We start from the raw sequence: 561,384 nt of genomic DNA on the forward strand, positions 1-561,384 counted from the left end.
CACATGTCAGCAGATCCTTCCCCGGCCAGACACAAGTCTGGATCCCCTTCCAGTCACCTCCAGTTCAACCCTGCATCTTTCCAGTTGATTAAAAAGGAGGAGAAGGCAGCCAACTTTCCCCGACAAACCCCAGCGCGTTCCTAGCCTAAAATTCCTGCGCCCTCTAGTGAAGTCGAGCCGAGCGGCTCAGCTGCTCCAGGAGCGAATCCAGGCAAAGCCAAGGAGAATCAGGGCAAAAAAAGTTGTTCGAGAGCTGCCAAGAGGCAAAATCATCTCTAAGCTCGGCTTTGTTAACCCTGAGATGGCACAGCCCGGCTGTGGTGGCACCCGGCCATGAAGGCTCACAGCAGTGCCAGGACTTTTGGGGATGCTGGGAAGAGCCCCCAGTTTTTCCACATTGGGATATGTCCCAAAAGAGCCAAATCTGGGGATTTGCTCCATCCAAGGGCGTTTACTGACACCACACACCCACACCGAAGGAGACCCCACCACGCAGCGAGCCTGGCTGGAACCTTCCCACTCCACCTCGCATGGAAAAAGGATATTTAAGGATTTATGGTTTTCCAAAGGCAGAAAATGTCTTCCCAGTGCCTCAGCTCCAGCTCCATGTGACAGCAAAGTGCCCCCAGTCCCAGCTGGAGAATGCCCCAGCCCCATCCTTAAACCTTGACCAAGAGGAGAGGGAATTTGAGGGAATTCTCTGAGCTCCAACAGCGATCCCATTAATGGCTGGGGTGGGAGGGATGATGTTTTCCATGTTCCCCTTCCCACTCCAAGCACCAGCACCCATCTCTGCCTTTTGCCAGCCATGATTTGCAGAGCCCATCCTCCCAAAAGAAGGAACGGAGCTTTCCGTTCCTCCCCTCCGGGAGGAAAACTTAAATTTTGGGATCAGCCTCCTGCACCCCATCCAGCCCAGAGCCGCTGGCCCAACCAAAGTAAGGCAGGAGGAGCCTGAAAATGTTTTCAGGAACTAATCTGGCACCTGCCAGAGGTTTGGCTGACAGGATAGGTCGGGAAGCATCCAAAGCAACATCTCAACCTGGATTCGCCCTAATTCTTCCCACATTTCCAAAGAGCAGGCTGTGTTTGTCCCAGCCCTGTCCTCCCACCACAGTACCCTGGATGTCTGCCCCTCTCCGGAGCCCTTCCCCATGCTCCAGCAGCCTTGTAAACCAGGGTGGTTTTGGAGCAGGTTCACGGACAAGAGGCCGTCCTGGTACTGGGAGTGTGAACAGAAGGAAAACGCAGCAAAAAGGCTGGGAAGGCACCACAAAAGGAGAGAAAATTCCACAAAATCCTGCTCCTGCCTGGGCACTCTGAGGTCTGGTTATAAAAGGTCCGGCCTTTGCGCACAGCAAAGAACCGATTCCTTTTCTCCACTTTTTTTCTCTGGGAAATGGAGCACGTGGAAGGCTCCGTCCTGGAGGAATCCAGGCCCTCGTGGATGCTCCAGCCTCCAAAGGGAGTCTGAGAACAGTAGCTGGATCCTCCAGGCTGAAAGGAATGATGTGCCTTTGCCAAATGATTCTCAAAAAAATCTGCTGGAAAAAAATATAAGGATCGTTTTGGATCCCTGGGCCATGTCGTGGTGCACCTTTGAGCATTGTCCCTACCCCTGGATTTTCCATGTTTAAAAAAAAACGGATTGTGAGAAACTCCAGTGTTTCCAGTCAAGTTCAGAATAAAATTAAGCCCAAGATCTGCATTTCCCCACAACTCAAAAATCCCCATGTCCAAGAATCTTCCCTACAAATCCTCCACATGGCATGGGAGGCTCTCGATCCCAAACCCTTTAAGGCTTTAATTTCAATCCCAAACCCCTTAAAGCTTTACTTTTAATCCCAAATCCTTTAAGGCTGAGAGGTTAAAGGGGGTGTGGGGAAAAGCCAGAACCAAGCAGGATCTGCCTCAGCGCTCCCTCTGCAAAACTGCCTCGGTCTCCAGAAAATTCCATCCCCAGCAAAATCCCATCCAGCAGTTTTGGATTCTCAGCCCAATTTCTGGGGACACCAGAAGGCACTGGGGTTCATCAGCTCTGGAGTGCTGCTCCAAGTGTCCTCTCCCTATTTCCTCACGGAGAACGAGGAGAATAAAATTCACCTTGCTCTCCTCAAGGAGTGAGGAAGATCCCACCTCCATGGATGTCATGGCAAAGAAATGGGAGCTGTGTCCGGAGAAAAGGGATCAGAAAGGTGGGATCAGCTGGCCAAGATCCAGCTGGGATGCCTGTGGATGGGGTCTTTGGCTGGAGCCGTGGGGAAAGAGAATCCTGCAAACCCGCCGGGCATGGTCAGAGCTCTCATTCCTCAGAGAATCATGGAATGGTTTGGGTTGGAAGAGACCTTGAAGACCATCTAATTCCAACCCCTGGGATGGGCTATCCCAGCTGGTGATGGAGCACACAGCAAATCCCACAATGGTGGTGTGGACACAGGAGCTTCCCTGGAGACAAAGAGGAGGAGAGCAGCTTTCCCAGGCAGCCAATGGCAGCTGGAAATATGAGAAAATTCCCATTTTTTACTGACCAGATGCATTTTCCTGGAGCACGGAGAGAGGACAAAAGGGAAGGATCCCTATGGGTTCAAGTAACAGAGACAGGTCTCTCCTAGAGACAAAGCCAGATTTAAAAAGAAACCAGTCCTCAGTCCTACCAAGAATTCCAGAAACTGGGAACAGAGCAGAGCAAGAGGTGGCCACACTCAGGAGGCGATGGGTGGGAAATTCCCAATCCATGGTGCAGCCACTTCATCCCGAAGGAATAAAAACACCTTCCGGAGCATGCACGGTCCTGTGGCAGGAATAGGGGAAAAGGCTTGGAAAAGGGATTCCTCCAAGGAAATCCTGAGGATTGCAAGACCCCTGCAAGATGAGCAAACACCTGAGGAGCTCCTCCAGGGAAGAGGTGACAAGGGCTGGGATGACCCCACAGGGTGATCCCAGCTTAAGGCCACCTCTCAAGGAGAAGGAAGCTGAAGAACCGGCAGCTGAGAGGGATTTCATGGAAGGAATTCCCGCTGGGAAGTGATGGAGAGCTCCATTGTCACCAGAGGGATAAGTGGGATGCTACAAACCCCAGCTGAGGAGGTTCCTTGGGCTGCTCAGAGGGATGGAGGAGGGTGGGTGGATGGATGGATGGATGGATGGATGGATGGATGGATGGATGGATGGATGGAAAAAACAAAGGAATCATGGTGCAGGATGGATCCTGGCTCCCTGACATCCCTGGGATTCACTCCCCATCCCTTTGGAAGTAGAGCCTGGCTTGCAGATCCACCCAGCCCAGAGCGCTGCTGCCCAAGGAAGGGCTTCACCTTCTCCGTGCCTCCCAGGACACCCAAAAACTCCCACCCTGGATGGCATGGGAAGGAGGAAAATCCAACTTTAGGGATGTTTGGCTCCCAGGGAATCCCACAGCCACAATCTCGCTCCGCCAGCAGAGCGGGCTCGGAGCTCGTGGGAATTTTGGGGTGGAAGGCGCTGTGAAATTCCACCAAATTTGTATTTTAGCCAGGAGCTCCTCCACTTGGCTTTTTTTTTTTTTTTAATCCCTTGGAATTACTCTGGATTTACAGCCCTGGAGATGACAGCACTGCTTGGTCTAAAGTTAAGGAGCCAACCCAGCCCAGGAATTCTCTCCCCAGAGCGGGAACAGGAGCCCTCCTCCATCCATGGAAGCTTTTCCCTGCTCCAGAGGCTTTTGCCCATGGATTAAGGCTGCCAGGGCATGGAGAAGGGGCTGGATGTGATGGCAGCTGGAATCCAGCCTGTTTTGGGAGCGGGCTTGGATGGATTGGGATGGTTTCTTTTCCACTCTGGGATTTATGAGGCACACGGAGTAGGTTGGACGGACATGAAAAAAAAAATCCTAAAAACCCTAAAAAAACCCCCTCTTAACAACCTGGGCTTTTTGTAGGAAAGGTCCATTCCTGCCACCTCCCATCCCTCCTTCCTCCTCCAGCCCTCTCCCCCATCCCAATCCCAATCCTTCCCTCCCCCCAGCCGAGCCCACAGCAGCTGGTTTATATTTGGCTGTAAATTTATGGCCCCTTTTGTGTTCTTAATCCCCCCGCAAACGATATGAAAGCCTCGGACCTTTCCACTCGGTGCTAATGAGCTCAACACTTGCGTGCCTCGGAGGCAGAGCATTAATTGCGGTGTGTTAATGAGCGATGGAGCTTTGGACACTGAGACAAACCAGGGCCGTTCCTCCTGCCTGGAATCTCTGGATGTCTCCCCAGCAATCCCATGGATTGCTTTTATTTTATTCCTTCTTTGCCTTTTTTTTTTTTTTTGAGCCGGCTGTGCCTATTTTGGGATGGCTCAGCAGGAACACAGGTCTGGAGCTCTCCTGCCAAGCTGGATGATGCCAAGGAAAGTCTGAGTCCCACCTTTCCCATGTGGATCCTGAGCCGGGAATCTCCTTCCTGGCCCCAGGCTCTGCTCAGACTTGACCTAAACCCTAAAGGCCATGTCCTGGTCATTTCCAATTCCCATTTCCTTCTCCACCAGGATCCCTTGCAGGCACAGGAATGCTGAATTCCAGCTTCCCCTGGAATTAGATCCCATAAAAGCAGAGCCTGCAGTATCCCTGAGATCAGATTTGCTTTGCCCTCATTACAGCTCCTTTCACCCCGGAACCAACACTCCCAAAATCTGGGGTTTCATGGATTGAAATGGGAATTGAAGAGGTTGACACGGACAAGATGGGATCAGGTGGGACAAGGATGGAGGGAAGAGCCAGGCTGGGACAGGGAATGGCAGAGGTGGCACCGCTGGGTGGCCAAGAAAAGAGCAGGATGGGGTGACCACCGGAGCACAGAGCAGGAGCCAGGAATGATCCCATCACCCCTTCCAAGGGAGTTCCAGCAGGAGAGCAGGAGCTCCAATCCCAAGGGATGACGTTCGTCCCTCATGGGGTGGGCAGAGACCAGGATCTGCCACCAAAACCCCGGAGCAAAGACCCTGCTCAGCCAGAGGTGGGAGCAACGGGGTCACTCCTGTGAGGAACCTGCAGGCGATTCCAGACGAAAATTCCACTGTGGAGCTCTGACTCCAGCAAGGGTGGCCCAGCTCCTCCAACATCAGGAGCAGCAGCTGGAGCAGCCTAGCCGGGATAGCTGTCCCAGGAGGGCAGGAGAGGAGTTTGGAGCTGCTTTTGTTTATTCCTTGTAAACTGCTCTGATCTCCCAGCTCCACCTGAGGTCGAGGCCGGAGCCATTGAAGACAACGGCAGTGAAGCCGTTCCCTGCCGCAGGAATTCCCTGTTCCCAGCCTTCCATCCTGCCCCACATCCCTGCCCCAGGCTGACTCCATTCCCTCATTCCCTCTCTAATGACTGGAGAGCTCATTTCCCAAAACAAGGAGGTTTTCCTCAATTTATAGGAATTTTCAATGCCTGTGACATCTGCAGTGAAGCCATTCCCTGCCGCAGGAATTCCCCACTCCCAGCCTTCCATCCTGCCCCACATCCCTGCTCCAGGCTGACTCCAAACCCTCTCTAAAGACTGGAGAGTTCATTTCCCAAAACAAGGAGGTTTCCTTGGATTTGTAGGAATTTTGGCAGCCTCCTGGAGGGGAATTTGATAAATTTGGGATGGGAAAGCAGAGAGCTTCCATAGGGTTAGCATTGGGGTTTGCTCCTCCTGAGCACCTCCTGCATCCCTGAACCCTTTACCAACAGGATCAACCCTTCTGGATATTCTTTATGGAACAGGTCAGTGAATCCATAAAGATCCCCAAAAACAGCTGGGACAGGGGAAACAGGAAAGAGAGAAGAGCTCCAGCATCTAAATCATCCCACCTATCCCTGATCCCATCCAAGCGTCCTCCAGCGGATCCAGCGGCAGGAGCCGCAATTTGCTGATCCTGGAGTTCCACCGAGGAGCTAAAATTCCTTGGAAAGCTCCACCGAGCAGCTGATTCCTGGCAAGATCCCAGAACCCTCCTGCAAGAACATGTTGGGTTTGGAGCTCATCTTCACATCCCGGTGACAATCTGGAGACCACGGATTGTCTGCCAGGGAATGCTGGAAGAGGAGCTGCCGGTGCTGCTGGAAATAAATGCAGCTCCACGGAGGTTTGGGGAAGATAAGAGGGATTTATGGCCACGGACAAGAGCTGGAGGTGATCCCAAATGGTTGGAAGGGCAGCAGAGGTGGGTTCCACGCTCCGCTTTTCCCCATTTTGGCCAAAATCCTGTGCCAGGTGAGGAATTCCACCTCAATTTCTGGCACGGTCAGGGAATTAAAAAGGAACAAGTGAAGGCTCGAACTCAGAGATGAGGCAAAACCCGGAATTTAAGAGGGGGACTGAACACCAGAAAACCCCACAGTGCTTTAAACTGGATCAACATCCCCCAAAAAGATTTCCCGGGAAATCCTCTCCACCTGGAGCTTCCAAACCTTTCCATCAATCTCTCAAGAGCAGCGTCCTCACTGTGGAAACTGGGGAGTTCTGGGGAAAATTCTGCCTTTGCCAAGTTCTTTGCTTGGACCCCTGGTGGGTCAAGAGGACAACTGAGGCTAGGTTTGAGATTTAAGCTCGTCCTAGGTCCAAATCCTTTCTCCTGAGAGCGCTCAGAGTTTCGGGGCGGGGAGAGTTGAAAGTCGAAGGCACTGAAGAACAAAAGCTCGGGGTTAACGAGCTCCGAAGAGGCCGCACCTGATGGGAAAAGCTTTAATCTGATCATCGGAATCTTGATAAGAGCAGAATGATCGATTTTCGCCCCATTAGAGGCAGGCTCGGCTTATCTCTGTGTGCGGCTCGGGGATGGGTTTTTTAGGGAGGATTCAGGGCTGCCAGGATCGGGAGCAGCCCAGGGTGGGTGAGGCAGGGAAAGCAGCAATTAGCAGGAGATGGGGTGAAGAAATCAGGATAAACTCCTGAATTCCAGGAATGAGCCCTCTGTGCCCAATCTCGAGCGGATGAAAGAGAAAGCTTCAAAAAGAATGAACTCCCGGAGCATCCCAGAGCCGCTGATCCCGGGAAAAGAGTTGGTGGGAGCTCAAAGAGCACCAAGGAGTGGGAGAAGGGGCCGGGGTCATCCTGGGACAGGGTTTTGTTGGAATATCTGTGCTCAGGAGGCCTTTAGCCACCCCTGATGCAGGAATTAGGATTCAGGAGTTAATTGGGATTTAGGAATGAATTAGGATCCTTGCCAGCTTGGAATCGCAAGTGGTGCCAAAAATGATGGAATTATAGAATGGCTTGAGTTGGAAGGGATCTTAAAGACCATCAATTCCCACCCCATTCCATGGGCAGGGACAGCTCCCACTATCCCAGCTGGATCCAAGCCCCAGTGTCCGGCCTGGCCTTGGGCACTGCCAGGGATCCAGGGGCAGCCCCAGCTGCTCTGGCAATTCCAGCCCAGCCCCTCCCCACCCTCACAATTCCTTCCTAACATCCAGCATCTAATCAGGATGGAAAAAGGCTTTTGAGGAGCACAGCGGAGATCTTTAGGGCTCGGAATATTCCAAAAGCATTGGGCTTCAGAGTTTAGGGTGGGCCACGTGGTTTTTCCCGGTCGGAAACCGCCAGGAGTAAGAACACCTGGAAGAGGCACGGAGGAGAGAGGCTCTGCCGGATTTGTGCCGCTGGCATTGCTCCTGCTGGGGCTGGCACTGCCCAGCCCAGCCGTGGTGCCAACTCCAAACCCACTAGGATCCCACAGAGGTCAGGCTTCCCTTTTCCATGACCCCATTCCCATAACCCTCACTCCCCTGTGCCTGCTCGAGGTGGGAATTCCGTGTTTTTTTCCAGGCCATCGCAAGCAAAGGCCACGTTTTCAGGAGCAAAAAATAATCCGGATGTTCAGGAGGGTGAAAGGAGCAGGGAATGGGCACAGAGGCACCTCCGGATCTCTGCCTCATCCCACTAAACCTTCCCTGGATAAGGAATAAACGGGAGCCAAAGCTGCCGCCGAGGAAAAGGCATCATTCCCGTATCCCTGCACTCCTCCTGCCACCGATTCTGCTCCTGGATGGAGGCAGCCCCATCACCCTTCCTCTTGGACACCAAGGTTGGAAAAATCTCTCCATCCTTCAGGAAAAACCCCGAAATCGGAGGGGCTGAGTTAGGCCTGGCTTAAGGCAGGGACAGACACAGCTTTTTTTTTGCGGTGTCACTCCTAAAAATTGTGACTAATGGGTGTCATGTGCTGTTTGTTTTCCCATCGTCTCCCCCAGGAGAAAAGAGGGAAGGACTGGGTTTGGAAGGGATTTTGCAGGCTCCAAAATAGGAAACGCGGCTGGAGCAGGGAGCAGAGCGGACCTGGCCTGGGGGCAGGGATGGGGACAGCCTCGTGTCCCCAGCGGTGCCACCAGCGCTGTCCCCACGCCGCAGAGCTGGGAGGACACCCCCCTTTCATCCCAAATCACTCCCAGCCCAGATCCAGCTGGGAATGAGTCGGACCCGTGGAGGATGGGGCGTGACAGCCGTGCCACCACTGCCACCAGCCCTGCAGCAGGGGGGACACAGGGACAGCCCCCACCTCTGCGGGGGCTCAGCACCCCAAACCAGGGTGACACTAAAGGGTCCCAGCACCCCCAAACCAGGGTGACACTAAAGGGTCCCAGAACCCCAAACCAGGGTGACACAAAACGGTCCCAGCACCCCAAACCAGGGTGACACAAAAGGGTCCCAGCACCCCCAAACCAGGCTGCCCTGGGGGCTCTGAGGGGGGGAGGGTCTCACCTCAGGGTGACACAAAAAGGTCTCAGCATCCCCCCAACCACCTCTTCACCCCGGGACCCCCACCTGCATCCCACATTCCCTGAAATCCAAGGAAGTTCTCAGCACCACGAGAGCACCCCCTCCAAGAAAAACCCCTTGGGGTCTCCCTGCAATTCGGGGGGCGTGGGGGGGGAGGGTCACAATACCCCCCACCTCTGCCACATCGCCCTTTTAAGAGCCCTCCCCGAGTGTCCCCATCGCGGGGGGCGAGGGGCCACACGCGGGTGCCCCAACCCCCATCCCATCCCATCCCATCCCGATCCACCCCATCACCCCTTGAAGCTCCTCATGGGATCAACGCGGCCGCGGAGCCCACGCGGGACTCCCTCCTCCCCCCCCCCCCCCCCAAGCGCGGGCGATCGGCGGGGACGGAGGGGGAGAGAGAATAAAGGGAAATAAAGGGAATAAAGGGAAAGAAAGGGGGGAAAAACGGGACGAAGAGGAGGAAAAGGGGCGGGTTTCGCGCGGGGGCACACCGACCTTCCTCTTGTGGCGGTGGATGTCGCCGATGGAGTTGGCCACGGTGTTGGGGCCCAGCAGCATCCGCGTGCTCCGCGGCCACTCGGTGCTCACCAGGTGGTGCTCCCCCATCAAGATCTTGCGCACGTTCTCCGCGCCCGTCACCCGCACCAGCGGCCGCCCCAGCAAGTGCGTCTTGAACACGTTCCCGTACTTCTCCCGCCGCGAGGATTGGAAGCAGGAGCCCTGCGGGCGGTGGGACGGGGTTGGGATCGGGACTGGGGTCGGGGTTACCCCCACGGGGAGCCCCGCGGCGGTGCCGCGTGGGAATCGGGGTTTTGAGGGGCAGAATTTGGGGGTCACCCCCGTGCCCGGCCCGTCCGCTCCTCCCGCAGCCCGGCGGGGGTCGGTGCCCTCCGCCCCCCCTTCCTCCTCCTCCTCCTCCTCCCTTTACCTCCCCTGTCACTTCTTAACGTATTTCTCTTTTTCCCTCATTTTTCCCTCTTTATTTTCCCCTCCTTCACACCCTCCCCCCCCTTTTTCCCCCCTCGCTTTTTGTCTCTCTTTTTTTTTTCCCCTCCCTCCTCGCTCAGGCTGATTTTACTCGAAAGGCAGCGCTTTGCCTAAGTAAATCTCCAGATTTCAGGGACTTTAATAACTTTCCCACATGCTCCAGGGGCTTTTGTCGGCGAAGAGGCGGCCGGAGCCGCACCAACAGCGGGGGGGTCCCCCCAAAAAACCCCCCTGGCGAGCGGGGAGAGGCGCTGCGAGCGCCGCGGCCGCGCCGCTGGGCTGGGAGCGCGGGTGTTTATTTTGAAACAAAAGCGCGGTTGTGAGGTTCAGATGTTCAGGTGACCCTGTTTCTTGATCTGCGTAAATATAATTAAAGTCCTTTTTGTGGCATTAATAAAGAGTTATTTGTACACCATTTCCAGGGCAGCACAAAGAGCACCTTTATGCGGCACAAGTTGCGAGCCGAGTCCAATTTATACAAAATTTTGTATTTTTAGCCCTGGACTCTGTTTGGACGGAGCCTGTGGAAAAGCGAGAACCCTTTTCTGGTCCCCCTGTAAAAATCTGATAAATTTCTTTAAAAAATAAAGCCCTATTGAGAGCGTGCCGTTAACCCCTTCGGCGCCGGCGGCGGGCGGCGGAGCGGGGCCGCCGTGGCGGGGCTTCCCCGGCGGTGGCGGCAGGGGGGGACACCGGGGGACGCCGCCGCTGTCCCCGCCGGGACCGGGCTGTCCTGCCCCGCCGCCGGCTGCGGCAATGGAGGGCGGGAGCATCCTCGTCTGATTATTATAATTTTTTCTTTTTTTTTCTTTTTTTTTTTTTTTTCCTGGGAGGAGAGAGGGGGAAACCCTGGCGCTGCTTCGCCTCGGGGGTTCCCTCCCGGGATGCTGCGAGCCCCGGGGTGCCCCGAGCCCGACACGCGGCTCCCTCCGAAGCCGGGCACCCCCCGGGCGCCTCCTGCCTCTCCTCGTCTGGGATTTTTCCCCTTTTCCCCCGGTTTTTTGGCAGCCGCCCCTCGCCCCGCGGTGCGGGGGGATCCCGCTCCGCCCGCCGCTGTTGGGCGTTTAGCGAGGTTAATCCCGGGTTAATCTCCCGATTACCTCGGCGGGCTTCCCCCGCCGCGGGAGCCGAGCCGGGAGCAGCCGCGGGAGCGAGGATGGGACGGGACGGAGCCCGCGGCACGGGGGGAACACGAGCGGCGGAGCCCCCGCGCCGCGCCGGCCGCATCCACCCCGGGCCGCCTCCCGCCCGCGGCTCCGGCGTCACGAATTTCATTTTTTGGCAAGAATTGAGGCTGAGGAGGGGAGGAAGAGAAGGGGGCTGGCAGCCCAGGGGCGATGCCGAGCCCTGGCAGCCCCCGCCGGGGGAGCCGCGCCGAGCCCGGCCGGGAGCGCAGCGCGGGGCGAGTCCAGCCCGGCCGCGCTCCCTCGGTTCCCCCGCAGCCACCGCCGCTCCCCCGGCTCCTGCTCTCCCTCCCCAGCTCGCCGAGAAGCCGCATGATGCAATCGGAAGGAAAAGAAGACGGGGAGGGGGGGAAAAAAAAGCAAGAAAAAGCTTTAAAAAGCCTTTAAAGATGATAATAATAATTTTAAAAAAAAAAAAAAAAAAGGGGAAACCGGTCGCAACCCACCTTCCAGCGAAGAGCGGGGAATCCTCCTTACCTGCAGGAGCCAGTGGAAGGTCTCTCCGATTAAAGGGAATCCCATGGAGCCTTTGGGGATTGGTAGCTTGCAGGTTTTGTCGCGGGTGGCAGCCCAGCGGAGCTGCCACAGCTGTTGGGACACGGCCAGCAGCAAAGTCAGTGACACCAAGCACGCGGCGAGGGTAGCCAGTGCCGAGACGAGATCAAAACTTGCAAAAAGCATATTTGGAAGAAGGAGGAGGAGGAGGGTGGGGAGAGAAACAGCCCCTTGACAGGCACCACACTCGCACCCACACACACGCACGGAGAGAGGGCGAGTGCGGAGCGCCCGCTCGGCGCTGCCTGGGGGGTCCTGGGGCGAGGGGGGCCCCGGCTCGCCCCCCTCTCGGTTGGCAGGTTGGGAAAACAGCGAGGGGAAAGAGGGGGAAAGGAGGAAAATTAAAAAAAAAAAAAAAATTAAGAAGATGAAGGGGGGGTTAAAAAAAAAAAAAAAAAAAAAAGCTGTGGTGGTTCTGCCCCTCGCTGCGAAGTTTGGGCTTGTTTGGAATAAACTTGACAGAGTGACACGGAAAAAAAGCACCACGAGCGCACGAAAAGAGAGGGGAAAGGGGGGGAGAAAAAATTAATAAAGGAGGGAAAGCAGCGCCCCGAAAGAAAAGGGTGAAGGGGAGGGGGGGGAGTGAGGAGGGAAAAAGGCGAGGGTAAAAATTAGCAAAAAAAAAAAAAAAAAAGAAAAGAAGAAAAAAGAAAAAAAAAATAAAAACCTTGGAGTGGCGGAAAAAAAAAGACCCCAAAAAGTCCAACTGCAGATGCTCTGGCTCTCGCTCGCTTGCAAGGCAAAGCCACACACACCAGAAGGGAGAAAAAGAAAAAAGAAGAAGAAGAAAAAAAGAAAAAAGGAAAAAAAAAGGGAGGGGGGGGGGAAAGAAAGAAAGAAAAAAAAAAAAGGAGCGAGATTAAAAAAAAAAGTTCAAAAAAATCTTAAAATAATTCAGCCGCGAGCTGGAGAGATGGAAGAATTAAATAGCTGTATATATGTATCTACACACACGCAGCGAGCCGGTTCGGTTTATAGCTCTATCTCTACATATATATAAATATCTCCCTATAAATACAGATCTCTCGCGACGCCGCTTATTTGGGAGCCCCAGACTTTTCACCAGACTTCTGTAGAGAAAAAAAAAAAAAAAAAAAAAAAAAAAAGAGGGAGGCAGGGCTGCTGGGCAAAGCCCCTCTGCACTGTTCGCTTTGAGGCAAAAGAAAGTCAAATGTGTGTTTATATAGAGGCGGGGAAGCCGGGGCTGGGCCGGCCGCCAGCGCCGCTGCTCCCCCCGCGCCCCCACCCGCACTTCAGAGGCTCGGGGGGGCCGGGCCGGCCCGGGGGACGCGGCGCTGGAGCGTGCGAGCCCTGGCGAGGAGCCCGCGGCTCGGTCACGCCGCTCTGCTCGGCCTCATCCTCCTCCTCCTCTTTCTCCTCCTCTTCTCCTCCTCCTCCTCCTCCTCCTCCTCCTCCCGCCGCCGCCGCCGCTGCTCCTTCCCCGCCGCCGGCCTGCGGAGAGACGAGCGCGGCTCAGCCCCGCCGCCCCCCGCCCAGCGCCCCCCGCCCGGGTTAACCCTTGGCGAGGCGCTCCCGGCATCGGCCCCCTTCGCCCCCTTCGCCACCCCATGGGTCCCCTTCGCCCCCTTCGCCACCCCATGGGTCCGCTTCGCCACCCCATGGGTCCCCTTCGCCACCCCATGGGTCCGCTTCGCCACCCCATGGGTCCCCTCCGCCACCCCATGGGTCCCCTTCGCCCCCTTCGCCACCCCATGGGTCCCCTCCGCCACCCCATGGGTCCCCTCCGCCACCCCATCGGGTCCCTCCGCCGCCCCATCGGGTCCGCTCCTCAGCCCCCCCCATGCCCTCAGTGATCCCCCCGGCGAGGGTCGCCCCGGTATTTAATCCTCGGTTGTCCCCCGGTATTTAATCCTCGGCTGTCGCCCCCCAACATTAAATCCGTGATCGTTTTCCCCTCGCCAACCCCCCCCCATTATTTAATCCCCTTGGAATTGTGTCCTCCCCCCCCCCCCCCCCATATTTAACCCTCCATCATTTTGCCCTGGAAAAAATCCCCCCCCCCCCCAATTTAACCCTTGATCATTTCCCCCTCGCCACAACCCCCCCAATATTTAATCCTTGATTATTTCCCCTATAACAGGGTCCCCCCAGTATTTAACCCTTGACCACTCCCCCCCTGCCACGACCCCCCCAATATTTAATCCCTGGCCCCCCCCCGAATCTATCCCTCAACCACTTCCCCCCAATATTTAATCCCTGCTTAATTTCCCCCCATAACGATCCCCCCCGATATTTAACCCTTCACGACTCTCCCTCCCACCACCCCCCCGATATTCCTCCCCCAATCACCCCTCCCTTGCAAGCATTCCCTCTCCCAGTGAGACCCCCCCAATATTTAACCCTTAATTCTTCTCCCCCATTAATCCCCCCCTTTTCAATGACCCTCCCCCCAATTTACCCCCTAATTATTTTCCCCTGGCAGGGATTTACCTCTCTGCCCCCACCCAGGCACAGATTTACCCCCACGCCTGACATTAATTCACCCCGAGCACTGATTTTTTTCCCCCCCTTCCCAATAATTTCTGCCTCTCTATTGATATTTCCCTTCCCTAATTCCCTCCTTGGAACGATTTCCCCCCTCCCTTGATGATCCTGACCCCCTCCCTTTCCCCTGCCATTATTTCCCTGCTGATTTCCCTCACTGCAGGGATTTTCCCCCACAAGGATTTGGCCCCTTGCAACGGCCGCCCCCCGCCCCAAATTAATTCCCCCCTTGCATTAATCCTAAACCCCTCCCCTAATTACCAGAGATAATTAACCCCGCAATGATTTCCTCGGTGCCCCCACGACGTTTGGGGGATCTGCTCTGGGGTGGGGGGGATTTTCCTGCTCCCCCTCCCCGCTGCTTCCCAGGCCAGGCTGGGTGTCCCCGCTTTTTCCAGGGGTGTTCCCATTGTCCAGGAGGCTCCAGCCCCCCCGGATTCCCTCTCTTCCCCCTCCCCAGGATGGCAGCAGGTACCGGGGCCGCCCGCTCGCAGCCGCTTTGGCCGAGCATTTGCTTCAGATTACAGGAAAAACAAAAGTTCTTTGAGTTCCCCCCTTCTCCTTCGCCCCCTCCTCGCCCCCCCCCGGCCCCCGGCTGGGCCGAGTCTGTTCCCGGTGGGATCGCAGAGCGCCGGGAAGAGGGAGCCGAGCACCCCTGAGGAGTAGGGGGTGTCCCCTCATCCCTGTTTTTGGGGTGACCCCGGGGGGAGCCAGACTGGAGCCCCTTCCCTGGATCCCCTCATTCCCGCATCCTTGGATACCCAGCCCGCTCCCCTTTTTTCCCGGTGTATCCCTGTCCAGAACCCCCCCCGCCCCGGCATCCCATGGGAATTCCCACCACCTCCTCGGCGCATCCCGGTGCGGGAACCCCTCCCATCCCCCCGCCCGTCCCCCTTGGGCCGGGATCCCCCTCTGGAGCGGGGTTCCCTTCCCGGGGCTGGCGCATCCCGGGGCTGGAGCCCCCCCGAGCCCGGCCCGGCCCCGCGCCCCCCCCCCCCCCCGCCACCGCCGCGCTCACTCCCGGCCCTACGGCCCCACCCGGTGGCGGCCGCGGGCACTGCAGGAGGCGGCAGGTGGCGCTGGCCCCGTCCCCTCCCCGTCCCCTCCCCGTCCCCTCCCCGTCCCCTCCCAATCCCGCCCCAATCCCACCCCAATCCCACCCTTCCTCCCCCCCCCCGGGTGTCCCTGGGCTCGGTCCCGTTCGCGTCTCCCAAGCATCTTCCCGAAACACCTTCCCAAAAGCACCGTCCCAAAGCTTCTTCCTGAATCTCCGGCCCAAAGCGCCTCATCCCATCCCAAAAGAACCTTCCGGGAACACCTTCCCAAAATACCTTCCCTAAATACCTTTCCAGAGTCTCTTCCCAAAGAGTCTTCCCAAAATATTTGCCCAAAGTGGCTCCCAAAGGGCCTCACGCTGTCCCAACTCCCCTTCCCTAAAGCACTTCCCAAATCACCTTCCTGACGCCCCTTCCCAAATCACCTTCCTGATGCCCCTTCCAAAAGCATCTTCCCAAAATTCTTGCCCAAAGTGACTCCCAAAAGGATCTTCCCAAAACACCACCCCAAAGCCTCTTCCCAAAACCTGTTCCCAAAGCATCTTCCCCAAAGCATTTCCCCCCAAGGACCTTCCTAAAACACCTGCTCCAAGCACCCCACACCTTCCCAAAATTGCCTTCCCCAAAAACCTTCCCAAAGCTTCCCAAAGACCCTTCCCGAAGCATCTTCCCAAAAATCCTGCTCAAAGCACCTCACACCTTCCAGAAGCTCCTTCCCAAACCTCCTTCCCTAAATATCTTCCCAACCCCCCCCCCCCCCCCCCGACCACAGCGCCGGCCATGGAAAACACTCCCTGGAATTCCCAATGAGGAGGCCTTCCCTCCTCCTTCCTTTTCCATGGAAAACCCCATCCCCGGGATGCTCTTGGCAGCCCCAAAGCAGCAGAATTCCTGTCCTGAAATCTCCCACTTCTTTCCAAATGTGTGGAAAAGCCTCTCTGAAGGGCAGGGAAAGGGGCACGAGTGAGCCACCAGCACAGAATTCCATAGGAATTTTATGGAAATGGTTCCTGCTTCTTTTCCCGGTGCTGGAAATTCCAGGAGAAGGGGGAAGAGCCTAAAAAACATCTGTGGGGTTTTAAGGGTTTCTCTTGGAGCAGATTCCCACCCTCTGGAGGTAAATCCAGGCTTTTCCAAGGTCAGAGGTGGTGGAGCTCAGACCAGGTGAGCGGGATGCAGCCTCGTCATTCCCAGCTTTCCATGGAGTCTGGGGAGTTTTGTCACCGTCCACAAACAAAGCCAAGGGGCCGGGAAATCACAGCTGGGGTGGGGAAGGCACCGGGAGAGCGACAATTCCCGAGGGGAGAGGGGCGATGGCACCACAGGAATTCCCATCGGGAATGGGAATGCCGGGATTTCATCCCCACCCCCAGGATGCTGCAGTGGCTTTGGGGCTCAACCAGCTCCCAAATCCCGGGGTTCAATCCCGCTTTTCCCACGGGATTGGACCCCAGGGTCCAATTTTGCAACACAAACGGGATCCTGAATTTCTACCTTGGGAAAAACGGGGAATTTCGGTGCCAGGAGGGAACAACATTCCCATAGGAAAAGCTCCCTCCGGGCTCTCCCTCTGCCTGGGCCCTACAGCCCTTTGCTTCCCAAATTCCCTGGGATTTCCCGTGCCCAGAGCGGGCAACGCTCTCCCTGCAGCTCCTAAAAATTCCAGCGCTGTTCGATTCCAGCTGGAGAGAGCAGCAGAGAGTCCCGGAGGTTCCACTGGGCGCAGCATTCCCGGGATATCCTCATTCCCAGGGAACATGGGGGGGCTCTGCCTTCCCGGCTCACCCCAGGAGAGGTGCTGCAGTTGCTCCCTGCACGCAGGAACTCCCTGCGGGAATTTTCCTTCCCTGTTTTCCGCTCCCTGGCGGAGGCAGCTGCACCCCCTCGGCCGCACGGACGGATTGGATTCCCTGAGAAAATTCCAGAGGCGCTCCCAGGTAATATTTAATTTTAATTCCTTTTTTTGTTGTTTCTTTTCCCAAAGGAATAATCCCTTCTAAAATCAACGTTTATTTTTCTCCCTGTCCGAGGCTTCCTCACATCCCTTCCCTTTTTTGTTTTACACTCTGATCCCCCTTTCCTTATCCAGGCAAAACATTCCCGAATCCGGAAGAGCTTGGAACGAACAGGTGGAATTTTCAGCGTTCGTGTCTCACTCGATGACTTTTTTTTTTTTTTTTTTGGCCTCATCCCATTTTTAATTTAAAATATTTCATTAAAAAACTCCCAATTCATCCAAATATCCTTCATTTTCCAGCCGGCATTCCCTGCTAGTGATCCATTAGGAATGTCGATCCCGTTTTTTTCAGTCTGACTGTGGGGTTTATTCCCATTAATTAATATTCCTGATAACACTTTTATGACTGATTTAATAACTGGGATTTAATAATTGGGATGCACCACAAGCTCCCTTCCCGCCCTCATCCGCCTGCTCAGGTGAAGCTCAGGATGGCAGAATCCATGGAATTCTACATCCCAGAGGAATCCCAGCTCCAGCCCCTTTGGAATTGAACCACTGCCCCTTCCAGGCCGATAACGAGGAGGGGAGAAAACCCAACCCCAATCCTGCTGCGAAAATCAGGGAATTCCAGATTGGAAGTGACCTTAAATATCCCATCCCAAGCCCGTGCCGTGGGCAGGGACAACTTCCACCATCCCAGGGATTTCAACCCAAAAATATTTCACTTTCACAACTAATCCCGCAATTTCATTGAATTGTTGCTCCCAAATCTCCAACTGGAATTTTTTGCATCCAAACCCTCCTCTGGAATTTTTGCATCCAAACTTTCAACCTGAATTTTTTTTGCAGCCAAACTTCCAGCTGGAATTTTTTTTGCATCCAAGCCCCCAACTGGAATTTTTTGCAGCCAAATTCCAATTCCTTTTCCTTACCCCTCAAACTTCCTGATCAAGTTTTGCTCCTTCCTCAATTTTGCTCTTTCCACCCCCCCACCTCCCCCAAATTCTGCCGGGGCCTCGGGAGCCACTTCTCCCACTGGGAGCGGAATTCCACCACTTCCCCCAGCTGGGAATAGGCCCTCATTCCCAGTTTGGGGCTTTGCTTCCCAAAATATTTTTCAAACCAGGCGCCTTTCCAGCCCTGCACTGAAATTTGGGAATTGTCATCACTGCTTTTTCCACCCTCTGGATGAACAAACAACCACCACCCCCTTGGGCAGCAGAAATCCCGCGGGAAGGGGCGCGGATATTCCGGGATTTTGGGAGCGATTGGCTGCTGCAGCTCCCGCTTCTCCAAACCCCATCCGGAAAAATCCCTGGGAAGAAAATCCGGATTCTTTTCGCCACTCACCCAACCTCCAAGTCCAAGTTGGCCCCGGCGGCCGCTCCCCACTCCCGGGAAAACTCGGAGCGTTTTATAGCGTGGGAGCCGGGGTGGTCCCCGCCCACAGGGGGGAAAGTGCCACTGGAAAATGAGGATTCCTAAGGATTTAGGGATGTGGCAATGTCAAGCTTCCCCCCTGCCCCCCGGAGCCTCCGGCCCGGTTCTGCCTCGGCTCCATCACCCCGCTCCCAAAATCCCGCTTTTTCAATTCCAAATGCTCCAAGAGATTCTTCAGCAGGGGCTCCCCCACTTTCACCCCCTGCAGGAGCAGATCCTGGGGCTTTTCCCTCCTTTTCCTCTTTTTTTCCTTCTTTTTTTCCTCTTCTTTTCCCTCTTTTTTTCCTTCCTCTTTTCCTTCTTTATCTTCTTTTTTTTTATTATTTTTTTCCCTTTCTTTCTCCCCTCATTTTGTCCCTTCTTTTCCTTATTTTTCTTTATCCCTTTTTTCCCTATTTCCCCTTTTCTTTCTTCTTTTTTCCCCTCATTTTCTCCCTTTATTTCCTCCTCTTCTCCTTTATTTTCTTTTTTCCTTATTTCCCGTTCTTTTTCTCCCTTCTTTTTATTCTTCTTTTTATCCTTCTTTTTTCTTATTTTCCCCTTCATCTCTCCCTTCTTTTCCTTCTCCTTTTTATCCTTTATCTTCTTTTCCCTTCATTATTTTATCACTTCCCCCTTCTTTTCTCTTCTTTCCTCCCTCATTTTTCTTCTTTTTCTCCCCCCTTTTCTCTCATTTTTCCCCCTCTATTTTCCCCCTTTCCCCTTCTTATTTTCCCCTTTTTCCCTTTTTATTTTCCCTATTTTTTTCCCTTTCTTCCCCCCTCTTTTTTTCCCTTTTTTTTTTTGTTTTTTTTTCTGAAAAGCCTCCGAAACCCGAATGTTTCTGCCCACAGTTTATCAAATTACATTTGGGGACAAAGAGCTAAAGTGCATTTTCTTGAGGGCTTTGACAATTGGGGGAGCCAGCAAGGAAATGAAAAGAATGACAGAAAACCAAAGGCTTTTGTCGGATGCAGATCGGGAAAAGCCGCCCTTGGGGGGGCCCTTTCTTTCTGTTTTCCTTGGATTTGCTTCCCACTTTCTTTTCCCAGGTGTTAAACTCGGGGCTGTGGGAAAAGCAAGGAAAATCCCTTTGGATTGGGGCGGGGGGGAGGGATGCGAAATGTTTAATTTGAGGTTTTTTCCGGGTTTTTTTGGTTTGTTTTGTTTTTAACAAAATGCCAGTGTTTCAAAGGAAAATGAAGCCCCTTTGGAAATGTGAAGCTCCGAGATAATGACCGGATCGCTCCACGACTGGATGGGAACAGGTGATGTTTTTTTCCTTCCTTTCTTGTTCCCATCTGTCCTTTGTTCCATAGGAGACCGAGGAGAGACAGAAACGAGATCGGTTTGATATTCCCCCTTTCTGTGCATCCGCCTCTTCCCGAGGAACAGGGACGCGGCTTGGGCCCGCTCCAGGCGCCGGGAGAGGGGGGATGCCGGCGGAGCCACGGATAAAACCCCAAGAAAATCCCAAGAAACCCCCAAACCTCAACTTTTGATCTCTTAAAAAGCCAAAAGTGGCTGGGTTGGGGCTGCTCCGACCCTGAGCTCCGGATGGGCCCTCGGGAAGATGCTCCAGGGACACCCTCAGGGTTATCCCAACCCAATTTATCCCCATTCCCAAACCCTTTCCCTGCATTTTGTGGCCACTCTCAGCCCCTCTCCTCCCCAAAATCCATCAATTCCTCCTCCAAACCCAACCCCAAGGCAATAACCCAGTGGCCAAAAGCCCCTGGGAGCATCCCAAATCCCAAATTCCCGGCTGAAATCCCCATGGGAGCTGCCCAGAGAAAGTTTTGAGCTTCTGTTCCCTTTTCTTTCCCCAGTCAGGAGAATTTTGCAGGATTTGCTCCTCGCTTCTGGGTCAGATGAGCGGGGATGGAACTGGGAATATTTTCTGTGCCTGATCCCAGCCATGCAGAGTTTCTCCTTAAGGTCTCTTCGTTTGGAATTCTCCTCAGGAAGAAGAGATCCTTTTCTGGAGTATCCTCTTTTTTAAAAATTTTAAAATCTATTTCTTTCAGATCATTTCTTTTATCTCCCTTCCTCCGCCAGCCATTCCCAAAAAAATCGCTTTTAAATCCCAACCTGCCAGCACGGCCTGGGATTTATCCCGGTTTTCCAAACAAGCTTCTTTATTTCTAATAAAAATTCTGCTACCCTCCCAAATTTCAGACCTTTTTCCAACCCATCCGGCTTTTCCCTGGCCTGGATCTCCCGATAATTCCCCCAAAAAAGGGTGGGATGTGAGGTGTTTGTGCATCCTTGCAAGACTCCAGCCTCTGATCTTCTCCAGGCCATGGAGAAAATTCCAAAAGCACAACAAGAACCATCTTCCCCCACTCTGGAAGGAAAAGAAGCCCCAGGGAGGTTTCTTCCTTCATTCCCAACACAAAATTCCAGGGAATGCGGGACTGCGAGGGAAGGAGGGAGGGAGGGATCCAGGGATATTTTAAAAAATGGGAATTTGGAGTTGTTGTTAAAACAGTATTTACATCCCAAATATTTGAGCATAAAACCTGGATAAGGAGGCAGCTCCAAGGACCCACAGAGTGGGAATATCCCAATATTTCCTCTCTCCCAGGATTTCCTCTCTGCGAAGGGGGCTGGGATTTATCCCGTTATCCCGAAGTTTCATCCTTCTCCCTGTACTGAAGATTCCCACCTGCTCCCTTTCCACCTCTCTGCTCCTTCCCCTCTTCCCAACCCATCTCAAAACCCTTGGGAAAAGAGGTTTTAGAACCCACTGGGGAAACAGGGAAAAGGGGGGAGAAAAGGAAAGAAAGGAACCAAACCAAGCCCCAAACACCAACTGCATCCAGAGGAAACTCCACGTGGGATTTGCTGCCGAAGCGAAGGGCTTGGTGCCCTTGAGACCAGCCCGGGGCTCCTCCTTCCTCAAGGAATCCCGAAATTCCCCTTTTTGGGATCTTTTTAAAATTCCTTTCTTTCAGCTCAGCCAAAATTTCCACACACCCCCCCCAGCCTCCAGCACCTCCATCCCACAGCCCAGGGAGCCTTAAAAACAGGGAAAAACCTCTGGGATGAGGCCCTGGACCAAGGATGTCACCCTGAGGTGGCCCAGAAAAGCGGGATTGGGAAGGGATGGAAGCCCGTTCCATGTGGGATATGCAGCATTTGTATCAAAGCAAGAAGGGATTTTCTTCTCCATTCCCAGAAAAAGAGAGGGAAGTTTGTGGGGGAGGGAAGGTTTGGGGAAGAGGAAGAAAATACTTTTCAGAACCGTTTTTTCCTGGTTTTGGGAAGTTTGGGGAAGTTTTCCGCTTCCCTTGAGGATGTGGAATGAAGCGGAAAGCACCACAGCTCTGTTCCTTCCCAAAATCCCCTTTCCATCAGAACAACTCTGCATCTTCCAAACTGCTCACGGGGACCTTGTGGTCCCAAGGAAACGCAGCAGCCACGTGGAAATGCATGGAATAAGTCAGGATGTCACCCCTGGGTGATGCTGGCTCCAAGTGTTCCTCCACATCCCGAAATACACGGGGAAGGTTCCTCCAGCTCATCCTTAGGGATCTCTGAGTTCCAGGGAGGTTTTCCCGTTCCTCTCCCAGAGTTTAGTTCTCCTTTAAGGACAAATTACTGAACCTTTCCTTCTTTTTGGGAAAACTGCCTTAAAATCAAAATCAATCCATGCTCCCAGTTAAAAATCAGGGAAATAAATCCATATTTAGTTTGAGCTATTTTCAGGATGTCTGCAAGGCAAAACTCATTTTCCTACACGGAATGGCCCGGACTGGTAATGGGAAGAGAAATCAGCAGGTTTTTTTAGGAGGTAAAACCCCATTTTCCTGCATGGAATATCCAGGATTGAGGACGGGAACGGAAATTAGGATTCTAAGGAATAAAGGGGGTGCTGGTGTGGGATAACCAGGAGGTGTTGCCCCCCCTTTGAGCATCCTCAACCCAAATAAATCCCCAACCAAGCCTCAGCAACCCGGATGAGGAGATCCCAAGATGAATCCTTTGCCCAGCGATTTCCAGGGCTCTGGGATCCGGGATCTGGGCAGGAAGTTGTTAATATTTGGGAACGAGGAGGTACCTGCTCCTCCTCGCACAGAACCCCTCCGTCAAAGCTCATTTGCATTCATTAAGAGCCCGAGGTGATTAGCACAGCCCTCCCCCCTTGCCCGCCCGTGAAAGGTCCCTCTCTCCCGTCGGAGCTCCGGGGATCGAGGCCGATCGGGTGACAGAGCAAAGAATTCGCTCTGAAAGAAGATTCATCCCCAGGGTCCGGCGCGGAGGCCTCGGCAGAGGCGGCTCCATGCGGATTTGGGAGGCTCTGCTCCGCCGGGATGCGTCCACGTTATCCCAGCAGCTCCTGCCCCTGCCCGTGGAGCGGGAGATGGGGACGATTCCCAGGATGATCAGGAATGTTATCCTTCGTGTTCTGTCCTTCCTGCCTTGGCGTGGGAGATGGGGCGTTGATGTTGGCATGAGTTGAATGTCCACTTCCTGGGGCCATTCCTGTCCCCCTCAGGCCATTCCCATCTCCCTGAGGCAATTCCCGTCTCCCTGAGGCCATTCCCATCTCATTGAGGCCATTCCCATCTCCCTGAGGCCATTCCCGTCCCCCTCAGGCCATTCCCATCTCCCTGAGGCCATTCCGGTCTCCCTGAGGCCATTCCCATCTCCCTGAGGCGATTCCCGTCTCCCTGAGGCGATTCCCGTCTCCCTGAGGCCATGCAGGTCTCCCTGAGGGTCTCCAAGAAGGTCAAGACTGTCTCCCAGACAGGTTTCCCAATCCTGTCCCTCCAAGGATCACCCCAGGAATTTCTCCTTGGATTTTGGTCTAAACTCTGCACCCAAAGTCATCCTGAACGTGAGATCAGTGTCCCAAAACCTCCTCCACTTGGATCCCAGTTGGACACAGCCTCCTGAGCAGGAGGATGAAGAAAATCCCAATGAGGGACCACAGGCAGGCCCTCAGGGGCACCTGCTGGGCATCCCATGGGCTCCCTACCATTCCAGAGGGCATCCATTAGATGCCAAGAGATCTGCTCTGATGGATGCTGGAATTTTCGGAGCTGCTGGTGGCTTTTGGAGGCATCTGGAGCCCAAACCCGAAGTCTCCGGTCATTCCATGAGTGTTTGACTGCCAGCACTTGGCTCCCAGGAGCATCCAACACTGGGGTGTCCTCTGGAAGGGAGAGGAGAGCTCCTGGAAACCTGGCTGGGAGAGTGTCCCAAAGAACATACTGGAACTCCTGGAGACCACCAAGGGAGACAGGGAATGCCCACGGGAGCAGACGCTCTTTGGATGCTCAACTCAAGCCAACACAGACCCTCCATCTCCCCTGGCTTTAAATCCCACACCTGGGTTTAAAGATGGATCCTGATCCCAAATTTCCAGATCCCAACGTGGGTGTGGGACGAAGGATGGACCCTTGGACACTCAGCCCCCCGGATCAGGATGGGAATTGCCACCGGTGCTCCCCGCTCAGCACCAGGATAATCACAAAGCACAACTGCCCAGGGATGGGGGATTTGAAACCAGATCCTAATCCCGCATTTCCTGGTCCCAACATGGGTGGGGGACTGAGGTTGGACCCGCGGACACTCATCCTCTGGGATCAGGGGTGGGAATTGCCACCGGTGCTCCTTGCTCGGATTCAGTGCTGGGATACTCACAAAGCCTGGAGAGGATGGGCTGGCACTTCCAGGGATGGATCCCAATGCTCCGAGCTGCCGTAAAATCCCCGGCATGTCCCTGTCCCGCTCCATTGTCCACCTCTGGCACGAGACGGTTCTCATTAAGGCCTGCAATTGATCTCCTGGCTTTGAAGGAAACAAGAAAGGAGGAACAAATCCAACGGGATCCTCCTTCCTCCGGCCCAGGGGAACAAATCTGGCTTTAATTTCTTTTCCTTTTGTCGTTCCAGTCGGGATTTCACTTTAACGACGCTGCCTTCCCCATCCCTCTCCTTCTGCTCCTCGAGAAACCGGGACGTCCCCTCTGCTTTCCATGTTCCCTCCCTTTGTTCTCCATGGTTGATTTATGAAAGACTTTTCCCTCCCCAAATCCCTCATTTTGGGAGTCAAGGACCCCCAAAATCGGTGGTTCCCACCCTGGAGTTCAGAAGAGCCGTGCTGGGGCTCGTTCAGATGTTCCTGACTGGCTCTAAATATTCCAGCTCCGCTGGGAAGGTGCCGGAGGGCCACACCTTTGGAGCCATCCTTTGGGAAGGAGCTGTGGGTTGATGCTCCCGGATGGTTTTGATTTCCAGTTCTTCCTGGAGAAAAGCCACTCCAGCTCTGGAATAATTCACCCTCAAGCAGGTAGGAAGAGGGATCCAGTGGGATTGATTTCTCCGGGGGATTCAATCCTGCGTGGAAGCCCTGTGGAAAACCTGGGAGAGATGATAAAAGTCACCTTCCTTCCCTGACCTCACTGGCACAAATCCCGGCGGCGCCTGCGGAGAAGCTGCTCCGAGGCAGCGTGATGATGGCACCTGGAAAAAAAAAGCAAGGATTTCGGGATTAAGGTGGGGAAAGGCATGGAGCATAATGGTCTTTTAATCAGCAAAGAGACCCAACTCCAGGTCTTTTAAGCAGAAAAAGGTTTTTTTTTATTTTTTCACTTGGCACAGGCATCAAAAAGTTATTAAAAGGGCCTGGTTAAATATCTCATTAATGAAGATGAACGAGGCCCCAGATTTGTTTTTAAACACTTCAAAGCCGTTTTTTTTTCTGACCTCCCAAAGTGTGAGTGTGGAGGGGATCGCAGTGCCTTCAAATGTTCCTTATTTCTGGAATTTTACAGCAGCTTTAACAGATTTCAGTGCCAGAGCTGCTGCTACTCACCCTAGGAGGGAGAGCTCAGGCTGGGAGATGAGGAAAATCCATCTGGTGATGCAGGAACCCCCCAGGGATCTGAGGGGCTGCTCTGCACATCCCAACGCTCCATCCCATGGGAGATGGTTACGGTGGGATTGAACCGGCTCCCTCCTGCTGGGAGCACATTGGAGAGCCAGGGAAGGAACAGCTCCAGGGGGTGAGGGATCTCAGCCCCCAGAAATCCCAGCTGGTGCTGCCCCACATGGAAAACTGGGAAGGAGGCAGGTTATCCCACCATCCCATGATCCAGGCATTCCAGTCTGGGACAAGATTTGCCATGGAATCATGGAATGGTTTGGGTGGGAAGGGACCTGAAAGTTGATCCAGTTCCACCCCTTCCATGGGCAGGGACACCTCCCACTATCCCAGCTGGATCCAAGCCCCAGTGTCCAGCCTGGCCTTGGGCCCTGCCAGGGATCCAGGGACAGCCCCAGCTGCTCTGGCAATTCCAGCCCAGCCCCTCCCCACCCTCCCAGCCAGCAATTCCTTCCCAACATCCCACCCCAAGCTCCCCTTTCCCACTGGGAAGCCATTCCCTGCCTCCTGGCCCTCCAGCCCTTGGCCCCAGTCCCTCTGCAGCTCTCCTGGAGCCCCTTTAGGCCCTGCAAGGGGCTCCCAGCTCTCCCTGGCTCCTTCCCTTCTCCAGGGGAACATTCCCAGCTCTCCCAGCCTGCCTCCAGAGCAGAGGGGCTCCAGAATGCTGGAATACTTTGGGTGGGAAGGGACTTTAAATCCCATTCAGTCCCACCCCTTCCATGGGCAGGGACACTTCCCACTATCCCAGGTGGATCCAAGCCCCAATGTCCAGCCTGCCCTTGGACATTCCCAGGGATCCAGGGGCAGCCCCAGCTGCTCTGGCAATTCCAACCCAGCCCCTCCCCACCCTCCCAGCCAGCAATTCCTTCCCAAATCCAGTCTAAATCTCCCCTATGCCAGTTTAAAGCCATCACCCCTTGTCCTGGGACCAGGTCAAAGGGGGTGAGCTCCGAACTGTTATTAATGAGGCCAAACCTTCAGGCTGCCCCACAAATCCCCAACCCAAAAGAATCCCGAGCCCCAAATACAAAATATCCCGGAATCTTGAGCCCAAATAAAAAACATCCCAGAATCCTGAGCCCCAAAATAAAAAACACCCCAGCTCCTGCCAAGGCCGGGAATGGGAGGAGCCTGGTTTCAGATGGGTTTTTGATACACAGCCCCAGAGAAGCTCCTGGGTGCCTTATTTGAAGAAGGATGGCATTAAAATCACCCTCCCCATTACCCGACACTAATGGGGCTCAGTGCATTATTCCTATCAAAGTGCAATTTGCATTTACAAAGGGATCCCGGGAAGTGATGGATGGGGAAGGAATGGAGAAAGCCTTGTAAAGCCGAGCGTGCTCATGGTGGAGGAACTTCCCGGCACCAGGCGGTTTTCCCTACACCTTCCCCTCCACCCCACAGCCCGTGACGTCGGCTGAAATGAACATTCCGGCCCTCGCCTTTCACCCCGCAGCCCACCAATAAAAGCTGGAAGAGCTGGAGGAGTGGGAATACTCATTTATCTTCATTAGGACTCTGGCCAGCTCCTCTGATCACCACGTCGGCGTCGCTGGGGAGAGAAAAGCTACTGTTCCTTTTTCCCTGGATTCCCGGCCCACACAGCCGAGCAAAGGGCTGGGATCCCACTCAGCACCTGCCCTGGGCAAAGGGAGAAATGGGATTTCGGGGGGATTCCCCTTCTCTCTGCTCCTTCACGGAAGCAGAGCTCTGGGAGAGCAGTGGGGAGAGACAAGGAGAAAGCAAATTAATGCCAGGAGTTCCCATCAGGGAGGGAGATTAAAGAGGAGGAGCCCTGCTAGACAGGCCGAAGGGGGAATGGGAGACTCGGGAATGATCCCGTGCACGGCCTGGAGTTGGACTCGATGATCCCTGGGGTCCCTTCCCACTCATTCCATGACTCCGTGATCTGTGGCTCAAGGATCTTAAAGGGATAAAAAACGCTCTGGCCCCAAAGCTCAACCCCCGTCCCAAATCCCCACATTTCCAACTTGCATCGCCTGCTTAGAGGTCCCATTTTTGGCAAGGGGGACAATTTTGGGAAAAGCACTGCCCTCTCTCTGCCCTTCCCAAGGTTTCCTCCCACGGACGCGTGGAAAGTCCCCTCAAATCCCCTCCCAAGCCCCCTGCAAACCTTGCTGGGATGCTGAGGGACAGATCCAGGTGCTGCTGTCCTCAGGGATGTCACACATCCTCCCTGGACACTGGTGGAATGACCCCATTCCTGGGGTCATGGAATGACCAGAGACCTCAGGGGTGGGTTCCAAATTCCTTCTGAAATCCGTCGGCAGCTCCCTGAAAATGCTTCCAGTGTCTGCCATCATCATCTGAATGATGTCACCTGGAATGGGACAACATCTTTGGGGAATCCCAGTGGAAAAGTGGCATCGGGATGCTGCTGCTGCCAGGGGGTGGGGTTCATCCCACCTGTGGGCATCCATAAACGAGGCGTCTGCTCCAGGATGGCTCTTTGGGGTTCCCTGGGACTCTCGGAGACGGAGGCCTCTCCTCCCAAGATCGAGGGGCAGGATCTGTCCTCCCATGGAAGCGACCATGCCTTGGGATGGGAGGAATCTCCTGGAAGTGCCTCATGGCCTGGCACAGCTCAATTCCATGGCAGTGAAAAAAGATAAGGAGGGATGAACTTGGCTGATCGACTCCGGGCTGGGAAAAGGGAGACTGGAAAAATCCCTGGCTGAGCCAGGACATTCACTGGGAAGACACCAAGATTCCCAAACGTTTCCCCTGGCTGGACACCGACATTTCACCTGTCCAGGCTTCCTCAGTCCCCTCACCCTGGCTTGGCCACCTGAAATCCCACAGATGAATCCCAGGTGGGAGAGTCACCTCTGATCTCCCAGCTCTGGGAAGATTGCAGGGACCTAAAGCTGGGTGAGACAAATCCCTCATCCCCAAGTAGAGGAGGAAGCAGGATTTGGAGTCCTCAGAGCACCAACTTCCCAAGAATGAGGGAATTTGGCGTTCTTTCTTCTTATTGTAGTTTTGGGATCATTTTTCTCTGATGTCTTTCCCCCCGATTTCATTTGGGGATCCTCAGCCTCACTCCAGGCTCCGACCCCAGCTGAGGTGGCAAAAGTGTGGAGCCAGGGGTGACCCCTCAGCCCTGTCCCCAGCACCAAATCCCCCCTGGAGAGGAGCAAACGAATCCAGCAGGGAATTCTGGCACTAAAAATGACGGATTGGGAGCAGTGCTGCTCTCCCAGCGTTTTACAGGCTGCTCCCACAGGAGTTATTGCCTGGATTTTCCTGGTTTATGGGATTAACAACCACATTAGCTCTGCCCTTCCCAACTCTCCCTGTGCCTGGTAAGGAGCTTTTTTTGTCTAATTACCCAAGCAACATCGTTAAGTCTCACTCAGCCATCCTTGGCCAGATTTGGGCTCTGCTCTGGACTCACAAAAGGTCCCCAGGCCTGAAAAACGTCGAAATCACAGCAGAAATTTGCAAAAAGTCCTTTTTGTACCTAAAACCCACCTCAGGATCTGAGAAATGGGAAAGAACAAACAAAACACCTCCTTTTCCTCCCACCTGTCCTGCCAAATACACAAGGACACCACAGATTTTCATGGCCTGGAATTGGGTCTGGGAGGGTCAGGCTGGAGAGCAGGGAAGGTTCTTCTCCCAGAGAGTGCTGGGCACTGCCCAGGCTCCCCAGGGAATGGGCACAGCCCCAAGGCTGCCAGAGCTCCAGGAGCGTTTGGGCAGCGCTGCCAGGGATGCCCAGGGTGGGGTTGGATCCATGATCCTGCGGGTCCCTTTCCAACTCAGGATATTCTGCAATTCCAGGATTCATGGAAACGAGGAGTTCTGTGCCTGTGCGGGACACAGGGAAGGAGGGATGGATGATGGACAGGGATACAAGGATGGGCAGAGCTTCCACCCCTCAGTGATGCAATCGCAGAACAATTCAGGTGGAAACATCTCCCAGATCATCGACCCCAACCACTGACCCAGCAGGGCCCTGGGCTTCACTCCCTCCCTGCCTCCCACCTGGCTCAGCTCTCTCCACGCATTTGTTCCTTCCCTTTCCCTGTGTGCCCATGGAGGAGCCTGTTTGAACAAGGGATTTGCTTTGCTGACCACACAGAGAGCTGGGAGCAGCTCCTGACCACGAGTGACCTTCAGCCCCAGGCCACGGAGGCCACCCCACAGCTGGGGGTCAGGCTCTGCTCCCAGGGAACCTGGGATAGGACAAGGGGATCTTGTCTTAACTGTGCTGGGGAGGCTCAGGTTGGACAAGAGCGGGAATTTCCTCATGGGAAGGGTGCTCAGGCCTCGGAAGTGCCCCGGGAGCTTTGGAGTCGCCATCCCTGGAGGTGTCCAAGGAACAACTGGATGCTGGTCTGGGCCACAAGGTGGGAACCAGGCAGAGGACTGACTCCACGATCCTGGAGGGCTTTTCCAATCTCAGTGATCCCAGGATTGTCCATAACTGTGAGAACTCAGCACCTCGGGGAGAATTCCGTCCTCCTGGAACAACAGCTGCAGGCCAGCTGGGCTCCCAGGTCACTGAGGCGTCCGAACTGCACCTCTGCCTTTAGGTGGGAATATCTGGGAGCTGAATCCTGGCCGGAGTCCAGCTGGAACCCCTCGCTGGGGACAGAAGGACCCTGATCCGTGTCACTGAGATAAGACTGGAAGGGCCCCACAGCCGAGCTCAGGCAGGGAGCCTCGGGGTTCATGAGAGGCTCAGAAAACGGCTCAGTTCCTGATTCTGGGAAGGAAAAATTCCTGTTGGGAGAAACCTTAGGGTAGAGGTGGGAATGAGAGCTGCTTCAAGAACTGTTCCCAGCCACGGGGTTTTCGGGAAGAGCTGGGTTTGATCCAACAAGACAGAAAAGCCCAAAGGGGGCATTTAAACCCACTTGTTCCCGGATTGTTTTGACAATCCAGTAGGAATCCTGACTTCCCACCGGGAAGCAGCTCCCATCACCTCCTGATCCCAGAGCTGGGGAATCTGAGCTGCCTCCTGCCCGTGCTGAGCAGGATCAGGATGCCTTTGGATGGACTTTGGAGGCGCTTCCAGCCCATTCCCGACCTGTGCAGGGGTCCCTGGGCAGGCCCTGCTCCAGCTCAGTCCCCTCCTGTTGGTTCTCCAACCTTGGAGATGCTGCAGCCCCAACACTCCCACCCCACCCCCACCATCCTCCTCAATTCCAGCCTCTCTGGATCCAGTTCCATCCCCTCCCTGCTTGCAGAATTCCGTGATGGATTTGGAGGCCGTTGGAAAACGTTTTCCTCAACTAAACAACTGCAAACCTTGGGATCTTCCTTCCCTGGCCACCATTCCCTCTGGTCTCTCAGCAGCCCAATTCCAGACCAGCTCCAGCCCCTCCGTGCCCTTCCAGCACTGCAGCCCAAAATTTGGGATCACTGGCACCAACTAAACATGGATGGTTGGACAATTCCCAGCTCATACCTTCCCTCTTCCATCATTTTTTGGTGTTTCCCTGAGCATCCCTCGTCCATCACCCCGAAGCAAACACCCTCAGCTTTCCTCGGGAGCAATTTCCCCAAGAGGGTGGGGAGAGAGAGGCTGGAAAAGAATATTTAGGAGGGAGCCAAGAACCTGGGTGTGTCTCAGGAAGGCCAGGATGTGCCTTAGTCATCGGCTTATCCATCTGGGAATGAGGGCAGGGTCACTGCGGGGTCATGGATGTCCCACCTCACATTCACCTGCTCTTGAGTTTTGGGAAGGGGGAACCGTCCCAGGGTGTTCCCAGATGACCGGAAAAGCAAATAAAATCACAACGAACCCAAAAGCGAGGGAGGAATCCGTCCCCTCCTGCAGCGGGGAACTTCCTGGTTGGAATTCCAGCATGCAAATCTCCCCCACCCATCCCACTCCCGGGCAGACGGGGAGGATCAAAAGTGCCAGGGAAGCGGGAGGGTGGTGGGAGGGAGGAGAGGACGGGATCCTGGTGGAGCTTTCTCCAGGCCAGCTGACACAGGCACTGTGGGATCCCAGCTTGGGAAGGAATCTGTTTTCATGGAATGGTTTGTGCTGGAAAGGACCTCACAGAGCATCCACTTCCAACCCCATGGGACACCTTCCCCTGGACCAGGCTGTTCCAAGCCCCCATTCCCAGGTGGAAATGAGGTGGAAAAACCAGGGATTCTCTCTGTCTGTGCTCCAGGAATTGAGCCTTCCCTGGTGACAATCCCAGCTGCTCCAGGCACAGCCTTAATCAGCAAAAAGGAGCCTTCTGGAAACTGAAAAAAATGAAATTAGAAATAAAATAATGCAGATTAACGTGAATTTTTGCAATTGGAATTAATGACTCTCCCTTAGGAATTCAGGGCTGCACGTTTGGAAATGATCCAAGCTGGGAAGACCCGAGTTTGGGAAAGCTGGGCCTGGTTGGCCATGGCACATCTTCACCAGTATCATGGAAGTGTCTGGGATCGTAGAAGAGTCTGGGATCATCCTCCGTCCATGAGGACACCTGGCAAGGCCAAGCCTTCACCCACTGGATGACCTCCACAAAAGCAGGGAGCCAAATCCATCCTGCCCCTTGGGAACGCTCCAGGCACAGTCCGGGGCCGTGCCCGAGAATCACCTGGGCAATGATTTAATAATTTAATTAAACCGTGAGGATAATTGGAGTCTGAAGCCTGGAACTGCTTAATTTGCTGGGATAGACACAGCCCCAGGGCTTTCGCTCCAGCCCATCCCCAGGAAAGCATCCCAAGGCTGGGAATTATCCGAGCAGGTGTGAGACGGGGTCAGGCCTGAGGGTTTGGTCTCCAGCTGAGGCCGGGGGTGGGGAAATCTCGCCCCTGGTAACCCCACAAGGCCAGTCCTGACATATTCCCTGCTCCGTGTCCAACCCTGGGATGGGTTTCCAACGAAACCAGCGGAGGATGAGTCACGGAATTCGGGTTTGGGTTGGAAAGGATCTGAAAGATCTTCTCATCCCAAGCCTCCTTCCAGCACCTGGGAGCCAGACCCCAGCCAGATCCTATCGACCCCTGCCTGTCCCCACAGGCCCCAGGCTGGTCTGGCCTCCTGCAGACAGAGCTCCCAAACCGCTCCTGAATCCAGGGAACACCGGAGCCGGGTGGGAGAGCTGCGACTCCGCCACTCCTGGGGTCTGGATGGGCGGGATCGTGCCCAGGATTGTTTGTTCCTGGGGATTTTCTGCCTGTGTTGGTGGCCACAGTGGAGCTCTGATGCCAGAGTGTCCAGGAGATGACCTTGAAATCCACGTGTGCCCAGCATTCCCTTAGGGATGAGCTGCATCTGCATCCCTTGTGTCTGGAGCTGCCTTTTCCCAAGCAATCAACCACGGAATTTTTGGGGATGGAAGGGATCTTAAATCCCATCCTGCCCCCTGCCACGGGCAGGGACACCTCCCACTATCCCAGGGTGCTCCAAGCCCCATCCGGCCTGGCCTTGGGCACTGCCAGGGATGCTGGAGATGGATGAGGTGAGTCCAGGCCCTTGGAAACAAAAGGGGCTTGGAGCAACCTGGGATGGTGGAAGCTGTCCCTGTCAGGGGCTTTGGGATGAGATGGGCTTCAAGGTTCTTTCCAAACCAAACCATTCCATGCCTCCATGAAGACATTAAAGGTGGATTTTTCACCGCTGGCTGGCTGCAAGCCACCCTTCCCCCTGGGAATTCCTGTGCTTCCCACAGCTGGGAATGCTGCTGAGATCCCTCCATCCACCACCCACCCCGAGATGAACCTTCTCCCTCAGCCGAGCCATGGAGAATCCAACGGGATCCGAACTCCAGGTGCCGGGACACATGGACCACTGCACCAGCCCCCAGCCCGGCATGGGGTTTGGCCCATCGAGCACCAACATTCCCAACCAATCCCACCAAGGATTGAATTCCTCACTGGAGTTTTGCATGCCTCAAGCCATTGCCTGTCCATAGAAAGGAGGATTCCCTGGAGCAGGATCTCTCTGAGCAGGAATGGGATGGGGTTGGGCATCATGGGCACCCAGGGAATGCTCAGCTCAGGTTCTTGGATCATGCTCTGCCCCAAAATCCCACTTTTCCGGCCTGTCCCTACATCCTGCCCTCACAGCAGATGGATTTAAGGGGACTTATCCCAGACTTATCCCAGTCTGTTCCCAGAAAGAGGCACTGGAGAGGTTTCAGAGCCCAGGCTGCGATGCCAGGGCCAGAAGCAAGGAAATTTCCACCTAGGAAATTCCAGCTGGGAATTTCCAACTCCAACAGCCACAGTTCCAATCCAGGGGCACCGAGTCAGCCACTGCTCAGGCTCTTCCCACAACTTTCTGCTGCCTCCCATTCCAGTGGAGCCAAGGGCAGGAAAAGACTGGGATAAAGTTCTCTCACATCTCAATCCCGGGGAACCTCAGCCAGGATTTTCCTCTCTCCAGCCCATGGGGGTGTCTGATTCCCACCAAAAGCCAATCTGGGTGACAGATCTGAGGTTCCCATGATCACTCCCTGTGAAGTGAACCCCACTGCCTCAGAAAGCCCCAAAGCTGTGCCCCAGCAAGGAAAAATCCCAGCTTCACGCGGGCTTGGGAATGCTGAGGGAGGAGCAGCCATTCCTTGGCAGAGGCTCCATCCCTCCGAGTGGGCAATATTAAGGATATTCACCCAAAAGTCAATTTTCCTCTTTTCTGTGGGTTCCTCCTGGTCTGAATCACGATCCTGTGGAGAAGGGGAAGAGCCAGAGGCAGGGAAAGAGGGAAGACCTGTCCCAACAGGACAGCCTGGAGGCTGCTGCCCGTCCTTCATCGGACAGATGGGAACAGGAACGCGCCTGGAGATCCAGTCACACCCCGGGCCCTGCCCTGGAAAACCCATGGCTTGGGCTTGGAAGAGCCTGGTGGGGCCGAGGGAAAGGTCAGAGCCAAGGATTTGAGGAGGATTTGAGGAGGAGAGGAGCCAAAAGCTGCCCTCAGCCAGGGATTTTGGCACAGGGAAACATTCCCAGAGGAGCAAATGGTGGTGGTGGGATGGGGATGAAGCACCCCGAGCTCTGCACAGCCCTGAGGCCAAAGAGAGGGAAAAGAGAAGTCCCGGCTCTCCCCAGGACCTCCCAGCAGCTGCCTGGCCCCTCGGGATGGCTTCTCCAGGGGTGTGGATGGAGGACAAACAGGGCCACGCTCCTCCCGTGGCAGCAACAAGTGCCCGGGGCCGCCAGGGGAGGAGAGACGAGGTGCCACCACTTCGCCGAGACCCGCGAGGGAGCGGAGGAGCGGCTCGGAGCCCCTCGGAGCTGGAGCCGACATCTGCAGCCGGTGGCTAATGAATACAAACGAGCGCCCCGTGCCCCGCCGGGGGGTCTTTAACACTTCACACGTCCCGGTGACAGTGAGCGATCATCCCCGCAGGCAGCTCCGCGTCCCGGGGCAGCGCCTCCGTCCCGGGAGATGAATGAGCGCCCGGCAGACGCGGCACCGCCGTCATTTGTCATTCCTGAACCTTTCGGGGAGCAAATCCCATTTGGCCGCCACCAGCGCGGGCTCGGAACCTGCGCTGGGCCCCGCTGGGTCAGGGAGGGGCGGCCGTGATGGATGCCTTCTCCCGGCTAATCGCATCCAGGGCCGGGCAGATATGGATGGGCTCCCGCCTTTGATCCATGGCGCTCTGGAGCGCTCATCCAATTAGTGGCCCACGGAATGCAATTAGCGCGGCTGGAGGCACGTGGGGCGCGGGATGGAGGGGCTCTCCGGCGGGAATGCGGCCCATTCCCACCTGGGATGCACCGGGAAACGTTGGGGAGGGAAGGAGGAGAAGTCCTGTTTATCCCGAGCAGTCCCATCCTGGTTTTGCCCCCACCACCCTCACCTTCGGTGCCACCCGGCTGGACCATCCTCACCCTCTCCCGGCATTCCCGAGAGCCAGTTTCCCATCCCGGATCCGGCTGCTCCACCTCCCGTGCCCGCATTTCTCAGCCTGCACCTCATGCATCCTCCTGGATCCCCTCCAGCCTCCCCGCCTTATCTCCCTCCTTATCACAAGCCGCGCTATCTCCGATCTGCTCCTCTCCCTTCTCACATTTATCTGCTCCCACAGCCTCCTTCACCTGCGCTCTGCGGGCAAGTGGTGACAGCTGGCTCTTATCAGCTTCCTGCTGCCACCTTTCCCTCAGACTCCTCACTCCTGGGAACTTCGGTGCTCCTGCTCCAGCATCCACCTGCCCCCTCCTTCCCGGCTCTCGGGGCTGGCAGGTTCATTGCAGGAGTTTTTGGAGCCATGGCAGAAGAAAACATGGAATCACAGAATGAAAGCCCATCCCATCCCACCCCATCCATGGGCAGGGACACCTCCCACTGTCCCCGGATGCTCCCAGCCCCAGTGTCCAACTGGGCCTTGGGCACTGCCAGGGATCCAGGGGCAGCCCCAGCTGCTCTGGCAATTCCAGCCCAGCCAGGAATTCCTTCCCAAGATCCCACCTGATCCATGGGACACAATGGGAAAGTGACCCCACGGGCATCTCCCGGTCCCAAACCTTCTCCTGCCCTATTCCTGGGGCTCCCGGGAGGAGGCAAATCCCATGGAGTCAGACTCACCCGACAGCTCCGCTTCCCTGCAGCCTCAGCCGATCCCATCAGGAAGGAGGTGAGGAGGTGAACCGAGGTGAGGGCAAGAAGGGACAGAGACAGCAGGAAACGAACGCTCGGGAGCAGCTGCTGGAAAATGTTTGTCTCACCTGGCTCGGAGAAAATCAGGAAGAAAGAGAAACCTCCCTGCTTGGGGTGGCTTGTGGGGTGCTTGGGGTGTCCTTGGCAGGGCCAGGAGCTGGACTGGGTGATCCCTGTCCAACCAGGATATTCCCTCATTCTGTGATTTGATGGAAACTGGGCTGGCAACGCATCCCGGGGCAGGAATGACGGCTCAGTGCTGGGCTGGGGGTGTCCCGAGGACACGAGGGGGGACAGCGCTGGTGGCCGAGCCAGACGAGGGACCTTGGGGAGCCACAGGGCCCTGGGGAGGTTTGGCCCCGCTCTGGGCTCTGATTTAGGGCCTGGCCACACCCAGGGTGACATCGGTGCCACTGCAGCATCCCAAATCCCTGCCCCAAAAGCCACCCGTGCTGCACTCCCTGATCCCTGATCCGGGAAGGTCTGAGATCCACTGGTCCAGGATGATCTCAGGTCCATTGATCCAGGATGACCTGAGATCCACTGGTCCAGGATGATCTCAGATCCATTGATCCAGGATGATCCAAGATCCACTGGTCCAGGATGATCCCAGATCCACTGATCCAGGATGACCCGAGATGCACTGGTCCAGGATGACCTGAGATCCACTGGTCCAGGATGATCCCAGATCCACTGATCCAGGATGATCCCAGATCCACTGGTCCAGGATGACCCGAGATCCACTGGTCCAGGATGATCCCAGATCCACTGATCCAGGATGACCCGAGATCCCTTCCCACCATCTCCCACCGGGCTCCCATGGCACGGGCCACATGCCACCCCCACTGCAGGACATCTCCATCTCCCACCTGGAGCACACCCGGAGCATCCAGGTTGTTCCTGGCACGGCCCAGCTCCCAAAATCCACCCGGAGAAGGGGATGGGGTAACACACAGCTCCTTAACGCAGGCACTGGGGGGGTTTCCTGGAATTTTAGGTCCTCCCTGCAGCTGCTGTGGAGGAGATGGAATTTTCCCTTTGCTCCATGGTGGCCATTACCAGGAAACACCAGGAATATCCTGGTTAAATCCAGGGGGTCCCCACCCTCCTCCTTCCCTCTCTTGTGGGGAAAGGCCCCTGGAGAGGTGGAGTCACCAAGAGCTCCAGGGAATGTTTTCCTTCCCACTGCTCCAAATCAACACCTGGGAATCCCTGCCCCAGCATCTGCCAGAAACCAGAAGGGATAAACAGCTTAAAAATGGGATTTAGAGAAACTTGTGGAGTACAATCCAGGATTCTTTGCTATCCCAGCCCATGGGTATTCCCTAAATCCTTCATCCTCCACAAAACCCACATCATCTGCCTGAGCCCTTCCATGGAACCTCCCCATCGCCCTTCCCAGGGGGGGCAGGACCCCCAAATTCCCCCCATCCCGGTGTTCCCAGCATCTCCAGGATCCTGGAATGGTTTGGGTGGGAAGGGACCTTAAATCCCATCCCATTCCATGGGCAGGGACACCTCCCACCATCCCAGGCTGCTCCAAGCCCCAGTGTCCAGCCTGGCCTTGGGCACTGCCAGGGATCCAGGGGCAGCCCCAGCTGCTCTGGCAATTCCAGCCCAGCCCCTCCCCACCCTCCCTGAGAGGAATTTTTTGATAGAAACCAATTAAAATCCCCTCAAATTTGGTCAAAACTTGGCTTCCGCTCAGGGCAATGAGGGAGGGTGGGATCCAACGCCCATCCAGGGATTTTCTTCCCCTTGGATCCCCCCCAAATCCGGCTGTGTCCAGCAGCCAGGTGTCCAAAGGAGATGTTGGATTTTATCACTGACGGGATTTAGGGGTCGGGTTTTTCCACGGGGATGCACAGAGCCGCGGGAGGCATTAATGAAACAGTTAAATGCTGTATTTGTTTAATTGGAATTACACCAGGATAAATGTCCAACATGCTAATTTCTAACAGAATAGAACCTGTAAACCATGCAGTCCTTTCTCCGACCATTCCAGCTCTTTTTCCTCTCGGAATCAGTAGCTCTGCTAGTGAGTTTTAAGGAAAAAAAAACCAACAAAATTCCCTTTAAAGTTAAACCTAATTGCTAAATTTCCCCCTTATTGTGCAACGACTTGTGCAAAAAAAAGCTGTTTCCACCACCTCAGTTCCCAAAATCAGGTCCTTCCGCCCCAAAATAAATGGGAAAAGGCAACCCCGGCAGCCGGTGGACAGGGAGGCACGGGATGGGACGTGGGATGGGATATGGGATGGGGGGGGGGGGGGGGTTTTCCTGGCAGAACAAAATCCGAGGGATGAACCAAGGCAGGGAGCAGCTGGGCACTGTCAGGGTTCCAGAATGAGCTGCCCATGGAATTTTTGGGGAGCTGCAGGTGGGGATGGATCCCAGCTCCGGGAAAAGCTTCCCAAACCCAGCCCTGGGGGCAAGAGAGGGGCTGGAGACTGAAGCAGCAGCTTTGGGGTGAAGCAAAGCCCCCCCTGAGCTCCCCCCCCTCCATCCCGGTGCTTTTGGGGTGAATCCCGGCCAATCCCGGTGTGCTGGGGTTGCTTCCCTCCGATCCACAGCATTCCCAGTGCATCCTGCATCACTGGGGATGGGATTTATGGGAGTTGTGCTCCCTGGGAGCTGCCAGCAGTAGGATAAACAAGGAATCGTGCTGGGGGGGATACAAAGGGTCTCCAGACCCCATGGAATTGTAGGAAAAATGGGACAGAGATCCCAAAAGCCCCAGGGATGAGACACAAATCCAACCGGAGCGTGGGACGGTGTTTGGATGCTCCAAACCCTTCCATGGTCCACAAAAGCACCAAACCCAACCCAGAACTAACGGGAAAAACCCGATGGAGGCAGGGAACACCCAAGGGGGAGGAATCTCCACCTGGGATTTGGATTCCGGTTGGAATTTGATCCCAAAACTTCAGCACGAGGGATGTGAGAGCAGCGATGGCCCTGGCTCCACCCCAGCACCTTCCAAGGAATTTGGGGCCACCATGACCCTTCCCACAGCTCCTGCCCAAAATTCCACCTTCCCCAATCTGGGAGAAAACAACCCCAAACCAGCATCATCCCAACACCTGCCATCCCCATCCGAGCGGGAGTTGGGGTTGGATCCGGAACAAAGTGCAAAATTCACTGGGAGCATCCGGCTCCAGCCTCAGGAATACCCAAAAATCCCAGGAAAACCCCTCCTTCCCTACAGAAAGGGCTCCTACAGAACACCCTACGGATGGGTTGGGCTGCGCATTCCCACTCTGGACACCTCATACAGGGTTATTCCCAACTCCTGGAATGCCTGAAGATGATGAAGAAGGAAAGAAGCTTCCCGGGAAGCCAAATTTGCCTTTTTTTTTTTTTTTGGTGTTAATATGATTTTTCTTCCCACTGGAAGCTGGAAAATATTTGCTGGACCCTGGAAAAATTACGGGATAATCCAATTTCCTTAAAAAAAAAAAACAACCAAACCCCAGCCCCACTAAGGAATGTTCAGTGGATGTGGAGCGAGGTGTTAGAGCAGCGTTATTTATTTTGGGGAGTTGGAAATCTCGGATTCAGGTCCTGCCCCTGTTTCCCACATCCCCCCCCCCTTTTAAATTCCCAGCAGCGACCTTTCCCTCCTAAGCACTTCCATCCGTGTCGGAGGACACCCATCATTAGGAAGAGACTGGGAGGGGGTTTGGGATGCCTTCCAGGGGCTTTTTGGGCAATCTGTTTAAAAGATTCGTTTTATTTGGAAGGGATGGAGCCGCATCTCTCCGAACAAAAAGTTAATTGGGACCAGAGTCCCAAAATCCCATTTTTCATCCCGGGCTCTGACTTGCGGTTCCGGCTCTTGACCTCCCGAGATCAGGAACTCCCGGAAGCTCTCCCTTGGCTGGATTTGACTTTCCCAGCAGCAAATCCCGAGCGCCAGGAGCCGGTTTGGAGGATCCCAATCCTGGCCTCTCCAAGAAGAGCCTGAAGGAGCGAGGAAACCCATCCCAGGTCGCTGCTCTTGGGATTACAGCTCAGGGAGACGGGAAGGGGAGCCCAGCGTGGATTTGGGAAGGGTGGGAGCTGCCTGGAGCATCTGAAATGAGGCCTTGCCTCGGCTCTGGGGGGGATTTTATTGGGAATACCTCATGGAGTGAAAAGTGGAATTTCAGGATGGCGGCACAAAATCCCTTCCCTGTGTCCCGGGGTTTCTGCTCCTTCTCCCTTCATCCCACTCCTGGAATTCCTGTCCCTTCTCCCTCTGGGTCATGTCCAGAGGTGTCTCCAAAGCCGATCCCTTTCTGGCCACACTGACTCCAACTTTCCTTCACCTGCTGCTGTTCCCTTCATTCCTCTTCCACATCCCTCAAAGAGGAGTTCACAAGGGATTCACCTCCCATCCCCCTCCAAAACCAAAGGAATTTTACATTTTCCCTCTTATTAATGAAAAGAATCCCTTGGTCCCTGCAGCTGGAGATGGCCGGCACAGGCCAAGGGCTCCAGGGGGTCATTCCCAACCGCGTTCCCGTTTAATTTTGGGATGGAGCCACATGAACCTTCTCCAAATGGAAACCAAAGAACAAGGAGGGAAGGGCAAACCTCATTCCCTCGGTGCATCCAGAGGGTCGGGAATGGGCACAGGAGCGGCACTTCCAGGGCTGCGACAACCACCGGGCAGATCTGAATTCCCCTCAAGGGTTTGGGAATGCGGCTGGATAATGCCAGGAATTACAGCCAGACGGGGTTAATGAGATGAGGAGGGTGAAAATCCCCCTCTGGAACCTGAATCCTGGGATTAAATCCCGGTGGTGGCGTTTCCCTCCTCCCCAAAACTGCCTGGTTTGAGCAGAGGATCTCTGGGCATCTTTGGGACAGCGGGAATTTTGTCCACAGGCACTTTGGAGCAGCGCTGCTCCCTGGGAAATCTCCCACTGCCTCCAGGAGATTCCCACCAGCTCAGCTCCAACCAGGGTGACCGAGAGAAGTTTTCCCCACGGAACCATCAGGAGGAAGGGAAAATGGGACACCAGCATGGAAAAGAGAGGAAAAAACTCCTCCTGGACACCAGGAGACCCCAGTGTGCCCTCCCCCCATCCCTGTGGAGCGTCCGTCCCCTCCCGCTCCTCCATCCATGGATGTGTCCAGCAGCATCCCAGCCCCGGAGCGGTGCCACAGGACACATTCCCAGCTTATCCTTTCAGCTCTCCCTTCCCAAATCTGATCAAGGAGGCAGCTCCAAACCCTTCTCCATGATCCCACACCCCCTGGCAGGTCCCGGAGTGGAGCTCAGGGGTGATTATGGACACACGGGAAAGGGTCACGACTCCAGGGATTTGCAGCCTAACACGGAAATCAGCCCACGGAGCGGGAAAAGAGGAGAAAAAACCCTGGGAAATCCCTTTTTCCTACCTAAATCCAAACCACAGGACACACTCAGGGTGACCCCCTTCCCCCTGCCCAGGAGAAGAACCCAAACCCACGGCTCTTCCCAGATTTTTGTGTTTTCCAAGGGAATAAATTAACAGAAGGAAGGCGGGACGATCCCTTCAATTTGGCTTCGACAAAAAAAAAAAAACAATCCCAGTCTGGGTGTGAACTTCTCTCCCAGGCTCCAAGAATTCCCATCACTCTCTAAACCCCTGAAAATAGGAGTTGATCCAGGAGACTCCTGCCACCACCTCTTTTCCCGGGACCGTTCCACCGGGAGCGTTTTGCCGTCGGGGGGAGGCTCCGCCGAGACTTTCCGGGTGAATAAAAAAATACAAATCTGCTCTCGGAGCGAGATTCCCGAGGTCCAGGCTGCGGGAAGGAAGGGGATCCCGAGTCCCTCAGGAGTGGTGGCTGTTGATGAGGCCGCGCAGCTGCTTGGCCACGGTGTCGATCAACTTCTGCTTGTCCCGCTCGTTTTTCCGGAATTGGGCGAAAACGTTGTTTTTCCTGCTGGTGTCCCGCATCCTGCACGGAGCACAGAGAGGTTATGGAGCAGGGATTGGGGATGTCCAGCGCTCAGAGAGGAGGATATGGAATTTCAAGGATCTACACCAATTTTTGGGGCATTTTTCAGGCTTTGAACCCCTCCGATCCCAATCGACGCCACTTTGGGGTCTCTCCCTAATTCCCAAATGCAGGAAATCCTAAATCCTCCCCCTTCCAAGCAGGGATTTCTCCGTCTCCATGTCACCTTCTGCAGCGGTGATGGAATTTGAGGAGGAAATTTAAAAATCAGCCCGGAATCCACAGAATTACGGGGTCTTATTGAAAACGGTGCCTCGCGTGCACGAGACGCAGCTGGGAAGGTCTGGAGTTGTGAATTTTAAACATTACAAAATATTCCAGGGAATCTGGGCATGTTTGGGTTGGAAGGGACCTTAAATCCCATCCATTTCCAGCCCCGTGCCGTGGGCAGGGACACCGTCTGCCATCCCGCTTTTCCCAACGAATACAACACATAAATCATATCGATAGAAGTCATTTCTATTAAATGTAACACGGGATAATTTCCATCCCGGGAAGGAACCCAGCTGTTTGGAAGGAGCACGGCGTCTCCAGGAGGTCTCCATAAATCCAGAGCCCAGCAGAGCAGGAGGTAGGAGGGGACCCCACATGCAAAGCTGGCAGAGGGGGGGTTTCATGCACTCCTGCATTCCCAGATCCGTATTTTGGGGGGAAGAGGGCTTGGGACATGCTCCAAGGGTGCTGGGAAGGGAAAAAATCCCACCAGGATCAACCTTCCCGCAGCTCCTGAAGGCACAACCTCCCAAAATCCAACCTGCAGGGGCTCAGCTCTCCCAAATGATCCCAGTTTGTAAATGACTTTCCCGGTAAATCAGATCTGGCAGAGGCTGAGGGCTTTGGATGCATCCCATAATCCCAGGTTTTGGCTTTGGGGACCTAAATGAAGCTTTGAAGTGACAGGGACATGGCACTGGTAATCCCTGGGAAGTTGGCACTGGATCATCCCGAGGCTCTGGAGTCAACTGAGCACAACCCAAACCTCTCCAAACTTATTGGACACAATCAAAAATTCCAAGCTTTTCCAGGCTCCAGCCCTCCTAGAAAGAGCCACGGGGAATCTGAAATGTTCCCAAAAAAACACCCAGCTCAGAACTGGAATCCGGGATAACAACTTCATCCCAAAGGGGAATTGACTGGAGTTACCAGTGCCCAGAGACTCGGAATCTCCCAACAGGAACAGGAGAGCTTGGAGCACTTCCAGTCACCAAAACTGGGATTTTTTTTGGTTTTCCCTATTTTTCAGCTGGAGCAGGTTGGCAGCTGCTCCTCCAGGAGAACCGGGGAGCGACTGTGCCAATGCGAAGCGGAATTTGGAGTTGTCCAGGTCTTGCTATCATGGATTTTGGGATAAACAGCTCCAAACAGCTCCAGGAGATCTCCAAGCCCTTCCCCAGGAGAGCTGGGAGCTCTCCCAGTTTCCAGAGGGACATCAGAGGTGCTGGAAGTCACCCTGTACCTTTGGAAAGCTCTTCCCGTCCCTCTCCAGCCTTTCCACACACCGGGAATTTAGAGCACAACATCCCCTGCCCTAAGAGCTAAGACCTGCTCAGGTCCATGGAATGTTTTGGGAGCAAGGCACATTCCATGCAAGAAAACCTTGGGATGCGTTTGGATGACTGGAGAGGAGCTAGATGGATAAACCTCCGGATCAGAATGGCAAGGGATTGCAGCTGGAGCCCTGATCCCACAAAAAACCCTGTGGGTTTTTTGTGGGATCAGGGCTCCAGCTGCAATCCCTGGTGAAGTCTGGAAGCATCTGGGAGCTGCTGGCATCTCCAGACACATCATGAAGGTGCAAGAACACAGCTGTTAATTATTCTTCATTAATTAAGTTGCCTACAGGACTCAAAATCCTGCAGGATTCGGGTTGGGCTGTGCAGCTCCCCAGTTTCATTCCTCTGAGCAGAGCCTTGGGATAACTGGGAGCACCATTAACAAACCCACATGGGGAAAGTCTGGGAAGGACGGGAGCTGCTGGGATCTCCAGACACCACGTGAAGGTGCAAGCGCCGAGTTATTAAATATTATTAATTAATCAAGTTGCCTACAGGACTCAAAATCCTGCAGGATTCGGGTTGGTCTGTGCAGATCCACAGGTTTTTTTTTTTTCCCTGAGCAGAGCCTCGGGATAACTGGGAGCACCATTAACAAACCCACAGAGGTAAGGTCTGGTAAAGTCTGGGAGCATCTGGAATCTCCAGACACCACGTGAAGGTGGAAGCTATTAAATACCGTCAACGAATTCAGCTTCAGGACAGAAAATCCTGCAGGATTCGGGTTGGGCTGTGCAGCTCCCCGGTTTCACTTCTCCGAGCGGAGCCTCGGGATAAGCGAGGGCTTGGAAGCCGGTCCCAGGATTAGGAGTGAAAGGAAGGGAAAGGAGAGCTCGGCACTGTCCCCACCCCTGTCAACAAACACCACCTCGGAGAGAGCCGAGCTTTGTTTCAATTAATCCGGGAGGGGAAAAAAGCAGCGGGGTAAAAGCTCCTCTTTTAGCTCTAATTAGTGCATTTGGGAGGATCGGGTTCCGCAGGGCCCCGCTCCACAGGCACTTTGCCTTTCCAGCGTTTCGGGCTCCATTGAAAGCAGACAATCGAGGCCCTGCGAGGTGAGGGTGAAAGCCCGAGCGAGCACATACTTACACCCGGGATATCCTGGGAGAGAGGGGTGATAAGGGAGAGAGATAAGGAGGAGAACAGGTTACAGACCGAAGCGGCCCCGGCGGAATTCCCGGCGGGATGGGAGCGCTGGAGGCAGCGGATGTGCTGCCTGGAGTGAGGAGCCTCGGGAGAGCTCGTGGGGGGTGGACAGAGACCCCTCAGAGGGGCTGGGATGAGTGTGTGGATGGAGCCACGGGGATGCGGGACGTGCCAGAGCCAGCCCAGGGATTGCCTCTGGAAATCCGTGGAGATTGTCCTGCAGATTCCTTCTCACACGGACTTGGAGGGCCAGGAGGCAGGGAATGGCTTCCCAGTGGGAAAGGGGAGCTTAGGGTGGGATGTTGGGAAGGAATTGCTGGCTGGGAGGGTGGGGAGGGGCTGGGCTGGAATTGCCAGAGCAGCTGGGGCTGCCCCTGGAACCCTGGCAGTGCCCAAGGTCAGGCTGGACACTGGGGCTTGGATCCACCTGGGATAGTGGGAGGTGTCCCTGCCCATGGAATGGGGTGGGAATGGGATGATCCCTAAGGTTCCTTCCAACCTAAACCATTCCAGGATTTTATGACTTTATGAAATGAGCCAGGCTGGGGTTTGGTGATGTTTTAGCACCACCACCGAGTGTGGAGCTGCTCTCCCGCTGTCCCACCGCCTTCCCAGCCTCCTCAATCCCCTGCCTCTTCCAGCTGCTGCAAGGCCAAGATCCCAGATTTGTGACGAGTTTTGATTTTCTTTCTTTATAATTTTCCTGATAGCTCTGAATAAACCTCTCAATTTTTTATCTTGGATGTGTTGGGTCATGAATTCACTGTGGATCACGGAGCTATTCCAGTTGGAAAAACCCTCCAAGGTCACCGAATCCAACCATCCCCCAGCCTTTCCACATCCACCCCTGAGCCATGGCCGTGAATAACCCAGGGATAACACAACCCATAAAATCCCAGCAGGAAAATAATGCCACGAGGTGTAAAGCTGCTTTACACCGAGTTTGGTCCCCGTGTCCCTCACTGGTGCCCTCTGGACATCCTGAGGTGCTGTGAGATCCATTCTGTTCCTCTGCTGGAGAGGAGCCGGAGGTTCCCTGGACCACAGATGACACCAGGTGACCACCTGGCCCTCTCTGCACCACAGAGGCAACCCCAAAGCTCCCAAACACCCCAAGGTCGCTCACAGAACCAGAGATTCAGAGAATAATTCAGGCTGGAAGGGACCTTTAATGCCCACCCAGTGCCACCCCCTGCCAGGGACACCTCCCACTATCCCAGGTGGCTCCAAGCCCCGTCCAACCTGGCCTTGGACACTTCCCGGGATGTAGCTGGGTTTGGTTGGATTAACCATGGAATCAGACCATGAGGAGCAGTCTGAGTTGGGTTTGGGGTCTCCCTCTTTCTCCTTGAGGAGCAGGTGACGAGTTTAGAGCTGGGGCCACACTTCCAGAGGAACATTCAATGGCCCTGGATCCCTGGAAGCATCCCAGGCCAGGCTGGACACTGGGGCTGGGAGCAGCCTGGGACAGTGGGAGGTGTCCCTGCCCATGGAGCTGGATGCGCTTTAAGGTCCCTTCCCACCCCAACCATTCCATGAGGATTCCCTCCTGCCCGCTCCTCCGTGCAGGACTCAGCACTGCAGGAGCCGCTCAGAAAACGATAAATCCCCAAGTTCTGGCTCGTTCTCTGTCCCACCAGCTGGAAAACGACCCGGGAGGTCTGCTGGGAGCCAAGGGGCAGGAGCAGAGTGGATCCTTCCCAAGGCAGCTTGGAGCTCTACCAGGGGAGATCATCTGGGAGACCCACCACGGGCAGGCCGGGCGGCACGGCAAAGCCGCGGCGCTCCCGCCTCGCTGCTGGCCCGCAGGACTGGCACAACCCCGGGAGCCATCCCGGAGCCCCGCAGAGCGTCCGGGCGCTGTTCCCGGCACGGCTCCAGGATCTGGGCTGGAGCTGTGCAGAGCATATGAACTACGGCCCTCAAAGGAGGGATTCAGCCCCAGCGGGGAGCTCGCCCTCGCTGAGGGCACCCAGAGACGCCTCCGGAGCCCACGGCGTTTGGGACTTGGGAATGCCGGGGCGTCCGGCGGGAGGGAGGTGGGAGAAACAGGAAGAGAAATGAATAGAAACAGAAACAGAAATAGAAATATAGAAATCAAAATAAATAGAAACAAAAAGATAGAAGTAGAAATAAATAGAAATAGAAATATAGGAATAAATAGAAATAAATAAAAATAGAAATAAAGAAATATAGGAATAAATAGAAATAAATAGAAATAGAAACAAAGAAATATAGAAATAAATAGAAATAAAAATACAGTGATAGAAATAAATAAAAATATAAATAAATAGAAATAGAAATATAGAAATAAAAATATAGAAATAGAATTAAATAGAAATAGAAATATAGAAATAAAAATATAGAAATAGAATTAAATAGAAATAGAAATATAGAAATAAATAGAAATAAATAGAAATAGAAATATAGAAATAAATAGAAATAAATAGAAATAGAAATAAATACAGAAATAAATAGAAATAAAAACACAGCAATAGAAATAAATAAAAATAGAAATAAATAGAACTAGAAATACAGAAATAAATAGAAATAGAAATCTAGAAATAAATAGAAAAAAATATAGAAATAGAAATAGAAATAAATAGAAACAAAAATATAGAAGTAAATATAAACAAAAATATAGAAGTAGAAATAAATAGAAATAGAAATAGAAATAAAGAAATATAAAAATAAATAGAAATAAATAGAAATAAAAATACAGCAATAGAAATGAATAAAAATAGAAATAAATAGAAATTGAAATATAGAAATAAATAGAAAAAATATAGAAATAAAAATAAATAGAAAAAATATAAAAATAGAAATAAATAGAAATAAAAATATAGAAATAAATGGAAACAAAAATATAGAAGTAGAAATAAATAAAAATAGAAATAAATAGGAATATAGAAATAAATAGAAATAGAAATGCAGCAATAGAAATAAAAGCAGAAATAAATAGAAGTAAAAATACAGAAATACATAAATAAATAAAATTAAAACTCAGAAATGAAACCAGAAATATAGAAATAAAAATAAACAGAAATATAGAAATAGAACGGAATAAAAGAGAATAGAAGGGAACCTACAACAACGTGGTCCAACTGCCCGACCCCTTCACAACCAGAAGTTGTTCGTGGCATTGCCCAAAAATTCGGGATGGCCACTCCTGCCTGCAGCCCAGCACACTGGAGGATTTTGGAGCTGGAGATTCACGTCCGCAGTGAAATTTTCTGGTAGGACAAGGCAAAGGCTGCTCAAGAGCCAATAAAAAGACGGAGCCGCAGCCAAGCCATTGAATTTGGGTAATCTGGGACTCGGGTCCATGGGATAAAATGGGATTTTTCTATCTGAGCTCCCTCTGGCCACCCAGCGCTGGAGCCGTTGCTCACAAGGATGGAATGAGCTCCTAAAGCAAGATGGGAGCGAAAATGATGCCGGGATTCGGGAGCTGCACTCACTTTTCCAGCAGGATGAGGGCTGTGGTGGGGTTCACACGAAGGTACTTGCACGTGGGCTGTCCATAGTCGGCCAAATACGTCGACCAATCCCACTGGATGAACAGATCCAAGAGCTGGAAAGGAAAAACAAACGGGATTGGAAAAAGCTGGAAAAGGGAGCAGGTGTTTCCCTAGAAGCCGACAGAGGCCCTGGGCAGGTGGTGGTATCAATAAAGAATGGTTTGCAGGCTTTATTGATTTGTTTAATATTATTCTGTTAACACTTAATCATTAACCTGATAATACTGCACTATTAATTTAGGAATATTTAGCGTTAATTAACGCAGGGCTGTATTAATTCGGCCATTGAGCATTCCTGCTCTGTGATCCCTGTTTTTGGGGATTTGAGGTCTGAGGCACCGCGAGGACGTGGGTGGCAAAGAAGCGCAGCGCCCTGACACCCTCAGCTACGGCAGGAGGAAACTTTTGGGGTCAAAGTCACCACGAACTTCTTCTGTCCCCAAACAACCGCCAGCGCCGCTCTGACCATCCCCCACGGAGTTCTCATCACCCTTGGTCCATCCCAGCACCCTCCGAGGGCTTTGGAAGCGCCTCCAGCGCCCAGAGCTCCCCGAGGAGCTGCGGGACCTGCGCAGGAGCTCCGGGGTTATTCTGGGTGAGCGCAGCTCCGGGAGCCTGGGAGTCCCAGGTGCTTTCCAGACATCGGTAAGAGAAACCACCAGGCCTTGGCAGCAGGGGAAGGGAAGGGATTAACTCAGCCATCCGTGACAGTCCCTGCTCCAGACCGCCAAAATTCCCACCTGCAGCCCTTCATCTCCACAGATGACCCCACTCCTCCCAGCCAGGTGAGGGATGGGCCAACGACAGCCCAGGCTGCCTAAATGCCCTCTTCCCACACCGCTCCCACCCTTATTTTCCTTAAAAACCAGGTGCACCCATGCCTTCCCCACATGTGGATCTCCTCACCTCAACGAGGACTTGGCTTCTCCACCCCACCCACAGGGGCACAGCCCGGGATTCCCGGGATGCTGCCTTCACCTCAGCACCGTCCACAGCAGGTTAATTAAGAGCTCCTGCCTTTCCCCCCTCCCAAAGATCCCGTCTTGGAGCGCTGCTGTGACCACTCTATTTGGGGACAGGCTGCCAAGCGCGTGGACGTCTTCATCGCCCGCTCGGCGCGTCCCGGCGCCCACCACCGGAGCCGGGAGAGGCCGGGCCCATCCCACGGCCAAGCGGGGCCCATAGAGGCCTCATTGTCCCCGCGTCTCCATGGTTTTCCTGGAGGCCCCGGCGCTGTTTAACAACGCATCCTGCCCCGCCAAGAAGGGGATTTAGCTCCTCCGAGACCTCCAGATACAAAACAAAAATGTGCAACAAGATTCTTTTTGACTATGTAGGTCAGGGCAAGGAAAACAAGCTGTCGGGAACAATCCCCCGGGCTGGCGGGGGGGACGGATTAGCTGGGACCTAAGAGGGCTTTTCCAGCCCGGGTCCCGCTCGGCTTTGTCCGGCGGGGCCTTTGTGTTAAACTACAAACCCGAGCTGAACATCATTGGCGGGAGGTTTTTCCAAGGGGCACCTTCGAGAGAGACAACCTTAAATATGATTTCACAGGCGCTTTTCAGGCCGAGCGCTGGGGCCAAAACGCTTCCGCGGGGTTTGGCGGCTGCTGGGAGGAGTTGCATGGTTGTAGAGGCTCAAAGGGAACCCCCACAACGCACCAAAGGCCTCTTGCTGGTGGCCCCTGGAGGCTGAACGTGCCTCGGGCAAATCCCAAACAAAGCCCAATGAGTTCTTGCCATGGAAAGTGCGCGGCCGGAGCGTCCAGGTAGCTGTTGGTGGAGAGGGGGGAGAAGGAGCCAGGAGGAAAGGGATGAAGAAAGAAAGGATATAAAAAGGTGAGGATTAGGAAAGAGTTTGGAGAAGATGAGATTAAAACGTTGGGAATTGTTCTGGCAGAGGCTCAGGAGCAGTGCAGGAGCTCAGAGGGACACGAAGCTGCTCCAGGGCTGGAGCCCCTCTGCTCTGGAGGCAGCCTGGGAGAGCTGGGAATGTTCCCCTGGAGAAGGGAAGGAGCCAGGGAGAGCTGGGAGCCCCTTGCAGGGCCTAAAGGGGCTCCAGGAGAGCTGCAGAGGGACTGGGGCCAAGGCATGGAGGGCCAGGAGGCAGGGAATGGCTTCCCACTGCCAGAGAAACTCCAGTGACCTGGAACCATCGGCAGCGGCTCTACACAAGCCCAGGTGTTGCCCAGGTGGCCAAGAAGGCCAAGGGCACCTGGGCTGTGCCAGCACTGGGGTGGCAGCAGGACCAGGGCACACCTCAAATCCTGGGGCAGTTTTGGGCCTCTTCCAGTAAGAGAGACCCTGAGGGGCTGGAGCTGTCCAGGGAAGGGAATGGACCTGGGAAGGGGCTGGAGAATTCCTGAGGGAGCTGGAAAGGGGCTCAGGCTGGAGCAAAGGAGGCTCAGGGGGGACCTTGTGGCTCTGCACAAGTCCCTGACAGGAGGGGGCAGCCGGGGGGGTCGGGCTCTGCTCCCAGGGAACAGGGACAGGAGGAGAGGGAACGGCCTCACGCTGGGCCAGGGGAGGCTCAGGGTGGATATTGGGAATATTCCTTCCTGGAAAGGGCTGTCCAGCCTGATAGAGTGGCCATCCCTGGAGGGATTTCGGAGCCCTGTGGATGTGGCACTGGGGACACGGGGCAGTGGTGGCCCCAGCAGAGCTGAATGAAGGCTGGACTCCATCTCTGAGCGCTTTCCCAGCCTCACTGATTCCATGACTCCCAACGCTCCCACCTCAGCCCGGACCTTCCCGGAGTTCTCCCAGAGCCAGGCTCCCCCCGGGTGCCTCCCGACAGTGACAGATGGGCTGTGTATTTTCCAACTGTTTGCCCACATCCATCTTTTTTGGCTCGGCAGGTCCGAGGACGGCCGGGGCCGGCACCTTTGGCCCCGGCTGCCGGCGCTCCCAGCCCGGCCGTGGGTCGCGCTCCGGAGGGGAGAGGTCCTGCAGGAGGAAGCCCGAAGGCTCAGGGAGAGCTGCCTCCAGACGATTTATCTGTCACATAAATGTGGTTTTATTGGTTTTACTGCTTCAACTTTTCACCTCTGCTTCTAAATCTGAACGGGCCGAGGGGGAAAGGAAAGAAAGGGAAAGGAAAAAGCCGGCGGCGCGGGGCTGCCGCGGGTCTGCCGGGGGAGTTTCCAAATCAAATATGCAAATACCATTAATTCTTTAAACTGGAGTCTCCCTTTCAAGGCCATAAATCAAACTCGACAGCACATCCACTGTGGGGTGGGGGGGAAAGGAAAAGGAGAGGAGGGAAAGGGAAAGGAGAGGAGGGAAAGGGAAAAAAGAGGAGGGAAAAATAAAGAGGAGCTTTCACCACGATGATGTGGGAGTGGGGTAAGATCAGGAAGCTGCAGACAGGCTCAGGGCTGGGGACCTGCAGCTTCCTGGAGTTCCAGGAACACCTTGAGCAGGAGCAGGGAGAGGTGCAGGTGGAGCTTTATAAAAATGGGGCAGTGGAGGATAATTAAAATAAAATGCTGAAAGAAAGGTGCTAAAGAGAAATTAAAATCCTATATATACACATATAGGCGCTTGTATTCAAAGTGAAATGCAGAATTCAAGAGAAGGAAAGGCTGGAATGAAAGAATTAAACCGGGAGCCGGTTCCCAGCCCTGCCCCAGGCTCCCCTAGGAAGAACTTTCCCCCCATTTCATGGAATCGTTTAAACTGGAAAAGACCTTTCACATCATCAAGTCCAACCACCAGCTCTACCTCAAAACCACTTCCTTTCCACCCCCCTTTGCAATGTCACCACCTCAAACTCTTCAAAAACGTCCTTTTTATCCAAGCAGACAAATTTTTATGCCCCTCGCCTCAAGCACAGGGAGAGGATGGCTGGAAGGTCCCTGCAGGAGGACACCAGGCCACCGTTTGACTCCGCGTCCCCCTCCGGATGCGAAGGAGAGCGGGGACAGTTTGTTCTGCCTGACGACAGAATCTGGATCAAATCCTCCCAGCCAAGCCAGGAGAACTGGAATGTGAATCCAAACTGATTCCAAACACAGCCTGCGAGCCCTGCCAGAGCTCCTGGAACCAGATCAAAGCCACCACGGCCTTTGCACGCTCGCGCCCGTGTCACAGCCATGGAATCGTGGGATGGTTTGGGTGGGAAGGGGCCTTAAAGCCCACCCAGATCCAACCCCCACGGGCAGGGACACCTCCCACTATCCCAGGCTGCTCCAAGCCCCAGTGTCCAGCCTGGCCTTGGACACTGCCAGGGATCCAGGGGCTGTGAGTGCCCCGTGTGACCCAGCATCCCCCAACAGGGAACTGCACCAAAAGCTCCCGACCTGCAGGAAATTCCCATGGGAATGCACCAGTTTTGCCAGGAAAAGGGAAGGGATTCGGTTGCATAAGAGACGACCCCTCATCGTGGTTTTCCAGCCCTTTAGGGGTGGCTACCAGGAGGAGGAGGAGGAGGTGGAGGAAGATCTCTCTTCTCAAGGAGCAAAGGCTCCAAGGTGGCACAGGAAAGGTTCGATCTCCACACAAGAAAGAAATTCCTTGGAGTGAGACCCATCTTCCACTGGGAGAACTTCCCTGTGGATATGGTGGAGACCCCATTGCCGGAGGCTTTTGGGATGCACGACAGGGTTCCTTCCAGGCGTTCCTTCCCCACACCAGGCTGGACCAGATGAGCCCTCAAGGTCCCTTCTAACCAGGGTGGTTCTGTGATTCCATCCCAGAAAAATCCACCCCTTCCCTCTGACCCACCATCAAATTTCCTCCCAGGGACAGGGCGGAGCACCAAGATGGGTTTGGTGTGCCTGGATGAATTTGGATTCCACCAAGATGGATTGGAGAGGACTTTCCTCTGCCGGTACCATCCCAGCAGACGAGATGGCGCTAGGATTGGTGGGGAACATTCCATAGAGAACTAAACCTTTCCTTCAACAAAAGCCTAAATTAGGGAATTCTTGTGTCCCTGAGGATGCTCAGCACCATTTCAGTCCTCGTTTCTCCAAGCACACCCAGCTGGGCCGAGGTCTCCTCGCGGTGGGATTCTGGGGACACTCAGATCCCCACGGGAGGGACGCCGATGCCACGTGGTTATGGCCAAGTGCTTGTGATGAGTTTTATGTCCCCGGGACATGAAAAAGCGGGAATTCAGTCAGTTTGGTGCTTTCCCAGCTGGAAGCAGCACTCATGCCCTAAACCCTGCTGAGGCCATGTCCACGTCCCTGAGTGCCCGCTCTGGTTTTCCGGGGAAAAAGGAGGGAATGGTTTCAGAACCAAGGTGAAAACAGCTCTCAAAGCTCCATTATCCCTCCTTATCCTCACAACCGCCGTCTGATGTTCCTCCTCGCAGTGTTCCTGCTACCTGGAATGAACAACCTTTGACCCAACACCTTCCACAAACCGGCCCTGCTTTGATTTGTACCAGATCACACCTCCAACTCCGAAACCTTGGAAGAAACTTCCTTCAAGCAGCTCCTTGCCCTGTCTGAACACTGCAGCTCCTCAGCAGAGGTGACAACGAGAGGCTGCACTTGTGTCCCACCACTGTCCACCTGGAGGACAGGACAAGATGCTCCAGTGGGACACAAAACAGTGGTCGGGCCCGGTCCTGCTGGGGACTTCTGTAAAAGACACAAAACTATGGAAAACCGGTGGCAATTCCCAGTTTGTCCACGTCCAGAACCCATCCCACTGCTGGTGGAGCAGCCCCTTCCACCCGCCAGCAGGGAATTGTTATGGATGACAAAAACCCAAGGAGCTTCCAGCAGCAGCAGCCACGGACAAGCGCAGCCCAAATAATTTATTTTGGGCAGGTTTCAATTGCGCCTCGTGGGAAAGGAATACTGAAAGAGAAAGAAACATTCCGACCCCTGGGAAGACGTGGGGTTCGGACAATAGCGTTCCCAAAGAGAAAAGGCACCAGGAATTGGAACATGATGTTTGTTGTTGAATTGTGAAAGGCACGGAGGGGGAAATCGTGGCCTAAGTGAAAACAGGAGCGGAGATGTCACTGGTTTCACCAGAAAAGAGGATTTGCTCCGGGAATTGGGGGTCCTTGGGGTGAGGGGTTGGAGAGCACCCGCAGGGAACTGGTGATGGACAAGGAACGGGATCCACACACGGAGCACAGAAATCTTAATTTAGGTACTCCCCAGACCTGGATTTCTGGGAATTATCACAGATCCAAGAGTCCTGCTTGGACCTCTCCGTGAGACACAACCACCCCAAGTGACACCTCCAGGTCTCCTGGGATGTCCCACCCAGGGGTGTCCTCCTGGAGACAGGAAAAACAATTCCAAGCTCCTCACCTCACATTTAACTGGGTTGATCTTGCAAGTTAAAAGCAGCGATTTAATTTGGTTTTTTCTCTTTTTATCTGCAAAAGTCAAACAGTTCCTGGGGGAAAAAAAAGAATCCAGGAGAGGAATCTGGAAGGATTTATGGCAGTGAGGATCGTTTGTAATGGAGAGAGGTTTGAGACCAACAAAACCCAAATCTGTCCAGCCTGGATTATTTTCAGCTTCACATTATTGCCTGTTTATAGGTTCTTGTATTCCTGATAGCCCAGATTTCCAGGGAAAGGGCTCCACAAAGCTTTTTGCACAGAGAGATCTCCCGGCTTTCCAGCTGCAAACATTCATTGTTTATTAGGAGGAAAACCTCTGGCTTTCCACCTCTGGCTTTCCACCTCTGGCTTTCCACCTGCTTTGAAGCCACGCTGGAATTACATGGGGTTGACTTTTCTCGTCTTCCCGGAGGAATTTCTTCCAAGGGCCTCGTTAAAACCTCAGAAAATTTGTGTTTCTGGGCACCAGGAGCGGCCGAGGGAGCCTGGAGCAAAGGAGGCACAGCCCCCTGACAGGAGGGGGCAGCCAGGGGGAATTCGGGATCTTATCCCAAGGAACAGGGACGGGAGGAGACGGAACGGCCTCCAGTTGTGCAAGGTTGGATACTGGGAAAATTCCTTCCTGCAAAGGGCTGGCCAGAGGGGACGCTGATGATCAGCACCACCACGTGTGGGGTGACAGCTCTGGAAAGTCCCCCCAAGCCGCACTCCCGGCCTGGCTTTAGTCACCCGCTGGATCTTTGCCCGCAGGGAAAGCTCCGCTAAATTCTAGGGAAATCCCGAGTTTCTCTCACCACGGCACTTGGAAAATAAAAAAAATACACGGCCTGAAAATGATTTGGTGCAAAACCCCTGGGATTCCAACGTTTCGGGATGGCATCAGCCGTTCCCAGCGATAACACCCCGACAGGGGGATTTTATGAATCGCCACGGGAACAAAAGGAAGCGGAGCTGCTGGATTTAGTGGCCAATTTGCGCTCCTAAAAATAATCCCTTGGACTCATCCCATTCTCCAGGCAGGTTCACAAGTTTGCAGGGAAGGCTGGGCCCGGAGACGGGCGGATTTCCACCCTCCGGACCCTCCGACGACGCACGGGGACAATACTGGGCGGGAGCCAGGAGGAATGAAAGAGCCTCGGAAGAGCGTTCCGCAGGGAATTCCGCTATTGAATAACACTTGGCTTTTCCATTGAACCGCCACAAAGAGGGATTCATTCCCAAGGCAAAGATGTCTCCTGTAGCAGCATCCCCCGGATCGGGTTCTGGTGGAGCTGCACCCAGCGAGGACGGAGCTGGATAAATCCTCTGGCATCAGCATCCAACGCCAGAGGGGAGAAATTCGGGATGTGATGCTTGGAAAGCGCTCAGCGTGTAGGGAATTGTCCTTGGAGGCGTTTTTGAAGGTGTTTTGGGGAGGAGAAGGTGGATTTTGGAAAAGCTCCGTGGTTGGGAGATGATGGCTCCATGCTCAGGGTACCCCATCATACAGAATTCCTTTTCCGGTGCTGCATTCCAGGTGTCCACGGCCTCCTGGGTTTCCCTGCCTGACTCACACATCCAAACCAGTGGTTCCAAAGAAAACATTAGGAAATAACGTGGAAAATCCCAATATTTCAGGAGCAGACAATCCTTTAGTCAGGGAAGAGCAACCACGAGCACAAAGCACAAAACCCCCGAACACAGGAAAGGGCTTCAGAGGGGAGAAATCAGGAACTGTCCAAATAAACCTAAGGGAAACCACCTCCAGCATCATCCCAGCTGGGAAAAAATCATCCCCAAAAAGGGAAAAGAACCAATCACTCCAATGCCACTTTTCCAGGAGGAAGCATTCCCAAGTCACGGACGGAGCAGCTTTGGGGCCGGGAGGGGTCAGTGCCGCCCGTCAGCAGCAGAGCCAGGCACTGCAGGGAGCAGGTGACACCGAACACGCTCCGGGACAGACGGAGCCCAGAGGGTGCCACCAGCACCGGGCTGGGACACCCAGACCCCGCAGTCAGGGGCATTTCCCCTCTGAGGAGTCCCACCAGCAGCGGGGAGCAGGGACAGCTGAGCCAAGAAATCCTGAGGGCTCCTCCTTTGCACGGTGACAAAACCCCGTGAGATTTGTGAGACGTGAACCGACCCTCTCTGGACATCCCAAAAACCACCGGCATCACCTCCCCGAGCCCCACGGGGCCGAGCACTCCACGCTTCGCTTTCCTGCTGCTGCTCAGCTGATGCCAAACCCTCTGCAAAGTTGCATTTTTCTTGTGTTTACACGTTAAAAAGAGGCTAAAAAAAAAAAAAGGATAAAAAAAGGAGGTGACCTCTTGCTCACCCCGGGCGGGCTGTGAGGAGCCGCCGCTGCCTTCACCTCCGGCTGAACTTCCAGATTATCTCAGCCAAGATTCACCTTGCACTGAACTTGTACCCGGAGCACGGCACAGTCACGGAGCCCTGATTAAACATTGCAGCACCACGGGGCCATAAATTTATACATTTAATGAGGATTAGCGGCGCTTCCTCCCACCCTCCTCGGGCTGGGGAGTGATGGGAGCACTGGGAAGCGATGGCAACGCTGGGAAGCGCTCCCCAGCGCGGGTTAGACGTGGAAAAGCTGGGAATACGAGGGAGATGAAGCAGCTCCTGTGCTGTTCCCTGCCACGAGCTGTGTACGGAACCCGGGGCAAATCCCACAGGAGCAACCACGGAACGACCCGTGGAGGGCTTGCGCCACTTTCCGCCCAAAAACACCAGGAAAAGGCAAAAATGCTGTGGGACACGGCGCTCCGCAAGCCCGTGGGTGCCTTCGCCCAGCAGGAAACCGTCCGCAGGCCGTGGCCTCCTAAACTCTGGCTGCCCTCTTCCCACCGAGCGCCGCATCCCAGTGCCGTCCTCCCGTCTCTTTTCCAGGACGGACGCGTGACGGGAGGCAGTGGCGGCCTCCTCCTCCTCCTCCTCCTCCTCCTTCTCCTCCTCCTCCTGCTCCTCCTGTCCCAGCTGCCACGGAGGGAACGGGAGAGCTCCGCGCTCGCCGACGCCGGCCGGGGTCACTCGGCCGCGCCAGGGGAGAACGTCTGGGCGGCGAAATGGATCCGCTCAAGTTCAAGTGCTTGGAATGCCTCCCTCTTTTTTTTTTTTTTTTTCTGAAGAAACTAAACTAATACATCCCTGCTTTTCCTGATAACTTCCTCCTTTCCCTCGGAGGTTTTGTTTAGCAGATCCATTGTTCTCGGCCAGCCTTGCCCTGGGGTCCAATTTGAGAGCGTTCTCATTTTTCCCCCTATGTAAGCGATGCTTATTTCTTTAAGCTCCACTGTAAACACAAAGCGCACGGCAGAGCCCTGGCCCGGCTTTGCAGGAGGCAGCCTCGGCTCTGGAACTGCTCCTCCGTGGGGTTTTTTTATTGGAAACAAAAGGATTGGGTCTCCTTGCTCCAAGGAGTCAAACACCTGCGGGATGCCGGAACCCGCGGGTGGTCCGGCGGCTCCGTGACCCTTTTCTGCTTCCAGAAATGTGGCTTTGCTAATTAAATACTTCTTGATTGTTCATTAGGGGCAAGGGCTGAGGCAGCAGGACCCTCTGGAGGTGGCCTGAAGGGCCTTGGAGTGCTCGGGGTGAAGGAGAAGCCACCAGAGTGTCCCCTGGGAGGGGTGGCACAGGGGAACAAATAGAAACTAAAATATAAAATAAATCCTTGGAAGAGGGGAGAGCGCCTTGGATGGTTCCAGGGACATGCCAGGAGATGGGATTTGGAAAGGGTGGGTGATGAGGCCACCACTGCCCCATGTCCCCAGTGCCACATCCACAAGGCTCCGAAATCCCTCCAGGGATGGGGACTCCACCACTGCCAGGCCTGGACAGCCCTTTCCAGGAAGGAATTTCCCCAATATCCACCCTGAGCCTCCCCTGGCCCAGCCTGAGGCCGTTCCCTCTCCTCCTGTCCCTGTTCCCTGCCAGCAGAGCCCGACCCCCCTGGCTGCCCCCTCCTGTCAGGGACTTGTGCAGAGCCACAAGGTCCCCCCGGAGCCTCCTTTGCTCCAGCCTGAGCCCCTTTCCAGCTCCCTCAGGAATTCTCCAGCCCCTTCCCAGCTCCTGGAAGAGGTTTCCTAAAGAAGTGCCCCATCCCTGGGAGTGTCCCAGACCAGGCTGGATGGGGCTTGGAGCACACTGGGATAGGGAAGGTGAGGAAGGGGGTGGAACCAGGTCCTTTAAGGTCCCTTCCCACCCGACCCATTCCACGATTCCACGGTAAAAGAGGAGGATTTCACGTTCCCACTCACGCCAGGTCTGCCTGGGAGCATGGCCAGCCCCTCTCCCCCTCCACAATCCTCCTCCTCCGGAGAAAATCCCGAGTTTATTTGAACCTGTTCCCTTTTTGGTGGATCCAAACCGTTTCAGGAATTTGGAATTTGCAAGGAACGAAAGCGTGGAGTTATAAACTCCAGTGGAGAACATGCCGCACTTTTGGCAACCTAGAAAAAACTCCTGGATCACCCAAGCCTGGCTCCTAATTCATTAAAAGCCCCAAATCCTACAGGACACATATTCCTGGGATTAAAATGATGCTGAGCAGCAGCTGAGGCAGGATTTGATGCCGGGGCTGCACCCGCCAGACGGCCCCGGGCACGGGGAGCCCCGGCAGGATTTATGGGTGTTTGTTGCAGATAAAAGCAGCCCAAGAACCTCTGGAAAACAAAAGCCAAGGCTTTTTCCTTGGAGTGTCACAGTAACCCCTGGACGGCCCCGCGCTCATTGTCACAGCCCTGGAAAGGTACAAACAAAGGGAACTTTGGGTGCCAAGAGCTGGAGCAGGAGGGAGAGGAGTGGCCCAGCGGCCGCCAAATTCCCTTTGCGGCGACTCCCGGGGCAGCAATCCCGGGAAGGAACGGTTCAGGATGAGCACCAGGAGTTCTCGCCCCATTCCAAAGCGATTCCCGGGGGGAAAAGGTGATGAGGGAGGAGGGTGGAGTCCCCCGGGATTGGGGAATTCGACACCAGGGCGGTGATGGGGGAAGTATAAAAAGTCCCTTTTGGGGTTAAAAATGCCCTTTAAGAACATTTTTGAGGCTGGAAATCTGAGGGTTTGGGATGGGAGTGGTTCCCAAAGGATGCGATGGATCCCAAAAAAGTTCTGCTTTAAGGATAAGGTCCACAGGTGTTCCCTAAATCTGATGCTTCTCCTGCTCCAAAGATCAGCAGCATCTCCAAGAAAGGTGTTTTCCAGAATTCTGGGCAATGAAGACAATTTCGAAATGGAAGAAAACTGCTCTGGGGAGGTTGGAGTAAATATGGATGGGAGGAAAAGGGAGAAAAAATTAAAATCAAGGAAAGAAAGAAAGAAAGAAAGAAAGAAAGAAAGAAAGAAAGAAAGAAAGAAAGAAAGAAAGAAAGAAAGAAAGAAAGAAAGAAAGAAAGAAAGAAAGAAAGAAAGAAAGAAAGAAAGAAAGAAAGAAAGAAAGAAAGAAAGAAAGAAAGAAAGAAAGAAAGAAAGAAAGAAAGAAAGAAAGAAAGAAAGAAAGAAAGAAAGAAAGAAAGAAAGAAAGAAAGAAAGAAAGAAGAAAGGAAAAGGGAAGGAAAAATGAAGAAGAAAGACAAGAAGGAAAAGGAGGAAGGAAAAAAAGAAGGGAAAATGAAAACAAAAAATGAAAAACCAGAAAAAGAAAAAAGCAACAAGGAAATGAAAGAAAAATGAAGCAAAAGAAAGACAACAAAGGAAAAGGGAAGGAGGGAAAAAGAAAAGGGAAAACAGGGAAAATAAATTAAAGATTAGGAAAAGAAAAAAAAGGAAAATGAGAAGACAGGAAATAAAAATAATAGCAATGAAAAAATCGAAAGAGATTTAATGTAGATGGAATTCCAGAGGAGGAGGATTTGCCAAAGCAGACCCAAACTCATCCATGGAACCCTCATCTGCCACCTGGATTTGGGAACGAGAGTCAGGGATCTGTCACTGGGATTTGGGAACCAGAATCAGGGATCTGTCACCTGGATTTAGGTGCTGGAGTCAAGGACCTGTCACTGGGATTTGGACACCAAGTCAGGGATCTGTCACTGGGATATGGGCACCAGAGTCTGGGATCTGGCACCGGGATTCCCTGGAATCAGGGATCTGGCACTGGGATTTGGATACCAGAATCAGGGATCTGGCAGTGGGATTCCCTGCAATCAGGGATCTGGCAGTGGGATTCCCTGGAATCGGGGATCTGCCACCAGGACTTGGGCACTGAGCTCCCGGTTCCAGGTCTGGTGGAGCCACCGACTCCCACCTCTCTCGGGATGGCCACCGATGGATAAAATGCTCCAAACCCAGCAAAGCGCCTCCAGAATTTGTCCAGCTCGTGTGACCTCAGTGAACTCAGCCTAAACTAAGCCCAGCTCAGCTTTAAGCCCAGCCTAAGAAGCCTCGCTAAGCCAAACCCCCTTTTCAGGGCATTTTCCACCCAAACCGAGGCCTGTGTGTTTCCATCATGGTTATGTTGCCTCATTCCCCCCTTCCCAGCACGTTTTCCTGGCAGGAAGGAGCAGCAGCTGGGCCAAGCCGTCTGCTGGCCCTTCCCTGAGCTCCAACGGCGGCGTTGGAGACAAATAAATTTGTCTTTATTTACCCCAAATGTGTTTATTTTCTCCTTCCCTTCTAATTTGGTTAATGTTTGATAGGAACATAAAGCAGAAGCCCCGATCGATGCCAGAGGCTTCCAACCCAAGGGTTCCTTGGAAACTTCCTTGGGGTTGTTGGAACGTTTCGGAGGGGTTATGAACTCCTTAAACAAACAGCTGAGGTCATTGTTAGTCACAAAAAAAAAAAAAAAAAAAGAAAAAAAAAAAGAAAGGGAATTATTTCAGGAAATAAAAAAAAAAAAAAAAGCAGGATTAAAGCTGCAGCCAGAAGCTGCTCCCAGAGAAAGGAGCGGGGACGGCGAAATCCGGGGCAAAACCGGCACGGAACCACGAGCCTGGCACTGCTTTTCCAGCTGCCGTTCCAAGCCCCTCTCTCCACGTTTTTAAGATGTCAAATCCTCATCAAATCCTTCTCCCGGGACTCAAGGTCAGAGATCCCAACCCCGGTTCCAAGGGTCATTGTCCAGGGAAGAGGAACTTTGGGTGGCGATTTTGGTGGCCTTCCAAGCTCCTGCTGTGATGCCACAGGTCATGGGAATGGGAATGGGAATGGGAATGGGAATGGAAATGGGAATGGGAATGGGAATGGGAGGGAAGGGAAGGGAAGGGAAGGGAAGGGAAGGGAAGGGAAGGGAAGGGAAGGGAAGGGAAGGGAAGGGAAGGGAAGGGAAGGGAAGGGAAGGGAAGGGAAGGGAAGGGAAGGGAAGGGAAGGGAAGGGAAGGGAAGGGAAGGGAAGGGAAGGGAAGGGAAGGGAAGGGAAGGGAAGGGAAGGGAAGGGAAGGGAAGGGAAGGGAAGGGAAGGGAAGGGAAGGGAAGGATCCATCAAAGCCAGCGGATACCAGAGTGATTCTATCCAAATTCATGGATACAACACCTGGACATCCATAAATTCAGGCACGGGGAAGGAATGGGATCTGAGCACGTTGGAAAAGCAAATTATCCCACAAATTCCAGGCAGAAGGAAGAGCCTGCCTGGCTGCCTCTGCCCCAGCCCTGATCCACGTGGGACAGAATTCCATCCATGCCAGAGGCAATGGCTCCACTGGTTCCATTTCCAGTGCCAGGGGTACCAGGATTCCCACTGGGCAGGATTGCTCCCACCCCGGGGTGAGCCTGGGAGCTCCGGAGATCCCAGAGCTCCGCTGTGATCCCGGGAAGGATGGGATCTGCTTCCCACCTCCAGCAGATCCAGCTGGGGCATCCCAAATATCCAACCCAGGAGAAGACGGATGCACGGAAAACTCCATGGAATGGAGACATTCCTGTTTTATGCTGCTGCTCATCCCTCCTTGTTGCTAACGAGGCTCTCCCCCGGCCTCATTTCTCATTCCTGCTTTCTCCCACTTTTCTTCTGCCTTTGTGCCTCCCCTCTCTGTGTCTGATCCTCTTTTTTCCTTAAAAAAATCCCTGTTTTCTGCATGGCCCCAAAACCCCCTGAGCCTGCCCAGACAGAAACATGAATAAAATACAGAGGGAATTCAAAAAGAGAGGGAAAATTAAAAATAAATAAAAGCCAAGCAAGCTCCTGGCAGGTGCCGAGCTCTCCTTGTGCTCCAAGAGGAATTTTTCATGACATCCCATCACTTATTTAGGCTGTGGCTCCGTGACCTCCCGCATTTCCCTGCTTTCCAACAAGGGATTGGCAGCTCCTCTGCCCATCCAAATCCCAACCCAGCCCTGGGATGGACAAAAAAGCCTCCAGGAAAGCCAGGAAATAAAAAATATTTAAGGAATTGATTGGACGACTGATCAATGGGAATCATATGGGGAATCTATGCCCCAGTTCAGGAGAAACAGGAAGGAAAAAGGAAAATCCTCGTGGATGGGGAGGATGCAGAAGGAAGGTCAGTGAAGTGGGAATCCAAGGGGTTTTATTCCTCTGCTTGGTCTGATGGCAAAAGCAGGAGGGAAACGATGGGATGGGCAAGAGGGAAAAGCAAAGCTGCTTTGGAATCACAGGAACACGGAATTGTTTGGGTTGGAAGAGATCCTTAAGAGCATCGAGTCCAGCCATGCCCAGCACTGCCCAGGCCAGCGCTGCCCCGTGTCCCCAGTGCCACATCCACAGGGATGAGGATCCCACCACTTCCATGGGCAGTTCCAGTGCCTGACCCCCCTTTCCGGGGAGAAATCTTCCCTCATTCCAACCTAAACCTCCCCTGGCACAACCTGAGGCTGTTTCTCCTTGTTCTGTCCTTGTTCCCTGGGAGCAGAGCCTGATTCCCACCTGGATTCGCCTCCGTGGCATCCCAGAGAACCTCTGAGAGCCAGGGATAGAGCTGCCCTGGGTGAGCCAAGCCCTGAAATGCTCTGGGAAATAAAGAGGAGCAAATAAAGCCCAGATCTGATTTCAGAGATGCTGAAAATCAGCAGCTTCATTAAGAACTAAATTAATTAGAGCCCATGGGAATTAAGGGTTAAGTAATTTCCAGAGTCATCCTGGGGCTCCTAAAAGCCGCCAAGTGCTGAGATAAGGAAGTGTTCACTGAACATGGAATTAAACAATTGTGGTTTTATCTCAATTTATATCTTGTGATCGATCCCTGATCCAGGGATGGGCCACCCTTATCCCCTCTGAACCTCATCCCATCTCTGGAACTCCCTTCCCACTGGATTCTAGGGAGCAACGAAGCGTGAGCCCCTCTCCAGGCATAACGCTGGACTTCCCCTCTTCTCCAATTTCCATGGAACTGGGAGTAATTTAAGAACCCTCCACCCTTGGTGGGATTGCAGTGAACTCCAGGAGTGCTGGGAGGAGCCGAGACAGAAAAGCAGGGGCAAAACTCCCAGGCCACGTGAGTCTGGCTCTCCATTTCCTTTGGAAAGGATTAGGCTGGATATAGGATTAAACTGGATGGATTATATTGTGTTAGATGTAAAAATTATACAGAACTTTATATGGTTGTGGGTAATATTAGATAATGCTGTTTGTGGGGTTTATGATGTTATAAATTTATTATACATTATACGTTATATTACATGGAATCAGGGAATCAGGGAATCGGTTGGAAAGACACTAAAGCTCATCCCATTCCACCCCATCCATGGGCAGGGACACCTCCCACTATCCCAGGTGGATCCAAGCCCCAGTATCCAGCCTGGCCTTGGGCACTGCCAGGGATCCAGGGGCAGCCCCAGCTGCTCTGGCAATTCCAGCCCAGCCCCTCCCCACCCTCCCAGCCAGCAATTCCTTCCCAACATCCCAGCCCAAGCTCCCCTTTCCCACTGGGAAGCCATTCCCTGCCTCCTGGCCCTCCAGCCCTTGGCCCCAGTCCCTCTGCAGCTCTCCTGGAGCCCCTTTAGGCCCTGCAAGGGGCTCCCAGCTCTCCCTGGCTCCTTCCCTTCTCCAGGGGAACATTCCCAGCTCTCCCAGCCTGCCTCCAGAGCAGAGGGGCTCCAGCCCTGCAGCAGCTCCGGGGCCTCCTCTGGGCTCTCTCCAGCAGCTCCACGTCCTTCTGCTGTTGGCCCCAGGGCTGGGGCAGCTCTGCAGGTGGGCTCTCACCTGAGGGGGCCCAGGGACAGAATTCCCACCTTTCCTGCTGCCCACGCTGGGATCAGCCCAGGGCTGGGGGAGTCTGGGCTGGGCCATTCCAGCCTCATCCACAACATCCCAAATCCTCCTCCCAGGGCTGCTCTCCATCCTTTCCTTCCCACATGGATCCCTGCAGGTTTATGGAAACAGAGTCCAGCTCATTCAGGGAACTGAGAAGGCGCTGCTCCCCCTGGACTTGTTGCCACAGCTGCAGCGTCAGCCACTGAGACAGATTTATTGCAACAATTAGCAGTAATTAAGATCTAGGATCAGAAACGGCACAAATCCCATTTTTCACATATTCTTTTAGGAACAGCTTCCTTGAAATCAGCAGGAAAAAGAGGCAAAATCCCTAATTCGTCTCAAAGAAGTCCCTGAACTCTGGGAACCTGAGCAAGGCCGGCGCTGTGGGCAAGGACGAGGACCTGAGCCACCCTTTGAGGTTCAGGAAGTCGAAGGGAAGGAATCTCCCCTGCTCCCTGCCAGGCTCCCGGTGGAGCCGGGAAGAGGGGCCGGCTCCCGTCTCTCGTTTCTTCCCCCCCAAGGCCTCAGTTGGGAGTTTACAATTGAATTTTCTGCCGTCGGACCGCGGAGCCCTTTGTGTACAGAACGTCTGATGGAAACGGCCTTTTTCAAATTAACCTGGAATTCGGGCAGAAAACCTCCATGTGTTTCTGGTTCATTAGGGAAGGACATTTGGAAAGGGAAGAGCGCTCGGGGAGGGCGATGGGGTTTGGCTGGCAGGGCCACGGGACGGTCGGGAAACAGGGATCTCCTGCCACAAACGGCTGCTCAGCATCACAATTCCTCCGGGAACAACTTTGTCCTTCCCGGAGTTCAGAACCTCCGCCCGTGACCCAGGGCTGCTCCTGCATCCATCCCTCCCTCATCCCCCTCGCTCCCGGCTGCCCATCCCGAGTCCTCGTGGTCCCAAAGTTGGGTTTGATGGTCTTGGAGGGCTTTTCCAACCTAATGATTCCATGGTTTCGGAATGGAATGTGGATCTGGCAGATAAGCCGCCCTCCTGCCTTCCCAGCTCCTTCCTTTTTGGGTTAATTCCTCAGGAAAATGGGGCTCTCCTGGGTATTTTTAATTTGGTTTGATACCTAAAAGGGTCAGTCTTTTCCCTAAAATCCAAACAGGCAAGGAGAGACCTCAGAGGTGGGGAAGGGGGAAGGGGGAAAGGGGAAAGGGGAAAGGGGAAAGGAAGGGAAGGGGAAAAGGGAAAGGGGAAAGGGGAAAGGGGAAAGGGGAAAAGGGGAAGGGGGAAGGGGGAAGGGGGAAGGGGGAAGGGGGAAGGGGGAAGGGGGAAGGGGGAAGGGGGAAGGGGGAAGGGGGAAGGGGGAAGGGGGAAGGGGGAAGGGAAGGGAAGGGAAGGGAAGGGAAGGGAAGGGAAGGGAAGGGAAGGGAAGGGAAGGGAAGGGAAGGGAAGGGAAGGGAAGGGAAGGGCTGATGAGACCAGGCTCCCTACAGATGTCACCCCCAGGACAGCGACGTTTCCCACTTCAGATATTTTAAAATACCAGAAAAACACTGAAAAAATATTGAAAAAAAGGTGAAAATATATTGGGGAAAAAAGCTTAAAATACTATAATATATTGAAAAGCATTGAAAGAACATTGAAAAAAATTGGAGAACATTTTGAAAAGGATGCTCAGCAAATCCGCTGTGCATCTTCAACAGCCCAACCCTTCTCCAATCCAGCTCCCTCTGCCTCTTGGAAACCGCTTCCCTCCCTACTGTTTTTTGGGATCCACACTTATTATTCTTCCTCTCCTCTCCTTTGTTATCACTCTGCTCTCTCCCTCCAGGCTTTTCCTCAGCCCTGTTGCTTAATTTTTCTAATCCCTGCCCCTCGGAGGGAGGAAGCCGTCCTGTTTTCCTTATTAATCAGAAATCTCTGGCGCTGACCACAAGAAAAGGCTCCAGGAGCACGGAACGTTTCGGTTCAGTGCATTCCATCACAACAGAGCTACCAGCACGCAGAGCCCACGGAGTCCAGCAATATTCCCTGGAATTACCTTCCAAGAGCACGGCCCAGCAAAGGGGCTTGGGGTTTTTAGGAGCCACCGAAATTCCTTAAAACTGCCGGGTTGGCATGGGGCTGGGGCTGAAGTTTGGAAGCTGGGGGGGGATATGGTGTTCCCAGCTGGATTTTGGATACCTGCCACCGGAATGGGGTGGGGAAGGAAGTCCATGAGCAGTGGCACCAGCCCACCGTGTCTGCTGGAAAGCTCCTACCAGAACGGGATTATCCCATTCTCCTGAGACCCCACCTGGAATTCCGTGTCCAGGTCTGGTGTCCCCAACACAGGAAGGATGTGGAGCTGCTGGAGAGAGCCCAGAGGAGGGCCAGGAGGAGTGGAGCATCTTCCCTCTGGAGGCAGCTGGGAGAGCTGGGAATGTTCCCCTGGAGAAGGGAAGGAGCCAGGGAGAGCTGGGAGCCCCTTGCAGGGCCTAAAGGGGCTCCAGGAGAGCTGCAGAGGGACTGGGGCCAAGGCATGGAGGGCCAGGAGGCAGGGAATGGCTTCCCAGTGGGAAAGGGGAGCTTGGGCTGGGATGTTGGGAAGGAATTGCTGGCTGGGAGGGTGGGGAGGGGCTGGGCTGGAATTGCCAGAGCAGCTGGGGCTGTTCCTGGATCCCTGGCAGTGCCCAAGGCCAGGCTGGACACTGGGGCTTGGATCCAGCTGGGATGGTGGGAAGTATTAATTACGAGGCTTCTATGATCCCAGAGGGGTTTTCCCATCCTAAGCCCCCCAAGTACAACCATCGTCCCTCCATCCCCTCATCCAGGAGCGCAGCTACATTCCATCTTTTTTTCCCCAGTTGATTCTGTACCTTCCCAACACTGGAAAAGAACAAACTGGTGTAACTGGGCTCTCCATTGTTAAGGAATAAAATAATGGCAAGGGGAAATTCCTGATGGAAGAGGGATGGGGATGGAAATGGAGATGATGGGGATGGAGATGGGAAGAAGGGAAATATTTCCCTACCGACCCTGCATTGGGATTGAGACAGCACAGCCCCAAACCAGCCAAAATCAGGGTTTATATTTACCTATATCTGTTTATTTACATCTAAATACCCATCAGCCTCCATATCTGTCCCTACCAAAATCCCTCCCAAATTTAAGCGCTTGATAAAGCGGGGGAGGTGAAAAATCAGCATCCGTGTGAAGATGGAGCACTGAGGCACAAAGATGTTCCTGGATAACTGATCCACCCATTCCCAAGGTGTGGGGCCTGAATCCATCCAGAATCTTCCTAAAATTAAAAAATGATCCCGTTCAACCTTATCACCTCCTCGGGAGCACCGTTCCCATGGCCTGCAGAGAGACCCCAAAAAATTAAAGCTGTTTTCCCCACAGAATGCTCAGAGATGACCACGATTTTTCAAAGTTCGGATCCAAATCCTGCAAAATTTTGGGTTCTTGACAAGGACAGGAACAACAAACCCCATCCCAGGGGTGCTTTGCTGCAGCTCCATTCAACAATTCCCTCCTCACCTTCTCCCTCAGCTGCTTTCCTCCTGCTCAGCTTTCCCAGCCATTCCCCAACTCTCCATTCCTCAGCCTTCCCAGCCATTCCCAAATTCTCCATTCCTCAGCCTTCCCAGCCATTCCCACCTCATCCCAATGCTGTTTATGAAAACCCATCTTGATTTAAGGACCCTTTGGCCCAGCAGCTTTTGCTGGGATTTCAGAGCCGGTGTTTTCCTCCCTACGGACGTCTCCGATTTTCCTCCAAGTTTATTCCTTGATCCCCTAACGCTGACAGGATGTTCCCGAGATATCTCCAGACCCAGAGCCATTAACCCAGCGCCGAACTTGCGTCCCAAAATCAGCATCATCTCGTGCCTGGCTGGCTGCAGGATTTCTGCACTCATTCATGGTGTTGTTTTACCCAGTAATTAATAATTAATAATTAATTGAGCCTGCTCCTCCTCAGGATGAGTCCCCAAGGTCGATAAGGTTCCAAGAGCTTCCCTGATGGAAGTGCCACCATCTGACACCAGGACGTCGCTCAACCCACGGGCTGAGCCTGGGCTGCTGTCACCACGTAACAGCTCCATGGAATTATTCTACTTCAACCAGGAGGCCAAGGAGAAATTAAAAAATTAAGATAGAACCAGGTCAAGGAAAAATTAAAAAACTAAACCAGAACCAGCTCCAGGCTGGTGGAGCTTCTATCGACACCAGGGAGCTGCAAACCTCAGGATTCAGCTTCATCGTGGAGCAGAGACGCAGCCGGGAGGTCTCTCAGCCTTCCCCGCGCATCACTGGGTGCTCCCGTATCCCCCCTCCACTCTCCCCGCTCCAAAGCCTCTGGAATACAAATGACTTTCGCAGCAGAGATGGAAACTCGATCATTAAACTGAGATAACTGAGCCGAGCCCCCGCCGGGGCCGCGGCTGGCGGAGCCCAAAGCCAAGATCAATGTTGTGAGGAGGCAGCGCTGTCATTTAATCGATATCCGTGTGCAGCCCATTATCCCGGCGCTCCCGCACGGAGCCCTGCCCGGCACAGCCCTGGCTGCTCCCGGGAATCCTCCAGCCCATCCCCTCTGCTCAGCCCCTCGAGCCGGGTGACGCTTGAGGTGAGCACTGAAGGGTGGAAGTGTTTCATTTAGGGCACTTCCCGGGACAATCGGAGCGATGGGAGATCTCCCAGATAAGTTTCACTCCCCACCATCCTTCTGGGAGAGCTTTTTCCCCCCCTTTTTTTGCCATCCGCCAGGACAAAGGGGCCTTTATGGTGTTTTTTAGCCAGTCTGTTTATTTAGTGCATATTGCAGCCGGGCTGCTGTTGGAATATCATCCATTTCCCTCCCCGGAGAGATATTCCAAGGAGCAGCGAGGAACCGACTTTAAACAAAAAGGCCATCTAAATATACAAACCAAGGAGAACAATGGCAGCATTAATTATATCCCAGGCAGGAGGGGATCCAGCGGGAATTCAGAGGCAGGGAAGCTCTTTCTGCCCGATTTATTCCCTTCTCCGGCCGCTCGGAGAGCGGAGCCGTGGCTGGCGGCGGAGAGGGAACAGGAGGATGGAGGGATGGGGGAGAGAGAAGGACCCGACCAGCTGGGACCCAGACAGGCCAAAAGCAGCAGGAGAAGCGAAGCCACGGGATTTGGGACTTGGAAAAGAGGATCAGGAGCTGGGTCTTGCATGGCTGGGACAAGGAATCAACAGCAAAGGCAGGGACGTGTCCCACAGCTCCAGGGAAAAGGGGATTGGTTTTAGAACTTCCAGAAGAACCTGAAATCCTCCCTAGGGGGAATAATATGGAATCATGGAATGGTTCGGGTTGGAAGGGACCTTAAAGCCCATCCAGTGCCACCCCTGCCAGGGGCAGGGACACCTCCCACTGTCCCAGGTGGATCCAAGCCCCAGTGTCCAGCCTGGCCTTGGGCACTGCCAGGGATCCAGGGGCAGCCCCAGCTGCTCTGGATAACCAATAGTGCTCCTTTCCAACCATAAGGATTCTGGGATTATCTCCCCAGGGAACACGTTCCGGTTGGTCAAAACCTGTGGGAATGTTTGTGTGGGAATGAAGGATTTGGGGGATATAATGGAAAACCCGGAAGTCTGAGTTCAGGATATTAAATCCGACATTCAAATGGAAAAAAGGGACTTAGTGGGAAAAATCAGGAGAGTCTGCTGAGAAAGAGCAGAAATAAGGAAAAAAGGGAATAATGGAGTAATGGAACGGTTTGGGTTGGAAGGGACCTTAAAGATGACCCAGGGCCACCCCATCAGTGGGCAGGGACACCTTCCACTGTCCCAGGTGGATCCAAGCCCCAGTGTCCAGCCTGGCCTTGGGCACTGCCAGGGATCCAGGCGCAGCCCCAGCTGCTCTGGGCACCCATCCCACTGTTTGATCACCCTCACAGCCTCTCCAAGGAGGAACAGGGAATTCCTGTGGGAATGAAAACCAATTAACGCCGACATCCGGCTGTGGTAGAGCTCTGGAGACGTGCAGGGGATGCCACCACTCCTGGCATTTTTGAAGACCAGGGTGGCCAAGGGTTGTCACCAATGGCTTGTGATGGCACAAATGGACGAACATCTTCCGTCAGAGGGACTTCCCTGCACCCCTCGTATCCCTGTTGTGGATGGGTTGGTTACTCAGCCATTCCCAGAGCTTTAAATTCCAAGAAGTGCCTCTCTCCCAGCACGTGGAAGAGGAGTTCATCCAGCACAAAGCAAGCTCAAGGTACCGAACCCATAAAACCTTACAAAGCCCCCCAAAAACCTTATAAAGCCCCCCAAAATAGACCAGGCTCCATTTTTTCTTTTTTTAAAAGAAATCTTGCTAAAACAACTGAAAAATCCTCTTTCCACGGGAAACACCCTACTTGATGCAGGACAAAACGGGACTGTTGAAGGAAATCCCAAGGATTTGGCCCTAACAGCAAGCAGAGACAGAAACATAAAATTATGGAATTATTAAGGTTGGAAAGGATTTTTAAGACCACTGAGTTGCCCAGCACTGCCAATCCCACCATGAAACCACATTCCCAAGTGCCACATCCACAGGGATTTTAAATCCCTCCAGGAATGGGGACTCCACCCCTGCCCTGGGCTGGAGAACCTTTCCCATGGAGAAATTTCCCCTAAAATCAAAACCTACCATGGCAGCAATAAATTTGCACCTCGTATAAAGTCCCGGAGACTTTGGGTCCCATCTCCTGCTGAGGAAGCCCCACAAGGTGGACCTGAGTCTCAATCCAGGAGTTTTTATGGCCAGGTGGCCTCAGGGAACCCGCATGGAGCATCCCAGGAGATCACCGGGATCTCAGCACTCACCTGCTCCACCAACAATCCCACCCACAGCTCTCCAAATGACAGAGAAAATCCTGATTTCAAAATCGATTCCCAGGAAAACTCCACCCTAAACCTCTCCAACGGCACAGGTGAAGATTGGAAATAGGTGTTTTCCGTGGATTTTTAAGGATAAACCCCAAAATCCCGTGTTCCTTGGCAGTTTATCATCAGAGTCCTCAACTGGAGTTGATGGGACTTGGAGCAAATCACTTCAGGCCTCCTTTAGTTTTCTGGAATATCTAACAATATATAAAAAGTGGGAATTTTGCAGCAGAAAACTTTAGGAACTTTCTTTTCTATAAATAAATCTTTTAACTCTCCTCAAGTCTGTAAATGGATTTTTTTTTAAGGATTATCAAACTTTGCTTTAGGGCACAAATTACTCTTCCAGAGATAGTTTTTCCCTGGAAATTTCCTTGGTTTTTCCCCGGAAGTTTTCTTGCACCTCAGAGCAGTATCAGGCTGCCAGGACTGCCCCAATGTTGGGACAACCCAATATGGCCATGGAGCAAATTCCAGCTCAGTTTTCCAGCTCCTTCCCCCTCACGGATACAAATCGATGACGGTTGATGCTGCCCTTTGGTTTCATGGAATCCTGGAACGGTTTGGGTGGAAAGGGACCTTAAATCCCATCCAGTTCCATGGGCAGGGACACCTTCCCCTATCCCAGGTGGCTCCAAGCCCCAATGTCCAACCTGGCCTTGGGCACTGCCCGGGATTTGGGGTCAGATGGCAAAAGCACATCCAGCACTGGTGACTCCCTTCAGGTGACACCTGTGAGGTGACAGCCCCAAGGTGACATCCCCGAGGTGACACCCCCGAGGTGACATCCCCAAGGTGACTCCTCTGAGGTGACACCCCCAAGGTGACCCCCAAGGTGACCCCCCCGAGGTGACCCCCCCGAGGTGACCCCCGAGGTGACCCCGAGGTGACCCCCGAGGTGACACCCCGAGGTGACCCCCAAGGTGACCCCCAAGGTGACCCCGAGATGACCCGGAGGTGACACCCTGAGGTGACCCCAAGGTGACCCCGAGGTGACACCCCCAAGGTGACCCCCAAGGTGACCCCCCCAAGGTGACGCCCCGAGGTGACACCCCGAGGTGACCCCCCCAGGTGACCCCCGAGGTGACATCCCCAAGGTGACACCCCCGAGGTGACCCCGAGGTGACCCCCGAGGTGACACCCCTGAGGTGACCCCGAGGTGACCCCCGAGGTGACCCCGAGGTGACACCCTGAGGTGACCCCCCAAGGTGACCCCCCAAGGTGACCCCCCCGAGGTGACCCCCGAGGTGACCCCCGAGGTGACATCCCCAAGGTGACCCCCCGGAGGTGACCCCCAAGGTGACCCCCAGCCTCTCTGGCACGGGGTGTCCCGCTCAGGCCGGGTTCGGCTGCAGCTCCCGGAGCATTCCCAGCCAAGCGGCGCCAGCAGCACCCAGGACTTTGTCGAAGGGACAAGGGCAGTGGAATGAGGGCTGGAGGTCGTTTTTGGGAACACCGTTGGGAACTGCAAACACGAAACCCTCCCCTTGGAGGGTCTCACCTCTGTATTCCTGATTTTATTCTCATTTTTACTCCCCTAAATATCCCTTTTTCCCTTTTTTTTTTGAGCAAGAAGAACTTGGCCGTGCTGCTCTGCTCTTCCTGAGCCATCACCAGATTTATCCCAGCCCCATTCCCACTTTTCTGCCTCTTTTCACCTCCACATGACCTCACCTGCTTCATTTTTTGGGATTTTTTCCCCCTCCCTTTTGTCTGGGAGGCCAAAATTTCTGTCAGCAAATCTTCAGGGCCAGGCAGAGTTCAGGGTCATGACTCCCATTTCTTAGCAGGGTGCCCAGAACTAAACCCCGACCCCAACCACGAACCTACAGCAGCTTTAAAACCCCAAAGAGCTAAACCTCAGCCTAGCAAAACCTGGTTTATCAGCAGCTGCAAGGCCGAGTTGTGCGATCCACAGAGCCTGGAGCACCTCACCCATCGGGATTTATAGGGAAAAATTCAGGGATTTATAGGGGAAAAATACAGGGATTTATAGGGGAAAATACAGGGATTTATTGGGAAAAATTCTGGGATTTATTGGGAAAAATTCTGGGATTTAGAGGGAAAAATTCAGGGATTTATAGGGAAAAATTCAGGGATTTAGAGGAAAAAATTTAGGGATTTAGAGGGAAAAATCCAGGGATTTATAGGGAAAATTCAGAGATGGGGTTTGTGCACTGCCCCAGGTACCCTTAGCAAAAAGATGCCAAACATCTCCTGCTTGGTTCAGAGGATCATGGAATGGTTTGGGACGGGAGGGAACTTCAGGATCCTCCCATTTTTCCCTTCTTTCCTGTTTTCCCCTTCTTTTCCCCTGCTCTTTCTGAGTTTTTGGGTTTTTTTTCTATTCTTTTTTCATTTTTCCTTTTCTCCTTTATATCTTGATTTTCCTTCCCCCCCTCGCTTTTCTGTCCCTTTTTTCTTTCCTTCATTTTTCCTTTTCCCTCCTTTCTCTCTTCCCCCATTTTCCCTTTTTCCTATTTCCCCCCTTTTTGTCTTCTTGTTTTCTCCTTTTTTCTTCCCCCTTTTTTCATTTTTTTCCTTCCCCCTCCTTTTTCACTGCCCCCCTTTTCTTTTCCCCTCCCCTTTTCCTTTTCCCCCATTTTTTATCCCTTTTCGCCTTTATTTTCCCTTTTCATTCCCCCCTTTTTCATTTCCTCCCTATTTTCCTTTTCTTTCCCCTCCCCTTTTCCCTTTTTTCCCCATTTTCTCTTTTCTCTTCCCGTTTTTCCTTTTTTCCCCCCTTTTCTTCCTTTTCCTCCTTTTTTTTTCCCAGGGAGGAGAGCAGTAACAGCACAGGGCAATCCCTACACCTGAGGCCATTATCATGGAGCAGAAATAATTCCCAAAAAAGTCTCCTGGGTGCTCCCAACCCTTCCCTGCGGCTTAATGACCTTTGCAGCTCATTAATATTAATTAATACTAAAGCTGCTCTCCTGCCTCACATCCCCCTTTTCCACTGGATTTTTAGGCTTCATTCCCCCCTTTCCAAACCCGTGGTGGGAGCACGAGGCTCTGGGACACCCATCGAGAATCCTGCAGGGTTTCTCATCCCCCCAAAATTGGTTATTTTGGGAGAAAAGAAATGGAATTCCACTCAGGAAGAGGGAGAGTTGTTAATATTGCAATGTGAGAGAGAGGTGAGAGCACGGGAAGCCAGACTCCTCCAGAGCCCGAGCAGCTGCAGCGCTCCAGAGGGATAAATCATCCCAAACCAGGATCGAAACAACACATCTCCGTATTTTCAAACCAAAACCCATCACCTGCACTCAATTACGCCACCAATTCCACCACGGAATTCCACTGGCAGAGCAGGAATGGCGCAAGGAACCAACGAACCCTGTCACGGCCACGCCGCGCCCCGGCTTCGGCACGTCCATCCTCATCCCCATCATCCTCATCCTCACCTCCTCGGCACGTTTCATCAGATTTGGGAATTCTCGAGGCACCAGGAAACGCTGGGGGAGTGGCAAAAGCCCTTTCTTGGAGGGACCAGCAGGAGGTGCAATGTTGGCTGGGAGCCGCGAATCCCCGCGGGGGAGGAACGCTCCGAGCGCCGCCAGCCCAGGGCCGTGACTGTGCCGTCCCCGGGCATTCCCGAAACGAAACACGTCATAAGGTTGGGTTTTCCAGCAGCATTCCCGGCAGTTCACGTCCCCTCTCCCCAAGCCAAGGGGTCCCAGCCTCCCTTTGATCTGCTGAGCTCTCCAAATCCGGCAGCGAGAGGAGCAGAGTCAATAATTGATGGAGGTTTGCTGGCAAGAGGCTCTGCTGTCTGAGTTACCTTTCCCAGACCTCTCAGAAGTCATCCAGAAACTCAATTCCATTGTTTTTGCCCAAAAAAATCTCCAGGATAAGCCTTCAAGTGAACCAAACTCCACGAGCCAGGGTTTGCTTGCTCGTGGTGATGGGAAATCGGAGAAAGAAAAGGACTGTGGGGAGCCTTGATGGGGCCTGAGCAACCGAAACAATTTGAGGAATGAAAAATTCCCATGGAGCCAGGCTGGGAGAGCTGGGAATGTCCAGCCCGGAGAGAAGAAGGCTCCAGGGAGAACTTCCAGCACCTTGCAGTGCCTCCAGGAGAGCTGCAGAGGGACTGGGGCCAAGGGCTGGAGGGCCAGGAGGCAGGGAATGGCTTCCCAGTGGGAAAGGGGAGCTTGGGGTGGGATGCTGGGAAGGAATTGCTGGCTGGGAGGGTGGGGAGGGGCTGGGCTGGAATTGCCAGAGCAGCTGTGGCTGCCCCTGGATCCCTGGCAGTGTCCAAGGCCAGGCTGGACACTGGGGCTTGGATCCACCTGGGACAGTGGGAGGTGTCCCTGCCCATGGCAGGGGTGGCCCTGGATGGGATTTAAGTTCCCCCCAACCCAACCCATTCCATGATTCCATGAAAAAAGCCAGCAATTTCAGGGTTTGCAAGGTGTCCTTGCTGGTTTCCAGGTGGAAACTGAGCTGCTCTGGCTCAAGATGTGTCACGGAAGGGCACAACTGCACCGAGACGCCGTCACCTCAGGGCGGTTTCTGAAGCGGCGGAGCAGAAAGTCGCACTGTTATCCACTTACCCACCCACAGAAATCACCAGAAATCCCCCAGTCACCTCCTGGCTTGGGTTTCCACCTCCACCAACAGCAGGAAAGTCCAAAAACCCAACAGATTTTATCCTACAGTCTCTTTCCACTCTTTCCTTGATCCCAAAACGCTGTGCAAACACCACTGGGCCGACTCCCCACGAGGCCCTGGGGATTGCTGGTGTTACTGGGAGCTCTTTGATGAACACCCCAGCCACAAAATGCTCCCCACGACCCCTCCAGGTCCACCCCCCTCCTCCCTGGCCATGTCCCACCCCGTCCTTGTGGTGCCAAGGCTGGCTCAACCCTAATTGACATCATGTGTGCACGGGGCTGGCTGTGCCGGAGACTCCCACGGCACCAAAAAGCCGTGGAAAAATCCAATCATCGACCCCAAAAATCGCATTTTCCCTCCCCGCTCCGGCGCGGGGCCTGCGCAGGAGCAGAACCCGGCGTCCAGCCGTTGTTAGGCCCAGTTTAAATATAGATCCAGCTCTGAACACATGAATAATTGCGGTGCTTAAAACGTCTGGCTAATCTTTAGCAGAGCTGCAATCAATCACCGGTGTCAGACTGGGACGCATTTCTCAGTTTCATACACAAAACCTTCCTTCAAATGCAAACTATATCCACTTTCAGGGCCTGGCCCGCCTTCCCCATCTGATATTAATGGAAGAGCTCCCGGCATGAGGAGGCTCCGGGCGGAATTGATTTGGATTTTCCAAAAAAAAAAAAAAAGAAATAATAAATAAAAAAAAAGAATAGGTTCAGTCAGGAATGACAGTCCTAGGAAAAAAACCCTGAGCTGCTGGAGGGGGATTGGGATGGGTTTGGAGCTTTGGGAAAGAAAACGCAGGGAACACGTTTGGCTGATCCCGCTCTTTGCTCGCCGACGGGGCAGCGAGGAAAAGCCGAGACTCTGGCTCAGCCTAAATCCCTGGAGCACTTTGTGTCCTCCAGCCTTACGGTCTCTCCCCTGGGAGTGTCTCAAAATGGTGGAATAGAAAGTAAAAGTTACTCTCTTGTTGATGAATTGGACTTTTTTCTTAATTAACAGCTGATATTCACTAATTTGAGGGTCAATGGCACACTCTGGTCCTGGTCCCGGCTATCCCAAAGCATTGTCCATCTCTTAGTGGACAACAATCCATGGCCAGCTTTCCCAGGAGAGTATTCCTCAGGTTTTCCCAATTTTTCCAGAGAGCAGCTGTGGATTTTCCTGCAGCACGGGGCTCACACATCCCTCCCTAGATGGAAGGAAGCCCGAATCAAGTAATCCTTTAATCCTTTAAGTTAATTAATTAATCTGAGCTCTGTCTGACCACGGCTCCACAGAATCATTTAGGACAGAAAAGACCCTCAGGATCACCAAGGCCGACCATCAAACCAGGAATTACTCATGGATTGAGCACAGGGATTCTCCTTAGACCTCTTCCAGAAGATCCCACTCTGCTCATCCAGGAGACGGAAGAACTCAACCAGGAGAACCAACTCCAGTCTCCTTCTCATCACCAAGAGCTGGAGAATACCTGGCAGAGCCTCCCGAGCTTTTAGAGAGCGCAGCTCCCCAGTTAATCCTGTTTTACAGCCGGGATGATTTTCCCACCTCACTACGGCCAAGACAGAAGGGTCCTGTCACCGTTTCCCGTATTAAATCAGAAAACCCCGGAGCTGGCAGCAGTGGGAGCAGGAATTGTGCTGGTTCCTGGCACCAGACCACGGTGGAGCCCAGACTTCTGCAAATCTCTGCCTGACAAAGTTCACGGAGCGTTCTGAAGCTGTCAAAACCCTCCAAGTGTGTTTGAGGTATGAAGGAACCCGATCTGATCAGATCCTGAAGAACTCAGAGGGGACAGGGGTGAGCACGACCCTCGTTAGGCACCTCCTGCCACTTCGTTCTCTCCAGAATTGATGGTTTTTTAAGGGTTTTTTTAATGTTTTTTAAATTTTTTTTTTCATTTATTGGTGTTTTTGTGGGCAGACTCCGAAAGGCAGAGCAGAGCGCTGACATCTCCCAACAAGACCATGGGCTGCCCCAAAATTAAAACGTGCGAACACCGAACGTGGTGATGGTATCTGGGGGCCCTTCAGGGGTGGAAAGTTGATAAAATCTGGTGAGTAATACCTGGATTTTTAATCAGCTGCCATCTGAGCATGAGGGGAGCTGTGAGGTTGAGGTTTGCTCCTCCAAACACGATGCTTGACTCATCAACGCCGTTTGCTTTTCTTTCCTGGTTCGGCAATCTGGCTCTTATCACCTGGGCATGGATGTGCCCCCTCAGTGAGGTCAGGAATTCCTGTCTCCCGATGTTCTCCGCCACTCCCAGCCCCCTGTGCCCATTCCCTGCCTCGCTGTAACCCCTGCCTGAGCTGTAACCCAAAGTCAGGTTGATCCGGGTCATCTCAGGAGATAAAATGAACTAAAAGAAATCACCCAAGCTTTGGTTTGGTTGTTGGGCAGCTGCCTGTGGGGTTTTGGAGCAGGTGGGAGAATTCTGGGGGGTTCCTCCCCACCTGGAGAGTTATTTTACAGAATTCCTCTCCATCCTCCATCCCTGGAAACTTCCAGTGCCAGCTTGGACAAGGCTCTGAGCACACTGACCTAACTGCTGCTGTCCTGGCTCACTGCAGGCCCAGACAGCCTTTAACCCAACCCATTCCATGATTCCACCACCATCCTTGTCCTTATCCCCACCAGCAAACCACGGGAATAACCTGCCACAAACCCAAGGAAAACCCTTAGACGCTCCAGGAGCTGCCACCACCAAGGTGTCCCTGACCCCATGTCTGATATTCGAGATGCAAATCCGTAATCCAAGATGAGACCATCTGGGCCAGTGGTCCCGGGCTCCGCACAGCCCGAGCCGCAGCCGTTCCGCGGAGGATTCGTGCTCCAAAAAACGTTGGCTCCTGGTTTTGGCTTCCCCTCTCCTGCAGGCAGGTGCGAGCCCAGCCCAGCCTCCCCTGGGAGACACCCCACTGTGCGGGAAGCACTGGAGGCTGCTCCCTTTCCTCGCGGATCAGATAAGTCCTTGTGGGAATTTTGGCAGCGGAGCGCCGAAGATGAGCTTGGCTCGGCTCCAAACAGTTGGAAGCACCTCCGAGGCAGGATTTGTCTGATAAGGGATCTCTGGCTTCCTCCTTCCCCCTGCCCCAGCATGTCCATGGCTTTGCTGATCCTCTTACACTCCTGCCCCACAAGGTCAGCACCAACTCGTGCTGGTGGAGCTGCCCGTGACCCCAGATCTGCGCTGGGCTGAGAAACCCCGCGGGTCTGGATGGAGGCTGGAAAAGACGTTTAAGCTCACGGAATGGTTTGGGTTGGAAAGGATCTTAAATCCCATCCAGTCCCACCCCTGCCATGGGCAGGGACACCTCCCGCTGTTTCAGGGTGCTCCAACCCGGCCTTGGACACTGCCAGGGATCCAGGGGCAGCCACAGCTGCTCTGGGAGAACCTGTGCCAAGGCCTCATCACCCTCACTTATTAGGAATATCTCTCTATCCTATCAGGAATTTCTTCCTGATGTATAAGCAGGAAATTATCCCTGGGAAACAGTTATGGATTTATACCATCAAAAGGTATAAAGGATCGGGGTAAAGCTCATTTGGTCCGCTCAAGGTTTTAGGAGGACTTTGTTCCACATCACTGAGGCTTCTCACCATCCCTGGAGGTGAGCTGAGCTTTAAGGAGGCTGAAATGACATTCCCAAGGCAACGGCAGCAGAGCAAATCCAAAGCCATGGGAAGAGCCCTGTTCTTCTGTGTTTGTACAGAGCTGGAGGACCAAAACCCCCAGAAACTGTCAACCTGAGTGATGAATTCAGAGGTTTGATAACCAAATCCCACCTGCAATGGATGATCCATAGGGACTCATCCTGCAGATTATCCTGGATATTCTTGCTTGAAATGTAGGGCAAAGAGTGGATTTATTCCTTTTGAAGCTTTTACCACCTGAACTTTCTGATTCAGGGCTGGTAGGAGATTTGGGATGCCTCTGGAAGACAAACTCTGGAGGAATCCAGCCGAAAGATCCCTAAAAGCTGCTAACGTGTGGCAGAAGCATTTTCCTTCTCGTGCAAGGAAGGGACACTGGGATATTAATCACGGATTCCTGCAGCATCAGTTACTGGGGTTGCAATGGTCAGGATCAAAATGAAGCAAAACCTGCCAGTCAAAACACTGAAAAACCTAAAATTCCTCCTGTCTCTCGCCCTTCACGATGATCCGGAGCTGCTCCAAGCTGACACCAGCGATTCCTCCAGGCTGTAATTCAGCAGCTCGCTCTGCAGCAAGGCCTCCTTGCTTTGGAAAACCAGAGTTTATTAGGAAGGCTCCCAGCCATCCCTTCTTTGCCAGCATCCAAACCGGGAGCAGATTCTGCGGGAAAACATCGGAGCTTTTCTCTCTGCTGGGGGAAGCCAGGTTGGGACACAGGAAAAGTCACAGCGTGTGAGCTTCGGATCGGTGGGCCCCGGGAGATTTCTGCACGCGCCACCGTGGAACGACGCTGGTGATGGAATGACTGTCCCTGGAGAGGCTCTGCTGGGCACAGGATGCACAGCTGGAGGAACACAGTCTGGAGTTCGTAAAGAGGTGGACAGTGGGACCTAAGAGGGTCCAACTCCCATTTACCACCCAGTGTGGGGCAGGTGGCCCTGCCCATGGAACGAGATGATTTTGAGGTCCCTTCCAACCCAAACCAGGCCATGATGCCACCATTCCATGATTCCATGAACACGAGGCACCCAAAACTCCAACAGCCGAGGCTGCCTGTGCTGGTGCTGCCTTGCTGGAAAAGCCAGCGTGCTTGAGGTTGGACTTGGAGAACTCTTTGCACGCAGTAAACACCAGGAAATTAGGGCAGGGTGGGAGCAAACAGATTGTAAATCCCGGCTCTGGTTTGCTCCCTGCTCATCACCCCTCACAAACGACCCCTTTCAGTGCCACTAAAATCATTTGCCCAATTGTCAGCAGCAGCAGGCGACTCGTGGTGCAGAATTCCTGAAAAACCAGCAACAAAAACACGTCGACAGCAAGAGGCCTTTGGAAATTTGCATTTTTGGGGAAGTTTCCACCCCGTAAACACCACGGGAGTTCGATCGGGGCCCGGAATTCTTCTGCTTTCTGTTCTGACTTAGTTCTTGTGCCTGTGCCAGTCGACACAAGCGAGGGAGCGCGGGACGAGGGTCAGGGACGTGGAGGTGCAATCCTGGAGCCACTTTGCTGCCCCAGGCATGGAGAGAATCCCTCCAGGAACTGAGCCTCTTGCTCAATGCACCCACAGCGTGCCCTGACACCTTCCTGGAGAGGTGCTAAAACCTCTTTTGTTTTTCACTGTCACACAGAGGTTATGAGAGATTAAAGCCAGGAGCATTTAAACCCGAGAGGAGCATTTAAACCCGAGCTGAGATGAGCATTCCAACCCCTGCCACCTCGGGACGTGCTCGGGTCACTCCTGAGGGATGAACCCGTGGCAGGCCCGGGGCTGGCTCGGGGCTGGGCATCCCGCGGGCGCCAGGCAGGAGCTGTCACAAAGCCGCCCAGATGTCAGCTCTGCCACGGCCACCCTTCCAAGGGAGGATCCGTGGCGTGGCCGGCGGCCAGGTGGGGGAACAAAAGGCGCCTGCTGGGTTTTTCCTGCCGCTATTCAACGCCGGCTTAGCGGTCGCGGCGCGTTTGCCTCCTCGGCTCTCCGCTGACGGATGCTCCGCGCCGGGCCCGCCACACGCGGCGGGGCCTCACCTTCCTGGGCCGCCTGTTCTCACCTCCGTGCTGCTGCGAGGCAGCCCAGGCCAAAATATAATGTTCCTTAAATGTGCCGGGCGAGAGCACGTTAACAGGCGGATCTTTCGAAACTTCCCCATTCTTCTGGTAATTTATTGATGAAAGGATTCCTCGCGGGTTAGGCAATATCCCTGCGGATGAAAGCCTGGCTTAGGTTCTCTCCTTTCTCCCCCCTCGGTAACGTACACCTCCTCTCGGAGGGCCCCTGATGAAAAATTCCCTGCTGGCCGGGCTGTGCTGCCAGCGGTGCTGCTGATGGATCGTGTTCCTCTCTACCTGCTCAGATTAATCAGGTTACAGCTCCAGCCTGCCAACAAAGCCTGGCCTCACACCTCAGCCCAGGCCCGAAATCCAACATCCGAGTCGGGCAAAGGCTGCCCCAGCTTGAAACCCAGCCTAGGAGTCGGGAGAGGCCTTGGCCATCACTTCAGGTGAAAAGAATCCTTCATTTGCTCCACATCCCGCTTGTAAATCCCATTTAAACTCCCAAACTGTGAGGCACGGAGCAGAGTGCCAGCCTGGGTGGTGGGAATTGAGATGGAGGAGCTCTGCTGCCCTGGAACACCATCGATGTGGGAGCTCCCTGGCTGTAAAACCAGCACAGAGCTTCTCCTCCCACTCTGGCAGGGCTGCCGGGAAGTTTAATTTGTGTTTTTAATGATCTGAGACACTCCTGAGTGAAAGCTGGGAGAGAAACACTCCTAAACACGTCCCCAATTCAGCGCCTGACCAGGCTGAGTTTATCACTGGGAGTAACTCTCATCTCACCAGAGGACAAGGCCCATAGATCTCCTCGGTGTTTAAACCCAGCTTAGTGGTCCTTAGGATTTTACTGCAGGGGAGTAAATCCTGGCTGTGAGCTTGTCTGGCAGAGCCCTTCCACCACCCGCTCACCCCGTGACCGACCAGGCAGCCCCAGTTGGGACCGAGTGTCACAAACCAACCTTGAAGGATGGTTTAAAACACTGGGAACAGGTTGGGTTTGAGCACAGAAATGGATCTGGGGTGTTTTAAAACAAGAAACCGAGGTCACCGTTCTGCCACGGACACACAGACACAGGCTGGGGTATGGATCTTGTGGCTGGAATTGTGGGGGGCCACTTATTTGTTAATTCAATTCGAACCAGGGATGCCCCAGCCCTGGGGCCAACAGCAGAAGGACGTGGAGCTGCTGGAGAGAGCCCAGAGGAGGCCCCGGAGCTGCTGCAGGGCTGGAGCCCCTCTGCTCTGGAGGCAGCCTGGGAGAGCTGGGAATGTTCCCCTGGAGAAGGGAAGGAGCCAGGGAGAGCTGGGAGCCCCTTGCAGGGCCTAAAGGGGCTCCAGGAGAGCTGCAGAGGGACTGGGGCCAAGGGCTGGAGGGCCAGGAGGCAGGGAATGGCTTCCCAGTGGGAAAGGGGAGCTTGGGCTGGGATGTTGGGAAGGAATTGCTGGCTGGGAGGGTGGGGAGGGGCTGGGCTGGAATTGCCAGAGCAGCTGGGGCTGCCCCTGGATCCCTGGCAGTGCCCAAGGCCAGCCTGGACATTGGGGCTTGGATCCAGCTGGGATGGTGGGAGGTGTTCCTGCCCATGGATGGGCTTTAAGGGCTCTTCCACCCCAAAGTTTTTAGGATTCTGTTCAATGCCGGTGCTGGGCTGGACCACGGGAAGGACACGACCGACCTTCGGCAAATTCCAGCCTTTGCTTCATCCCCTCGTTTTGCTCCAACCAGAACCGATTGCTCAACTTCTCCTTCTTGGCTTAACCTTCACCAGACAACCAAATTCTGGTGAAATGAGGTAAGGTTTCACCTGTGGGAACCACGGGCAACTTCTGCAGCCAAATTCCTCAGCGGAGCAGCTCCAGCGCCGTAATTGCGTTGTCACTCATCATCAATGTCATGCAGATTGCTCAGCAATTAACACCAACTCCCGAGAACTGCAGCCCTGAGACAAAAGGAGGGCGCCTGGAAAGGCAGCGATTTTTAACTCATTGCTTCTCCAACAAAATTCAGAGGCCGAGAGGCTCAGGCTCCAATACCGAAATCTGTTGTTGGAGTAATAATAATAATAACAACAATAATAAAAAATATAGAACCAGTAAGCAAGAACCACTCCATGCTTTGGATTTTCTCTGAAAGAAAACCAGGAACTTCTCAAGGAATTTTCTTGAGCAGTTCTGGCAGGTTTGGAGCAGGGTTGAAACTCGCAGTTCTCTGCTCACAGGTGAAAAATCCCATTTCTTCCCATTTTTACAGTTACCACGAAATTCAAATGTACTGGTTGGCAAGACTGGCCTCGTTGTGGTCTTTTCCTGTCAATTTATGTGGCTGTGGAGTTTTTGGGGCTTATTTTTTTTAATCTGAACCAGAAACCAACGGATGAACTCGAACGAAGCCTCAAGTCCCACATGAAGTAGGACACGCCCTCCGACAGCTGCGCAAAAATCAAGGACAAAAGTTGCCCAATATCATCCAAACCTTGAGCTTCCCAACTCCCAAAATTATCTGTGGAAATTCCCTTCCCTCCCTCTTCCAAGTACCGCTGGAAGAGCTCTTGGAAACGAGGTTGAAGGAGGTTTCTCCATCCTTTCTTCTGCTCCTTGGCTGTGCCGCGTGGCCTGCGGTGGCCGTGGCTCTCCTGACTCTTCACCCCAAGGCCAGCGTGTTGTTTGCTGTAAATCACAGCTGGCTTGACTCTTTCCTGAAATGCCCAGAAGTGATGGATTAACACCGGCCAGGGTTCCCTGCAGGAGCAGAGATTCTCCGAAAAGCTCCAGCAATGAAAGGAATGCGCACGGAGCGACGGGAGAAGAAGGAACGACTTCAAAAAAAGGGCCCTAACATCTGGCTTAGCTTAGCCTAAAGCTACAACCAAACCACAGTCGCCTCGGCTCCACTGGCACCGCGCTCGGGAAAAATCCCACAACTCCGGGATGACAGTCGGGAGTCGGAGCGGCAGCGAGGAAATAGCACTTGATGAGGTGTCAAGGAAAACCATCCTTGCTGAAACAGAATTGATGGTACCGGGCTGGGGTCCCCTGGGAGCATCATTCCACGGTGTAACTGGATGATTCCAGAGAAGGTGAACGTGTCTGACCCCCGCAGAGACGTGGTCGAGCTCCGAGGTGTTGGCGGAGAACTTCTGAGAGTCCCAGAAGTCCAAGGCCAAGAGGTTTCTCCACAAATTCACATTCTCTGCTTCTGCACTCCTTCCTTAACCCTTTTTTTCCAGTAATTCCATGGGAAAGACATGCACAAAGCAGCTCCAACCGCTGACATTATCATGGAATCGTGGAATGGGTTGGGATGGAAGGGACCTTAAAAATCCCCCATTCCACCCCCATTCCATGGGCAGGGACACCTCCCACTATCCCAGGCTGCTCCAAGCCCCAGTGTCCAGCCTGGCCTTGGGCACTGCCAGGGATCCAGGGGCAGCCCCAGCTGCTCTGGCAATTCCAGCCCAGCCCCTCCCCACCCTCCCAGCCAGCAATTCCCCCAGTCTAAACCTCCACCCTTTCAGCTTAAAGCCATTCCTGTTTGTCCTTGGAAAAGTTCTTCTCCAGCCTTCTCGTAATGTCCCTTCACACCCTGGAAGGTGCTGAAGATCTCCCTGAAGCCTCTTCTCCTTCAGGCTACGCATCCATGCCTTGGAAAACTCTTCCCTGACTCAGGGCATGGAAGCCAGAGGAAACCAAGTGCACTGAGGTCCCCAAAAGCAGGAAAATGACCCAAAACCACTTTAATTCCGTCACTTTTAAGGCAAAACTCGCAGCTCTAAAGATCAGCTAGATGAGCTGGGGTTTAACTTAGCCTCAGTCTGATTTACGACATCATAAAAGCAAATTTAGGCTTCAGGAGCAGTTTTGACAGGAGGAAAGTGCTCCTGAGGTCGTTTCTCTCAAGATGCTGTTCACACCTCGACAGGTGACAGGAAAACATCGTTTAATGTTGACAAATTTGATGATGTCACGATAAAAATGGCCAAAGTGACCCAAACACGTTGATAAAGGCTCCAGCCCAAGGCAGGATGAATGCAGCATTACAGAGAAATTTGGGAAGCACAGGAAAGCTCCTCATTGCCCCAAACAAGGGTGAGGAACGGCGGAGACGAGCCGGAGGATGCAGGGTGGGAAACGTTATCTTCCAAACACACCTGGTGGTTCTCCCGTGTTTTCAGCATGTCATTCCCACGAGTGTTCGTTCCTCTGGAAGGCAGCCCAGTGGTGCTGCCCCTTCCTTGGAAAAACACCACGCTCCCAGGATTGCTGGGATTCTTCCCGAGCTAAAAGGGTGGCAGGAGCAGGAGTGGGAATGTGACACCTTGTGGGAAGTGAGCCGTGCACGGGATTGTGCTGGGAGGGCTCTGGGAGCCTCACCGAGCTCCCAGATCTGGCTGGTCCCTGATGCTGCTGGTGGCATCTCCAGCTCCTCAGTCCTGCTCCAAACTCAGCTCCCAGGGGCCACAGAACCATGGAATGGGTTGGGTGGGAAGGGATCTTGAAGATGATTCAGTTCTTTCAGTCCCACCCCATCCATGGGCAGGGACACCTCCCACTATCCCAGGCTGCTCCAAGCCCCAGTGTCCAGCCTGGCCTTGGGCACTGCCAGGGATCCAGGGGCAGCCCCAGCTGCTCTGGCAATTCCAGCCCAGCCCCTCCCCACCCTCCCAGCCAGCAATTCCTTCCCAACATCCCAGCCCAAGCTCCCCTTTCCCACTGGGAAGCCATTCCCTGCCTCCTGGCCCTCCAGCCCTTGGCCCCAGTCCCTCTGCAGCTCTCCTGGAGCCCCTTTAGGTCCTGCAAGGGGCTCCCAGCTCTCCCTGGCTCCTTCCCTTCTCCAGGGGAACATTCCCAGCTCTCCCAGCCTGATCCAGAGCAGAGGAGCTCCAGAATGCTGGAATATCAGACTGGAAGCTCTTGCACCACATTCCTGCCCTTTGCCAGGGCTCCACCTGCAGCACGGCTGGAATTTGGGACACTTCCAGGGATCCAGGGGCAGCCACAGCTGCTCTGGGCACCCTGTGCCAGGGCCTCCCCACCCTCACAGCCAGGAACTCCTTCCCAAGGGTCATTTGGGGCTCTGACTTCCACGGGAGCCTTTCCACAGGCAGCAGCTGCTCCCATGGGATGGACTCACGTCCATGAAACCCGAATGCCATCACACACAAAGTGACTTCCAGCCCTTCTGATGGAAGACAGATTTAAGCTCCCGTGCCAGAGCCAGGCTGCTGCATCTAATCCTTCCCCACCCCCCAAAAAGCTGATTTCATCAAGAGATCCGATTGCAACCCTATCATTTACCCAAAAAAATGGGGGGAAAAAAAATCCCTTCAGCATAATCTACTTAAAAACCCAAATCTCATTTGTAGGTTATTAGAGCTGCTCCCGTCTGTGACATCCGGGCACGGAGCTCCCGGGAATTTTGAGGAGTCAGAGCTGGTTTTAGTGGAGTGTTTGGCCGAGTTTCTGAAGGGCTCCTCAGCTGCCGTGGCAGCCACAAACAGCTTCCCGAAAAGACAGTGGAAAATCTGGGAATAAAAACCCAAATAAAAGCGACGGCTCTAACGAGCTCCGTGCCGGTTTCGGGGCCGATCACTCAGCTCGTTGTCAGCTCCAGCTCCAGCCTCCATCCATCCGTGTGTTTTCCATTTATCCCAGGCTGACAGGAGCAATAATCCCGGCTCTGCTGCTCTGTGCAAACCACCCACCACACTTCAGGGGTTGTTGGCCCTCAACAACCAAAACGACCCTTTTCCATCCTAAATTTTCAAGGATGTTTTAGAAGAGGAGTTTCCAGTCCCACAGGAGTTCACAAGGAGAAGTTTCACTCATTAAAAGGAAAAAAAAAAACCACCTTTTTTTTCCCCCCAATTACTGCTTGGCTTTCCCTCAATATCCACAAATATCCACGGTTTTCACAGAGGAGGGGGGGAAACTGAGGCACGGGGACTGAGGCCAAGCACGGAGCTGCAGCCCCGGAGCATCATTCCCGCCAGCCCCATCCCAGTCCCGGGAACCTGGATCCCATTAGTGGCTTTGGCAGAGTCCTTGGGCCGGGCTGTGCTCCTGTGAGCAGCTCCGGGGACGGGAACACGGGACTTTCCTGCTCCATGGTTCACATTCCAGCCCGGCGGGGCTGCCAGGGCCGGGGTCGGAGATTTGGGAACATCTGAGGGACGGCAGCAAAGGGGTATCGGGAGAGGAGCAGCCTCTGCTTTCCAGAATTAATTACCTGGAACACTGGTAATTAACTTTGCAGGATTGTGGACCTGCAAACCAGGTGGAAGCTCCTCCTGAAACACTTCCCTGGATCAAGAAGGAGAAGCTTGGCCAACCAGCAGGGTTCCTTCCCCGAATCTTTTCAAACCAAAGCCGACACAAGCCTTCAAAATACCCTGAGGAGCACATGAATCCCATTCTTTGGGCAGCCTGGGAGAGGGGAAGGTGACCCTGCCCCTGGCACGGGGTTGGAACAAGATGAGCTTGAAGGTCCCTTCCAACCCAACCCAACCCAACCCAAGCCATTCCACGGTTCTGTGACACCCGGGCAGGCGGAACCTTTTCACTCCGAAAATAAAATAAAGTGAAACGGAAGGAAACTGAATGGAATGAAATAAAATAAAAGAGTAATTTAAAAATAATTCTATTTTCAGGACCACTTCGGTGCCGAACCAAAAGCTGAAGTTTCTGAGGTCAAGTTTTGGGACCTTCCAACCTAAAGGCAACTCCCGAGACAAAAAGCCTCAGAAACTTCTCAAAGTGACCAGCGAGAATACAGGAGAAAAACAAGCATTTCCCAGTGGGAAAAAGGTGGGAAAGGAGTCCAAAGAGGTTGGGCAGTGTCTGGAAAAGGTCCTGAGCAACCTGGTCTGTCTTTGTCTCGAGTCCTGCTCGGGACAGAAGGTCCAAGGGTCCTTCGTGGCCAATACTGTTCGTGATCATCTTCTGGAATATCTCTTTTTCCCAAAGAAATCGGAGTTATTTCCGACATCCCACCCTAAGAATCTCACTGAATCTTGGATCTGTTTCCTTCCTGCTTCTCAGGGAACACCAGGAATTACAAATGGGATGGAATGAGATGGGGATGAGTAAGGAAAGGAGAGATTTGGGGGAAGAATGTGATAAAAAGCCAAACAAGGGAAAATCTGAATAGAGAGAGATGAGTCTGCTTGCTCAAAGGTTTTGGAATCTGCCTGGAATGGGGAAAATATCCCGGCATTCCCAACTAGAGTAGAAGTTAAATGCAGCTAAACATAAACCACCAAGAATTTAATCAATAAATAGGACCAGATCCTGCCCAAAAGTTCAAGAAAAGCTGTCACTGGCTCCATCTGGAAAATTCCCACCTGGATTTTCTCTTCCAGGTGCCCGTTTTAAGCCAGGATCAAAGCCTGGTGGTGGTGGTGCTCACTGCCACCACATCCAGCCTTCCCCAGGATGCCGGAGCTGGGAAAACCTCCCCAGCCATATTCCTGAGGGAATTCCTGAAGGAATCAGCATTCCATCTGTTCCACAGAAAGCAGCCCAAAGGGAACCCCGCTCCTGCTCGGGGCTGCCCTTCTGGGGTCCCTCCTGCCCCTTCCCAGGCTGGAGGAGGTCTCAGGTTCTGATTAAAGGAGGATTAAAAGGTTTATTTAAGGGAAAACCACCCCAAATGATTTAAACTCTGCAAACAGATCCCACAGGGAATCCAAAGGAGCTTCCCAGCCCCGGCCCTGGATCCGAAGGGGTTCCACTCGTGCCAACACCTCGCTCCCATCCTTCAGGCCGACCTTTAACGAGGCATCAGCAATCCCAAAGCTCCAATTCCAGGCTCGATTCCTGCCCTAACTCCCTGCACTGCTCCAGTCAGACCTCAAATGTGAATCCCATCACCCTGAGCTCCAGGTGGTGTGGGAGGGAACTCCCACATTCCATGGGGCAGGAGAAATCCCAGGAGAAATCCCTTTGCTCTTCACCTGAAGTGTCAAGCAACAAAACTCCTGCAGGAATTTCCTTCCCTTCCTTGTCCGTGTCTCACTTGGGGCTGGGATCTGCAACTTCCGAGCGAGCAATAATTGACATTATTCCCCAAAATCCTACAACGGCTGGATTTGCTCCACAGCTTCAAAACGCACGGGAAGAGATTCCCTGACTGAACTCTCCTGTTCCCAAACCCCAGCTTGGATGGGGATTTGGGATGCCCAGTGAAAAATAAAGTGAATCAAACTCGTGTCAGTCATTAATTAGAGTCGAAAAGGTGAGGATTCCCTTGGAGGAAAGCGCTGGGGGCTGGAATGCAGCAAATCCCACAGGAGTGGCAGGAGAAGCGAGAGAATTCAACCAAACCATTCCCAGCTCACATTTTCACCTCTCTTTTCTTTCCCATTTCTCTTCTCCAGGCAAGGAGGCAACTCAGCCTAGGATGATACAGAGCTGGTGCTTGAGCTTCCCAGAAAAAAATCCATTTATCACGGAATCATGGAATGGTTTGGGCTGGAGGGACCTTCAAGGTCATCCTGATCCCATGGGCAGGGACACCTCCCACTATCCCAGGCTGCTCCAAGCCCCAGTGTCCAGCCTGGCCTTGGGCACTGCCAGGGATCCAGGGGCAGCCCCAGCTGCTCTGGCAATTCCAGCCCAGCCCCTCCCCACCCTCCCAGCCAGCAATTCCTTCCCAACATCCCAGCCCAAGCTCCCCTTTCCCACTGGGAAGCCATTCCCTGCCTCCTGGCCCTCCAGCCCTTGGCCCCAGTCCCTCTGCAGCTCTCCTGGAGCCCCTTTAGGCCCTGCAAGGGGCTCCCAGCTCTCCCTGGCTCCTTCCCTTCTCCAGGGGAACATTCCCAGCTCTCCCAGTGGGAAGTGGGACCGAGCTGCTGACGGGGAGCAGCAGCAAACGAGGGACTCAATTACAGCACTGCACGGACTCTGCTTCCTCCCGCTCTCCAGTCTCCCCTTCTCCCATTATATCCTGATTTTCTGGGCTATTTTTTACTCCTGGCCCTGCCTAATGAGCTGCTGACTGGGCTGGCCACCTCCAAGCCGTGACAGATGGCTCCACACGCCGCTGTTAATGTGCTGGAAAACACCCCTGGATGGATCCAGCTCTGCCCGACCCCAGCACGGAGCTCTGGGGAGCCTTCCCGGAGTGGGTTTCATTTCACTGCCTTGTGCCTTTCCCCACTATTTATATCCTAAGTGTGATCAGATGAGCGAAGGAATATAAAAAATATTCTTTCCACAGCCCATGACATCACCTTTTCCTCTTGGAAAAGTCCGTAACTCCATATATATTTCTGCACGCAGCCCCACACAGGCTGTGCTCTCTCCTTACAGCAGCAGAACATTCCCGTCCATGAAAATTAAAGGATAATCTATAGGAAAAATGTGCTACTGGAGAGAAATTTGTGCTGGAGGCTTCTCTGCTTTCTATTAAGGGCCCTTTGGAAGGAGTTTCAAGTGGCTGAAAGGCAGAGGGATAATTAAGTGCCCTAAATTATGGCTTTAAACAGACAGAGGGCAGGGTTAGATGGGATACTGGGAAGGAATTCCTCCCTGGGAGGGTGCTGAGGTCCTGGCAGAGAGGTTGTGAACTCCTCACCCCTGGCAGTGTCCAAGGCCAGCTTGGACATGGGGGCTTGGAGCAGCCTGGGATGGGATGGGATGGGATGGGATGGGATGGGATGGGATGGGATGGGATGGGATGGGATAGGATGGGATTTAAGGTCCCTCCAACCCAAACCAGTCTGGGATTCTGAGTTTCACAGGGATCAAACAGAAGCAGGATTTCCCCCAAACTGGGGACGGAGCTGTGCGCACTCATCCCATGAACCTGCTGGAACAGAGGGACGTGGTTTGACAGCAGCTTTGGACCCCAGTCACTCCAAACAAGAATTCCTACCTCCATCAGGGCAGGAGGGAAAGGAGTGTGAACTCGGGGTGACCTCCAAGAAATCCCTGAACCTAAAAATATGACAGACAAACTGTTTCCACTGAGAGCTGCTATATAAAACCACCCCGGCTGAAAACTCCTCTCGAGCTAACCTCAAACACGAGGCGAATTCCAGCCTGCTATTTTCCTCTGGCATCCCGGAATGTTCGTCTCAAGGACAGAACTGGCTGTTCAAACGAGCCCCTGCTCCTGCAGAAGTGATTGTTTTCAAACACTTTGGAAAAGCAATCCCGCACAGGGGCTGCATTCCAGGCAGGATTCCCTCCCCCCTCCAGATTTTAAGCATTAAGAGGAGCAGAGCAAGAACAGACTTTGTCCACTTTGCTTCCAAGTCACTGAAAATTGAAGGAAGAAAAGACTTTTTTCAGTTTCTTGGCGGCACAGAGGATCACAGAATCATTTAGGTTGGAAAAGATACTCAAGATCATGGAATGGTTTGGGTTGGAGATGATTTTAAAGAGGATCCAGTGCCAGCCCCTGCCATGGGCTGGGACACCTTCCACTGTCCCAGGCTGCTCCAAGCCCCAGTGTCCAACCTGGCCTTGGACGCTTCCAGGGAGTTCACAACCTCTCTGCCAGGACCTCAGCACCCCCACAGCCAGGAGTACATATCCCAATATCCCACCTAAACCTCTCCTCTTTTCCTTTAAACCTCTTCCCTTGTGTTCTGCCTGTGTGGAAAGTCCCTCTCCCTCTTTCCTTTCAATCCCCCGAGGGCACCGAAAGGCTGCAGGGAGCTCTCTCTGGAGCCTTCTCCTCTCCAGGCTGGAAACCCCAACTGGGACCAGTCTGGCCGTGGATTTTTGTGCCCTTGGATCCCCCAGAGGCTGATAACAGCTCGTGATGAGAACAAACCGAGCCATTTGCAGCAAGATTTCAGTTCCCTGCGTGGTTCGGAGCCGTGACTCAGCTGCGGGGACTATTTCTGGTCACGGGCACACCCGGCAGGGCTCCGAGCTCAGGTTCGCTTAATCTGTGCAACAAAAGATGCCAATCTCCCGTGGCTGTCAGTGCTGATTCCCACCTCGTTTCCCCATCAGCAGCCTCATGTCAGCAGCCAAATTAAGGTATTACAGCCTGGAACATTTAACGAGATTAGATCGGGGGAGTGTTTGCTCTTCCACCGGGGCAGATGCGAGGCTGCGAACAGGAGGATGGGGAGATGCCAAACAGCCTCGGTCACACCTACAGCTCCTGCCCTGTCTGTCTGTCTGTCTGTCTGACACCACGCAAGACAAAAGCCAGACTTTGTTTTATGATGTTCAGCACATCAGGCTCCAGCCCGTGCTGAAAACACTCACGGGCTTTAAATAAAACTCACAGATCTGCAGCAACCGGAATTCCCAACACCAGGAACTCCCAGCCCCACCCAGCCCAGCACACACCACTTTATGGGATCACAGAAGGGTTTGAGTTGGAAAAGACCACGCGCAGGGACCCTTCCACTCGACCAGGCTGCTCCAAGCTCACCCCACCTGGCCTGGATTTGTGGGAAGATCCAGAATAAAAACCCCAACCGAAAATCACAGGAATTGAAGCGCTGCTCGCAAGAGCTCTCACCCCAAAACACACAAACCTCCCGATTAAGCACCACAAACAAAAGCTCTGTCTGGTCAAACCAAGCCCAAATTTTGACCAATTAATCGGAAAAGACAAGAGAGGAGCCAGGGAGCTGAATTATCCAATTTAAGGAACTCAGGGTTTGCTCAAGCAAGAGGAAGGCTCGGGGTGACTCACAGGATCCAACCACTGCCATCCCCACGGATTATCCGGAAAACACGAGCTGGCTCAAGGAAGTTGGGCCGCTTAACACCAACTATTCCAGTATTTATTTATTTTTTTATGGGCCAGTTAGCACCAACTCTTCCAGTATTTATTTGGTTTTTTGTAAGTCAGAGCTGGTGCACAGCTCTCAGCGTTGGGACTGAATTCTTACAGCAGCATGTTCAAACTTTAGCCAAAATAAAAATAACCTCAAGGTCTCCTCAAAACCTTCCTCCCTCAGATATCCCATGAGTGGGAATCAGGGAACAAACATCAGGATCTCCCACCAAATCCGTGCCATCTGCTGCTGCTCCCAGGGACTCCAAACTTCAGCATTTTTGGGACTCGTTTGGTTTCAAAGCAATGAGAAATTCACCTCAGTGCTCTGCAAAGAGTTGGGGTCACAACTGCTCTGGAAAAGGGAAAAACCAGGAGTTTCTTCTCTCTGGGATGGGATTAATGAGGGAATTGTTGAATTATGCAATCATGGAATGGTTTGGGTTGGAAGGGATCTTACAATCATCCCACTCCACCCCTGCCATAGGCAGGGACACCTCCCACTGTCCCAGGTGGATCCAAGCCCCAGTGTCCAGCCTGGCCTTGGGCACTGCCAGGGATCCAGGGGCAGCCCCAGCTGCTCTGGCAATTCCAGCCCAGCCCCTCCCCACCCTCCCAGCCAGCAATTCCTTCCCAACATCCCACCCCATCCCTGCCCTCAGCCGCTCCTGGGGCTCCAGCCCCTTCCCACTGATGGACTGATCCTCTCTCTCTCTGCGTTGCCTGGACAGTCTTGGACTCCTGGAAGTCCTCCTGGTCCCGAAGGAACCCCTCTGTGCAGTCCCACACCTGCTCTGAGCTCTGGGTCGGTGTGTGCCGGGCTGGCTCCACGTCCACCCCGATCCCCCAACAAACCCCACAGCAGCAAACGCCACCTCCCTGCTCTGGTGGCCTGACCACCTCCATCCTCATCGAGCAACGGCTGGAACCCTGATCCCAGAGGTCTTTTCCAACCTCAATGATCCCGTGATTCTGCAATTAAAGCCCATTAGGATAATTGCTCCCTTCCTCCCTGTGCATCCAGCACATGGAGCCCTCTTGGCACTCCCTGATCCCACCTTGGAGGTCACACGGAGTTGTTCAGGATAGGTAGAAAATCAGGGAATAATGAGGGTGCTTGTGCCAATATTTAGTCCAAACTGCACTTGGGACTTCTGATCTTGTTAAATCCGTGATGCTTTGGTGAATTTGTTCCATTTCCAGGATGAAGTGTTTGGTTTATCAAAGGGCAGGATACAAAGTCAATCCAAAGGACAGAAAATCAGTCCAGGATATTCCTGGCTGGTTCATTTTGGGTGTGAAGAACCACAGAATCATGGAATCACTGAGGTTGGAAAAGTCCTCTCAGATCACTGACACCCAGCACTGCCAGGGCCAGCACTGCCCATGTCCCCAGTGCCACACCCACACGGCTTTGAAATCCCTCCAGGGATGGGGACTCCAGTCTGGACAGCCCTTTCCATTAAGAAATTCTCCCCAATATCCAACCTGAATCTCCCCTGGCCCAGCCTGAGGCTGTTTCCTCCTGTCCTGTCCCACAGGGAGCAGATCCCGGCCCCCACCCGGCTGTTCCCCCTCCACCCCTCAGGAACGGCCTTTTGGAGACCATATTCCCAAATCCTGCCTCCCTGAAACGGCAGGAGTGCATTTAAAGCTGGGAAGTGAAGCTGGTTGAGCGCAGCTGGAACATGCCCAGCCCAGGACTGGAACAAACCCCACCTCAGCCCCCATCCTTCCCCTGGAAGCAGAGCTGGGACCTCGCAGCTCCGCTCGGTCCCCAGGACAGCTGCCGACACACATCCGATTACCCAGCCGTCAGTCACGCCGAGCAGCTCGGCTCCTCCGGTGAAGGGGCTGGCACCATTTCAGGCACCTAAAATCCTCCACCAGCTGCTGCTCCAGTGGGACACAAATCCCTTGAAAGCCTGTGTCCCATCTACTTATCCTTTGTGGACAGCTGGGACACCTCCGGGCTTCTCCGACAGCAACATTGACACACCTGGACAACCACAGGATCATCTGGGCTGGAAAAGCCCTCCAAGATCGAGTCCAACTCTTCCCCAGCACTGCCCAGGCCACCACTGCCCATGTCCCCAAGTGCCACATCCACAGGGCTCTGAAATCCCTCCAGGCATGGGGACGCCACCCCAGCGCCCTGGGAAGTTCTGTTTCAGCGCTGACAACCCTTCCTCCGATAGGAATTGTATAGGAAATATGCTCTTAAAACACTGAGACAGCGATTTCGAGCCAGAGCACAAAACTTCCCACTCTCACCAGATCAACCTCGAAACTCTCCCAGCAGACCCAGCCTAAAAATAACCCATTTATACATTTAACAGCAGCTAAACCAAACCCACGCGCCCTGGGATCGGCAGAACCTCCAGGAATGGAAATGACCATTTTTATCCTGGGATGGCGGGGAGCTAATTAATTGAAAAACCAACCTCTGATTCCGTCAATCCAACAGGGAAGCTGGAATCGATCCCGGTGCGATGTTCCTGGCTATACAGTGCCACCTTGCTGTCAACCCATCAATAAAATGACAGCTGGGAAGGGCCGGTGCTGCTGGGTGGGACGTGCAGCACGTTCACCTCAAGTGACCCCCGAGTTCTGGGCTGCAATACCACATTAAAATCATCTTAATCCCAATTCTTAACGTATTCCGAGAGATCTGCTCCCTGATGGATTCTTCCACAGCTCCACATCGTCATTCCTGCGGTTCCTCTCCACCCCTTGAGGCACGAAGAGGTCGAGCTCCCTCTCCTCTGCCTTGCCCCCATCAGTCCCCTGCCTTTCCTCACCGGCCTTATCTCACTGATTACCCTCCTAATCCACGTGTCCAGCGCTCCACGAGCGCCGCTCAATATTTGTGCTCCTTAAATCCGACGGGAAAAGAAATCAATGGGAGACTCCGAGAACAGATTGCTCTGGGACTGTGTGTCTGGGAGGGAATTAATGCCTCATTCCTGAGGGATACGCGTGCCCAAGGCCTTGCAATCAAAGTCACCTTGATGGGGAAGAGCCGAAGTGGTCCTGTCCCTCATCCCATGGTGCTATCCCGGGAAGATGACTCCCAAGGTTTTTCAGGAGCTAAAGTTGCCCTGCTCTGAAATGATCCAGCTGCCCTTGGGAGGTCCCAAGGAGAAGAATTACAGGGATGCACTGGGATAAAGTTTCCCAACGGCTTCAAAGGCAAGGGAGCTCTGCACAACTTCCCTGACCACCCACCACGATCCGGCTGCGGGATCCCATTCCAGGGAAACCCGGCAACGCTTCCCTGCCACGGCGGCAACAGGAGCTCCCGGGGGGAAACCCCACATGGCACCAGGGGAAGGTTGGATGTCATGAAAGGCAGCTCCATAAAAGCTCCTTTATGGACAGCTCCTCCTCAGCCCCCAGGAGCGGCAGCTCCCGGATCACCGGGGTGGGTTCGGTTTCCCAGCTGGGGCTGTGGAGGTGAAGGGCACCCACCTCTGGCCCTCTCTGTTCCCATCAATCCCAGCCCCATCCGCAGGATAAAGGGGAATGTGGGCCCTGCAGCTCCGGTGGTGTCCGTTTTCCCGGTCGGATGAGTGGCTGCAATTACAGGGAAGGAATCTCGGGAAGGAGATCCTGGCTCCTACAGCACAGCCCCGCTCCTGCTCCAGGGAGGATGGACCAGGGGCAGCCAGAGGGTGCTCAGGAGGAGCCAGAGGCTCCAGGTGAGTCTTGTAGGAATAAAACCTGATGGAAACACGTTCCTGGCCCAGGGTAAGGTCCCCTTGGGATGAGGTTCCCCATGGAGTCCCCGGGAGTGGTGCCTTGTTTAACCATAAAATTCCACCAGACCAGGCTGGAGTCACTCCCCATCCCTGGAAGTGTCCAAGGCCAGGCTGGAGCACCCTGGGATAGTGGCAGGTGCCCCTGCCCATGGCAGGGGGTTGGAATGAGAGGATCTTTGGGGTCCCTTCCAGCCCAAGCCATTCCATGATTCCATGATTCATGTGGGAAAGGCACCTCCCACCTCCCCACGTCCCGCTGCCAGCGTCCATCCCCGCTCCATGCCCTGCCCGCGCGGCATCCCGAGGAATCCAGCACCCAACCACGAGGCACCGAACTCCACTCCTCGCTCTCCAGCTCCTCATTTCCTCCCTTTATTCCCTTTGTCTGAAAGGCTCCCAGTGGAAGAGGATTTGATTGTTTGTTTGCTTTTATTGTTCCACGGGGCCAAGTGTCGACACGCTCCACAATCCCCAGTGCCCAGAAGCCCCGGCAGCGCTCCCCGCCTCCCACAAGTGCTAACAGGACACGTTTGCACTCCGTGTTTTTTTTTTGTTTGGAGCCTCTGGGGAGCACCCAGGCACTTTGAAGTCCTCCCCATGCCACTGCATCCCCTCCTGGATGGAGAGTGATGGCCTCGGCGCCTGAGCAGCCGAAGGGCAGAGGGATCCGTGTGATTTTAATGGGACTGAACCACAAAAGGCTGGGTTTAAAGCAACACTAAGACCAGTTTAAACCCACCAGGGCAGGAAAAACCAGAGTTAAGGCTCTAAATCTGCTCCGAGCTCCTGCTTCTGTGTTTCCTGCCCTCTTCCCATCCCTTTTCCGCAGAGCACAGCGAGAGGCAGCTTGGATTTCCAGCCCAAACTTTGGAGGATCCTTCCTTTGTGAGTCAGGCAGTTAACACTGATTTAAAAATAAATAAACCACTCCATGTGCCCTTCTCCAACACTGTTGGGCTTTGGGCATCGGAAAAAAAAAAAAAACAAATGTGCCCTGAGCCTGACAAGGAAGAAACAGAGTGGTTTGGCCAAGCCTCTGGAATGTCCTTCCTGGAGCTCCGGGCTGGCCACAGCCCGAGGGATCCCTGCCGGCTGCCCGGGCAGGGTCTGCCCAGCAGCCCACGGCTGAGCACGTGGATCCACAGGAAGGGAGGAAAAATGGATGTACAGATCATCTCTGCTGGGAGTCCAACGTGGAGCAGCGCTCCCCATGGCAATTCTGGGAAGGGTGAGCATGGACACTAACAAGCTAGGAAGGAGCTGAGGAATTTCCCAGCTGCTACAGCATCTTGTGGAGTTTTTCCTTTCTCATGCTTTAGCTGAGAAACAGTGAAGAGGGTTTTGTAAATGAATTCTCCATCTCTGCACCTGGGGTTTGTTTTCCCGTCTTGTTTTGGTACATTGGATGTACATTGGATTGGTTTTTGACTCCCACATGTCCTCCCCGGATGGGGGAGAAAGTCCTTGCCAGGAGTAAGAGATGAGCGGGACTTTTGGATCTTCTCGGTCTTCAGGCTGTTTATTGTATCTTATCAGTAATTTACACGCCGGCAGCACAGCGTGAAGCAGAGCAGATACCAAAAGGCAACTGCAGGAAAACTCAAGGCCTTTTAAAGGTAAATTACCCAATAGTTGCTAAGTACGTACATTATTTTGACTTTTCTACCAGTGCCTAATGAACTATCCATTCACATAGCCCTGTACGGTGGCATTTCCTCACCGATCATTCTGTGCCACCAACACGGCAGAAAAAGGAGTAGGTGAAAGAAAGGAGACCTGAAAAACCACAGGGATCCTCCATCTTGCCTTCATCCACTTACCATACTAATAAACCCAAAAACTCTCACTTTTTCACCCCGTAACGAACTATGTATTATACCACCACCTAACTGTAGATTCTAATTCATCCCAGAGCCTTGGCAGCTTTCTCCATGGATTAAGGTTAGAAACAGTGTTTTTCTGGGGGGATGGGTCTTTCAGAACAGGGAGAAAAACACTCCCTGCACTTGGGGTTCCAACAAGTGGAGAAAATATTTTGAACGGGCGTTGTGGAACCTGCACCGATCGTTCTAGAGGGTGGATGGCCAAGCGACCAACGGGGTCATGGCACCCTTGTGAACGAGGCCATCTAAGCTGACTTATGGAATTAAATACAGCCTTTTTGGCCATCTAAGCTGATTTATGGAATTAAATACAGCCTTTTCGGCCATCTAAGCTGATTTATGGAATTAAATACAGCCTTTTTGGCCACTTATCCTGAAGCTGGACTCGTGCTGGTTCTCGGCGCTCTCAGTACAACAGGTGAGCAGTGCCAGAGGTGTCAACGCCTGGGAGAGCAGGGCCATGGGTTGGAGCTCAGCCTGAACTTCAGGTCCCAAAAGATCTCCTAAACCATCTCTTGCTGCTTCTTAAATGTCTCCCAACTGCCCTGGGACAGATTTTGACCCAGATCCAGCTGGTTTTCCAGGGAAAATGCCTCGGTCTGATGTCACTACCGGGGGGGTCACACGTGAACACCAAGGCACAAGGATCAGGTGATACTGGGAGCAGGAAACAAAGCCAAAAAAGGGCCCCTCATTGAACATCTGCAGCTTTTGGGTTGATAATTTTGGTTTCCCTCCATCTTATCTTTCTGTTTTTCCACCTCTTCCAAGTTTTTAGGGAGCCATGGGGTGGGAGAGGGACGGATGGAGACGCCTCAGTACTTGGACTAAGGGGGAATGGTCCCTTCTCCCAAGCAAAAAGCAACAGGAAAAGGAAACAGCCTCAAGTTGTGCCAAGGGAGGTTCAGGTTGGGTATTAGGGAAGATTTCTTTCTGGAAAGGATTGTCCAGCCCTTTAACTCAATAAATCTGTAACTTCCGATATTTTCAAAGGTAAATGAATTCCAGTTATGGATTTAGCAGGCGAGTCCAGGCATTTCTGAAAGGAGAAATCCAGTGTACAGGACTTCTTTTGTGTGAACGAAACGATTGTCTCTCCCCTGCCGATGGAGAGGACACTCGGCCACCCCTGAGGCCCACCAGGAATGAACTGCAGCTTTGCTTTGGCTTCCCCAGGCATTCAGGAAAACCAGGAGAATTTGGGTTTCTGGAAGCAGAGAGGTGGGACAGAGGATGAAGGCGATAATATTAATATTAATAATAACAACAACTTCTGGGAAGCTGATGTAGTTATGGGTACCTGGAGAAGCCTCCATCACATTCAGGGGTGTTAGGAAACAAAATATCCTTTAATTATCAGTAATTAGCTCAGCTGGAAGTCAGACACCTGCCCTTGCTGCCCTCCATTATCTCTTCAGACTCTTCAGGGCTTCGTGTCCGCACAAGAAGCAGCAAAATGGGCACTTTTCGATGGCCTGTGGGCACCACCTTAACGAAGGTGATTAATAACGCTGGATAAATGATCCAGGAGATACCAATCAGTGGAAGGAACTTGGAGAGGAGCCACAAAAGCAATTAAGAGCCTGGAGACAGGATCTTTACAGCAAAATCCTGGATTTAAGGGTGATGATCCAACCAGCTCCAACCTCTCACTGCTGGGAAAGGAGGAATTAGGGCTGACACTGGAACCTGTGTCTTCACACCTCTGCTTCCTGAGTGCTCAAGGGGTTTGCCAGGAAAGATGCAGGGAATTCTGGAATTCAGTGTTTCCCTTGCTGCATTTGGGAGCTGTGGGGTCGAGAGCTGGAAAAGGGGTTTGGATGACTGGGCTGGACAGGACACCGTGGCAGAGGCCACAGAGAAAATGGTTCAATAATTAAAGTGTTGTTAAGCAAGGAGAGGATCCACAGGAGTGAAGGGATGCAGGAAAACAGGGAGAACGGGAGAGGTTTCTGGTTGGAGCTGATGGTGTTTCCCAGCCTGGGTGATTCTGTGCTGACTATAAAACAAGAGAGATGCAAAATGCAAATGCTGTCCCTTGCAAAGGGCCCTAAACACAGAAGGTGAGCAGAAACACGAAAGTACAACCTGGCTTCTCCAAATCATGGAGGCGTGGAATGGGTTGGGTTGTGGACCATGGAGATCATCCCGTTCCAACCCTCTTGGATGGACAGGGACACCTTCCACCATCCCAGGCTGCTCCAAGCCCTGTCCAGCCTGGCCTGGGACATTTCCAGGGATCCAGGGGCAGCCACAGGTGCTCTGGACAAACCCCAGTGGCTCAGATCCCTCTTTGGCTGGAGCAGAGAGAGGGAATTCCAAGAACCAGCCGAGCTCCGAGGCCGGGCAGGGCAGTGGGGGAGGGGGATGGAGCCAACGGAACAATTTGGAGATGAAAAACAGCGACTGAAATGAGCTGAAAACCCCTCGTGAGTCACCTTTTCATCTCTGCCCTCCTGCACCCAGTGACTAACGCGGCAACAGAGCTGCAGGAGCTGCTCTCCCAGCAGAAACCCTGGAGACACAAGCAGGGACATGCGAGAGGAGACACCTCGGCGGGAGTTGGGTTAATTGATCATCCCTGAGCTCAGCTGCTGTTGTATCTTCCAGCCAAACAAGCTGCAAAGAATCAGCCAAACCAGTTTGCTGAGCAGAGGCTCAGGATGGCTCTGGGTTCACCCAAAGTCTTGGTTTTGCTCTGCTCCCCAAACATCTCCTGAGTTTTTATGGCTGGGAAACCACATTTAACCATAAAACACAAAAACAAGTTAAAAAAACAACCTGGAGCTCCCTGCCTGGTGGGAATGAACCCTCAGGCCCTCTGGGATGCTGCCTTGGAGTGACTGGAGGGACTGGCTCGACCTTCCCACCACCAAAATGCCTCAGGTGACAGAGCTGAGAGGTGGCCAGAGCCACCAGTGTCACATCAAGGGGACGGACCTTCACCCCAATTTCCAAGGGCATTCCCTCAGCCACCAGCTGGGGGATGGAAGCCCTGGAGCACACAGAAGCAGCAGGAAACAGGGACGCATCTCATGGAATGTCCTGAGTGGAAAGAGATCCACAAGGATTGAGTCCAACTCCTCCCCTGCCCAGGACATCCCCACAAGCCCACCCTGCACATCCCTGGGAGCATTGCCCCAGTGCTCCTGGAGCTCCGTCAGCCTTGGGAACGTGCCCATTCCCTGGGGAGCTGTCCCAGTGCCTGACCCAAGGACACAATTCCAGGCCTCCCAGTGCCTTTAGAGCAGCCAACAACCAAGTCGGAGGGGGTTTCAAACACCTGATTTATCAGCTGGTGTTCAATAAGAAGCGGGGGGTGCTCCCCATTCCAGCACAGCCGGAGCTCCCGGAGTCACCTCACACTCGCTGCTCCCTCCAAGGGAGCAGGTGGCTCCCTTAAAGCCAGGCACAGAGCCCAGGAATCCAGGCTTCTGGAATGTGAGGCTCAGGGATGAGCTCACGCTGCAGCTCTGCTTCTCTATCTTGGTTCTTGTTTGGAGACAAAAAGGTGCAGGACTGAAAACAAAGGGAACATCTGGTGACTGCACAGCGCAGGGAGAGAGGAAACCTGTGCGAGGTCATGGATGCCCCTGGATCCCTGGAAGTGTCCACAGCCAGGCTGGATGGGGCTTGGAGCAGCCTGGGGTAGTGAAAGGTGTCCCTGCCCATGGTAGGGGTGGGGCTGGATGGGCTTTAAGGTCCCTCCCACCAAAACCATTCCATGGTTTTGGGATTCTATCGCGGAGCGGGGATGGAAGGGAATTGTGTTCCCAAGGGGATCATTCTTTTATTAAGTGTCTCTATCAGGGGTAATAAGAGAAAAGTGAATGTATCAGAGGGAGACTTCCCACTCCCAGCTGGCTGGGGTCCAGCAGGATCCCACAATAACCACAGCTGGATTCCAACACGGGAAAAATACACACAAAGCATTTCCTACGGGACAAGCAGTGGCACAGAGGCATGGAATGGCTGGCTTCGGAAGGAACCTTAAAATCATCCCACTCCACCCCTGCCATGGCAGGGACACCTCCCACCATCCCAGCTGGATCCAAGCCCCAGTGTCCAGCCTGGCCTTGGACATTCCCAAGGATCCAGGGGCAGCCCCAGCTGCCCTGGCAATTCCAGCCCAGCCCCTCCCCACCCTCCCAGCCAGCAATTCCTTCCCAAATCCCACCTAACCCTGACCTTGCCTGTCTTAACCTCACTGATGGAGTTTGAGGAGCTGATGCTCAAATTCAAACCCACCAAGTTTGCATGAAGCAAAGCAGAAAACTGCTGGGGGAGACGAGCAGAACCTCCCTGTCCTCATCCCTTGGGCATCCAGGTGCCTCAGTCCGGGGGGTTCCCACCTGCCTCTGTCCAAACACCCCTCAGAGCTGAAGCTGGCGCTTGCGGAGGAAATTCCGCACTCGGGATTTACAACTCCCTGGACAGACAGAGCGGCTGAGAGGAGGGAGCTCTAATCACCGAGTACGTTCCCTCCCCAGAGCCCAGAGTGAAATTCCTCGAGTGCTGGAGACAGATTTTCCTTGGAAGGCAGCCACGAGCGCTGATCTGGCTTCTAGGAGAGATCGGCGTGGCCGGGGATTGCAGGGACCTCGCAGGCCAGCACAAACCCCTCCTCTTCCAGCACCTTCCTCACAAGAAACCCATGAAAACCAAACCCTGAAACGCTTCCAGCTGCCCAGGAGCTGCAGGGAGAACAGGGAATGATTCCATGTGCAGGCTTGGGAATGACCTGAGAGCACCTGGAGATCTGCAGTGGCATTTGGACACTCGGGGGTATTTGGGGAAGAGTTGATTATCTCAAATTTCAGCAAGGTTATTTAGGGGGCTAAATTTATTTCAGATTTCTAAAATACAGCACTGAGTAGGCAACAGCAAAGTTTAAACTGGAAGGGGGGAAAACAAATATTCCTTCCTTGTAAAACCTTAAATATTTGAGCCTCACTCCTACAGAAGGACTTGAGATGGAACTTGGTTTCCTTCGTGGCTTCATTAAGGGTATTTATGGATTTAGAATTGTCCCAGAATAGGAAATCAAGCCCCATTTTACATTTACTGTCTGCTCAAAATAGTGATTTTGATTGTCTGTGCTTGACTCTTCCTCTTTTCCAGAGAGGGATGGAATTGGTCCTGATTTCCTTGGGCACAAGGGGAAAATCAGGATTTGGATGTACTAAACTTGAGTCTGCTGCTCTGAACAAGGACAAACTGATGCCTTTAAACAATGACATCTTTTTAAGGCTTATTTCCCACTACTGGGATCTGTACCAAGGCACAAACCAAGTCACCACATTTTCCTATCACTTCATATTTCATCAATTTTGCTCATTCCCTTAATCATCCCCCATTACTTTGAGAATGCTCTCGGATTTACAACTGTCTTGTAACAGCTCCTACTGAAATATGTTGGGAAGAGAGGGAAATCTCTTCAATTTCCCTACTTTGGTGAATTTTTGCCCAGTCATTTTTCCTCCCTCCATTCCCAAGCCAGGTCATCCCATTTAAATCAATGGTGTGGTGCCATTCATGGAATCATGGAATGGTTTGGGTTGGATGGAACATTAAAACTCATCCAGTGCCACCCCTGCCATGGGCAGGGACACCTCCCACTGTCCCAGGTGGATCCAAGCCCCAGTGTCCAGCCTGGCCTTGGGCACTGCCAGGGATCCAGGGGCAGCCCCAGCTGCTCTGGCAATTCCAGCCCAGCCCCTCCCCACCCTCCCTGAGAGGAATTTCTTCCTCCAATCTCCCCTGCTTCGGTTTAATTTCATGGCTTAAAAGAGAAAGAATACAATGTCCAAAAAGAATCATTTCAAGACAAGACGAAGACTCCTTGCTGTACCTTCATCCATGACCTTCCTACCTATCCCTGCTCCCAGCTGGAGCTGCAGTCCAACAAGAAGTGCTGGGAGTGTTGGAGGTCTGGTGGCCACAGAGCAGCCACCAGAGCCTTGCCTGGATGGAGTTTGGTGACACATTCCAAGGTGGCACCGGCTCAGGTCACTGACAGGGCCAGGGAGCGGGAACTGCCTCATCTTTGCACGCTATTGATAAACCCAGTAAGTCAGGGAGAGGTTGATTCTTCTCTGCTTGGAGCAAGGAGATGTTGTCCATTATCTGTACAACACCTCCCTTTTCCCCTCATCAATAACCATCCATTATCCAGGAGATCCAGGACTTCCCATCCTCACCTGAAACCTGTATCTCCTCTTTCTCCTTGCACGTTCACAGAGTCCTGGAATGGTTTGGGGTGGAAGGGACCTTAAAGCCAATCCAGTCCCACCCCTGCCATGGGCAGGGACACCTCCCACTGTCCCGGGCTGCTCCAATCCTTGGCCTTGAGATTCAGAGGTGCTGCTATTTTTAAATGCAAGAACAAAACTTGGGAGCACCTCCCAAAACAAAGAGGAAACCTCCGTGCCCAAAGACTCCCATCGGGCAGAGGAGGAGGACTGGAGAGGCTCCTGCTCCGCGTCCTCCTCACCCGAGCTGGGTCCCTTTGGCTGCACTTAGGAACTGCACCAATGTTTCACTGGCTTGACCCCACCGAGCCGTTTTCAGGCATTTCATTCTTCCAAGAGCCCCAGCTTCCCCTTCCAAAATCCCTGCATTCATGGCCTGGTGCTTGGAAAAGGCCCAAAGCTTCCACATTTCCTTACACCCAGGAGGCCGCGGGTGCGTTGAGCGCCGCAGTCAATAAAGTGCCAAGGAGCTAATGAAGATAAAAGTGTCAACACAGCCTGGTGATAACACACACCTCTCCCATGGAGCTGTTGGGACCATTCTGCAAACAAATTTGGCAGTTCCTGGCAGGCCCGGGCCCGAAAAGCGGCGTCCTGATGTTATTAAAGTTAACAGAAGTGTCATGGGATGACAGATGGCTCCCTGCACATCAATTGGATTCTGAGGAGGTCTCAAACCCTGGCGGGCTGAAAGCAGCTCCAGCACGAATCAGAGGCAGGGTAAGATCATCGATACAAGGGATTATGCAGATTTAAGAAATACCCTCGGCACCCGAAAGTTTTCAGAATGCAAACGACGTCAACCCCGCGAACAAGAGGCACTGCATCATGATGGCAGCAGGGACAAAGCCAGGGGGGTTTAACAGACAAAAAAAGATTGTTTTAATAGGAGAGAAGCATCAGTCATTGAGTCTTACTTCATTCAGACTTTCTCTCCAACCCATCCATCTTCAGTGCCAAGAGATGACAGGACCACCTCACTTTTCCCCCCGGCCTAGTGTATCAATAATGCCCATTTCTCCCCAAACAAATGACTCCCCAGAATGGCCCTTTTCCCAAAATTGGCTGCCAAGCCCCACAAAGGCCTCAGTACCTGCTATGGTCAACTTGGCTCCAACGGGGCCCCCTCCAGAGGTGGCCACCGATGGGTGGAGCCTTCCCCAACCATCTTCCCCAAGAGCCACTTTGTCATTCCTGGCCAGGGAGCATCTGTGGAAGAGGGGACTGGGGCGGGGGGGTGGCTGAGCCGCAGAGGGACACAGAGAGGGACACAGAGAGGGACACAAATGGGCACGGGCACAGGGGAATGCAAATTCCTCCGCCCTCGCAAACGCCTCCGTGGGCATTCTCTGGGAACAAAGGTCCCCGAGGCGGGCGGGCTCTGCATCACTGCTCTCTCTGTTCCCAGCACCTGCTCGGCGTCGGCCGCGGAGTCGCCGCGGTCCCTCCGCGCCGTGGCCGCAGAAGCCAAGGGCAGCACAATGGCCCCGTTGGCCAGGGTCAGGCCTGGCTTTCTTCCTCGCCCCCTTCCACCAGCCCTTTTCACCTCCACCATCTCCAGGAGCGCTCAGCAAGGAGGTGGCTTCGAGGGACGAGAGGAGGAGGGGGGAAATATAGGTCTCTGGCGTAAATCACTGACGCCGTTTCCCCTCCTCTCCCTTCCCTTAAGACCTGATGGTCTTCAGTCACACATCTTAAAAGCAAAACAAAAAACAAAAACACAAAGACTTACTTGTCTCAAGTCGATGAAGGCCAACTGCAGCGTGTCCCCTTGGAACCCAGGCACTGGGCCGGATCTGGCAAACTCTGTGGGAAAGAAAAGAGGATAAAAAGCGCCTTTAACTAACCATGGACAGGGAGATTGGCAGACGGATGACAGGGAAGACAAGAGAGGCTGGGGGAGAGGAGGACCGCGCTTCTAAGGAGTCATGTCTCCCTCCCTTCAGCGTCTTTGTTCGCCCTTCAAAATTCGTGTCATCAAAACACCATTAATTCCACCGTCCTGACAGCAAGGAAACTGTACTAATTCGACCTGAAATTTATTCCCATGAGCCGCACTGGGCTTCAGAGTATTTGTTTTGTGAACGGACAAACAACTCGCCCAGAAGAAAGGGGGGGATGGGGGTGGAAAAGTTTTTCCTCTCAACACAATAAAATCTTCAGCTGTGAAACTCTTTTCAGTTCCGAAAGCTATTTATATTTTAGGGCGCTGAAGGAATTTTCTAATTTCACGCCTGTCACCAGGCTCCATGAGCATTCATCAAAAAAATATGCCCGGCCGCATCATTAATTATCAGGCAGCAGATTATTTGCATGATCTGGTGATGGCGCCTCTTGGTCAGCCCAAACGCGGAGAACCGCGGCCGTTGGGTGGCATTTTTATTTCTGGTGGATGAAGACATCTGACAACTGAATAACGTTGGCTTCTAAAGCAAAGAGAATATTTCCAAGGCCACATTTATCTCCTTCCAGGCTAATCTGGCCAAAATTTCATACTTTGGTCGTTCATTTTTCTCCTAATCCATTCTTTAAACCAAATCTAAAACCGCTGAGGGGGCTTGAATGGATCCATGTTAGGGGACCTTGGTTCCTCCATGGCATTCAGCAGCTTTTCCTTGGGAACGCTCATGAAGCCGACGCCTGCATGCATCTGAGGGCGTCTTTTGAGGTTGGTTCTGCCCAACTTCACTTCATTTTCACCCTCTGCAGTTACAGCTTCATCTCCGCTCTCCTCACAGCCTCTCGGCACTGAGGGGAGCTGGTTTGTGAGGCCACAACTCAATGCCACCAAAAGCTCGAGGGGGAGCATCTGCCTGGGGTTGAGTTGTGTGGCTCCTGCAGGCAGCAGAGGTGCTGGAGGAATGAAATGTTTTCTTGGGATGAAGCCAGGTGTGATGGCAAAAAGGCAGAAAGGAGGGAAAATATACGCCAAATACAGATTTTTCAGTTACACGGCCCATTATCGCCCAACTATCCCGGTTTTTACCCTACAAGAACTCTCCAACGGCTCCTAAAGCTCCACAAAGATGAGGATTAGGGATGGCTTGGCAATATGGAAGGAGGATTTTGCCTTTTGTCTCCATGACTAATCAGAGGTACCAGTGGACAAAGCGATTTCATGTCAGACGGTCTTCGCCTTGAATCCTTGCCCTTCCAAAAGCTTTCCTATTTCCAAGCCAGTGCCACGAAATCAGGAACATAAATCATCACATTCCCATTTCCAAAGCTTTCCAAGAGCAGCCCAATCACAGAGCAGCCCCTTGGCTCTAACAAGAAGAGATTAATGAACGAAACACCAGGATTCAGTCCTGTCCCTCAACTGCCTCATTTCGGGCAAGTAAAGCAGGGTTATTAATCAGCTCCCTTGCTCCACCTTCCATTAAAACCTTGGGATGGAGAACATCCTTCAAGCCAGACACAGGCACCTCCAGGGGCACAGGGGACACTTCTCAGACTCTGCTTTTTAATAGTCGCAGATGCCAGAAGACGTTTGAGATTGAAACCATCGCTCATCTTTGCAGTGATCACTCAAGTGACAACTGCTGCAGGACAAGAGCAAACATGGCTGGAAAAGCACTGCTCTTATCTGAAGTTACGACTCGAAAGGAGTAATAAAAAACTACAAAGAGAAATTATGGACGTGATTGTTCACATTTAGGTTTTGGATAGGAAAAGCACAAACTGAAGCCAGCAGGAACCATCCATGGTCGTGCCTTTGGAGTTTTGCAGAGGGTGGGACTGGACAGGGATGAACAGGAGGAAGTTCTTCCCTCTTCCCTGCGAGGGTGGGCAGGCCCTGGCACAGGGTGCCCAGAGCAGCTGGGGCTGCCCCTGGATCCCTGGCAGTGCCCAAGGCCAGGCTGGACATTGGGGCTTGGATCCACCTGGGACAGTGGGAAGTGTCCCTGCCCATGGCAGGGGTGGCACTGGATGGGCTTTAAGGTCCCTTCCAACCCAAACCATTCCAGGATTCCTTGAGATCGGAGCTGCTCAGCTTCCAGCCAATTCCACTGACCAATCCTGCAATATTCCATGTGCTAAGAGCCCAAAGCAACTTCAAATGTGTCTCTCAAAAACTGTTTTAATTAACCCTAACTGCAAAGGCATTTTAATGTAGCTTTGCTATAAAATTTGACTGCAGCTTGCCCGAGCCAGCAGGGAAGGAGGATCAACCCAAACTCTCTGACTCTGATCTGCAAGGGATAAATCATCTTTACACATTCCCTCTACGCCCCACTGTCCCATCTGGAACAATTATCCCAAAAGCCACATCAATCCTAAAACACCCCGCTTTGGAAAAGCACAATACCTGAGAAGCTGCAATGTTTCAAAGTGAGAAACGGTGTTTGAGCACCTTCTCAAGAGGGGAAAGTCCCCTGAGTGGCTCAGGGTCGGAGATGTCCCTGATTGAGGAACCCAACTGTGACATCCTACCCTCCAAGGATGGGGTCACCTCATGCTCCTGATTACATTTGGAGAAATCCTGGAAAAGAAACCCTGGAAGGACTGCAAGGAAAGAGAGTTTCTATTTTGGATGAAGGGCCTCGCAGCTGTTCAGAATCTATTTAGGAGCACACACGGAGTTGGGAAATTTAAGATCTTCCCCAAAGCATGAACTTCAAATCCTCATGAGAAAATGCCTGTGATTGTGAATGTTCTCACAAGGCTGGTGAATTTATCACCGCTGTCAGCTGCTTGTGAGCAACCCAAGACAGATTCCATTCCAAGGCAGATTTCATCCCAAGACAGACTTCATCCCAAAACAGATTTTATTCCAAGGCAGACTTCATCCCAAAAGAGATTTCATCCCAAGACAGACTTCATCCCAAGACATGGCTGCCCGTTAGCAGCTCACCTTTAGCTGCCTCTGCCCGATGTCTCTTCCCACAGTTCCCTGCCCATGGAGGGGGTTGGAACTGGATGGTCTTCAAGGTCTTTTCCATCCCAATCTGTGATTCCTAAGGAACCTACTGGAGTGACACTGCCCTTCAACACTGCTCATTAGGATGGTGGCACATTGAGCCAACACTGATTTAAGCCGCATTTTTCATCAAAATACTGAATTAACAATGATCTGGAGCCTGCTAGAGAAAGGTGTCCCTGTCCACGGCTGGAACGAGATGGTCTTTAAGGTCCCTTCCATCCCAAGCCAATCTGTGATTCCTAAAGAACCTACTGGGTGAAGCTGGGACAGTTATGGAGAGACACTTCAAAACTTCGGATGGTCACACACTGAGCCAACATTTAATTGAACAGTAATTCTCATCAAAAGATTAATCAGTACTGAATTAACAAAGCTCTGGAACCTTCTAGGGCAAGGTGTCCCTGCCCATGGCTCGAATGAGATGGTCTTTAAGGTCCTTTCCAACCCAAATTCTACCGTTCTGGGATTCTACGATTGACATCCAAGAAGTGAAATGACGTCGGAGCTGAAATTCTTTGTATCCCAGAAGAAATGGGAGTGGGAATACGGCCCAGACGCTCGGAGAAAGCTGCGGCAGCCCCGGGCTGGAGGAATGAATGCAATGCTTCCCCTGGGCTGCTGGAGAAGGAGCTGCACCTTCTGTAATCGCAGGTCACACTTTACATACCAATGCCACCAGCTCATTCTGAAGGAGGAATGAACAAAGTCTCAGAGAAAAAAAAGGAGAAACAAAGACGAGAACGGAGCTTGAGAGGAGAGACACAGCCAGTTCTTCTTGGGTTTAATCTCTTCAAGCAGATTTCAGGATAATTTTCTCGGAACAACCGAGCGCAGTGTTGGCCTCAGTACTGTCGGATTCGTTTATTGTACTGTCTTCACTACCAAGGCAAGTGGCAAACATAGCAAGCAACCTACAGAGCAGCCCCTTGAGCAGAAAATCACGGGAGAATAGAGCAGATCAGTATGCGGCTGTTTGTACAAAGCATTTAGCCAGGCTAAAGGTTTGAGGGGTTTGTGTTCAGGCCAAAAAAGTAATGTCTTTGCAAGGTCTACAGGCTTGGGCCACCCAGGGCAGGTCACAGGGGGACTCCAACCTCTCTTCCAAAACATTTCACCGATGAAAGAATCAAGGAACAGGAACCGTTAAGCCCTTTACAATGGACAAAGAATAAAGAGTTCAAAGGCGCGGCAGAAAAGAGACATCCACTGTAAATTAATTACAGCCCACGGGGGGATCTGCCCGTGCCCCAGGCGCGGCTGCGCGCGCGGGGACGGGGCCTTGCATGGATTGAGCGGGAAAAATGGGCCCAGCCGGTGACTTCATCCCTCAAAAACATCATTTGAGGGCAAGATTTCCTCTGAATTACACGGGATTCGTGATGGCACCTCCGGGATGGAGACTGAAGCAGCTCCCAGGGAAGGGAACGTGGACAATCTGCTCGTGGCCATGGATAAGATCTGGGGAATTGACCATCTGAGGATTCCTCAAGGAAGAATGGAGGTCTCAAAGTCATCTTCCTCGGATAAAGCCTTGGAAGGCTATCCTAGGAAAGCCAAGTGATGGGATCTCCCTGGATGGGCTATCCTAGGAAAGCCAAGTGATGGGATCTCCCTGGATAGGCTATCCTAGGAAAGCCAAGTGATGGGATCTCCCTGGATGGGCTATCCTAGGAAAGCCAAGTGATGGGATCTCCCTGGATAAAGCCTTGGAAGGCTATCCTAGGAAAGCCAAGTGATGGATCTCCTGTTCTGTATCCACAGGAACAAAGTGACACCTCGAAGACACCGAGGCTGAAGAACAAATCCATGCGTGGACTCTGGAGAAGCTCCCAGGGGGGAAAAGTGAGAAATGATGGGTAGGATTTGAGGCGAGAGGAACAGAGAGAAGATCCCAATTCCCATATTGAGCTTCTACTTCACCCAGTTTCCATACCGAGCTTCTCCTTCTCCCACACCGTTCCCACACAACCCCGCTCTGAAGCTGTTCCCCATTACAGCCCGAACTCTCAAAGCTCATTCCCATCTGGGTAGCTCCAGAGAGCTGTGGGAAGAGGGAGGAGTTACCCAAAATACACTGAACTGGGTCAGATTAAAGAAAAACTTCTCTCCCGCCCCATCAATCGTTTCTCTGATGGAACAAAGATGAGCCTGGAGTGCTGTCCCTGCAGAGAAACGAGTGGTCCCAGTCATGGGACACTGGCAGGGCTGGGGAGCACCCACAGCCCCAGGGAGGGACTCCTCAGGGGTTGACCACGAGATGTTTTTTAAGGCTGTGGGAGACGCGTGCCAAGAAATTCTGCACAAAATCGGTAGGATGGGCTTAAGAGACGACTCACGGATCTCCACAGGTTCCCAAACCCAAACCCAAGGTCTGCAGTGGATGTGTCTTGGCAGATGTGAAGTTCTCAGCTTTGTTAAATACCAGCACCAGGAAATGTGGACTGTGCCCATCCCACCATCAGCTGAAGAGGTTGGCGTTTCCAGCCCTGGAAAGGTTCAAGGCCAGGTTGAGGGTCCAACTTGGCCTTCCAGGGATCCAGGGGCAACCACAACTTCTCTGGGCAGCCAGTGCCCAGGCCTCACCACCCTCACAGCCAGGAATTCCTTCCCAATATCCCCTCCATCCCTGCCCTCTGGCAGTGGGAAGCCATTCCCTGTGTCCTGTCCCTGTTCCCTGGGAGCAGAGCCCGACCCCCCCGGCTGCCCCCTCCTGTCAGGGACTTGTGCAGAGCCACAAGGTCCCCCCTGAGCCTCCTTTGCTCCAGCCTGAGCCCCTTTCCAGCTCCCTCAGGAATTCTCCAGCCCCTTCCCAGCCCCGTTTCCTTCCCTGGACAGCTCCAGCCCCTCAGGGTCTCTCTTTTTGGGAGGTGCCCAAACCTGATCCCAGGAGCTGAGGCACATCAAAAGATCAGCACTGTGGGCTGGACATTCCTCTCCTCATTTGTTCTGCTTAAACCTTCCCACGTGTCCACTGCAACATTCCCATTTCTGCCCCAAATCCAGGCTTTTCCTGGGGCGCTGCAGCAGGACACTGTGGGATATCCTAACTCTGGCACCACCAACTCCAGTCCCTGAGGGATCACAGGTTGGATGAACACCTGGGAGTCCTTTGGAACATGCCAAGGGAAGGATGACTCCAGCACAATGGACAAACCCCGGCATTTCCCCCAAATCCCAGGATTTCCATGGGAGAAATTCCTGGGAGCCAGATAAAGCAGCCAAAAAGGAGGTGGGGAACAGCTGTGCCGGGATCCATGTGGGCACATTTTGGGACAATCTGTTGGGATGGAGAATTCCTCAACTCAGCAGAGACATCTGGGTGTGTGCCTGGCTGATCCCCAGGAGCAGGGCTGACTAAAAATAGGGAATTTAATGGAATTTGAAATATAATTTTTAGGGTGCTTTTGATGTCCCATAAAGCAGCAGTTAAAAGACTTTGGAGATGATGGAATTGCTCATTTTATGATCCAAGGACTGTAAAAACAACCCCTCAGCCACTGCTGGAACCCGTTATGGAGATGGGAAACGCTTCCTAGGAGCGGGAACAGCCCCATTTCTTTGGGATTTTTCAGCTGTCACCTCCAAATCCGGGTTGTTACATTTGATTCCCACTATGTCTGAGGTAGAGGGGAGATGGAAAAATTACATATTTATTAAATCATATATTTATATATGTATTTATCAGTTCAAAAAGAGCAGAGCAGGGCATGTAGGAATTAAAAAATCCCATTGCATTGTTAAATCTTGGATTATGGATGTGTTCTGGAAGACAAGAAACCCTCTGAATAAAGGAAATGCCTTTTCTGGAAAAAGCATCACTTACTCTATTTACAGGATCCCAAAAATCTTTCTCTTTGGGATCTCTTTTTTTCCCCCTCTCCAGGTTTTTTTGTCTTTTTTTCAAGTTGTGCCAGAGCCAGAAGTGGCTCCTAAACTGAGACTTAATGAGACGTGTCCCACTGAGTCCTTCTGGGCAGTCCATTTAAGCTGCGCCTTAGTCCAGGTTTAAAAGGAGGTGAGAGAACCTCTCCTGACTGCAGGGAAGGAGCCACGAAAACCAAACCACCCCAACGAGGGGTGCAACCAGCACCTGCCCAACACCACATTCCCAGCCCACCCTCAGCCCTTCCCTGGAGCCACTCGTGCCACCCTTGCGCTCGGATCCCTGCAAAGCTGCTCCCAAAGCCCTCCCAACACCTTGGGAAGCTGCTCCCTGCTGGGAAAACCTGGGGACAACCACCCCGACCACCCAGCGCCGTGCACCTCCTCGAGGGTTTGTCCAGCTGGAGACTCCGTGGCCTCACCAGGTGCAAAAAGCCATGGAAAACCTTTGGATTTTTCCCAGGTTTCTTTCATCAGAAGCAACCTGAAAGGATTTTTATAACTCTGCTCTTTTTGCCTCTCTGACACCAAAACTGCTGCTGATGTGCAGGGATTTTCATGAGGAAAACATGGAAGATCTGGCTCTCGGTGTCTGTTTGATTCCCTGCTTCTCCCCAGGCCTACAACAGCTCCCTTTTGGAAGATCAGAAAATGAATAAACTGCATTTTCTGTGCTTTGAACATGCAAAACAAGCATGTTTTAGGGAGGGGAAGATTTAAAAAGCAGGTGAGGGGTCCCATCACAACCTCCTTCTGCTCCCGAGCACCACAGACTCCCAGACTGGTTTGGGATGGAAAAAACCTTAAAGATCATCCTGATCCAACCCTGTCCACGGGCAGGAACACCTCCCACTGTCCCAGGCTGCTCCAAGCCCCAGTGTCCAGCCTGGCCTTGGGCACTGCCAGGGATCCAGGGGCAGCCCCAGCTGCTCTGGCAATTCCAGCCCAGCCCCTCCCCACCCTCCCAGCCAGCAATTCCTTCCCAACATCCCACCCCAAGCTCCCCTTTCCCACTGGGAAGCCATTCCCTGCCTCCTGGCCCTCCATGCCTTGGCCCCAGTCCCTCTGCAGCTCTCCTGGAGCCCCTTTAGGCCCTGCAAGGGGCTCCCAGCTCTCCCTGGCTCCTTCCCTTCTCCAGGGGAACATTCCCAGCTCTCCCAGGCTGCCTCCAGAGCAGAGGGGCTCCAGCCCTGCAGCAGCTCCGGGGCCTCCTCTGGGCTCTCTCCAGCAGCTCCACGTCCTTCTGCTGTTGGCCCCAGGGCTGGGGCAGCTCTGCAGGTGGGCTCTCACCTGAGAATCCCCCTCAGCCACCTGGACCTGCCCCTCCCTGGGGCCAAATCTCAGCCTGGAGCCACAGTCCAGCAGCCACTCCCTTTTTGTGCTGAAGGAAGAGCAAACTGGTTATAAATCAGGAATTATTTCATTAACCCAAAACTGAGGAGAACTATTTTAGCAGTGACTTGTTTTAAGCCTAAACCACCACATTTTTCACCTCTCCTGTTGTCAGTTGTGTTTATAAACACATTTCCTTCTAATGTGTATTAGATCTGCTTTTAACATGGAGAAAATGATCTTCACCACCTTCAAACTACGCCCAATATACAATTAAATAATTTCATTACCTCACGTCTCCTTTATTTCTTCAGGATTCACAAACCAAACCCTAATAAACTCCAGCAGCAAAACTCAGCAGCCCCATTCCCTCATCGTGGCACTCACTGGAGTGCTCCAAACACCCATAAAATCTTATTTCAGTGTGATAAGTACAGGATGAAACTGGATTGGGGAAGGTTGGGAATTTATGGGGAGGAAGAGGATGGAGGCAGAAGCATGAGGATGTTGAGTTCACACCTCTGCTTTCGGGTAAAAGATTAAAAAATCACCAAAAAGCCAAGAATGAACCCCAGCTTTGCAAATTGGAACTTATTTTCTGCATTCACCAATTCCCTCTTGGAACTGGCTTATCCTAAAATTCAAACCTTGACGGATTCCTGCTCCAAAAAAGCCAAATTCAAGCAATTCCCAGGAGGAGCTGAGCCACCAGACAGACCCGTGGGGATGAGGGGACACATTTTTGCTGCTGCAAAGGAAAAGATTTTGTCTGTTCTAGGGCTGACAGTGACGGATGGGGAGGATCCAGCTCCAGGATCCATCTCCATTCCCTGCTCCGATGGCACCTCGGGACAGGGCTGGGGATCAGGTCCCTGACCCCACTGCCCACGTTGGCATCACCTGCTCTGGGATGTCTGAGTGCTCCTGGCTTGGGCTCCCCGAACAACTGGAATCTGAGGAACCATCCTTTTCAACCTGCTGTGAAATCCCATCTGTTTTCCTTGGTGGCAGCAGCAGCTTTCAGGGAAGAGCCGCTGCTCCGTCACCCCCGTCATGGACGGGGCAGAAAACTGCGGGGTTGGGAGCATCTGCAGCCAAAAACCAGGGAATTATTGCGGATGACAAACACTTCCCGTTATCCCCAGCTCCGCCGCCCGTCCCTGGGCAGACACCCATGGGAACACAGCTGCTCCCGAGGCGCTGACGGGACACAACCGAGCCGCAGGAATTCAGGGATTGAGGCAGCGCTGGGAGAAAAGGCAGGAGCTGCTTTGTGAGTTATGGTGCAGCTGCAGGATCTGCATGGGAATCACTGAACTGGGATCCTCATCCCAGGCTGGTCAGATGAGGGCTGGAAAATGGCAACTGGATGTTAAAAAATGGAAAAACCCTCATTGGAAACAGCAAAATTCCTACCGGGGAATAAATTTAATCTCAGTGTTGATGGGGCAGCTGAAGTAAAAGCTGACCAGGAAAATGCTGGCTAAAGGCTGGAAGAACTTGTCTTGGTGGGAGGTGCTGGGGGCTGATGAAACCAACACAGCTGATGTCACTGAGTCACTGCTCTGCATCCCTGGAAGTGTCCAAGGCCAGCTTGGAGCAACCTGGGATAGTGGGAGGTGTCCCTGCCATGGCACTGGATGGCCTTGAAGGTCCCTTCCCAGCCAAAGCATTCCAGGATTCTGTGATAAACCAAATACATCCCAACCTCCACCTCAGCCAAGAAAGCCACAAGGGTGGGTATCTGGGGAAATAAAAATCCTCAAAATACTTTATCAAAGATCACCTGGGGTCTTTAGGAACTCTGTTGAGCTCTGGGTTTTCAACCACCATGGTCACGAATCCATCCAAGAATGAATCCCAACAAATCCATCCCCCCATAAGGAAAGAGGATCCTGTGCAGGACTGCGCTCACTCTGCCTCACTTAAATTACAAAAACGGGATCAAAAAGAGCATTTTGTCTGCTTTGGGCTCTGGCTTTTAACCCTTTTACTGAGCAGGACAGGCAGCAACTTGAGGGCAACGTGCGAATTCCAGACCCAGCTCAGGTGGGCACTTGGAGACCCAGAAGGAGCAGGTTTGGGAGCAGAGCCCGGGTGTTGGCACCAGGATGCTCCACACCCCCCTGAGCAGACAGGACCACTTTGTCCCAAAACACCTCTTTTCCACCACACTGACTTTGCCAAAAGGGTTGATTTGAGGAAAAACTCCCTGCAGAGAGGACAAAGGGCTGAGGTCAGGAGAGGACCAGAACTGCTGAAGAACATCAGCTTCTTTAGATGCTCCAAGCCCCATCCAACCCTGCCTTGGACACATCCAAGGGATGGGGCAGCCACAGCTTCTCAGAAAGAGTCATAAATAAACTGATTTTTGATTCATGCACTCCAATCCCCCATGTTTTTAAAATCCTCCATCCCAAAAAGCAGGGATGGTCTGGAGAACATCAAGGCAGCATTGAAGAGGAAAAGGAAGAGTAGAACTTGGATCTCCTGGAATCCTCTGTCCTGAAGATGCTCTGGGTGAGCTCTGTGGGCACCCACCACCCCCAGACCGTGGCATCACCACAGCCTGACCTGGCTCCCTGAACACAAAGGGGCACAGCAGGGCTGTAGGATTTCCCCCCAAACTGGGGATGCTGCTTTGGGGTTACTCCTCTGGAGGCTGAGGGAAAGGACTCCGTGTACACCGCGGTCACTTTGGTGGGAAGCTCCACTTGATTCCTAAGTGATCCTATTCCTTTTGATTCCTAAGTGATCCTATTCCTTTTGATTCCTAAATTATCCTATTCCATTTGATTCCTAATTGATCCTATTCCTTTTGATTCCTAAATTATCCTATTCCTTTTGATTCCTAATCGATCCTATTCCATTTGATTCCTAATTGATCCTATTCCATTTGATTCCTAAATTATCCTATTCCTTTTGATTCCTAATTGATCCTATTCCATTTGATTCCTAATTGATCCTATTCCTTTTTAATTCCCAATCTATCCTATTCCTTTTGATTCCCAATCTATCCTATCCCTTTTGATTCCTAATCGATCCTATTTCTTTTTAATTCCTGATCTATCTTATTCCTTTTGCCAGTTTTAATATAAATATAAATACATTTATAAATATAATTTTAATAGAAATACCTTAATATCACCCACAATCTCGTGTAATGCACCAATAGTTCTTTTTGGTTTACACCCTGTAGTAATTTTGATTAAAACCTTTTCTTTGTTTTCTCCTGTCTGGTCCACAAATAACTCATTTTATAAACAGACCTGATCTGTCATCCTTAAAATTCATGGGCCAAAGTCATTTTGGGTGTGGGCTACCTCAATTTACATCACTACCAAAACTCGGAGCCTGAGGCAGAGCAGAAATTCCCCCTCGACCCGTGACCAAGCCAAGGGCAGGGGTGGTTTGGGCTCTTACGTTCGCACTCCTCCACGTCCAGGTTGAACTGGTGCAGGGCCCCCAGCGTGAGCTGCCTCACCTCGGCCTCCAGCAGCAGCTGCAGCAGCGACGTCGAGAGGTGTTTGCAGGCCGACATGCAGGCGGTCTGGGCCACCTTCCCCTGCAGGGACAAACGGACACTCGTCAGGGCCACCAGCAGAAAAAGCCACCAGAGACCTTCTCCACACCAGCCCAACCTCCTTGGTAAAGCCATCACAGACCTTCTCCACACCAGCCCAACCTCCTCAGTTACAGCCACCAGAGACCTTCTCCAGACCAGCCCAACCTCCTCAGTTACAGCCACCAGAGACCTTCTCCACACCAGCCCAGCCTCCTTGGTAAAGCCACCACAGACCTTCTCCACACCAGCCCAACCTTCTCAGTTACAGCCACCAGAGACCTTCTCCAGACCAGCCCAGCCTCCTTGGTAAAGCCACCACAGACCTTCTCCACACCAGCCCAACCTCCTTGGTAAAGCCACCACAGACCTTCTCCACACCAGCCCAACCTCCTTGGTAAAGCCACCACAGACCTTCTCCACACCAGCCCAACCTTCTCAGTTAAAGCCACCAGAGACCTTCTCCACACCAGCCCAACCTCCTTGGTAAAGCCACCACAGACCTTCTCCACACCAGCCCAACCTTCTCAGTTAAAGCCACCACAGACCTTCTCCACACCAGCCCAACCTCCTTAGTAAAGCCACCAGAGACCTTCTCCACACCAGCCCAACCTCCTTGGTAAAGCCACCACAGACCTTCTCCAGACCAGCCCAGCCTCCTCAGTTACAGCCACCAGAGACCTTCTCCAGACCAGCCCAACCTCCTCAGTTACAGCCACCAGAGACCTTCTGCAGCCCAGCCCAGCCTCCACGTGTTCCATCTGTGATGGGATCTTCCCACAGAGCTCTACGTCACCACCACCTTTTTCCAAGGGACTCCCCTCTGGAAGTGCCCATGGCTGGGTGCAGCCTGGGAGAAGCTCAAATTCTCCCAAAGCTGGGGAGCTTTGGGGTGCTCAGAGCTCAAAGTGCTCTCGTCACGTCCTAACGCGGGCAAGACATCATCCCATCGATTATCAGAGAACCACGGAACGTTCGCGTTGGAAGGGACCCTACAGCCCATCTCATCCCACGGGCAGGGACACCTCCCACTACCCCAGGGTGCTCCAAGCCCTGTCCAGCCTGGCCCAGACACTTCCAGGGACACCCTCTATGGCAGGTGGGACTGCACCATGAATTAAACCCATAGAAACAGGGAAATCCTTTGGCACAAGAGCGGGATTTTGCACAAACGCTCAGGCTGACAGCACAGGGAACGATCCCAATGCCTGCGTGTGCAACCCCACGAGGGTGGTTTGGATCATGGTGCTGCCCTGAAAACAGCTCCAGCAGGAGATTATGTTCTCAAACGCTCACAAAAGACTCCTAACATGCTTTTCTGACACCCAGGCGTGGCTTAGGAGCTCCCACCGACTTTTACGAGCGCTTTACAAGCTGTGTTTAAACTGGGATTAAACGCGGAGTTTACGCCGCGTTTCCAGCTCTGCACCGCCGGTTTTGTTACGGCGACACGGCAACGTTTGATGCCTGTGCTGGGAAGGGTTTTTTCCCAGCTCTGCAAAGTTGGTTTGGGTCTCCAGGCCACATTTATCCTCAGCAGGAGGGGAAAAATGCATTTTTTATTTAAAAAAGGAGCTGAGCCGTGCGTTGCAGGGCAGGGTGCTCCGTCTCCCGCTCGCTGCCGCTCCCAGGCTCCGCAGCGTCCATCACTCACCTCCCAACAAACACCTGCACCAAAATGAAGATGAAGCATGGCAACCATAAAGTTTAGCAGAGCTCTGGGGTTTTTTCTTTGCTTTTCATCATTTGTTTGTGCTTTTCTGACACGTTGGGTTATTTAAAACCCTGCTCGTGCCAATTCCTCATCCCCGAAAGCTGCGGGAAGTGCGGCGCTGCCCGGCTGTGATTTTTCTTCATTACTTGCCACAGACACTGAGTTTTTGCTGTGGCCAAGGAGTTTTGACAGAAGCCTGGAATATCCTGAGTTTGGAGGGACCCACAGGATCATGGATCCAACCCCAGGCCCTGCACAGACACCCCAACAACCCCAGCCTGGGCACCCCTGGCAGCGCTGCCCAAACGCTCCTGGAGCTCTGGCAGCCTCGGGGCCGTGCCCATTCCCTGGGGAGCCTGGGCAGTGCCCAGCACCCTCTGGGGGAAGAACCTTCCTTGATATCCAAACTGACCCTGCCCTGGCCCAGCTCCAGCCCTTCCCTGGGTGCTGTCCCTGTCCCAGAGATCAGAGCTGCCCCACAAGGGGTAAATCCCAGTGGGTCTCCCCTGAGCCTCCTCTGCTCCAGCTGGACATTCCAAGTGCCCTCAACCTCTCCATGTGTCATGAGATATCCCAGATGGAAGCAGAGGATGGGAAATCAAAGCTCTGCAGCCAAGCCCTGGGGCCAAGACCCTGCTGAGGACAGGGAACAGGGCTTCTGACCCTTCCTGGAAGAGCAGGAGAAAATCCCAAGAGGAGCTCATGCTCCACATCAGCGGGAATTTGCAGAGGGCTGTAACCCCTGGAGAAGCCTTGGAGGTTCTCACCCCCAGGTGAATCATGGAATGGTTTGGGTTGGATCTTAAATCCCATCCAGTTCCACCCCATCCATGGGCAGGGACACCTCCCACTGTCCCAGGTGGATCCAAGCCCCAGTGTCCAGCCTGGCCTTGGGCACTGCCAGGGATCCAGGGGCAGCCCCAGCTGCTCTGGCAATTCCAGCCCAGCCCCTCCCCACCCTCCCAGCCAGCAATTCCTTCCCAACATCCCACCCCAAGCTCCCCTTTCCCACTGGGAAGCCATTCCCTGCCTCCTGGCCCTCCATGCCTTGGCCCCAGTCCCTCTGCAGCTCTCCTGGAGCCCCTTTAGGCCCTGCAAGGGGCTCCCAGATCTCCCTGGCTCCTTCCCTTCTCCAGGGGAACACCCCTCAAGACGAACTCCATGAGTTTCCCACGTGCTCACCTCTCCAGCCTGCCCAGGTCCCAGTGGACGCCCTCCTTTCCCACACCACACAAAGGAAAATCCCCAGGAAGGTTTTCTGTCCCCACTGACCAAAACTGAAGAGGAACGGCCCTGTGACACCCCAAGCACAGGTCAGGTGAACACACGGAGGTACCTGAAGGGTGACCCACACCTGCCCTGGGCACCAATTCCTGCTCAGGCCAAGAGGGAATGAGAAATGACACTGAGGGGGTGCAAAAGAGCAAACACTTGGGATGAAAGGTCACATCATTAAGTCCCAAATGGGGAAAATGGGATGGGAAAAGCAATTTAATCATCAGGGCTCGGCAGCACCACGGCTCTGCGAGGCTTCCCCCAGTGGAGGTGGCACTTCAGGATGTTCTTTATGGGAATGTTCTGCCAGGACTTGTTGCAGAGATGGCAAAGGGAATCCAAACAAGCCCAGGAACAGCTTCTGGCTCAGCCTGCCCTCCTCCTGCCTTTTCCACACAGGATTAAGCCAGGCCTAAAACTGTTTCAGGTGCAAATGTCCATGGTCCACACTCTGAACCTGAATCTTCTCAGGCCAGCTGAGAACACTTTTATTTCTGTTATTCTTGAGCTTCAAACACCTGAAACTCCCTTCTTTAAAAAATACTCAGTTTTTCCTCTTAAAGAACACACGGATGCCTCACACTTTAGATCCAGTATTATCTTCAGTATTATGTGAAGAAAAGCAAAAGAATATGGAATTATTTCTTCTGCCTTTTGAGCCTGAATCCCTTTTCCCCTTGTATTTATTATCAGAGAACTCGGAGATGCCACAGGGCTTTCAATCACGGTGTTAAATGCCTGCTCAGAGAACAGAAGGCACCACCAGGGATGAGCAGCAGCTCCTGCCCTGGGCACCGAGATTTAAAACCCTCCCAGAATTTATGGGTTCCACTCCTTATAAATAAGACCGAACTTAATCCTTTCCTGCCTCACCCCTGCGCCCCACGAGTTACAGCAGCTCCTTATAAAGTCAGCCATGGCTTGTGAACATCAATTTCAGGCTATTTCCCCAGGAATACAGTGGGAAATCTGCTGGATAAGCAGCTGCTGCTGACAGGAGACAAACGAGCGTGTGGCCGCTGATACATCAGCGCTAATAAGCCGCTGCCGCAGCTGAAGGCCGGGTGTATTCCCGCTTGGAGCGGCCGGGGCTGGCAGGAACCGAGCACATCCTCCTGCCACAGATGCCCATCTCGGCTCTTCGGAGCTCCTTTGCGACGCAGTTTCACCCCACGGTGTTGGGGCTTCTCCGTGGGTCGTGCTCGGGTTTTCCTGCAGCGCTGGAAGAGCCGGACCCGCCGGCCCTGCAGCGGGACCCGCGGAGCCGAGCCCGGCACGGACGCGTTCGCCACAGCCCCGACGCTCCCGAAACGCTCACCCGCCCCACCCTCGGCGGCGGTGCCGGGACTTGTGCCTTGGCACGGAGCGGGGAGCTCCGAGATGTCATCCCGGCCGCCGCCGCTCCTGGAGAAGCCCGCGGGCTGCTCAGAGGAGCCGCTGCGCTCAGCCAGGACGGCTCCGAGCCTGCGCTAATTCCCCGATGATTTTCGGGAGCGTAGCAGAACCAGGGGCACTCCCAAAGGCTGTCCCCGTGCCAGCGCCCCGAGCAATCGCTGGTGACGTCCTGATCCCGCTCCCCGGCGTGGCTCCAGCCCTGCTCCGTCGCTGTCTGGGTTTCAGGAACAACCTGCCCGGACACCCCGGGCCCTCCAGATCAGGAACAATTTGTTCAAAGGGCAGGGTGAGATCTGGACAGGGAGCAAAGAGCAGGAATGCAACCATGGCCTGAGCTCTCTGCAGGGAAAGGGGGAAACAAACACCTCAAAGGCACCAACTGCTCATTTACCAACTGGGCAGAAAACTGAGGCGCTCCAAACCACGCGAAGCAGTCCCAGAACAGCTCTGTAGGGTCACTCATTATTTAAGAGCTGTGCAAATCCCATTAAAACCTGGATTTGCACTGGGGAGAACAGGGATCACAGGTGAAAGTTGGCAGATCTCCACGGCCAAGATGCCCAAACACCTTCTTGGTCCAGCCTCAGTCAAACAAAGCCATCCCGAGGGTGTCATCCAAGCAAAATCCATGGATTTATTGCTTTGCAGCTCAATCCGTTTGTAACCAGATTCCTGGCAATGAATCCCTCTGTCCACGGCTGCTGAGGGAACCTCGGGGTTCCTGTGACACCTCCCAAGGTGACGCTGCCCTGCCCGTGCCACGCAGGGTCCCTCTGGACACACAGGAAGGATCCAGAAAGTTCCCTGTGGCCATTCCAAGCACTGAAAGGGAGGAGCCAAACTCCAAAGCTCTCCCAGAGATGCAGCCAAGGGGCTCCTACCAGAGCACGTCACCACGGGATCCCTGAGGCTGGAAAAGCCTTCCAGGATCGCTGAGTCCCAGCCGTGCCCGATGCCCGGAGTGCCACCTCCAGGGCTGGGGACTCCAAACCTCCCTGGGCACTTCCAAAGCCCAACATCCATGTGCTACCCTCCACCAAGGCCATCCTACTTGAGGAGATCAGCCATGAAATCCTCTCTTTCCATCCCTATCCCGTCCCTGGGCAGAGAGGGAGGGCTCTGGCTTCCCAGGAGCAGCCCCTCGGGGGAAGGGCCGCACGGAGGCTCCGGAGCCGGCCCCGCTGCCGGGAGCGTTTGTTTAGAAATGGCCAATCTGTTACCAATTAGGGAGAGGAAATGCCGAGAGGCTGCCTTGTTAATTAAGGAACTGGCTATCAAAGGACTCATTAAGAGCTACTGAAATGGAATGGTTGTTCAAATAAATACCCATTAATCTTCACGTGCAATCAGGAACACGCTGCCAGTCCCCACCACCCCGCAGGAGCACCTCTGGCTGTCACGGAATCGTGGAATGGGTTGGGATGGGCCTGAAGGATCACCCAGGTCCACCCCTGACACCTCCCACTACCCCAGGCTGCTCCGAGCCCTGTCCCACCCGGCCTTGCACACTGCCAGGGACCCAGCCACAGCTGCCCTTCACCTGGTGGTGCCTCCTGCACTTCCCCTGGCCCAAACCAGGGGGGATGTGGCCCTGAAACGCAAACCCAGGTCCTGCTGCAGCACGGAGAAGCCTCCCACCGACCCTCCGAGGAGCCGGCGCAGCCAGAGGGGAACAGAGCCCCACGGGCTCCCAGGGCGCTCAGCACTTCCGATTTATTTTTGTTTTTCTTTGTGCTACCAACAGAATTCCTTCTCCATCCGCAACCAGCATCAGGACTGATTTAAGGATATTTAGATGTGCAAATCCAGGGACTGCAGACAGCAGAAAAGTGGGCCAAAACCTGGGAATTCTTCGGTACTAAATGTACAATTTTCTATAAACACCACGAGTTGTCCCAATAATTTCAACACCGAATTTCCTGACTTTCCCAATCCATAAGGCAGCACTGGGATGTTTTGCAGAGGATGGAAACGTGATGGGGAAATAATGAGCAATTGTTTGGTAGCACAGACCCGAGGATAATCCCAGCGGATCCTCTCTGTGTGGCCACGGATGGAGACTTCAGACCCCGCAGACCTCCCAGGGCTCAGCTCCTGCTCCAGAAGCCTCTGGATCCCCTGGCTGCCCCAAATCCCCCTAAACTGGGGGCAAATTCAGTAAATCAGCTCTGGAAATTTTTCCTGCCTTGCCCATGCCATCCTGATTTGCCTTTTTTTAAAAAAAACCCAGTTCTGCACTCACTGAAGATGGCAAAAAAACCCCAAACCATCACCCAAAACCAAGAACACTTCCCAAAACAAATGAACGATGAGTACTTGTACATTTAAAAAATATTTTTAAGAGGTTTACTTAAAAAATAAACCTTTCCTTAATTGCCCAGAAATCCATTTTCAACTGGACAAAGTGGGGCTTTTTGGAGGTTTTTTGTTGGATTTTTTTTCTGGTTTGTTTTGGGTGTTTTCAGCTTTGTTTTAGTTAAAAAAAAAAAAACCACAAAACCAAACAAAACCCCTACCAAAAAAAAGACAACCCAAAAGCTGTGGATCTGCACTCAAGATCCTGCAAATAAAAGGGTCTCTGGGACAAAGGGGTCCAAAGGAACAAGGGAGAGCCCCAAGCAAGGAGACCCCAAGCCCAACTGATGTATCTGGCTGGTTGTCAATGTCACCCCGAGCTTGGTGTCCTCCAAAGGTGTCCCCTGCAGGCTGGAGCTCAGCTGGCACCAAGCACCGCCTTGGCCACACCGCATCCACGTCCGCATCCCAAATGAACCCAGCAGGTATCAAGAAAACTCTCAGTTAATGAATTCTATTTACTCGGCTTTGCAGCAGACTCACGAAGAAGAAGAAATCCCTTTTTTGTCCCTAATGTTATTTTTTATGGCAGGAGGGCAGGAGCAGAGCAGCTCCTGGTTCCGGCTGCGGTCTGGGCTCTGTCCCTCCGCGGTGACGGGTGACCATTAACGGGCCCCGGGTCGCCGGTTCGATCCCTGGCTCTGAGGGGCTCTCCCAGGAGCTGGACACTGGAGCCACTGCGTGGATTTACGGGGCTGGAAAAAGGGGCTGGAGCCAAGTCAGGAGGTGATGTTCCCATGGGTTTGGGATCTGCTGAGGAAAAGAAAAAGGAGGGAAACCTTCCAGCCAAGGTTGGCTGGTGGGTCAGGGCTCCTGGGCACACGGGAATGGCTGCTGGAGGAAAGGACATTCCTCAGCCTTGGATCCATGGAATGCTCCCCAGCCTTAGACCAACAGGATGCTCCTCAGCCTTGGGAGCCATAGGATGGATATTCCTCAGCCTTGGAGCCATGGGATGGATGTTCCTCAGCCTTGGAGCCATAGGATGAATGTTCCTCAGCCTTGGAGCCATGGGATGGATGTTCCTCAGCCTTGGGAGCCATGGGATAGATGTTCCTCAGCCTTGGATCCATGGGATGGATGTTCCTCAGCCTTGGGAGCCATGGGATAGATGTTCCTCAGCCTCAGAGCCATGGGATGGATGTTCCTCAGCCTTGGAGCCATGGGATGCTCCTCAACCTTGGACCAATGGATGTTCCTCAGCCTTGGAGCCATGGGATGGATGTTCCTCAGCCTTGGAGCCATGGGATGGGTGCTCCTCAGCCTTGGAGCCATGGGATGGATGTTCCTCAGCCTTGGGAGCCATGGGATAGATGTTCCTCAGCCTTGGATCCATGGGATGGATGTTCCTCAGCCTTGGGAGCCATGGGATAGATGTTCCTCAGCCTCAGAGCCATGGGATGGATGTTCCTCAGCCTTGGAGCCATGGGATGCTCCTCAACCTTGGACCAATGGATGTTCCTCAGCCTTGGAGCCATGGGATGGGTGCTCCTCAGCCTTGGAGCCATGGGTACTCCTCAGCCTTGGACCCACGGGGTGCTCCTCAGCCTTGGACCCATGGGGTGCTCCTCAGCCTTGGACCCAGGGGGTGCTCCTCAACGTTGGACCCACGGGGTGCTCCTCAGCCTTGGACCCATGGGGTGCTCCTCAGCCTTGGACCCAGGGGGTGCTCCTCAGCCTTGGACCCAGGGGGTGCTCCTCAGCCTTGGACCCATGGGTACTCCTCAACCTTGGACCCATGGGGTGCTCCTCAGCCTTGGACCCACGGGGTGCTCCTCAACCTTGGACCCATGGGTACTCCTCAGCCTTGGACCCACGGGGTGCTCCTCAGCCTTGGACCCATGGGGTGCTCCTCAGCCTTGGACCCACGGGGTGCTCCTCAGCCTTGGATCCATGGGGTGCTCCTCAGCCTTGGATCCATGGAAAGCTCTGAGCCTTGGAGCTCCTGATGCCCAGACTCAGGAAAAGAGAGGCAGCGGCTGCACACACGCTTCTTTGGGAAGGCGTCTTGGATTCCGCGCACACTGGGACGTGTGGAATGGCCGACGTCACCGGCACCGTGACAACAGCGTCCCTTCCGACAGCCCCGGCACCCATCCTGCCATTCCCAGCTGATGGGACACGCACCCATGCCCCCATTTCCCAGGAATGGGAAGGGCCTCTTCTGCCCGGGATGTGCCGTTCCAGACGGGATCCCACGAACCGGAGTTGCTGCTTTGGGAGGAGGACGGGTGCTTTGGGAGGGATGAACCTTGGGCTGGGAGCAAGGCAGGCTGTGGTCACCCATGGAAGAACCCTCGGTGCCATCAGCAAATCGCCAGATTTCAACAAAGTTTCACCACTGGAGCTTTTCCTGAGTAAAACTGGGATTTTAGTCTTGACTTTGACCATCCCTATCTCAGTTCAGGAGACAACTTCCCAGCAGGAAACACCTCACATTCACCATGGAAAACCTACGGGGAGCAGCACCAATTAACCCAGTTCTAAGTGGAATTTGCCTCCTGCAAAGACCAACTCAACTGGGACACTCCAAAGAGCCGAAGGTGGAGCTGCTCCCACCAACCTGGAAGGCCCCATCCCCTGCCTGACCCAGGATCTCTCCCAAACTCCTGCGGAAGCTGAGCCTGTTTTAGTGGCTACATTCCAGAGGTGTGGAAAAAACTCCACAAAGGGCTGTCCTTTGCCAGAGGCAAACATTGCCCACCTGGATGATATTTTGGGAAAATGGGATCCAACAACAGGACCAACACACGGCAGAGCTGAGCTCCCAACAGAAGCTCAGGGACAACCGGACAAATTTAAAAAAAAAAAATAAAATAAAAGGAAAAGGGGGAAGAAAAGCAAATCCAACAATTATCCTCACCACACCAAAAATAAACCAGCCACTGCAGCCCAACACAAACCCCTGACTTTCCAATAAAAGAGGGAAAACTCTCGGCTGTGTCCGAGATGCCCAAGGTCAACAGCTGGAAGTATTTTGGCTGGAGCTGGGGGAAGCTCAAGGCAGAGGGAAATCGCACTGGGGGTGATGGTCACAACCAGCTCCCGCAGACAGCTCTGAAAGGGGCTTTTATTAAAAATATTTAATGCAGTTTTATCCAGTCTGGGGTATTTTGGGGGGGGTTCTTTAATAATTTGTGGAGTAAGCTGCTCCATGGAAAGGCTTTTCCTCCGAAGGAATCAAGAGGTCTTGGCACCATGAGAAGGCTGAGAAGCAGAAGCAAAAACACCCAACAGCAAAAGCACAACTCGAGGAGTTTGGAGCCACAGAAAATCGTGGGATTCAGGATATCAGAGGCTCTGGGATAAGAGCAGGCACAGAACACAGGGTTTGTCCCTCTGTCAGAGTCAGTAAGTCACTTCTGCTGCATTATTTCTGTTAAATAGGGAACTAAATAACCAGGAGGAAGGGCAGGGGGTGGGCAAGGGAAGCACCTCGGGATGCAGCTGCTGCAGCCGAGCACGGAGCAGCTTCTCTGAAGCCTTGAAGAGCCCCAAAGCGGGCAGAGATCTCCTCTGGAAGCTCCACGGTTTGGAGCAAAGCTGGGCAGCTGCTGGGGGGAATTGGGATATGCACATATCCAAAAATCCAAGGACACAGAAGATTTTGTGATCGCCGTCTTTTTCCTTGTTCAACATCCGAAGGCAGGGCAGGGTGGTTTTAATTAAGTGGTTTTTGGGAGTCAAGAGCATGGAAATCGTTGGGTGCAGAGCCTGGCTCACCCAGAACGAGCTGGAGCATCCGGCTGCTCTCTGGGCTCCTGGGATGCTGCAGGATCTCTCCAAGGAGCTCCACACCAGCCACGGGCGGGAAAGGTTCCTGCCAGTCCCGGCTGGGGGTGGGGCAGCACCACAGCTTGAGAAGCTCTAGGAATTACAGGCTTTATCCTTATTTGCCACTGGGTTTAACTGCAGCCACTCAAGAACCACCTGATCCCAACTCTCACGCCAGGCTGGAAGTTGAGACTGGCATCAAAATCACGGAATCCTCGAATGGTTTGGGTTGGAAAAGACCTTAAAGCTCATCCCATTCCATCCCCAGCCATGGCAGGGACACCTCCCACTGTCCCAGGCTACTCCAAGCCCCATCCAACCTGCCCTTGGGCACTGCCAGGGATCCAGGAGCAGCCACAGCTGCTCTGGGAATTCCACTCCAGGGCCTCCCCATCGGCACAGGGAAGAATTCCTTCCCAATATTCCGTGTAAATCTCCCCTCTTTCAGCTTGAAGCCAAAACGTACACAAGGAGCTTGAAGTAGCCTTCATTTTTTTGGTGCTATTCGTGTCTCCCAAGGCTCTCTCCTGGTCCCCGTGTCCAGGATCCGAGACTTTCCCAGTTCCTTGATGCAAAGCAGAGCCGTGGCCCGGCCGCGATCGGAGCGCGCGGCTCCAAACTGGAACGAGCGAGACCAAAAAAAAAAAAAAAAAAAAAAAAAAAAGAGGACATATTTCATCCTCCTCTTTTGTGGCTTTTATTTTCTTTTGTATTCGCTTTGGGAATAACATTCTTTCCATTGGGAAGAGCCTGATTTTCCATTAAATACAAAGCAGCTGCCATTTTGGAAACAAAAAGCTGATTAAATACAGATTCTTTTTTTATTTTTTCCCTCACTTATGAAGAGCAAGAACCACGTTTGTTTCTGCTGATTTATCGGGGCAAAGCTGCCAATTACGGCAGCAGGAAAACTTAAAGGCAAGGACTTGAATCGCTCCATCTTCCCGAAATCATGTTGTAATTATAATTCGATGCTGGAGAAAAGGGGAGAGATGCAGAAGTTTGGAGCGCTTGCCCTCCCTCTGGGACAGTGACCCCGGGGGTTCCTCACCCTCTGCACACACAGGGATGCTCCAGATTCCCCATTGACGCAGATCCCTGCCCGTTGGGATGCTGGGGGAAGGCTCAGCACGTTGGGGTGACGCGCGGTGCCTGGAGGAGACACAACCACTGCCCCACTGTGGGCCCAGATGTTGAACAGACTGGAAAAAAGGATGAGCTCCAAGGAAAAATCCCAACCCACCCACTCCATTGCTATTCCATGAGCCAGCAAAGCTCAGTCCAAGAGAATTTTCCAAGCAGACCCGAGTGACCAACAGAAGCAGTGTCCGAACCTTCAGCTCATTTTGTCTTTTCCCGAACACTGAATCATATCTTAAATTTCCATGTCAAAATCGAGGTGCTCGAGCTAAAAACCAGGGAGAAGATGGACGAAACAGGCAGACAGGGAAAGCTGTAGGAATTAGTGACCGGTCTGTAATTAACCCATCAGGTTCTCCTGATTTACTGCCCTTCATGAAACCCAACAAAAAACTCCAGAGGATCATGAGAATTCCACAAGGATCTGCACTTTGAAACGCTCTTCCCGCTCCTCCTATCCCATCTACCCAAGGCTGCAAGATCCAGGGAAAACATTTGTGGACAGGCACCCTGTGATGGTCACAAAATCATCTTCACCCACACTGATGGCATCAACCAGGTGGCTCCCAGCTCCAAACAACGATCCCGAGCACCCGACTTTTCCGTGCACCCTCGAGTCTCCCCTGCACAGGGACCCCAAAAGATGCTGCATTTGGAGGTTTGGGCTGCTCCCATGGATGGGTTAAGGAAGGTGTGGAGAGCTTTGGAAGCTGTTCATGGATGTCCCTTTGCACATTCCCAACTTAAGAGCCTTGGAAGAGCAGCGGAGGAAACAAGAGGAAATTGCAAATCCCATGATTTCCACTCAATTTCCTAAAGGGTAAAAACACCCCAACCCAAACTTTACTCCTGGCAGGATTTTTGGAAGGTCCAGGCTGAGGCTCTGGAAGGAGAAGGCACGTTTGGATTCCGTGTGCCAGGGCTGGAATTCCGGCTGCCCAATTCCCTGTGCCACACGTTCTTTATGGACGGAGGTGCAGGCAACAGAAAGCATCCGACAGCTTCACCAATCCCAAAATTCCACACCAACCACGCTGAGGTGACTCCACAGAGGGAATGACACCTATGGAAGCATGCCCTGGTTTAAAGGATTTATGGGATTGGGCATTTTGGCTTCCATTAATTTTCCAGCTGCTGAAAGCAGACAAGGAAACCATGGAATTCCAGATAAGCCGGCTTAGCCAGACTCGAGTTTACAGAGCTGCCGGGTTAATCAGGGGTCAGCCTGCCCCATCCACAAAATCCATGGGATTTGGACACTCTGCTCCTTGTTTAAAGCACCACCAGCTCCTGTTTTGACCCCTCCATCCTAGCAAATATTTGGGATTTTGGAGACACTTGGGAAAGCCAGGAAAGGGCTGCTCCAGCCACCAGCCCATCTTCTCCCCCTCGAGTCATCCGTGTTTAAGGGAATTTGGCCCAACTTTCAGGCCAAGCCATCCCCTAAAAGACTTGGACCACCTCTGGAGTGGAAAGCCCCTGAGCCCCTGACATGGAGGATCCTGGATGCTGCTCATGCTCTGTCCATACCTGCATCCCACTTTTTCCACCTTTTAAACTTCCAGGAATAGCCACAACACCTTCCCACCGGACAAATGAAACTCTGCTAAAATTCCTCCTTTGTCCTGCTATTTTGTGCAATCCCATTTTTATTGTTCCCCCTCTTTCAGATGGACACGGACTCTTTCTGTGATTTATTCCCACCAATTAATCCCGACTACGTGGCGAACAGAAAATTAGGAAGGATGAAAGGAAAACCGGGATCTGTTGCCCTTAAGAACAAACCCAACTAAGAGCAGGCTGGCAAAGCCCCTCCATATAAAGGGATTACTCCATCCCTGACCCTTTCCAGGGGACCTCCAGGTATTATTTTCCATTGATTTACCTTAATGAAAGTAATGCCCCCCTCTCCATAGGAAGCTGACTCCAGAGCTGTCTAGGCACTGGATCCAATTAAAGGAATAAATACATCTGGCTTCTAAACGGCTCCAAGTCTGGAAAAGCCAGAGGGAAAAGGGCTTTTTGCATCTCTCCCTCTTGGGCTACGCCCTGAGGACACCACGGAGGATGGTTGACATCCAACACCGCTCCTGGAAACCCCTGGCTGCAGGGAATGCCTGGAGCATCCCGGCTGCTCCGCGGCTCCGACGCAGCTTTGATGGGAGCCGGCCTGGGATTGCTTTAACGAGGCTCCATCTCTCCAGGAGCTGGCGTTGATTTGAGGCCTCAGTGTTGACTTAGAAACCCCCCAGGTGCCTGGAGCCTGCAAATACTCCCGGCTTAGCTAGGCTCAGTTTCCAGGGAAAGGGGCGCAAGCATCCCACCGGAGCAGGGAATATCAGTCGGCATTCCCATGAAAAGCAGGGAATAAAGGCTGGAAAGCAGAAGCAGGGTCCAGGCTCTGAATGTGACAACCCCACAGAATGCCCAGGCAGGCTTGGCTCCCAGGGGCCTGGGTTTGCAGACGTGGGAATAGAGGAAACAAGGCGGCTGCAGAGCACTTTGTTTGCCGTCTATCCCTGGAAGTGCCGCGGGTTTTCCTCCCGCACATGGAACAAGCAGAGGTGACAACAATCACAGGGGGTCGCTGAACCAGAAGGAAGGTCTGAAAGGTCTCCTTGGCTTTTTTTTTTTTGGTGCTAATTGGCCAAATCCAAACAGGGAGGTGGCACAAGTCAAGAATCCATATTATTTTCTGGAGAAAACCATGGAATCACGGAATGGTTCGGGTTAGAAGGGGCCTTCAAAATGATCCAGTTCCAGCCCCTGCCATGGGCAGGGACACCTCCCACTATCCCAGGTGGCTCCAAGCCCCGTCCAGCCTGGCCTGGGACACTTCCACTCCAGTCTGAGGGAAGGCTTAGTGTCCGATCCCTCAAACCAGGAGGAACTTCCCGCTGGAATCCCCATGGGGATTTCTCTGAACAAGGAGCAAGGGGGGATTTTACGAACATCTCTTCTTTTTGGAGCAGAGTGTGAGGATCCCATCAAGCTTTCCCTAATACCAGGCATTTCCCCTAATCCCCTGCAAATTTAGGTATTCCAGGGCGATGAAAGGAGCCATTTCAATGCTCTAAAATCGACAATTTAGTCACCCCTTGGGAAGGAAATCCTTCCCATCGGCTTCTGATTTATCCCAGAATCATTTATCCTATTGATTTGAACTTGTCATCCATCTTTTCCTTTCCTCCTGGCTCACACAAAGGACCTTTTCTGGTTCAACTGCCCCCCAAGCCTGGAGGTGGGAGCAGAGCAGAGCCAAGGCGCAGGACACGGCGTCCGGTACTCACCGACATGGTAGAGTGGACATCTACCTCCCCCTACAGAGGACAACACAGGAGGTCAAGGTCAAAGGCAGAACAGAGCAAAGCAACAGGACAAAGGCAGAAAGGACTCCAAAGGTCATCAGAGGTGCCCACAACCCCCCGACGCTCCAACACGGCTCCGACAAATCAGCAAAGGATTGGAAAAGCAAAATAGGGGCTCCTGGAAGCTGCTTGGAGGAGGAGGAGGAGGAGGAGATTAAAGTACCACAAGAGCAGTTTTGGTGTCATTAAAGTGTCACAGAATCTGGGAATGGGTTGGGTTGGAAGGGACCTTAAAGAGCATCTTGATCCAAGTCCCATCCGTGGGCAGGGACACCTCCCACCACCCCAGGCTGCTCCAAGCCCCAGTGTCCAACCTGGCCTTGGGCACTGCCAGGGATCCAGGGGCAGCCCCAGCTGCTCTGGCAATTCCAGCCCAGCATTCCTTCCCAAGATCCCATCCATCCCTGCCCTCTGGCAGTGGGAAGCCATTCCCTGTGTCCTGGCCCTCCAGGCCTTGTCCCCAGTCCCTCTCCAGCTCCCCTGTCTGCTCTCCAAGTCACCATCCCTGTTCCTCAGCAATCCCACCTGCAAGAGGTGATGGATGTCAAACCCTGGGGATGACAGCTGGGATCAGCTCCAGCAGGACTTGCTCAGCTCTTCCAAGGGCCAGGGCAGTTACTTAAGCACAGTCTGGACTTGTGCAAACCCAGAGGTGACTCTGGTGCTCCTGAGATGTTTTCCTGATGGTTATTTTCCACTTGGGTCCCTCCCAGTGCGGCCGAGGCTGTGGTTGGTGCAAAGTTCACGGCATTTCGCTTCCATGCACAGGGCCTTGGCTTATAAATATTCCAGAGGGATTTGACTTTTCAAATAAAAACACAGGCAATCGTTCTCTTTGGAAAGAAAATAAACACTTGCAAAGCTCTTTCTACCAGAGCAAGAGCTGCCGGGGCCGTTCGTTTGCGAGGGGGAAGAGGTGCCAAGAGAAGGCAAAAACCATCGCGGCTCCAGCTGAAATCTGTGCCTGCCATCTGGCAAAAATAAGCAGAAAAGGGGAAAAAAAAAAAAAATAGGGAAAAAAAAATCCCCTCTGCAGAGGGTTCACACTGAAGTGCTCAACGGCAGAGGTTGGATTTGTTGGATCGCTGAAAGATTGCTTCCCCTTCCCGGGTCAGCTTCACCTCTTGACCTGCCCTGATTCCCTTCCAAAGGAGGTTATCGAGATACAAGACTAACAGAGGATTAAAGGAAACTGAAAATAAAAACAAAACACCCCCCCTTCCCCCAGCCCCGTTCCCCTCCCCCAAGAAAACATCCTTGCTTTGTTAACCTGACAGTTCAGGGGAGGTGTTGACACAACCCTCCATCTCTGAGGAGCTTAATGTCAACAAATCAGTGTGTTTGGAGTAGCCCTGTCAATGCCATTTACATTAACTTGTCCAACAAGAAATAAAAACAACAATCAGCCATCAAAGACAAAAGGCTTTTTCAGTCATTCTTTGCAAAGTCTTAGGCTGGAAATGTTCATTTTTGGAGGCCGTGGCCTTTTGCTTGCTGAAAACCAGAAACCACCTTTTTTTTTTTTCTTTTTTTTCAGGCCTAAAATACTTTTTGTACTAAATTTTTTTTTCCCCCCTTAAAAAAAAGAGGTTTTTCTTTTAAAGGAGACCCGAGGATCCCATATTAATGAGCCCCACAGCAGCGGCAGGAACCGACTCTCCCTGGTTAACGCAGGAAGAGGGCGGCCTCGGGAGCCAAATGTTAATTATGCTTTGATTCCCATCAGCGTTTTATTTGCTTGGAGACATTTTTGGGCACTTAGTGGAGCATTTTGGAATTGTGGCTCTAAACCACCATGACCATTTCATGCAGCACTGGCATGCACCAAAACCCCGGGAAGTCCTCCGTGAACTTCTCCTGCCCCCCGGCACACGCTGTCCCCACGGCACTGGTGAGGGCTCAGCGTCCCCCAGAAAACTGCAACGTGCAAATAAATTCCAGCAATTCCAAAAATCAAGTGGTTTTCATCATCTCCCACATGCCTAATCCAAAGGAAAAATTCGGAATTGCAATTCCTGCTTGAGCTCTAGAGAAAGGGTTTTGGGCTGGGTTATTTTTGCTGGGTGCCCAGAGAAATGGTGGAGGCCTCACCCCTGGAAAAATCCAAGGCTCTGGACAACTTGATCCAGCTGAAGATGTCCCCCAGAAAAGTGCAATATGCAAATAAATTCCAGAAATTCCCAGAATCAAGTGGTTTTCATAATTTCCCACAAAGCCTGCTCCAAAGGAAAAATTAGGGACTGAAATTCCTGCTCGAGGCCTAGAAAAAGTGGAGACTTTGGGCCACTCCACCAGCCAGGATTTTGGGCTGGGTTATTTTTGCTGGGTGCCCACAGAGGTGGTGGAGGCCTCACCCCTGGAAAAATCCAAGGCCCAGGCTCTGGACAACTGGATTCAGCTGAAGATGTCCAGAGTAGGTGACCTTTAAGGGGCCCTTCCAACCCAAACTATTCAATACAATCGTTCTGGAATTCCCAAGAAATACAGGAAAAGTTCAGCCTAAAGAGGGAAACACAGACCCTAATCCCAAAGCCTGGCTCAGATTCCTTTCAGCTCCTCTTCACCCCCTCTCCAGTGTTGAGTCTCAAGGATCTTCCAAGGCCACTTGACCTGCCCCAGGGCCAGCTGGAGCCGTGACCCCAGCGAGGTTTTCCTGCAGCTCTGTCGGGACAATGGGATTACTCGGCCCCGTCACGGTGCATTTCTGCAGCCTCAGGACTTTGGGCTCTGTTCTTTTCCATGACAGGGCTTTTTGGAGGTGTAATTTTAGCCCAGCAACTCCGACAAGCCCGGGCTGAGGTTCCCTGATGGGCAGTGGAGGCATCATTCCAGCTGGGACAAAGGGCAGGGGAGCAGCTCCTGCCACCGCCTCCTCTCCTGACAGGGACACGCTTCCAACCAAACTGCACCTTCCAGCACCGGGGGAACACTTTTCACTTGTCCAAAATCCCATAAATCCAACAGGAATCAGCTCTGGAAGACAGAGGCATTTCCAAACCAGACAGGAGACCGGGAATGGGTGGTGTTGCACACAGAAATGGAGATGCTCCAAGGCTGCCTCATCCCAGGATGGGGCAGAGTTCTGGAGCTCCTGGCAGTGTGGAAATCCTGGAGTTTATAGGACCAGGCTGAAAACTCATCTCACGCAAGGCAGCAGCTCCTCTCAGACCCCAAAACTATCGTGCTTTACTTCCAATCACACCTCTGATGGACTGGGATGGGTTTGGATCAGCAGCATAGGAACAGCTCCACCTTGTCCCCAGAACCCTGAATATCCTCCTGGAGTTGGAATTCACCCTTTCTGGAGATGTCCCCTCACCCCTCTTGCTCTTTCCTTCCCCACCTGATGCTCATCCCACATTTTTGGGGCTTTAACAAACACCTCCATCATTTTCTGCATCGCTTTGGACAACACCTTCACCTCCTGCACTTCAGCAGCAAAGCCCAGGAATTTCAATGTGTTCCCCAATCAGCCACTGGAAAACTCTCCTGAACCCTACAAGGATGAAAAACCTGGACACCAAAGGATCTGGAGGCCTTTGGGATGCAGCCTGGTCCTTCCTGGCTTGCTCTCACCCACCATCGCCCACAATTTGGGTGAACCAGCAGCAACGTAAGGAAAAAAACCTCAATAAATATTAAAAAAATCCCAAACCTGCAGCTCCCACAGACCTGCAGCTGCCCGAACCAGGCTGCAGCACGTTCCCAAGGTGCCTCCTCTGTCTCACCAGGCTTTGGGGAGGCTCTGGAGATCAGGGGCTGCCCAGCAAATCCGAGCTTCTCCTCAGCTGCGGCTTTTCTTACCCAGTTCTGGCAGACAAAAGGCTGCCTCCATCTGTCCTGGTGCTTTTTAGACCAATTCACGTCCTCCCAGCCTCCAAACCAACCCTGGCTGGCTCCAAAAGGAAACATTAATATTTAAGGAAGATAAATCACTCCTGGCCCACCTCATAAATCACTGTGGGCATCCCTCCCCAGCTCATCTCTGCTGCTTCATGCTCCGGTGCAGAGACCAATCTCCCTGTCAAATTCCATTACTGCCTCCTGAGTATTCCCAGCACGATGGGTGGAAGCCTCCAGGTGCTACCCCAGCCCTGTGCAGCCACAGCTCCTTTTTCAAGGAGAAATCCAGCCGTTTCCAGCACCTCCTGGCTCCAGAAGGCACCTGCCACACTGCCTGGGGACATTTGGGACAAACCTGGCCAGGGAGACGGATCAAAGTCCCTCCCGCCTCTCTGCTCAGGAGGCAGCACTTCATTTATCAGTTTATTGATCAGTTTGTCCCACTGAGAACAGAGCTGAGAAAGGAACTTCTCCACAACACAGGTGCAGAGGAGCAGGGAAGCCACTTCCAGATCCCTTTTGAATCCGTGTGAGCTCCCTCCTGCTCCCAGATCTTCCTGCTGGGATAGGGATGCCCAAAGAAACGAGCCAGGCCCGAGGCTGCACAATTTGGGGGTGCAGCACCTCCCAAAACAGCCCTGGAGGGCTGGGACCTCCTTCCAGAGGAGCATCCCAGGGCACAGACAGAGTGAAGGAAGCTGCCACATCACATCTTCCCTTCCTGTTTATTCCCAAACTCCCCAGCGTGGGGAGAGCCCCGGGCACCCAGCACCAGCAAACACATCCCAGCTTCATAAAGAAAGAAAGAAAGATCTGAAATCACTTTTAGAGCAGCCACAGAGTTGGGGGGATTTGCTGTTTCCAAATACCTGCTGATCCCAGCTCCTGCTGAGCGTGTATCCACACAGCTCAGAACAAATCCCATTTAGAGGAGGGAAAAAAGCTGTCGGAGCAACAGCGAAGCTCCCGGGTGATTGGATTTTTCCTACCAAGGAGACACCGCTCAGCCGGCTGCAAAAAGCACCATCAAGCACATTTCTGATGGCAACAGCAGCGTAAACACAGGGGGACTTTGGAGAGCAGAGAGAAGAAAGAAACATATGGTGCCTTGCAACGGAGCAACATTGGGATGGGAGGCATCAGGGACTTGACAGGCACTTGGAAATGCAGCTGTAGTTCCAGTAATGCACCCATTTTTTGGGAAAAAAAAGTCCTGGATGGCCATTAGCTGGAAGTTAAAATATCTCAAATATAGGTGGGGAGTGAATTATGATCCTGCTGGAACATGGTGGGCTGGGACAGAGCCTCAATCCCATAAAATTCAGACTTGCAAATCATTGGGAGGCTCCCCCTGAAGCCCAGCTTGTGGTGACACGTGAAACACCTGCCTTAATAAACAGAATTTGTTCCCTCATCCTTGGCAGCGCCAGGCCCCGTTTCCAGCACAGCCCATCAAGTCTGGGTTCCCCCAACACCCTGGAGCAGAAGGGAGGGAAGGGGCGGCCTGGCTCACCGGGAGGTGGGTGAAGACGGCGAAGGTGCTGCGCAGGAAGCCGATGAGATCCACCAGGTAGTCACTGGCCCTAGTGCCCGGCTCCAGAGCCATCCAGTCGTAGTCTGCCAGCTGCAGGAACTGATCGATCTTCTGGTTGAGGTTGGTGTAGATCTCCTCCTCGGCGGCATGCCGGGCGTCCTGGGAACGAGACCCAAGGTGGGATGGGGGCTCCACACCAACCAGACCCCACATGGGATGGGGGCTCCACACCACCCAGACCCCACACGGGTGGGATGGGGGCTCCACACCACCCAGACCCCACGTGGGATGGGATGGGAGCTCCACACCAACCAGACCCCACATGGGATGGGATGGGGGCTCCACACCACCCAGACCCCACACGGGATGGGATGGGATGGGGGCTCCACACCACCCAGACCCAACGTGGGATGGGGGCTCCACACCACCCAGACCCCACACGGGATGGGATGGGGGCTCCACACCACCCAGACCCCACACGGGTGGGATGAGGGCTCCACACCACCCAGACCCCACACGGGATGGGATGGGGGCTCCACACCACCCAGACCCCACATGGGATGGGATGGGGGCTCCACACCACCCAGACCCCACACGGGATGAGGGCTCCACACCACCCAGACCCCACACGGGATGGGATGGGATGGGATGGGGGCTCCACACCACCCAGACCCCACATGGGATGGGGGCTCCACACCACCCAGACCCCACACGGGATGGGATGGGGGCTCCACACCACCCAGACCCCACACGGGATGGGATGGGGGCTCCACACCACCCAGACCCCACATGGGTGGGATGAGGGCTCCACACCACCCAGACCTCACACGGGTGGGATGAGGGCTCCACACCACCCAGACCCCACATGGGTGGGATGAGGGCTCCACACCACCCAGACCCCACACGGGTGGGATGAGGGCTCCACACCACCCAGACCCCACATGGGTGGGATGAGGGCTCCACACCACCCAGACCCCACATGGGTGGGATGAGGGCTCCACACCACCCAGACCCCACACGGGTGGGATGAGGGCTCCACACCACCCAGACCCCACGTGGGATGGGATGGGGGCTCCACACCACCCAGACCCCACACGGGATGGGATGGGGGCTCCACACCACCCAGACCCCACACGGGATGGGGGCTCCACACCACCCTCCAACAGGGTGGGAGCTTCACTCAACCTTTAGACCAGGAGGTGACACAACCCCAAAGCTCGAGGAGGCAGCCACGAGGCTGCTGCAGCCTCAGGCTGGTGGGACAGGGGCCCCCAGGTTGTGGTGGGCAAGATCAGGGAGGATTCTGCCTCTGACGTGACCTGGGGACCACGAGGAGCAATCCAGAGGAGAGGGAGCAGAGATTGGCTCTGTTGGTGGGAGCCTGGTGTTCACAACACCAAGGTTGTGGTTCAGTCCTGGGTGGGAGCTGATGATCCTTGTGGGTCCCTCCAGCTCAGAATATTCCATGATTCTGAGATGGGAAAGGAACATCCCAGATGGAAACCCCACCAAACCCAGTGCAAGGCTGGGGTCCAGGAGCTTCCCTGCCAAAACAAGGGCAGGAAACTCAGCTTTAGGCGAGGATGGACTTCCCTGGGGACATGAGAGTGAGTTATCCCACGGCAAAACCTCACCAAGCCAATTCCTGCTGCTCCCACCTGTGGATCTCCACGGGACACAACTCAGACACCCCACACTCGACCCAACCAGATTCCATATAAAGCATCTGGGGGAACACTCCTGGGGTGGGATTTAAAGGCTGGGAATTCTGGGGGTTTCTGTCAGCCCTGGTTTTTAGGGGATAATGCTAAAAGGAGTGGAAAGAGAGAGAAATATAAATTCTGGAAATCTTTCTCCTGGGTGGAAGAGGAGCCTGGTGTGCACGGCCAGTTGTGTTAACACTGCACTCCAACAGCAAAGTGAGAATTCATTTAAATAACAAATAAATTATCAGGCTTTTGTTTAAAATCTCCTTAATCCTTTAGCTAATTAGGGCTGTAAATTAAGGAGAAAGCCTCCCACGATCTCGACGGCAGCAACGCTCCGAAGGACAAACCCAAAGCGATGGCGCAACCTTCCCAAAATAGGCCAGAATTATCCTTGGGCTCAGCCCAGCTGCCTCCGAGGGCTCCTGCAGCAGATCCCTCCCAGCACCCAGCCAGGCCCCTCCCGGGGGCGGAACCCCGCTCACCTTGAAGGTGGTGGTCCCGTAGAGCTTGGTCGTGTGGACGGTTTCGGGAAGGACGTTGGTGATGTTGGTGATGAACTCCTCCAGGAACTTGCAGGACTTCTCCAGATGGGTGGTGTTGATGATGATCTGCACGAGCTGGGAAGGGCAAAGAAGGGTTTCAGCGCCGGTGCTGCCGAAGCCAGGGCCGTGCCAGGTGAAGGGATGCCAGTTCCGTGGAATCCTGGCACGAAAAGCTGACACTGCAAACACCCCGAGCTTTGCTGCGGGCTCCAGTCTCTCCTCCTTTAACAACACCTAAATCCAAGATAATTTGGGGGGGAAGCGTTTCCCATGACAGCCACTGATACCACGGAAGGTGATTTTTTTTTTTGGAAGGACTTTCCTACATTGAGCCGTCACTCAGGGCTCCCGTCAGCGCCGCTCAAACACAACAGGGGCTCCCCAAAAAACTGCCAGCACCAGTCAGGAGGCTCCTGGCTGCCACTGAACCCGAAACAACTCAAACTTGAGTGACACCGAGCAGCATCACACGGGCCCTGAACAAAGGAACCACGAGGTTTGGCGCTGGGAGGTGTGGGGTGAGCAGATCCCTGCCAGCCCCCCGGGGCAGCAGAACGCCCTGGGTTGATGTCATTGAACTGCTGGAGCGTGGTGGGGCTGTCTGGAGCCACCTGCCGTGCGGGGAGGATTTGGGAACACTCCCAAATCTGAAGGGGATTGGATTAATCAGCGATCGCGAAGGTGCGGGGGCAGAAATCCTGAAGTGACACCACAAAGATCCCAGCACCCAACTGCTGCTGGTGGCATCACAAGGGGGAGGGGGACACTTTGGGAGGTTCAGCCTGGGCACTGGGAAGGAAAAGAGACATCAGGAAGGTGGTGCGGAACTGGAATGGGGTGTCCAGAGAAGCTGTGGGATGTGTGGGAGAAATGAGAAGTTGGGCGGTGAAAGCCATGGTTGACACGATCCAAGGCGGTAATTATTAATTAAACAATTAATAACTCTTTGTTTAATAGCAGCACCCAGAGGTCCCACCTATCCTGTGCACCAGGTGTAGCTTTAAAGGGATTAAAATCATCAGAAACTAGATTTTGTACAGAAAAAAAGTATGGACCACGGAAAGGAAACCCCAAATTAGGGTTTGTGCTGCAGCAATGTGCTGAAACCACTCCAACACCACCTGAAAACGAGGACTGCTCCCCCATTCCCTCACATTTCCCACTTGGATCTTCTCTGGTGCTCCCTGAAGTCCTCTGAGTTTAATTCAGATTTATAATGTTGTCCAAAATGAAGAAGGCAAAATCCACAACCAACAGCAAAAAAACCCCTTTTTTCCCCCCAATCTGAAGTTCCCCACTTTGTACAACAACGCTGAGCAGGCCCCTTGTTTTCCAAGCAAATATTTCACGGAATGCTCCAAACCAGCACCTCTAAAGGAGTCCCAAGGACCCTCCTGCCACCCTGCCCTGGAATCACACAGTCCAGGAATGCTGTGGGTGGGAAGGGATCTTAAAACTCATTTATTCCACCATGGGCAGGGACACCTCCCACTGTCCCAGGTGGATCCAAGCCCCAGTGTCCAGCCTGGCCTTGGGCACTGCCAGGGATCCAGGGGCAGCCCCAGCTGCTCTGGCAATTCCAGCCCAGCCCCTCCCCACCCTCCCAGCCAGCAATTCCTTCCCAACATCCCACCCCAAGCTCCCCTTTCCCACTGGGAAGCCATTCCCTGCCTCCTGGCCCTCCATTCCCAAGGGAAGCCAGGTCCCACCTCTGTGAGTCCAACATTTTTCCTCTTGATGACATTCTGTAAACAGTTGCTCAGGGTCCGGGTCAGCAGCAGATTTGTGGATTTTCTGATCATGTCATCGACCTCTGTGGAGCTGCAAAGTAAAATTTAAGGAGAAATTTGCAAGGTGCTCCATGGAAAGAAAATCACCGGGAATTCTCCTCATCCTCCTACCCAGCTCTCCTCTGCCTCAGCCCTGAGCATCTGTGCAGCCATCACAGGAGCTGACATTTGGTATACAGCAAAATACACCAATTCAGGCCTTTTTATCCATGTTTCAGAAGGAAAAGTGGATTAACACTTGCAAGTCCCACAGTCCTGAGCCTCCCACGCACGAGGGGCTGGTGCAGCCCAAGGAGAAACCTCCCACAGCATCAGCACAACCCAACACACAGCACTGGGGATTTGTGTGTTCAGTACAAGGGAAAAGATCTCCAGTGGGTGAAAATCCCAAATCAAATTCCCCAAAATTCCCCTCTCAGGCCTTTCTGGGCTTTTTAAACAAAATTGTAGAATCACGGAATGGTTTGGGTTGGAAAGGATCTTAAAAGGAAGCTGAAAAAATTGCAGAAGTGAATGAGGTCACAGGGAATGGGGTTAGAGGAAGCATTTCCAGCCCCAAATGATCCCTGGATTTCCACACACAGGGACTCCTCAGCACAGCACAGCTCCCATCTCCCAGAATGGCTTGGGATGGAAGAGACCTTAAATCCCACCCAGTTCCAGGGACACCTCCCACTATCCCAGGTGGATCCAAGCCCCAGTGTCCAGCCTGGCCTTGGGCACTGCCAGGGATCCAGGGGCAGCCCCAGCTGCTCTGGCAATTCCAGCCCAGCCCCTCCCCACCCTCCCAGCCAGCAATTCCTTCCCAACATCCCAGCCCAAGCTCCCCTTTCCCACTGGGAAGCCATTCCCTGCCTCCTGGCCCTCCATGCCTTGGCCCCAGTCCCTCTGCAGCTCTCCTGGAGCCCCTTTAGGCCCTGCAAGGGGCTCCCAGCTCTCCCTGGCTCCTTCCCTTCTCCAGGGGAACATTCCCAGCTCTCCCAGCCTGCCTCCAGCATTGGAACATCAAACTGGAAACTCCTGCACCCCATTCCTGCCCCTTCCCAGGGGTCTGGAATGGCAGCACCGCTGGAATTTGGGGGTTCGGCCCCGCCAAGGCACTCATGGTGCCACCTCTCCTTTCTCCAGGAGGTTTTGCCAACCCACCCTGCCAGAGGCTCCTTGGATCTGTGCTTGGCTCTGGATTAGCCCTGACAGCACCAGGAATTGTCTCCTGCAGTGAGAGGTGGGAGAGGGAATTCCCAGCAGGAAGGCTGGGAAGTGTCAGTAACTTCAAGCTCCCGGTAAATCGAGCCCCTGACCTTTGGCTCCTTCTCCTGCTCCACCTGACACAGGGGCCACGTCACAAACCAGGGATTGACGTGGGAAACGAAAGCCAACCTGGAAGTTATCCCAGGAGAAAGGTGGGGGGTGTTGGGATGCTGCAAGTGGGGGGCAGGAATGGGTTAGATGGGATTTGGGAAGGAATTGCTGGCTGGGAGGGTGGGGAGGGGCTGGGCTGGAATTGCCAGAGCAGCTGGGGCTGCCCCTGGATCCCTGGCAGTGCCCAAGGCCAGGCTGGACACTGGGGCTTGGATCCACCTGGGACAGTGGGAGGTGTCCCTGCACTTTGTATCCCAAGTTCCTCCAGGACTGGGGCTTTGTTTGCAGAAAACCCCAACCCAAACCCAACCCAAGTCCTGGTGGATTAGAGCTGATCCATCCCATCCCTCACCCATGGTTTCCCAGAGATCTTCCCTACTTTCCACTGGGAAATTCCACAGGAACAAGCAAGGGGATGCTTTGAAAGACAACCTGATGAACTCAACTTGTAAAAAGACAAAAGTGCTGAGGAGATAAAGGAGGTTTTCCCGCTCTAACCCAATTAATAGAGCCAACAACAAAAATTCCAGGCCCTACAAACACACCCGGAGCTCCGAACTTTCCTCAAGTGAAATAACTCCCACATAAAGGAGAACCCTCCCATCCAACAAATACAAGGAGCTGCTTTAACAAAATAATTAGGGGGGGGAAAAAAATAAAATAATAAAATAGGAGCTGCACTTTCTGCCACGGGCTGTGCTGTGCAGGAAAAGGCTTGAAGGGAACTGTCTGGGATAATGACAGCTCCTGTCCCAGATCCCGTGGCAGCTGCGGTGACCTCCAGGCCCCTGTGACTGACGGGCTGACCCCCGGCACTCCGGGGTGCTCCGTAAATGACAAGGCCAGGAAAAAAAAGAAAGGGAAGAGAAAAGGGAACTTGCTGCCGGCTTTGTAGCCAAGCTTCCTAATAAAACCTAATTCAAGCTGTCAGGGTGAAATGAAGAAAGTGTCAACAGGGGTTTGCAGAGAAATATTCCAAATGTTTGGCTGCAAGAGCCGGAGCGGGGCTCCCCTCCCCCCACCGCTCCGAAAGGGCTGGAAAATCCAATGTGGAAAGGAATTTTAATAACGGGTCCAGGGGGAGCCCCGGGAGGGACCCAGGGGGACACTTCTCCTCCCTGGCCTGCCAAAGGCAATCATGCTGGCAATGGGGAAGGGCACAGAGCTGCGCAGGGAGGGCTGGGGGCAGCAGCATCCATGCGAAACCAGAGCGAGGTGCCGGCTCTGGAGAGGGGTCACAGTGACCCCGGGGTTACGAGCCCAGGGAGCCACCAGAGAGGAGAAGCTGCCACCAGGGCCAGGCTGGGATGGGATGTGGGGGGAGAAACTCCTGAGCTCCCAAAAAACCAACAAGGGCTGTGGCAGGACCCACAGGGAAAGAGCCTCAAACCGGCACCCCTGGCACCAAGGAGAGAGGGAAAATCCTGGAGAGCCTGGGGCACGAACCAGAACAGTGCTGAGGTCCCACAACTGTCCCAGCTCCACAGCAGCAACGGGGCAAGCATGGAATGGGCTGGGTGGGAATCTTAAAGAGCATCTCCATCCCATGGGCAGGGACACCTCCCACCATCCCAGGCTGCTCCAAGCCCCAGTGTCCAGCCTGGCCTTGGGCACTGCCAGGGATCCAGGGGCAGCCCCAGCTGCTCTGGCAATTCCAGCCCAGCCCCTCCCCACCCTCCCAGCCAGCAATTCCTTCCCAACATCCCACCCCAAGCTCCCCTTTCCCACTGGGAAGCCATTCCCTGCCTCCTGGCCCTCCAGCCCTTGGCCCCAGTCCCTCTGCAGCTCTCCTGGAGCCCCTTTAGGCCCTGCAAGGGGCTCCCAGCTCTCCCTGGCTCCTTCCCTTCTCCAGGGGAACATTCCCAGCTCTCCCAGCCTGCCTCCAGCAGCTCCAGTGTCAGGTCACAGCCAGGACATGAAGCTCCCAAGGAGGTGGAACTCGCCCACCCCAGTCCAGCCTCTTGCTTGCCCAGGTGCCTTGGGGTGACACAATGAAGCCGCTTTATTCCCTCCCCCTCCGCTCAGTGCCCAGGGCCGGCTGTGCCTTTAGGATGGACCCGGGGATCCGAGGGGCAGTTGAAGGGTTCAGCCCAAGGGGAGCACCGTGCTGCTGTCTGGGTTTCCTTTGTGTCCCAGCTAGCTGGGAAAAGGTTCTGTTGGGTTTCTTTCCTTGTTCTTTCTTCCCTTCCCTTGCCTCACTGACTCCCTTCCCTCCTCGCTGGTCCGGGCAGCCTGTGGGGTGGCCCCGGCTGGTCCGAGCCTGGGTGTCTGTTCCCTCTCTAGGAATTTGCTGTATTTTGAGGGGTTTTTTAATCCTGTTCTGCCCTGTTTTGTTGGTGTGTTAATAAACAGTTTGGTTTCTTTTTCCCACTTTCACTCCTTGTGACCCATTTTTCTCACTGACGGAGGAAAAGGGGAGGAACGCTCATTCTGGAGTGTTTCCTCCTGAAGTTTTGTCTCAAAAACCAAGACACCAGGGAAGGCAAGGAGGATGAACCCTTCCAGCCAAAATCTTGTCCTTCATTTTTAAACCTCTCCTGAGCTGCAAACGCTGCTGATGCAAACCCAAAGCCCCAACTGGCAGCTCCTGGCAGACCCCGTTGGTTTCCAGCCTCACACACGTACACACGGGTGAAACAAGCATCAAAGCACCTCGGGATGGAGCAGGGAGGGTAAACACACGGAATATTTTACAGGCTTTAAAAAAAAAAACCCAACACATTATTTGTGTATAAACTCCCCGAAGAAGCAAGAAAAACAAAAGCACGAAACCGGCAGCCGAAACTCCTTTGTGACCGAAAATCCAACCCTCAGAGTCCTCCTGACAACAAGTTCATGGAGCCACAGAATTCCCATTCCTTGGGGGACAGCGAGGGGGAATCTGAGATGCTCCAGCAGGCCCTGGTGACCAGTGGCCATCACAACCTTTCTGCAGACACCTGGCTTCATTTATTTATTAAATAATGATGCAGAAACGCCTTGGAGGAAACAGCCCCTCACTTCTCACACAACTGGGACTGGCCTGGGAGTGTGGGATTCCCTGGAGGTGTCCAAGGCCAGGCTGGAGGAGGCTTGGAGCATCCCAGGATCGTGGGAGGTGTGATGGGTTGGAACGAGATGATCCCGAAAGTTCCTTCCAGCCCAAAGCACCCTGGGATCTTCCCCTACAGGAGAAGACTTGGCCAGCCAAGATCCCACTGCTCCAAGGCCACTTCCAGCCTGGACTGGGTCCATCCAAAGGGTGAGGAAGAGAACCCAGATTTTAAATCAGTGCAAACAACATCTCCCACCTGAGGTGCAGGTCCTCAGAGAACTTCAGGCAGGCGTAGATGAACTCCTTGATCTGGCTGTAAACCTTGGGCACGAACTCCGAGAAGGGGAACTTCTTCGGGAAGGGTTGCTGCAAAACACAGGAGAGAATTCCAGAGGGAGGGAAGGTATTTCCCTCTTCCCAGCGGTGTGTTCCAGGCAGGCAGAGGAATTCTGGGATTTATGCTGGGTTATACACACGCTTCAGCCAAGGGAAAGAGCAGACAATCACTAATGGCACCTGGAGCCATGTGTGGGATTTGGGGCTGGAAGGAGATTTGCAGCACACCAGGACCCTCATTCCCTCCTTCCCTCTCCCAACTCCCTTCCCCTCCCTCACTGGGAACACCTGGAATTCCTCCCCCACCATGCACGAGGCGTTTTCCTGCTCAGCCCCCCCAGGTGCTGCCCAATGGCCTCGAAAGCCAGGAGGAAACAGAATTTCCAACACCAAATTGCTGCAGCTTCCACCCCCAGCACACACCAGGCTGGGAGGTGCAGGGAGCAGCAGCGAGGAGCTGAACCCCAGGACTGAATTTCGGGGCAGGACACAGAAATCTGAACCCTTGACTGGGATCACCAGGGGTGGATTTGGTGGCTGCCAGGTGTGGAGCATGAGGCCAGGCAGGATTTAGGATTTAGGGGACATCTGGACACACTTTGGTTTTCCAAGCACACACTCGTGCAAAGGCCAAGATCCACCACTTTTTGGAGCTCTTTTTCCTCTAAATACGAGACTAAAACCAATAAAGGTCAATCCCAGGGTCCATAAAATGGGAATAAAATGCCAAGGGAAGTGGATACTTCTACCTGTGTGCTGCCAGGGCTGCTCAGCTGTGACAGAGCCCCCCGAAGGAACACAAGTCACACGTCCCTCACCCACACCAGGAGAAATGCATCCCATGGAATGTTCTTTCCCACTGTTTTCCTTTCTCTTTTACTCTTTATTTGGGTTGGGGGGAGTTGATTTGGGGTTTTTCAGAGCCTTTCATGTGCAGTTCTCAATGCCCACAAAGGGTGTGAGGTTCTCCTGCCCCAGCAGCCAGGCCAGGCCAGGCCACTTTCCCCTTTCCAAGCTTTACCTTTTCAAGTTCAGCATCCTGGAATGGGAACTGTCCAACGATTTTCTTATAAACTTCTTCATTTGACACCGGGATGGGGCTGTAGTTATCTGAGTCCAGGATATTCCTGGGAAAAGAAACGTTATGGAGACAGCTCTGAGGGGAAAGTTTTGCTGCTGGGTCAGGAGATTCCCAGAGGTTGGTGCCAGTCTAAGGTGTGATCCCAAATTCCTGCAGCAGCAGGTAGGGATATCCTAAATCAGCCATAGTTTGGGGATGGAGCGAGGGCACAGAATCCTGGAATGGTTTGGGATGGAAGGGGCTTTAGGATCATCCCATTCCCACCCCATCCATGGGCAGGGACACCTCCCACCATCCCAGGCTGCTCCAAGCCCCAGTGTCCAGCCTGGCCTTGGACATTCCCAGGGATCCAGGGGCAGCCCCAGCTGCTCTGGCAATTCCAGCCCAGCCCCTCCCCACCCTCCCAGCCAGCAATTCCTTCCCAACATCCCACCCCAAGCTCCCCTTTCCCACTGGGAAGCCATTCCCTGCCTCCTGCCCCTCCAGCCCTTGGCCCCAGTCCCTCTGCAGCTCTCCTGGAGCCCCTTTAGGCCCTGCAAGGGGCTCCCAGCTCTCCCTGGCTCCTTCCCTTCTCCAGGGGAACATTCCCAGCTCTCCCAGCCTGATCCAGAGCAGAGGGGCTCCAGCCCTGCAGCAGCTCCGGGGCCTCCTCTGGGCTCTCTCCAGCAGCTCCATGGCAAGGGTGGCACTGCTTCAAGCTCCCTTCCCAACCCATTCCACAATTCTCTAATTAATCCCTCCAAAAATTCCACTTAGGGGCCAAAACTCCTCAGTGAGGGGCGTCCCAGGGGTTTCTTTCCGAGCCTCTCACCTGAACACTCCTGCCCATTTCTTCAGCAGGGTCTCGCTGTACTGGTCCTGGATCTCCAGCAGCATGTCGAACAGCTGGTTCACTGGGAAGCCGTAGCCCTGCAGGAGCGGGAGGGAACGCAGCAACCTCAGGGAATGAAGCCACCAACGGGCAGCTGGGGCTTATGGTCCGTGTTTAACAGAGGGCAAATCCTCCTCCAGCACCACCCCTGGAGTGGGTGGAGGGGTTTAGGGTGATTTAATGAGGGAGAAGGACCCAGAGCTATCAAAGGCCCAAGGGCCGGGTGAGGTGGCCAAGGCTCGGTCCTTGCACAGACCAAGCCGGGCTGTCCATCAGGTGATCCACGCCCAGAAATGCCAGGAAAGGAGCTGGGCCAGCACAGGCAGCCCCCCTGAGGCACTGAAGCACCGATGGACAGCCTGGGAGCAGCAGGAGCGGCGCTGGGTGAGGACAGCCCCGAGCCCCACGTACCTGCAGCGTGTCGGCGAAGAGCACAATGAGGTTCTTCAGGTCCAACACCAGGCTGGGGTCAGAGCAGTAGGACTGGAGGGGAGGGCAGAGACAAAAACATGGCTTTAACTGCGTGGCACAGCACAAACCCCTGCCCTGAGCCCTGCTGCCTTATCAGGGCACTGATAAGAACTGCCCAGGCCTGGGGAGCAGCTCAGGGAGCAGCAGCTTCATGCCCCAGGCCGTGAGCGCCGCACGGGGCAGGGAGGGCCGGCTGATAAGGGTGTCTCTGCTGCCAGTGCTGCTCTCCAGGCTGGAGAAGGCTTTGGGCTGCTCCAGAGATACCTGAAGTGTGTCTAAGATTGCACAGGAGCTGCTGGGCAGCGAGAGGAGACGGAGCCCGTCAGCGCCGTCACGGCGGGACGGGGACAGCGCCTCTCATTTAATATTTACCGTGTTGTGTCTGATGGTAATGAAGCATCTCAGCCCGGCACCCACGGCCCAGGCTGAGGGAAAACACGCTGGATTCCAGCTCCAGCACAAGGATTTATCCTGCTCCAAACCCTCAAAGACACAACTCCGTGTCCCCAGAGCCACCCCAGTCCCCCCTCAGGCTTCCCACGCTTGCCAGGAGCAGCCAAAACCTTCCCGGTGCTGAAAAATGTAAAGTTTGAGACAGAGCCTGCCCAAATATAGAATCAGTGATCCCAAGCTGGAAAGAGAGCGGGATTGAAAGAGCACAGATTTAAAGCTCACTGGAAACTCCAGGAGGAACGACTCCATTAATCAGCAGGAAGGACTGGGAGACACACGTTTTCCATCTCCCTGTCCAAAAAGGAGAGTCAGGAAGAAAGATAATGCCCTGAAGCACCAGCAGTGATTAAAGATGTCCCTGTCTGCGGCGAGGAAGAAAATCCAGGGATAAATTTGTCTGCCTTGGAAGAATTGCAATAGCCTCAGCAAGGTGAGACCCTCCCTCAAATCCCAGTTTGGGATGCAGGGCACTGGTTTATCTGGGAGCGCTCAGAGCCAGCGGCGACGGCCACAACATTGGGAAATCACGGAATGTTTCGTGATCACCGACAAAGCCTCCCCTGGCAGCCACTCCGTGCATTAATTTTGGCACCACTTGAAACAACCCGCGTGGCAACAAAGCTGGGAGCACCAAAAACCCCACGGCTGGGCCTGGCTCAGCCTCCTGCTTCCACCTCGGAGAAAATCCCACTTGAACCGAAAACAAACACAGGTTTGCAGCCCAGCGGGGGGTTGGTGTTTATCCCCTCTGCTAGCACAGGAGCTCAAGGGGAAGGAGGCAACTTTCCAGTCACCTGGATGGGGATGGAGAATGCTGGGGAGCTTCTGGGCTCCCTCAGCCCAGGGAGCTCCAGGGAAGAGCCACGGAATGGTGTGGGGTGGAAAGGACCTTAAAACCCATCTGGTTCCACCCCCTTCCCCTGGAGCAGGATGCTCCAAGCCTGGTGTTCGTGTCCATCTCTTCCCATATTTTCACCCCCTTCCCAGGGTGCTCCTTGCTCTCTCCTGGGGTTCTCCCTCCCTGGATTTGGTTTTTCAGCCCATTTTTCAGCCCGTTCACAGCCATGAAATTTAAGGGATCAAGATGATCTTTAAGGTCCTTCCCAACCCAAACCACGCCGGGACTCTCTGATCCTGAACTTGAACAAACAAGGTCATGCTTCGGGGTGCCACAAAGATGCTTTTCCCCCCCCAGTTTTTTGGGATTAATCAACCCCCTCTGCTGGTGCTCCTCAAAAACAACCAATGAAATAATGATGAAAACATAAACCCACTGTTTTATTCTTCAAAACACTGAGTTTGGTGGGGAAATGCAGTCAACCAGAGGGAAAAAAAAAGCCAGAGAAAGAGAATTATCTGTGTGTCTTTGTGTCGCTCTTTTCAACGGTCATTGGAAAAGAGGGAAAACAAAGAATCCTGGAAAAAAAAAAATAAAAAGGCAGCTTTGCAGCATGTCAAGGATAGTCAAGCAACAGCTGAGCTCTCCCAGGCTTTTACTCACAGAGTGAGTCCTCAGGGCCGCGATGGTTTTGGACAGGGCCATCTCCCACAGCTCATCAATATAGGCCCGATTGACCAGACCCTGGGTCGTGTGCAGGATGTGATCCTCCACCACAAAAAACCTGAAACGGGCAGAAAATGGCATCAAAACTTCCAACTGGAGAGATCAAAAGGCATCCCCGAGCCCCTGAGGCGACGCGCGCGCATCCGCGGGCCTCGGGCCTGCTCAGGTTTGAGGGGTCTGTCAAATCCAGGCAGCACCAAACACTTCATTCCCCCATTTTTAACAGCACTGGGTTCGAGGAGTGAATTAAAACACTCCCAGTGCCACCCTGTGTGTACATAAAGGCAGAATTCCCCCTCTCCGAGTTCTCCACCTCGTTATTCCCACAAGAACCACGGATTAAACTCTGCTCCAGCCAGCAGCAATCCCATTACAAGTGGGTAAAAAGCTCTAACTGCAGGGAAAACGCTCTGACTGCAGGGAAAAATGCTTTATCTGCAGGGAAAAATGCTCTGACCGCGGGGAAAAATGTTTTAAGGACAGGGAGAAATGCTGTAACTGCAGGGAAAAATGCTGGAACTCCAGGGAAAATCCTCTCTCCCACCCAGCTCCACCAAGTGCTCCCAGCCATTTCCAGACAATCAATTCACTCCAATCTCCAGTTATCAAATCTGCTGCTCCAAAAGAAACTGTTCTTCAGGGAATGAGGGTGAGATTGGACATTTTAACAGCAACACACGAATTCCCAGGTGTGTTTTCCAAGGAAATCCAGCCCAGGAGCAGGGAGCTGCACGAGGGGAGCAGCACACATGGAATTTGTGGTGGTCATAATTAGGTACTGAAATTATCCTCATTATTAGCTGAAGAAACAACAAATCCTATCCTATTTTTATGGATTAGAAGCCTTTGGAATTCTCCTCTCGGAGATCAGTTTTGGAAGATTCTTGTCCAATTTGAGCGTGACAAAAACCAGCTCTGGGGAACAGAGAATCACCTCCTTCACCAGGAAAATAATTAGAGAATAATTACTCAATATTCCAGAATTATTAAGGCAAGAGGGGGCATTCATGTCATTAGTGGGGCAAGTAGATGCACATAATCCACGGGGATCATTTATCCCCAAATTCCCAGAAACTCCCTGGCTGCCACAAGAGCTGGCAGGTCCCTCCCCGCTGCCCCCAGTGACACAGCAAAGCGGATAAAATCCACTTTACAACACTTAAAAAGCACAAACCACCTTTTTTTGGTCCTGTTTTGGCTTCAAGGACCACCAAAAATATCAACATTCCCTCCTCTCCCGTTTTTTTCGCGCTCCTCGGCAACCCAGGGCACGCATTTTTAGCAGGGCCGTGTATAAAAGGAACACCTACCCTACAATTTGATTGAAATACTTCCTGTAGCCGTCTAAAGTTTCGTGCTGCAACAAAGAGAGAGGGAGCAGAGGTTAAAACCCAGGTGGCCGAGGGCAAAGGGAGGCTTTAGGGATGAGCCACGGGCAGCAGGAGCCCAGGGACAACATTCCAGCTTGGGAAGGGCAGGACACACTGACCATGTTGGAGGGAGGCTGCAGCACCAGCCGGGCTTGTTTTCTCCTCTGCTTCCTGTAGTAGCTCTCAAAGGTCTCCCGGGCACCCTGGAAAACAGGGAAGGGTGGTTCCAGTCAGTAGGACGGGCATGAAGAGGTCACTTGCAATATAAATCATGGAATTGCTGAGGTTGGAAAAGCCCTCTGAGACCATGGAGTCCAACCATCCCCAGCCCTGCCCAGGCCAGCACTGCCCCGTGTCCCCAGTGCCACATCCACAGGGCTTTAAACCCCTCCAGGGATGGGGACTCCACCCCTGCCAGGCCTGGACAGCCCTTTCCAGGAAGGAATTTCCCCAATATCCACCCTGAGCCTGCCCTGGCCCAGCCTGAGGCCATTCCCTCTCCTCCTGTCCCTGTTCCCTGCCAGCAGAGCCCGACCCCCCCGGCTGCCCCCTCCTGTCAGGGACTTGTGCAGAGCCACAAGGTCCCCCCTGAGCCTCCTTTGCTCCAGCCTGAGCCCCTTCCCAGCTCCCTCAGGAATTCTCCAGCCCTTCCCAGCTCCCTCAGGAATTCTCCAGCCCCTTCCCAGCTCCCTCAGGAATTCTCCAGCCCCTTCCCAGCTCCGTTCCCTTCCCTGGACAGCTCCAGCCCCTCAGGGTCTCTCCAGAGCTGCCCCCAGCACTGGAGGTGCCCCAGCAGAGCCAGCCCAGGGGACGGGCACTGCCCTGGCCCTGCTGCCACCCCAGAGCTGGCACACTTAATATCCAACCCTGTGTTCCTCCAGCACATCTGTGGAACTTTCCTCCAAAATTCCATTCAAGTATCAGAGGATAAAGAGATTTTCTGAAAACACCGAGTCCGACCCCAACTGCTGAGGTCCAGGAACGTTCCATGCCCAGTTCCCAGTGTCGCTGGGCAGGTGTGGGATACAGAGGGATGTGTCCAGCTGCTTTCTGGACCATAATTTGGTCAAATATCGGATTTAATTATCCTGGGGCAGTGAAACAACCAATGATGGCGTCAGCAAAGAGCAAGGGGGGCCAAAGGACACCAAACACACAAATGGAAGGAATCCAAGGCCAGGCTGGACACTGGGGCTTGGAACAGCCTGGGATAGCTGAAGGTGTCCCTGCCCATGGCAGGGGTGGCACTGGATGGGCTTTAAGGTCCCTCCAACCAACCCACCGTGGGGTTCTGTGAGCTGCAGGACTGTCTGTGTGGGTGCAGCCCTCCAGGGACCGCTCTGCAGAGCTGGGAGGAACAAACTCCAGAGCGCCCTGCTCCAGCTCGGCTGGGGCTCGGAGCGCCCACAGGATTTCCACCCAACAGCTGAACCCCACGCTCCTTCCCATGGGCATCACCCCCGGGCTGGGCTCTGAACAGCCCCTCTGGGGTGGTTTTTGTACCCAACCAGGCTGCACCTCAGCATCCCAAGCCCTGAGATCCCCAAAATCCAAGGATCTGCAGTGCTCCAGCATCTGCCCCCCGCCCCAGCCCCCGGGCCATCAAAGCCTGGATGTTTTATCCCTGCCCGTTCCTCCCTCCTCCACACCCGCCCTGTTTCTGTCTGAAATTGGATCACAAACATTTGCAGGGAAGGGACAACGTCTTGCTTTGAACTGTTGGGAGCCAAGGGAGAGAGGGGGGAAAAAAAAAACCAAAAAAACAACAAAACACCAAAACTCCATCTCATTTAGAATTCACAAAACAAACAACATGCAGCAACAAATATCACCTGAGCGAGGCACCAGCTGTCAACCTGCTCCCCTCCAGAAAATGAACTCATTAAAAGCAAAACCTGATGGTAATTTAATGATTCTCCAGCTGTTGTGGCATTACACAACCAGGCTGCCTCGGGATGCCCTCAGCTACCGAGGGCTTGTGAGGAGCCATAGCCTGACTTGCTCCTTGCTCTCTCCAAGTGCAGCTCCAGGCCCCAGCAGGAATCAGCATCCTGGGGATGCGCCCAGAGCTCTCCCACCTAAATCTGCCCTTCCCACAGGGCCTAAAATCCGTCCCCAAAACGTTCTCAGGAGCTAAAATCAATCCAAAAAACCTCCTCAGTGGCTAAAATCCATCCAAAAAAACTCCTCAGGGGCTAAAATCCATCCCTGAAACCTCCTGAGGGGCTAAAATCCATCCAAAAAACCTTCCCAGGGGCTAAAATCCATCCAAAAAGCTTCTCAGGGGCTAAAATCCATCCCCAAACGTTCTCAGGGGCTAAAATCCATCCCCAAACCTTCTCAGGGGCTAAAATCCATCCCCAAAACGTTCTCAGGAGCTAAAATCCATCCAAAAAACCTTCTCAGGAGCTAAAATCCATCCCCAAAATCTTCTCAGCGCCAAAATCCATCCCAAAACATTCCCAGGGGCTAAAATCCATCCCAAAAACCTTCTCAGGGCTTAAATCCATCCCCAAACCTTTTCAGGGCCCAAAATCCATCCCCAAAACCTCCTCAGGGGCTAAAATCCATCCCCAAAACCTCCCTGCTGCCTGCACGTGCACTGTGAAGGAATGTGGAGATTTAGAGTGTGTATTTTGTCCTCGAGTTGTGCTTTTCATCCCAGCTGAGATCAGCGGGGCTCAGGAGGAGCAGCTCCCGATCCGTGCCAGGCACATCCAGCCCCCCTGGCAAATCCGGATCATAAATCCCAGCTTTTCCCCGTAATCAGGTTCAGGATCATCCTGAACCTACGAGGAACTTGACATTTTATGAGAAATTTTAGAAGCAGAATCTGTGAACCAGCGTTTTTCTCTCTCAGCTCTTCCCAGCGCTCCCCAAAGCTGTTTCCCTCAGGGAAGGGAAGGACCCCGAGGCAGAAATCAGGGATCTACAGGTGACACCCAGACCGAGGAGGATTATTGCAGCTTTCATCAAGCCAAGAGATAAAAGTAGGTGACAGTGATACATGGAGTGATGAAATGATAAATTCCGAGCAGGGAGCTGTGATCTCCCTCTGAGCCCCTCTCCAAGGGCTGAAGTTGGTGATCCTCAGGATCCTGGTGTTGTCCATCTCCTCTCCACCACGGGAAAACCAAGGGAAAAGGGATTGTCCTGCTCCCACCCCACCACTGAGGGGACCAAACTAAAGGGATTTATTCAATTCTGCTGGGCCTCAGCTCTCCAAACCCTCACAAGAAGCACAACCTCCCCCGATCATCTCCATCCTCATCAACCCATCCCCAGTGCCATCACTGGCACCTTGGAGTGAAGCCACTCATTAAGCTGGAGGGAATTAATTAAATAATTGAATTTCTGGGGCCAATTTAAAACTGAAGGGGTTTTTCTAACCATTTCTTTAATAAATGAACGTGTGGCACCATCAAAGGCAGGAGTACAGCGAGGTGGAGCCGCCACCACCACCAGCGCCATGGTTGGACACTCACACCAGAGAGCTCGTCTGGTTTTACACAGCCTCACCTGGAAATTAACGAGTCACTAATTAATTCATCACTGAACTTGCAGGAGCTGTGATTTCCCCAAGGCTTTGTGGTGGCCTCGAGGACTTATTGGAATCTCCAAGAGCAGCTCATCAGAAGGGCTCAAACCAATCTTAAGAGCAGATTTTGAAGGTTTCTGCTGAGACCGCACCAAGTCCAGGCAGAGCTGGGATCACTCCCTCATCCTCCTGCTCACCCCACCCCACCCAAACTTCCTTCAGGAAAGAAAGGACAAGAAGCCTTCCCACACCTGGTTGTGCTTCCAGCACTTCCAGTGTCCCACCATGGCCGTGTCCTCCCCAGTTCCACAGAATTCCAGACTGGTTTGGGTGGGAAAGGACCTGAAAGATCATCTCATTCCATCCCTGCCATGGGCAGGGACACCTCCCACTATCCCAGGTGGATCCAAGCCCCAGTGTCCAGCCTGGCCTTGGGCACTGCCAGGGATCCAGGGGCAGCCCCAGCTGCTCTGGCAATTCCAGCCCAGCCCCTCCCCACCCTCCCAGGCAGCAATTCCTTCCCAACATCCCAGCCCAAGCTCCCCTTTCCCACTGGGAAGCCATTCCCTGCCTCCTGGCCCTCCAGCCCTTGGCCCCAGTCCCTCTGCAGCTCTCCTGGAGCCCCTTTAGGCCCTGCAAGGGGCTCCCAGCTCTCCCTGGCTCCTTCCCTTCTCCAGGGGAACATTCCCAGCTCTCCCAGCCTGCCTCCAGAGCAGAGGGGCTCCAGCCCTGCAGCAGCTCCGGGGCCTCCTCTGGATTTGCTCCAGCAGCTCCCCACCATTCCTGTGGTGAGTTTTTCCCACCAGCTCCTCAGGAGCGCCACAGGATGGGGGAGCTCCCCAGGTCCTGGGGCTCAGGGAAGAGGGAAGCCCGGGAACCACAATTCCCAACTCCATCACTCAGCTCCTTCACCACGAGGACAAACCCCAAGCCAGGTTTCCATCCCTGTTTTACCAACGGCTTTGAGGAAGGTGAAGCGCCTGGACCAACTTCAGCACAATCTCTGGAAGTTAAAATTACTCTGGAATGACTTCCAGAGGAAAACTGTGTTTTCCACAGGCAGGAGAAGCTGAAGGGATCTGAGCTGGGCTGGAGATGCCACAGGAAGGCCTCACCATAGCCTGACTCCCACCCTTGGCTGGATTCTCCTCAGCCTCGGAAGGTTTTGGATGCCACCTCCTCGTTCCAACCCAACAAACGGCTCGAACTGCAGCAGAAGGGAAGGAACAGCAAAGACCTTTGAAACCGTTCCCAAAAAAAAAAGAAAATCAGAGAATCCTATTCACATTTTAGCAGTTTCCTGAAAATTTATGGCCCAGGGACCTGCCAGCGTGACCAAAACCATCCCCTCCCACAGCACTGCTCCCCGGGTTTTCCTTCCCGAGCCGTTTTTGGCTGCCCCAGGAATCAGGGACTCTCTCACAAGAGGTGACTCCGACTCCAAACTTGTCCTTCCCAAAGCCCCTCTCTTGACCCTGCTCCCATTTTTCATCCTCCCAGTTCCATCCCTTTCTCTTAAGTGCAATCCTCCCTCATCTCCCCAGATATTCTCATTGCTCCCACATGACATCCTCCTCAAAATGGAAAATATTTCTTCCTCTTCGTGGCAGTTGGAGCTCAGACCACCCAGTTTCCCACATTTGATCCATTTAGGACTATTCAGCTGCTCAGGTCTCCAGATAATCCATTACTCCTCTGAATCCCATGTCTGAATCCTGTTTTCCTCTGGATAAAAAAACCCAAAAAAGCAAAAAACCAAACGAACACATCAACCACACCAAAAAGCTTCCAGAGCCAACCTCAAGACCCTGAGTCTTCCAGGCTACTCAGCTGAAACTCCAGGTAGGATTTGTGTTTTAGGGCTGCTCTTCTCTCACAGTCCAAGTGAGAGAACGAGAGGAAGCGACCTCTTGGGAAGGTTTAGGTTGGATATCAGGGAAAATTCCTCCTGGAAAGGGTGGTCAAGCATTGGAACTGCCCAGGGAGGTTTGGAGTCCCCATTCCTGGAGGGACTGAACAGCCCTGTGGATGTGGCACTTGGGGACACGGTCAGTGGTGGCCTTGGAACAGCTGGACCCGATCCTAGAGGGCTTTTCCAACCTCAGTGATTCCATGGAATCCAGCACTGGTGCTGGCCAGAGAAGCAGCTCCTTTTCCATTCATCCCCTCGGTTTCAATTCCAGTTTCACCCAGCTCTCAACCCCTCTGAGGGAGCAGAGGAATCCAAAGCTGAGCTCCCAAAGTACCCATTCCTTGTAATCACCGGTCCAGGAAAAACCCTCAATAACACCTCATATTTGTAAAATTACCGGGCAGAACTTCCCTGCTCAAATTAGCCCCGGAGTTCACAGAGTTGGCAGGGAGAGGGGGATAATTACGAGCGGGGATGAACACCACAGAAGGGAAAACAGAGGATAATCACAAGAAAGCAAAAACAGCAGCTGAACAAACCCAAAAATGTTTCGGGATTCGGGAGCAGCGCAGAGCTGAGAGCCAACCGAGCTGGGACTACAGCGGGAAAAATGTGCTCCCGGTTTTATTCTCCGGGAATCATTAAAATGCCCAGGGAAACGGGACTTGCAGAGTTTGGATGACAATGCTTTGGAGCACAGCTTCTCCTCACCTTGTGCACTTCATGTATTTCCCACCTGGATAACGCAGGATAGCCATAACCCAGCATTCCCGTGCAGGTATTAGTGCCTGAGCCATCCCAAACCCTTCCCCATCTGGAACACCATTAATCATTCCCTAAAAATCAGTGAATCTCCTGAGCTCTTCCATTAAAATTCCATCCCAGCGACAGCAAGGAAGGGGGTGTGCTATGAGATCTGCTGGGAAGATTCCTCCTTGGAAAACCCAGGTCGTGCCAGTTTACCATGGATCTATTCACACCAGGGAAATAAATCCACAGAATCCATGGAAACAGCCCAAATTCACCAGAACAGCCCAATTTTACATCCACTGGAGAAGGTTTCTGTACCCCCTGACTCACAGAGCAGCAAAGTCCCGTCATGCAGCTCTGGTTTAAATAATCAGGGACAAATCCAGCTCTAATTCCATGTTTGGAGAATCCTAAACCCAGCACCCACCTGGATTTATTCACGTAACAGCATTAAAATCATGGAATTACAGAGTGGTTTGGGTTGGGAGGGACCTTAAATCCCACCCAGTGCCAGCCCTGCCATGGCAGGGACACCTCCCACTGTCCCAGGCTGCTCCCAGCCCGTGTCCAGCCTGGCCTGGGACAACCAGTAAAGCTTTCCATGAGGCCCACGACCAGCGGGATTGAGGAACAGGAATTCTGGGACCTGCTCCCTCCACGTTTTCACCAAAGACCTGCAGGAGCACTGGACAAGGCCTCTCCACTTTGGGGAATTTTCGCCCAAACTGGGTGAAAACTCAACAGAGTCAAGGCAGGGCCAACAGCTGGAGAGGTCTGGGCAGGCTGGAGGAGCAGCCCAACGTGGAGGAATCCAAAAGGACAAATTCCAAACGTCCCTCATGGAACAGGAGAAACCCTGAACGCCTCGCAATGACACCAACTGGGACCACTGCTTTGGGAGCTCCTCTGTGCATAAAGATGGGAATTCTGGGCAGACGGGAAGGTTTCCCACAAGGAGAAGAATCAATATCCCTGAGATTGGCTCAGGTGGTCAGAGCAGGGTTTGATCCCTGCATATTCCCTTCAGAGCTGGACTCCATGACCCCTGTGGGTTCCTTCCAGCTCGGAATATCCCGTGATTCCATGAAACAGCACAAAGAATTCCCAAAGGTGGACCCGAATCTCCATCCTTGCAACCTTTCCAGGCCAGAGTGGACTAAGCCCTGAGAAACTCGGTCTGCCCTCCCAGCCCCAAGCAGGAGGTGAGATTGGAGCCCTCCTGAGGTCCCTTCCCACCCAGGTGGCCCCATCCCAGAGAACACCCTCTACAGCCAGAGCTCCCAGAGCCTCTGCGTATCCCCCACACCACTCATCTCCCAGCCTGGGCGCCAGGTGCCCTGATCACCAACCCTCTCCCACGTTCTCAGAGAAGGAAAGGCCAGATTTGAGGTCAGAATCCGATTTCTGGGGGGTTTTAGTCACAGTTTAGGCGATTCCAGTCTCGTTCCAACAAAAATCAGGATTTCCTTCCCTGACGTCGTGAGCAGAGCCCTGGGCTGTGCCACCCTCACCTGCCTGAGACAGCCCCAGCTCACGGCTTCATTTGAATTTGCCTGTGAGTGCCAAACAACTCTTAGCATCGTATCCACCCCAAATCCACTCCATTCCACTGGATCCCACCTCTACTCCCCTCTCACAATCCTGGAATTTCATGGAAATACCCCCAACTCGACCCTGGTTGCTCAACAGCTCAGAGCAGCAGCTTGGATAGGACAGATCTCACCAAAAGCAGCACAGAAGCTTTAAAACCTTAAAAATCACTGGTTTTTTTTTTACCCCAAAATCAGCTGAAACAGGCAGGATTTTTAGGGAGAGATGATTGTCCAGCACTTCAACAAACACCAGGAGCTTCCCACCAGTGAGGAAGAAGCTGCCAAGAAAAGCAGCTCAGAAAATAATCCCGACATGCCCCGGAGATCTATGCAGATAAGAGAGCCCCGGTAGCCACTAATGAGGCACAAAGAGTCCGACTCGTGAGCAGATGCTCCTCTTGGAAAACGTAAATATTCCCAAGAAATCTCACGGAGCGCATGGATGCTCGCAGGTGCTCGGCGGGGAAAGCTTTGCCGAGCTGGGATCAAACAGGAGGCTCCTGTTTGTTGACTGTAAACACCCCCTCGATACCGAAAACAAGGAGATGAAGCGGAGCAGGAGTTGCGTGGGGGGAAGAGAGAGTGGCTGGAAGAGGCCTCTCCTCCCAGCGGGCAGGGTTTGGGCTCGCTCCACCCAGCCCTGACCCCGACCTGTGGCCCGGATAAAGGAACAGCCATCCATTCCTTCTGCAGGGATTGAATCCCGAACTTCACAGGGAATTTCACCTTTCAGGTGCTTCAGGGCTTGTATCCAGCACCAGGGCATGGTTCCCCTCCTGATTTAACGGGCTCGGAGTCAAGCACTTAAAAATAAATTAACTGAGACCTGGTGAAGAGGAAGGAGGCCAAGAAGCACAGGCAAAGGTGATCCCAAAGGAAAGGAATCTGCAGAGGTCAGGAGAGGTGGTGGAGTCCCCATCCCAGGAAGTGCCCAAGGCCAGGCTGGACACTGGGGCTTGGAGCAGCCTGGGATAGTGGGAGGTGTCCCTGCCCATGGATGGGGTGGGAATGGGATGGGATCTAAGGTCCCTTTTAAGCCGAATCATTCCATGATTCCATGAAATGACCCCTAACCAAGAACCAGGCAGGGCCTCAGAAACCCCACCTGGAAAGGCCCATGGAAGATCCAGCTCTCCCTTCCTCTTTCCCCTCCTTGGCTTGGCAAATTAATTTAAAGCAAACTTTGAAAGCAACAAAAATTTACAAAGCAAAAGCAAGGGGAAAAAAAAAAGGGTTGAAATCTGGGTCCAACAAATTCAACGCCCTCCCCAGCTCCACTGAGTCCGAGCTCCCGGCCAGGCCCGCTCGGGACAAGAGGGAACACACGGACAACAAGGAACACATGGACAAGGAACACATGGCAACCAAAACATCAGGGAACTGTTTTAAACCCAGTTCTCTCCAGGGGGAATTGTTTCAAACCCGATTCTCTCTGGGGGAATTGTTTCAAACCCGATTCTCTCCGGGGGAATTGTTTCAAACCCGATTCTCTCCGGGGGAATTGTTTCAAACCCGATTCTCTCCGGGGGAAGGTGCTGGAGGCTTTGCCTCGGCTCTGGGGCAGAAGCCACTGCTCGTCCCAGCCTCCTGGCACAGCCTCTCCCGCTCCCCGCCGGCCATGGAAGAGTTAACCATGAGGAAAAATAGGTGAGATTCCCCCTTTTCCCCCTTCCTCCGAGGCAGACACCCAACCCCTCCTCTCTGCTCCTTCCTCCCAGCAAACCAGGCCATTACCCCGGCCCAGAGCCGCAGCCCCATTGTTCCCAGCCCTGGATATGGAAAGCAATATCCATTTTCCATTTAGACCAGGGCAAAGCCTTTAATTTCAGCCTCCTGCCTGCAGCTGGAGTTCCCTTTTAACTGCTGGGCCACAGGAGTGAAGACAGTTTTATATGGAGGGAAACGCTGCAAAGGCCACTTTAATATGGTCACATGTGGGACGGGGGGAGCCGTTCCGAGGGCCCGGTAATGAGGGGCAGCGGGATATTGCACTTCCCATCTGGCTGCTCTGCACAGCAGGGAAAAGGCTCTCCTGGCTTTTTAAGGACAGGCCCCACTGCAGTAAAACAAAACACACCAAACAAAAAAAAAGTAAATAAAAGAAAAATAACAAATAAAGCATGAGGAGGAGATGCCCTCTAATGTTCGAGCCCGGCAGCACATCCATGGAACGGGGGGGGAAAATTGGGAGAGCGGGGCAGGGATGAGGGAAAGAACGGAGGTTTGGGATCGCCCCACAGCTGGGACAGGTCCCCCACACGCTGAGGGGTGCCAGGGCTCAGCTCCTCGGCCATGGCCACCCGTGCTGGTGTTGGTGTGGCACCAGAGCGTGGCCCTGGAGTGACCCGGGAAGGTCCTTCCCGTCCCGTCCCGTCCCGGCTGCTGCCCCCACAGCTCCCGGAAAATCTGCCGGGAACAGATCAGGGAGCAGCGCTGGAAGAGGGAGAACAGCCTGATGAAGGAGCCTGGCTTTGGGAATCCAGCGTTAATCCATGGAATACCTTCCTAAAGGGCTCTTGGAGCAGCCGGGTCCTGCCGGAGCCTTCCCAGCTCTGTCTAATTAAGCGTTAATTGACCTCTGCTTTGCACAACCTCTGACCCAGGGTTGGGATAGCAAAAGAGGAGTTTCCATCCCAACAGAGCATCCCAGGGATGCAAAGGGCTCGGATGGATCCCAGGGATGAGAAGGCTGGAGATGAGCTCACCTGGCTCCATCTGGAGCAGAAGCCAAGGTTGGACGAGGTGGGAATTCTGTCCCTGGGCCCCCTCAGGTGAGAGCCCACCTGCAGAGCTGCCCCAGCCCTGGGGCCAACAGCAGAAGGACGTGGAGCTGCTGGAGAGAGCCCAGAGGAGGCCCTGCTCAGGCCACCACTGCTCCACGTCCCCAGGTGCCACATCCACAGGGATTTTAAATCCCTCCACCCCTGCCCTGGGCAGTTCAAATGCTCGACCACCCTTACCATGAAGGAATTCTTCCCAATATCCACCCTGAGCCTCCCCTGGCACAGCCTGAGGCTGTTTCTCCTCATCCTGTCCCTGTTCCCTGGAAGCACAGACTGACACCATTCCCTGTTTTCTGACCAGGTCTGTCTCCATCCAGGCCAAGCTCCTGCATCCCAGCTGCAAGGGAAGTGTCTCTATGGAGGCATAAACCTCCAAATCCAGGGAATTTCAGGGATTTTCAGGCTGAGGGAAGCTCTAAGGTGACAGACAAGTGGCCACAGCAAATCTTTGGAGCAATCCAAGATGCGAATTCCACTTCAATCCCGTTTCACAGGTTTCAGTGTGAACCAGAGATGTTTTCTTTTCCCTGGATTATCAGGAGGGAATTCCACGTCCTTGGTGCTGCTCAGTTCATTTACCGAGGGCAGGGCAGGGTTTCAGGCTGGATCGTTTCTTTTGTTCTTCTGCTCAGCCAGAAAAGCTTTTCCTCAAACCAGACCAAGCCAGGAGTGCTGCCCCAATCCAAGATGGATTTCCCATCCCATCATCCCACCTACAGAGGGCTTTGCCTGGATGAACAGCGAACGCGTGGCCAACCTTCAGAACATCGAGTTTGGATCTATCACCCCAGTTCTCCAGATTCCAACAAGATTTGTTCATCCAGCAGGAAGAGAACGGCTCCAATCCTCCCCAAGGTTTCCCTGGGGGCTTTTTGGGATGTTCCAACTTTCCCTTTGGAGCAGCTGGAGGGAAGAAGGGCAGGGAAGCGCCGGGCACGGGGCTGGGCCGGGCGAGAGGGACATTGAACGTCTCTGGGGTGACAGCTCCGGCTCTCCCAGCCACTGCTGCTCCAGAGGGCTGGAAAAGCACAGGAACAAAGCTTCTCCCGAGATTCAGAGCCCTCGGTTCATCCATGAGCCAGCACAGGGTCCCCGGCAGGGCGGTGACACCGAGTCCCAGTCAAACATCGGCCGTTCCTCCCGATTTTCCACGGCTTTGGTTTGGTTTCCAGCTGACAAAATCCACCAAGCAGCACTGGATGTTCCCAGAGTTTATGGCAATGAGCAGGACCAGGCACAGATCCGGCCCTTCCCGAGTGGAGGAGTTCCTGCCTCTGCTCCAAGGACAGACCCAGACACCTCCTCCTGCTGCAAAGAGGCTTCTGCAGCCTCACTCCTGCTGCAAACTCCCCAGCAACCTGAGCATCCCGAGATCCGCCTGTCCCACACTGATCAGCCCTCCCTAATCCCAGATCTCCCCGTGGGAATGAGCTGGGTCATAAATCAGCTTGAGGAAAGGGCAAGGAGCTCCTGCACTGCCAGGGAAAGGTGGAATCCTTCAGATGCTGCAATGAAAGAAAAGCTCAGCCCCCGACTTATCCCACTTGGAGTTGCCCAGGATTAGGCCCCTGCATTCCATAGGGCAAAAGAGATTCCCAAGGAAACGGGTGCTGATTCCAGAATGATGATCCTAAAAAGGGTTACAGCAGCTTGCAGGGCCTAAAGGGGTTCCAGGAGAGCTGCAGAGGGACTGGGGCCAAGGGCTGGAGGGCCAGGAGGCAGGGAATGGCTTCCCAGTGGGAAAGGGGAGCTTGGGGTGGGATGTTGGGAAGGAATTGCTGGCTGGGAGGGTGGGGAGGGGCTGGGCTGGAATTGCCAGAGCAGCTGGGGCTGCCCCTGGATCCCTGGCAGTGCCCAAGGCCAGGCTGGACACTGGGGCTTGGATCCAGCTGGGATAGTGGGAGGTGTCCCTGCCTGGGATGGCATGGCATGGGATAGCATGGGATTGGATTTAAAGTCCTTCCCACCCAAACCACTCCATGACTCCAGCATCCCTCAGAGACACCTCCACCGCACAGGACCCAAGGCGTTCACAGGGAACATCCTCCCAGGCATTCCTGGGAGCCCGGATTTCAATCCCTGGAGCAGAAACCTCCCTTGTTTTGCACCGAGCCTTCCCTCAGTGCAATCCCTCCTGGGGAGCCCAACCCTTGGATCTGGAGCTCCAGCCCCTCCTGCCAGCTCCGGGTGGAGGCCGGGCCCGGCCGAGCCCCGCGCCCGGCACCGCTCCGGAGGATCCCGGCACTCAACAATGGGGGATCTGTCAGAGCCCGGCCCGAGCACCGGCCATCATCTGTTTCCCATAACTCCAGCTGACCTAAACTCCACGGGCTGAACAAGTAGCCTGTGTTTTTCATCTGGAAAACTCCGTGGAGCCGTTCCCACTCTGGCCTCTCCCTCCCCTGCCGGAGCCAGACTTGGGAGAAGTTACAAAGTGGTGATGTCGACAGAGATTTCCTCGTTATCCCCAGCAGCAGCACTGAACGTTTTCAGGTTGGGGTTTTGGCTGTCTCCTCCCATCCCAGGTGCCCCCACACCGGGATGTGCCTTTCTCCCCCAACTCTCCCAGAGGAAAATCCCAGCCCGACACTTCCCGGTGTAAAAACGAGCGGAGCTGGATGCCAACCCCGTGCCTGTTTCATGATATATTTAAAACCCATTAAAACTTCATCAGGGATGAGCTGCCAGGGAAACAAACACATTCAGGACAAGCCCCACAGGGTCTCCCATGCGGAAAAGCCCTGGAGGACGCCGCTGGTGGGGAAAGCTCCGTGTGCGGGCCCCGGGAAGGAAGGAAGGGAGCGCTGGGAATCGGTCACGAGCCTGGCAAGGAAGGATCCAACCCCCAGAGTTATCAGCTCTTGTCAGGGCTCCCATCCTTTAGCAGGGGAAAAAAATAACCTCCGATTAGGGAAAATGCAGGATGAGTCCTTGAGGAGGACGAGGAGCAGGTCCAGAGGGAGGAGGAAGGAAAATGTAGGGAAGAGAACACAACCTGCACCAAACCCCACCTGTTTTCCACAGTGCTGTGGGGTTCAAGCTCCCAGAGAGCCGAGAAGATCCCGAAATGGGGAAGTTTCCATGAGATGATTTGAGGTCAAAGCCCTTTGTTTTCCCCCTCCCTGGATCCCATGGGATGGAGGGGACAAGCTCCTGTCCCACACACCCTGTCCCAGCCAGGAGCCTCAGCTCGCTCCCACAGCTCTGCTGTGAAATGTTTGGGTTGGAAAAATGACATTTCCATATTTATTATTGTGTTCTCCCATGGCAGAACAGGGGGGAACGCTCAGGGAGCAGGGAGAAATAAAAACAGGATAAACTCGTAAATAAACCTCCTGTTCCAGCACATCCAGCAGGAGCTGCACCCTCCGTACTGGGAGAGAACTCGTGTCCCAGCAGCCCTTTTCCAACTTGGATTGTGCCCCTTTTTGAGGCAATAATCCATAAAAACTGATCCAAACAGAAAATTCCAGATAAAGGGATGCTGTGGAGTCCACAGGGCACACTCTGAGGAGCGGAAAGCACATCTGGGGTGTTGGGAGGGGAACAGCCACGGAATGCGAGGACTCTGGAAGGGACGGGGCACCCAGAGGGACCTGGACAGGCCGGAGAGGTGGGACAGTGGGAACCTCAGGGAGCTCAGAATACAAAGTGCAAGGTCTGGGACCTGGGTCAGGGCAATCCCAGCACAAATCCAGGCTGGATGGGGAAAGAAGGGATCGGGAGCAGGCCTGAGAGGAGGATTTGGGATGTTGTGGATGAGGCTGGAATGGCCCAGCCCAGACCCCCCCAGCCCCGGGCTGATTCCGGCCAAACCGGAACACGTGGGCAGCAGGAAAGGTGGGAATTCTGTCCCTGGGCCCCCTCAGGTGAGAGCCCACCTGCAGAGCTGCCCCAGCCCTGGGGCCAACAGCAGAAGGACGTGGAGCTGCTGGAGAGAGCCCAGAGGAGGCCCCGGAGCTGCTGCAGGGCTGGAGCCCCTCTGCTCTGGAGGCAGCCTGGGAGAGCTGGGAATGTTCCCCTGGAGAAGGAAAGGAGCCAGGGAGAGCTGGGAGCCCCTTGCAGGGCCTAAAGGGGCTCCAGGAGAGCTGCAGAGGGACTGGGGCCAAGGGCTGGAGGGCCAGGAGGCAGGGAATGGCTTCCCAGTGGGAAAGGGGAGCTTGGGCTGGGATGTTGGGAAGGAATTGCTGGCTGGGCTGGAATTGCCAGAGAAGCTGTGGATGCCCCTGAGCCAGTTCCAACCAATTCCAACCAATTCCAACCAGTTCCAGCCAGTTCCAGCTGGATGCAGACAGTCCCGTGGTTGCCAGGGTGTCCCAGGGCCCTTTGTGACACGGGGGTTGTGACCCATTGTGACCCTGGAGCCCTGGGGACACTGCCAGGGACACCCCTTGCTCGGGAGGCAGCAGCTCCCAGGATCCCTTGGAGGATCCCCCGATCCCTCTGAGGCTCAGGAGTGTGGAGATGGCGGAGAAGGCAAATCCCAAATCCCAGCCCGGCAAGGGGCAGCCGAGCCCCCGGAGAAGGGGCCAGGTGAGGGAGGGGATGCGAGGGGACAACAAGGAGCTGCCTGGGGGACAGGGATGAGATCGACTGTGCCAAGGATTCCTTCCCACGGCTCCTCCTGCCTGCAGGCAGGACATGGGGAATAAGGGGTGGGGCACAGGGAATGGCAGGTGGGACACAGGGAATAACGAGTGGGACACAGGGAATGGAAGGTGGGACACAGGGAACCACAGGTGGGACACAGGGAACCACAAATGGGACATGGGGATGACAGATGAGACACAGGCAGGTACAGGTGGGACACAGGGAATGGCAGGTGGGACACAGGGAGCCACCGACAGGACACAGGGAATAACGGATGGGACAGAGACAGGTACAGGTGGGACACGGAGCCACAAATGGGACACAGGGATGACACAGGCAGGTACAGGTGGGACGCAGGGAACAAACCAGAGGTGGGACACGGGCAGCTGAAGGTGGGACACAGGGCAGCCAGGGCCAGGCCCCAGCCCCCCATGGGATGAGGCTGCCGGGGCCACCCAGCCCAGCGAGCCCGTGGGACACTGGGAGCCACCACGGAGCCATTGGGAGAGCCCTTGAGATGGCACCCAACGCCTTCCCCGGGCCAGCAGCTGTGACAGCAGCCAGGGCCACCCTCACTCACCCTCTGTCCCCTGCAGGTGGCCATGTCCCGTGCCAGGCCGGCCCAGGAGGGGCCAGGGCCCGCCCTGCCCGCGCGTGACCCCGGCACCGGCCACCGGCCGCCAGCCCCTGCGCCAGCAGCACCCTCGGCTTCTCCTGGCCACAGCAGCGCCCCGGCCGCCGGCCACCGCCTGCAGGTCCCCAATGCCCAGGACACCCGCGGGGAGCCAGGCACTGCCACGGCCACGCAGGCCCGGGCAGGGGACCCTGGGGACAGCACGGAGCCGCCCCCGCGCACCGTCAGGGTGGCCCCGCCGACCGAGGCCAGGCTGAGGCAGCTGGGGAGGATCTCCAGTTACGAGAGGATTCTGGAGTGGCTGGACGGCGCCTTCCCAAGCACAGCCGAGGCCGTGGTGGAGCTGGAGGAAGAGCTGGATGGATAGCGGGAGTCCCAGGAATAATTACAGAATAATTAGGGCGGAAAAGACCTCTGAGATCATCGAGTCCAACCGGTGACCAAACCCCACTGTGTCCACTCAACCACAGCCCTGTCCAGCCACTCCTTGGACACCTCCACAGCTCTGAGGGACCTTCTCAACATGGACAGGCACCAAAGGGGGAAGCTGAGAAGGCAGAGCCAGACCCTGCTCAGGACGAATTGAAATACAGAATTCCCATGGAAATTCACAGGAAAACCCCTTGTCCCTGGGAGGAGGATCCACCACCGGGACAGGCTGCCCAGAGAAGCTGTGGAGCTCCATCCCAACGGGACGTGGACCTGAGAAGCCCCTGCAGCTCCGTGGGGAGCTGGACACGGTGATCTCCAGAGGTTCCCTCCAACCTTTGTCCATGGTGCTGTGAGGATGGGGACAGCAGCACCTTCCCCATGGAGCAACAGCTTCGGGATGTGCTCCAGGGATCACAGAACCATGGAATGGCCTGGGTTGGAAGGAACCTTGAAGCCCAACCAGTCCCACCCCCTGCCACGTGCAAGGACACCTTCCATTACCCAAAGTTTCTCCAAGCCCCCGTCCAACCTGGCTCTGAGCACTTCCAGGGTCTAGGAACAAGGAGAGGAGGAACCTTCCTACCCAACACCTGTGGAAAACACGTCCTGGAGCATCCCAATAAAGAGTTTTTACACAGATCCACCCTTGTCCTCTGGTTAACACCTGAAACCATGACAAGATGCAACAGGAGCAGCTTTTCAGCCTCTGTTTTTCCCAACAAGTTTGTATCCTGAAGGATTCCGTGGGGTTTCAATCCCACACCACAGCCACAGCCGGGGCAAGACAGAGTCAGGGATTTGAAGGGAAGAAACCTTCAAACTCCTGCTCCCCAAACAGCCCCTGTGGGCTGCTCAGAGGCTGTGAGGAGATGATTAAGCCCCCACAAAAAGGTGAAACCTGAAGATCAGAAGTCCCCCAGACCTCCAGCTCCCACCTTCAAACCATAAAAGAGACGCTTTTCTCCACAGCCAACCCCCTCATTCCAAAGGATCCACGGAAAACCCTCTCCGAGGGCAACGCTGCCCTTCCAGCACACCCCCCAGCTTTTGGGTGCAGCGATTTCAGAGCTTTCCCATCCCCTTCCATAAACCACAACCCCGAAACCCCTTTTTTCCTTGCGGGAGCTGCTGCTGTTCCCGCTGCTCCGGGAGCGTTTGTTCATCGTACAGCACCGGCCTGGCTCCCACGTTTTCCTGAACAAAGGACTGAAACAGGGGGAATATGCGTCAGAAGCCCGTCCTGGACGTTGCTCACCCTTTTCCTGCACAAATATTTGTAAACACGTGGAGGATTCATGTCCAGCCGGCTCGGGACCCTTCATAAAACCAGGGATTTATTGCAAACAGGATGGGAATCATTTCCCAGCTCCCAGCACTTATAGGGCTTTAGGATGAGAGACATAAAGAGCAGGAAAACAGCGCCTGCAGCTGGGCTCCGAGCCCTGCTGGACAGGGATGAAACAGGGTGCAGGGGGGGGTGTGAATTCACAGCTCCAGAGCCCCCCACAAACACCCTCCCAAAAAATAAAATAAAGTTTTGGAGTTCCTGGGCTGCACGGGAGAATTGCCCAGGGTTGATTTATGGACAGAAGTTCAGGGATAGGCTGAGCTCAGCTGAGCTGAGCCCAAGGGCCTTCCAGAAGGGCTCAGGCTGGAGCAGAGGAGGCTCAGGGGGGACCTTGTGGCTCTGCACAAGTCCCTGACAGGAGGGGGCAGCCGGGGGGGGTCAGGCTCTGCTGGCAGGGAACAGGGACAGGAGGAGAGGGAACGGCCTCAGGCTGGGCCAGGGGAGGCTCAGGGTGGATATTGGGAAAACTCCTCATGGAAAGGGTTTTCCAGCCCCAGCAGGGGTGGAGTCCCCATCCCTGGAGGGATTTCAGAGCCCTGTGGATGTGGCACTGGGGACATGGGGCAGCGGTGGCCCCGGCAGGGCTGGACTGGGTGACCTCAGAGGGCTTTTCCACCCTCAGTGATTCCATGATTTTATGATCCAAAAGCCTCTCCTTGCAATCTCAGAGTTCCTCTCTTACCCATCCTCTGCTTACACGCAGAGGGACAGAATTCTCCCAACCTTCCTGCCATCCTTATCCTACTCCTTGCCTTTTTCCATGATTCCCACAGTTGCAGCCAATGCCAGCAAGGACCAGCAAGGTCAAATTTTAGGGATAATCAGGAAAAAGCAGAACTGCTCACCAGGGTTGGATTTGGGTCTTTGAATGTCCCCAAGGAGTGGGACAGAGAGATTTTTATTCATTTTTAGGAGCCAAAATAAGGCCTAAATGGGGAATATCAGCGTCAGCCCAGTGGGACTGGGACAGCTGGGGAAGGAGGGGAAGGAGAAGGCTGAGGAAGGTCATCCAAACCAGGATTCCAAGATTCCAGGATCCCCTTGGAAACACACACGATTTCCCTCTGTTAAACCGAGTTTTACCTTAGAACACGAACGTTCTCCAGGGAAATTCCTTCCAGATCGCTTCACTTCCGCTCCTATCACTTGTTGTTTTTGAGATATCTCCCTTCTGGACACCACCACAAAGCCCTCTGGGGCAGCTGAGGCGTTTTCCAAACATTCCTGGGACCCTCCTGAGCCCCAAAGCCCGGAAACAGCAAATCTTGGGAAGAGCCTTCCCACGCCTGCACAATGCAAGGAGCGGGGCTGGAATTCGGGGCGGCTCAGCTGGACCCGTGTCCTGCACCACACCAGGTGAACATTCCCAACAAAACCCCGATGGCTTCGGGGATCCCTGCAGCCAGCAGCTCCAGAGCAGTTCAAATGCCTTAAAAAAAGGTGTTGGAGACGAGTGGGGAAAGGTGAATGTTGCAGTGAAGGCTGAAAAAACGAGCTGAGGAACTCCAGGACTTTCAGCCTCATTTCAGCCCCTGAGCTGAGTCCTCCTGGGACAGAATTCCAGGAGCGTGGAGGAGAAGGGGAGCGGGGAAAAGCAGGACGGACTGAAGCAGGAATGATGCCGATGATCTGATGGCACAGCAGGATTTGTGGATCCTGGGAAAGCAGAGGGTGTCCCTGACCTCAGCCAGGATTTAAAGTGCTTTTCCACAATACTCCCAGACCTAAACGCGGATGTCCCTGTGTGGGTGAGGGACCGCTGGATAAATAAATAATTAATTAGTGGGGTGGTCAATTCCAGAGGGTCGGGATCAAGGAGTTGCACCCCAAAGGGAGCTGCTGACAAGTGGGGAGCACAGCGGGGCCGGTCCTGGGACATGTGCGGCTCCACTCCTGTGGCAGTGACCCAGAGGAGCCACAGAGCAACTCCAGGAGTTCCTCAGTGACTCCAAACTGGGGGAAAAGTCACTGAATCATGGAATCCTTAAGGCTGGAAAAGTCCTCTGAGATCACCAACCATCCCCAGCCCTGCCCAGGCCAGCACTGCCCCGTGTCCCCAGTGCCACATCCACAGGGCTCTGAAACCCCTCCAGGGATGGGGACTCCACCCCTACCCTGGGCACTTCCGAGGCCTGAGCACCCTTTCCATGCAGAAATTCCTGCTGCTGTCCACCCTGAGCCTCCCCTGGCCCAGCCTGAGGCCGTTCCCTCTCCTCCTGTCCCTGTTCCCTGCCAGCAGAGCCCGACCTCCCCGGCTGCCCCCTCCTGTCAGGGACTTGTGCAGAGCCACAAGGTCCCCCCTGAGCCTCCTTTGCTCCAGCCTGAGCCCCTTCCCAGCTCCTTCAGGAATTCTCCAGCCCCTTCCCAGCTCCGTTCCCTTCCCTGGACAGCTCCAGCCCCTCAGGGTCTCTCCAGAGCTGCCCCCAGCACTGGAGGTGCCCCAGCAGAGCCAGCCCAGGGGACAAGGGCAGGGCAGGACAAGTTCCCTGAGAGGTTCTGGAGTCTTGGAGGTTTTCAACACAAGATGGGATAAAGCCCTGAACAGCCTGGGCTGATCTCAGAGGAATGGTTTGGGTGGGAAGGGGTCTGAGAGCCCATCCAGTGCCATCCCATGGGCAGAGACACCTCCCACTGTCCCAGCTGGATCCAAGCCCCAGTGCCCAGCCTGGCCTTGGGCACTGCCAGGGATCCAGGGGCAGCCCCAGCTGCTCTGGCAATTCCAGCCCAGCCCCTCCCCACCCTCCCAGCCAGCAATTCCTTCCCCATATCCCATCTGTCCCTCACTCCAGCAGGTCAGACCAGAACCCCGCTGAGTTCCCTCCGCAGGGAATGATCCCATGAACCACTCAACAGATCCCATGAATTCCCCCACTCAGGGCAAACCGAGTTGGCCACAAAGACTGGGATGGGATTGAGGGAACGAGGATGAAGCCAGCCCTAGATCCAAACTCCCAGGATGTTTCCCATGGCTGTGCCCAGCCCTGGGAAAGCTCAGCTGCTCTCCCTCCCCTCAGCTGACGAGGAGTCTGCATCCGGGCTATTGTAGGAAAACCTCTCTGGGTCAGGTTGGTTTGTTATTTTTTTCCCTCCCCTTTCCATGTCTGTTTTGCAAGTGGAATATTTCCAGCCCCACCGGCCGCCTGTGATCATATCAGGCCAGCCCCGAACGAACACTGATTTCTCTGCTGCCGCTTTGATCGCAGCCAAGTGCTTTTCTCTCCCGGGTAAGGAGGTCACGGGGTTAAAAGAGCAAAGTGACAATTCCCAAAGTTCAATCCGCTGCCACCAGGGCCAGACGCGCTCGCCAGGCTCCATTAGCACGTAGGACAGGGTGGTTATCACAGGTCACTGACACCGGCCCCGCTCTAATGGCTTTTCCTGTGGCCTTATCAATGCCGTGCACAAAGTGGCTCCCCCCAGCCTTCCCCTATGATCTCAGAGCTCTGTTTACAGCTATCTCCCTGCACCAGGCACCAGGGGGGCAGCCAAGTCAGCAGCCGCTGAGAAATGCCAGGACACGGCCACGGGACAGGCTGCAAAGTGCCTGAGATGGACAAGGAGTTACTCGGGAAGGGAATTTTTTCCACTGTGCGGCCCCCTCCTTCTCCACCCCCCTCCCAAAAAAAATAAAAATAATTTTTAAAAAAGACGTTTTCGAGTTCCCAAGGAAAACTTGACAAGCCCCAGCTCTGAAATAGAAGGGAACCACAGACTTTCCGTGGTGGGGTTTGAGTTGCAGCGTGGAATAAAAGGAACAAGTGGTGCCACAAAGAGAAAAGAAAAGATTTGGTTTCGTCTGCAAGGCAGGGCTGGGTGGCTCTCGTTATTGGAGCTGTGGTTCCTCAAGAGCCTCCCTCGTGCCCTGAAAGAAGAGCTTCGGTTCTTGCCCCGTTTGCAAAGCACGAATGTTTCTGGTGGGGATGCTGAGCCCCTCAGGGGGGGGGAGCGAGCGGCAGCTGAGCCCCCCCTGCCCCATCCCCATCCCAAAAAGGCAGGAAAAGGAGGATTCGGGCAGGCAGCACCAGCAGCAGCACGTTGGGAGAGGAACTAAAACCCGAGGAATGATTTCAGTGATTTCAGGGCTGGGAGGAGAACCAGGATCCATGGGATCCCCCAGTTCCAAGGGAATCTGCTCCACGTGGCCATCCAAGGCTCACCTTGAGCCCAGGGACCCCCGGGCAGCTCCCGCAGCAAAACCTTGCAATTCCAGCGATAATTCCAAAAGAAAAGCGTGTTTCTCCTCCTGAGGCTGTGCTGGCTCCACACTAAGAGATACAGAACTTGTCCTTATCTAAAATTCCCAAGGAGAGCTGCTCCGAGTGGATACAGACTATCCACGCTGACAAGATATTCCCACGTGAATTGTTTTCCGTAAAATAGGGGGGGTTATTGTTAACTGTACTTTTTTTTTTTTTTTAACCTTTTTAATGCATTTTGTGCATCAAAGCAGCTCAAGGGTTGGGGGAGAAGCAGCACAGATAAAAATGTCAGTGGTGAGATAGGACAAATTTATAGTAAATCCCTGTCAGCTCCCATTTATCTAAATTATCCAGCTCTGGATTCTCCAGAAATCCTTCACCAGCTCCAGTTTTAAGCCTGTTTTTACCTCAGAATCTACTCCCTTTTTCTTTCTGGGTTGTTGCCTTTTTTTTTTTTTTTTGGACACTTGTTCTTTCCCCTAAAATGACCCCTTTGTAGCTGGGATCAAAGAGCTGGGAGTGTCAATCCCAGTGTCTTCAGGAACATGTGAAGAACCTCAAAGTAATTGGGAAGCAATTAGCACAAAGCTAAAAAATCCCACCCCGCCGAGGCAGAGCCTAAATGAGCACTAACAGGCACCAGCCCGGGCTCAGGGAGGCGTTTAAGGGACTTAAATCACCTTCAGCTGTCTCGGAGACAACTTTTTGGGAGCACCTTCAGTGCAGCCCACTCTGCCTTGAGTTTTTTTGGCTTTTTTTTTTTTTTTTCATTCCTTTCTGCTTTGGGTTCACTCTTTGCTTTCTGCCTCGCTGCAGCTTACGGGAAACAAGAAACACAAAACTGCTTTTCATTCTCTGTTATGTAAAGCCGAGCCATTCCACGTCTTGGCCTGGAAACCCAAGGCACCCACCAGCTGCTCAGATGCTCCTGCAGATAAACCAGCTGGCCCGGGCCTCACCTTCCCTAATTTATTCTGGATATCGATCAAAGCAGCCCCAGCATTACACAGACTTTGGTCAGAGGCAACATAAAAGATAAACCCATCAATGGTGAAATCGCTGCACTGCAGCGTTCTGGGTTTGTTCTTTAGATCATAATATTGGCATTTTCCACAGCTCCTCTCCCCCGGGATGGGATGGAGCTGATCCCACCGGCCCAGAGCCCCAGCAGGCTACAGGTGAATGCCCTGAGATAGCACTGGGCTGCTGAGCTCAGCCTAGGCTGGGCTTAGGGCTCAGGCTCAGCTCAAACCAGGCCAGGCCTCAGCCAGCTGACCCTGAAATCCCCAGGGCCCGGATTTGCTGCCGGTTCCCCCTCTTAAACCTTTCACTGCTTTGGGACGGAGGCACCCTGAAGAAGTTGGGATGTTTTGTTTGACATCTGCAGAGATCCAAACCCTCCCCACGCCCGTCTCTCCCTCAGGACAGCATCAGGCAGCCCCTTCCTCACCAGGAAAGGAACGGGGATGAATGATCCCCTCAAACATCCCAGGAGATCCTCAAACGGCACATCCTTGCTGAACAGAACCTGAGCTGGGCTTGGGGCTCAGGCTCAGCTCAAACCAGGCCAGGCCTGAGCCAGCTGACCCTGAAATTCCCATTTTTGGATTTGCTGCCTGCTCAGACCTTTCACAGATTCCCAGACTGGTTTGGGACAGAGGGACCTTAAAGATGATCCTGTTCCACCCCAACCTTCCCCTGCCCCAGGCTGCTCCAAGCCCCGTCCAACCCAGCCTCGGACACCTCCACCCGAATCCAACGCTCCTGGCACCCAAAGCCCACCATACCCATGTTTCCAGCTCCTCCCTTTTCCATTTTCCTAGGAAAAGGACAGCCCACTTCTGTCTGATATTGTGAGGATCCCCACTGAGGTGGTTCAGTGGCTCCAACCTGAAGCCAAACCTGGAATTTACCAAACCTCATTCCCTGCAATTCCAAGGGGATTTGCTGCAGGCAGAACCCACGGACAAGGTAAGGACTTGTTAATTCAGGGACATAAACCCAAATCATGGAATGACCTGAGGCAAGCAGGAGTTGCACACACGGATAACCCCAATGAAACAACACAACCCCCACTCCTGGGATGTTCTGTCCCGTATCTGCAGAGATCCAAACCCTCCCCACGCCCGTCTCTCCCTCAGGACAGCATCAGGCAGCCCCTTCCTCACCAGGAAAGGAATGGGGATGAATGATCCCCTCAAACATCCCAGGAGAGGCTGAAACCTGATGAGCACAACCTGGGCTGGGCTTAGGGCTCAGGCTCAGCTCAAACTGGACCAGGCCTTGACCAACTGACCCTGAAATCTCCAAGGCCTGGATTTACTCCCCCTCCTTAAATCGTTCACAGATTCCCAGACTGGTTTGGGACGGAGGCACCCTGAAGAAGTTGGGATGTTTTGTTTGACATCTGCAGAGATCCAAACCCTCCCCATGCCCGTCTCTCCCTCAGGACAGCATCAGGCAGCCCCTTCCTCACCAGGAAAGGAAAGGGGATGAATGATCCCCTCAAACATCCCAGGAGGGGCTGAAACGGCACAAGGCTGATGGGCTTAGGGCTCAGGCTCAGCTCAAACCGGGCCAGGCCTGAGCCAGCTGACCCTGAAATGCCCGTTTTTGGATTTGCTGCCTGCTCAGACCTTTCACAGATTCCCAGACTGGTTTGGGATGGAGGCACCCTGAAAAGTCGGGGTGTTTTTCCCGTATCTGCAGAGATCCAAACCCTCCCCACGCCCGTCTCTCCCTCAGGACAGCGTCAGGCGGCCCTTTCCTCACCAGGAAAGGAAGGGGATGAATAATCCTCTCAAACATCCCAGGAGAGGCTGTCCTGCCCCGGAGCCGCCACCATGCCAAGGTCCAGCTCTCAATTAACCCCCGCCTGACCTTCCTTCACTTTCTTTCCCCCTGCTCTGCCCTTCCTGCCAAAGTTCAGCGTTTCCTGGAAAAGTCTCCGTGCCTGTTGGATGTTGTCCTTCGCCTTGGTTGCCGAGGGAAGGATTTGCAGGATTTACAGGTGCCTGGCCCCCTCTGGAAGCCCATGACCGCGGGCTGACCCGCCGGTACAATATGTGAACTCCTGCCCTGCTGATAAGGCTGCCAGATAGGAGCAGGAGTTTGCAAATAATCCTTTGGGAATTTATAAGCAGCGCAGCCATAAAACCGAGGTGACTGGAAGGTCGATTTCACTAAAAATAATAAATATCTCAATGTTTATTCAACGTGGGCCTTTTTAACTGCAGGCCAAGCTCTGAGATAACGCTATTGTAAATGACAAATATGAGGAGTTTTGGGGAACTATTACATTATGATCCTTCCGTCTGACACGGCCGGGGCCGTTCCCTCGATGCTTTGCAGGATCTCTGACATTGTTCAAGGCAAGCTGGGCCTAGAAAGCCAGGCCAGGATTTAGTCCCAGGTCAAGAAAAGGGCAATTTGCTGCTCAGGAGGTTTTTTTCTCCCACTCCTGGCTCCCTAAAACACCTTCCTTAAGCTCTGCTCGGGATTTCGGCTCATTACGAGTTCTCAATCCCGTTTTTAGGGCTTTGGGAAGGAACAGGAGGAATGGGAGCACTGACCGGGCCCAGCTCAGGATGGGGACAGAGGACGCTGAGCTGCTAGCACAGAACCCCTGCACTGGTTCAGCCTCTCCATGGAATCCCTGAGGTCGGAAAAATCCCCTGGGATTGAATCCAAGCATCTCCAGCTCTGCCAGGGCCACCGCTGCCCCGTGTCCCCAAGTGCCACATCCCACATGGCTTTGAAATCCCTGCAGGGATGGGGACATTCCTCCCCTGCTGGAAAACCCTTTCCATGGAGGAATTTTCCCTAATATCCAACCTAAACCTCCTCTGGCCATCCCATCCCATCCCATCCCATCCCATCCCATCCCATCCCATCCCATCCCATCCCATCCCATCCCATCCCATCCCATCCCTCATCCCCGGCTGCACCCTCCCATCAGGGCGTTGTAGGGACACCACCACCCGCTCCCCTGCACCATTCCCACCTCCAGAAGGAGACAATCCCATCCCAACCCATCCCACAGATCTGGCCATGGATCTGCTGCTTCCCCTGACACATTTTAGAGGATCAATCCCTACTTCAGATTAAAAAGTGAAGCAACAAGACAACAAAAAAAATCCAATGCACAAACAAACATCTTTTTGTTATGACCAGCAATGCCACGTCTTGGCCTTGAAATCCAAGGAATCCAACCATTTGGAATGTCCAGAACTGCTCCATCCACCAGCAGAAGCTGCTGACCCTCCTCAGAACACCTTTATGGGCAATCACACCATCAAATCCATACCAAATCCATACCAAATCCATACCAAATCCATATCAAATCCACATCCTCGTGTCAAACCGAGGCATGGGCACCCCTCCAATAGGATTCCCAATCCCGTTCCCACGATCCATATTCCTCCCTGAAGTTTCCCCAAATAAAGTGGCACTTTCAGGCACCCCCTCCAGCCTTTCAGCCCCTCATAATTCCCAATTAACAAACTCCTGCTCTGGCTCCCAGCTCCGCCTCGGAGCGGGAGGGTTTCCTCCAAGACAAACACAGCCACACATTTTGGGGAGGGGAATTTCTCCTTCCAAGAAAATCTCACAGCAACGTGGCCAAATGACCTAATTATGAACAGATGAGGGGCACAAAAAGATGTTTTATAGGAACGGGGTTTCTGACAGTTCTTTTCCTTCAGCAAACTCGTGTGGACTGCTGGAGACGCCGGGAATTGGAAAACAATTCCCTCTCAGGGCTGGGAAGGGAGGAAAGCTGGGAACAGAGAGCTCCTTTCATCTCCTGCCTGGGCTTTGGGTTGCCCAACCGCAGGGCAGAGCCCCACGACGGCTCCCGGGCTCCAAAGGCCCTGGAAAAGGGATGCAGGTTCCTTGGAATGGCACAGGCAAGGCCTGGAAGCTGCTGGAAGCATCCCTGAAATCCAGAGCTGGAGCATGAGCTCCAAAGGTCCCTAAAAAGGGATGAGACTCCACAGGATCCGTGGATCAGGAGAGTCAAGGCTCGGATGCTGCTGGAAACATCCCCAAAATGAAAAGTTGGAGGATGAACTCCAAAGGTTCCTTATCAGCCTCCCTTGTAAACTAATAATGAAAATAATTCATTAATTCAAAACAATTCATTAATAATTAAAACTCAGTGCCTGATGCACTCCGAATTGCCAGGAGCTCTCTGGGGCAGCTCCAAGGAACCATTTTCAGTCAAAAAATGAACTCCTGGCACAATCTGAGGGAATTTTTCCCTCAGGAACCTCGGAGGGATCCAGGCAAGGGGTGGATTTGGGGATGGCAGCAAAGCTGCTCCTGTCAGACAGCGTTTGGAGGGCAGTGAAAGTCTCCACAGTGCAGCAAATAATTCCTTCCCGAGCAATTCCTCCCTGAAACTCTTCAATTTCCACAGAATAACGGAATTATTGCATCCAAAGAGGATTTCTTGGAGGAAAGAGCACCAAAATCCAACCAATTCTACCCAAACCTCCCCAGTTTCCACTGAATAACAAAGTTCCTGAGTCCAAAGAAACATTCGTGGGGGAAATGGCATCAGAATCCAATTCCTGCCCCAAACTCTCCCATTTCCATGGAATAACGAAATTACTGCATCCAAAGAGGAATTACTGGAGGAAACAGCACCAAAATCCAACCAATTCTACCCAAACCTCCTCCCTTTCCACAGAATAATGGAAATCCTGCTTCCAAAGAGGATTTCTTGGAGGAAAATCCAGCAACTAAGAAATACAAATATATGAAAAGTTCGGGATTTGGGACAGCTGGAGAAAATTCCCTTTGCATTTCTGGGCCCTGCATGACGAAACCCCACGGATTTCACCCAAATCCATCCAACCCTGGCTTTTTTTCTCCCTCAGGGATGCACATTCCAGGTGAGCATGGATAAATGATGGAGGAGCAGAGCCACAGAATTCCCCAAAGCAGGAAAATCCCGGAAAATCCCAGAAAAGCCTGGATTTACTCACCAGGACTGAGTAGATGTGGAGGCATCGATAGACTGGGGAGAAATCCACCAAATCCTGGGCTCCAGGCACCTAAAACAGGGAGAAAATCCATGAAAAACGTGGCAAACTCACCAAAATTCCATGGATAAGTAAGGAAAACAGCAAAAAATTTAATTATAGGGAAGCAGGGCTCTAAAATATCACATGGAGACAAGTGAAATCCTAAAAAAAAATCACATTTAATTAAGTTTGTCACTCCAAAAAATCACATTTAGGGGTGTGTAACTCACAAAAATTCCATGGATAAACAAGGATAACTGTGAAAAATTTAAATATGGGTAAGTGGAACTCTAAAATATCCCACAGAGACAGCGAAATCCTAAAAAAAATCCAACATAAATAAGCATAAGTCTAAAAAATCCCATTTAGGTGAATGAAACTATAAAAAAAATCCAATATAAATCAAAGTCACTCTAAAAAAAATCACATCCGGGTGAGTGTAATTCATAAAAATTCCATGGATAAAGAAATAAACGTGCAAAAATTTAAATACGGGTAAATGGGACTGTAAAATATCACTTGGAGATAAGTGAAATCCTAAAAACGTCACCTTTAAATAAATTTGTCAGTCCAAAAAATCACATTCAGGGGAGGATAACTCTAAAGAAATCAAATTTAAATAAGTGTCACTGCAAAAAAATCCCATCCAGGTGAGTGCAAGTCATAAAAATTTCATTTATAAATAAATAGAACCGCAAAAAAATTAAATATGGGTAAGGGGGATTCTAAAATATCACGTGGAGATAAGTGAAATCCTAAAAAAAATCCAATATAAGTTAATGCCACCCTAAAAAAATCCCATTTAGGTGAATGATACTCTAAAAAAATCATATAAGTGATACGTGTGCTTATCACAAATTATGTCAAAATATAATTTATCAAAATATCTTATCAAGAATTCCATAAATCCATTCAGAATCCCACTTTTAGGTGAGTGTAGCTCTAAAAAAATTCTGATATTAAACCAGTGTCACTCCAAAAAATCCCATCGAGGTGAGTGTAACTCTAAAAAAACAACATTGAAGTAAATTCCACTTGAAAAAAAATCACATTTAAGTGAATGTAAGCCTAAAAAATCCAAATACAAATAAGTTTATCACTCCAAAATGTCATTTCTAGGGGAGCTCCAACAGCGGCAGGTTCAGTGGAGCAAAGCCAAGATTCCAGGTATGGAAAAACCAATTTAATTCCTGGGATCTGCCTAAATATTTCGATTTTTCAGGGTTTCGGGAGTAGGAAAATGTCCTTTCCTGTTGGTCTTGCTCCATTTAAATCCCACTGAACACTCAGGCTCCTTCCAGCCATAGAATCCGAAGGATCCTGGCACAATCCCTGCTGCTCCTTACGCAACAAAAAGGGGGGAAAAAGGCAAAAAACAGGGGAAAAAACCCAACTTCTTCTATGGATTGCACGGTCGGTTTGGTTGAAAGCTCCATTTGTGTTTCATTTGCTCCCCTCAGGAAGAGGCGCCGGCACCTTTCAACGGGGCCGAGGGAAAGGGAATTTGGGCAGGGTGGGATGGAGGGAAGGAGAGATCAGAGGGGGAATTTGCATTCGAGAGGTTTTTGTGTCCTTTGGAGATGTTCCCTTTCAACTGCTTGGCCCGGGCTGAAAGCTCCGGCACCCAAAATCCAGGGAAAAGGGAGTGTTCTGTTGACATGGGGTGGGAAAAGGGGGCAGGGATGAAAGGCCCGATGGACAGGCCTCGGAATGTTTTCATGCTCCCGGGTTTTAATGAGGCTGCGAGGGAGGTGGGGTGAAGAAAGGGGAGCTCAGGGAGGATTTGCCAACCCCAAAGTGCCCCGGGCAGGGTCCTCCTCAGCTGGAGACTCCTCGGCAGCGGGGGGAGCAGGCCTGGAAAACTGGGATTTGGGGATAAACTCCTCTCTAATGGAGAGTTCAAGGGTCTCCTCCGTGCAAGGAAAACCGGTCCTGGGTGCTGCAGAGGGTCCTGGCTGGAGCTGAAATGAGGGATCCCAGGATCCCAGACTGCTTTGGGATGGCAGGATCCTTAAAGCCCATCCTCAGGCGATCCAGGTGCTGCAGGATAGGATTCCCCACATCCACACCTTCAGCTCCTGCCTCTGGAGCTGTTCTTGGAGCTGCCTGGGATAGTGGAAGTGTCCCTGCACATGGCAGGGGTGGAACACGGGATTTTGGGGGATAAACTCCTCTCTGGCCTGGAACTGGAGCTGTTAAAAGATCTCCTCAGTGCAAGGAAAATCAGATCTCAGCACTGCAGAGGTTCCTGGTTGGAGCTGAAATGAGGGATCCCAGAATCCCAGACTGGTTTGGGATGGGAGTGACCCTAAAGCCCACCCCATTCCAGCCCTGCCACGGACAGGGACACTTCCACTATCCCAGGCAGCTCCAAGAACAGCTCCAGAGGCAGGAGCTGAAGGTGTGGATGTGGGGAATCCCATCCTGCAGCACCTGGATCACCTCGAGATCCCCAAAAACTCATCAGTCCAACCCAGGGGTACAGGAAGGGGAAGCAGGAGGTTCAGTGGGATCAAGGCAGCAAAGGGAATGAATCACAGGGCTGGATTTTAGCCAGCTCATCCCTCTCCCTGGGATTCCCTTCCTCCCTGGCACTGCTCTTCCCAGCGGCTCTTCCAGCCAGGCAGGAGCGGATCACCAGAAAAGAGGAAGGATCCCAAGTGAGGAATGGGGCTGGGATCACCTCTGACCCTTTCCATGTCCACCTTGGGCTGTTCCACACATCCCACCTGAAGGCTGGGAGAGCTGGGAATGTTCCCCTGGAGAAGGGAAGGAGCCAGGGAGAGCTGGGAGCCCCTTGCAGGGCCTAAAGGGGCTCCAGGAGAGCTGCAGAGGGACTGGGGCCAAGGGCTGGAGGGCCAGGAGGCAGGGAATGGCTTCCCAGTGGGAAAGGGGAGCTTGGGCTGGGATGTTGGGAAGGAATTGCTGGCTGGGAGGGTGGGGAGGGGCTGGGCTGGAATTGCCAGAGCAGCTGGGGCTGCCCCTGGATCCCTGGCAGTGCCCAAGGCCAGGCTGGGATGAACTTGGATCCACCTGGGACAGTGGGAGGTGTCCCTGCCCATGGCAGGGGCTGCACTGGATGGGATTGAAGGTCCCTTCCCACCCAAATCATTCCAGGATTCCCTGCTCCCAGCTGACCCCAGGACAAGGGCTCTGAACACCCCTCATCCCTCTCACCAACTTTTCCCTTTCCCAAGACTCTGACACCTGCACACACGAGGCAGCACTTCCACTGAGTTAATCCCAGTATTTTCCTGCCTTCCCGCTCATTTCTTTCCCATTCCCAGCCTCCCAGGCCTCCTGAATTCCCTGAACAGCTCCCGAATCCCCAGCCCAGCTCCTCAGGACTCCTCAGGCGCAGCTTTCGCCTCCCTTTATTCCCCCAGCGTTAGGAGCCATCGGCCTCCCGTTGGTAAAACCTTAAACAGTTAAACCCTTCCGGCTCAGAAATCCTTGGAGACACCCTTGGATATCCCTGGAGCAGCCATGGGAGCGTGGGCAGCTCCTGCCCAGCCCTGCCCAGTGACCACCACCCACGAGGGGCCGGCCCCCAGCCCACGCCGGGGTTTTTTAGGGAGGAGGGATCTGTCATCCCTCCACACCCCCATCAAAGCAGGGAACGTTTTCCAGGGAATTTCAATCCACGATCAAACGGTTTTGCTCCGCTTGGATTCGGGACTCCAACTTGAACGGGCTCCACGGAGAAATTGTTCTGATAAAGATTGAAAAAATCAGGCTTTTGCCAAAAAGAGTTTGACTCCCCCCAGAGAAATTTGTTCAAAGCAACAATTTCAGGCTCTGATTTTCTGGAGGAACTTCCAAGCCCACACACAGGCTCGGGAAAAATCGGCTGGGCCACTCTGCACAGCTCCCATGTCCAGCAAGAGCTGCAGAATTCCTGACCCAGGAACAGCAGGACCAGGCAGGGAAGGCCGAGTCCTTCCCACAGCAAAGTTGGTTGCAAATAAAGACAAAGCCCCAAAGCTGTGCTGGGGTTTTATGCAGGGGATAAAAGGAATATAAAAATTATATCCATAAATGTATAAACTGCAAAAATATTATTTTATAATAAACTAAATATGATTTTATAATGTGGTAAATATTACTTTATAATGGATTTCAAGAAAAAAAAAACAGATCAGCTCTTCTGCACACATGGCTTTGTAGAAGAGACGTAAATCCTGTTATTCCAAATCTTCCCAGAATTTCCAATATAGGGCTTGGAATACATGGAATTGCATCCAGCAGAAAGACATGGAGTTGCTGGAGAGAGCCCAGAGGAGACCTCAGAGCTGCTCCAGCCCCTCTGCTCTGGATCAGGCTGGGAGAGCTGGGAATGTTCCCCTGGAGAAGGAAAGGAGCCAGGGAGAGCTGGGAGCCCCTTGCAGGGCCTAAAGGGGCTCCAGGAGAGCTGCAGAGGGACTGGGGCCAAGGGCTGGAGGGCCAGGAGGCAGGGAATGGCTTCCCAGTGGGAAAGGGGAGCTTGGGCTGGGATGTTGGGAAGGAATTGCTGGCTGGGAGGGTGGGGAGGGGCTGGGCTGGAATTGCCAGAGCAGCTGGGGCTGCCCCTGGATCCCTGGCAGTGTCCAAGGCCAGGCTGGACACTGGGGCTTGGAGCAGCCTGGGACAGTGGGAGGTGTCCCTGCCCGTGGAATGGGGGTGGAATGGGTGATTTTTAAGGTCCCTTCCATCCCAACCCATTCCATGATTCCATGAAATTCCCTCTCTGGCTGGATTAACACACTGCACAATGAACCTGTCCAACATTCCCAAGTTCAGGTATTTCTCTGATATTTCAATATTCAGACGCACCCAAAAATCCAGGCTCAGCACTGAAGAAGTGCCTGCATTCCCTGAGCCAGAGCAGCGCTGCCAGTGCTCCCCACAATCCATAAATCCCTGGGTTTGGGGACGTGCCGATGCCACGGCAGCTCGGGCTGCCCCAGGCCGGGACTGATGGCTCCCCTGCCACCCCCCTTCAGCCCAACCTCGGCTTTTTATGCCCTTTGATTTGCAGAACAAAGGATTTATTCATCTTGTCCCAAAACTTCCCAGTTCATGCAACATCAGCCTCCCCAATCTTGTTCCCAAATCCTGCAGCAGGCACGTTCCAGAGCTGGGAGCGGGGCAGGGCTCTGGAAACACCGAAACCCCTCCTGCAAGTGGGGTTAAACAATTCCTGCAGCACGTTTAACCCCTGGAAGCCGAGTTTTCCATGGAAATGTGCAGCCCTGGCTGACATCAGCACGAGGCTGGCTCAGAGTTTCGGGATGCTTTGCTCTGGGTTTGGATAATTTGGGATACGAGGGTTTGGATCTCGGATCCTCGGTGGGGTTTGGTGTGAAAACAGAACACGAGCACAGGTTCTGCCCCTCAGTGAGGGTGAAACCGTCCAGACAGGAACACCAGGAATTCCAGAGAACACAAATCCAGGGATTTGGGAACCATCCCAGAGTCCCACTGTTTGCAATCCATGGATGAGCTGGGGCAGAGGGACACGGGACGGGACACAGAACCCACGGAGGCTCCGCCCCAGGGGAGGGCACGGACCAGGGGGGGACTGCAGGTGACACAGATGTCCCAGGAATTGTCCCTAAAACTCCACTGGAGCTCTGCACCAGTGCAGCTCTGGATCCGCAGGAAAAGGATCTGGAGCTGCTGGATCAAACCCAGGAGACATCACAGAGCTGCTCCCAGGGCTGGAGGCAGCCTGGGAGAGCTGGGAATGTTCCCCTGGAGAAGGGAAGGAGCCAGGGAGAGCTGCGAGTCCCTTGCAGGGCCTAAAGGGGCTCCAGGAGAGCTGCAGAGGGACTGGGGCCAAGGCATGGAGGGCCAGGAGGCAGGGAATGGCTTCCCAGTGGGAAAGGGGAGCTTGGGGTGGAATGTTGGGAAGGAATTGCTGGCTGGGAGGGTGGGGAGGGGCTGGCCCAGCCTGAGGCCGTTCCCTCTCCTCCTGTCCCTGTTCCCTGCCAGCAGAGCCCGACCCCCCCGGCTGCCCCCTCCTGTCAGGGACTTGTGCAGAGCCACAAGGTCCCCCCTGAGCCTCCTTTGCTCCAGCCTGAGCCCCTTCCCAGCTCCCTCAGGAATTCTCCAGCCCCTTCCCAGCTCCGTTCCCTTCCCTGGACAGCTCCAGCCCCTCAGGGTCTCTCTTGTCACGAGGAGCCCAAAACTGCAATGGCTCCATTTCAACCCAAGAGATTTTTTTGATCTAATAAATAAATAATTTTCACTCAAAAAAAAAAAAAAAAAAAAAAAGGCCCAGCAGGATTCTCTCTGTGCCCAGGGACAGCACCCAGGGAAGGGCTGGAGCTGGGCCAGGGCAGGGTCAGTTTGGATATCAGGGAAGGTTCTTCCCCCAGAGGGTGCTGGCACTGCCCAGGCTCCCCAGGGAATGGTCCCGGCCCCGAGGCTGCCAGAGCTCCAGGAGCGTTTGGGCAGCGCTGCCAGGGATGCCCAGGGTGGGGTTGGATCCATGATCCTGTGGGTCCCTTTCCATTGAGGATATCCCAGGATTCTACGAGGATGGAACACAGGGAACTCAAAGCTCATCAGGAACAAACCGCTCCCGTTTCCCTGAGGCGCTGCTGGGAGAAGGGGCCATGGGGGCTCCTCCCTGGGGGCTCCTCCATGGTCCTGGCCAGGTGGACCTGGCGGTCCTGTGGCCAGTGCCCCACCCCCACTGCTCTTCATCACCACGGACAGCGGCCACTGCCCACCCTGGGACAGGGACAGGGATGGGGACAGCCCCAGCTGCAGGGTCACCCCTCCTGTGAGGTCACCAGCGTGCCACCACACCCAGAGATGGGATTCACCCGCCTGAGATGGGCCAGAACCATGGAATCATGGGATGGTTTGGGTTGGGAAGGGATCTTAAGGATCATCCCATCCCATTCCATGGGCAGGGACACCTCCCACTGTCCCAGGCTGCTCCAAGCCCCAGTGTCCAGCCTGGCCTTGGACATTCCCAGGGATCCAGGGGCAGCCCCAGCTGCTCTGGCAATTCCAGCCCAGCCCCTCCCCACCCTCCCAGCCAGCAATTCCTTCCCAACATCCCACCTCAAGCTCCCCTTTCCCACTGGGAAGCCATTCCCTGCCTCCTGGCCCTCCAGCCCTTGGCCCCAGTCCCTCTGCAGCTCTCCTGGAGCCCCTTTAGGCCCTGCAAGGGGCTCCCAGCTCTCCCTGGCTCCTTCCCTTCTCCAGGGGAACATTCCCAGCTCTCCCAGCCTGATCCAGAGCAGAGGGGCTCCAGCCCTGGAGCAGCTCTGGAACCCCACTCCATGGTGATGCAGGAATGAAGAGCCCACCCAGAGGGTTCCAGAGCAGCCAGGGGCTCTGGGCTGACCCTACAATTCCATCCCTGTGGAGGAAGTTGTGACCTGACAGAGCTTTGGGTGCACAGCAGCCATGGAAAGGAGGGAATGGATTTGCAGGGAAAAAGGTGGAACAGCAGCACAGAACCACCCTAAAAACCCCGTGTTTACATTTCAAACCTGTCCTGGATCCCTCCCTGGCTGCTCAGGGGCTGTCACAGTCAGGGTGACAAACACCCCCCAGCCCAGGGACCGGCTGAAAATATCATTTTCCTGACATGAGAGGCTTCAACAGAAGAGAAAAAGCATCCAGGGGGGCAGACACAACTTCCCAAAAGGTCCAGGACATGGCTGCATCCCAAGGAATGATGGGCACATCCAAAAGCCCCTGTGTCCTGCACTGCAGCTCTGCCTCTCCAAGCTGCCTTTCCTGAGGCACAGGGCTCTATTCCACGGTAAACATCCCAAATCCTAGTTATCCCAGCCCTGGCAGGAAGGAAAAACCAACACCATCCCCAGGCTGTGGTTTGTGGTTCCCAAAACCAACGTCCAGGTCCCAGGAAGCAGCAGCAGACAGGGAAGGAAAGGAGGGAGCACATGAAGGAATTCAAATTCCAAACTCCCGTCCTGACACCGTCCTTGGTCTGAAGACAAACCCGGACAAAGGAAAAGACCAAGGATCTCGTGGGCTATGGAGCAACTTTTCCATGAGGGATGGGTGTTCTCCACCAGCACCGAGGCGCTGGGACAGACTGGCACGGGCAGTTCTCAATCCTTGGCCTCTCTGCTGAGCCTGGCAATGGGAATAGGGACAAAAACCCAAAATAACCGGATTTTGAGGCACATCCCACATTTTCCAGCCTCTCCTGCACCTTCAGGACTCCCAGCAGGGCCCCAGGAGTGAGGAGCAAACCCCTTGAGGCACCAGATTCACCCCACACTGCCCAGCATTGCCGGTTTGGTGTTGCACAGTTACCTCTTCCTCCTCATCCTCATCCTCCACATCCAGGATCCCCGAGTCCTGCTCTGACATGGGGCTGGTGTTCTTCACCTCCAGCTCGGAGCTGGCGCTGAATTCCTTCTTGGATTTCTTCCCCCCGCTAATCCTGGGCTGCTGGGACACGATGTTGTCCAGGTTCCTCTGCTGCTGTGCCTAGGAAAAAGCAGATTTCACCTGGGATTTAATTTGGTTTTCAGGCACGAGGCGCAGCCACTCGCGGAAGGGGACGAAGGAGGCCGGACGCGCCCCGCGGAATTCCGACACGTCGCCTTTCCCCCACCCCAGATATCCCAAGATCCATTTGCAGAGCAGGCCAGGGATTATGCAACGATCCAAACACGCTCCTGACTCTTTCCGAATCGCGATGGCCCGGCCCCCGCGCTGCCACATTGATCCATTTACGGCCCAGCTGCAGCAGCGCTCGCCGTGGGCCATGTGCTGACTGTCACAGCCTGCACTCAGGGACCTCCTGAACCGCTGGATTTGTTCCTCTTTTCCAGCCGTGGCAGCACAAAACATTCCACATCTGGACCCCAGAGGTCCCTGAAAGCATTTTTGTGGCAGCCCAGGAGGGTTTAATTGCGCGTTGTTGATGTGCGGAACGAGCTGTAAAAGGTACTCAAGGAACAGGCGCTGGGAGCACCGGGATGGAGGGCTGGGAACACGTGGAGCTGTTCCAGGGATTCTGGGGTTGTCTGGCAGTGGAGGTCGCTGCCTGTGCCCTGCTGTGAAAATTCCCTGGTTTTCCTTTGCTCTGGAGCACAGCAATGGACAGGAAAACGGTTTAGCCCTAATTGTTCAGGAGTCCATCAAACCGAAGGACGAGGAATGGGAACAGCACGGACATGCAGGGGGTCTCCAGGGCCAAATCCCAGCCAAAAGCAGGGAAAAAAGGCCAATCCCATGGATGCGGCGGTGCTGGACACATGGGTTGGTGAGCTGGTGCAACTGGAGAATAAACACTCGGAAAACCTGGAATTTATAGGGATTTAGCCACAGATTTAGAGGATTCCTCCCATATTTTGCTGTGGCTTTTTTATCTATCAGAAGAAAGGTGTGTGGGAATCATGGAGCCACGGAAGGGACCTTATGGATCCACTCCATGGGCAGGGACACCTTCTGCAAGCCCAGGTAGCTGCTGGACAGTCTGGAATTCCGGGATTCCACGAGGTGGCAAAAGGGGACCATCCCCTTCCCCATGGGAATGCAACAGCCTGGATTTAGAAGGAAGCAGGAAAACCATAAATCCTGCTGTAGATCCAGCTGCCAATGACACCGAGGGAGAATGAAAACATTCGTAATCACAATTACAAATCACTAATTATTAATTACTAATTACTAATTAGCGCTACCTGAGCTGCAGAGAGCACAAAGCTTCATCCATGTGTAAACCTCCTGGATTATTTCCTTTTCAATGCTTGGAAATTTTAATATCCCCCAAAAAAAAAAACAATTCAGGAGCAGCTTTTAATTTTTGCCAGCCTCCAAGTCCCTTTGGAATCCCTCCTTGGGATGCAAAACCCTTCTGGGGACCGAGCACCGGAGTAATTCCCACATCTGAAGAATATGAAAATCCAAGCGCGGCGTGGACGCCCCGTTCCTTGGAAAATCCACCCCCAAGTGCTCCTCACCCCGAGCACACACGGTCAGCTCCGGGTTCATTAAGGAGCACGGTAATCGGTAACAGAATTCCACGTGCAAAGCTGCCCCTGGAGGTGGCGACTGCTCGGATTGGGATGCGCTATCCCATAGCACAACCTTGACCTCTAGTGGCTGGAAAGCAGGAGCAGCCCTGGAGCTCATTTAGTCCGAGTGCTCCTCCCAGCCGAGCCAGGGGACTCCCAGCCCATCCCTTTAAAGAGATCTCTTTAGGGATCAATCCCAACAATGGGAATTTTTGCAACAGGGCCCCAAAGGGAAAGGTCTGGGTGGACACTGCCCAGGACAAAGTTTTGCTCCCAACGTCAGGACCCGAAGCCATTGGGGGAAAAAGGGGCGTTTTTGGCAGCGGGAACGTCGGACTTCAGAGGCACCACTCTATAGAAAGGCCTTGCGACATCCCATAAAGGGAATTAGGACTTCAAAAAGGGGAGGGAGCGCTTGGTCCTTCAGAAGAGGACACAACAAAGGGTCGGGGCTCCGTCCCACCCTCGGACCCGCCCAGCGCTGCCATGAGTTTCCCAACCGAGGCGTAATGAAGTTCTAACCCTGAATCCACTGGAAATTCCCCCAAAAGCAAGCCCAGTGCGCTCATTAAACCCTCCAGTTCATGTAATCCTTCTTCTTCTGGAGAGGAGAGAATCAAAGAGTGGGAAAACATGAAGTTTTGGATCAAGCACTGAGCTGGAAACGGATCATTAACCAGGGCGGAGCGGGCCCGGAGCGGCCATGGGAGAGGGAAATCTGGGATAACGAGCTGGAGGATGCTGCTGCCAGCCCCAGACTCCTCTGCCCAGCCCTCAGCGTGAAACACTCGGGATTTCAGGCTGGACATGGAATTGGTGTCACCAAGGATCCATGGAAGTGCTCTCTGAGGATCCCCAGCCTTGGTCCCACTTTCTTTTCCAAGAGGGATTAATCTTCCTTCAGGCCCAACTCTGCTGTGGGAGCACAGCAGGACGTGACCAGGGGTCAATATTGATAAGATCCCAACCAAATATTGATAAGACCTAAAAAATTCCAGTTATTTAGAAATCAAGGAAAGCTGGCTCTCCGGCATCGCTCCAGGACAAGCAGTCCCCCATGGAATTCACCCCCCATGCTTTGATTTTGCACTTTCAATGCAAATAAACTGATTTCTCAAGTTTGACCTGGATTAAAGCCCAAGGACTTTCTGGGAAAATCACAGAATCCCGGAATGGGTTGGGTTGGAAGGGACCTTAAAGCTCATCCCATCCCACCCACAGGGACACCTTCCACTGTCCCAGGCTGCTCCAAGCCCCAATGTCCAGCCTGGCCTTGGACACTGCCAGGGATCCAGGGGCAGCCACAGCTGCTCTGGGCACCCTGTGCCAGGGCCTGCCCACCCTCTGGATGAAAAAAAAAAGGGAAAAATTTCATGTCCCAACTCCCAGATATCCTAAAAAGCAGCCAGAGGATGTTCTGATGCACAGAAAGTTTCCAGCCCCCCAGGAGCAATTTGGACCTTGAGGAATCTTCACCCTTCAGGATTTTTTGTGGGGGCAGTTCTCAATTAGACAAGATTTTCCAGGGATTTCTACGTTAAAGAAAACCCAATGGCCCCACAGTAGATCCATGGATGTTTGTTCCTTTCCCTTTCTGGGAACACCGGAGCCAAATCCCGGCCTACAACGGGCACATTCCGACCGCAGCGGGAGCGCCCCGAGCCCGGAATGAAGGAGCGATCCGGGAACCAGGCCCTGCGCACGCCAGAAGGAACGGGAATGGCTTTTCCATCTCCAGGAGGGCATTCCCAGCCCCCCGCTCCCGGCAGGAAACGATCTGGACTGAGGTGACCTAGAAGTGAGAAATATCGAATTTTCTTCAACTTTGTGGAGCCGCCGAGGTTTCGGTTTCAGCTCGAGGGAAAGGCAGAGCTGGGGGGAGGCCCAGAGGAAGCAGCTCGGGAGAAATTCGGGATTATCCTAAGGAACTCCCCACTCCCAGCCCCAGGTCACTCCCAGCACTTCCCTGGGCCGGGGGTGCAGCGGAACAACCCTTCCATGGATTTGCTGTGGCACAGGAAGGATCAAACCCGACCTGCAGAGCAGCACTGGGGGATTTGGGGGTTCTGTTCCCCACAGAGGGGCGGGAGGAGCCCGGGGAAGAGGCCCCACATCAAAGGCCGGGTGACACCCGGGGCGCCCTCAGAAAACCAACAGAGCCGGGGCTGGGGAGGCCCAAAGCCCTCGGGGGATGGCAAATCCAATCCAAAATCCCCTCAGCTTTTGGTGTGGATTCCATGAAAGCGAGGCCAGTTCGGGGTTATCCTGTGAAATTGCCTCTGGTACCCAGGACCATCAATCCCGGCTTGCTCTGCCCCACGGGAACACCAAGGGAGGCAGGACAGCCGAGGCCCGTTCACAGCTGATGTTGCGCTCAGGAGGAAAACACCAAGCGTTGGGTTCGTGGAGCTGAAGCTCCCCCCAAGCACTGCCACTGCCCTCATCCACAGCAGCCTGCGAGACCAGGAGCACCCCCACCACTCCATCAGAGCAGAATTCCCGGTGCCTGACAGGAATTCCCGCTCCAGACTGGCTGGGAGGACAAGCAAAGGCACCTTTCCGCCTCCAGGGCCAGGCCCAGGGCAGTGACCCGTGTTTGGGGACCGAGGTTGTCATCAGGCAGCCCTGGAGACTTTTAGGAGACCTGGGACAGTGGGAGGTGTCCCTGCCCATGGCAGGGGTGGCACCGGATGAGCTTTAAGGTCCCTTCCAACCCAAACTATCCTGGGATTCAAAGTCCTCAACAGGAAGGACTTTCCTCAGCATTCCAGGATCCATCCTGAAAAAATTCCCACAAATTTGGGAACGGCAACTCCACCTTCCCCACCCGTCACAACCCAACTGACCCAACCCATCCAAGCCCGAGTTGAATTTTCTGCAGCTGAATTTTCCATAGTTGAGATTTTCAAAGCAACTCAACCCCTCGAGACTGAGTGACCCCGGCCCCAAACCTGCACCCCAATGCCATGGAGTCATTCCCAACACCACGGAATCATTCCCAGAGCCATAGAGTCATTCCCAATGCCATGGGATCATTCCCAATGCCATGGGATCATTCCCAGAGCCATGGAGTCATTCTGAATGCCACGGAATCATTCCCAATGCCACGGAATCATTCCCAATGCCATGGGATCATTCCCAGAGCCACGGAGTCATTCCCAGAGCCACGGAGTCATTCCCAATGCCAGAGTCATTCCCAAGGCCATGGGATCATTCCCAGAGCAGGCCAGGGACTCCGCCAGGCTCAGCCTCAGAGCCCCCCTAAGGACAGTTGTCTCCCCACCTCCGGGAGCAACGAGCTCCTTTAAAACCCCAGTATTTTTATTTTTGTAACTTCACCTTGTTTTCTGCACCCGTTTGCAGACGCTCCCGTCTCACCTCCCCTCACCTCCACCCACCAATATTTACTCGTGAGCAGAACCTAATTAGGTTTATCCTGATGAGACACGAGATAAGGCCCGGGGAGAAGGGGCTGATGATTTAAAGGGAGCGAAGTCGGCTGTGGTTGGCTTTGGTGGTTTTGATTAGTTCCTGCTGTGACGGTTTTACAGACCTCTCTAATGGGCTGAGACACCGAATTTTCAAATATCATTTCCCGATTCCCCCAGGAATGGGATACATATTCCTTAAACAATCTTAGGGAAGAAAAGAGGCGGGGGGGAAAAAAAAAAATAAAATAAAAAAAAGCAGCAAAGCAGACTGGCTACGGGGGGAGGAGAAAAAGAATGTTAATAAAAAATGACAGTAGGGCTGGATCCCTGCCAAAGAGCCATTCCAGAGTTATAAAATCCCCCTCGGATCAGATAAAAGCAGGGATTATTATTGCAAGGTGTAAACTCAACACACGGCCACGGCTCCTGCTTTGAGTTTGCCCGCGGAGCCGGCGCTGTGGGGACGAGGAGGGGCTCGGCCTCTCCCGTTCCCGGTGCTAACTCGTTATCAGAGCAGACAATTTGTTGGAGGTTTGGCTGACAAAGTTCTCCCTCGGCTCAGGAAACGAGGCCCAACAATGGGAGGGGTTTTTTTGAACTCCATTCCAGGTCATTAAGTAAGAGCGGTTTGGAAGTGCAGCGCTGAACGGGTTTGTTCTCCCCAGCGCCCTGCACAGACTCGGCCTCGAGCCCCCACTCCTCATCCCCTAAAATGTCTCTTCCACCTCGGCCCATCCAGTGCTAAAATCCACCTCATGAGCTGAAATCCCTAAATATCAATTTTCTTCAAATCCAAGTTTTTGGCATCGAGTGATGAGGAAAATGCAATTCCCCCTTTGCTCTGCTCTCACCCCATGATTTATCCTCATGCCCTGCTCCTGCTCCTTCTCCCAACCCACGGGATGAGCTCAGCCACATTTACATCCTTGCAGTTCATTCAGGAACTGAGTTAATTCAGCTTTTTATACCAAACCATTAAACCTCAGCTGGTTTTGGGGCTGGGCCGCTCAGCCCAGCACTTGGAGAAGGGAACAATCCCGACTCTCCCTTCCAAGGATCCATAAGGAGAAGTTTATCACACAAGGATTGATAAAAAGCCTTGGGCAACCACAGCCCTCGGGTCAGCTGCACAAAAAAAGCCACTTTTTAAGAAGCCCTTTATGGACAAAGTGTTGATTTACACTTCTGCGGGATCCAGATCTGTGGGCAGCTTCAAAGGGAGCTCAGTTGTGCGATTACAAAGTTTATTTATCACATTTACACGCGGCGGAGGAGCCGAGAATGAGCTCAGGGGACCGAAAGCAGCAGCAGCAGGAGGAGGAGGAGGAGGAGGAGGAGGAGGAGGAGGGATGTTCCACAGGGAATTTCAAACACATGAAAGGCCTTGGCCTGACAACCCTGCAGCTCGGGGCTCTGCTCCATCAGCCCAAGCTCTCGGCGAGATAAATGGTTTACAGCCAAGCAACTGCAAGGAGATTCTTTGATTCGCTTCTCCCAAGGATTTAAAATTCCTTTTCCAGCTGGGAGCACCCCTGGGTGAAATCCCCCACCCTGGGAGCTGCCCTGACGCCGGGCTGGTTTAACTCCGCCTGTTCGCACAGCGCCGGAGAGGCTCCCCTGGCCCGGTGAGACACGATGGTGACTCAAAGCTCCCGTGGCAACTCCCACACGCTGCTTTCACCTCTCCTCACTCGGAACTGGGACCCAGCCGAAGCCCTGAGTGAGAGAGGGAGCAGCAGAGGAATCCCAACCAAAGCTGGGCACAGGCGAGAGGGTCCCAGGCTCACCCAGCCCGGCCCGGGATGACTCGGGCACCCAAGCGTGCAGGGCCCGGCTTCGGGAGCTCTCCCGGGGAATTGGGATTGTTTTCCAAGCCAGGCCTTGTTCCAACACGCTCCCTGACAAGCAAGGCATGACACGGGCAACAGGGATTGGGTTGGTTCTGTTTTTTTCCAGTGAAACTGTTAAAAAGGAGAAATCCTTTGTTTCCTCAGGAAAAAAAGAGAGAGGAGAGGAGAGGAGAGGAGAGGAGAGGAGAGGAGAGGAGAGGAGAGGAGAGGAGAGGAGAGGAGAGGAGAGGAGAGGAGAGGAGAGGAGAGGAGAGGAGAGGAGAGGAGAGGAGAGGAGAGGAGAGGAGAGGAGAGGAGAGGAGAGGAGAGGAGAGGAGAGGAGAGGAGAGGAGAGGAGAGGAGAGGAGAGGAGAGGAGAGGAGAGGAGAGGAGAGGAGAGGAGAGGAGAGGAGAGGAGAGGAGAGGAGAGGAGAGGAGAGGAGAGGAGAGGAGAGGAGAGGAGAGGAGAGGATTAAAGGCACAGATTCAGGCTTTGACTTAAGGACACTCTATCAGAGAATCAGAATTACAAAACTGGGCAGTTCATGGAATCACAGAGAGGTTTGGGTCGGAAAAGCTCATCCCATTCCAGCCCTTCCACGGGCAGGGACACCCTCCACTACCCCAGGTTGGTCTGAGCCTCTCCCTGCCCTCCCCTGGGCTCCCCCAGCGCAGCTCTGGGGCCTGGAGCGAGCCCGGAGCACCAGGAAAGCTCCTCCTCAACCCCAAGGCCCTCGGTGAGATTCCAGCCCCCAGGATCTCTCCCAGCACAGGAATATTCCCAGCTCCAGCAGCAGGGGTGGCACCCCAGCCCTCGCCTCTCCTCAAACCCCCCTGGGGACTCTCCAGGAGTTGTCCCCACCTCTGTCCTCGCCCAGGGAAGGTGGGACCCTCCCCGCTCTGCATGTTCAGGGTAAAAGCAGCCATGGATTGGATCTCACGGAAGGGGGAAGGTGTGAGGGACTGGGCGGCTTTCTGGGGTTTGATGCAGGGGGAATTCTGGAAAAACAACCGGGGTGTGCTCAGGATTGCAGCTTCAGCTCGGAACTGGCCCTGCTCTGACACCACACAGGGCCCTCACTCCAGCCACGAGCTTTGAACAGCCAGACTCCAACATTTCCCAAAGGTTTTGCTCCCATTTTCCCTTCCCAGCAGCCCCTGGCAGCTGCTGGTTTCCTAAGGAACAGCCTGCCTGTTATCCCTGTTTTCCAGGAGCTGCAGCAGGAGCTGCTCCCTCAGCCAGGAGAGCAGACAGGGATTATTGCTCAGGGATGCTCCACTGCTTTTCCTCAGCCACGCTGAGCCTCACAGAGCTACCCAGGGAGTTACCCCTGGCCTGGCCTTGGACTGAATCCTTGGATCCCGCTGTCCGTGGGAGCTCCGAGTGCGCTGTTCCACAGCCCTCCCTGGGCTCCTCAGGCACTTGGAGATAAGGCTCCTTTCAGGATCCTGCTTTTGTTTCCATTTACCAGCCTGGGCTGGGATTTTGAAGGATTCCGAGGGACTGGCCACGGCCAGAGCACCTCCCTGAGATGGTCCCGATTCTCCCGGAGCACACAGGGACTCAGCAAATCCCAGGATGAAGCCCAGTGTGGTTAATCCTGGACAAAACAGGATTCTGGCTTTTCCACAGGACAGCCTGCAAGTGTTTGTAAGGAGATCTGGGAAGAGCTGCAGAGATCCTTTGGATCTAACTCACATCCCAAACCTCCAGCCAGAATATCCTCAACCGTTCCCGCAGTGATCTGGGATAACAGGATCCTAAGGGGACACGTTCCATGGCTGGAGATCTGGGAACACCTTCAGTAACTGAGGGAGAGGGGTGGGATCGGGAATGTTCATCACACCTGGGAAGAACCTGCTGGACTAATTCCTGAATTCCCTTTTATCCAGTTTGCCATGGCAGAGGAATGTTTTTCCATGGATCACCCACGGGTGCTCCCCTGAAGTGCCCTGTGCTTCAGAGCCATGGACCAAAGTTAAATCCTCATGGAATGGTTTGGGTAGGAAGGGAACTGAAAGATCATCCAGGGCCACCCCATCCATGGGCAGGGACACCTCCCACTATCCCAGCTGGATCCAAGCCCCAGTGTTCAGCCTGGCCTTGGGCACTGCCAGGGATCCAGGGGCAGCCCCAGCTGCTCTGGCAATTCCAGCCCAGCCCCTCCCCACCCTCCCAGCCAGCAATTCCTTCCCAACATCCCAGCCCAAGCTCCCCTTTCCCACTGGGAAGCCATTCCCTGCCTCCTGGCCCTCCAGCCCTTGGCCCCAGTCCCTCTGCAGCTCTCCTGGAGCCCCTTTAGGCCCTGCAAGGGGCTCCCAGCTCTCCCTGGCTCCTTCCCTTCTCCAGGGGAACATTCCCAGCTCTCCCAGGCTGCCTCCAGAGCAGAGGGGCTCCAGCCCTGCAGCAGCTCCGGGGCCTCCTCTGGGCTCTCTCCAGCAGCTCCACGTCCTTCTGCTGTTGGCCCCAGGGCTGGGGCAGCTCTGCAGGTGGGCTCTCACCTGAGGGGGCCCAGGGACAGAATTCCCACCTTTCCTGCTGCCCACGCTGGGATCAGCCCAGGGCTGGGGGTTCTGGGCTGGGCCATTCCAGCCTCATCCACAACATCCCAAGCCCCTCTCCAAGGGCTGCTCTCCATCCTTTCTCCTCCCAGCCTGGATTTGTGCTGGGATTTCCCTGACCCAGGTGCAGCTCCAGCCCTTGCCCTGCTGGAGGTTCTGTGCCAGCTCTTTGGGAGTGACCACCCAGCCCATCCCTCAGTCCCTGAGTGTCCATCTGTCCAGTCTGGACACAGGGATGTTGTGTGGGACAGAGCCAGATGCTCTGCACAGACCCCAATGGATCATGTCAGTCCTTTTTCCCCTCTTCCATCAATACTTCAAGAGGAATCTGGGCAAGGATCACAGTTAAAAGCTGGACTCTAAAATCCAAAGAACTCCCAAGCATCCCGTTCGTCCCGGGGAACAGAGGCAGCAGCAGCACCTCCACCTTCAGGAGATTTTTAAAAACATGATTTCAGAAAAAAAAAAAAAAAAGGATAAATCCTCCTTGGAACAAAGCCCTTTTCATTCTGTTTGGGAATAACCCCCCTGGTTTTTTTGATGAGAAACCCACAAAGCGGCTGCCAAAGGGGCTGAGCCACAGAGAGCAGCTCGGCTGGGGAAGAACAAAATGGCTTTTTCAGGAATAATCATCTTCCCCGGGATCCCTGAGCTTCAGGGAGCAGCAGAAGAAAGCAGAACATGATTTGGTTAGTGCTGGTTTTAATTAATCACAGAATTAGCCAGGCCCTGCCTCCTCCAGCACGGTGACTTTAAGGAATATTTAATCCCAACACAAAAAGTTCCAGCTTTACAGAGGAGCTTCAATTTCATTTTGCTGCCTCTGCTTCACAAAGATTCCTCTGATAATGTGAAATATTCTGTTGATAAACACATTTTTCTCCCCCTCTAAGCACTGGGGTGTGAGGCTTGGGGGTTTAGAGAAGAGATTACAGCAGAGAAAAATGAAATTATACATTCAGCACTCAGCAGTGCTCTCCAAAACCAACTCTCCCAACTGAAACCGCCTTTTGTGGTCTTTTTTAACATAAAAACGAACTCAGTCAACACATTACATAATTCTCCCCTCCCACAGTATGTTCCCAGGATTTTCCTCCCTGCATCCATCACCAATATTTCACTTGCACCACAATTTTTAGTACTGAGCCTAAAAAGATTTTAAGTCCACAGCGATAAATCAAAACCCGATCTCATCTCGCTGCTGTAAATTCACTTCACGGTCACCCTCGAAGGCACCACGAGTTATTGCAGAATTCGAATTATGCTTTAAGAAAAGTCATCTCCGTGCTCTGAGTGCTCCAACCTTCCCAATTCACCGCCAGGAAGACCAAGCACGTCCCAAACCCGTTATTCCCTGGGCGTGATCTGCCCTCTAAAGGCTTCTGGGGAAACTACAAAGAACATTTTCAGCCCTCAAAAAAGCCCTGGCAGAGTTTGATTTTCCTTTTCTTTCCCTCCCCAGCCTCTCCCCCCATCCAACCCCTCAGGCTCAGCTTAACCAGGCTCTGCCTGAGCTCAGCCCGGTCAGGACCATCCTCGACTCAGGGAAACCTCCACAGGAGAGAGCCTGGATCTCCCTCTATGGAGCACCAGCCATAGGTCAGATTTAATCCAGGCCTAATTCCATGGACTTTACAGTTCAATATTCCCTGGCCAGGACAAGGCCTGGCTGTGGCAGCAGGACCCCCCCAGATTCCCAACAATTCCTGCCTGGAATCCCTGGCAGTGTCCAAGGCCAGGCTGGAGGGACAGCGGGAGGTGTCCCTGCCCGTGGCAGGGCTGGGATGGGATTTAAGGTTCCTGCCCATCCAACCCATTCCAGGAGCATCCCGACCAGCAACAACTCGGGATTGAGGCAGATCCCAGAATCCCACAACCATTACGGTTGGAAAAGTCCTCACAGACCATCAAGTGACCCAAGCCTGCCCTGAATTCCCCAGAATCCTTCATCCCAAGGCCCCAGGGGTGCTCCCAGCAGGAGCAGCCCGTCCCTGTTCTATGGACACCACAAAGAAATCGTGGCCCAAAAATCACCTCAGAAATAGTAAAAGAATAAAATCCAAACGATCCCAACCTCACTGCCAAGGATTTGCAGGATTGAAATTCCCAGGAGATTCAGCAGAGCCACCCCCCCCAGCCCTTCCCTGGCCACCAGTCCGGATCCTTCCCACCCCTCCCAGCCCTCCTTCCCAAGGTTTCCAACTCCCAGACTTCCAAATTACCAATCCTGGTTTTAAGAGCCCAAAATAAACAGCAGCTCGTACCGGGAAAAAAAATAAAATAATTTTTTTTTTTTAAAAAAAGGGCAATTAAAAAGTCAGAATTCCTCCAAGTCCTCGTTAGCAGAAGTTTTATATCCCTCCGACATGTGGCATTCCAGGAGAAAACCTGGCAGAGGGAAAAATGCCCTGGTCCACCTTTCCCGACCACAGCAGCGTTTCAGCCTTGGCAAAGGTGGCTCCCATTAGGGGCTTTTTTTTTTTTTTTCCATTGGAAATTTACTGGTTAATTTTATGGGAACAAATAAAGGGAGCTGCGTATTATAAATCTATTAAGGATAAAAAACATAACTCTGCAAATAAAAAGCCCGGAAAAATCTCACACCTCCCCTCCAGCCCTTTCCAATTTTCATTTATGGGCCTTTTAAAAGGAAAAAGTGGAGCTGGGAGGTCCTCCCTGAGTCCCCACGATTGCCACACGTGTGGCATCGCTGCTCAGCCCTCGGGAAGGAGCAGGTCTATGGAGCCATCCCCTTTTCCAGGTGACCAACTCCACCTGCTGCTGAAACAGGAAAAAATCCCTTTTTTAAAGTGAATTTTGCTCTCCCCGCAGGACGGGGTTGGTGAGGGAAGCTGAAGGACGAAATTCCAAAGGGTTTCAACCGGTTTGCCTCCATGTGGAGTTAATGGGGCTGCACCTGCTTTTCACAAGGTGTGAACGTGACCCCCCAAGCGCTCAGGGAGGCTCCAGCAGTGCCTTGTCCAAGGGAATGGTGGGGAGATAAATCCAGCTGGGAAAAGGTTTGGGAACAGAACATGAAACCCTCGGAGGCGGGCGAGCAAAAGGCCACGAGGTTCAGCCAGGCCAAGGGCTGGAGCTGCACCTGGGTCAGGGAAATCCCAGCACAAATCCAGGCTGGGAGGAGAAAGGATGGAGAGCAGCCCTGGGAGAGGGGTTTGGGATGTTGTGGATGAAGCTGGAATGGCCCTGGGCTGATCCCAGCGTGGGCAGCAGGAAAGGTGGGAATTCTGTCCCTGGGCCCCCTCAGGTGAGCCCCCACCTGCAGAGCTGCCCCAGCCCTGGGGCCAACAGCAGAAGGACGTGGAGCTGCTGGAGAGAGCCCAGAGGAGGCCCCGGAGCTGCTGCAGGGCTGGAGCCCCTCTGCTCTGGAGGCAGCCTGGGAGAGCTGGGAATGTTCCCCTGGAGAAGGGAAGGAGCCAGGGAGAGCTGGGAGCCCCTTGCAGGGCCTAAAGGGGCTCCAGGAGAGCTGCAGAGGGACTGGGGCCAAGGGCTGGAGGGCCAGGAGGCAGGGAATGGCTTCCCAGTGGGAAAGGGGAGCTTGGGCTGGGATGTTGGGAAGGAATTGCTGGCTGGGAGGGTGGGGAGGGGCTGGGCTGGAATTGCCAGAGCAGCTGGGGCTGCCCCTGGATCCCTGGGAATGTCCAAGGCCAGGCTGGACACTGGGGCTTGGATCCACCTGGGATAGTGGGAGGTGTCCCTGCCCATGGATGGGGTGGCCCTGGGTGATGTTTAAGATCCCCTTTAACCCAATCCATCCCGGGATCCTGGGATACCTTTGGATCACAAGGAACACACTGATTATGGGAAAGTTCAGTCAAAGCCAACACAACCAACGCCGATGGTTTTCCATCAGCATCAGTGGAATTGTCTCCAGGGAAATCCCAGCTGCCTTTGCTGACCCCCACTCACTGCAGGGACCGGGATGTGTCCGCAGGAGAGGCTCTGGAGCAGCTCCACCCACGGCTCATGGCTGCCCTGGGCGCTGTGGATGTCCCAGGTTCCTCCTGGGAATTGCTCCTCCCCGCAGGACCCACCTGGCCTGCAGCAGGGACAGAGGAACTCTGTGGGATGGGTCAGGAGGGCAAGAGATGGCACCAGATCCAGGAAACGGGGAAAAAAGGGAAAAAAGGGAAAACTCAAGTTCCACCTGGCAATATCTGAGCTCCACCCACAGCTCCCAAGGCAGGAACAACTTCCAAGCCTTTGGTCAGAGCTGGGATCAGAGCTGGGATCAAAGGGAATCCAAGAACCTGGGATCAACTGAATTCCTGTGTCCAGCCTTCTAAATTTCATCCCTTATTGGGAGAGGGAAGAGTTCCCTTAACTCCTGGGGATTTTACAGGGATATTTGTTCCCTGGTCGCCTCAGAACCACAGAATTTGGATTATTTTAGGCAATCAGGTGACGCTTGAGGAAGAAAATGACGGGAGACAACTTCAGGCAGCCCCAAAAACACCTTCCTGCCTTGTCCCCACCCACGTGCAGCACTGCTGGAATTGCTCAGAGCTCCCAGGAATGGATGCAAGGAAGAATCCCACCTAAAAATGTCTTTTTTTTTCCCCCAGCACAGTGACTGGGAGAGCCCCTGACAGAACAACCCCAGAGATTTCCTTCTGCAAACCATCAGAAAACTCCTCAAGGACCTGGAACCTCCTCATCCTCCACATAAATTCCAAGCTGCCTTTTTCTTCCCTTTCCAAGTGAAGTGGAAAAGAGAGATCCTCCCATGTCCCAAACTCTTAATAATTTTCTTCAAACGCTTTGGAGATGCTTCAAGAAAAAGCACTGAAGAAATATTAACCAGGATTTCATCCGAAAGCCTTGGAGCTCATTTCAGGGCCAGCTCCACATTCCAGCCCCATTCCCTGTTCCCAGATCCCTCCTGGTTTAAGGTGATGAGCGTCTGGGTGCTTCAAAAGGTTGGAAACCTCAAGAGCTTTGCCCTGAAGTTTGTAAATCCCTTTTTCCCCGCTTTGTGAGTGGAACCCCAGGTTTTCCACAATCCCAGAGGGATATGAAGGAAAATTTGGCTGTGGACGATGCCCCAGTCCCAACCCTGGAGCCTGAGAACTCCTGGAGCTGCCCAGCCTGACACTGATGAAAAATAAGGAGCTCCCAGCACAGCTGCCATGCGAGGAAACACCAAAAATGTGCTCCTAATTTCTTGCTCAGCTCCCAAGATTTGTGAGGACTTTGTGGAGCTACTGCAACGAGTTAGGAATGATGAAGTGCAAGGCTCTGGCTCCGGCCAAGCGGCGGAGGATGCAGACACTGCCTCGTTAGTGCCCCACTAATTGAGGTCCTGCTCAGCCCGGAACGCCGAGGGAGCAGCAGGGAAACGTCTGGGGCCTTTCCTTGTGCCGGCCATCCTTTAAAAACCCCTTTATAAACCCCCATCGTGCCCCAGGAAGTGGCCCTGGAACGTTCAGGGGGATTCTCGGCCGGATCTTTCTTCCCAAAGTTGAAACAGAAACTTTGGGGAGTGATTTGGATACGTGGATTTAAGGGAAAAACTGTGGGATGTGGGAAATGTGGATTTTCCAAGCTCACCTTGGAAACCAGGCTCTGGTTCTTGTCGAGCTTCCAGGGAAGCAGGAGCAAGGATGGGCAAAGAGAAGGTCCAGTTAAATGTTGGGAGAGGGGGAAAAGAGGAGCTTTTGGAATTCTGTGAAAGACTTCAAGGACTTTATCAAGGCCAGGCTGGACACTGGGGCCTGGAGCAACCTGGGATAGTGGGAGGTGCCCCTGACCATGGATGGAGTGGGATGGGATGGGACGGGACGGGACGGGACGGGACGGGACGGGACGGGATGGGATGGGATGGGATGGGATTTAAGGTCCCTTCCATCCCAAAGCATTCCAGGATTCTGGAGCCCCTCTGCTCTGGAGGCAGCCTGGGAGAGCTGGGAATGTTCCCCTGGAGAAGGGAAGGAGCCAGGGAGAGCTGGGAGCCCCTTGCAGGGCCTAAAGGGGCTCCAGGAGAGCTGCAGAGGGACTGGGGCCAAGGGCTGGAGGGCCAGGAGGCAGGGAATGGCTTCCCAGTGGGAAAGGGGAGCTTGGGCTGGGATGTTGGGAAGGAATTGCTGGCTGGGAGGGTGGAGAGAAGAAACAAGTCCCTTCTCCTCTAAATGGATCCCATATTTTTCCAAAGACTAAAAGAATTCCCCTCAGCACTCCACAGCCCAGGGTCTTCCCTCTCTCTCCCATATCTTTAGCCCTGACAATAAATTCCTTCAACCATTCCATATCTACCATTCCCATGAATCCCTTCCCTGACTTTAGGAACCCCCAGTCTGTTCCCAAGAGTTTCATGTCAGGGGAAGAGGAGCTTCCTCAAAACCTTAACAAAAAAACCTTCACCCAAAAGACACAAAAGAGAACTCTTCTTCCCAGTGGTTCTTCCTGGTGTTTGAGGCAACGGCTTCTTGGAAACAGGATTTCACCCAGGGGATTTCGTGGATAGCTGCCCTTTCTAAGGAGAGGTTTGCAGCTCACCCTCACTGCAGGAGGGTCCCCAAACGTTATTTTTGTGAGCCAAGAGGAGCAACACCAGAGGGGGACAGGAGCAACATCCTACACAGACCCCACCAAAGAACTCCTGCAACTCCCTGTCCTGGAAACAACCACAGGACAATTCGTGTGCAGCTGGAAAAGTCAGACAATCAGAAAGAAGAAAACTCCTGAGAAACAGAAGCAGCAGAAGAAAAAGGAGAAGATTCCAAAACAGATAAAGGGGATTCCAAAGGAGAAGAAAAGATTCCAAAGAAGAGGAAGAACATTCCAAAGAAGGTTTCAAGGAAGAAGCAGAAGATTCCAAGGAAGAAGAAGAAGATTCCCAAGAAGATGAAGATGATTCCCAAGAGGAAGAGGGGCCTGTGGAAGGACACTGTCCCCTCACCACTCCCAAGGGACACGGAAGGCTGTTCCTAAGCCTTCTTCCAAGCATCCCTTGGGACACCAGGCAGGATTTCTGCCCCTTGGCAGCTCCTGCCCTGCCCAGCCTGGAGCCACGAGCTGGAGTAAACCCAGGTTTAAAAACCACCCTGGGATGAGGCACCACAGCGAGTGGAAGGGAAGTCAGCTGCTCTCCTCACTGGGGGAGGAAATTCCAATTCCAGAGTGGGAAACGAGAAACAGAAGGAAAACTGAGGGTCCTCGTGCTTGGGAGGGGCTGCTGCGGGAAGGGATCAATGAATTCTCCTGAGGGCATCAACAACAGCCTGGCTTAAAGAGCAACTCCTGAGCTTAGGCCTGGCCTGAGGGAACGGAGAGACCTGGAGAGGGGGAAAAGTGGGAATGTGGAGTGGTGCAAAAGTGAATCCACACATCAGCCACCAGCAGGGCCTGGAAGGGTGTGGGGACAGCCAGGAATGGGAGCTGGAGCTCAGGAAGACAAAGAGGCCACCAGGGGAAGCACTGGAAGGAGAGGAAAGATCAGGGCCTCCATTGGGAAGGATGGAAAGGCCACGCTAAGGATGTCACAGAATCCCTGGAGGGAATTTCGGACTGAGAGGTGAATAAAAATTGGGAAAGACCTAAATGCTGAGTAAAAGAAATATCTTAACAAGTGGGTGAATTCCAGAGGAAGGAGAGGTGGGATTCATCCACATCCCACACACAGCAGCTCCAGGAAGAAGGGCCAAACACCATCGTTATCCCAGGAATTCAGGACCTCTAATTAAACATGGCCAGAAGGTCCAGGCAGATGCTGGAATATCACGCTCTGGAGAAGACGGCTTGGAGAGTATTTGGAGAAATTCCTCATTTCATAGAATCCCAGGCTGGGCTGGGCTGGGCAGGACCTACAAAGGTCCTTTAGTCCAATCCCTGCCACGGGCAGGGACATCTTCCACTAAATCACGCCCTGTCCAACCTGGCCTGGAATATTCCCAGGGATGGGGCATCCCCCACCTCTCTGGGCAGCCACGCCAGGGTTTTGCCACCCTCATTGGGAGAAATTTACTCTTTATGTCTCATTTCAATCGAGCCCTCAGCCCCTGTCCCACCACAACAGGCCCTGCCATAAGATCTGCCCCTGTTTACGAGGACACTGCAGTCCCTGCCTCCCTTCTCCGGACGGGGAGGTTTCAGAAGCGGAGTTTTCCTGCCTGGGGGCGAGCAGGGACGGAGTCTGATGGGACACTGGGACCCCACGGGGCAGCTGAACGCAAGGCACAACAGACGCTGGTAAACAACCCCTGTGGTCTGTATTGAGAACAGATCTGGGAGCAGGAGAAGGGGCCCAGCAGGGGGGATTTGATCTGATCCATGACCAAAACCATTCCCATGCCCCAAGCCAGCCCTTCATGGGCTGACCAATGAAGCAATCCCCCACTATTTACTCCTGCCATAAAGGGAGCCTGGTTTCCCACAATCCTGGAGCCACTGGATGTGGGATCAATAAACCTCCTCAACAGCCACATAAAACTCCTTTCATCCCTTCCTCCCTCCAGAAAAGGTGGCAACTGCCACTCCAAGTGGCCAATCCTACGGACCAAAGGGGCCCCGTGCCCACGCCTTGGGATCAACTCCCAGCCCCACCACGACGTCCCGGAGAACAAGTGACCGCCGCTCCTCACCCCAAAAGCTGTGGCTCATGGCCTCGGCTTTGTGGGTCCTCTGGAAAGAGTTACCAAAGATAAAACAATCTTTCCATCTTCTGATTTAAAAGGGACTTCTGGGCAATGTCTGTCTTAAAAGTCAATATAAATTTGCATTTCTCCCTGGAGGCTCCTCGTTCCAAAGGGTTCCCATTGGGCTTTAACAATGCCACTGCCCTTTTTCGGGGAACAATGACAAATCCTCATCCTCTTGATGGATGCTCCTTCCCTACTGAAGTCAACAGTAAAAATGCGAAAGGACTCAAAGCATCCACGATGTTCCTACCAAATTCCTCAGGCTCCCCAGCCAGGCACGATTAAGGACTCAGCACAAGGAGTGAGGATGTGCTGAAAGAGATCCCAATCTCACCGGAAAAGTCATCCCAGGTTCCTCCCAGTTCAGCAAAGCGGGGCTTTGCTCTTCTGGGGGGCTTTCAGCAGAGATTCCATCCCGGCTTTGGCAAGATCTGCCCACTGCAAAGGGGGACCTCCAGAGGGAAACAATGAAAGGAAAGGGAACAGAGTTCAGGCACTTTGGAGCCTAACAAGTCACTGAACTGTTGCTCAGGCAAACTTCAGAAAGCCATTCATCTTCTGAGGGAGCCACCAGCAACGGCACTGCCGCGGCTCTGGAGCTGCTGCCATCCTTGTGGGAGGTCCTGTCAGACTCCCAGGATTTACGGAGCCGCGGGAAGATAACGCCGAGCGCTGGGATCACCACGAGGAACGATTGTCTTTTCAACAGAGAGGCAACATTCCTCCCACCCACTGCCAGCCCTGGGCAGCTCAGCCTGTCTAAAGCCACGGCTACAGGTGGCACCTCGACTCCCAACACCCTCGGGTCCAGGAGAGGGGGAGACTCCAGGAACACCGGAGAAATTCCGACAGACCTGCAGGGAATTCAGAGGGATGAGAGGTTCTGCAGAGGGTCTAGTACCAATCCCAAAAACCTCCTGGCACAGAGGGGGTCTGGGTCTCTGCAGAACCAAAATGGACTCATGAGTCATAGTTAGTACTTGTTGATAATTACAGACACCTCAGGAGAGGATTAAAGCCGTAATTTTTAAGCCTGAACACAAGTTTCTGCTCTCCTTTGAAACAGGTCACGTCCAGCTGCGGGCTCAGCACAGGACTCCCCCCTTTGCCATCCCTGTCCCTCGGGACAAATGAAACCTTGTCAGCATCCAGCAGGAACTTCCCACCCTTAACTGCACATCCATGGAAAACAGACCTTTCCAATGGCTTTCACACCAGTCCCACACCAGAACTGCCCCTGGAGCAGCTGAGGAGCCGAATCCTTCCGTGGATTTATCCCACCAACGGCTGGGATCGGTCACTGGTGTAGGAACCCAGAGTGCTGAGAGGATTTCTCTGCCTGTTTTTAAGGGTTCTTACCCCCCTGAACAACACCGTTTTTACCTCCAACCTTGGAAAAAGTTACCAATGGTCAGACAGGAACTAGAAAATACAGTGGTGGGAATTAGGTGATAGACTAATTAGGTGATGGACTACGATGTAAGATTGTCACAGGGTGAAATATTTAGAGGTTTTGGGCTTCTCTTTGTAGTAAATAGGTAAGAGTAAAAAATATCAAAATGGAGGATTGTTGTTGTTCTCTCAACCTTCTTCTCCTTCTTCTACTACTCCATGTTCTGCAGTAAAAGTAGTTTGGAATGATTGGATAGAAAATTCCGCAGTTCCTGCCCGTGTTACTGAATAATTGGTAGGAAAGTGAAAATAATAAACGTTTTTAGTAACTATTGGTTAAAATATCTTTAAAGGGCTGTGTAAATCTTGATAGAAAGGCCTCACTCCTGTTTTCTGTGCTCTATGCTGTACCTGGGTCACGCTGGTGGCTCTGTTCCTCTGATAAGACTTCATAAACAACTCTCTGGAAGCATTGAAACTCCAGGAAAAGTCTGGGTTTATCTTTGAAACTCCTTGCAAGGACTTTTAGAAAACTCTCTCCCATCAGGAGGGATTTGCTTTGTGGCTCAGTTCAGTGTCACCTGGAAGCAGGACAAGCTGTGAGTGCATGGAAACGACTCCAGCGGCTTCCCTCGCTGCCCCCGCCCTGCCTTCGGACGCGCCGGAGCGACTCCCATGGCAAGGATGTCACTGGGACTCCAGTGCCGGGCACCAGCTCCGGGAACTCCTCGGCTTGGGCACGCTCCGCTCGGCCAGGGCAACCCCCAGGAGCGCAGGAAGGGCTGGGCTGGCTGAGGGCACGATCCGAACCGCCTGGGACTCGTGGGGGACGAAGCTCTGCCCCCACAGCAGCGGCTGCTCCTGGCCAAGGGCTCTGGGAAGCTCCAGGCAGGAAAAGTTCCCAACTCCACAGGCTCAGGTTCTGGGATCAAGGAAATCCTCCCAGTCAACATCTATGGGGAATCATGGAATGGTTTGGTGGGAAGGGACCAGAAAGATCAGCCAGTGCCCACCCCATCCATGGGCAGGGACACCTCCCACTGTCCCAGCTGGATCCAAGCCCCAGTGTCCAGCCTGGCCTTGGGCACTGCCAGGGATCCAGGGGCAGCCCCAGCTGCTCTGGCAATTCCAGCCCAGCCCCTCCCCACCCTCCCAGCCAGGAATCCCTTCCCTGGATCCCACCTAAACCTGTTTCTTTTCACTTTGAAGCCAAAACCCGGACACTTCACCTCCCATCCCACCTGCCCGGGGTTAGATCGATCAAACTCATTCCCCGGCTCATCCCAAGCTGAGCAGACACAGCAATGATCCACGGAAAACATGAAAGCAGAACAAAAATGGATAAATGGATAAACTCCCCATTGTCTCCTCTCAGGGACAGGCTCCCCATCACCACAGGTTTGTCCCAGCACCTGGCTCTTTCCAGACAGGAGGATTTTCACCGGACACTTGGCTGCACTGCAGGAATATCCTGAAATATTCCTCAACCTCCAGCTCGCAATAAAAAATTTTAACCCTAAATATTTAACCAAGGCACCTTTACTTGCTTTGTATAAACCAAAAACTACAGCTTTTGACGCAGAACTCGGGGGTTTTGTTCTTAGTTGTGGGTTGGGTTTTTAAGGACAGCAAATAAAGATTGCACCAGGTAGGAATAAAACAACGAAATTCCAAATAAACTCCAAAAACGACAAAAAAAAAGAGTGATGGGGGTGGAAAAAAGGGATTTCTGCGGCTCCCACTTTGAAGAGTTTCTCACATCCCTCTCTATAGGATCAGAGCACTCAATTTATATAAAACAAATGTACAAACACGCTGGGAGAGGCTTTGGGAAGCGTTGGGAGCAGAAAGGAGGAGTTCCCACGATAAGGAGAACGGGAGAAGCCATCGGACACGGCGACAGAGGGATTCTGACACTCAGTGCGCAGTAGGTTTTAATTATATTGCAATAAGGAGCTATATATGTGCATTTTTCATGATTTATAGATGGCTTCTTTAAATTCTAAGCCAAGCCGGGTTGTTTTTGGGATGTTTTTTTTTTTTAAGAAAAAAAACCCAGTTTTTTAAAAAATAATTAAAAATAGAAACGGCGCTGCAGCAAACATTTGGAAAATTTTTCGGAGTCGATTGTTTATTGGGACTCCAACTGATTTTAATGAAAAATATGGTTATAATTTGAAAAAAAGCAGCACTTTTATGTTTTGCATAAGGAAAGGCCCTACAATGCAACCTCCGGGGCACTTCTGGAATCAAAAAAACCTAAATCTCAAATGGTCGCCGGGGCTCGCCGGCCAAAACCCCTCCTGGAAACCCCAAAGATGTGGGTTCCAAAGTATTCCAAGTATCCACAACAAGTGAAACTGGATGTAGGGAAGTATGTTCTCAACATTTCCTTCTGTTTCTGGTGAAACTGGAACCAGATGACCCCGAGCAGCACATTGTGTGAAGGGGTCACTAAGCAGCTGCAGATGCAGCCCCACTGCTGCGCAGCGACATCGGCGCTGATCGGTTCCATCCCGCTCCGGGGAAAGGTCATCCCGGGGGTAACGTGGCATCACCCCGCCCCTCGGAGCATCCCAGCACAGCCCCAAGGCCAGGAGTTCTCAGGAGAACTCAGCCAGGAGTTCTCTGGAGAGCACAGTCCCAGGCAGAGATGGTGGCCCGGTGCTGGGCACCTCACTGGGGCTGTGATGGATATTGAGGTCCTTCTCCCAGTGGGACAAAGATCCAGGTCTTTCTCCCGTGGGGGGTTCTCCCATACGGCCCTTCCCTGCTCGTTCCACCACAAAGCCATCCCAGTTGGGTTTCCTGGCTCTGTGAGGTCACAGGAAAGGTCCCGGGTGACCCTGGCAGGACCTGGCCCAGCCTGAAGTGATGCTGCCTTCACCTTCCACAGGAACGTGGCCTTTCCTCCCCTTCTCCAGTTCACCCACAGGAAATCAAACCATGAAGTAAATTTCTTCACTGGAAGGATGCTCAGGCCTTGGAAGTGTCCAGGGAGGTTTGGAGTCCCCATCCCTGGAGGTGCCCAAGGGAGGCCTGGAGGTGGCACTCAGTGCCAAGGTGGGCATCGGGCACAGCTTGGATTGGATGGTCTGGGAGGGCTTTTCCAACCTCAATGATCCCAGGACTCTGTGATTGTCTTAGATGGGATATTAAGGGGAAATCCTTCCCTGGGAGGGTGGGGAGACCCTGGCACAGATTCCCAGAGCAGCTGGGGCTGCCCCTGGATCCCTGGCAGTGCCCAAGGCCAGGCTGGACACTGGGGCTTGGATCCAGCAGGGACAGTGGGAGGTGTCCCTGCCACGGATGGGGTGGAATGGGATGATCTTTCAGGTCCCTTCCCACCAGACCATCCCATAATTATATGATCAAACAAACCACACTGAGTTCAGCAGGAGCTGGGGTTGTCCAGACATCAAAGGGTTGGAGACGACACCCCTTCGTCCCAGAACCACCATCCCCTAAATGCCACAAACCCCTAAATCAGCACCCCCTGGGCCAGCACCCACTTGGAAAATCTCCATTTTCCAACCAGAGGGGACTTTTTCTCCCACTTTTTGGACAACTCAAAGAGCCGTGACTTGATGGCAATAGTGCAGGGCACACAAAATAGGTAAAAATTAGGAATAAACCAGCAGCACCAATAGTCCACACACACACAACGTACACACAGCTCCAAGAGGACCGGTTCCATCAAGCTGAAAATAATTAAGAGGCAAATCAGTGGGGAGAAAGAACGTAATCAGAAAAATATGAAGCCTAATTGAAAATTGTTTAAGAACATTTTAACGAGATGCTCCAGAAGCCGCAATCCCACAACTGAGCGGGGCGGCCACGCTGGTTGAAAGGCAAACCTGGCGCAGATGGGAGTTAAAGAGGCCATAAAAAAAGAGGGGAAAAGAAAAAGGGGACACGACAAAGGGAATAAAGGGAAAAGCTGGGGCAGCCAAAGGGAAATCTGGTGTTGGGATGTGCAGGGGCTGATACGGGAAGCAAGAGATGCACGGAGAAATCATTGGCTGGTTAAGTCTATCCCTGATTTCTTTTTTTGGGAACATTCAAACAATCCAATGGATTCATTCTCTAAAAGGGGAATTTTTGGTAGTGTCCAAGGCCAGGTTGGATGGAGAAACCTGGGATAGTGGGAGGTGTCCCTGCCCATGGCAGGCAGTGGAGTGGGATGGGATTTAAGGTCCCTTCCAACCCAACCCAGTCTGGGATTCCATGACTTTTTTTCCCCCCCTGAAGAACTTGAAAAAAATCTCAATTTTGTGAACAGCTGAGGGAGGTCATGGAATCACAGCCATGGAAATCACATCCCCTTGGATTGCAACCCAGTGGCGGGTGGGCCAGCGAAGCACATCTTGGGTCAGCAGATTGTACAGGTCAGGTGTACAACCACGGAAACCGTGGTGGGACTCCTCCTGAAAGACTGGACTCGGTTCTGACATCCAGATTCCAGAAGCTGGGTGAAAATCCTCTCTTGTTTCATAGCCCAGCAGATGCCCAGACTGGAAAACTGGGAGTATTTTCCATTGGGAAGTCGATTTCTAACCACAGCAAAGGTTAGTGAGCTGTAAGTCCTCAGCCAGGGAACGCAGATTTGCAGTTCAGTGCCACAAAATCAACCCCAGGAGGCCAAAGAAAGCCAAAGGTGGACTGGGAATTAGGTCCAGGTTATTCTCCAGGAGAGGGAATAAGTGACCAGTGCAAAGTACCTGAACATCTGGAGAGAGCAGGAGACTGAAGAATATCCTGGCAATTATTTTCCAGTGATTGTATCTGCAATCCTTTAGGGAATGAAGGGAACAAACATTAATAAAAGAAAAAGCAGCAGCAGCAAAGCAGAGAAGACAGAGAGCAGACAGGCAAGGAAAATTCCTCAAGAGTGGAAGCAAAGAAGGCAGAAAGCTGACAAAAACATGGGATTAAGGAATTTGTACAACTGAAGGCAGCAAGAAAAGGGAAATTAAACCCAGAACTGCTACACCTGGCAGGACTGGGCTGGCCATGAGGGACAAGGCCAAGTGCAAGGTCCTGCACCGGGGTCAGGGCAACAAATCCAGGCTGGGAGGAGAAAGGATGGAGAGCAGCCCTGGGAGAGGGGCTTGGGATGTTGTGGATGAGGCTGGAATGGCCCAGCCCAGAACCCCCCCAGCCCTGGGCTGATCCCAGCGTGGGCAGCAGGAAAGGTGGGAATTCTGTCCCTGGGCCCCCTCAGGTGAGAGCCCACCTGCAGAGCTGCCCCAGCCCTGGGGCCAACAGCAGAAGGACGTGGAGCTGCTGGAGAGAGCCCAGAGGAGGCCCCGGAGCTGCTGCAGGGCTGGAGCCCCTCTGCTCTGGAGGCAGCCTGGGAGAGCTGGGAATGTTCCCCTGGAGAAGGGAAGGAGCCAGGGAGAGCTGGGAGCCCCTTGCAGGGCCTAAAGGGGCTCCAGGAGAGCTGCAGAGGGACTGGGGCCAAGGGCTGGAGGGCCAGGAGGCAGGGAATGGCTTCCCAGTGGGAAAGGGGAGCTTGGGCTGGGATGTTGGGAAGGAATTGCTGGCTGGGAGGGTGGGGAGGGGCTGGGCTGGAATTGCCAGAGCAGCTGGGGCTGCCCCTGGATCCCTGGGAATGCCCAAGGCCAGGCTGGACACTGGGGCTTGGATCCACCTGGGATAGTGGGAGGTGTGGATGGGGATGGAATGGGATGGGATTTAAAGTCCGTCCCAACCCAAACCATTCCATGATTCCATGAAATGCCAGAGTTTCAAGGCCTAGAGATGAGAAAATCATCATTGTTACACCTTGAGTTGTTTCTGTACCTGGAGTAAGCCCAGAGCACAGAACTGACCCAGCTGGGCCCTGGCTGGGCTTGGTCTGAACTCTCCGATTTTGTGAACATCGAAATCTCCTCATTTAAAGTGAACTTTTCCTGTAAAAAACCTTGTGCTTTTCAAGCTGCCCAAACGCCTCAGCCTGGAGTGAGAACAGACAGAGAACCCTTAATCCTGGAAATGGTTTGGTGAGGAAAAAATGTAAATACAGAGAGAAACAAAGAGGGAAAATTCCGAGCGGGGCACCAAGGCCACGTCTCGTCCTTCATGGCACCGGCTGATACCAGCCGTGGGATCGTTCCCAAAATAAACCCATGCCCGAGACAACCAAAAAACACTTTCTGACTCAGCCAAGCCCTGGTGTCCAAGGCCACCCTCTCCCCCAAGGTCAGGCTCCTCCGTGAGTCAGAGCCTGATTCCTTTTCCCGTAACGCAGCAAGCTCAGCACTCCAAGAATTTCCAAGTTTCATCAAAATCCATAAACACGTTTTATTCCATCCAGGAGAACATTGAACTTGGCGGCACCGAGCGCCGCAGCGGTGGCCGCGAGTCAAGAAAAATCCTCTTTGGAAGAGTCAAAACATCTCCCAGGAGTGAAATGAAGGAGGTCTGGAAAATGGGCATCTCCCCTCAACACAGCCACCCTTTGTCATAAACAAAATATCCATAAAAAGCCGGTAATTATTCCCTATTTACATTAATGGCCTGTTAAAAACGCCTCGTTCCAGCGGGAGCGTGGAGCTCCTGGACAGCTTGGCACAGGGAGGCACCCCTGGATTAACAGCTCACCCAGGGCCACCCAGGCAGCGTTATCAGAGCCCAAATCACAGCTCCGAGTCCTTGGCTGCCCCAGCTGGAGCTCAGCTTCCCTTCCCTTTCAACTCCTCTTGGCTTTGGAAATCTGGTCTTCGCCACAAGAAGAAAAACAAGGAATTTGAAGCTCCTGTTCCTACAGGGATGAGGTTTTAGGATCACGGCGCTCAGGTAGCCCTGAACCCCAAACAAGGCAGATGAGGAGTTGTCCACTGATTAATGCCCACCCCGAGGTCGGGGGTTGTGGTTGGAACGTTGAGCTTTCAGAAGAAATGACTCACTGGGATTGTGAAGGTTTTCCAGGGATGATGCAATGGCCACCACAAATCCTGATGGATCATCCCTGGAGGTCTTTACTCCACTCCCAAGCCCCGACCTAGCTTTGACCTTCATCTCCTCAACTCCTGGCTGCTCATTTTGATCAGTGCTCTCTACCAACCAAATCAAAAGCCCCTTCTTTGATACATGAATTAAACCCCTCAAGCCTCGCAAATCCTGTTTCCAACACTGCTATAGATTCCAACTGCCCCATCTTTGTGCAACAAAGCCAACTCCAGCGAGATGAGGACAACCCCTGCATAAACCCCAGTGCTCAAAGGGGAATGTTCTGTGGCCTGGAGTGAAGCTCTGCAGGTGGAATTAAACCAAAAGCTGCCATGAGGATGTTCCAGAGGGATTGCTCAGGACATGGCTCACTCGGAATCTTTTGCCTGAACTCTTCCATCCCACAACCTGAAAGGTGCAGCAGCTCGGGAAGAAAGGTCAAAAGATGAAGTAAAAACCTTATTTAGCAGATGCCACTCCCAACAAGGACCAGAGAGGAAAGCAGCTCCCTCTGTTCCCATATGGATCGTGGCCATAAGAAAATCCATTCCTTTAGGACACTCTAAATCCATTGGAACTGATTTCACATCAAAGATTTATTAACTCCATCCTATCCAGACACTCTCTGTACCCTCAGGTGTCTCCAAAGGATCCTGGCACGGCTGGGGCTGCCCCTGGATCCCTGGCAGTGCCCAAGGCCAGGCTGGACACTGGGGCTTGGATCCAGCTGGGACAGTGGGAGGTGTCCCTGCCCGTGGATGGGGTGGGACGGGATGATTGTAATGTCCCTTCCCACCCAAACCTCTCTGTGATTTCCTGGACTGTGCAAGGCACAGGAAGTCTGCAGCTGACACTCTGCCACACATGGATATTCCACGTTCCTGGAGCTGCAAAACCCATCAAACAGCATTTTTGGGATCAGGTACTTTGCAGCTGCCTCAGGGGAGCACCAACCCCTCACTGCCCCACATTCATTATTGATCCTGGTTTCCTACAGGAAAACCCCAACATCCAGGAGGTCCCAAGGGCCCCTGATCCCCGTCCATCCCAGGCAGCTCCGCGCTCCAGCGCTCCGGCACAGGGAGCGCCCGGATCTCCGCACGGGAAACGCCGACCCCGCACGTCCCCGCCGTCAGGAACGGTCAGGAATGAGCTCTCCTTCCCAGACTGCAGCACCGGCAGCCAAAAAGGGACAGCAGCCCTGCTGAAGGCCACGGAATCATTCCCTGGTAATTCTCCTCGCTCCCTGCTCCCGGGGCCGCTCCGGCAGCAGCGGCTTCAGCCTCGCAGCCGATCCATAAAACCTTCAGGGACAGCACCGAAATCCTCCAGAAAGCACAGGCCTGTGAGGAGCAACTTCACCTCTGCAAGGGCTTCCTGCACCTTCCCAATAATCCCACTCAAGTCCAAACCTTTCCCTGGAGATGAGCACGGGTTGGGATGAGGGATGAGAACACAGCAGGTCCCTCGCTGTGACCCCAGCAAAGGGTCCCACTCAGGGGACACCTGAGCCACCACGGGTGCCCAGGAATTGGGAGCCAATTCCCTAAAGATGAATGGATTTCCATTTTACCATGATTTCTAGGATCCCAGGGTGGCAAACCAAGATGGAATTTCTCTGATGACATCATCACCAACTTTGATATCAGACACAGAATAAATCCCTGAACCTGACGTGAGCAACCTTCACTTTGTACAGTTTCGAGGTTTTGCGTTTCCCCGGCTGTTTCCGACCCCCATTTGTGTCCCAGCCTCACCTCATCCCAAATCCTGCCAGTTCCCAGCAAATATCCAGGTGGCAAGTGAGGAAAACACAAATAAAACTGACCAGCATCAACAGCTTCAAGTGATCAGAGCCTTCAGTGCCACAATGCCAGTTGTGCACCAGTTGCAAAAGCCAGGGCAGCCTCTTAGGAAATGGATTTGGTCAAAAGAAAACAGGAATTTGAGCAAAAGTCAAAGGCAGAGCTAAAAAACCCCAAAATGAGGAAAACCAAGCAATGTCCCTTAAAAGTTCCTCCTCTAATGAGAGGAAACTGCAGATCTACCACCACAGGATTTCAAGATATTTGTTTCTGCCTTCAAATATTTGGAATATCACAGCTTGACCACTCTCTCCACCTTTTTTTTGGTGGGATTTGGCTTGGTTTAAAACAGCAATTTCCAATTTGATCTCTCTGGTCCCCCCCGGCACCATTTGCTGTTACCGGGAGCTTCCCGCTGGGCCAGTTCCAGCTTTGCCAACACCAAACTCACAGCCAGGGATGGAAGGAGCCAGCTCCAAACTGCTCCAGGGAGTGTGACACCCAGCACAGGCGGGATCATGGGATCATTCCGGTTGGAAGGGATCCTTCAGATCATCAACCCAAACCAGTAACCCAGAGAAGCTGCGGCTGCTCCATCCCTGGAAGTGTCCAAGGCCAGGCTGGAGCAGCCTGGGATGGTGGGAGGTGTCCCTGCCCATGGCAGGGGTGGGATTTAAGTTCCCTCCAAACCATTCCATGATTTTACAACCCGCAGGAATAGCACTACAACCTCTGAAGCTGAACATCCTGGAAGGCTGACGTGGAGGAAGGAGCGTTTTGGAATTCCATGAATTCCCCAAATCCAGTGGCCCAGGGAACAGAACCTGTCCCTCCGCCCCACAGCTCCAGTCCCATTCCCACGAAAAGAAGTTTGGATCTCAGCTGTTTGGACCTTCCTGGCCACGCCATGAACCAGATCCAAGTCTTTCACCCCTCCTCCATCCACCAGACGGTGCATCCAGCTCCTGCTGACCACCACAGGTGGTTCATTCCTGCCCTCACATCCACGCCCTCCACACTCCTCCAGCTGCTGATGGAGCTGAACCTCCTCCAGCCTCCCCATCAACAACAGCCCAGGGGGATTCGCTCCACCAGCAGGTCCTGCCTTCACGGAGATGATGCTGCAGAGCCAAACTCCTCATCAGGTCCATGGGCAACTCCTCAGGAGATCCATGGGCAGCTCCTCAGGAGATCCATGGGCAACTCCTCAGGAGATCCATGGGCAACTCCTCATCAGGTCCATGGGCAACTCCTCATGAGATCCATGGGCAACTCCTCATGAGATCCATGGGCAGCTCCTCATCAGGTCCATGGGCAACTCCTCATCAGGTCCATGGGCAACTCCCCATCAGGCCCATGGGCAACTCCTCATTCCATGTGAGCAACTCCTCATGAGAACCATGGGCAAACTCCTCACTAATCTATGAGCAGCTCCTCATTGGGTCCACGGGTAACTTTTCATGAAGTCCATGAGCAACTCCTCATTAGGTCCATGTGAAAAACCCCTCATCAAGAGCAGAAAGATCCCCAGACTTAATCCATGAACTGCAGAGCACACACAGGACGAGGGGTGTTAGGACAGGGCCTCATGGACCATTTCCAACTGGTCACTTCTGATTTTGGTGGCACAAAGCCTCAGACCCCGGGACTGAACCAGTGCAGGTCACTGTGGTCAACAACCTCACCCCTGGGCTCGGGCACAGCAGGTGACCAGAAGGTCACCTCAAAGGCTGGCCTTGATGATGTGGCACTTGGTGCCATGGTCTGGGTGACAAGGTGGTGTTGGGTCACCACCTGTTAGGTGGGTGTTAGGCTGAACTCGATGATCTCAGAGCTCTTTTCCAGCTGAGTCCGTGATTCTGTGCGATCCTGGAGGCCTTTTCCAGCCCTCGTGATCCCATGAAAAGCAGTGCTGGAGGGCAGCAAGGAGGTGACCCACACCAGGTTTTACCAAATCCCTTAGTCCACACTAAGTTCTGGAAAACTTCCTGCCTGGTTTAGTTTTCCATCTGCTGCCAAATGGAGCCCAGAGATTTCTATTTGCATCCTGGTATTTGGCAAGGGCAAGGAATATTTCCTAGCTAGGGAATATAAAAAGAAAATAAGCCTTCCATTCACACTGAAACATCTCCTGGACATCCCTGCGGGCCTAATTCCCAGAACGCCGAAATCCAAACCTCCAAATGGGAAAAATACACTGATTACCTGCCAGGAACCTCAGGAGAGGCAAGCCAAGCCCTAATAACAGCCTGTGTTCCCATCTGGCCTCCACACAGCAACTGCGAAAATGTCCCTGTTCGGAGCTGGACCGGCTCATCAGGGTAATTGCCTTGGAATTAATTAAATGTTCCTCTCTGCAGCTGCACAGAACGTTCACATGGATCATTCCCTGATTGCACTGATGATTCCCTGGAATGGATGCGACCATCAGGCCCAATTCCATAAGAGTTGGATTCCATGATCCTCGTGGGTCCCTTCCAACACTCCGTGTGTGAAGAATTTGCATCTAAATATTCGCCTTTTAGGCTAAACCGCTGAAAATGGGTATGAGAATTGTGAAGGTCAATTCGCAGCATGAGTCTTTAACCCTCCAAAATAATTAAAACATTGGAAGGGGAAGAACAGCTTCCCACTGCCAGAGGGCAGGGATGGATGGGATCTTGGGAAGGAATTGCACCCTGGGAGGGTGGGCAGGCCCTGGCACAGGGTGCCCAGAGCAGCTGGGGCTGCCCCTGGATCCCTGGCAGTGTCCAAGGCCAGGCTGGACATTGGGGCTTGGAGCAGCCTGGGACAGTGGGAGGTGGCACTGGATGGGATGGGAGCTGTGCTTGGCTGAGGAGCTTCTGTGTGAGGAAATTTAGGGATCTTCAGGAGGTGGAAATGTGTCCTTCTGAAGCCACTCCCTGTGACCTCGTTCTCCTCTGGAATTCTTTCAGTCTTCACGGTTCCTTCACGACTCAGTTGCGACTCTGAGCAGGGCAGTAAAAAGTGGAACGTTTCTAAAACTGAAACATTTTGCTGGCCCTAATTAAAGCAACTCCTGATGATTATGTAAAACCCTATCCCAGGCCTTCAAACGAGTTCCACAGCCCCGGCTCCGCTCAAGCTCCGTGCCTAATCACCCCTGGAAGGAGCAGGAGCTGCGGGTGTTGAAAGGGAACAGCTCGAGCTTGGCCAGGGCACCCGGCGACCGCAAGTGCTGAAACTCGCAGGGAACACGAGCAGAGCTTTGATCCCAACACAGCCCAAACTTCCCCAGCTCGGGAGCCGACCGAGGGCGCTGAGCAGACAGCGGGGAAAGGAGGTTTTGGAGAGACTTCAGAGCCTGTGACGGCGGTGTCGCAGCTGTCATCTCACAGAACCCCGGCTCCACGGAATTCCCAGCACAAAAATGGGATCCAGGGCAGCACAATGCCTTCCCTCTCATCCCGAGCACCTCTTTGGGTGCTTCAGTTTCTTCCAAACTGGGTCACTCGTGGAAGGCAGCAGGAGAACAGGCTGAGATGCAGCCAAAGGAGTGGGGAAAGGATTTGGGGCCGATGGGAGATCTTGGCATGCTCCTCATTTTGTCTCAGAAGGACAACGTGGAAATGGAGCTGCACAACTCACAGGATAACAAATGTCACTTGAGGTGTCCTGCAGTTCTTTTAAGCCAGGCTTGGGACATGGTCCAAACCTGTTAGAAACTGCTGAGAGCTGAAAAACCAAGTGGGAGCTGCAGCAGTGCTGGATTTGGTTCGTGGATAAAAGTGGGAATGTAAATGGGATGATCCCAATTCCTCAGGCTCTTTAGTTCAAGTAGGGTGGCTTTTTGAGAAGTCATGACACTCTCCACCCCGTCAGGAATCTGCAGGAAGTTCAGTGATGTCAGGGAGCTCCAGGACACTCAGGTCGGTCCCTTGATCAGCTCTTGACTCTCTATCTAATATTAATTCATCAAGGTTTAACTGGACTGAGCAGGATCAGCAGCAGAACATCAGGAAAATGAGGAGTGGCTGAAGAAGCACCAAGTTGTTCCTGAGGCTGGGCCAGGACATGGGGAGGATGGGAAGAACCTGGAACTGGACTGTGCCAGTGGGAGAGAAAGGCAGTGCTGAAGGTGGAGGTGAAGCAGGAAAAGAAGGAGAAGGAGAAGGAGAAGGAGAAGGAGAAGGAGAAGGAGAAGGAGAAGGAGAAGGAGAAGGAGAAGGAGAAGGAGAAGGAGAAGGAGAAGGAGAAGGAGAAGGAGAAGGAGAAGGAGAAGGAGAAGGAGAAGGAGAAGGAGAAGGAGAAGGAGAAGGAGAAGGAGAAGGAGAAGGAGAAGGAGAAGGAGAAAGAAGGAGAAGGAGAAGGAGAAGGAGAAGGAGAAGGAGAAGGAGAAGGAGAAGGAGAAGGAGAAGGAGAAGGAGAAGGAGAAGGAGAAGGAGAAGGAGAAGGAGAAGGAGAAGGAGAAGGAGAAGGAGAAGGAGAAGGAGAAGGAGAAGGAGAAGGAGAAGGAGAAGGAGAAGGAGAAGCATTGGCCGAGCAGCTTTGGGATGTGGCTGCAGCAACCAGAGAATCCCACAATGGGCTGGGTGGAAGGGACCTTAAACCCATCCAGTGCCACCCCAGCCATGGGCAGGGACACCTCCCACTGCCCCAGGGGTCTCCGAGCCCCATCCCACCCGGCTTTGAACCATTGTAAACTTTCAGTTCAGTCCTGAATGGATCAATTCTTGATCCCCGTTCCTGGAAGATGCACAAGAGATCAAACAGGAGCTGCTGAGGACGGGAAAATCAAGCTGCTCTCCATATGCACGAGGAAAGGGCCCTCTATAAATAGAAAAGTGGGAAGTGAAGTCTCCTTTAGGAACATCATTTATACAAAGTCGGGTTTGTTCCCGACTTCAGAAGCGAGAAACAGGAGGAGGAGTAGGAGCTGATTGCAATCTGATGGAGAGGCTGCACGCGGCTCTCTTATCTCTGCGCTCCCACAGAGGCTTCACGTGAGAGCAGCTCCAGCTCCAGAGCCCTGCAGGAAACACGAGCTGAGCTCGCTCCCCAACGTCTCCCAGGGCTCAGGGACCTCCTCTGGCCCGGCTCCGTTAGAAATCATCCTCTGAGTGCAAAATCAGGGTGGAATTTCAGGAGATTCCAGCCCTCTGCCCCACTTTGTGCTTCCCGCTGTGTGCTGCTGCATCCCAAAAACCTCTCCAACATCCCACCGCCTCCAAGCTTCTCTGAAGTGACTCCCTAGGACTGGAGGCTTGGAGATAAAGGCTCTGCAAAGCTCTCCTGGGCTCTTCAGGAAGGAAGTCTGGTGGGAGCTTGAACAGCCCCCAGGAAACGGGCACATTCCCGAGGCTGCCAGAGCTCCAGGAGCATTTGGACGAAGCTCTCAGGGACAGGGTGGGATTCTGGGGTGTCCTGGGCAGGGCCAGGAGCTGGACTGGGGATCCTTGTCATGGATTCTCCTCGTGGCAAGGGTTGGAGTGAGATGATCTCTAAGGTCCCTTTCACCCCAAACCATCCCATAATTCCATGGAATTATGGAATTCCTTGTGGACTTCCTTGTGGGTCCAAATCAGAACATTCTGCCCAAGCTTCCCGCTGCTCCACATGGAAAATATTTTAGGGAGAGAGCTCGTGGGTCATGGGAATTCTTTAGTGGAGGAGCTCACCTGCTGCACCTGCGTGAGCAAAGCAGAGCTGAGATTCCACAGAATCCCGAGGCTGGAAAAGACCCCTAAAATCAGCAACTCCAAGGATATCCCAGAGATCCTTCATGTCCCGAGATGGGGACTCATCCACTGCTCCCTGGATAAGGAGCAGGAGACGTTTCCATCACCCCAAATGCCACATTCCCGAGTGATGGGAAAGGCAGCAACGATCGCTGGTGGGAGCGACGTCCCAGCGAGCTCAGACAAACGCCTGGGACGAACACACAGCTGGGGGAGAGGGAAAAACAGGGAAGAAACAAACCCCACAACCCTTAGGGCTAAAAAAGGCAGCCAGGCAGCCTGGAAATTCCCAGAGAGCCAAAAATCTGCAGAACACCTCGGCACTCTTTCCCTGCGCCACCAGGCACGGCGGGGGACAGCGGGAAGGTGGGAAGGGCAGCAAATCCCTGGCATTTGGGGTTGGAGGGATGAAGTCCCCATCTTGGCTCTGCCTTTCCACAGAACAAAGATGGAAAGATGAGGAATTGCTTTTCCAAGGCAGCTGCAGCCCCCGGCAGCGCCTGGAAGAGGCTCCGTGCTGCTCTGTGTGTGTGGCACCATAAACACACAGGGATGCTCCTTGAAGTGGGATCCCGCAGGGAGCTTTGCTCCCAAGGCACACCCGATGAGGAGGCTCCCCGCGGCTCCAGCTGCTCCGGGATGGATCCCGTGAGCCGCCCTCGGAGCAGCCTGGATTTGATCTCTTTTGCCTGTGGAATATTTCCCTTCAGCAGCCCAGGTCAGAGGCAGAGGCCACGCCAAGCCCTGACGCTGCTCCAGAAACTCTGTGTGCACCAGATGGGGCCGTTGCCGGGATGATGGAAGGCCCTGGATGAGCCCCTCGGACTCAGGGACTCAGGAATGGTGGCCCCGGATGCCGTTATGGCTCCTGTCAGCAATCCCGAATTGCTGCTCCCCAATCCAGGAGCTGAACTTCCCCTGCAGACACAGAGGCTCGGGCTGTCAAGGCAGCAAATCCCAACGGGAATTCCAGGCAGCAGGAGCCTCTCCTGCTGCCAGCATCCCGAGGATCTGGATGCCCCCCACGCTGCCAGCACAATAAAATCCATCAATCCCACCCACGGGACCCTCCCCTTCCCAAATATCTGTCTCCTCTTTCCCTTCCCCTCCGAGCTCCTCGGCACTTCTGTAACGTTTCAATTTGGGAAGCTCCAGGCTCCCAAATCCAGTGGCTGCGGCCGCTTCCCATCCTCTGACAGCCCCGGCTGGGTTCCTGTAAACACCTCCCAGTGCAGCCATTCCAGGGGGGTTTTCAAGTGAGAAACACCCACGAGGGAAATCAGAATCCTTTAATCCCGGCCAAGAGCAGAGCGGGAGCTTCCCAAGGCACCCCCAGTTCCCGCTGCCCGCCTGGGAAGGGAGCAGGGATGAGGATGGGAGGTGGGAGAGAGGCTGTTCAATCTCTTCTTGATTTCCAATAATTATTTAAAGCTGCAAGAGCCCTTGTTTTGAAAATCCCACTGCGTGCACTCCGTTTCTCCCGCTCGCACTGACACGAGGAATTAGAGAATTCCAGCTCCATCAAAAGGGCTTTCGGGCGGATTTTGCTGCTCTGGACTTTCTCAGGCTGCAGACAATGCCATAAAAGCTCTCCCTAAAACAATATTCCTCCGTATTTTAACAACACAGTGGAAATATTTCTTCTGTTCTGACGGTTTGCTACAAGGAAATTTCCAGCCAGTGCCGAATTTCAGCCGTTTTCCAGCAAGGCTCGGGAATTTGGGATGCTGGAATCAGCAATGAGCTCGGCAGCAAGCTCAGCTTTAAGCACGTGCTTAATTTCCCCCGAAGGTGACTCAGGCACGCTGAAGGCCTTTCCTGAGCAGGCTTGCTCTGCTCTATCAGGGCATGAAAAAGGACATAAAAATCTAAAATGCATTTTAACAGTGACTTAGGGCTTCTCTCCGAACCCAAAATGAAAAATTAATATGGATGCACTGGTGTTTTCCTTGGTCACTGCTGTGTTTTTGCAGCCCTCGGCGTGTTATTCCGGGCCATTTTATGGAGAGGAGTTATTTGCTCAGCTGAGTGATTCCCACTTTATCCCATCCGATTCAGACATTCATTGGATTGCTGGACGATGGCAGCTCCTTGTCAGCCATCAGAGGGGATTTACAGAGATTTCTTCTGTAAAAGTCAATTCTGCAAAGGTTGAATTCATCTGAAGTTCAGTTTCGATTTTTTTTTTTTTAGTTTGTGGACTTGCCATCCCTGGCAGTGCCAAAGCCGGGTTGGACGGGCTTGGAGCAACCAGGAATCACCACCTTAGGAAGTTCTAAATAAAATTCTTGGGGCACTGAGCAAATCAGCCTCATCAGAGAGAAACTGCACCACAGGGTGAGTCCCACACCCTGCTGGACAAGTGGGAATTCTCCCAAAAGCCACCCTGAAATCCTCATTTAAGCTCAACTCCTCCTTCAAACCTCTGAGATTAAACAGAATTGATTCACTGGGAGACCAAGGACGGAACGTGAGCATTGTAGGAGTGATGCTGCTACTCCGTCCCTACACTCCAGATCCACCTGGGAGCAAGGAGAAGGCTCTGACAAGGTTTCCTTTCCCTAAAAAATCTCAGAAAATGTTCTGAGTCAAAGCTGGGCCTTACCAACATCACAAATCCCTGAAGTTATTCCTGCCCAGCAATTCCCATTTCTAATTCCATCCTCACACTCCACTCCTTCCCTTCACCTGCCATTTGTAAACTTCCAGAGAGGAAAAAGCAGCTCGGATATCAACAGGTCAAGCACCTGTTCCTTCTCTGACTTCTGCCCTTCCCAAGACTTCTGTAACATTCCCTGTGAGTGTTTGTTCCCAAAAAAATCTCATCATTCCCAAATTTTAAACCCAAAAATCTCCTGGCAGCACCAACAGAGGAGGAACCAAAGGTAGGAATGTTTTTGAGGAGCAGCAGATTTCCAAAAGGACACTCCCAGACTCCACCACAATCCCTGGGCAGGTTGCTCAGGTTGTCCTGGAGAACCAACTCAGATCCCAGAACCCCTGAGGCTGGAAAAGCCCTCCAGGATGACCAAGTCCCAGCTGTGCCCGATGCCCCCCTTGTCCCCAGCCCAGAGCCCTGAGTGCCACCTCCAGCCCTTCCTTGGACACCTCCTGGGATGGGCACTCCAAACCTCCCTGGGCACTTCCAAGGCCTGAGCACACTTTCCATGAGGAAATTCCTGCTGCTGTCCAACCTGAGCCTCCCCTGGCCCAGCCTGAGGCTGTTCCCTTTTGGCAAGTTCATCTGATGGACCCAAGCAAGGTCCATACCTCATTCCCAAACACCTTCCTCATTCCCAAGGCTGTTGCTCCAAATTAATTTGGTTTTCCCACAGGGGCACAACACAAGGAGAACAAAGAAAGAGATTGGATTGGATATCAGGGAAAATTTCTCCATGGGAAGGAGAAAACCCAGTGCAGGGGTGGAGTCGCCATCCCTGGAGGGGTTCAGAGCCCTGTGGATGTGGCACTGGGGACATGGGGCAGTGCTGGCCCTGGCACTGCTGGGGATGGTTGGACTCCTTGATCTCAGAGGGCTTTTCCAGCCTCAGCGACTCCACGGCTCCAGCAGCAATTCCCAAAGCACGCTGGCAATCCCAGGGGCTGCACATCCATGGCCTGCCCATCCCTCCCGTCCCCCACAGCTCCGCCCAGGACACTCCCAGGGGCTGCCACTTCCCTGGAGCAGCTGAGGGATCCCACAGGAGGCTCCAGAGGTCAGGGACAACAACAGCAACGCTGGAGAACCTCTGGCATCACTCAGGGCCTGATTTTCCATGTGCTTCCTGACAGCTCCTCCCCGATCCCAGTGAGAAGTGACTCTTCCCTGGCTCTGTCATTCCAAAAAAAGCCCTGGTGCTTCCCATGGATGGACACATGTGGAACAGGGCCCGGGGCTTTTGCTCATTTGGCTCCTGGTCGGGATTACCAAGGGCAGCAGCAGAAACCCGGAGGAAAATGTCAACAATCCCGGCCTTCCTCCAGTGGGGAGAGGCCTTGGAAAGGCTTTTCTTCCCCTGCCATGTGTCTGGTTTTACACTGTTGGTTTTGGCTCTTCCAAGGAAGGAAATTAAATGAGCAGCTTCTTTTTTTATCCTTCTGGAATCCTCCAGAGGAGAGAGGCTGAGCTGAGGCTGCAGGAGGACACCGGGGCCTTTGCTCCGGCCACAGAGTTTTTGTCAGGGCTGGTGTAGAATTCCCAATCCCTCCAGGATAATTCCCTGCAGCTGTCATCACCCACACACCAGGTTCCCAAAAAAAGCTCCAGCTGCAGACCCCCCTCGGGAAAGAGCGCGAGGCCGGGGGTGCTGCAGGTTGGGAAGCGAAGGGCAGGAGGATGTCCCCAAATCCCACCCTCCAAAATGCTCTCTGTGGTCTCACCTCCTTCCCAGAACCATTAAAGCTGGAAAAGACCTCCAAGATCATCAATCCAACCTTTATCCCAGGATTTCAGAGTGCTCCACTCACACAGTTCCGGTCTCAAGCCCCTGGTCCAAACCCTAAGGAGGTTCTGCCCCAGTTCTGCAGCTCCTGAGCTGCTCCTCCACAGCCGAGCCCAGGCAATGCCAGGAAACGCTCCAGGTATTCCTGCAGCACGGAATTCCTGCTACTGGGATGGCTGCAGCAAATATTCCCAGCTGCCTGGGCCTGCTCCAAGAAAAGGCTGAGCTAAAATCTCCACGCCAAGAAATTCAATTCTCACTCCGGGACTGCAATAAGAACTTTCAAAGGTCTGAGATACACGGAGGAAGCGGCGCAAAGACAGGGAAAAAAGGGAACAGGACGGTTAAAATTGCCGGGAAAGCGGGAGATAAGGTTGCTTTCCAAGCTGGAGGTAAAGAGGTCTGAGCTACCAGAAGCCATCAGAAGCAGCAGGGAGCCAGACAAGGTGCAGGAACAACCTTCCTTGGACAGCTTTTCCGAGAGCAATCCAACGGCAGCGGTGATGGTTTTTTCATTTAGAACCCATTTACCTTTGTGGGAGCCAAGACAGATACAGACCCTGGGATTTGGGAACAGCTCCCAGCTCCCTAAAAACCCCCGGCAGCTTTCCCACTCTCTGATTTCACTTCGCTCTGCCGCGGTTTCTTCTGTTCTGGCCTCTTTCCTCGACCTTGCCCTTCCTAAATCCCAACTCCTCATTCCCTCGTCTGCCACCTCTCCTTGTCAGGCCTTGGCAATCCCTGCTGGGATTTCTTCCTTCCAGAAGGACGGGGCTGTTTCACCTCTAAATCCACAACCGTTACGTAAGTGCCCCTGGCAGGAGCTCCGTGCTCCGTGCACGGGGTCGCTCGCAGCAATTTGGGATTTTAATAGACATCAAAACAGGAAAACATTCCCAGTTATGCAATCACAGCTGTGATTGAAACCAGAAGCAGCCACCGGCTCCCAAAAAAAGAATTGGGAGCAGCCAAGTGGTGTCCACACAGCATTGCTGCTCCCTCCCTCTCCATCCCAGAATTCCCCCCATTTGTCCGGAACCAAATCCAGTTCCCTGGGAGAGGGGCTCTCCTGCTGCTCGGGCTCAGCTCCCTCAGGGAAGAGGGAGACAATCCAGCTGTACTCTGGGATTGGAAGATGAAGCTTCAGGGGCTTTTTCATTAACCAAGGTGCTCTTCCCACACCCCCACCTCTGCTCCTCCCAAATCCACTGCAATATTCCAACACTTTTCCAGGCTCTAGGAATAATTTCTTAGGCTTTTCCTTAGGTTTAAACCTTTCCACTTCAGGGCAGGAACAGCCCAGGAGCCACTGGAGAACTCATCCCTATTCTCCCATCACCTGAGCTCTCATTTCCCAAACAACAGGGAATTCTCTCTCTGTAATTCCCCTGCTCCCTCTCTCTCCATCCCAGAATTCCCACCATTTGTCTGGAACCAAATCCAATTCCCTGGGAGAGGGGCTCTCCTGCTCCTCTGGCTCAGCAGCTGCTTCCTCATGGCAGCACTTCCAAAGCTGCTCTTCCAACAGAGACCTTCCCACATCCCCAGCTCTGCTCCTCCCAAATCCCCTGCAATATTCCAACACTTTTCCAGGCTCTAGGAATAATATCTTCAGTTCACAACCTTTCAACTTCAGGGCAGGAACAGCCCAGGAGCCAGTGGTGAGCTCATCCCTAACTTCACCCCACCTGAGGAAACCCAAAAAGGTCTCGTTTCCTAAACACCAGGGAATTCTCTCTCTGTAATTCCCGCTTTTCCAGGCTCTCACTACTGTCAGGACACTGTCCAGCTTCCCTGGAACAACGGGATGGAGCAGCTGAACCCTGCACCCATCAGGAATTCCAGGGATTAAAGGACCTCTCTGTGCTTCAGAGGCAGCTGCGGGAGGCGAATGTTCCCAACCACCACGAATCAGGGCAACAAACACCAACCGGTGAAGGAACGGGATGAGAACTCCAGGATCTGCTCTGTGGCTTCTTCCCACGAGGACTGAGACAGGAACAGACCGAGGGAGAAGGGGAAGGTCACCACAGTGGGGTGAGGAGGTTTGGAAAAGCCACGGGAAGGGGATGAGCAGAGGGCAGGACAACAGCAGGCAGGAGGTTTCAGTGTCCCACAGCTCAGGATTTAAAACGTGGATCAGCACGAGATTCCCAACCTTCTGGAGCCGGGGCCAGCAGGGTTTGGAGCAGGGATCAGCTGCCCAGAGCAAGCAGGGTTTTCAGGGAGCAGCAGGATGAGGAGAGGACACCGTGGGAGGATCCCAAGTGTCACCTGAAGGTGACACCAAGCAGCCACCAGGCCCATCACAATCCCTTGGGACACAGAACCGTGGAATCATGGAATGGTTTGGGTGGGAAGGGACCCTAAAGATCATCTCATTCCATCCCCCAGCCATGGGCAGGGACACCTCCCACCGTCCTGGGCTGCTCCAACCTGGCCTGGGACACGTCCAGGGATCCAGGGGCAGCTGCAGCCCCAGTATGGGTATCCCAGCTGGATATTTCCATCAAGGAAAACTGAGCCTAGGAACTTCAAGAGATCCCAGAAAGGTGTGGACAGCAGGAGAATCCCACTGCACGGACAATTCAGCAGTCAGGAGAACAGCAGCACTCCTCCAGTGCTCACAGGAGTATCCCAAGCCAAACTTTTGTACGGATTTTCCAGCTTCTGGTGAAGCCACAGCCAGGAATGCCTGGTGTCCTCACTCCCTAAATAAAACCTGCACTCAATACTCCTGTGCAAACAGCAGCTCGGGTTATTCCCACACTCCCATTATCCAACAACATAACACACAATTCCAGGGAAAAGCATCTTCCATCCACTTGTGCACTGGAGAATTTCAAAGCAAACACAAGGAGCTCTGTTCAGAGCTGGTTTTGCCCCCGAACCTGCCCCAAACTCTTTTGGGACCCATCCTGCAGGTTGTCTCCCCCTCAGTGACCACACAGGGACAGTGTGAACACCACCACAACACGGAGCCCGCCCCAGATTATCCCCTGAAAACAACCCACAGGAATTTCACAGGGAACCAACAACAAATGAGGAGACAATCCAATTATCCTTTGGGATTGGAAGACGAAGGTTCGGGGGGGTTTTCATTAACGAAACCAGGGTGCAGAAGCTGCTCAGGTCATTGTGTTGTGTAAGCAATGGTTGGGAGCTGATTTCTCCAAATCATCAAATGGGTTCCGTCTGCTCCATCCCAGGCCTCGTAAACAAACTCATTATGTTGGATCTTGAGAGGAGTAAACAAATAGTTGGCATCTCACACCAGAGCTCTTGCACAACCTCACCCAAACTCCTGCCCCTGCCCGGCTCTACGGGCGCTCCGAGCCCCCGCGGCACCGGGGACACCGCAGGGACACCCCGGGGACACCCCAGGGACACCCCAGGGACAGTGTGGGCTCGGCAGGCCCGGTGCTGCTGGATGTGGCACCAGCGGGAGCTTCCACATCCCCTGGGATGGTGGTGCCGCCAGGGCACAGCGCAGGGTGGCACCGGGCCCTGTGCCCGGCCTGGCCCAGACACGTGCCACCCTGTGCCCCTGCTGGCACTGCCACCAGCACAGCCACGTGCCACCCTCTGGCCCTGCTGTGCCCAGCCTGACCCAGCCACGTGCCACCCTCTGGCCCTGCTGGCACCAGCACGGCCACTGCACCCCAGGAGGAGCCTCCTGATCCTGCAGAGTGCAGGGCCAGGAAGCCCAGAGGGGACAGGGGACACCAGCCTGCTCCAGGCAGTCCCAGAGCTGGGAAATCCGAGCAGGGCAGGAGGTGCCAGCGCTGCCCCTCCATGCCCGTGACACCCTCTTGGCCCAGGCCACGCTTCCCGCTGGGATCGAGGCAGGCCAGAGGTGGGAACACCACAGTGAGAGGCTTTGGATGGAATATCCCAATGTTTGGGTGATCTAAGGGATGCCAGGGTGCTGCTGAGCAGCAGAGCATTCCCTGGACAGGGCCGTGGCACACACAGGCCCCAACCCCAACCCCAACCCCAAACCCTTCCCTCCTCTGCTCACGTGGGGTTTTCCCCATTTCAGGGTATTTTATACCAAATCTCAAGGCCTAAACAAACACAGCCTAAAGCAAAGCCACAGCAGCTGGAGATCCTGGTGGGACTGGAGTGGGAAACTTCCTTCCCCAGAGAGTTTTGGTGTCCTGCAAACCCTGGTCAGCAGCAGACCCAAACCCAGCTCTGAACACAGCCCTGAGCAGAGCGAGGAGGAGCTGCCAGCAGAGGTGACACCAATCCACACCCCGACCTCAGCGATGGTGACGTGTCCCCTTCACCCAGCACACTCCAGGGCCACCAGCCCAGGGCCACCAGCCCAGGGCACCTCCTGGGCCAGAAGCACCAGAGGAGCGAGGAGCCATAAAACCATGGAACATCCTGAGCTGGAAGGACCCACAGGGATCAGCTCCTGGCCCTGCACTGACACCTCAGCAACCGAGGGTATAAAGAAAATAAATTCCAAGGGCAGTTATTGCATATCCTGACCTTCCTGCCAAGTCCAAGCACTTGGACAACCTCCTTTGCCACAGACTCCGGATTCTGGTCAGAACTGGCCCAGGGCTCTGGGATCCTGCTGCTCCCCATGGGATCTCTGCCACGTTCCCATGCGGCAGGAATGGCAGGATCCGGCAGGATCCAGCCCTGCCCTGGATCCCAAACAACCCACGGCACCCGAAGGACGAGCGCAGGGCTGGTGCTGAACCAAGGATTCGCCTCCAGGCTGGTGCCTCTCAGGGAGAGCATCCGGAGGAGGCCGCGACTCCTTCAGTCACCGGACAAAACCAACTCCGCCTCCATAAATCCCCTCATTGCCCATAAACTGCTACAGGAGCCCCTTCCTCAGCTTTCACTGCATGGAAAGCCCTCCAAACACATTATCCCAGCTCATTCCCTGGGGATTCCCTCACAGCTAAGCCAGGTTTTCTCCATTTCACCACCTCCCGAGCAGGAACGGGGTTGATGTCACCCACCCTGGAGCAGGATCGGGTTCACTGTGGCTGAGCAGGGACAGGGACACGGCAGGCACTGGGACGTGCTCTGGAGGTGGCACCATTCCCTGATTCCCTACAGTGCTCAGGATTCCCTGCACTTAACCCCCGGAGGAGGCCGCGAGCAGAGCCCAGCAGCCGCATCAGCACCGAATTTGCACTCTTATGGCAAAAGCCTCTGGCACGAATGGAGGAAAGGAATCCATGAGGAGTTCATTTTCTCCTCTTGGGCCCAGGTTTCATTCCCGGCCTCCCAGTGCTGCTGCTGCAGGTCCAGCACCTCCAGGGGTGACCAAGGAGGGGACGGGACAGAAAACTGCCCCAAAAAATCCCCGCTGGCACCAAAACCCAGCAGAGACGGAGAGAGGTGGCAGAGCCTGGTGATTCCCACAGCTCTGTCTCATCCTCCCAAGCCCCGGCTGAGCTCCACGGGCTCTGCTCCTGGGTGAATCCCTGCTCCAAGCCTCAGCGATCCCAAGCCTTACCCGTGAGAAAGGGAGCGGGAGGACTCTGCTCCCTCCCGCGTCCCCCGGCGCGCCCCGCCAGCCCCGCGAGGTCCTTTATCTCGTTACTCTAATGCAAACAGACTTCTGTGAGCTCTTTCACATCCAAAATTTCACCATCGCAGCGACCGCAGGCCTGGCAGCCTCTCCCCCGCCTGGAAAGGGAACAAACTTCCCAATCATTTCTAAATAACCATTTCAAGAGCACAGCTTTTCTTCTTTCATCCCACAAAAGGCAGAAATTCTGCTCGGGACCGCAAGCTGTCAACTTCCCAGCAAACCCCAAATCCCACTTAACTCTCTATTGTAAACAGTGTAGTATTGCGCTCCCACATCAATAAATAACATTCCTGAAGGAATTATTTCTGTGTTTGATTCACATTTGTTCTGCATATGCCACTGAGCCCAAGGTATTCACAACGTTCAACTCCTAAAAGCCTCGCCTTTCAAAAGGGCCGCGCACGAGGCGCTGGAGCTAACCCTTCCCAGGGGATTCTGTGAGCCAGGATGAAATCCCAAATCGAGGATGTCATTTGTGACCCCCCCCACACCCCCAAACTCCTTCATTTCAGGATAAAAAAATTAAACGACTCCAAAGTGCCTCTCAATGGGGTTGCTGAGCTTCAGGGCCCAGATGGGGCTATCAGGGGGAGCCTGGGTGGCCACTGGATGTCGGCCCTTCCTGGGCTGCTCCAGAGGGACCAGAATCCCTGGGAGAGGGGCTTGGGATGTTGTGGATGAGGCTGAAATGGCCCAACCCAGATCCCCCAGCCCTGGGCTGATCCCAGCGTGGGCAGCAGGAAAGGTGGGAATTCTGTCCCTGGGCCCCCTCAGGTGAGAGCCCACCTGCAGAGCTGCCCCAGCCCTGGGGCCAACAGCAGAAGGACGTGGAGCTGCTGGAGAGAGCCCAGAGGAGGCCCCGGAGCTGCTGCAGGGCTGGAGCCCCTCTGCTCTGGAGGCAGCCTGGGAGAGCTGGGAATGTTGCCCTGGAGAAGGGAAGGAGCCAGGGAGAGCTGGGAGCCCCTTGCAGGGCCTAAAGGGGCTCCAGGAGAGCTGCAGAGGGACTGGGGCCAAGGCATGGAGGGCCAGGAGGCAGGGAATGGCTTCCCAGTGGGAAAGGGGAGCTTGGGCTGGGATGTTGGGAAGGAATTGCTGGCTGGGAGGGTGGGGAGGGGCTGGGCTGGAATAGCCAGAGCAGCTGGGGCTGTTCCTGGATCCCTGGCAGTGCCCAAGGCCAGGCTGGACACTGGGGCTTGGATCCACCTGGGACAGTGGGAGGTGTCCCTGCCCATGGATGGGGTGGCCCTGGATGGGCTCTGAGGTTCCTTCCATCCCAAGCCATTCCAGGATTCCATGACCACAGATGGGCAAAGAGCAAAGCACCTCCTGAGGGCTCTGAAAGACTCCGGAATAAAAGGCTACAACAAAGCACCAGGAGAGGGATGAAGGTGGGAAATGGGAGTAATTTGGGGTGCAGACACCCAGAAATGATCCCAAATCCCTTTCCATGGATTGGCAGGAGGCTCCTCTGCATTCCCACAGGTGTTTCCTCACCAAACCCACAGGGAGGATGCTCCACATCCACCACAACTCTGCGTGAGCAGAAGCCCCAATCCCACAGAAATTCTATCCCTGCCCCTTCCTCACTTGGAATTCCCAAGTGTGAGCAGCGAGGAGCCCCGGCAGGGATTCACCCTCTGGAAAGGAGGAATCCCTTCAGTCCACGCCGCAGATCCGCTATCCCTGGCGCCCGCCCGGCACCGGGATGGGATTTGGGATTTGGGATTTGACCATTTCAACTCTCCACAGTGGGCGTCTGTCTCGCTGCACTAACAAAGAATTCCTCGGGAAGATTTCGGAAACAGAAGGATTATTTAGCCACCCACACACAGGCAAAATTAACCAGTCATGGAAATTCAAGATAATAAATGCCATAATTTTGCCTTTAACTTGGCAATTTTTTTTTTTTTTTTCCCCTAAAAGTGAATGTTTCTAATTTATGGAGAGAGAGAAAGAGGGGGGGGAAAAAAAGAATAAAAAAACCCTTTCATTACTTTGTTTTTCCATGGATCAGAACTCCCCAAATATAAGGAATTAGCACACTAATGTAAACAGCCGTCTGCTCGTGGCGCTGGAACAGATTTACCCAGGCACTACAAAAGGCTGTCCCTCACTGATTACCAACCCCAACTGGAGACTTTTTGTATAAAAACAGCCCTATAAAGCTTTTTTTCATCTAAATGAGAAAGTGGTCGGGCTCTGCTCCTCCCAAGAAGCGCTGGAAAGGATGAGCTACAGCTCCGGAGATCACAGGGAGAGCCACGGGACGGGAAAGGCGAGGGGAACCTGGAAGGGATGGGAAACCTCCCACTGCAGCCGTGGAGCACCAGGCTCTAACGCAGTTAATGGGGATGGGGAGCAAATGAACGAGGAATTCGGTGACCACGGGAGCTGCTGAGGGGGTTTCCGAAGGATTGGAGGCTCGTGGTTTACGGATTTGGGTGTCGGGCAGGACGAGCCCCAGGTGCAGGCCCAGTGAGCCCACAGGTTCTCCAGCAACTAAGAACAACTTTATTCCATTTATTTCCTTCAGCTGCAGCCCTTCCAGAGGCTCCCCTGGGCTTCCCAGGAATCAGAAAATTGGGAAAACTCTCTAAGATCACCAAGTCCAAGTTCTGTCCCAACACCCCCATCCCCACTAAGCCCTATCCCAAAGTGCCACATCCCCTCGTTCCTGAACACTTCCAGAACTGGTGCCTCCAGCGCTGCCCTGAGCAGCTCTTCCAGTGCCCAACCACTGTCCCAGCAAAGCAATTCCTCCTCACATCCAACCCATCCCCAGGAACCCCTTGGAATTCGGCTTCCCAGGAACCCAAATGTGGCCGAATGCCGTGCGACAGCCACACAGGCGGCACAACAGCCCCGTGACTGCAACATCCACGTCCTGCACTCACAGGACTCCCCCAGGACACACTCCTGGCTTTCCTGCTTCCCTTGCTCATTCCCTGGAAGTGCTGAGCAGCCAGCAGGACCTGCCCTCCCCTTCTCCCCAGCTGGCTGAGACGTTGTGTGACTGCAGCACCAACACCAGTCCCTTTCCTTCTCCTTCTCCTTCTCCTTCTCCTTCTCCTTCTCCTTTTCCTTTCCTTTCCTTTCCTTTCCTTTCCTTTCCTTTCCTTTCCTTTCCTTTCCTTTCCTTTCCTTTCCTTTCCTTTCCTTTCCTTTCCTTTCCTTTCCTTTCCTTTCCTTTCCTTTCCTTTCCTTTCCTTTCCTTTCCTTTCCTTTCCTTTCCTTTCCTTTCCTTTCCTTTCCTTTCCTTTCCTTTCCTTTCCTTTCCTTTCCTCCCCTTCCCCTCCTTTTCCCTTCCCTTCCCCTTCCCCTTCCCCTTCCCCTTCCCCTTCCCCTTCCCCTTCCCCTTCCCTTTCCCTTCCTTTTCCCTTCCTTCCCTTATTCCTTTCCTTCCCTTCCCACCATGGCTGCTCCCTCATTTTGCAACATCCAAAGTGACGAGAGCCAAGGGAAGAGCAAAACTCCTGGATGATGAGACTGGAAAAACAACGGGAAGAGGAGCTGGAGTCTCCCAGATATCAGCAGGGAAGGAGGAACCACCTCAGGAACGGCCATGGGATGGTGCAAAACCCAGAGAAGTTCACCAGACAAATCCTGGCTCCGACACAAAGCCCAAGTTCGCCTCCAGCCCAAGGCCTCCAGGCTTCCCAATCCCAGCCCCCTTAGCTCTGCCTGTAACTTAAAAGGAGGAATGATTTAAAAACTGGGCTTTTTAAAGAAAAAAAAAAGCTTGATTCAGCCTGAGGAGTCGGTGAAGGGAAGCCTTCAGTCCCGGATCTCCAGTGGGACGGGACATCAGGGATTGATTGCTCCGGTTTGAGCGTTCCTTGGGCCCCTGCTCGGATAATCTCCATGGCTCCCAGGCCCCACTGAAGTGGTTTCCAAGAGCTAAAGCCTTGGATCAGCCTGTCAAACCCTAGGACAACTCCGGGAAAGCCAGAGCCAAAATGCTGGAATTGGGAGCCTGCCCTTCAAACCCCAGAGCGAGCACACACCAAATTAATAACGCACAGTGGCAACCCCAAGCTGCTTTTCCCAGCCCCTTCCCAAAGTCCTGGCAGCCCAACTTCCCCAGAGCCCCTTCCCTGCAGTTAAATCCCAGGAGAAATGAAAATTCCAGGTGAAACTGTGGTTTTCTCACTCTGAGTGCACCTAGGATCAGAGTTATTGTGATGACCACCGAGCCCCTGACTGATGGGATTTACGTAGGGAAGGGATGCACGGAGCCAAGCAGGGATCCAAAACCACTTCTTAGGGAAGGTCCTCAAATGTGAACCACACAAAACCTCAGTCTAAGAGCCCAAAAATTGGCACCTGAGTGCCAAAAGCAAACCCAGAACTCCTCACCTGTCCCATCCCTGCTGCCCACCCCCTGCCCAGCCTCTGGATGTTCCAAGGCTGAGCTTGGACACACAGCTGACAAATTTACACCAAATTACCCCAAACCTGACACTCCAAAGGGGAATTATCCCAAATTCCTCTCCCAAAGCTGCTGTTACATTTCCCACACCTCAGCCTCAGTCCCAGGCTTACCCCTACACCACATTTTTGTTCTTTTACACCACAAAGTGGCCACCAGTTAAAAATTACTGGTTTGGTTTTTTTTAGTAGAATGGCCATTTCTTGAAACTTGACAAAAGTCATGGAACGGTTTGGGTGGGAAGGGACACTAAGGATCATCCTGTTCATCCCCTGCCATCCCAGGCAGGGACACCTCCCACCATCCCAGCTGGATCCAAGCCCCAGTGTCCAGCCTGGCCTTGGGCACTGCCAGGGATCCAGGGGCAGCCACAGCTGCTCTGGCAATTCCAGCCCAGCCCCTCCCCACCCTCCCAGCCAGCAATTCCTTCCTAAAACCTCTTCTAATCCTATTTTCCCTCCGTTTAAAGCCATTGTCCCTTGCCCTGTCCCTCCATGCCCTTGTATATATATATATATATATATACACATATATATATTTTTTTTTTATTATTATTTTTTTTTTTAATCCGTGCCACACAAAGAAACCCATTATGGAGAACGAGCTGGGATCCACACAGGAATCCTTGGATGCACTCCTATGGAATAACTGCCTGACAGCCTCTTCAGCTGTGCCCTCAGCCCCAGAGCAGTGAGGGATCATTCGGATTTAGGAGCCGCCCGCGCGGGTCTGCAGCGACATCACCGGGGCTGAATTCTGCCTGACAAGAACCGTCAGCAAAACCTCCTTGCAATCCTCACGTGGCCTCTGCAATGTTCTGGCACGGGGATGAGCTGCACGTCAGGCCAGGACACCCTTCTGATCTCCTGGGTGTCACCTCCGGGGCCATGGCAGGAGGGAGAGCCCAGAGGGAGGGAGAGAAGCTCTCATCAAGAAAGGCACTTCTGTGTCTGTTCTCTCATCATTTCTCTACCTGTGGAACCCAAAACAACTGGAACCCAAAACAACTGGAACCCAAAACAACTGGAACCCAAAAGAACAATCCAGGTTGGATGGGGCTTGGAGCACCCTGGTCTACGGAAGGTGTCCCTGCCCATGGCATGGGGTGGCACTGGATGGGATTTAAGGTCCCTTCCCACCCAACCCATTCCATGGTTCTCTGATTAACTGAAGAAATTGCTGCCCACTAAGGAATTTGACCAAAGTTGCTCTTTTTTTACGCATGGAATCTTCCGCTCCTGATGATGCAGGAAGGGCTGGAGGGAAACCAGTGCCCACCAGCAGAATCCCCTTGTGAAGGGAAATCCCCTACAAAGCCCGGCCTACTGAAGACCTGCTCACCCTATAAACGTATTTATCAACCTTGACACACTAAAGATACGCTCAGCCTATAAAGAATCCTCCCTCAGCTTTCCTAAAGCAAAGCTGGGACAGCAAACCCAGGGAGTCTGTACCCAAGGGATGCCCTAAACCCACAATTTATCACCTGCCACTTCCTCCAGCTCCTCCTCTGCCCCCACAAAGAACCATCAGGTGAGATAGGACAGGAAAAACTCAATTATCCACATTAAAAATCAATTCAGTTATTTAGAGACAATGAGCAGCTGCCTCCACTTTGCCCCAAATCCGTGTCCTTGAATGTCCATGTCCATCCACTGTGTCACCTGCAGAAACAGCCTGTGGTCACCACACTGCACTTCCACAGCACCCAGCAACGGGAAGAACACGGAAAAAAACTCTTAGGAGGGAAAAATCTGCAGTGTCTCCTACATAAATCTGTGATCAGTGCCTCGGCATTCCATGGGGTTGGAAAAAATCCAAGGGGATCCCAGCACCTGCCAGGCTGATCTGGTATCAGTATCCCTGACCACGGAGCACGCTGGGGTGTCCCTCAAGGACGGGACTCACTTGGGAGCCTCTCCCAGGGGAATGGGGAAGGAGAAAGGACAAAGGGACACCAGCTGTGTTCCCAAAAACCATTCCAGGAGGATAATTAAATAAATAATAGAGGGGTGGTGTTGGAAGAGGTGGGTAAGGCACTTCTGAGCTCTGGCGAGATGGTCAGCAACCCTCCCTCAACCACCATTCCCTTGGGAATTCAACAGAAACGTCCAGGAATGGGAATTCCACCCCAAACTTCAGCCATGGGCACAACCTGGGGGGATCCAGGGATGAGGTGATCGAGATGTCCCTGCTCCATTCCCACCCCACCACGTGTTCCCTGCTTGCCCGTGGGGATGGTGGGGCAGAGCAGGAGCTCCAGGGCCCTGCTGGGAGCTCTGTAAGGCGAGGGGGCACCAGGGGCCGTTTCGGAGGTTTCCCTGCTCTTGGAGCTCGGCCTTTCTCACCCCCATCCCCTCCGGAGCGAAACTCATCCAACAGCACCTTCTGGAAGCTCTCCAGCTTCCAGCAGAACTGCTCCTGAGCCTTCCAGACACATTCCCCCCCACCTTGAGAGGCAGAACCCCGGCCCTGGCTGCCAACATTTCCCTCAGAATCCCGAAAAGCAGCACAAAGCATCTCCGCTCACCCAGCGCTCCGTATCCCAGCCCGGGCAATTCGGGAAATGTGGAAGGCATTAAAGGCCTCACTTTCCCTCAGCAGAGAGGAACAGGGACCTACAAACAACGCCTTGGAGGCATTTCAGCAGCTTCATCTACACGGGGGCCTTTTTTCATGAGGATTTTTTAAGTCAATCAGGAATCGGCGGGGCCGGGAAGCCGTAAATTGGGCTTAAAAGGGAGAAAAGCAAATAAATGCTTGGAGAGGGTGGGAAAAAGGCGAGGAAAAAATGGGAATCACTGAAGGCTTCCAAAGCCTTGTTTGTTTGTGATAAAGCTCAGCTGTACACAAGCTGTCCCAGCTGGGCTCGGCCTGGTGACATTTCCCTGCAGTGGCACCACGGGGAGCGGCGAGCAAGGGGGTCTGTCAACATTTTATCAGCAGCAACTGCTCCCAGGGCTTTATGAGGCACAAAAGCTCCTTTTCCTCAGCCTCGTGGCCGCTCAGGATGAGCAGGCTCTGACTCAGAGGAAATTATTGGGATTTAAAAACCACATCACACAGAGCGGGGTTTGGTACCGAGGTGGGAACAAGGAGAGGACACGGCACCCAAAATCTGGAGTTCTGAGGGGAAAAGGTCTCCAAAAAAGCTCTTTGGGATATGTGGAACCAACTGGGGAGTCCCAGCATGGATATTATGGATATTAAGGCTCCATAAGCCAAGAAGTGATAAAATGAGGGAAATAATTCAATCAGCCAACAGCAAACTCATCCTGTCCTTATTTCTATATAAAACAAAAGCACAGCATAAAATTAAACCTTAAAGACTCCAAGGTGGACAGAGCTTTGCAGACAAAATCCCTGGAGAGCGACAGGAGAGGAGGAAGATGGGATTCATGGAATACAGACAGACACTGCCTGCAGTGGTGTCCAGCCCTTGGCCACAATCCCACAGGAACTGCAGGACTGAGCCCCAGAGCCTCGGGACACCTGGGAGCACTCCCGGATTTCAGAGGTTTCTATAAAACAGGGAAGAGCCAGAGGCAGGGCTGGGCCACGTGCACCCTCCATAAATCCCATCATCCCTCCCTGGGGGAGGGAATATTATTGCCCCTGTTCATGGAAGAGCTGATCCAAGTCTCCCTGGACGGGATAAATCCGCATTCCAGGACAATGATCTCATGGAAGGCTCTCCCCATCTGAGGCCCTGCACACAGAGCTCAGGGCATGGACAGGAGAGACTTCCAGCACCCAAAGGTGATCCCAAAGCTTCCCAGCACGAGTCCTTCCCTCCTCCCTGGGAGGGTGGGGAGGGGCTGGGCTGGAATTGCCAGAGCAGCTGGGGCTGCCCCTGGATCCCTGGCAGTGCCCAAGGCCAGGCTGGACATTGGGGCTTGGATCCAGCTGGGATGGTGGGAGCTGTCCCTGCCCAGGGCAGGGGTGGCACTCCCTTCCACACAAAGCATTCCATGGCTCTATGAAATCACCACATCCCAAGGACCCCATGGAACCGTGCACCCAGCTGGGATCCCGTGGGACAAGGATGGCACTGCCCAGCTATGGCAGGGGGACACCAGTGACGAGGTCAGGGTGGAGCACCCCAGAGGAGAAGGCTCCTGGAAGAACCTTCAATCCCCACAGGAAGTCACCAGGAAAATGCAGGAACAAAACACAACTGGTTCTTAGGGAAGATAAGGAAAAAACCCCAGAGACTCTCCAGCCTCATCCATGGAGGGTTCCACAATAAAACCCCGAGAAAAGCCTGACCTAAAAGTCTGACCTTGAGCAGGACGTTGAACTGAGAGAGCTCCCCTGGCTGTGCCCTACAAACCAAATGTTCTCGTGTTCTCTGAGAGTCCCACAGCTGCACTTCCAGCGCAACAAACGGGGCTGAGCAGCATTGGGGATGTTGGGTTTTATGGAATCCAGAAGGTATTGGGTGGGAAGGGATCTTCAATCCCATCCCACCCCATCCATGGGCAGGGACACCTCCCACCATCCCAGCTGGATCCAAGCCCCAGTGTCCAGCCTGGCCTTGGGCACTGCCAGGGATCCAGGGGCAGCCCCAGCTGCTCTGGCAATTCCAGCCCAGCCCCTCCCCACCCTCCCAGCCAGCAATTCCTTCCCAACATCCCACCCCAAGCTCCCCTTTCCCACTGGGAAGCCATTTCCTGCCTCCTGGCCCCTCCAGCCCTTGGCCCCAGTCCCTCTGCAGCTCTCCTGGAGCCCCTTTAGGCCCTGCAAGGGGCTCCCAGCTCTCCCTGGCTCCTTCCCTTCTCCAGGGGAACATTCCCAGCTCTCCCGATCCAGAGCAGAGGGGCTCCAGCCCTGCAGCAGCTCCGGGGCCTCCTCTGGACTGCAAACAGACCAGAGGGAGGGTTAAGGCTGCTCCAGCCTTCCAGGTTTGTGTCCAGTTTCTGAAGCTCAGGGAACAGCTTCTTTCCCTGCCCAATTTTTCCAGCCAGTTCTCCCCTAGGAACATCCCACGTGTGCATCTGCGGCCCCCACACGAGCTCCCTTCCCAAACGAGATCTGCAGTAGCTGCAAACACAAACTCTCCAAGCTGCAGCTGCACCAACAGCCCCGCGCCGTAAAGACACTTCAATAACCCCTGAAACGGGACATTTGAAAAGCCCCCATTTACGGGGCCAATGCCCCTCTTTAAAGCAGCCCAGCACGCACAGGTGGCTGATAAAAGCCGACTTTAACAGCCACACTTGCGAAAGAAATTTTTAAGAGTTAGCAAAGCTCACAGCCCTTTAATTGCTTGTCAGATGCTGGGCTCCGAGAACTAAACCAGATTCCCCGCAGGCTGTGCCAAGTGCTTCCAGATATTCCGTGTCTGGAGCGGATCCCGCTGCTACCAAGGGGTTAAAATGCAGCCTCTGAGGCCAGGGAAGCTTGAAGGCAATGCCACCAAGCCTGAAGGAAAGCAGAGAGCGTTTCTGCCAGCTTTGTTCCAAATGAAAGGTTATTAAAACCAGCCCCAGTCGCTGTTAACAGGAACAGCCCGACGAGGAGGCGTTTACAAAGCATCTGAACTTGTAAATAAGTGGAATTAATACCCAGCAAATTCCTTTGATCCACAGGACACGAATTCCCTTTCCCTGCAAATCTGCTCATTAATAGTTCCACGCTCCACTTGTGTCACTTGCCAGTGAGTCCAGAGGAAAACACTCCAAGTCACAAAGAGCATCTCCGGCTTTTCCTCTGCCAAGGGATTTCTGGGAAGGCCCTGGAGAGGCTGATGGGGAGCAGTGGCAGCAGGAGGAGGACACTGAGGGAATTCTTCACTCGGAGGCAGGCAAGGCCCTGGAATGGAATTCCCAGAGCAGCTCTGGCTGTCCCTGGATCCCTGGGAATGTCCAAGGCCAGGCTGGAGCACCCTGGGATAGTGGGAGGTGTCATTGAACACGGAATGAGATGGTCCTGAAGGCCCCTTCCAACCCAAAGCATTCCAGGATTCCGGGATTCCTCTCAGCAAGGTGCTCGCAGATGTAAACGTTCAGTACCAAACACGGCCCCGTGTCCCAGACACCCAACATCTCACACACAGAGCAAAGGCAGCGGCCTCTCAGCTGCCCTGGAGCACCTGGAGATCGGGATCTGCCCTCGGGACCACGAGGCACTGCAGGGTCGGGGCTTTCACGCAGGAACGCGCCCCAGGAGCAGCCCTGAGCCGCCCACGGGGCCGTGGGTGCCTCTGCAAACCCCAACATGCTCCAGAGCATTCCTGTGGCACCTCTGGAATCACGGAGAGCCCGGGACGGGCAGGGAGGGGACACCACGGGACTGCCCGGCCTGCAGGATGAGGAGAGCCCTCAGCCCGGCTGATCCCATCTAGGCCGGGCCTAAAGTCCGTAAGGATTGTGTTGTTGTGTTCCTGCTCTGCGCTGTGAGGGGGAAGGGGAGGGACGGGGGCACAGCAACGAGGAATTCAGTCAGCCCCGGGTGCGCAGAGGGGCGGCCTGGCCACCTTCTGCCCTGGAGCCAGCCACAAACACCGGGAGAGAAACCACCCAGGAGAGGAACACGGTCGGGGCAGGTTTCTGCAGCCAGAACCCAACGAACCAAAGCACAGAGGTGCAAACTCCATCCAGCTTTTTTCCATGCTGTCACCTCCCCATCACCCATTCCTCGTGAGGAGGACAAGGCAGAGATGGATTTTCCAAGTTCTAATGAAACGTGGACAGAAAGGAACAAGAGAGACTGCAGAGAGGAACAGCAGGAAAAAGGGGGAGGAAAAAACTCATCTGGATTGTGTTGGAAAGAGGGGAAAAAAGGGACTGGAAAGAGGAAGAATCCAGGAGATGTGAATCTTCATGGATACACTGGCCAAGGGAGAAGGGGGCGTTGGTCCAGTGGGTAAATCAACAGGAGGGACAAACTATCAGAGCAAGAAATATCATGGAATCATGGAATGGGTTGGGTTGGAAAGGATCTTCAGGATCATCCAGTGCCATCCCATCCATGGGCAGGGACAGCTCCCACCATCCCAGCTGGATCCAAGCCCCAGTGTCCAACCTGGCCTTGGGCACTGCCAGGGATCCAGGGGCAGCCCCAGCTGCTCTGGCAATTCCAGCCCAGCCCCTCCCCACCCTCCCAGCCAGCAATTCCTTCCCAACATCCCACCTAAGGTTCCAGGTCCTGTGCCACATCCATGGGGGTTCCCACAGCCCGGCTCCAACATCCCCAAAGCAGCGCGGGCTGGAAACTGCTCTTCTCCAGAACTGTCCTTCCTCTACTTAACCCAGGACTTTCCACAGCCTTTGGAGAGGTTCTCCTGAAGGAAAATGCCACAATTGAGGCATCCAGAGCTCAGTTCCCAGCAGCATCCCGAGGACAAGGCACTGGGAATGTGACAATCCCAGGAAACCCCAAACACTCAGCGCTGCTCTGCCTGGGAAGAGTTTCCATCCCTGCTGGGAAGCTCTGACACCCGGTGCCAAGGGGGAACGGTTTCCCAACGGCTTCACCACTGCTCTGGGAAGCTGAAAACATGGGAAAACAAAACCCTGGAGCAGAAGACGCTCCAAGAGGAAAGCTCTGTTTGTTTTTAGTGGGCAGACAAAGGGGAAAGCCGGCATGGGGTGGGTGGGAATCAGCGGGAAAGCAGCTGGAGATGGAGTTTTACCTGCACAGGGAAGCACAGCTCCCTTGGCTCCTGGATCCAGGGAGAAGTTGGAAGCACCAACACCTCCAGGCACCTCATGCTCCTCCTTCCTTACACACAGGAGCAGTTTCTGCCCCAAACCTTCCCCGGCCTCAGCCACGCCAGCACCACACACGGCACCCCGAGCCAGCCTCATTCCTCAGCTTTCCCTCTTCCTTTTCCCAGCATCCTGCTTTAGTTTTTTCCCTACAAATGCCTCTTAAACTCTTCCCAAATCTGCCTGAGGCACAGCAAGGCTCCCTGCCCTCTGCTCCTGCTGCAGCACAGACTTGGAATGCCAGGGAAAATTCCTCCAGCCCAGCAGGATCATTGCCAACAGGTTGCTCCCAGAAATCCATGTCCTTTTTGAGTGGTTTTTCCCCTAATTCCTGAGTTTCTTCCTTGAGATGGCCAGAGGTACCCAGGACACATCTGTGGAAGGTGTTTGGAACAGGAATGGGAACACATCTGCACTTCCTTCCCAGTCCTGCAAAGGAGGAGGTGGAGTGCCCATCCCTGGGGGATTTAAATCCCTGTGGATGTGGCACTTGGGGACATGGGGCAGTGGTGGCCTCGGAAGTGCTGTCCCCAGTCCCTCTGCAGCTCTCCTGGAGCCCCTTTAGGCCCTGCAAGGGGCTCCCAGCTCTCCCTGGCTCCTTCCCTTCTCCAGGGGAACATTCCCAGCTCTCCCAGGCTGCCTCCAGAGCAGAGGGGCTCCAGCCCTGCAGCAGCTCCGGGGCCTCCTCTGGGCTCTCTCCAGCAGCACTTTAGACAAGGAGGGACAGGAGGCAGGGAATGGCTTCCCAGTGGGAAAGGGGAGCTTGGGGTGGGATGTTGGGAAGGAATTGCTGGCTGGGAGGGTGGGGAGGGGCTGGGCTGGAATTGCCAGAGCAGCTGGGGCTGCCCCTGGATCCCTGGCAGTGCCCAAGACCAGGTTGGATAGACTTGGATCCAGCTGGGATAGTGGGAGGTGTCCCTGCCCATGGCAGGAGGGGAAGGGGATGGGCTTTGAATTCCCTTCCCACCCATCCCATTCCATGATTCCACAGAGCAGAGCTGCTGTTGCATCTCCAGTTTTCATCCCCTGCAGTACCAGGAGAATTCAACCTCTGTTTTCCACTCTAAAGTAACACAGCAACAACAAAACCAAAGGAATTACGAGCAACAGCGCAACAATCAGGAATCCCATTTTTTCTCTGAGTTCTATTGGATCTGGGATCCAACCTCTGGAGCCCAGAGCAGCCACCGGTGACACTTCCACCTTCACCCTTCGATGACCCAGCACAGAGGACAAACCCATCCATCCCCAGCGTAAAACAGCCCTTCGATTCCAGGTTTCAGCATTCCCTCTCTCATCCCAAAGAAATCCTGATTTCTCCCAGAAATCCGGCCTGGGAACACCGGAACAGAGCCTTCATCAGCCTCCCTGATGAACCAAGAATTGATGAACCAAAAGTGCTGAGCCCCACTCAGACGGCAGCAGGTGGAGACCCCAAATGGACACCAGTGGGGTGTCCCTTCCCTGTCCCCACAGGAACCTGTCCCGCTCCAAGGAGCCGGGAAAGGGAAGCAAAGCCGGGCTGGCCTGGAGGAACTGAAGGACGTTTTTCCCCGGAATGAAAGCTGTTCTGAATTTGCCATAGATGGGAATTAGAAGAAGATGTGCAGAGGCTGAAATGACCTGAGCCTGTCAGCAGAACTCGGGGGTTTTGCAGAAAATCTCGGAGAGGAGGGAAGTTTGGGCTGCCGCGGGATCCCCTGGGTGGCTGCTGCAGCACCCGGTGGCAATTTGTCCCGCAGGGTCACGGGAAGGGCAGGCAGCTCGGCCCCGTTCCCTGAGAACTGAACCACCATTCCTGCAGAAGTCAGCTGGGACAAGCCCAGCCCCCGGCGTTAACCCACCTCCACCTCGACAGCAGCCCCAGAGTGAATTCCCCCGGGATCGGAGCCGCTCCCTTCCACGGGCATCGCTCACAGCCCAGCAGCACCGAGCGCTGGACGAAGCTCCCTGGGAATTCCACGGCAGCGGCCTTCCCAAAAGGGGATTTTGGTCCCTGCTGCACAAGGTTTCACGTCCGTCATCTGCAGGAAGGATCAAGTTTTGCTCACCTGGACAGAAACCCCAAATGTGAGCCCAGGGGCTGTGTGGGGTGGGGGTGGCACACGGAGTTTGTGTCCCCAGGTGTGACCTTGGCACAGCACCAGGGTTTTGCCACAGCTGCCAAGGGTTTGGCAGCTCCAGGTGAGGACCTGGAGACTCTGAGCTGGCTCTGAGCATGCCGGGACAGGGAAGGAGTCCTTGGCATGGGAATGGGATGGGATTTATGTCCCCTTCCCTCTCAAACCATCCCATGGCTCCATGGCTGTGGGACACCAGGAATGCTCCCAAAACCTCCTCAGCTTCTCCTCCACATCTCCAGAGTGCCAGGGCAGGAGCAGCACCCAGCTGGAGAGCACGGAGAGAGGAAACCACTCCGTGCTACCAAAACCACCCATGGAATTTTTAAGAGGAGAAATCTGGGAAAAGCCAGCCCATTTAAAGGTTAATTAGCAGCTACCTTGCGACGAGCCGAGGAATTCATCATCCCGGGCAGCAGCATCCCAATGGGAGCCATTCCCAGGGATTTCTGAGGTGACTCCATCCCCTCTCCTGACAGGGCCGTGCTGCCCAGAGCCCTGTGCTCCTCCACACCAAACCAGGCACAAAACTGAGCTTCTTTGGGCTCTGCCCAAGCTGCCTCAGCTCCAGAGCTGGCACCTCCTCGGCATCGTGGTGCTCCTGGCACAGCCGTCCTGGGAGCCACTTCCCAGCCCCACCATGAAAACCAGGAGAAGCCAGAGTGGGAAAAATCACAGTGCCCAACCCAAAACTCACAGTCCAGGCTGGGTGAAAGGAGTTGAACGGCCCCTCTTTCCCAGCTGAAATCCCATAAACACAACAGCAACTCCTGACGGCTCAACAGAAGGAGCAAGGAGAGCTCCTGCCTCAACCTGGCACGTTCCCTTTGCCCAATTAAATATTATTATTATTAATTATTATTAATTATATCACAGTGGTTGGAAGATGTCCATGGCCAGGCTGGATTTGGTTTGGAGCACCCTGGGATGTGGAAGGAGCCGAGAGGTTGGAACTGGATGAAGGCCCCTTCTCAACCCAATCCACCCCATGATTGGAAGAGAAAGGATTTCCAACACCTCTGGATTTCAGGACTGTTAAAAGGTCTAAAAGGCAACCACACAAAAAGCTGGGCCAGAATTTGACTGCCCTGTGGTTAAACTTTGGATTTTCTGGTGCAGCCGTGCCCAGAGAACGCGGATCCGCTGCCGGGACCCCCCAGGCCCCGCGGCCGTTACTCACCCAGATGCTGAAATAAAAAAGGCCATGATTTAGCAGTTTCATTTCTGAGGTCATAAAAGGAACTGAGAGGGATCCCCATTTATTAATAAAGTTCCTATGGAGTATAAATTTTCAATGCAGACTTAAAGGCACAGAATTCCTCTTAAATAAACAGCGAAACCTCCCCAGAACGCCAGGAAATGGGGAATAAAAAGCTCTTTTATGACAATAAGCACATTTGCACTCCAGGTCTGTGATGTGGGAGGGAGCAGGGGGAAAGCACAAGGAAGGGCAGGGGAACAGAACCTGCTGAGATCTGCACAAAGCCCTCAGCACCTCCCCAGATGTGTCCCGGCCCTACAACGTTCCCGGTGGCTCCGGCTGCTTTTCCCATCAAGGGCTGCCCCATCCATCCCAGCCCTGCCCGGCTCCCACGGCGCCGAGGGATCACATTTAACCTCAAGCTCCTGGCCTGACATTTCACTCATGAGCCACTTCAAAAACCCTTCCCAGTTCTCAGATCATTCCCATCTCCTCCTACTCTTTTTTCCCGTAGTTCTCATCCCATCCCAAGACATTGCTGGTGCCGCTCGGGGTCCCCAGGTGCCAGGCAGGGGATGGACGACGATGACAGACCCCACAAAAAGCCACCTCCTGGCTCCGGGATTTCTCACACCTCATCTCCAGAGCCTCAGCGAGCAAAGAAAACCCTGGAGGTTCCCAACTTCAAAGGCTGGACTTGATGATCTTGGAGGCCTTTCCGGGCCTGGATGGATCCGGGACTCGGTGACGGGAGCGGTGGCTCCGGCTCGGGGCAGACACTCGGGGAGGCTTTGTCTCAGAAAGCTTCCAGATCAAACACAAGTGGCAAGCGATGAATCCCTGCCCAGAGAGGGCTGCTCAACACTCTTAAAATAACAGATTCTGGGGCCAAGGCTTAATGAAAAAATAGCAGGGTCTTCCAGAGCCGTCTGAGGTTTCCATCCGGCGCTAAACAAAAACTCCTTTTACCGTTTCCCTCGAGTGGGTTCTCCAAGAGGTTCAACAAAGGATGCTGAGGGCAGTGCCCAGCAGAATTCCCGCTGTCCATCCAGCTCCTCCTCGGCGGGGAGGAAGGGGATGGCTGTGAACATTCCTAAATCCTGAGACTATCTAAACCAATCCTTAAATAAGATGAGAATATTTAAACCAGAGCCCTCTCAGCGACACCTCTCCTATCCATCGTTTCTCCAGTAGGACACAGCATCCCACGGTTTGTGGGAGCCTCTTCCCAAAATCCTGCGAGCCCAGCCCGTGGCTGCCCATCTCCCTGCCCATCCCTCCAGCCCCAAGGATGCATTTCCTCTCCTAAGACTTTAATATCCCAAGCAGACGAGCAGCAGGAGTGAAGATTAAGAAGGTCTCGTTCCTAAATTTGACTGGAGAATCAAATTCCCGCTCCCCAAACCTGCCCAGGAGCAGAACCCCCCATCCCATTATCCCCAGCCTGCTGTGGAAATCCTCCCAGCCGCCGGAGCGACCTCTCCAAAGGCTCTCCTGCTGCATCCAAGCCGGGAAAATTCCCTTCTTTTAATAACCAGCCTGATTTTGGCTTGTTAAGGCAAACCCCCGGAACGGGAAGAAGCGAGAAGTTCAGCTCCGAGGGTGCCTCTGGAAGTCCCAGGGCAGGATAAATCCTGGCCCCTGTGGAGCAGGAGCTTCCAGAGGCTCCGGCTGAGCCCAGCCTTGGCACGGGCACAGCCAGCCCACGTGGCAGGGACACAAATCCCAGCCAGAGCTCCGTGACCTCTGGGGAGCAGGGAATGCTGCTGGAGCGGCAACTGGGAAAGGCACCGGGATCCAGCTGACCCCAAACAACGCCAGAACAATTCCAGCTGCGCTGCCCAGGGTTACCCAGAGCCCAGAAATGCCAGGGATGAGGATAATCGGGAACACGAGCCAAAGTGCGCTTTTGGAACGTTTTTCTGGGCCCTCAAAAGGCCACGGGGCAGTGTCTGGAGAGCGGGAAGTGTCCCTGTGTCCCCCGGAATGTCGGGAAGCGCTGGCTCCTGTGGCTCTGGAAGCGGGCAGGGAAATGTGGTTGTGCTTAAACAGAACCCAGGGAGGGCCAGGATTTCCCAATGGAATCACCGTGTGCCACGTCCCACCGATCCCCAGCACTCCCAGGAAACCGCCCCGAGCCCCTCGCGCTCCATAGCCCGGGTACAGCCACCTCCGAGGGGATGCTCCAGGGTGTGCAGCAGCTGCTGCAGCTGGCTCAGGGCTCCAAGGGTGGGATCCCTGCCCAGCGTGGGAGATGTTCCCACTGGGGGCCAGGAATCAGGCTCGCCTGGAGCGTTGGGACAGGATTGGAGCAGCAGCTCCTGGCCAAGGGCTTTGTCCTGGGCAACCTCCAGATCCCGAGGGCTTTGCTGCCCTTCCCATCCCTCATTCCCTCCTCATCCCCCACTCCCTCCCCCTGGATTCTGCACCCTCCCTCAGGTGCTGCTGAGCCTCAGGAGCCTGGAGCTGCCCCACGTCGCCCCGCTGTGCTCCACAGGAATCCCGGGAATCCCAGAGCCCCAGCTCTCCATCACACCCGTGTAATCCCACCAGTGCCAGCATCCCTGTGGAGAAATCCCAGAAGAGCTCACCAGGATGGAGCAGATGGAGCGGCCCAGAGCCAGCACTGCTGGGCAGGACAGGAGCTGCTGCTGTGAAATCCCATCCTGGCACCCAACCTCGAAAGTCCAGTTTGCCAAGGAAGAAGGCTCCAGGAGCTGGAGTTCACCCTGTTTTTTCCATGGATTTGTGGCAGAGCAGCAGGAAGGGCAGCTTGGGCACGAGGGAGATTTTTATAAAACGCCAATTTTCATTTAATCGTGAAGAAAATGCCATGGTGGCACAATTCATTACCGAACCAACAGATTAAAGGTGAGTTTGAAATTGAAAAATAACCAACAGATGCTCAGGACTCCACACGGAGCCACTCCCAGGACTCCTGGGAAAGATCCAGGTCAAACCCAGTTCCACTTGGAAGAGTCACCAGGAGCACCGAGCAAACACCCAAGGGAACTTCCATCCCTCCATCAACCCAGGGAACTCAGGGTCCGAATTCAATCGAAATCCAGACATCCCTAAAATCCTTGGGATGATCCTTCAGTGGCTCTCCCTGATCTCTGAGCTGCAGGGATGGGGTGGGAGGCGAGGGAAGAGATCCAAACCTGGATCTGCATCCCGGATTTCACACACAGCTCTCGTTCCATGGAGTCCCTCCATGCCCTGAGGAGCCCCATCCTCCCCAGGATGGCCAGCACGAAATTCCCACCAAAATCCAAGCAGCACCTCCGTGTTCACATCCGCTTCTGTTGCCCAGAGCAGCTGGGGCTGCCCCTGGATCCCTGGCAGTGCCCAAGGCCAGGCTGGACACTGGGGCTTGGAGCAGCCTGGGACAGTGGGAGCTGTCCCTGCCCGTGGATGGGGTGGGATGGGATCATCTTTAAAGTCCTTCCCAATCCATTCCCATCTCCAGGCTGCCAAGGAGGGAAAATGCCCTGACCCAACCTCACCTGGTGGCACGAGGATGAAACATCCCCTTCCACCAGCACAGCTGGAATTCCAGCTGTTCCGACTCCCACTGGATCAACCTGTTCCAGTTCCTCCTGGATCAGCCGGTCCCACCTCCTACTGGATCAGCCTGTCCAAAAATTCCTCCTGGATCAACCTGTCCAAACTCCCACTGGATCAACCTGTCCCATTTCATCCTGGATTAGCCTGTCCAAACTCCCACTGGATCAACCTGTCCCATTTCATCCTGGATTAGCCTGTCCAAACTCCCACTGGATTGACCTGCCCCATTTCATCCCGGATCAGCCTGTCCCAATTCCTACTGGATCAACCTGTCCAAACTCCCACTGGATCAACCTGTCCCATTTCCTCCTGGATCAACCTATTACAACTCCCATTGGATCAACCTATCCAAAAATTCATCCTGGATCAACCTGTCCCAACTCCCACTGGGATCAACCTGTCCCAACTCCCACTGGGATCAACTTGTCCCAATCCATCCTGGATCAACCTTTCCCAATCCAGATCTCCACCTACCCAAGCCCAGCTCTGCCACTGCAGAATCCCGGTGATTCCCATAAATAAACTCCTGCTTTTCCTGCCCCTCTGGAAAGGCAGCGCTGACTCTTCTGGCTGTCCCCACCACCGCACCCACGGCTGCCTCTTGCCTGGGCTGCTTTCGGCCCCTCGCTCGCAGCAGCACCATCCCCATCCTCCGCATGCCCGGCTCATTCCGGCCGCGGAGCGAGGTAACAAGGCCGGCCCGGATATCAGCACGTGTTAACGGGATGTAATTCAGGCCCGGCCAGCCCCGAGCTCAGAGCCCTGTAAAAAACCCCACCAAAACCCAAACACACACGCAGGTTCACGGGGCCAAAGTCCACGTGGAGTTCAAGCGTGTGCAGCTCCTTTCATCCGCTCCAGGCCGGGTAATTAAGAACAAGATTTGGAACGCGGCGAATTCCCCGGGAATTTAGGTAATAAAGCTCAGATTGGGATAAAACCCAGGAGGGAAGGAGTCCAGGAGAGCTCCTGGGCGGGACAGGGAGCGCTGAGGTTCCCCTGTGAGACCCCGGGAATGCCTCACTGAGTCCATCCCAGGAGGGGCTGGGAACTCCCCCGTTCCCGGGAGCGTGGCCACGGCTCCGAGCGCTGCTGGCCAGATCCTGCTGATTATCACAAAATGAAATGTTCAGCCCTTGTCAGCGGCAGCCTCAGATTTGTAATGTTACAAAAACCCCATTTCCTCTCCCATTGTAGCGAGGCCTCCTCCGTTCCCGCTGGTGAAATCAAACAATTTTAAAGGAATTTATATGATCCTAATTTAAACCGAATGCACGGAGCTGCCAATCGCGGCTCCCCGGCTCTCCAGGCCTCCTGCCAGCTCCGCTCCTTCCCAGAGCTCCGATCCACGTCCCGGCCAGCAGGTCCAGGGAAAGCACCCAGCGATCCCAGCCACCGTACTGGTGGTACTGGGAGGGACCCCTGCTCCGAGGGGACACCGAGCGACCCCACACCGCGGCAGCTCCGAAGCTCCAGCTGCTCCTCCTTCCCCCCACGGAGCTGCAGGATGGACACAGCACCTTGCTCCAGTCCCAGGATTGCTCCTGGGATTTCCCAAGGGCAAGTGGCACGTGGAGCTCCCTCCTAATCCAGACACTGAGTCCAACCTGGAGATAACTCTGCTCCCACAAAGGGTGAAGGAAAACCCTCCTGAAGCCTGCACATCGCTCCCATAGAACAGCAGGAAGTTGGGATTTGGAGAAGCTGGAAGACACAAAATTCCCTGTATTATCCACAGGCAAATTGAAGACAAGGGGCTCCAGGAGAGCTGCAGAGGGACTGGGGCCAAGGCATGGAGGGTCAGGAGGCAGGGAATGGCTTCCCAGTGGGAAAGGGGAGCTTGGGGTGGGATGTTGGGAAGGAATTGCTGGCTGGGAGGGTGGGGAGGGGCTGGGCTGGAATTGCCAGAGCAGCTGGGGCTGCCCCTGGATCCCTGGCAGTGCCCAAGGCCAGGCTGGACACTGGGGCTTGGAGCAGCCTGGGATGGTGGGAGGTGTCCCTGCCCATGGATGAGGTGGGATGAGATGAACTTTAAGGTCCCTTCCATTCCATTCCAAACCATTCCATGATTCCAGGAAAATCATGCACGAGTTGCTCCCCAGCTCTGTTTCCCACAGGATGAAGAACCAACTTCCCCCTGTTATTTCCAGGGAATTTTAGTGACCCCTCATTCCAGGCTGGTCCCACTCGCTGCCCCCATTCCTGAATTCAGGCAGGGCAGGAGCAGCCAATCCTCAGCTCCCCCCCAGAGCTTGTCCTCGGGAGGAGGAGGAGGAAGGGCTGGAATTGATGGGAAAACACCAGGAGAAGCCACAGGATTCCTTCCCTTGGAGCAAGAGATGGAGAAGGAACGGAGCCCCGGGAGCAGGAGGGACGGGAAGAACAGGAAGAGCAGCGCTGTGGATTGGGAAGGGACAGAAACACAAACCTAGAGAAGTTTCTCCAACCAGAAAAGCAAAAAAGGTGCCTGAAAGGATGGAAATTTCTCCAAATTGGTCACCTAAAATCCATGGAAATGTGGCTGGATGTGCACATCCCTCCTCACCCATCACATCCACCAGCACAGAGCCAGGAGACTGGAATCCTCTCCCAGAATTCCTGGAACTGGAAATTACCAGACAACATCAGCACCCTGTGATGTCCCTGAAATCAATAAATATCCTTCAGAGGATAAAAAAATGACTTCATTAAATAAAGTGCTCACTGCATTAATTGGGCACCGAAGAGAAATGGAATTCCTGTTCCTTCCCAGCCCCAGGGACCAAGGAAGGATCTTCCCAAAGCTCTGCCTGCCCCGAGGAACACAAGGAATGGAATTCTGCCCCAGAAATCGCTGCCTCAGGTAAATCCAGCACCTGGAGCCCTCCCAGCCATCACCACTGGGCACATCTGGCTCCACATCTGGATTGGGAGGGGTTTCTGCACCTTCAGGAAGCTCAGTCTGAATTAACAAGTTTGCTGAGCTCTCAGGTGCCGGCTGGCCCCTCCCCACAGCTCCATCCCATAAGGAAAGGCTGGCTTGGCTATCCCAAAAAAGCCCAGGAAGGAGCTGGGAAGATAAAAAAGGCACTGAAACACGGGGAATCAAATTAACTCATAAAATCTCCCACTTCAATGCTGCCACAGAAAGGCTGGGGGCTGTAAGACACAAACCCGAACTCTGCCCACAAACACAGCAGCAGAACCCCAGCAGCTCCTGGAAAATTCCAGCCAAGTCCTTCCCATAAATCAGCGCTTCCCAGGCATCCGCCACCACCGGGGAAGGGCTTCACTGCCCGTGGCAGGTGACACCTCACGGCTCCTGCACTCCAGCAAAGCCCTTCCCAGGAGCAATGGCAGGGCTTTGGGATGAGAGGAACCGAGAGCCAAACACCCAGCAGGAGCGGGAAAGGCAAATCCTGGTTTAAGGCACAGCCGGGGATGTTCAGTTCATCAGCTCATCCTTTACAGAATCAGCCACGGGAAAAGGCGAGGGGGCCACGAGCCAGGTTTAGCTGGGATTTAAAACCACTTTAGGATGCAAATGAATCAAATTCAGTGCACAAACTCCTACTTTTTTATCCCAAAACTGGGAAATCAGCCTGGTGTCTCCAGGTCTCCCAGTAGCACCAACTCCCTGTGCAGGGAAGTGGAGGATACGAGTGGAAAATGGATTTATGCACCTCGGGACTGCCAAGAAACCACGGAAAACCCCAGCTGGGAGAAGCCAATGACACAATGGATCATCGCTTCCGAACAGCCTAAAAATCAGCATAAAACTCTGGGAGTAACCATGGAGAACCAACCACTCCTCACCCAGCAACAGAATTCCAAACTCAATCCACTGCCCCGGGCTGGAAAAGCAGAACTTCCACGCGACCGATCCTCCAAGCTCTTCCCGAAAAGCGGCTGCTCCCATCCCCCCATCCCACCTGCTTCATGGCCGTCTCGCCGATCTTGTCCGAGTGCTTGCGGATGCTCTCCAGGAAGTCCTTGAGGTCGGACATGGAGAGCTCCTTGATCTCCTCGCGCAGCCGCGGGATGTTGTCCACCATGACCTTGCAGAAGCGGTAGTGGCTCACCTGGGGCAGGAACGTGTGCTCCAGGTGCTCCAGGGTCTTCAGTGCTGGGTAGTGCCTGGGAGAGCAGGAAAAGGTCAGGAGCAGCCCCGTTCCCATCCCATTCCCTCCGGAACGTGGAGGGGTTGGAAGTTATCCGACACAGCTCCAGGGGACCACGGAACCACGGGGACCTGCACGCCCACCCCCTTCCTGGGCTTCCACCAGCCCAGCGAGACGAAATCCTGGAGCTGGGAACATCCCATAAATCCTGCAGGCTGATCAACCAGTGCCTGACTCATCAGTTAATTAATTAATTAATTAATTAACACCCAAGATCTGCTGCCGACACAGACCCTGTAAAGAGCCTGGAGGTGCAAGTTCAGCTCCCTTTCCCTGGGGATTCCAGGATCTGATCCCACTTTCCCCCTCCTAAACACCACATCAAAACCACTTCCCACCCAAAGGGTTTTTTATTGAGAGGGGAAAAGCCTGGATCCAAACCCCAGATCAGGGATCCAACAGATCCATCAGCCCCTGCCTCCCCATCAGCTGTTGGATCCATGCCCTTCTCCGTGTTGGAATAATTCATTTCTCCATCCCAAAATGAATATTTTATACATTTCAAAATGCAGGAATCCCATGGATAACAAATTCCTTTTTATTGTTGGTCATGCCCCATTCAGTTTGATCCTCCTTTTCTGCATAAAAGTGAATTTCAGATGGGAAATTTAGCTGAGAAATTCATTTGTCTCGAATGCCCTCCCGTCTTTTCCCTCTGGAAAGTGGGAATCCATAGGATTTGCCATTTCCTGGGACGTGGAGCCACCCTGGATGGCAATATAAGATTCAAGACCATCCTCCTGTCCTGACCACAGACCTGGTCAGAAGTGAAAAATAATCAAAAGGGAACCACCCAGGAAGCGTTAATAGGGTTTAACAACAGAATAAAACAACTCTGTGTAATAAATGTTATACATTCTATAATAAAGTAAACAGATTTATGGTCAATAAATCTCATGTCAGCCACTTTGAGGGGGAATCAAGGGAATTTCAGCTCACACAGCCATGGATAAATCCTGGGCAAAATTCCACCTGGAATTTGGGGGGAGAAACAGTCTTTGGTCATAAAAAACCACAGGAACACCACTGCAAACCCTGCCATTCATATTCCATTCAGGATAATTCCCCCCTGAAGTGCCGGGAATTCTTTCAGCCCCATTCCCAACACCGATGGATTTATCCCTGCCTGGGGGCTTCACACTGGGCAAGGTGTGAGCAACATTCAAATCCAAGCCTCTGCAGAGAAACCTGGGAACGAGCAGGGAGCCAGGGATCCACCAAGAGGGATGAACACCCAGTGGGGATTCACCTTTCTGGGAATTCTCGGGTCCCATTCCCTACACAAACCCCCGGAGCAGCTCCCAGAGGGGAGCTGAGCTCTCTCCCAGCTCTGTGTCCCCAGGAGCTGAGGGGGAAAAGCAGGATTTTGATAAAACCGGGCTCAGAGGGGCCTTTTGGGGTTGTTTCCCTGCTCCTGCCGGGCATTGCTCAGCTCCAAGCAGGATGAACGTTCCCAGTGGATGCACGAGCGTTCTCATGGAGCATCCAGGCCTGCAAGGAAGCTGGAGAGGGAATTTCTGTTGGGAATTGTAGTGCCAGGATTCAGGGAATGGCTTCCCAGTGGGAAAGGGGAGCTTGGGCTGGGATGTTGGGAAGGAATTGCTGGCTGGGAGGGTGGGGAGGGGCTGGGCTGGAATTGCCAGAGCAGCTGGGGCTGCCCCTGGATCCCTGGCAGTGCCCAAGGCCAGGCTGGACACTGGGGCTTGGAGCAGCCTGGGATAGTGGGAGGTGTGGAATTAGGTGATCTTTGGGGTCTCTTCCAACCCAAACCATTCCATGATTTTATGATTCCATTTCTCACTGCTTGGAGACCCCAAGACAGAGCCAGGACAAGGTCAATTAAAGGGTCTGATCCCTCCAGAGCCCTGCAGGACCAGGAGGAATCCCTGGAGTCAGAAATTTTGGGGTTCCCCAGTATTTTCCACACATCTCAGCCATGGGAAAAAGGCTCTTTCTGTCCCTTCCTTAATTTCAGGCCAATGGCAGAGAAATCTTCCCTCTCCATCCCAATCATTCCTCTGGGATCAGCCCACACTCCTTCCCCACCTCCATTCCACAGCCATGGATTCTCCATTTGGAAAATCCCGAGCTGGTTCATGAACATCCTCCAGTTCCTCCTGGCTCTGGAGTTTATTCCCCCAAACCCAAACCCAGTCAATCCCAAACCCAAGCCCTGGCTGCCACCCTGGAATGATCCAAGTGAGACCTGGAGCAGATGAAAAACATGGAATATCTTGGGCCGTGTGTGGTGAATGGAGCCATCAAATCCAGACAAAGAAAACCAGGAAAAAACTGGCCAAGGCTCCCGATATTCCTGAAACGTGGCTTCCAGCTTGGATTCGTTTCTGAATGAACCAATCTCAACAAAGGAGGGAAGAAAGCGATGCCATTCTGAGCAGCAAACCCTGGGAATGCCATCCAGAGGGAGGGGGCGGAGCAGCGTGCGGATTCCCTGCAGGAATTCCCAGGGATCAGCTCCACTCCCACCGCACATCTCTCAGCAGATCAGCCCCTCGCTGCTCCCAAAACCAGCCCCAGAACACTCGGAGAACCCACCCCTGCCCTGGAGTGCCCCGGGAAGAGCCAGGAGCTCTGGGAACAGCTCAAGGAGCTCCCCAAAGCCCTCCCAGCCGCCTCCGAGGGGTCACCTCCGATGCTCACCCCACGCCCGGCAGGGCAGGAACAAATCCCATCCCTTATCCCGAACATCCGGCTGCTCCCACGCTGCGTGGCAGGCATGGAGCAGGCACGGGGCCGCTTTTCCAGCCTGGCACCCAGCTGGAGCCGCGCCTTCCCCCTTCCAGCAGCTGCTCCGTGCCCAGCTGGCCACCCCTGGGGCTCCAAAATCGCTCCGTGCCACTCAAACAAACCAGGATTCCTGCCAACATCCCAGATTTTCATCCCTCGGCATCCCAGCAGATGCGGGGTGGGGAAACTCCTGGATTTACAGCCCAGCACTCCCGAATTACTGAGGAATGATCTCTACAGCCAAAGAAGTTTCCAGGTTTCTCCCCAACTACCACCATCCTGCTGTTCCCAGCTGCTTGGATTCCGCCCACATTCCCTGGAATCTCTCCGATCCTATCGGGATTAGGATTACAGCATTCACGGAATAAAATGTAGCTGATAACACGCACTGATTGCACCCCCAGCAATGCTGAGCTTCCATGAGAAAACAAGGAATTCATTCCCAAAACCTGAGCCCGCTGCCATCCCAACTCTCGGCTGTCCTGCAGGAGGCTGAGCAGGACCGTGAGGAAAACCAGCCAAAACCCAGGGAACTTAACCTGGAAAGGCTGGTTTTGAACTGCTGGGAAGCTCCTGAAATTATCCAGCACCAAACAATTCCTTGGATTCTTCCCATAAAACCCCAGTTCAGAGCAGATTTACCTCTTGGATTTCATCTGCTCCCGCAGCTTGCTGTACATCTCCAGCACTGGGAAAAGAAGGAAAACACGGCTCTGAGACAGCAGCACACAGCAGAGAGTCGGGAATTCAAACAAACAGCTCCGGGAAGGAAGCAAAAAGTTGGGAATTCAAAGAAAGAGCTCCAAAAAGGAGGAACGAGGGGAGATTCCTCACCGGGAAGACACAGCGTGAGTTTATCGACGGTGGCCGAGATGTTCCTCTGCTGCAGCCGGCACTGCTTCAGCTCCTCCATGGCAAGGATCAGCTTGGGAAAACGGGAAAAGCTCCGTTAGGATCAGCACACGCCCGTGGTGTCCATCCCAAACCCTGCTCTGGTAAGCGGCTTCCAGCAAGTGGCAGGAACACCCCTGAATTCCCTGAATTTCAGCAGAGGGAGCAGCAAAACCAAAGGCATCGAAGCAGCCTTGGAGCGCGTCCCGTGGATTCCAAAACATTATCTCCCCTTCCTATTGGAGGCACCTCTTCCAAGATTTCTGGTTCCCAAAGGCAGGATGTGGCTGCTCGCTCCCGGGGGATTCGCTGCATCCCAGAGCTAGCAGGGATTTCTCAGGGCTCAGATTCCACCAGAAAATTCTGGGATGTGGACAAGGGGAAGCCATGGATACCAGGCCAGGTTGGACTGGGAATTCTCACCATTCCAAGCTAACAGGAATTTTCCAGCGCTCAGGCTCCACCAGGAAAACCTGGGATGTGGAAAAGGGGAAAACATGGATACAAGGCCAGGCTGGACAGGGAATTCTCCTCATCCCAAAGTTAACGGGGATTTCTCAGGGCTCAGGCTCCAAGAGAAAAACCTGAGATGTGGAAAAGGGGAAAAGGGGACACGAGGCCTGGCTGGATGGGGAATTCTCATCCCAAGCCAACAGGGATTCCTCAATGCTCCAAGAGAGAAACCTGGGGATGTGGGAGAGGGGAAAACAAGGACACGAGGCCAGGTTGGATGGGGCTTGGAGCAGCCTGGGAGAGCAGAAGGTGTCCCTGCCCATGGCAGGGGTGGGATAAATGGCTTTTATGTCCCTCCCATCCCAATCCCGGCTGTAATTCCAGGACTGGATGCATCACTTACTTCTTTCCCTTCGTTCTGCAGCTTCCGGTTGGTGTCCGTCACTTGGTTCTGCAGGAATGTTGGGAAGAACACAAAGCACACCCCATAAATCAGGACAATGTTTTTCCCACCGAAACAAAGTGTCCATAAACACCACCCCTCCCCACGGCTCCCATTCCATGGAAAAGCTGTTTATTGCTGAGTTAACGGCCGCTGCCACCGGGGGACGAATCCAGGGATTTTCCTCCTTGCCACTGGAGAAAAGGGAAAGGCAGCGGGAGTTCAGAGGCGTGGAAGCCTCAAAATGCTGGAGTTTTCATGGATCCAGACTGGACTGTGATCCAAAAGCTGTTCCACTTGATTGGGGGAGGAATTAATTCCCTTCTCCATCACCAAATAAATTCCATTTAGGTTTTAACTCCTTTGTATCCCAGCAGGAAAGGATTCCTTACCAGGAGCTTTCCCTAGAAATAATTATTTATATTTATAAGAATCCCTATAAACTTCCTTTGGATCTTCATCTCCCTCTGGATCCCTGCTCCTGGCTGGTTAAGAAGGAATTTTTATACACCTGGGATAAAAACCTCTGTGTTTTTTCCAGATTATCCCGTCAAGCTGGGGCTCAGAGCTGGAAAATTTCCCACTTGGCAAACCTGAGGATTCCCTAGAGTGGGAAGAGCCCAGCCCTTCCCAGCCCCAGCAGGACCCACAGGAGAACAAAGGGGATTTCGGGGCTCATCGGGATGGAAAATCAGGAGCTCTCCCATGATTTAGCCAACAAGTGGGAAGAGGCCTTCGGGAATTCCCCTGGGGTCAGGCAGGGAAGGGCTGTAAACCCTGGGACAGCTGGAAAAACCAACACAAACTTCCCAGCCAACATTCCCAGCTCCAGATCTCCAGCAAAGCAGCAATTCCAAGGGAATTCCAGCAGGACTGCTCAGGGTTCAGGTGCCCCTCATCACTCCAAGGTTTCCATGCCATAAAACCCCTTTTTTTCCCCTGGAATATTCCTTGTGCCGCTCCCAAAGCTGGAAATGTTCATTTCCAGGCTCGTCCCTGTAAGAGGCTTCGGGTCTGATCCCGGCTCTCCACGCACTGGGAGCTGCTGCTGGATTTCTGCCCCATTTCAGGAACTAATTCCTGCCTGTCTCCCGGAGTTCTGCTCGTTCTGGAAGCAGAAGCTTTCCCAGAGCTTGGAAAACACCACAAGGTGGGAACCAGAGCCCTCCCAGGGCTTCCAGGAGTGTGAGATCTCAGAAATTCACCTGAGAGCTTCACATCCTTTGGAATAACCATGGAAATGAGGAATTTTTAACAAATTTCACCCCAGGGAAGGAACGGCCCCGGGGGGCTCTCCCGTTCCCCAACAGGATGCAGATGGAGGAGGAGGAGCAGGAGCAGCTCCAAGGGGGATTGGGAAGGGAAAACCATCCTGGAGCAGGAATCCAGTGGGGAGTAGCTGAGGGAGCTGGGAAGGGGCTGGAGAATTCCTGAGGGAGTTGGGAAAGGGGCTCAGCCTGGAGAAAAGGAGGATCCAGAGGGATCTTTTCCCTCTCTCTGGAATTCCCTGACAGGAGGAGGCAGCCAGGGGGGATTTGGGATCTGTTCCCAGGGAACAGGGACAGGAGGAGAGGGAACAGCCTCAGGCTGGGCCAGGGGAGGCTCAGGGTGGATATTGGGGAAATTCCTCTTGGAAAGGGCTGTCCAGGCCTGGCAGGGACTGCCCAAAGAGGCAGCGGAATTCCCATCCCTGGAAGGATTCAAATCCGTGTGGATGCAGCCCTCGGGGATGGGGTTTAGTGGGAACACAGTGGAGGCTGGACTCAATGATCTCGAACACCTTCTCCAACCTGAACAACTCCATGATCCCACAACCTCCCTCCTTTTTGAGCTCACCAGGTCAGACAGAAGGGGAACCTTGGATTCATCCACATAAAATGGATTCAGGATCCATTTTTTTTCCCCCATTGGAAAAGATCCCGGGCAACCACAATTTTCCAGCTTCCACCAGGAAGGTTTGTGGTGCTCCCAGCAGCAGAACCCTCAAACCCCACAAGCTGCCTTCAATTCCCACAGCGGCCACGCTGCTTTTGGAGCTTCCCAGGATTCAAGGAGAGGAGTTATCCATGATTTCCCCTCACACCGCTTCCCTCCAGCATCTGCATCCCATCCCTCCCCCTCCTGCAGTAGCTGCAGCTCTCCTGGCTCCCTGCCCTCCCCAAAACCTGCTCATTTCCTTTACGATGTATGGAGCTTTTACGAGCGGGAGCCCAGCATCTCTTCCAAAGATTATTTGATTTGCTCGGATCCTGAAAATCCCACCAGGAGAAAGGAATCCGTGTCGGGTAATTTAAAACCGCTCCTAAAATAATGCCGAGGCTGGAGGAGTTCTCTGTTGAAATTACACAGCAATCCCAGCTCCAGGAAAAAGCAGGGAGAGCGGATCCCTGCACGCTCCGGGTTTTCAGGGGGCAGGGGTTGTGTTTGGGTTTGTTCCGAAAGTCTGCAGGCCTGGATTAAAACAGGAATGATTATTTACACAGACCCCGAGCAGCCAAGCTGGGCTTAGCAGAGCGGGGATTTGCTAATCCAGGCCAGACACCCAGAGGGGGACAGACAGGTGGCACGGATGGGAGGGATGAGGCACCGGGAGTGCTCCAGGGATCTGTGGGACAGCCAAGCTGTTCCTTCACCCACACACCCAGAACGTGCAGCTGGGGGCTCCGAGAGTCCTGTGGGATCATTCCAGAGGGGGAAAATGCTGGGAGAGAGGAGCAAAGGAATCCTGGGAATGGTCTCTGCTCTGGATCCATCCCTGTCCCTCGCAGTGACTTCCACTCCCGAGGGAAGGGACAGCCACCGGAGCGATCCTTCCTGGTGGAAACTCAGGAACTGCCAGGAACTGCTCCCAGCTCTCTTCCTGACATAGGAGGGAAAATTCCTTCCTGGAAAGGGTTGTCCAGGCCTGGCACAGCTGCCCAGGGCAGGGGAGGAGTCCCCATCCCTGATTTAAAGCTGTGGATGTGGCTCTTGGGGACAGGGGCAGTGCTGGGGATGGTTGGACTCCACGGGCTCAGAGGGGTTTTCCAACCTGACTGATTCTGGGGTTCTGTGAAATTAAGGAGGAAGAATCTCTGGTTTATGCCTGACAGTTCAAAAAGCTCTAGAATTAAAAAGGACTTTGCAGCCACATGACCTGAGATTGCTGGAGAGGGAAGGACAGCCCTACATGGGATAACACTGGATGAGGTGGTATGAAAACCCATCAGGAATGACACAGCTGAGTCGGAGAATCTGGGAATGGGTTGGGTGGGAAGCAACCTTAAATCCCATCCCATTCCCACCCCTGCCATGGCAGGGACAGCTCCCACCATCCCAGGTGGATCCAAGCCCCAGTGTCCAGCCTGGCCTTGGGCACTGCCAGGGATCCAGGGGCAGCCCCAGCTGCTCTGGCAATTCCAGCCCAGCCCCTTCCCACCCTCCCAGCCAGCAATTCCTTCCCAAGATCCCATCATTCTGTCCATGTAATGGCAGGGGAGCTCCTCTGCTGGTCACAGAATCACAAAATCATCATGGCTGGGAAAGACCATGGAGTCCAACCATCCCCAGCCCTGCCCAGGCCAGCACTGCCCCGTGTCCCCAGTGCCACATCCACAGGACTCCGAAATCCCTCCAGGGATGGGGACTCCACCCCTGCCCTGGGCACTTCCGAGGCCTGAGCACCCTTTCCATGCAGAAATTCCTGCTGCTGTCCACCCTGAGCCTGCCCTGGCCCAGCCTGAGGCCGTTCCCTCTCCTCCTGTCCCTGTTCCCTGGGAGCAGAGCCCGACCCCCCCGGCTGCCCCCTCCTGTCAGGGACTTGTGCAGAGCCACAAGGTCCCCCCTGAGCCTCCTTTGCTCCAGCCTGAGCCCCTTCCCAGCTCCCTCAGGAATTCTCCAGCCCCTTCCCAGCCCCGTTCCCCTCCCTGGACAGCTCCAGCCCCTCAGGGTCTCTCCAGAGCTGCCCCCAGCACTGGAGGTGCCCCAGCAGTGCCAGCCCAGGGGACGGGCACTGCCCTGGCCCTGCTGCCACCCCAGAGCTGGCACAGCCCAAGGGCCACCGGCCTCCATCGGCCTCGTGCCCACCTGGGCACCCCGGGCTCGTGTCCAGCCAACTCCTGCTCAAGGAGGTCAAGTTCCCAACCGAGAGCTTGGCCTGTTTAGGGAAAAACAGGACAGAAGATGCAGTGGTGAGGTTCTGATGGGGTTTGAGCTCATTTGGGGCCACCCAGATGCACACTGAGAGCCCCAGGGCCGTGTGACACACGAGTGAGAGAAGGTGACACATCCACGTCGAGCTGAGCGCTCCTGAAACAACAACGGGGACGTTCCTGCAAAAACCAAATCCTACAAAACAGCCCCGAGCCAGGAGCACACGAGAGAAGGCTCCGAGCAGGGAGGGCCCTGCTTTCATTACTGCCTCCTCACGGGTTCAAAGCCCAGCTCTACTGAGAAAAGCCCGAGATCAAATAGAGGATGAATGGCTGGAACCAAACCCACTCTCACCACTGGATCCACAGATGATTCCCGAGGGAAAGCCTCACAAAGAGGGCTCCAGGACTTTCTGGGGATGTTTTTGCCATGTGCTGTTTTATGGATCACATAGGCCTGGAAATCAAGAGAGATCCTGAGGGGACAGGGATGGACTTCACAGTGAGCCACCAACAAAGGGGCTGCTGGCAGAATGGGAACCAGCTCCGAGCAAACAAACAATGTGGAATTCTTGGCTGGAAACAATGGCTTGGGGAAAAAAAAAAAAAAAAAAGGAAAAAAAAAAAAGAGGGGAAAAAAAAAAAGAAAAAGGACTTATTTCATGGTAATTCCAATGGACTCGTCCTGCAACAAACTGCTGGGTGAATTCTCCTCAGGACATCCCTCAGGAAGCTGTTCCTGAGAGCAAAGCCCTTCTTGGGATGGAGAGTTGGATGTGTGAAGTTAGAATCCTGCTGGGAAACGCCCCAGGTAGCTTGAAATCAGTAAATAAATGTGTTAAAAGCAGCAGGCAGCACCCTGACCTCGAGCTCTTCCTTCTTTTCCAGAAAATTTGCTTTTTCTGAGTTTTTCCCTCATGTTTTAGAACTTCAGCTTTTCCAGAGCCCACTGAAGGATCTCCCACGCTCCTGGAACACCAGGAAGGTCCTTCCCAACAGGACAGGCCCCACTCCACGGGAAAATCTCCCAGTGCTGGTTCCTGGAGACAACCCAGAACTTTGTGGGAGCCCCAGGACTCAGCCCCACTCACCAAGTGACTCTTCTGGGAGGGATTCTGGATTTCCAACCCAGGTCCCACCTCGCTCCTGCAGCCGCCTCTCCCTGCCCTCTTTGGAGTTGGGGAGGAAAACCAGGAAGGTTTTGACACTGATGTGCCCCCCAAATCATGGAATATTGGTATTTTAAGGCACAGGAACCAAGCTTAAACCCCAAGGCCACCTGACCCCGAACACCTCCAACCTCCTGGTCCCTTTTCCTCCCCTGAAGCCGCCCCTATTCCGCACTCTCATCCTACAAATGGCTTTTTCCACACATTACTACACACACTCTGCCAAGAACTGGGTAAATCCCACTCTCCCTCATCTTCCTGCACAGTTTTAAAGGCCACAAGACCTATTTTAGCTCAAGAAACTGGGATAAGGTCCATGAGGAAAAGCACTTTTCCTAATTAAACAGGCTTGGCTCTAAGTTCTCTGATGCTTTTAATGCACCACACCGCTCCAGCTTGCCCTAATAATTATTACATTTTCAACGACCAACCCATTGCTCCAGGAAGAATTAGGATAAATATTTCTATTTTTAATTGTTTTAATTAGAAATGCTCTGGGCAAAAGAAGAAAAGACTCAAGCAGTTCCCCAGAATCCCAGAGAGGCTGAGGTTGGGCCACCTCACCCCCTGCTCCGGAGGGGTCACCTAAAAAGAGCTGCCCAGGGCAGGGTCAGGCCAGGAAATCCCCTCACCTTGAGCTTCTGGGCTTCCCCCCGGACCTTGAGCAGCTCGGTGATGGAATCCACGAAGCCCTGGTAGTGGAAGTTGCACATCTTCTCGATCTCCCGGTCGTGGTTGCGGATCCGCGCCTCCAACTTGTCCATGAAGCGCCCGTGCTCCTCGCCATCGTACACGGACCTGCGGGGAGCGGCGCCGCTCAGCGCTCCCGGCCGGCGCCCGCCGGGACGCACCGGGAGCAGCCCAAACCCCGCCCCAGAAAAGCCCTCCTGGCACGAAGGGACGGGTCACAAACCAGGCACCAAAGCTGCACTTAAAAACCTTTCTATTCCAAGTTTCTTCTCCTTTTCCCCCCATTTTGGTGTTCCCTCAGAGACCAGAACAGGCCAAGCTGGGCCCGAAATGTTTCTTTCCACCCTTCTTTTCCTTTTCCCACCAGTTTGGTGTTCCCTGAGAGACAAACCAGGCCTGAAATGTTTCTATTCCAACTTTTCTTTTCCTTTTCCCCCCATTTTGGTGTTCCCTCAGAGACCAGAACAGGCCAAGCTGGGCCCGAAATGTTTCTTTCCACCCTTCTTTTCCTTTTCCCACCAGTTTGGTGTTCCCTGAGAGACAAACCAGGCCTGAAATGTTTCTATTCCAACTTTTCTTTTCCTTTTCCCACCAGTTTGGTGTTCCCTCAGAGACCAGAACAGGCCAAGCTGGGCCCGAAATGTTTCTTTCCACCCTTCTTTTCCTTTTCCCACCAGTTTGGTGTTCCCTCAGAGACAAACCAGGCCTGAAATGTTTCTATTCCAACTTTTCTTTTCCTTTTCCCACCAGTTTGGTGTTCCCTCAGAGACCAGAACAGGCCAGGAGCACCTGAAACAAAGGTTTGTCTTTGAGCTGAGCCACCTCTGATCCCCCTGTCCAGAAATCCCACATGGAGAAGCCTCTGGGTGCTCTTTGGGCTCCGAGGGTAAAAGGGACAATGGGAAACAGCATCTCCACAGCTGCCAAAATCCCCTTCCCTCCACACCCTAAATTCTGCCAGCACAGTTTTAACCCCTGTTGATAAAAGACCAACAGAGCTGCTGGGGACACCTCAGTCCAAGTTATCCACATCCAGTGACCGGGAGCAGTAAATCATGGAATGCCAGGATGGTTTGGATTGAAAAGGAATTCAAAGCCCATCCCATTCCATGGGCAGGGACACCTCCCACTATCCCAGGTGGATCCAAGCCCCAGTGTCCAGCCTGGCCTTGGGCACTGCCAGGGATCCAGGGGCAGCCCCAGCTGCTCTGGCAATTCCAGCCCAGCCCCTCCCCACCCTCCCAGCCAGCAATTCCTTCCCAACATCCCATCCATCCCTGCCCTCCCTCAGCTTCAAACCAAATAGAAGGATGGAAGTTAAAACCAAATTTCTCTCCTTCAAATGTCTCCCCAGGAGGCAGAGGGACCAGGCCACACGCTGGGATTTCTGGGGTTGTTTTCCTGGTTTTTTACAGCAAATATGGATATTTGCAATGCATCGTGGCAATCCCACCCCTGGCCCTGCCTTTGGGGAATTTTGGCTCCTAAACCTGAATTCCCTCCCAGTCCAAGAGTCAAGTCTGGAGTGAGGTTTGTGGAGCTGAGCTTGTGTCAGATACTAAGGCCAAATTAGGGATACAGCGGATTCCAGGCAGCCTTTAGAGAGAAAAGACAGGAATGACAGAGCTGACCAAGCTGGAAGAACAAAATACTAAAAATTGTGAATCACAGCAGCGAGAAGCAGCACTCCAGAAAGAATCAGAACTCCAGGAATCCAGCTGGGCACAGGAAATCCTTTTTCCTGAGTGATCCATGCTCACCGCTCCCTTTGGAGAATCCCATCCCTGCAACCCACAGAGGCCTCAAAGAAATAGGGAAAATTACCAAGACAGAGTAAAAGCTGGAGAAAATCTATTTAATTTTTATTCTTTCAGACCTGCCCAGGCCGTTTCAGCTCTGCAGGTTCAGGAAATGCTCTCAGTGGCAAAACAAAAATGCCAGAATTTTAAAACCTCTTTAAAGTCGGTGCAAAAGAACCCAGACACCCGGAGCAGGCGATGGCGAGGACACTGCCTCCTCCTGGTTGGTCTAAAGGTGGAAAAAAAGAGATAAAACCCCTTCAGATTCCAGGAGAGGCACCACTGGAGCGATGCTCGTGGGTTTTCCTTAAAGTTTCGGGGAGTTCAGGCGGGTGGGATCTGAAATTTGGAGCCCGAGTGCCACCTAGTGCTGCACGGCCTCTTAGCAGGGCCTCCCCAAATGATTCCGAAGGATTCTCAGCCCAAAGATGGGAATTCCGATTAAAACAAAAGGTGGATGAGCTGTGCTTGCATTCAGGGATAAATTAAAACAAAAAGCCCGCAGCAGTACCGGCGTGTTGGTGTGCACAGGGAAATTCGGGATTTACATCTGACGGGGGGAGGAGGGGGGAAAATCCTCAAAAGTACTTAAAATGTCCAGGAAAAATTCCCTGTGGAGGTGGCAAAGCTCGGATGTAAAGGCCTGATGAGTAAAACCCGTTTTTTTATCAGAAATTCTATTATTTTATTCTTTTTTATCCAAACTTTAGTGTGGAAAAAACAAATTAGTGTCAGGCAGGAAGAAAACACCGGCCCTAAACAGGCCCTGGACCTTCCATCCTAAGCTCTCCACTCATCCTGGATCCCTTTTCCAGGGAAGTCCAGCCCCGCACATTCCATCCTGAGCTCTGCTGCTCATCCTGGATCCCTTTTCCAGGGAAATCCAGGCCTGGCCCTTCCCTCCTGAGCTCTGCTGCTCATCCTGGATCCCTTTTCCAGGGAAATCCAGCCCTGGCCCTTCCCTCCTGAGCTCTCCACTCATCCTGGATCCCTTTTCCCAAGGGAAAACCAGCCCTGGCCATTCCCTCCTGAGCTCTGCTGCTCCTCCAGGATCCCGCTCCCAGGCAGAACCAGCCTCCTCCACCTCCATCTCCCTCCGGAACACGAGGGAGCAGGGCACAGCCAGGCCAGCCCCAGATCCAAGCGCTCCAAAGCTGCAGGATGGACCCTGCAGCACTTTGGGATGGTTCTGGCTCTGGAACATCGTCCCACGGGAACGCCGTGGTGACTCCCAACTCCAAACAAACCACGTTAAACGCTCGGTTTGACGGTGTCAAGAACAAACTCTGAAACCCCAAATTCCACCATCACCACCTTCCACACTGCTTCCCCCCTGGCTCTGGTACGGATCCAATTTCCTCAGCCGACACCAGTCTGGGAAAACCCTCCTGGTGATCCCAAATCCTGGCCAGGGGAGCAGCGTCACCCCGCTGGCACTGCCAGGGCTCTGCAGATCCACTGGCTGAGCCCCTTGGCTCCGTATTTCTCCCAGATTTCCCACACCTGGGACATTCCCTCTTCCTGCCTTGCTCTGGATTCCCAGCTCCCTCACTCCCATCCCCACGCTGCTCTAGGGACATCTCTGCTGCTCCGAACACCCAGCACAGCCTGGAACTCCACGGAATTCCCCTGGAGCAGCCAGGAATTCCGGAGGCACCGAGGGTGACACACAGAAACTGCTCCAAAAGGAGAATGAGCTGCCACTCGTGCTTCTAGGTGTCGATAACCCCGACAGCACAACGCGAAGATACAGCGAGGAGCAAGAAAACAAGGATTAAGCTCGGTTTGGGCTGATCCCTCTGTTGGTTTTAAGGCTGGGACTGAGCTACACAAAACCATCCTGGAGGCTGCTTTTTTTTTTTCTTTTTCTTTTTTCTCTTTCTTTGCCATAAAAAAATAAAAATTAAAAATTGCTGGTCAGAAAAGCTCCTCCACAAAAAGGCTTTTGATTAAAAAAGTCTGAGGCAGAGGGGCTGTCCTGCAGGCACTTATCTGGGAATTGTGGAGCAGGCTGGAATTCTCCCCCCACAGCCTCTGCTCTCCGACAGAGCGCTCTGGTTTAGGGTTTTTAAGTGCACTCACTAAACATTGAGGAGGACTTCAAAATCCCTCGGATTGGATTGTTTAGTTTCACAATTTCAGCATCTGTTAAAAATCCACTTTGGTTTTGGTTTTGGGTTTTTTTTTTCCTTTTTCTGAAAGGTCAAACTGGAAAAATCTTTCCAGGAAAGCCACAAATGGATCAGGAGCTCCCATGTGCAAAGTTCATCCCCCAAAATAGGGGCAAACCATAAGCCGGAGCAGAGGGAGCAGCCAAACCATTAAAAATGGGATGTCCCAGATGAAGATCTGGCTGTGCCAGGGGTCATAAAGTCATGGAATATCCTGAGATCCACAGGGATCATCCAGTCCAGCTCCTGGCCCTGCCCAGACCCCCCAACAGCCCCACCCTGGGCACCCCTGGCAGCGCTGCCCAAACGCTCCTGGAGCTCTGGCAGCCTCGGGGCCGTGCCCATTCCCTGGGGAGCCTGGGCAGTGCCAGCACCCTCTGGGGGAAGAACCTTTCCCTGACATCCAACAAAACCTCCCCAGCACAGCTCCAGCCCTTCCCTGGATCCTGTCCCTGTCCCAGAGATCGGAGCTGCCCCTTGGGAGGAGCAAATCCCGATGAGTCTCCCTCAGGCTCCCCTGCCCCAGCTGAGCATTCCCAGTGCCCTCAGGCGCTCCCATGGGGATCCTCTGCCCTTTTCCAGGTGGCAGCAGGCACGGGGGGCTCAGAGAGGAGCACAAGGTGGGTGCTGAACATCCCACACCCCCACTTGCCCCGGCACCCCAGAGCCTCCCTCGACTCTGCCTGAGCTCAGCCCCCACGAGGCCCTGGACACCCCTGGACACCCCCTGGACACCCCCTGTGTCCTCAGCCACTTCTCCACTCACAGCAGCCTAAATTGGGGGAAAAACTGAGATTTGGGGGGTACAGCCAAGAGAAAACTCAGAGAGACACCGAGCCCACATAGAAATCTCCTTCAGACACGGCCAGAGGCAGGAGGGGACAATCCCAGAGCGGTTTGGGTTGGGAAGGGACATTAAAGCCCATCCAGGAGCACCCAGGGACACCTCCCACTATCCCAGGTGGCTCCAAGCCCTGTCCAGCCTGGCCTGGGACACTTGCAGGGATGGGGAAGTGCTGCTTGGAGCAGCCTGGGACAGTGGGAGGTGTCCCTGCCACGGCAGGGATGGCTCAGGGTGGGATTTAAGCTCCGTGCACCCCAAAGCATTCCCTGATGCCATCAGGCAGGGCTGAGCCAGCTCGGCTCCTGACCAGAGCTGCCTCCAGGACAAAGCTCAGAAGGAACCTAAATAAATGCAGAGGAGGGAAATCTCCAGGGATGGAAGGAAAGAGCTCTGGGACAATGCAGGGAGGACGAGCTGGGGACAGCGGAACACGAGCGGGTTTTGTTTTCAATTAACAGAGGAACAAATTCCTGAGTCTGCTGTGGACTTAGATTTTCTTTTTTTCCCTCTTTAAAACTTCTGTAGTGGTTTGAGTCCCTCCGAAACATTTTCTTCTCATTAAGCTACATAAAAGCATTAGCAGTTTGTTTAATCTTCGTCTAACTTTCGTAATAAACAAATTAACCACCGAGCACGGCAGAAAAATAACGAGGGCTTCAAGAGTGGTGCAACAGCTCCACGGAAAAAAGGGCAGAGAAAGTTTCAGGATTAATGCCTGGTTAGGATGGAACTGGCAGGAGTTTGAGCCTCGTGATTCCAAAGTTTATCCACTTCTGACACAGCCCCAGCACTCCAAAGGCTCCCTGCTGAGGGGCTGGGTTACACCTCGAGTCACCTGGGGGGAGGGAAAGCAAGAAGAGAATCCGCTTTTTGTTTTCGTTCTGCCAATTAAACAGAATTCACTTAAGCCCTGAACTGAAGCCCAAAATTTCGGCCCAAAATTTAAGCTCAGAATTTAAATCTGAAATTTAAACTCAGAATTGAATTAAAGCCCAGAACTGAAGCCCAAAATTTAAATCCAGAATTTCAAGCCCAAAATCTAATCCCAAAATCAAGCTCAAAATTAAGCCCAGAATTTAGGCCCACTCTGCTTTGCTCTGTCACCCACACAGGTCCCTGTTTACACCAAAACTACAGAAAACCCCATTTTTTGTCCTTTTTGGAAGAGTTTAAAATCTTCAGCCACAAGCCCTCGTCATTACAACAGCACGGCCACGCGGGTTTGTCCTACTCACACCTCTTCCACTCACATTTCCCTCCCCATCCAATTTCCTGTTCGCAACAGAAACCATTCCAACCGCTGTAAAATTCCACAAAATACCAGGGATAGCCCATTATTGCCAAGTAGAAAACAAAGCACTTGCTGCAGAGCACCACTAAGCTCAGTTTTGTCAGGATAACCCTGGTTTTCCAGCTGGGAACACCTTGGTTCCAGCCAGGAATGGCCCCAGGTGGGCGTTCCCACAGCTCCAGGGGGAAGCCAGAACAGAGAATTCCCACAAACCACATCCAAATGCTCCTCAAAAACCACCCCAAACCCCCGTGGGACTCGTCTGGCCTCAGCCAGGAGGAGCTTTTCAACAGGGCTTCCTCGCGGATTTGTGCCGGGCCTGGCTTTCCTCAGTGGCTTCAGGAGGAAATTGGGGAATCCGGCGCCAGCTGCTCCTGGGGAAGATGGCAGTGCCACCACAGCTGAGGGAGTCACAGGGCTCGGGAAGCCAAGGGCAGCGGGAAACTGGAAGGGATTCCAGAAGCCAAGGGGGACGAAGGCCAGCACAGGTCCAAGGAAAGGGCAGGAGCAGGACCAGGAGTCCCAAGGGATCAGGGGAGGAAGGAGAGGCCCCGAACTCCCCCCCAGCCACAGCTCCTGATTTACTGATCTGTGAAAAACCAGAGGAATTGGGTTTGGATTTGAGGGGAAAAGGCTGGGGGAGGACATGGGGAGCACAAAGCCATGCAAGAAGTCCTCTGCTACAAAAACATGGAACGATTAAGGTTGGAAAAGCCCTCTCAGATCCTGCAGCTCATCCCATAACCCAGCACCACTGTGGTCACAACAAACCCTGCCCCGACTGCTGCGATCCAGGACCTTTTGCCACTTCCAGGGAAGGCAATTCCCATTCCAATCCCTGAGCCCCCTCCAGGGGAACATTCCCAGCTCTCCCAGGCTGCCTCCAGAGCAGAGGGGCTCCAGCCCTGGAGCAGCTCCACATCCTCCCTGTGCTGTTGGCCCCGGAGCTGAAGGAAGCCTCATCCCGATGAACTTCCCAGCCTCCCTCTCCCAGCCCTCCGAGCAGATTATTTTACCGCAGAACGATTTTAATGCCTCTTCTTGCTGTTTTATTGCCCAATAAAAGCTCCCTCCCTACGAACAAAGCTCGTTTTGTTGTCTTTTGCATTGTTTAAACAAGTCGATTTTGATTTTTTTTCAGAGCGTTCTTGGCTCCGAGTCCTGCCCCCTCCTCTGTGCTGGGAAGAAATGTTGTCACAACATCCAACGGCGGCACGACCAATCCTCGGGACGTGCCCGACGTTGGACACTCTGCCCCGGGAAGCCACACAGAGCCCATCCCTGTGGACAGCGCTGATTGATCGCTTCCAGCAGCGGGACAGCACCGCCAGCCAGCAGCATCCCTGCATTGGCTCATCCCTGGATTTTAAGAGGAAGGCAGCAGCCTCCCTGCCTGGCACCGCATCCCTGTCCCGGCAGCTCCCAGCTCCTGCCCTCGGGAAGCGCCTGGGTCGCTATCAGGGTCAACTCGAGGTCTCCCTCGGGGCAGGAGCTGACAGGGATGGCCCAGTCCAGCTCCTGGCTGCCAACCCATTGTCTTGGGAAGCTCCTGCTTCCAGCAGCAGATGGATCCGTGCTCTGCACGCAGCTGTGCCGGGGGAATTCCTCCCTGCCAGCCCCTGCTGCAGCCCCAGGAACGCCTGCCCGGCCCTCACGGCCTCTTCCAGCATCATGGAATGGCTGGGACTGGAGGGGACCCTAAAGACCACCCCATTCCCCATGGGGCACCTCCCAGAGCCCCACCCAGCCTGGGCACAGCACCCAGAGGGAGTGAGGCTCCTGGTAAACCTCGGGATACCCTCGATCCATTTAACCCCACAGGACCGGAGCAATCCCAGCAGCGGCTCCTGAAGGAAAGGCCCCAGCAGGGACCCCAGGCAGGGACGGGAATGTGCTGAGCCCGTTCCTCTCCTCAGCACAGCCTCAGCCACAGGAGACCCAGCCTCATTTCCAGCCCTGCTGTGCTCCAGCACTCCCATGCCAGTCTCAGATTAGAGGACACGGAGGCTCCAGGTGCTGCAATCCAGATCCTGGAACTCTCTGGGATACCTGCCTGGCATCCCAACCTGGCACGGGACCTGGAGGGGATCAGTGCTGTGGGGAGAGGCAGCTGGAGGCCACACAGGACATCCCAGCATCACCAGGGACATCGGGTTCTGTGGCTGAGTCGCTCCACGAGCGGGGGGTTTAGGAATGAGAATTCCTTGGAGAAGACTCAGGTCATGATCCCAAAAGCAGAGAAGCTCTGCAGGAGATATCCTCAAAAACCCGTGTGACTCTGGGGCTTCCCAAAAGAGAAAACTGGGAATGGCAGAGATCTCCCCTGTTTTACTCTCCCCTTGTAGCTCTCCATCATCTCATTTCTCCAGGCTGACGCTCCCCCCATCCCAGGACCTGTACCATCAAAATTAGGGATACACAGGACCAGGGGATGCTGAATTTCCAATTAAACTTCCCAAAAGCTTCATCAGAGGAGTGTTTTAAGAGCCACATGCTCGGAGAGGAAAGCTGGATCCAAAGGCAATGGATTTGGGATCTATGAGGACCAGAGGAGGCCAGGACTCACATTCCCATGGAATATTTGTGTCTGTTGAAGAGAAGAACAACAGGAATGGGTTCGAAGTGCCCAGGAGAAACAGGTTAAACATTGGGAGAAGTTTCCTGACTGGGAGAGGGGCTGAAATCCAGGAGGGATCACCAGGGCATGTTCCAGGATCTCTTTCAATGGATCATCCCTAAGGGCAAGACAGAAGGACGTGAGGAGGAGCAGCCGTGGTGCGTTTGCTGCTACAGAGACCAAGCAGCTCCTCAGGCAGGGACACGATTCAGGGGTGGCTTCTGGAGGTCCCCAAAATCCCATTTTCCACAGTTTCATCTCCAGAAGAGCTGGAGCTCCTTGGAAACCACCCTGATCCTCACCAGCACTCCCAGGAGCTGAAGGAACTGATGGCTCTGACCCTGGGTATCACATCCTGCCAGGTTTTCCAAGGATTTCTAAGGACCCAACTGAGCTTTCAGTGATGGCAACAGACAAATCCCCATTTCCCTCATTCGCACAAGGTCAGGGCTTTAAAATCGTGGAATGGCTTGGGTGGGAAGGGACCTTAAAGCTCACCCCATTCCATGGGCAGGGACACCTCCCACTGTCCCAGGCTGCTCCCAGCCCGTGTCCAGCCTGGCCTTGGGCACTGCCAGGGATCCAGGGGCAGCCCCATCTTCTCTGGGCACCCTGTGCTGGATAAATATTCCAAAATCTCCTTAAGAGCTCGCTGATGACAGCAAAGCACTTTCAGACCATAAATGAGTGGAAAAACAGAGCCCCCATAAAGCCACAGCCACCTCCGGAACGGGATCCAACTCTTCCCTGCCAGCCAAGATGCCGAAGGAAATGAAGGATAATTCCCCTAATTAACGATATAATGGAACAACCTGGTTAGAAAGTCCCTATTAAAGAAGGAATTTCAGATGCTCAAAGCTATCAAGAAGAGCTTGAACAAATCCGTGTCCAGCTTCCAGAAGAGCCAGGAATGGAGGGAACAACCCCAGTGCAGGGAAGGCAGAGCAGCTCCAGGACACGAGGCTGGGATGGGGAGAGGTGGCCACGAGCTGAGCTTCCAACTGCCTTTTGTCCCCTTTTCGGGAGGACAATGGAAACAATTCCCCAGAACAAAGGCGATGCGTCAGCCGCCCTCCGCGGCTCTTCCAAGCGGGAAGGACACTTGATTTGAGCCATGTGTAGGAAGGGAATGCTCCGAGAACCAGGCGAGAGAAATTCCAGCCTGTCCAAGCCGGAGAGCATTAAGGCAGGGATGAATCACCCTCACAAACGCCCGTAAACAACGCTGCTCAAATCAGGAACGGAACTCACCACAGGCCCTGGTCACACGTTGCTCCGAGCTTTGGAATGTTTGGCCCATATGGACAATTGTTGGGAAAAGTGTCGAAATCAGGGGGCAGACACGAAGCCACAGGAATGGGAGGATGTGGATGGGAAGCACCACAAATGCTGGGCTGTGCCTGTCTGTGCTGCACGTCCCAGCACGAGCGGGGACAGGGAGGGACGGAGCGGGGTCAGCTGGGGGGTCTGGAATGAGGGATGGAATGGGATCAGCTGGGGGGTCTGGAACGAGGAATGGGGCACATGGGGAGGGATGGAATGGGATCACCTGGGGGGGTGGGAATGAGGGATGGAATGGGATCAGCTGGGGGGGTCTGGAATGAGGGATGGAATGGGATCAGCTGGGGGGTCTGGAATGAGGGATGGAATGGGATCAGCTGTGGGGCCTGGAATGAGGGATGGAATGGGATCAGCTGGGGGGGTCTGGAATGAGGGATGGAATGGGATCAGCTGGGGGGTCTGGAATGAGGGATGGAATGGGATCAGCTGGGGGGGTCTAGAATGAGGGATGGAATGGGATCAGCTGTGGGGCCTGGAATGAGGGATAGAATGGGATCAGCTGGGGGGTCTGGAATGAGGGATGGAATGGGATCAGCTGTGGGGCCTGGAATGAGGGATGGAATGGGATCAGCTGGGGGGATCTGGAATGAGGGATGGAATGGGATCAGCTGGGGGGTCTGGAATGAGGGATGGAATGGGATCAGCTGGGGGGTCTGGAATGAGGGATGGAATGGGATCAGCTGGGGGGGTCTAGAATGAGGGATGGAATGGGATCAGCTGTGGGGCCTGGAATGAGGGATAGAATGGGATCAGCTGGGGGGTCTGGAATGAGGGATGGAATGGGATCAGCTGTGGGGCCTGGAATGAGGGATGGAATGGGATCAGCTGGGGGGGTCTGGAATGAGGGATGGAATGGGATCAGCTGTGGGGCCTGGAATGAGGGATGGAATGGGATCAGCTGGGGGGTCTGGAATGAGGGATGGAATGGGATCAGCTGGGGGGTGGGAATGAGGGATGGAATGGGATCAGCTGGGGGGTCTGGAACGAGGAATGGGGCACATGGGGAGGGATGGAATGGGATCACCTGGGGGGGTGGGAATGAGGGATGGAATGGGATCAGCTGGGGGGTCTGGAATGAGGGACAGAGCTCAGGGGGATCAGCTGCTCTGCTCTGCTCTGGGGGATTCTCAGCCTGAGAACTCCTAAAACTCTGAGTTTCACCGGGGGCACCACAGGGTGTGAAACCACAGCGATGCCACCTTCCTTGGGAACTCGGATGGGAGGGAAATTCCAAACCCAGAGCACCCAGAGCACCGGGCAGGCGAATCCCAGCCTGGACAAAGCACCTTGGATGTGTCCAGACGTGGAGAGATCTCCCTGCTTTGCTAATTCACAGGAACACTGAGGAAATTTAATTACTGGAAGTGATTATCGTGGAATTAGGGTTGGAAAAGGTCTCCAAGATCATCAAATGCAACCTCATGTCCACCACACCACATCCCAAAGTGCCTCGCCTGCTCCTTTCCTGAACACTTCCAGGAATGGCGACTCCAAAACTTCCCCGAGTTCAATGCTCAGCCGCTCTTTGAGGGAGAGAATTTTTCCTAATATCCAACTTGAATAAGTTCCTTTAAAAAAAAAGGTCCCGAGAAGCTGTTTAATTCAGGGAAAAAAAGTGGGATAAAATCACTGCAACCCTAAACCAGGAAGGAGAAATCTTCATTTTTGTTTCTGTGCTCCCAGAGCCTGGGGTGGAAACCACCAGCAGTGGAAGAGTCGATCTGCCACGCTGGACCCTGCTCAGTGCAGCAGCCACCAACCAGACAGACGCCGTGCTCACGGGTGGAAATGAGGGGAAAATTCTGTGAAAATGTCGTGAAAATGTCACGAAAATTAAGTGGAAGTGTCACAAAAATTCCATGAAAACGTCACAGAAATGTCACCAGAATGCCGTGAAAATTCAGTGGAAATGTCACCAAAATTCCATGAAAATGTCACAGAAATGTCACCAAAATTCCATGAAAATGCCACGGAAATTCTGTGAAAATGCTGCAGAAATTCCATTGAAATGTCGTGGAAAATTCTGCAAAAATTCCAGGAAAACGTCACAAAAATATCACAAAAACCCTGTGAAAATGGTGCAAAAATTCCATGAAAACGCCGAGAATTACACGAAAACATCACAGAAACGCAACGAAAATTCCCTGAAAATGTCGCGAAAACGTAGCGAATATTCCGCGGAAACGCTGCAGAAATTCCATGAAAACTCCTTGAAAACGTCACAGAAATCCCACAAAATGTCACAGAAACGTGGCAGAAATTCCTGGAAAACCTCGTGGAGACGCCCCGAAAATTCAGCGGCAATGTCGCGAAAATTCCATGAAAATTCAGCCGCTGCGGAGCGCGCCCCAGCTCCTCCGGGAGAGCCCGGGAAGCCTCGCCAGCCCCACGGAGCCCGTGGGATGCCAGCACCCCGGAGATTCCCCCACCTCCATCCAACACCTCCTGCTCCGCCCCCTCCTCCGCACCAGGGGAGGCTCAGGTCGGATAACGGGAAGAAGTTTTACCTGGAAAAGGCTGTGAAAAGCATTGGAACGGGGAAGTGGTGGAGCCCCCGTGCCTGGAAACACCCAGAAACCACCGGGATGAGGACATGGGGACGAGGTTTGGGGTGGTGCTGCTGCTGGTGGAGGGTTGGACTCGATGATCTTTCCCGGCCTTAACAATTCCACCATCACAAAGGAGAGCGATCCAAACCCTCGGGAAGGCACCCAGAGGCCCCACACCCAGTCCTCCCGCAGGGAACACCTTGGGACCACAGGCTGAAGGAGCTTATCTCCATGCCACCGCCTGGAACGAGGATAACAAACGAGGCACCCCCCGAGTGGCAACCCTGGCACGGAACCGGAGCCAGCGCGGGCGTCACCCGCGGCCCGAGCAGGGGACAGCCCCAAACCCGTCCCACCTCGGGGACCGGCCCCGGGCTCCCCGCAGCTCCCTCCCAGGCAGTGGTGGCCCTGGCTCCATCTCAGAGGGCTTTTCCAATCGTTTCCCAATCCCAGGAGCCCTCAGCCTGCGGCCGTCCCCACTTCCAGCAGCGCCACGAGGAAAGCAGCCTCAGAACGGGGGGAACCAGCGCCGAGCTGTGCCGGGGCCCTGGGCTTGGACTCCCGGCTCTGCCAAAGCCTGAGCTGCCCGGGGCCCCACACCCACCACCTAAAAAACATCCCCTGGACACCTCCTGCACTCCCAAAATCGGAACCCAGCACCAGAACCCCAGGATCTGCGCAGCTGCTGCGGCTCAGAGCAGGAAGAAACCAGGGAAGGGCAACGCAAAGCCTCCCTGAAAGGGGGAATTGGGTCAAAAACGGGTCAAAAACGGGTCAAAAACTGCTTTGCTGCAAGTCCGGGAAGTTAAATTGGAAAACTGGGATCACAAAATATTTATTAGGAGCAGCAAACCCAAATTGACCTCGTGGTGCAGGTGTGGGCAACAAAGAAAAAGGGCAATAACTGGGCTGTTCCCAGCAGTGCGTTTATGTTCTATTTTACATTTCACTCATAATTACATTAATTATTGATACTTACATTAATTCTATGCATATTATTAATGTCTCAATTTATCATTAAAGGTAATTCCAAGGGGTGGAAGGAGAAGGAGGGGCAGAACCTGGGATGGTTTTGCAGGATTTGGGAATGTCCTTCCCCCTCTGCCAGAGGAACACTGGGATCAACCCGCGGCCTCTGCTCGCTGCTCCCGAGCACCTGACCCGCCCTGCGAAGCTTAATCAAGGACTAAACTAATTGTGATTCACGTAAATTAATTGTGATTCACATAAATTAATTGCGATTCACATAAATTAATTGTAACCCATGTAAATTAATTGCAATCCATGTAAATTAATTGTAAACCAAGTCAGTAAAATCCCTTGAACCAATCAGTGCACGGGATTCATCAGGCCAGGAATGAAAAGGAAAAACGCGACTGATGGGATCATCCATGGTCTTTCTCCCGATATTCCCGTGTCCTGCCCTTCCCACACCAGGCACATCCCAAGGAATCTCGCCGCATCCTTGAGCAAAGTCCTTTCGTTCCCCAATTCCCTTCGCTTATCCCGGGAATGGCCCCAGCCAAGGCACGATCCCGGATTTTGCCACTGGATGGCACCAGAGGAAATCCCAAATTGTCCAGTCCTGACTGAGAGCTCCGGGAAAGCAAAACCCAAACCCTGAAGGAAAGAGCTCTCGGCCAAGGTTTGTGGAAGGAAGGTGTGGATTTGTTGGAATCAGCCCAGAGGAGGCCCCGGAGCTGCTGCAGGGCTGGAGCCCCTCTGCTCTGGAGGCAGCCTGGGAGAGCTGGGAATGTTCCCCTGGAGAAGGGAAGGAGCCAGGGAGAGCTGGGAGCCCCTTGCAGGGCCTAAAGGGGCTCCAGGAGAGCTGCAGAGGGACTGGGGCCAAGGGCTGGAGGGCCAGGAGGCAGGGAATGGCTTCCCAGTGGGAAAGGGGAGCTTGGGCTGGGATGTTGGGAAGGAATTGCTGGCTGGGAGGGTGGGGAGGGGCTGGGCTGGAATTGCCAGAGCAGCTGGGGCTGCCCCTGGATCCCTGGCAGTGCCCAAGGCCCGGCTGGACACTGGGGCTTGGATCCACCTGGGATGGGATTTAAGGCCCCTTCCCACCCAAACCATTCCATGGGATCCCATGACGAGCACACAAGGAATTAACTGTCTCCATGCTGGATGTTCCCACATCCCAACTGTGCAGCAGAGAGCACAGCCCGGCTCCTTCCAGGCTCCAGCCCCAGCATTCCATGGCCTTTTCCCGTGGGGTCACAGGGACCCAAGGCAGCCCCTCCACCCCGAGGACAAAGGAACCCAATTGCCCCCCTCCGCTGGGGACAGCGCCGGCTCCAAACCCCGGAACCCCACCCTGGACACACCCTGGACCCCAGGAACTGGCTGGGAGGGGCAGCGCGACGGAGCAGCAGGACCTGGGTCACCCTCAAGACTCCATGCCAGGGAAATCCAATCCAAACCCAATCCAAACCCAATCCCAGTCCAACCCCGAGCCCATCCAGCCCTGCTCAGCCCCTCCCCAGCCCAAGGGGGACACAGCCCATCCCCAATCCCACTAAAATGCCCAGGGTTAATCAGGAGCCAACACTTGCCAAGGTCCTGGATTATCCTGAGCCTCCTCAGCCACGAGGGAACACCACAATGGCACAGAAAGCCCCGGGAACCTCCCTGCCCGGGACACGCATCCATGTGGATGGAGAAGGAATTCCTTCCCTCCGCTGGCATCTGCTGCAATCCGCCCTGGAAAACCCCCCTGGCACTGCCAGCCTGGATCATCCATCCCTCAGCCGCTGCTCCACAGGGAACTGAAGGAATTCCTGCCTTTCCTTGGCATCCCTAATCCCACTTCCATCCCTCAGCAGGACACGTCCATAAGGAGAATCCCCGGGAGCCGTATCCACGTTTATTTCTGCTTCCCACCAACCACCTCTTAATTCAGAGGCATTAACGGCCTGCACTGGCCACAAAACAGGGAAAACATTAAATTAAATTAAATTAAATTAATTAAAACCCAGTCTGAGCGTCTTTGAACACAGCCTGTAGCAGCAAATGCTGGGATAGGATCCAGCTGTGCCAAGTATCCAAGGAAAAAGGATTTCCTTGTTGGTTTGAAGGTCCCACGAATGCCAACAGCATCCAAGAGGATTTTAACTCAGATTTATCTCTGCTGTTATTGGCCCTGATAGCCTCGCCACCGGAAATCCTAATGGAAAACCCTGCTGGAAGTTCCAAGGAAAAGCACGCAGGGAGCTTGTCCTCGGTGTGGGATGGCCACAGCATCCATCCCCTGAGATCCCAAATCCGCTGCAAACAGCGGCAAACCCCAAAAGGACAAATGGACTTTCCCACAGGGAGCCCGGGCTGGGGAGGGCGCTCCATGGATGGATGGAGCACTGCTCATCCAGGGACTGGGATGAGGAATGCAGGTGGCTGTGACTGCTCAGGAAGGATTTAGGGACAAAGGATTAAAAATACATCGCTTTAGGGATAATTTCGGGCAGTTTTAGGGCCTGGGATGGGCTCGGTGGTTGGAGGGATCCATCCCAGGCAGAGCTGCTCCAGAGTGGGAATTGATCCCTGAGGGTCCCTTCCAACCCAGAATATCCCAGATCTGGAAATAAATAGGAAATATCCCACAGCATGCACAGGCAGGGAATGCTGGGTTTAAACACTGAGGTGGTTCCCTGAATTAAATCATTCATGGAACACTGGATGGGATTCATGGAATCCTGGAATGGTTGGGTGGGAAGGGAACTTCAATCCCATCCAGGGCCATCCCATCCATGGGCAGGAACACCTCCCACTATCCCAGGTGGATCCAAGCCCCAGTGTCCAGCCTGGCCTTGGGCACTGCCAGGGATCCAGGGGCAGCCCCAGCTGCTCTGGCAATTCCAGCCCAGCCCCTCCCCACCCTCCCAGCCAGCAATTCCTTCCCAACATCCCACCCCAAGCTCCCCTTTCCCACTGGGAAGCCATTCCCTGCCTCCTGGCCCTCCATGCCTTGGCCCCAGTCCCTCTGCAGCTCTCCTGGAGCCCCTTTAGGCCCTGCAAGGGGCTCCCAGCTCTCCCTGGCTCCTTCCCTTCTCCAGGGGAACATTCCCAGCTCTCCCAGCCTGCCTCCAGAGCAGAGGGGCTCCAGCCCTGCAGCAGCTCCAGGGCCTCCTCTGGGCTCTCTCCAGCAGCTCCACGTCCTTCTGCTGTTGGCCCCAGGGCTGGGGCAGCTCTGCAGGTGGGCTCTCACCTGAGGGGGCCCAGGGACACAATTCCCACCTTTCCTGCTGCCCACGCTGGGATCAGCCCAGGGCCATTCCAGCCTCATCCACAACATCCCAAATCCTCCTCCCAGAGCTGCTCCTGTGACCCCCTTTGGATGAAGGGACAATTCCCTCTCCAGGCACTGCTTTGGCCTCTCCCAATCCCAGCAGCTCCCCACCTCCAGCTCCCTTTCCCCAGTACTCCCCAAACACAGACCTGGAATCCACCACAACCAAATCCCAACCAATCCATGGATGCAGCAGCACCGTTTGCTCTGCACTGCCCTGAGCTCCCACAGCCAAGATCCCAATCCCCCCTGGCTATTCCCAAAGTCCAGCAGCTCATTTTGGAGCCCATTTCATGGAACAACAACACCAAGGCCGTTCAGCACAGGAATATCTGCATTCCCAAAGATGGCAAGCAGCTCTCCGGGATTCCTGGAGAGCTGTCGCTCCCAGCTCCTGTTCCCAAGGACAGGAAGCCAGGGATGCTGTGTCCAGCTGATAGAGCACAAGGAATTTTAAAAAGGCAACATCTCCGGGCTCCGGCCTGCAGCCAATTCCCTGCAAAGCCCTCGGGATCCCCACAGGGAAAATTAAGGAGAAGGGGGAAAAAAACAAAACCAAAAAAAACCAAAACAACAACACGTGGAAAACAAAGGAATTCTTCATGGAATTTGTGTCCTCCAGCCCCGACCCCTCCAGCAGCTCCGAGCTCCTAAATCCACTCCTTATCACCAGACCCAGGCGTTTCCAGGCCAGGAGGGGCTGGCGTGGCCATGGATCTCCCTGGAACACAGAGAGCACTTCCCAGAGCAGGGAGAATCGTCCTGGATTCATCCCGGAATTCCTGCTCCAGCCCTAAAGGTGCACACAGACCGGGATTTGCCAGTGGGATTGAAAGCAGTTCGGGGCTCTGGGTTCAGCCAGGGAAAGGGGGACTGAGGGGTGCCGGAGCAGAACTGGGATCTGCTCTCCACTCTCATGGATCCTTCTGGATCAGGGTGAATTCCCTGGGGACAACCCAGCATCCAAGGGAAAGGAATTCTGCCACGACCACCTCATCAGGAAACAAGCCCTCTGATCCCAGGGCTCTCCCCCAAAAACAGCTTCCAAAGCCACGTCACCTCCAAACAAAGGTGGCCACAGGCAGGAGCCACAGGGGAGGGAATTCCACAAACCTATGGAATACATTCCTCCAAGCCCCACCCCATGTGGGGAATAAAGATCCAAATCCCCTCTCCCATCCCTTTGCACCTCTGGCCTGTCGAACACGGAGCCCTTCAGAGCAGTTCCGATGCCTTCCTCGAGAGGAAAAAATAAACTCCTGACTTTTCCTGTTTGGGAAGTGGGCAAAGAAAGGGAAAAACACCGGAGCACGCTGGGCCTGGCTGGAAAAAAACCTAAGAAAGCCCCGGCCCTCAGCACAGGATGTGTAAAAATAGGGCTGCTGATAGGATCGGGACAACCCAGGGCTCCTGAGTCCCACCTTCCCGGCTCGGGAAGGGACACGTCCCTCTCACCCAGCCCCGGGTGGGAATGCGGCGGGAATGCCTTGGAGCAGGGAGAGAGGGATTTAAGGAACGTCTCAAAGCTTTGGGAGGGTGCAGGGGGTGATTAAATCAGTTTGAGGCAGGCCAGGAGAAATTAATTCCAGTGGTACAAGGATCACCTCTGGAGAGCTGGGGAAGAGAGGGATCCAAGGGCACATTCCAAAACATTCCAGGGCCTGAAGGGGCTCCAGGAGAGCTGCAGAGGGACTGGGGCCAAGGGCTGGAGGGCCAGGAGGCAGGGAATGGCTTCCCAGTGGGAAAGGGGAGCTTGGGCTGGGATGTTGGGAAGGAATTGCTGGCTGGGAGGGTGGGGAGGGGCTGGGCTGGAATTGCCAGAGCAGCTGGGGCTGCCTCTGGATCCCTGGCAGTGCCCAAGGCCAGGCTGGACACTGGGGCTTGGATCCACCTGGGACAGTGGGAGGTGTCCCTGCCCATGGATGGGGTGGGATTCCAGGTCCCTTCCCACCCGAACATTCCATGACCCACATCAGGCACTCAGCAGCAAACCTGGGCAGCTGCGGGTTTTATCCATCCCTGGATCATCCCTTGGCTTTTCCCAGCCCTCCTTCCCCATCCCAGCTGCGGGGAAAAAGAACCCCCAAAGCCAAGGAAACCCCAAACTGTGCCCACAATCCCTCCCCGCAGATCCCTGGAGCAGCTCCACCCCGGGATCCTCCACCCATCCCTCGGGATTGGCTCTTTTCCCCAAATCCAGGCAGCGGAGAATTCCCAGCTCAGGAATTCCAGGAGCTGCTGGGAAAATGCAGCCCTGCTCACGAGACCCCAAAAATGCAGAGCAGGAGACCCCAAAATGCAGAGCAGGAGCTCCCTAAGGAGCACGGGAAGGGTGGCAAAGGGAAAAGAGGCCGGGAAAGGAGGATGGGAGGGAGTGGGGAAGAGCCAGGCTGCCCAAATTCCACTGGGAAAAGGGAAACTCCGGAGCCAGGAGCAGGGGCGGCCGTGGGGCACCTCAGACAGAGGGCAAAATAGCGACCGGGTTAATCAATATTTGATGTGTATGAGATATCGATACGGAAATGGATATTGGTAATTAAACTTGTGTTTTATGTGCATGACATGTTTATATTGGTGTCTGTATTTACGTGTAGGACGTATTTAAATGGATATTGATAATTATATTCGTATTTTATGTGTATGACATATCTATATTGATACCTACATTGATATCTACATTTTATGTGCATGACGTTTATATTGATATCTATATTGATATCTATATTTTATGTGCATGACGTTTATATTGATATCTATATTGATATCTGTATTGATATCTACATTGATATCTATATTTTATGTGCATGACGTTTATATTGATATCTATATTGATATCTGTATTGATATCTACATTGATATCTATATTTTATGTGCATGACATGTTTACATTGATATCTATAGTTATATCTATATTGATATCTACATTGATATCTATATTTTATGGGCATGACAAGTTTATATTGATATCTATATTGATACCTACATTGATATCTATATTTTATGTGCATGACGTTTATATTGATATCTATATTGATATCTATATTAATATCTATACTGATATCTATATTTTATGGGCATGACAAGTTTATATTGATATCTATATTGATATCTATACTGATATCTATATTTTATGTACATGACATGTTTACATTGATATCTATAGTTATATCTATACTGATATCTATATTTTATGTACATGACATGTTTACATTGATATCTATAGTTATATCTATACTGATATCTATATTTTATGTACATGACATGTTTACATTGATATCTATAGTTATATCTATACTGATATCTATATTTTATGGGCATGACATGTTTACATTGATATCTATAGTTATATCTATACTGATATCTATATTTTATGGGCATGACAAGTTTATATTGATATCTATATTGATATCAATATTTTATGTGCATGACGTTTATATTGATATCTATATTGATATCTATATTAATATCTATATTGATATCAATATTTTATGGGTATGACGTTTATATTGATATATATATTGATATCTATATTAATATCTATATTGATATCTATATTTTATGGGCATGACAAGTCTATATTGATATCTTTATTGATATCTATACTGATTTCTATATTTTATGTGCATGACATGCTTTTATTTATATCTATATCTATATTTATGTGTATGACATATTTAAATGGATATTGATACAGATATTTATATTTCTATTTCATGTGCAGTACATATCTATATATTTACATTCTTTACATTTTACATGGTTTATATATTTTTATATTTTACGTGGGGTTTTTTGCATTTTTGTGTGCACTGTATATTTCTAGTTTTATACTTTTGTGCATATTATATATTTATAGCTGTATAATTTACTTGTATGATATATTCACATTATATTTTACCTGTGTATCAATATTTTCTGTATTTTTATGTGCATTATATCTATTTTATGTATTTTTTATATTTTTTATGTGTATTATATATATTTCTATTTTTGAAATTTTATTTGTATTATGTCTATTAATGGGTTTCTATTTTATGTGTATTACAATTTAAGGTTACATGTTTGAATATATTTATATTTTTATATACCTTATGCACACTAGATATTGATAATTTTTATAACTTTATGTGCGTTGTATCTCTCAACGTTTTTATATTTTACTTGTATTAGATCCATCTCCATTTTTATATTTTTATGTGCATTATATATTTATAGTTTGATATTTTCCATGTGTTATACATTTTTATGTGTATATATTTATATTTCAATGCATTATATATGAATATTTTTATCTTTTACATGCATTATATATTATTTTATAATTTACATGTATTTGATATTTTGTTTATATATTTATATTTTACATATATCAGTATTTTTTATATTTTATGTGTATTACATATTTTATGTGTATATATTTATATTACACATACAATATATGAATACTTTTATATTTCCCATCTATCACATATTTATACTTTAATATTTTTGTGCATGTAATTTATATCTTACATGTGTTATATATCAATATTTTTATATTTTATGTGTATTATATTTTTATATTAAAAAATAAAAATTTGTATTTTCTTTTATGTTTTCTGTTATGTATTTATGTGCATTATATATTTAAATTTAAATTATATATAAAATTTATATTTTTCTATTTTTATGTGTACTATCCATTTATGTGCATTATATATTTAAATTATATTTTTCTATTTTTATGTGTACTATCCATTTATGTGCATTATATATTTAAATTTAAATTATATATAAAATTTATATTTTTATATTTTTTGTGTATTATACATTTTATGTCTATACATATTTCTACTCCACATGTATTACCTACATTAATATTTTTATTTTACATTTCTTATCTCTTTCTATGCGTATATCTTCATATTTGCCATGGAATAGATACTAATATTTTTATATTTTCCATTTCTTCTGTATTTATAGTTCTATAATCTTATGGGTATTGTATATATTTATATTTTTTTATATTTTTATGTGTATTATTGGCTGATATCTATTTAAGTATATATTTTCTATAAACTTTTCTATGTAACAGATGGAAAATGCACCAAACTCAGGGCGGGTGCATTAAACAAATACCAGACAGGAGCTAACACTGGGGATTACCCCCATAAATCATCAGCTAATTAAGAAATTAAAACTAAAACAGGAAGGAGAAGAGGAGGAAAAGTTCCCATCTGAAGGATTTGCAGCAAAGATTAAAAAAATCAGTGGCACAAATTAAAAACCAGGGGCATCAATTCAAATATCAATTGAATAAATCTAAAGATCAGCTGTATAAATTAAAATATCCATCATAAATTAAAATATCCATTATAAATTAAAATATCCGTGGTATAAATTCAAATATCAGTTGCGTAAGTTAAAAAAATCAGATGTATAAATTTAAAAATCAGCTGTATAAATTAAAATATCAGTGGCATAAACTAAAAAAAATCAGCAGTACAAATTCAAAAATCAGATGTAGAAATTCAAAATCAGCGGTCTAAATTTTAAAAATCAGCACCTAAATCAAAAGATGGGTTGAATAAATTAAAAACTCGGCGGTGTAAATTAAAAAGCAGCGGCATAAATTAAAACCTCAAAATCTGCTGCCAGGTGGGAGCAGAGGGAGCCCCGAGCCAGGACTGAGCCGTGGTGCCCAAACCCCCTCCGGAAAAGGAAACAACCCCCAGGAACAGGGAAATGCCTGGAATTCCTCGGGATTTCACCGGTGCAGAAGGGCTTCCGAAAATAAAAACTCATCCGAAAGATGCGGGACCCGTCAGGGCCCGGCAGGGATGGAGCGAGAGATTCCACAGCGGCCCCGGAATCCTGGAGCATCCTGACGGGAAGGGACCCGCGGGACCGCGGATCCTGCGCCTGCCCCACCCCGACGGCCCCCCCGGGCATCCCTGGCAGCGCTCCCGGAGCTCCGGCAGCCTCGGGAACGGCCTCATTCCCTGGATTCCCGGAGCAGGACCTGGGGGCTCCAGCACGGAGCTGGCTCTGAACGTGGGATGGTTGGAGTGCCATGGAACGGGAGAGTCATTCCAGGGAATCGCACCCAGGGAGCGCCAGGGGATGCTGGAGAAATCCCCCCGGAGAGAGGCGGAGAGGCTGTGGGAGAGAAGGGGAATCCATGGAATGGTTTGGGTGGGGAGGGACCTTAAATCCCATCCAGTTCCAGGGACACCTCCCACCATCCCAGGTGGATCCAAGCCCCAGTGTCCAGCCTGGCCTTGGGCACTGCCAGGGATCCAGGGGCAGCCCCAGCTGCTCTGGCAATTCCAGCCCAGCCCCTCCCCACCCTCCCAGCCAGCAATTCCTTCCCAACATCCCACCCCAAGCTCCCCTTTCCCACTGGGAAGCCATTCCCTGCCTCCTGGCCCCTCCAGCCCTTGGCCCCAGTCCCTCTGCAGCTCTCCTGGAGCCCCTTTAGGCCCTGCAAGGGGCTCCCAGCTCTCCCTGGCTCCTTCCCTTCTCCAGGGGAACATTCCCAGCTCTCCCAGGCTGCCTCCAGAGCAGAGGGGCTCCAGCCCTGCAGCAGCTCCGGGGCCTCCTCTGGGCTCTCTCCAGCAGCTCCACGTCCTTCTGCTGTTGGCCCCAGGGCTGGGGCAGCTCTGCAGGTGGGCTCTCACCTGAGGGGGCCCAGGGACAGAATTCCCACCTTTCCTGCTGGGATCAGCCCAGGGCTGGGGGGTTCTGGAGCTTTTCATCCACAAACATTCCCAGTCCTGCTCCCAATCCATCCTCCCCCAGCCTGTCCTTTACCCCCAGCTGCTCCCACCAGCTCCAAACACAAAAGCACTGGGATTTCCACACGGAATTCCCGCTGCCAACACCTTCCCAGTGCTCTGCTCCCAGCAGGTCTCTCTCTTCGGGATCATTTCTCTCCCTGACTGTCTTTTTGCCACTCCGAGTTATTTTTCACAGCAGCGTCACCCGGGCCGAGCCCGGCTCAATCTCCACTTGCATTTCCTGCTTTTATTTCCAGCTTCCATTTATTTTCCTGCCCCGGGCACTGCCTGCAGCCTCTGCTCCGCAGTTTAACCCCACGGAGGATCCAACCAGGGCTTGCTGTGATTCCCTCTTCAAGCCTGAGGGCTCGGAGGACACTCAGGGAGCAAATCGGGCTCTTGAGCACCGACACCCCTCAAACTTTGCATTTTTAACTCCGTCATTATTTACTATGACTCAAAGTTTCCAAGAAAAATTAAAGCCCAGCCTAACAAGAGCCCAGTCTGGAGCAGAATTTAACCAAGAATCTTGCATTTTATAGTTCTGGACCAGAGCCAGATCAGAGCATCAGCATGAAAAATGATTTAAAAAAAATCATTCTGATTTTGCTCTCAAGCTGCAGGACCTAAAGCTTGTCCTGGATAAGACACAGAGATCCATTCAAGGGGGAAAACCTAAAAAACTGAGCCTGAATCCAAACCGAGCTGCATCCACATCGCAGCTGTGGGAATGATTTGGAATTAGGTGTTAAAAAGCCATAACCTCACCCATACCTCCAAAAGACAGATGATTTTAAGGAAAATAAGAAAACAATTTCATTTCAAGGTTACTTTGCACAGATTTGGGAGACTCAAACAGGAATAAAATTAGATTTTGCTTCCCGGGAGAAAATAATCTATCGTTAACTTCACCCTGCCAGAAATTTAGGTTAAGAAATAAAATCCAGAAATGGAGATTAAGTGTAAAAAAAATATCAACATTTCATGGCAACGAGGCCCAAAGAACTGCTGGGTTTTTCCTCTCCCACTATTTTTAGCAGGTTTGACCTCCCTTGTGCTGCACAATAATATTTGAGGCATTTTCCAAAAACACAAACAGCCCTGACGTGTTTTACTGAATCCATGGATGTGTCATCCCTCGAGTTCCCTTCCAGCACCTATTTTGGAATTCTCTCCCAAGGAAAGGCGGGCGGGTTTGGGTTTGCCTGGCACGGCTCGATCCGTGGCACGGCACCAACTGGAAATGGGCATTTTGAGCTGCTGATTCCCAGGCAGGAGACAACCAGGAGCAACGTGGGATAGCGGGAATTCGGGATTGGGGGATAAATCCAAACCCCAACCTCGGTTTAAAGAGAATTTCACTACAGGGAAAAGGAGGAAGAGGAGAGGGACTGGGGCCAAGGCCTGGAGGGCCAGGAGGCAGGGAATGGCTTCCCAGTGGGAAAGGGGAGCTTGGGGTGGGATGTTGGGAAGGAATTGCTGGCTGGGAGGGTGGGGAGGGGCTGGGCTGGAATTGCCAGAGCAGCTGGGGCTGCCCCTGGATCCCTGGCAGTGCCCAAGGCCAGGCTGGACATTGGGGCTTGGATCCAGCTGGGATGGTGGAAGTGGATGAGCTTTAAGGTCCCTCCAGCCCAATCCGAAGGATGATGAGCAGGGAAATCTGGGAGATTAAAGGGTCAGTCTGGGATTTTCTGTCCTTGCTGAGGGAGCTGAGCTTGGACTTTCTATTTCTCCCAAATGCGACTCCTCCCTTCTGCAGGAAAATTCCCCCAGGTTGGTTCCTAAGCCAAGACCACAGGAAAATTCCCTCTGGATTGAAAATCCAAAGGTTTCCTCCATTCCGACACCACCACTTGACCCTTCCTTGGTTCATCCATCCCATATCCCACAGCAGCTCCCCACTCCTGACCTGTTCCAGGCCTAGCCCAGCCCTCCTTACACCCAGTCCTAACCCCATGTCCTGCAGCACATTCCCACTGGGCCATTCCCACACCTGCACAGCAACAGCTGGGAAAGACTCCTTCAACAGGCACCACCTTTATCCACAGCTTGCATTCCCTTGGGATCCGGCCACGTCTGCAGCCGTGTCCCTGCCCCAAAGGCCTGCCTGGAGCTGCCTCCACACTTCCAGCAACTCCTCCTACTCCGCAGCTCCACACTTGTCAGCAGGAGAGGGGAAAAAAGCTCCTAACCCTCATCCTCTCCCTTTCCATCCCTTTGGAATGTCCACGAGGGAGGAAAAGAGCAGAAACCAACGCTTGGCTTCTCAGAGAACCTTTTATGGGAAAACCTGGGACGTCTCTTCCCATCGCTGACAGATTTTAAGGAGGAGGTTTTGTTTGCTCTTTTTGTGGCGAGGGCAGAGCTGAGCCCTGGTCCCATCCCACACCCCTCTCCCTCGGCACCCTTGGCCCCAGCTGGGTGGGCAGGCAGAAGAAAACCATAAAACAAAGATCAGTAACAGGTCACTAAAAATTCCCCAGGATTCCTGGGCCAGCGTGGGGGATTCCCTGCCCCGGCAGAGGTTGGAGCTTGACGCTCTTTAAGGTCCCTTCCAGCCCAACCCATCTGGGAGGTCCGGAACAAAAGCCCCCTCTGCAGACTGGGACCTTTCCTTCTCTGCGCGCACTTTAAAATCCCAAAAGCACCCAAAAAGCAGGAATGGGACCAGGCTCATCCTCAGCTCCCTGAGTGCCTCTGGCTGAGGATTCCCTGCCCTGCTGCTCCCTCGTGTCCCAGGGCCTGGAAGCACCGTGCAGGGTGTTTGTCCTGCCAGCCCCCACAGCAGAACCCGTTATCCCTATGCTCATTTTCCCAATCCAAATGGGTTTGGAAGCAGAGAGAGGAAGTTCCAGCAGGCAGCACACTGTGCATCCTCACTCCTGCGGCAGCCTGGGCATTCCCAAGAAATCAGGGAATTGTTTAGAGCTGGAAAATACTCACAAGGATCAACAAATACAACTCCTGACCCCACACAGGGCGACTCCAACAATCCCACCCTGTCCCCGTGAGCTTTGGCCAAATAAATCTTTGCAATGACCCAAAGCTGCACCTGAAGATTTATTAAAGGAGGTTCTTTCTGAAAGCACAGACACAGGAAATCCTGCAGAGCCTGAGCTCCTGGATCTAGATTTTTCAAGGAATTATGGCCCTGGGGATGGAAGCACCTTGACCAGGACAGTGTCCAGCAAAAGGGTCAGTCTGGAGCAGCTGCAGGCCTGGCCAGGGGTGACAAGGGACCTGCTCTGGTGGCAGCACAGCCCGAGGAGAGCCCTTCTGGTGGCTCCTTGAACCTACAGCGAGTCTGGACAGCTGCTCCCTGGGAATCACAGAATCCCTGAGGTTGGAAAAGACCTTTGAGATCATCGAGTCCAACCACAAATGCAGCAGCACCAGGGCCAGCACTGCCCCACGTCCCCAAGTGCCACATCCACACAGATTTAAATCCCTCCAGGGATGGGGACTCCACCACTGCCAGGCCTGGACAGCCCTTTCCAGGAAGGAATTTCCCCAATATCCACCCTGAGCCTGCCCTGGCCCAGCCTGAGGCCGTTCCCTCTCCTCCTGTCCCTGTTCCCTGCCAGCAGAGCCCGACCCCCCTGGCTGCCCCCTCCTGTCAGGGACTTGTGCAGAGCCACAGGGTCCCCTTGAGCCTCCTTTGCTCCAGCCTGAGCCCCTTTCCAGCTCCCTCAGGAATTCTCCAGCCCCTTCCCAGCCCCGTTCCCCTCCCTGGACAGCTCCAGCCCCTCAGGGTCTCTCCAGAGCTGCCCCCAGCACTGGAGGTGCCCCAGCAGTGCCAGCCCAGGGGACGGGCACTGCCCTGGCCCTGCTGCCACCCCGTGCCAGGGGTGTCACACACCTGCATGAGCAGAGGGAGCCGAGATTCCAGAGGGACACAGGGACATCCTGGCCCCCCAAATACCACCCTGGATCTGGGATAGGCACAGGACACCATCCCCTACTGATGGGACCCTTGGCCAGGCCAGTGTCACCGCTGGTCCCCAGCTCAGCACCTGACAGCCCAAGGGAAGCAGAGCCAAGCACCCTCTGGACTCCCAGGGAAGCGATTCCCAGAATCCACCTCCTCCAGGGGGTCACCTCCCCATCCCACTGCTGCCAGACCGTGCCTGCCCCAATCCCAAACCCTTCCCACCCTGTAGGACGCAAGGGAGCCATGCCAGGATTCAGGGTTTGGGATTGCCAAAGATTTCCTTCCCAGAGGATAACCCGAAGTGCTGCTCCTCCATCCCTCTGAGGTGCTAACGATGGGATAAAACACCCAAACCTCGCTGGGAGCAGGGATAAAACTGTCACCATCCGGCATCCCAGGCAGTAACAGCAGTGGGGGGTTCCACCCCTTCCCTAGCCAAAAAGGGAACTAGAAAGGAGCAGCCACAAGCGTTAAATGCTGGTGGGTGGCACGAAGCTGCTCCAAAGCCGTTTCTGTGCTCCCAGGTGCGACTCTGAAAAGGGAATTTCAACATTCGCCCCCCCTCACCGGGGTTAAACAGCAGCGGAGGAGAATTTCAAGGAATAAAGAGACAAAAAAAAATTTCCCACTCTGGAAAATTCAAGAGGCTGGAGTGCAGCTCAGCACACGTGCAGAGTGAGCCACGCCAACAGCAGGGCCGTGTGAGCAGCTAATCAGTTAATATCGGAATAATGAGGAGCTGCTTCAAACATCAGGAGCAGGAAAGCTGCCAGAGAGAGGGGGTGGGAACCAAGGAAAACTCTTCTACGTGACTGGGCAAAGCAGAAGTAGGAATTATTCTATTTTTGACGGAATAGTTAATAAATATGTAAAAAGTACAACAGAGCAATGGAGACAAGAGATCCTCCGGGTGGCATTCCCACATTTCCTTCACCAGGACTCTCGGAAGGAGCCAGCCCTGTTAACCAGGGCGATCTGGACACCCAAGTGCACTTGAATGTTGCAAACTCCGAATGAAAATGCAATCATAAATCTCTGCTCCCGAAATCCAGCGCTTCCCAGCGGCTTTGCGCAAGGGAGGGACACGGAGCTGACATTGTGCAGGGGACACAGAACCATTCCCTTGGACCGGCTCCAAAGCCAAAAAGCTGCAAAGGGAGCAGCACTGAGGGAGGATCAGGTGACAAAGGGATAAGAGAAGTGTCAGAGGGACACTGGCAGGGGACAAAGCCTTTATAAACCCTTAAAAACCCCCCAGAACTGCAGGGCTCCAAGGGAAGCAGCGCTGGGGAGGGGGGACAGCAGGGCCACAAGTCAAGGTCACAGCTCAGCTCAGAGAGGGCAAGGAAAAGAGAAAGCAAAGCAGGAAAGATCCCTGTACCCCTTCCCACATCTCCAGGCAAATCTGCATCCCCATCCCTCTGATCCTTCCAGAATCATCCCTGAAAGGTGAGAGCTGCGTGAGGAGCGACAGCAAGAACAGCAGCGGGATAATGAGCCATCAAAGCAGCTCTGCCAGGGAAAAGAGGGAATTCATTAAAAACCTGCAGCTAGGGAGGCAAAAAAAAAGATGAGCGAGTTAAAATTCCTCCTAACGCTCTGTGCCAGCTTAAACCCAGTCCTAATCCTCTGTGCCAGCCTAAACCCGGTCCTAACCCTCTGTGCCAGCCTAGACCCGGTCCTAATGCTCTGTGCCAGCCTAGACCTGGTCCCAGCAATCAAAGCCACCAAATTTCCACCCTAGAGGAATTAAAGACACAGCCACAGAACTCAGCACTCCAGAGGCTTCAACGGGAAAGGATTCCAGTGGTGAGGGAAGAGTGGGGGAGGAAAGATCCATGGGAAGCTCCCGGCCGGAGAATCTCTGGCACAAACTGCGCCCAAAGTCCAGCCTGGAAACGCCTGGAAGGACGTGGCTGTGTTTGCTGTGTCTCCCTGGAAAAGCAGCACTCCTCCGTGCTGAGACAGGATAACTCAGGAAAGCTTTGGATGCAGGAGCATTCCCGGGATTTTCTCCATTAGGGAGCACTTCCTTCGTCTCTCCATGCTGCAGTTTCAGCCCAGACTGCAGCCCCGAGCTTTTCCTCATCCTCCCCAGCCCATGATGGATTGTGGGCCTGCCCTGCCTTCCCCAGATGAAGCAATCCCGGCCCTTTCAGTCTTTTCCCAAAGGTTCTGTTTGCTCTCCTTTGGGACAACGATTCCGACCCTCAGCTGCAGCCCCGGCCCGAGCTGCCAGATTGTGGCATTTACGGGGGAAAAGGACAAAAATTCCTCAAACCACACAGCCAGAAAGGCAGAGAGGAAAAAGTCTGTGGGGGTGGAAACCCCACGGGACTCTGCCTGCACCGGGATCAGCAGCCACGCTCCCGCTTTTCCACAACCCCCTCCGAGGACGAGCTCAGCTGCCAGCTCAGGATGAGATACTGCAAAGTCATCCCAGCGGCAGCTCCGGGGACATCCAAACGCAGCAGCAGAGCAGCCTTTCCCCGAAATTCCAGGGAAATCTCCCCTTTCAGCTTATCACCCCTCAGCACTGCCCTCACAGTCGTAATCGCCCGTGCTCCCGAGAGCCTGCACCCCATGGAACAGGAACGGGGATTCGCCAAGCTGTGCCCTGCTGCCAGGGATTCATGGAATTCCAGAAGGGAAGGGACTGGGGTGAGAAAGAAAATCCAGGGTATAAATAATGGAGCAGTGCAAGCTGTTGCCTTTGGATCACAGCAGGGCTGGGAGAAAAGGGGTTCTGGAATTACAGGGATTCACATCTCGGAGCTGTCTGCAGAACCTCAGCACTGCCGAGGAGAAAGTGTCCCTAAAACCTGGGATAACTGAGGGCATTCCTTGAGGGAGAGGTAACAACGCTCCACACATTAAGTGAGAGCAGCCCAGATCATAAATGCTGGCTATTCCCCAGGAGAAATTCCTGGTATTTTTTCAGGAATTGCAGCAGAGCTGGGAGAAAAGGGTTTATGGGAATTGCAGGGATTCACCAGCTCTGTCTGCAGAACCTCAGCACTGCTGAGGGGAAAGTATCCCTAAAACCTGGGATAACTGAGGATAACCCTTCAGGCAGCGATGCCAGCGCTCCACACACTAAACCAGACCAGCTCGGATCATAAATGCTGACTATTTCCCAAGAGAAATTCCTGATTCTTCTTCCTCCCCACCAAAAAATTCGGGAGCTGCCCAGCATCAGCCAAAGCAGAGGGAATGAGAACACAATTCCAGCAGCACTGCAAGGAGCTCTGCTTCAAAAGCCACTCAATTACAGACCCACGAGGAGAGGCCCAGGCTGGTTTTCAGGAGAGAAAAATCAGGACTGGGATTTCTTTTTTTTCCTGCAGATTCCCTGTGTGGGTGGCAGGAAAATGGGCTGAAAGATCCTTCAAAAGCTCCTGGGAGGTTTTTATGAGCAGACAACTTAGAGCTGTTGCAGGCAGCTTCCCGAGCAAACTCTGTGGCCAGCACTCTTGTCTAGACAGCCTCTGCTGCTGCTTCTTTGCTGGGAGTTGATATTCCATGAATTACTGCCCAGCAAAAAGGGATGGGGCTGATGGGAGATGGGATTCATGGAGCTGAGACAATGTCAGAACCACTCAGTGGCATTGTAGCTCTCAGTGTTCAGCCTCAGGGGGTTTTACAGATCCTGGGGATGGCTTTTGGGTGAATTCTGGGCGATTTCAATTCCTGCTGAGCCTGGGACCCTCAAGAGACATTTCTCAGTCCTGGCATGAGGAAGGGGAAAACCCCAAAGCCGGTCCAGGCTGTCCTTCCTCTCTCCTACCCTGACAGACAAAGCCCAGCAATCCCAGGGAAGGTTGTCCCAGGAGGCACCAGAAGCTCCCTCTCCGCTCCGGAATCTCCCAGGGGAGCCGTTCATCCAGAGGCTGCCGCTCCTCCTCGTCCCACATCTGCACCACAGACATCGTCCTCGTGTCACCCCCACAGCAAACATCGGGCCAGCCTGGCCCCCTCCTCGGCAGCCTCCAGCTCCAGGGGATGCTCCTGCTCCCTGGGCTCCGGGAACGGCAGGGAAGGGACACGGCCGGGTTCGGGGTGTGACAGCACCGCTGGAAGGCAGAGCAGCGCCTGCCCCAAGCGCCAGCGCCAGCCTGGACACCGGGAAGCCACAACCAAGGCCGAGATGAGGTGGAGGGAGCAGATCCGGCTGGGACAGGGACTCCCGGGAGGTGGGAACAGGGACACAAGCCCTGAGCGAGCCCCAGCAGGGTCCACGAGCACGGACCAGGAATGGAAGGAAGGGAAGGTCCCCTTCATCCCAAGGCTGATCCAGGCTCTCCTTCCCCTCTCCTACCTGAGGCTGATGGACCAAGCCTGGCAATCCCAGGGAAGCTGTCCCAGGAGGGACCAGGAATTCCCTCACTGCTCCCCCACTCCGGAATACACCGGACACAAACCCAGCTCTGTGCCTGCCCGGACAAACTCCCCGAGCTTTTCTAAATCCAGAAAACTCAGCCCTGGCTCCGTCCCTACCAAACCCCTCTCTCCCATCCCCACACAACTCCTGGAAATCCGGGATACCCCACAGGCAAACCTTCTTTAGCCGGGCTATTTCTCCACCCAGATCCATTTTCCATCGGAGTCTATCGCAGAGCTCGTACCAAAGGCACAGCTCCCAGCTCAGGAGATGCTGGGGGCTCAGGAACAATCCCAGCACTTGCTGGGCTCCATCCCCAGGTTTCTAAGGGAAAAGCCTCAGTTTTCCAAGCTCAGCTCCAGAATCCCAGATGCCCCAGGGCTGTCAGAATTCCAACTCAGCTCCTTTGGAAGCTGTAGGAGAAAATAACCCAGAGAACATTCCCTGGCCAGGGCATCAGCCCCAGCTCAGGATTCGAGAAGTTCCTGGCTGGGAGGGTAGGGAGAGGCTGGGCTGGAATTCCCAGGGAAGCTGTCCCTGGATCCCTGGCAGTGCCCAAGGCCAGGCTGGAGCAGCCTGGGACAGCGGAAGGTGGGTGGAACAGGATCAGGGAAGGCCCTTCCCACCCAAACCATTCCATGACTCCCTGACCTGTCAAACATTCCATTCACAAGCCCCATAATCCTAAAAAACGAAGGCAGGAGGACCTCGAGCTCCTCTATCTCAGCTGACCCGGGCACAGGCAGGGAACGGCCACGGAACGACGCTGGAACAGGGAACGGGCATGGAAAAGCCAATGCCGGCCCCTGGCACGGAGGAGGAATGGGAATAACTGCAAAAGGAATTCGGGAACACGGCTGGGCTACAGGGCTGCTGTAAGGCCAGGCAGGAGCTGCTCGGCACAGACCACCCCAGCTGGCTCCCAGCTCTCACCCCTGCACTTACATTTACATTTCAGAGAGCTTCAGGAGAAATAATAAAGAATTTAAATGTGCAATTTACTGTTTCTTTATATTAACTATTATATGTGGTATTATTATAATTTAAAATTATTTTTATATTAAAAATATTTTTATATAAATATTTATTATCTGTTTTATATTTATATATTATTATATATATTTATATCTATTTTTATATTGCATATTGTTCATATTATATATTACTATATATTAAACAGTATACTATATATAGTTATATATATTAACAATTATATATTTATATATAAAAATTTATATTTATTATCTATATTTATATTTAGTTCTAGACTCTTATATATTGATATTTATTTTTATATACTATACTATTATATATTATATAAAAATATCTATTAAATAGTATACTATATATTATATCTTGAAAATTATATCTTTTTACATAGATGTTTATATTTATATCTATTTATATATTTATATATTTATATTTATTTTATATATTATCTATTATTTTATCTATTATTTTATATATTATATATTATTTTATGTTATATATTATTTTATATGTTATATATTATTTTATATGTTATATATTATTTTATATGTTATATATTATTTTATATGTTATATATTCTATAACATTATTATAGAATATATTATTAACATTCTTTATATCAATTTTAATTACTATTAAAATACTATTATCAATTTAATTACTATTAAATAATAATTTAAACAACTAAACAATTCTAGTGAACAGAGTTCCAGATCTGGATGGTTTTACACAAAAGCCCAGCCTGGCTGATTAATCCCCGATTTTCCAGCAGGACTCCGGGAAGCACCAGCCCCGAGAGGGCTGATAAAGCCTGGAGCAGCAAGGAACAGCCCGGACAGCAAACACACACCTCCGAGCGAACAAAAAGCAGCGGGAGCTGCTCGGCAGAGGACACAAAAGCCCCGGAATCAGGCAGGGAATACCGAGGAGCACCTGGGAATGCCGAGCCTCGCCAGCACCCGGCACTGCCAGAGGCAGGAAAGGCGCAGGGACACCACCCACGCCAGGGATAAGCGAGCTCCAGGGAAACCACCCCGAAAGGGACAATTCCTGCCAGAGCGGAGGGAAGGCAGCTCCAGCCTCTCAGGGAAAAGCTGAATTTTGCAGCACGACGAGATTTTCTCGTCATTTTTGGTTTTTTCCATTAATTTTGTGGGGTGATGAGATTTTATCTGAGTTTAAAGTAGAGACACAAAAATGTTGTGAGCACACCTGTGCGGCCTCCCAGGGCGGCTTGAACTCATCAGGCGCTGATTAAAAACCTCCTGAATTTATCAAACGCTGCTTAAAAATCCTTCATCAACGCCCAAAAGCTGCCGATGCGGCCCGAGAGCAGCCCAGGGAGGGACAGCCCAAGCTGTTTAACCAGAGAGGAGATTAAGAAGTGACTTAATCCGGGCTGAGCCCGGGGCAGGAGGTGACAGCGGGTGCTAAAGGACACTGCAGAGGAGCAGCGGCAGGGAAGGACGGCAGAACGCGCCCAGGCTGCAGCCAAGAGCTGCTTTTAAAAGATCTGAAATTCAGATATCACAGGGACAGCCCTCGGAGGCCAGGCTGAGCACAGGGCAAAGGGGGGAGGTTACAAACCCCGTTTTATGGGGTGCCATGAGAAAACCCCACTGGTACCCATCCCCACTCAGCGACCAGGGCCAGGATATCACCGACTGCCCCCAAAAATAAATACAAACCCAGCCCAAGGGGACAGAAAGAGCAACAAACTTCAATTAAACGCAATAAAAATGAGGGCCCTTGGGTGTCAGAGTTCAGCCAAGAGCTGGTTTTTTAAGCCAGGAAGTTTCTCTTCCCCTACAAGGTTTTCCGACCCTGCAGAATTAAGGGATTCTTCAAAACCCAGACCAAGAGGGGACCCAAAATTACTCTGTAAAATCAGGTGTGAGGAGAGAGAGGGAAAAAGAGGAATGAGACCAGCAGAAGGGAGCGGAATTAGAAGCAACGGGCGGAATTAGGAGAGGCTGAAAAGCAGCAAAGACATCCCAGCTTTGATTCCAGGAGCATCACAGAGCTCCCCACAGATCCCCGAGCTCGGTGTCCTCCAAACACCCCATACCTGGGGGGGAACAGAGCCCTGGCCCAGCTCCTCACAGCCCCGGGACTGGGGCAGCGCTTCCCTGGGTCCCAATTCCCATTTGGGAAGCAATTCCTGTCTCCCAGAGCTGCACAATGGAGCCCCCAGAGCCAGAGGGAGAGCGGGGCTGGAAGGGACTTCAAGGAGGAGCCTCCTCCTTGCCCGGCCCTAGGGCAGCAATTGCTGCCCTCGGCCTTTCCCACCCCAAAGCTCTCCCTGCTGGGCGGGACACGAACCCACCCAGACAGATCCAGGGCTGGGCCCTGCACTTCCCATCTGAATCCCTCCGGCCCCCCGGGAACATCTCCGAGGAGCCAGGAACTGATGAAACCCCAATTCTGCAAACCAAGGAGGAGCAGAAACTCACAAAATCCCAATTCTGCAAACCAAGGAGACCAGGAACTGATAAAACCCCAATTCTGCAAACCCAAGGGGGGCAGGAACTGATAAAACCCCAATTCTGCAAACCAGTGAGGGGCAGGAACTCACAAAACCCCAATTCTGCAAACCAAGGAGGAGCAGGAACTGATAAAACCCCAATTCTGCAAACCCAAGCAGCAGCACCCTGGGCACTCCAGCCAGGCTCGGAGCCGTGCTCTGGGAATGCTGGTCCTGGAGGAGAAGCCAGCCTGGCTCCTGGACACACAATTATTCCATGATGCCCACAAGAAATGAGTCACCTTTTTTTTTTTAAAGAAGTTTCCACCATCCTCTTCTCCTGACTCTCGTGTTTACCCTGAGCTGCTGCAGATTAACCCCAAATCCCTGCTGCTCGTTCATGTTCCTGCTGAAATATCCCCACACCCAACAGCAAATGAGTAAAACCCAAACCTCTCCCAGCCCAGACACTCCGAGTGTTTCTCCTGTGGGAATGCAAAGCCCCACATCAAGCCCAACTCCTCACCTAACTTTAATACCAAGAAACAAGATCAGCCGCACTTTGTCCTCTGAAATGGGAAAAAAACCCACCCACACTCTTCATCCCGGCAGTTCCCACCCATCCAAACCAGTTTTTGAGGATTAATAAATCTAATTCCCAGCACCTCCCGCTGTTCAGGTTACCTTGAAAAGTTTCCCGGGAGAACTCCGGGAAGAAAACCGCGAGAAGTCCAAATAAACGAAGGAATGGGGGACTCAGAAGCGAATCCAGAGCTCTGCTGCTCCACAGACTCAAGGCTCTGCCACTCGAGCTCCGTGCCAGCGCTGCAGCACCGCTGCGAGTCCCGCAGCCCCGAGCCCCTGCTTTGTAAAGAGGCCCCAGGAGCGGCTCCAAACCATGACTTGGGGAAACCGAAGGCACAGCAATGAAGGGGTGCGAGGGGGGCTCCAGCCCTGAGTGCACCCAACCATCCCCACCTGGCACCGATTCCCTCCCTCGCAGCACCTGGGGCTGACGAGGAGCAGCTGAAACCCCAAATTCCCCTCACGACAGGCACCAAACTCGGCCCCGAATTTAACTCCGAGATAACGCAGCTGTTCCCATTTTAACCCGAGTATTTTTGTAACGCTCCTGTCTCCCCCCTTCTCTCAGCGATCAGAATGTGGTTACAAGCAGTTATAAATATCCTCTCTCCATTCATACCGCCCCTAATCCAGGGGATAACACACACACACCTGCGCTCAGACAACATTTTGGGTGGATTTGGAGAACTTCTGCATCACTTTAAAGGCGGGGAAGGAGGGATGAGTTATCTCAGCATCTCAGGGCAGCGATGCTGACTTGGTCCAGCAAGCCGGAACAGGGCTTAGGTGCGGATAATTGAGCTAAAATAATCGCATTTTTTGAGGAATCGGGTGATTCCTCATCGGACACACCTTTTAGATTAACACCACAAAGCCACTGGAGCAAAAGCCGCCCTGCCGCACAAATAAATCCCAAAAGAACGGCAGACGCAGGGGGATGGATGGAGCAGGGAAGGGGCAGCGCTGCCGGGCCGGGGCGGGCTCGGCACCCCGCGGACGGAGCGGGGCTGTCCCGGGGCGGGGGGCGCGGAGCGGGGGAAGGGGCTGGGCGGGAGAACAAAGGAGCCGCGGGCAGCCCGAGGGGTGCCGGCTGCGGACGGGACCGCGGCGCGGTCAAAGTGACAGAAACCGACAAAGGGCACGAGCGGCTTTCCCCGGGAAACTCCGGCACAGCCCTGGGAAACCCTCCCCATGCCCGGAGCTCCGAGGAGCCGCAGCCGAGAGGGACAAGGATGCCCCGCTCCCCCCCGCGCCCGCCGCAACGCCCGCGGCTCCGGGCAGGGCGCGCACCTGAGCGTGGGGCCGATGCAGGCCGTGTCCGTGCTCTCGATCTCGCGCAGGATCCGCTCGTGCTCCGCCGCCGTCTCCAGGCTCTCCAGCTCCGCCATCTTCGGCCGCTCCATGGGGCCGCTCCACCTGCGCGGCCCCGCCCGGCCCGGCCCGGCCCGGCCCCCCCCGCCGGGAGCGGCACCGCCGGGGCTGCTCGGCCCCGCTCCGCTCCGCGCGCGGCACCACGGGACATGTAGTGCGGGAGGGGGCCCCGCCGCGCGGCACCACGGGAGATGTAGTGCGGGGAGGGGGGAGGTGGGCGCACGGAGAGCCACGGGAAATGTAGTCCGAGTAGGGCCGGGCGCGTGCGGCACCATGGGAGATGTAGTCCGGGAGGGGGCCGGGCCTACGCGGCCGCTCCGCCCAGCGAGGGGGGGGACGGACCAGGGGCGGCCGCGGGGCGAGGGGAGCCGGCGGGAGACTGGGTGGGGACGGTGTCGTACCCCTGGAGGGGACACAGACCCCGTCCTCCCCGTGAGAGGACAGAGCCCCGTGGCTCGGACACCTCCGTGGAGGACGCAGCCCCACGGCACAGTCCCCGTGTTGTACCCCGGGAGGGGACACAGCCCCGCGGCAGTGACACCGCTGTGACATCGCAGCAGGAAAGAACCCGTGTCCCTGCCCCGAGCAGAGGCAGACCCTGCTCCTCCTTTCCCATCCTGTCCCTCAGCCCCACAGACGATGTCACCACCACCCTGAAAAAGTGCCGTTGGCTGCGGTCCCAAGCGCACGGGAAATCTCGCTGCGGAAAGCCGGTGTCTACAAAGGAGACAGAGGAGGCAGAGGAGGCAGAGGAGTCCTGAAGCTTCATTCAAACACAGGCAGAATCCACTGGGGCACACGCCCGCGGGGTTTTCTCTCTCCAGGTTTTGGAGGGCGCAGCTTCCTTTATCCCAAACTCCCAGCCACTTGTTGCCCTCTTCCTTCCCCCATTGCTGAGGTACCAGGAAGGTGCAGCCTTCCCGAACCGCCTGCCACACATCCCACTTGACCCCGGCATTTCACCCCAAAGGTCAGAAACTCCGGCTCGTGCCGGCACACTTGTCTGTGTCAGGAGTCAGGCTGTCCGGGCGCTGTGACAAACCCGCCGCTTGAAGTTCATGGAGACATCAAGCCCCATCTCGAAGCCGTTCTCACCCACGCCTGTCACCCCCGGAACCGTGTGTGAAGCCATCAGCACACCTCTTCCCTACCACGAGGGAGCTCCTGCAGACACCGACCCGCCTCTGAGCTGATCCTGCCCCACCCCGCCCGCTGCCGAGCGCGGCGCGTCCCCCTGGGCTGTGGGATCCAAGGACACCGCGGATCTCCCTCCGAGCACACCGGCGTCCTGCAGGAACATCCCTGGAGGTCAAGGTCTCCTCGCTGCCGCTCCCGATGTGACTCCCTTTGGAAGCAGATGGTTGTTACCGTTACCATTTCGTGTTGGGAAAACAGTGCTGGAGTGTCCCGTCCCCAGCCACACCTTATCAGGTGCTGTCCTTGCACGGGAATGATACAGCGGGATGGGATGGAGAGCAGGGATCCCAGACTGTGGATACCGCCGCGGGTTTCTGCCTTTGCTTCCGTTGTTTCACCCTCTGAGATATAAATAAAAAATTCCAATTGTGTGAGCACAGCTCGGGCCTCCCCCGCTGCTGCTTGTGAAGGTGGAACGCTGCTGGCTCAAATAACACGGAATTATGGAATGGTTGGGGTTGGAAGGGACCTCAAAGATCATCTCGTTCCTGTATTGTCATCTAATGAAATGAGAAGGGGATAAAAGAGCTCCCCAAAATGAAGCACCATTACTGGAGCAACACAGGAGGAGCAAGGAAAGCCTGGTGAAAACTCGGAGTCATTAAGGCTGGAAAAGACCTTTAAGATCATTGAGCCCAAAGGCTCCCCCAGCACTGCCCCATGTCCCCAGTGCCACATCCACACAGATTTAAATCCCTCCAGGGATGGGGACTCCACCACTGCCAGGCCTGGACAGCCCTTTCCAGGAAGGAATATTCCCAGTATCCACCCTGAGCCTCCCCTGGCCCAGCCTGAGGCCGTTCCCTCTCCTCCTGTCCCTGTTCCCTGCCAGCAGAGCCCGACCCCCCCGGCTGCCCCCTCCTGTCAGGGACTTGTGCAGAGCCACAAGGTCCCCCCTGAGCCTCCTTTGCTCCAGCCTGAGCCCCTTTCCAGCTCCCTCAGGAATTCTCCAGCATCTTCCCAACTTCCTCAGCCACTCCTCACCAGACTCGCTCCAACTCCCTCGGTTAACGTGAAGTTCACCAACTCTTCCCATCGCTTCCCTAACACGGTGTCACTTCGGATGTGACAGCAGGCAGGAAATCTGTCCTCCAACAGTGTCACGGCAGGGATCTGTAGAAGCTCTCCGAGGACCAAGAACTGAAGAGACGCATCAGCAGCGGGAGGAAAGGGGATGAAAATGGCAGGGTGGATGGATCCTGATCTGGGGCTGGATCGGGAGCTGTTCCCAGCACTGCAGAGCCTCCACCAGCTCCTCTGGAGACGCCGGGCATCCCTGGGGAAGGAAGGCTGGAGCTTCCAGCGATCCCTCCCGGCAGCACAGGGACAATCCCTCCAGGAATTCGCCCTGCGAGGAGCAGCCCAGCGGTAACTGAACCGCGCTGGAGCTCAGCCCGCTGCCGGGAGCTGCCTGCGGCCATGGAAATGCATCCCGGGCTGTCCGTGCGGGACACACCCGGCGCCGCGGTGACATCTGGGGGTGCCACTGCTGCCAGCAGATAAGAGGATTATTGTTGTCATTGAAATTAGCGGGGTTTGTGCTGTTGGGAATGAGCCAATATTCCTGCAGGCAGCGGTTCTTCCTGGGATTTAAACGCGTTTGAACAGCAGGGCCAGGAGGGAGCGGCTGGTAACGATCCCTGGTGGGTTTAATGACAGGGTGTGACTGGCACCAGGGCCAGGGACAGTTCTGAGGGCTGGCTCGGTGCTGTCACAAATGAGGATCTCAAGAACTGGATCTGCTGTGAGGAGGCTGCTCAGCCCAGGGGATTGTGGTACAAGGGATTGTGAGCACAGAGTGGGAATTTAAAATCCCAGAGATGGGAATTCAAAATCCCAGAGACAGGAATTTAAAGTCACAGAATGGGTTGGGTTGGGAGGGACCTCAAAGCCCCTCCAGTGCCAGCCCTGCCATGGGCAGGGACAGCTCCCACTGTCCCAGGCTGCTCCAAGCCCCAGTGTCCAGCCTGGCCTTGGGCACTGCCAGGGATCCAGGGGCAGCCACAGCTGATCTGGGAACCTGTGCCAGGGCCTGCCCACCCTCCCAGCCAGGAATTCCTTCCCAATATCCCATCTAAATCTCTCCTCTTCTGGTTTAAAACCATTTCCCTTGTCCTATGACCATCCGCTCATACAATAAGTCACTCTCCCTCTTTCTTACAACCCCTTTAAGCACTGGAAGCTGCAATATGGTTTTCCCGGATCCTTCTCCTCTCCAGGATGAACATCCCCAGCTCTCCCAGCCTGTGTCTGTATCAGAGGTGCTCGAACCCTCAAAGCATCTCTGGGTTCCTCCTCCCGCCTGCTTTCCGCAGCTCCACGTCCTCCCCAGGGCTGGGGCAGCTCTGCAGGTGGGGTCTCACCTGGGCGGGGCAGAGGGGCAAAATCCCCTCCCTCAACCTCCGGTGCTGCTGAGGATGAGCCCAGGGTGGGGTTAGCAAGGAACAGAAATCAAATGGCCCCCAAAACCAAACCACCAAGGGAACACCATCCATCTGCTCCTCCCCAGCGCTGTGTGGCCACAGGGTCACCCCGAGCCTCAGGTCCAGCTGATTCCCCCCCAGCGCCCTCAGCTCTGCTCAGGTCAGGGATGAAACGTTCCATCCCATAAGAAAAGCCCCACTCTTTGTCCCCAAACGCGTGGCACTTGGTCACCTTCACACGAATATTCGCTGCTGGCGTCTGCCCGGGATTTGTCCTTGTTATTTGCTGCCACACAAACTTTGCCCCATTTGAGAGCCTGTCCACAAGAAGTTCCTTGATTTATTGATTTATTTATTCCCCCAGTCCCTGTTGTAAACATGCTGAATGGGTATTGTTGGGATTTATTCATCAACTCATCGGGTGAGGCCGACACAAATGCAGCAAAGATGGCTCTGCCCAGCTCACAGTCCTTGAAAAATGAGACTGGCTTTGCCTGACAGATTCTGTTTGCCTTGAACCCATCTGGCTGCCATTAACCCTTTTATGTTCCCTTAATTTCCTCCTAATGAAGCTCCATGTAATTGGGTTTTATGGAGCTGACAACAGCCTGATAACGCTTTAAAACCTCTCCCTTTTCATTGCTGACCTTGCAGCGTTTTCCAGGCCTCCACAACTTCCCTAGTGGACCAAAACTTCCTAAAAAAATCAATGGGGTGGGTCAGGGAGCTGGAGGAGCCTCGTGTGCAAGTTCCCTGCTGGTTCAACAATCTGCCTCTGTCCATGACTTCCCAAACCCGGGAGCAGCTGTCCCGAATCCCTGGAGCAATACCCTTATCAGAATTTATCTCCTTTAAATTTAACTTCACAACCTCAAGCTTCTCGTGTTTATTTTGGGGGTTTCATTTTGTGCGGTTGCTTTGCTGAACTCCTGCAACATCTCCTGGCTTCTCTCCTTCCTTTTCCACTTCCCCCTCTCCCTGCTGGATCTTCCAGGTGGCTCCATGCTCTCCTCCCCTCCATCCAGCAGTGACAGGAGGGCACGATGCCAAGCCAAGCTTAAATCTGGTCTCTCCAGAGCCATTCAGGAAAACATTTCCCAGTGGAATGACGGGTTTAGCCACAAACCCGGGAATTAAAAGTGGAAAGAGAGGATCAAACGAGGCCAGATGCTGTTCACCTGGAAAACCCCTCCTGCAGACACGCTCCGGGAACCTCAAACAACTTCTCTGGGCAGGTGCCTCCTTTTGGGATGAGGACTGGAGTCCTGGAGCTGCTTCCACGCTCCTCTCCTCCACCCCCACCCTCTCCTCCTGCTCTCCCTCCTGCCCTCACCAAACCTCCAGCTCTCAGCAGGCTGGGCACCCTCGGGCTTTGCTTCCCCTCCCCGGACAAGGAAAACCCCGGGATTCCCGGCGCAGTGACAACGCCCGGTGCTGACTCAGCCCCGAAGGCATCGCTCCTGTTTGCTCTGGGGGTGCGGCAGCCCGGGTTCCCTCTCCAGGGCTGTCCTTTAGCACCCTGCGCGCCGATCCCAGGGAATAAACACATCTCTGCTCCCGGGTTCCCTCTCCAGGGCTGCCCTTTTGCGCGCCGATCCCAGGGAATAAACACATCCCTGCTCCCGGATTCCCTCTCCAGGGCTGCCCTTTAGCACCCTGCGCGCCGATCCCAGGGAATAAACACATCCCTGCTCCTGGAGTTCCCTCTCCAGGGCTGCCCTTTAGCACCCTGCGCGCCGATCCCAGGGAATAAACACATCCCTGCTCCCGCAGAGCCGCCTGCCTCTCATTTACTCCCTCCCTCAGCCGCATTCCACATCTTTCCAAGCGGTGCCAGCTGCAAGCACCCCCTGTGCCCATGCAATGCGATCCTGCCCTGTCCAGCGGGATGCTCGTGGCTCGGCTTCCCTTTCCTGGGAGAAGGGAAAGGGCTGGGCTGGAGAGGAGCCACAGGGACAGGGCTGCTCCTGCTGCCGGGCACAGCTCCCTCCGCGCCGCCCGCCACCATCCCGCACACTCGGATGCCACCGCAGCAGCCAGCCCGGAATGCCAGGGGCTCCGCAGGGTGATTCACAGGGATTGCACCCCGGGCAGGTGCCCTCGCCTGGCCCTGGCTCCCTGGCGTTGGTTGCCCCCACGTGGATCCGTCCACATCGCCGCAAAATATTCCAGTCTTCCGCCAGGTATTCCTGCAGGATAAATCCACATTTTCCAGCCACAGCGCTCGGTGCTTGAAGTCCTGCTCTGTGTTACATTTAAGGACTGAAATCGAGTTTTAAGCCTAATACTATTGTGTGTTCCCCAAATCCCTGTTTGGGACACACCTGGATGCTCCTAAACACAACTTTTGTTTTCTCATGTGTTTTATTCCGCCTTTTCATCTGAATACTGGAAAATACCTCAGACAGACTGAAGATGGATTTCAGCCGTGGAGTTCTGGCTTCAGCCTTTGAGGAGGATTTTTCAAATCTGAGTTTCTGCTTTAATTAAATACAGCTCAGGGATCTCTGGTGGCAATTTTGGGGTGAAGATCTTTTGGCAAGCTGTGTGTTTCTAAAGTGCTCCCAAATCCCACATGGAATGGCTTAGCTTCACTGAGGCAGGATTTGAAGACCAAAGAGGTGAATCCCCACCCCAGGGCTGCTCCAAATGGGAATTCTGTGCTTGGGGCTGCAGGATGGCAAAGGAGGGGCCACAATTTATGAGCAGGAGGGAGATCCCACCTCTCATCCCAAAATGAGGGGAGATTTCCTCCCTGCACACTCCACTTCTCATCACAGACAGCTGCAGGAGCGAGGATCCTGCTGTGCCACTCAGCCCATCCCATTATCCTTCCTGCCGTAAATCCAGCTGGATACAGCCGGAGCCAGGATCACCCGAGCCACGGTGTCCCTGGGAGGTGACACAACGAGCTGTCAACACGATGGGGTCCCACAGCTGGGGTGGCCTTCGGGCCACTCAACCAACAGCAGAGCTCAGGAGTGAGGCCACACCCGCCCTGCCCGCAGCCCCCGGGAGCCACGGTGACAACAGCCAGGGTGGCAAGTGCCAGCCCTGCCCTGCTGCGGAGCCACGGTGACAACAGCCAGGGTGGCAAGTGCCAGCCCTGCCCTGCTGCCACGGGACAGAGATCCCCAGGGCTCCTCCTGAAAGCTGTTGGTGCCAGTCCTGTGCCCAAGGAGTTCAGAGCTTCCTCCCCGAGGAGCCCTGGCAGTGTCCCAGCAGGGCATTCCCAGCTCCACGGCATTCCCACTGCCCTGGGATGGGCTTTCCCCTCTGGAAACCCTCCTGGCTTTCCCTGGAAGGGGCTGCCCACAGATCCCTCTGGATTTCTGATGTCACTGACACAGGGCAGGGGTGGAGTCCCCATGCCTGGAGGGGTTTAAAGCCCTGCGGATGTGGCACTGGGGACACGGGGCAGTGCTGGCCTGGGCAGTGCTGGGGATGGTTGGACTCCCAGAGTGCTTTTCCAAGGCTGAGCAGTCTGTGATTCCCTGACACCAATTGCTGCTTCTCCCAACTACAGCCCGAGCCTGACCACTGATGGGAGAGTTTTGTGGATTTCCTGCTATTCCCTGTTCCGGATCCAGCTCCATCTGCCCCCGGTTCCATGAAGGACGAGAGTGGCCTGCCCTGTGTTGTCCCAGCACTAGAGAATTCCATGGGATCCGTCCACATCACCACTGGGGTTTGGAGTGCACTGAGTCCCCCCTGTGCCAGGGTGGGAGGGATGTGGAGCAACTTCTGGAGTTTTAGAGATTGACCTTCCCTGTGAGGGTGGGGAGGGGCTGGGCTGGAATTGCCAGAGCAGCTGGGGCTGCCCCTGGATCCCTGGCAGTGCCCAAGGCCAGGCTGGACAGGGTTTGGATCCATCTGGGATAGTGGAAGGTGTCCCTGCCCATGGCAGGAGGTGAAACGGGATGGGATTTCAGACCCCTTCCCACCCAAACCATTCTGGAATTCCATAACTTCCCTGCAGTTCTGCCCTTCAGTTCCACCTCTGGGCTCGTTTTGTCACCAGTTCCTTCCCCCTGATATTTTATGGGATTTTTACCCGACTTTAGCACAAGCAACTTTTATCAGCTAAAAATGAAATCCTTCCTGAGCCCTCACTCCTGCTTAGAACCACAGAATGGTTTGGGCTGGAAAGGACCTTAAAGCCCATCCCATTCCAAACCCCCGCCATGGGCAGGGACACCTTCCACCAGTTGTTCCAAGTCCCCTTGAGTGCTTCCAGGGATCAGGAATCTCCTGATGGAAGAACTGGGCTGCTGGAAGGAAAGCCCAGCAAACGCTGCCCATTCCCAGTTGGCCCAGCTCCGTGTGGGGTGCCAGGCTGGGAAGCAGGGCAGGAATCGTGATGGATGCAGGAGACTGGAGCTGCCAAAGTGGGAAGGGGGGAACTGGCAGTGACTGAAGCAAGTTCTGCCATCAAGAAGCTACTTGTGAAAAAAATACACATTTGCTGTCTTATTTTTTTGCTGATGATCTTAATTTCGCCGAATGTGTAAGATTTGCTTTAGCAAAACAAATACCACTCTTGGGTTTTTGCCACGCCATGAATTTTTAATGCTTTATTAGAGCGCTGGAGGGTTCCAGCCCAGTCTGTGGCTGCTTAATTGAGTGAAATCCCACTCCATTACCTGCCTGGAACCATCTGGCCTCGGGACTGAACAGCTGGGAATGCAAGCCCTGCTGCCAGCTCATTCCGTACAAACCAGGTGTTCTTTGGAAAAACCCTCCCTGAAAGTTGTCTGCACCTTCATGCACAGAGATATTTATTTTTGAAAAGGATTTTAGGGCTTTTTGTGATATGACAGGGCGTTCACTTCCCAGTAAAGTAGCAGTGCTGGGTGCCAAAAACTGGGATTGCAGAGGGAAAAGGAGAGGGAAGGCTTTGTTGGAGCGTGGTCCTGCAGGAGTGGCAAGGGACAAGGGGACAAGGCTGAGCAGGTACAATAAAAGGGAATTTACATCCACGCGGGGGGAAAAAAAAAAAATATATATATATAAAAGGATTAAAAATTGATTTAAAAGTATTTGTAAAATATATTGAAAAGTGCATTGAAAAGGGGGAAAGGCCAAGGACGGCCACGCTGTGGGCAGGCGGGGCCCGGCGCTCCAGGGACGCAGCCACATTACCAGACTGTTCCCGTTCCTGTTCCTGTTGCTGGTTCCGATCCCGATCCCGTTGCTGTTCCTGCTCCCGGGCCCGTTCCCGGTCCCATTGCCGGGCCCGTTCCCGTTCCCGCTCCGCCGCTCCCTCACGGAAGCCGCACCCCCTCACAGCGGCCGCAAGGGGGCGTACCGCTCTGGCCGCGCCCCACAGCGCGCGCAGAGGGCCGAGCCGGCGGCGACCAATCAGAGCCGGCGGAGCTGCCCGCGCGCTCGGAGCGGCCATTCACGGAGCGGCGGGGGCATGAATGGGGCGGGTCACGTGGGCAGGCGCTTTCCCACGCCCCCTCCGCCGGGTACCGGGATGGAGCCGGGATCGGGAGCGGGACCGGGATCGGGGCCCTGGGCCGCCACCGCCTGCGTGGTGACCGGCGCTTCCCGCGGCTTCGGCCGCAGCCTGGCGCGGCTCCTGGCGCCGCAGCTCGGGCCCGGCTCGGTGCTGCTGCTGCTGGCGCGGTCCGCGGAGGCGCTGGCCGAGCTGGCGGCCGAGCTGCGCGCCGGGAGCGCCACCGGGAGCGCCAGCGGGAGCGCCACCGGGAGCGCCACCGGGAGCGCCACCGGGAGCGCCAGCGGGAGCGCCACCGGGAGCGCCACCGGGAGCGCCAGCGGGAGCGCCGGGCTGCGGGTGCAGTGCGTGGCCGCCGACCTGGGCTGCGAGGAGGGGCTGCGGACGGCGGGCGCTGCCCTGCGGGAGCTGCTGCAGGACGCGTCCTTCGGCCGCCTGCTCCTCGTCAACAACGCCGGTAACGACACGGCTGTCCCCGGCTGTCCCCGGCTGTCCCCGGCTGTCCCCCCGCCTCCCCGAGCCGCTGCCCTCCGCCCCCGGGGGCAGCGGGGCCAGCCCAGCCCTGTTCCGGCTGAGCCGGGGCTTGCTCCTTGTTTGGGGTGCCGGCAGAAAACCCAAAAGAATAAAGGAGCTGCGGGGACTTGGCCCTGTGCGGGTGTTGGCTCATTAAAGGAGTTAATTGGGGGGGCGGGTCTCTGGCTGGGCTTTGCTGCTCTCAGTTTTACTGTGCCATAGGAACAGTTGGTTCCCGTCCTGCACCTCCTTGTCCCTCTACTCCCCAAATCCGAACCTGGGACAAACTTCCAGCCCCACCTTGTGGGTGCTTCCTTGCGCCTTTAATGCCTTCGGTGTCCTTTTTACCCGTTGTCGCTATAAATCCCCCGTGGGTTCCCGTAGGAAATGGGTGCTCCGGGATTTGGGCCTTTGACTGGCCCAGGGCCCGCGGGAGGGCCCGTGGTGGCCCTTGGGCACGCTGTACTCCAGGGTGGGAGCTGTTTGTGTTGGCAGAGGGGTGGCAGGGCAGGTCCCTGTCCCCTGTCACTGCTGGGTCAGTGTGACCCAGAATGGGCTGGGCTGGGCTGCTGTGGGACCCTGGCAGGGGCTGGGCCACCAAAGCTCTGGAAGTGTTGGATGTGGAATGTGGGAGCAAAGGGATCTGTTGTGTGGTCGATCCCATCTGTAGCAACTCATTTTTCCATCTTTCTGGAAATATCCCAGGCTAGGCTGGACAGGCCATGGAGCACCCTGGGACAGTGGAAGGTGTCCCTGCCATGCCAGGGTGGGGACTGGATGTTCCTTAAGATCCCTTCCAACCCAAAGCATTCCATGTTTGTGCTTCCCAGGCTCCCTGGGAGACGTCTCCAAATCCTTCCTGGACCTCACTGACCTGGAGGAGATCAACACCTACTTCTCCTTCAACATCAGCTCGGCGCTGTGCCTGACCTCCACAGCCCTGAGGGCCTTTGGGGCGCGGCCTGGCTGCAGCAGGACCGTGGTGAACATCTCGTCGCTGTGTGCCCGGGAGCCGTTCCGGAGCTGGGCTCTGTACTGCGCCGGGAAGGCTGCCCGGGATATGCTGTTCCAGGTGCTGGCGCTGGAGGAGCCCGGGCTCCGTGTGCTCAACTACGCCCCGGGTGAGGAGAGCAGCTCACGGATGGTTATCCACCTCATCCTGCCTCTGGGAGTGAAGATTCCTGCGGGCCAGCCCTGCTCCTGTCCCTCCAGCCCTGAGCAGCACAAGTGGGACCACAGTTCCCTGTGCTGGACTCAAACACCATCTCTCATCCAGCTTTTCCATCAGGATCACAGAATTCCAGACACCTCCCACTGTCCCAGCTGGATCCAAGCCCCAGTGTCCAGCCTGGCCTTGGGCACTGCCAGGGATCCAGGGGCAGCCCCAGCTGCTCTGGCAATTCCAGCCCAGCCCCTCCCCACCCTCCCAGCCAGCAATTCCTTCCCAACATCCCAGCCCAAGCTCCCCTTTCCCACTGGGAAGCCATTCCCTGCCTCCTGGCCCTCCAGCCCTTGGCCCCAGTCCCTCTGCAGCTCTCCTGGAGCCCCTTTAGGCCCTGCAAGGGGCTCCCAGCTCTCCCTGGCTCCTTCCCTTCTCCAGGGGAACATTCCCAGCTCTCCCAGCCTGATCCAGAGGGAAAATGAACTCTGGATTTTCCTTTCTCCTTAAGTGATTTTTTTTTTGGTGATTTTTTTGAGGTGATTTTTTTCTTTTCTCCAGGGCCTCTGGACACAGACATGCAGCTCCTGGCCCGGACCAAGACTGGAGACCCCGGGATGCGCCAGCACTTCCAGAGGCTGCAGGAGAATGGGCAGCTCATCGAGAGCTCCGTGTCGGCCCAGAAGCTGCTCCAGCTCCTGCAGGAGGACTCCTTTCCCTCCGGGGCACACGTGGATTTCTACGACATCTGAGCTCCTGCCAGCTTCACCTTTGCCTTCCTGCTTTGCTTCCTGCTGAGCCTTTTCCCGGTGCCCCCAGCAGGCCCTTGTGCAAATCCTGGGGTCTGGGAAGCTTTTAAGAGACCCCAGTGTGCCTTATGAACACCCCTGGTGCCCTGAGGGGGTTGGGGAGCAGCTCCTGCTGCTGAGCCCTGGCTGGCAGGAGCAGGAATTCCTCAGCTCCCGGGGATGGGGGAGCAGAGGTGGCTTTCCCAAGGGAATAGCCCTGGAAGGTTAAAACGCTCCTGCACAGGAGTTTGTGGGAGCCAAGGGGTGCCCAGGCACATGAGGCCAGGGCAGAGAGGTCCCTGCCAGCCCCAGGAGGTCCCAGAGAAGCCAACAGCAGGATGGGAGCTGAGTGTCCCCATGTCTGTCCCCTTTGCTCTGCAGGAAAAAGTCCCCAAGGAGCCATTCCTGGGGCTGGGGATGGTGATGTCCCCCCCGAGCCCCAGCCCTGTCCCCTGCTGACCAGGGCCCCCAAATCCCCCTGCGGTGCTGGGGCTGTCTCTGGAGATCTGGGGGTTAGGATGCAGCAAAGCCTGTCCCAGTGGTTTTTCCAAGAAGGCCGGTATCACCAGGAGAGGGAGCTGGCCTGGGAGGAATTGGGAGTTTTGGGAGCCTGGCTGAGGTCACGAGCTCACAGAAACCTGGTCAGAGCAGGGAGACACAGCCCTGAGTTCCTGCCGTGCTCCTGTTGCGGGTTTTGGGTCCAAGCCTTGCTCTGGGGTTTCATCCCCTTCCTTTTAATTATTTGTGGGGTTTTTTTGTCATTTTCCCATCAGATTCCAGCAGCCACAGACACACAGAGAGTTCCCTTCTGGAAAGCTGATGCAGGACAGTTGGTTTGGAGCCCAGTGGCACCCCCCATGTGCCCTGGAAATGGCCAGTGCCCCTCTGTGCCCCCTCCCTGCAGCCTCCACCCCAACCCTGCAGCTCAGATTTTTGTCCCCCTGGCTCTCCAGTCATTAAAAGTTTCAAAATCATTAAAATCGTTAGGAATGTCTGCTCTGGGGTTTCTGCTGTGTCTTTAAGGGTGGGTAAATCCTTGGCAGAGTGGGAGGAGGATCTGGGGTTGAGCACTGGCTTCACCCAGCACGGCACCACCATTCCCCCCTGGAGTCCTGTGCTGCCCTGTCTGAGCCCTTTCATTAATTCTGGGTTCATTTAATCCTGTCCAGCTCATAAATCCCTCCTCCCCAGCCAGTCCTGGGCCTGGTTTCAGCTTTCCTCCCTGCCTGGGGAACTTTTATTAGCTAAAAGTGCCTCTGCTGCTCCCAGCCCCGGCAATGGGAATGTTGTTCTGGGATTTGATTCCTGCTGGGGTTTCTGTGGTTTGGGAACCCTCCCTGGAATCTCTGCTGCTAAAAAATCCCCCCTCTCCTCACCTGCAGCTGTGTGGGTTTGTCCCAACCCCTCCTGGGCAGGAATATTCTTTTGAGATCTGCTCTCTGCAAAAAATAACCCCAGAGCTTCCCAAGCTCACTCCAGCAGCCTCGGGAATGGCCTCATTCCCTGGATTCCCGGAGCAGGACCTGGGGGCTCCAGCATGGAGCTGGCTCTGAACGTGGGATGGCTGGAGTGGCATGGAATGGGAGAGCATTCCAGGGAATCGCACCCAGGGAGCGCCAGGGGATGCTGGAGAAACCCCCCCAGAGAGAGGCGGAGAGGCTGTGGGAGAGAAGGGGAATCCTGGAATGGTTTGGGTGGGGAGGGACCTTAAATCCCATCCAGTTCCAGGGACACCTCCCACCATCCCAGGTGGATCCAAGCCCCAGTGTCCAGCCTGGCCTTGGGCACTTCCAGGGATCCAGGGGCAGCCCCAGCTGCTCTGGCAATTCCAGCCCAGCCCCTCCCCACCCTCCCAGCCAGCAATTCCTTCCCAACATCCCACCCCAAGCTCCCCTTTCCCACTGGGAAGCCATTCCCTGCCTCCTGGCCCTCCATGCCTTGGCCCCAGTCCCTCTGCAGCTCTCCTGGAGCCCCTTTAGGCCCTGCAAGGGGCTCCCAGCTCTCCCTGGCTCCTTCCCTTCTCCAGGGGAACATTCCCACCTCTCCCAGGCTGCCTCCAGAGCAGAGGGGCTCCAGCCCTGCAGCAGCTCCGGGGCCTCCTCTCACCTTGCTCTGACAGGACCCTGTCCCTTGTGCTGACCCTGGATCATTTTTCAGCCCCTTTTCTCTCTCCCCACAAACAGCAGGAGCAAAAATCCATCTTGGAGCTCCAAGCTCTTAAAACTCCACATCTGCTCCAAGGGGAACCTGCACGCACAGGCACATCCCAAGTGCAAATGCCATGGATGTGAGGATGGGCTGGGGCTCCCACTCCTGCATTTCCCTGTGAGAGCCGCCTCGTGCTCACAGTTCCATGGAGGGGGTTGTTCTCCACCGTGGTCATCCCACACTTTGTGCTCCCAGCTCTCCTGGATGGTTCATTTTTAGGGGTTTCATCCCCAAAGTGTGCCCATTTCCCTGTGCAGCTCTTTGGTGTTGAGATCGCTCTGCGATCCCCAGGGATGGGCTGGGTTTGGGATTCCCACTGCTGGAGCAGAGCTCTGCCCAGGGAGAGCTGACAGTGATGCTTTGGGGACGTTGCCCTGGGTGTCCCCATGCACCAGGTACCAACATCCACCAGGTACCAACATCCACCAGGTACCAGCATCCCCTGGGTGCCAGCATCCTCCAGGTGCCAGCATCCCCTGGGTACCAGCATCCTCCAGGTGCCAGCATCCCCTGGATATCACCATCCCCAGGATATCACCATCCCCAGGGTACTGACAGCCACCAGGTACCAGCATCCCCTGGGTGCCAGCATCCTCCAGGTGCCAGCATCCGCTGGGTACCAGCATCCCCTGGATATCACCATCCCCAGGGTACTGACAGCCACCAGGTACCAGCATCCCTGGGTACCAACATTCCCAGCTGCCAGCATCCCCCGGATATCTCCCTCCCCTGGGTACCAGCATCAGTCTGGGCACCATCATCACTCCAGATGCCATCACCCTCTGGGTACCAACATGCACCAGGTGCCAGCATCCTCTGGATATCACCAACCCCTGGATACCATCATCCCCTGGGTACCAGCATCCCCCGGGTACCAGCATCCCCTGGATGCCATCATCACTTCAGGTACCAGCATCCCCCAGGTACCAACGTCCCCCGGATATCAACATCCACTGGGTACCAGCATCCTCTGGGTACCAACATGCACCAGGTGCCAGCATCCTCTGGATATCAGCATCCCCATGGTACCAGCATCCCCCAGGTACCCACATCTCCATGGGTACCAACATCCCCCAGGCAGCAGCATCTCTGGGTACCACCATCCCCCAGGTGCCAGCACACATGGATGTGGCCATGCCCTGGGCACCACCATTCCCTGCGCTCCAGGGAACAACCCGTGCCTCCGGGGGTGCTGCGCGGTGCGAAGGCAAAATGCCATGAAAGCTTTTGTTCCCCTTTCCCGGCATTTGGTGTCACCAGCTGAGGGCGTTCCGAGACCGGGTAACAGAGCCCGGCTGGCGCGGGGAGCCCGGGAATGCCCCTGGAAAAGCAGCGGGATGCTGGGAGCGGATGGAGCGGGATTCGAGCCTCTTCCTGCCTCTGCACCCATCCCTTGGCCACTCATTTCTTAACTGAGGCCCCGCGTCCCGGCGTCAAAAGGGTGTTAAAAAGAAAGGAGTTTGGAGCTCTCCTAATCCCAGAGGCAGGAGCTCACCGCTCACCTGGCCGGGGGTATCCAATGGATTCGTGTGTCCCCATGGGAGCCACGGGATCTGGGCAGCGCTGTCTCCTGGGCTGGGGGTGAACCCCGAAGGGAATCACCCCAAAATCAGCCACCCTCCCCTCTATCCCAGACAGAGCCAGGGATTCTGTTCTCCCTGTTGGGAATCAAGTGCAGCTTTCAAGGCCAAAAATCCTCCACCCATGGGGGGTCCCTCCAGGCAGGTCTGATTTCACCCCAAATTCCACAGCTTCCCACCCTGCCTCCCGCAGCAGAAACCCGGGTAGGGCATTTTATCCCTTTTCCCGCTTTTTTCCCCCTTTCCCTTCCCCCTAAAGAGGGAGATAAAGCTGGAGCAGGAGCTGTGCAGGTGCCTCCCCGTGTGAAATCTCAAAAAAAAAAGCTACAAAAAGCCCCATGCCGGCCTCATGAGCGGTTTGGGGCAGGAGGGGAGGGGTCTGTGCGATGCTTTGAGGTGACACCGCCTGCGTGAGCGGCCCTGGGGACCCTCCCCAGCCCCCTCCCCGTGCTGGGCACACACTGTGCCCTTTGTGCCCGAGGTGGGATGGGCTGAGCTGGGTCATGCAGGAGCCAAAGCCACTGCTGGGTTTTGTTTCCCTGGGTGTGAGCAGGGCCCGGGGCCAGCAGCGGGGCTGAGCCCCTAAATCCCCCCCAAAGCCGCCCAAATGAAACCCAGCTCACCCCCTGACCTCCCAAATCTGGGCCGCTGCCCCGGGCTGGCCCTGGCCCAGCAGGGAGCTCCTCTGCCCCTCCTGAAAGGTTTCCCAGCACGGGGAGAACGCGACCTTTATTGTCCCGGTGCCCAGAAGTGCTGAGCTCGGCTGTTCCGGCCGGGACACCGAGTGCCCGAGCTCCGGGCTGGCAAACAGGAGCTGCCTTTGCCCAGGGCCAAAGGTAACGGAGCTGCTCCCCCTCAAAGTGCTCCCAGCGAGGGGGGAAAGAGCTGCGGGTGCCCAGGCTGCCCTCACAGGGACCCCCACCCTGCGCAGCCCCGGAGACGCCCACGGAGACACATCCACCATCCCAAAAGCTCCCACTGTGACACGGCAGGAGTTTTGTGGGATATCCTGGAGCTGTGCTGGGGTGTGCCGGGAGTTCAGCGAGCCCGAGAGGGCTGGGACAACAAAGTCCTTTCTGCTGAGCTGGCAGGGTCCTCACAGAGTCTCCTCCTGCGGACTGAGCTCTCTGCACATCCTCCTCCTGCCCCTCTGGCCGTCCTTGCTCCCAGCCCAGCGACCCATTTTTAGCTGTGTCCCCTCCTCGCTGTCCCCTGGCTTTGGTGGCCTGAGGAGCAGCTCCACCACAGGGAATTCTGTCCCTGAGCCGCCTCAGGTGAGAGCCCACCTGCAGAGCTGCCCCAGCCCTGGGGCCAACAGCAGAAGGACGTGGAGCTGCTGGAGAGAGCCCAGAGGAGGCCCCGGAGCTGCTCCAGGGCTGGAGCCCCTCTGCTCTGGAGGCAGCCTGGGAGAGCTGGGAATGTTCCCCTGGAGAAGGGAAGGAGCCAGGGAGAGCTGGGAGCCCCTTGCAGGGCCTAAAGGGGCTCCAGGAGAGCTGCAGAGGGACTGGGGCCAAGGGCTGGAGGGCCAGGAGGCAGGGAATGGCTTCCCAGTGGGAAAGGGGAGCTTGGGCTGGGATGTTGGGAAGGAATTGCTGGCTGGGAGGGTGGGGAGGGGCTGGGCTGGAATTGCCAGAGCAGCTGGGGCTGCCCCTGGATCCCTGGCAGTGCCCAAGGCCAGGCTGGACACTGGGGCTTGGAGCAGCCTGGGATGGTGGGAGGTGTCCCTGCCCATGGAACAAGATGATCCGTGAGGTCCCTTCATCCCAAACCCTTTGGTGACCCAGGTCCCTGGAGCAGCCAGCAATGAGTAACGAGGGCCCTGGGCCAGTGAGGAGCTCACAGATTAACCCAGCCCAGAGCAGGGAGCAGAGGGGTTGTGGTGGAGTGTCCTGTCCCAGAGAGCTCCAAACCCTTAATGAGTAATTAGTTAATTTGCTGTGGAGGGTAATGGGGAGACACTGCAGAAATGATCTGTGATTAATTAAACCACCCTGGGCTGGTGCAGGCAGAGCGGCTGCACCGCTGGGCTGGGGCTGAGCTGGGCCTAGGGCTGGATCCAAGCTGGGCCTAGGGCTGGATCCAAGCTGAGACTAGGGCTGGATCCAAGCTGGGCCTAAGGCTGGATTCAAGCTGGGCCTAAGCCTGGATCCAGACTTGGACTAGGACCTGATCCTGACTTCAGCATCGCTCCTGGAGCTGGTCTTGACCAAAATCCACCAGGTTTGATCTGGACTCTGCAGACCAACAGCCGCCTCCACCCCAGTGGGAAAAACTGCCAGAAATGGGTTTTCCCTTGTTTTTTCTCTACACCACCCCAAATCCAGGCTCTGTCTCACTCAGCTGGGTGCCTTTCAAGTCTGCTTCCCTGAATCCTGGAATCCCAGACTGGTTTGGGTTGGAATGGACCTTAAAGCCCATCTAGTCCCAGGGCAGGGACACCTCCCACTATCCCAGGCTGCTCCAGGCCTTATCCAGCCTGGCCTTGGACACTGCCGGGGACGGGGAATCCAAAACCTCTGTGGGCAACCTGTGCCAGATGTCACCCCCTCACAGGAGGAATTTCTTCCTAAGACTGACCCAATTTTGCCCCATTTCAATTTGTTCCCATCACTCCTTGTCAGGGCAGTTCCCCATGAGCTCTCCTGTCAGGCTGAAGCCAGGCTGCAGCTGAGCTCCTCCCGTGCCTCCCCCGGGATTTGGGGACATTGTGTTGTCCTCCTCCCTGTCCCCTTCCTTCAGCAAAGCCATCGGTTCAGCCGGGCACATCCATCCTCCTCCTCTGCCCATCCTGTGCCACACCTGCACCCCCTCATCCTCCGCCTGCCCTCTCATCCCTCCTGTGCTGGCGGCTCAGGCAGTCCCGAGCACGGGGTAATCCCAGAGCATCGCTGTCCTTCCCGCCGGGAAAACAGAGGGCTCTGAAGGATCCTCAGCCCTGAGTTTGGACCAGAAAGGGCAACCAAGCTCCCACCCCTCTCATCCCTCCTGTGCTGATGGCTCAGCCCTTCCCGACCACGGGATAATGCCAGAGGATCCCTGTCCTTCCAGGGATTTTAGGGTTAGGATAACAACGAGCTCTGAAAAATCCTCAGCTCTGAGTTTGGATCAGAAAGGGCGACCAGGCTCCCACCCCTCTCATCCCTCCTGTGCTGGCTGCTCAGCCCTTTCCCAAGCACTGGATAATCCCAAAGAACCCCTGTCATTCCCATCCCGTTGGCATCCCGGCAGGCTCTGAAAGATCCTCAGCACCAAGTTCACACCAGCGAGGGCCACCAAGCCGTGCCCACCCCTCGCATCCCTCCTGTGCTGATGGCTCAGTCCTTGGCCAACCAGGGATAATCCCAGCAATTCCCCGTCCTTCCCGCTGGCATCCCGGCAGGCTCTGAAAGACCCTCGCACCGAGTTCACTCAGAAAGGCCGAGCAACCCGCGCTGCGCCCGCTCCGTGCGGGATCCCGCGGCAATCCCAGCCCGGCTCCTTGCTCGGGGACTCTCCCTCGCCCCACCGGCTCCTTGGCCAGGCCGTGGCCGCCGATTTTGCCGGAGCCGCGGGCGAGCGGCGCGGCGGGGCCGGGAGCCGCATTCACATTCCTGCCGCGAGCGCACTTGTCAGCCGAGCTGTCAGTGCCGCCGTAATGGGGCCACGGCGGTCACTCGTGTTGGGAGTAAACACAGCCGAATCTGAGAAAACAAGAGCAGAGCCCCGCGCTCCCGGCACGGCTGCAAAGCCCCGCCGCTCCCGGGGGAGGGGGTGTCCAGGCTCCCCCCGCCTCCCCAGCGCCCCCCTCTCCCACCCCGAAAACCCCCGGGAGGGATGCGGGCAGTGCCGGGGGTAGCCGGCACCCCGGGGGGACGGGGGGCGGCTGCTGGGGTGTGACTCCGGAGAGCTGGGATTAAAAAGGGCTTGTTCGGGACGCGTGGGGGGCGGGTGGGGACATCTCCGGCCTGGAGCCACTCGGGGACACGAGGCGGTGGAGCCGCAGGTCGGTGACTTGCAGCACAAACCCAGCCCCAGCTGTGGCTGGAGCGCTTGGTCCTGATTTTTTTTGACTTAAAAACCGGGATTTTGCACATCCCGGAGCTGCCCTGAGCCCGGGGGACCTGTTTGGAGTGAAGGTCCGGCCTCCTTGTCACCCTCCAGCATCCCCCAGGGTCCCCTCCAGCCCTGGGCTCCTCTTGCCACCTCCAGCGGTGTCACCAGCCGGAGGGGACACCCGGGCCGGGTGGGACGGACCCAGCTCGGCAGCAGCCCCGCTGCCCGGCACGGGGAGGGTGCGGGGGCTGCACAGGGACCGAGGGGTTCGTGGGGCCGCAGCCCCGAGGAGGAGGAGGAACAGCAGCCCTGGGAATCATCGGCGCCGCTCCTTCGTTTGGGAATATTCCCCCAACTTCCAACCCCTCCCAACAAAGGGGCCGCGCTGAAAAGCCGCGGGTTTGGGACAAAGGAGGGAACGGGGCGGCCGAGGGCAGAGCGGGCACAGCCCCGGCCGTGCCCCATCGCCTGCTCCCTCCCTCACCCCCCCAAATCCAGGGAATGCTGCTTTCCCCGCTCCCGGTCCCCGGCGCGGTTCATTCACACCCGCAAACCCTAAAAAAGCTGCAAACGCCACCGAATATTTCCTGCGGGCGGGGAGGGGAGCGGGCAGTTTTTATCCCCCTCCAAACCCGACGCGAAATGTTGGGGTCACTCCTCCTTTGAAATCCCCCGCGGCCTTTCTTTCCATTAAACCAGCTCCCAGCTCAGAAGTTTCTTCCCCACCCTCCCCCCGCCTTTTTTTTTTTTTTTTTTTTTTAATTTAATAATAAAGCATCTCAGATCTCGGAGCTGCAACTCATCTCACACCTAAGCGAGATTGCGTTTTGCACAAGCCTTTCAGCTGTTTTCTCAATCTCTCCTCTGTCTCATTCTCAATTCAGGCAGTTGCTATAGGTATGTTTTAATCCCCAGCATGGTAGATTTTAATTAGTCTTTGTACAGATGGCCAATTAACATTCATTACTTTTGCCTTGAGCGATTAATTATGAGTTTGGATAGAAGGGGAGATGGAGACAGGAAAGATGGGCAGGTGAATAAAAAAAGGGATTTTAATCAGAGTTTGGGAGATTTTTTTTTTCCTTCTGATTTATATATATACACACACACATGGAAAGAGGAGGGAAAAGAGGCGACACGGTGCGAGTTACATTTCCAGAGGATCATTCCCGACCTGGAACCGCGGGAATGGGTTCTCCAGCCAGGGATGCTGCAGGGTTTGGGGCTGCGATCCAGCCGAACCCCACTGCGGGGATGGGGGAAGCGAGGCAGGGAGTGCTGGAGTGACCCCAGTGCCCAGCCTGGGAATCCGCATCCCAAAGGATTTGTGTGCCTGGGCATGCCGGCTTTGGGGCTGTAGCGGTGCCAGGGCGCTGGGGTCAGCCAGGGGAGCGGTGACACGGAGCCGCCTCCTCCGCTGTGTCCGTGTGCAGGACGGGGCCCGCAGCTGTCCCCTCCCCAGCCCCGGTGACACGGCGCTAATTCTTCCTAATTGATTTTTCACGCCGGTGGGAGGGAGACGGTGACATCCAACAACAGAGCCCTGATGTCGCGGCTTTCTCCGGCGTGAAAGGGGCCGGCATCTCCCCCCGGAGCCCGAATGCTTGTGCCGGGGCTGGGTAGCCATGGAGAGCCGCTGCCCGAGCCTTTCCCGGCCGCCGAGCCGCTGGCGCCGCTCCGTGCCTGCCGTGCCAGCCGCTCTCGCAGCTATTTCGGGACGCGGGCTGGCGAAGGAAAATAGCAAAGCCCCTCGGGGCCGCATCGTGCCCCCCCTCCCCGGCACGGGGGCTGCGCCCACATTCCCGGCTGTCCCGGCACGCGGGAGCCGCAGCGGGCTCGGGGCGCGGTTTGGGGTGTGCAGCGAGCGGGGGGGGGCTGGAAGGGGCTGATCCAGCTCGCTCTTGGGGTGGCAGGAAAATGGGAGTCGTGTAAGGATGCTGGGGGGAGGGATCCACCGCACAGGACTCGGGGGGCTCCTTCCCGGCGCCGCTGGAGGCTTTCCCGGGAGCTGGGGTCGCTTTTAGCACGTTTGGGGTCTGGCCCCGGCCCGCTCGGGGTTGGCGCTTCTCGCAGGAGCTTTCCCGGGATGGGGCACTCGGGAGGAGCAGGAAGGGGCCGGATCCCTCCCGGCGCGGCAGGGATGCGGCTGCTGTGTCCCGGGCACGTGGCGGAGGTGTCACCTGCACCCTGCCATGGTCTGTGGCTGGTTGTGTCCCCTGCGCCCCAGCGAGGTCCCCCGGGTGGATGTGCCACCTGCATCCCAGCGGCATTCCCAGAGTGTTCCACCTGCATCCCAGAGTGGTCCCTGCGTGGATTTGTCACCTAGATCCCAGCACAGCCCCCGGGTGGCCGTGTCACTGGGATCCTGGAGTGTTCCCTGGGTGCTTCCCCACCCTGGGCAGTGCCCATGAGGAACCACCCCATCAGTGCCTGACCCACCTCATCCCACAGAACTCTGGGAAGGGCTGGATGCCCGGGAGCCCCAAATCCACGCCGGGCACCCACCCCAGGAGCTCTCCTGCTGCAAATGCCTCCTCCACGAGCCGGATCCCAGCTCTGCAACCCTCAGGGATCAGCGTGGCCTCGGCCAGGCCATCCCCTCCCCACCAGCTCTGTTCTCCAGGTGAAACACAGGTGGGACAAACAGGAGCCAGCAGGGAGGGCAACCAACCCCCTCCGACACCCCGGGGCTCCCTCCCGGGCGGGGCAGAGGTCGGGGGGGAGCACGGGAGGCTCGGCACGGCCCCGTCCCCACCTGCAGAGCTGTGGCAGGGTATGGCCCTCTGGAAGTGTGTGCCATGGAAATGTGCACATTTCCTAAAAGCAATATGGAACAGCTAAATATACTGCTCACAAATCTGTTTACACTAATAATGGCTGGGAGCCTGCCATCCATATGACTGCACGGAACCATTGATTCAACAGAAATTCGCTGAAAATCCCTTGCAGGAGGAAGAAACTCACAGCACTTATATTTCATTTTCTCCCCCCTTGTTTTTTCTTTTTTCCTGCTTATCGGGAAAGGGGGAACGGGGAGATGCCGGCACCTCTGGCACGGCCACGGCCGCGTTGGCAGCGCTCTGCCCATCCCTCGGCCCCGCTCCCTCTGCACAGCCGCAGGGCCGGGACACTCCGCAAACCAGGATTCCCCAGCGTGGCTCCAAGCACTGGAGCTGCCTCCAGGGCTCAATGAACACGATATTTACCCACTTCCCACCCAATGGACGGGTCCGAGGCAGGATTTTGGCGCTGCGCTCATTCCCGGTTCTTAAAAAAGGGGGACTGGAAAAAAAGAGGGGAAAAAAAAAAAACCCTCCGGAATTGGCAGCTCGCGGCGTATTAATGGAAATGCTGCAGACTTGGCTCCCGCTCACCTCCCCAACATAATGTTAAATGGCAGCAAGGCAGTATAGCAGTCATTTACATATGGTGCTTATAGACGCCAAACTTATTAACACAATAAAACTGCTGCGCCACGAGCTTTCCTGCCTATTTTTCTCCTGGAGGATGTCAGTGTTGGAAGCACCTATCCGCCTCGTATGGAAACACCCGGGGCTGCCTTTCATATGGCACCGGCAAAATAAATAAATGGCTCAGCCAGGGGCCCCCTCCGACCACTCCCCGAGGGAGGAGGGAAGGAGATCTGGGGGTCTGGGGGTTTGCGGGCGGGGGAGATCACCAGGATCCGTCAGAATCCACCAGGATCCATCAGAATCCACTGGAATCCACCACGATCCACCAGGATCCACCCAAATCCATCGGAATCCACCAGGATCCATCAGAATCCACTGGAATCCACCACGATCCACCAGGATCCATCAGAATCCATCGGAATCCACCAGGATCCATCAGAATCCACCAGGATCTACCTGAATCCACCAGAACCCATCAGAATCCACTGGAATCCACCAGAACCCATCAGAACCCACCAGAATCCATCAGAACCCATCAGAATCCACCAGGATCCATCAGAATCCACTGGAATCCACCAGAACCCATCAGAACCCATCAGAACCCACCAGGATCCACCAGAACCCACCAGAACCCATCAGAATCCACCCGAATCCACCAGAACCCACCAGAACCCACCAGGACCCAGCAGCACCCAGCAGCACCCTCTGGAAAAGCACATTCCCTCTGTGGTCGGGATGGGGCAGCTCCACCCCAGGACTGGCTTTAACCCCCCTCCCCCGGCTCTGAGGTGCCCCCAGGGTGTCCCCAAAGCTGGAAGGGACGCCCTGGGTGATTCCTGTACCGATTTTCCTGGGTGCCACAGGAAAAGCCGCCCCAGGCGTTTCCATAGAAGGCGTCCAGGTGCTTCCAACAGGGAAGTTCTCCACATGGGAAGGGAGGCAGGAGAGCAGGAGAATTCCCAGCAGTGGTTTGGCCATGCTGGGAAGTTTGGTGTCCATCAGGGACATTTGTTGGTGGCTGGTGCAGTGACCTGGTGCCATTTAATGGAATTCCAGGGAGGCGAGGGCAGCCAGGTCTGCTCATCCCCCCTGATGTGACCCTGCGAGGTCCCCACGGGGTTTTGGGGACACTCTCCCAGGATCCAGGTGGCCACAGCTCCTCTGTCCATGGTTTCCTGGCCCTGGCATCGGTGCAGTCCCACAGGGAATGTTCCTTTCCTGGCTGCTGGAGCGGGGCCAGCAGGAGCTGGGGGGTGATATGGGGTCACAGGGGGAGCTCCTGAAGCCTCGCCGGGGCTGGAGGTGCAATTTCCTGCGGGGAAATTCCCAGGAAGACATTTCTGCTGGAATGACAGCCCCACCGTGCGTGGGAGAGCGTTTCTGAGCTGACACCCGAGAGCCCTGGCGGGAGGTCCCTGCTGGGACATGAACTGCCACACCGATCTGCACCCCAAAAGCGCTGGGGAGCTCTGGCTGACCCCAAATCCCGAGCTCTTCCTAGTGCTGTCAGTGGGATAAACCCACAAAATTAACCCCAGGAATCAGTGCTGGAGCAGGGAGCTCCTCACCACAATGCCCTGAGGAGATTTACAGGATCAGGGATGGGGGAGGTGTCTGCTCCCAGCCAGGCCACGGCAGTGCCACGCAGCCACCACTGCTGCCACCCCAGGGACCAGCACAACAACCCAGGCTCGGTTTGGGGTTGGGGACTGGATTGAATCCCTTGCTCTGGAGATTCCAGGGATTCCAGGAGCCCAGGGAGGGCGGTGTCCCCTGTCTGCCACCCGTGGCGGTGATGCCACCCCTGGAGCCGTGTGTGCTGCCGCTCCCCGTGGCACCAGTGCTGCTGCCACGAGTCCTGTCACAAGCCAGAGACGCTGATAGTGCCCCAAATCCAGGTGTTCCAGAGCCTTCCATGGCCCTGCTGGGGGAGAACCAGGGCATCACAGCCAGGCAGGGGACACAGGGGCCCCAAGGCCCGGCACAAGGTCAGGGGAAGGTCCCAAAATGCCCAAACTCTACACAGCACTTTGCATTAGTGGGGTTTGGATGGCTTTCCCAAAATCCCTGTCCTGTGTCCCTGCACTGGGCAGGAGTGACCGGAGCAATCCCTGTCCTGTGTCCCTGCACTGGGCAGGAGTGACCAGAGCAGTCCCTGTCCTGTGTCCCTGCACTGGGCAGGAGTGACCGGAGCAGTTCCTGTCCTGTGTCCCCTTGCTGGGCAGGAGTGACTGGAGCAGTCCCTATCCAGGGGCAGCCTGGGCCACCAAGAGCTGAGGGTGGCCCAGCTCCTGGAAAGGCTTTCCCGGGGCCATGGACACCTGGAGGTGTTCCCAGGCTGGAGATGATCCTGTCAGGAGCTGGATGTTCAATGTCTGCAAGGACCTGGCTGCCAAATCCCGTTTGCTTTGCAGGCTCACAATTCCTGTTCCTGACGTGGCTGCAGCCACTGGAGCCAGAGCCGTGTCCCCACCAAGGACCCTCAGGATGTCCCAGCCCTGAGCGAGCCCAGAGCCCGGCCAGGTCACAGCAGATCCCACGGTGCCTGGGCAGGGTTTGGAGAGGGGAGGGTGGACGCAGCCCCCATGGAAAAGCCGCTGAGAGCCCTGTGGAGGTGGGAGAGAACCCAGCAGCCTCTTTCCCTGCTGGAACGGCTTCCCCCAGCCCAGAACTGGGGCACCTGGGTGGCATCCCATTCCCAGACTCGGGGTGGGATCCTCCATCAGTCAGCCTGATCCCATAAACCACAGCCAGCCAGCTGTCCATCCATCCATCCATCCATCCATCCATCCATCCATCCATCCATCCATCCATCCATCCTTCCATTGATCCATCCATCAGGCACAGGGTGGGATTGTTGGGGTGTCCTGTGCAGGGCCGGCAGTTGGACTCGATCCTTGTGGGTCCCTTCCAATAAGGATATTCTGATCCTGTGATTCTGTGAACCATCCATCCCTCCATCCCTCCATCCCTCCCTCCATCAATCCATCCCTCCATCCATCCCTCCCTCCATCAATCCATCCCTCCATCCATCCCTCCCTCCCTTCCTCCCTCCATCCATGGACCAGTTGACACAACCACCTTAAAAAGAGACACTGAGGGAGGTGACAGGAATAACCTGCTGGAAGCCACTGGCTTCAGGGACAGTTTATTCCGATTCAGAATATTCCTGAACTAAATAAAAATTTAAAAATAAAATAAAATAAAAGCCAGGAAAACAGGGAAGGGACCTCCTCAACCTCCCAGCCCTAAATACGCCCGCGTTTTCCCCCTCTCCCCTTCAGGGCTGCCCTTGGTGGCCGGCGAGAAGGAATCCGGCCGGGGCAGGAGCTGTGCCCACGGGAAGAGCAGGTGGGAGAGCAGAGCAGGAAATGATCCAGCGCTTTGAAGTCTGGTCAACTTTTAACGCGGCGGCCGAGCCGTGCCCGCGGCCACGCTCCGGGGCCGATTTTCCACACGGTGCCCTTTGATGCCGGGGCCGCGGCGTTACCGATTAACGAGGGGACAGCACCTGCCGGGCCCGGCCCGGGGCCTCCTCCCTGCTCCGGGGACAGGCACGGGCGGGGAGCTGAGTCTGGGGGTGCGGATGGACGTGGGCACAGGGGTGGCCCCGCTGTCCCTCTGCCACTCCAAACACCCCATAAATGACCCTCTGCCCCAAACCCACGGGCAGCGTTGGGTGCCTGTCCTGCCCCTCTTTCCCTCTCCTTCCCTCCTCTTCCGTTTGCTCCTTGCAGGATCCCCCGGTTGGATTTTACAGACCCCCCCCGGCACCCCCGATCCCGGTGCAGCCGCTCCTGCCCGGCCCCTGCGGTTCCTCGGCCGCGCTCGCACGGCCGCGGCTCTTTCGTTAGAAAGGAAAATGCCTTTCTGCCCTTCCCGGAGCTGCTCCCGGCCGGAACCCAGCGGGAAGGCAGCATCCCGGCTCCCCTCTCCTGGGAATTCCGCGGATAAAGTTTTCTGTCAATGAACCAGGGGCACTTCGAGCCGGAGCAAGACCCCCGCTCGGCCGGTCCGTGTTTATTCCCGAAAGGATAAAAATCCTGCTTGAGTTATCCTGGAGCTGAGAGCAGGCCTGGGACCAGAGGGGAAAAGGAAATTTAAAGATAAATTTGGGGTTCTCCACCGGTTTCAGCGCAGCAGCTCCCTGGTTCCCTCCGTAGCATCCGAGCAGCCTCGCCTGGACACGGAGCCGGGACCGAAAACCACCGGGGCGAATTGGGGAAAAAAATAAATCAGATGAAAGATCTATAAATTCCCGAGAGGGCGATCTACCCCCAAAGCTGCTCCCTCCCAAAAATTGTTCCAGTGGAGCCAGGGCGCCGAGGGGAGATGCCGCCGGCGGGGATCCCACGGGAAGCAGCCGGAGCCCGGCCGCCTTTCCCGTTTCCCCCCCGCAGAAGATGCTCAAACCGAGGGAGATCCGCACGAAACGAAATCCCGGCCCCGCGCCGCGCTCCGGGGCCGCGGATCCCGCAGCGCCCGCTCCGCACCCGCGGCTGCCGCAGGGCTGGGGCGGAGGGGCCGCGTCTCCCCCCTCCGGCCCCGGGGGCAGAGAAAAGGTCGAGGAAAAAAAAAAGAGAAAAAAATAAATTCAATTCAATTCAATTGGATTAAATTGATTTAAATGAAATTCCACAAACGGTCCGGAGCCGGGCACAGTTTTCCGCGACTGAGCCGAGCTGTCCCCGCGTCCCCTTCTCCTTCCCCTTCCCGATCCCATCCCTTTCCCTGCCCCTTCCTCATCTCTATCCCTTCCCCTTCCCCTTCTTCCCCATCCCTTCCCCTTCCCATCCCCATCCCTCCGCGGGTGTTCCCCGCTCCGCTCCCGCTGCCCTCTCCGCCAGCTCTCTCACCCAACTCCGCTTCTTTATTTCCATTTCTCATAGTAAAAAAACCCGGAAATATATATATTTTAAATCTATTTATAATAGATTTTAAATGTCGATTATTTTTTCCCCCTCTCTCCCTCTCTCTCGCAGAAATGAAAATAAAAATAAAAAACGCTTTGCCGACGCTCTCGCTCCATTTTTAGGCTTTCACTTCTCTGGGATTTCGTGTAATTTTTCCTTTCCTCTCCTCATCCTTCTTCCCGCAGCCTCTTGCGGGAGCGCGTCCGCGCAGAGCCCGCGGGCGCGCAGCAGCAGCGCTCTCCTCTCCGCGGGGGGAAGGAACCCGCGCGGAGTATTTCGATCCAGCCAAGTGGAAAATAGACTTTCAACCCCCTTTGTGCGGGAGGGGAGGGCTGGCCCCCGCCTCCGCGGGCCAACAAAACTCCGAGCAGAGCCAAACTGCGGAGTGAACTCGGGACCGGCCCGCGCAGGGGCTGCGCGCCCGCGCATCCCCCCGCGCCGGGGCAAAACGGCCAAAATCGCCACTTACTTGGCGCTTTATATTTAATTTTTTTTAACTCCCAGCGCAGGATTGGAGCCGTGGGAAGAGGTTTTGGCCGGGGGAAGGTCCTGCCTTTGGAAGGGGTTACGCGGAAGGGAGCGGAGCTTGCGCGGGGCGCTGGAGCGGCGGGGGCGGCCTCACCTCTCCCCCCCCGCGGGCCGGAGTTCCGCTCCGCCGCTGCGGGCAGGGCCGGTTTATTTATTTAAATCGCCAAGAAAAAGAAAAAAAAAAAAAAAAAGGAAAAAAGGAAACCAAAGGAAGAAGAAAAAAAAAAAAGAAAGAGGAATTTTAAAAGATCTTTTTAATTTTTTTTTTTTTTTTTTAGACGGAGGGAACCCCCCCGCAGCCGGAGCCCCTCCGCCACAACTTCGCGGCGCGCCTGCGGCAGCGGCTCCAGTCCAGTTTTTCGGGCGCTCTCTGCGTCCTTTTGCCTCCTCTGCCTCCCCTTCCTCCCCTGCCTGCCCCATCTCCCCCTGTCCTCCTCTGCCTCCCCCGGCCTCCTCGTGCCTCCCCCGTCTCTCCTTGTTTCCCCTTGTCCTCCCCTGCCCGTCTCTACCTCCCGTGCCTTCCCCTGCCTCCCCCGGCCTCCTTGTGCCTCCTCTGACTCTTCCTGGCTGCCCTTGTCCTCCCCCGGCCTCCTCTTGCTTCCTCTTGCTTCCCCTGCCTGTCCTTACCCTCCTCAGCCTCCTCTGCGTTCCCCTGCCCGTCCCTCCCATCCCATCCCATCCCATCCCATCCCATCCCATCCCATCCCATCCCATCCCATCCCATCCCATCCCATCCCATCCCATCCCGTCCCTACCTTCCCCTGCCCTGCCCTCCCCATCCCGTCCCTACCTTTCCCTGCCCTCCCATCCCATCCCTGCCTTTCCCTGCTCTCCCATCCCGTCCCGTCCCATCCCGTCCGTGCCTCCCCCTGCCCTCCCACCCCGGCCCTGCCTCCGCCGCCCTCCCCGCTCGGCCGCGGGGCTCAGGTGAGGCCGCCCCTTCCCGGCCCCGCAGGTACCGCCCGTATTTGTAGCGGCCGCCCGGGGCTCGGGGCTGCGTGGGCGCCCGCGGGTGGGCGGCGGGGCGGGGGCGGGCGGGAGGGAGGGGTGCGGGGTGCGGGTCCGCGTGTGTGCCGTGCCCAGGGGGAGGTTTCTTGCACACGCACACACACACACACCGCACACACGCGCGCACCCGCAGGACCGGCCCCGCTCCGGCCCCCCCCGCTCCCGGCTCACACCATGTTCCAGCCGTCTGCGAAGCGCTGCTTCACCATCGAGTCCCTGGTGGGCAAGGACACCCCCCTGGGCCCCGAGGACCCCCCGCGCCCCGCCGCCCTCGCCTACCCCGGCCCCGCCGCCGCCGCCGACGCCGCCGCCTTCGCCCCCGGCTTCCAGGGAGCCGCCGGCCGGGCCCTGTACGGCAGCGCCGAGCTCGTCTTCCCCGAGGCCGTGGGGCACCCGGCGCTGCCCGTCGGGCCCCCCCAGCTGGGGGGCTCGGCCCTGCCGCACCCGCACCCCTTCTTCGGGCCGCAGCACCGCGACCCGCTCAACTTTTACCCCTGGGTGCTGCGGAACCGCTTCTTCGGCCACCGCTTCCAAGGTGAGCGGGGGCTGCGGGGGGCGCGGGCCGAGGGCTGGCGGCGGCCCCGGGGGCTGCGGAGCCGCGGGGCTCCTTCCCCGGGGGTCGGGGGGCCCGGGGGCAGGACCTGTTGCTGCCGTGCCCGCACGCACGGCCGGGGCCCCCGGGCGCTCCACAGCGGGGCCGGTGTCTCTGCACACCCGGGGCCGGTGTCTCTGCACACCCGATGCCGGTGTCTCTGAACACCCGGTGCTGCTGCACACCCGGGGCCGGTGCCGCTGCACACCCGCGGCCGGAGCGCTCCCGCAGCCCCAGGGCCGCGGCCGTGCCCGGGCAGAGCCGGGGACCCGGGGCAGCCCCGCAGAGTCCCGGCCGAGCACCGCGGGGCTCCCGGGGACGGGACCGGCGCCGCCGCCTCCGTGCGCAGCCGAGCCGGGAATTTGGTTTTCTCCTTCCCGGGAGCGAAGGGAAGGATTTCGGTGCGGTGGATCTCGGCTGCGCAGCGAGACGTTGTTTGGTTCCGTAGATTTTCCTCTCTATTCCGTTTCTTCTCTTTATTTCTCTCTTCTCTTTCTTTCCTTTTCTTTCTTTTCTTCACTTTCTTCTTTTGCTTCTTTCGTTCTTTTCTTTCCTTCCTTCTTTCTTTCCTTCTTTCTCTGAATCTTCTGGTTTTGTCTCTGTTTCTTTTATCTTTATTTTCTTTCTCTCCGTTTCTTACTATCCTCTTCCTTTCCCTTTCTTTATCTGCTCCCTTTTCTTTCCTTTTTCCCCCATGTTTGTTTTGGTTTTTTTCCCTCGGTTTTTATTTTCTCATTTTTCTGTCTCCGTTTCCCCTCCATCGCCGTCCCCTCTGTCCCGCCGCGGTGCCGGGGGGTCCCGCAGCCCGGATTAGTTTTATCTGCTCACCACCAACCCCTCGCTTGTCTCCGGGGCTCCGCCGGGGATTGCGGCCGCTGCCGGCGGCGCTCGGGGGCACCGGCCCGGCCCCCTCGGGCCCCGGGAGCGGCTCCGGCCGGGGCCGCGCGGGGCTCCCGGTCCCCCACAGCCCCCGGGCCCGGCCCGCCGCTCTCCCGCGCCGTCCCTCTGTCCTGCCTTCTCTCCCCGCCTTTAATTCTCTTTTTCTTTCCTCGCTTTCGTTTCTTTCTACCTTGTTCGCTCGCTTGCGGTGCAGCTTCTCTCCTTCGTTATTCTTTGCTTCTTTTCCTTGTTTTCTCGCTTTCCCACTTCTCGTCTCTTTCTTTCCTTCCCCTTTCACTTTCTTTTCCTTCTTGTTTTTCTTTCTCTTTCTTTCCCCCTTTTTATTATTGCTTTCCCACTTCTCTTCTCTTTCTTTCCTTGTCCCCTTCCCTCTTTCTTCCTCCCCACCACTTTTTTCTTTCTTAGTTCTCCTTTTCTTTTTTTTTTTCCTGTCACTTTCTCAGTCTTTCTCCTATTTTATAATCTCTTTTCCTCTCTCAGTTTTTTCTCTGCCTCCCACCTTCTCTTCCCCTTTCTTTCCTCTTCCCGCTGCTCTCCCCGTCCATCCCTTCTCCCTCTCTTTCTTTCTCTCTCCCTCCCCTCCCTTTGGCGCTGTGTCCAACCCCACCGTGGGACTGCGAGGAGCCAAGAGGGAGAATGCGGGACAAACGCTGCAATTTTAGGGTGGGGAAGGCGCCCAGAACCCCTCAATTCCCCTTTTGTGCCCTCCCCGTGCCACAGGGCGAGGAGGCCACCACAACATCGCCCTGCATCGGGGGGGCTGCGGGTGCTGGTGCTGAACTCCGCTCTGTGCCCGCAGGGAGCGAGGTGTCCCAGGAGAGCCTCCTGCTGCACGGCCCCTTCGCCCGCAAGCCCAAGCGCATCCGCACGGCCTTTTCCCCGTCGCAGCTGCTGCGCCTGGAGAGGGCCTTCGAGAAGAACCACTACGTGGTGGGCGCCGAGCGCAAGCAGCTGGCCAGCAGCCTCAGCCTCTCCGAGACACAGGTACGGCCACCCGCCTGTCCCACACCTGTCCCGCTGTGTCCCGAGATCCCAGTCCCGGGAGCAGCTCGGCACCGGCCGCTCGGAGCAGCACCGGCCCCGCACGGTGCTCCTGCTGCGAAATCCCAGCTGGGATTGCCCAGGAGCCCCAGCACGGGCAGACCCCGCGGGTGTTTCTGGGCTCCTCGGGGTGGGTTTGGGGTTTTTTGCGTGGCAGCATTCGGGTGTTACGGTCGCTGTGGCAGGTTTGCGGCCGGGAATGCAGCTTTGGCATCATCCCGCGCTCCGGAGCGGTTTTCCGGTGTTGTTTCTTGCCTGCTTGGGGTGTTTTCCCTGGGAGCAGTTTATGGGTTTAAAAATCCGGTTAGGAAAGGAGCAGCAGCCCGAAGCCTTCCCTGGAAAGCCGGAAAACCGTGGCTCAGCCGAGCAGCTCCGGGTCTGTGCACCAACACCTGGAATTCAGGATGGGTGTGGAGACGGTGCTGCCGAGGGGCGCAGGTTTTGGATGAGGCTTTCGGAATCAGAACAGACATTTCCCAGGAATTTAGATATCAGGAGACCCAGGAGAAGCACAAGGATGAAAGGAAAAGTGAACAGAGCTGGGGGAAAATGAGGGAATTGGGCTGAGCACCTCTGTGTGCCCGAGGCCGGTGTCCCGGTAGTGGCTGTTCCCAAATGCTCCAGGGAAGGAGCGCTATTTCCCGGGATATTCAGTAACTGAGCGGGGGAGAGAAAGTTTTCCCCAAATTCTGGTGAGGTACTTGGGCCTATGTGCTGAATTCATTGAATTTTTGTGCTTTAATTTAATTGGGAAATAAAGCTGGAGCCGTGGGTGTTCCAGGGCCCGCCTGGCTCATCCTCGCCCAGGCTCTGCCAAACAAAACCCCCAAACGCATCCCTGGGAGCGGGAAGTCCCTGGGAGGAAAATGTCACCGGCACAGGGACGGCGGGAAGGAGCAGGTGTGGATGTTGGGAAGCAGGGACCGAGCCCCCTAAATCCAGAGGGTGTGGGAATCCCGAGGGCAATGCTGTCCCGACCCCCAGCCCGCGGCTCGTGGGGCCCAGCGCTGACGCCCGGCTCAGGTCCCTTCCACTGCTCCCGTCACCTCTCTGGGCTGGAACGGAGAAAAAAGGGGAAAAAAGGACAAAACCCAAAGGTCAAAGAACAACCAGGAACTTGTCTGAGTGGAAAGGGCAGCTGTGGGATGCCCGAGGGGAAGCTCAGCCATTCCCTGGCCTTTTCCAGCATCACCCGGAGCCCAAACGCGATAATGGGATTTACTGGGGAAACGCAGCGGCATCCGAACCGAAATCCCAGGGAGACTCAGGAGTGGAAAGAGGCCATGCAGATATTTATAATCTTCATTTTTTTATGTGCTGCAGCCTATTTGGTGTTTCCATGATTTTGGGAAGCTGCTGCTGCTGGCAGGGAGCGAGCGTGGGGACAACGGGAGGCGGCTGCAGGGCTGGGAAAGGCTCCTGTCCTTCCCACGGCCTCGGGATCCATCTGGGAACGGGCATCCGGCAGCAGAGGTTTCATGCAGCAGGGAAAGCCTTTTCCCTTCTGTTTTGTGGCTTTGGAAAAATAATTAAAAAAAAAAAATCTGTTTTAATTACCTCGAGGGAAATAATCCCAATGTGCGGAGGGACAGGATTTGGGATGTACACCCAGGTATTGGGATCGGAGGAGTGGGACAGCCAGGGGCTGGCGGCTGTGCCAAAAGCAGGATATTATTACTATTACTATTATTATTAATTATATATTCGGTGACAAATCCTGCATGGAATCAAATTTCCATGGAAAACCAACCCCCTTGTCCACGACACCCATCCCAGTGTGACACCGGTGTGTTTTCACCTGGGGCCCCACACCCAAACCCACAGTTGGGGGGGTTTTACGATTTTTTTTCATGGATTTAACAATTCCCAGACAGGATTCAGGTTATGGCTGTGCCTGGCCCTATTTCCCAGCTGTTTTTCCCTCCGGAAAAGGGAGTTTTGTCCTTTGGGCTGTGCCAGCTCCAGGTCCCCCAGCCGGGGAGCAGCACCTGGAGCAGCCCAGGGAAGGTGAGAAGGGTTCAGGTCCTGCCCAGCATCGGGAAATGCCTTGGGATATGGGGTGGGGACGGTGCAGGGGTTTAACCCCTTCCCAGCCGTTCTCCTCCCAAGGAGTGGTGTTAATTTGGGATAAGATCGGAGCAACAGGCCCAGGGAACGGCAAAATCAAAGGGACTGGGGGAAGAAAACTCAACTCAGGGTCCTGAGGCAAATCCAGGGTTCCGTAAGTGGGGTCAGGGTGCAGCAGGTGCAGGGAGGGCTCCGGAGGGAAGGTGGGATGGTCTGAGCGAGAGGAGCCGTCTGTGGGGTTTGGGTGTGATGGGGGACACGGGGGGCACGGGGGGGTGAGCCGGGCGGCATCGAGCCGGGCATGTGGTGGGGGTTCCAGGCACTGGTGGCACTGGGATCAGCGGGGATTCCAGGCACTGTGGATGCTCCAGGATTGGTGTGCCGGGCTGGGATCTGGCAATGGGATGAGCTGGGGGCACCGTGCTGTGTCCTGTTGGGATGGGCATCGCCTCGCTGTGCCCAGCGCTGGTGGCACCAGGTCACTTCACCTCCCAAGGCAGCACCCTGGGCTGGAAAGGCACTTCCCTGGGTTCCTCTGGTGCGATGGAGCCCAGAATTCCCAGCAGAGCCACTCTACCCCTGGCAAACCCTGTTCGGGGTCTCAAATCTGCATTCCCAAAGCAAAGGCCTCTCCCTGGCTCCTGCCCGAGGGAAGTTTGGGGTGATTGTGGAATCACTGCATATCCCAGGGTCACCTCCTGGCTTTGGAGGATTATGGAGTCACTGGATATCCCGGTGTCCCCTCCTGGAGCTGTCCCTGCAGGAATGGAGCAGCCCTGGCCGGGGGCTCGAGGCCGGCCGGGAATGGCAGCCGCTCCATAATTAATAATTAATAATTAACAGAGCGAATGCCTGGGAACCACGGGAGGAGAAAGATGCCCAGATAGGGCTGGAGAGCGGCCGCAGGGCTCAGCCCAGGGCCGGCAGCTGTCCCTCCCCCGGAAACTGTCCCCAGAAGCAAACTCCCCAAAGTTTTGGGGTGCTTTCAGGAGGAAAGTCCCAGCGGGGACAGCAGGAACAGGCGGAGGTGCGGCGCTGGCACTGGGGGTGGTGGCACTTTGGGTGACAGCCCGGCACATGGGCTGTCACCCGGGGATGGCAGGGCTGTCCCTCTCTGTCCCCTCCAGACGCATCCCAGCGCTCTCAGCCTTTGGGGCATTGCCCAGGGAAGCTCCACACGGAGCCACCGGATTTTAATTGTGCCCAGCGTGGTGATGGCAATGTCACCTTCGGGCCAGGGCTGATTCTCCGCGTGCCATCGGCATTCCCGGAGCAGAGCTGGATGTCCTGGTGGCCGTGGTGGCCCTCGGGGCACTGCACAGGTGGGGATGTGCAGGGAAACCCAGGGATGGGAGCTGGGGCAGGATGGGTGGGGCAGGACCGGGATGCGGGAGCCATCCCGGGACCGTCCCCATCCTGCAGCAGGAGCACGGGGCGGGAGGTGACCCTGGGGCCATTCCCGCCGGGAATGGCGGGGCTGGGAGCTTGGCATGTCACTGCAGCTGGATGCACAAGCCTCGGCATGGGAACGGTTAATTTGGGAAGCGATAAAACCCCGGGCTCGGAGGTTTAAACCAGTTACTCCTGGAGTCGGGATGAAGCGGCGCAGGGGGCAGCTGGGAGGGGATCCCAGTGCCCACTGCGAGCTTCTCACACTTTCCCCACTGTGGCTGCGGCCCGCTGGAGTGAGGGATGCGGCATCGGAGGGCCAGGGAGCTCCTCCAGGCTGGAAACACCCCCATTCCCGCAGCTGGGACAGCTGGGAATCCCGGGGAGCCTCATCCCGCAGGACCGGCCGTGGCCCTGAACGGAGCCGGGCAGAGCCGCCGCTCCCCCTCCCTGCTCCCACACAGCCTCGCCCCGGAGGGTAAATTGCTTCCTGCCTTGCTTCCCCTTCCACACCTCGGGGTAAGGCAACTTCCCCGCTCCCAGAGGGCCGCGAGCTTTAATCAAAGTTTGCCAAGTGCTCCGCGCTGCTTGAACGGAAGGCGCCAGCTCGGTATTGTTCCGGGAATGCCCCAAAGGTAGGAGAGCGAATGGGCTGTGTCCCGGGCGGGGCAGGACACATCCCGGTGGCACAAAGAGCTGTTCCCAGAGCCAGGGCGGCCGGAGAGTCAAGGGCTGCTCCTGTGTTGCTGCGGCTCCAGGGAATGCCGGCCCGCGGGATGGGAATGCCGGCCCGGGATGGGAATGCCGGCCCCCGGGATGGGAATGCCGGCCCGGGATGGGAATGCCGGCCCCCGGGATGGGAATGCCGGCCCGTGCCGCGCCGGGAAGGCTCCGGAGCAGGGAGCAGGCGGTGCCTGTGGCTGGTGCTGAAGGAGAATGGGAAAAGGGCCGGTGATCCCGGCAGGGAGCGGTGCCAGCGGCTGCAGGATCCGGAACAGCTGCAGCGGGAGAAGGCTCAGCCTGGGCTGGGCTGGCAGCGGCGGCCGAGCAGCGGCACCTAGTGCTGCGGGCCTGGGAGCCCCGCGGCGTCCACAGCCCGCCTGGGGCATCCTGGATCCTGCCTGGGGCATCCACAGCCCGCCTGGGGCATCCTGGATCCTGCCTGGGGCATCCACAGCCCGCCTGGGGCATCCTGGATCCTGCCTGGGGCATCCACAGCCCGCCTGGGGCATCCTGGATCCTGCCTGTGGCATTCTGGATCCTGCCTGGGGCATCTTCATCCCACCTGCAGCACCCACATCCCGCAGCGCTGCCTGCAGCATCCCACCCCCCTGCCATCCCTCACCCACATCCCTGCCCGCAGCACCCAGCGCTGCTGCCCGGGGCATCCACACCGCTCCCTGCAGCATCCCAGCTGCAGCATCCCTCACCACCCCAGCTGAGGCATCCTGCATCCCATCCTGCATCCCATCCTGCATCCCATCTGCACCATCCCACATTCTGCACTGCCGCCTGCAGCATCCCGCATCCTGCATCCCATCCTGGACCCCTGCCTGCAGCATCCGACCTGCAGCATCCCTCCCCACTGCCTGCAGCATCCCTCAATACCTGATGGAGCACCCTACAACCCTGCCTGCAGCATTCCCACATCCCCCACCCCATCCACGCTGCTTCCTGCAGCATCCCTCATCCCTCACCGCTGCCACCAGCATCCCTCATCCCTGGCTGCAGCATCCTGCATCCCTGCCTCCGGCATCCCTCATCCCTCACTGCACCACAACTGCCCCATGTCCGTGCTGCCCTGTCCACCCCGGCCCATGCTCCCAGGGCTGGGATTGAGGACTGTGGGGTTGGATCAGGATTCCTGGGGCCTTGGCAGGTGAGGAGGGCGGGATCCCCAAGGACGGAGACTCCGCTGCCTCTCCGGGCTCCTGGGACGGTGTTTGGCACCAGCGCAGTGGAAAAGGTCTGAAACCTCGGTGTGGTCAATTAATGATCGATAATTGCAGTCACAGTCCTGGCTGGAGGTGTGGGGATGGCTCCGAGTGTCATCCCAGTGGTCACTGGGGCCACGGCCGCTGTGCCCGTGGCATCCTGGCACCAGTGACAGCCGGACCAGGGCCGGCTTTGGCTGCTGCCACAGCTCTCTGCCCAGCCAGGCACAGCCCAGCTCAGGCTGACGGGCTCTGGGTGCTGCAGCGAGGGTCCCCTGTGCCGCTGTCCCGTGTCTGAGGTGTCACCGAAGTGTCCTTCACCCCCCGGGGTTTCTCCAGGGCTGGGATGTGCAGCCGAGCAGGGCTGGGAGGTGGCAGCAACCACATTTGTCCCCGGTGTCCCACCTTGCCTTGGGAAACCGAGGCAAGGCAGGGTGGCTGTGGGAGTTCCTGGAGGGACAGGGAGGGACAGTTTTCCAAGGAAAACCGAGCTTCCTGCGGGCTGCAGCGGCGTCCCCGTGCGGGGCCAGCTGTGCCAGGACCCCACGAGCGCCCGTCTCTCCGTGTCCCAGGTGAAAGTGTGGTTCCAGAACAGGCGGACGAAATACAAACGGCAGAAGCTGGAGGAGGAGGGCCCCGACTCGGACCAGAAGAAGAAGGGCTCGCACCACATCAACCGATGGCGCCTCGCCACCAAGCAGTCGAGCGGAGAAGACATCGACGTCACCTCCAACGACTAAGGCAGGGACAGGCTCCTGGTGCGGCCACCATGGAGAGGACCCCGGGGCAGGAAGGGGGGACACAGGCGGCGGCACCGACCGGACTGTAGGGACGTCGCCCAAGCCGCCGCCGCCGCCCGCGGCCTTTCCTCGGGGCGCCGGCCCGGGCGGGGACCGACCCCCGTCCCCCCGGGGCGTCCCTCGGAGGGGCTTTTCGGGGAGCTCCCGCCGAGCCGAGGAGGGAGAGGAGGCTGCCAGGGCGGCCCCGGGACCGCGCATCCCCCTCGGCGCTGGAGTCCGTGAGATCCAACCAACACGTCCTACCGGAAATGTTCCACCCCCTTCTTCATTTGCCTTTTTATTATCATTTTCCACCTTTTCCTCCCCCTCCCCTTCCCCCCTCCCTCATTTTCTCCGTTGGTTCATTGTTTGGGTTTTTTATGACAACTCATTTTAATTTATTCTTTCTTTCCGTGCCCGTGTGCGTGCGTTCCCTGCCGTAGGTAGCAGCTGTAGTGAGTGTTACTGCGTGGAAATAAAAGGCAAAACGTGCTGGAAACTCATCTGGATACCTGGGAGGGGAGGGAACGAGGGGACCGCGCCCTCCTCATGGTGGGGACAGCGGCGTCCTTGTGGGACGGGGACTGGGAGTCACTGGGAGGCACTGGGAGTGATGGAACAAGCGGAGTTTGGTGGTCCCATGGCGGTGGGTGAGGACAGGGGTGTCCCTGGGGGTGTCCCTGGGGGTCCCACAGCTGTGACAGGTACGGGGGGTGTCCCTGGGGGTCCCACAGCTGTGACAGGTACAGGGGGTGTCCCTGGGGGTGTCCCTGGGGGTGTCCCTGGGGGTGTCCCCGGGGGTCCCACAGCTGTGACAGGTACGGGGGGTGTCCCTGGGGGTGTCCCCGGGGGTCCCACAGCTGTGACAGGTACGGGGGGTGTCCCTGGGGGTGTCCCTGGGGGTGTCCCCGGGGGTCCCACAGCTGTGACAGGTACGTGGCAGCTCCAGGGCCGGCAGCTCCACACCTGCACAGGGATTGAATGTCGGGAGAGCTTCCAAACAGCTCCGCTTCCCCATGGATCCCTCGGGAATAGCCCCTGCAGGGAGACCACCCCCGGCATGGGGCACCCAAGGCGGGCTCCCCTGGGACCCCCAGGAATGAGGGACTTGGAGGTGGGGGAAGCTCAGGGGAGAAAGGTCAGGAGTCCTTCTCAGGTTCTCCTGGAATCTGGGGAAAAACACGTATCATAATTTTATATATACATATATATAAAAAATAACTCTCTCTATATATTACATTATATATAAATATATATTAATTATATTAAAATATATATCTATATAAAATAATTGTATAAAAATATATATCGATATAAAATAATTATATATAAAATATACCATATATATACACATATATATACACGAACAAAACATATACATATAAACGCATATATAATGTGTACATTGTATTTGATATTTTATATATATTATAATTTATATTTTGTATCTTTTATCTATATTTTATTGGTATGCACATCAAATATGCACATATTTGTGCATGTAATATGTATATATAAAATACAGATCGTGTTTTATAATGTGAATATTATATATAATAATATCTAATTACATATTTTAAAATATATCAATTGGCTTATATATTTTATTATATGTACTAGATGATAATTATATATATTATGCCTATAATTATACATATTTTTATCTTATAGCCTCATACAGATTTTGTAATTATTTATGTATAATTATATACAGACACACAAAATTCATCATTCCTGCTGCTGGGAAAGCCCCCTCCCCACCTGCCCTGACATTCCAGGGAAAACCCCCATCCCCAGCAGCTTCTCCCCTGAAAATCCAGCCCATAATAACCTTGTCCTTAGACAAGGCCTTTAAATCCCAAAATTCCACACGGAGCTGGGAGCACACCAAGTGTTTGACCTCTTTTATTCCGACAGATCCGAGTGTTACACCGAGAGTCGCGGCCGGTGCCTACGGAAAGGGTTAAAAAAGCCGGAGCCGTGGGGGTGCCCGGGGGTGCCCACGCCCGCTGGAAGACACCGGTGCTGGCAGCTGCCCCCTCGCCAATCCCCAGGGATTTGCTCTTAGGGTGTGCTCAGATCCAAGGGTGAGATGCCAGGGGTGGAATAAGCCATAAAACCGGGAAAAACCCAAAGTGGTGCTTCCTAAAGGGGCCCGGGGACACCCCTGGAGCTGGGGACAGCCGCCACCACCACCAGGACCACTCCAGGCCTCCACATCCAACCTGGGAATGTCCTCGGAGCATCCCGGGGGAGCTGATCTGTACCCAAACCTTTGCCCAGGGGTGCCAGGGTCTCACACACCCCGGGAGCCCCTGCACTGCTCCCAGGGGAATCCCAGGCTCCGGATCTCCATCCCAGCCCTCCAAGAGGAGGGGACACCAGATCCCTTGCCCAGGTGGCATTGGCAGGGATCTCCCAGTGTCTCTGTCCCAGGGTGGCAGGGCCCAGCACTGGACAGGTGACCCCACACCCTGGCGATGCCCATGGTGACCTCCTGCCCACCCTGCCGGGACCCCGGGAGGGGGAGCAGGGAAATGAGCAACAAGGAAGAATGGACGGAGCTGAGCCGTGCCCAGGCTGGAAGGTTTGGGACATGGGTGACACCACCCTGGGCTTGTCCCCTGGTTGTCCCCCGGCTGGCTCAGGGAGCAGCCAACAGACCCATCCTCCAGGAGAGACTCAAAACTTCTCGCCGGCACCTTTTGCTGCAACCTGGTCCTCATTATTTCTTAATTAACATAGCCAAGAAATCAATTAACCGCGACATTTCTAATTAAATACTCCAGGAGATGATCATCTCGTTATTATTCTCTGCCGAGGTGAACAGCTCGATGTGAGCGGCGGGTTCCGCGCTCCCCGTTCCCCGCGCCTCCCCAATTACAGGAAATCAGGAATGCAAATGCTTGGGGTTGTTCCCGCAAACCCAAGGCTCCGTTTTGTGCATTAGGAGAGCCGAGGAGATTAATTAGCGATGAAGTGAATGTGCACAGTGTTATCATTAGCTGTGGTGTGGAGTCGTTCCTGGCACCGCTCGCTGTCCTAATAACCAGCGCTAACGTGCCGCTGCTTTCCCGGCTCCGTGGATTCCGGCCCCAATGCCGTTGGAAGCGGTGAGCGGGGTATTCCCGTGCTCTCCATCGGCCCCACCACGAGGGCAGGGACGGGAGGATCCAGTGCTGGGGTTGCTGCATGAGGGAGCCCAACCTTGAGCTGCCTGAGTGTGAAATGGTCCTTGAAGATCCCTAAGGGTCAGGTTTGGGTCTGCTGCGGTTTTCTGTTGCTTTGGGATAAAATTCAACCCCAACCCTCGCTGGGATGTTGGAACCACATTGGTTGAGTTCAGCTGGGGACATCGTGATCTTGGTGTCCCCGTGCTGGGATCCCCAAGGACTCTGGGTTGCCCAAGCCTTTGGGACCACAGGGCACCATGAGGTGCTCCTCATACAAACCCCTCATCCTGCTCGCCACCAAGACGGGGACAGAGAGGGGAAGGGCAGCAGGGAGGGATCTGATTGTCCGGGGGGGATGCATGTGGGTTTGGGAAAGTGGGGAAAAGTCCTGGGGTCTCCATGCTGGTGGCATTGCTGACGGCAGGGCCACCTCCCCACCCCAGGCCTGCAGGACTGCGCAGGGGGCTTGGAGCACCCTGGTCTGGTGGGAGAGACCCCCCTGGCAGGGGTTTGGAATGGGATGAGATTCAAGGCCCCTTCCAACCCAAACCATTCCACAGTTCCGTGCTTCCAGAGGAGGCTGGGGAAGGGAAGTGAGCACAGGACACGGTGGCTCTGCCCAGCTCCCAGCAGGAGCACCTGCCTGGTGCTTTGGGCGGGGGCCACGACATTTTGGGTGGCATTGGGGCAAAATTTGGGAGCAACCACTGCTGCCCAGCTGCCAGAGGGTCCCAGAGGTAACCCCTGGGGAATGCCTGACTCAGGCCTGGGATGGTTTCATTCCTCAGCACAAACCCTGCCGACTTGACTGAGTCCCATTTTCCTGCCACACAAAGCCAAACAAGTCTGACGGGATTTGTGCGGGCAGACGACAAATCCAGACTCATTTAGGCCCTGTGATTGTCACTTGCTTGACGGAGCAGCTGCCTTTGAGCCGAGCCACGCTCACAGCACAGCTCCTCTGCCATCCCCCAAGCTGGTCCTCAGCCGCTCCCGCAGGATCGGGCCCTCTGCGTTCCCCGGAGCTGCCTGGTTTAATAAACCCCGAGGCTCTTCCCCAAACTGATCCAGCCCCTGCTGATGATCGCTGGGTGAACGGGGTGAGCAGCCCCTGCTAATTAACAGCCCGCACAGGCCGAGCTCTGCAGGTGACGGGTGCAGGGAAAGCATCCACGCCCGCTCCCATCACGGGGAAAACCGGGAGCCGGCTTTTCCCAAGGCAGAACTTGATCAATCCCTGCTTTTCCTTGGGTGTCTCCTACAGAAGCACGGGCAGCAAGGCCCAGCCTCCTTCCATCCACTGGGAATTCCTCGCTCCAGCTGCGGAGCCAGCAGGTGACCACAGCTCGCCGACACCAAACCTTCGATCTGCGATCACCGGCAAACCCAAACCACCGCTCCCTGCTCGCTCCACCTCTCCGGAATCTCACGGCGAAGCGCAGCCTCCATCCCTTCCTCCTTCCCCCTCCTCCAAACAAAAGCCTGGGATGAGGAAGCTTTGCAGCAGAACGGCTCCGACAGCGCCCAAACCCGCCAGGAAGGGGGAACGATGCACCCAGACAGGCACCCGAGCCAGGAGCCTTCTCCCTGTCAACACAAGAGGCTGTTTCTGTCTCAGCCCCGCGCTCCCATCCGGCAGGAGGAAGGCAGCGAGTTGTGCCTCCTGCAGCAGATCCCCTCTGGCTCTGCAGAGCCCTAACAGGAATTTCAGCCTCAGAGGAACTTTTCCCTGCTCCACACACCCCCAAGGATGTGGTGCCAGGGGGTACCTGCAGCCCCAGCATCCCACAGCGATCCCAGCCCCATGGAAAGGGCCCGTTCCAGGCTCACAGCTCATCCCAGCTGCTCTCCCAGGCCTGGCCATTCCCACCGCAGGCTGCTCCTGGGGACTGCCAGCATCCCTGCTCCCCTTCCCTGGCCTCCCCTCTCACTGCTGCAGGGAGTTATCCGCTCCCAGGGTGCTGCCAGTAGGACAGATGGCCATCAAAAGGTCCCCAGGACAGCTGGCCTCTCCCTGTGGCCTCCCCAAATCCCAGCCAGGGTGGCCTCATCCTCTGGGACGTACATTCATCTCATCTAGTGCATTAAAGGAACTCCACTGGGCCAAACCCACTTGTCCTGGCCCTGGTGTAAACTCAGAATAGCCCCAGGGGTGAGCTGGGACCCCCTCTGGGTTTCCAGCAGTGTTTGGGACCGGGAGCTGTCCCAGCAGCAGCAGCAGCTGTGAAGAGCCCGGAGCTGGCCCCTCCTTTCCTGATTGCCGATGTGTGAATCCACAACACTGATCCCTTTTGTGCAATTATTCCTGATTTACACCTGTGCAGGGCAGAACCAGTGGCCCTGAGCTGCCCCACGGCGTGGCTCCAGTTCCTGCAGGTCTGGCCCCACACGAGGGGGCTCAGGCCTCCCCATAAATCCACCAAGTACATTCCGTGTCAGTGGTGATTTGGTTTCCCCTTTCCTCCCTCCCCCCCCCCCCCCCCAACAAACTGGCGTTTGAAGGGTAAGAGCTGTGCCACGCCCAGCCCCGCCACGGCTCCATCCCTGCGCTGCTCCCGCGGGGACATCCTGCCTTTGGAACGCTCTGCTGGTGGCCACGGCCCCAGTGAACCTGGGGGAGTCACCCAGGGTTGAAATTCGGCTGTGAGATACCAGAAAGCCAAACTGTGGCCCCAAACCCAGGGAGGGCAGGACTTGGTGCAGTGTGGGGGTAACTCACCCCTCCCCTTTAACCACCCCAAAGCAGAGCTGCTGAAGGGACAGACAGACAGACAGACAGACAGATGTCCCCAGAGGGCAGTGTCCCCTCTGAAGGGGCAGTGTCACAGCCATCAGCTCAGCACAGCTGCCAGGACCTGGCTTTGGGTCCTCGTCTGCACTGGCACAAGGCCTTGGGCAGAGCTGGCTTTGCTGGGTGGAAGGGCTGGGAAAAACAGAGGAGAGAAGAGGAAGAGGAAGAGGAAGAGGAAGAGGAAGAGGAAGAGGAAGAGGAAGAGGAAGAGGAGAAAAAAGAAGGAGAAGGAGAAGGAGAAGGAGAAGGAGAAGGAGAAGGAGAAGGAGAAGGAGAAGGAGAAGGAGAAGGAGAAGGAGAAGGAGAAGGAGAAGGAGAAGGAGAAGGAGAAGGAGAAGGAGAAGGAGAAGAGAAGAGAAGAGAAGAGAAGAGAAGAGAAGAGAAGAGAAGAGAAGAGAAGAGAAGAGAAGAGGAGAGGAGAGGAGAGGAGAGAAGAGAAGAGAAGAGAAGAGAAGAGAAGAGAAGAGAAGAGAAGAGAAGAGAAGAGAAGAGAAGAGAAGAGAAGAGAAGAGAAGAGAAGAGAAGAGAAGAGAAGAGAAGAGAAGAGAAGAGAAGAGAAGAGAAGAGAAGAGAAGAGAAGAGAAGAGAAGAGAAGAGAAGAGAAGAGAAGAGAAGAGAAGAAGGAATTCCAGTTGGAAGGGGCTGCAAAGATCCTTGTCCAGCTGCCTGCCCAGCTGGGGATTGATCCAAACTTAAACCACGTCCTGTCCTTAGACCAGCTCAGCAAAGTGTGGCTTAGCCAACCACCTCAGATCAGCAACTGCCAGAGGGTCTGTGCTGGCTGAGACAAACCCTGCTCAGGGCTGTGCAAAGGCACAGAGCAGCTCCAGCAGCACTTCTGCTCCAAGGCTCCACGTGGGACACCTTGGCTTTCCCGGACCTTGAAACCCAGGCAAAAGCCCTTGTGGAATTGGGGGTGGCGGGGTCCAGGGACAGCCAGTCTCGCAGTGAAGGGCTGGATGCCACCAGGAGCGTCTGCAGGAGGAGGAAGAGGAGGGATGGATGGATGGATGGATGGATGGATGGATGGATGGAGGGATGGAGGGATGGATGGAGGGATGGAGGGATGGAGGGGGCACAGCTGAGCCCTTCGCTGGGCACACGGATGCAGGAATTCCTCTTCAGCGCACGGCAGCTGGGGTGGGATCAGCGTGAAATCAATACTGGGCACTTCCCAATCACCTGATCAATCCCATCCACGCACCCTCGGTCTCTACAGAGCCGGTGGTGTGCAGCATCAGCGTGGAGACTGGATTCCCATGGAACACAAGATGTGCTGGGTGACGCCTGCGCTGCGCAGTCAGCTCTGAGCACGTGAGCTCGCCCCTGAACGCCCTCCATGCAGTGCCAGTGATTCTGAGTTTGTTAGCTAGTTCTAAAGTGTTTGGACGTGGTTTTATTCGTTGTAGTTGCTGCTCCTGTTGCTAGGTTAAAACTTTTAATATTAATCTTTGTGAGTGGTGTGAGGTGTCAGTTCTCCGCAGGTGTTAATTCACTCCCGGGCTGCCGGGAGCAGTTCCTACCACCGAGCTCCATGATTTCATCGCGTCGTTGTTGTTCGCTTTCTCCCAGTTGGGATCTGGAGTTTCCCCTCTTCCCTCCCCAGATCTTCTGGGCTGGGCTGATCCTCTTCCACTTACAACCCTTTATTGTAGACCACGGTCTTACTGGTGGTGGCCATGGCGATCTCTGGCTCCAGCTGAGACGTCTCGATCTGTGGAGGCAAAGAGGAGCGGGATCAGAACGGAGCCACTGCGGCAGCAGCTCCACGGATCGATCAATTAATGTGGGGAAGGAGGAGATGTGAATAATTCCACGTCAATCACGCCTTTTCCTGGTGTTTTATGTGCTTTGCTGTGCTCCAGCCTCCAGCCCCCCCGATTTGGATGGGTTTGTAGCGCACGAAACGCTGCACGTTCGCTGCCTGGCAGTGCTCAATGAATTATAGAGTGTCTGAGGCTCCAACGCATCCCACCCATCCCAGCTTTCCATCCCTGCCTTTCCCTGCAGCCGGGGTGCTCGCAGGGATCCGGTGCCCAAAGCCGGACCCGGCAAAGCCAAGGCTGAGCGGTGTCACGAGGGAACGGCCTCGTCCGGCTCCATCCTCACAGCCAAACCCTTCCGACCCCTTCTCCATCTCCATGAAATCTCCCATCCTTTTCCTAATTTTTTCCCCTCCACCAGCTTCTCCCGGAGCTTCCCCTTGCTCTGAAATCACTTGGAATCTCTGCCTTCCCAGGAGGGATCTGTGGCACTCCCGGTCCCCACAGCGAGCAAAGACCCCGCTCGCAGCCGGGACAGGGCACCTCGGGAAGCCTGGAATTTTTGAAACCCTATACATTGAACCCACGCTGGTGCTGACACAATGCGAGGAACCCACGTTAAAAATCGAAATGCTTTTGAAAATGTTTAACCTAGTTAGACAAATTAGCAAAAATTTGTGCAAAACAATTTAGGTATTTAAAATATTCAATGTTTTTAAAAACTGGAAAAACTGTTCTTAGCTTTCAGCTGCAAAAACCCAACAAAATATAACATCAAAGCAATCTTAACATGAGGTGCAACATAACCCTTCAGCAAAGCTGTTAAACAGCTACTGAAGCATCATGGGAAATAGCACTTCATTTATTCAAATGCACATATGTCAGGTTTTTGCACCATATGTCATTCCAAGCTATTTACAGTAATAATTAAATCTTAATCAACGTTTAACCTCTGTAAAATGTTTGAAGGGATCTAATCACCCTTCAGACTGCACTAATGAAGGAGAAATATATAAACATAAAAAGAAAATGATGCATAGATAGCACACCAGAAAGAACAGTAATTGCAAAATTGTATTTCTTTTAAATATAATCAGCAAATTATGTAAAGTAAAGCCAACGAGTATTTTAAGTGAAGACATCTTGGGTGTCAGAGGTGTGATCAGCTAATTTTGTACTGCTATCCATAACAGATGTAGCATATTTTCTTTTAGTGCCATTATTAGCAACTTCACCATTCCTTTCAGTGCTGCAGCACAAAGTGAAGCATTGTGCCGGGAGAGCACCGGGAAAGGTGCAGGAGATCCGGATCCGACGGATCCCTTCGGAGCGAGGATTAACTCCGCTCTGCCTGGCTCTGACGCAGCTTTTCTTCCCATTGTGTGGGGGTTTTTCTGCCAGGGACAGACAGAAAAGCTCCGAGATTTTGGGGCTGGGTGGGTTCAAGCACCGGTAGGGAAATACCCAGGTGGGAAGCGGAGTGGCCAGCCCGGGAGGGGTTCAAGGAATGGCTGGATGTGGTGCCAAGGTGGGGATCAGTCACAGGCTGGACTCAGTGATCTCAGAGGGCTTTTCCAACTTCAATGATCCTGGGATTCTGTGCTTTGAAATGAATTCCACCTGGAAATGGGTGGTTCAGCGCTGACCATCCATCGCAGGGCTTGGGAAATGGGGCAGCCCAAACCCAACCCGCTCCTGGGAAGGCTCCACAGAAACCTAACGGAGAGGCCCCACAGTCCCGCCCTCTCCAATGCAGCTGGAGAGCTGGGAGCTCCAGGGAAAGTCAGGCCTGCCCTGGTGGACCCCGAACCAGTGCTCTGAGAGCCGCGGGGAACGCTGAGGACGGGGATGTGCCGAGCCTGGAAGCGAGAGGCGGCGGGGCTGCACGGTGGGATGTGCACGCGGCTGGGAGAGGGAAGGAGCAGTGTTGTGTTCACGCTCTCTTGGGACACAATTCAAGAAGCAGCAAGCACGATCCAAGCTGAACAGCAGGAAGAGTATCCTGGTGGGAAGAGTAAAATATCGCAGCCGACTGCTCGGGGAAGGTGTGGGGCGTCTGTGGTGGGAAGTTTTCAGCACAAATTACAGGGAACCCATCAAGAATAGTTTAGGCAGAACTGAGATTGCCTTGGTGGAAGGAAGGGATGAGATAATTGTCTGTAGATCCTTCCAGCTTCCATCCCCTGGAGCAGGGGGAAAACGGCTCCTTTCCCCACAGCGGGGATGAGTTCTTCATCCACGGCAAGGCTGTACAGAAGGGCCTGAGGTGGGTTTGGGAGGGGTGGGGTGGAGGGGAATAGTTCTGAGACAGATTGTGGTGGCTGAGCAGAAGGACTTGGGAATTCGTGCCTAAGGTGGAAGTGTTCAAAAACCACGTGGATGTGGCACCTGGGGACATGGTCAGTGGTGGCCTTGGCAGTGCTGGAGAATGGTTGGACTCGATGGACTCTGAGGGCTTTTCCTTAAGGCCTTTGGAGCTGTGTGATCCCAAACCCAAGCGCCTTCCCGAAGCCTGGGAAGATGTTGGAGAATGTTGGCTGAACTGGGGCCACCTCTGCAGGTCTCCTTCTGGCTGACTTTAATCAAGGAGGGATTGAAACCCTGCTCTAGAGCCTCTGGAGCTCCAAGGGGTGCATCTGCACCAAGGAGACACATACAGGAAACTGGGAAAGCTGCTCAGAAATCCATCGGGAGGAACCTGCTCCTCCCACTGGAAAACCAGATGGAGAAGAACAGGGAGAAGGTGGGGGGTTACAGGTGTTGAGACAACATTAAATCACAACCCTACTGTGCACCTGGTCAGCTTTTGACTCCTTTGTTAGTTTTTTTTTTGTTGGAAAGGGTAATTTCACCCATTTTCGTGTAGGTTGCTGTTCCAGAATCCTGGACCTGCTCAGCCAACCTTCCCCTGGCCATGGAACTGTGAGACACATGCGGACACCACAGTTCCTTGTCAAGATTTTGGTGTCTCAGCTTCCAAGATGGCCCCAGTGACGGTCAGGGCCATGCTGGGAAGCCCTCTGTGAAGGAGCACCTGCCTTGGAGGGTGCTCTGAGGAGCAGGTTCCTCCCTGGTGGGATTACACTGATGGGACCTGTCCCACTGTCCCACACAGGGGACTCTGTCCCTTCAAACCGAGTGCCCAGCGTGGGACTGGGGTCAAATCATGTCTGTCCCCTTCTTCCCAGTTCTATCTGTGCCAGGGCAAAGGATGGATCCCCTCCCTGGCTTTGGGATGATGGCACTGGAGTGTCAGCAGGAAAAGGCCTTCAGCAATGAATCCAGAAGTCCAGGAGGGACAGAGCTCACAGCAGCACTGAGAGACCCAGGGTGGGAAGCACCATTCCCAGACAGTGCTATGAGGGGTTGTCTGGGGCAAACCCCAGGATTTGGGGCTGCTGGCTGCACTGACAGCTTGGTATCCAACATGGGAGAGGCTCTAATGAGATGGGAAAACTCCTTCAGCGCCCTGTGAGGCCACTGGAAGCTTTGCCATCGATCCAGGGAGATCCTCACTGGGGACACAGCCAGGGTGCACCTCCCAGCTCATCCAGAAACGTGGCCCAGATGAACCATAGCCCATCCCAGCACCCGGGAGCAGGTGAAGCCTGAGGATGCTCCTTTGCCTCCAGCAGACAGCCAAGAGCACGAGGGAAAAAGGGGGAAAACCCCAAGAAACTCTGTGCCCTGACCTTATGAAGCACCTGTTTATGGACCAGCAGCCCTCAGGTAGCTCAGGCAGGATAGCAGCAATGATGGCACCGGTGCCCCTGACCTGCTGAAATCCATCCCTGCCAGGGAACAAAGCCGGGAATTGCCGCCCGGGTACCCACGGCTCCCCAGCTCTCTTCCCCCCATCCCTGCCTTGCAGTGGAAGCCTCTCTCCTCTCATCAGCTCAGACAAGGCTAATTGGGGTGATAAAGAACTGGCTCCGAGTGCTGGCGTGGGCTGGAGGAACAAATGGTGCGGTGGTCACAGCTGGTGCTGCGGAGCCGGCGCGGGAGCGGGCGCGGGGGAGCTCCCGGCGCCCCAAATCCCGGCAGTCGGTCCCTGTTGGATGCGAGCGGGGGGTTGTGTGTGTTTTGCATGGCTGCTGACACGGGTGTAACGTGCAGGCGCGGCCGGTGAGGCAGCAGCAGGCAGAAAGCAGATGCTTTTTGTTTGGGGTTGATACTCATTTCTATCCCAGCTCGGGAAAAGGTGTAGAAAGGAATGTGCTCCGGAGAGTGCAGGGAGAGAGATAGGTCTAGGCTCGCTGCCAGGGATCCTGGAACGATATGGAAGGCAGCTAGGGGAGACAGGAGCAGATGGATTTGGCATACAGCTCATCACTCAGCCAAAAAAAAAGGAGGGGGGAAGAAGAAGGGAGAAAGCAGCCAATTTTGGGAGGGGGAGGGTCATGGGGACTGACGGATGCTGCTCCGGGCTGGGGGAAGGGAGGACCAGGATGGCCACTGTGTCTTCTGCTGCTGCCAGGGGGGAGAGGTGCTGCTGGCTCCTTTGAAGCCTGGGAAGGGTCTCCTGGCCCTTCCAGCAGCTCTCAGCCATCTCCTGCTGGGCCTTTGGTCATGGGGGCAAAGCCAAGGGCAGGGCCAGGCTCTGCAGGCCCTCGGGAAGCTCAGCCAGGTGTAGGAAGGGCTGTGGCACCATGGAACCATGGAATTCTTGAGGCTGGAAAGGAGCTCTGAGATCACAGAGTCCAACCATCCCCAGCACTGCCCAGGCCACCGCCGCCCCGTGTCCCCAGTGCCACATCCACACAGATTTAAATCCCTCCAGGGATGGGGACTCCACCCCTGCCCTGGGCACTTCCAAGGCCTGACCACCCTTTCCATGCAGAAATTCCTGCTGATGCCCACCCTGGCCCAGCCTGAGGCCGTTCCCTCTCCTCCTGTCCCTGTTCCCTGCGAGCAGAGCCCGACCCCCCCGGCTGCCCCCTCCTGTCAGCGACTTGTGCAGAGCCACAAGGTCCCCCCTGAGCCTCCTTTGCTCCAGCCTGAGCCCCTTTCCAGCTCCCTCAGGAACTCTCCAGCCCCTTCCCAGCTCTGTTCCCTTCCCTGGACACTCTCCAGCCCCTTTCTTGTCATGAGGGCCTCACCCATTTGCATTCCCAATCAACTGGGACATTCCCAGTTATCCAGGAGTGCTGATCAATGATGGAAATGTCGCAGTGAGTCCTTCCACCAGCTCTCCCAGCCCCTTTGGATGGATCCATCCTGCCCCATGAATCTGTTCGTGTCTCAGCGGCATTTCGGGTCACTGACCAGTTCCCCTTGGATTATGGGGCTTGGAGCACCTATCCTAGTGGAAGGTGTCCATGGAAGGTGTCCCTGTCCATGGAAAGTGTCCATGGAAGGTGTTCCTGCCCATGGAAGGTGTCCCTGTCCATGGAAAGTGTCCATGGAATGTGTTCCTGCCCATGGAAAGTGTCCATGGGAGGTGTCCCTGCCCATGGAAGGTGCCCATGCAAGGTGTCCCAGCCCATGCAAGGTGTCCCTGCCCATGGCAGGGGGTGGAATTAGATGGTTTTTTAGGTCCCATCCCACCCAAACCATTAAAGTGCCCCCCAAAGGATCGACCCCTGAGGAGTGAGACGAGGACAGCAGTGTTTGCCGAGGAGCTTCTCTCTGAATTGTTACAGACCTGCAGCCAGGTGAAGGTGACCTGCCAGGTGAGAGAATTTGGGAAATGCCCCCAAACCCTTTTGGTTATAGCACAGAAAATATTTTTCAAAGGATCTCCAGCCTCTGGTTCCAGGGTCCCAGCAGCTGTGGAGCTCCAGGGCCTCTCAGTGTCCTGCTCCAGCCACCCCCATGGCTGGCATTTTCCTAAATTCAGAATTCCAGCCCTGCATTTAATCCTTTTCTGCCCCAAGAAGCTCCTTCCTGCCAGAGATTTTCTTCCCATGCAAGTGTCTGACTTGCATGGAAGTCAGCTTTGTTATCAGCTCAGCTTTGTTAAAACTGACAGACAAAACTCAGGTTCTCCTCAGCAATATTGGTGCTAAAGCTCTTTTCTGACAACTTCCCAGTTTTTCTACTCAGCTGAAATCCCTCTGTGCCCCAAAACTGGACACACTGGTTGGGAGGTGTTCTCATGACTGAAGCACAAATGAATGATTTATAAATGATTGATTTTCAGTTTTCTGCTCAAATCACAGAGTTGGGGGAAACAATTTTGAGAGAAACCTGAGTTTTGTGAACTTTTCTTTCAAATTAATAACAAAACTTGAATTTAAGAGTTGACCAGTACAGTTCTCTTCACTTTAGGTTTCTCTCAAGTCCTTTTGAGCTCTGTCTTTGAAAGAAACATTCAGTTTTCATTATAAAAAATGTATTTAGTAAAAATGTTTTTTCACAAAACCATGGAAAGTCTCCTGACAGCTCGAGAGTAGAATCATGGAATCATGGAATGGTTTGGGTAGGAAGGGACCTTAAAAATCATTTAATTTCTCTCCTGCCCTACAGCAGCTGGAGGTGGCTGCTGGTGGCCAAAGCTTCCATGGCAAAGCAAAACCAGAAAAATCTCCTGGAATGGATAAATCTCAGGAGCCAGAACAGCCAAATATTCCACAACAGCCAAATATTCTGACTTTCCTCCATTTTTATGGTCCCAAAGAAGGGAGAAAAGATGGAAATGCTTTGCCTGTGACAGGACCTGTGGTCGGCACTTTTCCACCAGAGCTGGATCCCAGGGCTGCTGCCTCACCCTGGGCTGGACACAGAGAAGGGGGAATTAAAAAGCACCAGAGCTTGAAATTCATCTCCATTTTCCTGGAGGAATGGAGGAAAAGTTGGAATATTTGGCTGTTGTGGAATATTTGGCTGTTCTGGCTCCTGAGATTTATCCATTCCAGAGGATTATTCTGGTTTTTCTTTGCCATGGAAGCTTTGGCCACCAGCAGCCACCTCCAGCTTCCTGTAGGACAGGTGAGAAATGAGAGGATTTTTAAGGTCCCTTCCAACCCAAGCCATTCCATGATTCCAGGGTTCTACTCATGAGCTGACAGGGGACTTGTTTGTGCCACGGATGCTTGGACTACCAGCACCCACCTCCCTTCTGTCTTCCCAGGACATCTTCTTCAGCCAATAAAAGTGGAGGAAAGTTGGAATATTTGGCTGTTTAGGACTATTTGGCCGTTCTGGAATATTTGGCTGTTCTGGTGTATTTGGCTGTTCTGGCTTTTGAGGGTTTTCCATTTCAGGATGTTTGCCAGGGATATTCCTGCCCTCAGCTTAAATGGGAACAACTGATTGTCCTGAAGCAGAGCAGATTTCAGGGTTTAGGGGCAGCTGTGGGACTGCAACTTCCTCGCATCACTGGGCTGGGCAGGGGCGGGTTCATGGTTGGACTTGATGAATTTAAAGGCCTTTTCCAGCCTAGATGTTCCCGTGGATCTGTGGTTTGGTGGACTTGATGACCTGAAAGTTCTTTCCCAACCTAATTTCACGATTCTGTAATCAACGGCGGGAGTTTTTAATCTCACTTTTGGGAAACTACCACAGCACAACTTCTCTGAGGAAAAATACGAAGCCAAGACCTCAACATTTAATCAGGCAGGAAGGGGGGAAACGTGGCACTTGTGGCTGGAGCAGGGAGCTCCCCTTGCCCAGCATGTCTGCAGTGCTCTGGAATGAGCAATGATAACAGAGATGATAACAGAGCCAGCAGGTGGGATAACAGCCCCACAGCTGGGCTGGGAGCTGACCCCCATCCCCTGCGTGTCCCAGCCTGTCCTGGAGCCCAGCAGCCCAACAGCTCCTGAGCTCTGGCCCCGTGGTCATCCCCAAACCATCCCCCAGGAGCACTCCTGCTCTCACCTCCCCGTGTCCCACAGGGACCTTTCTGGAGCCTCGAGGTGACATCAGTGACATCTGACAGACAGAAGGAATTCTTCTTGATCTTGCTGTTTGAAATCTTGTGGTCTCGAAGCCTCTGTTTGAGGTTTTTGGTGGGTTTGGTTAATGCTGAGCCCACAGGGCTCTCAGACCCTCAGCACTCCCAGCTTTATAAAAATTGGAAGGTCAACCCCAGCACGGCACCAGCTCCAACTCATCGCGAAGTCGCGAGTTTGAAGCTGTGAGTTTCTGGGAAAGCAGAGAGGTGCCCATAGCACCAGAAAACTCAAGTACTAAACCAAACCCACCAAAAAACCCCAAATAAAAGCTCTGAGACTGTAAGATTTCAAACAGCAAGATCAAAAAAAGTTCCTTCTGTCTGTGTTCCAGAGAGAGGAGACACCAAAGGCCTTTGCAGGAGCTGAGCCTTTTCCCCTCTGCTCTGGAGAAGGTTTGCTCAGTGTGGGAGGGTGGGGTGGGTGTCCCTGGGGTAAATCCCAATTCACCACAATGAATTCATTTCCACACCAGCTCCAGAAAGGTTTTAGGCTGGTACAGGGCAGGGGCAGCTGTGTGGTGACCTCAGGGCACGTGGCCTCACCCGGTCAGGACCTTCCTCAGGACAGGGCCAAAGAAACTTCTCCCTGGCTTCCTGGAAGAACCCTCACATTACGGGACGCAGACTTTCTTGGGAACATCTGAGCCAATGGATTCACTTCACTGAATTTCACTTCACTGGATTCACTGAGCCCACTTCAAATATGGCCTTGAGAACTCCCAAAATTGCAGAGTTTGGTTACGACCCCTCATCCTTGCTGGAATCAAAAGCACCTACAAAGACACTCAGAGCTTCTCCTCTCTCGGGAGAAAAAAAAAAAACCTACTGTGGAATGTGGACATTATGAAAAGGTTTCCCTTTGGATGAAAATGAGCTCCTAGGTCCATTCTAGCAGGAATTCCTCCAGCAGCTCTGTCAAGGAAGAAATAATTTAAGAATATCTTGCTGTTTGCTGAAGACATCAACCCCTGAATTCTCCTGGTATTGAGGAGGAACACCACGATGGGAGATCGGGATTTGGGGATGCCCTCGGTGCTTTAAGGAAGCTGAGCAAGTTCCTCAAGACTCCAACCTCCTGCACATTTCCTTCTCTTGCAGACCACTGGCCTCACTAGGAACAGGCTGCTGGAGCCAAATGATTTAAAAAGCAATTACAGATAATTATATCTGTGAGATGTGATTAATAAGGCATTCTCAGCCCCAAGCAGGCAAGTCTGGACAACTGATTGCCTTCCTTTGTATCCTGCACCTCTTGGAGCAGTCAGAGTTGTTTCAGATGAGCCAAAATAACTCCAAATACACCAAAAAGGACAAATCGAACCCTGTGTGACAAGAGAGGGCTAAGGCAGGAAACAGGAAGGGAAGATCTGGGAGTGAACCAGATAAAGAGGCCTCTGACTAGGAACGGTTGGGCTTGATGGTATTAAAGGACTTTTCTGATATTAATGATTCCTGTGCGGGGCCAGGAGCTGGACTCGGTGATCCTTGTGGATCATTCATCATCCCAGCTCAGGACGTTCCATGATTCCCAGAAAGTGGACTGAGTGCTCAGGGTGGGCTGGCAGAAGAGGGGAAAGGACTTGACTTTCGGGCCCAGAGTGAAGCAGCAAAGCCAAGGAGCCACCGGGGCACTCCGGAATGGCCAGGGCAGGGCAGGAATCCTTGGGGGAAGTGCTGGGGACGAGCCCCTCTGTTTACAGTAGGTGCTGCTGAAAGGTGTCTCGAAGAAAGACAGCAATTAACAGGCCTGCAAAAAAAATGGCTTCTTTCCACAAAGAGCCTTTTAAGTCTGTTTTTCGAGCCACTCTAAGGGTTAATGTTTAGCTGTTTATCCGGACTTGTCGGATGTCAGCTCTTTCTTTTGACTCCTAATGGCTTATAGCCATCAGGAGGTGAAGACTCCTCAAAAGAGCTGGTGTCAGGAATGTTTTTTTATGCCCACCAGCACCCACACACCTGCAGCAGCCTGTGCTTGCAGGGGGATAGTTTACATACTTGAACCTGTCTCCCAGGGCCAGGGATATAAACATGAAACCAGATCCCGTCTGACACGGCTGCCGGAGCCCCTGGGCGCTCCAGAGGGGTCCCCGCTCCCACAGCCACGCTGACCACACAGCGCAGCTCAGGCCCAGCCCCGCCCGGCCCAGCCGCTCCACGCCGGGCCCGCAAGGCCAGGGCCTGGAAAATGATCGGCACCTTTGAGTGCCGAGGCTGCTGGAGGGGAAACAAAGGAGCCCTGCCAGGAGCGGCCACCGAAAAACCAGCTGGGTCACAAATCAAAGCCTGCGGGACAGGGAGCCAAGGGAGAACAAAGGCACAGCCCCCAGAGCCACCAGGGCTCTGCTCACTCGTGACCTTCCCCAGCCCTGAGGTGTCACCGAGCCCAAAAAGCACCAAACAGGCGGAGCAGGTGGAAATGTAACCGGCCTGAGGTGTCCCAGGGGCTCCTAAGCAGGGATAATGGAGTCCCTGAAGGCCAGAGCCTTCCTCTCCTTCCTCTTCCTGTTCCTGCTCCTCTCCCCCTTCCCCGTGGAAATGCCCCTGGATCCCTGGCAGTGTCCATGGCTGGGTTGGACATTGGGGCTTGGAGCAGCCTGGGACAGTGGGAGGTGTCCCTGCCCAGGGCAGGCGTGGAACAAGATGAGTTTTAAGATCTTTCCAACCCAAACCATTCCATATTCCCATGATTTTATGACAGACATTTGCTCCCAGAAGAAATGACTGAGATCTCCCAGCCCCCAGAGCACCAGGGAAATGCTTTGATTTTGAGATTTTCAGGAAGAAGTGGGAGGGAAAAAAAAGACATGAAAATGGGAGATGCCATGATCCAGAAATGTTCTTTGCTTTGCCAAACTGCTTCCTTCTCTCCTGGTCAAGAGGACCTTCACTTGTGCTGGGACATGAACCCAAAGGGCACCACAGGGAAGAGCTTTCCCATGAGTTTGGGAAATGGGGGTGGCCCTGGGACAAGGCAGGTGCTGCTTCTGTGGGATCACCACCAAGGATTTGCATCTGGAAGTCCACCAGGTGGAGCAGGCAGAAGGGAATTACAGGGACACAACATCTGCTGCATCCCAGAAGGAGAGCCTACGAGAGCATCACATGGTGGGAATGAGGAGTTACAATGCAAAAAGGAGAATGTGGGGGTTTTCCTGACTGGAATGTCCCAGCCATGTAGAGTCTGGAATGTTTGCCTTGTGTGGTCCCTGCAGAAGCACCAGACTCTGACCTGAAGCCCTCCCTGAAGCAGGAGGCAGCTGGAGGCTGCTGGATCAGCAGCTCAGGACAAAGTGCTGCTGGAAGGGGAGGAGAGGACTAAGCCTGGCATCCTTGCCCATGTCCTTTGGGAATACTTTCACCTGGGAATGCTCTGAACTGCCTCGAGGAGGTTTGGAGCACATGAACCTGCCTCTGTCCTCGCCTTGAACGCACCTGAGCTCTCCAAAAAGCTCTGCTGTCATTCTGACCTGGAGTTTCTCCCATGGAGTGTGGTCTGACCTTGCAAGGTCTAAAGCAAATCCAGCTCCAGGTCTCTTTCCACTGGTGGAGGTGATGCCAGAGAGAGAAACTGCAGGTGGGAGCAGGAACTGGGGCAAGAGCCCATCACGGAATCATGAAATGGAATCACGGGATGGTTTGGGGTGGAAGGGACCTTGGAGACCATCTAGTTCCAACCTCTGCCATGGGCTGGGACACCTTCTACTGGAGAGATGGCTCCTGACAGAAGAACCTGTGCAGGAGACCTGTGATGGGTTGGGAATGGTCCATGGACATCTACAGAGCACAGGAACAGCACCAACAGCTCCCGTGATAACGAACAAGAGCTCCTCACCATCCTCTGCAGAGACCCTTCCAGCCCCTGGAACATCTCCCTCCAAGCCTGAGCACAACCACAGACCCAACCAAACCAGTTCAGGCCACCGAAATCCTCCCAGTAATGCTCCCTCTGTGCTGGCAGACTCCTGGAAGCAGCTTTCCTGCTTTCCTGTGTGGTGCAATTGGAAGGAAGCTAAAAGTTGTTGAGGGAATGAAGGGTGGGGCCAAGGGAGAATGGTGTGTGGAGTCTGTATCCTTGGGAAACACATCCCAGGGCTGCGATCCCTGTCCCAGCAGCTGGAGCAGGTGAAGGTAAACCTGGGAAGGGGGGAAGGAGCCAGGAACTCATCAGCTTCTGGTAGGAGCTGCCCAGGGGTGGTGAGAGCAGGAGAGGAAGGGAGAAATGGTGAAATAATCCTGTCTCAAACCAAGGGAGATGGGAACCTTCCCGAGGAAGTGGCTGTTCAGCCCAGTGTGGGGTCCAGGCTCCCTGCTCTTCCCTTGAGAAGCAGCCTCAGGGGTCACCTTGGGATGCACGGGTGAGGACTCCTGCTGTGCTCCATGGCTGAGGGGCCATCTCTGCACAGAGCCATGGAATTGCTCACGTTGGAAAAGTGCAGTGAGATCACAGACTCCACCCATCCCCAGCACTGCCCAGGCCACCCCTGCCCCATGTCCCCAAGTGCCACATCCACAGGGCCTTGAAATCCCTCCAGGGATGGGGACTCCCCCTGGGCAGCTGTGCCAGTGCCTGACCACCCTTCTGCGGAAGAATTTTTTCCTGAATCCAACCTAACCCTCCCTGGGCACAACTTGAGGCTGTTCCTCTGGTCCTGATGAGGAAATGAGACAGCAGAACGGAGCACTTGGTCTCATGGCGATCCTACTGGGGTTGGAGGTACAGTTTAGGACTTCCTTAGGCCTTTATTTCTTATCAAAGATGGGCTGGCAACTCACACTGAGTTCTGTGCCAGCTCTGCGTGCAGCCATGGCAGCACCGCCCTGCTGTGCCCAAACGCCACCTCCTCTCCCACCACTTCACCTTTCCAGGGGCACCACGATGCTCTGGAAGGGTCACTCACTGTCCAGCCTCCGCAGGAGCGAGTCCATCCTTACTAAGGAACACCAGACACCTCACTGAGCACCACCATCCTTCATCTGAAGGCCAGAAAGCGCCTCAACACATTCCCAGATACCTCAGATTTTCCCTCAAGTCCTACTTGAGCCATGTCAGTGTTCAGCCACTCGCTGTCATGTAAATCCTGGGGGTCCTGCTCAAATAAATCATTTACAGGCGTTAAAGAAGCCCCCTGGGACCACCTCTTCATTTGAGGTCCACATGGAGAACAAAGATACTCCTTGCCTTCGTCAACAAGGGAAAGGCAAAAAGATAAACCAGAAGATAAAGAAGAAGATAAGAGAGAAGATAAGAGAGAAGATAAGCTGGGTCAGCACTCAGGAGAGGAACCTCAGATGAACCTCTTGGTGCTCCCGAAGCCACTGGTGGAGCAGGAGGAAACAACCTCCGAGGCACAGCTTGAATCCTCTGCAGTCTTTGGGAGACACTTCCCACTGAGCTTCCAACCTCCTGCCAGCCCTTCAGGACCTCGTGCCACTTCTTTGCTGAGAGGAGCTCCTTCCAAGCCCAGCCTCCATCCCAAGGGTTCCCAGACTCCCAGGAAACCGTTCCTCAGCCCCAGAAGCAAAGCAGAACTTCTCACTTCTCAAACATTTTTCCCCATGGCAGCTGGCAAATCCCTTCCCTGGCTTCTCATCCAACTTGGACAAAATTACTGCAGAGAATCCCTCCTGCTCCCCTCCCCCCTGTGCAAAGCAATCCCAAGGGAGGGATGGTTCCATGGGGACCCCCTGCTGGATTGCATCTGATTTCCCTCCTAAGTATGGAATGGGGAAGCGTCTCGAGGGCTATGGCTGTGACCTCCATACAGCTCTTTTGTCAAGTGCCATTTCATTAAAAAATCAGCCTTTTAACTGTGGACACATTTCAACCTCACCAAATCTGCTAATTATTGACAGTTGGTGAAGAGGAGATTTCACTTGTTCCTCCTGTTAAACTGCATCTAATTAGTAATTACTGGTTCACTGTCATCTTTACTGCAATAATCCCACTGCACATTGGCTCATTAACCTTTTGCTTTTCTAAAGCAGCCTGCCAACAAGATGAAGGCTAAAACAGATTGGAAAACAATAGCTCAGCCTTGGATTTTAGGCTGTTTATTCCCCTTGTCCTGGAGATCCAAGAGGAAGATTATATTTAAGGAAAGGCTTTCGGCTGAAATCAGCCTCATTCCGGAAGATGCCTTGGTTTGCCCTGAGCAGCACCCAAAAAAAGCCCTTTAAACTTCCCCCAGGTGAGGGCAGGAGTGCTCAGGTGGCTGAAGGCTTCTCTGCCATTCTCCAGCTCCATTTCTCCATTTCCCACCTGGCTCTCTCCTTCTCTATCCCCACTATCCCGCTGGGCACGGGATGAACGAGCTCCTCGTGGACGCTGCGGAAGGAGCGATCTGGAGGAGCAGGGCCCACGGGGCGGAAAAGCAGCGGAGCAGCCCCGTGGTTCTTTCTTCTGCTGCTACACTGAATTTCATTTGCACAAGTCCCATTTTCGGTTTGGAGCTGTCACAGCTGTTTCCATTGGCAGTGCATAGCTGAGTAGGAGTTGTCAGTGGGGATGCTGCAGGATTGGGAGAGGGAAGAGATTCCCCGGGGGGCATGGGAGGCAGTTGGAGGTTGTGGGCTAAATGCATTAACTACATGTTTCTCCTAAACTTAACAGCAGTGAATTACTCAGTGCATACTGATGGGCTTAGGAACCAGAGTTAACACTGCAGCCGGGATGACAAGAACGTTTCTCAGCAGCTCCAGCGTGAGTATTCCCAAGGATCCATGGTTTCATGGCTGATACGAGGGGTTTATTTTTGTAACGTTATCTTTCAAGCCATAATATCTAGAAACAAGCTGCGACTCTGGAGCACCGTTGCAGAAATCCAAGTGGAATTTCATCCCTACAATACCCAGGGCTTTGCTAGGCTGGGTATGGACTCAAGAGAGGCTCAGGGTGCATAAACCTCCCCAGCACGTGGAGGTTGTTCACCTCCAGAGTTCCCTTTCCCGACATTGGTGCCTCTGTTTGCAGCCAGGGCTGAGCTCTGATTTCACCGGAGTTGTTGTAACAGGAATAACTCCAGAGCAGCTACAGCTGATGGGACGAGGTGGCTGCATTTATCCAGAAGTTTATTAAACCTACTGCAAGGCTTCAGTTCTGCTGGAAAACCAACTGAGAGTTTGAGCCCCTTTAGGAGAGAGGATCAAAGGTGGCCACGCAAGCTCCTGGCCCAAAACAACCACTCAATGACACCTCAGCCTCTGTGTCTGCTCCCTGATTTACAGAAGGCCGTGGGTGTGTGATTAAGGGCAGAATTTGGCTCATTCACAATTGCTGCAGGGGTTGCTGCTCAGACCACAGCCATGTTTTTGGAGCGGAACACGTCTCTTACACCTTGTTGTTGATCTGCTCCCTGTAGTGCTCGGCACAACAGCGTGGTCCTGTTCTGGTGTGTCCATGACTGAGGCCATGGGAAAAGCAAAGGGAAAACCTGCACAGAGATGATGTTTAAACACCTCTAAATTCCTTATCTGCTCCGGCAGAACATCAGGAATCATTCAGGTTGGAAAACACCTCCAAGGCCATTGAGCCCAACCCATGGTCTGGTGAGGAGTGCCCAGGAACTCACAGGTTTTGGGAGACACTCCCTGCAAGGACACTTGGATTTCCCATCCCAAGCTGTGAAGAAATGGATCCAGAGAGAGTGTTCCAGGTAAACCCCTCGCTTTGCTCACTTGAGCGTCCCCACAGAAACCTCCAAAGAGATTTCGGAGAATGGGGACATTGTCCTTTATAAACACTCACACCAGTTCATAGAATGGGAAACAGCTTGTGTCCACCTGGAGAAGGGAAGGAGCCAGGGAGAGCTGGGAGCCCCTTGCAGGGCCTAAAGGGGCTCCAGGAGAGCTGCAGAGGGACTGGGGCCAAGGCCTGGAGGGCCAGGAGGCAGGGAATGGCTTCCCAGTGGGAAAGGGGAGCTTGGGGTGGGATGTTGGGAAGGAATTGCTGGCTGGGAGGGTGGGGAGGGGCTGGGCTGGAATTGCCAGAGCAGCTGGGGCTGCCCCTGGATCCCTGGCAGTGCCCAAGGCCAGGCTGGACACTGAGTCTTGGATCCAGCTGGGATGGTGGGAGGTGTCCCTGCCCATGGATGGGGTGGGATGGGATGGGATTTAAGGTCCCTCCCAACCCAAACCAGGCTGGGATTCCAAGACTGACCAGCCCCAGCTGCCTGTGGAGCACCTGATGCCGTGGTGTGAGCAGATGTGGCTCCAGCTGTGCAGGGCGGGTCTCAGTGCCGTGGGGCAGGGCTGGGATCCCAGCAGGCAGAGCTCCAGCAGGCTCCAGGAGGGTTTCTTTCCCCTGACACGGAGCGTGGGCAGCGCTCGTCATCCTGTCTGATCCCTAATCAGCGCTGATTCATGTTTACACTGCTGAGAACATCTCAGCTGCCTTCAGAAGGTCACTCCCAACAACGCCGCCGTTCCAGGCTCGCCTGGTGCCTGCAATCCTGATATCCTTTGAGGCAAACCAGTCCTGAATTCTCCCTGTGGGTCAGAATTCATTCAGCTGCTAAAATCAATGTGGTTTTCCCTGCTGGAATATCAGATACTGCACAGGAGAAATTATCTGTCACCCAGGAAGCCACAATTCCAGTGGGAGGTGTCCCTGGTCATGGCATGGAGCAGGAGGGTGTTTAAGGTCCTCCCAGCCCAAACCATTCCAGAATTCCAGGATTTTGGGGGAACAGTGGCCTTGTCACCTTTGGGATAAATGAGGTTGGTGGTACCTGCTGTGGTCTTGCTTCCCTGATTATCCTGAAAGGAAACCTCTCAGGAGAGGCCACAGCCACCTCCTGGTGTGCAGCTGCCTTTCCTGGAAATAGGGAGGGAATTGGAAATTTCCAGGAAAATTGCACCAGGGAAGGTTTGGATTGGATATCAGGAAGGAATTCTTCATGGAAAGGGTGGTCAGGCAGAAGAACAGGGGTGGAGTCCCTGTCCCTGGAGGGATTCCAAAGCCGTGTGGATGTGGCACCTGGGGACATGGGGCTGTGCTGGCCCCAGCAGGGCTGGGGGAACAGTTGGACTGGATGGGCTCTGAGGGCTTTTCCAGCCTTAAAATCTCTCTGACTCTGGAAAAGGAGCAGATGGGATGCTCCGTGCCCGAGTCTCCTTCGCACAGGAAGGTTGGACATGCTCCAGGCTCTACCTCGAGCAGGTGCAAGACCTGGCAATGCTCCTCAGCCTTTCCCAAGCAGGACCTTGGAGCAGAACCTGGGATCAGAGCACAGAGCCGGTGGCCAGGGAGCCGAGGCTGAGCTCCTGCCAGAAGGACCGCCAGGCTCTGGGGATGCACGGGGCCCGGGAGAGGCAGGGGAATCACATTGCTCCTGCAACTGGGGCTTGTGCAGCTTCTGACTGCAATGCTGTGTCTGCTCCTGATGGAAGGGCTCCAAAAACGATGTTGACTAATTAGAAAAAGTTTAAGGAAGAGCCATATGAATCATTAAAGCTTCAGCAAACACGTCTTTTAGCAAGAGACTCCAAGATTGAGATAAATTCAGGTTCTTAGAGAGAAGGGACGGTTTTCTCTCAGCCTGGAGACAGCAAGAAGGACAACAAAGAATTCCCAACATGTTTGTCAGTCAGCACACGAGTGTACAGCAAGATTCCCTGGCTGGAAGTCATGGATGAACCCATCCAGACTGAAAAAGTACGAATTAACCTGCAGACAGGGATACAAACTCCTGGTAGCCCTTCCCTGACACGGAAAGAACCACAGCAGGGTCCTTGTTTGACAGAGGTTTTATCCCTTAGGAACAGAGACCTTCTCTGGAAATGCACAGATTCACAAGCAGGAAAAGCTCCAATCACCCAAATGAATGACTTACAGATAAATCCACCCGAGCAATGTGTTCAGCCGAAGTGGTCCCAGTGATTGCATTGGTCATCCCCCGTTTCCTTGGCTGGTTTTCCTTTGCTCACCCCCAGGCTGGGTCTTCCCAGGAGATGAAAAAGGAAAAGCCCTCAAAGAAGCTCTGGGGAAGAACATCCACCTCAAATGGATGGCCCAGGCTCCTGGCTTCATGCACAGAGCTTGGATTCAATATTTTCACTCCAAAGAAACTCCACTGTGAGGGAGAGGGGCCTTCACCTGCCCGGTGAAGCTGCACCGTTCACGTGAAGAGTACTGAAACCAGCTCCATGCAGGAATGGAGGAGGAGCCACAGGAGCAGGACTGATATCCAGGAGGGCAATACTGATACAGGAGGGTTTGTACCCCCTGTGAGACCCCGGCAGAGCGGACACGCACTGACCTCGGACATCTGCGGGAAGAGGCTGATGGCCAGGGGCAGGGCCAGGCCAAAGGCAGCGAGGCACACGAGGCTTTGGACCGGGAGAATCATCCGGGGACGGGACCTCAGGAGCGAAGTTCTGCAAGGGAGAGGCTTGGTTAGAGAATTCCATGGACAGGGGAGTGCAGGACATCATCAGATGGACACTGGTGCTCACCTGGGCCCGCTGCACCCCTCTCCTCACTGGTTTCGGGCCCTTCAGAGAATCATGGAATGGGTTGGGGTGGAAAGAACCTTAAAGATGATCTGATCCCACTCGCTGCCATTGCAGGGACTCCTCCCACCAGCCCAGGGTGCTCCAAGCCCTGTCCAGCCTGGCCTTGGACACTGCCAGGGGTGGACACCTCTTTCTTAGCAGGTCACCACCAACTGCAGCCACACACAGCCCCCAGTTCCAGCCATCCCACCCTGGGGCAAGGCAGACGAGGTGACCCGGCCACAGGTGTCACCTGCAGCAAGGTGGAGCTGATGCCCAGGGGGCAGAAGGAAATCAGGGCCTTCAGAGACACAGGGAGCTCTGGGAGCTTTGGAAAAGACACTGGAAAAGGCACAGCTTCATCAGTGGGGTCATAAAGCCGTAAACTTGACAATCCCTTAATTTGTTAAAAATCCAACATCCGCTGTGGGTGACGAGGATATTTTAGCATTTGCTGTTCCCAGGGGACTTTATGGGTTCAAAACTTGTTAACAGCAAACACCTGAAGATACCTGCAAGGTCAGGGTCTCATAATGACCCAAAAGGATGGAATTTACACCGGAAAACTGGGACAACGTTTGGCTGGTAGAAGCTGGTATATTAAATATATTCCAGGAGACAGGTCCTCAGGCAGCTTACCAGTGTTAAAGGGGAAAATATAATTCCTGAGGGATTTATTCTGGAGCCGTTTACAAAAAGGATCCCTATCCTTCAAGTGAAAAAATTGGGAATATAAACCAACACGTTGACAGTGAGTTTTGTTGGGGTGTTCAGTGTGTATGAGCAATGTGGAGAGGGAGCGGATTTGCTGCTGGGTTATTTAGGATCCAGGGAAGGGCTGGAGCTGGGCCAGGGCAGGGTCAGTTTGGATATCAGGGAAGGTTCTTCCCCCAGAGGATGCTGGGCACTGCCCAGGCTCCCCAGGGAATGGGCACGGCCCCGAGGCTGCCAGAGCTCCAGGAGCGTTTGGGCAGCGCTGCCAGGGGTGCCCAGGGTGGGGCTGTTGGGGGTCTGTGCAGGGCCTGGGGTGGGACTGGGTGATCCCAGTGGGTCCAGCTCAGGATATTCCACGATTCCATGATCTCCTGGTGAACACCTTCCCTCTGGGGTGATCACAGGAGCGCTCCTTCGGTGAGGGGAGGTACCAGAGATGACACCAAGCCCTGAACATCCCTGTGGTGACATCATTGGGATGAAACCATTCCCAATCCATAGTGCACCATTCCCAGGTGCCAGCCAGCCCTTCCAGCCCAGGGCCTGTCCCTGCCCTGCCTCGGCACGGCCAGCCCGGGTTTGCAGCCAGGTCAGACCCCAGGTCACCCCAGCCCCTTGCTCCACGTCCAGTGCCAGCTCCAAACACACCTGGGGGAGCCAATGAGGGGGAATTCATCCCCTGCTCCTGCCTGGGCACACTCAGCCTCCTCGCCTTGCTGAGAACTGCCTTCATCTCAGCAGCTTGGGGGAAGTGGGGAGGGCAAACGCTCCAGAGTTTAACTCCTCCAACAGCGCAGCTCCTCGCTAATAAGCTCTCGAGACGGAGTTGATCCTATCAATTTGTGCTGTGAAAGTCAAGCTTCTGTTCTCCAATATTGAGCTGCTTTGTGCTGCACTGAGCACGACTGAATCTCAGATTCTCTCAGAGAAGCCTGCAAGGCTTTGTCCAAGCAGGAGAGCAGGGTACCAGTCCAAGCAGGAATGGTTTCCTGTCCAAGCAGGAATGGTTCCCTGTCCAAGCAGGAGAGGTTACCTGGTCCACACCCTTTAACACCTGTCCCATTCCAGGACTGCCCTGGATAAGCTGGGATTATCCCTGGGATGCACAGGGGCAGCTCCTGGAGCTGGTTGTTCTCCTGCTGGAGCTGCTGTGATCCGTGAGAGCCCTCGCTGGGGCGATGCCAGGAGCAGCATCCTCCAGGCCTCCCCGGGGTTCAGTTTAGAGCCAAGGCATCACTGCTGACACCACCCCTGATATCTTAATTTGGAGCTGCACCCTCTGTAATTACTGCCCTGCTGGGGACCTGATAATCACCCAAGGAAAACCTCAACCAATTTAAAATGATCCCGGGTCCATCCCCCAGGTGTGACTTGCAGGGGTGCCTCCAACTCAGGCCAGTTCAAATTACAAGGGCCGACCTCCTAATTAGGAAGAGTTATGGCTTGATCTAAAAAGGAGAGCAGACTAATTAACACATGTAGTGTAATGTCTTAATTGGGATTCAGATTGGAGAATTTGTGCGGTTCAGAATAAATGACTCATAATTAGTCAAGAGGTCCAGTTTTCTTCTGTCCCTGGGATCCCTGCTCCCGACACAGAGCTTGGAAGGATGGGAAGTTAAATATTGCATTTTGTGAGCTGTCAGCTGCAAAGCAAATCCCTCTTTTCACCCATTAACCCCCCGTCGGAAGGGAATGATGAGGAGCTTCCAAAGGGTTTCACTGCGGAGGATCAGCACAGATTGAAAATAAATAGAATTAATATCCACGTGGTGAAGAGGGATTTCGTTCACAACACTGCCCTGTGTGCTCTGCCAAAGGCGTGGGTCAGGGAACGGGCAGGGCTGGACCTTCAGAGCCCCCCGAGAGCCCAGCTCGGGCAGCTTCTGGAGCCTAACAAATCCCAGGATGAGTAAGGTTGGGAGGGAGGTCACCCAGCCCAGCCTCCCTGCTCAGGCAGGAGCACAGAACTCAGGGTTGTGTCCAGATGGATTTTGAGTACCACAAAAAATACTCAAAAAAGAGATATTAAAAATTGGATTGCTGAACATCTCCAGAGATGTTCCAAAAGCAAGTGAAGGAGCCTGATTTGTTCACAAGAGCAAAGCCCATCCCACCCCACCACAACTGTGCAGAAGTATTGGTGCTATTTCACGGGAGAACAGGAGTTTTAGAGGCTTCACCCCACACACAGGACAGGAGCAGCTTTGGGACTAAACCCTGGATTGGATAAGACAGCAAGGAATTGGGAAGTTTGCACCAAGAGGTCTCACGCCTGAAAGCTGCAGGAGGACAAGAGAATCCTGGAATCATGGAATGGCTGGGCTTGGAAGGGACCTTAAAGCCCATCAGGGACAGTTCCCACTGTCCCAGGCTGCTCCCAGCCCTGTCCAGCCTGGCCTTGGGCACTGCCAGGGATCCAGGGGCAGCCACAGCTGCTCTGGGCACCCTGTGCCAGGGCCTCCCACCCCCACAGCCTGGAATTGCTTCCCAAGGTCTAAACCTCCCCTGATCTAAACCTCCCCTCCCTCAGCTCGAGACCATCTCCCCTTGTCCTTTCACTCCCTGCTCTTGGGAAAAATCCCTCTCCAGCCCCCTTTAATATCAATATTTTGTGGTGCCTAATTTTAAAAGCCAACACTTTTGCTCTGTCTCATCAGCATAACTGATCCATGTTTCTCCCCTGACCTTTGGATGGCAAAGAAAAAGAAATTTTGCAACACTTCCCTCCTCCTCTTTTTCTTCAAGCTTTGTTCCTTCACTCCTTCAAACCCCCTAATGCCTCTTCCTGCTGCAATTTCCCTTTACAAATTTTGCTGAGAGGACACTGCAAGAGGCAGGAAGACGCTGGGAATGCTTAGGCTGAGTGCTGAGGGAGGCACCTCAGGCAGCCGAGCCCTGGGCTCCCGTCTCCCGGTGTCCGTAGGTACAAACACACACAGACAGTACATCTGCTGCGCGGAGACAGAGTGTTGTAGCTCTTGTAAATACACCTTCATTCAACTTTCATCACATTGTTCATTAGTGGTTTAAATTTTGCATAATTTGGCAGCTGCCTCTGGCGTTTTTCAGGAGGTGCTGTAATTTATTCCATATGGAAGTCAGGCGCTGCACTCCGAAGGAGTTATCGGGTGCAGTGAACCAGGGCTGTATTTGTCGGGGAGGAGGTGTCAGATGCTAAACTAAACATGACAGGAGTGAACCCGAGTCTCCCAGCTGACAGATTCTGTGGGGTTTCTGTGGTGTTTGCTATAAACAGGTTCAGAGGCAGTGCAGACACCGCGAGACGCCGGCGCCGCCGCGGGGCACGGGGAGCGCCGGGGCTGGAGCCCGGGGGATCCCGAGGTATCCCAAACTCTTCGGAACACCCCTCTCATGTGCCAAGGAAGTTTGGGATGCCAGATCCCCATTCTGCCAGGTCTCTCTGCTCTGTTCCCGAGCTCTTCTCACTCATTTTGGGTCATTTTGGGAAATCTGAGCTCTACCAGCGACCAGCAGCTCTGCTGCCCCACCCAGCCAGGCCACCACTGTCCCCAGCCCGGAGCTCCAGCCCTGTGCCCATCCAGAGGACACAGCAGATGCAAAACAAGGGAGGTTGGGGGATTTTTGTGCTTGATTGACACCATTAAAGGAGCAGTTTCCGTGTTTACTCCGGGAACAGCCCCAGCAGTGGAAGGTGTCACTGCTGGCAGCTGCTGAGCCCAAACAAACTTCACCGAGGGCTCAGCCGGATGGGGACTTCACAGGAAAAGCACCTGTGGGAACATCCTGCGCTCACTGACAGGGGAATATCTCCAGGAAAAGTCCATGGACACCAGGGCCAGGAGGGCCTCCTGCCCCAGCCACAGCTCTGCAGTGACAAACACGGTTCAGGCTGAAGAAAATGCCCTTCCAGCACCACAAACCACTGGCTGAGCACTGGCCAGCCCCCAGGAAAATCAATTTTTCCTGGTGCCACTGATTTAGCTCAGCCAGAGCAGCTCAGCAGTGTTGATCCAGCCTGGGAGCACTCAGATTTTATGGGATTTACAGGAAAACAGGCCTAGGAACTGCTGCTTAAGGAAGATTGGAGATGAGGAAGAGCAGAAATGCTCCTCTCCTGTGGACACAACTGTTCTGCTCCCGTTTCTCCCTCAGCTCCTGCCCATCGCCAGCAGTTCCAGCTTTGTCTCTTCACAAACACTGCCCAGCCAGCTCCAAGCCCTTCTCCAGTGTATCCTAACATTCCCGAGCTCTTGGAACCTTCTCAGCCCTGCTCTGTGCTTCAGACCCTCTGAAAGGTCTTCTCTGAGGGGCACAGAGCAGGTTTAAGATAAGGATGTAAGAAGAGCTCAGGTTCTTCAGTCTCCACTCAGAGATCCCCCAAAGCAGACGCTCGTGATGGACTGAGCTTCTCCAACTCTTGGCCAGGCCACAGGAGCCAAAAATTTGGGCTGTCCCACCACAGAGCTCAGACTGAGGCTGCACTTAGACCTGGAGTGTCCCACACAAACCAGCTGCAGGACGGGCTGCAGCTCTGCAAGGAGCAGGGGCCTTGGATGGTGGCTGGGAGCAAACAGCTCCACTTCCCAGATTTCACTGTAATAACCAAACAAAGGAGTGTCTGAATAAAGGGAAATAGAGATGAAGAGTCCAACTTCCTGCAGTGGAGGCAGCTGTCCCCACACCTGTGTGACACGGGGGCACCAAAGAATTCCCACTGTCAGCTCTGTGCCACGGAAGAGCCGCCCTCATCCCACAGACATGGCCAAACCAATATTTTTCCGTGTTAAAGTTGCCAGCACAGATATTATTTATAAAACTTCAATGAGAATACATCTGCACAAAATAACTGACACCGTGTTCCCTGCATGGCATATGCAGGCTGAAAATAAACATTGATTCTATATGTTCCCTGCTCCAACAGAGCGTCCAAGCAGCAGGAAATGCATGAAACATGGGGAAAGAATGGGAGCGCGGCAGTGGGAGGGAACATGGAATTACTTGGAGAGCAGGGAAGGCGGCCCCGGGAGTTAAAATACACAGCAGGCAGAGAGACGAGAGGAGCCAAGAGAGCTGAAAAAAATGGCACAAGAGACGGGAGAGGCAGCTGGGGGAGTTAAAACATGCAGATGGAGAGATGGCTGGGAGAGAGGAAAGACCTGGATCCGAGCGGAGAGACGCGACCGGGAACTGGCCACTTAAAATAAACTTTGGGAGGAACGAGGCAGGGAGAATTCCTGGGATCTGAAACCGCTGCTGGGAGCAGGGGCTGGGTCCTGGAGGGGTGGGAGTCCCACCCAGCTGAGCTCCATCACCCACCTGGGACCACACCAGGCACAGGAATTGTCCCCTCCTTCCCACATCCCAAATGCCATTGGAAGAACATCCCCTTCTTCTCAAAATCCCAAATGCGAATCCATTGGAGGAATCATCCCCTCCTTCCTCAAAATCCCAGATGCAAATCCATTGGAGGAATCATCCCCTCCTTCCCGTATCCCAAATGTAAATCCATTGGAGGATCCAGGCTGTGACTCCTCATTCCAGCTCTCCAGCCTCCAAATAATGAGTGACATGTTTGTCCTTCCCATTTATAGTCCCTATAGGGATTTCCATAAATAAATGGATAATGCCTGTCTGGATCTCACCCCCATTAAAAATGCCCTCCTCCAACTCAAATCCTACTAAATTCAACAAGTTACACTTTTCCCCAAATGCTCCAAAGCTATTTTTCCCCCAAATGAGCTTTCACCTCTGCCTGAAGCCTTTGGGAAGGTCTGTGAGTTGACTTCAGATCCCTCCCCGTGTCCCAAGGGTGTTCCAGAGGTGCCACCACCTGCAGCAGCGTGGCCAAGCCACACCTCAGTCCCCATCCCTGCTGTTTCCCACTGCCAGCCTTCCAGGAATCCAAGGATATTTGATGGCAAAGGAAGCAGGCACAAAGCTCCGGGGAGAATTCAGGCAGGCAAAAGCAGGGCCTGGGTATTTTTGTACCCACGGAGTTTCGTGGCAGTGAGAAGGAAAATTTTCTCTCCCAAACGTGAATGAAGTCTTTCAATCAGTTAAAATGATGATTTTTTTTGAGGGCAACCTCCTGTAAATGCACAGGTAAAATCAGTTTTAGTAAGGCCTGCACTGAGCACAGGTGCATTTAGCAGAACTCACATCAGCCCAAGGATTTACGATGCCCCCAAGGACAAAGAAGCGATTTATTGGTGTTATTTTGCTCCAAAGGATGGAGCAAATTTCACCATCGGTTTTGCTTTGCCCCCAGGTGCCAATCTGATTTTACTGTCAGGTTCACTGCAGCTTGGGGATGCCCCAGGATGGGCCCTCAGCGTGTCCTGCTGGAGACAAACATTTCAAATAACAACTCAGAGAGGAGTTTTTTACAAATTTCTCTGAATTTTTGGCACATGGAGGATTTGATCTGTGGGTACCCAGCAAAGGTCCTCTGAAGCAATGAAATCATTTGTCCCATTTGGGTGTTGATCTTTTTTGGGATGGTGAAATGGGAACCAGTTAAAGCAGTGGGAACACACAAAACCACCTCGATGTACAGCCTCAGTTCCTACACATAACTCGGAGTAAGCCCCGAGTAAATTACTCCAGAATAAGTTACTCCAGAGTCAGCAACTCCAGAGTAAGGCACAGTCACTCCCAAGCACATTCCCAGCAGATCCCACAGGGAAATCACGGCTTGGGGACCGTGTGGGTGACAAAGGGACTTGGAGCAGGGAAGAGGCTGCAGAGATTTTGTCCAGGAGGAGAATGAACAAAAACTCAAACATTTTGCACAAAATTAGGGGGGTGGAATCTGCTCCTCATTGGAATTAGATGGTCTTTAAGGTCTCTTCCTACCCAAACAATTCCATGATTCCATGACCACCTCTGGCTGAACACCAGCCGAGACCTTTTAACCTCTGACGTTTGCTAAGTGGAGAGCTGAAAGTCACGGACAGTTTTCCACTGACTCCAGAGGGTTTTGTCTCCCACTGACCTTGCACAATGGGCTACTCAAACTGCTGGGGTGACAGAGGTGAGTCAAAACAACCACGTCAATATAAAACTTCAACAAGCTGGACATTGCTCCAAAACGATGCAATGTGGCAATTTAAAAAGCAAAAAAATTGGTGGATGAAATTTGAGGGGGGACCTTGTGGCTCTGCACAAGTCCCTGACAGGAGGGGGCAGCCGGGGGGGTCGGGCTCTGCTGCCAGGGAACAGGGACAGGAGGAGAGGGAACGGCACCAGGGAGGGTTTAGGTTGGATTTGGGGAAAATTCCTTCACGGAAAGGGTTGTTAAGCATTGGAAGGAGCTGCCCAGGGGTGGAGTCCCCATCCCTGGAGGGATTTCAAAGCCCTGTGGATGTGGCCCTTGGGGACATGGGGCAGCGGTGCTGCTGGGGGTGGTTGGACTTGATGACCTTGGAGGACCTTTCCAACCTGAACCATTCCATGATTCCATAAAATATCAATGCCAACGCCCACTGAGGACCTCTCCCCTTGGGAATCCCCCTTCCCCTCCGGCAGCACTCACTTCTCCAGCACGGACATGATGATCGGAGGTAGAACCAGTATAGGCATGGGCAGGACCACCCTGGTCAGGGCTGTTTCCAGCAGGGCCTGCAGAGCAAACACAAACAAACACATCCAGACATCCCAAACAAACCCAGAACGGACCTGCTGGGCTCAGGAACGGCTCTGCTGGGCTACTTATGGGAATGAAGGGATCAGCGGGCACTTCCAGCTTGGCCAGGAGCTGTTTGGTCACAACATTCCGGGTCACAAACCCGGCAGAACAAACAGAGACACCCAAGAGCTTCCCTGATTCCACCCGATGCCACCGAAAGCGTCCAAACACCCCAGCACAATCCCACACACACCTGGCAGGGCTGCCTGCAGGGAGGAAGGGAGGTGGGACAGCTGCCTGCAGGTGTTGTAGGGGAGATGTTGTAGGGGAGATGTTGTAAGGGAAATGTTGTAGAGGAAATGTAGGGGAAATGTTGGAGGGGAAATGGAGGGGAGATGTTGTAGGGGAAATATCCCAACAGGGGCTGAGCAGCAGCTTCGACCCTTCCTCCCCAAGCTGTGTTGATTTCAGCTCCATGCTGGGGGAGTGCAGCCCCTCACTGCTGCTCCAGGGACTGCTTTTAACCCCTGCTGGCTCCTTGCAGGGCACTGTGACCCACGGGGCTCTCCTCTCCCAGGAAAACCCCAACCACGGAACTTGCAGCTGTCCCTCCATTGATCCTTCCCTCCTGGCCAGACTCACCAGAAGGAGCCAACAGAGCAGCAGGATCTGGATTTATTGAGGCCCAGAGATCTTCCAGGGCCTAAAGGGGCTCCAGGAGAGCTGCAGAGGGACTGGGGCCAAGGCCTGGAGGGCCAGGAGGCAGGGAATGGCTTCCCAGTGGGAAAGGGGAGCTTGGGCTGGGATGTTGGGAAGGAATTGCTGGCTGGGAGGGTGGGGAGGGGCTGGGCTGGAATTGCCAGAGCAGCTGGGGCTGCCCCTGGATCCCTGGGAATGTCCAAGGCCAGGCTGGACATTGAGGCTTGGATCCAGCTGGGATAGTGGGAGGTGTCCCTGCCCATGGATGGGGTGGGATGGGATGGGATTTAAGGTCCCTTCCCACCCAAACCATTCCAGGATTTTATGTCACAGGGATTTTATGTCCCATCACAACAAACCCCCAGAGAGGGACAGAGGGGTCACACTGAGGATCTGCCCCGTTTTACATGACAAAAACCAGGATTAACCCGTCCAGGAAGAAGCACTGGGATTGGGTGGCAGCTGAGCAGAAGTTCCCAGAACTCCCAAATTTTCCGTTTCAGCTCCACCTTCACTTATAATCTTTATTTTCTCTTGCAACCATCAGGATGGAGAGGGGAAAGCAGGTCCTGGAGCCAGCTAATGGAATTGGGGAAAACTGGCTCCAAGAAGTGTCTTGGAGCACTTCAACAGATTGTTTGAATCCCCCTGTTAAACAACAATATGGAGAGGCATTAGAGATCCCCCAGCTCCTGCCGAGGACTGCAGAGCCGTGCATTAATTGCTGTCTCTGGAGTGCCTCAGGAGCCTTGGACAGAAGGAGGGAGGGAAATGCCAGCATTATATTATTAACTCCTGTGCCTGGGCGTGTGCTGGGTACAGCTCCACGTCTCACTGAGAGCCCACTTGGAAACAACAGCTCAGGAGGCAGAACTGCTCCGAGGGATGGAGAGGGAACAGCTCCAGGCACGGAGTGGGTCCCGGGGAAAGCAAACCAGGTGTTAACGAGGGTAAAACCACCTGGCTGCCCTCACTCAGCTTCGGGTGGCAGCTTTAATGCAGGTTTGGCAGGGGAAGGGGTGAAAACTGCTCAGCTCAGAGCCTGAGCCCTCCTCGTCTGGGAAAAGGTGTGAGGGATCTCTGCTGGGTACTCCACAAGGAACTCCTGTGGAAGCACCAGGCACAGGATCTCCCCAGGGTCAATCTGAGCCCCTCGAAATCTTTAAGGCCAGTCCCCAAATTTCCCCACACGACACACGAGCCCTCTGGAATGCTGCTCTCCTCCATTCCCAGCTCTTTAAGCCATGGATTCCAGCGGCTGTGGGGTGTGCTGAGCCTGGAATCCGCCGTGCCCCAGCTCACCCAACACCTCGGGTACTCACGTGTTTGGCAGCAACTCTGGAAGAGCCGACGATGTTCCCATTGTTGTCCAACACATCGATTCCTTCTTCCAGCTCCGTGTGCCTCATCAGGACAACGTTGCAGATGTTGGCACTGGCTGAGGAGGAGAAAGGCAGGAGGATCAGCTTCTGTGTGCCCTGCCAGCCCTCCAGATTTCCTTCCCTCAGTCTGCCAAGGAGCTTCCCTGAGCTGCTCTGATCCCGAAAAAAAGAGATGGGATTCTCAAGGAGAGTAATAACCAATTTTTTCTTTTTCCTCTGGGAGAATAAGGGCAAATAGGACAACTGGAAGGTCCAGTGCAGGGTGTCCCTGCCCGTGGCTGGAACTAGATGGTCTTTAGGGTCCCTTCCAGCCCAAACCATTCCATGATTTCACACATTTTAGGGGGAAAACGGCTCCGTGCACCAGGACCTTTCTGACCCCCACTCCCTGCCCAGCCTGTGGCTTTTGAGGCCTTGAGGTGACCCCAAATTCTGTCTCTCAAATCTGATCAGGAGCTGGGGTTGAGCACCTCCCTCCCGAGTGCAGCCCCTCTCCAGGGCTCAGGCACTTCCCAACTTCTCCCAAAGAAAAGCTGCTAATTCCCACAGAACTTTTGGGCTGATCAAGTGGCATTTTCCAGCACCCCCCACACCACATTTCCCTGCAAACTTTCCACCCAGAACTGAGACAAACCCACTGTTGCTGCAAGCACCAAGTGCCTTCCAAAAATGTGTTTCTGCACGGCTTGATGGGTTAATATTCGCTAATTAATCTCAATTCATGTCATATAACAAATGTCTAATTTTTTGAGGGTGGTGGGTGGGTGAGCCCTCTCTGAAGGCAGCTCTGTGCAATCAAGGATGATTTGTGGTGACAAATGCTCCTTCCACTCGAGAGGGAGAGGAACACACACACACGCACACTCTGTCTCTCTCTTTAATATTCCAGCTACCAGACCACTCTTCCCATCTATCAAAATATCTGTGTTCCCAACCCTTCAGCTCCTGAATCCCAGATCAAAAACAAAACAGGCCTTTCATTTAAAGAAACTTTAGCCCCTGGGTTTTTTTTCGTTTTTAACGCTCTCATGCCCCGTCCTTCTCGTTGTCAATCACAACTGAGCAGATAAAAACCCCCCAACAGAGCTGCTCTGGCCAAGGATGCCCTGGCACAGAGTTCCTGACTGACCCAGGATGGGGTGTCCAGACCTGGTGCTCCCAAGATGCTTTTCCAAGGCTCTGGATTCCCTGACCTGGTCCCAAACCCAAAAGCTGCTTCCAGCCCGTTCGTCTGAGACGAGCGACTCACGTAACCGCTCCCCTTCTGCTTTCTGAGGAAGCAGAAAGTGCTGCTAATTATGGCTAAACTTGGATTTTATGGACGTCTCAAATGCACGGGGAGGGGTGAGAAATAAATAAATATATGTGCAGACAAAGTGATCTGCAGGATCCGGGAAGAAATTGTGATAATGTGGCCTGGAAACTGCGGCTGTGAAAACACTCTGAGGCACACTGGAACCTGGGTCCAGGCGCCAAACCAAGCCACCACCCCACTCCTGGGGGTTTGCAGATATTTTTTCTATCCCAGGGTGCTCTCCACACTTTAAATCTGTCCTTGGGCATCACCTAAACACAACAACTTTAACCTCCCCCACACAAAAAAGCCCAAGGAGAAGAAATCCTTCCTTCCTCTCCCTTCTCTCCAATGAGGATCTTTCCACCAGCTTTAATTTCCTTCAGATCAGGTTTGGGGTGCAATTTTGGGGATTTTGTGAGCGTTCTTTCAGCCATGCACACCTCCAGTATAAGGCAGACCCTCACCAGTGACACCCTGACCCTGGGGACAGCCGTTCACACCCAGTTCTTGGGAAGAAAAGGGTGAATTGGGTTCCTTGCATTCCCTGGGCACCGAGATCCTTCCCCTCCTCATCTCTGAGAAAGGATCCAGCCCCTCCTTGCTCAAATTCAGGCTCCAAGACCCTCCTTGCTTTTTCCTGCTCTTTCCACAGAACCCCTTCAGCCCCAGAGGATGCTCCACCACCAATCCCAAACCCCTTTTCCAGCGGGGCAGCCTCTGGCCCTGCAGAGCCTTGGCCACCTTCGGGAGCTGCTCACCTGGGTTGGTTTCCAGGACCCAACCCCTGGACCTGGGTGGGATTTTTTTGGAAAATTTGGGATTTTCAGCTACTACAAATTAACTTTGGAGGAGGGTGAGGGCACGGCCTGACCCAGCACTGCCCCTGCTGAATGTGTCCTCCAGGCAGAACTTCTGCAGGTGGGAGTTCACTGAGTGTGCAAACACAACCTCGACATGACCTGGGGACGACACACCCCGTGCACAGCATCTCTGAGGGCACCACGACCTTTCCAGCACCCATCCCAGCTTCCCAAAGCTCCACAGAGTCCTTATGAACATCCCTGCTGGGAGTTTGGGCTGCCTTCCACCCCCGCAGCAGCTGCCCCTCTCCCCTGGTAACTCGGGATCAGACTCTCAAGCTTGGATGTCCCTCCAGTTTCCCAGCTGCCTCCAACCAGCACAGCTCTGGAGGTCAGTGGAGAGGGAGGCAAGGAAAGGATGGGGACAACTCTTTAATTTCACAGAATCATGGAAGCATTAAGGCTGGAGAAGACCTCGAAGATCATCAAGTCCAACCATCAGCCAGCACTGCCAGATCCACCACTAAACCCCATCCCTGAGCACCACGTCCACGGGTTTTTTGGAGCAAGAGCTTTACCCCAGTGTCGGCCTTTTCATGTAGAAAAGGAGAATTTCTGCCTTTTTGCTGGGGGCTGGAGGCTCAAAAGGAACTGGGAGATGCATCTTTAACTAAAGGGTTTGTCCAGGTCTGCAAACCACAAACCAGCAATTAGTGGGAGGATCCCTGATCATAACGAAGCATGACAAATAAAATATTAGCTGGAGAATTAATTACAGGCTAAACAAATTAATTATGGGTCCTCAATCAATGCCAACACAAACACCTTGGTGTGGAAATAGATCGACCCTGCAGCAAGGATTTCCTGTGTGTCTTTGACTCAAACCCCGCCTCAGAGCTGCTTCCCAGGGCTTGAACTCATCCCTCATGCTGTCCTGGTTATAAAACCCAAGGAAAGCTGAATCCCTCAAAAATACATCCCAGAAAAGTCCCAGGAAAACAACAACAATGTCCACAGATCCCTTATGTACAAGCAAAGTGCTCAGTGCAACCCCCAGACCACAATCCCCATCACTGCTGCTCTGCAGACAGGGACAGCAGCTGCCTTCCTGGCAGAAAAGAGGGGGAAAAATCCATCAGCCTGGGAACTGAGGGCTGGGGGGACACAACAACCAGTTCCCTGTTAAAAAAGGAGCAGAAAGACCAGAGGAAGGGAGAGGAGCAGACAGGTAAAGGGGCTCAGCAGCCTCGAGTGAAGCTCTGAGGATGGGGCACTTGCACGGCAAAGGAAAAAGCTGAAAGGAAAATTCGGCATTAAATGGCTGAAAAGGGACCTGGAACAGGGAGCAAACCCCTGCTTTTCTTTAGTGATTTCCTCTATGCTTGGGCAATCTTTGCCCCATCTTTGTAAACAAACAAGCTTATACAGAAAATTACCCCAAAGCCACTGGGGACTTCTCCAGGGCTAAAATAACTCAGCATCTGCTGAAGGCTGTAACCACAGGGCCCAGCAAAGGCTGAGCCCAGGGCGTCCCTTCCCTCAAACGCTGGGCTGATAAAACACCAATAAAATGCTCCCCCAAGGCAGGAGCAGCCTCAGTTCTGCACACACTTGGGGCTGCTTTTAACCAGTGGCTCTCAGAAATCGGTGCATTCACAGCAGAACCATTTCTTTGCATTTTAGTGTAAAATCACTGCAGTGCTGCTGCTTATTTGAAGATTTGGGCAGTTCAGCCCAGATCTTTCGAATGAAATGCACTCAGATCGGGATGGTCACGGACCAGTCAGTGCTGATCACTTTTGAAGCTGCTTCAGAGTGGGAAGTGCAGCTGAAAAGCCTCAGGGGCTGCCTCCGCCAGCAGCTTTGCAGCATTTTTCTGCCAAAATTCTGCTTTGCAGAGTTCCACCCCCGCCTGCCCCAGCTCAGGGACCACCACCACTGAGGGGACACGAGCAGGAAGGCAGGAGCTGTGTCCATCCCAGTGGCTTCTGGCCACCTGCAGGTTTGCAGCCACCACTCAGAACATAAAGAAAAGGAGTTCGTCCTTACCGACAGCAGGGAACGGCACAAACCTCTGGATCAGGAGCCGAGTGGCCGGGGTAAACTTGTTTGCTCTCTGGATCAGAACATTAAGGCCCACCTTGGAGTGGAGAAAAACAAACCAGAGAAGCAGAGGCTTAATGACCAGGAGCAGGGCAGGTGGCACAGTTTGGGGTCTCTCCCCATGGAGAAGCATTTGAGAACTAAACCTCCCCCCCCACTGCAGGGTTTGGCTGTGTTGGGCTCAAATCTTTAGTCAACAAAGGGTTAAATCCAATTGCTGAGCTTAAAACATGGGCTGAACCCAACCTTTGGGCTTAAATGAAGAGTTGAACCCAACTCGTGGGTTTATATGAAGGGCTGACCCCAACTGCTGGACTGAACCCAACCACTGGGTTGAAGTGAAGGATTGAACCCAACCCTTGGGTTTATAAGAAGGGTCCAACCCAACAGCTGGGTTTACCCAAAGTGTTAAACCCAAGCATTGCATTGAACCAAACCATGGGGTTTAAATGAAGGGTTGAACCCAACTGTTGGGTTTAAATTAAGGACTGAACCCAACCCTTGGGTTTGCACAAAGTGTTGAACCCAGCTGTTGGAGTGCACCAAACCATGGGGTTTAAATTAAGGATTGAAGCCAGCTGGTGGGTTTATATGAAGGGTTGAACCCAACCGTTGGGTTCAAGCCCTTCCCAGCTAAAAGCCAAGCCAGAAACCACTGCAACACCATCCAGTCCTCCTGGAAATGCCCTTGGCTGCATTTTGGCCCCGTTCACCAACATTTTCCCCATCCAGCACAAAATCCTTGGGACTGGCAGTCTTCACCTGGCCAGGAAAAAGCCAAATTTCAGTGGTGGTGGTGGCCCAACACAATGAATTCCTGCTCCAAGGGTCTGCACTACACAACCCAATCCAGTGCCAGCACTTGGGCTGTGAAGTTTATTATAACCACGGATTGATTTTTGTTGCCTCGTCCAACCCTTGACTAAAGCAGAGCTCTCCATAGCTTTTCATGGATCTGAGTCGTTGTGGATGTTTACAGGAACAGCACAGAGGAGTCACTGCTCCTGACCCTCAGGTTTGTAACAGTGAAAGTTGGGAGAATCACCACCAAAATTGGCTTCAAGCACAAGTGGGGTGAAAAATTAACCAAAGCTATTCATGAGGAATGACTTCTGTCTTCAAATTACTCTTCCTCACTGTGTTTTCATTTTTTCATCCCACAAACTTCCCACAAATGCACAAACAAAACCCAACTGCCCCAACCTGGGAATTTTTGGCTGGAAATGGAAGCCTTGAGCAATGTGTGGCCCAAAAGTTTTCAGCCAAAAATGCAGCAAAATTTAAAAAAAAAAAATTCAGCCAAAGCCAAAAAGCTGCCAGAAAAGAACGATTTGGGGGGGGGTTAGAAAGAAAAGAGAAGCCTGGGAGAACATATTTTGCAGGCTGCTACATTATCCATGCACATCCCAGCACATCCCAGCGTGCTGGAGCCTGGGAGGAAGAGGTGGAGAAGCACAACAGCTGGGTAAGCCCTGCACGAGCACAGGGCTGCTTCTCCAGCCCCAGCAAGTTCCCAGAGCCTTTCCCAAGGTTTTCACCCAGACCCCAGCAGGAACTCCTCCTCCTGTCCTCGGCAAACGCGGCTTTAGAGCTGAGCCCAAGAGAGCCACAGTGACTCTTCTTAGTGTGGACAGCAGTGAGGGCTTGTCTTGATGTTCTTCCCCCTCAAAAAGTACTGAATTCTTTTCTTTTTTTGCATTTTCCAATTGTTAGGATGAGTATTTTCAAAGTCTGAACAGTTCCAGAAACCGTAAGATAGTCTTAAACGTGTGGCTTTAAGAGAAGACAGTTTTAAGCCCGGCTTTGCTGGTCTGCCCGGTGGATTTGGGTATTTAGTCTGGATATGGTTAATCTGTGTCAATGACAAATTTTGTCACCTCCTTGGGGGTTTGATGGGGGATTTGGCCATAAAGTGGATGGAGGGATTTGAGCACGAAGTGGAAGAGCAGCAGCGTTTGAAAGAGAAAAGCTGAGTCTGGGGCAGCCACCACTGTGAGGGCAGTGAAATAAAAGCATTTTACTTCCAGATTCAATGCAATGAACTCAGTCCCCACTCGCAGCAACCCCCCTGCTGGGAATCTGAAATTAGAGTTGCTGGAGATTTAAATCCCATCTCCCGGATTCCCAGCACAAGGACTGGATATAGGAAGCTAATGAGGGTTTGTTTGCCACAGTTTGGAAATGGCTGTCGCTGATCTGTGAACTCCTTCCCACAGGCCACGAGGTGCAATGAGGGTAAACAGGGCAAGGGCAGGAACTGCTCATCCTCAGGCCTCCAAAGCAAAAAGGCCATCAAGGAGATGTTAATGAGTTTAATTACTTGGGGCTGACCGGAGGATGCTGTTGAGGCAAATTCATCATTAAAAACCAAGCCCAGGTTTATTATTGTGACCAACACCCAGTCACCGAGCGGGATCTGCAGCACTGGGAGATGGAAACAGAACAGAGTCAGGGGGGATCATCCCACCAAACCTGGCACAACCACGGCATCGCTGAGGCTGGAAAAGCCCTCTAAGATCGAGTCCAACCATCCCCAGCACTGCCCGGGCCAGCACTGCCCCATGACCCCAAGAGCCACATCCACAGCTTTAAATCCCTCAGGGATGGGGACTCCACCCCTGCCCTGGGCAGCTGTGCTTGACAACCCTCTTGGTGAAGGAATTCTTCCTGGTATCCAACCTAAACCTTCTCTGGCACAGTCTGAGGCTGCTCCTCCTATCCTATGGCTCCCTTTGCAGCTCAGCGTCTCTGGGCAACCTGCTCCAGTGTCTCCCAGAATTCCAGAGTGGCTGGGGTTGGGAGGGACCTTAAAGAACATCCAGTGCCACCCCTGCCATGGGCAGGGACACCTCCCACTGTCCCAGGCTGCTCCAAGCCCCAGTGTCCAGCCTGGCCTTGGGCACTGCCAGGGATCCAGGGGAGTCACCCACAGTGCACATTCGACACCGTGAGCCAGATCAATCCCAGCTTTTTCCAACTGCCTGGTTTGTTGAGGTTCCCTCCTCCAGAGCACTCCCTTGATGTGGCTGAGGGAGCCAGGGGAAGCAGGACACAGGACACACGAGTGGACACAGGGACACGTGACTGGCCACAGGGATACATGAGTGGCCACAGGGACACATGAGTGGCCACAGGGACACGTGACTGGCCACAGGGATACATGAGTGGCCACAGGGACACATGAGTGGCCACAGGGACACGTGACTGGCCACAGGGATACATGACACCAACACTTCCTAACATCCCACAACACAAAACTGGGATCAAACATCGTCAGTGGGAGAGGAACCTCACCCAGGGCTCTCCTGGCAGCACCCTGCCCTCCCTCCCTCCCTCCCTCCCTCCTCACGTGCCAGGAATTCCTGCCATTTCTTTAGCTCCCGGTTTTGTTTTCAGCATCAACAACATCCCCTCACCAGAAGGACAATATTTGTGATGTCACCCTGCTTTGAAGCCGGAACCATCAGATCCTGTCAGAGAAACCAACATTTCTGACTCTTTTCTTCTCCTTCTTGTCTCAAACAGTTCTGACCTCGTGCCCACCAAGACACCAACTCTAAAACCATGGGGATTTAAAAAAAATTCCCTTTTCCCCCCCTTTTATGAAGACATTTGCAGCCTGAGAGATGGTTTTTAATGCCTGATGTTGGCAAGGACCGAGCCCACACCTCTTAAACCAGGCCTAGGGCAGTAAATCCATCCAAGGACTTATCTCACTTCATATGGAGAGGGGATTTTTATAAAGTAGAGGTAGCTCAGGAGTCCAGAGAGCATCAGCTGGTAGATGACACCACCCCAACGTTGCTGAGCCGCTCTCCAGACTTCATGAACTGTGCTGGAGAAATCTCCACTGCTTTAAGGGATTCAGCTTTGGGGCACCCCTGAGCACTGCAGCTGGAGCTGGCTCCTCCAAGGGACCTGGAAAGTCAACTTGGAAAGAGGGACCGGCTCCGAAGGAGGTTATCCTTCATCCCCCCAGTCACCAGATTGGATTAGAACTAATTGGATCTGATGAGTCCCATTCAGCCAAGCTGGAGAAAAGAGCATTAGGAGAAGGAAGGAAAAAACTCATTCATTAGGGCTGGGAGGTGAAGATGGAGGCAGAGAGATGGAAAACTGGGCTCTTTCCCAACTGGAGCTTTCCCAAGCCAAGGAGAACAGAATGGAGGAGTCCAAGGGAAGGGAAATCAGTAAGGATCCGAGTGGGGAAGGAAGTTGGAGAGGAGCAAGAGTACGGGAAGGAGGAAACATCACTCCCAAGACAATTCCAAGAAGGATGACCACAGCAGCGCCACAGTCGGATGCTCCAAGGGAAGAAAATGGTGTAGCCTGGAGCAGGAGTGGAGGAAAATGGGATTTGTGCTGATAGTGAGACAAACTTGGTTTGGGAGGTGATGGAGAAAGGAGGATGGGGGGCCATGCCCAAGACAAGAGGTTGCTGCCTCAATACCAAGTTTTCCATGCACCTGGATCCTGTCCAGAGGCAGCACCATTCCCAGGGGTTGTGGGGATGGGCTGGGGCAGAAGGAAAGGAAGGGATGAGAACAAACCTGCTGGAAATGGAGACATCCCAGTGAAACAGGAGAGAAAATGCTGCAGAGAGGCACATGGAGTTTGGGAGGGGACAGTCACGGAATCACAGAGCAAGTCGGGTTGGGAGGGACCTTAAGGATCATCTACTTCCACCCCTGCTGTGGGCAGGGACACCTTCCTCTATCCCAGGAGGATCCAGCCCCATCCAGCCCGGCCTTGGGCACTGCCAGGGATGGGCTTGGCAGGACCCAGCAGTTGCCAGGTGCTCCTAACTCCAGGGCAGGATGATGCTGGGCACTGGGAGCATTCCCAGAAAACCCCGTGTCCTTGTCTCCCACTGCACCAAAGGCTCAAGGCTGTGCCTTTGGGAATGGCTGCGACAGCTCCAGCGATTTCTGGGCTCTGGAACTGCCAGGATGAGCTTCCAGTCTGAGATCCAACCAGTCCCTTCTGGAATCTGAGAATCAACAGGGAAGGGGATGTGCAGGAACGGGAGCTTTGGAGCAGAGAGATGCAGATGTCAGAGCGAGGCACCGCTTCTTTTCGAACCTAAACTTCATTTCAAACAGAAGTTTATCACCAGCTCCCCGGATCCACCGGGATTTTCCTCCTGCTGCCCATGGAGGAGGGAGCCAGGCCTCGCTCCATCCCCTCCCATCCCATCCCTCTCCAGCTCCTGAATGTCTCCTGGCTGCCCTGAGCAAGGCCAGGCCCGAGGCAGTGGGGGGGCTGCAGCTCTCCCGGCTGATTATGGACATCACACCCCATTCACAGGCTGTCAGCGCAGCCTCGCAGACAATTATCGGGAACAAGGAGCTGGGATTGGAAAAATCCACAGGGGCTCCTCCACCTGGAGAGGAGAGCGAGAAATGGTGTGTGAGAGTTCAGTGTGGGAGCGGGGAAGGAGGAGCAACCCCGGCATGGCAGAGCCCACGGCATGGGGAGGAGAGGGATTGATGGCACGGGAAGGAATGGGATTGATGGCACAGGAAGGAATGGGATTGCTGGCACAGGAAGGAATGGGATTGATGGCACAGGGAGGAATGGGATTGATGGCACGGGAAGGAATGGGATTGATGGCACAGGAAGGAATGGGATTGATGGCACAGGGAGGAATGGGATTGATGGCACAGGAAGGAATGGGATTGATGGCACAGGGAGGAATGGGATTGCTGGCACGGGAAGGAATGGGATTGATGGCACAGGGAGGAATGGGATTGATGGCACAGGAAGGAATGGGACTGCTGGCACGGGAAGCAATGGGATTGCTGGCACAGGAAGGAATGGGATTGCTGGCACGGGAAGGAATGGGATTGATGGCACGGGAAGGAATGGGATTGATGGCACGGGAAGGAATGGGATTGATGGCACGGGAAGGAATGGGATTGATGGCACAGGAAGGAGTGGGATTCCTGTCACTGCTTCCAACCCGAGCCTCCCCTGGCCCAGCCTGAGGCCGTTCCCCTCTCCTCCTGTCCCTGTTCCCTGGGAACAGAGCCCGACCCCCCCCAGCTGCCCCCTCCTGTCAGGGAGTTCCAGAAAGGGAAAAGAATCCCTCTGGATGCTCCTTTGCTCCAGGCTGAGCCCCTTTCCCAGCTCCCCCAGCCGCTCCTGGGGCTCCAGCCCCAGTACAGACAGATCAGGACACCGAAATTGTCCTGCTGCTCTCCAGTTTCCACCTGATTTGGTTCTGAACACACCCAAGGGTAACTCCACAGACCTTCACAGTTTTGCTTGCTGTGGATAACCCAGAGCACCAGTAAATCCCACTGGCAGCTGTTCCCAACCTCCAGGGGCTCATCCAGAGCCCGGATTTAGGGTCAGGAAGCAAGAAAGAACTTCCAAAATGAAAAGCTCAGTGTCTGTCCATGAAGAGCTGCTTTAAACACCCTCCTGTGGGGCCAGCAGTGAGCCCAAGGGGGGTCATTAGGAGCTGACATCAATGGCATTAATCACCCGAATTTTAACCCGGGTTACCTGGTGAGGTGAAGGAAAAGGAACACCCAGGTGCTGAGCAGGCACACTGGAAGTGCAGGATCAACCCAAACCCCCAGCTTCTCCCTCTCACCCAGAAGATGACAGAACACCTACTTCTGTCAGAATTAGCTCAGGTTGCTAAGTGAGAGCCAAATATTTATTTGTCTCTGACTGACAAGCCCATAAACCCCAAACCTGCACTGAAATAAACCCGAAGTTACAAACCCTGGTCTGGTGGGAAGGAGGGAGCTTGGGAATTGGGGCAAACCCCCCAGCCCTGCACATCAGAGGGCTCTCCTCCCACTGGGGGGGAGCTGAGGCCCTGCCCCAAGGGAAGCTCAGTGTCACCGGGGCTGTCACCGAGGCGATTCCCGGCCGAGCTGCAGCCCCAAAACAGGCCCTGTGCCCCTGCCTGGGCTCATCAGAGCCCCTCCTGTCCCAGGGAGGGGCAGTGCCAGCATGGCATGCCACACACCCATGGCCACGGCCCCTCCAGGGCACGGGGAGTGGGCACCAGATGGACAAAGAGGGGCTGACCCGAGCACGGAGCTGAGCACAACCCCCAGGAAACGTGGCCAGAAGGTGCTGCCAGAGGAAAAACCCTTTGGAGAGTCCCCACAAGGTCTCCAGCAGCACAAGGAGCAAGACTTGGAGCTGCTCTTGGCAGAACTTGCAGCTGTGATTGGGGAAATTGAAAAGCTGATGGATAAAGCTCCGATCCCAATGGAGACCCACGGGAAAGACGTGAGAGGCTTCAGGGAGAAGGTACAGAGGGACACAGAGAGTGACCCCGTGGCTGCAGCTGAGGCCACCTGGGTTAACCCCACCAAAGGTCCCGGCACCAGTGCAGCAAACAGGGAATGGCTGCTCACGGTCCTTGGCTGGGGCTGATTTAATTTTCAGGTGTTTCAGCACAGCCCCAAAAGTCACTTCTGACCCCAAAATGAAGTTTGAGTCTAAGGCCAAAGTCCTGATGAGCTGGGTCAGAACCAAAAGGGAGCAGCAATGCCACAGCAAATGGAGTTTGGGTCTGAAATTAGGAATCAAGTCCTGGAATGGTTTGGGTCGGATGGCAGGGACACCTTCCACTGTCCCAGGGTGCTCCAGCCTGGCCTTGGACACTTCCAGGCATGGGGAAGCCCCAGTTTCCCTGGGCAAAAGAAACCTATTTCCATATATAAATAATAATCTTATTATCAATAATTATAATATATATAAAATTACAATATATAAAAAGCAATCATTACCAATAAAATCGGCTTCATGCAGCTTTTTTAACCTTCTAAAAGTGTGAAAAATAGCAGAGTAAGAGTTTGTGTGTGTCAGCTGGGAAGAGTTTCTGTCTAATTACGGCCCCCCTGATCTGTGCAGCTCTTGGCACTGGAATACTGGGGGAATAAAAAATTCCAAACATTTCAAACACGCTTGGTCTTTCTCAAGTCTTTTTACTTCTCCCCGCCTTTGTTTGCCTTGTTTAGGAGAACCAGCTGGTATTAATTGCACTTCATCCACCACCAGCATGAACAGCAGCCAGATATCCAGAACTGGAGCCTAATCCCAGGAATCCACTCAATTGTTTGGGAAAAAAAATTACATTATCACTCTGTTCAGAACTGCAGTAAAATGAGGGAGCGAAAGAAAAGGCAGGAGAGAGGCTGGTGGGGGGAGAGGGGGATAAAAATAAACTACAATCATAGAAAAAGAAAGAGATTTTAGAGGATGGAATTGCCAGAGCAGCTGTGGCTGCCCCTGGATCCCTGGCAGTGCCCAAGGCCAGGCTGGACACTGGGGCTGGGAGCAGCCTGGGACAGTGGGAGGTGTCCCTGCCATGGCAGGGGTGGGATGGGCTTTGGGATCTGTTGCAACCCAAACACCTTTCCCAGCCTTATTTCAAGCGATTCCTTCACCTGAGTCATGCACAGGAGAAGGGATGAAGTTCTGGAGCTGGCACAGCTCTCCCTGCACGAAGCTGTGCTGTGACTTGGGTTGGGATGGGAGCAGGTGGAGAGGACAGGGAACGCTGGGGGTAAAATACGGAATGAACGAATATTGACTCCTCCCCAAATTCCTCCTGTAGAGCTGGAAACCAGGAGCTGTGGTGGTAGCAATTCCTCTCGCTCGAAAAAGGGAAGAAAATCAGGAAATTTGCAAAGATTTCCCAAGACTTCTCGTTTAACTGCAAGGCAAAGAGGCCAAAATCTGCTCATCCATCACCTGAGGAAGGAATCTGCTCGCCCCTGGTGTGAGGACACGGGGGGTGAGGCCGGTGGGAAGCACAGGCACAAACCCCCTGCTCTGCCCTCTCTGCGCTCCTCCCGGCCCTGTTCCAACTGCAGCCAGGGAAGGGGCTCACTCCCATGACTGACCCCGGATCCAAACCCCTCCCTGCTCTGCAGGGCTTTCTCCAGGCTGTTGGGAATTGTGAGGGACTTCAGGACACGACATTCCACAGTAACACACACAGCAGGAGTGGTCCCAGCTGGAACGTCTGTGGGGACACTGGGGCACAGCGACCTCATTGCACACCCCCTGTGCCACTGCCTGCTCCGCTGGGGAGGTCTTCCAACATCAGGAAGGAGAAGAACCTCTAAAGGCTGCTGCCCTTCGTGCTCCATGTAGAGGAGAACCTCCTAACATCAGGGAAAAGCACCTGTGAAGGCTGCTGCCCTTCATATTCCACAGAGAGGAAAACCTTCCAAGATCAGGAGAGAGAAGAACCTCTAAAGGCTGCTGCCCTTCATACTCCACGTGGAGGAAAATGTACCAACATCAAAAAAAGCACCTGTGAAGGGTGCTGCCCTTCATGCTCTGCCTGGAGGAAAACCTTCCAACATCAGGAAGGAGAACCTCTAAAGGATGCTGCCCTTCAAGCTCCATGTGGAGGAAAAAGCACCTGTGAAGGCTGCTGCCCTTCATACTCCACGTGGAGGAAAACCTCCTTCCAACATCAGGAAGGAACCCACAAAGGTTTTTGCCCTTCTCCACCCCACAACATCCAGGGGTCCACAGAAAGCTCCTGCCTCTCCCTGCAGCACTATTCTGACCCCCCCCCGAGCACCACAGCTCCAGCCCCCTGCTATTCCACACCCCCAGGGCTTCCCAGTGGGATCCCAGTCTGTGGCACCAAGGAGGAGGCAGCAGCTCCCCCTGCAATGGGCTGAAATGCCCCAAATTTATTACCTACAAATCTGATGGAGCTTCTCACGCCTCCTTTCCCAGGGGTGTTCTCACAGCACCCCAAAGGTCCTGTCTGCACTCCGCACCTGCCCTTCTGCTCCAGCCGCTCTGCAGGACCCGAGCCAGCCCAAGGAATTAAAGATTCCCAAGCCCTGCATCGGCTGTCCCAGCACGGACACCTCCACACTCCAGGGGCTCCTTACCAAAGCCTCCCGGCTTCTCGGGGGCCACAACTCTGCCAAGATCCTCGTCCGTGTGTGCTGCCCCTCTAATGTGCCCCTGTTCCAAGAGGGAGAGGAGCGTTAGTGCCAAACACGGACCCGGCGGTGCCGCAGCGTGCCGGGGTTGGAAGGCAGGCTGGGAGTGGCAGCAGCACGTCCAGCCAGGAGTGCCACCGTGGGGACTCACAAGGTGACAAAAATGCTGGCCTAAGGACTGAGGAGGTCAGTGGAGCCATCCCACGCTTCCCCAGGGAGCTGTGGATGGAAAAGCGAAGCACTGAGGTTGTTGGGGTGGGGATTGGGGTGAAAGTTCAGCTGGAAAAGCGGGCACGGCTCCGCGAGGTGACGGAGCTCAGGGGGGCCAGGCTGGGCTGGGAGCAGGGTGAGTCTGCAGGAAGGGACAGCAGAGGGGACAGGAGCAGCAGCTCTGCCCAGCACACAGACACTGTGACACGGAAAACCATCCAGAACAGCTGTATCCCATAAAATGGGCAGTTTCCCTCAAAACCTCGGGCACTTCAACAACCCCACACCCTTTGGAAAAGGGTCCGGCAGCTGCACAAGGAGCAAGAGCAAACCCTCTGGGACCTGAGAAAATGGGGAAATGTCTTGGCCAGAGGTAAAAATACCATCTGCTGTGGGATCTTTAATGATCCAAAGGAAAAGGTTCAGCCACTCAGTTCAGAGGCTCATTGGAAAACCCAATAACTTCCCCAAGTTGCTCCTCAAAACTGTTCCTGCCCCTCTGGGATGAGCTGATCCTGCTCCTGATGTCAACCCATGCTCCTGGGAACAGGATATTAAAAGCCACAAGACCGTGATTTTAGGAATGGTGAAAGTTCCTCTCTCTCAGATTTTTTCACACAGAACTTCAGAGGAGGCCCCGGAGCCCCTCTGCTCTGGAGGTAGCCCGGGAGAGCTGGGAATGTTCCCCTGGAGAAGGGAAGGAGCCAGGGAGAGCTGGGAGCCCCTTGCAGGGCCTAAAGGGGCTCCAGGAGAGCTGCAGAGGGACTGGGGCCAAGGGCTGGAGGGCCAGGAGGCAGGGAATGGCTTCCCAGTGGGAAAGGGGAGCTTGGGCTGGGATGTTGGGAAGGAATTGCTGGCTGGGAGGGTGGGGAGGGGCTGGGCTGGAATTGCCAGAGCAGCTGGGGCTGCCCCTGGATCCCTGGCAGTGCCCAAGGCCAGGTTGGAGCAGCCTGGGATAGTGGGAGGTGTCCCTGGATGGCAGGGGTGGGATGGGATGATCCTTAAGGTCCCTTCCATCCCAAACCATTCCAGGATTCCATGCCATGGCCTGAACACCATCTCCAGCCTGAAACACGTCCACAGGGAAAGCTGCAATTCCCAGCACTGGGCATCAAGGTGATCCCCAGGAGAACATTCCAGAACCCTGCCTCTCCTCAGCTGCCACCCAGGACCCTGCAGCCTCGAGGTCTCTAATTTGGGCATGGTTAATTAATTCACCACCAATTAATGCACGAGGGGAGAGTTGGAGTTCACAGAGCAGCAAAGCCACAGCGCAGGAGGTGCTGGAATTCTGGTGGAAAGCTTGGGCATGCAGGGACAGGCACCCCTCAGGTGGCAGCATTCGCTGGTTATCAGGACTGAACGGAGTCAATTAAAGGATGCAAACGTGCTTGGAACCCAAAAAACATCTCCCAAGCAGTGCCTTAGTCATGAAATCCAGAGATATAAAGAGTTACCCACTGCTATTGAGACAGCACTTATGACAGCTCCCAAGTAGCCCTGGATGAACTTGGATGTCGGAGAAGGCTTTGGAAAGAAAAACAAAACATATTTTCAATAAACAAACTTCTGGTTATTAATATTCAACCCTTTTTTCCCCCCTTTTTTGTTTGTTTGTTTAGTTTTTGGTGTATTTGTTTCAAAGCAGAGACAGGTTTAATTTTGTCATATTGTTCTGTGACACGCGGTCTGTCATCCCGAGAGGAAAAAGCGAGGGAAGCTGCGGCCTCCCGAGTGAGGTTAAAGGGAATGGAAAATTAATTGGCATCAGAAAATTATAATAATAGCAGCTCAAAGGAGGGATGTGAGTGAAATTCAGCAAATGGCACCAAATTAGCATTTCTACCCTCAAGTGCTGAACCCCAAACTCGCCACAGTCAATATTTTGTCTGTGAAATGTTCTCTCAATGAGCTGGATGGATTCCAGCTCCGCTTCCCACATCCCAGCACGGGATGAATGGAGGCTGAGGAGAAGGACGGGAGCAGGAGCAGCCCCACCAAGGAGGGCAGCAGGAGCAGTCCCAGCACTTCCCTCCAGCTCCCAGGCACAGCCCCAGCACTTCCCACTGCAGCCAGCGTGTGCAGAATCCTTGGGAGCTGGCAGCGGGATCATGGAGCTTCCTCCTGCTCCCCCAAAGCCAGGCATCATTCTGCTCTGTGCACTTTTAGATCCCAGTTAAACCATTCCAGACCAGTCAGGACCCTGCACTGGTTCAGCTCCGAGGCCCTGAGCCCCATTTCCGTGCCTCGAGCGATTCCCAGATCCCTGTGCTGGTTACACTGAGTTTAAACACGGGAGAGTGGCCAGTCCAGAAATCCCCCAGTGCCCACTCCGGAGGCGTCACGGACAGGGCAGAGCTGGGATTTGTGTTTCCCTGCTGGAAGGGCCCCAGGGCCGTGCCCACAGGTGCCCACAGCCGGCTCCTGGCCGCGCCAGGCTCACCTTGCTCGCGTTGCGGTTTGCATAGTTCACACACGCGTTGTGGCTCTGGTTCAACCACTGCAGGGACAGAGGAGACACGGCGTCAGCACAAACCCAGCAGGATCCGTCATTCTGGGAGCTCTGCGGGAGAAACCATCTGCCTCCGGGCTGCTCCCAGCTCAGCACCTCGCTGGGGCTGGGTCTAGGCCCCCTTCGATGCCCTTCGAAGGGAAGGATGGAAATTCCAAGGGACCCGGTGCCCTGAGGGCAGCTCTGCTTCCCTGGATGCTGCAGGGACAACTTGTCCCCTGGCCTGATCCCCCTCAGTGCTGTTGGCCTTTATTTTCACAGAATCCCAGGATCCCTGAGCTTGGAAAATCCCTCCAGGGTCACTGAGTCCAAGCTGTGTCCGATCCCCCCCTTGTCCCCAGCCCAGAGCACTGAGCACCACGTCCAGGCCTTCCCTGGACACCTCCAGGGACGGGCACTCCAAACCTCCCTGGGCAGCCCCTGACAAGGCCTGAGGACCCTTAATGTGAAGAAATTCCTCCTGATCACATCCATTTGCAGCCAGGATGCAGGATGAAGCCCAGCTGCCATTCCAGCAGTCACCTCCTGAGCTCCAAAGGCTCCCAGAGGGTCATGGGAGGCTTCTGAGGAGCAGGAGATGAGCAGATGTCCCAGCTTGTGGATACAGAGGGCATTTAACTGGCACTGGAGCAGAGCAGCCGGGGCTGCTCCATCCATGGAAGTGTCCAAGGCCAGGCTGGATGGGGCTCGGAGCACCCTGGGGTAGTGGGAGGTGTCCCTGCCCACCTGGGGTGGAAAGGGATGGGCTTTAAGGTCCCTTCCCACCCCAAACCAGTCTGGGATTCCATCCCAGATGTCCCTAAACAGGGGAGGTGAGTGGCCTTCAAGCCCCTGAGTGACTCAGGATGTCCCCAGCAGGTGAAGCCAGCTGGGACAGCTCCCAGCCCAACCCACTAGGACACAATTCCTGGCACGTCCCGCTGTGCTCCCGGCTCCGCCGCCTTCCTGACGCTCCAGGCAGATCCCACTCTGCTCGGAGCCTCCCTGACTGCAGAGCTCTCTATCCCCACTCACACTGCAGACAATAAAAAGACATTTGCCACTAAAAAGGAGGCTGAAAATAACTTGTTCCTTCGTTTCAGCTGGCGGTGGAATCACACTTGTGGTGTGTTTACTATGGATCTCTCCCTCCTGTGCCTGCTTCCTCCCCTTACTCTTAATTCCCCGAATTTCAGTGGGGAATTACACCAGCACCTCCCCACACAGATTATGTTCCCCCAAAGCTCCTGCAGCAGACCGAATGCAGAGGTCCTGGGCTTTGCCATGCACACCTACTCCCAAAATTCCCGGGACTGCCATTCCCATCCCTGCACAGATGTTGCCTTTCCAATGCGAATTTCCCCAAGGAAGATCCCAACTCCCGGTCCTCCAAAAGGCAGATGTGTGAGTTTAGGGCCAGCACTTCCATGGACCATTGACACCCGGACAAAACGGCTCCAAAAAGCTGGATTTTGGTTCTGGCCCATTCTGCCTCTCCCTTGCCACGGCACAGGCAGGTGTGGGGTGGACTGTGGAGCCAAGGTTTGTTCACAGCCCCTCCCCGGCCTTTCCCTAAATGCACCCAGCCCCGTCCTGGCCCTGGAGCACGGCCAGGGTGGGACAGCCAGCCCCGGTTGGTGCTCTGGGCAGAACTCAGCTCCTCCCTGCCCACATTCCCACCCTTCCCAAGGAGCGTTACCTGCCAAAACACAGTGGAGGCCAGGGTCTGGTTGGGCAGGAGAAGACCAACAACCTGCAAGAGGAGAGATTCCCTCGTTATTAAAGCAGCCCTGCTTTGCTCTCTGTGCTTCTCCAGGCGTGCAAACAGCCAGGCTGATTTCTTAAATTATCCTCATTTCTGGCTTTATTTCATTCCTGTTTTTTTTTCATCCCAGTCATTATCAGCCTCCTGCCTCCCCGTTTTCCAGGGCTGGCACTGGCTGATGGCACTGCCCCTGGAAGCTCTGCACCTTTAATCACTGCTTGTAATACACCCTGACACTGACACTGCCCGAAGATCCCGTTAAAATCCAAACAATTCCTAAATCCAGGAATATTTCCGGAGGGAAACACAAACACTGCACGAAGGCGAGAAGAGTTCAAAGTCATCACTGCTGGCAGTGAACGGGGGGGTTCTCATTTTCCTTTGGCACATTCCCTGTTTGGAGCACCAGGAAAAAAATCCCACTGGCACATCTGAGGACAGCAGAGCCACCTGGGAGCATTTTGCTCCTGTTTGGGAGCCTGGGATTCATTTTAATTAATTAATTAATTAATTGATCTCTGTTGGTGTCACACCCCAAGCTGTGCAGACTCCGCTGGGGCTGGCAGCTGCTGTTCCCCCGAGGCTCAGGGCAGCCTGGCCCAGCACATCTGGCCAGATGTTCCCTGCTGGGGCCTGCACTGGGGTGCCAGAGGCTCTGTGAGGCAGCACCTGAGGCCACCCAGGTGTGTCCTGGGTCTGAGGGTGTCCTTGGGCCGTGTCTCACTATGCCATGGGGACAGAGCTCCACAAAACCCATCCCTGACACACAAAATACCTGGCTTAGGGCCGTTTTCTCCCGCTTTAGGGCAGGTTTTTCTTGTTTTAGGGCCATTTTTTCCTGGTTTAGGGCAGTTTTTCTTGTTTTAGGGCCATTTTTTCCTGGTTTAGGGCAATTTTTCCTGGTTTAGGACCCATTTTTTCCTGGTTTAGGGCCATTTTTCCTTTTAGAGCATAAGAAGCTGAAGAAGAGGAACGGGAAGCAGAGCAAGGGGATCCCAACCATCAGCCCCACAAACACAGACAGACAATGAATTCTCAGCAAGAAACAGGTGAGACTCGAGACTCCCTGACATAATTCCCTCCTTTCCTGTGCCCTAAACACCCCATGTTGCTGGAGACGTTTTCTGGCTGCAAAACCCCACGGAGAGAAGAGGCCGAGCAACCCCTTCAATCCCGACCCATTTATTTCCAGGCCACTCGTGTCTCCAAGGCAGGAAAGCCATGAGCTCACTCCCACCCTCAGACCTTCCCCACCGTTTCCTCCCAGTTTATTCCCAAGAATCTGGGGAGGAAGGGACCCTCCTGTCGCCGGGATGAGCTGAAGCCATCCCTGCACATCTGCAGCAGCGGCTGGAGAGGAGGCAACGTCTCCACTCGGGACACGGAGAAACAGCACCGAACAAAAGGGGAGCGCGCTCGGGCGGCCTCCTTTCATTCCCATCTTCCCTCCCTTCTCCTCCTCCTCCTCCAGCTTTTCCTCCCACAGCCTCTTGTGGAGTTGCAGTGACTTTGTTCTCTGGCCCGGCGCCAGCTCCGAGCGAGTCCCACTAATTTACGGCTGCGTTCCCCACGCGGAGCCCGGCTTTAATTAACGCAGCACCAAACGGAGCCACGGGGCCGGGACCCTCCTGGCCCTGCTCTGCCTCGTGCCCCAGAGCCGGCGGGATGGTGAGGCTCCGGAAGAACACGGCGAGGCAGAGGCTGGGGCTGAGCGCCGGGGGAAAATTCCGGCGGAAAATAAATAAATAACAAAAAAGAGCACCCAAAATCTGTATGACTGAAAGAGGCACGTTTAAATGCAAACTCTCCATATGTGCAAGAGTCTGTCAAGAAATGTACAATTTCACTTTTAATTACTGTCAGGGGAAAAAATAACTAAGAAGGAAAACAAAATATAAAAAAAAAAAAGGGGAAAAAAAAAGAGCTTCTAAACACTGGCGAAGTATCAGCGACAGAATTTAATTGGTGATCAGGTGTGAAGGGCCCTTCGTGGCCCCAAAGCCACCACTCGGACATCAGGGAGCCCTGAGCAGCCCCAGCTCCCCTCTGCAAACCCCAAATCCTGCCTAAGGTGTCACTGACAGTCACCTGCAGCCCCAAATTCCCACCTGGATCTTCAGAGGTTCTTCAAAACCTCATCATTTAAAAACCCTCCCGACTTTCCATGTCTGGGGGAAATCAGGTGCTAAAAGCTGTGGTGGCAGCAGGACTCTGCCCTCAAGGCCAAGCTTTCGGCTGAATTTCCAAAAACGTGGATAAACCTTCCCCACGGAGGAGCAGCCCAGGGGAAGAGGCTGCAGCCCAGCAGCTGCTGCGCCCACCTCAGCCCTGCAGCACTGGGAGAGGGTTCCAGAGGCCGGATCCTCTCCCTCCCGGGCTGCAAACGGGGGAAAAAGGGCAAAGCCAAACCCTGCACGCTCACCCACATCCCATCCTGTCCCCTCTCTGCCACCGGCGCGCTCCGGGGTCAGTCCCAAACCCGGCACGGAAAGGATGGAGAAGCAAAGCCCAGGGCTGTGACACGGGAAGAACAAACATTCCCGGGGTTCGGAGGTGTCGGGGAGCTGCTGCGGGGCCGGGAGAGATCCCGTTATTTCCCCCAGCCCTTAATGCCCTCCACAGCGAGCTACCCCAGACTGAATCATTCTGCAGGGGCTGCAGAGGGAAATTCCCCAGGGGAGGGGGATGGCCCCAAACTGCTCATCCCCACCCCGCTCACGGCTCCGGGGTGTCCAGCTGACCCCAAATCCCGCCCGGCTTGGGGACAAGGACGGCCCAGCCCGAGCCCAGCGCAGCCTCTCTTGAGGAAATCCCATCCCCCTTTGTGAAATACAAGCCTCAAACTGTTTTTATGCTGGAGCAGGCTGCCAATTTTGTCACTAAATTTCACAGATCGATTGGCATAAATGTTACATTTTAATTTTAACATTTGAAACGTTTGGGTTTTTTTTTTTTTTTTTTTTTTCTAAATGACAAGAGGTTCCAGTTTATCCTTTACAGCTCCTGAAATTGGGCTCATCTGACAGCTCTCGGCTCCTCTGACAGCTCTGGATTGGGGCCGATTTCATTGTCAATTTGATCGTTAACTCATTTTTGTTTAACCTTTTCTTCTAAAATGCCCCACACAAAGTTCCCACCAAACCTCAGCTCACCACAACAAACAGCAGCAGCCCAGCTGATCCCCGGGTTTGGGGTCACCAACCTCACTGTCCCCACGTGGCAAGGGGGACAACCTCGAGCCAGGCCCAGAGCACCACTGGGTTTAAGGAGATTAAATTCAGGTTATTTTGCTCCTTCGGCCATTTTAATGATCTAATGAGCTGAAGCAAGAGCTGCTGGCTTTGGGGACAAACTGACTCTGGACACCAATTCTTTTGGGGCAAATTCTGTGCTTCAGTTTCCCACGAAACTGGGGTTAATTAATCATTCATGTCTAGATGAGCTGAGGTTTCAGCAGGAGGAGAGCAGGCAGAATTCTCTCCCTTCTGGCTTTTGCCACAGAGAGCACCCAAACACTCACAGAATTCACAATAATAAGGGCAAATCACCCCCGCCCTCAGCAATAACCTCAGGAGAGCACTCTCTGCTTTAATTAATAACCTCAGGAGAGCACCCTCTGCTTTAATTAACCCAAACGAGAGCACACCACACCGGCCTGGCCGAGCTGCAGCTCCTCACGTTGGGCAGAGACCCTTAAACCACAGAAATGAACAATGAAAGTGTCCAAAAATGAAATCTGAGAGTTGCAGGAGTTGCCTTTTGCAGGCAACGAGTTCAGCTTTGCAGAGGGAGAGATGAAAATGGTGAAGGAGGTTGTGGGAACGATGTTAAATGGATCAATAACCTCGACCAGAGGCTGGGTTAATCCATCAACAACCTGACAGATAATAGATAAATAACCTCAATGTATTAATAAATAAATAACCTCAATGTATTAATAAATAAATAACCTCAATAGTAGATAAATAACCTCAACCAGAGGCTGGGTTAATTCATCAATAACCTGACAGATAATAAAAAGTAACCTCTCTATAAGAATAGATAATTAACCTCAATAGTAGATAAATAACCTCAAATAGAGGCCAGGTTAATTCATCAATAACCTGATAGATATTAGATAAATATATCAATATTTATCTCAATACATTAATAGAGAAATAACCTCAATAATAGATAAATAAATAACCTCAGAGCTTGTGTTAATTCATACATAACCTCATATATAATAGATAATAACCTCAATATATTAATAAATAAATAACCTCAATAGTAGATAAATAACTTCAAATAGGGGCTGGGTTAATTCATCAATAATCTGACAGAAAACAGATAAATAACCCCAATATATTAATAAATAAATAACCTCAATAACAGAGAAATAACCTCAGAGCTTGTGTTAATTCATAAATAACCCCATAAATAGGAGATAAAGAAACTCAATGTATTAATAGATAAAAAAACCTTAGTAACAGATAAACATCCTCGTCCAAAGAGTGGCTTAATCCATCAATATCCTCATACAGAACAGATAATTAACATCAATATATTAACAGATCAAGAACCTCAATAAGAGATAAATAAACTCAACCTGACGGTGGTTTAATACATGTATAACACTTAAATAACCTGATATATAATAATAAAAAACCTTGGTGCATCAGCAGATAAAAACCCCTGAATAACAGATAAATACCCTCACCCAGAGGGTGGGTGGGTTCTCCATGATGGAACCCTTGTTAACAGGAAACAGGGAAGGTGGGAATCCTGTGGGAATGTCACAGGGGGCTGAGGGGGAGAACTGCACCAAGGAAAGCATTTCCTGGTGCCCACAATGAAATACTTACGATGGGGGTTCCAAAGGGAATGTAACCTACGGACAGAAAAAGAAGAGAAGAATGAGCTTTAATTTGAATTACTGTCCCAGCTTAGGGGAGAGGCCACCCCTGGCACTGCCACCAGCTCCACACCACCCTGGGACATCCTGGCACATCTTACTCCTGATGCACCAGCCAACAACTGCAGCATCCTCCTGGTTTTCCCATCCTTTATTTGCTTTTCTTGGGTGGCAGTGTGCGAGTTTCCCCAAAACTGAGAGCGCTGAGGTGGGAAAGGTGTCCCAGGTAAGGCCAGTCTGTGCCAGCTCGTGGTGGGCACTCCTCACCCAGCCCAGCCCAGCCCAGCCCAGCCCAGCCCAGCCCAGGGTGAGAGCCCGGCCAGGCCCTGCTCCCGTGGCCCTGGAGCAGCTGGACCCTGCCTGGGCTGACCAGGGGCTGCTGCCACGGCCGGGGGGGTCCTGCCCCTGCCAGCCTCAGCCTGGCATCTGCTCCCTCCCCGTGCCAGCTCTGCTGCCACCAGACCCTCCCACACCTCCCCTCGCTGATCCGGGGCTCCCCCGGCCCCTTCCCCTCTGGCTGAGCCTGCTCCCACCAGGAATACACCCTGGAGATGCTCCCGAAGCACTCAAGAGCTGCAGAGCCCATCCCAGGAGGAGCAGGACCACGTCCCCATAGGTGGCACCTCCCTCCTTCCCCACCAGCCCCTCCTCTGGTGGTTTACACAGGAGAGCTCATTTATTCCCAGCTCATTTATTCCCAGCTCGTTCATTCCCAGCTGACCTGGGAAAGGACCAGGTAGAAGCTGAAGGAAGTGAATTTTCGGGATGGAGGAGAGAGGGACCGTGTCAGTCCCAGGGGCAGGGAGGTTCAGGCTCTCTGCTACAGGGAGAAGTCTTTTCCTCAAATGTTATTGAGCACCACAGAAATCAAACGCTTCACATCTCTCCCCTGCTACGGCTGCCAATTCCTGTGCTAATTATAATTCCTCTCTCTGACTTCCACAAGAAGGTCTCAGAGCATTTTCCCAATATCACTGAATTAACTTCCTGCATCCAATTTACAACCAGAAAGGGCAAAGACCTGAGAGGAAGAAAGATTGAAAAGACAAATACAGGACAAGGCAGCACAGCCGAGGGTCCAGGCTTCTCTCCCTCCCTCCAGCCTCTGCATCATCCCCCAAGGAGCCGCAGCACAAAGCCCCCAGCCCTGGTAATTTTCCCCTGTGCCCAGCAGTCAGGTGAAGATGTTCCACCCAAAACCATGGAAAGGTCCTGTTTACTTAAATAAATCTGTTGGGAAAGCACCAGGGCTGCACTGGCGTTCCCAGAAGAGCTGCTGGGGACCTGAGCACAGAGGGACACCCCAAAAAGGGGAGGGGGAGGCAATTTTTAATCATCCAACAGCTCATTAAGGCACAGAGAAGCTGATCCTTCCTGGAATCCCAGTGCTGGGGCTATGAGACATCAGAAATATCCTGGTCTTTCCTGGGGAATAAAACCCCCTCAGCCCCCTCCTCGTCACCCAGTGAGGAGGGATCGAGCTGCTCACCTGTATTTTACACCCTTTGTGGTGTGGGCACCGAGTTTTGCCATTTAATTTGCAAAATTAAAATGCTCCCAACAGTGACAGATCCCTCAAAAATGCCAGAAAAGGCACTGGCTGGGATCCAGGTAAATTGGGAAGTTCCTGTCTCCTCCATGGGGAAGGGAAGGGAAGGGAAGGGAAGGGAAGGGAAGGGAAGGGAAGGGAAGGGAAGGGAAGGGAAGGGAAGGGAAGGGAAGGGAAGGGGAAGGGAAGGGGAAGGGAAGGGGGAAGGGGAAGGGGAAGGGGAAGGGGAAGGGGAAGGGGAAGGGGAAGGGGAAGGGAAGGGGAAGGGGAAGGGGAAGGGGAAGGGGAAGGGGAGCACTAGATCTCACAGTGGAATTTAGGATCCTCATTCTCCTCACCTGCAAAGGGATTTTGGTGTTGGAATTCCTTCCTGATCTTGGTCTAAATGTTGCCAAGATGCAATTCGAAAAGAGGAGAAACCCCCCCAATATCTGACACAAATTCTGAGTGAAATTCTGGGGGCAAACCGTACCTGACATTCGGAAAGGCATGAAGATGGTCTCGTTTGTGTCGGGGTGGATGATGGCCTGCAAAAGTGTCACCAAAGAGACACGGTGAGGGCACAGCACAGCCACCCTCAGCTCCAAACACCTCCTCTGAGCATGGGATTTCCCCATTTGGGACCCTCCCTGCCTGCACAGCTCCCACCAGAGGCAGCTGGGGCTCAGCAGCCTCCACAAACCCCTCCCTGCCCGCTTTCCCCTCTCCTCGAGTGATTTAGCATCAGTTAATTGTTTAGGAGGAAATAATTGACCCTGACACACGGAGAGTGGCTCTTTCTGGGTTCTGTGTCCCCAAAGCCACACACAGCTGTACTTTAACCTCAGTACAGGCAGATTGAGGAGGGGAAAAAGAAAATCATTTTCTGTCCCTGCCTGTTTTCAGCACCTCCATCAAGGCTGGAATGTCCTGGGTAGGGAAGCTGGGAAAAGCCCTGGCTGTGGAGAGGGATGGGGAGGGCAGGGCTGTGGATGGGGAGGGAATGAGGAGAGAAAGCCCTTTATCCTGCTGGGGAAGCCAAGGGGTCACGGGGAAACCCCCACGGACTCGGGGTGCAAACACAGCAGGTGGCTTCAGCTCCAAGAACTTCTCCCCATCCACAGGTGGAGCTCCATCCTGGAACTTCTCCCCACCTGCTTCAGGATGAGCTGGGATAACAACAGGCAGCCCTCTCTGGATGGCACCACAAGGGACACCCAAAAAAACCCCCCACAGGACCTGGATTTGCCAGAAAATCCAACCCTGATGTGCACCCACAGCTCCTCAGCCAGCCCTGGCACCTCTGGAGACCCCAACCTCCATGGGAATCCTAAATCTGCTCCACAGGTGAACAGCAGCACAGCTCACTTGGCCCATTTTTACCCAGACTTCCCCCCAACTTTCTGCCAAGCCCAGGAGACTGCACTGGAATTAACTGGGAGTGAAAAATCAGTTCCCAAGGGATCTGGGAATGCGGGGAGGAAGGTACAGCACAGGCACAAACCTTCCCAAGGAACTGTCAAACTATTTGCAAAAGACTGGAGACAAGAAAGCTCTTGACTAGACAGGAAGGAGAAAATGAAGACATCAAAGTATATAAATATATATAAAAAAAATCAGGCTCTTTGGTGGCAGAGTGTTCTCTGCATTTACATTTCCATGGGAAGGCAAAACAGCAACTGGCAAAGGGAATGAGGGAGGACAGGAAAAAGGGAAAAAGCAGCAGTAGTTGGAAATAATAAAGAAAATGGAAAATATTAAAGAACTGTATTACCTGTTTGATTTTTTGAGCTCCCCACAGCTGGAGAAATAAAAGAGAACATTAAATGTTAAAATAAGCCAGTGTAGTTTTATCCCAAATCCCAAATATTCATCTTTTAGCTGCTGTGATAAACAAACACAAGGGACTGGGACAAAAACCTCATTTCCTGAGCTCTCCAGGATGGATTTAAAGATGCTTTACACACCTGAGCTCCTTCACAGCTGCGTGGGCAGCGAGGCCAGCAAGAGACAATATTGAACTTATATTAAATGGCAAAAAGAACAACAAGAGCCAGACTTCAGAGCTTTACAAATCCCGAATTCTCTGCTGCACAGAGACCTCAAGGTAAATTTAGCACAGCCTCTCCCTGGATGAGCTTCCTGCGGAAATCCAGCCTCGCTGGGGAACAAAGGTGGAGTGAGGCCTGCAGGGAGCACAGGGAGCTCTTCAAGCAAACCCTGGGTTTAGAGTAAATAGAATAAACAACCACGAGTTGGCGCTTTTAAATGCACCCAAAAAATGCTCATGGAGAGGAAAAACCTCATTTGAAACTCTCACTGTTGCCTCCTGACAGCTTCCAAACACCCAAATCTGGCTCAGAGCGTGGAGAGGGATGAGCACCGAGGAGGAAACACCCTCTGAGAGGTGCAGGTGGGGATGAGGAGGAGACACCAAGCCCCAGAGGTGCTCTGGCACAGACACAGCCCCATGGTTTGCTCTTCCTTCCCAAAGGCAGAGGGGTTTCCTCCACAAATGACACCGAAATCCAAATTATAACCTCCAAACCAACCAAATGCTGATGTGCATCATTCCAGAGACGGATGGAAAGCCAGGACTCTGAAATATCCCTGGGTTTTGCTGTTAAAAACTCGCGTTCAGCCCCAGCCTGGGTCAGCCCCAAGGCCCCAGCGCTGGGACTGCAGCACCTCTGCCTGGGTTTGCTCTTCCCTCAGGTACTTGGAACCGTAAATCCACCCTTTAACCTCCATTTCAATTTAAAAAACACAGATTTGCTGCGAGCCAGGAGCCTGGCTGCTTCCCTGGCAAGGCTCCTTTGCCAATCTCTCCCCACCCTCGTGGCTCTTTTACTTCTTTCCAATTTGTCAACATCCTCTTGAGTGGAGACCGCCAGGAACCAGGGGAATTATTCCAAGGGAGTTGTGCCGGAGCCAATCCTGGGGCAGGAGAACCTGGGGAGTTCTGCTCCTGCTGCTGCTGAATCCCAGCATGGTGATGGCTCTTTTTGGCTCACGATCACCCCACCAAAACCCCGCCGGGTGCTGGGGTGCACCTGCAAGTCAGCACTCACCCTGCTGAGTTCATCATCGTCAGGGTGTTAATTAAGCCTCATCCCTCACCCCAGGTTTACTGCCACTCCCAAATATAAATCCATTAAAATTCTGTTGGGATAAGGTGATTGCTCTGCTCTAAACGGCATCAATTGGCCCATTGATACCAACAGCCCCAGATTTCACTCCCAATTCATCCCACACTCCAAAATCGAGCTCTGTGATGAGCTCCACTGCTTGTGATGAGGAATTGAAGCTCTAAATGTCACATATCCACAGGAGTTTTCCTGGGGAAAAATTCCCTTTGTAAGGAAAATCATTATTCCCCCTTTTCCAGGTGGAAAGCAGAGGTTGAGGGACACAAAGGACAATCCCTGTGGGGGGTACAGACCAGGTGGGTCTAAATCCCAAAATCCGAAGGGAAGGAGGCTCTGTGCCCAGACAGTCACCAGGTCCCTGCCTGCCCACCAGCTGGAGAAGCTCCATGGGGTGAGGGTGGAATTCCTCGGGCTCCAGGTGACCTCCCAGCACATCCCAGTGACCCCACAGCTGCCCAGATCTCCTTTATCCCGGGTGGGAAACAGAACTGTGGGATTTTCCTCTCCAACTGCCGGCACTGACACCAGCAAAAAGGAAGAGGGATGGTTTCTGAGCCAGCACGAGGGCTTTTTTGGTCAAATTCTCTAATTTCATTAATTGATCCCAATATTTATGCCTTTCCCTGCTGCAGTGCAAATATTGTTAGAACACGCGATTTCATTACTTCTCCCAAAGAGACTTCACAAGATGCACCTGATGAGTCACCTCAAGATTCTGCCAGCTCATTTTCACTTCTTTCTCCTCTAATTCCCTTTCTGTCTGCAGCGTTTTCCAGCAGCTCCAGCTCCCTGACGAGTCCTGCCAGCCCGGGGCTCCTCTGGGAGAGGAGTCTCTGTTTTTGCTGGGGTTTCATTCCCGCCCTCTCCAGCCGTCCTGGAGGAACAGCCACGTTTCCATCTCATCCACAGCACTGGGAAACTGGGGAATCTACTCTGGAGCACAGGGAACGACTCCAGATTCGTGCTCGGTTTTAGATTTAAGCCCAGGATTGCTGAATATGATGAGCCTGGATCAGAAGGGTCTCCTGGGATGGAGGATTTCCCTTGGATGGCTCAAAGCTCCACAGGGGCTTTGCCTCACTCGAATTTGGGTGCTCAGGGGTGGGATGACACCAGGGAAGTGTTATCCCAATATTCCACTCTCCACCTGCATCCCAAGCAGGCAGGAATGGACACTCTTCTCCAGCCTGTGGCCACCGCAACTTTCCCTTGGTCAGATCAGGGGGAAGACCTCATGGGTCAGATCAGGCAGGTCTGGAGAGGTCCTTCATGGATGGGGAGGAATCAGCTCCAGGCTGTTCCCAAGTGGTCTCAGATCCAGCATTTCAGGGCACCGGACTTGTGGATGAGATTTCCAACCATCTTTTCCAGGATTCTGATTTTCCTACAGATTATTTGAGGAAGAATCACCACTTTTGTCACCATCTGTAGCAGAGTCTTACAGCCCTGAGCTTGGGGCTCCCAGGCTGGGAAGGACCTGGAGCTGCTGGAGCAAGTCCAGAGGGAACACCAGGATGGTCAGAGGGATGGAGCAGCTCTGCTGGGAGGAAAGAGTTGGGATTGTTCAGCCTGGAGAGGAGAAGCTTTGGGGTGACCTCACTGTGGCCTTGCAGGACCTGAAGGGGCCAACAAGGAAGATGGAGAGAGACTTTTCACAAGGGATGGAGGGACAGGACACAGGGAATGGCTTCCCAGTGCCAGGGGGCAGGGATGGATGGGAGATTGGGAAGGAATTGCTGGCTGGGAGGGTGCTGAGGCCCTGGAATGGAATTCCCAGAGCAGCTGTGGCTGCCCCTGGATCCCCGGCAGTGTCCAAGGCCAGGCTGGACACTGGGGCTTGGAGCAGCCTGGGACAGTGGGAGGTGTCCCTGCCATGGCAGGGGTGGCACTGGATGGGATTTAAGGTCCCTTCCCACCCAAACCATTCCAGGACTCTGGGATTTTATGAACTCAGGAGCTGAATTCAGTTTTCCAGAAACATCACCTGCTCGTGGTATTTGAGGCAGGGGATCAAAGACCATCAGGATCTGAAGAGAACCAAAGCTGTGGTGAGGAGATAGAGACTGGAATAAATCTTGGGAAGAGATGTGATCTTTGCTTGTCAGGACAGTCATTAGCAATCCTTATTTAGCAGCAGAATTGCAGCTTAGATAGTTTAAAAAAAAAAAAAAGAATTTATTTAAAGACTCCATCCAGCCCCAATCTCTTCACCAACACCTGTCACTATAAACACAGCACGAAGGGTTCCAGTTCCCCTCAATGGATGAGCCTCCTCCTATTAAACACAGGAACATTTCGCAGTCCTGGACTCAGAGACGGGAATTCATTTGTCACCCCCATCACAAAAAACTTCTGCCTCATTTCTAATCCAAGTCAATCCTCCTCCTGCTTAAAACCACCTGGTGCCACCACGTAAAGACTGATCCTACATCCATGGGTGCCTGCTCTGGCTGTGCCACGCCGGGAATAACTCCCTGGAGAAAAGCCCTTATTGATTAATCACTCAGTAATCACTCATAATGACAAGGCGCAATTATAGACACAGAACTAATTAGGCGTCACAGGGGAGATGAGCCCAACGCGGAGGTTTGAGTCCTGCAGAGACCCTTCCGTGGGGTCTGCCTGGGTTACACTTTGCACCATTACACAGCAAAACCCCCTAAGTAAGGACAAGGCTGAAGAGGAAATCAATGAAAAATGAGTATTTTTAGTTAATTTCTTTCATCTGTCCAGTCAGTTCCATTTCAAAGTCTGTTCCTCCCCTTCCTGCTCCACCAGAGATGTTCTCACCTTCCACCAGGCCCCGCCTGCACCCAGGAAATGTGGATTTTAACGAGGTAACAGCCTGGAGTTTGCACCCTGTCAGGAACTGCCAGTGGTTTCACACTCTGGGGGTTGTGAGGTTTATTAAAGCACAGCTCGGATCATCCAGCCCACACTGAATTCCAAATATTGGGTGGTGCAGAATGTGGGATGCAGCAAAGCTCCTCCTGGAGCACAACAAGCTCCCTTCTGCACCCTTGGGAGGGACAGCCTCCAATCCAGATGTGCTTTCCCAATAATCCCAGTCGTTTAAATGATCGAAATGAGGGGGGCAAAAATTTCCCAACTCCAGCTGCTCATAGATATGGGATCTGCTGTCTGGCTGTCCTGATAAACCTGGAAAACGAGATAACACCACCTTATGTCTCTTCTAGCTCCTCAGAGGCAATCTCCCCACCGGAGCTTTTATAACCCCGCTCCTAAAATCTTCCCATTAGAAAGGTTTTGGTTCTTCGGGACACAAAGCTCAGCTGAGCCCAGGAGGGGGGCAGATCACAAAGGGACCTGTTCATTTTCTGCCCCCCTGACACTGAAATGAGTCAGCACAGGAGGCACCTGAAGCTCTTCTGGGATGCCAAGGGAGAGCTCCTTTGCCATTCTAAGCATCGTTGAGTCATTGAGAATAGAGAATCAGGGAATTGTTTGGGTTGGAAAAGACTTTTAAGACCATCAACTCCAACCATCCCCAGCACTGCCAGGGCTGCCACTGCCCATGTCCCCAAGTGCCACATCCACAGGGCTTTGAAATCCCTCCAGGGATGGGGACTCCACCCCTGCCCTGGGCAGCTGTGCCAGGGCTGGACAGCCCTTTCCAGGAAGGAATATTCCCAATATCCACCCTGAGCCTCCCCGGCCCAGCCTGAGGCCGTTCCCTCTCCTCCTGTCCCTGTTCCCTGGGAGCAGAGCCCGACCCCCCCGGCTGCCCCCTCCTGTCAGGGACTTGTGCAGAGCCACAAGGTCCCCCCTGAGCCTCATCTGCTCCAGCCTGAGCCCCTTTCCAGCTCCCTCAGGAATTCTCCAGCCCCTTTCCCAGCTCCCTCAGGAATTCTCCAGCCCCTTCCCAGCCCCGTTCCCTTCCCTGGACAGCTCCAGCCCCTCAGGGTCTCTCCAGAGCTGCCCCCAGCACTGGAGGTGCCCCAGCAGTGCCAGCCCAGGGGATGGGCACTGCCCTGGCCCTGCTGATTCCCAGCCCCAGGAGCTGCTGCCAGATCCCAAACCAAGTGTAGGTGGAACCAGAATCGAGTCCCCACGGATAAAATAAGGCAGCACTGAAATAACACCGTGCAGCCTCCCAGCACTCAATAAACATTAACTAATTAATCCTCCCAGCACTCTCCTGGAAAGACTTCAGCAGAGTGAGAATCACTCACTGAAAACCATCATTGCACCAGGACTGGAGAAGGACTTGGATACGTCTGGAATCATGGAACAGTTTGGGTTGGATGGGAACCTTAGCGGTGTCCAACCCTGCCTGGGCAGCTAGGCTCCCTAATCCAGCTAAGGCTGCTCCAGATCAGATTTGTTTCATCTCATTTTAGCCACACCAAGCTCGCCAATCTAATCTGCTCTGTAATCTGGAGGTGATTTGGGATAAACTCCCTAAATCCCGCGCGGATGAGCTGAAACAAAGCCGGTGTGTGACTGAGGAGGAGCAGCAGGAGCAGCAGTCGGGGATCAGGGAGGTTTGAGGTGCAATTACTGCTCCTTCCGTGCCTTTGTCCTCTGACGGGCTGAAACGAGGCCTAAAATCCGCTCATTTTAGTGCCACCGAGAACACTCAGACTGCAGAGGGTGGAAAATCCAGGCGCAGCCCTCGGCCCAGCAAAGGGGCGCTTTCCTGCCGAGAAAAGGCAGCAGCAGGACAGCGATACATCCCCGTCCTATCGCGTCCTGCAGGAGACCAGAGCGGGGGAAAATTACAGTTTACTGCAAATGGACCTCTTCGCTCTTCATCAACACCGTTAGGAAAAGCCATTATTCCCCAAAAGGGCGGCTCTTTAGTCCCTGATGGATTCACTGTTCGCTGCTGTGTCTGGGGCAGCGTGCGCGGCTCTCCCCGCTGCTAACCTGATTGAGGCAAGAGCACAGCAATAAATACGTGCCCATTAGGCTGCTGAGCCTCTTTTCACTCCACCGATCCTAATGGGGGAGAAGTGAAACAGTTTCGAAACAGCGAGTTGCCAGGAGCGCGTTTGGAAGGGCTGAGGAGTGAGAAGGCACAAGTGACACAGCGCGGCTCGAGCTCCGCCGACGCGCACCCAGGGGCTGGCTGGAGCACGGCACACGTCTGTCTCCGAGGGACCATCCATCCACCCGGCTGCCTTCTCCACGTCGGGCACTTCTTTCTGAATTTCATTTCCTCCCCCTGACGCTCAGGGGTGAAGCTTTCAGCGTGGAGCAGAGGGGACAAAAGCAGTAGCTGAGCTGGGTCGCTGCTCCGGTTTGCTCACAAGTAAGATGTTCTTGCATTTTGGCAGGAGGTGCAGGTAAACACCCAGCCAAATGAACAGGCAGAACTCCAGCAGGAAATCCGGGGAGCTGTGCTGGACTAGGTGACCTCCCCAGGTCCTCTCCAGCCCGAGCCACCCTATGATCCTACAGCAAAGAGGGAGACATGGATCAAAAATCCTAAACCCTGGCGTCTCGCAGCTACAAGGCTTTCAGTCAGCAAAGAGCCGCAGCTCAGGATGTTTATTCCTGGTTTTGTGATCCCTGGATTAATTTCCAGCCTCCACCTCGGGTTTCTCTCCCCTTCAGCAGCTCGGGCTGGTTCCTGTTATGGCACCGCAGCCCCTGATGCCCCTGTGCATCCCATCCCTCACACTGCACTGACAACAGGGACAATACGGGGAGTCAGAGGCAAAAAATGAGCATTTTGGGAGAGGGGGAAGGGAGCTCGAGTTTTTATTAAGCTCAGCTCCCTGAACACCCAGCTGTGCCAGTGCAAGGCTCGGGGAGGTGGGAACACATGGCCGGGAGAAGGAGGCAGAGCCGTGGCACTGCTGACGCTGCCATGGCTTCACACCTCCCCTTCCAATAGTCTGGGCACAGAGCAAACCTGTGCCAGTGCAGAGCTGAACTTCAGGGAATGAGACATTTAACAGGCAGCACCTTCATTCTGCTTGAGGACAGCAGCAGCTCTGTGAGACTGAGGGCCCGAGGGGCGCGTTTAATTAATTATCTACGTTTTTAAACCTCTTATTGGCATTAAAAATCAGAACCTTGCACGGGAAAAGCATCACTCCCCCTGCAGAGGCTCCCCCCCCGCCCCCGAGACACTGCTGCTGTTCTGTGGCTCTTTGCCTCTCTCTGCTGGCAGGAGCACAGGGAGGAGCCGAGGTGCCAGCCCGGGACAGCGGGCAGGGACAGCGGGGACAGCGGGGACAGCGGGCAGGGACGGCAGCACGAGGAACCTTCACCGCTGCACTCCTCGGACCGTGCCCTACTGCTTGTTCAGGTACTACATTTTTAGGATAGAATGGTAGGAACCTACAAATGGGGGAAATCTGGGCTCTGATCCCAATTTCCAGCAGCATTCCAGCATCCCGGGCTGCTGCTGGTCAGTATTTGGAGCACTCTGAGGAGCGGGGATATTAAACCAGGAGCTCAGCAGCTCTTCCTACCCCGGTTTCTAAGGCCAAAATTCAGCGTGCAAGGGAAAGGAAATGCAGTTCAGGCATGGAATGACTGCAGGGAACTCTAGCTAGGAAAATGGAAGTATTTTGGGGGAAGAAGTGATGAACAAACCTGAAGTTCACCATGAAGTACCCCCAGTGCCGATACCCAACTGCAGATCTCCCAAGGCAGATCTTTGGTGCCCAAACCCTGAGCACATCCAAGTTCCCCAGCCTTGGACAGGGTTTTCCTGGAGCCAAAAATCCCCCAGGAGAAGCAGCAGTGCCATGAAGAGGAGGGATTTCAGTCCCTCTGGAGCCGATAGCCACCGAGTGCTGCTTCCCTCAACTTTCACCACTGCTGCCATGCCAGCACCAATCTGTTCCCCCAATCTGTGCTGGGCTCTTGGACAGGGTGGGAGAGGGACTCACACACACAGAGGACACAGATGCAACCCCACAAAGTAGTGGGAGAAGCTGAGGATAAAGGACAAAAGCCACATCATTATGCCCCGCAGTTGGTACAGCCTTTTGGTTTGAGGTGAAACCTCAGCACCAACATTCCCAAAACAGGGAAAATGTCCGTATTTCAGCAAGCTGGCTCTCCATCCTTGTTTACCAGGCTGATATTTTCCAGCCCTGGCTTTCAGGGGAGAAACCATTCCCTCAAATGAAACCTTTTCCCTCCAGCGGAGATTCCCTCCAGGAGGCAGTTTGGGGAATTGCCTGCCCTGTCTGGAATTGGAATTGGATATGTTACAGTCTCTACCTTCTGCTGCAAATTGGCTCCCAGAGCCCTCGTGTGTGTCATTTGCACCTTCCCACTCGCAGCAGCCACCAGAGCTCCGTGGGGACGGATCCTGCCAGTCCCAGGAGCAGCCACGGAGCCGGCGTTGGAATGGCCCCGGGACAGGGACCCTCAGTATGGGGACCCTCAGTACGGGGACCCTCAGCATGGGGACCTTCCTTCAGCACGGGGACCCTCAGCACAGGGAGGGACCCTCAGCACAGGGACACTCAGCACATCCCAATCCCTGTCCCTGAGGAATTCTGGCTGCAAAGGTTGCTGAGGTACCATGGGACCACTTAAATGAGCACCCTGGGCTAGTGGGAGGTGTCTGGGCCCATGGCAGGGGGTGGGACTGGATGTTCCTTACGGCCCCTTCCAGCCCAAACCAGTCTGGGATTCTCGGATTCCGTGGTTACGTGAGGAGCACAAAATGCAAACAATGAGGGAATCTTTACAGAAGGGCAATAACAGGGCCAGGAGCTGCTGCAGGGCTGGAGCCCCTCTGCTCTGGAGGCAGCCTGGGAGAGCTGGGAATGTTCCCCTGGAGAAGGGAAGGAGCCAGGGAGAGCTGGGAGCCCCTTGCAGGGCCTAAAGGGGCTCCAGGAGAGCTGCAGAGGGACTGGGGCCGAGGGCTGGAGGGCCAGGAGGCAGGGAATGGCTTCCCAGTGGGAAAGGGGAGCTTGGGGTGGGATGTTGGGAAGGAATTGCTGGCTGGGAGGGTGGGGAGGGGCTGGGCTGGAATTTCCAGAGCAGCTGGGGCTGCCCCTGGATCCCTGGCAGTGCCCAAGGCCAGGCTGGACACTGGGGCTTGGATCCACCTGGGATAGTGGGAGGTGTCCCTGGATGGATGGGGTGGGATGGGATGGGATTGAAGGTCCCTTCCAGCTCTTTCCAAACCATTCAATGATTCCATGAGTGCAATACCTACAGAGCTGGAAAAGGGGGGACATAAATGACAACTGGACCAGTTTCTCCCTCCACATTTCCTTTCCCTCTTTACCTCCCCTCTAAGGATCCCATTTTCCAGCTTCCCCTAGGACAGGGGGATGAAACGGGACACAGGGACCAGCAGGTGCCACAGCAGCACCTCCACCTCACCCTCTGCAGGAGCCCCAGGAGGACAAACAGAACCCACCAGTTCTCTTGGGCTTTTCACAGCAAAAATTTCTAAATTCCTAAAATTTCCCAACCCTGCCAAGAAGCTGCTGTTCCTGCCACCAAAACGCTTCTGGATCCTTGGAGTTCCATCACCCAAACTGCCCCCCAGGAGACCAAACCTTCCCAAGGCCCTCAGGGGGTTTCTCCTCCAAGCATCTTCTCTAATCCTCCTCAGATATTTCACCCAAACGACCAAGAGAGCAGAAGAACACCCCAAACAGGTGCATTAGCAAGGACACCTTTTCATTTCGAGAAAAAATAGGAAATCCTAGGAGCCTGTTGGGGGTTAATGACAGCGTGGGGTATTCCCACTGCACAGAACATTTGGGGTTGGGGGAACTTTAACAAGCATTCAGCTGCATATTTAATAAAAAGCAAGCCTGGCTTTCAAATATTTCAATAAAAACTCAAGGAAATAAGCTCAGCTGAAGAAATGGAGACTGGAGTGTGTTTTCCTGGTCCACTGAATAAATACTGATCAAGCAGCTCTTTCTCCTCTGTTTTGCTGACCACATAATTGATACACCCAGTACAAAAAATCCTGTTTTTAAAACATCTTTCTAATGTAGGAACAAACCCCAGAGTCCCCCTCGATAAGGAGCTCTCAGCAGTGCAGCAGCTATCGACAGGTGAGAGATCAATTCTTCATTTTTGTTAATGAGGCCCCAGAAATGGGTTTTTCCCACCTTGAGTTAATGGCCATTTTCCTGAGCAGTGAAATCCAGTTCAAGAGGAAGAACAGGAGCCTCTGGATGGGTGGGAGAGGCCTGGAAGGGGCAGAGCTGCAGGAGCTGGCACTGCCCCTGTCCAGTGTTCCAGCGTTTATTCTGGAAACTGGCTCGGAGATGGTCCTGGGGAAGTGCTGAAAGCACAGTCACGGCTCTTCAGAGGATTTTTATCTTTAGCTAGTCCGTAACCGTTCCATTCCAGCTCATTTGGAAAAACCTGCCTGGGAAATGCAGCAGAGCAGGGCTGGTTCCATGAGAACCCTGTCAAGAAGCTGCGTGTGGAGGAGCTGCTTGCTGTGACATAGCTCTAGGCTCTGTATTTTCCATTTCTCATGCGGCGAAACCATTTCAGCAGGCGCCAGGGACTGCGCCGAGCTGCCGGGAGGCTGCAGCTCCTGCCATCCTCGCCGAGAACCACGGATTTCTGAATGAGGCAGAGCGCGGGGATTCGAGCTCTGTCAAACGCGGCTCCAGCGGAGAGGCTCAGTCGGGAGCTTGGTGAAGCGCTCTGTCAAAACAACTCGTCTGCTTGATCTCCGAGCTGCCTCCTGAGGGGGGGAGCGTTGGCTTCCCGGAGAATTAATGCATTAAAACTCTGCCCGGGGCGTTGTTTTTAAAGCCTTCGAAGGTGAGCGTGATTCTCACGCCGATTATGAAGCTCAGCCCGTTCAGACATTTCTTTGTGTGCCACGTCCAGTTCAAAGGGCAGCAGTTCTGAGGGGTCTGAGCAGCCAAACGGGAAGCAGCTCTTAAAGGAGATCAAGTCAATTCTCCCTTGAGATCACTGAAGTCCCGCCCAGCCTTTCTGATGAGCAATAACTGCAATTTATCCTCTCTCAGACTCCGTGTTCCCAGGTCACCGCTCCAACATCCACGCCTTGCCCACGGGGACACAAAGGGACCAGCTCAGATCCCAGCCAGAGAGGGGTAAAACCCCCCAAAATCAGTCAGAAATCAAATTACTTCTACCTGCTGGTGTCCTGCCACATGTGGCAACCTCACCAGTGCAGCAGAGGAGTGTGACACTCAGTTATCACACAGGACGTGGCTCAGTCCTGTATCCCAGCACCAATCCCTGTGCCACAAACCAGGCCCCTCTCCAGAGCTCCAGCGCTGCCCTCTCCCAAATTAGCACCAGAAAACTGCAAATGTTACTGCCTCCAGCCAGAGCCCATCCTGCAGAGAGTGGTGCACAGAAAAGCCAGGAAAACTGTCAGTCTCAGCTCCAGGAAAGCCAAAATGCACTTTCCAGGTGTCTTTGGATCAAATTTGGGGTGATAGCGATGGGAGTGAGAGGCTTGGGGTTGGGCTCTGCTCCCAGGGAACGGGGACAGGAGGAGAGGGAATGGCCTCAGGCTGGGCCAGGGGAGGCTCAGGGTGGATATTGTGGAAATTCCTTCCTGGAAAGGGCCAGCCCTGGCACAGGGGTGGAGTCCCCACCCCTGGAGGGGTTTAGAGCCCTGTGGATGTGGCACCTGGGGACATGGGGCAGTGCTGGCCTGGGCAGTGCTGGGGATGGTTGGACTCCATGATCTCAGAGGGCTTTTCCAGCCTCAGCAATTCCATGATTCTATTGCCCAAATTCCCTCCTGTTCCATCAGAACCAGGCAGCCCCAGGAGCACAGAAGGACTGGGACCTGCTGCTCCAGGGATCCCTCCCCAGCTCACCAAGGCAGCTCCAGTCACCCCATCACTGTGGTTGTTTGTGTCCCACGGCAGCCTGGGCTCCCTGAGGGTCACCTGCATCCAGTCCCTCCCATCCCCACCCTTCTTACAGCGGCCGTGGCATCCTGGGACAACATTCCAGTCCCACAGCCTGGGATCTGCCCATGGGATCCTGGAATGGGGTGGTTGGAGGGACCTTAAGGCTGTTCCACCCCTGCCGTGGGCAGGGACACCTTCCACTGTCCCAGGGTGCTCCAAGCCCCAGTGTCCAACCTGGCCCTGGACACTGCCAGGGATGGAGGTGCTCACTCAGCCCTCGCTGGGGTTTGGTTTAATTAATGCAGTAATTGAACACAAGCAGCTCTTGCTGCAATCCCACCCAGGCTCCTGCAGGAGCAGAACCACACAGACCCCTCTGACATCACTGGCACTGAGAGCGAAGGGAGCTGTGGCACAATTCCACCACAAACCCCGGTACTCTTACCCTGACGTGAGAACATTTCCCAGGAAAGGCCTTTTCCCATCGTTTCCCCTCCCCTCCTTCACCTGGATTCCCACTCAGAAGCTCCCAGCTCGCACAGCCTCACCCCCACTGGAATTCTGAATGAACCCTGGGAAGAGCCTGGCTTTGTCACTCTGCAAAATGTAGGTCAAAAGTCTGCGTGGTTTGTCACAGAGAGTGGCTCGTGTGTCATCTGCCTCGGGCAGATGGAACTGAGTCACTGCTGCTGCATCACTCCTGATCCCTCCCTTCCCAGCCCCGGAGCTTTTGCCTCCCCATCAGATGCTGGTTGGAAGAATGCAGTGACATCAGGGGAGCAGGAGGCCAATGCCTTGTGACAATTTCCCGTTTGTTTTTTGTGGAAGCTGTGCCTCTTCCCCAGCGCAGCCCCCACCACACCAGCTGCCCCTTTCCAAAGTGAAGAAATTCTAATTTCCTTCATTTATCCCAACATTTACCTCCTATATTTGTCTTTGACAAGAAGAAATTATCACTTGTGAACAGGGAAAAGAAATAAAAGAGGCTCTTTGACCTACAGGGTGTGGGGAAAAATTTCCCCACCATTTCCATCTCTGTTTATTTGGGAGGTGCACTGGCCCTCTGGAATTGCTGCTGCTTGTATCCCCTCAGGCAGATCTGCTATCAATTCATCTTTACATGACATTAAATCACACAGAACCGATTCACTCTGTGCTGGATGCACAAACAGGACCATGAAAAAGCCCCTGGGTTGGTGTCATGGTCAGGAGTCTCCACATGGACAGCAATGGGGAAGAGTTTGAGGGAACACAAAAAATGATGGTTTTTGTTTCATGGCACGGATTGGAAGGTAAAAGACCCAAAAAGCAGCCTGACTCCTCTACAATCCTCATCTCTGCTTCCACAAGTTCCATGTGCAGAGGAGTATGAGGAAAAAGTCCAGAAAATTGGACTGATGTGGTCTTGGAGAGCTCACCCAGCCCATCCCTCTGTCCCAAAGCCCCAAAAATGACCCTTTCCTCAGGAACCCCCAAACCCTGCAAGGAGCTGCCCATCCATGGGGATCCCACGACCTCCTGCAGCCCCATTCCAAGGGCAGGAACACCCCGCTCCTGCTGCACAAACTCCAGCACCAGGAGCGCCTGGTGCAGCCCAAACAACACTCGTGTCCAGGCAGAAATGGAAATTACTGGAACAGGAACAGGGCAGGGGCTGAGGCCTCCAGCTGCTGCTACAAGAACCCACAGGAGTGACAAAAAGCTTCCATCCAGCTAAAAAAAAGGACTTCTGTGTTTTGCTTTTAATTGCACAAGAAGTTTGCATCTTAGCACAGGAACACCAAGGTGCCCCTCAGCAGAGCCTGCCCAAACCCCACGCTCCTCTCTCCCCCCCAAACCGCAGGAATAAGCAGAAATTTAACAGTTTCTCCCTCTGACCTCCTTGTTGGTGACTCCTGGGGGCAGAGTCCCGTGTTTGTAATCCTCCAGCAGCTGCACCGCTTCCTTCAGGCGACTCTGCAACAAAAACAGCAGCCAGGATTGAAGACACAGAATGATGGTGTCTGCCAGGAAAAGCTTATCCCGGAATCATGGAATGGCTTGGGCTGGAAGGGACCTTAAGGATCATCCAGGTTCAACCACCTGGATGGGCAGGGGCACCTCCCACTATCCCAGGGTGCTCCATATGTTATGTTATGTTATGTTATGTTATGTTATGTTATGTTATGTTATGTTATGTTATGTTATGTTATCTTATGTTATCTTATGTTATATTATATCATATTATATTTTGTTAACTACTCTATTACACTATATTATACATTTTTATTATATATATTATTATATTGTATTTATATATATAATATATATAACACACTTTATATATTATATATATAAATACTATTATATTATATTATATTATATTATATTATATATGTAATATATATTAATACCATTATGTTATGTTATGTTATATATTATATTATATTATATTATATTATATTATATTATATTATATTATATTATATTCCTGTTATATTAGATAGAATATTATATATAGCATACATATAGAACTATATCTGCCTATAAAGATACACATTTTTTTCTTGAAAGAATATATATTTCCATAGAATGTATGAATTTATTGAAGTACAAACCCCCCCCTCCCCAGAGCAGAAATAGACAGAAAGATCCTTTGATTTGCCCAAGCTCAAGAGGAAGAAGTCAGGATGTAAAGAGCAGCTTCCAAGGGGTTAAATCTTCTTATCCCGGTCTGCAGAAATCCGGGATCGCTCAGCAATGGCTCCCGAAGGTCTGAAGCCAAACGCCACTTCCCAGAGCCTCCTGCAGGTTGCCCGTGCTCCGGCTGAGCGACGCCGGCCTTGGATCCACATTCCGGCCCCAGCTCCGTGGTTTTGGCAGCTTTTCCAACACTGGCGGCGGAGAACATTCCAGAAAGGCGGAATATTCTCCCTAAGGCTGCCCGGGGGTGCTGGGGGTGGCTCCTGTGGAGCCCCCGGAGCCCTGCCAGGGCTGCTCGGTGCCACCCCGGGCTCCGGCCCCGCTCCAGGATCCACGGCAGCGAAACTCCTTCCCTCCCTCTCATGCCCACATCGACGGGGGCTTTGTTGTTTCCCTGGAAGCCCAATCTGAAAGCAGCAATTAACCACGGAGTATCGTCCCCAAACATTCCGAACAGCGGGAACAGCGGGAACAGCGGGAACAGCGGGAACAGCGGGAACAGCGGGAACAGCGGGAACAGCGGCCATTCCTGCCCTTGGGACTGGATCCGCGGCCCTTTGCCAGCGGCCGAGCTCGCTCTGTCAGTGCCACCTCATTCCCAGCCTCGGTGGATTCTGCACAGCAGAGCCTCTGCAAACTTGAGGTTTGGTGTCAGCCAGGAACAACCTTGGCAAAAAAACTCTGTATTCTGGGCAAAACCTCCATATTCTGGGCAAAAACCCCTCCATATTCCGGGCAAAACACAGGCTCGGGGATTTGTGGTGGTCCAGGCCGGGGTTGGCAGGCCAAGCTCTCAGCCTGTGTCACCACACTCACGTAACAGGTGACACGTTTCCCAGTTCCTGCCCTGTTTCTGGGAATCTTGGTTTGGAATCAGTCCCCTCTTAGACCAGCCCATCCCAGCTCCGGGCCTGGATGTCCCAGGAAGAGCTGCCCACCACCCTTCTCCCACTTTTCTACACCTCTCGCTTGGAACTTAAAATCACCGAATCTCCTGAGCTGGAAGGGCCCCACGAGGTTCACCCAAATCCAGCTCCGGGATTCCCAGAGCTGCTCTGGATTTCTCCCACCAGGTGGGGCTTCAGGATCTCCCTGCACTGCCGGCACCTTCATTCCCACCCCAAAAGGGACCAGGCTGGGGAAGGATCTCCAAGAACAGCATTTAAGGTCAACATTAGACCATATTTTAGTGCCGGGTGTGAGCAATTCCTTTTGTTCTATTCCCATTTTATTGGAGCATTGGGAAGTTCAGAGAAGCAGAGCCATCATTTCCTACAGATGCTGGAGTTTCAAACACGGATTGATGGTGTTCAGAAACCTCCAAAGGCCAGGCAATCCCATTCCACCTCAAACACTGAGCCTCGCTCCAAAAACCAGCAGATTATTTAATATATAAAAGCTTTCATGGCTGGCTCAAAAAAAAACCCCATCCACACTTGCTGAACCTGCCTTAAAATTTAAACTTAGCTTAATAAAAAATAACATGGAAGTGGTAGGGTGAATATTTCCTGGAAAGAAAAGATCCTGCATTTTTTCAGAGCATCAATTGTCCCGGATGCTTCCAGAGATCAGGGCAGGCACTGGGCATCCTTTTGCACGTCCATCCAACACCCCTGACAGAGAAATGAGTCATTAATTAAGCCAAGTCCTCTTGACACTGGAGAAAAAAGGAGAGTTTTGGTTTGGGGTGGCATTTTCTGGGGTTCCAGAAACATCACCGGGGGAGGTCCTGCTCCTCCAGAAGGGTTTAGGGTCTCCCACGGGAGAAACGCTGACCCTGAGAAAGGGGCACAGGGAATGAAATCCAACACTGTGGACACATGGCCAGGCTCCTGGGAATTCCTGCAAGACCCCCAGGGGCTGTAGCTGCAATGACCAACTCCAGGAAAAGCCACTTCAGGGCGTGGTTGATCACTGGGAATCTGAGAGGAGCTGCAGGGCTGAGAAACAAATCGGATTTTTAGGCTGTTTCAGGCATTTCCAGCCTGCGAGGAGAAGCAATCCCACAAGATCACAACAGGACCTGTGCCTTTAGAGTCATTCCTCAGAGCTCTGGGCCTCAGGCTTGTTCAGAAATTCCTCTCAGGAAAAGCCCTTCCCCAGCAGGACACCAATGAATGATAATTGTCCGGTGCAGACTGACAACGCCGAGGTGAAAACCCTGCCAGCCGCCTGCCCAGATCCAGGGAAGAGGAGCCTCGCTGCCTCCAGAGCCGGGAAATAACCGGGGAGCGCCAGCAGCACATCCTGGAGAGCCGTTTGTGCTCATTGTGGGGACGTGTTTTTGTCACTGAAGTTACCTACACCGAGCGTCTCGCAAACGCTCTCCCAGAGCAGCGTGTGACTCTGAATGGAGAGCTGCAGCAAGGCATGAATGGGGCCCGTGCTATTTTTTCCCCCCTTCTCTTGAGGAAATCTTAGTAGTTACTATAACAACCCTGGCCAGATCCCATCTTGTTTAGAATGGTAACAAACAGCAAACAGAAAAGCTCGGGCTCGCTTTTAAAATCGCAGCCTCCACAAATTCCCTCCCTCAGCTCCCTGGGGACAGAGGGGAACTTCTGCAGAGAAAGGAGTCCTGCCCCAGCACTGCCAGCGGGGCCTGAGGGTGACAAAAGGGTGGCACAGAAAGTGAACAAAAGTGTTCAGCCGAGTCCAGCAGATCCTTTCACACGGCTCCGAGGCGCTCAGGTACCTTCAGCAAACACCCCCCAAGCCTCCAAATTTAGGGAGAAGACTCGGCTGCCTCCTATTCCTTCTGGAAAAGTCAAGCACGTTCTTTTAACCAGAACCTCCAAAAAAAACCAGGAGCAAACTTTACCACACGCAACAGCTCCAAATGCCAAGCAGCTCCGCTCGCCGGCTTTCAGCACGATGCAGCTCCACTTGATAGCTGATAATGTCTAAGATTACACTTCAGCTCCTCTTTAACAGCAGAAACGAGGTCTGTCTGCAAGGTTGTGCTACTGTTTCAATATTTATTGTTGCTTGGTTTCTCTGCTGCTGTCTGTGGGATGAAGTGTCACTCGAGATTTTACAGCATCCCTGATTAAAAAAAAACCCCACAACCACGTTTTTCCCCGGAGTGTCTCATTCCTTCCATACCCCTTTCCTCGGAAAAAACCTCGAGCACTTCTAGTGGTGGCTGCTGGGGTCTCAGCTCTCACAATAGGGTGCCAGACAGACCATCTGCAGCCGGGGATGTTCCTACAGAGCTCAGCCCTACAGCACCCACCGAGCTCCAGCCTGGGCTCCACTGCTGCAGCCTCAGCCACGTCCCCCTGGGGACACCCCCTGGGGAGGGCTGGGGGCTGCCCCGGGAGGGGCACGGCTGGAAAACGCCAGGTTTGGAATTGCAGCTCAGGAAGGAGCAGGGAATGGGCCGTGGCTGGTCCCTCAGCCTGGGTGTGTGGCTGTGGATGTGCCATCGACAAGGCAGAGCTGGGATGAGCCTCCATCAGTGGGATCTCTGGCATGGTTTGGATCCAAACCCTCCAGCCCTGTGCCAAGTGGTTCCTGGGCACAGATTGGAGTCCCCAGGGGCCGGGACAGCACCTGCAGGGACCTTCTGGAGAGAGAGAGCCTGGAACAAACCCCACCAGCTGCTGCACCCACAGCAGCCCTGCTCAGTGTGAGTGACGGAACCACACAATCCCAGAATTGTTGGGGTTGGAAAAGCCCTCTGGGAATTGAACCATCCCCAGCACTGCCCGGGCCAGCACTGCCCCACACCCCCAAGTGCCACATCCACAGGGCTTTAAATCCTTCCAGGGATGGGGACTCCACCCCTGCCCTGGGCACTTCCAAGGCCTGAGCACCCTTTCCATGGGGAAATTCCTGCTGATGTCCACCCTGAGCCTGCCCTGGCCCAGCCTGAGGCCGTTCCCTCTCCTCCTGTCCCTGTTCCCTGCCAGCAGAGCCCGACCCCCCCGGCTGCCCCCTCCTGTCAGGGACTTGTGCAGAGCCACAGGGTCCCCCCATGGCCCCCTCTTCCTTAGGCTGGCGCTCAGAAGGAGAAGGAACAACCCCAGCAGGAAACCACCCTGAGCTGATGGCCCCCGCTCCAGCCCCATGACAGCACAGGGACAGCTGAGCAGGGTCCCACCAACACCCCTGGACCTGTGCCAGACCCCTCCACCCAGCCCTGAGCTCTTCCTCTGAGTTGTCACCTTGCCCCCCTCGCTCCAGGGCTGTTTCTGCCTGGCAGCTCCGTGCCTCGTCTCCTCTTGGATCCCAACGGTGCCTGCACATGGCTGGGAGCAGCCTCCAGAACCCCATCTGTGCCATACAGACCGGAGCGAAGCCACTCTGCCAGGAGCACGACACATTCCTGCCTCAGAACCCACACACAGCGAGGCCAGGGCTCGCTGGGGGCCCGGGAGGGGATCCACGGACGGGCCAGGGCACAGGGGATGGTTTGTGTCCCACTCTGGGCTCACACTGGCGTTTTGGGGCCGATGATCTCTGTGTGCCCTGAGCTCCACTGGCTCCACCTTCAGCCCAGCCATGACTTGGTGCCACATGCCCCAACCCAAGGGTCCCGTGGCCACCAGCAGCACCAGCTCCCCGAGGGCCTGGAGATCCAGCTGTGCCCTCCACCAGCCACGGCCCGGCTCGGGGTTTGGTCTCCCTGCTGCCCGGGATGACACACACGGCAGACTTGACTCCAGCTGGCCCCATTGTATTGGATCCACAGTGACAGACAACAGGAGCCAGAAACTTTTTGTTCGAGTGGAGCCAGCAGATGTGACACTGAATAAACACAGACAGTCAATCTGCTGAGTAAGAAGGTATCGTTCATATAAATAACATACATCTAATCCTGCTTCCATTTTAAACCCAAATATGGGAGTGCAAGATGCTCTGCAGATCCAGCCTTCGAACAATGAGATAAAGCAAAAGCAGATAACAGGCAGCCCCTTCGGAGCTCTCTTCAGGTCTGATTTCACTTTGGCTCGGAATTATTATCAGATCTTCCTCCAGGAAGAGCTTCCCACAGAGTGTTAACAGGGTGGCCAGGCTAACGTCAGATGGGATAAGTTCACCTCATCAAAATATCTGCTGCTCCCCATGGACCTTAATTACAGAGCAATTAAAAGTATTACTCCGATCATTTGAACCTCCCACATCTCCCAGCCAGGCCCTGCCCCATCGAGGGGCCTCTGGTGGTCTGGGGGACAGGACAGGGTGACCCTGCAATGACACATTTCCCACTTATCGCAGAAGTTTGCAAATCTGCAGCTGCCAAGACATGATTTGATTAGAGAGGCAGTAATGAGACGAATTAGCACCCACCAAGCCTCCTCTTCAGAGGTGGCTGCAGCACTGGCACGAGGTCGGGGCCGTGTTCCAGCTCCTCTGCCCTCAGAAGGCAGCACAAGCTGGTGCTGAGTGTGATGGGGATAATTGTTCCCCCGGCAGATAAAAGCACAGGTACAACAGAACCCCGTGCTCAGGGGCATCCCCCGAGGGTTTCCTCCTCGAGAACCTCTAAAACACAAGGAAGTTTCTAATTGTGTTAAGAACCTGCTTTGCTGAAAAATAAATGAGTGAGGGAAGAGTGTCACTGAGACTGATGATCCTCCCCATCACTCAGTTCCCCCCTCGGCGGGCTCCCTCCAGCCCTCCTCACGACACAGGCAGCAGCAGGATGCGATGATGGAGCACACAGCCACCAGGAAAGGGTGGAGAGAAATTAAGTATTATCACATTTCCCAGCATTTTCCATGGGATTAACCTCCATTCCCATTAGACACTCATTTATCTACTCTTTTGCTCCATTTGCCAATGAGCTCCTCCAAGACAAATAGGGATTTGTTTGTTCCCTGGGAGCCCCGGGCCTGGGAGATGCAGCCATCTGTCAGTGGGAAGGAGCTCCCTGCACATGCCTGTGGCTCAGCAAACCTCCCTAGATTTTCATTTGCCCCCTCAATTATCAAAGGAAAGCAAAAAACTTTTGAGTTCCACGTCTGCGCACCCCAATTATCGCAAAGCGGAGATCAGACGCACAGAGCAGAGCGAGCAAAACAAACAAAAAGCAGATTTTGTGCCCCAAAAAGTGACCCAGGCTTTGGCAAGAGACTTCTCCAGGGAGAGGGAACTCATGGGGACATCACCAAAGATGCTGCAGGTCTGCTGAGGCCCCCCTGCCATGGAATTCAAACTCACAAAGGAAATGACAGAGGGCACTTCCCTCCTTGGAAAGCCCCCAAGCCATTCCTGAAGACCCTGAAGTTCAGCCCCCAGTGATGGACACCAAACCTCCCCACTTTGCTGAGGTTCACTTTGGAACCCAAAACTGCTCGATTTTGACCCAGGATAAAACTGGGCCACTCAGGCTTTGCTCTTTTTTTCCCCCTGGGTTCCACCTTCTTGAAGGAACCTCATCAAAAGCTGTCTGGAAAAATGAAGTTACAGCAGCTGATCCCTCTGAATCCACAACCTTTCCAACCCCCCAGAGATCTGGAAAGGTCTGGAAAGGTGACCACGGGAAGGTGGAAAATTGTGTGGTTGAGCCAGAGGTCACCCAGGGGGTTCAGAGCAGGAACTGAGCTCAGAGCTCGGCCGGGAGTCCAAACTCCCTCTGCATTCCACAGAGGGCAGAGCAGGAAAATTCCCCCCAGGGGCAGAAGAGATTCAGCCCTTAAAAAGTGCTGGGAAGGGTTTGGAGCCCCAGGAAAAGCTGAGTGAGCAGGGAAAGGCGCTCAGCCTGGAGAAAAGGAGGATCCAGAGGGATCTTTTCCCTCTCTGGAATTCCCTGACAGGAGGGGGCAGCCGGGGGGGTCGGGCTCTGCTCCCAAGGAACAGGGACAGGAGGAGAGGGAACGGCCTCAGGCTGGGCCAGGGGAGGCTCAGGGTGGATATTGGGGAAAAAGATAAAACAAAAAGGAAAAAGCAGCTGCCCTTCACTGAAAATCCAAAGATTTCTGGCCAAAGGGCAGAATTCCAGACCAGGAGCAGAACTGTTCCTTCCCAAGGATTCCCCATCACCCTCAGGCAGTATCTGATGGCAGCAAAGAGCTGCAGTAAAGCTGGACAACCCTAAGTGGAAATATAGGAGCAGGAACCCCAAATCCTGTTACAAACAGTGCAATAACTGAAATATAAAAAAAATCTCCTTGAGTGCAGCCCCTGCAGAACTGCACCACAAACCCACCCAGATCACTCTTCATGGAATTAAAATTCTCTCTCATCCCCTCACCTGCATTTTTGCCCATGAACCCCTGTAGGAATTTCCCTGCTGAGAAGACCAAATCACTGGCAGCTTTGCCAAAAACCAGTTCAGGGCCTCCCCAGTGAGCAGAGGGAGCCGGGGGTGTGGATCCACAGGTGCCCGACGCAAAGCAGGTTTGTGTTCCAGACTGAACAGCGCTCGCTTGGGCAATCAGTCACCTGTGAGACACAAACCCACTGCAGAGCCGGGGTCATCCCTTCTGCTGCTCGCAGCAGAGATTGGTTTTACTCTCGAGCTGACTAATAAACAGCCCTGTCCAAAGCAGAGGTGTGCACACATTACCTCAGTCACAAAGAGAGTGCGGGGGTCGATGATGTCCAAGAAGTGCCTGAATCTGCCATAAAATGAAGTCTGGAAAAAAGGAGACACAAAAGAAACAAACCTGGTCAGGAAAAATCGCCTTTCAAGGTTTATCTCCTTTGCAGAATGAAGCAGCAACTAGAAATAAATAATATAAGGAGGTGTTTACTGATATTCTGGGATAGGAAATCTGAAGGGCAGAGATGAGGACCTGGAGCCTGCCAGCGGGACACCAGTCAGATTCTTTAGCAAAGAGATGCCACCAAATACCCTTTACTTTTTCCCCAAAAAATTAAATATTGCCTGTGGGACTCCTGGGAGATGCCTGAGGCCACAAAAACCCCAAAGTGCAGCTCCGGAGCTCCCAAGGCTGCAATTCCCACCCTGCAGTGCCTCTGACACGATCCCTGTGCTGCTCACCCTCCCTCCTGCCAGCAGCTCTGAGCACCAGCACAGCCACAGGGGCATCACGGATTTTGGGGATAGACCAGGAGGAGGTGAGAGGTTGTGGACATCCCACCCCTGGCAGTGTCCCAGGCCAGGCTGGACACTGGGGCTGGGAGCAGCCTGGGACAGTGGGAGGTGTCCCTGCCATGGCAGGGCTGGCACTGGAGGGGCTTCAAGGTCCTTTCCCAGCCAAAGCACTCCAGGATTCCCTGGATGCCTCCTTTTGCTCCGAGGAGAAGCCTCCTCAGCAGCTTTGGGATGGTGTTATCCCTACACAAACACCTCCAGCTTGGGTTTTTCCCAATGTGCCGCTAAGGACGAGCCCAGCCAGACCAGGCTGCTCAGGGCTACACCCAAGCTGGCCCTGAGTACTTCCAGAACTGGGAAAAGAGTCTGGAGGAAGGGGAAGGGATCTGTGAAACAGGAGGGGAAGTTCATGGCAGCTCCAGAGGAAAGGAGAGAAGGAGACTGAGCACTCAGACAGTGAGAATAAAAACATCCGTGGAGTTTGTACCAACCCCGAGCACCAGACCATGGAACACGGAGGGATTAGGAGTCCTTGGGGTACACAGACATCCTCACCCAACCTCAGCCTGCACTCCATGATCCAGAGGCAGGTGCTGCCAGACCCTCAGGCCAGGTGGACACAGGGCAGCCCCGTCCAGCGGCCCCTCTCTGTCCGGTGGCTTCTCCACAGAAGCCACACAGAGCCCAGTGGGATGTGGATCACGGCCATCCCGGAGCTCTGGGATCCTGGGAGCCCTTTATCCCGGCAGTTCTCCATCCGCACGTGGCCCATCTCCTGCAGGCTCGTTCTGCAGGAACGGGCTATAAATAAAGGCCTGGAGTGTGGATGGAGCCGCGGGAGCAGCGCTTAATCACTGCTGGCAGCGCTTCCCGGAACGTGCTGCTGCTGCTCCCCTGCTCCCCCGGGAATCCTGCCCCGATTCCAGCAGAAATCCCTCTCCAGGGCCCTGCCCAGGACACTGCTGACCACCTCACTGCAGCATCCATCCCCACAAAACTCCGCTATTTTTCCATGTTCTGCACTAAAAAAAAGCCCCCCCCCCAATGGAACAAACCAGCTCCACACAACTCCAGGAAAAAGCACAGCGGTTTTTAATTAGCAAGGATTTAATTAACACTAATTCTGGTACTTTCGGGCGGTTTTGAGCTTGACATTTTGCTGCCTCCCTTTTGTTTTGGGTTTGAGGATCCCTGCAGATGCCACCACCCTCCCCAGCACCGCTGTCCAACCCTTCCCAGGGGTGCAGGGGGCCGTGAGCAATTCCTGACTCACCCCATCCACCCCTCAGCCATCCCACGGAGCAGCAGCCCCATCCCACCGCTCATCCCACAGCCCTCAGCACCAACAGCAACCCAGAGCCATTGGAATGACTGCCTTCAACAACAGCAGGGCGGGGGGACTTCAAATCTGAGTGGCCTCGACTTCCCCACTGCCTTTATCGTTGAGACACAGTGAGAAATGCAATAATAAATAGGGTTAAATGGAATTAAATGGAACATCAGTGTTTTACACCCACTTGGCCAAGGAGTAAATGACAAGGGAGGGGGAAGGAGACCTCAGGTTCAAAGGGGCAGGGTATAAACGTCATTCAGAATTACCAATTCCCATTTCCCAAGCTGCCCAGGCCCATGGGGAGCCGGTCCCGTATGCCAGGGCTGGGGTTTGGCTGGCACTGAGCTCCTGCCCTGCTCCTGCCTGGCCAAGCTCAGCAAGGCCCAGCACAGGACAGGTCTGAGCAGCTCAGATCCCTCCTGATGTTATCCCATTCCCACGTTCCCTGCTCCTCTCCTGCCCAGTGCTGGGGCTGACTCAGCCCTGGTGCTCAGCTGGGGAGCGGAGAGTGCCCCAAATCCTTAAATCATGGAATGTTTGGGATGGAAGGGACCTTAAAGCCCATCCAGTGCCACCATGGCAGGGACACCTCCCACTGTCCCAGGTGGATCCAAGCCCCAATGTCCAGCCTGGCCTTGGGCATTGCCAGGGATCCAGGGGCAGCCACAGCGGCTCTGGGCACCTTGGGCCAGTGCAGGAAGCAATGAGGGATTTGTTTCGAGGTGGTGCTGCCTGAACTCGTCCATTCTGTGGTCAGAGAACACCACAACCACCAGGGGATCTGAGCCTGGACAGGTTTTCCCTGGTTTTGTTAAACTCTGATGAGTCAGGGCTTCATTTTCCCACACCGAGAGCTCTGTGAGCACCCATCAGACAGAGCCAGGTCCAAACCCAGAGCCACGAGGGCTCCCTGGGGCTCCACCTCAGCACCCTCCCTGCACACCCCCCTGCTCCCTCCCCCTGCAGTGCCCTCACCACCACTGTCCAGCTCCTGACCATAAAATGTCCTCTGTTTTCCTGCACCCCAGCCGTGGGACTCTCTGCTCTCCCCTTTCAGATGATGTGGGAAGCTGCCTCACTGCTTGGCTCCCCACCCTCCAGGTCATTCCCTGCTTCCCAGGTTTATTCCCCTGACTAGAAGCCAAACTAATATTTTTAATTCAAGATTGGTTTTCACAGAGCTGCAGGCAAAACAAAAGGTGAAAAAAAAAAAAAACCCCAGCAATTCCCAGTAATTCAGAAACTTGGGGGAAATTCTTCCCTGGGAGGGTGGGGAGGGGCTGGGCTGGAATTGCCAGAGCAGCTGGGGCTGCCCCTGGATCCCTGGCAGTGCCCAAGGCCAGGCTGGACACTGGGGCTGGGAGCAGCCTGGGACAGTGGGAGGTGTCCCGGCCCATGGCAGGGGTGGCACTGGATGGGATTGAAGGTCCCTTCCCGCCCAAACCAGTCCAGGATTCCGTGACCCAGCAACCCAAAAGCTGTCAGGAGATGGAAATGGGATGGGAGGATCTGGCCCCTGGGCACAGGAACAGCTCGGTGCCCTCCCTGTCAACCCAGCCCCGATTTCCCTGAGCAGGAGGGATGGATCCAGCCCTGCTCCCACCCTCATGCCAGGCATGGAGCCTGTGAGGTGCCCACGAGTCTGACCTTCCGCTCCCAAATATCCATCCCTGGGCTTCTTCCCCCTTTAATTCCTGGAACAGCTGCTGGAGTAAACTGGGAGCAAACCGAACAACACAGATTTCCTGTGATTAATCGGGGCTATTTTGGGACCACTTCTCCGCAGCCTGCAAGCACGAGGAAGTGGCTGGGAATGTTAATTCCCTTCCAGGGCACAGCAGCTCGGGAGCATCGAGGATCCAGGACCTGGGCTGTGAGGGACCAGCTGATCCAAGAACCACAAGGAAGCGACTCCTGGCAGGTTCCAGGGGTTTGAGAGCAGGGAAGAGGCCGGCAGCAAGGTGTTAATCACCTTCAGGAGGGAGAGGATTCCAAGGAGCTGGGCAGGCCTGGGAAGAGCAGGAGGTACCGATACCTTCACCGCTTTAATTACAGCTGGATTTTAAACAGGATTTAATTAAACCAGAGCAAAAAGCATGCAGGCTTGGGGTGGGGTTGAGCTCAAAACCAGGCTCATGTCAGCTTTAAATTAATTAGGAGGGATTTAAGCTAACCCAAACAAAACTGAGACAATTGAAGCCATTGAGCAGTGGGACTGTGATGAGGCACAGCCAGGTTTGTGTCATTTGTGGACTTCTTGCCCAGCCCACGGCAAGTTTAGGCTCAAACTGTGGATTCTCAGCCCTTCGATGTCCTTGATTTGGTTTTCCAATGTTAAAGAGCCAAGACTGATGGGAGAAGCTCCTGCACCTCAGAGCCATCAGCAGGGGCAGGGCCAGGTGTGCCCTGGGAGGGGGCACAGCCAGGACACGGCACAGGGACCTCTCACGGACAGGAGCTGGGGCTGACAGCTCAGCACGAGCCACAAGCACACAAATTCCCCTTAAAGTCCAGTCCTGGGTGAGGGAGATGTGGAAAAGCCAGGGAACAGCAGAAGGACGTGGAGCTGCTGGAGAGAGCCCAGAGGAGGCCCCAGAGCTGCTGCAGGGCTGGAGCCCCTCTGCTCTGGAGGCAGCCTGGGAGAGCTGGGAATGTTCCCCTGGAGAAGGGAAGGAGCCAGGGAGAGCTGGGAGCCCCTTGCAGGGCCTAAAGGGGCTCCAGGAGAGCTGCAGAGGGACTGGGGCCAAGGGCTGGAGGGCCAGGAGGCAGGGAATGGCTTCCCAGTGGGAAAGGGGAGCTTAGGGTGGGATGTTGGGAAGGAATTGCTGGCTGGGAGGGTGGGGAGGGGCTGGGCTGGAATTGCCAGAGCAGCTGGGGCTGCCCCTGGATCCCTGGCAGTGCCCAAGGCCAGGCTGGACACTGGGGCTTGGAGCAGCCTGGGATAGTGGGAGGTGTCCCTGCCCATGGCAGGGGTGGCCCTGGATGGGATTTAACATCCATTCCAACCCAGACCAGGCTGGGATTCCATGATCCTTCTGTTAAGTCAATCCCCTCTCCATAAGAACATCCTTTTAGGAGAGAGGAGTTTCATCCCATTTATCAAAGGGAACAATAACCTCACACTGAGGCATCTCCTGATCTCCGGCATCTTTCATTGCAAGGTGATCTTGGACATGGAATCCTGGAATGGTTTGGGTGGGAAGGGACCTGAAAGCTCATCCAGTGCTGCCCCTGCCATGGGCAGGGACACCTCCCACTGGATTTTGCTCAGGATAAATGTCTGGGCCCCAGGCACCGACCCCAGAGCAATGGGAGCACACAGCGGGCTCTGGCAGAGGCAGCACTCAGCAAATCCTCAAAGGAAAAGGAATAAAATAAGGAAATAAAGAAGGGGGGGGGGAAAAAGGAGTATTTCTAACAAATTAGCCCTGCTTGTCAGAAAATTAAGTCCTTATCACACATTCTCAAGCCCAACGTCCTCATTTCTTCTCTCACCTAAAAATAGCCCCGTTTCCCCTGGGAGCCGGAGCCTTTCCGGCAGGGAGCTGGGAAAAGGTGACTCGACAGAACATCGCCTGGAGAGGAGGAAAAACGAGGGAGCTGCAGAGGCAGGAAAAGGGGATTTCATAACCCCAGAGGTGCCCTGGGCTGGGCCTGTCCCTCCTGCTGTCCCCAATTCCGCCCGGCGCTCCTGGAGCTCCGGCTCACGGCGGGAAAGGAAGGGAATTCCGCTCTGAACCAAACCCCGGAGCCGGCTCTGCTCCCAAGGCTTTTGTTCCCAGCACAGAACTTGTCCTGTGTCTGTCCCAGCCCCGCTTCCAGGCCAGTGTCCCTTTGCACAGCCCCAGAGCTGCTCCCAGCCAGCGCTTCCCAGGAAAGCGGAGCGCTGGCAGCCCACGGGGACACGGCCGGAATTTCAACCACCCCGGCTCACTGATCCTGCCCAAAACAACGAGGCGTCTCCATCAGCTGAAGCTGAGGTCTCACAAAAACATAAAAACCTGGAAAGGCCCTGGAAAGAACAGGCAAAGGCAGGGAGGTGTGGGGAAAGCAGGAGTACCTGGTAGGGAAGGTCTGGGGAATCTCTGATCCCTCAGGAATGCACTGGGGTTCCTCTCCAGCACTGGAGTTTGGAAGGAAACACCAAGGTCAAGGTGGGGGAAATGAAGACCTGGAAGAGCCTGAGCCAGGGATGGAGGAGCTGGGCTCTCCCAGGCCGTGCTGGCAGCGGGAATGTGGGTGCTGCTGCATCCTGAACGGAGCAGAGCCAACACAGGATCCAGCCAGGAGCCATAACCCTTGGAAACCCCCTTGCTCTGTGACCCCACAACGCTGTCGAATCCAGACTGGGAAGTCCAACCTTGGGCAGAGGGAGCAGGGGAAAACAGGGAACGTGGGATGAAGCCAGCAGGACAGCAGCACCACTGCTGCTCCCAGAAAATTTACAGGAAAGGGGTAAACCCCTAGAGCAGAGAAGGGAGTGATTTGCCATGCTCAGAGCGGCCTTCTGGAAAAGCATTCCCAAGGAGTCCCTTCCCAAGGGCCCTCCCCCAGTGGGTGACCCTCACTCCAGGCCCAGCCCATGTCCCGGGAGCAGCAGCCAGGAGCAGCCTCCCCACTGCTCCGGCCAGGAACATCCTGCCACAGCCCCTGGAACGTTTCCTCAGTGCTGCCACAAGTGACAGTCGCTCCTTAATGAACAGAACGCACCGATTCTGTGCCTGACGCGCTGCCAAGTGTGCCTGGAATCATCTGTGGTGTCTAGAAGGGAGAAGCGTCTCCTCCTCCTCCTCCTCTCCTGATTACAAAGCTCCCTCTCTCCCCAGCCGGAGCATCCCTCCCATTCCCGGGGAGTCACCCCTCCCCGTCACCCCGAGGATGTGCCCTGGGACCTCCTGCACCGATGGGGTGGGCTTGGAAGGGACCTTAGAGCCCTTCCCATTCCTCAGGGCAGGGACACCTCCATTGTCCCAGGCTGCTCCAAGCCTTGCGGGGATTTGGGGTGTGGGAAGAGGCAGGAGATCCACCATGGAATGGCCCCCATGGGAAATCCACAGCTCATCCCAAAGGGCTGCTTGGCTCAAGCCAAGCACAGGTGTCGAGGCAGATGGGGGCTGAGTAGGGATCCAGGATTCTTGTGGAGAGTGGGAATGGTCTCCCTGGGCATTGTCCCACTGCTGGGACACACTAGGGGCTTCTCCAGGGAGTCCTGCCCAGCTCCAGAGGGACTGAAGGAGATTTGATGAGCTTTTTTATCAGCCTGAATAGTTCCACAAGCACCACAAGGTCTCTGATCATCCACACCGGGTGGTGGATGGAGCAGGGACGAGCTGCTGTGCCCCTGCACCTGCTCACCTGGGGACAGGTGTGTGACCCGACCATGGGCTACGCTCCCCACCCCCAGGTGTCGGGTACAGAGGAGACAAGGATGTCCTGATCTGTCACACTCTCCTGTCCTACGCCTCGGCCTGGGGGGCCACAACTCAACCCTCAATCCATGGGCTGCCCGGGCAGAGCCCGTTCCCTCGCAGCATCCCCCCGGAGCAAGGACAAGCCCGCGCCATGCGACACCGGGACCCTGCCCGTCCCCGCTGCCCTGGGGGCGCCCGCGGGGCTCGAACCCGCGACCCGCGTTCCCCCCGCCCGCCGCGCTGCGCCCCGCGCCACAGGGGCGCGCTGGGACGCGCCAGCGCCCGCCCGCCGCGGGCAGGGGGCGGCGGCTCTGAGTGACAGCTCGGACGGCCAATGGCGCGGGGGCCGCGGACCAATCAGCGCGCAGCACCGCGGGAGGGGCGGGGCGAAGCGGAGCGGGGAGCGGGGGGCTCCGCTCCCGGGGTGGGGGGGGGCGATGCCGCGCGCCGGGCAGGGAAAGCTCCCGCCGCCGCTCCCGGTGTCCCCCCCCGCCGCCTCCCGCCGCCGGCCGCACCTGCTCGAAGCGGGGCTTCCCCAGCTGGAACGGAGGATAGTCCGCCGGCTCCGCCATCCCGCAAGCGCCACTTTAAACAGCCTCCCCCGCCGCCGGGCCCCGCCCCCCGGCCGGCCCCGCGCTGATTGGCTGCGGCCAACCGCAGCTGCCGCGGGGCACGCCGGGACATGGAGTCCCCCGGCCACTGCCGGGGGCGGGGCCGCGCCGTACCTGCCAGCCAATGGGGAGGGCGGGGCCGCGCGGGGCACCATGGGAAATGTAGTCCCGCCGGGGGCGTGGGAGCCTGCGGGAGCGAGCGGGGGAAAGGCGGAATGCGCAGAGTGGGGGGGGGGTTCCTGGTGAGCTTGACATGGAAAGAAGAGTTCTGCCTTAGCCCTGCAATGGATTGAGCAAATAAAAAGGCACGGAAAGGTGAGAGCCCGAAAACTTCTGAAAAACTACCCCAAATATGATTAAATTTCCATCTCTACGACATCTATGACAAGAAGGTCATGGAGGGGCTGGAGCGTGTCCAGGGAGGGGAACGGGGCTGGAAAGGGGCTCAGGCTGGAGCAAAGGAGGCTCAGGGGGGACCTTGTGGCTCTGCACAAGTCCCTGACAGGAGGGGGCAGCCGGGGGGGTCGGGCTCTGCTGGCAGGGAACAGGGACAGGAGGAGAGGGAACGGCCTCAGGCTGGGCCAGGGGAGGCTCAGGGTGGATATTGGGGAAATTCCTTCCTGGAAAGGGCTGTCCAGCCTGATGGAGTGCCCATCCCTGGAGGGATTTCGGAGCCCTGTGGATGTGGCACTGGGGACACGGGGCAGTGCTGGCCCCGGCAGTGCTGGGGATGGTTGGACTCCATGGTCTCGGAGTTCTTTCTCAACCCCACCAGTTCCAGGATTCTGTTTCCCTGTGGAAATGCAGATCCCTGCTTTGATGGCAGCCCCACCGTCACCACTGACCTTTAGAGCAGCTGATTACAAATCCAGAACGGGGACCTGGCAGTGATAACGATTTGTGGAGATAAAGCCAAGGTTGTGCGGGGCTGGGGGCACCGGGGGGCACACGGAACCATCTCCGGAATTCTCTTCCCCAGATTAGTGGGATAAGAAGTGTCTGGACCTTCAAATGCCAGCGAAATTGTTTGGAGGATTAGGATCAATTCTCTGAGGAAGAGCACAGGGACAGCAAACAGAGGGACATGCGGATGGAGCAGGGAGGGAACAGGGAAGGGTTGGTGGAGGAGAAGCAAAGGCAGTGGGTGACAGAGCAGGGCAGGAGCAGGATTTCCATCTAAGGAGGAATTAAAAAATACACCTGAAAAGAAAATCCCTTATTTTTGCTCTCCAGGGAAAACTGTGGCCATCCCATTTTGCTGTGGGGGTGCTGCTGCTCTGCCTGCTGGATGCAGAGCTGATCATTTCCTGTTTTCTTCCCACCTGCAAAAGCAATTTCTGATTTTAGGCTAATTCAGCCCTGATCCCGTTCAGTGAATCCCAAATCTCCTGCAGCTCCGGGTGGAAAAGGGATGGAAAAGGGGCTCTGGCCGTGTCTGAAGGGCGAAAAGTGGAACAGAAAAGAGCAGGGAAATGGTGTTTTATCATGTTTGCTTTTCCTCAGAGGTATTGCTGAAATCGAGCTGTTCCTGCTGCCTGGGGGTGACAGCACCACCTCTCCTGCCGCGCTGGAAATCCCAGCTGTGGCCGGGGACAGGGCCGTGAGGAGCCAGGATCCGGTCCGGGAGCACATCCTGCCCCTGGAGCACTCCCACCACGTCCCTGCTGTCCCTGGGAGTTCGGGGTTTGCCGGCTGTGACTCGAGGTGGCTCCAGCCTCCCCTGGCCCCACAGCCCTGCAGGGACAACCCTGGAGCTCTGGGGTCAGTCTTTATCCCAAACCCGGCCTTCGCTCGGGGTCGGTTCCTTCTCCCCAGCTCTGTCTCAAAAGGAAAAATAAAACCATAAATATAAACCCAGCACTGACAAAAAGCTCTCCGAGGCCACTCCCCCTCCCCAAAGGTTCCATCCCGCACTTCCCAAGGCGGGAGATCGCCATGAATATGGATGCTCCCCCAAATCCCTGTCTCACAGGGAAACCCCCTCCCTCCCCGCAGCCCGAGCCAGATAATTGATCCAGTCCCCAGTGTTGACACACGAAATGTTGTGTAACAACAGAGGGGAGAGAATCTGTTTATCTCGAACCACATTTGGAGTGACATAAGACTATCACTTTTTTGGTTAAATACCAGAAAGAATATCAATTCTTTGGCTGATATCAATCCCACCAGATCCATCCCGACTGACAACTTGTGTTTCCCTGGTTTGGGGAAGGAGGGGGGTGTTGCTTCTCCACTCAAAAATGATGTTTCTTTCCAAGTTTTTTGGGGGGAGGGGGAACCAAACCCCCCCCCCAGACATGGTGTGGGCTCGTCTAGAAACTGGGAGCGCTGGGTTTGGGTAGGGGGGCTCCAGGGGTGGCTCCTGTGAGGAGATCCTGGAGGCTGCGACCCCATGGGCACCCCCTGAAGGAGGTGTGACCCCATGGGAAGCCCACGCTGGAGCAGGGTCCTGGCAGGACTCGTGACCTCCTGGGGGACCCAAACTGGAGCCATTCCTGAAGAACTGCAGCCCAAGGGAAGGACTCAAACGGGAGAAGTTCCTTTAGGATTTGTCTCCCGTGGGAGGGACCCCAGGAGCAGGGCAGAGTGTGAGGAGTCCGACCTCTGGGGAGGAAGGGGCGATGTGTGCTGGGCCGACCACAGCCCCATCCCCTGGGAGAAAATGTGGAAGCGAAGCTGAGCCTGGGAAGAAAGGAGGGGTGGGGGGAAATGATTTAAGATTTGGGTTTATTTCTCATTGCCCTACTCTGATTTGAGTGGCAATAAATTAAACTGATTTCCTCAATCTCTTTTGCCCGTGACAGTCACTGGTGAGTTCTGGGGGATCTCTCCCTGCCCTTATCCCCAGATGAACTTTTTGGTGTATTTTCTCTCCCTGCCCAGCTGAGGAGGGGAGTGAGAGCAGCTTTGGGGGCACCCGGTGCCCAGCCAGGGCCCTCCCTGCCTCACGGGGGAATTTCGGGGTCCCAGGCACCCATCCTAATGGGGACAGCTGGGTGTGGGGCCGGGCTGGCTCCGGGACAAAGTCACAGGAACATTCCTTGTCAGCTTCCATCTGTAAAGCCAGATCTGGGGAAAACTTGCGTTGGGCAGCAAAACTTGGAACAACAATCCCAGGCAGCTCCTCCTGCGGGGATGGGAATTGTTCCCACCAGCCCCGAGCCCGTGCTGAAGTCCGGCACGGGGGTGCAGCAGGAACAACGCTTTAAATCCTGTTTTCCCAAGTTCCAGCCTCCAGCTCTCCCCGTGACTGCCCCGGCTGGTCCGGGCTGCCTTTCTCTGGGATGGAGCCCCTTTCAGAGGGTCAGAGCCCAGCACCCCGAGCAGCCAACATCTCCCTCTGAGCCACCCCGGGCTTAACGTGATCCCCCCACAGGTGCCGAGCTCCTCCATCCAGAGGGAGGAAAACCAAACCGGGATTAGAGCTAAGGAAGCTCTCCCGCGGGAGCAGCGGAGTCATTTACAGGGGCTTAAGGGTAGTTGACTTCCTTGAAGGAAAAGGCTTGGATGGAGAGAGACGAGGGTGCCGGGAAGGAGAAGGGCCGAGTGGTGAAAGGTGGGAGGGCAAGAGGAGCTGCAGGAGGAGCTCCGGGCAGGCACGGCCGCAGAGGGCGGGGAGGAACATCGGAGTTCCCGTTCCCGGGAGCACCAAGGGAGCCGGGTGTTCCCACCCCGGGGCTGGACCCTGTGCCTGTGGCACAGCAGGAGGGAGCCAGCCTTCCTTTCCCCTTTCTTTTCTCCTTTCCTTCCCTTTCCCTCTCCTCCCAGCTGCACTGGAGTCTCTCAGCTGTGGGTTCTCCACAAATCCTCAGGAATGCAGCACCAACCCCGACCCTCCCGCTGGGCCGGTGAGCAGCAGGGAGCTGCAGGCCGACAGAATCATGGACTTGTTCAGCTTGGAAAATCCCTCTGAGCCCAGGCAGCCCAACCGTCCACCCCTGTCCCATGTCCCCAAGTGCCACATCCACAGGGCTTTAAATCCCTCCAGCGATGGGGACTCCACCCCTGCCCTGGGCAGCTGTGCCAGGCCTGGACAGCCCTTTCCAGGAAGGAATTGTCCCAATGTCCACCCTGAGCCTCCCCTGGCCCAGCGTGGCTCCAGCTCGCTCCAATCCCAGCCCCACTCCGTGGATGCTCGGGACACAACACAAGACACACACCAGAAACCGGAGAGAATCCTGACGCCCTCGCGTGCCCCACACCTGCGGCAGCAGCAGCAGCATTTGGGGAGGAACACGAGGTTCCTGCAGCATTCCCACAGCACAGCACTCGGGGACTGTTGGGGCAGGTGGAAAAGCTGCTGGAGGAGTTTGACACCCTCCTCATCCTCCTCCTCCTCCTGCAGCAAACAAACAGAAATGTCACTCGGTGTCCAGGCGCCGTCAGCACAGACGCTGTTGTCAGTGAATCAGAAGTGTCTAGGAACAGCTTGAACAACTTTTATTTTTTTTTAAAGTGCTTAAAACGTAAATAACAAGCTCTTTATAAACATTAGTTGCAACTCTTAAAACATGAGACACACAGAACCCACTTCCTGCGGACGTGAAGAACAGGGAAACCAACAACTCCAAAATCCCCAACACTTCTCCCACTTGGGGATGTTTTTCCAGGTTTTTAACCCCAAACACGGTGGTTCCTTCCCAGACAAGGCTGAGCCTACGTCACACTGGAGAACTCACATCCCTTCAGGTTTGTTCCAGTTTGAGGATAAACCTTGGTGGCTCTTCTGGCCCACGTGTGGCCAGGAGGACCAGGCAAGGGGAAAAGAAATCATTGGCAGAAGTTCTGGAGAAGCAAGAAACCCAGCTGTGGGCTGACAGCAAAGGCAGAGCACAGCACCCTGCTGCAGCCTCGAGGAACAGCTCGAGCGTGGAAAAACAAACTCCAGGAGGAAGGCAAAACCACAGGGAATTGTTATGGCTGTGCTTAAAACAGAACAGGGAGAAGCTGCTGCTGACCCAGAAAACCCTTGGGGTGTGCTGGGCTCAGCAGAGAGGGACAGAGCTCGGAGCACAGCCAGGAACATGGAGCAGGAACACTGCTCCTGCCGCTGCAATCCCCAGAAAATCCCTAAACAGGGAGATTCAGTCACTAAACACAGAGACAAATTCCAGATGGGCAACTTGAGAACATTTCCCCAATTCTCTTCCTCATCCCCTCCCTCTCTGAGAAAGCATTTAGGTCCTCAAAGCCATTCCCTGGGGAACGTGGAGGTTTAACAGCAACACTGCAGACCCCACTGCAGCGCTGCTGTGCAGCCGAGCTGCTGCTCTCATGCACAGAACAAAAGCTGTGTGGTGGGGGGGAAACCCTGAATTTTCAGGACAGCGGGGTGGGGAAACAGAGAACAGAGACAGGAGCATCTGTAAGACACCTCTTCCTAACACGACGAGGTCCCTCTGGACTGCTGGGCACTCGAGGGCAGACATGGAACATCCACCACTGCTCGAGTCTTGTGCAGCCCCAGCTCAGCTCCAGTGCCAAGGGACCTGTGCTGTGCCCACCTCGGCTCCTGGAGATGGGAGGGGCAGGTACTGCTGGAAACAGGAGATGGAACAGAACAGGTACTGCTGGAAAGGCAGGAGATGAGGGAACAGAATGGATATTGCTGGCAAGGCAGGAGATGGAAGGAGCAGGTATTGCTTGAAAGGCTGGAAATGAGGGAACAGGTATTGCTGGAAAGGCAGGAGATGGGGGAACAGATATTCTCTGGAAAAGCAGGAGATGGAAGGAGCAGGTATTGCTGGAAAGGAAGGAGATGGAAGGAGCAAGTATTGCTGGAAAGGCAGGAGACGGGGGAACAGATATTGCTGGACACAGGAGACATGGAAGCACCTATTGCTGGCAGGGCTGCACACCTGGTACAACCTGCTGAGCTCTGAGAGTAACTTTTTATATTCAAGTGCAAAACATTCAGGCTTTGGAGCGAAAAAAGGCAGAGCTGAGTAAGGCAGAGGGGGCTGAGGGAGGCGGTGAGACATGAGGGAAGAGGAGGGCGAGGTGGGAAGGAGGTGCCATGGATCCACATAAACATTGGCACTTGTGTGGGGAGCACTGACACCCCTCCCTGCTGGGGCAGGGGGCCAGGAACAGGATGTTTTCATGGAGTGGGGAGCCAGAGAGGGGCCCTGGCTCTTGGGGAGATGTTGGCTCTGCACCTGCCCCCCTTAATGCCCTCCTGAGGAACTCCTTGTCCCTGCTCCCAGCCCTCATTCCCGTGCCGTGCTGCTTTCCCAGGGCTGCATTCCCACTGCCCACAGCTCCTCCCTGGCTGCCTCCACTCACAGGGACACAGGTGACACCCAGAGGGACTCGGGCTCCCAGGACACAGGATCTGATCCTACAGGCAGAGAGAGGCTCCTGGCACTTTCTGAAATGGGAGAAACACCTTCCCTTGGACACCCCCATCCCACCCCACAAGCACAGGGAGGAGGAACAGAAGCACAGGGGGAGCAGCTGGAGCAGTGCAGACCCCCAGGTGTTTCCCATGAGGGGAGAGGCAGGAAGGAGGGGGAAGTCATGGCTGGGGTTTTCCTCCTCATGCAGGGTCCAAGGGTCAGACAGGACCAAGGCTCCTTCTCTCCTGACCCCACACTGTCCGTATCCAGCTGTGTTTTGTCCTGGAATACTGAGCCTGCCCTTCCCTGCCGTGTCAGCTCCTGATCTCTCTGCCTCCGCTTCTCCCGGTGCACAACACCTGCAAGGACCCAGGCACCTGCACAGGTGTGGGGAGGCTTTGCTGCCTGGGGGTAACAATTAACTCACTTTTCTCGGGATGAGCAGGAAAACAGGAGAGACCTGCCCCGGGCAGGTTGTGTGGGACTGAGAGCTGGATTTCAGAGCCTTTCTGGGGTAGGAAACTGCTACTGGCCTCTGGCAAAAGGCACCATTCTTCAAAGTCATGGTCTGTACTGAAGCAAGCAAAGAGAAGAGCAGGGAAGATTTAAAAGAACCTGTAACTTTGGGAGACGGAGAAGAGGGAGAAGATGCCTTTCATGTTGAAATCCAACTGCCCCTCTGCCTGCACAGGCACCTTCTCCAGCCAAAATCCTGCCAGGATGAGGGAGGGAACAACATCCTTCCCATCCCCTTCCACAGTACCTCCAAATCGATCGTTCAGCCAGGTAAATGGGAGCCCTTCGGGTGGTCACTCAGGGGTCAGCAGTGGGCAGAGCTGCCCCACGGCCCCTGAGGCTGGGCCCAAGCCCCGGAGAGCCGATGACACGTGGGGAGGTGACCCCGGCGTGGGGAGGTGACCCCGGCGTGGGGAGGTGACCCCGGCGTGGGGATGCAATCCTGGGGGAGCAGGCTGGGCACTGGCAGTGGAGCTGTGCCAGGAGTGTTTGGGGTGCCTGACCCTGCAGGGGCCCTGCAGAGGGGTCAGACCTCCCGAGTCTCACTCCAGGGGTGTTTTCCTGCTGTGCTGGGACAGACGAGCAGAGCCAGGGTGGGGCAGCCACGGGCAGCCGTTCCTGGGAAGTTCAGCTGTGGATTCAATCCGCGCTCCTCGGTCCCTCCGGGGCACACCAGCCCCTCCTGCAGCACTCCAGGGGCACGATCCCATATTCCCTTTCCCACATTCCCAGTCCAGCCGTGAGGGACCCAGGCAGCGTCACCCCGGCTGTGACGGAGCCAGCGTGGCCCAGCCCGGCTCTGACACCACGCCAGGCCCTCGGACTCCGGCGCTGTCCCTTTGTGGAGCATCTCCCCCAGCCAGGAAGCGGCACAAACTGGAGCTGGCTCTTCACCCTTCACTGGGGGTAACTGGGGCCAGAGGGGAAGAGGCGTCCCACAGGCTCGGGTCAGGAACGCGCTGGGGGAGCCTCACCGGGTCTGAGCGTCCCCAGCATCACCCCCCAGTCCAACACCATCCACCAGCCAGGGGACACGACCTCAGGGAGAGAGGAGGAAGAGCGTGGGCAGAGGAGCAGCAGCAGCAGATGAAGTCACAGGGAGATGGTTTCCAGCTCTCAGATGTCCACGGGTCACTTAAAGCTCTGGCAGGAGGAGTGCCCAGGGGTGGCACTTGGTCACAGCAACGGGGACCTAAGGAGGCGCCTGCCTCGTGTGGAGGGCTCTGCTCCTCCCCATAGGGTGCTGGCAGCCCGTCACCCTACAGCTCCCTGGAGCCGAGCTGGGGGAAGCTTGGGCTGGGAAGGAGCAGATAACCCGGCTAAACTGGGAGTAGAAGCCACTGGAGCCCTCTGGGGAGAGGAGGGGGTGCGGGGTGTTGGCAGCGGTCGCTGGAGCAGAGCTCTGCTGGGTGCTGCTGCTCTGGGCAGGGTCATGGGGCCTGGCCCCGCCCCAGCGGGATCTGCAGCAGCGTGGGGGACTGCTCCATGATGCGCACCAGCAGCTGGTCGATGTAGTTCTCCAGTTCGTGGATGTGCTCCTCCTTCTTGCTCAGCTCCCCCTCCTTCTGCAGCAGCAGCTGGATCAGCTCGTCGTGGGTCAGGTGGTAATACTTGGCTGACTGATCCTGCAGGGCGGGGTCCTGGTGGGAACCAAGGGGGACACTCAGGCACTGGAATCAAAACCTCTGCCCCGGTAACGTTTGCAGGCTGCAGCGACAGCCAGAGCACCGCTACTCCGTGTGTCTGTCTGTCTGTCTGACCCACAGGGACCTGGTGTGCTCATAAAGCACCAGCTGAACTCCCTGCAGCACCCACAGGGCTTCTGAGACCAGCAGGGTTGTGCTTGTCCTTCACTCAGGTGAACCCCAGCAGCATTTTCCATGTGAAGTTGGGGAGGCAAGTGGAGTGGGAGTGGACAAAGGAACGGAGGAGTCACCCTCTGAACACTCCGTGTCTTCAGAGGCGTCACAGGTGCTTTGCTGGCCTCAGCACGGCCGTGTTTGGAGTACATCCAGGCCAGCAAAGCTCCAGGAAGGACCTTCCCTCTGCAGGACCAGGAACCCTTCAGAGCATCAGTCAGGCAGCTCCACCCTCCACCTGTCAGGTCTTGGGCAGGCCAGGTTGGACATTGGGGCTTGGAGCACCCTGGGACAGTGGGAGGTGTCCCTGCCCATGGCAGGGGTGGCACTGGATGGGATTTAAGGTGCTTCCCAACCCATTCCATGTTTCTACAAGCAGGGATTCACTCACACGCTGCACAATCAAACCCCAAACCAAAGCAGGCAGTGGGAAGACGATGGGTGAGGAGGTGCAGAGACCACGGATCCATGGCAGAAGGGAGGCAGAGCAAGCAGGGTCCCGGATCCCCACACAGCCCACAGGATCCCACTCTGCCTCCCCACAGCAGCTCCTGCCCCTGACGGGCAAAGCCCCCGGAGCGGGTTTGGCACAGCCTCACTCGGGGCAGGCTCCTACCTTTAACTTGGGGTCGGTTTTGTCGGGGTGGGAGGCCGGGGCCACGGGCTGGACGCTGCTCGTGGTCACCGTCTTCAGCCTCTCCAGGCCATTGCTCAGCGCCGAGCCCAGGCTGGGCCTGTGCTGCTGCTTCCTCTCGCTGGAGCCCTCCTGCCCAGCGCTGAGGGGCTTCACAGGGTGGGGGCTGCGGGGAACAAGGTGGGACAGTCAACACCCCCACTGCTGCCTCTCCCTTGGATCGAACAGGGATGGCCCCTGCTCAGGAGCCTGAGCCCAGCTGAACCCCAGTGTCCGTGCTGCCCACAGCTCTCCTCCTCCCACGAGAGCAGCAGGGCAGGGCAGAGCCCACGGAGCTGCTCCCACCCAGACAGGAGACACAGAGCCCCAGGACATACCTTGGGCTGAGATACTGACACGCCCTGCCCACACCTGCACTGCCCATCCTCACTGGGAAAGCTGTGGGTCGCAACTCCCGGCTGCCAGGAGCTGGAGAAGCTGGGGAGCTCAAACCCAGTTCCAGTGTGATCAGAGGCTGCTGCATCCACTGCCCAGAGCAGCTTTTTGCTGCCCAGGAACTCCCAAATTAGAGTCTGGGGTCACCATTGGTGCTCCATCCCAAGAGTTGGATGTCACCACAGAATTTGTCCCCCTCCACAAGGCCAAAAGGAGGGTGAGCAGTCAGTTAAGGGGGAAGTTCATTTTCATTTATTTTTGCCTCACTCTTCACCCAAAAGGTTCTTTCTGGGCTTGGACAAAGTCCAGTTCCTTCTCAGCATGATGGAAAGAGAAGTGACCTGATGCTCCCTCCCTGCAAGGAGCAGGCACAGCTGTGCACCATCCTCGGGATGGAAACATCCAAACCTCCACCTGGGAGCTCTGCAAAGCCTCTCAAGGGTGACAACCCCATCAGCTGTGTGTCCCAGCGGAGCTGTGTCCTTGTTCCTCGTCCATGCTGATGGGATTGGGACATACCAAGGATGTGGAAATCCTCTTCAACCACGATGATGCCTCCTGCTGTCCACGTGCTGGGAGGGGACAGCACTGGCAGCCACCAACCTGCTCCAACAAGCCAAAGGATCAGCTCCTCCCAAGGGGCAGCACAGGGACAGCTCTGATCTCTTCCCTCAGGTGGCCAGGGACAGGACCCAGGGAAGGGCTGGAGCTGTGTCAGGGCAGGGTCAGTTTGGATATCAGGGAAAGGTTCTTCCCCCAGAGGGTGCTGGCACTGCCCAGGCTCCCCAGGGAATGGGCACGGCCCCGAGGCTGCCAGAGCTCCAGGAGCGTTTGGGCAGCGCTGCCAGGGGTGCCCAGGCTGGGATTGTTGGAAGGTCTGTGCAGGGCCAGGACTGGACTGGATGACCCTGTGGGTCCCTCCCAGCTCAGGATTCTGTGATCCTCTGACCCCTTGGCAGAGCTGCCCAAGCATATGGACAAAGCCCAGGAGTCCTGGGCAGCTGGAAAGGATGGAGAGGGATCCCACAGAGCTAAGAGGGAGTCACTGACAGTGCCAGGGCTGGAGGAGTTGCTGTTCTGCACACGAGGCTCCAGCGCTGCCCACTGGGACTAAACCTAACCAGGAGCTACAACCACCAGGACACCGTGGGACAGGAGTGAGGAGAGGCTGGGGGAGCCACCAGGGCTGCTCATCACAGCCAGGCCTGAGCCCCAAATGTCACGGTCACCTCCTGCATCCCCCCAGCCAGCGCAGAGGCTACAACCTGAGCGTGGCTGGGAACGTCCCCGGGAAGCCAGTGGGAATGCTTGGATGTGTCTGAAAGCAGGGGGATATCTCCACCCCAGTGTGGTCACACGCTGCTGCCGGCCCCGTGGCCTGAAGGTACTTCTGAGAATAAATCCTTGTCCCACTGCGGGTGGTGCGTGCAGGGCTTGGCTGAGCACAGCAGGGCTCTACCTCCTCCGTTTGTCTCTGGAAGGATCCAAGAGCTGGAGACATTCCTCCACCTGTGTTTGTCCTGGGATGGTGGCACCAGCTCCTTCCAGGGGACCTTCACAGCCAGGCCTGGAATCCTGGTGGATCTGCCGAGAAGCTGGACCGGTTTCCACTCCTGACCCATGAACATGAGCTCGAGCGTGGAATCAGCTGCTCAAAGGCTCCTGACCCAGCACTGCAGCCCAAGTGGATCTGAGTTATGATGGAGCTTAAGGCCAAGGTGGAACATCTCAGGGTGACACTGGCCCAGCCATGTCCCCCTCTCTGAGCCAGCCTTGCCCTGTCCCAGCTTTCAGTGACGCTCCCAAGGTCACTGCAGAGCACAGGGAAAATGGGGTGCATTTCCCTCAGCAAGTCCCAAATGAAGCCTTTGTCACCCCAGTAAAATGCTCCTCACCGAGAACCAGACAGCAGAGGACAAACCCAAGGGAATCCCTCTCCCGTGACCAAGCTGCTGTGCCTGGAGTCCCACACAGCACCCGAGGGCCAGCTCTCCATGGAGAAAGGGTCTGTAGGAGGAACGGGAACGGCTGAGCTTGGGATCAGCTCTGCCAGTCTGCCCCTGGGTGTGCCAACCAACACTCTGAGTTCAGGGGCTCCACGAGGATCACCAAGATGAGGTGACTTAACCTGACCCCTCATTTTCACAATACAGTGATTCTCTGCACTCCTGAGACGAGGGAGGTGCAGCCTGTGCCACCACCTCGGCACCTGTGACATCCCCAGTCCTGTCACCTGCAGGTGCCACGGGGTGCTGGGCCAGCCCCACGTCCCAGGGATGGGCAGGAGCTCCAGGCAGTGGAGCCCCCAGGGCACGCTCCCAGGCTGTCCTTGGGGCCCCTCCTGTCCCGGGGATGTGACACCTTCCCAGCCCTGTCCCCGGGAGCAGCAAAGGACCCTCCGCACACCTGGGACTTGCAGCTGATGCTCCCTTGCCCCAGCAGCCACACAAGAAGACCAAAGAGCCCTCTGGCCACTTGGGAAGGGGCCATGGGACCCCACTCCCGCTTTCCAGCTCTCCTGAGGAGGCACTGAACCTCCTGACCCCAAATTCCCACCGTCTCACACCAGGTACCAGCTCTCCTTCACCTGCAGACACTTTGTCCCAGCCAGGACTCAATGCCCATTCCAAGTCTGAAGTCATTCCTTTTCCTTCCACCTTGTTCCTACCATCTTTCCTTCATCTATGTGCCTCTGGCTACCCCAGCAGGAGATGATCCTGGGAAGGGAAGCATCACCACGAGGATTGGGAAAAGGTCCCTTCCAGCTTTCCTCCCTCACCCTGGGACAGTTATCACATCTCCCCAATCCTATAAAGCAGTTCAGAGCCTTGGAGCCTTCCCCAGAGGCCTCAGGAGCTCTTCAGAGGTTCTTCAGTCACAGCAAGTATCCCAAATGTGCTGGAGGAGCCCGAGCAGGGAAGTCCCAGGACCTCCTGGCTGTCTATCACTGATATCACACCCAGCTCTTGGATCCGAGCCCATCCCATCCCAGGAGCCAGCCAGGCCTGGAGGGATGCACAGGCTGGGGATGACCATGAGCAGGCACTACTGACCTAGAGAGTCCTGAGCTTCCCTCCCTGCCTCAGTGATCCCTTTGGGATGCAGGACACTTCTCTTTCCATGAAACACAACAAAATTCAGGAGGTTTCTGTGCAGCATCTCTGCAAATTTTGAACAAGGTTATCTGCTGGGGGATGAATAATCCAATTAAAAATTATTGGAGGATCTGGCCTAAATAAGAGGAAAAAATACCTGACAGACCCAGACAGATGCTGGTCTTTGCTGCCGAGGCCATTTTGCACCCCATGCCCATCCCAAGGAGGGATCCCCTTGTGCAAGGGCTGGAGCTCAGCAAGTTCTGCTGGCCCCATCCTCCCTCCCCTCCTCTCACCAGGGCCACGACCAATCTTGCTCTTGGGCCAGGTGGGATTTTACCATTCCAGTGCCCCAGGAAGCTCCATTTGCCTTGTGATCAGTGAGGCTGATAAATCCCTGCTAGAGCTTGGTAAACCCCTGGGAGAGCTTGGTCCTTGGGCAGGCAGACCAGGAGAAGGAGTACCAGGAAAACGAGATGAACTGAAGGACACAGAGCAGGACTCCATGCCCTGAACTCACCAGCTTTGCTTCAGGGCATTTGTACAGACCCACAATTCACCTGCGAGGAGGAACAGCCCCTTCTTTCCACCCTTCCCATTCCCATCATCCTCAAGGCTAAATCCCACTTGCTTCATCACCAGTGGGCATCTCGGCAGGAGGGAGGGGAGAAGGGCATTTTGCCCGGTGAAAAAACCCTCTTTTTTTAGCTATGGAGAGAAGGAGGGTTTCAGTACCCAATGGGCAAGGAAAGCAGCCAAAGCTGAATGGATGGCAAGGGCAGGGGCAGCAGCAGCTGTGCACATGCCATGAGGAACTCTGGAGAGCAGGAACAGCCAGCAGCTCTCCTGGCAGCCACGGAAAAGGCATTTGTTCTGCATGCACAGGGGAGATGATGGAGCCAAAATCAGCACTGAGTGCAATGTGGGTGCAGTTCTGCTGCTCTGAATTTCCAGCTGGGGCAGGTTGTGGTGCATCGAACCCTTTGCCCCGGCCAGGGAAAACACCGGACACCAGTGGCCATTCCCCCAGGATCCCAGAGAGCCAAGGCTCCCAGCAGCTCGGGCTGGGCTCTCCGGGACCAGGGGAAGGTGAGGGAAGAGGAGCAGCAGCCTCCTTGGAGCGAGCCCAGCCGGGTGCAGCCCTCTCACCACGCCCTGCTACGAGCAGGGGGCCGGGCTCTGCTCTCCCGCACACACACACCCCCACACACACCCTTCGCCTTCCCCGCAGTGCTCACCTGGTCGTCTGCTGGCAAAAGGGGATCTCAGCCGGCCGTGTCTCCCTGGGCAGAACCAGGAGCGCTGAAGCTTGTGCGTCCCCGGGCTGCGGGCACGGGCAGGGCCGGGCGGCGGCGCGGCGGCTGGCGGGGACGGGGCCACACGGCTCGGGGTTAGCGGCAGCCACGAGGAAAGGGGTGGAGAAGGCCAGGGGCTGGCTGGCATGCGGGGGGGGAGGCCGGCCGGGAGCGTTAGTGGGCTGCAAGCCGTGCCCGGGGGCTTCCTCCTGCGGGCCGCAGAAGCTGAAGTCGGCCCGCTCAAGCTTCCCGGGCAGCACAGCCTGCACAGGGAGCGGGGCCGGGGGCTGCTCCACGAAGGGATTGCTCGGGGAGTTGGGGCTCAGGGCCAGGGTAAAGGGATTTCTCAGGGCTGAAGCTCCCTGCGTGTGCCTCTCCTCTGCCCTGTCTGGCTTCCAGAAATCGGCTTTCTTGAAGTCTATCCTGCTCTGTGCCGAGTGCCCCTCGGGCCCCTCGCTGGCGCGGGCCCTGCCCTGCTCTGCCTCCTCGGGAGGGGCACAGGGCTCGGGCTGCTCTCCTGCTTGCCCCTCACCATCCTTCCACGCCGGCTCTGGCCGGGATGGACTCTCCCCACGCTCTGACCTTTGGGATTGCGGGTTTGGATGCCCAGCTGCCTCCTGCTCTTCCAGAGCCGTCCAGAACATTTCCGGCTGGCCCAGGTCTAGCTTGGAAGGTGGGTTTAGTCCTGACATACTGAGCTCCTCAGGGAACAGCTCCTGCCTGGAGGCCGCCTCCCACTTGGCACTGTCTGTGGCCCCCTGTGTCTGAGGGGATGTGCGGGGCTGGCTCCAGCTCCCCTCAGCACCCGACTGCTCCAGTCCCTCCAGGGAGAACTTGGATGTGCAAGCCTCGAACTCCTCGGCCACATCTGTCTTGTTCCTCTCTGACGGGTGCTCCCCCACAGAGGTGTCCCCTGTCCCCAGCTCGCCGGCTCCTGTCTCCAAACGAGCTGCTGAGTCCACAGCGGCAGCTCCAGCACCCTTGGACGCTGGGAACTCGCTCCCGGCTTCAGCGGCGTCTGCTCCTGGGGTGGGCAGGCTGGGAGGCGCTGGCCTGGAGGGCTCGCTGCTCCCATGGCTCCTCTGCAATTCCATCTCTGCTCTTGGGCCCTCTGAGTCTTCCCATCGCTCCTGTTTCTTTCGCTGGGGGTCACCAGACTCCCCCTCCTCGGCGTCCCCACCAGCGCCAGCGGCTGCGAACCACCTGGGGGGTTTGGGTGGTGGCACCGCCGGGCCGGGCACTGGCTCCTGGTGGCCCTGGGGCCCTGCCCACGGGGACAGCACCACGTGCCTCTCGCGGATGTCAGAGCTGAGCTTCAGGAGGCCATCGCTGGCCTCGAGCCGCATGCTGGCCTGGAGCCGGAACACCGAGCTCCGGATGTCGAAGGCGCCCTCCTGGCCGCCCCTGGGCTCCGCGCCCGGCTCGGGGAACCTTCGTGCTGCCACGTCCCCGAGCACCCGCGGGGGCACGGCCGCCACGGTGCTGCCAGGCAGGGCCTCGGGGGCCAGCTCAGGGGGGAAGGAGGTCCTGGGTAACACACAGGCGGCAGCGCGGGACAGGCTCTGGGCTTCAAAGGTGCCCTCGCCCAGGAAGGGCGGCCGCGGGCCAAAGGCGCCCTCGGGAGCTGCGCGCTCCTTGGCTGCGCTCGGGGTGCTCTCGGAGGGGTTGGGAGCGGTCTCCGTGGCTATGGTCATCCAGCCGTTTGTCCCTGCACTGGAGGACTCCTCCTCACCACTGTCCCCTTCTTCCCTAGTGCTATTTTCAGTGGTCAGTGCTGTTGACGCCTCTTTGTCCCCGGGGTTGCCCGAGGCAAACGCAGCTGCCCAGACCATGGGCGTGCTGCTCTTCCTCCTCCTCGCCATGGACCCTGCGGACACAGGGCTCAGCACATCCTCTATCACCGTGGCCTCCTGGGTGGTGCTCACCAGGTTGGCCCCCACGTCTAAACTGGAGAAATTTGTCCAAGAGCGGAGAGCTGCAGGGATTTCAGCGCCGAGGGGTGACTCAGCCTCTTCCAACACTTTGGAGCCCTTCTGGCAGGGTGGCTCGGCCGATCTCTCTGTCGGGCTGGCTCTGTCAGGGTCGTCGATGAAAGCCATGCCCTCTGCTGCCACCGAGGCAAAGAAGTTCTCCTTCTTCCGCTCTGGTTTGAGCCTGCTGGTGGCAAAGGCATCGAAGGTATCGTCCCACTCCGAGGGCGGCGGGGGGACGGCGGGGTCGGTGTCGGCAGGAGGGAGCTCTCCCGGTGCTGGGGGAGTGGTTTCTGGCACGGGGACACCAACGCTTTGGGCTGGAGACTCCCTCTCGGGGTCTGTCTGCCTTGGGGCGGCACAGGGACTGCAATCCTCAGAGGAATAAAAGCTCCCAGCGACCTCTGCTGCAGCATGCGGCCCAGGCGGGAAACTAGAGAGAAAGTGAGTAGGTGAAGGAGAATTTAGTACCTGGTCAGCGAGGAGCTCCTCAAAGAAGGGATTGCTCTGCAGGGAGTTGAGGAATGGGTTGGTGGGGGACAAGCATCCGGCCTGGCTGTCTCCGGGAGTGGGAGGGAGGTTAGAGCTCGGCATGCCAGCGGGGAGGGCGGCAGGGCACGGGGCAGGGGAGCAGAGAGCACAATGAGAAGGAGCATCTGAGCTGGTTTCTACCTGAGGAGACACTTCCAGGCTGTGGAGGGAAGACAGAACAGTCCTCCTGGTTAATGCTGTGACAGAGCTGTCAGCACACACCACACACACCGCAAACGCTCGCTCCAAGCAGCAATGACCAAACCCATGCCTGGCTCGTTAGGCAGAGCAATGATTATGGAGTCAGGGTGTGGAAAGGGCATGCATAACACACAGCAAGGGGCAGCCCTGCTCCCAGGACAGTCCTGCACGGTCCCCTCTCTGCCTCAGCAAGCCTGGCAGCCAGAGAGGTTTCCCCACTCCTGCAGCCCAAGGACTCACTCAGTGTTTGTCCCGGTGCTGGTGGCACCCAGGGCAGGTGAGCACGAGGAGCTGCCCAGGCTCTTGGATCAGGGTTACTTGAACCAGTCAAAGCACAGAGGAGTCTTCCCCAGTTTAGCCCAGTGCCTCCTCACTGGTTTGCCAGCATTACCATGGGAGCACACTGGAGCTCCCGCTTGCACAGGAGGGAGGGGAGCAGGGCTGAGCGAGGCTGAGCAGGAAGGAGCACGAGGCCAGGACAGGGCCCTGTCCCCACTCTGGACACTGCCCCGCCTCCCACATGCCCCTTGTCACATCACCTCCGACCTCAGATCCCGAGATGCCTGAAACCCCATGGAAGGGACTCAGCACATGTGGAATTCAGAATCTCAGCCCAAGTGAGGCTGGCAGCTCCCTGCTGCCTGTTCAAGCGGGACTGAGGGACCTTGCTTTGGGATTTCATTCATCTTCCTTTGGGAACAACTCCAGCAATGTGGAGTCACCCCCCTGAGGAGGCTCACCAGGCTCAGAGGTTCTCACATCACAAAGGGGGGTGTGGTGTGGACACCCCGTGTCCACCTGGTGCTCCGACTGCCACGCTCCCTCCTCCTGAGCCCATCCCCTTGACTCACCCTTGGGAGGAGCAATCCCATCCCCAGGACAGGGGCACCTGGCCCTGCCCCATTACAGATCCCGTGAGATTGCTGCCTCCTGCGCCGGCCATGACTGCCGAGCTCCAGAGAGTTCCCCTCTTGGCTGGGGAGAAACATGGGCATGGATCAGCCAGCTCTGGGCACACCAAGGTTTAAGAGGAAGGAATACATTAATTGCTTTGCCAATGTCCCTGGGGCTATACCCCCGGATTTCAGGAGGGCTTGGCAGCGCTGCAGGATCACGAAGTTGCTTGGACAACTATTTCCATGTTATTGAGGATACACCAAACGCCTCAGACGCATTTTAAAGCACAAAATGCCATCTTCAGGCAAAAGCTGATGCTGGTGATGGTGGAGTTGGTCGGTCACAAAGCAGGGAGGGCGCTGGGCTGGCAGCACCTCGGCCCAGGAGTGATGCCCCCACCACGGGGACCCCCTGCTCCCACTCCTGGCAGCTCCACAGCCCTTTCCCGCACCCTCCTCTGAGCAGCTCCTTGGAAAGGTGCCCATGGAAGCCATCAGTGCCACCAAAGTCCCCCATCCCAGTTTGTGGGCAGGGAACACTCCCGGTGAGCGGCCGAGCGCAACTGGCTCCGCTCCAGCACCCACGGGCCACACCCAGACACTGCCGAAGGGAACTGGCAACTCAGGGACAACACAAAGCCTCAGCCCCTTCATCCCCACGCAAACCTGCAGCTCCCTCCGGGCACGCACGGCTCGTGGGTGCCCTCTCCTGCTGTCAGAGCAGCAGTGGTGGCCGTGCCCATCCCGGGCCCCGCACAGCCCGGCCCTGCTCCGCGTCCTCTCCTGCTCGCACCAGGGAGGAACAGCCAGGAGCGCTCCCCACAGGGGTGTGAGCTCTGGGTGAGCACAGAAAGTCTCCAGAAGTTATGGGAGGAGCTGATGGACCCCGAGGCACAAACCACTCCAGCCTGGCAGCCACTCTGTGCTTAGAGGAAAACCTCTCCCGGCATTCCCGGCCTGGAGATCAGCACAGGGTTGGACCTTTTTCCCTAATCCCCCTCGAATTTAAGGGAACAGCTGCTCAGTATGTGACCACTCAGCTGGGTGAGTTCACAACATCCGCAGAGATTTTAACAGGGCAAAACATGGCAAATTTTCCTTGCCACCTGGAAAGGGAAGGTGGCAAGGGAAGGTGGCAAGGTCCAACCACCACGATCTCGGGGTGCCTGTGAGGGGCACACGCCCCAGCCCCACCTCTGCTTGTCCTGCTGGCACTGCTTCCAGGATTTGGTGCAGACCGAGATCCATCCCTTGTGTTCTGCCCGAACATCCCTCAGTGCTGAGTAAGAGCATCCAGGGCTGATCCAGCTCTGCCGGGCTCCAGCTCTAAATGGCTGCAGAGCATTAATCAGCTGCAGGCTCCTAACGAGCCTTGGCTGCTAACGACCGTCCCAGCTGCCAGGAGCTGAGTGGGTGAAGTTCCCTCCTCAGGGGTGGCTGATGCCAGGGCAGCCCCTTGCCTGGGCATCCCAAATTGCACCAATCCCCACCTGCACTGCTGCAGGAACAGCTTCAAGGCCTCCTCAAACCCACCCAAGATGATCCTGTCTTCATTCCCCAAGTCCTCATGGGATGGTTTGGGTTGGGAGGGACCTTAAAGCCCATCCCAGTCCCACCCCACTGTCCCAGGCTGCTCCAAGCCCCAGTGTCCAGCCTGGCCTTGGACACTCCCAGGGATCCAGGGCCTGGCCACCCTCCCGGGGAACAACTCCTTTCCAATATCCCATCCATCCCTGCCCTCTGACAGTGGGAAGCCATTCCCTGTGTCCTGTCCCCCCAGCCCTTGTAAAGTCCTGATGGGAGTCCTGGGGTGCTGGACCTGCTGGTGTTGGCTGAAGATATAAAGACAGAACTTGAATCCATCTTGTTTTGTCAGATTTTGCTTCTCCTCCTTCAACTCCACTGTGGAAATTTCCTTTCTGTTTCTCAACCCCATTCCTGCTGGGCCCCACTGGGGTTTGTTCAGGGGTTTGTTGGCTGCAAACTCCGGGCAGAAAAATCATGGAATGTTAGGTTGGAAAAGCCCTCCAAGATCACCAACTCCAACCATCCCCAGCACTGTCCAGGCCACCACTGACCATGTCCCCAGGTGCCACATCCACAGGGCTTTGAAACCCCTCCAAGGATGGGGACTCCACCCCTGCCCTGGGCAGCTGTGCCAGTGGTGGACAAACCTTTCCAGGAAGGAATTGTCCCAACATCCAACCTGAGCCTCCCCAGGAATACCCTGAGGCCGTTTGAGAATCTGTGGCTTTCCACTGGGATTTCAAATTGCAGCGTCACCGTTCGACCCCATTCCTTGGGACAAACATCCCTGCTTTGGCCACCAGCCTGGCGCTGGCAGGAGCCTTGCTCTGCCCCCAAGGAGCCCCATTTCCCACTCTGTTCTCCCTGAGGGAGGACGCTGGAAGTGCTCAGTGAGAGCAGGAGCGGAGCACGGCGGATTCCTCTAGAGGGAAACCTCAGCTTGCAGCAGCCTGATGGAAGCAGCTCTTTGCAGCACTGAAACGCTGACTCACCCTCCTCCTCCTCCTCCTCCTCTCCTCCTTCCCCTCCCATTCCCAGCACATGGCTCCGCCAGCCAAAATAAATCGCGGGTACCTCCCTGCCCTCATTTATTTGTTTGGCAGCACTTCACAGACGCCTTTGAGCCTCGCAGCAATAAAAAAATAAAAAAAAAAAAAAGGAAATAAAATATTGCTGAGCAACCCCCTGATGGAAAAAGTCTATTGGAAACAGCTTGTTCAATGCAGGGAGATTTCTCCCCACGGATCCCAGCCTGGGTTTCAGGCTGAGGGCAGAGCTCTGCAGTCGCAGCCCGGCAGCAGGAGGCTGGGGGACTCTGCACCACCAGCAGAAAACAGCACATGCGCTGGAGAAGCAGGAGTTTGGGAAGGGCAGGGATGAATCCAGCCCTGATGTGCTGAGGGGAAGAGCTGTGCTGAGCTCAAGTGGAAAATTCCTCCCAGGAGGGCTGGATCCAGGGATGTGCCGTGCGCTGCCACTCCCAACCTGCTTTTGGCCCCATCTGCCCACGGACAGGGCTCACCTGGGTGGGAAACCAGCAGGATCGAGGTGCTGGAGCATCCTGCAGCAGCAGGGATCAGGAATTTCCTCCCACTGGCATGAGCAGGGCTGGCACAGCAGGAATTGTGCAGGAAGGGGTTGGGAAGAGATGGGAACGGCAGCCCAGGACATTTTTGTACAGGGTGGGAGCACCAGCGGGAAGGAGCCAAGGAATATATTTCAAATAGGAATTCCAGAGGTGGAAGGACTGGATTTCCCTATAATAAATCACCTGTAATAATCTATAAACGATCTGTAATAATTATCTGTGCAATAACCACTTTCCTCTTCTCTTGGGCCTCACCTGTCCATCATCCCTAAAATGAACAATTCCTCCTTTAGACATTTGCCCTCAAAACCACGTGAATTTAAAAAAATAGCAGAAATCTGGGCAGTAGGAACCCAGGAAGATGCAAACTTCAACCCCCAAGTCCCACTTTTAGGAGCGGGAGCGGGGCTGGGCGTTACCTGGGCGGTGCCAAAGCACATTGGCCTCACCAGGGCTGAGCTGGTGCCAGCTCTGGATCCAGCTCCCCATCCTCGTGTCCCTCCCTGGGAAGCGCAGGCTCAGCAGCACAAAGAGCCCTTTTCCAGCCCTGCAGGCTCCTCACACAGATCCCACTCTGTGCCCAGAGCTGGTCCAAGGCAGGTGGGCAGCACTGCACTCACCTGGATACAATCCCTGAGCCAGAGGTGGGATGCTGATGGCTCCCATGGATTCATCCACAGCATCCCTGTTATCCACAGCGCCCTGGTTTCACGTCAAGGCCTTCATCTCCCTCTTCCTCAAACCCTGCAGCTTCCCAGGCTCTGCTCTGGAAGTCCTGCTGGCTTTGGAGGGGCTGCCACAACATCCACGCTCCATCCCACTGCTGCCAGCCCGGCCAAGGACTGCTCCAGCCATTCCAAACCTTCCTGCCATTGCCAGCATTCAGGAAAGGCACTCTTTGGGAGCACGTGAGGAGCAGGGAGGAACTGAGTCAATATTTGGCCACACTGCTGGACACAAGGCTATGGACCCTGGGAAGGGGCTTGAACCCGAGAATGGAACTGATGCCCCTGTTTTTACAGGACAGAGCACAATTTCCCTTTCCTCCTGTTGCCAGGCCTAAGATGCAGCCCCATTTTATCATCAGGATTCTCCACAGGAACCAGGAGCTGCAGAGCTCTGATAACATTGGAGGAAACCCTGGGAACATTTAAAGGATTATTTTAGCCCCAGGCTTTGCCTCAAATAAACCTGCTGAGCTTCTTCCTTGCATACAACCCTCAACCACCTGACCTCAAAACAACAAACCACAACCAGGCTTTTATTCAGCCTCCAAAGAGCAAACACCACCTTCCTACTGCTCCCATCCCATCCAGGATCAAAGCCTGGAGCTCGCAGGGATTAGCAAAGCCAGGGATGAAGAGCAGAGCCTTTGGGACCTGCTTCCCTGAGAAGAATCCGGGAAAAGTGGGTGTGAGTAAGGGCTGAAGGCAGAAATGCCCAGTTCTCTCCCCAGTGAGCACGGACAGGTTTGCAGAGCCAGCTCCCACACTGATGGCTCAGCAAAACCCACCCGGCACAGAACAAAACCCTTTTTACAAAGCTGTGGTTAAACCCAGCCCAAAGGCAGCAGCTCCTTATTTTGGGAAGGGTGTGTTTGGCAGAGCAAGTGGGTAAAGATGAGCTGTGCCAGGCTGGGCTTTGCTGCAGGCGAACTCAAACCATCCTTCTAATTACAGACCTGTTAACTAATCACAGGCTGAGGGTTTGGTCTTGCACAGTGACTGATTTTGATGCTTTCTCACCATGTTCAGCTCTGGGTTAAACGTGGCCTATCCAAGGTGGGCAAAAAGCTGAGAAGGTGCTGCTGGCAGGAGCCACAAAGCTGAAGTTTCCAGAGTCAGGAGAGCAGGAGGGAAAAGGTTCTTTCTGCAAATAAACCAGGACTTAAAACTGCTCAGGTCTCTCCAGAGCAAGGGTTAACCCATCTCCAGTTCCACACGTGACACTGGTACTGAACAGCTCCTCAGCTGCAGAGGGACATCAGAGATCCCCCAGAGATCAGAGAATCTGGAATGGTTTGGGTGGGAAGGGACCTTAAAGCCCATCCTGCCATGCCCAGGGACACCTCCCACTGTCCCAGGTTGCTCCAAGCCCCAATGTTCAGCCTGGCCTTGGACACTTCCAGGGATCCAGGAGCAACCACAGCTTCTCTGGGAATTCCATTGGAGGGCCTCGCCACCTTCCCAGCCAGGAATTCCTTCCCAGTATCCCATCTGACCCTGCCCTCTGGCAGTTTGAAGCCGCCAAGAACTAAAAAGCTCTTCCAGAGTTTTGACCTGAATCACCAGCTTGGCCCACGAGGTCGTTCAGCGCAAGGAAGCAAAATAAAATCAGAGAAGTCAGTTCTGTATAATTAAAATGAGTAATGATGTCATAATGAATGGCCAGGAAAACTGAAGCACCGGGAAAACCAGGGCAGAGATGAAGCCGGTCCCCGTGATGATGGGAAGGGCTCAGACTCAGTCCCCAAATGCTTCTTGTAGTGCTCCCCAAAGGTTTGCAATTGTCCCAGTGCCAAACCCTGGTCACTGGGAGGGAGAAATCCCTTCCCAGCCAGGCAGCTCCAGCATTTCCCCCTCCTCCATCAGACACTTCTCCCAACTCCTGCTTTCAGTCCTCTCTGCTCCAGTTTAAGCTCATTATTTTCCATTCTCAGTTGCAAACTGCACTTAAGACCCACTCGGATGTTTCTCAACACCCCAAAAGGGGCTTCTGTGAATTCCTTCCCTCCAGCCCGTGCTGCTTTGAAGCCATTCCTATTTTTGGGAGAGAAAATCCAGGCCAGAGGAGCTGCTGCCACACAGCTCATCCCAGTCTCTCCTCACAAGGAGCCCTCAGCAAAGTGAGTCCAAGCAAAGCTCGGCTCCGACTGAGCTTGAGATTAAACTGTGAGCACTGAGGTGGATTTAAAAAAACCTGCGGAGTGGAAACCCTCTGGGAAAGGAGCAATGCTGGGGATGAGTCCAGGAAAGCAGGGAGCTGTTAGAAACCAGCAGTGTTCAGGGGCACTCCTGGTGATTATCCACTGGGCTGGATGGACAGGAACTGAATTCCAGATGGATCAGACATCCCTGCCTTGAAATCAGTGTCCAGCAGAGGATCTGGGCAGGCACGGCCCTCCCTGCCTCCTTCCCAGAACTGCCAAGAGGGGAAAACCTGCTGGTTTCTCACCCATTTCCCAAGGAAAAGGCTTTAGAGGGAGATGCTGAGGGCAGCTCCTCCCCATCCCATCCCATCCCATCCCATCCCATCCCATCCCATCCCATCCCAGCCCAGCCCAGCCCAGCCCAGCCCAGCCCAGCCCAGCCCATCCCCACAGTGCTTCCCTGGTTGCCTCAGGCACTTGTGGAGTCACTGCCTGGATACAGCAGGATGCTTAAGCCTTGATTTTTCATTCTAGGCCTTAACCAGCAGGTTTATTATCCCAAAATTAGAAAGAAAAATTAAAAGAACGATCATGAGTGGGAATACTCTGTCCTTCCTCAAGGACAGGATGCAGAGACCAGAGTCCTTCAGGCTCATCACAAATCTTGCACTGAGCTGAGACACCAAACCCCTGCCTGGGGTCTGAGTCTCCTGGGAACCACAGAATCACAGGATGCCTTGGGTTGGAGGGACCTGAAGCATCATCCCACTGCACCCCTGCCATGGCAGGGACGCCTCCCACCATCCCAGGGTGCTCCAAGCCCCGTCCAGCCTGGCCTTGGGCACTGCCAGGGACAGGGAATGCCAGACCCGTCCATGGGGATGCACCACAGCAGTCCCCAGACCTCACCCTTGTCTCTCCTGCTGCTGCAGCAGGACAGAGCTCCCACATCCTGCCTGCTCCTTCCCATCCCAGCTTTCCCTTCCCAGGGATGGACTTTGTGGGACAGAGCTCGGGGCCTGTGGGATGGGGTATTCCTGATATTCCTGAGCCAGGGGAGCAGCTCCTGCCTGTCCCAGTGTCCCCAGCTCTGCCTGTGCAGCCTCAAGGCCACCACGAGCACGACACCTCCCAATGGGAAGGAGCAATGCTGGGGCTGGTTCTGGAGCCAGGCTGAGGGATGTGCTCATCCCTTTAAAAATGTGGGAACCTGCATACATGGAATAAACCAGGAGTGCCCTCCTCATGAAAGGAGGCTCAGACTGAACTCAAATCCTTCTGCTTAAGAAATTAGGTTAAAGTCAGCCCAGATCAGAAAACCCCTCTAATAAACCAACGCTGCAGACTGAGCCAGTGCTCACTCTCGAGTGCTGGTTGTTTTCCCTGGCTGGTTTTAACCCCATTTCCTGCCTCTCACTGACAACAGCCTCGACCTCTGGACTGCCAGCTCAGCTCCAGGGGCTCCAGGGGTGGACACGGGTGATAAATTCCTCACAGGAACAGCACAAACACCACAAAACCTGAGGATCCGGAGGGATGAATCACCACACAAAGCAAGAACAGTTAGAGATTCGTAACTGGGAGAAGGGAAGGCTGGCTGGGATGGCAACAGGAAAGAGCAGGGTTGGGATTACTTTGGGAATATTAATGATACCTCACGTTATCAAAGTGCTACATCCTGAGCAGACCCTACAGAAGAAGGTGGGGCTCATAAAAATAACGTGATTACACATCCTGATATCCCACATCCCAATATCCCACATCCCAGCCTGACTGCCAGAGAAGCTTTTTTAGCTCATTAAAGGATAAAAAATCTGCCTTTTGAGGCCACAGAACCGCTTGGTGTGACCACACTGAGCCCCACCTCTGCAGAGGGAAACTTCTCCATGGAAGAGATCCCTCCCTTCCCCGAGTGGAAAACACATCCCACACCCAGCAGCGGTGGTTTCTGGCAGAAGCCAGGGGAGGATGCAGGAAAATCCCCTTCCCTTTGTGACATTTAAGAGCAAGGAAACATTTTTCCTGCTCTGACCTTGCCTGAGCACCGAGGCCCAGGAGCGTCCGGGAGCTCTGGCCAGCAGATCTGCTGGAGACGGGAATTTGGGGCAGGAATCACCAGCCTGGACCTCCACACCCCCTTCCACTGACCTGGGTTTCTGAGGGGACTCTTTGGGCTCCTTGGACCCAAACCAGCCGCTGCTCTTACTCCTCTCATCCCCCGCAGCCGAGGCGTGGACGGGGGTCCCTCTGTCCCCCTGGCCTTTGCCTTCCACGTCGCTCCGGGTGCCCCCATGGTGGAAGAAGCCTCCCTTGGCTTTCTTGTCCTCTTTCCTGGTGTCCTCGGGCGGCCTGTCCTTGGCTGGCTCCGCGGAGAAGCCCAGGGGAGCCGCAGCCTGGGTGGGTTTGCTCTCCAGGCGACTGCTCTCCTCCATCCTGGCCCTGCCCAGGTGATTGCTGAGGGTCACGGCCTTGGTGGACACCTTGAGCTCTTCCTGCAGGGCCAGGCTGGGAGGGGACGGGATGAACCTGGGCTCGTCCCTCTGCTGGGCCCTCTCCAGGCTGCCCAGCCCCCAGGGCACCTCCTGGGGGTTGGGGTGCAGGGGGGTGAAGCCGAAAGCCTCGTCCTGCCTGCGGGGGCCGCCGGGCACGGGCAGGGGGGCAGAGCTGGTGGAGAGGCCTGCGGGGCTCCTCGGGGCCGGCTCGTCCCCGTACACGTGGCTGCCGTTGATGCACAGGGACGAGCGGGACACGGCGTCGTTCTTTGGCTTCGGGCTCTGCGTGGCTTTGGGCTCCAGCACCGGGCTGACCTGGGACACGTCGTCGCTGAACGCTCTCTTGTGGGTCAGCTTCGGGGAGGGCAGGAGGTCCTTCACTGGGGGGAGCAAACACAGAACAGGTCAGGCCACAGGCACAGCATCGTTATCTTCCACCTGAACAGATCTGGGAAATCACCCCGGCCTTCTCCCTCCTGGGCTCCATGGGATTAAGTTCTTGGAAATGCAAAGCACAGCTCACAGCTGTGCAGCCATACAGGAGACACAACATCGTCCCCGAGGCCAGCAGGGGAGGACCCCAGAGGAGGCTCTGTGAGATGACAAACCCATTGTCTGAGAGGATCTGAGAGGATCTGAGGTTGATAATAAATGCAAGGAACTCCCCAGAAGCTCCTTAGAGGGTTTTAAAGCTTCCATGTGACTTAGGAGTTTGCACGGAACAGGGGACGATGCGGCTGTGAGCTCCAGGCCACTGCTTGGTGTGATGAGCCAGGAGGGCCCAGTGCCTGCAGCTCCCTCCCACTGCCTTGAGGGTTGGACTTGATCATCTTAAAAATCTTTTCCAACCTTAACAATTCCGTGATTCTATGACCTTGTGGCTACTGCCAGTTTTTGGGGGTAAAAATCATGGAGAACCTGAGAACGACTGACACAGCTGCTGCCCCTCCCAGCTGGACATGCTGCTTCCTTCACAGAACCACTGAATGGCTGGGGCTGGAAGTGACCCTAAAGAACACCCAGTTCCACCCCCCTGCCATGGGAAGGGAAGCTCCCAGTAGCTGGAAGGCTCATCCCAAGGGTGATGGGACCAGCACGGGAATGTAACCCAGCAGAAGCCACATGGCTCCCGGGGGACTCCCACCCAAGCTGGCAATGTGCTGTCTGCAGCCAATTAAACCATTTAATTATATATTTGTTTCCAAGGGGGAATTAATTCTCTACAAGGGCCTTTTTTGTTTGTAAATCGCTGCCCTGGGAGTGCCAAGAGCTCAGATTGTTTTAATCACCAGAGCTGGGCCCCGTTTCGGCTTTGCCCGCAAGCCGGAGGCGGCTCATTAGAGCCGTGACCCAGGGCAGGGCCAGCAGCTGCCCAGCCCAGGCCAGCCCAGCCCAGCCAGGGCCTTCCTGCAGGGACTGCTCGGAGGGGCCGAGAACAAACAGCCCTGAAGAACCCTCAGATCCTGGGAGCTCGTGGCGAGGAGTGGAAAAGCAAAATCTGGGATGTTCCTCCCCGTTCTGGCAAATACCTCAGTGCCAGCACACAGAAGGTCTCGGGGGTTTGTGCAGGAGGTCACCTCTTAGTGACATCCTGGAGCAAAGGAGGCTCAGGGGGGACCTTGTGGCTCTGCACAAGTCCCTGACAGGAGGGGGCAGTCGGGGGGGTCGGGCTCTGCTGCCAGGGAACAGGGACAGGAGGAGAGGGAACGGCCTCAGGCTGGGCCAGGGGAGGCTCAGGGAAAATTTCTCTGCTGAAAGGGCTGTCCAGGCCTGGCACAGCTGCCCAGGGCAGGGGTGGATTCCCCATCCCTGCAGGGCTTTAAAAGCCCTGTGGATGTGGCACCTGGGGACATGGGCAGTGGTAGCCTGGGCAGTGCTGGGGAATGGCTGAACTCCATGGTCTTGGAGGGTTTTTCCAACCTAACCAATTCCACGTTTCCCTGCTTCTGTCACTGGGTAAGCAGTGAGTTAAGAGTTGCAAGAAAGTCTCAACAGTCCCTTGCAAAGAAAGGAAGGGGGAAAACCAGGGGGGATTATGCCTGATCCTCTTACCAGAGCGCTCCATGGACAGACTGCCGTGTCTGCTCGGGGATTTGGGCACCTCAGGGGCATTCGCTGCCATGCTCAGGCTGGCAGAGGAGATGGTGCTGTCGGATCCCAGGGACGTGTTGGACTGGGTCAGGGACGACTTGCGCAGTTTGTTCTTCAGGAAGAAGCCCTTGACCTTGGACTTCTTGCCCCCGAGCTCGAAGTCGTCCTCCATGTCCAGGGCTCCCATGCTGCTGGGGATGATGGCAGAGGCCGACTCCAGGTCGTACTTCTTCTTGCCTGTCACCTTGTCCTTCAGCCTCCCGAAGGGCGAGCGCGGCTTGTCCTTCATGGACAGGTCGAACATGCTGGCAGTGAGGTTGTTCCGTGTGAACTGGATGCTCACCAGGATCTCACCGCGCTCCTTCTCCTTCTTCCCAGCCTTGGAGTGCAGCTTGTGCCACCTGCAGCCAGAGGGGAAAGGAAAGGAAAGGAAAGGGCCCTCGGTCACCTCCAAGAGCCACAAGCCAGAGAACTTTGGAGAAGATGCTGCTGGGTGGGAGAAAGCACCAGGGCTATCCAGCACGAGTTTCTCCAGGGAAAGGGCTGGAAAACATTGGAGCTGCCCAGGGCAGTGGAGTCCCCATCCCTGGAGGTGTCCAAGGAAAGCCTGGACATGGCACTGGGGACAAGGTGGGGATTGGGCATAGGTTGGACTCAATGATCCTGGAGGGCTTTTCCAACCTCAGTGATGCTGGGATTCTAATCCAAGTGTCCCAGACGTCACCCAAACCCCAAGTCAGACACAAACACCACACATGGAGCTGGCACACGGGACCTGACCCCTCCCTGATGCCCCTGCAGCTCCATCTCCACCAGTGTCCTTACCCCAAATGCTGCCCTTCCACCAAATAACCTGGAAAACAGCACCTCACTCACCCCGCTGTCAGACACCACTGGGATTTTCCAGGGGAAGCTGGGAGCCCATTTTTGGAAGGAGACAACGCCGCCAGCATTTTGTGCTCATGATTTAAATATCCCAGAGCCGGTGACTCAGGGGATCCTCTCAGCAGAGACTGACCCGGAATGGCAGAGGAGCTCAAGAGCATCCATTAAATCCACTTTCTGCCAGACCTTCCGTGTCTCACCCCAATAAAGATGCTCAGGTTTGCCTGGAAGTGTCCTTGGGTCAAGCACTTAGAGGATGATGCATCCTGGGAATTTTTTATGGGAAGGAGCAGCTGCTGTGCAGCTCCAATGCCACCCAACACAACCCCAGCCTTCCCAGGTTACTGATTTGGGGGAAATTCCCACATTCCCACAGCTGGATGACGGAATTCTCCTGCCTAGTAACAGCTCCAGGAGCTATTGGCCATATCCAGCACAAAGCTCCCACTGATTCCACAGTGGATTACTGGGAATGCTTCCCACTGTCCCACCCCACACAAAACCCCAGACACAGACTTGGCTCCAGAGCTCTGCCCGTACAAACAGAAGGAACATTGGAAAAGCCTCCAAACCATTCATGCACAAGGCAAAAACACCCCCAACCTCCATTTAGGTCCCAATGCTTCCACAGGGAATGGCCTGGCAGCTGGCAGGGCATGGAGCAGCCTCTGGAATGGGATGGGAGAGGGGTCTGGGTTCCTGCCTGGGGGAAGGAGGGGTGGGATTGGGGGACACCAAAGCAGGACATGCCCAGAGCCACCCTCTGGTTTTCCATTTCCACATCCCAGTGGGGCAGCACCAAGCACAGGCCACGAGGGAACTGTTCCTTCCCAAAAATCACTTCACTCCCTGCTCCCCACAGGATGCTCCATCTCTCTGCCAGTCCCGGCATCACTTCCCAGGGCAGTGCAGCAGGATGAGCAGGAACCCAGCACAGCCACGGCCCTGATCCCTCCCAGATCCAAGTATTAAATGAATTTCTGATTAAAATCCCCCTTAACAAGGCACAAGGAAATCTGCAGGCTCGGGACAGATCCTATTTCTCTGTGTTGTGCTTCCCAGGAGAAACACAGCAGTGGGAGGTGAAGACACTTCTGAAAATGCCTTAACAATTTCCCAGAAAATAAAAATCCCAGTGAGTTAAGTCACTGAGAAGAAAAAAATTAGGGCAGGAAAATGGGATGGGATGGAGGCGGGTGTGACCATGCTGGAATCACCAGAGTGAGGAGAAGACTGGAATTGTGTCCTCCAGGAGTTCCTGAATTTCTGCCAGGGAAGTTATCACAGCCTGGATGAAGGGAGGAGCTCAGAAGCCTGGGAATGCTACACCACACCCTGGCAGTGTCCAAGGCCAGGCTGGACCCAGGGGCTTGGAGCACCCTGGGATGGTGGGAGGTGTCCCTGCCCATGGCAGGGCTGGCACTGGATGAACTTTAAGCTCCCTTCCCACCCAAACCAGTCCAGGATTCTCTGAAGGGGACACAAAGTCCCCTAATTCCCTGATAAATATTCCAGCTGCACAGCTGGAAGCACCCAGGTCCTTCACCACACAAGTGCAGGAGGGACAGTGCCTGGGATCTGCTGGGCACAGACATGGAATTAAACCCCATTGAACCCATTCCTGTTCCCACCACTCACGTATCCCACCCCATCCATTGCCCACTGCAAAATTTTCAGTACCCAGGCTGCAAGCTTGAAAATATCCAGGCAGGGAAAAAAAAAAATCCATGGAAAAAGGCAGCATTAACCCCTTAGAGCAAGGCACCAGCAACAAAACCAGCCCAGAACAGCTGAGCCACTGGCAGGGAGTGGGAGCAGGTGCACCAGGAGGACAATTCCCAAAGGATTGGAGTGGAAAAGGCTGCCTGGAACATCCAACAGGGCATTGTTCACTTTAATGCAGGAGCTGGAAGCAGCTCAAGAGGGAAGGGCTGCAGCAGCCTGGCAGCTGGGAAGGAGAGACTGGGGGCCTGAATCATTTCACAGGAAAGATGAACAACTCTTGAAAGGAGTTCTTGTACCTCACATCATCCCATGGAAAAAACCAGGGAGAGTCTGGGTGGATTAAGGTAAGGAAAGGCAGAAGCTCCCCAGGAGGAGATGGAACAGCATGGACACACTCCCAGCATCTCCCATCCCGTCACTTCCAACCCTGTGAGCATTAGAGGGAATTCGGGTGCTGAGCCTGAGCTGCTGCAAAAAGCAGCTGTTCAAGGAAAAACCTCTTCTTATGCTGCCATGGGATTAAGGAGTTATTTTTGGTTCCCAAGACCTCATCAACAGTCGGGACTACATCTCCAACAGGCAACGGGGCTATTTTTAGGCTGAGCTCTCAGTTTGTGGCACAGGACGAGGGTTTGGGAGGATTCAGTTGTTCCATGTCGTGTGCTTGGGGTTTTTATGAATCAGCTTCAGTGGAAATGGGAGGTGCAAACTCCTGAGATGCAGCAGGAGAGAGGGATCGGGGAGGGATCGAGTCCCAGACAGCAACACACAAACTCCCACAGCAGCTTTTCACCATTAACTCCACCCCACAGCCCTTGGCTTCCCCAATTTCTTCCAGAAGCTGCCCTCAGGGGCAGTCCTGGGAGGGGGTTTCTGGACTGGGGCCACCCAAGGTCACATCTTGGGGAGGGACATGACCTTTTTCATGGGAACAGACAACACGCCTGGAAAACAAACAGCTCCTGCCCACGAAATCGCTTTCCCAGGTCTGAAGGAGCAGAACTGGGTTACATCAGTCAGACTGATGGAGGGAGCCGTGCCAAGCACACCCAGCAGCAGGGATCCACAAGGATCGGCTTCCTGGGGGTGTTTTGGAGGCCACAGCTGGGATCCAGCTCCTCGCTGCACAGGACACCCAGGACAAGCCACTCACCTCCGGCCACCCGCTCCGAGGGCTCCTAGCAAGGTTTGGAGGGGTCCCAGCCCCACACAGCCTTTGCTGGTTACAAAATTCGAATTAAAATTCAATTAAACTGTCTGTCCTGACCCAGAGCCAGAGCTGGAGGGGACCAGGAGCAGGATTGCTCCCAGCTAAGGAGATGTGCCCCGTGGGGAGCTGCTCCTGCCCCCCCTGCCCTACCAGGGGATGTCCTGCTGACACCCGCCAGCCCTGGGCACACGGAGAGCCCAGGGACACCTCCAGGGTGACACAGCCAGGGAGCACAGCTCCAGCCAGATGGAAGGCACAAGCCACAGGCTGGGGAAATTCGCTTTTGCTAAAAAATGTGCATTCTTCCCTGTGACACTCCATGGATCCAGCACGCACCCAGGTGTGCATCCCCAAAATGAGGGGCCCCGGGATCTGCCACCCATGCACAGGGACGGGTCCGGAGAGCAGCCCGGGGTGGCTGAGGGGGAAGGAAGCAGCAACCCAGCTGGGCAGAGAGGAAACCTCAAACAGAGAACTCCCCGGAAAGGGGAAGCAGCTGGAGGCCCTGTGAGCTCCGAGGGCTCTGCAGCTCCCACTCCTGGGCTGTCACACGGATCAGTGTGACAGAGGCTCCCCAGCCCCCACTGTGGGGCTGTGCTCGCTCATTTGGGTCACCGTGGTTAATGAGCACATCCAGCTCTCCCAGCCCCCTCGTGAATCCCTCTCCTCTCTGCTCCCTCTCCCCACGGAGAGCCGAAGGGAGCAGAGCCAAAGGCAGCTCTGGGAGACAGCACCCCGCATCTATTTTTACATTTGCTGTTGCCAGGATCGGTCGGAGGCACGGAGAGCAGCACCCAGAGCTGCTGGAGCCCCGGGCTCCCAAAACCACGGCTGCCCTCGTCCTCCTGCAGCATCCCGGGCGGAAAGGCTGAGCCAAGGGAAGAACACTGGCGTGGAAACGGGAGCACGGGAATGTTGTTAAGGAGGGAAAGCGACCCCACAGAGGGCGAGGATGGGATGGATTCGCTCAGGGCAAACACCTTCCCTTCTCCTCTGTGCTTTGTCCTCCCCTGGGGCAGCAGGGGACAGTTTGTGGGGGGCATGGGGAACCCCTGCTCCAAGAAACATTCCCATGGGTCCTGGAGCTACAGAAGGGAATGCTTGGGCACTGTTTACTCCCCATCAGTGAGAAAACTCATCAGGTTTGGGAGCACTGGGGTGGCCCTGCACCTCCTGGATGGAGAGTGAATGCTGGGATGAGTAGGACACAGAGCCAGCCCCAACAGGAAAGCACCACCGACCCTGATCCGAGGTTTTCCATCTCCTTGTCCCTTCCACATCCCCTCCGGAGCAAACAACTCCTTCAGCACAGAGCCAAGCACACAGCCAAAGCCTCCACCCCATCAGCAGCTTCCCGGGTCAGCATCCCAAAGCCCCGGGGTGATCCGAGCTCATTCCACTGGTTCGGGATTACCAAGGGACACTGGGATGAGGAGAGCAAGGCAGCACACACAGCACGGCTCAGAGCTGCCAGGGGCACACCCTGCTCCACTTCCAGGGAGGACATGGGTTATTCCCAGGAGGATATGGGTTATTCCAGGGAGGACCACCTTTGCCCTCCGATGGCTCTGGGTGGGGTCCCCAAAAGATTCCCCTCCAAGCTCCAGCTCAGCTGGACCTACTGTGCCCCACCAGCCCTGCTCACCACACCCTGGGCACCAGGGCCTCCAGTTTCCCTCTCAGACTGGTCCCAGTGCTTGGCTGGCAGGGAGTTCAAGGGAGTTTCCTCGGGGAGTGAAGTCCTTGGTGACTCCTGGGTTCAGGGATGCACCAGGGAAGGAGGCACAGCTGGAGCATTCCTGGAGCACTTCCACTTCAGGTGCTTCCCCAAAGCCTCCCAAAAGCACTGAGCACTGTCGGGGTGGGCGAGGTTCACCTTAAACCGAGCAGGAATTCTCCTGCCCTGCCCAACCCGAGCTGCAGGCGGACACAGACACATCCCAGCCCCGAGCCAGAGGCTCTTCCCAGGCTGCTCCAGGCTGGCATTTACTGCTGATTCATCCCTGCAACGAGGTCAGCCCGGCTGGGCAGAAGAGTCCCAAGCCTCAAATCAAGGCTCACCCGGACTGCTACAGTGACAGAGCAGGGCAGGGCACGGAGAAGCCAATCCAGGGAAAACATTGAGGCCGGCTCCTCTCGGCACAGCCCCCTGAGAGCCCAGCACGGGGACATTTCCCTAAGCCTGGAGCTGAGGCAGCTGGGCCAGGAGGAAGCTCACCTACCCGGGAGGGGAAGCACAGGGTGGAAAACAACCCAGCCCCGGGGAATTTTGTGCTTTTTTGTCTGGCTCCGTGTTCCTGCCCCAGCTTCCCCCGCCAGGGCTGGGAAGCCTTTCCGCAGCCGGTTCCCGTGTTGGTTTTGGATGGCTGCTCCTGCCAGGTGATCCCTGCAAGCTGCTAAAAGCACAGATGGAAAATAAACACAGGCTGACTCCCCTGCGGATGGAGCAGCTGAGGTGGGAAGTTCATCTCTCCAAATGTTCTTACGAGAAGTGCTCACAAACAAGGCTTGAGGCAACCAACCCCCAGCTCCTTACACAACAGAGCAGCCCAGCCCTGCTCCTCTGACAGGCTCCAGCTCCAACAGGACCAGCTCCAGAGGGGCTGCACATCAGGAATGAAGAGCAGGAGCCGTGTGGAAGGGCAGGAAGCCTTGGGCATGGTGCTGGTGCTCCACTGGGACAACTGGAACCCAGGTGAGAAAATCCCAGCACCGACTGGCACTTGCTGAAGGACTCATCCCATACCCACAGGCCAGGAACAGAGATATTGTCACTCCAGAGGGACTCAGTGGCAGGGAGCAGCCTGAAAACCAGGGAAAAGCCCAGCCCTGCTCTTGTCCCAGCTGGTGGAGCACCCCCAGGCTGTGCCCCGGCGATGGTGCTCCGGGCTCGCACCCTGCTGCACCTCGGTGCTCCATGGACAAGGCCCATCCTGGCACGGCCAGAGCCAAGCAGGGGATGGGATGGGATGGGATGGGATGGGATGGGATGGGATGGGATGGGATGGGATGGGATGGGATGGGATGGGATGCGATGGGATGCGATGGGATGCGATGGGATGCGATGGGATGCGATGGGATGGGATGGGATGGGATGGGATGCGATGGGGTGGCATGGGATGGGGTGGCGTGGGATGGGGTGGCGTGGGATGGGGTGGCGTGGGATGGGGTGGCGTGGGATGGGGTGGCGTGGCGTGGCGTGGCGTGGCGTGGCACGGCATGGCATGGCATGGCATGGCATGGGACAGTTTTTGGACCAGGATAGACACCATGGATGGAGTAGAGCTCTGAGCCACCAGGACAGTGCTGGCATGAGAGCACGGGCAGCAGCTTCATCTCAAATCACTCTGGGCTGAGAAAATCCAAGGCTTTTCCTCTCTCTAGCACAGGATGGACAGGTGGGAAGAGGGAAGGAAGGAAGATTTAAGGAGCTGTAGAACAGCATGAAACATTGACGACTGGGGACAGCAGCAGCAGGAGTCAGGACACGATCACCTCAGCTGGATTTATCCACTCACACTCCACAGCATCCACGGTTTGTGCCCTCCCAGCTGCCAACCACCCTTGTGGTCACCGAGTGACCTGAGCTGCCCGGACACCAGCAGACAGGGGACAAGGTCCCTGTGTGACACTGGCAGTGCCAGTGATCCCCTGCCCTGCTGCAAAGAATCCAAAGTTAAACCAGCGCGAGCCCTGAGCTCACCCTGCAGGGTTGCAAAGCACCAGGAGCTGCTGCCCAGGTTCCCCGGAGCCCCTGCTCCTGGCAGCCCCTCCACGGGCACAGGGAGGGCAGGAGAAGCACGGTGTGCTGTGAATCCCTTTCCACTTCCAGCTGGGAGAAGCACCATGGCAGGGCTTGCACAGAGAACCAGCACCCAGAGGCCTGGGAATGCCTGTTCTCCAAAGGGACACCAATCCCAGGGAAGGGACACCAATCCCAAGGAAGGGACACCAATCCCAGGGAAGGGACACCAACCCCACAGCTCGACACAGCTTAAAACACCGGCTACATCCACTGTGGGAACAGGTCACACATGGATTGTTCATCCATCACATCAACCTGAGTCAAAAGGGGGAAACGGGAAAAAGGAGTGAATCCTGAGCCCAGCAGCAGGTTCTGCTGCTTCATCCTCGGTGGATTTGTCAGTGAAGAGACCCCCTGGAAATGCAGAGCTGGGGAGGAGCCCACGGGATGCTGCTGCAGGGAAGGCGTTCCCAAACCCCCACCCTGGGCTGGGAAGCCAAACCCTGTGCCCCAGCCAGGCTTCTGATGGAGCAGGCAAATTCCATGGCAGGTCTGAGCACACCTGAGCCAGGCACAGGCTCTGACAGGCCTGGGGCAGGGAGAGAGGCACAGCAGGGGCTCAAAGGCCATTTCCACCTGGCAGTGGTGGAACGCCAGGCTTTCCCTGGACCCCTCCACCATCGAGCAGATTCCTCCAGGAGCCACAAAGAGCATCCCCCCAAAGCTCCCTGTCCTCGGGGAGCAGAGCCCTCCCCTCCCCCCTGCTCACCAAAGCTGCCAAGAACTTCACCAGGCTCCGGAGGGACGGGAGGAGTCACCCAGGAGGCTCCTGGAGCAGGGACTGAGCACAGCTGAACTCAGCACAGGCAACAGCACCAGCTCCCCGCAGTCTGGAGCTCTGTAGTGACAGGGTGTTTTCCGAGCTGCTGCAGGTTTTTGTGCAGCTGGAGGCAATCAGAGCCCTGGAAAATCTGTGTGAAACACAGGGAGAAGCCTGAGTCTGCAGCTTTTTGGGTTGTAAGACGGTGGAGGGTGATGGGCCAGTGCTCTCAGCCACCGACACGCCAGACCCAATGTGCCAGACTTGCAAAGCTGGGATCAGACCACTCAAATATCTTTTAAAAAACACAAAAAGCAGAGTTGTCCTGCAGCAGAACAGAGCAAGGGCCTTAAACTCCTTAAACCAGCATTGGCAACTGCGTGAAAATGGGGTTAACTGGGTAGGTAGGAAAAAATTACACCCTGTGGAGCACCTTGGCCCTCTGCCCTGGGCTGCCAGCTTGGGGCAAGCGCTTGCCTGGGGTCAGCTGGCCACTACAGATTAGATCCCAGCCCTGGCCACCACGGGTGCCGTCCCAGGCCTGGCTGCCCACCGTGCTGCCCGCAGCATAGCATCCTGACCTGGTTTTTGGCAGCACCCACCCCCTCCTCCCTGCAGCATTTCAACACTCCAGGGCGTTTCCTGCCTCAGCCCAGACACAACAACCCCTTGGAGCTGCATTTTCAGCCCCAAACCGAGGATTTCATCCCAGCTCAGGGCATCCAAGGAGCTCCCTGGTGCTCCCGGCCACCTCACAGACCCTCACCAGCCCTGCTGGGCACTGTGACCACAGGGAAAAGGGCTCTTTGTCCTTGGATTCAAACCTCCCATCCCAAATCTGTCCCAGAACAGTGACTTTGGCTGGAGAAGTTTGCTGACGGATGCTGCAGCCCCACAGAAGCCCAGAGCCCTCCCAGCAGCAGGTGCCTCCACAGCTGGGCAGGAACGGGAACGAGGAGAGGGAAGTGCAGCGCAGAAGGGCTTTGGGGAAGTGGGAGCTGAGCTAATTCTGCAGAGGGAACAACTCCCCCAGACGAGTTCCCTGCCGCAGGGCACCGAGGGCCGGCGCTCCCAGCCCAGGGAGCAACTGCAAGTCACTGCAGGAACAGGGAGCCAGGACTGCTGACTCCTGCTGCACTCAGTGTCCCCTCAAACACAGATCCCAGCGCTGCACAGCCCTGGCGTTGGGGCTCTGGCAGGTCCGTGCTTGCACCTTTAACATCTCCCATGTCCCAGGGGCTGGGAGGCCTTTGGGACAGAAGGCAAATGAAAATGGAGGGAGAGAGGGAGAGTGAGAGGGAGAGAGCAGGGAGTGGACACTGAGGGCTTGCTTTAGCCAGCCCAGCATATCTTGGACGTTTGCTGCTTCCCCCCACCATAAGCCTCACACTCACACAGCAAAATCAAGGATCTTTTGGGTTCCCAGGCAGGGAGATCCAAGGTCCAGTCCTGCAGGTGTTTCCAGGCACCTCCTGTCCCCCCTCAATGTCCCCCCACCACGCTGCTCACCCAAGGGGTGCTACAATTGGCCAAGGGAAAGGTCTCCAAGTCCACTGGGGACAAGGCATGGAGGGACAGGACACAGGGAATGGCTTCCCACTGCCAGAGGGCAGGGATGGATGGGATCTTGGGAAGGAATTGTTCCCTGGGAGGGTGGGCAGGCCCTGGCACAGGGTGCCCAGAGCAGCTGTGGCTGCCCCTGGATCCCTGGCAGTGTCCAAGGCCAGGCTGGATGGAGCTTGGAAGACCTTGGGACAGTGGGAGCTGTCCCTGCCCATGGCAGGGTGGCACTGGATGACTTTTACAGTCCCTTCCACCCCAAACCACTCTGGGATTCTCTGATTCCAGGCAAACCCACCCTGATGTCTCTTGGATGGAACCCCGTTTCCCTGGATGCACTTCCAGCTTTCCTAGGTGCCTGCTGATGGGCTGGGTGTGGAGGGGACACTCCCTGGCTCGCTGCCACCCCACAGGATGAGCCCCCACAGGGGACTCCAAGGGCATTTCCTGGATGGTGGGAAGCAGAAGCAGCAGCTGCCTTGTGAGTTCCCAAAAACCCCTCTTTTCCTGGGCTGGATCCTGGTTTTGCAGGGACTGAGCACAGGACAGGGAACTGCAGGATCAGCTCAGGGGAGGGAGGTGAGGACCAGCAGCGTCCTGCCCAGGGTTCTCTGGATGCACAAAGGCTCAAGTGCAAAGGGGGAAATGATGCTCGGAGCTTGCTGTCCCTGCCAAGTCCAATCCCTGGAGCTGCCCGAGCGTGGGACAAACCCTGGGATGCCCAAAACGGCCATGAGAGCTCTCAGGCTGCTCTTGTGCAACTCCAGGAGTTGATTTTCTTCTGGCAAAGCACTGAAATGACCCAGAGTGAGCCGCACAAGGCAGCTCGTAAACACCCCCGGCGGCTCCTTCCCGGAGAAGAGCCCAGGTTTGACGAACATTTTCCACCGAGCTGAAAACAAGGATAATAATTATCACCGGTGAAGTTTCTGTGCAATAAAAATCAGCAGGGAAATGGGAGCAAGGTCAGCACACTGACAATGGATCCTTTGCTGGAGCAGGCTCCCACTCCAGCTGGCAGCAGGACTGTGCCCGGAGCGAGGGGCACGGACGGGATCCCAGAACCCGGCGCGTGGCAGAAGCTCAGCCCCACAGCCCCGTTATCTCCCCGGCACACGCCTGGGTGGGCTCAGCGGGGCCGGCCCCGAGGGTGGGAGCCTCTGTTTGTTTTGCTCTTTTTTAATCTGGGACTCAAAGTTTCCTCCTAAACAAAGTTGTTTCCAGCAGGGCCAGGCCAGACGTCGGAGCTGGTTGGAAGCTCTCAGAGAGCCAGAACCCCCTGAGCTCCCCATGATCCTTCTCCAGCTTGGCTGGACACGCTCCAGCCCCTGGGATTCTCCTCCAAACAACAGTGCAGCCCCTCCACGCTGCAGAGCTGCCACCCACCCTCGGGACACCTCCAGCTCCGGGGCTGGAGCGAGCGGAGGTGCTCGGGGCACAGGGTGAGAGCTTCCGTCGTCTTTTCCGTGCTCACTTCCATCCTCGGGGGCCATGGGTGAAAATAAAGAGTTTTAAAAGCTCTTGTGATCCCGAATGACACAAGGGGAAGTGAATTTTCCTTATGCAAGCAAAGCTACAGGAAGGGACAGAGGCAGACAGCAAATGAGAGAATCATGGAATGGGCTGGGCTGGAAGGGACTTTAAAGCTCATCCCATCCCACCCCTGCCATGGGCAAGGACAGCTCCCACTGTCCCAGGCTGCTCCAACCTGGCCTTGGATCCACTGCCAGGGATCCAGGGGCAGCCACAGCTGCTCTGGGCACCCTGTGCCAGGGCCTGCCCAGCCTCACAGAGAACAATTCCCTCCCCCAAGATCCCATCTATCCCTGCCCTCTGGCAGTGGGAAGCCACTCCCTGTGTCCTGTGCCTCCATGCCTTGTTCCCAGTCCCTCTCCAGCTCTCCTGGAGCCCCTTTAGGCACTGGAAGGTGCTGGAAGGTCTCCCTGAAGCCTTCTCCAAACCCCCCAGCCCAGATCCCCCCTTGGCTGCAGGACCGGTGTCACGGGGTGACCATGGCCACGGCGTGGGGTCCGGCCAGGCTGGACGTTGCTCCCGTGGCCCCTGACAAGACCTTTGAGACGGGACCGAGCCTTGGCGGGGCCTCGCGGGGCTCCTGCTTTGCACAGCTCCACAGAAACCCGTCCCCCCGGAGCGGGGCTCTCCCCAGGCCCCTGCCCCCGCTCCCGGCTCGTTCCCCAAGCCCCGGAGTTGTTCCACATCCCCCTGCTGTGTCTCTCCCAAGGCCCCGCAGTCGGCGCTGGTTTCAATTAAGGCCCCAAGAATCCCGACCCAGCTCCTCCGACACCGCCCGGCCTCCCGGCGTTTTGCTAAGAAAAGCAAAATAAACGCCGGGGGGAAACTCCCAGCCAGTGACTGCGGGGTTGCTCATTTCTGCTCCCTGCCCACGCTCCCATTTTAGGGCAGCCGGGAGTCTCCAGGGCTGTGGAGCTGCGTTTCTCCACGGGAAAAGTTCTTCCAATCCCTTTTCACGCTAATCAATGCGCTGCCCCGGGCAGGAGGGCGAGGGCGGCTCCTGTCCAAGCCCGCAGCTTCGGGCAGCGAGCCAGCAGAATTCCCGGGATTCGGGGGGCCAGGGAGCAGGGGGGACGCTGCCGTAGCCCCAGCCAGGTCTGCATGGAACAAAGCCCCCAAAACGCCTTCCCTAAAGGAATTTCAGCCACATTCCTGCATTTTTTGTGCGTGGCAAAGGCTCGAAAACATTATGATTGTTTGAAACCCTTCTGGGGAAGGAAGAGGATCAGCAGTTCCCCCCAGATACAGGGATTTGTGCTGGAGGCAGCACGGGGCTGGGGTCTGCACCCCCAAACTGGGGACCCTCCTGCGGCACCGTCACAGAGCAGGTGACAACGGGGGGGCTGCAAAGCCACCGCAGCCATCAGGGGACAAACCACGAGTGCAGCTGTGCCACGGCTTCCCAGGAGAGACAGACCCCGGGAAAACCCTGCCGGGATCAGAGAGACCTCGGGCCATCCTGTCCCCCGGGACCCCCGTCCAGGGGGGATGGATCGATTCCCTTCCATGGGGACGGAGGGACCCCGAGCCAGCCCCTCTTCCAGGACACCTTCCTGGAGCACACGTGGTGTCCCACCCCTGCCACCATGTCCTTCCTGGAGCATCCACAGACCCCGCGATCCCCGTGTCCTTCCGGGGTCACACACGGCCCCACGCCAGCCCACCCTCGGGACACTTTCCCAGGGCCCCGTGAGACCCTTTCTGGGGCGGGCACGGCCCACGGATGGTGGATGAATCCCTGGAAAGCCCTTCCCGGGGCACGCCTGGACCCCGCCACACCCTAATCCCTGTGGCACTTCCCTGGGGTGTCCATGGAACCCGTGATGTCCTTCCTCCTCCAACACCCGCGCTGGGTACCCAGGGACCCCACAGTGCCCGTCCGGGGCCACGCAGGGGTCCAGTGACAGCCATGCCAGGGCACCTGGGGGTTCCCTGTGCCCACCCTGGGGCACACAGCGACCCCGCCGCCCCTCCAGGGATACCGGGGGATGCCGTGACACCACGCTGGGACACACCAGGACCACACGACACCAATCCCAGGGCACACGGGGGTTCCATGTGCCCACCCTGGGGCACACGGTGACCCCCTGGCGCCCGTCCTGGGGTTCCCAGTGTCCCCCCGACGCCCACCCAGGGCCCCTCGGTGCCCCCGCAGCCCCAGCCCGGCCCCTCCCGTGCCGTGCCCCGCACTCACCGCTCGTCGGGCTCGCGGCCGCGCTGCCGGGCGGGCTCCAGCGGCACCAGGGCCTGGCCCAGGAACCGGTCCATGCCCACGAGCGCTCGGTGCATCACGGTGAGCACCAGCCCGGCGCGGAGCCCGGGCTCGGGGGGCAGCTCGAAGGCACATTCCTCCTTCCACTCGGGGCTGCCGCCGCTCTTCTCGGCCACCGAGGTGCTGTACTTCTCGCGGCCCAGCTGGATCACGGTGTACGCGTCGCTGCCGCCCGCTTTGCCTTTGCCGCCGCCGCCCTTGCAGCGCAGCCCGCGAGCCCGCACCACCGTCACCTGGACGTGCGTGGGCAGCCAGGCCGGGCAGCCCTCGGCGGGCAGCGCGGCCGCCCGCAGCAGCGCCATGGCCGGGCCGGGCCGGGCCGGGCAGGGCCGGGCAGGGCAGGGCAGGGCCCGGGAGAAGCGGCCGGGCCGGGCCGGGCCCCGCTCCGGAGCCGCCGCTGCCGCAGCGCGAGCGACACCGGCCGGGCCCGCCCACAACCGCTCTGGCCCCGCCCCTGCCCGGCTTTAGCCCCGCCCAGCCCCGCGTTGGCCACGCCCGCGGGCCGCTCTAACCCCGCCCCGCCCCCACAGCCCCGCCCCTCCCCGGCCAGCCCGGCGGGGCGGGGCCAGGGCGCGCGCAGGGGGCGGGGCCGGGCGGGGCCGGGCGGGGCCGGGCGGGGCCGGGCGGGGCCGGGCGGGGCCGGGCGGGGCCGGGCGGGGCCGGGGTGACCCCCAACCCCGGGGCCGGGCACACCGGGCCGGTCACACCCGGGGCGGGCACACCGGGGCGGGCACACCGGGCCCGGCACACCGGGACGGGCACACCGGGGCGGGCACACCGGGGCGGGCACACCGGGGCGGGCACACCCGGGCCCGGCACACCGGGCCGGTCACACCCGGGGCGGGCACACCCGGGCCCGGCACACCGGGACCGGTCACACCGGGGCCGGGCACACCGGGGCCGGGCACACCCGGGCGGGCACACCCGGGGCGGGCACACCCGGGGCGGGCACACCGGGGCCGGGCACACCGGGCCGGGCACACCGGGGCGGTCACACCGGGGCGGTCACACCGGGGCCGGCACACCGGGGCGGTCACACCGGGGCGGGCACAGCCGGGGCGGGCACACCCGGGCCGGGCACACCGGGCTGGTCACACCCGGGCGGGCACACCGGGGCGGGCACACCCGGGGCGGGCACACCGGGGCGGGCACACCCGGGACGGGCACACCGGGGCGGGCACACCCGGGCGGTCACACCGGGGCGGGCACACCCGGGCGGGCACACCCGGGCCGGGCACACCGGGGCGGGCACACCGGGGCGGTCACACCGGGACCGGTCACACCGGGGCGGGCACACCCGGGCCGGGCACACCGGGGCGGGCACACCGGGGCGGGCACACCCGGGCGGGCACACCGGGACCGGTCACACCGGGGCGGGCACACCGGGGCGGGCACACCGGGCTGGTCACACCCGGGCGGGCACACCGGGACCGGGCACACCGGGCCGGGCACACCGGGGCGGGCACACCGGGCTGGGCACACCGGGGCGGTCACACCGGGGCCGGGCACACCCGGGCGGTCACACCGGGGCGGGCACACCCGGGCCAGGCACACCGGGGCCGGGCACACCGGGGCCGGGCACACCGGGACCGGGCACACCGGGACGGGCACACCCGGGCCGGTCACACCGGGGCCGGGCACACCGGGGCCGGGCACACCGGGGCGGGCACACCCGGGGCGGGCACACCCGGGCCGGTCACACCCGGGCCGGGCACACCGGGGCGGGCACACCGGGACCGGGCACACCGGGACCGGTCACACCCGGGCGGGCACACCGGGCTGGTCACACCCGGGCGGGCACACCCGGGGCGGGCACACCGGGGCGGGCACACCGGGGCCGGGCACACCGGGACCGGTCACACCCGGGCGGGCACACCGGGGCCGGGCACACCGGGCCGGTCACACCCGGGCGGGCACACCCGGGGCGGGCACACCGGGGCGGGCACACCGGGGCCGGGCACACCGGGGCCGGGCACACCCGGGCGGGCACACCCGGGCCGGGCACACCCGGGCCGGGCACACCGGGGCCGGGCACACCCGGGCGGGCACACCGGGACCGGGCACACCGGGACCGGTCACACCGGGGCGGGCACACCGGGACCGGGCACACCGGGACCGGTCACACCGGGGCGGGCACACCGGGACCGGGCACACCGGGGCGGGCACACCGGGGCGGGCACACCCGGGCGGGCACACCGGGGCGGGCACACCGGGACCGGTCACACCGGGGCGGGCACACCCGGGCGGGCACACCGGGACCGGTCACACCGGGGCGGGCACACCGGGACCGGGCACACCGGGGCGGGCACACCGGGGCGGGCACACCGGGACCGGGCACACCGGGACCGGTCACACCGGGGCGGGCACACCGGGACCGGGCACACCGGGGCGGGCACACCGGGGCGGGCACACCCGGGCGGGCACACCGGGGCGGGCACACCGGGGCGGGCACACCGGGACCGGTCACACCGGGCCGGGCACACCGGGGCGGGCACACCGGGGCCGGGCACACCGGGCCGGGCACACCGGGGCGGGCACACCCGGGGCGGGCACACCGGGGCGGGCACACCGGGCCGGGCACACCGGGGCGGGCACACCGGGGCGGGCACACCCGGGCCGGGCACACCGGGGCGGGCACACCGGGCCGGGCACACCCGGGGCGGGCACACCGGGCCGGGCACACCGGGCCGGGCACACCGGGGCGGGCACACCGGGGCGGGCACACCCGCGTCCCCACAGCCCGGGCACCCCGGGCACCGCATCCCCAGCGTGGCCCTGCCTGTCTGTCCCCCAGACCCCGCCACGGGCGTGGTGTGCACGTGTGTGCGAGCACAGGTGTGTCCCTGTACATAAAGGAACACACAGCTGTGTCTGTGCCCAGGTGTGCCCGTGCCCAGGTGTGTCCATTCCCAGGTGTGCCCGTGCCCAGGTGTGCCCATGCCCAGGTGTGCCCATTCCCAGGTGTGCCCATTCCCAGGTGTGCCCATGCCCAGGTGTGCCCATTCCCAGCTGTGCCCATTCCCAGCTGTGCCCGTTCCCAGGTGTGTCCATTACCAGGTGTATCCATTCCCAGGTGTGCCCATTCCCAGGTGTGTCCATGCCCAGGTGTGCCCGTTCCCAGGTGTGCCCGTTCCCAGGTGTGCCCATTCCCAGCTGTGCTCGTTCCCAGGTGTGTCCATTCCCAGGTGTGTCCATGCCCAGGTGTGCCCATTCCCAGGTGTATCCATGCCCAGCTGTGCCCGTTCCCAGGTGTGCCCATTCCCAGGTGTGTCCATGCCCAGGTGTGCCCCTGCCCACACCCCCCACCTGTGTGTGCCCCTGGCTGCCGGACCCCTCCGGGCCACTCTCCTGTGACCACGCGCACGAGGGAGCAGATTCCCGGTGTCCCCACGGATTATCCCGGTGGCACCGAGCCACGCGCGCCCTTCCCCGTCCCAAGCTTCCCAGGCCGGGGCAGGTGAGGGACACGAGTGTCCCCGCGGGGGCCCCAATCCCAAGGTCCCATTAAACCCCGTCCGCTGCCCCAGAGCTCCGTCGCTGCCGCCGTTCCCGGTGCCGGGAGCAAGGTCACGGAGCCGTGCGGGGCGCGGGCGCCGATGCCGCGCTGATAAGGGGTGCCCGGGGCCGCGGGGTCGGAGCCTGCCGTGCTCAATCGCTCCCATCTCCCGCTCCGGCCCCGCGGCTCCCGGGGCGTCCGTTCCGCTCCAGCGCGGGGACACCGGACGGGCCCTGAGGTCCCTTCCAGCCCCCACCATTCCGCGGTTCCCGAGTCCCTTTCCTTGCTTTTGGGGCTCACCCCAAACGCTGCTGACGGGGTGCTGAGCGCAGGTAGAGCCACATTTCACCCCGAGAAGCCTCCAAGCAAACGCATAAACTGCGGAAAATCCTGTGTTTTCTCCGTTGGGATGTGCTGCCCCAGCCGTATTCAAATACCCCATTAAAATATGCTTCGTAGGGGAATAAAAAACCTACACTGGGAATTTCTTATCGCCCCTGAGATGCACTAAAATCCAATTATCCCTCCAGTCCAGGGCCTGTTCCCGCTCCGCCGGCCACCTCTTATCCCTGCTCAGCATCTGCTTTTGATTTTCCCTTCTTTTGATTGTTTTCCCCCACTTTTTTATGCTCTGATTATCTCTCCTCTCACCACATCTCCTCCTCTCCGCCACTTCCCATCTTTTACCTCCATAATTGGGATTTTTTCCATCTCCCTTCACCTTCCCTGCCCTGCTCCTATTCATTTCTCTCTTATTTATTCATCTCTTTGATTTCATGCTCACCTCTGCATTTGATGCATAAGGAGGGGTTTTAATTACCCCTGAAATCAATTACTGTATTTTTTATTCCACTCTGGAATCAAAGGGAACTCAGGGATCCTTCGCAGCATCCTCAGCGAGCTGGGCTCAGTGAAATTTTGTTTTAATTTTTGCTCCAACTTTAATTTTTGGCTTTAACTTTTCCTTCAACTTTAATTTTTGCTTTAAATTCAAATTCTGCTTTAGCTTTAATTTCTACTGTAATTTCATTTTTTCCCTCAATTTTAGTTTCATTTTTTCCTTTCATTTCTCCCTCAACTTTAACTTTTCCTTCAATTTTTAATTAACTTGATTTTTTCTTCCTCCTCCACGGATTCTCCCTCCCCCAGCTCTCCCTGATGCTCCCCTAAAACGCTGCAGTGACATCATGGATGGGGACTCGTGACAAACCCCACTCCCATCCCAGGAACAAGCAGAAAACAACACAAAAACAATGATTTTGCTCTTTTCCTCCCCTTTTGGTCCCAAATCCCGCTCTCCATCCGGGTGGGACCAGCAGCTGCACACCCTGGGAGCTTCCCAGCCTGGAGCTGCCCCTTGTGGGGATGGGAAAAGATCCTTGTTGGGGCTGCAGAGAAATGGAATTTCCATGGGAGCGAAGGAAAGTGCTGCAGGAATGTCGGGAGCTGCACGATGGGATTGGGGGGCTGGGATCCCATTCCCAGAGCTCGTGGGTCCTTTGGAGTCATTTTAGGGTGGTGCTGGGAGCCAGAGAGGGAGCGACTGCACCGACAGCCCTGGAGGGAAGGGAAGAGGTGAAGGAAGAGCCAGAGCTGGGAACGCAGAACCTCAAAGGTGTGAGAGGCTGGAAACGACCCCAAAACCCCCAGCCCTGGGCTGATCCCAGCGTGGGCAGCAGGAAAGGTGGGAATTCTGTCCCTGGGCCCCCTCAGGTGAGAGCCCACCTGCAGAGCTGCCCCAGCCCTGGGGCCAACAGCAGAAGGACGTGGAGCTGCTGGAGAGAGCCCAGAGGAGGCCCCGGAGCTGCTGCAGGGCTGGAGCCCCTCTGCTCTGGAGGCAGCCTGGGAGAGCTGGGAATGTTCCCCTGGAGAAGGGAAGGAGCCAGGGAGAGCTGGGAGCCCCTTGCAGGGCCTAAAGGGGCTCCAGGAGAGCTGCAGAGGGACTGGGGCCAAGGGCTGGAGGGCCAGGAGGCAGGGAATGGCTTCCCAGTGGGAAAGGGGAGCTTGGGCTGGGATGTTGGGAAGGAATTGCTGGCTGGGAGGGTGGGGAGGGGCTGGGCTGGAATTGCCAGAGCAGCTGGGGCTGCCCCTGGATCCCTGGCAGTGCCCAAGGCCAGGCTGGACACTGGGGCTTGGAGCAGCCTGGGACAGTGGGAGGTGTCCCTGCCCATGGCACTGGATGATCTTTATGGTCCCTTCCATGGTTCCATGGAATCTTTTCCCCAAGGCTGCACATCCCTGCAAACATTCCCACCACCATCAAAACACCCCCCAAACCCAGACACATGGCCCGGGACTGACAGCAACACCCAAACTCCACCAGCCCCAGTTTCTCAATTTCTTGGAATCCAAGCGGCAAAACTCGTGCACATCCATCGGGAAGGGGATGGAGGCCGCTGCCGGCAGTTTCCCGCTGCAGAATCCCAGCTGGCAGCGCAGGGATGCCCGGGAAGGGAGGAAGGGAGCGCGGGAGGGGTGGGGGTGTGGGGGAAGGGGGCCTGAGCCAAGACAAATAAAGAGTTCAAATGGGAAACGATTAAAACTAAACTAAAGTCAAATAAATGGAAAGCGGGGGAGATAAGGCGCGGGCGCCCTCGCCGCCTATTTAACATTCATTGGATTGAATAATCAGGCCTCATTATCTCAAATTGCTGCATATTTGCCCTCAAAATGCTAATTTGAAAGTTGGCTGCGAGCGCCGTCTGCCTATTTTGACTAAAATATGATTTTGCTTCATTGTGCGGCGCTCGTAGCTCCGGGGGCATTTCCCCTGCGCCAGCCGAACGGGAATCGGCAGAAAGGGAAGGGAAAAATCACCCAACATTTATCAAAAGCTGGCCGGGGAGCAGAGCGGGGCCCTGCTTTGCGTAGAAATGGCATTTTTAGGCCTCGCAGTGAAATTAAAGCGTTATCAGGCGCTTTTCGGGATGGACACTTTATCGCTCATCTCGGCAAGGGAAATGGGAGAAATAATTTGCTTTTATTCTGATTGTTTGGCGGAGCGGGGAGGGCTGGAGGCTCCTCCCTCCCCTCTGCCTTCCCTTGCCCCCTGTCCCCTTCACCCGCCCTTCCAGCGGGCAAAATCGACGCTCTGGGCTTTATCCAGCAGATCCCACATGGAAAATTTGCTCCATTTGATCTCCAGCTGGGATTCAGAGCATCAATCCCTCGATGTTATTACCCTTCCTAGAAGTCAATCAATGGATAATAAGGTGGGAATAGGGGCGGGAGCGGCCCCCCCGTTCCCGCCGGGGATTGGGGTTAGTGAAGGGCGCCGGCTCCGGAATCGCCTCAATCCCGCGTTAGCGATGCCGGGATTCACTCCCGGCTCAGCCCCGGCACTAAAGCCCCCCCAAAGGACACATTTCTGATGCAGAGCCCAGCCTGGCCCCCCCCGCGCTGTTTGCACAGCAAACTGCAATTGTGTGGGGGATTAAGGGGGCTCCAGGGGAGGCCAAGGAGCCTTGTTGACAAATCCGGGTGGAAATCCGGCACCATCAATTCCGCGGGCGCCTCTGGATTTGGCAATGACACCGCGTGTGACTTTCCTGCTGGGCAGATGGAGGGGCGCTGACCCGCCCCGCATCGGGGGGCAGATGGTGAGAAAAGGGGCACCCACAGAGGCGCTGGTGGCCCTGGGGATGCTGCAACCCCCCGGAGTGGATTCCAGGGGGAACTCGGAGGAGTTTGGTCCTGCTGTCCCGAAATCAGCATGTGAACGACAAATCTCCCCCTTCCCATCGTCCCCAGCCCTGCTGTCCCTTGGGACACGTCCCACACCGACACCCAAGGCTCAGCCAGAGCTTGCGTGGCTCCATGGCACCGAGGCACGGAGAGGGGACAGCTCATCACCCCCCTTTATCCATTGGGATCAACCTCCGTGATAAACATCCTGGGAAAAACCTCCTGACACTGGGGTGTAGCAGCCCCAGAGTGCTCCATCCCGGTGTGTCCCATCCCACTGTCCCATCCCAGTATAACCCACCCTGGTGTGTCCCATCCCAGCGTGTCTGACCATGGTGTGTCCCAGCCCACAGGGCTATCCTAGTGTGTCCCACCCTCACACGTGTGTCCCACCCCATTATGTCCCATCCCCTATGCCAGTATGTCCCAGTCTGGTGTCTCCCAGCCCATTGCACCAGCCCAGAGTGTCCCACTCTGGTGTGTCCTTTTCTGGTGTGTCCCCTCCCACTGTCCCCATCCTGCTGTCCCATCCCAGTGTCCCCACCTCAGTGACCCCATCCCAGTGTCCCCACCTCACTGTCCCATCCCTGCTGTCCCCATCCCACTCTCCCCATCCCACTCCCCCCTTCCCACTCTCCCCATCCCACTCTCCCCATCCCACTCCCCCCTTCCCACTGTCCCATCCCTGCTGTCCCCTCCCGGTGCCGCCGGGGCGCAGCGCGGTCTGGGATCGCCCTCTGGCGGTCACTGAGGGAACGGCTCCGCCGGGACCCCACTGGGATCTCCTGGGATCCTCACTGGGACCTCACTGGGACCTCACTGGGACCTCCTGGGACCTCACTGGGATCTCCTGGGATCCTCACTGGGACCTCACTGGGACCTCACTGGGATCTCCTGGGATCCTCACTGGGATCTCCTGGGACCTCACTGGGACCTCACTGGGATACTCCTGGGACCTCACCAGGACCCCCCTGGGACCCTGCCCTGGGATCCTCCCCTGCAGCACCTCCCAGTCGGGATCCTCTGAGATCCGCTGCCTGGGAGGCTTTGTAACTGGGATCCCAATAACTGGGATCTCTGGATACACTCAGCAGGATCGGCCCTAACTGGCATTCCCAGTAATTAGCAGCCTGTTAATTGGGATGGATGGTGACAGGACCCTCTTTATCTGGCAGCTGACTGGAGTTTTGCCAGCTGGGATGTTCCCTAACTGGGATCCCTGCTAACTGGGATGCTCACTAACTGGGATGTTCCCTAACTGGGATCCCTGCTAACTGGGATGCTCACTAACTGGGATGTTCTCTAACTGGGATCCCTGCTAACTGGGATGCTCACTAACTGGGATGTTCCCTAACTGGGATCCCTGCTAACTGGGGTGCTCACTAACTGGGATGTTCCCTAACTGGGATCCCTGCTAACTGGGATGCTCACTAACTGGGATGTTCCCTAACTGGGATCCCTGCTAACTGGGGTGCTCACTAACTGGGATGTTCCCTAACTGGGGTGCCCCGGGTCCCTGTGGGTCAGAGATGCTCAGCACTTCAGGTGCCTTTGGAAATCAGACCCAGATTCTCCAAAAAGCGGGTTTTTTGCTGGAAGTGGCTCCTTCGGCACCTCCAGCATCCGAAGGAGTTTGGGTACAGAGCAGGTCCCAAGCAGAGTGGGAAGGGCAGGAGAACCCCAGTTCCAAAAGCCCCAAAACAAAATAAGGAAGATTATGGAGGAAAAAAAAATCATCGCTTTTCCTTCAGGTGCGTGGAAAACGCTTTAAACATTACATACCCCTGCAGCCTCAGTTCCTGAGGGATCCATCCCAGCCCTGGGAAACCCATCCCATTCCTGGGATGGGTTCAAACACAGCCCTGGGGGGGACCTGTCCCATCCCAGCCCTGGGGGACCCTTCCCAGCCCCAGGGGGACCCTTCCCAGCCCCAGGGGGACCCTTCCCAGCACCCAGCTGCCCAGCTCTGCTGCAGGACACCCCCAGTCTGGGGTTTGGGGCATATTCTCTCCCGTATCATTCAGCTACAGATGTCATTATTTGCAGAAATTCCTCTGTTGGAGCTCTCAGCTTCCAAAAGCTCCTGCACAAGGAGTTTCTCGGGTCAGGGAAATCTGCCAGGCTTTAAAAATAGTTTTTTCCTTATTTTTTCTGCCTTTGCACCCTCGGACAGCCGGGGTGACCTGTGCACGTCCAAGTCCTGCTTGGGAAAAGCTCCCTGGAGCTGGGTCAGGCCTGTGGAGTGAAGCAGTGGAGCTGCATATCTTGGGATGCTTAAAGGAGGGCTTTGCTCTGCATCCCAAACCCAGGTGTGAGACCTTTAATAACCATAAAAAAAGAGAGGATTTTCTTGGGGGAGGATGTGGAATTCCGATAAAATGATCCCACAAGGGACGAGGGTCAGGTCTGGATCCTCCTCAGCCACTTGATGGCAGTGGGTATCCAAACACTTCCCTTTTTTCCAGTCATTTCAGCTGAATTGGTGGAAAAGTCCCTTTTTCCTGCAAACTGGAGGTGTCCACGGCCCCCAGTGCAGGGCTGGCAGTCGGATGCAAAGGGATTTTGTGGGTGAAAGGCTCTGGGAGCCGGGATGGACAGATGGACAATGGACAGATGGACAATGATCAGAGGGAATGCTGCAGGACAGAGATGGGCACAAACCCGAGGCGGGTCCTGGGGCTCCGGGATCACCCCGAGCCTGTCCAGGGGTCCTGGAGGCTCCGTCCCTCTGCAATCCACACCTGCCCAGACGCCTGGCCCAGGACTAATGAGCAGCTTTGTCATTAATTAGCTCAGGAGCCGGAGCCTTGGGCAATTACACCTCAAAATGAGGCAGGAGCCATCCCTGGATTCACATCCCGCTCCTGGATCCCGGCCTGCTGCAAGGGGACATTGGGTTTGTGGGCAGTGACCCCAATTCCTGCCCTCCCTGCCCCTTGGCTGCACAGCAGCACCTCCCCAAATTTCTGACACCTCCCTTCCATCTCTCCAGGACAGGAGTCTCCCACCTGGAAAAGAACTGAAGGGTACCGAACAACTACTGGGTACCTCTATCCCCTTTGTGCCCCAAATCATCCAGATCCCAACCCCACGGATCCCAAATACCACTGGGTCCCAGTATCCCTATTTTAGCCCAATATCAGCCGGATTCCAACCCAATGGATCCCAGAGAACCACTGGGCACCAACCAGGATCCCCATTTCAGCTCCAGATCATGTGATCCCTATCCCCATGGATCCCAAAGTACCACTGGGCTCCAGTATCCCCATTTCGGCCCCATATCATCTGGATCCTGATCCCACAGGTGCTCAGGGATCCTGATCACCCCCATCCTGGGACCACCCGGCTGTGTGAGGGTTCCTGGGGTGTTTGCTGAGCTCCATCAGAGGAGAGGAAAAAGGAATAAAAAAGGGAAAGTGCCTCCTATCCAAACACAGCCGAGCCCACCGAGGGCCTGCTGCCTTTTTATCTTCCCAAGGCCATAATTAAGACCCAGTAACACCAAATCTGCCGCCCTTTCATCTCTGCCCCCTCCCCAGGGCCTTTACTCACCCCCACCGCAGTGGCAGCGGGATGGGGTCCCTGTGCTGCTCCAGGGGATGTGGCATCACCCCAGCACGGTGCCCACCGCAGGATTTTATGGATTTTTGGTGCACAGACCCCGCCCTGGGAGCCTTCACCTGCAGGCTCCGGGCTGGGGGTGCCCCAGTGCCGTGGATCTGGGGGTCCCGGTGTCCATCTCCATCCCCGAGGAGCCGGGAAGCCGCAGAGCGGGGGATGCTCCTGGCCCGGGCACCGCCCCGTAATGACTTTCCCAGCTCCGGAGCGATGCTCGGGGTCATTCCCACCTTGGAGCGCGGCAGGTTCTGGGTCTGTCCCTCGGGAGGGCCGAACGAGGGGGCTGCTGTGGCGCAGATGTGGCCCCGGCCCGACTCCCCCGCGCCCCATTTCCTCTCCAATAAAGCCCCGAGCCCCGGGGGAGGCTTTGACCGGGGCCCGCCCCCCGCCGCGCCGGCCGAGGTGTGACTTTTCCCAGCTCATTAGGAAAACTGCGGGATTTTTAGGAATCTCAGACCCTAATGACCATCTGAATCCCATCAGCCGAGCGGGCCGAGCTCGGGGGTGCAAGGAGAGCCCCCCGCCTCTGCCACCGCCACCGGGGCATCCCTGGGCCTGTCCCGTCCCCTCGCTGGCCCGGGGTGTATTGACCCCCCCAAAAGCAGCTGGGCAGGGGGTGCAGGCTGGGGAGAGAGTTCCGAGTGCCAAGGGGGACCCCAAGTCTCCCCCGGGAATTTGGTGGCCTTGGGGTGACGCTGGGTGCCCCATGGTGTCCCCTGGGCACCTGGATCCTCCTGCCTGACTAATTCAGGGCCAATGTCACCCTGTGGGAGGACACGGGGGGGTCTCTGCCCCAGGGGCGGGGGGACATGGGGGGGAAAACCCCAAAGAAAGGCAGGGGAACACGGGGGGACACCCAGTCAAGGGCAGGGGGACATGGGACAACATCTCACTTGGGGGCAGGGGGCTTGGGGGGCATCATTCCCATCGAGGGTAAGGTGACACAGAGGGACACCCAGTCAAGGGCAGGGGGACATGGATCCCTGAGCACCTGTGGGATGGGGATCCAGGTGATATGGGGCCGAAATGGGGATACTGGAACACAGTGGTACTTTGAGATCCACTGAAGGCACAGGGACATGGACGGGAGCAATCAAGAGCAGGGGGACACGGAAGGGGACACCCTGTACCGAGGGCAGGGGGCACGGAAGGGGACACCCTGTACCGAGGGCAGGGGGCACGGCGAGGGGACACCCTGTACCGAGGGCAGGGGGCACGGCGAGGGGACACCCTGTATCGAGGGCAGGGGGCACGGCGAGGGGACACCCTATAGAGGGCAGGGGGCACGGCGAGGGGACACCCTGTACCGAGGGCAGGGGGCACGGCGAGGGGCCATCCCCGCCGAGGGCAGAGGGCCAAGGAGGGGACGCGGAGCGGGTGCCGGGCGGGGCGGGGGCGGTGCCGCGGTCCCGCCCCGGTGCCCCCGGGCCCTATAAAGGCGCGGGCGGCGCTGCCCCGCGGCCCCGCGATGCCGCCCCCGGCCCCGGCCCCGGCGCCCCCCGCCCGCCCCGGCCGCTCCTTCACCATCGCGGCGCTGCTGGGCCGCGCCTCGCCCCCCCCGCCGGCCCCGCCGCCGCTCTGGGGGTGCCCCCCGGCCCCCGGGCCGCCGCTGCCGCCGCTCTGCGCCCCCGGCTGCGGGGTCCCCCCCGCCTGGGCCGCCCGGCTCGGGGCTACAGGTACCGCTCCCCCGAACCCGCACCGGGACCCCTCCTGCTCCCGGGGCCGCCCCGCAGTGGGGGCCGCGGCCTGACCCCCAAGGGGAGGCCCTTCTCCCCCGGGGACCCACATCCGCCTCTCCCGGGGCACCCCCACTGCGGACCTCCTTCCTGCTTCCACAGGGGAGGCCCTCTCTTCCCGGGGGGATCCCCGTCCTCCTCTCCTGAGGAACACCCCGCAATGGGGACCTTCCTCCCCGGGGGCACTTGTCCACCTCTCCCGTGGGGACACCCCCAATGGGGACCTCCTTCCACCACACCTAGGGGAGTCCTTTGGCCTCGCCAAATACGGGGCGCCACTGATGGGATCTCTTCCAGAGGGATCCACACCCCCCTCTCCAGCGGGGACATCTCCAAATGGGGACCTCCTTCCAATCCCTTCAAGGGGGCACCCTTGGCTGCCTCTCCCAGGGACCCCTCTCTAGGGGACTTTTTCCAGTGATGGTCCTGTCCACTTCTCCCATGGGAACGTCTCCAAACAGGGGCCTGAATCCACCTCTCCCGTGGGGACATCTGCAAATGGGGATCTTCTTTCACCTCTCCAAGGGGGGATCCCTCTGCAGGGATCTGTTCCAGGAGAATCCGTGCCCATCTCTCTGGGACACCCCCAGAAGGGACATTTCCAAATGGGGGAGCCCCTTCCACCTCTTCATGGCAAATTCCCTCAAAGGGATTTTTTCCATGAGGGACCTGTATCCACCTCTCCAAGGAGACCCTCAGCAAATGGGGGACCCTCTCCAAAACCAAACCTCTTTGAAGGGGACACCTCCAAATGGGGAGATTCCTTCTGCCTCTCCAGGAAAGAAGCTCCCAAGGAGGGACCCCGCTCTAGAGGGGACCCCTCCAAGGGCTCTTCTCCACCCTGACCCCTCTCTGTGTCACCTTCAGGCTTCCTGATCTCCAAGTGTTGCTTCCCCCTGTTCAAAGCCAAGCCTAGCAAAGCCAAGCGTGTCCGGACCATCTTCAGCAGCGAGCAGCTGGCGCGGCTGGAGCAGGAGTTTGCTCGGCAGCAGTACCTGGTGGGGCAGGAGCGCTGCCTGCTCGCCTCCTCCCTGCACCTCACCGAGGAGCAGGTGAGCTCCAGCTCCTGCTGCTGCCACCAGCAGCTCTAGGGAGGCTCCCCAGGGAGCTGGGACGTGTCCCTCAGCCCCAGGGGTGCTGATTGCAGAGGTTCCATTAAGAGGGTGGTGGATCACAGGTGGGGAAACTGAGGCACAATGTGGCTGTCCAAGAGCCAGGAACTTGTCTCTCTCTTAAGGCTGGACTTTTCCACCACTGGCAGGTCCAGCTCCTGGGAGGCAGGGAGCAGTTTTCCATCTTGTCAGGGATAGACGGGATGCTGCCTGAGCCCAGGGGTCCATGGAGCAGCCAAGTTGGAGTGGGAGTGTGGAAGGGAATTGGTGGACTCACCATCCTTGAAAGTGTTCAAAAACCCGTGGTGTGGCACCTGGGGACATGGTTCAGTGGTGAACGTGGCAGTGCTGGGTTCATGGTTGGACTCAATGACCTTTCCAAACGTACTAATCCTATGATTCTGTGATTCCAAGGTGAAAGTCTGGTTCCAAAACCGCAGGATCAAGTGGAGGAAACAAAGCCTGGAACAGCAACAAGCCAAACTGGCCAAAATGGGTTTGGGCACCCCACAGAGGAGCCTGGACTCGCAGAGCCACCACGAGGAGGACAAGGACTTCCCAGCGGAGTCAGGGGATGGCCAGGAGGACACGTCCTCGTCCCCTGGCCCAGGGACAGCCCCTGCACAGACTGTGACAAAGAACTGCTGAGCCACCACGGGGCCCTTTGTCCGTGTGTACTATAGGATGTATCATAGCCGGCAATATCTAATATATACAGGACACGCAGGGCACCCCGGGTTTGGGGGTGAAATAAATTATTTATGCAGCTCCTGGGCTCATCTTTGCAGGAATGACACCCATTCCTGCAGGGCTTGTTCCTGGGAGTGGGAGCCACCTGCAGCCCAGCCACAGCTCATCCCAGAGGTGTTGGGAGCTTGGACATCTCACAGCTCAGGGTCTTCACAGAGCCCCTGAATCCTGGGGAGGATTTGTTCACCACAACCCCCTGCTCTGCCCGCAGCTCACACATCCCACCCGGTGCTGGCTTCCTCTCCAGGGATTTCAGAGCCAGGACAGGAGGGAAAATGCACCTGGAGGCAGAGCTGGTGGGAGCTCTGTGAGCGGAGCTCCTGGGGTGACAGCTGGGCAAGGATTAGCCAAGGTTTAATTTTCATTGCTTGGCTCTGCTTTGGCAGAGGTGGAGGTTTCAAATCCAGTTTTGGGATGGACGCTGAGCAGGGGATGATCCAAAGGTGGTATCCACAGGAAGCTGGGGAGCTCCTTGAGAGGCTCAAGGCAAGTGGGTACCTGGGACCTCCCAGATAAGAGCAGCAGAGGGGGCAATGGGTGCTCAGCTGGGCAGTATCAGCTCCCAGAACTGGATTTTCCCCGTGTCTGTCTGGGTTTGGAGCTGGGGGAAGAAGAGCCTCAGGTGGAGGATTTATTTGGGCAGGTGTGAAACCTGGGGCAAAGAGAGGGGGGACAGTTAAGAAGGGGATGGTGCAAAGAGAGGGGATCAGTGCAAGGAGAGGGGATGAGGCAGAGGAAAGGGGACGATGCCAGGAGAGGGGACAATATCAGGGGAAGGGGATGGTGCATGGAGAGGGGGAATGGTGCCTGGAAAGGGGGATGCTGCAGGAGAAGGGGACAATACAAGAAGGGACAGAGCAAGGAGAAGGGGACGATAGAGGGAAAAGAAAGGGGACAGTGCAAGGAGAGAGGGACAGTGCCAAAAGCAGGGGACGCTGTGACGGAAGCTGCCCTTTGTCCCGGCTGCTGCAGGGATTAGCCGGCACATCTCAAAGAGCCCAAACTGTGCTAATGTCTTCACATGTCTGCCGGGAGCCCGGGCTGGGCGCGGGTTTAACGCGCTAATCCCGCATGCCGGTGGTTCATTACAATCAGCCCCGAGACAAGAGGGCTCACGGGGCTGTTTCAATCTCGCCCGGCCGGGGGCTGAGCTGATTGCGGGAGTTTCGTTGTTCTCAGGACACCTCTAATCCCCCGGGAGCTGGCGGGGCTCAGCCTCGGGCAGGACCGGGCTCCTCCCGGCAGCAGTGGGGGACCCGGCCCCGCTCCGGGGATGCTCCCGCAGGGTCTGCCCGGCTCGGCCCCCCTGCCGGGAATGTCCGACCTGGGAATGATTTAATTAAAACTGCTGGGCTTGATCGGGTTTTAAAGAATTTACTTGTGTATGAGACGGATTAAATCACATCCCTCTGGCACTTTGGGATTTGACCGGGAGGTTTTTGTCATGGGGAGTGATAACCCCTGAGGGGGTGGCCGGGCCCGGGGGGTGCGCGGGCTCAGGATGGCTCTGCTCCCTTGGGACAGCTGGGTCACAGGGAATGCCGTGCCTTGTCCTCCTCACACCCAGTGATTGACCTGTTTGCAGGTTCCTTAGGGTGGGGAAGGGACTTTGGGACAAAGCAGGGATTGCTGCTCCAGTGGGGATGAGAAAAGCCGAGCCCCCAGGTCTGCCCCGATCATGGGATGGAGGTGATGGCTTGCAGAAAAGCTGGATTCATCACGGGCATTTTCTGTCCTGCTAAGCCCCTTGCCAGCCTGGGCATCCTGGAGAGGGGATAGGAATGCAGTTTCCTTCCTCTCAGAGCCATCTCCCTCTCCAATCCTGCTGTCTGCAGCACAGCCCAGCTCCTGGCAGCTCGACTGGGGCACGTGGATTGGGATCGAGTCTCGGCACTGTGATTTGGCACTGGAAAAGAAGGGAGAGAGACGCTTGGGAAGGTCTTGGGCTCGATCGATCCACTTGGGGCAGAGCCTTGGTCCTCTCAGCCCCCCGGAAATCTGTGTATAGAAGAGTGAGAATAAAGAGAGAATAAGAGCTGTGTGTCCTTACCCAAACCCTCCCACATCCCAAAGACCCCGCCAGTCTCTTCCCAATCCATGGCTCTGTGAAAGACGCTGGTTTTTCACCTGTCTGCAAAACCCGAGGTGGCTTTCAGTGACAGATAATTAAAAGGAAGTGAGAATTAAGCAGCTTTATTAAGGGGATAAAGGTTATCTGCCAAAGTTGCAGCGCTGAGCCCTTCCCGGCAAATCCCCTCTCGGCTCCGTAGATAAGTGGGAGGCTCGGAGGACAGGCAGGGTGTGGGATGGGTGAGTGGCTGTATCAGGGAGAGGTGTTTTCCCGGAGGGACTGCATGTGGATCAGATGGGCGGGTGGATGATTGGGATGAATGCGGGGCGCTGGTGAAGAGGTGCAAATGGCTGGCTGGGTAAATGGGATGGGATACGGATGGAGAGACTGGGGAGAGGATAACCAGGTGGAGCCGAGGCACTCGGGCTCTCGGGGTGCCCCTCCCTGCCGTCCTTCCCGCCGGGATTATTCCTGCTGAGCACACGGCCACGGGCGCGCTGCGCTGCCCGCAGGACGGGGCCGCAGGAGCAGCGGGACCCCCGCACCCCAACGCCGTGCCCGGCTGCGCTCCCAGGCACCTTCCCCGGGCTGACCCCATTCGGAGGGGGTCGCTCAATGGCATTAGCGTGTGCCAAGCAAGGCCGGGGCGCCGGGAGGCGCCGGCGGAGGTTCAAGGCAAAGCCCGAGCCGGGCCGGGGGCGGCCGTGCGTGTTCCGGGCTCCATCCCCTCGTGTAATCTTGTTAAATGGTCAGGGAGCATTTCCCTGCTTCTCCCTCCGCGCTAATTCCCGATTGAAACATCAAATAAGTTTCCCGAGGCTGCTGAGCGGCTCTGCCTGGTTTCAGCGGGAATATAAAGAAGACAGCACGAGTAATGGGAGGAAATCCCACAACATCCCATATTTTCCAGACTTTCTGGGATGAATTTACCCCGAGTTGCCTCCCACAACAAGGAGCAAAGGCATCGCATTTTTACATTAAACTCTCGTGGGTGCATGAAAAGAAGGATGAAATGGGGTGACCTGCCTAGAAATGCAGCAGGGGAACGGGTAAACTGAGGAGTAAACTCTATGGAGTGAGCATTGCAGTGACCAAAATCTTCGGATTTAAAAACCCTGGGTTTAAACCAGTCCTGGTGAAATGAGCTGTTACGAAAAAGAGAAAAAAAAAAAAAAAAAAAAAAAAAAAAGATGAAATTTCACCATCTCCCTCTTTGCAAACGGTTTGTGGCAAAAAAGCCACCAAAGCCCCTTGTCTGTGTGGCACTGTCCTCTCAGCGTGGATGGGCCAAGATTTCCCGGACGGGAACCTGGCACCAGACCCGCTCTGCATGGTGCGATTCTGTTTTAAAAGCTAAATAAATCATTAAATAAGTGAGCCCTGATGCTGTGGGATGAATACGGGGATCCTGATGGAAGGTGTGGGACTGGCAGGCCGATAAAGCGCTTCCCAACTCTGCTACAACCTCGTCCTGGCGTTTATTTCGGCTGTGGCGCTCCCGTGCCTCAGTTTCCCCCGCCGCAGGAGCTGGGCGAGCACAGCCTCGGGCACACGGGGTCCGGGCCGGGGCTGACCCCGCTCCCAGCCGGCACCCCCGCGGAGAGCCGAGCCGGATCCAAGCCTTGGATCTGCCCCATCCTTCCCCCACTCCATCTCTATTGATTTAATAAGATGGAGAGGAATTAACGGGGCCGGAGCATTGGAATAATGAAAGATGAACAAAGGGGCAGCGCTAGCAAAGATGCTGCCAGCTTTTAATGATGAGGCCGGGCAGATCCCCCGCCAGTTGTCCCTTTGGAGTGGCGATTAAGAACATACTGTTATTGTTAAGGCCGAGAGATAAATCCCTGCACCGTTTCTGATGTGATCAGCCGGGGCTTCTCCCTACAATTTGTGATCCTATTGTGGACGGTGTTTGCCCTGGGCAAGGAGAGTCTGGGAACCACTTATGAACCATCCTTTGGTCATTAGTCTCCTCATTAGGGGAGAACAATGTGGGAAAAAAAGATAATTGAAGGGAGCAGCGGGCTGATGGTGCACTCAGGCCCGGCCCAGCGCTGCCTCAATGCTTAGTTTGTTTATAATTCCCAATTAATTTTAAATGCGCAGGTTTGGGATGCTCTCGACACCTGGAATTGCAACCCCTGTGAGCAGGGGCTCCCGGGGTGTGCGTGACGGGAGGAGCACGGAGCATCTTGAGTAGTAATTGATTTTTGGGGGTCTCCCAGACTTTGCTGTCCGCTGGATGTAGCCCCATGGAATCACGGAATTCTAAGTTTGGAGGAGACTTTCAGTAAGCCCAACCACACCGTGGACGCAGCTGATGCACTCGAGGCACGCCGTGTCCGGAGGGACCCCAGGCAGCCGGGCAGGGTGAGGGCGGTGGGGTGCAGCACGTCCCGCTCCCTCACCCCACCTCTGGCTGAGATATGGGGCCAGATGTGACAGCGAGGGGTGGGGCACGGAGGAACGAGCCCGCTGGGATCACGGAAATCTCCCCAGGGAAGAGCTGGGGCAGAAGCCGGTCCAGCCCCGCCTGGCTCCGGGGGCTGCCCTCGGCTCCCGCCTGGACATGCCCGCCTGGGGGATGAATCAGCCCGGGCTGGGCGCGGGACCCTGCCCCGGGGAGGACGAGGGGGAAAAGCCGTAATTCCTCAGGATGCTCGATATTATCAAGTGCTAATGAGGCCTGGATGGGGCTGAGGTGCTTTGCAGGCCATTATCCCAAATTAACCTGACAATGAAGCCGGGGAGCGGTGTCTGAAGGGCGGCTCGGGTGTGTATTGGCTGTCTGGGCTGGGGACTGGGGGATGCTGTCCTCTGCCTCCCCCCGGAGCACAAACCAAGGGCCTGGGGCTTGCAAGGGGAATTTTCCACTGCATGAACACAGAATGATGGAATGGTTGGGGCTGGAAGGGACCTTGAAGACCATCTCGTTCCACTGCCTGCCATGGGCAGGGACACGTTCCACTATCCCAGATTGCTGCAAACCTGTCCAGCCTGGCCTCGGACATGTTGAGTGGGCTCCTGGGGAGGTTTGGCAGGCAGGAGACAAAATGAGGTGACAGGGATGGAGCAAATGGGGACAGAGGTCTCTTCAGGCCAGCGTTTGGGACGACATTCTTCTATGAAACTCGCATGTTCCTAACTTCTGCCCATCTCATGTTGCTACTGACACCAGGCTCTGGCAGGGGTCCTTTGGGGGTGGCCTTGCCCTTGTCACCTGGAACCCGGGCTCCCCTTGCACTCCAACACCCTCAGAGTGCAGGGTGCTGCCCTTGCTCCTGTTCTCACCCAGTCTGGGGCTGTTGGTGGGACCCTGCGAGGTGCTGAGGATCCAGAAGGTGACTTGGATCCTCCTGCAACAGGAGAGATGGGATTTGCCAAGAGCAGTCGACTCCGGTACCGTGTTCTGGAGCTCCCTGCAGCCCCCCGGGGCCTGGCTGAGGGTGACAAAGCTGAGGCAGGGTGGCTCCTCGGCACCCACTTCCAGGTGCTCCCGGTGCACCCACGGTTACTACTGTTAGCCAGAGGAATTTATCTTTTCTGGGCGTTACGGTGAAGGATCAGGAATGCATCCATTATCCTCCTTGGAGAAAACCTGTGCTCCCCTTCTCACAGCAAAGATGGATCCCCACTCCCCTCTGCCTAGAGCATTCCGTGGGATCCAGTTTGGAAAGGGACAAATCACCAGCTCAAGGAGCCACGGGGTTTGAGGACATTCCTGATTGCCCATTACTAGTTTATGGATTATTATTTATTGGTACTGCGGATCAGCAGAGGAGAAACCTTTGCAAAAATCTGACATAAGGCCAAAATCTGGTGCTCACAATCCCATTTTTAGGCAATTTTTATTAAAAGACACGAGCTCAGGATTTCAGCCCACTCAGGTTGGTGGTGCTGGGCCAGTTACCCTGATGAGCAGGAGCTGGGCAGCACCGGCCACCCGGGATCCATCCTCTCCCTGACTGAAAGGATGCTCCCGATCCAGGCGATGTTTCCCCGCCGGCAGGAGGACTCACGCCTCGGATTACAGATGCACCAAATCCCCGTCACGTTTTCGCGTGTGCTTGCTGTGGGTTTGGAGAAATTTCCGCCACCTCTTTCGCCCCGCTGGGATGGGTTTGCGGCTGGAGGAGGGATGGAAATGGAGCCGGGCTCTCCTCACCGGCGGAGAGGCGAGGTGTGAAATTTCTCATGGGCAAACAAGTGAGAGCTGCGGGGTGCCCAGAAGAAGGGGGACAGAAAAGATGAAGCGGGGAGGGGGAGAATGAGGAGGAGGAGAGAAAGCAGCAGCCAGGGAGGAACAAAAATCCCTAAAGCACCAACCTGGATTGAAGAGTGGGGCGTTTTCTATGGGGGGATTGTAAAATGCGCTCTCTCTTTCCCCTTGGCAGGGGGGAAAAGGGCCCCCCCTCTATCTGATAGTCATTAGCATCAATTAGCCCCGTTTGAAGTAGGCAACATCTTTGTCTCTTTGCAAAAAAAAGAAATAAAAAAACCTTTCAGGGAGCCCATAATAACATCTGGAGCAGGAGAGGCTGAACTCGAGTTCCCCACTTTCATCTCTTGTCGAGGGACTTGGAATGTTAATGCAGCCTCATTCTTTAATGGAGTTATCAGGAAATGCTTTTCACCTCCTTCCCTTTGCTCAGGGGGGATGTTTACAAAGGGCTGGGGGCTTTTTGGGGGGCTTTTTGGGTTGTTGTTTTGTTGTTGGGATTTTTTTTTACCCCTTCCCTAAGGAACTCCCCCTAAGAGACTCCCCCCCGCCCCTTTTATTTTCTACATTCTTGAAAAACAAAACGGGAATAAAATATAATTAATAGAATACAGTGAATAAAATAAAATAAAATAAAATAAAATAAAATAAAATAAAATAAAATAAAATAAAATAAAATAAAATAAAATAAAATAAAATAAAATAAAATAAAATAAAATAAAATAAAATAAAATAAAATAAAATAACTACCACCAAAAAACCAAAGAGGATCAGATCCCATCCTTTCATCTCCCTTCTCTGGAGGGGCTGGGGCTGGTGGCTGGAGCTGGTGTGGGCAGGGGAGGTGGGGGTCCCGGCCCAAGCCCCCTGCTCTGCCTGGCTGCTGGGTGCTACATTTCCCAAGTCATTACCAGCGGGTGAAAAGTTCCAGCTTTCCCACCAAAATGCATTAGCTGAGCACACAGCACTAATGGGAAACAGGACGCATCATTAGGCAGCGCCTGCGGCCGAGCAGGAGAAGCCAAAGGGAAAAGTCAGCTGGGGTTTGGCGGGTGGTGCATCCGTCTGTCCATCCCAGCGGCTCCTTGTCCATCCCAGCAGCTCCCTGTCCATCCCAGCGGCTCCTTGTCCATCCCAGCAGCTCCCTGTCCATCCCAGCAGCTCCCTGTCCATCCCAGCGGCTCCCTGTCCATCCCAGCGGCTCCCCATCCACCCCAGTGGCTCCCTGTCCATCCCAGCAGCTCCCTGTCCATCCCAGCGGCTCCCTGTCCATCCCAGCAGCTCCCCACCCATCCCAGCGGCTCCTTGTCCATCCCAGCAGCTCCCTGTCCATCCCAGCAGCTCCCTGTCCATCCCAGCGGCTCCCTGTCCATCCCAGTGGCTCCCCGTCCATCCTGGCAGCTCCCCACCCATCCCAGCAGCTCCCTGTCCATCCCAGCAACTCCTTGTCCATCCTGGCACCTCCCTGTCCATTCCAGCAGCTCCCTGTCCATCCCAGCATCTCCCCATCCATCCCAGTGACTCCTTGTCCATCCTGGCAGCTCCCTGTCCATCTGTCTGTCCACCCATCCTGCCAGGGGGATCCATCAGCACCCCTGCCCTGCCCTGCCCGCCCATCCCAACAACCTCAACACAAATCCTTTAACAACTGCAGCAGCTCTGACATCGCTTTCCGTGGGAGTCACAGCACCAGTCAGGATTCATTATAACGAGCAAAAATCATGAATTGATTTAACAAGCTTTTAATAAAACAACCCAAAACCTCATCTAATGACACCAGTGTTCAATCCCACACACCCTCTGTGCCAGCAAAGCCGGGAGCTGTGAATCTCCAAGGATTTTTTTTTTCCAAGGTGTCTTGTTTTTTGGGAGAGGCTTCAGCACTCGCCCAGCTTTGAACGTGTGATTCCAATTAAGGCCGTGGTTCCACGGCAGCGGGATCAGAGCTGCCTGTTTGGATAGAGAGCAATAAAGCAGCAGCTGTATTTATTCACTTATTTGGAAGCTGCTGGGGAAGACAGGATGCTAAAAGGCAGGAAAAAACGTGTTTTAAAGGCAAACTTAAGGGACTCTTTTGTCTCCTGCGGGCATCCTCCTCCCTGAGGATCCTGTAGCTATCACCAGGGTGCTTCCTCGTGAGCAGGATAATCCTGCCTGTGTATTCCCATCTGCTTTGAAATGCTCAAAAATACAGAGATTTTGATAATTATTTCTATGGATTGTGCAGGGAAAAGAAACTTTAAATGGCATGAATCCCTATTTAAGGCAGGATTTACTGGATATGGCTCGTGAGCCTGTGCATGCAGGGATGGTTAATGCTGGGTTATTAAACCACAGGGGATTTTTGCTCTGTGTTTATTAACCTGGAGACTCCAGGATTTCTCTGTGTTTGCAGATGCTGGAGTGAATTTCCAGTGAGAATTTGTTGGGATTTGAGCAGGAATCCCACCTGGGAGAGGTGTCTGTGCCATCCACAGCTCCCCATCAGCCGGCGTGGCTGTGCCTGGTCCATGGGTGTCACACAGGGACGGCACCGGTTCCATTTCCAGAGCACAGTCACCTCGGACCCTGTGCGAGCTCCCGAGGCGCTTGTCCATATCCCAGATATTCCGACACACTCTGGCACACCTGGACAGGTACAGACACATCCCCCTTGGCACAGGGGCACGACATGCTGGCACAGCGCATCCTGGGGCCCATGCCCTGAGGAGTGTGGCTGGGGGATGGTGTGGGGGCTCCTGTGAGGCCTGCGGATGTCAGGGGCAGTTTGGGAATGGGGCTTGGGGGATACCGAAGGTGTCCCTGTGGGTGTCCGTGGGGAAGGAATTGGTGCTGGTGTGATGTGTCCATTGGGAAGGAGGTTGGGTGTTGTTTTGGATGTCTCTGAGGAAGGAGCAGGTAGTGGTGTGGGGGGCCATGAGGAGGGAACCATTATCCATGGGGCAGCCATGGGGAAGGAGGCAGTGTCGGTGTGGTGGTCCACGGGGAAAGAGCACAGGTCACTGTAGGGGAAGATACAGGTGTCCACATGGTGACAGTGGAGGTGACAGCAGGGAAAGAGGGGTGTCTGTGGGGGTGCTAGGGTGGAAGCAGGGGTGTCTGTGGGGTGTCAGTAGGGGAGCAGGGATGTCAGTGGGGAAGCAGGGGTGCCTGTGGGGTGTCAGTAGGGGAGCAGGGATGTCAGTGGGGAAGCAGGGGTGGCTGTGGGGTGTCAGCATGGAAGCAGGGGTGCCTGCGAGGTGCTCTGGCAGCCGGCGGGGTGTGCGCAGCCCCCGCCGCCCCCCCGCCGCCGCTTTGCATAGGATCGCGGCTGTCCCCGGCCCCCGCCCTCCATATAAGCGGCCGGGGCGGCGGCGGCCCCACCGGCCCGGCCATGCTGCAGAGCCCGGCGCTCCCCCGGCCCGGGCCGCCGCCCCCCAAGACCCCGTTCCACATCGAAGCGCTGCTCGCCCGGGAGCCGCCTCGCCGCGGCCCCGCCGCCCCTGTGAGCCCCGGGCCGGCCCCGCGCTGGCCCTCAGCGGGACCCGCACCGGCCCCGGCAGCGCCACCGGCAGCGGGGCTGGGGCTGGGGCCGCTGCCCGGCGCCTGGGGCTGGGGCTGGGGCTGGCCCGGTGCAGGTGAGCGGGGTCCGGCCGGGCGGGGGTGCGGGGCCGGGCGCGGAGCGGGGGATGCGGGGATGCGGGAGCCGCCGGCGGGCGCTCGGCCGGCACCGCCCCGCTGGGAAGGGACGGGGTCTGGGTCGCCGCAAAGCGCTCCGTTCCCCCGCTGCCGCTGCAGTTCGATTCCCCGCAGCCCCCGGAGCAGCCCCGAGCTGAAGCGTTGGGCTGCGGCTGGGGGACATGGAGAGGGAGAGGGAAAACTTTCCTTCGAGGTTTTTTTCTCCTCTGTAAGTGATCAATATAGCGAGTCCTAACAATGAACGTTTTACCTGGGTTTTTTTTTTTCTGTTTATTTGGGTTTTTTTTTTTATGTTGCGAGGCAGTTTCTAACACACCTGCTGTCTCTGAACACTTTGAGAAAGAGCCTGGGGTTGATTCCTAAAGACGCTACGGGATTTTACTAATCCATCATTCAGTCCCCAGCCCAGAAACTGGTGCAGAATATCCAAACTCACTGTTTATATTTGAGATGGAGACAAACACTTGGAGTAGATTTAATAGTAAAAGACTAAACACAGCTAAAAAGACTATTCCAGCGCCTGGGCTGGTGGAAGGTGTCGGAGGTTGGAACTGTGGGTGATCCTTAAGGACCCTTCCAACCCAAAGCAGTCTGTGATTCTGTGAGGTTTTACGGCTGACTTTACACACACTGGCATTTATTTCTGCTTTCATACATCAGGAAGGCACTTCACTGCCAGACTTTTAATCAAAAACCTGCTGTAATTTCCCAAAGCCTCGCTCCAAAAATTAATTTCTTCACCTCTGCTTCTGTGTGGGTCCCTCTTCTCCCAAATTTGCCCTGATCCCTCTCTAATTTTCCTTTCTCTGCAATTTTTCACTCACAGAAGTGAAACTGCCTAGCGTTTTGTGGCACCTGGCTCTCAAAACTTCATATTTTTAGTGCAGAAGCATCTAAGGAAAAATGTTTTTGCTGATCTGTGGGTAAAATTTAGTGTGGTGATGGATGATACTGCCTGATCCATCAGGCTCTATTTTCACTGTAACTTTGCAAGGACAATGATCAATTGATTTTAACAAAATATCTCTATTCAGAGTTTGTTTTTTTTTGAAATTAAGTATTCCTTTTTAGCATTCAGAGTGTGATCTTGCTGTTGTCCAGGCAAAACCTGCAGCCAGGCCCATATTCCATGTGTACAAGCAACTCCAGATTTGATCCTGATGCTACAATATTCAGATACCAAAAGTATTTGCTGATCTTTCATTAAGTACTTAGCACAACTATTTTATATATTATTTCTTTCACGAGACAGCATCTGCAGAATTGTGTTAATCTTTGTATTATATCAAACATACAGGTATGAAAACACAGTTAAACAATTTGCAGAGCTATTTCCACTCAGCATTTCATGTTGGAAATTACACTTGCCATTATCCCAGTGTTAAAATAGAAACAAAAAGTGATGGGTGAAATGATTTTAATGATGAAAATAGTTTTAGGTGCAATTACAGCTGTTAAGCTGTCAGGTCTCCATCCCACAAATCCTTGAACACACGCAGAACTTACACCCAATTAATGAAAATAAGTAGGTCAAGGTGCAGGTTTGTGCCTGGAGAACGTGACAACGTCAGTCATTAAAGGAGAGATAAGTAGCAGGTGTGAATGGGGATCATTATGTGCAGTATTTCCATAAAACTTAGAGCAACCTGGCTGGCCACAATATTTTGGAACAGCAGAGATGGGGAGCCCTAATGGCCTGGTGCTGCCAGTGCGTTCAGTGCTTTCCACATGGAAAATCCCACCGGTTCTTATTAGTGGATTATTTTAAAGTGAATCTGTGGTGCCAGCAGTGCTGGCCTTCCCTGCCTCCTAAACCCTCCACGCTGTGCTGTGAGCCCTGGAGGAGTTCTCCAGCGCAATCACCTGGGCATGGCATCGCAGAATGCTTGGGCTTGGAAGGGATTTTCAAGGACCAACCCCTCTGCAGTGAGCAGGGACATCACCTGGATCAGGGAGGGTGAGGGATGAGGAAGGGGAGACGCCACTGCTCTCAGTCAGGTGCCAGCTGGTGCCGAGGTAGTGCTGGTGTTGGATTGTATGTTAATTTATGCTAATTACGGTTATCCCCGGGCCACAGCTGGAGAGGAGACAGAGGCCAGATACACTTGTTAGTCCTGCTAAATCCTCGGCACCCTGGGAACTTTATTGGGAACAGAGGTGCAGGATGTGGTCCTGCATGAGCGCTGGATCCTGGACACTGAGCCCATGTGCCAAGGGAAGGGTAAAATCAGGGGCCAGTCTGGGGTAAACTCCCCCAAACTTTGAACATTTGTGATTTGGGGCTTCATGAGACAGAGATGGGATTTTTGTTCTGCAGCTCTTGATGCAATTTATTATCCTGTTACAAAGATCCTGAGCAGGCAGAGGACAAATTCTGCCCACCTCACTGAGTGCTGATCTCTTTGGGTCTGGTGGCATGTCCAGGATTGTCCTTGGTGGACCCTGAGGGTAAAACCATAGGACAGGCCCTCAAAAGATCTTCTGCTCCAGCTTTTCGTGGGAAAGGGAGCCTAGATGAGGTTATGTAGTCAGGGACATCCCTGCTGGTTTTGCTGCTTTCTCCCTTAGTGCAGACCCCTTCAATTTTTGCTGCTTTCTCACAGGTCTGGAGCTGTCTCACTGTGTCGGGACCAACTCGCTGGGCCCCGCTGGGCCTTGGAGGTCGGGGGGGCCCTGCAAGATGAAGAGGGTCCGCACAGTCTTCAAACCAGAGCAGCTGGAGCGGCTGGAGCAGGAGTTCCTGAAGCAGCAGTACATGGTGGGCACAGAGAGGGTGGACCTGGCTGCAACTCTGCATCTCACAGAGACTCAGGTAAGGGATGTGGGAGCTGGGCTGGTGAACTGATCCTGGGGCTGCTCTGTGGTGATGTTCCTGCTGGGAAGCGTGGTGGGAGGAGGACATGGTGCAAAGTGACCCGTGGGACACCCTGCTGCCAGGTGACATTGAAGAGATGTGCCTGGAGTTTGGATGGTTTCTGGATAAGATTTCTGAATCCATGAAGTGGAACAAAAAGCATTCAGGAGCACAGCCCTACTGTGCTTTAGAGTTCGAGCTGGGTTGGTTGATGTGTCTGCGTTGTTACGATCCTCTGGACACTGTGTTTCAAGGGTCCTTTCATGACACTGGATATAACTCTTTCCCTGCTCTTCCCAAGGAGTTCCTGCTCCTCCCACAATAAACTGCTTGTTTAGTGTGGAAAGAACGAGCCAGGTGATCTTCCACAGTGGGATCTAAATTCAGCTGGGGAAAAGAGAGAGCAAAGCAAGGCCAGTTCTGGGGGGACAAGGGATAATTATTGGCGGTCTCATCATGTCCTCTGGCAGCTGCAGTCCTGGGGATGGGTTCAGGGGCTCCTTAGGAAGCTGCTGCCTTCACTTCCCTGGCCAGAATCTCCTCCGTGCAGCTGCATCCCCCTCTCCCCGATCCTTTCCCATCACCGCTCTGCCCTCCGTTGTTTCACCTCCTCCTATTCTCATTCACTATTCCCTGAGGGAATAATGCATGTCTCCATTTCAAGGAACTCTGCTTTTTGGGGATATCCACCTCAGAAGCATGTGGTATTGGAAAAGGGCTCCTGGAGCCCTTGGATTAAGCTGTCGTGCCTTTCTCATCCAGGTGAAAGTCTGGTTCCAGAACCGGAGGATCAAGTGGAGGAAGCAGAGCATGGAGCAGAAAGCAGCAAAGCTGTCACAATTTGGGGTGATCCAGCCTGCCAGTGCCGACTCCACAGACAGCAAGGAGAACGAGGAGGACACCGTGGACGTGGAGCTTTGAGCAGCCGAGGAGATCAGGCTGGTTTTTGATGCCTGGGGATGTGTCTGTGCCGCTTTGGTCCAAGCGAGACTCATCTGAGAGCTGGAGCTACAGGACTAAACTGCAGCCAGCTGGAGGGAACCCCCCTGAATTTCTTCGGCTGCTGTTTGGTAGCTCTGTGCTGTAACTCCTGGGGCTTCATCACTTGATGGCAGGTGATCTCCTGTTTGCTCTTGAAGCACCAAGACACACAAAAAAATTCCAGCAGAGAGACTGGGGTGACAATCAGGGTATCTCTGGTGCTGGGGTGACAGAGGGTAACTTTGATGTTGGGGTGATAATCAGAGAGTCTCTGATGCTGGGCAGACAATCGGATGCTGTCTCTGATTGCTCTGAGCACAAGGGCATTTAAAACCAGGGTCACATATGTTACGTGTGGCAGTGTGCTCCAAGGAGTGAGGAGAATCTCCCTGATTGCTTTTCCTTAACTTGACTCCCGTGTTTGATGCTCAGATCAATCACAACCAAAAACCCCCAGACTGGGAAGCCCTTTGCTCCCACCTGCAGACCCATTGCTCCTGCAATGCGATGAGCAGGGTCTGATCCTGCCCTGGAGCAGAAGTGCCTCCTCTTGTCAGTGCCTTGGTTTACCTGTGCCTTTTTTACGGCTTCCCAAACCTGGATTCAGAGCCCAGTGGTCTCTGTCCCCTGGCACTGCCGTCCTTGCCCGAGGTGTGTACGCTGCTGCTGCTGCTGCAGGGAGCAGGCCCCGGGCTGGCCGAGGTGCAGGGAGGGAGGCTGCTGTAAAACCAGCTTCCCAACACCTCTGCTGCTTCAGACGACCCCCTGCCCCGCGTCCAGATGTGCCATTCTGGCCAGACAGCAGCTGCTCTGTTCTCTCCTCATTATCCGTGCAGGTGCCCTGGGACACAGCACCTGGAGCGCTTGGAGCACATCTGCAGTGGCCCAATGCAGTTACCAGCTGGATTTCTGGGGGGGGAGGGAGGGCTTTGGGGGGTCAGGACTAAGGACTCAGGCTGTCACCTTGCCTTGCTACAGCTGCTCAGGGTAGCAGCCACCACAGTCCGTCAGCTCAGGATAATTCTGTCTCTTCCTGACCTAGAACACTGTATATCACTCTACTCTTATATTGTTATTTATAGAAATATCTTTTTTTTTTTTTGCCTTAATAAGTGTCACTTATTTATTTACCTTAATAAAAATAAAGTTAATTTTAAAAAGAGAGATGGAATGAGTGTCAAAAAAAACCAGAAGGAAAAATTTCCAAGTACTCGCTTTAATGTTAAATTGAAATTAGTAACAAAAAAATTAAACCAAATGTATTTTCATCCTTCTCAAAAGAGTTTGAGGATTTTTTTCTTAATAAACTGTTTTGGACAAAAGATATACTAAAGATCTTTTTTTCAATTGATTGATGACCCCATATCAAAGTAGATGAAGGGAGTTATTAACTCTGGGCTGGTTCCTGCAGAGATGAAACTACATTTTCATTAAGACAAGTCATGCCTGGTGAGTATGGGGTGCTCAGGCTCCTGGAGAACAAGGACCTGTGTCTGCAGGTGGATCTGGCCAAGCCCTCTTTGCAGCTCCTGCTCTGCCAGCCTGAGGGGCTGGAGCGAGTCCAGGAGGGGAACGGAGCTGGGAAGGCTCTGGAGCCCCAGGAGCGGCTGAGGGAGCTGGAAAGGGGCTCAGGCTGGAGCAAAGGAGGCTCCGGGGGGACCTTGTGGCTCTGCACAAGTCCCTGACAGGAGGGGGCAGCCGGGGGGGTCGGGCTCTGCTCCCAGGGAACAGGGACAGGAGGAGAGGAATCACAGAATCACTGAGGCTGGAAAATCCCTCCAGGGTCACTGAGTCCAAGCTGTGCCTGATCCCCACCTTGTCCCCAGCCCAGAGCACTGAGTGCCACGTCCAGGCCTTCCCTGGACACCTCCAGGGATGGGGACACCAAACCGCCCCGGGCAGCCCCGTCCAATGCCCATTCCACTGTTTCCATGAAGAAATCACTGTGGAAACTGCCTCAGGTTGTGACAGGGGAAGTTTATATGGGATAATGGGGAAAATTCATTCACGGAAAGGGCTGTCCAGCCCTGGCACAGCTGCCCAGGGCAGTGGGGAGTCCACATCCCTGGGGGGGATTTAAAAGCTGTGTGGATGTGTCACATGGGGACATGCCTCAGCTGTGGCCTTGGCAGTGCCAGGGAACATTGGACTCGTTAGTCTTAGAGGGTTTTCCCCACATAACTATTCCATGGCTCTCTGAGGATGTAATGGCAACAGGAGTCAGGGCAGCATTGTCCCACCTGTGCCTTGTCCTTGTGGCCCCTGCCATGGGCAGTGTGATGGAGCACAGCCTGCGCTGGCTCCACCGCCGCTGGATCCCACAGCACGGGCAGGGATCGCGGCCCTGGCAGCCTGTTTGTCCCTTGTCACGCGGCCGGGTGGCCGGAGCGGTGTCCGGCCCTGCGGCTACGCTGTGGGTCAGTGTCCAGTCCTGCGGCCGTGCTCCAGCTGCTGTTCTGGGCATGGAGGGGGCAGCTTCAGCCTTGTCACCCGGTGTCGTGTCCCCGCCACGAGCCGACAGTGACATCTAGTGACTCCAAATCACTCCCCAAAGCCCCGAATACGGAATTGTCCCAAATTCCCAACCGTGCTCCCGCCGCCTGCTCAGCGAGGCGCGGGGCTCAGCCTCAGCGCTCTGAATTAGTAAATACAACCAAACACGCATTTCCGCGGACTTCAAGGCTTTGCAGACCCCCAAGCAGGAGGTAGTGAGGGCAGACTGGCCACAGTAGCGTGTTTTGAAGGCTTTTTTGGGGAAAGTCGGGCCAGTTTTGGGTGCGCGAGGCAGTGGGCGATGCCTCCTCTTTCCACGAGGGGAGACCTCAAGTGAGGGGGCAACTTGTGTTCCCGCTTGACAGGGCTGTGACGGCTATTCCTCTACCATTAAATAATAATTAATAATAGGGGAGAAACAGCAAACTCTTGTACGATTAGGGGTGGCAGTGGGAGCGCCCCGGCCCCGTTTTGGGGCGTTTTGGCGGTGTTTTCAGACGCTGGCAGGGGCTGTGAAAGGGGGGGCTAAGATGGCCGCCGGCCCCCGCGCGCCCCGGGGCTGAGGGGGGCGATGGCGAGCGCGGGCCCCTGAGGGGCGCAGGGGGCGGGGGAGGAGGAGGAGGAAGAGGAGGAGGAAGAGGAAGAGGCGCTGCCCGGCGGGTCAGGGCGGGGAAGTCGCCGCCCGAAGATGGCGGCCGCGGCGGGGGGACACGCCGGGGCTGCGGCGGAGGCGCGGTTCATCAGCAGCGCCAAGGTGAGCAGCCCGCGGTCTCCCCTCCGTGAGGGTCCCTCCCTTCCCGCCCAGCCTGGGGGGACAGAGGGAGTAGAAGCCCACAGGGTCCCCTCGGGATGGAGCGGTTCCCTCAGCCTCCGGGTATGACTCGGCTTCGGGCGCGTCCCTGACCCGCGATTGTTCCTCGACAGGGAAAGGGCTTGTTCGCCACCAAAAACATCCGCAAAGGGGAAACAGTGTTCGTGGAGAGGCCGGTGGTGTCATCCCAGTTCCTCTGGAACGCCCTGTACAACTACCGAGGTGAGCGGCTGGCGCTGGTGGCACGTCCCCATCCCCGTCACCTGTCCTGGTGAGGTGACCGCGGGACCCCAGAGGAGCTGCCCTGTACCGCGGGGAGGGTTCGGGTTTGTCTTAGTACCTCTGTAAAGGTGGCCCTGCTGCCTTTTCTACTTTTGCACGAAACTGTTGACAAGTTCAGGTATTGTCTGAGGGATGGTGACTTCCGCCAGCTCTGGAAGAATGTGCCAGGTGCCACCATAGAATCTTGGAATGGGTGGGCTTGGAAGGGACCTTAAAGATCATATTCCACCCCTGCGGTGGGCAGGGACACCTTGCCCTAGCCCAGGTTGCTTCAAGCCCCACCCCCTTGTTCTTCTCTGATGTTGGTACCAGTCATGTTGTCTTGCCCTGAGTTCTGGCCTCTTTCCTTTCCAAAGGCTTTCCTGTGGCATGTGTCTGTCCATCCATCCATCCATCCATCCATCCATCCATCCATCCATCCACCCATCCTTCTTTGCTGTCTCTCCACAGCCTGTGATCACTGCCTGCGGGCGCTGGAGACAGCGGAGGAGAACGCCCAGCGCCTGCTGGGGAAGAGCTCTCTGGTGCTGCCTCACCCGGAGCAGTGCAGCATCCGGAAAGACCTGCACCAGCAGTGTCCCCGCTGCCAGGTACGGGACTGCCTGGAGCCACCCTGGTCTTCTTGGGATCGTTGAGTCCTTTCCATCCAGCCAGGCCCTTGTGCTGTCTGCCTTTCCATGCTATGGGCTAAAGAACCAGGGCTCTGCTGGTCAGGAAGGGGGCACAGCTGGCTTTAGGAGTCCCTTTTCCTGCTGCCACAGCTAATGCCAGTGCTGTCCCTCGCTCTAGGTGACGTACTGCAGTGCAGAATGCAGGCAGGCAGCTCTGGAGCAGTACCACCAGGTCCTCTGCCTCGGCCCATCGCGGGACGACCCCACGCACCCCCTCAACAAGCTGCAGGAGGCGTGGAGGTAGGGCCTGACCTGCCTGCTGCTCCACGGCCAGGGGAGGTGGCTCTCCTGGGCTGGCTCCGTGCTTTGCATCCCTGCAAAAGGGGGCTGGAGGGTGGGGATGGCCGTGGGATACTGCCAGGCTCTTCCTCCTGGTTGGATGATGGGGTGTTGGCAGCCCGAGGGTTTGGACACGCAGCTGAGCACTCCTTGTTTTTCTCCCAGTCAAGAGCTACAAAGCACTGAGCTGCACATCCCTCACTCCTGCAGTTTCATGGTGTTCCTGCAGATCTCCACCCTCTGGGAGATCCTCCTTGTAGCGTCTCATGGGCCCATAAATTTCTGTCCCTGCTTTCAAAAAAAAAGGCCTCAGAGGGGATAAGCAACATCCCTGACCCAAACCTTGTCCCAAGCCCCAGCTGAGTTACCAGCATGGAAGGGGATTGTTTGTATGGCTGGAGCAGGAAGGTGGCTGCAGGTTCCTCTCCACTGGATCCCCACACAGCGGTGCTGCACTGACCACTTTGGTGTGATGGATCAGTGCAGGCCTGGCCACACGTATGGCAGCTGCCTCTGCCTCCCTCCAGCTTTTTGTTCCCATGCCAGCCCTGACCTGCTCATCTCTTCTGCATCCTAATCCCACAGAAACATGCATTATCCCCCGGAGACTTCCAGCATCATGCTGATGGCCAGGATGGTCGCCACCATCAAACAGGTACAGTGGGTGGTTTTGTTACCTGTTGGGGAAGTTATTCCCAAGGCTCTGTTTCCTTGGCCTGGCTTTCTCAGCATTTATTCTGACAAATCTCCCTCTCTCTGGGCTGTGGAGGAAAGTGGTGTTGGTGCAATGCCTCTGCTTGATTCTTTTGTCAGGCTAAAGACAAGGAATCGTGGATCAAGGCCTTCTCCCAGTTCTGCAGCAAGACAGCGAATGAAGAAGAGGAGATTGTGCACAAGCTGCTGGGGGACAAATTTAAGGTAAGACCCAGCAGCTCTTGAATCCTTGAGCTTTCCTTCTCCTGCCTGTGTCTGTGAGCCCACAGGTGCAGAAGCCTCATTGCAGCGGGGATGGGAAACACTGGAAATTCCAGGCTTAGAGGGAGGGCCCTGCCAGTGGGGAAGTGGGCTGCTTAGAGGGTTTTGGCCTTGTGGTGCTCCCATGGGATGTGCTGCTCCTTCCTGTGGGGGAGATGTTCCTGCAGTGGGCTGGGACAGCGTGATATTTAGCTGCTGAGTAGGTGGCTTTTGCTGCTAAAATGAGTGGATTTCACGGCTGTGAGGGCAGCAGCCTCCAGCCGTGCAGGGCAGGCCGAGGAGCCTGAGTCCTTCCAGAGCCTCTGGCCTGTGCTGGGCTCAGCCTCAGCCCGGGGCTGGCGCCCACAGCCCCTCCCACCCTGACCGTGCTGCCACGTCCTGCCAGGGCCAGCTGGAGCTGCTGCGCTTGCTCTTCACCGAAGCCCTCTATGACGAATATCTCAGCAGGGTGAGTGGATCTGCTTCCCAAATAGCCCAGGAGCATTGGCCAGGGCTTGCTTCCCCCAAAGCTCCCTGTGGCTTTTGAGGCATTGCAGAGCGAGGTGCTCCTGCAGGCCGGCCTGGACTCAGTTCCTTTCTGCTCTCCCTTGGGCAGTGGTTCACTCCAGAAGGATTTCGATCCCTCTTTGCCCTCGTCGGGACCAATGGCCAAGGCATAGGAACCAGGTAATGGGGCTTTGTGGGCGCTCCTTGCAGGGCAGGGGAGATGTGGAATGTAAGTGGCTGGGTTTAAGAGAGCGGAAAGGAGAGAGAGACTTAAAAACTTCATCCTGGCTGTGTCCACCCCTTTCACACCCCTCTGCCAGACCTTGGCTGCTCAGACCCACCTTGGATCCTCTCTGGGAGGTCCGGCTGTGTGCTGACAGCACTGTGGGACTGTGATGGGTCCTGCTGCTTCTGACACTGCTGTGGGACTGTAACAATGTCCCACTGCTCCCGACAGCACTGTGGGACTGTGATGGGTCCTGCTGCTCCCGGACAGCACGGTGGGACTGTGACAGTGCTCCTGTTTCTCAACAGCTCCCTGAGCCAGTGGGTGCATGCGTGCGACGCGCTGGATCTGCCCATGCTGCAGCGGGAGGAGCTGGACGCCTTCATCGACCAGCTCTACAAGGACATCGAGAAGGGTTAGGCTCTGTGGGAGTGCAGGGACAGGACACGGAGCCTCGGGATGTGAATCTTCGTCGTCCATCCCCTCCCAGTGGGAGGGAAAGGCTCTTGGGAAGTCACCCACCAGCACCCAGTCCCAAAGCAGTGCTGGCTGTGGGTGTTCCATGCTGGTGGACATCCCTTTGTGCTCATGTGTGGAAGAGCTGGAATGGACTATGCAAAGCTCTAACCCCTCTCTCTGTGCTGCAGAGTCGGGAGAGTTCCTCAACTGCGAGGGATCAGGGCTCTACGTGCTGCAGAGCTGCTGTAAGTAACACAAAGACTGGGAGGAAAACCAGTAGTGAGGGGGAATATGTCCCATGCTAGGCTGGCTGTCTTCCTGACAACCCCTGGAGAAAGGGGTTTGTGCTTGCCATCTGTGGGATGAGATGGGATGGGGTGCATGTGATGGGTGCTGCTCCCTGTGTCCCCTGGCACCTTGCCCAGCTGTAGAATGGCCAGTCCTGCCTTGGATGCACTCAGATGTGATGTGGGTTCCAGGAGCCACTTAGGCATTTAGCAAAGAGATTTTATTGCCCGTAGGTAACCACAGCTGCATCCCCAATGCCGAGACATCCTTCCCAGAAAACAACTTCCTCCTGCATCTCACTGCTCTGGAGGACATCGAAGCAGGAGAGGTGAGACAGCAGGGCCTGGGTGACATCACACCGTGGCATCTTCCCTGTGTCCCCTCCGTCCTCCATGGACCCCAGCCCCAATACCTCCTGTGTCCAGTGTTGTCCTGGCAGAGGAATTCAATCCCCATCCTATGTAGGGGCTGCCAGACCCCGTGTTTCTGCCTGCCTCTGAGAGGGACTGGGACAAATCCTGCTGCTTTGGGATCATGGGGAGTGGTTCTGAGCCCAGCCCGTTTCTGTTTGCTCACAGGAAATCTGCATCAGTTACTTAGATTGCTGTCAGAGGGAGCGGAGCAGACACAGCCGCAACAAGATACTCAGGTAGGGGCTGCCCGGAGGTACCTGAGGGGGAGCTCACACCCCTTTACGCCCCAAACAGTCCATCAGGGCAGCACCCCCACCCCGGGCTGTGTGTGCCTTGGGGTGTGGCTGTGCACCAGCTGTGACCTTCAGTGGGCTTGTGACGAGGGGTGTGTGCAGCACATGGTGCTTGTGGTGCTTTGAGCTCCTTGTAAAGTGTTGTAGCCTTGGGGACCAAGGATTTGGGATTCCCCCTTTCTCTGCAGGAGTGAGCTGCAGAGTGGTGTAAGCTTCAAGGTTTCTCTGCCCCTCAAGGGTAGAGGTTCCTGCTGGTGGTCACTGTCCCCATGTCCATCACCCTTGTTCTGAGCCAGCAGGAGGGAACCCACAAACTCCTCTGGGTTTGACACATTCAGTCCCTTCCTGGCTGTTCTCTTCCCGACCCCCTGCCCAGCAGCAGTGTGGGATTGTACCTGTCTGAACACCATCCCTCTGTCTCCTCCTGCCTGGCCACCTTCCAGGGAGAACTACTTGTTTACCTGCTCGTGTCCCAAGTGCCTCGCGCAAGCCGACGATGCCGACGTGACGTCGGACGAAGAGGAGGAGGGCGAAGGAGAGACGGACGATGCCGAGCTGGAGGATGAGATGACAGATGTGTGACCCTGCCCCCGGGCGAGAGGAGAGGGAAGGGGCAGGAAGGGAAGGGCCTGGGGGTTCCTCCAAGAGGCAGCAGCTTTAATTCTAGAACAGGGTTGTGTTGTGGGGTCGGGTGGGCGCCGCGTGCCGGAGGTGCCGGAGTGGGGCAGCCGGGAGCCGGAGGCAGGCCCTGCTCCCGCCTGTCCGTGTTGTCTGTGTGTGTGTGTGTCAGGCTGTCCCCGTCCCTGTGAGGACAAGCTGTGAGCTGGTGGCCCTCCACCACATCCCAGTTCCTGGCAAGGCTGGCTGGTGCTTGCAGTGGAGGCTGGAGGACAGTGGGATCCAGCCAGCCCCTGGACACCTCGCTGGTCACCTGTTGGCCACTCTGCCGTGTCTGTGCCGGCTGTGGATGCAGAGGAGCTTGTCCTTCCCACCCTGCAGGGACCAGGGGAACGTGTGGGTGTGTGTCTGTGTGTCTGTGCACAAAGGGTACTATTTAATGTCAATATTAGCACTATCTACACACACTGGAGCTGGGGCCCTTATATATCCTCCATCCCATGCCTTGGCCAGCAGGGAGGGACAGGGGGATCTTGCAGGGGACCCTTAGCGGGTGGCTCAGAGCTCAAGTCCAGCAGGGAGAGCAGAGCTGACCCTGCAGGCACCTCCTTCCCAACTCGGCCTCCTTCCACGACACAGAGCCCCAGGCAGCGACTGCAGGCCTGGCCCGTTTGGGGATGAAGAATGGCCTGGAGCTGACATGGGCTGTGGTGTCATCCAAAATCCAAAAGACATTCTGGGTTTTGCAGAGAGGGAGTTGTCCCTCCCTCCAGCCGGCTGTGGGACGAGGATGTGCCCGTGTGGGAGCAGCCATGCCCAGGGATGCTCCGTGTGCTGGGTGCTTCCCTGTGCCCAGTGGTCCCACACGGAGATGTGCCAGCACCGAGTGGTCCTGCTGGACGTCCTTTGTCATCCATCCCATGCTGCCACCCTCAAGGCCACACCACGCTGCGGTGTCCCTGCCTGCAGACTGCGTGGCTGGAGGGCCAGCACAGCTCCCAGTGACAGGCAGCAGGTCAGGGATGCACCCGGGGTTATTTCCTTCCTCCGTGGATTCTGGGGAGCTGTTTTCCTGCCGCCCTGTCCGTGGCAGCTGGACTGTGGGACCAAGGGTGGCACACCTGTGACACTGCTATCACTGCCAGCCCTGCCTCCCGCTGCTTGTCCCCAGCCGTCCCGGGGCCGCGTCCCCTTCAGTGTTCGCAATAAACTGAGACTGGTGACAACTGGGGGCCTGTGCTTTGTACTGGTAAACTGGAGGGTGCTGAGGACAGAGAGGGCTGTGACCCAGGGGCTGGTCCCGGGGGGGACACAGGTCTGGGGACGAGGGAACAGACACCTGTGGAAGTGTAGGCTCGGATTTGTGACCAGCCCACCCTTGGGGACAGGTGCTGGAGGCTGTGCTGTCCCACGAGACTCTGACTGAGCCCTGCCCCAGCTGCAGGAGGCACTTGGGAAATTTTACTAGGAAAAAGTTTGAGGATGAGATTTATCCCTTCATCCACTGACTGCAGGAAATAAAAGAGAAACTTCCCTTTCTCTAAAACTTACTCAGACTTCATTAGCTCAGACAAAAATATACAGACAACAGGTGAGCCCTGCTGATACAGATCAAGCCTGTGTCGCTCTCCCCCCCATCCCTGCCAGTCCTGCATCCCTCCAAATCAGCAGCACAAGGTCAAATGTTTCCTGGGAAGTGCTGGCCTGCTCTGGGCCTTCACCTCCCTCTGACACAGTCACGGTGCAGTGCCAGGCTCAAGGCTCCCCCCTGGCACTCGTGTTTGCCCTTGGCCACACACTGGTCCCAGCAGAAAGATCTCCCTGTCGCTGAATCCAGCGGGATCTCTGGAGCACGTTGGGATCCTTTCCTCAAACCTGGTCCTTAGGGTGAGATCCTGGGATCCACCAGAAGTCCTCAATCTGCCACAGCCTCTTGCTGCTACCAGAAGGTCCAGGGGGGCTGCATCATCTCGTAGGTGGGAATGCTGGTGACGTTGACAGGAATGGAGATGACGGCCCAGGGGAGCCCGTGCTGCTCCAGGGAGCGCCTGATCATGTACCTGGAGGGAGGAAGGGGTGACGGGTGTTCCCAAGCTGCCAGGGCTGGGAGTGCAGCCACACCTGAGCACAAACCACAACTCAGCTCAAACTCTGCCGATTCACCAGGACTGAATCCCTGCAAAATGTGGCTCCCAAAGCCCGGCAGGGCCATGCTGACCACTGGGACCTCCCTGTTGTGAGGGCACAAGGCTGGCACCCGGCCGTTCCCGTGAGCTGTCCCACCCCTGGGAAGGCAGCCCGGGCACGTACCCATCCCTGCCCAGCAGGAAGAGCGCGGGGATGTCGGCCGTGCGCCGGGAGCTGTCCTGGATCATCTCGATGTAGAAGCTGTCGTTGTCGTAGGCGTTGTCGGCGATGATCACGGCCCGCCCGCCGTGCTCCTGGATCACTCGGGTCTTGGACAGGAACGAGCAGGCCCTGTGGCACACGGTGAGCACACAGTGACCAACCTGTGGTGGCCACACGTAGCACCAGAGTCTGCACGTGCCAGAGCTTGCCTGGAGAAACCCAAACGAGGGATTGTCTCCCTGATTCCACACCTCTTCCAAACCCTGCTCCTCTGAGTCTGCATTTTAGGCACAAGCTACCCACGCTCCTAAAAAAATATAAAATCGTGGAACGGTTTGGGTTGGAAGAGGCCTTAAAGCTCATCCAGTTCCAGCCCCTGCCATGGGCAGGGACACTTTCCACCATCCCAGGTTGCTCCAAGCCCCATCCAACCTGGCCTTGGACACTTCCACAGATATGAGGCATCCAGAATTTCTTTGGGCAACCTGTGCCAGGGCCTCACCACTCTCACAGGGAAGAGTTCCTTCCCACTGTCTAATCTAAACCTACTCTCTTTCAATCTGAACCCAGACAGGGTTTCTTCCACCTTACCACAGGCTAAAAGATACAAGATGAAATGCTCCAGGGTAGGAACCCCCTCACATTTTCTTTGTTTACCCACATGGGGAAAGCCACAGGAATAATCTGGAGGTGATGGGGAGATGTGGCCAGGGCTCCCCTCCTGCCTGAGGGTCCCCCCAGCAGCTCCCATGACGCCAGACCTACCCCCTCTCCACCAAGGCGATCTGGTCCTGGATGAAGACTCCATTGTTCAGCTCTCCACAGGCTTCCGGAGGATCCGCCGGGACCAGGTGGATCTGGTCGTACCTTGTGTTCTCCGAGGAGACAGGCAGGGTGAGCCGGGGGGGATTGGAGCTGCTTCCCCTCTCCTCCCCAGCCCCACGCCCTGCTCATCCCTGTGGGGGCTGGTTTTGGGGAGATTTTGGGCTCCCAGGTCCAGGGATGCTTGGAGCCAGCCCTGGGGCCAATCCCTGCCTCTGGAATCCTGCTGAGGCCAAGGATGCTCATGGAAGAGCAATGAGCTCCATTTTTATCAAAACTCCAGATCACTGAGCCCCATCAAGGAGCAGTATTGGGATGGAGGGGCCCAAGGTGACAAATTCAGTTTTTAACACTTACAAACACGCCACCAAAATCCTTGGCTGGGGTGGCAGTGAAGATGTAGCGGATGTCTCCGGGGCTCAGCACTTGGAAGTACAAATATTCATGGATGCGTAAACCTGGGGGTGAAAGGACAGAGCTGAGAGGCAAGGGAAACTAAAGGCAAAATCCCTGAAAAAAGGGGAAAATTCTCAGTTATCACTCCTGAACCATGGGGGAGGGAACACACCCTTCAGCAATGCCAACTCCTGGCTGGGCCCAGGACCCAAAATGCCCCAAAAGTTTTGGGGTGTTCCAAGGGCAGATGCAGCAGTTCCCAGGGGCTGAGAGGGGATGGGGGTGGGAAAAGCACCGAGATTGGGGTGCACAAGGGGAAGGGGAAAATGCTGTGGGACCATGGAGGGGATAGGGGTGATAGGCACCCAGATGGAGGGGAACAGAGAGGAAATGCTGCCGGATCACGGGGAAGTGCACTTGGATTAGGATGCAGCAGGAAATGTGATGGAGCTGGGGCGCAGTGACGGGAAATGTACCGGGATCACAGGGCCCAGAGGGGAAATCCAGGGGGGTCAGAGTGCAGCAAGTGGAAGTGCTGCTGGATTGAGGTGCTGCATGGGGAAATGCAACTAGGTCGAGGTGCACCGAGGGAATTGCACCAGGACTGCGATGCAGAAGGGGAAATGCACCCATGTTGGGATGCAGGAAAGGAAATGCATCCGGATTGGGATGCAGGAGGGGAAAGACACCCGGATCGGGATGTAGGAGGAGAAACGCAATTAGGTGGGGGCGCTCCGAGGGGAATGCCCCCGTACTCCGATATGGGTACAGGAGGTGAATCGCAACAGCGACGCGGTGCCGGGAGGGGAAATACACCGGGATAGAGACACAGGAGGGGAACCGCAATGGGGCCGGGGTGCCGGGAGGGAAAATACACCGGGATCGCGGTACGCCAAGCGGGGAGCCGGCCGGCCTGGGATGCTGGGGGTGTGTGCGGGCTCCGGGTGCTGGGTGCGGGTCGGTGCGGCGCGGGCCCGGCCCTATCCCCGCTCCCTCCGTCCGTCCGTCCGTCCGTCCGTCCCTCCCTCACTCACCGCGGGCCGGGCAGCAGCAGACGCAGAGCCAGAGCCAGGGCCAGAGCAGCATGGCTGCGCCACGCCCCGCCCACCGCCCCGCCCACCCCATTGGTGGACGCCCCCGCCGCGCTCCTTCCTATTGGTCTGCGCCGCCATCAATCACGCGCGAGCCGGCGCGGGCACCTCGCTGTCACCGCGGTGTCCGCTGCCAAAAAAAGCTCCAGTCCATTTCCCCACAGTGCGCGTCCTCTTCCCTCCCTGCCAAATAGTGCTCCCGCCCCGGCCCGCCCCCGGGAAGGTTCTGGGCGTGCGCGGTGCATTGTGTGGCGGGGCCGGGAGCCAGCAGCCGCCGCGATGATGGTGAGTGACCCCCGCGCCGCCGCCGTATCCGCCGCCATCCGCCGCCGTTCCCGTGTCCCGCCACCCTGCACAGGCCGCGGGGCCCCCGCCGCCCTCCGGGGACCGGGTGTGGCGGGGTCTCGGCGGGCTGGGCCGCGAGGATGGAGCCGCCCCGCCGCGCAGGCCTGGCGGTAGCCGGGATGTGCCGGGGCGAGTGGCGGCCGCTCCCCGCCGGACCCAGGCCGCGCTGGCTGCAGGGGCTGGGAGCGGGCAGTCCGGAGCTCCGTCCCGCGGCCTCCGCCCCGTTCCGGCTCTGGTCCCCGCAGCCGTACGGCCTCGGCCCTGGGTGGGTCCCCCGCGGCCCCGGCGCTCCCCGGCTCCGAGCCCCGCGGTGATGCGGGAGGTGGATGTGTCTCCACCCTCGTTTCCCTGGGGATAAACGGTTCTTTTTCCGTTGAGATTCCTGCTCTGCTGGGTGTGGGAGAAGGCTGTACGTTTTCTTCTACAGAATCTTTCCAGGTTTCAGGGATGACAGAACAGTCAGGGCTGGAGATCACTCAGTTTAGCCCCCTGCCCAGGCAGGGCCACCTGGAGCAGGTGACACAGGAACGCGTCCAGATGGGTTTGGGCTGTCTCCTGAGGTGAACACTCCAGGCCCTCCACGTGCAGCTGTCCCAGGGCTCTGTCATCCTCCATGAAAGAAGTTCTTCCTCATGTTGAGGTGGAAGTTCTTGGGTCTTAATTCCTGTCCTGTTGCTGGGCACCACCAAGAAGAGTGGCACCAGCCTCTGGGCACCGCCCTGGAGAGATTTGTGTGGATTGATGGGGTCCCCTCTCAGCCCTTCCTTCTCCAGCCTATCCAGGCCCAGCTCCTGCAGTCTCTCCTCATGTCAGAGATGCTCCAGACCCCAAAGATGCTCTTTGTGCCCATCACTGAACCCTCTCCAGTAGCTCCTTGTCTTGTACTTGTGACCCCTCAGTGCGACAGCCAGCATTTAATTCTGCTCTCTGCCTGCTGGCAGCTGTTCCAAACCAGTGCCTCCCAAAGTTTGGTTGTGTTTGGGCTTTGCCTGAGCTCTGCCTGTGAGATGGTTGCAGCACCCATGGAATGGTTTGGGTTGGAAGGGCCCTTAAAGCCCATCCAGTGCCACCCCTGCCATCGCTCCAAGGTTGCCCTGTCCAGCCTGGCCTTGGACACTGCCAGGCATGGGGCAGCCACAGCTTCTCTGGTGCTTCCACCACGCAGATTTGTTTGGTTCCTCACTGTCTCTGTAATCCCTGCATGTTCTGTCTCCTCCAGCCCAGCATCAGAACCTCACTGGGCAATGCTGCCCCAAGGAACCCCCCTTATTTTTGGGGCAGTTACTGTGTAGTCACAGAGCCTATGGTGGAAGCAGTTGGGTGAATTCCCAATGCCGTGGGAGCAGTGGGAGGTGGAAAGCAGCTGGGTTGTGTGGAGCAGAGGAATTACAGCGGGTCTGTAGGTCTGGCCTTGTTCTTGCACGGTTGTGTCTCTTTGGGCTGTAGGGAGTCTGCTGCGGGTTGCTGGGATGGGGGTAACAGCTGTGCCGTGGTTCTCCTGCAGCCAACTCCGGTTATCCTGCTGAAGGAGGGCACGGACACCTCGCAGGGCATCCCGCAGCTCGTCAGCAACATCAACGCGTGCCAGGTGATCGCCGAGGCCGTGCGCACCACGCTGGGCCCGCGCGGCATGGACAAGCTCATCGTGGATGATCGGGGTAGGCACGGGGCCGGGAGCAGTGCCCTGGGAGTCATCTCCCGGAGCAGCGGATTTGCTTCATCTCCCTGTCAGTTAAACCCAGCATCTGCATGTATGTAAATGGCAGCAGCCTCACCTGAGCTAAGCTTGCCTCTCAGAACAGAGGTTCAGTTTCAGTTTCGGTGTCAGTTGAACACCTCGATGTCCTCTGTAGAGCAAAGGACAATTGCCAGTCCAGCCTGAGGATTCCCTGTTTGCTGCCTGCCAGCCTGGGCTGGGGCAGCTGGGGAGGTCCAGGGTCAGTGGGGTTGGGTGTATCCAATGTGAGGCTGTGCCAGACAGGAGAAACAAAGAGTCTGAACCTGTCTTCAGGTATTTTTGGGCATCTCTACTTAGTTTTAAATGAGGCTCATGATACCTGTGGAGTTACTCAGCAATTGTGGCTGAGTGTGAGGTCAGTGGATGTTCCTGGCTTGACTTTTAATCTTTTTTTGGAGTGTGATTTAGAGATGAGGTTTGCGCTCACTCTGAAAAGACTTGTATGAAGTCACCAAACTATTTATTATATTTTTTACTGAAGGCTGGGGTGAAAAGTCTTAGTATTGTCTTTAAATAAGTTTTACAAATAGGAACTGTAATAAATCCTTGTTCAAAAGGATAATTGGATTTAAATTTATCTAACGATAACTAACACGGTTTCTAGGCTCTTTCTTCATGTGAGTGTCAGACTAGAATATGGTTTTATCTGTCTGGGGAGCCTGTTGAGAAGAGGCAAATGAATTCCAAACCTTTGTTGCGGTGGAAAGTTGTTCTGCTCTCCAACTGGCTTCACTGAACCTGCTCCAAAATGGGCTGAAAAGACTCAGTTCTGGTGGAACAGACGAACCTGCTGAGATCTCCTGACACCCCCCAGAGACAGGGCTTTACCCCTGGTAGTGTAGAACTGCCTTTAACTTCCTGTTCTCCATCACCCCCAGGCAAAGCCACCATCTCCAACGATGGGGCCACCATCCTGAAGCTGCTGGACGTTGTCCATCCGGCCGCGAAGACCTTGGTGGACATCGCCAAATCCCAGGATGCAGAGGTGGGAGGGGAGCCTGGCTGTGCCTGGGAGCGTAACATGGAGCAGCCTGAGTGTCAGGGGTTCCCTGGGCTTTGTGGTTAATTCTGGTGGGAATTGCTCCTGAAGTGCTGGGACTTACTCTGCCTGCTCTGGATCAGGCTGGGAGAGCTGGGAATGTTCCCCTGGAGAAGGGAAGGAGCCAGGGAGAGCTGGGAGCCCCTTGCAGGGCCTAAAGGGGCTCCAGGAGAGCTGCAGAGGGACTGGGGCCAAGGCATGGAGGGACAGGACACTGTCTTCCCACTGCCAGAGGGCAGGGATGGATGGGATATTGGGAAGGAATTTCTGACTGAGGGTGGGGGGGCCCTGGCACAGGTTTCCCAGAGCAGCTGTGGCTGTCCTTGGATCCCTGGCAGTGTCCAAGGCCAGGCTGGATGGGGCTTGGAGCACCCTGGGATAGTGGAAGGTGTTCCTGCCCTTGGCAAGGGGTGGCACTGGCTGGGTTTTAATGTCCCTTCCCACCCAAACCACTCTGAATCCCTGGAGAATTCAGCCACAAATCTGTGAGCAGAGAAAATCCTGAGCTCTGTTTTCCCTGGAAGCCCTGGAGCGGTTTTGCAGCTGCTGTCAGGGGGTCTCTGCGGCGTGGGGGTGACCCAGCGTGGGGGTGAGGGTGACACAGTGTCCCCTGTCCGTGCAGGTGGGCGATGGCACCACGTCCGTGACCCTGCTGGCGGCCGAGTTCCTGAAGCAGGTGAAGCCCTACGTGGAGGAGGGGCTCCATCCCCAGATCATCATCCGCGCCTTCCGCACGGCCACGCAGCTGGTGAGGCACGGGCTGGGGGGATCGCTCCCCGGGGCGCCTGGGGCCAGTCTGTGCCAGCCACACCGGGATAATGACACACTCCAGGGAAAAGCCACTTGGGAATGGGCGTGGGGAGTGCCAGCAGCGATCTCCTCCTGTCTCCCGGCAAGCAGCAGTGCCTCTCCTGGTGCCTGTGCCTGCTGTTACCAGTCCGTGCCTCTGGAGTGCTGTCGCTTCCTTTGGGTTTTTTCCCAAGGAAGAATGAATCAGTGGAAAACTCATTTCCCATTCTGCTGTTCTCTGCTGCTCCTTAGTAAACCGTGTGTCTCCTGGAGCCTGTTGGTCCCATTAAGCTGATTTTTGGAGGTTCACTCCTCAATAGCCCTTTGATTCCCAGGATCTCTGCTGAAAACAGCAGAGCAGCTCTGAGCCTCCTCCCACTCCTTATATATTGGTGTGTTCCTTGGAATTACTGCACTGGCAGGGGTGGAATAACTTAAACACTTGAAACTTCAGTGGTGTTGAAGCAGAGAACAAAAGATAAAATAAGAGAAAGGTTGGGGATCTCATCAGCTTGGGAGCATAAATCATTAATCCAGCTGTTGCCTTTTTGCCAGGCTGTGAACAAGATCAAAGACATCGCTGTCTCCGTGAAGAAGGAGGATAAAGAGTAAGTTTCCCTCGGAGATGACCTGGTTGTGTTCTGGGCTCCAGTTAAGTGCTGTGAGGGTGCTCCTGAGTTCTGTGGCTCTGGCTGAGGTGTCCAAATGGGACCTGGAGCTGCAGCCCCGCACTGGGGTTATTCCCAATTTGCCTGGAATTTCCTGCTCCTGCAGGGGCAGTGCTGTGTTCTCGCTTGGCTGCAGGGAATGATGTAGGGCAGTGTCTCCCAGTGCTCACGGAGGAAGCTGGGCACCAAAATAAATGGCCTGATTTCTTTTCTGCAGCGGTGGAGTCTCGCAGCTCCTGCTGCAGTCAGTGGCAGTGTTAAATCTCAGCACTTCCCTGAGGATCAGATCCCTTTTTAGCTGTCACACACCAGGGTAGATAGCTCCTAGCAGTGAGGAAGTGATCCCTGCAGCTGAGGGGAGAACACTGGAGTTCCTTTTCTCCCTGGATTTTAAGCTCTTGCCTACTTGACCTTGCTAATACCTGCAGTCAACTTCAAGTATCTCAACTGTGTAAGCATCTTGAATAAATCAAGATGGGTTGTCCAAACCAAATGCTGAACAAAGGCTGAAAAAAACCCAAATATGGCCCTGTGATGGGAAATAGAGTGGTTCCCATGGTCAGCAGGGACTAGGGGATAGAGCCTGGGAGCTGGATCCACACATCCCTGGTGTCTCTGTGTCACCCACTCTGCTGCACATACATTGCCTGAGTTAGTGCTTCAGGGCATGTGCTGCCTTTAGAGGGTTTCAGAAACATCCTCCTGCCTTGGGATGAGGAAAAGGACCTGCCCTTTTTTGATTTTAGGTGCCTAAATCAGTCTGGTCAGTGCTGGGCTGATGCTCAAGCTCTGAAAAGGAGACCGGGATTTGTCAGTTTGGGATTTGTGCCTTGTTCTCCCTGTGGAGGGGAGGGAGCTGAACATTGCCCCCACCAGAGAGGATTTTGGGCCTCTCATGACAAGGGAGCGCTGGAGGGACTGGAGCGTGTCCAGGGAAGGGAACGGGGCTGGGAAGGGGCTGGAGAATTCCTGAGGGAGCTGGAAAGGGGCTCAGGCTGGAGCAAAGGAGGCTCAGGGGGGACCTTGTGGCTCTGCACAAGTCCCTGACAGGAGGGGGCAGTCGGGGGGGTCGGGCTCTGCTCCCAGGGAACAGGGACAGGAGGAGAGGGAACGGCCTCAGGCTGGGCCAGGGGAGGCTCAGGGTGGATATTGGGGAAATTCCTTCACTGCCCAGGGCAGGGGTGGAGTCCCCCCCATTTCTGGAGGGATTTCAAAGCTGTGGGGATGTGGCACCTGGGGACAGGGGCAGTGATGGCCTTGACAGTGCTGGACTCAATGATCTTAAATGTATTTTCCAGCCTAAACAACTCTCTGATTAACAAAGCTTCACATGGTGTTTGGAGCTTGTGAAAAGATCTGGCAGGTGACCAAATCCTTGTTTTCCCTCTCCTGCAGCGAGCAGAGGAGTCTCCTGGAAAAGTGTGCAGCCACAGCCCTGAGCTCCAAGCTCATCTCCCAGAGCAAGGAGTTTTTCTCCAAGATGGTTGTAGATGCTGTGATGATGTTGGATGACTTGTTACAGCTCAAGATGATCGGGATAAAGAAGGTGCAGGGAGGAGCTTTGGAAGTAAGTGTTGTTGGAGCCTTCCTGAAGGGATGGGAGACAGGGATCCCAGCTTTGCTGGGGGGTTGGCTCTAGCAGGAGTGCAGCCTGACTTGACAGTGCCTGTCAGGGAATTCCCAAAGTGGAACAGAGCTGTTGGTGTGAAGAGAAAGCTTGGCACATAGGCTGGATTTCTTTTCCATAGGTAGAGAATCTGTTTTTTGAGCTAAATACACCCTTCGCCTCACTGCCCTCTGTAGCAAAAGTTGTTACTGATGCAAATTCCATTTAGCTCTCTGCAAATAATGATTTTTTTTTGGTGGGAAATCTTTGTTACTTCTGGATCCAAAAGTCCTGGGTGTATGTAGGATTACTGGGTTGGGAAAAATGCAAGGAAAACCTAGTGAGGGAGCTGGTGTAGTGGTGGGCAGGGCAGGTGGGATGTGTGGTTTATGCCACAGTGCTGAGAAACCCGTTGTGTCTGGGGCTGCACCTGGGTACGTGGTAGGGATTGTTCCTGGCTGTAGGACAGCCCCTGTGGAGAGGGAGATTCAGACCCTGACTTCCCCCAGGAAATTGAGGAGCTCATACCAGGGGTGGTGTTGGGCAGGGCTGTCCTGCTGCAGAAAGTCTGGGAGCTGGTGATGGAACTTGGAAAGACAAACCAGAGCAAAAACCAGTCCCCAGTGGGGCTGTGGATGAGAAATACCAAGTTCAAAGGGGGGGAATGGGAAAGAGATCAGGGAGAGAACCGATTGCTCCCCTCCTTGATCTTCAGGTTGTGTGAGGAGTTTTTGGCTGTGGAGTCTTGAGGGGTAGAGAGGAAGCTGCTTTTGTGAGCTGAAAGAAATCCTGGCTGCTTATTTCCTCTAAAAGTGGGTTAATCAAGGGAGACAGTGCTGGGAAGGCTTTGGAAATGAGGCCTCTGGAAGCAGGGAGGGAAGGCTTTGTAAATGAGGCTTCTGGAAGCAGGGAGTGTCCTGTGGGAGTTGTTACTAACCCTGTGCAGAAAACCCTGGGGGGCTGAGCCTGAGGCAAATCCCTGTGTTCCAGGACTCCCAGCTGGTGGCTGGAGTTGCCTTTAAGAAAACCTTCTCCTACGCTGGGTTTGAGATGCAGCCCAAGAAGTACCAGTCCCCCAAAATCGCCCTGCTCAACGTGGAGCTGGAGCTCAAAGCTGAGAAGGACAACGCTGAGGTCAGAGTGAACACAGTGGAGGTAAGAGCCACAGGGGAACCTGGCCTGCTTCCTATCCCTGGGACACCTGGGGGCTGCTCATCCAGTGGGGTAAGGGGGAGGTGGGAGTGCCATGGACGTGCTGAGAGCCTGGAGCCAGGCTGGGACAGCTGGGGGTGTTCACCTGGAGAAGGGGAGGCTCCAGGGAAAGCTCTGAGCTCTAAAGGGGCTCCAGGAGGGCTGAGAGAGACTGGGGACAAGGGCTGGAGGAACAGAACACAGGGAATGGCTTCCCAGTGCCAGAGGGCAGGGATGGATGGGATCTTGGGAAGGAATTGTTCCCTGGGAGGGTGGGCAGGCCCTGGCACAGGGTGCCCAGAGCAGCTGGGGCTGCCCCTGGATCCCTGGCAGTGCCCAAGGCCAGGCTGGACATTGGGGCTGGGAGCAGCCTGGGACAGTGGGAGGTGTCCCTGCCCATGGCAGGGGTGGCACTGGATGACCTTTAAAAGGTCCCTTTGCACCCAAACCATTCCGTGGTAAATGAGTTTGCCTTCTGCACATCCTTAATCTTTGGAAACACCTGGTGGGTTGTACAGCCCTGTTTGGAATGGGGGTGCAGCAGCCTGGGAATCCCAGCAGGTTCAGGACACGTTTCTGAGCTGTCACTGTGCCCCAGCTGTGCTGGGCCACCAGCTCTGTGGTGGCTGCCTTAGGCCTAACAAGTGGCCTTCCAGGGAAAGCTTATCCAGCAGTGCTTGGCATGCTGCAAGAGCTCCTCAGGTTTAAGCAGGCATTTGGGCAGTGCCATAAAACAGGGCCCTCCTGACTGGAGTGCTTGGAGCAGCTCTGTGCCAGGGCTGCACGTGGGGCGTTCCCTGTCCCCTGGCACGGGAACACCTGTCCCTCTCTCCTCCCTGCCAGGACTACCAGGCCATCGTGGATGCCGAGTGGAACATCCTGTATGACAAACTAGACAAAATCCACAAGTCAGGAGCCAAGGTGGTGCTGTCCAAGCTTCCCATCGGGGACGTGGCCACCCAGTACTTCGCGGACAGGGACATGTTCTGTGCCGGCCGCGTCCCCGAGGAGGATCTCAAGAGGACTATGATGGTGAGCTCCCCTGGCTTGGAGTAAAGCCTTTGTACTCAGTTCTGACACCCCCAGGCTGGTCATTCCCAAACAGCTGCTCATGGATCTCACTGCTCCTTACAAGGATTCGAAAGGCCAAGGCTGTTCCTTGGTGGGATGAACAGTCACACACTGACTGCATCCACGCTGCTCTTTCTTTCTCTGGTGGTGGTGCATATAAAGATCTGATCAGTGCATCAGTAGAAGTTTATTTTCCCGAGTTCTTCCCTGTTCCATCATGAGTGGTTTTTTCCTGAGCTTTCTTTGTGTATCTCCTGGACTCTGGAGCCTGTGAGTCAGCACCTTGAAGCTTCATGATCTTACTTTGCTGTCGAGGGTTGGCCTGGGTCCGTGAGGTGGGAGGGAGGAGAAGGGTTTTCCTGAATCTGGCTGCAGGGTGGGTTTGCACCAAGTCAGCAGCTGGGCTGTCCCTGAAGAGTGGAAGCCTGCTGGGGTGTGGATTGTCAGCACTGGTAATTCTGTGTTTGTCTCCATTCCCTGCAGGCCTGTGGGGGATCCATCCAGACCAGTGTCAATGCCCTGTCAGATGATGTGCTGGGCCGCTGTGAGCTCTTTGAGGAGACCCAGATTGGGGGAGAGAGGTAAAGACACCAGCTGCAAACCTGCAGTGCTGGGCAAGCCCTCTCATAGCAGGTGGAAAAGTTGGGGTCAAAGCATTGGCGGGTTCAGCATCTCTCAAGGTGTTGAGATGAAAACAAGGCTGTTACAAAATGTATATTTTATTGTATCCAAGAGCTGCTTTTTGAGGCTGAGGGAGGGGGCAGGAGCAAGATTTCATTGAGCTCTTACCTCTTTTAAATCCTTTTAAAAATACGTGTGTGTGTATTCTGCAGTGCCTTGCAGAAAGCACAGTGGTACTGTTGCATTTGTGACGGAAAAGCAGCACACTTTGGGGTTGATTGTGGCACTTGTCTGACACCCCACGGTGACACTTCCCTGTCAGGGCAGGTGAAGCTGGGGACAGTACACTGGGGTCCTTCCTGTTGCTGGAGGAGCAGTCCTGTTTGGGGCTGCCTGCTGCCTTCTGTGCTCCTGCCAAGTGCAAACTGGGAGCTCCAGTTCAGCGTGAATCCCTGGCAACAGGAAGAGAGTGGATTTTCCTGGGTCAGCTGGAATTTCACTTACTGCCTTCCTTGGCTCTGCTCCTCCTCAGCCCAGGATCTGCTGGGGCTGTAAGGGGGACAGGGCTGCATGGTTGGCTGTGTTCCCACACTGCCTGTCCAGCAGCAGCTTCTCCATCCCCAAACCCTCCCTTTTCCAGGTACAACCTCTTCACGGGCTGCCCCAAGGCCAAGACGTGCACCATCATCCTGCGCGGGGGCGCGGAGCAGTTCATGGAGGAGACGGAGCGGTCGCTGCACGACGCCATCATGATCGTCAGGAGAGCAATCAAGGTGAGCCCGGGGCGGCCTCCCCCTGCACTGCCAGGGGACCCTGGCACAGCAGCAGTTCTGCTCCTGGAAACCTCCACACACACCAGGGCTTGGCCGAGGGCTCTGTGCAGGCTGAGCAGCAGCCCATGGATTTGCTCGAGTGCTGTTCCCTGGCCAGCTCAGCGTGGCTTTGGCAGCGTTTCCAGCTGCTTTCCAGGCACTTTCCTGGGTTTTGCCTGCACTTCTGCACAGCTGTGAATGGTGCTTGCTCCATCCTCCACCCTAAAGGGAACAATCTCCTGGCTGTGCTGGTTGCATCTTCAGGAGATTGAGCAGCAGGATTGTTGTCACATGCTTGTCCATGCCCTTAAAGCCACCCATTCCCTCTCTTGGTGCCCAGTCCGAGGGGGTGACAGTCCTCTGGCTCTGAGGGCAGGCTGGCAGCACCAAGGCCCGTCTGGATGTGTGTTTGGTCCTGGGTGACACTGTCAAGCTCTGGGTGTTTCTGGGTTACACAAAAACGTGTCACTGTAGGGATGGCTTCTGGTTAAAAACAGCTCTGAGGCTGCGTGTCCTGAGAGGCCAGGAAGAAGCACGTCAGGAATTTTGGAGCTATAGCTTTAGAAAGAACGTCCTGATCTCTCCTGAAAAAACAGCAGAACCGATCTGCCAGGTGCTGCTGCCAATATCTTTAGTTTTGGATGCTTTATGGAAGTGAGGGAAGTTTCCCTGGCCCGAGTGGGCTGTGAGCTGCCATCCCTCCCTTGGTACAGTGTCCCCAGACCCCCTTTACCCTGTGCACAGCTGAGATGAGCTGCTGGAGCTGCCACTGGCGATTGTCGGTGTGTCCCTGCCGCTGCCAGCAGCGCTGTCAGACAGTGCCAGGGGCGGCAGCAGCCAGGGCTGCGGGCTGCCATGGGCTGCAGGCCTGCAGTGCCCTGACAGAGCCCTGCCTGCCGTCCCCTGCCTGCCGCGAGCGCTGCCGTGTCCCTGCAGAACGACTCGGTGGTGGCGGGCGGCGGCGCCATCGAGATGGAGCTCTCCAAGTACCTGCGGGACTACTCCCGCACCATCCCGGGCAAGCAGCAGCTGCTGATCGGGGCCTACGCCAAGGCCCTGGAGATCATCCCCCGGCAGCTCTGCGACAACGCCGGCTTCGACGCCACCAACATCCTCAACAAGCTGCGAGCCAAGCACGCCCAGGTAGGGCCCCGGGGCTCCCGGGGCAGAGCTGGTGTGTCCCTGATTCCTTTCTCCCGGGTGTTCCTGCTGGAGCCTGTCAGAGCCCGTGTAACTCAGCCGGCCCGTGTTGACGCTGTGCCCCTTTGATTAAATGCTGTGTTTGTTTCAGATCAGGGGTGGGCTCAGCACAGGTTGCTATAAATGGAAAGGAGCTGTTTTCCCTTTGATCCCAGCTGTCGGGTGACTTCCTGAGCTGGGAGTTCTGATTTGCTTCTTAAAAACGCATCATTTGTCAGGAAGGAGCTGCTGTGTTAAACATGAAAGGAATCAGTGCAGGAGCTGGCTGAGCCAAGTGCTTTACACAGGAGCTGCAGGCTGAGGGTCCCAAGTGCTGATCTCATGGAGATCCCAGCTCCAGTGCTTGGAGGTTGCCCCTTGGATTCTGTCACTCCCACCACGTTTCACCCTGCTGCTGATGGTGGGGTTTGGGGAAATGCCCCGAAACGAGCGTGCAAAACCCGGGCAGTGAGGCAGCAGCACAGGGGGAGTCAGTGCCGTGAGGCTTCTATGGCTCCATGGCAGGGGCTGCCCAGGGAGGTTTGGAGTCCCCAGCCCTGGAGGTGTCCAAGGAAGGCCTGGCTGTTGCACTCAGTGCTCCGGGCTGGGGACAAGGGGGGGATCGGGCACAGCTTGGACTCGATGGTCTGGGAGGGCTTTCCCAACCTCAGTGGCTGGGATCCTAAACTGGAATGAGCCTTCTCTTCATGAGGCATCGCTGGCACTGGTGGCTGAAAGCAGAGACTGCTCAGTTTGGGTTTCGTGTGTTTTCGCTTCCTTCCCAGCGGAATGGGAGGGAGGCTCCAGCCTCTCCCTGCACCTTTGCTTGTCCTTCCCTCCCAGTCTTTCCCCAAGTCCCATCCAGCCCTGAGAGCAATCCCTGTCCTCTCTGTCCCTCAGGGTGGGATGTGGCACTGATCCCTGTCCCTGTGTCCCCTGTGACCCCAGGGTGGGATGTGGCACTGATCCCTGTCCCTGTGTCCCCTGTCCCTGTGTCCCCTGTGTCCGCAGGGCGGGATGTGGTACGGTGTGGACGTGACCAACGAGGACATCGCTGACAACTTCTCGGCGTGCGTGTGGGAGCCGGCGGTGGTGCGGATCAACGCGCTGACGGCCGCCTCGGAGGCCGCGTGCCTCATCGTGTCTGTGGACGAGACCATCCGCAACCCCCGCTCCACCGTGGACGCTGCTCCCGGCGGCCGCGGCCGCGGCCGGGCCCGGCCCCACAACCACTGAGGCCCCCGGCGCCGCGGGGCCGAGAGCGGATCAGTAATTAATGCCCGCGTTAATTAACGGCCGTTGGCTGAGGCCGTGCTGAGGGCTCGCAGCAGCCCCAGCCCTGGCAGCCGCAGCCCCCTGAGCTGCCCTGCCCTGCCCTGCCCTGCCCTGCCCTGCGCTCCCCACCCAGCACCGCTCCGTTCCCTCGGGAGCTCCCTCCTCGGGCGGAGCCAGCGCGGGGAGCGGGCTCGGGGCCTATTTATACTGGGTTATTTTTGTTCTGCTGGGCGCTTTGAACCCAGGCTCCAGCACAATAAACCGAGTTGGTCTCAGTGGCAGGTTGGGCTTTCCTCTGTTCTCTGCTTCATTCCACACGGTGGGAGCTCAGGGTTGGGGTTAAAAAATGAACCTTTCAGGCTGGTTTTTTGCCCTGTTCCAAAGCAGGTGCTGCGCTGGAGAGCAGGACAGACTCCAGGCACATCCCAGGAGTGCTTCTAGGGTGGAGCACCCACCACTGTCTTTGTGCTTGGAGCTCTCAGGTATTGCTCAGTGACATTTAAATTGGCTTTTGCTCAGTGGGGCATTTACATTTTCTGTTTGCTCCATGGAAGGAGGTTCGGGGCAGCAGCTGTGCGACAGCTCCAAGGGGCTTCAGGGATGGATCCAGGCATTTGGGGGGACTGGCGGGAAAATCCTGCCAGGAGAACACAGGAAAACTTCAGTCTGGTGAGTTGGAAGGGACCATAAAGATTATCCAGGGACACCTTGCACTATCCCAGGTTGTCCCCAGCCCTGTCCAGCCTGGCCTTGGACGCTGCCAGGGATCCAGGGGCAGCCACAGCTGCTCTGGGCACCCTGTGCCAGGGCCTCACTACCCTCAGTGCTCCCCCCATGCTGCCCCTGTGTCCCACTTTGTCCCAGTACCCTGTGATGCCAGACCAGTGGAGCCCACAGACCTGCAGAGGGAGTCAGGAGAACGCTTCCAGTAAGCCCCAAACAGCAACTGGTGTCACTGGTGTGGTGCTGGTGCGGGTCCAGTGTGACCACCGGGAGAGTGAAAACCCAGCTCGATCTCCAGAGTCTTTATTCAACACTGAATCATAAAATAGCTCTTTACACGCTTCGCTGGGGGTTGTTTCTCTGTAATTCTTTAAATACACATTGTTTACACTTGCCAAAGTTTCAAAGCAACAACATCAAAGTGCGTCTACAGGTGAGAGTTCCAACCAAAGTGCTAAAAACACGGACTCCCCCGGAGCCTCCCCTGCCCCACGCCCGGCTGCAGCCCCGTCCCAGCGCTCCCCCCTTCCAGGACATCATCTCCAGCAGACCTCGCACCAAGGGCCCGGTTTAGCATCCAGGGACCACGGGATGGGGGGGAAAAGGGATGTTTGGTTCTCCAGACACTGGCACATCGCTGCGGAAAGACTAAAATAGACCTAAATTTATATAGAGTTAAAAAAATAACTTGGGAGGCCACGGGAACCTTTGGGGAGGGGAGGTCGCTGTACAGGGCCCCTCGGGCTCTGCTCACGGAGCTGCTGCCGCCGTGCAGGGCTTTAGGGAATGATTCCAGCTCCTGCATCTATATATCTCTATTCTCTGCACTGATTATCTCCTCTGATTATCTCGAAGCAACTGTGCATCACCCCTTCGCTTCCCAAAAACTGCCCCACACCATTGCACCCACTTGTCCCCGGCCCCAACCTGCCTCGTTCCCCTCCACGGGGCTCAATCCCGAGGCTGCATTAGAAAATCCCTTTTTTTCCTTGCTTTTGGGCAGTTTTCCCTCCTCGCTGCTGCAGCAGCTTTTCCTCAGTGCTCTCCCACCCTCCCTGGGGATTATTTTGCCTCCCGCTCATGGGGAAGGCCCATCACCACCTCACAACACCCTGCAATGCTTCAGTCACAACAAACCGTCTCTGCTTCCCAAAATCTCCCTGCTCCCTGGGACTTTCTCCCTTTTAAAGTATTTTCTCATTTGGCACCAATTCCCAAATGGTTTTGCTCCACCCCAAGCTGCTGTTTCTCACCCCAAAATGAGGATGAAGCAATGCTCCAGCTCCTGGGCTGGGGCCTCCCATAAGAGCTAAGGAAAACATTTGTTAGCCACTTCAGGAGCCTTCACCAACACTTCTGGGGTTTTTTTTGTTCTGTTTTCCCTAAATCCAGGCTCTTCTGGAGGATCCAGCCAAGCCCCTGCCGTGGCTGTGCCCTTGGTGGCAGCAGGGACCAGGACACACATCGAGAACTGGGATAAAGAGGTTTAAAATCCTCCTTGGACAGCGTCAAGTTGGGGGTTCCCATTTCCCTCAATCCCTGACACCCTGGAGCCCCAGACCAGAGGGATAAGGCAGGAGGAGGCAGCTGATCCCCAGAGCATTCCTGGCTCCTGGGGGCTCGGAGCGTTGGAGGACGAGTGAAATCCTACACGAGGGAGACACAAAAACACGGATTTAGGATAGATTTGGCCCCCGAGCTGGCTTTGGTGATGTTGTTCCTCTTGAAATCCCTGACCAGCACCCAAATTCAGGCAAAGGGGAATGCCGGGAATGTCGGCCATGTGGAAACTTTGGGAAAACTCGTAAGAAAGAGAATGAATCTCCCCAAAACTGGTCCTGCAGGAGCCAGGCTCAGAACCACTGTCCATCCAAACTCTGCCAGCTCTGGCCATCCCTGTGACCCCAATCCTCTCCCAGATCCATGGATTTTACTGGGGATTGTCATCGCAGAGCCCCTCTGGCACTTCTCATAGGGGGCTGAGCTGAACGCACTGTGTGATTTCAAGGCTTTCCCAGGAAATTTGGTATTTCTGTGTTCCCATCACTTCCAGAGGCTCCGTGACCAGGGCGGTGGCTCCACGGCCGTGGGCAGCGTGGCCGGAGCATCCCGCAGGGGCCACGCGCCAGCAGGAGGGGGGGAAAGCAGCAGGGCAGGATCCATCTGACATTTCAGAGCCGTTAATGAGCTCGTTAACAAGCCGGGCAATTAGGAGCCACCAGGAGAGCCCTCGTTCCCACCATTCTTGTCAGTGCCAGCCGCCTTCATCCCCAGCTGAGGAGGAGGAGGAGGAGGAAGGCATCAATTCAAGCCCCAGTAAAACAGGGAGAAACCCTCACTTCCTATCTTCTGATCCTTGAACCTGCTCAAGGTCTTGTGTCATCAGAGGATTTTGTAGAAAGGTGGCTTTGCTGAGATGGGTTCTTGGGGAATGCCCCGAGGGGAGGCGATGGTTTGATCTGGTTTGGGGATGCACCAAAGCACCGAATGCAGGTGAGGGTCCTGCCCTGACTTCCAGAGCCCTGGTGGCAGCGGGGCTGGGGATGTCACAGAGCCACCCACGCCCCAACACCACCCCACACACGGCCACCGCTGGCATGGAAGGTTTCTCTGAGAATCCTCAACACCTCCCCTCTTTCCATCACCTCATCCTCGCCTTCGCCTCGGCCCCGAGGAGCCGGGACAGGGTCCTGGCGCCAGCAAACCCGGAGCAGCCACCTCCAGGCTTGGGCCACGAGAGTCTTTAAGCGTAGAGTGTATAAACATGCTGAGTATATAATTTTCCTTTAAAATCTTTTTTTTTTCCTTCTTCTCTTTATAGAAATAAATACTTGCTTTGTTTTTGTTTTTAAGGGAATTTTGCAAGTCCCTGCACTGTGGTGGTGACATCTCCACTGGGCCACGCTCCGGGACAGGGCCGGATGGTCCCCGGGGGTTGTAGCTTTGCTGGGTGGTTTTTTGCTGGTTGGGGCATCCCTTGCTCCTCTTGCCCCTGGGTTAGGAGTGTCCCAGCCTCCCCGGGGTGGAGGTAAACCCACGGTGGGCACGGCAGGGAGCTGCTCCCAGTACCGGGGAGCTCAGCCGTGGCGACGGGGTGGGATGCAGGAGTTTCTCGCAGGCATTTTCGGGCTCCCACATTTTGTGCATTCAGGGAGCAGCCTTCTCCTGGAAAGCTGCACCAGGAGGGGGAGCAGAGGCGCTTCCCTCGGGGTTATGGCCACAAAACCCTGACCGTTTGAGAGCAGACAGCGCAGGTGGGATGAAGGATGGGTGAAGGGTCTCCTGAGGCAGGGTGGAGATGCAGGGACTGCCTCCAGAGCCCCACCAGCCTCAGCGATTTGGGGGTGATTTTCCTTCGTCTGGGGATCCCCACGGGCTGCCTGGCAGCCCCAGCTGAGGTCAGCAGCTCTTGTGCCATGGATGAGGAATGTGGTGCTGGATCTGCAGCCTGGTTCCTCCTGGGGGATGCTCCCCGTGAGCCGCCCATGGCTCCGGGAGGGCTGGGGAGGGGACAGGCGCTGGGAGGGGTCTCCCCACAGCCACTCCGGCCAACGGGCACCAAAACCTCCAGCGCTGGTCCACAGAAGAGGGAAAAGCCCCAAATCCACTTTCCCAGTCGGTTCCTCTCTGCTCAGCCCGGTGGGTCCAAGGACACGGGCTGGGGCTGTGGGCAAGGCCGGGGTGTCCCCACTGCTGGCAGTGCTCTGATGGGTGTCCCCAACTCCAGGGACACCTCCTGGGACTTTCCCCCAGGGGGGAGGATGGAGACGCCTGACCCTGCTGGATGCCTTTCCAAAACCTTTTCCTATGGAAAAAGGGTATTTCGGGGATGATGATGCCCTTGCAGGCAGAGGACACTCGGAAGAAAACTCCGAAATAGACAATGGTGGCCGTAGACAAGGGTCAGCCAGGGCTGTTGGTTGGTGCTTTCCCCAGGATGATTTCAGGATAATCTGGCCAGGGTTTCTTCTTCAGGCTGCTCAGGAAGGCGATGGGATGGCAAACGTGAGTGTCCCGTGCCAGTCTCTCTCTCCACATGGGACAAGTGACCCCGGACAGAGTCCTGGTGGTGGGGACAGGAGCGTGACCCGTGTTCCTGGTGGACGAGGATTTTGGAGATGGTTTATTGCCTTGGCAGGAGGGTTTTGGTGGAGAGGAAGTGAGGCCAGAGACCTCTGGAAGAGCGCCCATCTCTCCTGGCGTCCTCTCAAAGCCCCCGAGGAGCAGCTCTGCCCTCAGGCTTGTGCTGCGGGGGCTGCTGGTTTCTGGGGGCATTCCCTTTGTCAAACACGGAATGGAAACGAGCAGAAACCCCGCGGGAAGGCCGGGCACTGTCTCCTGGGGAGGAGCAGACCCTTCCCACCCCACCTCTATCATCCCACGGAGAGGCCAGGCTGCAGCAGTGCCGAGCCCAGCGCTCTGCCAAGAGCCCCCGGAACAGGCCGAGCCAGCCTCAAATGGGCAGAGATCCCCCAAAACAGAGTTCGACAGAACAGCCATCCCCAAACGCGGATCCGTGGCGAGGAGCAGCCGCAGGGGTTCAACGCCATCTTCCCTCCTGGGAGAGAGCCTGGCCCTGGCTCTTGGGGCAGCCAAAAAATGTCCTTAAGTAGCACCTTCTCGCCCGCGAGCGGCCCCGGGATGGCCCCGGCTGCCGGTCCCGAAGCCTGCGAGAGTTTGGGGTTCCTTGTGCACGAGCCGGGGGGTCCCTGCTCCGGCCCCGGCCGCGGAGGAGCGGCCCACGCTGGGTTTGGTCTCAGGGGCCTCGGGCTCCGCTGGGCAGAGCAGGGAATGTGCTTTGGGTTCCCTGAAGGGCTAACAGCCTCCTTCCACCTTGATGTGTAAAATCTTGGAGAAGCCGGGTCTTTTCCTCAGGGCCTGGAAGAGGAGCAGAGCGTGGGGTCAGGGGGGAGCCAGCAGTGCCACTGCTCCATGGGGACAGGGAGGGAAAGGGGGAGCACCTCCAGCCCCTGCCTCGGGAAGGACACAGGTGAGAGAGAGAGAAGGGAATCCCTGCCACTGGAAGGACACAGGGCAAGGGAAGGAGGGGGGGGATAGCTCCAATTATCTCCAATCCCTGCCTCAGGACAGACATGGGGTGAGGGAGGGAGAGGAAGGAAAGAGGCAAGGGAGAGAGAGGGGGAACATTTCTGATCCCTGCCAGGGCAAGGACGCAGGGCTGGTGACACTCCTGTTAGCTGGGTCTGGGATCCTTCACCTGGAGTTTGTTCACCATTTCTTCAAACATCTTCCTGGCTTCGGGGCTGTGGGGCTCCTTGAAGTAGTCCACAATCCCCACCTGCACCACGATGGACTTCAGGTTCCGGCACACACCTGGGGGCACAGACACCTCCTGGATCTCCACGCCTGGGCACAGGCAGCTTCCCCAGGTCCCACCCTGTGCTTCTCAAGGCCTCTGTGTGTGGGGAATCCTCACCCTGAATGTGGAGGAGCCCTGGCCAAGGTCTGTGCAGGGATGGGCCGTGGGCTGTCTCTGGCTGCTCTGTCCCAAATCAGTGTCCTCCCACTTCCTTGGGAGTCCCTGACTCTGCCATCCAGAGGGGTGGGCTCCCAGCAAGTCCAGCCACAGTCACCTGAGCTGTGGCCACCAGGACAGACCCTCCTGAGGCTGTGGACCTCCTGCCCTGGCCAATGACTTGGGTTTGTCACAAACCTCAGGCGTGTCACAAACATTGAGGCCTTGGCTACACTGGGGGGACCAGGGAGGGAGCGGCTCCATCCTCCCTGCGGCTCGAGGCAAGATCAGCTCTCCTTGGCCCGTCCTTGGCAGGGGATGTTGGACCCCCTCTTAGACACCTTCCACCACAGAGCTCCCAGCACCCTCCAGCATCGGCAGCTCCCGCGGGTGGGGCAGGAGGGCCGGTCTGGCCCATGGGTCTGGGTCTCTGCTCAGGGGCTGCTGGCCCTGGCATCGCTACTCACTGTTGAAGTGCAGCAGGGCTTTGGGGGTCACCGGGGTGGACGTCAGCACCAGCATCTCCAGCCCCTTCAGCCCCTCCCGACACACCTCGGCAGCCACCTCCTGGTTGATCTCAGCCACGTGGTCCAGCTCCAGCACCTGCAGCCTCATGCAGTTCCGGGCTGCGGGGACACAGCATCCCCTGTCAGCATCCCACGGGGAAGGGACCAGGACAGGCAGGGGGAAGGGGGGTGGGAGGGATGGGTGGTACAAGCAGGGGCAGGGAGCACCCATGGACCTCGGGGTGGGTGAGCTTCTCCACTGAGATCCCCATGGAGCATCCCCCTGCCTACAGCAAGGGCCCGCTCCTTGCTCCATCCAAGAAGGAGGGAGGGGCTGCCCGGGGAGGTTTGGAGTCCCCACCCCTGGAGGTGTCCAGGGAAGGCCTGGACGTGGCACTCAGAGCTTTGGGCTGGGGACAAGGGGGGCATCGGGCACAGGGTGGACTCGGTGGTCCCAGAGATCTTTCCCAAGCCCAGTGATCCGTGCTGTGACCCCGCCACCCCGAGCGCTGCCTACCTAAGGACGCCAGTCCCTGCACGCCGCAGCCGGCCCCTCCGACGCCGAGCGCCCGCAGGTGGGGCCAGCAGCGCCCGATCATCTGCAGGCAGCGGTTGCTGAAGCGCGTCGGCTGCTGGCTGGGGACACGAGGGACAAGAGCTGGGGGTGGCACGGCTCAGTCCCCCCACCGCGGGCACGCCTGGGAGGGGTGCGGGATTGCGAGCTCTCCCGCCCCACCAGCCCGGGGGCCACCCTGGGGGAGGTGTCCCCGTGTGAGCAGCACCCGGGGCTGGGCTGCCACCGGGACAGGGCAGCTCTGTGTGCCCAGTGCCCCAGCCCTTGTCTGGAGCAGCTGTGGCTGCCCCTGGATCCCTGGCAGTGTCCCAGGCCAGGCTGGACATTGGGGCTGGGAGCAGCCTGGGACAGTGGGAGGTGTCCCTGCCATGGTGGGGGGGGGGGGGGGGTGCTGGAGGGGCTCCGAGGTCCCTTCCAACCCAAAGCATCCCATGATTCTGTGATTCCAACCTTGGAGACCCAAACCAGGCTCTGAACTCTGCTGCTTGCCCAGATCAAAGCAGCAGCAGGGCCTGGACCTTTGGCCCAGGTGGAGAGGCTGAAGTGCCCGGTGCTGCTTCCCCAGGGTAGATAGGAGCCACCCGGCCCTGGCACCCGGCCCTGGCACCCGGCCTGTCCTGCCGAGCCACCTCCCCTCTGTGGTGACACTGCCATGAACCTCCCAGACAAGAGCTACGCCCAGGGGACATTCCCAGGCACGGAGCTGTGTCCTGCTGCGTGAGCCATCAGCTGCCGAGCACCCAGACATTGTGGGGTGGAGGTGAGGCTCCAGCAGCATCTCCCCCGAAATGCTGTCCCAGAGTGAGAGCAGCTGCAGTCGCCCCTAAGCAGTGACACCCTTCCATCAACGTCCAGGCCCTGCAGGGCTGCTGCTGCTGAGCAGCGAGAGCTCAGACAGCCCTTTGATGTTCAGTGCCACCTCCCAGACCCATCACAGATCCCTTTCATCTCCGCAGTGAGCAGCCTCCCTGGGAACATTCCCGGCACAGCAGGGAGGGGCAGACACCCAGCAGCGCCCAGTTTTCACCGGGAGGGATGGGGCTGAGCCCCTGCTCTCCCGGACTGGGCTCCAGGATTGCTGCTCATCCCATGAAGACCCTCCCTAAGGAAATCAGGTTCTGGCACCCAATTTCTTTCCAGCACCTCACACTCAATGGCCTCCTCCTGACACAGTTCCATCCCTGGCAGTGTCCCAGGCCAGGCTGGACACTGGGGCTTGGAGCAGCCTGGCCCTGCCAAGGCAGGGGTGGCACTGGATGGGCTTTAAGGTCCCTTCCCACCCACCCCATTCTGTGATTCCATGCCTTACCAGGGATGCAGGGGTGCGACCTGGAGGGAGATGATGTCCCTGCAGCCTGCTCCAAGGGCCCAGATGACTTCATGGCCCACGGGGTCCGTGGAGCTCCTGGAACAACACAAGGAACACGTGGTGGCCCCACCAGCAGCGGTGCTGCCCCGGGGCTGGGTCTGCATCCCTCAGGGAGCTCCCTGGAGCAGCCAGAGGTCCCCATCTGGTCATTATTTACAGCCCAGGACCTGCCCCTGGAGCAGCCAGGCCTGACACCAACCAGTGCAGGAGGCTGGAGGCATTCCCGTCGGGAATGGTGCCTATGGATGTGCAACGGCAGAGCAGCGCAGAGGGTGAGGCTGAAGGTGAGGAGGGGGAGGGGAGGCTGGAGGGGAGGCTGAACACGGAAGGTGAGCTGGAGGTGCATCTTCCGGAGGCAAAGGTGACAGGGAGAGACTGCCAGGCCGGGTGTCCCTGCAGGGCACACTGGGCTGGTGTCCCTTGCCGCCTGCCCGGCCTGGATGGGGACGGTGCCAGGGGCTGGGAAGGGTCCCAGCCAGGGGCAGGGGCTGCTCCGCGGGCTCTGCCCCTGCTCTGCAGTGGTGCCACCGTGGCTGTAGGTGGCTCTTGGCCACGTGTCACTGCAGGGGTTTGCTGTGGCTCCTCCTCGGTGCCTTTGGAGGTACCAGGAGAGGCCTCCTGGGATGCTGCTCGACCCGGGCAGCGATTGGGGCAGGTGTGGGTTCATTGTGAGCTGGGGTGGAGCCCAGCAGCGAGGAGAGGTGTCAGAGAGCACCATCCTGGTGCCACCAGCCCAAACAGAGTCCCTCAGCTCTCCCACCACACCAGGAGCCTTCCAGGGTCTGAGGCTGCGTTTCCCAAGTCTAAGCGCCCCACTTCAGAACTTCAAGCAAGCCTAAAAATAAGGCTGGGTGTTATCTCAAGTGCTTCACACATCTCTGCTGGAGCAGGGTGCCAAGAGCAGCAGGTTCATCAGAGTGTGAGTCACAGGCACAGCTCAGGATGCACCAGGAGAGCTTGGACTTGATCCGCTGCCCTTGGAAGAGCTGATGGAGCAGCCTTGGAATTAAACCTGGCAGCTCTGGGCTCTCTCCTGTCTCGTGGTGTGGGTCAGACCCAGGTCTGGGGTCCACACCGGGGGGGTGGCTAGATGTGCTGTCCCACCAAGGACCATCCTCCTGGAGGGTGGAGGGAAGGCCAGTCCTGTCTCTATGGGAGGCAGAGCCTCTTCAGAAGGTGGCCAAGACTGAGTGGTCAGTGATGCCCTTCAGGACCTGTGACCTCCTCCAGGATCATCATGGGTCTTGTGTCCTTGACTCAGGCAAGGTGTCCAAGTTGGCTCTTCACTGTCCCATGGCAGAGCTGTTCCTCCCTCCCAGGAGGGAGGGACCCCGAGCCTCTTCTCCCCATTAGAATCCTTCATCAGGGTGTGACAGCCAGGGGGGACCTCACTGGCACCTCCTCCTCACCCTTCTCTAACACAAGGTGGTGTCTCCTTGCCAAGACCCCAGTCACGCCTCCAGCCAGGATGAGATTGGTAACAGGACACTGGGAATGGAGCTGGAAGTGAAACACCTGCATGGGGACAACCTGGAAGGGGATGGGAGTTGCAGGGACAGCTGGCACTGGGGACACTGGGGTGGGGCCATGGAAAGGTGGGTCCTTCACACCTGGACAGGTGGGCTGTGCTCTGCCAGGGAATGGGGGTGAGCCCCGCACACCCCGTGGGCATTCCCGGCCTTGTCCCAGTGCTGTGGCGGGAGCTGGTGGCCGTCCTTACCGGTAGGTGACCGCCTGCAGGGCCCGGCAGTAGCAGCTGGCGAGCCAGAGCGAGCGGTCGGTCAGCACGTTGGGGCAGTGCGAGATGCGCAGGATCAGCAGGTTGCTGCCCGTCGCCTTCAGCAGCGACTCCAGCCCCGCTTCCAGGCAGCCCCTGCCAGGACAGAGGCAGGGTCAGGCACAGGGGCCCACGCTCACCCTCCCCAGGGCCTCTCCAGGACGGTGACACGTCCCGTGGGCATCCGTGGCTCCAGGACGCCCAAAACCCACAGCCGGAGCTGGTGTGCATTGGGGTCCAACATGGAACGGGTGTCGGGGCTCATGGAGCTGCAGCAGCATCCGTGGGGAGCAGCAGCTCCGGCTGTGGGAGGAGGGACACGGGGACACGGGCACTCACCGTGTGCTCTTCATGTAATCCTCCTTGCTCTCCTTCTTGCCCCGCTGGCGCGGCTTCAGGTTTTGGAGGGTGAGGGAATGCATCTGTGTGCACCACTGGGACAGCATGGCCAGGAACTGGGGCACAGGGGTGGCTGTCACTGACAGGGACACCCCGGCACGTCCCACCCCTGGCAGAAACGTGTGAAGAGGCACATACGAGGCCATGGCAGAGCGTGTGCCACAAAATCACGGCTGTGACCACAAAATCACGGCTGTGACCACAGAAGCACATGAACACCTGTGCAGGTGGGAGCTCCTGCCCTCGAGCATTCACCTGTGCACCTGCACCACCTCCAGCACCGGAGCAAGTGTCCCCCTGTGTCCCCCCATGACCGTAACAGCACAACCATCCTGACCACCAAGGAGATGCTTGCACAGCTCTACTCTTCTGGAAGAAAGGCCTCCCCCCAGGCAGTGCCACCCCTCCCCAGTACCTTGGAGGACACCCTGGCGTTCTCCAGCAGCACCCGTGTCCACACGGCCGGGTGCCGGGCCACGAACTTCCAGTCCTTGCACACCTCGGCCGCGCGCAGCAGGGTCTTGGTGTCCAGGTAGGTGAAGATGCAGAAGAGAGCCGCCCGCATCTTGAGGATCTCGGGGCTGATGACCTCGCTGGAGTGGCCCGGGCTGCCCCGCTCCAGCCGGCACACCTTGCCCCCGGCCCCCTCGGGCCTGCCTGTGGGACACCCGGCATCCGTGGCCACTGGTGCACGGGAGAACAGCGGGTAAGGGAAGCTCCATCCCTGTTCCCAACTTCCAACCGCCCCACCCTCCACCTCCCGACCTCCCCACCCTCCCACCCCCAGAAGACCCCGCAGTGCTCTCACCCGTCAGCCGGCAGCTGCCAGGGGGCCGGGACACGGCAGATCCCGGTGCCTCCGGCTCCCAGCCCTCGGCCTCCGACTCGGTGGTGCGGGAGCCCACGTCGGACACGTCGCCCTCCTCGCCCTCGGTGCTGTTGCGGTAGGGCCGGCGGTGCCAGTTCTGGATGGCCTGGCGGCGCAGCCCCGAGCCCCGCGCGCCGTCCCGGGCCGCGTACGGGTGTCCGTCCGCCGTGTCGTCCGTGGGACACGGCTCCGCGCTGTCGCTGTCGTAGCACCCCGAGCTCTGCGACACGGCCTTGGCCCGGCTCGAGGCCCTGGGGACGGGGATGTCCGACCTCAGGGCTCGCCGGGGTGTGCGGCCCCTTCCCATCATCCCGTTAAAATCCCGAAGAGGCGGCAGGGACGGGCACTCACCCGGTGCTGGAGGAGGAGCGCTGGTTGGACACGCCGTAGGGACCGTGCACGGCCACGCCCGGCCCCGGGTGCCGCTCTCTCTGCAGGGACAGGGGACAAGAGGAGCCAACGTGGCACAGCCCGCCGTGTGTGAGGCGCAGCCGAGGGAGGGGACCCCGCTAACCCACCGGTGCCGGCTGCGTTCCGAGGGGACACCCTCACCCAGCGGGATGCAGAGCGGCATCTCCAGCACCGCCCAGGCCACGGGAGCACCGACCCACTGAGAAGCAACTTCCCTTTGGGATCCCCCACCCGGGATTACCCATTTCCCGTGGCGAGGAGATGGGGTACCTCCACCGCCCCGCTCGGCCCCTGGCAGAGGAGAGCCGGGGGCGCATTCCCGAAGCCGAGGGTGAATTCCTAAAGCCGGGGGCGCATTCCCGAAGCTGCGAACGCACTCCCGAAGCCGAGGGTGCATTCCCAAAACTGAGGGGAGATTCCCGAAGCCGCGGGCGCGTTCCCGAAGCCGTGCCCGTGCCTGTGCCCGCAGAGGTACCGGTCGGGCGATGGCCTTGGTGGCCGGGGTGCCGCAGCGCCCCAGGCTCCCGTTGGGGGTGGTGCCGCAGCTGCTGCTGATGATCTGGAGCTGCTTCTCGGCGCGGTCGGCGCGGTCCAGCAGCTCCTCGATGAAGTGCTGCAGCCGCACCTTGGCGTTGGCCTCCCGCGCCGCCGTCTCCTTCAGGAACTGGTCGATCTGCAGCACCTCCCTGGCGGAGGGAGCCGCGGTGACACCCCGGTGCTGCCCACCCCTCCCTGCTCAGCACCCCCGTCCTCGTGTCCCAGCTGGGACCGGGGTCAGGAATGCTCGTGCACACCCGGATTGTTCCATCCTCAGCCCGCTCCGGGCCAGTGCCAGCCCAGGGGCTCCCGGGGTGGGCTGGGGCAGGACAGGGGTGAAGGGATGCTCCCAGCAGGCGGGGGGGATGTTGCCGCCTTGTTTTAGGGGTGAAGTGACATCCCCTGCGCCTCATCTGTTGCTCCCAGGACTGGAATCAGGCTCCTGAGCACGATGGAGCAGAGGGAAGAGGAGGATGATGGTGTGGCAGGGTGAGGGAGGAGGATGGCAGTGATGTCCTGCCTCACTCAGGACAGACTTAGGAAAGTCCTTAAGAGCAGTCTGGCACCCCTAAACGCTGCTCAGCCCCAATCCCTGTTCAGCCCAGTGGTTGCAGGGCCCCGGCTCCCTCATTAACACATTAATTAGCAGGTGCTCTGGAGCTCTGAGACTGCGGAAGGGCTGTTTCCCCCAGAATGTGGCCAGCCCCGGGGTGCAGTGTGACAGCAGCTCCATGACCCGAGCTGACCCCACCCCACCACGAACACCTGGGTAAGCACATGCAGACACAGGCACAGACACACCCGTGAGCCCACACTGCCCAAACCACACGTGGCCACCACACCCCTGCAGATGGATGTGCCCCGTGAGCACCCAGGCGTGCACCAGGTACACACACACACACAGAGAGACCCCTGTCCCGCACACCTGAGCACCCCACACACCTCCAGGAGAGCACAAATCCAGCGCACAGCTGGGCACACACAGCCAGGCAGCATCAGGAGGGTGGGCAGGCCCTGGCACAGGGTGCCCAGAGCAGCTGGGGCTGCCCCTGGATCCCTGGCAGTGCCCAAGGCCAGGCTGGACATTGGGGCTGGGAGCAGCCTGGGACAGTGGGAGGTGTCCCTGCCCATGGCACACCCACGGGATGAGCTTTAAGGTCCCTTCCAACCCAACCCATTCCGTGACTCCATGCCCACCCACGTGCCCTCCCCTGGCACGGGCACAGCTGCTCACACCTCGCGGCTGATGGTGCACACCCACACACACACAACTGCTCACACCTCCCCTCAGGAGCCCCTGGAGAGGCACAAACACAGCTCTGCACGTCTGTCTGAGGCACACCTGACCTCGGACAGGACCATGCACACCTGGACACACAAACCCGGCCACAGAAACCCAGCCACTCACACCAGCCTCGGACACCTGATCACACACACCTGACCTCTGACCCCTGGCCGTGCACACCTGGCCTCGGACACCTGGACACAATGATCTGCTCAGAAGCACAAAGGAAAAGGAGGGGCAGCCCTTAGTGACATCATTCCTGCTGCTGGCTATCAATTACCAATTAATCACCAATTAATTACCAATTAATTTCTCCCCAACCTGCTGCTTGCAGGGCTGAGCCTGGGAGCTCTGGGGATGCTCTGGGAAGGCTCCTGGAAGGGGCCCCAGGGGATTTGGAAGGCAAATGTGGAGCTGGACAGCAGCTGTAAGGTGATGCTGATGGTTATCGCCTGCGTCTCTCCCATTCCCATGGGCTGGGTGGAAAAACACCCCTGGCAAAGGAAACGGAGCCCAGCAGCCAAGGGTCTCCCAGGAGGACAACGGCTTCATGGTGTCTTGGAGCTGGCAGGGCTGGGAAATGCCCCCACAGTGTTTTCAGGGAAGGCTTTGCTGATTCAAACAATTTCTGATTACCTCCCCACATCTGGGGAAAGCCTCCTCTCACCATCAGCGCTTCCCACACCCTCCCTGCAACCTCACAAGGGAGTTTGTCCCTTGGGGTGGAGGAGTTTGGGGACTGCTGGGGACAGTCGAGGGGCAGGAGGGTTTCCCTGAGGAATGGGAGGCCCAGGAGGCAGTTTTGGGGCATAAACCCAGGGTTTTAGGTGGTAACAATGTCCAGGCTCCACCAAGAGACATTTGCCCCTCTATTTACCCTGTCTGGCTGTCTCCAGGCCCTGCTCCAGACTCATCCACGCTGGTGTCCCTCATTCCACCACCACATATCCCCAGGGTGCCCCTGGACAACACCCACGGGGCAGCTGATGGCAGCCCCCAAACCCCCCACTGCCTGTCCCTTAACTGTGCCCCCAAACCTGGAGGTGTCCTTATCCAGCCCCAGGGTCACCCCGCTCCTCACCCGGGACATCCGCCCACCCTGGGAGCCCCGTTTCTGAGCCAGGTCATTCTTTTGGAGTCAAAGTCATTCACAAGTGTGCAGAGGATGATGGGAATCAAGACAATTCCTTGAGGAATCGCAGCAGTGCTCCCAGCCCAGCTCAGCCACGGCTGTCCCCCACTAACTCCTCACTGACCTTCTGGGCCCCTCCAGATTTGCTAAAACTCCTGAGGAGCAAGGTCTGGTTTGCTTGGGCAGCACTGATGGGCAGAATGACCCAGCGCTGGACTGGAGGGAAACTCGGGAGCAGTGTTGGGGTGGGCAGGGGGTGTTGGGGGGGAATATGGGACGGAAATGAGGATGAGAGTGTCCCAGTCTCAACAGCAGATGGAGGTGGTACTGCTTGGGCTGCCCCATGCTCCCTCTGGGAGAAAAACCTGGAATTTGGCATGGCCACGACAGGGGGTGGGAATAAGGTGGGATTTAAGGTTCCTTCAACCCAAATCAGTCTGTGACTCGGTGATCCCCAGCCTGGCCGTGTCCTGGAGCACCAGGGGCTCTGGGACAAGGTCTGGCTTGTCATGACCCAGCCATGGAGGGGCCCAGGTCTGTGTGGGCACTGAGTGGGTGGGAGAAGATGCAGAACCTGCTGAGGGCTGATGCTGCTGGGCATCACCAAGGGGCTGTGCCTGAGCCCTGGCCCTGAGGGTTTGGAGGTGATGCTGGGCTCCTCTGGACTTATGGAATGGCCTGGATTGGAAGCGACCTTAAAGCCCATCTCATTCCACCCCCTGCCATGGGCAGGGACACCTTCCACTATCCCAGGGTGCTCCAAGCCCTGTCCAACTGGCCTTGAACCCTCCAGGGATGGGGCAGCCCCAGCTTCTCCAGGAGTCACTGCCAGGCACCCCTTTCCCCCCACCCTGAGGCTGGGACAGGGACAAAGGACTCACTGTTGCTTCCGAGTGAGCTCCTGCTCCTTCTGCACCAGGTCCTGCTTGAGGGACGCCAGCATCTCCACGCTGACGTCCACCTGGCGGGACAGCTCCGACGCCCGGTCCTCCAGCTCCTGCTTCTCCCGGCTCAGCCGCAGGCTCTCCTGCTTGGCCTTCTCCAGCTCCGAGCTCTTGCGGTCCAGCTCCACCTGGAGCCGGCCCACCTGCGAGGCGATCTTCTGCTCCACCTCCTCCGTCAGCTTCTCCAGCCGCTTGTCCACCTCCAGCTTCTCAAAGGCACGGATCTTCAGGCGGGCCAGGCCCTCCTCGTAGGCCGTGTCCATGGTGGCTGGCGGGGCGGGTGCGGGCGCCACGGCCTTGCCCCGGGTGAAGATCTCGGTCAGCGGGATCTCGATCTCGTGGACATAGCGGGGCGAGGGCGACGAGGACGGGGCCGGCTCCAGCTCGTCGGCGGGGACCAGGTCGCAGGAGAAGCGCTGGTCCTTGCCCTGGAAGGAGGTGCTCTCAAAGTAGTCCCTGCGGGCGGCCGGGGTCAGCAGGGCCCCGTCGGCGGCCAGCGGGAAGACGGCGGCATCGCAGATGCTGTTGGTCTTGGAGAGCACGTAGAGGGTCTCGTAGGTGTGGTTGTACTCCAGGTGCGCGCGCAGCGAGGACAGGCTGCGGAAGCGCTTGTGCTCGCCGCAGCGCGGACACCGGTACGGCAGGTCCAGCGAGGCCATCGCTCAGCTCTGCTCCCCGGCGCGGGGCACCCGCGGGGCCCCGCTCATGGCGCGGCGCAGACGCTCCGGGGACACGCGGGGGACGCCGGGGAGCCCCCGGCAGAGGGGTGGCGGCTCCGCCGGGACATGGCGTGGGGACGGCCCGGGATGGAAGGGGGATCCGACAATCCTCGAGGGGATCCGGCAATCCTCAGGGGGGTGTCAGCGTCGGGCGGTGCCGGGCGCTGGAAGAGATGGGGGTCAGTGCTATTGGGATGGGGGGCCCCAAAAATCCCTCCCTGGTCCTTCCTCTGGGTCCCCTCTGTGCCTCCATCCCACCCCCTCCTGTTCCTCCCACCCACACACATCCCTTGGGAGGGCACATGGCTAAAGAAGGTGCAGAGCCCCTGGGAATGTGCAGAACCCTGGGAATGGGCAGAACCCTTGGGAAGCTCCAGAACCATTGGGAAGCTCCACAACCCCTGTGAAGACCCACAGCTTTTGGGAAGCTCCACAGCCCTTGGGAAGGCCTGCAACTCCTGGACTCAATGACCTTAGAGGTGTTTTCCAACCTGAATGATTCTGTGGTTCTACGAACCCTTGGGAAGATCCATAACGGCTGGGAACGTCTCCCACCCCTTGAGAAGGTCTCCCACCCCCTGGGAAGGTTCACAGCCATTTGGGGGGAACACAGCCATCAGGAAGGTGCACAACCCATGGGAATCTCTCTCCATACACCCCGAGCCTGTCTCATAGGAGGTGGCAGAGGTGGCCCTTGTGCTCTCTTGCCCAATCACCACCCAACGAGCCCCTGCAGTGTCAGGGGTCTCCGAGGCCCAGGATCATCCCTGTGTCCGACACCAGGAGCAGGTGCTGGGATCCACCTTCTCCAAGCAAAGGGTGACCCATTCCTGCTGGATCAGCCCATGCAGCCTTGGAATGGGATTCACCCCCAAGAGCTCTCATCCATCCCTGGGCCCCCCATGCTGTCCGATGCAGGGGACATGGTGGCCTCTCCTGCCAGGGCAGGTGAGGGTCCCCGTGGGACCTGGGTCATCCCCCCCTCACAAAATCCTCCACAACACCAGTGTGGGAAACCCCACCCTTATGAAATGGGATAAGCCAGGGAAAATCCAGCCTGGGAGGCTGCCACGGTCCCCTCCAGCCTGGGGGGGCACGAACACACCTCAGGGCACAGTATTTTTGTTTTTCATTCATTTTTCATTCCAAAATGAAAACTGCAATTCTTTCACCCCAGAACACCGAGGGCACCCATGGGTGGGAGTATCTCTTCCTCATCCCCCTGCAATATCCCACAAACGGCCCTTCCCACCACCCTCGGAGCCCTCCTGCATCCCATAACCACCAGCTGGTGAGCACGGAACTGCCACGGAACCTCCACCCATCCCTGCTGGTCCCCAGGGCAGCATCCCTGGTGGCTCACCATCCCCTCGGAGGGACAACCAGGCCACGAGGCTGGGAAACCATTTTTTAAGGGAAAAATCAGCAAAGGCAAGAAATCCACGCAAGAAATCGAAGTGAGATGAGCCAGGAGGGTCCGTGACCTGCCCGGCTGTGTCTGGGGTCGTTACCAAACACACCCTCGCACATTAACCCCACCTGGGCGACCACCGGCTCGGCCCGGCCGAAACCCGAACCCCGGCGAGCACAAAGCACGTCCGGCAACTTCGGCCGCTGCCGGGGGGATGAGAAAGCGCTTTTCCAGCGCAGGGATCGGGAATCGTGCCGTGGTGCCTCAGGCCTGGATCCCTGCCCGCGTCTCCCGGGGCACCCGAGCAGCCTCAGCCCCAATTCCCCGGCCAAAATCCAAGGCAGGATCCGGCCCAGGTGGATCGGGAAGCACACAGAGCCCGCTCTCGTCCTGGGCAGGTCCTACCCCGGCCGCAAAACCTCTCCTCCCTCCCATCTCCACGGCAACAGCCGGGATTTGAGGGAATTGTTCGCGGAGTCATTACTACGGCGGCCACGCTAATAAAACCCACAGGCATCCGGAGCCGGGAACCGCTCCCGACCGCCGGGATTGCAGCATCCCCGGGCCGCTCCAGCGCCGCTACCTGCGATTCATCATGGAGCCTTTCTTCGCATTGTTTAACGCTTTTCCTGCCCACCCACCTCCCCAAAAATATTACCAGCAGGCAGCTCCCCTGCCTAGTGGAAGAGAGAAGAGGGGGATGGAGAAGAGAGGTGGTGGGGGATGCTGCCGGGGTGGAGGGTGCTGCCCGCGCCGCTGGTCCCCATCCTTCCCCGGCGTTCCAGCGGGGTGGGAAGGAGCGGGGTGGGAGCACCGCGGTGGGCGAGGACGGCTGGGGCTGAGGCTCAGGGGGCTCGGGGGAGGTGGGCATGGAAATCCGGATGCATTTTTTGCCGCCCAGCCCCCGGAACAGGGAGCGGCGGGTCCGTCCTCGCATCCTGGCAGCGGCTTTGTCCCCACTGCGTCCCCCTGCTCCCGGGGGCCCTGAGTGAGGAGCATCCTCGGGAGAAGCCACCACCTCCCAGGGCACCATCCCCTCTCCATCCCATCCCCTGTCGCCCCATACCTGCTTCTCGCCGCCGACCTCCCGCGCTGGGCTCCTCCGGCGAGGGCAGCATCTCTCCCGCTCGCCCGCGGGCCACCCCCGAGCCGGGGGGTGCGGGGTGGGGGCCGGAGCCCGCACAGCCGCTCCGCCGCACAAAGGAGGAGGCTGCCGAGCGGCTCAGGGCTGCGCCGGGGCGGGGGGATGCGGGGCACGGGGGATGCGGGCGCAGGGATGCGGGGCAGGAGGGATGCAGCCCGCGGGAAGCACCCGGCTCCCTGCGGCCAGCACCTCCATGCCAGGCAGGCCCTGGGGAAGGAGGGAGGGAGGGTGGTGGCTGCGGGGTGGGGGGAGGAGGAGGAGGCGGAGGAGGAGGAGGAAGGAAGGAAGCAGAGGCTGAAGGCCCCGGCGGGGTGCGGGGAGGGTGGAGGTTCTGGGCACCCTGGGGATGGCGGGTCCCGGGGGCGCGGGGGGCTCAGCGGGGGCTCAGCATGGCGGGGAGGGAGGGACGGAGGGATGCAGGGATGGAGAAAGGCGGAGGGCGAGCGCCGGCAGCCGCCTCCTCCCCTGCAGCCGGAGCCGGGGCTGTCTCGCTGCCGGTTCTCCCGCACAGCTCCCTCTGCCTGTCTCCCCACGAACACGGCGGCCCGGCTGCCATGGCACCCCCGGCCCCCCTGACCCCAGACCCCCCTGTCCCCACCGCTGAAGCCCCTGCCCCTGGCAGCTCCTGGCCGGGGTCACCCGGAGCATCCTCCCCGGGGGATGCAGTGCCGGGTGCGCGGCCGAGCCTGCGCTGCTCCTGCCCCAGCCCGAGCCGGACACACGGGTGCCAGGACATGGGCTTGGTCCCAGGACAGTCCCTGATCATTCTGTCTTCATCCCTGGCTTGATCCTAATTGAGTTCCCGAGTATTCTGCCTTGGTCCTGATCCAGTCCCCGAGCACCCTGCCTTGGTCCTTGGCTTGGTCCTGAGCTGGTACCTGATCATCCTGGCTTAATCCCAGGCTTGATCCTGATCCAGTTCTGAGTACCCTGGCTTGATTCCCATCTTGGTCCTGCTCTGGTCCCTGAATGCCCTGGTTCGGTCCCCAGCTGGTCCCCAAGGCCCCTGATTTGGTCCCAACCCAGGCACCGATTACCCTGGGTCGGTTCCCAGCTTGGTCTTGGTCTGGTCCATGGCTGCCCTGGTTAATCCCTGTCCTGGTCCTGACTGAGTCCCTGAGAATCCTGTTTTGGGCTCTGGCTTGGTCCCAGATGGTCCCTGGGCCCTCCTGTTTAATCCTGGGCTCAATCCTGATCCAGTTCCCGAGCCCCGTGCCAGAGGCATCTGGCACAGCCATGTTTCCTCTCGGGTGGGCACGGGAGGGTGGCAGCGCTGGGCCCAGGGTGCCGCTGGCACAGGGTCAGGCGGGGGTCCCCATCCCCTGGGACTCGGGCTGCCACTGCTCCTGCCCTCCTGCACGTGTGCCTAGTCCCACCCCAGTCAGGAGCAGCTGTCCCAGAGGCTGTGGGGTGGCTGTGGGGTCTGTCCCATCCCTCCCACCTCCCTGGCAGCGCTGGGTGGAGGAGCAGAGAGCCAAGGCTGGAGCGGTGCCTCTGCAGAGCTTCCAGCCTCAGCATCAATTATTGATGACTTCCCGAGGGGTATTAATCAAGTCCTCCTGCATCATTCATGGCCAGCGGTGCAGGGAGCATGGCTCTGCTGCCCAGGGGATCTGACATCCCCCGGAGAGGGGCCCTAACCCAGCCCCTTCCCAGAGGAAACCTGAGGTCCTTGTTGGTGTCTCCCCAGAAAAGGTTTTTCCGGTTGTCATCTGCACCCCTTGCAGTGGTCCTGGCTCAGGATTAGGCTCCCACACCCTGGGAGGGTTCACCCGAGGGTCACGAGCACCCTTGGGCGCTATCGGGGTGTGAGATTATAGGGACACATCTGAGGGCAAATTTGGGATTTCCGCCTCAGCCAGGTTTCCTTCTGGCCCCTTCCCACATCCCATCTTTACTGTCATCCCCCCATCCCCTGCCCAGCTTCCCAGCCCAACTCCACAGGGTCTCCAACCCCATGCAAGCTCAGATTCTGCTGGGATACCTGGGACACTGGATTCTGCTGGGATTACTGGTGTTTAGCCCCAGAATGCTCCAGCCCACATGCTGACAAAGGGCTGAGGGGCATGGGGGAGTAAGACGGGGCTACCTCTCTCTCCTTCACATGGGGGACATGGCTGGGGGGCAGATCCCCCCTCTCCAGGGCTGCTGGAGGGGACAAAATCCATCAGAAAACGAAAGAGCAGATTACAGCCGTGTCCCTTCCCTGGATCAGTTTTCCCCTCTGCAAGGAAAGGACCATCACCCCTCAATCACCTGAGCATCGGTGACAAAGGGGCCCTGCCCCCGCTGCCTCCATTCCCACAGGCACCTTCTCCTGATTAACGGAGACCAAAGCTCGGCACGCCCCATCTGAGCACCTCCCTCAGGAAGGATGAGATTTTGGGATTTCGTGATGGTAACTGATTTTTAACCAGCAGGGGAGGGAGGTTCTTCCATGGGAGGCACATTCCTGGCTGCAGCAGCATCTCCTGTGCCACCCGGCCCCCGGCCATTCCCGGGAGAGGGGAACCAGCATCCCTCCACCATCTAAGATTCCAAAAGGCAGGGAGCAAACCGCCCCCCCCCTTGTGCAGGAGTCCCCTTGTGCAGGAGTCCCCATCCTGCCTGCCTGATGCTGCCTGGATCTCTCCAGCCCTGGGGCTGAGCCAGGTGGGAAATGGGGAATGGGGATGCCTCTGATCCCATTTCCTGAGGGTTTAGCCGAGGGTGTGTGGGACGTCCACACCCCACTGGGGACCAGGAGCCCAGGCTGGGGGCTTTGGGCTGGGCTTTGGGGTCCCCATGGGAGAGGGGCAGATTCCTCCAGGACTCAGCCCCATCGGAACAGACCCGGAGCCACGTCCTGTGTTTGGAGGGAGACACAGCAGCAAGGAGCAGGGATCCCTGCTCTGCCCCAGGACAAAACCCTTCTCCTGGGATGAGCCCCACCTGGGATTTGGGACTGCTCAGGAGGTGTCACCAACCACCCCGCTGCACTGACGGATTTTTTTCTCCCTGTTTATTATGGAAGCACCTTTTTTCCCCAAAATGCAGCAGCAGAGGTCGAAAACCCAATAGAAATACAGGATGGAAAGGCAGAGAGCAACCTCAGCGAGGGCTTGGATCAGCTCAAATCTTTAATTAGAAAAATAGACACAAATTTGAAATATTCCTGATAGAGGCCTTTTCTTCTTACAAACCGAATGATAATAATATAATAATATAATGATAATAATAATAATAATAATAATAATAATAATAATAATATTGAAACCACCTTTCCCAAAGGCCTGTTAGCACCGTTTGCCAGAGCCCGGTGGCGTCTCTCTCCCTGGGGAGAAAGGACCGGAGCAGTCGCAGCCCCAACCGTGCCGGCCGGAAAATCTCCAGCCAGGAACATCCTGCGAAGTGCTGGCTTGGGAAATCACAGCCCGGGCGCTACGAACGTAGAGTGTCCAAAAAACCCACCTCGGTGGTGATTGCTGTCTGTACACGGGTTTTCCTTTCCCCTCCTTGGAACAGGAGCTGTAAAATGGCTCAGTCCCTGCGCTTCGGAGATGGCTCCGGGCGGCCGGGGCTGCCACATCCCATCCCCGCAGGGAGCGGTCCGGCCCCGCGGCATCGCCTCGCCTCCCGCGGGCCCCTCTGGTGCCCGGCACGGCTCCGCCGCCGCCTCTCCTCCAGGGCCACCCAGGAGGGAATTCCCACCCCGGCTCTCCCGTGAGACGCTCGGGGGACCTCGGGAAACGCCGCCTGCCAGCGCTCAGGTTGGCGGCTCAGAGTGTCCCGAAGGAGAGCCCCACGGAGAAGAACCCCAAGCCCTTGAGCTTCTCCTCGGTCCGCGCTTTCTGCTTGAGGTGCACCTTGCTGTGGCGCTTCTTCTCGTCGCTGCGGGCGAAGCGGCGGCCGCAGGTGTCGCAGGAGAAGGGCTTCTCGCCCGTGTGCGTGCGGATGTGGGTGGTGAGGTGGTCACTGCGGCTGAAGTTGCGCAGGCAGATGCGGCACTGGAAGGGCTTGTGGCCCGTGTGGATGCGCAGGTGCCGGTTGAGCTCGTCGGAGCGGGCGAAGCTGCGGATGCAGTTCTCCACCGGGCAGGCGAACGCCTTCTCGTGGGGCTTGGGGCAGAAGCACTTGGAGGAGCACTTGCTCCGGCGCGTCTTCTTCTTGGGCTCGGTCAGGGCGGGAGGGTTGGCAGGCAGCAGGGAGGGGAGCGAGGAGGATGCGGGGTGGCCCAGAAAGTCTGTGGGGGGGACAGAAGGAGAGGGGTGAGGATGGAGGAGCTCGGCAGAGCTCATCAGGCCCGGCAGGACCTCGGGCTGGGCCAAGGAGGCGTCGAAGTCCGGCATTAATGGCGCGGGGATGTTGTGGATCTTGGTGTCGGCGAAGTCCCCGCGGGCTGGGAAGTTTTCTGGCTCGCAGCCGAAGCCCAGATGGGTTCCAAAGCAGGCAGCGTCCTCTGCCAGGCTGCCGAGCTCCGACTGGCAGCTGATGGACAAGATGCTCTCCATCTTGGAGCCCAGCGGGTGGAACAGCCCCTGGCCGCTCTCTGCGGCCGGGAAGCCTTCGGGAGAGTGGAAGCCAGCGGGCAAGTAGGCCTGGTGCTGCTGGGAGATGGGCTCCCACTGGGCACAGGAGGCTTTGAACTTGTCCAGGGGTGGGGAGCCAGAGGACAGCTTGATGTCCTGCTTGGTGTCCAGGAGCTTGGGCTGGAAGAAGCACTGGGAGGAGTTTCCCAGGGCGGGCTGTGCCTGCAGGGGCTGAGCCCCCTCGGCCGCGGGGAAGGCGCCGTAGCCCTGCTCTGGGAACGGGGCCGGGCTGGATCCGCTCATCTCGGGCTGGCAGGACGAGTACAGGTCCAGCTGGCTCTGAGCCACCTCGGGACAGGGGTAAAGAGCATCCAGGTGCCTCTGGTGGCTCTCAGAAGAGGCGAAGGGGGAGATGCCCAGGATCCCCGACATCAGGTTGAAGAGGGACTCCTGGTCCTGGGGGTGCTCCGGTACCGCCTTGATGAAGAAGCTGCCGGTGTAGCTGAGGGAAGGGGAGGGCTGGCTGCCCAGCAAGGAGTAATCCACGGCCCCGCCGCTGCCGGGGGCACCCAGCAGCTCACCTGGAAACAGAGGAGACGGTGGTGAGGGGGCCGGAGGGATGCGGGGCTGGGGGCGGGATGCAGGCAGCAGCGGGAGGCTGTTGCGTCACTGCGAGGTCTCCGTCCCTGGAACCGCACCTGGGAGCCCTGGGATTCACCCCCTCCCCCAGCAGGACCCTCAGGACCCCCACCCTGAGCTAGCGGGGGACTGTTGAACCCCCAGCCCGGGGCTGAGGGCAGAGGAGGGGAAGGTTCCCGATTCCTGGATGCAGCGATCGCTCCCAGTGGGGTCCCTCATCCCTGCCCGGCTCCCGCCCGCCCTTACCTCCAAGGAAATCGGCCTCTGCCAGAAGTTGCTGCTCAGGCTGCCCCAAGCCCTGCCCTGCAGGTCTCCGGTTTTCATCTCGCAGCTCTCCTCGTACTTGGAGTAAAGCGGATCCGGGCAGGAGAAATCCATAACGTTGAGCATCTTCCCTGGAGACGCGGCCTGAGCGGGGCGGGCGGGCTGGGACGAGCCAGGAATGCTCAGGGAGAGCCGGAAGGCGCTCGGGGAGAGCCGCGGAATGCCCGGGGAGAGCCGGCGGATGCTTAGGGGCGAGGCGGGAGATGCTGCAGGCGAGCCCGGGGATGCTCGGGGCGAGGCGGGCGATGCTCTGGGCGAGCCCGGGACGCTCGGGATGAGCTGGGAATGGTGCCCGGACCGATCCGAGGGATGCTCGGGGATGAGCCGGGGGACGCTCGGGGTGCCCGGACCGATCCGAGGGACGCTCGGGGCAGGTGCCAGGGACCCTGCAGGTGACGCTCCGGGGTGCTCGGGGCAGTGCGGGGGGTGCTGGGGCGGGGGGCCCGGGCGCTCCGGGGGCGGGCGGGGGCAGGGCCGGGGCGGGGGGGGCAGGCAGGGCCCGGCGGCGGCGCAGCCCGAGCGGACACCCGGAGCTCCCTCCCCGCCGCCCCCTTTATAGCGGGAGCGGGGCTGCTCCGACCTTCCGCCGCAGCCATTTCTGGAGTCCCCAGTGAGGCTGCCGTGACGTAAATGCCCATATATGGACTCAGGATGTAGGCTAGGGAGTCCCAATAAGGAAATCTCTCCCGTGACGCGATGCCCCTTCTCTCCCCCTTCCCTCCTCCCCTCCCCCTTTTCTCTCCCTCTGTTTTTCGTTTCCCCCCCCCTTCCTTCTCTCTTTTTAACTAATAATCGCTATATTTTTAACAAATCTCTGCTGCTCTGTGTGCGTGTGTGCCCAGCATCCCCTCCCGCAGCCCGGCCCCGCACGGGTGTGCCCACGCGTGTGCAAGACCCGGGTGTGCAGGGACGAGCCTGCGCTCGCAGCCTTTGCTTTCCCCCAGGGTCGTTCGGCCCCTGCGGCTCCCACGGTTTTTGGGAGGCTGCCGGGCATCCCCGTGGCTCCGGCCCCTGCTCCGCAGCCTTGGCTCCTGTCCCACCGTGGGCCGCTCTACCCCCACATTTGCATCTCCCCAGGCTCTCCTTCGCCCCGTGCTATTTTTTTCCCCGTGAATGCCTTTTGTAGCTCCTGCTCCTTCTAGAAGCACGAAAGGAGCCAGGGCTGCCCCTTCCCTTCCCTTCCCTTCCCTTCCCTTCCCTTCCCTTCCCTTCCCTTCCCTTCCCTTCCCTTCCCTTCCCTTCCCTTCCCTTCCCTTCCCTTCCCTTCCCTTCCCTTCCCTTCCCTTCCCTTCCCTTCCCTTCCCTTCCCTTCCCTTCCCTTCCCTTCCCTTCCCTTCCCTTCCCTTCCCTTCCCTTCCCTTCCCTTCCCTTCCCTTCCCTTCCCTTCCCTTCCCTTCCCTTCCCTTCCCTTCCCTTCCCTTCCCTTCCCTTCCCTTCCCTTCCCTTCCCTTCCCTTCCCTTCCCTTCCCTTCCCTTCCCTTCCCTTCCCTTCCCTTCCCTTCCCTTCCCTTCCCTTCCCTTCCCTTCCCTTCCCTTCCCTTCCCTTCCCTTCCCTGCCAGATTTTGCGATACTTTCTGCTGGCATTTCGTGTTTGTTGGATGTGGAGCGGGAGGTGGATGCCGGCTCCTCCTGCGACAGAGCAAGCGGCCAAGAGGAGAAGGCAAAGGCTGTCACCAGCTCCCTCCCTCTCCAGATTCAGTCATCCCAGTTCATGGCTCCCACCCAGGCTGGCGTGTGGCAGGCGCGGAGTTGGGCCGGAGAAGGCAGATCCATCCTGCAGCCCCCACCATCTTCCAGGGGGAAGCTTTCAGAGCGGGCTCAGCACACGCAGGGATCCGGAGGGATCCTGGCAGCGCTTCCACCCCTGAGCATCCTCCCGACTCCCAACCTCTGCCGGGGGTGAAGCCTCTGCGGGGAGTGAGGCTGGGCCGTGCTGCTTCCCCTGGTTGGCTGTCTGGAGATTTCCAAATCTCCAGCATTGACTTGGAGCTGATCCTGGCTGAGCAGGGATGCTTTGGGGAGCAGATTGTCACTGGCACAGTTTGGGTGGGGAGAGGAAGGTTTTCTCTGGGCATTTTGGCTGCTGAGCTCAAACCCCACCATAGAAGATGTTGATACCAATATTTGGGGTACAAACCCACTGTTGTCAGCACAGAGCGGCTGAGAAGGTGACCTCAGTGTGCAGGAGGGAGCTGTGGGATGCAAAGGAGATGGGAAGGAGGAGGGGGCCTCCCCTAAATGCCTGTTTTCCCTGCCTCCAAGTGCCCTCAGCCCTGCTGGAGGGCCAGATGTGCTGGGGCTGTGCCCCCGTGCCCACAGCCGTGCCAGGCGAGCAGGTGAAGCCAGGAGCAGCAGGTGAAGGGGCCCTGCTTCCATGCTATTCCTGGCTCCAGGATGAGTCACGGCATCACCTTGGGCAGAGCACTGGGATTTGTGTCTCGAAGCACCTCCCCTCACTGGGGGCAGCTGCTGCCTCTGCAAATGCACCAGAGCGCTGGCACAGAGGGGCAAGGAGGCACCAACCCCCCTGGAGATTCAGGGAATGAGCTGTGAGGGCCAGGCTGGAAACAAAAGAGGGGCTGGAGAGATCCAGGCAATGATCAGAGTGTGGAAGTGGGATCCCACCATTCCCCCCGTCTGTCGCCTCACAGGAGATGAGGGGAGCCCAGGGCAATGGTCAGACCATGGGTTTCAGTAAATCAAAAGCAAATCTCACCATGCAGTGCTCAGTGACACTGGAATTTGGAGCTTCAGGACATGATGAGGACCAGGATGGTGACCAGGTTTGAAACTCTCCACCTGTGGCCACTGAGCACCAGCCCAGCCTGCTGTGAGGGATGTGCTGGATGCCGGTGGGACACGACCAAGGGATGGACCTGGGGGTCCTGGATCTCCTCTCCACCTCTCCTTGGCTGCATCACTGGACCCACCCAGCCTTGGTCACTCTGGTTTTATTTGGCTGTGCCCATTTTGCCCGTCAGGGTTGTCAGGCTTTGGGATGTGTAGGATCTCCAGTCTCTGAGCTGGAGTCAGGATCTTTGCTGTGCACACCTAGGACAGCTCTGCTGCCAGCACATCTCCCAGACATGGAAAATACTGTCCCTCCTTTTAGACAACACCTGGGAGGTTCCTGCCACAGCCACGGGACAGGGGCTGCTCTCATAAACCTTCCCTCAGCCTCAGAGCTGATCCTAAAATAGCAGCAACTGTTCAGCTCCCCAGGTAAGAAAATCAACCACCATTCTGTGCTTTATAAACCTTCATCTGCCTGTGCAGGAGTGGCTGTGAAGGTCCTGTCTGATGTCCCCAGCTCCCCTGGATGAATGCTTTCATCCCTTAATCCTGATAGAAACAGAGATTTCTATTAAAAAGCTTTTTATATTATATTTCTATATGCTAAAACCCAACCCAGTTTAAAGTGACCCTCTAGGACAGCATTGTCGGTGGAGGGAGTGTGGCTGTAGAGGTGACACCACGCATGAGGTAATGGGAAACGTGACCACGGCCGAAGCCAAGCTCTGGATCAGGTGCTGGCACCGCATTTCCCGTGCCAGAAGGGGCCCTTGGCTGCCGAGGAGGCGGGATTGCCTTCCTGGGGGGAATTGTGTCGTCACAAGGAGCAGGGAGGAAATCCGAGCCGTGTCCAGCTCCCCCCGCCGCTCACACACCCCGGGGGGACCAGGCTCAGGCTCTGCCCCGGTTTTTGGGTTCTCTCTCTTTCCCCGGTCCCTGAGGTGCTGCAGGAGGCTTTGCACGAGGCGTTTGGAGCTGCAGTGGTCTGGAAAGCGCTGGGGCAGCTCCCCGGTGTCCGTGGGTATCTCCCCACCAAGGGTCAGCCAGGCACAGGGATTTGGGGTCCCTCCGTGAACTGGGGGTGTCCTTGGGGCAGCAGAACGACCCCAAAGCAGGGGCTGGTTCTGCCTCAGTGCTGCTGGGAGCTGGGGGTGTCTCTGGGGGTGTCTCCGGGCTTTCCAGGGGCTCAGGCACCTCCAGCCCCTCCGAACATCCCATGGGCTGCCAGCCCGGGGCTCCCCCTGGCACGGCCACCTGCGCCCGCCTGGCACTGGCCACCCACCCTGGGCTCCTGCCCACGCCCAGGGTCCTGCCTGGCCAGCTCCTCGCTGCTCCTGCTGCTCCACCCCGCTGATTCCCCCGGAGCCGCGGCCGGCTGGGTCCCAGGGCCACCTCTGTCCTGCCACACTGCCACCAACCCACTGCAGTGGCTCAGCAGCCTCCTTCCCTCCCAGTTCCCCAGTCCGTGCTCCCAGCTGGGGTTTACAG

At 55.3% G+C, this 561,384-nt stretch overlaps 14 protein-coding genes across 19 annotated transcripts in view; 7 read left to right on the top strand and 7 right to left on the bottom strand.

The window, feature by feature from the left end:
• The window catches only part of CYP26B1 (cytochrome P450 family 26 subfamily B member 1), an 18,801-nt gene extending 7,078 nt beyond the window's left edge, over nt 1-11,723 (bottom strand). The window contains exons 1-2 of the mRNA XM_069012285.1: nt 11,366-11,723; nt 9,213-9,437 (exon numbers count right to left, since the gene is read on the bottom strand). Of these exons, the coding sequence (XP_068868386.1) occupies nt 9,213-9,437; nt 11,366-11,569 (429 nt within the window). The 5' untranslated portion in view covers nt 11,570-11,723. The remainder of the gene's footprint in view (nt 1-9,212; nt 9,438-11,365) is intronic.
• A 26,039-nt stretch (nt 11,724-37,762) lies between these two features.
• On the bottom strand, nt 37,763-305,397 carry EXOC6B (exocyst complex component 6B). Of its 2 annotated transcripts, none has more exons than XM_069014854.1 (22): nt 305,211-305,397; nt 267,857-268,022; nt 261,887-261,934; nt 260,974-261,064; nt 260,782-260,827; nt 257,293-257,347; nt 190,157-190,333; nt 181,832-181,900; nt 154,183-154,266; nt 154,004-154,050; nt 152,631-152,751; nt 150,617-150,688; nt 150,146-150,243; nt 149,275-149,380; nt 148,174-148,283; nt 143,441-143,552; nt 141,672-141,806; nt 139,460-139,639; nt 118,944-119,085; nt 107,115-107,188; nt 48,031-48,143; nt 37,763-41,810 (listed from the first exon to the last, which is right to left on the bottom strand). In XM_069014854.1, the coding sequence occupies exons 1-22, from the start codon at nt 305,321-305,323 to the stop codon at nt 41,684-41,686; spliced, it is 2,286 nt and encodes a 761-aa protein (XP_068870955.1). In that variant the 5' UTR covers nt 305,324-305,397; the 3' UTR covers nt 37,763-41,683. The 2 variants fall into 2 exon arrangements, with proteins under 2 accessions (XP_068870955.1, XP_068870953.1); XM_069014852.1 differs by having other exon boundaries at nt 257,143-257,347.
• An 8,982-nt stretch (nt 305,398-314,379) lies between these two features.
• Nucleotides 314,380-317,831, top strand: SPR (sepiapterin reductase). 2 transcript variants are annotated; one of them, XM_069014846.1, is made up of 3 exons: nt 314,380-314,829; nt 315,716-316,006; nt 316,606-317,831. In XM_069014846.1, exons 1-3 carry the CDS (start codon nt 314,391-314,393, stop codon nt 316,794-316,796), a joined length of 921 nt encoding a protein of 306 aa, XP_068870947.1. In that variant the 5' UTR covers nt 314,380-314,390; the 3' UTR covers nt 316,797-317,831. The 2 variants fall into 2 exon arrangements, with proteins under 2 accessions (XP_068870947.1, XP_068870948.1); XM_069014847.1 differs by having other exon boundaries at nt 315,716-315,957.
• A 16,716-nt stretch (nt 317,832-334,547) lies between these two features.
• On the top strand, nt 334,548-343,715 carry EMX1 (empty spiracles homeobox 1). Of its 2 annotated transcripts, none has more exons than XM_069014850.1 (3): nt 334,548-335,049; nt 336,806-336,990; nt 343,010-343,715. In XM_069014850.1, the coding sequence occupies exons 1-3, from the start codon at nt 334,689-334,691 to the stop codon at nt 343,175-343,177; spliced, it is 714 nt and encodes a 237-aa protein (XP_068870951.1). In that variant the 5' UTR covers nt 334,548-334,688; the 3' UTR covers nt 343,178-343,715. The 2 variants fall into 2 exon arrangements, with proteins under 2 accessions (XP_068870951.1, XP_068870950.1); XM_069014849.1 differs by lacking the exon at nt 343,010-343,715 and adding an exon at nt 338,371-338,600.
• Nucleotides 339,429-343,003, top strand: LOC138110128 (splicing factor 3A subunit 2-like). The gene is made up of 2 exons (XM_069014848.1): nt 339,429-340,141; nt 340,242-343,003. Exon 2 carries the CDS (start codon nt 341,440-341,442, stop codon nt 342,340-342,342), a length of 903 nt encoding a protein of 300 aa, XP_068870949.1. The 5' UTR covers nt 339,429-340,141; nt 340,242-341,439; the 3' UTR covers nt 342,343-343,003.
• A 6,819-nt stretch (nt 343,716-350,534) lies between the features above and the next one.
• Nucleotides 350,535-479,170, bottom strand: LOC138110157 (rab11 family-interacting protein 5-like). The gene is made up of 16 exons (XM_069014879.1): nt 478,791-479,170; nt 465,080-465,519; nt 462,684-463,407; nt 428,943-429,003; nt 420,615-420,692; nt 406,545-406,571; nt 405,264-405,318; nt 403,193-403,218; nt 398,283-398,336; nt 396,536-396,592; nt 395,554-395,619; nt 383,885-383,975; nt 379,679-379,794; nt 377,565-377,650; nt 369,097-369,214; nt 350,535-350,894 (listed from the first exon to the last, which is right to left on the bottom strand). Exons 1-16 carry the CDS (start codon nt 479,168-479,170, stop codon nt 350,817-350,819), a joined length of 2,457 nt encoding a protein of 818 aa, XP_068870980.1. The 3' UTR covers nt 350,535-350,816.
• Nucleotides 441,201-453,608, bottom strand: LOC138110130 (AT-rich interactive domain-containing protein 1A-like). Its single transcript, XM_069014851.1, has 3 exons — nt 450,897-453,608; nt 446,111-446,294; nt 441,201-445,275 (listed from the first exon to the last, which is right to left on the bottom strand). Exons 1-3 carry the CDS (start codon nt 453,515-453,517, stop codon nt 445,066-445,068), a joined length of 3,015 nt encoding a protein of 1,004 aa, XP_068870952.1. The 5' UTR covers nt 453,518-453,608; the 3' UTR covers nt 441,201-445,065.
• An 11,964-nt stretch (nt 479,171-491,134) lies between the features above and the next one.
• LOC138109211 (homeobox protein not2-like) lies at nt 491,135-493,915 on the top strand. Its single transcript, XM_069012286.1, has 3 exons — nt 491,135-491,342; nt 492,270-492,454; nt 492,929-493,915. Exons 1-3 carry the CDS (start codon nt 491,135-491,137, stop codon nt 493,160-493,162), a joined length of 627 nt encoding a protein of 208 aa, XP_068868387.1. The 3' UTR covers nt 493,163-493,915.
• Nucleotides 493,916-505,846: 11,931 nt separating this feature from the next.
• On the top strand, nt 505,847-507,010 carry LOC138109212 (homeobox protein not2-like). The gene is made up of 2 exons (XM_069012288.1): nt 505,847-506,047; nt 506,852-507,010. The coding sequence occupies exons 1-2, from the start codon at nt 505,916-505,918 to the stop codon at nt 507,008-507,010; spliced, it is 291 nt and encodes a 96-aa protein (XP_068868389.1). The 5' UTR covers nt 505,847-505,915.
• Nucleotides 507,011-510,233: 3,223 nt separating this feature from the next.
• On the top strand, nt 510,234-516,590 carry SMYD5 (SMYD family member 5). Its single transcript, XM_069014855.1, has 13 exons — nt 510,234-510,317; nt 510,488-510,596; nt 511,107-511,246; nt 511,446-511,567; nt 512,192-512,261; nt 512,420-512,524; nt 512,967-513,029; nt 513,177-513,247; nt 513,602-513,708; nt 513,941-513,997; nt 514,274-514,368; nt 514,619-514,689; nt 515,190-516,590. Exons 1-13 carry the CDS (start codon nt 510,252-510,254, stop codon nt 515,326-515,328), a joined length of 1,215 nt encoding a protein of 404 aa, XP_068870956.1. The 5' UTR covers nt 510,234-510,251; the 3' UTR covers nt 515,329-516,590.
• Nucleotides 516,591-516,899: 309 nt separating this feature from the next.
• On the bottom strand, nt 516,900-520,041 carry PRADC1 (protease associated domain containing 1). 3 transcript variants are annotated; one of them, XM_069012289.1, is made up of 5 exons: nt 519,966-520,041; nt 518,893-518,993; nt 518,479-518,580; nt 517,675-517,842; nt 516,900-517,424 (listed from the first exon to the last, which is right to left on the bottom strand). In XM_069012289.1, the coding sequence occupies exons 1-5, from the start codon at nt 520,015-520,017 to the stop codon at nt 517,101-517,103; spliced, it is 747 nt and encodes a 248-aa protein (XP_068868390.1). In that variant the 5' UTR covers nt 520,018-520,041; the 3' UTR covers nt 516,900-517,100. The 3 variants fall into 3 exon arrangements, with proteins under 3 accessions (XP_068868390.1, XP_068868391.1, XP_068868392.1); XM_069012290.1 differs by having other exon boundaries at nt 517,218-517,424; nt 518,479-518,588; XM_069012291.1 differs by lacking the exon at nt 519,966-520,041 and adding an exon at nt 519,502-519,605 and having other exon boundaries at nt 517,218-517,424; nt 518,479-518,588; nt 518,893-519,013.
• Nucleotides 520,042-520,208: 167 nt separating this feature from the next.
• On the top strand, nt 520,209-532,631 carry CCT7 (chaperonin containing TCP1 subunit 7). Its single transcript, XM_069014856.1, has 12 exons — nt 520,209-520,307; nt 521,872-522,025; nt 522,984-523,090; nt 523,767-523,892; nt 524,489-524,541; nt 525,997-526,168; nt 527,198-527,362; nt 528,242-528,430; nt 528,953-529,050; nt 529,731-529,863; nt 530,839-531,045; nt 532,093-532,631. Exons 1-12 carry the CDS (start codon nt 520,302-520,304, stop codon nt 532,315-532,317), a joined length of 1,635 nt encoding a protein of 544 aa, XP_068870957.1. The 5' UTR covers nt 520,209-520,301; the 3' UTR covers nt 532,318-532,631.
• Nucleotides 532,632-537,894: 5,263 nt separating this feature from the next.
• On the bottom strand, nt 537,895-549,016 carry FBXO41 (F-box protein 41). The gene is made up of 12 exons (XM_069012292.1): nt 548,295-549,016; nt 544,917-545,145; nt 544,400-544,479; nt 543,989-544,299; nt 543,596-543,837; nt 543,121-543,236; nt 542,725-542,877; nt 540,945-541,040; nt 539,579-539,697; nt 539,023-539,181; nt 538,298-538,413; nt 537,895-537,957 (listed from the first exon to the last, which is right to left on the bottom strand). Exons 1-12 carry the CDS (start codon nt 549,014-549,016, stop codon nt 537,895-537,897), a joined length of 2,406 nt encoding a protein of 801 aa, XP_068868393.1.
• Nucleotides 549,017-555,235: 6,219 nt separating this feature from the next.
• Nucleotides 555,236-557,698, bottom strand: EGR4 (early growth response 4). Its single transcript, XM_069012293.1, is given in 5 exon segments — nt 555,236-556,720; nt 557,025-557,079; nt 557,082-557,477; nt 557,479-557,580; nt 557,582-557,698. Coding segments are annotated over 5 exon segments (2,001 nt in total). The 3' UTR covers nt 555,236-555,389.
• Nucleotides 557,699-561,384: the final 3,686 nt, after the last annotated feature.

This window comes from Aphelocoma coerulescens, chromosome 4, assembly GCF_041296385.1.
Source record: "Aphelocoma coerulescens isolate FSJ_1873_10779 chromosome 4, UR_Acoe_1.0, whole genome shotgun sequence".
NCBI lineage: Eukaryota > Metazoa > Chordata > Aves > Passeriformes > Corvidae > Aphelocoma > Aphelocoma coerulescens.

What these genes read in the sequence shown, in the direction of transcription:
- EXOC6B (XM_069014852.1), bottom strand. Translation starts at nt 305,323, where the DNA reads ATGGAGCGGCCGAAGATGGCGGAGCTGGAGAGCCTGGAGACGGCGGCG. An exon ending in GGGAAGCCCAGAAGCTCAAG is followed by an intron (nt 261,935 to 267,856) that starts GTGAGGGGATTT and finishes ACATTCCTGCAG; the next exon opens with AACCAAGTGACGGACACCAA. An exon ending in GCCCTCATCCTGCTGGAAAA is followed by an intron (nt 41,811 to 48,030) that starts GTGAGTGCAGCT and finishes TGCTCCGTGCAG; the next exon opens with GATGCGGGACACCAGCAGGA.
- SPR (XM_069014846.1), top strand. Translation starts at nt 314,391, where the DNA reads ATGGAGCCGGGATCGGGAGCGGGACCGGGATCGGGGCCCTGGGCCGCC. An exon ending in GCTCCTCGTCAACAACGCCG is followed by an intron (nt 314,830 to 315,715) that starts GTAACGACACGG and finishes TGTGCTTCCCAG; the next exon opens with GCTCCCTGGGAGACGTCTCC. An exon ending in TGTGCTCAACTACGCCCCGG is followed by an intron (nt 316,007 to 316,605) that starts GTGAGGAGAGCA and finishes TCTTTTCTCCAG; the next exon opens with GGCCTCTGGACACAGACATG.
- EMX1 (XM_069014849.1), top strand. Translation starts at nt 334,689, where the DNA reads ATGTTCCAGCCGTCTGCGAAGCGCTGCTTCACCATCGAGTCCCTGGTG. An exon ending in CTTCGGCCACCGCTTCCAAG is followed by an intron (nt 335,050 to 336,805) that starts GTGAGCGGGGGC and finishes CTGTGCCCGCAG; the next exon opens with GGAGCGAGGTGTCCCAGGAG. An exon ending in TCAGCCTCTCCGAGACACAG is followed by an intron (nt 336,991 to 338,370) that starts GTACGGCCACCC and finishes TATGTGCTGCAG; the next exon opens with CCTATTTGGTGTTTCCATGA.
- LOC138110128 (XM_069014848.1), top strand. Translation starts at nt 341,440, where the DNA reads ATGGGAAAAGGGCCGGTGATCCCGGCAGGGAGCGGTGCCAGCGGCTGC.
- LOC138110130 (XM_069014851.1), bottom strand. Translation starts at nt 453,517, where the DNA reads ATGCCGAGCTCTAACCTCCCTCCCACTCCCGGAGACAGCCAGGCCGGA. An exon ending in TTTTGCCAGCAGACGACCAG is followed by an intron (nt 446,295 to 450,896) that starts GTGAGCACTGCG and finishes TGTTCCCCGCAG; the next exon opens with CCCCCACCCTGTGAAGCCCC. An exon ending in AAACCGACCCCAAGTTAAAG is followed by an intron (nt 445,276 to 446,110) that starts GTAGGAGCCTGC and finishes GGTTCCCACCAG; the next exon opens with GACCCCGCCCTGCAGGATCA.
- LOC138110157 (XM_069014879.1), bottom strand. Translation starts at nt 479,170, where the DNA reads ATGGCGCTGCTGCGGGCGGCCGCGCTGCCCGCCGAGGGCTGCCCGGCC. An exon ending in TAAGTGCTGTCTCAATAGCA is followed by an intron (nt 383,976 to 395,553) that starts GTGGGTAACTCT and finishes CTCCACTCCAAG; the next exon opens with GTGGGCCTTAATGTTCTGAT. An exon ending in TCTTCCCGCAGATGTCCGAG is followed by an intron (nt 350,895 to 369,096) that starts GTCAGTGCGTGT and finishes TTGCCTCCACAG; the next exon opens with ATCGAGACGTCTCAGCTGGA.
- LOC138109211 (XM_069012286.1), top strand. Translation starts at nt 491,135, where the DNA reads ATGCCGCCCCCGGCCCCGGCCCCGGCGCCCCCCGCCCGCCCCGGCCGC. An exon ending in CGCCCGGCTCGGGGCTACAG is followed by an intron (nt 491,343 to 492,269) that starts GTACCGCTCCCC and finishes TGTCACCTTCAG; the next exon opens with GCTTCCTGATCTCCAAGTGT. An exon ending in TGCACCTCACCGAGGAGCAG is followed by an intron (nt 492,455 to 492,928) that starts GTGAGCTCCAGC and finishes TGTGATTCCAAG; the next exon opens with GTGAAAGTCTGGTTCCAAAA.
- LOC138109212 (XM_069012288.1), top strand. Translation starts at nt 505,916, where the DNA reads ATGAAGAGGGTCCGCACAGTCTTCAAACCAGAGCAGCTGGAGCGGCTG. An exon ending in TGCATCTCACAGAGACTCAG is followed by an intron (nt 506,048 to 506,851) that starts GTAAGGGATGTG and finishes TTTCTCATCCAG; the next exon opens with GTGAAAGTCTGGTTCCAGAA.
- SMYD5 (XM_069014855.1), top strand. Translation starts at nt 510,252, where the DNA reads ATGGCGGCCGCGGCGGGGGGACACGCCGGGGCTGCGGCGGAGGCGCGG. An exon ending in GGTTCATCAGCAGCGCCAAG is followed by an intron (nt 510,318 to 510,487) that starts GTGAGCAGCCCG and finishes GTTCCTCGACAG; the next exon opens with GGAAAGGGCTTGTTCGCCAC. An exon ending in GGCCAAGGCATAGGAACCAG is followed by an intron (nt 513,248 to 513,601) that starts GTAATGGGGCTT and finishes GTTTCTCAACAG; the next exon opens with CTCCCTGAGCCAGTGGGTGC.
- PRADC1 (XM_069012289.1), bottom strand. Translation starts at nt 520,017, where the DNA reads ATGCTGCTCTGGCCCTGGCTCTGGCTCTGCGTCTGCTGCTGCCCGGCC. An exon ending in ATCGCCTTGGTGGAGAGGGG is followed by an intron (nt 517,843 to 518,478) that starts GTAGGTCTGGCG and finishes CGTGTGCCACAG; the next exon opens with GGCCTGCTCGTTCCTGTCCA. An exon ending in TTCCTGCTGGGCAGGGATGG is followed by an intron (nt 517,425 to 517,674) that starts GTACGTGCCCGG and finishes TCCTCCCTCCAG; the next exon opens with GTACATGATCAGGCGCTCCC.
- CCT7 (XM_069014856.1), top strand. An exon ending in GCTCATCGTGGATGATCGGG is followed by an intron (nt 522,026 to 522,983) that starts GTAGGCACGGGG and finishes CATCACCCCCAG; the next exon opens with GCAAAGCCACCATCTCCAAC. An exon ending in GTGAAGAAGGAGGATAAAGA is followed by an intron (nt 524,542 to 525,996) that starts GTAAGTTTCCCT and finishes CCTCTCCTGCAG; the next exon opens with CGAGCAGAGGAGTCTCCTGG.
- FBXO41 (XM_069012292.1), bottom strand. Translation starts at nt 549,016, where the DNA reads ATGGCCTCGCTGGACCTGCCGTACCGGTGTCCGCGCTGCGGCGAGCAC. An exon ending in CGGTACCTCTGCGGGCACAG is followed by an intron (nt 544,480 to 544,916) that starts GCACGGGCACGG and finishes CTGTCCCTGCAG; the next exon opens with AGAGAGCGGCACCCGGGGCC. An exon ending in CGCTCCTCCTCCAGCACCGG is followed by an intron (nt 544,300 to 544,399) that starts GTGAGTGCCCGT and finishes CCCCGTCCCCAG; the next exon opens with GGCCTCGAGCCGGGCCAAGG.